General features: G+C 40.2%; 6 protein-coding genes and 36 non-coding genes across 47 annotated transcripts; 6 read left to right on the top strand and 36 right to left on the bottom strand.

The window, feature by feature from the left end:
- The first annotated feature begins 182,370 nt into the window (after window positions 1-182,370).
- On the top strand, window positions 182,371-182,443 carry TRNAK-CUU (transfer RNA lysine (anticodon CUU)). The gene has a single exon. It is a non-coding gene; the product is annotated as a tRNA-Lys (tRNA).
- Window positions 182,444-269,547: 87,104 nt separating this feature from the next.
- ARMC1 (armadillo repeat containing 1) lies at window positions 269,548-299,767 on the bottom strand. 3 transcript variants are annotated; one of them, XM_031050553.1, is made up of 7 exons: window positions 299,623-299,767; window positions 297,242-297,445; window positions 293,865-293,956; window positions 275,877-276,066; window positions 272,438-272,554; window positions 272,279-272,353; window positions 271,235-271,741 (listed from the first exon to the last, which is right to left on the bottom strand). In XM_031050553.1, the coding sequence occupies exons 2-7, from the start codon at window positions 297,431-297,433 to the stop codon at window positions 271,550-271,552; spliced, it is 858 nt and encodes a 285-aa protein (XP_030906413.1). In that variant the 5' UTR covers window positions 297,434-297,445; window positions 299,623-299,767; the 3' UTR covers window positions 271,235-271,549. The 3 variants fall into 3 exon arrangements, with proteins under 3 accessions (XP_005150833.1, XP_030906413.1, XP_030906414.1); XM_031050554.1 differs by having other exon boundaries at window positions 297,242-297,442; XM_005150776.4 differs by lacking the exon at window positions 299,623-299,767 and having other exon boundaries at window positions 269,548-271,741; window positions 297,242-297,433.
- Window positions 299,768-300,887: 1,120 nt separating this feature from the next.
- On the top strand, window positions 300,888-326,280 carry MTFR1 (mitochondrial fission regulator 1). Of its 2 annotated transcripts, none has more exons than XM_005150777.4 (8): window positions 300,888-300,950; window positions 307,286-307,428; window positions 311,162-311,260; window positions 316,665-316,783; window positions 320,459-320,700; window positions 322,494-322,752; window positions 322,932-323,094; window positions 324,671-326,280. In XM_005150777.4, the coding sequence occupies exons 2-8, from the start codon at window positions 307,363-307,365 to the stop codon at window positions 324,728-324,730; spliced, it is 1,008 nt and encodes a 335-aa protein (XP_005150834.2). In that variant the 5' UTR covers window positions 300,888-300,950; window positions 307,286-307,362; the 3' UTR covers window positions 324,731-326,280. The 2 variants fall into 2 exon arrangements, with proteins under 2 accessions (XP_005150834.2, XP_030906458.2); XM_031050598.2 differs by lacking the exon at window positions 300,888-300,950 and adding an exon at window positions 301,200-301,220.
- A 2,734-nt stretch (window positions 326,281-329,014) lies between these two features.
- Window positions 329,015-402,269, bottom strand: PDE7A (phosphodiesterase 7A). Of its 2 annotated transcripts, XM_034069058.1 has the most exons (13): window positions 402,089-402,269; window positions 362,684-362,744; window positions 355,362-355,445; window positions 343,133-343,284; window positions 341,392-341,455; window positions 339,068-339,163; window positions 336,653-336,753; window positions 334,720-334,851; window positions 333,886-333,977; window positions 333,078-333,222; window positions 332,140-332,236; window positions 331,073-331,153; window positions 329,015-330,001 (listed from the first exon to the last, which is right to left on the bottom strand). In XM_034069058.1, the coding sequence occupies exons 1-13, from the start codon at window positions 402,224-402,226 to the stop codon at window positions 329,790-329,792; spliced, it is 1,455 nt and encodes a 484-aa protein (XP_033924949.1). In that variant the 5' UTR covers window positions 402,227-402,269; the 3' UTR covers window positions 329,015-329,789. The 2 variants fall into 2 exon arrangements, with proteins under 2 accessions (XP_033924949.1, XP_033924954.1); XM_034069063.1 differs by lacking the exon at window positions 355,362-355,445.
- A 20,479-nt stretch (window positions 402,270-422,748) lies between these two features.
- On the top strand, window positions 422,749-465,312 carry DNAJC5B (DnaJ heat shock protein family (Hsp40) member C5 beta). The gene is made up of 5 exons (XM_005150779.3): window positions 422,749-422,939; window positions 425,489-425,616; window positions 454,693-454,906; window positions 458,866-459,040; window positions 464,426-465,312. Exons 2-5 carry the CDS (start codon window positions 425,510-425,512, stop codon window positions 464,518-464,520), a joined length of 591 nt encoding a protein of 196 aa, XP_005150836.1. The 5' UTR covers window positions 422,749-422,939; window positions 425,489-425,509; the 3' UTR covers window positions 464,521-465,312.
- Window positions 427,872-427,944, bottom strand: TRNAA-AGC (transfer RNA alanine (anticodon AGC)). The gene has a single exon. It is a non-coding gene; the product is annotated as a tRNA-Ala (tRNA).
- On the bottom strand, window positions 428,276-428,363 carry TRNAY-GUA (transfer RNA tyrosine (anticodon GUA)). The gene is given in 2 exon segments: window positions 428,276-428,311; window positions 428,327-428,363. It is a non-coding gene; the product is annotated as a tRNA-Tyr (tRNA).
- Window positions 429,111-429,183, bottom strand: TRNAA-AGC (transfer RNA alanine (anticodon AGC)). The gene has a single exon. It is a non-coding gene; the product is annotated as a tRNA-Ala (tRNA).
- Window positions 429,516-429,603, bottom strand: TRNAY-GUA (transfer RNA tyrosine (anticodon GUA)). The gene is given in 2 exon segments: window positions 429,516-429,551; window positions 429,567-429,603. It is a non-coding gene; the product is annotated as a tRNA-Tyr (tRNA).
- Window positions 430,351-430,423, bottom strand: TRNAA-AGC (transfer RNA alanine (anticodon AGC)). Its single transcript has one exon. It is a non-coding gene; the product is annotated as a tRNA-Ala (tRNA).
- On the bottom strand, window positions 430,756-430,843 carry TRNAY-GUA (transfer RNA tyrosine (anticodon GUA)). Its single transcript is given in 2 exon segments — window positions 430,756-430,791; window positions 430,807-430,843. It is a non-coding gene; the product is annotated as a tRNA-Tyr (tRNA).
- On the bottom strand, window positions 431,589-431,661 carry TRNAA-AGC (transfer RNA alanine (anticodon AGC)). Its single transcript has one exon. It is a non-coding gene; the product is annotated as a tRNA-Ala (tRNA).
- Window positions 431,994-432,081, bottom strand: TRNAY-GUA (transfer RNA tyrosine (anticodon GUA)). Its single transcript is given in 2 exon segments — window positions 431,994-432,029; window positions 432,045-432,081. It is a non-coding gene; the product is annotated as a tRNA-Tyr (tRNA).
- Window positions 432,828-432,900, bottom strand: TRNAA-AGC (transfer RNA alanine (anticodon AGC)). Its single transcript has one exon. It is a non-coding gene; the product is annotated as a tRNA-Ala (tRNA).
- Window positions 433,233-433,320, bottom strand: TRNAY-GUA (transfer RNA tyrosine (anticodon GUA)). Its single transcript is given in 2 exon segments — window positions 433,233-433,268; window positions 433,284-433,320. It is a non-coding gene; the product is annotated as a tRNA-Tyr (tRNA).
- TRNAA-AGC (transfer RNA alanine (anticodon AGC)) lies at window positions 434,068-434,140 on the bottom strand. The gene has a single exon. It is a non-coding gene; the product is annotated as a tRNA-Ala (tRNA).
- TRNAY-GUA (transfer RNA tyrosine (anticodon GUA)) lies at window positions 434,474-434,561 on the bottom strand. Its single transcript is given in 2 exon segments — window positions 434,474-434,509; window positions 434,525-434,561. It is a non-coding gene; the product is annotated as a tRNA-Tyr (tRNA).
- Window positions 435,307-435,379, bottom strand: TRNAA-AGC (transfer RNA alanine (anticodon AGC)). The gene has a single exon. It is a non-coding gene; the product is annotated as a tRNA-Ala (tRNA).
- TRNAY-GUA (transfer RNA tyrosine (anticodon GUA)) lies at window positions 435,712-435,799 on the bottom strand. Its single transcript is given in 2 exon segments — window positions 435,712-435,747; window positions 435,763-435,799. It is a non-coding gene; the product is annotated as a tRNA-Tyr (tRNA).
- On the bottom strand, window positions 436,547-436,619 carry TRNAA-AGC (transfer RNA alanine (anticodon AGC)). The gene has a single exon. It is a non-coding gene; the product is annotated as a tRNA-Ala (tRNA).
- Window positions 436,952-437,039, bottom strand: TRNAY-GUA (transfer RNA tyrosine (anticodon GUA)). Its single transcript is given in 2 exon segments — window positions 436,952-436,987; window positions 437,003-437,039. It is a non-coding gene; the product is annotated as a tRNA-Tyr (tRNA).
- TRNAA-AGC (transfer RNA alanine (anticodon AGC)) lies at window positions 437,785-437,857 on the bottom strand. Its single transcript has one exon. It is a non-coding gene; the product is annotated as a tRNA-Ala (tRNA).
- Window positions 438,190-438,277, bottom strand: TRNAY-GUA (transfer RNA tyrosine (anticodon GUA)). The gene is given in 2 exon segments: window positions 438,190-438,225; window positions 438,241-438,277. It is a non-coding gene; the product is annotated as a tRNA-Tyr (tRNA).
- On the bottom strand, window positions 439,023-439,095 carry TRNAA-AGC (transfer RNA alanine (anticodon AGC)). The gene has a single exon. It is a non-coding gene; the product is annotated as a tRNA-Ala (tRNA).
- Window positions 439,429-439,516, bottom strand: TRNAY-GUA (transfer RNA tyrosine (anticodon GUA)). Its single transcript is given in 2 exon segments — window positions 439,429-439,464; window positions 439,480-439,516. It is a non-coding gene; the product is annotated as a tRNA-Tyr (tRNA).
- Window positions 440,262-440,334, bottom strand: TRNAA-AGC (transfer RNA alanine (anticodon AGC)). Its single transcript has one exon. It is a non-coding gene; the product is annotated as a tRNA-Ala (tRNA).
- Window positions 440,667-440,754, bottom strand: TRNAY-GUA (transfer RNA tyrosine (anticodon GUA)). The gene is given in 2 exon segments: window positions 440,667-440,702; window positions 440,718-440,754. It is a non-coding gene; the product is annotated as a tRNA-Tyr (tRNA).
- Window positions 441,500-441,572, bottom strand: TRNAA-AGC (transfer RNA alanine (anticodon AGC)). The gene has a single exon. It is a non-coding gene; the product is annotated as a tRNA-Ala (tRNA).
- TRNAY-GUA (transfer RNA tyrosine (anticodon GUA)) lies at window positions 441,906-441,993 on the bottom strand. The gene is given in 2 exon segments: window positions 441,906-441,941; window positions 441,957-441,993. It is a non-coding gene; the product is annotated as a tRNA-Tyr (tRNA).
- On the bottom strand, window positions 442,739-442,811 carry TRNAA-AGC (transfer RNA alanine (anticodon AGC)). Its single transcript has one exon. It is a non-coding gene; the product is annotated as a tRNA-Ala (tRNA).
- On the bottom strand, window positions 443,144-443,231 carry TRNAY-GUA (transfer RNA tyrosine (anticodon GUA)). The gene is given in 2 exon segments: window positions 443,144-443,179; window positions 443,195-443,231. It is a non-coding gene; the product is annotated as a tRNA-Tyr (tRNA).
- Window positions 444,382-444,469, bottom strand: TRNAY-GUA (transfer RNA tyrosine (anticodon GUA)). The gene is given in 2 exon segments: window positions 444,382-444,417; window positions 444,433-444,469. It is a non-coding gene; the product is annotated as a tRNA-Tyr (tRNA).
- TRNAY-GUA (transfer RNA tyrosine (anticodon GUA)) lies at window positions 445,621-445,708 on the bottom strand. The gene is given in 2 exon segments: window positions 445,621-445,656; window positions 445,672-445,708. It is a non-coding gene; the product is annotated as a tRNA-Tyr (tRNA).
- Window positions 446,859-446,946, bottom strand: TRNAY-GUA (transfer RNA tyrosine (anticodon GUA)). The gene is given in 2 exon segments: window positions 446,859-446,894; window positions 446,910-446,946. It is a non-coding gene; the product is annotated as a tRNA-Tyr (tRNA).
- TRNAY-GUA (transfer RNA tyrosine (anticodon GUA)) lies at window positions 448,098-448,185 on the bottom strand. The gene is given in 2 exon segments: window positions 448,098-448,133; window positions 448,149-448,185. It is a non-coding gene; the product is annotated as a tRNA-Tyr (tRNA).
- Window positions 465,313-469,330: 4,018 nt separating the features above from the next.
- TRNAY-GUA (transfer RNA tyrosine (anticodon GUA)) lies at window positions 469,331-469,421 on the bottom strand. The gene is given in 2 exon segments: window positions 469,331-469,366; window positions 469,385-469,421. It is a non-coding gene; the product is annotated as a tRNA-Tyr (tRNA).
- A 217-nt stretch (window positions 469,422-469,638) lies between these two features.
- On the top strand, window positions 469,639-469,711 carry TRNAR-ACG (transfer RNA arginine (anticodon ACG)). Its single transcript has one exon. It is a non-coding gene; the product is annotated as a tRNA-Arg (tRNA).
- A 629-nt stretch (window positions 469,712-470,340) lies between these two features.
- On the bottom strand, window positions 470,341-470,413 carry TRNAR-ACG (transfer RNA arginine (anticodon ACG)). Its single transcript has one exon. It is a non-coding gene; the product is annotated as a tRNA-Arg (tRNA).
- A 178-nt stretch (window positions 470,414-470,591) lies between these two features.
- On the top strand, window positions 470,592-470,682 carry TRNAY-GUA (transfer RNA tyrosine (anticodon GUA)). The gene is given in 2 exon segments: window positions 470,592-470,628; window positions 470,647-470,682. It is a non-coding gene; the product is annotated as a tRNA-Tyr (tRNA).
- A 3,283-nt stretch (window positions 470,683-473,965) lies between these two features.
- Window positions 473,966-474,038, bottom strand: TRNAR-ACG (transfer RNA arginine (anticodon ACG)). The gene has a single exon. It is a non-coding gene; the product is annotated as a tRNA-Arg (tRNA).
- Window positions 474,039-488,334: 14,296 nt separating this feature from the next.
- TRIM55 (tripartite motif containing 55) lies at window positions 488,335-526,169 on the top strand. 2 transcript variants are annotated; one of them, XM_031050524.2, is made up of 10 exons: window positions 488,341-488,619; window positions 489,027-489,199; window positions 497,414-497,579; window positions 499,202-499,297; window positions 503,133-503,366; window positions 504,214-504,236; window positions 504,336-504,460; window positions 506,621-506,844; window positions 508,678-508,965; window positions 525,657-526,169. In XM_031050524.2, exons 1-10 carry the CDS (start codon window positions 488,431-488,433, stop codon window positions 525,774-525,776), a joined length of 1,638 nt encoding a protein of 545 aa, XP_030906384.1. In that variant the 5' UTR covers window positions 488,341-488,430; the 3' UTR covers window positions 525,777-526,169. The 2 variants fall into 2 exon arrangements, with proteins under 2 accessions (XP_005150837.1, XP_030906384.1); XM_005150780.4 differs by lacking the exon at window positions 508,678-508,965 and having other exon boundaries at window positions 488,335-488,619.
- Window positions 526,170-527,873: 1,704 nt separating this feature from the next.
- On the bottom strand, window positions 527,874-529,641 carry CRH (corticotropin releasing hormone). Its single transcript, XM_005150781.2, has 2 exons — window positions 529,345-529,641; window positions 527,874-528,895 (listed from the first exon to the last, which is right to left on the bottom strand). Exon 2 carries the CDS (start codon window positions 528,878-528,880, stop codon window positions 528,356-528,358), a length of 525 nt encoding a protein of 174 aa, XP_005150838.1. The 5' UTR covers window positions 528,881-528,895; window positions 529,345-529,641; the 3' UTR covers window positions 527,874-528,355.
- Between the last annotated feature and the right edge of the window lie 26,721 nt (window positions 529,642-556,362).

The raw sequence follows: 556,362 nt of genomic DNA, 5'->3' as shown, positions 1-556,362 counted from the left end.
TCATATTTTTTTGTCTTATGAAAATGCAGAAGACTCAAAATAAACTTCGAACAGTATATACTGCAATCTGTACTGTATGTTACACATCACAGTGTGATTTTGCTATATGCAGCACATGGACAAATGCCTGTTCTACTGGGTAGATTTCACGTGCACAAGGATTTAAACTCCCAGGCTTAGACAGGAGCAGATTCTGTGTCACTGAAACACCAGTGACATATGTGTTACAAGCAATGGCAGGAGCAAAGCTTGTTTTTCCACTTGCCCAGCACAATCCATGTAAGGCTATTTTCAGCAGCTTGTAGCTTTACTCTGCTGTAACCATTGCAGTTGCAATACTGCAAGTCAGTTCTTGCCTTCAGTTTAAATGCATGTGAAGTATTTCAGTCAAAACAATTTATGTATTTTTGTGAACAGTGCTAAGGAAAAATACCTGTGGTAACATTTTTAGTGATTTTGAGAAATGGCAGTGGCATCAGACTTTGAAATGGGGTCAATAAATTAACCTCTGCGTCAAAGATAATCTGTCCAAATTTATTTAGGTTATAAGCCCCGCAAGAAGAGAGGGTTTGTATATTCTTGTGACCTGCTGGACCTCTGGGGCTTAGTTCCTTGAAGATGCCACTGGAACTGGGTCTGCTTCCAGCTCTTAGCTCAGCAGCTGTTTCCTCTGAAAGTGAAGCTCTGAGCTAATAGAGATTGGGCTGAATTCAGGGCAACAGCACTAAAAGCCTTTTTGTTCACTGCTCTCTGTCTCCCTTCCTGCTAGGACACACGCAAAGGGAAGTGCAGTGATTTAAGTGTAGTACAAAAAGGCTACAGACCTCTCATCTCACTCACTAGATTTAAGACTAATACATTTGATTCTCACTTTGTGTTTTCTCCTTCAAGAATGGCTCAATCTGCATTTCATGCTTTTGTAGTGCAGCACTGTAGTCTCTCTCCCGTGACTTCCTGTGTCAATCATAGCTGATCTGCCTGAGCTCTGAACAAGACTGCATGCTGAAAGAAGTGAAAAGTCCCATTCCGCTGCCCCTGCATTTCAGATGTTGTAATCTCACTTCCCACTATCATGTGGACTGACATGCCAAACACATACCTGTTATGTGCACCAACACATGGATTCGTATTATGTCAGGGGTAAAAAAAAGCTGAGCAGTCTACTGGGCAGAAGCAGTGACATTGGCTGGTAGAGATGGGGGACTGACTACGCAAAAAGATCGTGAATGGGAGTGAGGGAGTGAAGTAAAAAAGACGATTAGGAATAGATAAGTAAAAACTGGAGATGAATGAGCAAGATGAAATTTGGAAACCAAACAAAGTGAGAGAAGGAGTGTAATAATAGGAAAGATTTTGAGGAGGAGTGTGACAGAACTGACATTGCCTCAAAGTAGAGATGAAGGTGTGGAATTTGTGTATGACTTAAAGGTGAAATCAAAGAAGAGAGGTGGAACTGAAAATGTGTGGAAATGACAGTATGGGAGAGGAGTAGCCAAGAGAACTGAGGTCAAAACAGTGAGATGAGTTTGCAGGGGTCTCAATAGGAGGGAAGACTTGGGTCAAAAACTGACACTGGGAAAGCATAAAAGTGATGGGCAAGAGGATCAGGAGAAGAAGGTACCAACAGATGAAGCTACATCTTCTTGGCGGTAGTTTTACTTTATGTAAGATGGTACAACTGCAAAGAGCCTCAAAAGACATGGTGACATTTCTCCTTACTGCCATCTGTGCCACAAGTCATGTGATCCTGTCATTTCCCTTCTGTTATATCTAACAATCACATGGTCACAGTGAGAACTGCTTACTTCCTAATCTGGCAGAAGACTCAGTCACTAAAGGAGAAGAAGGAATAGCATGCCAACAGATAAGCCATTGATTCAACTCATCCCACAGCCATGCAGTGAAATGGCCTGGCAGTCTTAGATGTGGACTATAGGAAAATAAGACTTCCTATTCTGAGAGTTAAAGGGAAAAGAGCTGTGCTACAGCATGAAGGTTTTCAGCCCTGGTGATGCTAGGGACATGCGGGTATGATGTTATCTGGGAGGATTTTCACATTTTTTAACTTTTTTAACTGACTTTTTAACGAGAAAATTTTAATATATACACATATCTAAAAGGGTGTAGTTAAGGAATGATCTTACAGATAAACCTGAAGTATGTAGAAAAAGAGGGTGGAGGGCTCCTGCTTCTTTTTTTACATAGCTGGAAACTTGGTAAGGCAAGGAAGTGACTACAAGACCAGTGGCTGTTCTGGATAACCAACGATTCTCCTTGAAAGTTACATTCCACCCTTGTCTGTGATAACTTGTATACCATCATACTGTTCATAGGCTAGTAATGTGATATCTGATAGTCCCTCATTTTCCACAGGCTCAACTTGGGAGCTTGGGTCTCATATGCCAAAGTGCTAAGCCGATCAAAAGAGACATGTATCTATAGGTATCTAGATGTAAAAACCAGCAGAGTTTTCAGGACTTGCACTTTGAATATGTATAGCACTCTTGGCTTACAAACAACCAGAATTTAGCTTCCGTATGCATGAAAATATTAACGCTAATACAGCCTAACCAAAATTAACATTTGCAATATAGTAAGGCACTTAGGTGTATGCCCTGAGTTACAGCACAAAATTTTGAAGAATGCTGTATTCCCTGACCAGGATTATGTAGACAGAATTTGGCAGAGTTCTGATGAAAAATGAATGGAACTATATCATGCTGACATTCATTAAAGGCTGACAATTCTGGGATTTCCTAAGTTTCTAATAGCTGACTTTGTAACCTTCAAAATATACTTTTTACTTTTCTATAATTCAGTTCTATTTGCCTTGGGAGTAGTGCAGTCTTTGCTAGCAACAAATATTTGGGCAACTAAAGAGTGTTTGTACTGCTACAAAAACAAATATCATGTATTAACTCATTAACTGGCAGGTGTATATATATAAACAACATCTGGACAGTTTTCATTTCTCTGGAGTATTGAACGTAGCTATAGCACAAAATGGAAGAGAGGAGAGGAGGAGGAGAGGCAGAGGAGAGGAAGAGGAGAGGCAGAGGAGAGAAAGAGGGGAGGAGAAAGAGGATTGGATGGGAAGGAAACATAAAAAAAATTGGCTCTCACAGTCCTGTCCATTATAAGGATGAATCAGCAAGAGGGTGAAATTTCCTGACTTGCAAACATGAACAGTTCAAGAGAAAGTCACAATTACCCAAGTGAAAAGAACATATGATTAAAGATTGCATATTACAAATCCTAAAACTATTAGCAAGTGTATTATTGATAGACTCTGATGTAACAAGTTTAAGAGCCAAATGGTTAGTCAGTAGAAGCAGAGGAAAGGGAGACAATAAAATCCAGACAGGTTTGTCTTCAAGGATGCAACTAGGAATCCACCCACAGACATTTCTGAACCCCCATATAGGGAAATAAAGGAAATATATGATCACTAACAAAAGGAAATCACTGGCTGGGGTATTGTGTTAAAATAATTAAGCTTTTAAGTCAGGAATGCTAACCATTGCAAAACAGGGCAAATACATATGGCAGATACATAAAAAAACAAATGGAAGAAAGTGTTTAAGAAGGAGACTAGATCTCCTGAATTGAAATAGAATCAGATGAAATACACTCAACAACTTGTGAGCTATTTTGGCAAGAGCAGACAACGTAGAGCAGTGCTGAACGGATCAAAGTATAGAAGCAAATCTTTCAAAAAAACAATGCCAAAAGTTACTGTGTCTATGGAAGTTAATTAGCAATAAAACACAGGGTAATTATCAACTAAAGTCACATTGGTGTCAAAAAGTGGAGATACACACAAGTTCCAAATGCATGCTTGTGTGTTCACATTCACCCTGAAAAGAAATGCAGTTAACAAATAAGAATTCAAGGAGAGAAAGCTCATATAAAGCTGGAATGTGACTTGAATAGCATGACTCAATTGCAGGATTTCTAAATCCTGATGTCTTAGACTAGAGCTGACAATGATTCCCAAGGTGCTAACTACACTCCTGCACAATCAGTTTTTCTTTCTTATTAGCTACTTCTGGACCACAGTTTTTCATTACATTCATTAGTACTACAGATCTTTTAAACTATGCCTTTAAATGTGATAAATGTGTGTTCTTTGGGTTTTGTTAACTTACTGCATTGATTGTTGATCTGATATTGCTTTCTATTAATGGTCTTGCTGATCAATCTTGTCATGATTAAGATATCAATTAAAGGATTTGGGCTTATATTTTGCTATCATATTTTATTGTATTTACTAATATGAATTAAGTTCAACAGTGAAGAACAAAAAGTAAACATCTTAGCACAGTAAATTCTATATGGAAAGTCCAGAAACTGGCTTAGCAGCCAGTTGTTCAGAGTTAATGTGCAATCAGTTATGTCAAAGGTGCTTGAGATTGCTCAGCATCTTTAAAAAACAGAACCAGATTTACTTCAAAATGACATTAGTCTCTGGGTGTATTACCTTTACTGTTTCTTGTCTTTGGGAGTCAGTTTTCAATTGCTGATGTTAAACTAAACCAGATCTGAATTAGTACTTTGTCATTTGGTGAGCAACACTCAGCTCATTCACTGGGGCACGTATGTTCTTACCCCAGAGACTTCATGACAAGGCTGGGGCAGATGCTAGTAGCTCATCATTGTGTCAGTCAGCTGATTTTAATCTTGAGCTGCAAATCTGTCAAAGCCTGAAGTTGGACAGTAAAGCTATTGGGGTTGCTAAAGGTGTGCTTTGTTGTGCTGGGGCACACCTATGGGAGGAGTTTTAATTAAAGGAATTGGTGGGCGGTGAGGTAGAGTCTGTACTTAACTCTGTCCTAAATAGATTTGCTCCATTAAATTTTCTGTGGGTGGATAAAGATGAAGTTCAAACAGCTCTAAAATCAGACCTCACAAGTTACTTTGACTTAATTTCTCTCTAAAGAGTGGCACAATCATAGATCCTGTGAAAGGGGAAGTGGGAAATATGTGTGCAGACAGTTTATGCCCACGGTTACCTTCCAGGTTTGTCACAGGCTAAGTTGAAAGTGAGGACATATTCACTTTGTCATGCTGTTAGAAGGCACTGGAGCTCTCCTTTACACACGTACTGAGGTTGGCCTCCAATAAGTGGGCAGTGTATGAGAAGGGATGGGATACCTCCTGAGTGTCATCTCCACAGGCAGAACTTATGTCACTGAGATGTAGAAATAAAAAGAGGAATACAAAAGTAGATGCAGCCCTATGAATTCAAGCACTGGACTTTAAAAACAGGAGAGAACATGTTTTAATTCCTGAATGGCAATACTGAATTGGAATAGGATTTATTCCTTAGCATATACACACATGTGAGATGAAAGCAGCACAGCATTTTGGTCACCTACCTGCTGAACAGATAACCTCTTAAAATCCTCCATGCATCAGCATGTAATGCAGTCTATGGGTCACCTCAGCATGTAGCTGATGAAGGGAAGGCAGCAACAGACGGAGACATTTATAACCTCTTGGGTGTTTAGAGCCAGTCAGAAACACTTTTCACTGGTTCACTTGTGTGTGGAAACTCATGCCATAACCGAAATTAACCAGTGTATTTTGAGCTGATTATGGTATTGAAGTGATGAAAGGAACATTTGAAAGTTATTCTGCTTTATGTCTGTAAGAACAGCCAAGAAAATGCTTGATTACTAGGGAAAAGGAGTGTTAAAAATTAAGAAAGGGAACTACTTGGATCCATTCAGTTTCTATCGGAGCTGTGAGCTGGAGCAATACAGATCTCACTGCTTATTACTATGCATCTTTTGCTTTGATAACACAGACTTTCTAAAATCAGTTAAAAATGGCTCCACTTGGAAAGCCTTGTCTTTGAAAAGTGTTTTGGCTTTAAAAGTATTCTCTAAAAACATGGTTCTGGCTTAATAGTCAAGGCTTGGTTAAAACCTGAAAAAAGCGTACATTGTTGGGGAATGTATTTGAACTTGTGGACTTGTCCTCTGTGTTTGAATTCAAATGATTGCTTCATAGTTTGGGGAGCTTCATAGTTCTGGAGGAGCCAAAGTAATATATTATCAGATGCAGATGTCAGTGGTTTAACCAAAGCAGCAGAGTGACCCTGCCATATCACACATGAGCATGCAAAAGTAGGCCATAATGGAGTTCACAAACACCAAACAAATGGCTACCACAAATTTGAGCAAGTGAGGACACATTAAAATCTCCTAAACCAAAAAAGAAATATTTAACAAAAAGGAAAATAATTGTTTACCTTGAAAAATGCTTGTATGATTTTTTCCTCTCAGAAGGAAAAACTGGTGGTGAGTGGGATAAGACATGTCCTTGGTGCTACCCTGTTTCTCTACAGAGAGCAAAAGTCTGATTTCCAGTTCAGAAAATGGGGTGTTTCCTTTGTTCACATTTCCAAGCCTTTCTCTAGCTATCACTTTTTTGCTTCTGCCAGGTCCACTGCTTCCTGCATTTGCTTTCTGATTGAGACTTCTGACTGTTTCTCTTTTGCAGATCACAGGTAGCTTCTGCCTCCAGAAACACACAGGTATCTCCACGTAATGATACTCTCCAGCCAGTTTTTCCCCAGTTTCATTTTCTGGGTGAGCTGTTTTTTTGGGCTGAGGGTTTATTTCCTTCCCTTTACTCCAGATGGAAGCATCGCTGCTCCTACATTCATAGGAGGAGAACCTATGAAGGTTAGTAACTAGTTGCACAGGCTTCAGAGATGTGTCATCCCAACATCCATTATGCTTTTGTATGATATTCACAAGCACTAAATGGTGCTTGTATATATTCAGAATATAAATTATCATATTTCCTTCCTTATTTTGGAAAAGGTCCCGTTTAATTGAAAAGTCCTATTGCTTTTTGTGATAACTCAGAAGAATTCTCTATTGCCTCAGACACAATTTTATGTTAAATGGCATAGGCTGGTTGAAAGTATAATGACAGAATGATCATGTTCTGTTGGATTTTGTATTCATTTCTGTTACACCTAATTATATTTCTGTGATACTATAATGGAATTATCCCTGGATTCCATGCATTTTTTTTCTACGTAAATTCCAAGTAACTTCTAAAACAGTATAAGAAATTCTTAATTAATGGTACCAAATTCCTGATAAATATTGAGCTTCTTGAGCTTCTCTCAAAATTAAAGTTTACTTCTATTTGCATTTAGATTTCTAACCCAGTGCTTAGACTTTGGAGGAGAATAAAAATTACTTTGCTTAAAGAATCTGTTTATATCAGGTTACCTGGTTAAGTATCCCTAGCAATCATTTCATTCTATAAAATTTTAAGTTATATTTTTCTCTTTTTTTCATATTTTTTCATATTTTCATATATATTTTCATCCAATGTATCACTTAAGCACATGATTAGCTTTAAATTCCTGAGCAGTCTCACTGAACTGAAACTGAGACATTACTTACGTTCAGTGACAGTGAGGAGCATCTGCTGGAAATTTTGCACTTGAAACAGATATTATTGCAGCTCTGAAAACAACACCAAGGACTTCAGCCTATAAAGCGTTTTACATTTAGAACTCCTACCAAAGTCAGAGGAAATCTTCATGAAGCAGAAAAGTGTAATAGTGTAATTATTCATCTGCTGGGAGATGGCATATTATTCTATTACCTATTACAATAAAATTGATACATTTACAAGTTCCTGTCTCAACAACTTTGAAAGCAGTAAAATATGTGCTGCACTTGTTAAGTATATTTCTTAAAATTTTGTCCTTAAAAGTTTACAGAAAGTCAAATATTAGGGAAATATTTTCTCCACTACAATGATATCCATCTTCCCACAGAGTGTTTTATAAAACAAAAACATAGGGAATATTAGTGACAAACTACTACATAAAATTCAAATGTTTTCTTCCTCCTTTTATTTTAAAAATAATTTTAACTGTCAGTAGACAAAAGCATTTTGCGTTGTGATTTATTGGCAACATGATGTTTGTGATTTATATGCAACATACTGTTTGTCTTCTGGAATGGTCTGGGGAAAAGGCACTCTGGAAGTACACCCAGAAGATATGAATAACTCTGGTACCTCTCCCTCATTCACCATTTATTTAGTGTTTCCTATTGCAGATGCGAAAATAAAGAATTTTGTTTAAAGTGTTAATGATCTTAGAAATGTCTGATTGTGCTAAGCACTTGACCCTTAGCCTTCAATCTTGAAAGGTTTTGTATTTAGCTTTGGGCATATGAGTCCAAAGTGTACCCATATCTGGCTCCTACATCTTAGCACAGAGCTTCTCCAGTCTAGGGGCTGGGTACCTCAGCTTCACCTTAAATCTTTGAGTCTGGTCCATTTGACAAGTTCTAAGCGTCATGCTTTTGAAAGGTGCCAGACCAGTAGCCCTCAAGGCTGAAGTCTGCTGTGCATTAACAAAATGGCAGCTACACAGGCAATTGCAGTGCAAGATTTATCACACATCTTAGCAAACAGTGCTGCACAGAAGGAGCCATGTCAGCCCTGAGAAGGTGCTTCAACCATTCAGTCTTTCAGCTAGATCCAAAGAGTCAGGATCCTCAATTCTTCAGCTTAAGCTGAGAAGTTCACTATTTAGTTGATGTTCTACATCTGTAAACAGCTACCCGGCTTATTTTGACTGAGGGGTAATAGAAGTTCAACAAAACATGGCACTAGATTCCAGAGTACCCCAAACAATCAGAACAAGTCAAGTGTCTTTCCAAAGCCCAGCCTGCACTGTGGTCCTCCCTTGCTGAAAGGCTCCCAGTGCTGCAACTTGGCAGTCAGCAGGTTATTGCAATAAGAGAGAATTTGAAATTCAAAGACCATCCCAATCTTAAAATGTCAACAAAACACCTGCTCTTCCACTGTCAGGAGGCCACTGATGAAAGGTGAATGCTATTTTTAATCATGTACAGATTACTATAAGGGAAGTTTAAATTGCCTATGTTAATTTTTTGGTGTAAGCTTAAAAAATAGGAAATGCTTAGTCTGCCAAAGCATGCAGGAAACCTGCCTTTTAAAACAAGGCAGGAACAGATCCAGCAGATCCTTTCTGTCCTTGTGACAAGCAGGGTCCCCAACATCTCCGCTGTCTCAGTCAGCCTGTCTTTCTGATGCATGGCAGTAACTAACACTAGATTAAAAGAAATAGTTGATTTCCTGTGATGATCCCTTCTGATAGTGCTTGCAGGACAGGAATGCTTGTGGGCACAGGATTATTAATAACATATTTATTATAATATTATTAATTATTAATAAAGTGCTGCAGGCAGAAGGCTTAGCATTTAGTGCCAATATATAGACAGAATCTGTTTCCCCTTAGATTCTACATGATCAAGTTGATCAAGTTTATCTAATATTTGAGTCATTCTTGCAGCCATTGCTGGCCCTCTGCATTATACTTATATATATATATAATATATAATTATACGTTATAATTATATATTCCAACAATATATATATTGTTGGAAGCAAACAATAAACTCCAGCTGTGGCTTGGGATGCACAGGTTGGTCATTAGGAAACAGTTTGTCACGAGGACAGTGATGCAGCAGTGGTAGAGGTTACCCAGAGAAATCAGGGTTTAGCCCACCCTTGGAGATTTTCAGCAGCTGGCTGGAAAAAATCACACCTGACCTGTTCTTGAGTTGATGATAGTCCTGTTACAAGTGAGAGTCCTCACTAGAAAATGCCCATAAATTCTTTTAAACCAATGTGAAATATTTGCCCTTTTTCTGACTTATGATTACTCTAACAGTCTGCTTTGAAAAAGAAAACCAACTGTTAAACCTGGGTATTTAAATGAAACAATTTTTATATCTTTTTTTCTTTTCAGTAGTGGCTAACAATGAAGGAGAATGACTATAGATTTTAATCCTGGCATATTAAAATGAAAATATACATGGCCTCAGAGAACTACAGCGGGAATGTCTCCCTTCTTAGGAGCCCACAGAGGTTTGCACATATGGTAGCCCACTTTGCATCGCTTGGAAACTTTATCATAACATTTGCAAAAAGTGATTTGTGTTTTGGGATGGTAATTCATTTTTTAGAAACTTTCTTTTTATTGAGTGGTAGAGATGGGCTGAAGCCAGTTGTGTCTGAAATGAAACCAAAAGCCTCATGAGCAGATGGCCTACCATGTTCAGTAAAAGTACTATCTGGAAATGTGATGTATTCTTTGCTAATGAAGAACCTTGAGGACTATCCTCTCTGTTTATCATCAACTTCTGAATGTGTACCATTCCCTCATTCTCACAGGCACTGATGCAAATGAGAAATAACAAGTAGGAGTAGCACTAATAATTGAAAGTCATACCACACTTATATTTTTGTTCCATACTATTAGATTTTGGGAGAGGGGGTGTCCTAATGTGTAGCATCACAAATACTTCTAAGGGTTAACTTGTCAATACATATGAACTAGAATATAGCTGTAAATTAAAAACACATTAAATGAATATTTTGATATCACTTTCTGTTTCCTTAGCATAGGACAACTCATATGATTTTTCTCTCAATTTATTCACTGTAACGGTGGGAAGGAAGAAAAGGAGGTATGGTTCTTACATGCTTCCAGCCAGTTTCAAGGTTACAGCTGCTTTCCCCAGCCACTACTTTCCTCTGGTTAATATCATGTTTTGCCTGGCTTCCACTGCCAGGTTCTCAGCTTGACTCCTGTAACATCATTGCCTGCCATTTCAATATAGATTATTATGCTCAAGATCAGGACATTTAGATGTGTTTCAATGTATAAAAATGAATATGTAGGTGTCTACAGATAAGGTAGTAGTTAAATTCTCTTCATGGTCAATGGAGACATTTCCCTTCAAATGGACAGGCATTACCATCATTAGCTCTGGCTCCACACATCATAGCTCTCCAATGAGCACCAAGAGGAGTTGGACAGATATGAACACCTAAAGCAGATGTGAACACCTATAAAAGAGCCCTAAGTTTAAGGTGTCTTAATATGGCTCTGAATCCCACCCTGGCTGATTGCTGTACTCTCAAAAAAAATTCCCACTCAGGTTTTTCCTCTTGATTTCTGTTGTTTTTTTCTGCACCTCTTGCTCCTACATGTCTTGTTTAATTCCTTGTTTTGTTGTCTCATCTAATAATTTGTTCTGGAACAATATAGTCAAAACCTCCTCTTTAACAACCTTTTTCACACCTGATATAACTGCTGTTCCAATAGTGTGGCTTCCTCCTCCTGATATTAATTTTGACACAGTAATATTTCTTCTTACCTCAGTTTCATATTTAACATACAAACATGTTTGTTCGTTTTTCTGAGGGAGGGAAATTCATTATTAAATTTAGGCTCTGTTAAAGAATAGTGAATTTGAGTAGTTAGTGTTTTAGCTATCCATTTCCAAATAAATGCTGCCTACAGTCTCCTTAACATGCCTGATCCTCAGGCATGCTAATTTTTGAGTCTTTATAATCAGTGAAAGCTGTGGAAACTTAACCTGTCTCCTGACTTCTGTGAATAGTTTTCTCCACAGTAGTTTGTGACTGTGTCTATACAAACAGAACAATAATAAAACAACAAAAGAGCAGAGCATGTGTGCAATGCACAAATTATGAAGACACTGAAGAACTCTCATGTTCCCCCAGATGTATCTCCCCAAAAAAACATGAGCAGACTAGCTCCCATACAAGAAAACTGTGGGCTGTATTCTGAGTTTCATTGTGCTGATTTCAATCTGGAGTGATTACTTTACTCCAGCCTAACAGAGATCAGGATCTGCCCTTATAATCAATACAGTAGGCATATTGACCTCAACCTTCTGGGAATAAATAAGTACTGTCAGGAACAGTCCTCTTGCAGGGAAGTAGACAAAAATACCTGACTTTAAACAGACTTTAAAAAAACACATCTCTTATGAAATCTCTTGAGAGCAGGAGTTCTTTCAGTCTCCCAGGGCATAGCAAGCAAAGCAAGGTAAGTTATCTTGACATCAAGTCCTCGAGCAGCAGATCTTTTGGGGAGTGAATAAAGTGCTCTGTAGACCCAGCCTTATAATCAGAGTCATCTGTATCCTTGAAAAGTACAGCTGGGGTTAGGGAAGTTGCAGAGAACCCTTCTGTTATACTGATGTGCTTCTCCCAGCAAAGGAATCATCATGGCTTTAGTTTCAGGGTATTTTTAGTGTTCCTTTCTTCTGAGGGGCGTTCTATCATAACATATTGATTTGCATGGAGCTTATTGTGAGATATAAAGGGTTTTTTGGTTTCTTTTTTTCTTAAAAAATGAGAGAAACATACTTGAAAAAAATCATGCTTTTTAAGAGTTTTCCTAATACAGTAGCCCTGTATGAATTATTCCCAGCAATCCTCAACATCGAAACAGGAATCTTTATCCTATGAAATAACTACTCTGTTTTGGGCATCTCAAATAATTCGTTGACACTCTGGGAGTCATACTACTTAATGAGAACAATACGGAAGTGACCAGACTGCCAGGAGAAATAAGTCTGTATTGTAAAAAACGATTATTATTTTTTTTCTCCTGGAGTACTGATTCCTCATTAAATAGTAAGTTACTTTTGACAGATGTTCATTTTTAATGTTGGCCATATGGAGGCATACTGGATTGATGTTTCAGACATTCTACCAAACCAGGATCACTAAAGATGAGGGAAGCAAATGTCAAAGCCACAAAACCATACAGAAATAGATTTTTCTTTTAAGTTATTCCTCCTCCAGAGAAAAGAGCTTCCCAAAGACATTACTACAATTCTCAGAAGCCCTGACAAGACTGTGCTGAGTGACTGGAAGCACAGAAGACTCTTGCAATCTATTGATGAGTCAGTACAAATAATAGTATCAACATCTGAACCAAGAACACCCATCCCTCAAAATCCTACTTTCTGCTGAGTCCATGATTACAAGTAGCCCATTAGTGCAGTTTTGCACCAAAGCTCCCCAAATTTGAATTTTATTTCTATCTTAATTTTATTTGCATAAGGTAAACTAATGATGTACAGACTGAAGAGTAGATGCGTTTCATTCACGTGTGCTGGAAACAGAGGAGTTGCCCTGTTTTCCAGAAGGAATATGTAAATTGCTAAGAAGAGGCATTGGGTAGACATGTCCCCACCAGTATTTTCTGGTTGATATTTCTGAAAGGAGCAATTCTAAAGTTTCATCTGTTTGTTTACTACATTCAGGAGTCTGGTTTTCTCAGTTGGTTGTTAAACAAAACAGCTGTCTACTACACATCTGTTTACAAAAAATATTAGCAGATTGTGCAATGAAAGATTAGGGAACTTTATTTTAATTTTAAATGAGATAATGGGACAATCTTAGACCCAGGATCTGATCCTGAATCTTTGTTTTACTCTGGAAAACGGTGCTGAGCAACTAAAGTTCAGCATCTTCCTACTGTCCTGCCTTATAGATCTGGTTCACATGGCAGCAACCTTCGGTCATATGTTTTTGAAGCCTGGGGAAAACAGTGACTAGAGGACAACCCAATGGAAGATTTCTCACAATTTAGAAAATTAAAACAAATACATTGATTAGATTTATGAATTTTTAAAATCATGGTTGAGAGGCCTAAGCATGGGATATGAAGACCAGTGCTGAGGAACGTTGCTGTGCACAATCTAAGCCACTACACCTTTTTCACCATGGACTGAGGTAGATTAATTAACCTTTCCTTTGCCATGACCTAAACGTGTATTCACAGATAGTTATTGCCTTTCAGATAATATGAGATAAATAGGAAAGCTGCAAGAATTTGATGGAATGTTTGAGCTTTCAGTTCTGATTTGAGCCTGGTTTCTCCCTGTGTAGCTTTTCATTGTTTTGTTCCATTTCTGCCACACTTTTTCATGGGTTGAAAACAATTTATTTATTTGTGAAGGGTGTTGTGCTAAAAAAATACTTGCAATGTGCTTTGAAGACGTAATTCACTGTGCCACTAAGTTAATGATGCAAACCCCATTTGAACTAAGGCCTATCTGAGTGCTTTCTTTGGGGTGGTTGAATTGTGACGCCTTCAAAAAGCCCTTTATTAGAAAGCTCTCAGCAGCTGTTTTCTGCAAATCAGAGCCACTGAAGAAAGCTGAAATACTAGCTGTGTTCAGATGGGTGTCAAAGAGGATCTGACAGAGCTTTCTTGGGGCAATGAGAAGCAGTGACTTTCAAAAAGAAAAAAACCCCAACACAAATCAGCACGTTAAACAGAGATCAGGAGAGACCTAATCTTCTCCTGTAGATAAACTCTCTCCTTCAATTGAGCTCTGTGAGCTCTCTTGCCTAAAATCTGGACTCCTTGCAACATGCAAGGAGACGTATAATCAAACTGGAATGGCTTTTGCTGTAACAAAGTTTCCAGCTGTGTATCATTTCTGTATGATAACAGCTATTTTTTAAGTATGAAATTCACTCCTTTTTGTCATGGAAAATTCCCACAACATCTCATTTCTCAAGGGTAATTCCAGGCACACCAAGTGAAAATTGTTTAAAGGAACATCTGTTTTCTCTCATAAATTATATGACAACATCTTAATAGAAACACAACTGGCCTGTATATACTTCTGTGCTTTCACCCATTAATTACAGAGAACATTAAGGTTCCATTTTACTGTGCTTTAAGCATCTGGTGCCAAAAGAAGCAGCAAGGAGAAGGGAAGCGTGATTATGTTATTAGACTCAGCAGTCCCAAAATACTGATCAGCACTCATTATTGTCTGTTGCTTCCATATGAAGCTAGTCTTTAATGTGCGACTCACATTATTAAATACATATATTTTGTCAAATATATTTTAAAGAAATATACAATCATAGATAGTATTTTGTCCCATTGTGCAGTAGTTTTTACTAATCTCAATTTATAAGAGCTAACAAAGCATGCATGGTTTAAATTTAGCTAGCTTTTATAACCAGCTTGGTAACACATCCAAATATAAAACTGATGTTATTGAAATACCTGCAAAACTTTCTTGAATCCAGTAGTACACCAGGAAGAGCATTGCAATCAAGTTTTTACTTCATTCCTGTGGTCATCCTGCTAAATAACCAGCAGAGGCAGAACAATGGGCCCTAAAGCAGTGGGAGTGATCTCTCCTTCACATTTGCAGTGACCATAGCCAAGGCACAATGTTGAACATCATGTGATGGTGAGACTTGACACTTTGACCTGACTTCCCAGCCTAAGTTGGCCACAGATGGGATGGCCACAGGTCTACATCCAGGAGAGAAAAGCGAATGGTGGTGAGTATCTATAGGTTTCTAAGGGAAGGATTCCAATTTATTTGAAACTAAAGCAGCTCCACATTCCAGCATCTGTTTTTTATTTAAATTACCCCAAGTAGTTTCTTCATTTTCCAAAATAGCGCTTCCTTAGAATGCTTCCTATTACACTGTCACATTTTACTGTGCATTAAACATCTGGTATCAACAGCCTAAACAACAAAAAAGCATGATTATGCTGTCAGACTTAATAATTCAGAAATATTAACCAGCTCTTATACTATCAGGAGCTTTTCATATGAAATTGGCCCTTGATGTGTATTTTGCACTTATGAGACTTCTCACATACCAGCATAAGATAACAGTGTTCAATCTTTCATGTAACTAACAGAGTTAATTTGCCTAAATGAAATCACTTTATCAGCCATACTGTTACCCTGCAAAAACCAAGGGATTATCATAGTTTGTTAAAACATACCAAACTGCGATCTGGAAAATGGGGGCGGGAGGGACTTCTTCTGTGCAGTAATAGATTAGGAAAGCTATTTAGCCTTAAGCAAACTTGAGAGCTATGGAGGCTGAACCATGTGGAAGGAGACCATAAAGCTCCTTGCCTGTTCAGTAACCAAATGACTGCTGCTTAGTTAGCTGTAAGCTTCAGTTTGAGACCTTTTGCTCCCATATTTAATTAAAACATCATTGTCATCTTCTGTGAGTACTGAGCTGTAATACTGCAGGCCTATTCAATATCTGTTTCTTAATTGGTCTTAAATAGGTTAATTGCAATTCAAAGAACAAGTCATTACCAGTGGGATGCAAGTGTATGATGCAATGGGACAGAGCATGAGGAATGCCTGATGAACAGCATAGTTATTATTTTAAGGTTATGGTTGGAAACATTTTTATTACAGAGATTTCCAGAGTTTCTTTCACCAGCCACCTCCTCCTTCTTATCCTTGCTGTGTGGGATCTATTGCCACAGCTGTTACAAACTTCATGTCCACTGCTTGTCTGCCTCTGTGCTTACAAAAGGGCTGGGAACATTTTGATGAATGGCACAACACCAACAATGCGGGTTTAAGAGACTTTTTTCTTCTCTTTAGTAATCAGATGCAGTCTTGAGACAACAAACCCCATCTAATTCTGAGTACCTGTGAAGTCTCACTGCCTGCAGAGAGCAGATCTTGAACCCTCATGGGGTCCCTGGAGCATCTGTGTGAGAGAGGTATGAGCATGTAACCAGGATTTAATGGCACTGTCATTATATTGCAAACACTGGTACTCAGAGCATTTCAAAATGATACTACAAGCATTTTCTAACTTTTCTAGTATCACTTGACTGAATAACTCTTTACAGCTTCGTTTCCCAGTTATACCAACAGGTGCTATTAATATATTAATGCTTCTGTGAGGTGGGCTGTAGATAGACAGCCTTTTCAGGTAATGTCTTTGAAATAATGTTGAATATGGAAAACATATAGTTATGTAATCCTTAGAAAGGCAAAGTAATTTAGGCATTCAACTAGGTAGGTACAGATTTTTGCATGAATGTTTTAAGGAAAGTTGAATTTTTAATTCTTTTACCAGCTTCTAGCCTTGCAGGCACATAGTAACCTCCCCTGGAAACAGAACACAGGATAATGTAAATCTCTTCAATAGGCAATGAGAGTACTGTCTTCCCCGAATAACCTGAAGCACCAGAGGCTAGCATGTTCCTTGGCATAAGGAAAAAAAAGTCCTGACCAACTTGTCTGGCATTTGCCTCTATCTTCAGTCACCTCTGCATCAACCTAACAGGTTGTTGTGCAGTTGCACCACCTGGCCTCTCTATAGTCCTAGGAATCACAACAATATTTATTCTGTACATCTCAGGGTTTTATGCTGCTGCCAGAAGTCCTGGCACTAAATGAAGGCATTTGCAATTGTAAAGTGCACAGAGGGATACAGGGAATCTCCAGTACATTTAAGGCCAAAACTCTGTTGCAGTGTGGTTTCCTCAGATAAGATTTCAAGATGGAGAGAGGAAAAGGTGTTCAAATTGTGCATTGTAAATTATGGAGATGAAAGGATATGTCATAGCCTTTGCAACATTTTCTAAAGCTGTTTTCCTCTGGACTGTTGTTCCTTAGCCAGATGTCCTGAACAGAGAACACTGCGTCCCCAGCTTTGCTCTTAGATTTGTGATTAGTGTTGCCCCTGAAGAGCTTAGCTGTCAGCAGAATTCATAATGCAAATTTGATGCAACTGGGGATTAAAATATGAATTGTTTTCAAAATTAGGACAAAGGTCTTATTTGGCATTGGAAAATGACATCAAGTCAGTAAACAATTTGAGTTCAAATCTGTAGTTAGGGGAGTCCCTGTCTTCTGATATCCTGTCTGGTACTGTGCTACTTTGTACTAGCTCTAGACAATAGTGCTTGCTGACAAGATCAGGTAAATCTGTATTCTTTCCTTTATTCTTTCATTTGGCATAATAATTCCTAAGCAGCTTCTTTCCAAGGAGGAATAAAACCCCCTACATTTAACATGCCTAAGCGAACACTCTAAGTGTGCAAACAGTGGCAATGGAGCATGTGGATGGCAAGAAGAAGGTTGTTTTTAGGATTTTGCAAACCCAAAATCTGAAGACCTATGTCACAGAGGTCACTGAACAGCTTTTAGACCATGAGCACTCTCAGTCTTCATTCAGACCAGAGAGGTAAAGGAACAGATTTTTCAAGTACTGTATGTTCTCCTTCAACTGTTTTTGTTAATGAATTTAACAACTCAGAAAAAGTGACAGCACACTCTGGGTGGGAGGGATTTATTAAACCACATAAAGGTGTTTACAGAGGAGACTCTATATATCAGTTACTTTCCTTTTCACCTGTTAGCAGCAGAGAGACAACTCTTCCAAAGCATCTATCCCATCATAACAAGAAACAAGTTACAGAACAAGAGGAAATAGCCTCAAGCTGCACAAGGGGAGACCTTGACTGGGTATTAGGAACAATTTCTTCACCAAAATGGTTGTCAAGCATTAGAACAGGCTGTCCAGGGAAGTGGTAGAGTCACCATACCTGGAGGTATCTAAAAGACATATAGATGTGGTACTTAAAGACATGGTTTAGTGGTGGCCTTGGCAGTGCTGGGTTAGTAGTTGGACTCCATGATTTTCCAGGTCTTTTCCAACCTAAAAATGTCTGTTATTCTATTATTATTCTACAAAGCAGATATATAAAAGAGATCAAACAAATTCTCCTTCTCTCTGCTGACCACCAGAGAAGCCAAAGGAAACAATCTCAGATATAGCAATCTGTCACTGCAGACATCCAAATTTTTTGAGATCACATCCCCCTTATAACTATGCTGAGAAAATCTGAACAAGCACCAAACTTTTTATATACTAGTGCTCAGGAAAACTGGATTCAGGAAAGCACTAGGAAAAAAAACTCAAGCAGAGTGTTTTCGCCAGCTAAATAGGGCCTCTACAGGTCCATTTAGCTAGCAACAGCTATTTCTGTATCCAGTATCAGGACTGAGAGTAAGACTTAGTCTCAAGTTTTCCAAAGAAGGTGTAGACAAATGAACTATCATTAGTCTTGAGTCTTTCTGCAGTGATAAGATCAACAGCCTCTGAAGCTGTCATCAAAACAAGTGATAGAATTACTGCTGATCACTACCCATTAAGTTTAACGACATGCACAGGTCTTGGACTGCAGGCAGAGAAAATAAGTACCATCAGAACAGCTGAAGTCATTGAGAAAGCTACAACCTTTTAAGCATACAAACTATTTCTCAACTCTAAAAAATTCTGCTTTGTCAAACAGAGATGGACAAATTCTGAGTGAAATACAAATGGAGAGCACTTGCCTGGTTGAACATTACCTATCTACTACATTACCTACTAATGCAAGGCCACGATTCAGTGCACATTTAATAGCATTCTATTCACTGAGTAACCTTTCTTTGTCAGTTATTTGTGTAATATGGTCCTTATTAGTCAAGTCTGTGTGACTATTAATCTCTTGCTGATAAATAACAACACTATTTTATCATATATAAAATTTTAGTCACATGAAAAGCACAAAAGCTTCACAGGTGAGGTTAGGAACAAAGACAAAAAATACTATAGTAAATCAGTTATCTGGGCAAATTGAAGAGTCAAGTAACTTGGATACACTGGTAACTATGTGAAGGTCTTTTCTGTATTTTCCCCACACTTCTGTTCATATTTCACTAGTTTCCACTATCCTGCACTGACAGAGATGATTGAAACCTACATTACAGGTTGATAAATACCTCTTCTTAAAAAGATACCAAGACTGATGCAACATGACAGAAAGCAAATCATTGCTCTTGAAATCTAAACATGCTTCTTGTCCAATTCTTCCAACTATCATGAGCTAACAAAAGAAAGATGAATCTAGGCTTTCAAATAATTTCTATTAAGCATGGGATTTCACTCTTGCTAGACCAGTAAATAATTTCCCCTTGATAATACTTGAAATATAGTAAATATTTGGGGAAAAAAAAAAAAGCCAAACAAAGCTTTCCCTCTGGAAATCCAAGGGTACCTGGCTTTATTACAAATCCTAATTTGTCAGATGTGGACTTTGTAGTCAGAATGTAAATACAAGACATGTTTATGTTTTCATTTGCAGTTTTCCATTCATTTTAATCACTACAGATGTTGGTAATGTTTAAAGGGAAAGATGTGGCTGGCACGTCCAATCCATGAAGTCTGTAAGACCATACAAGTCCGTATGGCTGCACAAAATGGGAGAAAGTGTATTTGAGAGAGTGTTATGCTGCACATGTTCTAGCAGTGTCATATTATTAAAGATCAGATACTAGATAAAATAGAATTGTGGCCTGACCCAGTATGACAAGATATATCGAGTCCACTACATCTCAGAAGCTTTCCAGGCTTTCACCATCACTAGTTAATATCAGTGTGTGCCTGTCTGGTGGATGCAAGTATCTGGCCCTAACAGCAGATTTATCTGTTTAAGAAACAGCTTTAAGAAACAACACTGCCTTTGTTATGCTACATGGCATTACTTGGTAAGAAGAAATAAGAGGATTTCTGAAGAGAAAAAGATTCATTGTGAGTGTTACTGCCCTCATTTGTGAGGTTGAAGGGAAGTTAGGGAAACTCAGAAATTTGAGAAAATAGACTTTTCTTGCACTCTCTTAATACACATGCAAACTCTGTAAGGCAATAAGTCCTACTGTAAGTTGCATGTCTTACCTATCTATCTCTGGTAATAGACACAAACATCTCTCTTTATAGCCTCCCTTAATGATGGGCATTTTTCATTGCAGACAAACATTTTGCTCGTTTCTGGTTGTAGCGACATTATAAATCTTGCCTCACGCTTAGTGCTGCAAAACTGCTTGCAGCAGAAATGGGAAAACAATAATTTCAGAAAATACTGTGCTTCAAGAAATTAAACTAACATAGTACTGAAGCCTTCTATAGCAATAATTGTGCTGTGTCCCAATATTTGGGGTCTTTGTGCCTTGTTATTTCCCACATCTGGGCCTTGGCAGGTGGAGAGGTGTACTTAACTTCTTTCAGCTCTGTGCCATTACACTATATTTGCTTTCAGTGTTTGCACAGATGTAACTGTAAAAACTTTATTCTAATGAGAGCTGTGAGAGCTTGGGAAAACCCACCTGGAAAACCAGCTTGTTTTTGAATATATTTTGTTCAGGAAAGCTCACCAAACTTGTAAGCTTTGGGAGATCTTAAATAAAGCCAGTGAAGAGTTTTAAATGGGGTAGAAGGGAAAAGGACATGAAGCAGAAACACAAAACCATAATAAAATATCTAGGTGACAGACTGTTAGTGGGAAGTCAGAAGTGGATGGTGTCAGTCATCATCCTTGATTTGGTAAATGAAATGTATGAAGAGTGGAGATAAGACAGTGAAACCATTAAAAGGTTGAACAAGAATTTGTCTGACCCCTCTGCCCTGGAAAGGACACCTGCCTGCCACCCTCCTGTCATCCTTCTGAGGCTATGTGGCTCCATGAAGAAGTATGCTGGACTCTGAAAAATGGCAGTGTGGGACTAGGTGTTTAATGAGAGCCACAGATTCAATATTGACATTTCAGCTACTGCTGACAAATGAAGAGACATCACAGCTTTGCAGCAGCATAGACACTCCAGGCTAAAGATGGGCTTTTGAAATAACCATGAAATTCTTACGTGAAGCAAGATTGTACAAGTACGTGGTAGAAATTAAGGGGCTGAAAGGGGGCACTGAGAGGTCCCTTGTTCCTGTCAATGATTCACTAGGAGGAAAGAGCAGTTTCAAAGTCCAGGATAAGTCTGATGTACTTACCTGCTTTTCTATCAAATCAGTGGTAGCAGGAGTGCCTCTGAATACTGGATGTACGGAGTTACTGTTGACAAGTTTAGCATGCTTGGACAAAAATATTGCAAAAAAAATCTATGCTAAGGTTCTGCATCGAGGAGGGAGCATTTTTTTGCTGTTGTTTGATTTGGAACAGTAAATATTGCCAGCACCCTAGCCATGTCAGTCAATCTTATTTTCATTCCTGTGAATCCTCTTGTTTCCCAAGTGGAGCAAGGGCCAATACTTTAAAACTGAGCTGGATGCCAAAGAGCAGTGAATAAAAGGGAAGATTTTCCAGGAACTTATAAATTTCTGAAGACTGAAAAATAGAAACAGTAACACTTCCCACCTTCTTTGGAAAATAATGTGAGTTCTAAGATGAAAGCCATAAAGTTATAGTGTACTTTTCATGTTTTGCAAAGGTTACTTTATTTTTAAATAAAATCCCTGTTTTAGTCTGTGGAGGATGTGACTCTTCAGACAATTGCTGGTAAAAAAACGGGAGTCCCAAAACTTCAGTGATATTTGCCCTTGAGGGAAGAACAAACCAAACTGTTACTGTTTATAAAAATAATTAGCTGAACACAGGCATGATACGTGCTTACAGAAAGGCATCAATGTCCCATAGAACTTAAAATAGATAAAGACAGAAAAAAAATATCCAAAATATAAGCAAATATGTTTTTTTTTTTCCATCATGAGTAGACAGAACTGATAATTTCCTGGATTTCAGTTTGGTTTTTACAATTAATTAAGTATTTCATATTGCCTTTGAGCAGATCATTCTTAGCTGGATGACTTCTTAAAGGCTTGGAAACAGAAAACAGATTTGAAAACTCAAATTTCCACCAATAATTTATGTAAATGTTGCAGATGTAGCTCAGTTACATACCTTACTACAGTGAGCAAAATTAAGAAAAAACAGCAAAGAAGCCATAGAGGCCAAGCCCTGAGACAGTGTAAATGGATGTCATTTCCTTGATTTAATTTTGCTAAACCAGTTTGGACCTAGCTATCTGAGAAGATTTTCTATCTATCAAGTACCTAATCTGTATTTAAAAACTAGACCATCTTATTTCTCTTCCATCCCTATTTATCTGAAACTTCAACATCTGTTTTCTGCAAAAGGATACATAAACTGAACTGTAAGGTCACATCATCCTGTTTAGGATGCCTCTAATGTTCTGATCTGCCCTGGAATACTTGTTCTTGTCAATACCCTTTTTGGGGACAACCCCCCTGAATTCTAAGTATAATTTATGACTTGGCTTACTTAGGATCTTGTTTTACCTTTTGTAGATTTATTGACATATTACCCCAAAAGAAGGCTTTGTGGTGTTCTGACAAAGTCTTTAATAGGGAACCGAGAGCAGCTGTTGTTGGAGGTGGATGCATTTTTGACAATACCTTTCTCGATATCAGGATGTGAACTCCATACCAGCATGTTACACTGCATCATTTTCATCCAGAAGAAAAATATGAACAGCCAGGAAAGAGGCATGGTGATCTAGTCCCTATCCCAGTAGAAAAGAGCAGAAGGTAAGTTAAGGAGACATTGTAAGCTAGATACAACTCCTACTACGTGTTGCTCACAGAAGGGTTACAGTGGAACAAATTAATTTATTGCTGCTCCCCTGAAGTTGGCAGGACAGAATATATTTGGTGACCTGAATCTGTTACTTTCTTGGTTGTGTAATGGTAGGGAAATAGACATGAGAAATTACACAGTACAACTGGACTCAGCTTGTTCTTCAGTTTTACAAACTAAGGATAGGATTTGGAGCAAACTGGTCTATAGTATCATTTCAATGATACTTTTTGCATCATTTCAATGAAGAATAATTCCACTGCAGTCGGTTGCCTTATGTACAAGTAAAATGAATCTAACTCATTCACTTCACTGACATAATCCACATATTCACTGGTACAATTTGGTAGAATCAAGTATAATGTGAATCTTGTAGCTATTATGGAGAGCACACCAAATTTAATCCATTTGCTATTGAAAACATCTTACTGGGAATTAAGGAATGTATTTTCCAACAAAACATTTATGATAGAAATGAATCATCACCAAACAAATCCGCTTTACTACATCACTAAGTGCAATATAATATCATGCAATATTACAGCGACAAGTCCTCCTAGTACCAGTAAGGGCATAAATATTCTTTGGTATTCTCCTTAGAGAATGATTCACTTATCAGAGGTATGTCCTTTAATCCAATTTATCTGTTGCTGTCAAAGATACGTGTTTTTTAAACTTTATTTCTAGAGAGCCATTAAGTGATTAAAACCAAATGAGAGGAAAGAAGACAGTTGGTAGAACAGCATAAATCATAATCGAAACATCCTGGTAGTATAACACAGCCAGACATTTTGAATGGCTTGAGAGGCTCTGAAGAGTTCCACGGTAGTATGGCTTTTTGACATCCTGCTCAGTAGTTAAAGGGTATTCAACCTGATCTGCCTTTGTTGATAGCTGATATTATTTGACATTTTAACAAGGTTCTGTATTTGCAGAAGCATCTTATGGCACCACTTTCAACATCAGAGTCTATCACAAAAAACATTTTAACTGTTTTGCAAACAAACTTTCTTCCAGTTAATTATTAAACAGAGGAACAGCTTGCGGTATATGCTTGGAACTAATTTTACTATATATAGTTGGAAATGACAAGAGCACATGAAGATGTGACTGAAGCCTGGTAGCATTTAAATACTCAGTACTTCCTCTGTTACCTTAACTAGTGTAAAGTTGGTTCCCAAGGTAAAAACTAAGTGGTCTGCTGGCATATGGTATAACCTCCATTTGAGCGCTAAAAGCTGGATACTGTTTTTGTGAAACAGATGTTGTTGAGTGCAGCAATGCACAACTGACTCTATCTAACAGCTGGGAATCCTTCGTGACCCATATAGCTAGAAATAAACATGGTCCTATGCTTGGCAAAAGTGTAAGGAAGCAAATTTTCATTTGTTAAGGGCTTATCAAAATGAAGAATAAATGTTTTTAGCCATAAACTGATTTTATTCACAAGAGTAATCTTTCCAGCAGCTTATGCGATGGCCTCATAATATTACAGGCACCCTTTGCCAGATGAAGGCTGTAGTTGCACTGACATATAGTGCAGATGGAAAATAAACATCTGCCTCAATCAAGAGAGAAGACCAAAGACAAGGTTGACGAATATTATCTGGCATGACTATCTTTGCAGGAAAGCATATAAATGCTACAGGACCAAAACCACTGGCATCGTCTGGTGTTGTCCTTATGTGGTTACTGACCATGAAGAGCGATGATTAGTATGCACTCTCCAAGGAGGAGTAGTGCAGATGCTCAGGATGATATGATTCCAACTCACTAGTATATGTTTTGCTATAGCCATACTATGCTAACAACAGAGCAGTTTGAAATATTTTTTCTCGGTGTTTCAATGACATTTTGTATCCTCAAATACATTTCTTTTTTGGGGGTGGGGGAGAAGGGAACGTTTAGCAGCAATTATGTTGTTAAACATAATTTAAAAATGGATGTAGCAGCAATTTTCAACACTTTCTTCTTAAACCACTTGAGGAAAAAAAATATTTCTGTCCTGCTTTAAACATAGTCATTTTTTTTTTGAGAAGGAGATAAATGTGAAAACCACTCAGTTGAAAGCAAACTATTCAATTGATGCACATTTTACCTGTGGAAAAGAGTGTAGTGTGCCATTACAGTAACTCTACATACATGCATGTATGCACATACCTACTTTAAGCTGGTATGGATATGTGATTCTCCCACAAAGGATTATGTGATGCAGGATGAATGCAGCTAAACGGGTTCTGTTTTTGTAGGAGGATTTCTTTGTCAGATTAAAATAAGAATCTTGTCAGTTGGTGGTCATTTTGGTGGTGCCTGATTTTGTATTTAATTTCTGACTATGCAAGTTCAAACTGCCCCTCTTTGCTCTGGAAGAGAGTTAGTTAGGCAGGACATATTAACTACTGCTCAGTCTTAATTAGTGTTTTTGACCTGGTGAGAATTACATACATGACGTGTATTAGCTAAATTAATGGGAAATCTATTACAATTAGACAAAAGGTTTAGTGTAAGGATGTAGGTATAAATTTGACAGTTGGGGATCTCAGATCTAACCAAATTCTGGAGAACTACACACAATATGCTCAGCAGAGAAAAAAAAGAACAAGGAGTGTAACGCACTATATTGCAGGTACCCTTTTCCAAATGAAGGCCGAAGTTGTATTGATAAATCTTTTAGCTGCATAGAAGGCCAAAAATCACAACTCATGGTAGTCTGTTGATCACAGTTTTTGGGGTACGTACACACAAATCACATTAATGTGCCTTTCCTATTTGTACCTGAAATTGCACTAAGATTCAGGCTTGGGCTTCCTAGGTGCCCCAGCAGCCAGGTGAGGCTGTTGAAGCTGCCAGTATTAAATATTCACAGAAGAGCAGAGAGAACTGGAATGAGCATCAAACACCATCTGAGGCTGAGGCAACAGCATCATCTCCTTTGATCTAGATGAATATTTCTGTTAGAAGGACCTTGGTCAGGAATGTCCTGTACTATCTGCTCTGCTTTTACCTGACTAATAAGTGAGTGCTTCTCAAAGGAACTCTTGGGTTTAGTATTGTCAGAGCAACAGGTTCTGGACAGACTTTTAGACTCAGTTTTGCTGTCTCTCAGTAATAGTATGGGCCTCATCATTTACTTTAAAATCTTAGTTTTCTTTAAGAAATAATTATTTACTCTGTAGAAATTAACTAGAACAATGAACTCTCAAAGTCCAGAAATCAGAAGAAGCAAGCACATACAATCTCAGAGTGTTTATGACAATCTCCTGGTTGTCACATCTGCTTTTTTTATTCTTTTCTATCATACAAATAAAGCTTCTTCCCTTTAATGAATGCTCTGGGAACTCAGAATTTGACTTGCAAACTTTAATGGGTGCACGAGGTTGTACACAAAATGATATTTCCCTGCCATGTGCCATATGAGATATATCAGAGAATGCCAAAGAGGCAACTATAGCACTCTCTGCCCCCTCCTCCCCAGTGTATATCTGCCAGCAGGCATGTTGAAATCCCTAAAGCATTTACAATTTTCCATTTTTTTTACCAGTATCTCTCAAAAGCCAACCACTGTGATAAGAAAAATGTGTAGGATAGGATAAAACTGGCAAAGCCTTAGTTTGAGTTTGGCATATTAAAGAGGATCTGGACCTTTTTCCCAGTTTTGAAAAACAAGGGTTATTTCAACTGGTTGCCTCCTACCTCTCGTCTGCTATTCAAACAACAGTATGTTTCCTTTAGGCGGTTTTCTTCCCTTATGTGCTGTTTTTATTTCATAGTCTAGCCCTCAGACTTGTCTTTCCAACTGTAGCCCCAGCAGACATACTCTCTAATGCTTTAGTCTTAAAAAATTAATTTGAAGTAATAGACTAAAACAAGCTTGTTAAGGATGGTGGTAGCTGAGCCAGTCACTGAAAGCCCTAGTTTTCAAAAACATATTCATTGTCTATATGTGCATATGACACAGAGACAATAGGAAGTGACTTTCTCTGAACATAAATGGAGGTTTACAGGACATGGCAGACTTCAAAATGGACAATATTTATAACAGTACCCTGAATATCATCCGAAAGGTCTGCTCCACAAAATGTTGTTTTAGATTACAACCATTTGCAACAATAAAAGTGAGTTCTCAGTATATATATATGAGACAAAGGGCAACTTGGATCAGCAAGTAAAGGAAATTAAAATGTGGGGGTGATGCTATTCTTCCAGTGGCATCATCAGTGGGATCAGAGCAACTCCAGTTACTTCTCTAGACATGAATAAGGAATGACCTTCTGCATTGCCATTCAAAATAGCCCCAGATTTGTTCAAGCACTGAGTCATAGAATGATCTTTAAACTACTTCTGTCACGATGCCATTTGGCACTTTATTGCTACACTTAAAGAAGTCACCACAGTACTTGCTTCTTAGCTTTTTCTAAACTTCTAGTATCTACTTTGGATTTCATTTTCAGTTCCCAACTATTTTTCTTTCTGTCAAATAAACAGATTCAACAGACTGAAATGGCACAGCCAATCTCCTATATCCATCAGTAAAAAGTACCACTTGGCAAGTGCTGTCAAAATGTGAACTTTCGTACTTACTCAGACAAAGCTTTAATCAATTTGAATGTTTGAGTATGAACTACAGGATTCAATTTCATAAGTTTGTCCTATCCTGATATTTTCTGAATCATTATATTCTTTCAAAATTTTAACAGTTTTCTTCTGGTTTAGCCTCCTAGATCCCATAGGCTCTTTGATACTAAATAGCAGCACTGAAAAACCGTGGAGAGGTGCTAATAGTGTGAGATGACAGATTTTTGCCATCCCTAACATGCTAGTCATTTGTTTGTCCTACTGTTTCAGCATAGGATATCGGTCTGTTTAGAGATAGTGGGTTTCTCACATGATATGTCATCAGTCAAAAATCTATAAATCTCGTGCCCTTACTAGCAGTATATGTATTTTCTATTGAAGACCAAGTATCCAAATTTATCCATAGATATTCCATAACATTAACAGCATTTTTCTTTATGGGGCTAAAAGTGAATTATGAATATATTTAAAGCCATTCTGCATATTTACAGTTCTTACAGCCTTTTTAGATTTTTAGCATTTTCAAGTAATCTGAAGGCTGGCTTCCTTTTTGCTCAATGCTAATGTAAATTATTTCTTAATTTTAGACTAAAGTGGACATCTGAACCCCTATACACTCAGTGGAAAGATTAAAGCTTCCGAAAGACAATATACTACACCTTACTAAACACTGATCTTAAGAGAAGAAGTGCTGTGTTCAGGCTCAGATGGCTTACCCTGGAAAATTAATGTTTAGACAGCTTGAGTTAACACAGACAGATGAGTATCCAGCTTGACACACCATACCACAGGACAACACGTAGAGGACACTTTCCTGGTTCCCTCCTACATAGGTGACATGGCAAGTATTGAGTTCTTATTTGTCTTAATCTTTAAACATGGAAACGCTGAAGGATGTTTTCCTTTTAGGTGCTTCATATATGCATAAATATATACCTGTCCAATATATATAAACTGTAAAAAAACCCCACCACTGTATAGTTGACTTTGTGGTGTTCCTGACACTACATATTTCACTTGAGACTGCTTAATCCTGTCATAAGCCAAAGCTACACCAGGAAAAACATCGAATTATTGCAATCACAAATGGATTGTTCCCAACTAAGTGTGTGTCTTATTATACTAAGTCCAGCAGTCCCAAAGAATCAGAGGAAAGTGGACAGTCTATGACCATTAAGGAGGCATACCAAGGCCATTTTCACAAAATTACTGATTCCTGAACACAAAATGAAGAGGCTGTGGCCCTCATGGGGAGAAAGGCACAGACAATGCACTGTAACACTGATACTAGCTAAGCTTTTCTTGCAGCTTGTTCAATCACCAAATAAAACACTGGCTATGTTCGTGGTTTGTCCTGAGATATGGGAAGTATTGCTGCCTCCTTTTTACAGATGAAAACCCTGAGACAGGGTGAGGATATGACAAGCTTCTTGAAAAAACACTGTGAGTCAGTGACAAAGCCAGGTTTAAGAGGCCCATTCTTCAGTGCCTAAGCCCTGAAGAGTGGCTTTCCTAGTTCCTACAAAGCCATGGTTTGTTAATTAAGTTGGTTTTTGCCAAATAATTTTATGGAGGCTAAAATACCTCTAAGTTACTGCTATCATACTGCCCGTTCTACAGGCTATTTTGGTTCCAGTGAAATAAAGACATTAATAAAAGAATTTCAGGGCTATATCAGAAGTTCCTTTCAGAGGAAGAAAAGGAAAAAGCCCAGTAGTAACACATGGAAACATAATCTTTTATTTTTAGAAGAATGGTCATATTTCTCTGCAAGTAACACCTGATTAAGCAAACTTATTGAATAAGGTCCATTATGTCTGCTTGAAAAAGCTGTAAGTTGAGACATTTTAGGATAATCAGATTGTAAAAGTGCACTAAATTCTTACCATTAAGCTACCTCACCTTCATTGAATTCTTAATTCTCATTACAACTAATCATATTTCCATGCAAAGTAAAAATAATTCAGGTACTTGAAAGTGGGTTATATTCTGCTCTCAATGCCCACTTACATCTCCTATCAGTAATGGCAGTTAGACACAAAGTGGGAAATATCTATCTAGATAGCTAGCTGTATATATCTCCTAAGGTGACAGGTAACAGGTATAGCTGTTACTTTGGTGAGCAGAAAAAAACAGGAAAGAGGTCTATATGTTCCAAACACCATTTTATTTTCACACTGGAGATTTTAGACAGCTTTTATTTACCTGCAATTGGCAGCACAGCTTCACTGAGGGTGGGATTCATCTCATTTAACCTAAGCCACCAAAAGTCAGGTGCCTAAATCTAAACTAGCTATCCAGAAATACTCTTTTCACTGTCCAGGGAGCTGAGACAGTGATGTTAGGAGGGGTTGGGTATGTGCCTCTCACTCTTCAACACACCTTAAAATTTGAAATAAATATTAGGTGAGCCATCTGCTAGCCTAGATATCCTTTAAAGAAAATGCAGCAGCTTTTACATGGGTGCATCTTCATGTAAGGAAATGGAAGCAAGAATGAGGGCAGTCTCAGATTTCCAAGTTAAAAATAAGAATTTAGTTGGTTCTGGGTTTTGGTTGTTTTTTTTTTTATTTCTGAAAATTGAAAGAGGAGAGAAATGTATATTACTTGGCAAAGTCAAGAGATGGGATTTGTAGCAGTTACGCATGTGTTTGCAGCTGTGGAATCTCTTTCCCAAGGTCTTCCTTCACCTGGAGCTGGTCAAACAATTATTTGAAAATAGGATTTATTATTAAACTCTTTTTTGTGAATCTCATTTTTGTGAGCCAATGTTATTTCAGTCACCTTAGCTGATATCTAAAGAAATTTGATTTTTTTATCTGTCTCATGGGAAACTTTTCCTACAGGAGGGATTACTTGAGGCTGACCCCCAAATTTGCTGAACTTCAAAGACATGATCTCAGTTTAAAAATGAATTCACATTTTTACTTCAATTAAGATATTTTTGATATTTTTCTACTGGTTTTCTCACTAAAGTCTGAAGATTGGTCCTTACAGGCTGCTTTCAGGGGTGGAAGTCAAGTTGTAAAGAAGACCGACTCCCTCTGTGGTGTTTTTTATAGTCCATCCTACTGCAAATAGAGCTGTATTGTGTAGCCTTACAATTTCCATGGTGGAGCTGACACATTTATGTTTTTGGATAAAAAGAAACATTTTTACCACTGAAATGGAGCCTTCGTATCCTGCAGCATGGCTGCAAAGAAAGCCAAACTGGTTAAAACCGAAACAACACAATGAAACAGAACAGCATGCAGCTGCCTCCTCAGAAATATCCCTGCAAGGCAGACAAATGGATGCATTTATTTTCCCAGATTTATTTGCTAATGTAAAGATCCCAGTGCAAGCATTAACACTTCAAATCATTATATAGTCCTGGGGCAATCTTGGGAGGAATTGAATTTCATTAAACAAATTAGTAATTTGAGATTGCAGTAACTGTAGATATAATCTTGTTCCCATATATTTCATGATGCGGTGCAAAAGAAACCACTCCTCAAATGAATGCTCCATAGCTAAGCATCACCTTGTTACATTAGTAAACTGAGCAAAATATTAAAAAAAAAGAAATCTTGGCTTCTTTCTAAGTTTGCACTTCTATTGACCAAAGAAAACAGGTAGCACTCTCATATTTTCAAATGTAGTAGATGGAAAACTCGCATGCTATTTAACAGGAGAAAGCACTATATTTATTAATTTAAAAGGAGGAAACAGACATTTTCCCTTACTATTAGAGCTCTAGCTTCCATGTCTAGCTGGGACTAAGAGATCATACTCTTAGTGTGAGGAGATGCATCTCTGATGGAGCTGGATGAAAGGGCTGCATTGCTTAGCCAAGCACTGGCCAGAGCATCACTGAGGGCACAGCACCCTTCCACCTCCACTAGGCTCCACACTAGGCTGCCTGTTGCACCCCTTCAGTCCTTACTATGTGGGTTATTGGCTCTTGCCAATGACCCTGTCCTGGCTTTGCTGCCTGAGTTCAGCAAGGTGCAACAGCTGTAAGGTGTTGTGTGTTACAGCTGGTGACTAGGACAACTGCACAAAGCCACTTCACACTGCAGGCAGAAGGGCTATGGCTTCTCTGTAAGAGGGAAGGTGGGATCAGGCTTTCTCTCCACAAGCACTGAATGGAGCTCACTGAATGTCCATGCCACAGCCTGGGCTTGTGTCCATATGCTCTGGGCTTAAACACAGACTCATTATGACATAGCTGTAGCCAATGAAATCCAAGTCCCTCCAAAAAAACTGTTAGAGAGGCTCAGAAATTTGCACATAAAACCACAGCAGAATTTTTCTTGTATCCTTTTACTGTACCATCCCTAAGAGACGGGATGCTGATGGGCAGGATGATTTTGTCACAGATGTGTGAGTGGGAAGGGCAGTTCAGACCTCCAGTGAAATGTGGACATCCCATGTTTGCCCATCCTGTCAGGGCAGAGCAGTTTAGCCAATGCCATTAGTTAGGTTCTGGTGCTTTAGTTTGGACAGCCTGCATGGGTAAATAAATTCCACCCTGGGATATCTTCATCTCTCCATTGTATGCTTAGACAGAATATAGGTCAGACCTTGCCTAAGTTATACGAGTATTTTCATGTTGCAACACGGCTTATGACACTGCAGCCTCTGTGATGTTGCATGGTACAACCTAAACCTCTGCCTTCTGTCCTCTATGAAAGTTTTCCAAGCCACCTTCAAAGAGAGATGACACCATGCCTTTCACCTAGAATATGAAATAGTAGTTGGGTTGTGATTCACACTTTCATAACCATAATACACAAAGGAAATCAGCAACAGAAAAGCTGTGTCCATGTACTGAGAGGCAATCTGAATGCAAATAGAATGTACTACTGAATTCACTAAGCCCGAAGAAGTAAAACAGGGTTTCTTTGTTTGGAGAAATCTCAGTATCTCAAAAAGTCCCCTTTAAAACTAACCTCAACTTTGTTTTGCAAGATCTGATCTACGCAGCATTTTAGCTCCCATTAGAAAAATTCATATCCTTTGAATACGAGTATTCATATCCTATGAATAGTGCAGTCACGCACCAATAACAGGAACAAGAATTTTGGGGAGGGGTGGTAGATTGAAGAAGGCATTGTGAGCAGGGCATACATCTAGCCTCAGCTTTTGAATAAGCTATATTACAGTGAGGATTTAAGCATGCAGATAGGCAGTCAAGATACACAGTTTTCTCTGGCATGGAAACAAACAATTTAATTATAAAATACATAGTTCAGGAAAAATACTGCTTCTTTTATGGTTTCTTTTCATTAATTGGGCAGTTCATGTTGTGTGTGAAATCATACAGGGATCTAATTACTTTTGCCAATATGGATAAACCCTTTGACTTATACTGGGAGTGTCAGACCTCAGTCATCCTTGTTGAAATGCATTTTGACAAATCTACCACACATTTTTTGTTCTTTATTTCAATACCTTGCAGAACGTCTTACGTCACTTAGACTAATGAGGCATAATCAATATTTAAATGGAAGGGCAAAAAGGAGAGCCGGTGACTGAAGACTGGGCTCCAGCAGAAGGGTGAGGGAGCACAGAAGTTTAGCCAGCTGTTTGTGTGAAATCCAGGAAGAAGACAGAATGCCACTTGACAATTTTTAATTCTTCTGGAAGAAACAGTTGGAGATCATATGCTCCCTAGCAGTTAGAATACCAAAATAAGTACTTTTGCCAGCAGCAGTAGGAAAACACTTTTTTGTCCCGTCTGTACTTTGCACCATGTTTCCTAAAATCACATACTGATATCACAGCCGTGTTCAGCTTGTGAGATTTGAACAGCACATTGAGTTAAAATTTGATGGTTCTGCTGTCTCATGGGATACAGTCTCCTTGCAACATTTAAAAAGAAAGAAAAAAAGAAAGCTTTTCTCATTTATACATCTGATACGCTTCAGAGAAAACACTTCTTCAGAACTGCTTTTATGAGTCCTGAGAGTTAGTCATGTCTGGCAAGGATGGGGAAGCCAAATGTGGTGGTTTTGTCAGTAAAAGGGAAATAGTCCAGCTTGGGCTTGTGGAAGTTCCCAAGCATTCCCTCAGCGAGTGACTGAGCTGGAGAGCCACAAACATCCTCAGTGCATGATACCAGAGCTGTAAAGCTGGAAACTTCTTCACAGCTTCCTTTGTTATATGTTAGTCACATGAAACAGATCACACTGCAGTGTGGCTGTGATATTTCTCAGTTGCCCTTAATAACCTCTCACCTGTGACTAGGACAGAAAATCTATCACCAGAGAAGTCTTTTCCAGCTTGTTTTTAGACAGCGAGGTGGCAAGCAAGCTGAGGATGGAGATAGAAACACTACCTTGATTCTCTGGAGCCACATGGAAAATCCAGATACATTTTCACTATTGGCTCCTGGGTCTATGTTGTTACAGTAAATGGTGGCTTGCTGTGTGAATGCTTCCTGAAATATGTCTGCTTTTTCAGATCTCATTCTCTTTCAGTGGGGACAGTACTTGCAGCCTACCTAAAGGAAGAAAAAGTAAAATCTTATACTCTCTGACTATGATCTTAAGGTCCTTTCCAACCCTAACTATTCTATGATTCTATGGGAACCCAAAAATAAAAACATTTTTTGGCGAGATTAACCAAAGAGTTCTTTGACATATCTTTTTGTTCATTCAGAGGCTGACTTCATCCTCTGACTCATGCTCTGGTTGCTGCTGGTAATTACTGAAACCCATTTAGCACACTAAGTATTAAGTAAGGCAGAGACTCAGTGTAAGCATACAAAGTGCTGCTTAGGTGGGCAAGCTGATCCAGTCTAGGAGACCATGTGGGAGTATGGCAAGTCTTCCAGCATAAAGAGGACTGAAGTCATCCTACAGCAGATAATCAGCAGAGTGGAGGGGGAGTTCTGGAAGGTCTACTAAGCTGTCAGTTAATGAGCATCATTTCCCACCACCCCCAGTGAAGCCTGGCAATTAAAAATATTTTCTTTCTAAAGATTCCTGCCATCAGGTAAAGTTTCTTTAAGCTTCCAACCTTTTGCTTCTCCTTGACGTTCTTCTTGAGATCCTATTTCAGGGTTAAGAACAAAGAACAACTTCTAACTTAAAACATATGTGGAAATGGACACAGCCTGCAGATGCTACATGCTACAGATGACAAACTTGTACCGCAAAACTTAAAGTCACGAGAAGCCATTTGTTTTAGTGCTTTGCTCCACATTATGTGTTGTCCTGCTTTACTGTCCATCATATTGCTAAATAGTGCTACTAGTATTAACAAGAGTCCTTCAACAAATATGGTCTATTTGTTATACAGCATTTAACTGCAAAGATGGATCAAAAGCGAGCACTTCTTGTTTTGTACTCCATTCTTTTTTTTTAGCATTGCCGAACTAAAGAATTAAAGAACCAGATCTCCTTTAGTGCAATAACTCCCCCATGTCTCACATCTCTCCCACCCCTGTCTCCACCTTTTCTTCATTTTCATGCTATAATTGTAGGCCACCTAGCTCAAACAGCCACATTGTTTTCTTGAATAAGTCTCTCTTTGTTAAGGTTTTTTTCCAGGAGCTTTTGACAGAATGAAAAAAAAAGCAATATGAGGAATGTCACTGTAACAATGTAAATTGTATGTTTGCATCTTTTATTAATAAGGCAAGGCTCTCCAAGGGACTAAGTTACATTGTTTTATGAGATTAAATTATTAGACCTGGAACTGAGAAGGGCCTTGTCCTATTGTTGAAGAGGCTGCTGGGGAGCATGGAACTGCAGGGAGCATTGGCGAGTCATGGTGAGTTCTTATTTCTCCATAGAGAACTAATATTCCAGCTGCTCCAAATGCACCTGAATGGGTACTAGAGAGATGAGGAAGCTAACTTGTGGCAGATGGGACCAGACCAAATGGTCAGCGAAATGAACACATTCAACTAATGCACTAACCATTCCTAAACTGTTCTCCATCAATAATTTAAGGCCTTATGTCATAGTTTGTTAAAAACTATCTTTGATCAGTTATGTTATTAATACAATATGCATATTATAATAGTGTCACATTTTCTATCCATCAAAGTCAGAATAAGTCAATATGAGTGCATCAATAATTTATATTGGGTATACTAGTCAATTTTCTACATGCAATAACATTGACTGCTGGCAATTACTGAATGCAACTGGTACTTTTACCTCTGTAGTCACATTTTAAACTAGATCATATTTATTTTTCAAAATACATATGATATTGGATTATTTGAGTTTTGCTGTGATTTTTCAAAGCCAAACTCTTTTGGTTTGTTTTATTTTTAACATTAGGCTCCAAACAGAATGAAGCAGACAGATAGTGCCTGCGATATTTCAGAAGTAAAAGCAGAGTATACATGACTTACTGCATGTTGCTCCCATAACATCTAGCAATAAGCAACCCCCTCAGTTGTTTTTTCTGGTACAAGTGTAAGTAGAAAGCATTATCCTTAATTTAAATGCATTTGGAGTATGACAGAACAGAATCTGAACTGATGATTTCCATTATGAATTTAATTTCACATAAAATAGTACCCCACTTAATTGCATGATATCCTCAAGGGAAAAAACATATTGATTACAACTTGTGTAAGGCTTCTAAATATCCAGATATTTTTAATTTGCTTTTTTTTTTATGATCCTATTAGGCTTTAGTAAGGAAGTATGTTCCAGAACCCTATGTAAATCTACCTTTAAGGAATTAGGCCCCTCATCTGGAAAGGCCAATTCACTCTATAGCTTGTATTGCTAAGTGCAGAGGAAAGCTATCTATTCTGCTCCAGCTCAAGTTGAATGTACCAGTGTCTGTGTCAATGCTAAGAGAATCTAAGACATATTTGTTTAAAATAAAAATTCTTTACCTGAGATTCAACAAGCAGTGAAAACTCATTTCTGAAAGCAAGTTGTGTGACATTGATAACTTCAAGCATTTTGTCTTCAGGACATATATGATTCCATATATTATATAATAATTCTGCACTTCAGTAAAACAAAAATCTGTCAGGACCACTTTTTTTCCTCTGCTTTTCTTTTTACAGAAAAAGACAAGGGGCAGATTTTAGAGGTAAAAGACACAGCAGAAAATGGAATAGGCTGCTACAAATCATCAGATTTTCCTGGTGGCATTAGTCAAGGAGGATGTAGAATTACCTCTTGCTAGGCAATAAAAGAGTCTTCAGAAGCAAGCCCTCTGGGCATACACAACAAATACCAATAATACTCATATTAACTGATCTTCTAGTTTTATTTTTTAAAATAGAAATAGAGATTCAGATGCTGTTTTTCTTTTAGCTAAGAAAACCAGATACAGATGAAGAAAAAAATGAATGAATCAATGCTATTCTCTTAAATGAGATGAGATAAATTTACTGAAGAGCTCTGGATGGTTGCATACTGAAACTAGTTTCTGGTCATTTCTGCCTCAACATACTTCTGTAGCAAGTAGCTCAGGAGAATTTCTGCTGTTGTACAGGCCCACTCCTTATGTATTTTGATATCATAGGCACAACAGAAGAAATAATCTATGTATTGAATGAAAACAAACGTTTAAATGCTACAGAAATGCTTTGGCAGTTTCAGCTTAGACTCCAGTGATAACGGATCTACATGTCACTGCAGCAGCTCTGAGCTGCCTCAGGATCGATGTCTACTACAGCTGCCTTCTGCTGCTGGAGCAGTAGACATGCTTGAAGTGGGGTTAAGGTGCTTGGCCCCCATTGCTTCCCACCTGCTCCCTGAACAGTTTGTTTTCATACCATCAGCCCTATGCTTGATGCTCTTGTTGTGCTCTTTTCACTATGAATGGTCTTCATACTCACAGCCACAAAACATGACAGAGTTCAAGATACCAGCTGACACTTGCATGCCATGGAGCTTCGAGAACTCAACTTAAAGAGCTTGTTCTGTTCTCTCTTTTACTGCTGGGATATGCAACTTCCCAGAAGTCATCTCCTTTGTCTTGTGTCAGGTGTGACCTGAATTTCATACAAGCCTCCTTAACCTGGTTTACACGCTACAATTCCCCAACTTAGGAGGATTAAATCAGTAGTGTATACTATCACCGTCATGTTCATCAAGAGCAATATGTATTTTCCTATAAAGGTAGACATGTAACACAGCACCAGTCTGAAAGTCAGAGCCCCTTAGTCCCATGCTGATTGCTCTGGCTGCTTCATTTTGCTTATGCCACAACAATCCTGTAAGCCAGTTGGAGGCCCTGTGGCATGAGCACCAAGAAAGAAAAACAAACAATTACTGTCTATATCAGACTAGTAGGTTCACCACTCCAAAATTCCATTTTTTCCAGATGTATGTACTGTTTAAAAGTATTCAAGTAGTTTTCTAAAACTATGGCAGTTAATTTTCATTTCTGTGGATTATGAAATAAAAAGTGTAAAGAAACAGAGATCACCTCTAGAATAAATATGGAATCTTTTAGGATTTTTAAAACTCCTTATTATAACGAAGTTACCTTATTATAACAAATTTGGAAAATTAATAAAAATGAAAACTGAATCGAGTAGAGTTTCCAGATCTAACTTCTATAATAGAGAAATAGAAATCAACAGCCTGTTCTAGACATCATGATGAAAAGCCACTCAATTTACAGAGAATTATCCACTCAGGTGCAAATTATGGCTAAAAAGCAGTGTTCCTCTTATTCTGGTAGCCTCTGTGTATCACTGGACAGCCAGAAATCAGTCTTTCCAAAGCACAGTGTGAGTATCTTGAATCCAGTGCAATAGTTACCTCTGTCACAAGTTCAAGATATTTACACCTGCTCTGAAGCCCACTCTGAAAATTGCAGCATAGGAAATCAGGCTGATGAAGAAGGTAAATGATTTAGACAGAAGTCTGTACCTCTCCAATGCCTTATAAAAGCAGATGGCTTTGTTGTTTGAAAAGTAGGTAGCAGTTATACTAATAATCTCAAAATTAATCTAATTAATTTATGATTACAGAATCAAGAGTTCTCATTGCAAAGGGAAATTAAGTCTTCAGTGGGAAACAGCCACTTCTCCTCTTTCTGTTTGCTTATCTGAAGAGCATACAGTGCCAGTTACTGTATCTTAGTCAGCTATCAAACACTGTCATTTCATCAGGACTGTACATTTAAGTGCACTGTGCAAAGTTGAACAATCACAGAGGTAACTATAATGGAAATGCATTTTAAAAATAACTCATCTGCTTACAAATAATATAAAATATGGTAGGGTGTATCTGAATATTTAAAAATATTTGGTTAACTGATCTCAATTTATAAGCATTTTCTTCCTCCCACAAAGATGTTTGCACTAAACATCTGCCAATATAAACCACACTAAAAAGAAGAGCTATTAACAGAAGGTAATTTTAATAAGCACTGTTCTTTGTTCCTTATATTTTAATGACTGATGTAATTAGAATGAAAGTTGAGGGAATATTTGTTTTCCTTCCCCTCAGGGCTATTTTGAAACAGTTTGACTTGCAAACTGCATTTCAAACTCTTGCAGCTATAACGCTTAAGCAGTCTAATGTTGTAAAGGGGAAAAGAAAATGCAAATCCCAAACCAAAAACCAGAAGTGGTTAAGCATCAAAAGCACCACTCAAACTCTTTCTGTCAAGGGATTGCAGCAAAAGGCTACATGAAAGTTGGGGGTCCGAAAATCTGTTGCAACATTATCCCCAACTGATCCACCTTTATAAAAGCCACTTTCCAGAATCCCAGCACTGATGACACATGGTCCAGAAAACTCAAGATACTTGGTAGCTCAGTTTTTTGAGGGAATTTCTTAAGGCCTAGGTAGAGACTAGCTGTATGTCAATATTCATATTGACTTCTATTACCTATTACATTGGTAATTAAAGTATGTTATTTCAGCTCACAACTTAAACTAGACGTTATCTTCCACTAATTCAGATGATCTGATGTTAGAAAAAGTGAAAATGTTTTCTAAGCTTCACCATAAACAAGTCAGAGATTGTGTTGCACAGTCCTTCATATCAGCCATATTCACAATAGAATCAACCACTAATATAAGCTTCATCCAGGTTAAGTGTGGATCCACAATTGTCTGTGAAATTAGTCAGAATACAGATTTTATTTTGTGTATGTATTTTTATGAAGCTCCATGTCAGAAGGGAAGGCTAGGTGATATCTGAGTTAGAAAGCAATTACAGCTGCATGCATAGACAGTACTTAATCTGTCACAAAACCTGTTGTAAAAAGACAACTCCTCAGAAACCTTTTTAGAGAGTTTGAACTGGTTGAATGTGTTCATACTAGTACAGCATTTCCAAAGTTGTAGAAGACACAGTATTTGGGTTCAGTCAAGAGCTAAATCCTTAAGCACTCTAAAATTTGTGAAGCACTGTCGATCCACACAGGATCTGCCACTGGATCCAGCATCATACCTAACTTTTGGGTACTTGACCTCCAGAGTCAGAAGTTTTGTCTTTTCTGCCTGGAATCTTCTCCATTACAATATGGAGAGCTTCACACTTTTCTAAGTGTTTTGGAAGTAGAGAAGTCGAGAGAGAGCTTCCATTTGACATCAGATTATACTCCCTGTAGCTATGCAGGTTAATAACAGTACCTAAGTCCAAACCCTCACAAAACATTAGATGAATCTTACCTGCCCAACAGAGTTACTGTGAACAGGGAAGAGCGGGCTTTTTGTTTCTGGAGTGGATGGTGCAGTCAGTCTACTGGTAGTAGATGAACAGATTGCTTGGTAAGATCATGAGAGAGAGAAAACATCCCTGTAAAGTGACAGGTGATTTTGAGAACAAGATCCACAACAAAACAACTTTAATTAGCTGGCCAAGTTGTGCATAAAATAAATACTTTCCTAAGGCTTTTCAATTAGCATAGAACAAAGAACACAGTTGGGCAGAAAGTATAGAAGCACAACACTCAGCACTAGGAACAAGTCAACCTATTACAGCCATTACAAGGGAGGTGAAAGGGTCCCACATCCAGTGGAGAAAATGGGAGGATTTGGGAACATGAGTTGGTTGAGTTCATTGTCAAAGACTGGAGATGTTGAGGTGGTACTGCTGAGTTATAAATAGACTATACAGGACAGCAGGTGATGCCACAAGCGTGTTACACACTGTTTCCTTCACATACTAAAATTTTTGAGTGATTTAATAATTGACTCCCTCACATCCATCTGATACAAGAATGACACACAAAAGCAGATATTGACAATAATTTTTGTAAGGCAGAAATTCTGTCCCAGGATTTTGATGGTTCATGTTACTAGAATATTACATAAGATAAACAGGCAAACATCTCCAGCTTTTACATGCAACAATCTGATGCACATCTCTAAGGCAGATTTTAACTTTATATCAAGAAATAAATAGATATAGAGATGATCCATTTACTTTCCTACTGAGGCAGTATTCAGTGTATCAATGCCAAGAGTAAATTACTTTTGTTTCTGTTTGATACAAAAATGTTGTTTATAGAAATGTGAAATATAGAAATATGAACACTTCCGATCTGAAGTCATATCCTTTATACTAACCCTTATTTGAAGTTTGGAGGGGAGAAGCAACATTTATTACTGGGACATTTAAAACAACATGTACAAGCTGCTTCATAAAGGTGCTCTGAGAGCTGGCTGAAATCGGAACCATCACTAGTAGCAGTACGAATCTGATGCTTTTTTAATGGAAGTACTTCAGCTTTCCACCTCACTACCCACTTTTATTCTATTTTTCTTTTGTTTATTTAAGCAATCTTTGTTTATTGTTTAATCTCTTAAATCAGGTATAATTTATTAGCATCAAAGCACAATTAGAAGATGCTCCTTGATATCAAGACCAAAGTGACTGCAGTCTGAAGTAAATGAAATTCACCCCAAACAACACTAGGGAAATGACAACTTCTGTGGACCTTTCTCTGCAGCCAAACCTGAACTGACCTGCTGAGCACTGACCTGCAGAGATTAGACCTTAGGGCCACCTAGCACCCCAACTCTGGTCACAGTGCCTGGGTGAAGCTGCTCTGGTATGCAGCACACAGCAGCACTCACTTGGGGAAACTGGATCCCACAAAATAAATAAATAATGGCAATGCCAGGAGGAGCTCCAAAGAAACAGCATCCTCACACTCAGCTGTACAAGGCTCATGCACTGTGTGCTTAAGCCTTGGTGGCAAGAGGTTTTTCCCTCCCAGCAAATGGTTGTTGCTGGGGTCAAAGCTTGTCATGGTGCCTGTGCTGCAAAGTCCATTCAAATCCACAGTAAATTAACAAAACCAGACATAAACATAAAAGAATTAAGTGACTGAGTTTAACTTCCTGGGTGCCCTCCTGGCAACAGATTTCACTGTCTGTCTTCTCTGTGAGCAAAGGCAGCATTTTGCAGGATACTTTCATTTTCAGTCTGCCTGAACCTCTTGTAGAGAAAGTCCTCCAGAAACACAGAGGTTTTGCTTCAGCCCCATCCTGCAGGTCACCACTCTTTCCTTTGTCCTGCAAAAATCTGGTTAAAATGCTGTGGCATTTTATAACATGAGCAAACTGGAATATTAATTATTCCTAACATTGAGGAATTACATTTCATCAGTGAATCCCCACTGAAATATTTATGGTGGGGGTAACCTGTAAGTAAATGTTACTAAAGCATGTGAAGACTGGAAATACCTTCCAGCAGGATCCAACCAGTACTGTCAACTGATTATTGCTGTCTCCAGTGCTTGTACAGTCTCTTAGACTTATCAATATATAATGCTAATATTCAGATTTAGATTAATATTTCTACACATCCTTTTTATGGGACACTTTCATTGGTGAATGACAGGTGCTGTTACAGTTAAAAGAGCTCAAAGCATGCCTTAGGTAAATAAAACTGCCAGCAAGGGTTCTTTAAATCCCTTTTAAATTCCTTTAAAAGTAGGAATTTCCACAATATATCCAACAACTGAATTTAGTTACACACAAAAACAACTTTACCCCAGGCTAGTGATAGCTTGACCCTACTTAACAATAATTTTAAACTCTTACTGCATAGCTGTAATAAGAAAACATCATTTTGCAAGAACATGATGATCTACCCAGCTTATCTTTTGAAGGGTGTTTGGTAAACACAACCTCCTACTTTAGATAATTTTTTCTCCTCCTACAGAGTGTCCTGAAAGGGAAATTCCAAAGTTACACAAGAAAAATAATCACTGCATTGTCATTGTGTAGCACTCTGACCTTAAAGAAAATTGAGCCACATTTTTAATATTCTTTTGTTTGGATTTGGGTTGTTTTTTTTTTTACATTAAAGGCTGTAGTTTGAATACTCAGCTCATTGTTGGAGACAGTCTGCTACCCAGATATCACCTTGTGCAAACCTGCATCACTCTCCTAAGATCACTTCGGCTTCCCCAATTCATAGTGGCTGGACATCTGGTTTGTTTGTTTTTTTTCTCAATTATCCTGTCCTGATTCTCTGAAGTGATTCCAGGGCTGCTCCCTCTGGGGAGCCATGCACTTGGGTGGGTCTGTGTCCACCGGTGGCACACCGTTAGCTGGGTGTGCAGTTGACCCCTGAGGCTCTTCCCCAGCCTTCTAGGTTCAGCTTGGCTTGGAAGCACTGCTTGAGTGATGTCCAGCTCGAAGGTTTTCCATGCACTTTGCTGTAAAGCAGCTCAATTTCTGCTGTTATTTATGCTGTAGCATCTTCCTTCATATGCCTCAGGCTACTGGCATGAAGAAGCATCACTTAAAAAGTAATTTAGCAAATAAGTATACTTTCCCTAGGGTGCAAATAAGAGGAAAAGTTGTAGTAAATAGCTAATGTAAGCAAAAGGTGCCTTGGGGGAGCCCTAAGAATCAGTTCTTTGAAACCAGCAATAACTTCTGGTTCTATTGGTCCTGAGGCAGCAGCAGTCAACATTGTTTAAAAAAGCTCCCTTATGGTGTACTCATTAATTAACTGCACTGTTTGTTGATTCTAGATTGATTCAGTTTGTTCTCAGGAGAGTGTTTTGGAAACTCAGTAATGCCTTGATGCAGAATTTCATCTTCAGACCCTAAATTCCCAGGATGCTGCTTTACTGGGACATATAGAAGATGAAGTAAAAAGGAGAATTTGTTAGACAAAAATGATAATCAAAATATTTTAAATTCAGATGTAATTTTTGAAGATTTTCCCCACAGAGCCAAAAAATTACCTGCAGCAAAGTTTGACTGACAGGCAGGCTTTATCAAACAGAGAACAAGACAAATGGCATGCAAAACAGAGACGAAAGTATTTGCTCCTAATTACTCAAAAAAGAATTTTAATTAAGTCATTTGCCAATTAATGCCTCATTTTTAACATTCCATAAATATTTAAATGTGTTTCATAAACTTTTCTTTACAGGGAAGCCCTTACGAATGTTGTTAAGGAGATTCTTTTCATTCTTTTAATGCAATACACTTTACAATTTAAGTTTTATTAGCTCTTCTAGTGAATAAATAAGGTAAAAGAATATGTCATTTTAGGTCAACGATTGCATATCAATACATGTATATCAAATATTTATCAACAAGATATTTGAAATATCTTCATGAGAGAAGTCTCCTTTTGTATGAATGAGAAACAGGGAAATTAGATTGAATTCAAGCTAGAAACAGGCTAGTGAAATGCAGAATCAGGTAAATGCAGATACTTCTCTTCTTTCATACTCCTTCAGACTGATCACTCAGAGCTGTTTATAACCGGTCCTGCAACTAAAAAGCCTTTCAGTTCAAGAAAATTTAATTAACAAAAAAAAAGAAGTGGCAAGAAGGGAAACTGGAATGATCTCAGTAGTGCCAAGGCTTGATTCATGCTTCATCTTAGCTCAGATACAGCTCTACCCTTTGTCCACAGGGACTCACTAGATTTACAAGCTTAAACACTGTCTCCCCATCTCGTTAGAGCAGAAGCCTGCTTCTACAATTGCATGCACTGTGAGTGGAAATGAAAGTACCCACACTCTAACCACTGCTCCTTCCACCTCTGCAAGGCTATGGTTTTCTGCATACAGAAAACAAATGCCTCTTTCTCCTCATACTTTAAAGGCTTCCTGTTTTTATGGAGCAGTTGACTCTTCATTTAAAACTTCACACAAGCAATTTATCTGTTTATTTATTCATTCATTTGTTCTCCCCTGAACTTTCCTGACTTGTCCAAGGTTTGTTTGCTCAATTGACCACAACTTCCCTTATCTCAGATTTTTACTTTAAATGTTGAAACTCAGATTCCTCCCCACCCTTTGCTATTATTTTTTTTTATGCTTCTGTCTGACTATGCAGGAGAGGGATAAGGTTCACAGGTAGCAGAACTTATGTATGGACAGAGTGACAGGGCAAGTTTAAAAGGCAGAGGGGGAAGAAGCCAACTGCTAGGCAGAGCAGTATGGCCATGACACAGCTCAAAGGCTTTCCCATCCCTTCAGCACATACTGGGCCACTTTTTGCAGAGATTGGGCCCCGCTGGCCCCCTGCCTTCCAGAGCTGCTGCTCAATCTGTTTGCTCAACTCATAAAACAGCAGCAAACTCTGAACCCAGGACATGAGGCGGACAGGTCTGGACGGAGGCATTGCAGTTTCACCTCCATCTCAGTAGGGTGATCTGCAGCTCCACAGCCATGGATGGATAATGGACATCACAGACTGTTAGCTGCATCTCTAACAGTACTTACCTTAAAAAGTTTTGTTCCTAAGGGCTTGTCAATTTATAGCTATAAACCAATTAGAGCACAGTGAAGCTCACTGGTTCCACTGCATTCAGGTTTTTCTGTCTGTGCATCTGCAGTGTGGAATGAAAGCCTGGAAATGATGTCACCTTCAGTGTCTTGGCTAGATTTATAACTAGTCCTCTCTTCTTGCCCATTTCTGTCTCCTCCAGTTCCTCACTCAGATCTGGGGCAATTTAAATCAGCTATGAAGCAGCCCTCATCTGTCTATGAAGGTAGCTGACTTGCAAGGTTAGAGTGAAGAGGTTTGTGAAACAGAGTAATAAGTTATTAATTAGCTTAGAGGGTAACTTTTGCAACAAGTACTCCCAAAGTCATAAGGAAGTCAAACAAAAGAATTTCAGCTAAAGTTGTTTATTCAGAAAATGCTTTAAAAAGAAACAAGTACTGCCTGTTCAAACTGTTCCTATTATGAGAAAAGAAGACCTCAAAGGAAATTTTTCCTAGCAGGGGAGTTTTGTCAGTTAGTCACCAAATACAATCTGGGAAGCCCATTAAATTAAATTAAATTAAATTTTTTGCTTTCCCTACTGATTTTTAGAAACAAGAGAGGGGGAATAAGCCCCTGAGAAAGAAAGGAAAAAAAAAACCCAAAGGTGTAAGAAGCTAAAAAGGAGAGAAAACCCTTATTAATAGGTATATAGGATAAAGCATAAAAAATGCTTGAATGAAAGTTGGCACAAGGGAGCCCTGAGACTGACTTGGGCTCCTGGGTCCTGCCATACTGCAAATATCAGCTTAGTTTTTCCTGTCTCTTACAATACACAGCTCCACTCGGAGATTGTATCTATAATCCAGAGAAGGCACACATCACAATAAGAAGTATGCCTTTTTTTCCCCAGCATCTGTAGTTGGATGTTACACCCTTCTCCTCAGGAATGAGGCAGTTTTGGTCCAGATTGCCTTCAGGAAAGGGCACAGATGGTCACCACAAAGGTCCTCCAGGTATGCTGTATAGGACATATCCTACCAGAGCAGTAAGACCTCCCTGACAAGGGAACTTCTACTCTTTAAAGCACTGAGATCAAGAGCTGCAAGAATTCACCTGCAGTTTCTAACAACATCTTATTGCTGAACTTGGCTAGAAAAGTATGTTCACATGTAGCTACTCACAGAGAAAATATACTCTCTGGCTAAATCACAGAATCACAGGATCAGAGAATCCCAAGGGTTGGAAGGGACCTCAAAAGATCATCTAGTCCAACCCCCCTGCAAGAGCAGGGTAACCTAGAGTACATCATACAGGAACTTGTCCAGGCGGGCCTTGAATATCTCCAACGCAGGAGACTCCACAACCTCCCTGGGCAACCTGTTCCAGTGCTCTGTCACTCTTACAGTAAAAAAGTTCTTCCTGATGTTAACGTGGAACCTCCTATGCTCCAGTTTACACACATTGCTCCTTGTCCTGTCACTGGATATCACTGAAAAAAGCCTAGCTCCATCATCCTGACACCCACCCTTTACGTATTTGTAAACACTGATGAGGTCACCCCTCAGTCTCCTCTTCTCCAAGCTAAAGAGACCCAGCTCCCTCAGCCTCTCCTCATAAGGGAGGTGTTCCACTCCCTTCATCATCTTTGTGGCTCTGCACTGGACTCTTTCAAGCAATTCCCTGTCCTTCTTGAACAGAGGAGCCCAGAACTGGACGCAATATTCCAGATGCGGCCTCACCAAGGCAGAGTAGAGGGGGAGGAGAACCTCTCCTGCCCTACTAACCACACCCTTTCTAATGCACCCTAGGATGCCATTTGCCGTCTTGGCCACAAGGGCACATTGCTGGCTCATGGTCATCCTCCTATCCACCAGGACCCCCAGGTCCCTTTCCCCTTCACTCCTTTCCAGCAGGTCAATCCCCAACCTGTACTGGTACATGGGGTTGTTCTTCCCCAGATGCAAGACTCTACACTTGCCCTTGTTGAATTTCATCAAGTTTCTCCCTGCCCAACTCTCCAGCCTGTCCAGGTCTCGCTGAATGACAACACAACCTTCTGGTGTGTCAGCCACTCCTCCCAATTTAGTGTCATCAGTGAACTTGCTGAGGGTACACTTGGTTCCCTCATCCAGGTCGTTGATGAAAATATTAAACAGCACTGGTCCCAGCACCGACCCATTGACCACAACTCTCTGCCTTCTTCCTTTCAACCAGTTCTTGATCCACCTCACTACCTGATCGTCAAGCCCACACTTCCTTAGCTTATCTATGAGGATGCTGTGGGAGACAGTATCAAATGCCTTACTGAAATCAAGAAAAACCACATCTACCGCTCTACCATCATCCCTCTACTTAGTCACTTCCTCACAGAAGGCTATAAGGCTGGTCAAACATGACTTCCCCCTGGTAAAACCATGTTGGCTGTTCTTAATGACCACCTCATCCTTGATATGTCTAGAGTTGGTGTCAAGAATAAGTTGTTCCATCACCTTTCTAGGGATGGAGGTAAGGCTGACTGGTCTACAATTACCCGGGTCCCCCTTCTTCCCTTCTAAATGGTAGGAATGTCTTCTCATGACACAAAATAACCTCAGTGTTTCATAGAGGATGTGATTCATGTAGCTCCCAAGTCTGTCAGAGGAACCTGGGAGGGCTGGGGAGACTGGGGAGAAGCAGCTGTGCTTGAAATCAAAAACATGCCTCTTCTTTGAGTACAAATAGAAGTAATAGAAGTAGATAATAATACAACATTCACAATTTTTCTTTTACCAGTGTCATGTGGAGCAGCCTACTGCTGCCAGCAGCACAGGTGTACTGCAGAAAGGAGACTGGAGCTCACACTTGGTGTGGTCGGGGCAATCAAGCCTTTGCTCCATTTGCTGGTTTGAATGTCAGCTACAAGCAAAGAAGGGTCTCAAATGCAAGGCAAGCATGGGGACATCTGTATCGGTGTATCAAACACAGATTTACCACAGGCAGACAAGCAGGTTTTAGTGTCAGGCAATGCCTATCTGAAGTCTTTCGTTCTACAAGAGCTGTATGAAAGAGACAAGTCCTTTGATCAAGGATTTGTTCTCTGAATCTGGATTTTTCTGATGTCAATAAGCCAAGACTTCAGGTTTTGGAGAGCTGATTTTGTGTGGTCCTTTGAGCACAATGAAGAAAAGTCATATGCAACATAATCAGTTTGCAAGGTTTTGCTGAGATATGTTGGAAGATTTTTTCCTTTCAGTCACATGCTGTCCTCATGGATGTTGTTTTTTTATTCTTTGATCTATCACTTGCCAAGGTTCAACAAAATTCAGGGAATTTAAGGAAAGAAAATCACAGTGTGTCCTTGCTAGCCAAGATCACCCAATAATCAGCTTGATGGTGAAAGCACAGCATGGGAGTAAACCAGGAATCTTTGGCCCCTCTTTCACATTTGTTACCTTTGTCTGCATTAAGGAAGACAACTATGAGAATCTGGAGTAAATCCAAACATTTGCCAGCTGGTTTTGAATGTTCTCAGCTGTGTATGCTGTTGGATAATCTTAGACTTATTTTGCACTGTTTGTTGCTGCCAGATAGTGTTACTGTTTAATGACAGTGTTAGAGGAGGCAAAAGTAGGTCCAGCTTCTGGGCTACAAATATGCCTACATAACTCTGGCTGAGAGTTAATGCAGTCAGAAAAGAGGAAAAAATAATCCTCCAGTGTATTCATTTGACTGCTTCTCCTAATACTTGTGGGAAAATCAGCAGTTTTCAGACCTTTAGTTTTGGCTTTCTTCCCTTCCTTTATTAAGGCCAGTATTTTTCTCTGACATGAAAATCTCAAAGCAGAGACCAAAAACTCTTGCTTTTGGTCAGATCAGTGTGATCACCAGGAGACCCTCTCTCGCTTACTACCCTTAGCCTTGCAGCAAGTTCTGGCAATTCTTCATTCAGGCTGATGGAATTTTTCTGATCTGCTCCTAGATCCAAATGGAAACTTGACAGGCAGTCAAATACTCATGCTTTCTGAACATCTACCCAGTGGTTCAATGACCCATTATTATTCTCTCTTAAAAATAAGATGCTCCATCTTGACCCCTAAAGTCACAGTCAGCTTCTTCCCAGCACAAGGTCTAATTAAAGACACAAGTGATTTGATGGAAGCTTTGCCAAGCTCTGTGAAAACCGTGCATCAGACTTTGCTTAGAAAAGGCAATGTTTTTATTCAGTGAATTAATTAAAAACAGATGAAATTCTTAGTTAAAAATACTTTGGGTCTGTTCAACAACATATACTTTGGGATCTATCTACTTTTATCTTAAAAAAATTTCCCCCTCATTTTTTTTTTAATTTATTTCTCCTTCAAATTCTCCTCACGCTTTCAGCTATCACTTTCCTTTGCCTTATAGAAATATTCCACTCCACTCTCATTTTAAATATGGTAAGTAATCAGTAATTCGGATGCTATACACCTGTTCACATGTTTTCAGTCAGTTGGATCTGTGGGACACTTATGCCACCAAAATCTGTAGTTAACTTCAAACAATTCATTTGCATTTCTAGCAATGTCTAATAAATCAGCTATGTTTTTGCTTTGAGTCCAGAATTAAAAATGTGGTAAGAAGCCTGTTCTTGCAGACTCATTTCTTAGAGCTTGTGGACATTTCTGGATGGCTAGATTCTACCAGAAAATAAATACATGCCACAGGCAAAAGCACTTCCCAGCAAAGAACCATTTCATCCCAAATCTCAGCTGGGTTTGGATTGTTGGTATGCTTCATTTTGTTGCTCGGAAACAAACAAAACAAACAAACAAATGTAAGTATATACTACTTCAGAAGTCTTTTTGATTACAAAAAAATAAAGTAAAAAACCCCCAATTCCAACAAATATTCACAGAGGTGGCTTTTGAATCTACAAATACTATTCCTGCTGAATCAATATCCTGTGAATCTGCTGGGTTTGGGCTGGACCTGCTATTCAGTGGAGTGATGTAGGTAGACCCTCAGAGCTGGCCCAGCCTGTGGCTTGTAGGCAGTTTCCAGGACTGAGCTGTCCCTGTCTGAGTGCAATGCAAGGATTTTATCTTCTCTGCTTCACCATCTCAAATCCTCTTTTTTTTTCCCCCACAGGGAGGCTACCTGTGTGCAGAGGCTGGCAAAATACATGGTGTGCTTCCAAGTACCTCCCCTGTTCAGAGGACCAGAACCCTGATGCGGGCATACATCCATGTATCCCAGTTTACATGAAGCCTAAGCGGATGTGCAGGTTTTGGCTGGGATAAAGTTAATTTTTTCTGTAGTAGCTGGGGTGGGGCTACATTTTGGATTTGTGCTGAAAACAATGTTGATAATTGAGGGATGCTTTAGTTACTGCTGAGCAGTGCTTACACAGAGTCAAGGCCTTTTCTGATCCTCATGCCACCCCACCAGCAAGAAGGCTAGGGGTGCACAAGAAGTTGTGGGGGGACACAGCCGAAAAGCTGACCCCAGCTGAGCCAAGAGATATTCCACACCGTATGATGTCATGCTCAGCATATAAAGGTAGGGGAAGAACAAGGAAGGAGGGATGTTGGAAGTGACGGTGTGTGTCTTCCCAAGTAACTATTACATGTGATGAAGTCCTGCTCTCCTGTTTATGGCTAAACACCTACCTGCCTGTGGTGGGAAGTGGTGAATTAATTCCTTGTTTTGCTTTGCTTGTATGTGTGGCTTTTGCTTTACCTATTAAATTGTCTTCATCCCTACCCATGAGTTTCCTCACTTTTACCTTTATCATTTTCTCCCCCCAACTGACTGTGGGAAAATGGTCAAGTGGCTGTGTGTGGCATGGTTGCAACTGGGGTTAAACCATGGCAGCAGGGTTTCTGTGGCCTGTAATAACTCTCATGCTATGTAATTGAGATAGATAGTTTTTAGAAGTTTTAGAAGCATGCTTGCAGGTGGCTTTTCACTCTTACCTCTAGGACGCTTCCCACAAACAGTCAGATTACCACCATGAAGGACCACAGAGTTTTGCAAGAGGAAAATTCTCTCAGAAGGACTTGAAATTTTAATTTTGTGCTGTCCTCATCTACCTGATGCAGGCTTAAGGAATGAATAGCAGCCTTGTTCAAACAAAGCAAGAAAACAGTTCGGTACTGTGTTGTTCCTGCCCACTCTGTAGACACCCTGAAAGCTGCTGTATGCATCTGGTGCTCCAGAGATGTGCAGCTGGTGCAGGGGGTAGGACGAACAGCTGCTCTTTGAGGTACATTCCCTTGGGAAAGAGCATATCTCTAGTCAGAAATATGTCAGGGAGTCAGTGCTAGCTGAGGCAGAAGTCCCACCCAGCAGAAACAGCCAGCAGGGACTGCCTGTCAGTGCTGCCAAGGGAGTCATACCATGGAAGGGATGTAGAAGACAATAAGTCACATGGGATGCCTCTGTGTGAATGCAACCCTGTGCTTCAGACCTTCAGAGCATATCCCACATAGAAAATGAGGGGAAGGCAGAGTCCAGCTTCCATCTCCCCCCTGGAATTTTTTCTTTGCCTTATTGCTAGTCCCTAGCACAATTGAGCTTCGTGCCTGGCAGCTCAAACCTTTCAGCACACCCCCCCTTCAAGAAGACTTGACATAGTCTTCTCCTGCTAAGAAAAATCCCATTAATCCACAGGGAGACTTGGAGACCAAACCAAATATCCTGATCCCCCAAATAGGCCTGGGGGTGGAATTAGGGACCCATCAAACAGAGGAAATGCAATGAACCTGAGGGCCCCATGTGCCAGCTTCTACTCTGCTCCAGGATCAGGGGGGAAGTGCCACATTCTCCAGGTCCAGCCATACAATAAATGTGTTCACTGCTTGACTGTTTGAAATTAAATCAAATTCCTGCTTTCGTGAGAGATTTCTGTAACCTCAGATTCAGGATTATTCCCATCTGTCCTGGGTTCAGCAGTAGCAGTAATTTTTTCTCCTTTGTAGCAGCTGGTGCAGTGCTGTGTTTTTGACTTTCAGCCTGGGAACAGTGCTGGTAACACCAATACTTTTAGTTACTGCTCAAATGTTTATTCTGACCAAGGACTTCGTGAGTCTCATGTTCTGCCAGGGAGGAGGAAAAGCTGGGAGGAAGCAGAGACAGGACACCTGACCCAAACTAGCCAAAGAGGTATTCCATACTACAGCACATCATGGCTGGGAGGTAACTGGGAGTTACCCGGAAAGGCACTCACTGCTCAGTCAGGCTCGGTCGGTGGGTGGTATCATATTCTCTTCCCTTGTTATTTCCCTTATCATTCTTATTATTATTGGTGGTAGCAGTAGTGATTTGTGTTACACTTTAGTTACTGGACTGTTCTTATCTCAACCCATAGGAGTTACATTCTTTCAGTTCTCCTCCCCATCTCCTCTGGGAGTGGGGGGGAGGGAAGAAATGGGGGGGGGGAGGGGAGAGTAGACTGTGCGGCTGACTTGCCAACAGCGTTTAAACCACTACAGTTCTTTGGCTAGTTTGAGTCAGGTGTCCTGTCTCTGCTTCGTCCCAGCTTCCCCTCCTTCCTGGCAGACCATGAGACTCAGAAAGTCCTTGATCAGACCAAACATTTGAGCAGTAACTAAAAACATTGGTGTTATCAGCACTGTTCCCAGGCCAAAAGTCAAAAACACAGCACTGCACCAGCTACTAAGAAGGAGAAAAAATGACTGCTACTGCTGAACCCAGGACACCATCAGAGGTATTTTCTTATTTGTCTAGGCTTAAAATGCCATGCCATGCCCCTGCTTCTTCTGGAAGCTCCTTGCTTCGAGCAATATCCCTTTTGAACCCTACTTCAAGACCTCTAAATCATCCCAGTTTCCGCATTTGGAGTCCAGTGACTTCCCAGTTTGAAGGCCTTTTATCATTTTTAGCTGCAATACTAGATTTGGCCTCTAGGGCAAAAATATAAGCCTGACATAAACTGGTAGTTTATCCTTCACCTTTAATAGGTACTTCTTTTACTTCCCGAAGGAACCTGGATCTCCCATGGAATAAATGCACCCTTTGGCAATTTTAGTTTCCCTTTTATATGTCTTTATATTAGTGTTACAGAAGGACCTTTTTAAAGGTATCATGGCTTAATAGTAGAAACTTCCTTAGTAGAAGGTAAAACAAAAATCCATGCTTAGCTTTGCTGTAGCATGTAGTTTTCAGTCACTAAGTCACAGAATTACAATAAGGATCCCACTTCCCAGCTCTCATTAGAAGCAGCCTACAATGGTCCCACACATAGCATGGATTTTCTTCCCACTCTTTTCCTGCTGGACTATGGTAGATATGACTATTTAATGTTGTCCATTTCGCAGAGATATAAAAGACTTAGAAAGCACAGTGAATAATTTTCTTGTCCCTCAGCATGTCTCCTACATCCTCCTTGGTTTTAAATTACTTCACCTTCATCCATTGATGTATAGGCAAACATATGTCAAGATAAATCTTTCACCTTGTCCTCCACCGACACATTACAAAGATAACAGCTGCCACTAGATTTTGACTAACTTTTTTAGAAGATCTTTTACTAACCTACCCTCAACCCAAATTTCTTACTGTGGAGTGTAATTTGTTCCACATCCAGACAGCAAAAATAGCAATAGCTATGTTCTGGTAAAATGTGTCTTACATAAATTAAGAATTAAGAATTTTCAAGTTGATTTTAAGAACTAGGCGTAAAAAAAAACCAACCCCAAAACAAACAGCAAAACAAAAAACAGACCAAGATGCTGAAGCATGTACAAGTGCAAAGAAATCTCCCATCTGCATCACTGTCCTTTAAAACCTGTGTGTCTTAGGTGTATCTACAATGAAAATATTTTATTCCTTATCTGAGATTGCTGCCTGGATTTTGCTAGTGAATACAGTTTTTAGATAGCAAATGATATTTAAGCTAAGTTGTAAAGACAGGCACACAAATCCATTTTTATATATGTCATCCACTTCTGCAGGGATAAAGATCAAACCCCTGAATATCCTTCTTCTAGTCCTCTTTAAACACAGATTTACACACAGATTTATTCCAATTCCAGTTGATAATGACTTGTAAGAGACTTGATGTCTTTGGAAAAATCAGCCTTGGCAGTTCTCCATTGACACCCATAGTCAAGAGCACAGCATCAACTTGAAAATGGCTTATTTGTGTGGCTGAAAAGAAAATCCAATCTACCTACATATTAGGTCAATTATTTAAATTAAATATTAGCATAAGTCTTTCTTTTAAGTATGCTTGGCATGATTTAGGTTTGTTATTTTCACAAAATGATAGCTAAATATTTATCCTATTGTTATTTGCATTAAACATAACCTGCTATGAGCACTGTGGGTTAATGGATTACATTTTGCATTAGGGGAAACCAGCATGTGGGTTGTATTTCAGCTGCAATAAGTGGTACTATATTCATGAAATAGCAGAAACTTTTGTGCAACATAAGTTATTTTGAGGAATAAAAAAATCAATGTCGTGTAGAAAATGACAAGAGTAAACATGGAAATTAACTCCTGGCACATCTTTTGTTCTGGGCTGTAATACTCACATTAAGATTGCCCATTTTTAATAGCTTTAGAAAGAATTTCTTGCATAATGGCATTTTAGTCATCATGTTAATGTCAACAAACAAGGCAGATTAATGCTTAAAATCCTGAGCTGTCTCACACTCTGCTTATTAGAACTGTAGGCAGATCTTCATTAGGATGAATGACATCTGAATCTATAAGCTCGTCACAACAGAGGCACCTTCTTGCTGTGGTGTCACCCTGCAGATGACAATGTCGGCCATTATGAATGACACTCCACAATTCGTTACTTCCTGCCTCAAATTGCAGTTAATCTTTCATCCAAACTGTACACATGTGCAGCTTTAAGTGGGCTATCACAGCAAGTACCCAGTAATGCTGCAAGCACATGGAGAATGACAGAAGGTAAATTGCTTGTCAGGAGGTCTGTATTTCAATTCACAGCATATTCCAAACACGTTGTGGTGAAAGCTCTCCACAACAGCTGCTTTCATTGCTAACTATTTTTGATGTAAATGTCAATAAAGCTCCAGGCCCTTTCATATTTTTGGCCAAGACTGTCCATCTTTCCCTATGCAGGCTGGCAGGTTGAGCTCCATTTATCTACTCTTAGGAACATGTCCTATAATAATGATTGTCTCTGGAGACCGTTTAGAGTGATTGAAAGCAGTGATTGGGACAATAGGCTGCTGAATTTCATTGCTGGATTGGGTTGACAGGTGACTGCTTTTATATCCTCTAATCTGGAAGAGATGGAAATAAAAACACAGTTATATCTAATCAACAGACAGGCATCTACTGATGGCAAATCTACAGCTTTAGCTTACCCTTCTCATCAGATCTACTTAACCACGAATTATTACAGGACTCTCATATTTCTCTAGTGGTCAGAGGATTTTCAGAAGAAGGGTATATGGAGCAGATATGTGTTGCCTCCACTAGAAATACGAAGTGGGGAAAAAAAAGTCACAGGCCACTGTATAGCTCTACCAACAGGAATGTCAGCTGCTGCTTTTAGTATTTTGCTTAATGAAAATCCCTGGATATTACAGAAAGAAGGTATTTCATTTTTAATCAGAGAAACCATTAATGTTATACATTGCACACGAATTTTAACATACTGATTGTAACAATGTACATTTTTGTCTTGCATTTCAGCAGAAGTTCTGTAAATACACTAAGCTTACTGTGGATTTCTCTTTTTTTCCTTTTATGAAGTCTGTAATTAACACACCACTGGGTTTTCCAAAGGAGCTGGGAAGACGATCAGGTAGAATTCTGAAAACAGTATGGCAAATGGTCTAAAACATTCAGTCCGCACCAGCATCTGGCTGTTTGGCAGACCCCAAAGACAGTTGTGCTGGCACCTTTGAAATTCCCTGTGAGTCTGTGTAGTTGCCCATGGTTACACAGCAGCTGGGCTCTGGCTTCCTTGTCTTCTGTACTACCACAATTCCCCCCCACCTCCATTCACCTTTGCTTCTGTAAATCATACACACTGCTGCCCATTGGTGTTGCTGTGTTACATCCATTCACCCCTCTTATTTGCAGATTAGAGGGTAGAGGGTAAGTGAGAGTTTACCCTTACCCATTTCCTTTTGTCTAAATCCACACTGATGCAGTTTCGTTCACATTTTACACTGATTTTTGTTTACTAGAATTTCGGTCTCTACAATACTGAGCAGCTTTCTGTAGCTTGAGGCAATGCTGACACAAGTTGTGAGAATAATATGATTAAAAGCAGTTAACTACCCAGCCCTTAGCTGTCAGAGTCAAATCTTTGACAAAAACCTAATTCAAAAAACTCCATGCCATACTAAGTCTTCAATTAAATACCCTAAAAACCTGCATGCTTTTTGACTTCAGTAGCTTTTAACAACAGCAGTTTTATTTTGGAATTCGGGTATTGGGTTTGCATGGCATGGTTTTGGTAGTGGGTGGGGCTACAGAGGTGATTTCTGTGAGAAACTGCTAGAACCTTCCCCTATATCTGATGGGGCTAACACCAGCAGGCTCCAAAGAGGGATCTTGTCACTGGCCAAGGCGGAGCCCATTAATGATGGTGGTAACAACTCTAATTAAGAAGGGGGAAAAAAACCCACTGAACAGCAACTTAGCAGGAAAGAGGAGTGAGAAGAGAAACAACCCTGCAGACACAAAGGTTTATGAAAAGGACCTTGCACTCCTATTCCTGCACCACTGGCAGGGTGGCAGAGAGGCGGTAGAAAATTTGAGAGTAAAACCTGGGAAAACAGGAGGGGTAGATAGAAGTGGTTTAAGGTTTAGCTTTTATTTTGTTATTATCTTACTCTGATTTGATTAGTAATAAATTAAATTAATTTCCCTAGGTTGAATCTGTTTTGCCCATGTCAGTAATTGCTGAAGGATCTCCCTGTCCTTATCTCAACATGTGAGCCATCTTATTTTCTCTGCCCCCATCCAGCTGAGGAGGGGAGTCACAGAGTGTCTTTGGGGGGCACCTGGCACCCAGCCAGGGTAAATACACCTCAGAGGGGAAAATATCTACTGTGTGACAAATATTCATAGGAAATTTTGTTTCTCTGAGGAAATAAACCCATGTTTCAAAATAATATTTACATTAGAGATTTAAAGGAAATTTTCTTCAGAAAGAGAAAAAGAATCAATTCTTTTCAGTTCCTGAATAAAAATGTTGTATATGTTTTTGGTTAAGTGTAGCTGATTGGTTGCCAAAGCAATACTTTCTGGTTTAAGACCCTAAATCAGTTTGGAATGTTTAAAATTTGATTAAAACTATAAATGCTGCGTGTCTCATATCAGATCCTGATTGCCAGCTTCCCAGTTTTTGCAGACTTCCACAAACTGGAGAGAGAAATACTTGATGTCTCACAAGCCATGTGAGGAGGATGGAATGCCAAAGAGCATTATGAATTTTCTTTTCATGAAGTAGTTTTTAATAACTGAAAAAATACTTGTTTTTATATGCATGCAAAGAGTTTATTACAAATTCCTTTAGATATATTGGTTAAAATGACAGACTATAAAGAGGAAAAGCAAATAAAAAGCAAAGGAATACAGTGTCCAACAAGAAAGAATACATTAAAAAAATAACCCATGCTTTGTTTAAATACAAATGTTCTGTTCCTGTGCTTAAGGACATTAACAGTTGTGTTGGGAGAGTCTAGCGAGAGTAGCTCATTTCATACAAGTGATAACATACCTGTCACTCAGGTTCCATGTCTTTCTTCATCCTTACTGCAAAGGAAACTGTGTGTGAATCCAGACCTCAAGTGTTTTGGTTTTGTTTTCTGTTTTCCTTTAAAAAGTTGCCATTTCTTGATAAAAAGAAAGCTGGAGGAAAGATTTATTACATTGTCAAGAAATGCACTAAAAGCCAGCAAATCCATAATATTCTGAAGTTAGGAAGTTTTCTGCATGCAGTAACATCCACTAAAACATAAAACCAGAAAGTTACTGAGTTTCACTGCATCACCACAGAGCCAAAAGCACTACAATGAAAATACAGAATCCTGGTCTAATTTATTATATAAAAAAGAAAGATGATTTTTTTTCCACAGAGGTACTGAAATACATGATCTTCCCATCAACAGGGAGACTGCCATGGAAGGACACTCAGAAAGAAGGAAAGCAGGGAATTGAATACTGGATTATTTAAACACAGAACATAAAGTCATGCTGGTCATTTGTAGAACCATGATGTTTGCTCAAGCAATAGTTTTTAGAAAAATATTGTCCAGCTACTTGCACTCATTATTCTTGGATTGTTTTTGTGGGCAAGCTACCAAAGAAATCTGTCTCTGGTCAATCAAGGCAATTGTCTGCTAGCTTGGACACATCTTAAAAGTGAAGAGACTTTACTGGCATGTTTCCTGTTTTACGTTAACTTCCCAGAACACAAGTTATTGTCAGATGCCTTTTTTTTAAACCAGTTCTCTGTTTATCCAGAGAAATATATAAAAGATTTGACACAAGGCCCTACATCCATTGAACAACTTAGGTTTGCCAAGATCTTTTGTAACAATGCAGGATTTAGCCTGATGTTCTGTTCTTCAAAGTGGCACTGGAAAAGGCAGGTAAAGGTGCATGTTTGTATCTTTATCAAGGTGGAATAAATGTTTTGTATGAGTCCAAAATCTTATGAACTGAATTATTAAAAAATTGTATACAGTCCCTGGAAATGAACATCCACATCCTGGATTTCACTCTGGCTAACATATGAACAAGTACTTTGACTTTCATGAGTCCACCATGATATCAAATAAGGGCTGAATTCGACAGTAGGCATAAAGAGGAGTCAGAATATTTTTCAGGCCCTTTGTCCAAAGGTATAACTTATTGACCCAGAAAGACCACTGCAGAAATATAAACATAAAATACATTTTTTCACTAACAGTGTCCTTCCTAAGAGACTTTTCTCTTGCTTCTGTTGGACTCTGGATGTCCTTGCAGGAAGGCCTAGATCTAAAGAGACTTGAGATGTGCAAATGTAAAGCTGATATTAAACAGAAAAGCCAGCAGCCTTGAACACATTCTGTGCAATGGGTAACCTGAGTTCTCCAGACTGATGGGAATCAAATTACATCCCCTCAACAATGCTGTAATAGCCAAGCTGAGGAAAGGTTAGCAAGACAAGGATTATTGCACAAGTCATTTTAGGTGTGAAGTACAAGAGCAATCCTGCAGAATGAGGTAGGATGCGGTTTGTCCATCTTGTCTCCTGAGCACAAGCTGCACTGATGACGGATGCATTCCCAGAACCCCAGCCATATCCTACATATCTTTCAGGGTTGGTATGCATGTCCACTGCAGACACAATCAGGTTTTCTGAATGTCCAGTGTCCCAGGCAGTGTTCCTACCCCAGCCAGGCTGGCAAACATCTGGAACTTCTGAGCAGATTTGCAAGATCCTTAAGCTCTATCCAGACAAATTTCTGGCAGGAAAAGGGAATGTGTCAACGGAAAAGTTTAGTATATGGTAGCCTTTCATATATGGTAGCCAGTTAAGAAAAGCATGACTTTTTGTATGGAGGCTTAAATCACATAGGTTGCAGCCAAATTTTGTGTTGAATGCATACAAAGTATATGTGGAGAGGAGGGAAGTTTATTGCACTGTTTAAAACTTTGCAGTGGAAGGGAAAATACACTCTAGCAGAATTCAGATCTTAAATACCATTCACAATATTATGTCTTCAGTGAACTTTAAAGCCTTTCCTGATTTTAAATTCTTTTTTGTGTAAGAGAGAGAAGATTTTACATATTGTTTCCAAAATTATGGTCTCTTCCTCTACCGTGTTCAGTGTTACACAGGTTGATTTTCCTGTCTTCAGTATTACAATGGCTTAGATAAACCCTCTTTTGAAATCTACGCAAAACCCATATAGTAAAGATTTACGTTGAATTTACTATCACAGAATAAACATCTGCTGGGAGCTCTTTCATGCAGGTGTCATTGGGGTAGAATATGTTAGGTAATATGTGTGTGCATCCCTCTCCTCTGGTAAAAAGAATCCAATACCTGTTGAAGATTTTGAAATATCAATGTTAGTCTAATCAACTCTCCTCCTCACCAGAGGAACTAAGTTCTGATACTTCTATTGTTAGCAGAGACTCTCCTTTAATAACTGTGGGTCTTACTTTTTTTCAGAATTCCATCCAATATTTTAATTTTATTTCATTTATCTTGTGTATCTTTTGGCACCTCACTGAGGTAAGCTGGGCTCAGTGGAAGGAGGGAGAGAAGCAGGTTAGGCGTGTGAATCCTAATGCACCAGCACAAACCTGAACCAACATAAGCTGCGGGGCATCTAGATTACTAACTTAGTCACTTCAGTTACATGTTTAAAGTAAAATGAGATGAATCACCGTCAGCCAGGTTAAAGTCAATGTAAATATAAACCCACTTCACCATCTCTGGCATACGGAGATGTCATGCACTAAGATGATGTGAAATGTTATCAGTCCTGAAGAGTGGGTGGTTTATAGATATTCCATACTCTGTGAAGCACTATGTGAAATAGCAGCCTGATACACTGTGCCAGATCTATGGTTTTCTACTGAAAACATTTTTCTAAGTAAGGCCAATGTTCCCGGACTTTCCGTGTTTGGAACCCACCAGTATAATAATTATTTAATACAAAACTACTGTTTTCAATTACTTCTGTGTAATTTCATTGTTTAAAACAGTCCCCAGTGAAAACTTCAATAATGTAAGCTAAAATGAACTCTGGTTTATTCAAATAGTCAGTAACCCAAACAATTCTCTAGAAGACTGTCTGGAAAGTGTGATAATACTCTGCATCACATCAGCAATACTGTCTGTGTACTGTAGTACAGGAGAAGCATGGCCATGTGGTCAGCACATTCAGCTTGCAGTATTAGAAGAACATTTAACCTAACCATCTCTCAAAGAGAGGTGCAAGGCATAACCTGAAAAATGACACAAGCAGTAAAGCAAATCTTTGATATACAGCGATATGAAAAAGTCTTTTAAGCAAAATGTGTAAGGTCTTTTATTTACAGTAAAGTGACTTTTTATTGTCTATCATTTTCACTTGTAGCTGTTCACAAAGGAAGAGATAATATTTGAGAGAGGAGTTCCAATTAGCTTACATCAAAGAGTCATAAGGGGAGTTTGTGTCCAGAAAGGTGTGTCACTACCCTGCAATTCCTGCAATTCAGTGTAGTGTCAGACACGCGCCTTCTGAAGTCTGGTATCAGCTTAGTGAAAACATATCTACCACAGTCTTACAACAAATCATTGAGGAAGCAAATTTATGCGAGAGTGATTGACTGTTACACAATTAAATGTGATGGCATGAGGTATCAGAGTAACATGGAAAATTTGTCCATTGGTATATGTTATGTAAGGGATGATTCATCCCTGAAAATATCTCAGAGAAGAGGTGCAACTCAATCATCTTCATGCCAACTGCACCTCTGACATGATTATTGCTCCTTTGAAAGCAGCTGAGTTCTTTTCTAGTAGCATCATTAATTTGTGCTATTATAAGGCCGGTATGAAATTTATGAAGACGAGTTGGCATATAAATACACGTCCAGAAGGAATGTGAAAAGGAAATACGCTGAAGTATGCGTGATTTCAGGCATCTATTTCATTGAGTAGGGCATGTCTTGAAAAGAACATTTATGAAAATGTTCCAAATGGTGATTGCTGGGGCAATGGGGGAAGGGGGTTTGTTGGGATTTTTTTAAGTGTTCTTTTGGTTGCTGTCATTAGCATGATGGTAAAGAAGAAAATGAAGAAATGTGAAAGGAGAAGCACAAAACTGACAGCCCATCTTTTCCAACATTGGTAAATATATTTACTGTTCTAATAGAATATATTGTTACGATGGAAACTTCAATTTGCTCATCCTTTCAGACACTTGGAGAAGGTGAATTTGAATAGTTTTTGTTGGAACAGAACATTGCAAGCAACTAACATGCAGTCTGTTTTTATGACCAGGCAGAGATCTGACCAAGTGAAGTCTGTAACTGGACTACAGTTTTTGACCCCAGCATAGATCTGTGCTGGAAAAACCACATTACTATTTTACTAGTTTTTTTGATTGCAGTGTCTTTATGAAGTTTTCCTGCTCTGCAAGTTAGTCATTTGAAGATTATCCAGACAGAGACTGGAAATAGAAGAAATAATATCAGAAAGAGCTTTTTATGTTACTAATGCTGATGAAATTTTGTAAATGCATCAGAGATTCCTGTGACCCATTCATACAAAATCTGCAAGAGAGAGAAAGGTCAACTCATGTGAAGCATCAGGAAAAAAGTGTGAATCCCAGAGAAAGTCTAGTTAGGTTCTGAAGCTCACAATGTCACGCCTAGGTTTCAGACTGATCCTCTGTAGAAGGCTGAGTCATACCCTAACAAAACAAATCTGTACTATACTAATACAACAATAATAGATATTTTCTATTTACCACTGCTTTCATGGGCTTTCATTTTCAAGAGGTGTACCGAACTCTGATTGGAATCAGTGACAGAAACAGGGTAAAATAGTTATCTGTAGTGTTTCAAGTACACTTTGTATTTAAGGACATTAGACAGGGTAAGAAAAATTTTCACACGCTTTTTGCATCCTGCTGGGGTATTGCTGAACTTTTTGCATCTTGAATGCTGTGAGCATCATCAGTAAACCATTTCAGTCATTTTAGACAAGCAAAACTTCTTGTATGGGTCAGAAAGAGCAGACAACAGATGCTGCACAGATAACTTGGAATGTGTTTCCCACAAAACAGTGAAAAAGTTTAAGAATCACAAAGGAGAAGTGGTTAAGAGATAGCTACCTCCTTGCTTGGTGTATGGGTGCAGATGAGTCAAATGAACACACAGCAGGAAGCTGGCTTCTAATTTTCCCAATGCACAAGCTTGCATTCATTAGCAATTCCTCCTCACTTTTGTGCAGGCACCAGGTCTGCGCTGCTTAGCTGGCTGCTGGCAGGACAGCAGGTTCGGACAGGGAGGTGAGGGTTGAGAAGAGGGATACAGGAACCCTTGCTCTGGGACAGTAGCGCAGGTTTGTCAGAAGTGAGCAGCCAGTACTGCAGACAATTGCAAGCAGGGGGGAGAACACACTTCTCTCGTGGCTCCCTTTGATGCCTGGATCAGATCCTCTCTTGGACCAACAAACTCAACACCTCTTCTGAAATCAGCTCCAACTGGTGATGAGCTACATCTGGCCTGTGAAATGAAAATAGCGAAACCTTTGATTGAGTCCAAGTTAAGTGGATCTTCATCATCTGCTCAGTCAACTTTTGCCAAGATGAATGATACTATGACAGTATTCTAATAATTTCTGAGGTGGATTCCCTCCTTTTTTCATCCATCTGAAAAGAACAAACCACAAACACTTGGAAAATTTACTGCTCTGTGAGGGAGGAATTTTGCTTTTCATTTCAAATACAGCCATGGCATTTCACTGAGTGAAATGGAGTGTTACGTGGAAGCATGATTCAACATAAAAACACAGACCTTGGTATTAAAAAGGGGAATCGTATTTTTTTAATATGCCACAATGCCTGTTTTTACTTAACTACATTTTTGGTATTTTTCCTATAGGACCTGTTATATTAGGGCTTAGATATTTTCTTTTCAAGGAACTATATTCGTGGATAAATGAGCTTGACAGAAAATATGATCTCTATTTGTCACATTTACCACAAGGCAAATAAAAACATACCTTTACTAACACATTAGAAACTGAGGTTATCAAACAAACAGAAACTTTGAAACTTAGAGGGCATCCGTACAATGGTTGTTGGTGCTATTCTGCAAATTTCCTGGAAAGTGTTGGATTTCTGCACTGACCTTACAGCACATTTACTTTCCAAGAGACAAAGATAACTATGAAATGATTCCAACATAATTTTCCATGTGTCATTCTTTCAGTATTGAGAAGATATTCAGCAGCCATGAAAAGCAGACACCTGAGGCTTGCTGCTACAGTGCTGACTGTGGCAGGCACAGAGCACGTGGAGCTCTGCTTCCCTCCTCGCCTTTCAGTTTCAGTGTAGGTCCCAGCATTTTTCCAGATGAGGTACCCAGATATCTACAGAGTGATAGGAACACTCTGCCACCTCCTGAATATGAGGTTGAAACCCCCTAAAACACAAACTGCCCTTCCTGCTGGGTTCAGGCATCGGTGGACTTTTCATCTTGCCCAGGTCTGTAGAGCATGCAGAGATCGTTTTCTTCACAACACACAATTCACTAAGTTAGAACAAAACTAAAGCCACAAGAGGCCAAGCAGAGCAGTCTGGCTGGCTTTTTGCCCTAATACCTAGTTTAACTCGGCTCCCCTTTTTACTGAAAATGAAGATTTTTGCCATCCTGCAAACCAGCTGCCAAGCTGGCATTTCTCTTTCTCCCTCTCCCTCACAGTCTGATGTCTGCCCTGGCTGATTAAGCACTAGCAGCTCCTTCCTGACATAGGTGAGTGGAATGATGCTGTACACTGTCACATATTTCAGTAACAGGATGTTTGTTTTCCCTGCATCAAACAAAATCATGTTGAGCTTTGTTTTCCTTCACCTGACATGTAAGAGATCAGAGGAGACATCTGATTTCCTAAATATCACATTTGGCACTATTCTTCCCCCCTTATACATCCTCTCACTCACTGGCTTTAATTCCTCTGATACCCTCTCTCTTTTTTCTTCTGTCTTCTGTGTTCACTTTTCTTTCCACATTCTCTTTATGCCCACTTTTTCTTCATCTCTTACCTTTGCTTTCTCCAGACGCATCTGCTGTCCCTGTCTCTCTGAAGTAATCTGTGAGGTGTTGCTGTCTCTTTTGTGGCAAATACAGCCATGAGTTTTGTTTACTTCCTCCTGCTCCAAAGGTGGGCTGCATCCAGTTTTTGGGGTTGTGTTATTCCCTGTTAGAGACATCTTGCTGCAGCCACATGTCAGCTTTTCTCCTGGATAGTGGTGCTTTCTTGATGCTGTGAATTAAGATGCTATATCACCAGAGGATGTGCAGTTACTGTTAGGGTTGTTAGATTTGATCCAAACTTTGAGGATTTTGGGGACCAGTTTGAAGATATGGATAAAAGCTTTGAAGAAAAGAATGATATTTTTGAACCAATCTGGTTTTTGTCAAGTAATAACTTACTATAAAGCAGTTTCCAGGAGTGGCCACAGAAAATAGTCCTGTTTTTTCCTGAGTATGGTCTTCAAGAAGTCTGAAAAAAATTGTATAGATAGGTGGTTAAATAGACAGTTATGCATTACATTTTGTTATGGAGAGGGAATATAGAGAGTATTTTATCACCGAGATTATTCAGAGCCAGATTTTAAAGGGAAAGCTTAATAATTAGTCTCAGTTTGATTGCTAGTGGGAGATAGTTCACATTACCAAGTGATTTGATCTTTCAGCACAAGTGACAAACTGTGTTCAGAGAGGTCCAAGACTGGCTGGAGACTAAATCACCTTTCCTCTTTATTGTAGATTGAGTTGTCCTTCCAAATTGGGGTTAAGGTCATCGGCTGGGCAGTCCAAGAATAAGCATCTGTTTGAAATATACCTGGACTGTGGATGCATTTAGAAATGCAATTTCTGATGCAGCCAGTCCCTTGACCTTCACAAGAACACTTGCTTACCAAAATATAAGAAAAGGAAAAAACCCAACAAACCCAAACCCACCAACCTGGATGTTTTTATCTGACTTCAGCTTCAAGCTCCTCCAAATGGACCAGCAGGAGCTGCTGGATAGCATAGCACACATTACAGAGCCAAAAACAATCATGTGCCTTGGAGAAAAAATGTATGCACCTTATCTTAATTCTAGCATAGATGCTCTGTTTCTTTTCTTCACATGCATACATGTCATGGGTTCAGCAGTAGCAGTCATTTTTCTCCTTCTTGGTAGCTGGTGCAGTGCTGTGTTTTGACTTTCAGGCTGGGAGCAGTTGCTGGTGGCATGTACATTTTGAGTTACTGCTCAAATGTTTGGTTTTGTCCAAGGTCTTTTCTGAGCTCATGCTCTGCCACGGAGGAGGGGAAGCCGGGAGGAGGGAGAGATAGGGTGCCTGGCCTGGGCTAGTCGGGGAGGTATTCCATACCACAGCACGTCATGCTTGGGGAGGTAACTGGAAGTTGGCCGGAAGGGGGGAGTTAGCTCTCTTCCAGGTTGGGCTCGTTTCGGCAGGTGGTATTGTATTCTCTCTCCTTGTTTATTTTCCTCTATCATTGATTTATTAGTGGTAGCAGTAGTGATTTGTGTTATACCTTAATTGCTGGATTGGTTTTTATCTCAACCCATGGGAGTTATATTCCCCCGGGTCTCCTCCCCATCTCTCCGTGAGTGGGGAGGTGGGGGGGGAAAAGGAGTGTGTGGTACTGTGGGAGACTGAGGTGGGGTTTTAAACCACGACAATACACCACTCTGCCTGAAAATTGTTTGAGGTCCCCTCACACTCCGCTGATGACAGCTAGACATTTTCTAAAGTCCTTAAGCAATCATGCCTTGGAATAGATATACGGAAACCACCACACCAAAGAGGCAAGCGCAAGAGCCCTAAATACACGTTTGAGCATTTTTCCCCACAAGTTGATGTTGGGAAGGTTGCTTTGCATATGCTGATGAAGCATGAACTTCCAAGTGCCTGGGGAAACGGTGTTCCTCGCAGCCGGGTGATGCTGGTCGGTCCCAGGGGGCCATGGGGCTCCAGAGGGCTGTGCTCGCGGGGGCTACCTGCTTCAGCTCCGTGCAGCAACAGTGAGAGCCATATGTGGAGCTGCGGGAAAACAGATGCTGTTTTTCCATTTGTGAAATCAAGTTGTTGGAAAGTAGTCAGCTTTCCGATGTATGAGAGAGAGCTTATCTGATCAACTGCAGAGAAAGTGTGAGCTTTTGGGTTTTTTTTCTTTTTAGGAAATATTTGACAATATTTCCATATTGTTGGTGGCTGGAATGGTGTAAGACATAATGGTATGGAAATAACCAGCTGATTAATGGCTTTGATAATAGGCAATTTTTTAATGACCTGTGATATTCATAAACAAAGGGAGCATGCAACCTGGATTTTGACTGCCAGGTCGATTTCCAGGCATAGATCTCTAGATGCACGGTCTTGATTTATTATATAACAAACAGACACAACTGACCAATTAGAGTTTTTCTTAACCTCAAAGCAATTGATAGGCTCATTCTCCTAGAGTGAAATGAAGACAGTGTCCTGTTGTCAAATGAACTTCAAACATGTTTGTATTAAGCCCACAATAAATAGCTTTTAGTTGTTCATTGCCAACTGAAAACGTATGGTACAAGAGCAAAATGCTTAACCCCTGAAAAAAGAAAAAAGTAATTTATAATCCAAATATTTTTTTAAACCACTGTGACATAGTGAAACATAAATTTGTATCACCTATTGTCCTTTAAATATGCAATTTACTTTATTGGAAATGCAAAGATTTAAGGAATCAGCCGGCTCCAGTGGCTCCAGAATGATAAAAGGCGTCTTTTCAATTACTCTGATTAACAGCACAGTTTAAGATACTAGAAACAAATAAAAGCTCACGGGAAAACAGCAAAGACTAGTGTTATTTTACCAATATTATATTTTTTAAGAGTCTGTGCCAAGATTGCCAGGATATTTTGTCAGCATGTTAGGATCCTTCATGTTTCTCTGCAGCATATCTATTTTCCACTATTTCAAAGCTATAGGATCTGTCCTAACTTTAGCATCAAATCTACATCTTTCTATGAGTATACCGTTTCTGTTGATTGTATAAAGAATGTAGGATATTAATCTCTCTGAATTATATCTTGGACGTCCAAAATAGATAGGGTAGGAAGTATGTAACGACAAGCCAGCCTCTAGCCTGAATTTGTGTCAGAAGGCAAAGATTATGTGAAGGCTAACCCCAGAAGATTTAGCTGCATGCAGGTTTTATTCATGTCTTCTGAATTTCTTTAATTAAATAAACTGTATCTCACTGTTGTGATGCAGTCATTGCTAAAGGGGAGGATCTTAGTCACACCAGTGCAGACATTTTTGTTCAAACATGAGTTCTTGTTCAGACTGTATAAGGTGCAACAATTCTGCTTGCTTTGACTCCAAGCCAACAATTGTATATCTTAGGTAAATTCCAAGGTGGTAGTGGGCATAAATGGTCTTTTAGCACAACAATAATTTCTATAGAAAATGTGAAGATCATCTTTACAGGCAAGGGAGAACTTTCTCCAGGGAGACCTTGTAACAGCCTTCCAGTACCTAAATGGAGCCTACAAGAGAGCCAGAGAGGGATTTTTTACAAAGGCATGTAGTGATAGGACAAGGGGGAATGGTTTTCAACTGAAGGAGGGTAGATTTAGATTAGAGATTAGGAAGAGGTTCTTCACTACAGGGGGGGTGAGGTGCTGGCACAGGTTGCCCAGAGAAGCTGTGGCTCCCCCATCTTTGGCTCCCCTATCTTTGGCTGTGTTCAAAGCCAGGTTTGACAGGGCTTGGAGCAACCTGGTCTAATGGGAGGTGTCCACACCTGTGGTAGTGGGTTGGAACTGGATTACTCTTAAGGTTCTGTCGTGGTTTAAACTAAATCTGCACAGTTCCCCCTTTGTTTCCCCTCCCCCCCCCACCTTCCCACTCCCGGAGGGATGGGAAGGAGAGCCAGAGGAATACAACTCCCACGGATTGAGGTAAAATCAGTCCAGCAATTAAGGTATAACACAATTAACTACCAATACCTATAACAAATCAATGTTAGAGGAGACAGGGAGAGAGAATACGATACCACCCGCCGCCACGAGGCCAGCCCGGAAGAGAGAGCTAACCCCTCCCCTCCTGGCCAGCTTCCAGTCCCCTCCCCGAGCAGGACGTGCTGTGGTATGGAATACCTCCCCAACTAGCCTAGACCAGGCGCCCTATCTCTCCCTCCTCCCTGGCAGAGCATGAGCTATTGCTGAACCCATGACAGGTTCCTTCCAACCCAAGCCATTACAGGATTCTCTGAAGCTGGTCTAAGACCAGTGAGCATCAAATGCAACTCCTCGCATTCAGAGAGCGAGGCACTTCTCACTGACTTTCCTTCTGTCCTGCAATAAGTGTATTGTGGGGAGGTCTGTATGATATTATATGAGTTTGTCTATTTCTTTCTTGAATACACACACATGAAAACATGCCTAGAACTAAACAAGATACCATGTTGAGGCACAGAGGGAGAACATGTACTACATATCATTTATCACCATTCTTGGCTCCACCTGTGTCCCTTTCTGTACTCCAGCCATGGAGTTATATGGTTTCAGTACCAGTTTTATCTAACCCAATACTCAGCTCCATGTGCTTCTGCCTGAACGCACAAAATGGTTTGAGGTCTCATGTGTGTCATATCTGAGACTACATGAAAAGCACTGTTCTGCTCTTACCTACATTACTGTAAAAAAAGGCTTCATTTTCTTGGACACATTTTTTTACATGACAAAATAACTGGAAATTTTGGAAAGTGGCTGATGGGTAAGGTTCACAGGCCTGGAAGATTGGTCGTGTTTTCCTCAAAATATGTCCTTATCTCAGAATCCAAACCTTTCTTCTTTTTCAGTAGTTGCAGTTTCTGTAGACAATTACAAGTTGCTTGTAAATGCAACAGTGTCTATCCCAAAAATACATGAAAAGAATTTAAACTGTCCTGTGAATGTGTCCTTACCCTTGTGTCAGACTGGGCTATGCAGGGTAGGTAGAACTGCTAACCTCTCAGTCAGAGCACAGTTCTGTGAGCAATCAGTGCCAAGTAACTAACAATGATTAATTCTGACTTACAGAAATATACTTGACCTCGACTGCAACTCTTTAGATTTTGTTTCTTGTTGCTTGTGCCTGGGGTTGGTTTTTGTTGGGGGCTTTTTGTCTGGTTTAACTTTACATCATGTTGATTTGGACTTTTTTTTTTAATCTAATAAGGAATAAAGGAAGAACAGTTTGAATCATGTGTCCTGTTGTGGGGACCAAGTTAATTAAAATCCTGATGTATATATACAGCTGATACTCCTCACCCTAATGAAGAACATTAATTCTAGAACATGTGTGGCTGTAGTCACATTGCTACAAATTACTGGACTCTTTCCTTTATCTGTTTCCAAGAAAGTCTCCCCCGGTTAGTTAGGAAAAAAGAAAAATATGATGCCTTAGTTCTAAGCAGCATAAATTACATGCATCAATCAGAGGAAGCTTAAATTAAAATACACATTTGGCAAACAAATATGAATATGTTGATCTCATCTGTGAATCAAAATGATTTAATGCCAGTACTGACCCCCCACTGATCAACATGAAGGTCACTGCAAACTGCTTGATTCTCATTGAGAAACGTTGTCATGTCTGTTAAAGATGCAGTTTTATACATTCCCTAATGCTCAATCTAATCGGCAATTCCAATGTAGCAGAATTGATTTATTTCAGGAAAAAAAAGAACAGAATCCATTTTTTTATTTATGTAATCCAAAACAGATAGCTAAATTAAAATGTTAAAAAAATACATGTGGTTTATGGGCCTGGGCTGAAGGTTTTCCAATGTGTTTATGATGTTTTCCAATCTAGAGGAATACTATTTGTTAAATAGAATGCTACACCTTTCAGATACCAAGTGATCATAAATCAGTCTTGCCTTATCATTCCGTTCATGCTTTCTGGCTATAGGAATAACTAGTTGTTTAACTCAACTATGAACCAAAATGTTGCTGTGAATGGATAATCCAAGGCCAGCTGGGTTATCATTGCTCTCAGGTCTCAAGCAAACAAATAAGTAGGACAGTCTTACTGAAAGTTGAACCAGTCTTTGCCTTTTATAATGTCTTTGCTTGCAGTTAAAACATCTCTGAAGTAAGGCTGGGGAAAGCCGACATGGCCCCAAAGTAAATGGCATGGGAAAAAGGACCATGCCATGGTGTGATGATACACAGGCTCAGAAGTTCCTGTCACCAGGTTTCAATGCAGTCCCCAATGGGAGCAGAAGCAACAGGGAAAATTCTAGCTCTGGGGACAAAGTCCCCAATGAAACAGGGGAAGAGGTCAGTCCAAGAAATATTTCTTCCTGCAAGAGACTCAGTGGATAAAATCCAGGGGGTTTAGATATATTCACGCATGTATGCAAATGGCGTTTTCTCATAGGCATGAATGTTTTTGCATTGTCACTTGTGAAGAATTGCACTTCCTAAGTAAACATTTCACACCTCTGTAACTGGGGACTTAACAGCAGTGGTGAAAGCCAGCTTCTCAGTTCTGCTGAAAGCCAGAGTTCTTTGTGGTTACGGTGTGAAATTTTGACTTTCAATAGCCAAGACTAAATATTTTTCTTTCTCAGATAATCCTTGCCATACTCTCTACTTAAGAATTATTTCCATCAGAGGACTTTGGCTATTTATTTTGCTCCTCTTCTCCATATGAAGCTGACATATTCTCCATGCCTATTCAATAATCAGGTCTTACCTTCTAAAGCTCCCAATAGCCCACCTGTGGTGTGAAAATCTTTTACAGCATACTCCAATTTGAGCTACCTACTGAGAAAAAGCAGGAAGAGACTGCTTAAAAATGCATTTTGCCAAGAACAGATCAGATGTTCATTAAGGAGAAAAATCCTTTTGAAATTATTGTACACCTTGAACAAATCTTGATTTGTGAATACTTGGATTTTGGATGAGAAGAATCAAGAATTCACTCATCTTTTGGCTTAATAAAATAAAGCCACCAAAAGCTCTTGATACTTTACTGTTCCAGTGCAAGCCACATATGAGCTGTTAGTGTTTTGGTTTTTAACTGGGGCTCACTGGTGTTCCTGAAATTCTCAAGTAAAGTATTGTAGAACAATGCTTTATTGAGGGGTGGTACTTTTCTGCTCTCCACACCACATATAACCACACTACTAATGTAATAAACCACAAAATTATGTGAACTGCAGTTTATCACCCATCTATTATGTTCTCTATGTCCCATTTGTTATCTCATGTTGTTTTCTTCTTTGGTTCAGAAGTCAAAAATACCTGAGCAGACACAGGTAGCTGATATTATCAATTTTGAACAACTGGACATAGAAATATTTTGTACCTCTCTATACAGAGACAATTTAGTTATTCACCAGCCCTGCACACATGTACATAGAAGTTAAGCTGGATAGCCTCTGTTCAAGTGAGGCATTTCTCAATTCTAGGGATTAAAATCACCTATATTTAATTTTAAAGTTGAAAGCAGGTAACAGTGGCTCTCAGAGTTGTCTTAGGCTCTTACTTTTAGAACAAGGTATGTTGGAATAGCAAGCCACTGCAGGTGTGGCCTGAATTGCTAGAAAGGCCATTATAGGTAAAGCTTGGTAAGAGTGAGAGGAAGTAGATATACGTGATATGCAAGTCTATTCTGCACTTTGAGGCAGAAAGAATTTTTCAGTGAAGAAATCAAATAAGAGAATCCACCTGTTATGAGAGAAGTATGGCATTGTTAGACCACCCTGCCACACCTTACGTTACTTCATATCAAAGCCTGCTGAGACAGAGCAAGGATCCCCTTATATCAGTGCCTGCTGAAGCTTAAGATGAAAGTGCCAGGAGCCATAGGCATCATTTCAGTGTATAGGCAAAAGGAGAAGAAATAAAAGACAATGGCAAGTTAGTCCAAACTTGCAAATAGGAAATGATGTTGCCAATGATTTTGCCTCACCAAATTCCATACCCTTGTCAAAAGTAAAATTTTTGCAGTGTCAAATGTCTCTACTTTTTATCTGCTACAGTATGAAAAAGGAAAGGAGGCTTTCCCTAGTACAATTTTAGTGTCTCTCAAAAGGTTCTGATTTATCTATTATTTTCTTTTTAGTAAAATTTTAGACTTCTCTTTGAAAGCAAATTTTTTATCTGTATTTGCAAGTGAAAGGAGAAAAGCGTACTTTATCTTTGATGACATACTGGTCATTTCTTGATGAATAACTGCATTAAATATCATACTAAAGACCCTTTTACTCAACAAATTCACTTCTGGATGAGTTTTGAACTGCTTTCTCTTTGCTATCATTTATAGATTTAGTCAAGACAACAATTCCTCACAAAATAAGCTATCATTTGCAACACTGATATTTATTTAACAGTAAAGAAGAACATTGCTCTTTTAATATATGCAGATGAGTTCCTAACTGATAAACAATTTCCTAGCTATGCAGCTAGAACTAGTTGATCAGAAATAGATATATGTGTTTGAGTGAGTTGACCTTCATCTATTGATCAAGACTAGTTGGCAAGATCTAAATATCATTCTTGGCTTCGCACATCACTTTCATATTGATAGTGTGGAATTGTTTCTGAGTCCAATACATATCTGCTGGTGAAATACGGGAACATATGAGTCTAGTCAGTCACACCCAAAATATTGTGGAAACTAGATGCAACATATGTACTTCCTTGAATTTCTCCCACTGGTATGGAGCATTTGGAAATGCAGCAACTCTTTGGATAGGCGCTTGCTCAGTATCTAGCTAGCGTGTGGCATCCCCTGTGACAATCTGGAAATAACTTAAACCGTTGGGGAAAATCAGCTGGTTCAGTGACAACATAAAACAAAATGAGTCTCACAGTTAAAGTGTCATTTCCAAGCCTTTTAAAATGTCTCTGTTAAAACTACGAGGGCAAAATGAACTTGAAGGAAATAAGACAACTCTCCTCTTGGGGTGCAATCTATCCTAACAAGGGTCACCTGTCACCTTCATTCTGAAACAGACTGTTCTATAGAGTTTTCTGTGTATTGCTGGGGAGTAAACAGCCTTTAGCATCCCACCTGGTACTTACATTGTGTGATAGAAGAGGAAGAATTGCTCACTGTAGAGTCAACTTCTTACCCCTTCCTGTCTTTTAGCAGAACATCATCCTTCTTCAAATTATATAGAAAATATTTTTTATTTGTTCCAATATCTCACTGCACACAAATCAGGGTAAATAGCTCTGCAATGGCTCCATAGCTAAGAATTATTAAATAGGTGATTTGATCACCTTTACCAGATTGTCTAGATACCTCTATTTCCTGTTCTGCAGTGCTAAAACTTTAGTAAATAAACCCCAAGGCTTAGTAACCATCCTTTAATCAAATAAAGTTGGAAATCAGCATAAGTCTACCTATTCTAATGCAACTTTATAAATAAATATCTAATTTTAGCTTTTCACACTGTGAAATTTAAAACTGCACTATGCTTCAAATTTTGTAGGATAAATTTGTTACAACAGTAACTTATCATGTTTATTTTTCTTCATTGATACCCTTTTCCTTCCTTTCTTTCCATTCTACAGTGTTTTCTCAGCCTTCTCTGTGCAACTGCCACCATTTTTATTATCTGTCTGTTTTATAAAATCATGTCTAATTAGAAGATTTTAAATTCCTCATTATAGCATATTCTCATGCAGAACTTGAAATGGGAGTGATTATGAACCATTCTAACAAGCACCAGATTTGTGCTCTTTAAAAGACTGAAATTGTTGTTTATATCTGTATGCACATTAGTTTACCTCAAGATGTGTTAGATTACATTGATTATCTTTGCATCTGCAACAGACAATATTAACGGTGGATGCAAACCTCATTCCCCTGAATTTCTGAAACCTCTTTTTTCTGCCAATATGTATTTGCCATACAGGGAAACTGAAGACACATGGGCAGAGCTTGCTGCTGGAACCTGCAAGGCCACTGTTTTTCATTTTGTTCCAGACTAATTTTAAGTGTGACATCTTCTTTCAAGGAGCTTTGAGACATCATGCTGTCAACCTATGCAACTTACCTGGACAATATGGAAATGTTTAGTGCAGAGCAGAAGGGATAAACCCTGTAAGGATTAGTCTATACCTTAAGGCAAAGAGGTTGATTTACATCTACTAGTCTAAATAATGGTAGGTACTGTTTATGTATCTACCTTACAAGCACTTAAATATTTATGGTCCTCCAGTGCTGATTGCACTCTATACACGAATTAGATGATGTATGCAATTATTTCTTTGTAAATGATCTAGTCCACTTCCTTTATGAGTAAAATTTTTAGGCTCACAGCTTAAACTGTCATACAAAATATTTGATGGATCTACAGAACAGTCAAGGTGATCTGGATTCTCCTAGACCCGTGAAACTTCCTTAAAAAGGGTATGTGGAACTCCTCCATCTATTCATAGGTCTGTTTGCAGTCACCATGTTCAGAAACATTTTGCAAAATATTAGTAAGCACATAACCTGAAAGTCCGAAGTGCTGTTATGTTTATACAATGACTACAAGCCATTTCGTGGCCATAATGAAAGTATTTTGGGGGAGATCAGGTGAGAAAAGCTTATCATAATAATTTTTGGGGTACAGGAGTGAATAAAAAAATTTCTGGGCCTCTAAACCAGAGGACAGGGTTGTGTTTCACTGGCATTTCCATCCCTGACTTGTAGGCAAGCAGTATAGAAAGAGGCTTCACAAGGGAAAACTCTGTTACACAAGAGAAAAGTCTCTGCTAACAACCACTGAACTGCATGTCAGGCCTCATTTGCGTAGGTGATTCTTCAGATGTTTAGGCAGGTATGTTGTCATGTACTCTGAAGGGTGGGAAACACTTCTTATGAAATGCTTTTAGAAATGAGATCTTATATTCAGGCTAGAAGGTGGTATAGAGCATGTCTATATGGAACTTGAGAACAAGTTAGTTGATCTGAAAATGAGCTACACCTGTACCCTTTGAAGAAGTCTGTGAAAAAATTCTGATTTTGCAGCTGGCTATATTTCTATTTCACTTCAATCCTGACCTGTTTCAAAAGCAGGTGCATTTATTGCAGCAGTGTCCCCATATGGGCTTCTACCAAAACAAATGTGACCAAATGAATTTTGGCTCCAGCTTTGATGCAGACAAATCTTTACTAAGCAAAATACAAATAAATGGTGTCATTATTTTTTTTAAGTGATTTAAGTAGGAATTGAGAGAAAATAACTGTCAGCCAGTATCCAGAATTAGCCTTCTGGAGCCTCTTCTCAGTCCCTGACTCCTCAGTTCAGGCTGCACAAATCCCTGCAGCTAGAGGACACAAATTGCAAATCATACCAGTGAAGATCATTCCACTGAAATCAATGGATAGGTTACAAAGGAACTTCCTGCTCAAACAGTCAAAGAATGTAGCAGTCTAACCCCTAATTAGCAGCTAAGAATTTATTTAGTTCATTTTACTGTATTTGCCCCTTTGTGAAGCATCTGTATTCAGACCATAATTCCACGATATTTATTTGTTATTCAAAGCAATTTGATAAATAATTCTGTAACAATTTGTTTCAGTGTATTATGAATATTCAGGATTTGATTGCTCTCCTAAATCAAACGGTGTGTTACTATTCCTTCAGTGAATGACAGTCTTAGAATCAAGTGAATGACTGGGGAAAAAAAAAAAAAGGAAAAAAAAATAAACTGAATATTCTCCAGAATTTAAATAAAATTAACTCTTACTGTGGCCACTCCTGCCGTGCCAAAAGCAAGATCACTTATGAGAAGTGAATATAAATGGCAGGCATATTGCTAAAACACATTCATTCAGCAATAGTGCATGCAACCTGAAATTGTAGTTTTTATTTATTACATATGCTATAGCCTATAATTTGATGGGAAACAAAAAGGGGAAAAGACAAGTAACAGGTCTGAGGAAGCATTAAAGAAGCACTCCTAACAAAGGAATTTTCTGTACAGTGAAAATCAGCTTGTGTTTTTCCCTCAGGCTCTGGAAAAAGACATTTCAACCTTGCTCTCAGGAATTTCAGTGTTTTAAGTGAATGCAGACATATACACAGTCTAAATGCAGTGACCTCAGATGGAGAGGCTTTTGTAGGCTGCTCCTTACCTCATATTTGCTTGTTATATGTCTAAACCCTGTATGTTTCTGCAGCAAGCCCTCCACTGTTTGCTGGATGACTAAAAACCGTAGCTTGTCTTGGCTCTTAAAGTTTGGCCAGTGAACGGTGATGATGAGGGTACTTCTGACATCACTTCAACTCCAGAGGCAGAGGTGCTTCTGCAGGGTCGGCACCAGGTTGTGCAATGAGCCTTCCACCACTGCCTGCCCTGGGGAAGAAACAAACCTGCCGTGAAATACTGCAAATGTTTGTCCTTGAACATTTACATGGAGAGGGACTCCTGTGCTGTTGCCTCAGTGCAGATCCATAACCCTTCAGCAAGTGTGGGGAGTTCTTTGGGAAAAAAACCTAAACCTGATATGGGAAAGCTGGAGGGATAACAGAATTACAGAAAATTAAATGGAGCAGGAAGAGAAAATTAAATGGATGAAGAAGATTTTACAAGTATGTTTTCTGGGGACTTTAGCAGATATGGCCATACAGCACTTGAGTCTCTCCTGTGTGTGCATCTACATGATTCCATGATGCTAGGGTGTGAACACTCGATAGCCTATGTATCCTCACAGGAGTCTCAGAGCTAGGGAAGTGCTATGTTCACCACCATACAGGTAGGCAGAGAGAACAAAATCACTGAACTAGGAATTCAGAGAGTTTGCAGGTAGCAGAAATTTCTCCCCAAGTCCAGAGCAAATCCATTAATCACTTTTTGTCCTGCTACAGGACCAGATCAAAAAATCTCATCCTGGAATTCAAAATTCAAATTCCTATTGCCTAAAATTCACCTACCCAAATCCTACTCAAGTGAAAAAAGTTCAGAAAGAAGAGTGGTACAGCTGTTCACCATTATGTCTTTTAGCAGGGTCCAGCAAAAGCAGCACATCAGTGCCTTGATGCTCTATCTGGACTGATTGTCACTCCTTACGAAGCCTGAGCAACAATCTTTCACTTCACTTCAGATAGTGATTATTAACATCCACGAAATAGTTGCTTTTGGCAGTGCCGTGGTATGAAAAAGTTCATCACTCATGAATAAAAGTTGTAGGGTTTGGATTAGGGCTTATTTGCTGTGCTTGCTAATGCACAAGCAAATACTTATGCAAAGGCTGGGGAACGGGCTGCTCATTGCAAGCTCTAAGATCAGCTTGTTATGTGCAGATCCCACAGGGACCTTTGCTTCATTTCTAGTAGATATACTTCGTGCTGAGGACACTCAGAGTGTTTGCCCACGTTCAGTAGTGTTACCTCCACTTCCAAATCGGCAATTTGCTCAAAGTCATGGAGCAGATAGCTTTTGGATTGCTGCTGCTTGTGCTGCCCTATGTGTTCTCTCATGAACACTCATAGGCACCAGCTCATCACAGCATTGCACCTTTTTTCCTGCTTGCTTTCAGAAGAGATAAACAAAAATAAGCCTAGAAACTGCTCATAACTGGCACCAGATTTTTAAAGTTAGAAGCTCAAATTTAGGATCTTAAACATGCACAGGGATGTTTAAAGGAGATCCTGGGTGTCAGGACTTTACATGGAAGCCCATTGAACTAGAGCTCTGCAAAAAAATGACGCAGACTGAATGTGGCCCAGAACTGTTTGCACACAAAGCTTCATATGCTTTCAGAGTGCATTAAGGAAAACAGTCTTCTCACAGTTTAGACATGATTTACGGTCAAAGTGATGTGAGCCACAGAAAAGGTATGACCAGGTAGCAAGTCCCTGCAGCAAGCCAGTGACTCTGGGACTGCTGAGGACACAGAGACTGAAGAAACATCTCTGACAGCCCTTAAAATGTGTTATATGATGGTGCCTGTGACCCTGCCTTTGCCCCAGGCTATGCTATAGCTGCTAGAATTTCAAATCTCTTTGAGTAAGGGCTGAGTGGTATCTGGGCAAAGAAAGGAAATAAATAGGTTTAGACATTCCACATTTTCCATTTGGGAAAAAGTTTACTTTCCTCAACTTTTGTTCCCCTTGGTTTATTTTATTTCTTTTCCTTTCTGATATTTGAAAGCTTTAGTTTTCTTATTTAAAAAGTTACGCAACTTCTGGTACAGATACAGAATCCCAACAGCTTAGAATGGCTTAGTCTGTAAAGGCTGGAGACCACCACTTCTTCATGAAGGCCTGATAATACTCAGACATTTCAAGTTTTCACTCAAAAAAATGGGGGCACCCATGTTTTTTAGGTATTCAGACTAAAATACTGACTTTGAAGTCGAAGGTCAAAGTTTTTGTATTAAGATCCAGAAGAGATGCGGCACAGCCATGGCAACACAGAATATCTTGTATGTTATAATGATTTAATCCTGTTCCTTTTGTTCACACCTTTGTTTTTTGTTACATTACATATTCTCAGTTGGATGTATATGGAGAGGGGGTGGGAGGTTGGAGGGGGTGTTTTTTTCCCCTTTAACAATAATATCCTACTTCCATAAAATATATGAAGCAGAAGACTGAACAGAAAATCTAGCTATTTTATTGCCCCAAGGCATTATTCATTTTCCTGACACATTATGTTTTTAATTAAAATTGCACATGAGTTAATTAAAATGTCCATTCAGCCTCTTCTTTTCCTTCTTTTTTTGCACGGGTGCCTTGTTACTCTCCCGGCATTTTAGTAGAAGGCCGTTACATTTCAACAAACTGCTGGCTTTATCAGCTCAGACTTCTACTGACAGACTGTCATGTTCTCTACACCTTTTATCTCAGATGTTCTAATTTTTTTAAGTACCTTCTCTAGTGTGGGGGTTGGTTGGTTGGTTCTTTTTACAAAATATTACTATTATTCTGCTACCAGCACCTTCTGCTGGTTGTTCGATCTCAGATTTATTAAGAAGACATTGCCAGGAATGGGCAGGAAGGTTTCACAAATAGGGGTCACAGAAGTGTTATCCCATGAGAACCAGTGAACATTGTCAAGGCTCACTCTTATGGAAATTGCTCAGATTAATCTGTAATACAAGCACACAGTAACTTGGGAAGCAATGCTAGAGGAATGAGGATTCAAAGAAAGTAATCATCAAAATCCTGCAGATACCTTGCTTATACTGAAATACAGGGAATCTTTTGGATTTATAGGCTACAGGTATTGAATATTTAATCACAGTTTGGAAAAAAGAAATGCTACACGATAGACACAGACTTTTGTACATCCTGACCAGCCTAAACTCTATTTTTAAAAGGCATAGCAGGATTTAAACAGTTTGAGAAAGTATTTCTTTCTAGCTGAAACAGTGTTCTTGGTGGTATATTAGGAAGTGCAAGTCCTTAGGCTGTGGACTGATAAAAGCTGCTTTACTCAGTTTTCAGGAAACTTATTTCTACTCTCAGAATTCCCAAGGCATGAGTGGAAGCCTGTCCTGCTTCCCTTAAGCTGACTCATGTTGAAATGCAGGTATTTTCCCCAAGCAGCATTAGAGCTGACTTTTCTGTCATCGGCTTCTGTTCCTAGAGAGGAATAGATTTCACCTATAGGTCATCTCTGAGTTCCCTTGAGATTTTAAACATATATGGTGTACTTAGCTTGTTAAGTGTTAGTCTTAGTGAGTATCACAGGTTAGAAATACATAAAAGACCAATAAACTATAGCAAGGGTGAAAGACAGCAGGAAAAGGAAAAGTTTTCTCAATAGGTGTACAACAAGCTGTCACATGTTTGCTGAAGCCTAAAGAAAGACACTGATGTTTGTAACCAACATCTCGTGTCCTGGCTGCTGTACCGACACATACCTGGACAAAATGGAGCTTTTGGAGCAAAGATTTATTTTATGTGGAAATGTCACACAACCCCCCTAACAGCAGCACTGAAGCCAAGTTCAAAAATGAGACCTTAAAACAACACCTCCCATAACTCCAATAGAGACAGAGGGATGGGCCAGGGGATTCAAATTTTGGGCTCAGCTAACATGCATTAGTACTATTCAATTTTTTTCACACAGCTTGAGTTAAGGACAAACTGTCAGCGATAACTTTGAGCTTCCTGGATGCTGTCAGCTCATTTCACAACCTTCGTATTACTGAAGTGGAGCTTTTTACATTTTATTCTTTTACTCTTGTTGTATCTTCATAAGAATAATGTAATTTTGGGTGAAGTGTTGAAAGGTTTGAATGTGGTAACCAAACATTTACAAAAGATCTTTAGCCTGAAATATGTAAATATATTTCTGTTAGTGGTTCAGATAGCAGTGTTTAATTTTGCAGAAAAATTGCAAAGGTTTCCTTTTATTTTTATACTGAATGTATGCTCTGATGAAAAGCACTTCACTCCAGGAAGTGGAAGAAATTATTTATTTTTAAAACTCTCTTAATATGGCATTTTAGATATCTTGCAAAGGGTGTGAAAGATAAGGTTACCAGTCAGGAATAATGTTTTACAACATCATTACCCTGATAACACCCAAAGCAGCTCTATTTGCATGATTCAGTTGGTATATAATATATCTGTATTTTGAATCAAACAATATCCTACTTGGTTACGCTAATATTCTCATGTGATATCTATTTAGGCATCAAAAACAACTTTACTGAAACCCAGCTAAAAATCCTTATTGCTTTCCCAAAGATCAGGATTTAACTTCTTTAGTTTAAAATACATCTTGATATTTTAGTTATCACAAAACTATACTCAAGTAACAGGCTACTAAAAATTCACTCATTTATTACTGTATATTATCTACACATAGATATTTCTTTTCAACTTTTATTGAAATTTCACTTTAGTGGAAATTTGCTTGCAGAACACAAAAATAGAAGAAAGAAATAATATGCCTTTTGTCTTTTGTACAGTCATACATAAGCACAACAAAAATGGCTGGTGGCCAGTGTATTTATCACCATTTCTAGGCAGAGACATGAGAAACCTTGAATACTGTGTGCAGTTCTGGGCCTCACTATTTAAGAAGGTCCTTGAATGCATCCAGAGGAGGGCAAAAAAAAAATTGGTGAAAGTACTGCAAGGCATGTCCTATGAGAAGTGGCTGAGAAAGCTGAGCTTGCTTAGTTTAGAGAGAAGGAGGCTGAGAGCATGACTTCATTGCTCTCTACAGCTTTCTATGGAGGGGAAGCAGAGAGAGAGGAGCAGATAGATCGCACTGCGATCCAGTGATGGGACATGTAGGAATGGTTCAAAGCTGCACCAGGGGCAGTTTAGACTTGACATTAGGAAGCATTTCTTTACTGAGAGCGTGGTCAAAGACTGGAACTAGCTCCATAGGGAGGTGATTGATGCTCCAAGCCTGTCAGTGTTTAAGAGGCATTTGGACAATGACCTTAACAACATACTTTAATTTGGTCAGCCCTGAATTGGTCAAGCAATTGGACTAGATAATCATGTTAAGTCCCTTCCAAATAAATATTCCATTCCATTAACGCAGAAGCTGCCCACCCAACTGGTTTCTGAAGAAGGGCTTTCTGTAGTCGTGGTCCAACCTTTCAAGTAATGACATTTTTTGATTTGCAAACTTAACTTTTTCATTTTTAAACATCTTTCTGCACTTAAAATGAGACAGACACTGCTCATGGAACTAAACCAAAACCAGAAAATGCTGGCCCTAGTGAAGTCAATGGCAAAACTCCCACGGTCTGCCACTGAGCCAGGATTTCACCCAGAGTGAATAAATGAGTATGTGCTATTGTGGAACACGCATGGCTAGTTCACAGCAGCTTGCACACATATTTCCAGCTGTCATTCCATACCCTTTCTACTGTCTCTACATCAATTTCTATTCTTTAGCAGTCCCACTTTCAGAACTGTCACCAGTGCCCCACTGTGGTCTTTTCTTCTGCATCTTTTGCTTGTTAAGGTTTTTCGTAAAACCTTTGAATGTTTCCCTCATGATGCCAATACAACTCATTGGCTTTCCATCTAAAGCTCGTATTCTCAATAGCTGCTTTCTCTTAGCTGTTGAGTCTGATTTCGTGTTACTGCCTTTCTTCTTGGTGTTTCCATTTTCCACCACTCTATAACTTGTGCAGTAGTTTCTTGACTTTCTGTCCCTATTCCCTACTTCTTCTTCAGTCTTCTGTTCCTAGGAAAACCCTAGCCCTTCACAGACCAAGTGCCTGTTGCTGCCACAGATGCCCGAGTGAAATGTTTACAATTCCGTGTCAGCAAAACTGAAGCCTTTCGTAAAGTTCCATTGTTTTTCTAGGTTGTTCACCTAGGAAAATTGAAAGGCTTTAAAGAGACAGTGGAACAAACAGAAATCTTTTTCTTCAGTATTTTTAACCCCAAATTTGAATTTGCTGTTTAGTAATAATTAATTCCTCTTCATTTATAGTTTTCTCTAACACCAGTGAGAGCCATTTATAAAAACAAAGGTTTAATTCCATAAATTTTTAAAATCCTACCAATATTTCAAAACTACTGCTTTTGAAATGACCTGAAATATTTTCCTAATATGTTAAAAGGTGTCTAAAACAGGGAAAGAAATCCCTTTTCTCCTTATTTTCACACCCTGTATTCTGGTTGCCTTGAACTTCCCACACAATATCAACCTCTTGTGCTTTCACATAAAAAAAAGTCAAGGTCTAATCACAAAAGGGTCTATATTAAGAATACAATCTAACTTGTTAGCTGCTGTTTGTGATCCTGCACACTATGAATTTCATACAGTAGAAATTAAAATCTGGTATCATTTCATGACCTTTATCACCTTCTTTCTCACAGATTCCAACTGTGTGAAGTTATTTCCATAAAGAAATGTGGGGATATTGTGGGAAGAAAACTGGATTTGCCAACAGTTCAAAGCTGTGTCGAATATTACATTTAGAGCCAACTCCTCTTATTACAGATATTTTTAACACTTCCTGAAAATTCCCTTCAAAAAAGTAACAGTAATTTTCATCAGCTCTGGGAAGAGAGTCATCAAGTATCTCCAGGTGTAATGTATTTTTAGTAGAACCACCCAAACTGTTAGCCGCAGTTGTGAACTCTGCTGAGGAAGTCTCTCAGTGCTGCAGTGGCAAGCTATCTGCCCACCGGCAGTTTGAGCGCTCCAGATAGAGGTGCAAGACCTTAAAAAAAATAAAAATAAATCTAAAGCCATGCCATAAACAGGGAGCATCTTTAAAAATCATCTTCCCTCCCTTGAAAAGCAATAGAATAATAGGAAGATAAACAAACCGTTCTGAGAAAGGAGCAGCCCAGCTTTGCTGCAGGGTCACTGATCCTTCCCTGCTCTACCCCTCATTTGCTCAAGCAGACGATTACCTAATTCTACCCTGCAGACACCCCTTGGCTTTTCTGTGTTCATGCTCTGTCTCCCTCGTTCCCTTTATGCTTTCCTTAAAGGAGCTTTCTTTTTTTTTTTTCAACCTGTGTTGAGGAACCTAGCAATTCCCAGGATGTTTATCTCAAATAATCACATAATTTCCTGCATGAAGCAGCAGAGGATGCCCCAAGACTCCCATCATCTTGCATGACCACTTTTAGTGTGCTCAGACTTCTAAAGTCCTGCTGTTTTCTGCCCTTGTAGGCACAAAGGTTAATGGAGATTAGGCAACTTTTCTTAACTGTCAAACTCCAGCCATTTAATCCCTGAGACTGGGAAAGGAGGATTTCTAGGAAGAAGAACATTAACAGCCCTCTTATGTTTCCCACCATTAAGGGGCAGAGCTGAGATGAGAAGTCCAGACTGGCTCTGAAAGCTGAGCTCTGTCAGAACAGATTCCTTTTAGAGATATAGGAGAGAAATAGAAATATAGGGGAACAAACGAGTAAGCAAACACAAATGCAGCCACCTTGAACACATCTCCTGGATGCTCACAGATCATCCTGCCTGGGCACAGTGGTTCTGACAGCCACTGGCCAGGCCACAGCAACGCCATCCAGACCTGCTGGAAATGCAGCAGGTGATAACTTCCACAAGGGAGGTAAAGACTTGGAAATGGCAGTGGTTTGTACCCTATGGAGATAAAGCAGTGTCATTGCTAAAAATTTGTTTGTTGATTGGATTGTTTGTTTTATTTTTCTGTTTGTTCACTCAGCTCGAGTAAAGCCATTTGGGGGGCTTTTTTTTTTTGCTTCAGTTCCTTTGTTTTTTTTACTTTATTGCATTCCTTATTCTACCTCATGAGAGAATAATACTTCGCTACAAAGGAAAATAAGGATCTGAAAGCTTTTTTTTCTGTGCACAGAGAGACGGATCCACTGTACTGCCTCTCAGCTATCTCTGACTATGTGAAGATACAGCAGGACCAAAGGACAACTGTCACACCTTAGACTGTCCAGCCAGCACTACAAAATAGGCTTACTTCTGCACTCAGAGCACTTGGGGTTTCTCTGTACGTAGTTTTAGTTTATCACTGCTCAATAAATTTAGATGGTCTCAGACAAACAGAGAAAGAAGGTGGAAAAATATTGGTTTTGCTGTCCTAAATTTCATCTATCTACATTGTTAAGGCCTTACTGCATTTCGTATTCTCATTTATTCCCCCACTCTCATCAGTAGGTGTGGATAGCAGGTTTACTTACAGACTTGTCAGTTGTATTTGTACTGCAGCTCTAAGTCAATGATATCATTTATTAGGGAGATAAATGAGAGCAATTAAGCATCATGGCCATAACTGGTGAAACTTTCTGCAATGAGAGTGTTATTAAAATGATAGAGTGCCTGCCCGTGCCTTCCCAAGGTGTGTGATTCAGCCTTTCTCCTTTGCCTGGTGGAGTGACCCCCGGTGGCACACCTTATACATGCATTGTTTCCATAGGGCTATATATAGTTTCTCGCGTAAAATGGCAGTGTGTATTGATTGATGGCCATTTCATTTTTAAGAGCCATCTTCCGTGATGTTATTTAGAGTTAAACAGGACAGCTGATAAACATTACACTTTAGTTCATGTTTGTTAATCTATTCACTTGAATAACCTCCTCACACGCTGATAAATGGCACCTTCATGAAGAATAGCAGTTACTTTTTCTCATAACATACCGGTGTTTAAGGCTTTTTATAGTATATCAAATGCACAGCCTTACTCTGTCATTCAAACCTGAATGACATTTTATTAAAACTGGGTTTCTTTTTAGTTCAGTCTGGCTTGTGTTTCCAATTGTTTTTAAAACTGTATTTGGGGGAAAGAAGGAAATTGCCATAAGGAGAGGAAAACCCATTCTGCCAAAGTAAAAACCTAGGTTTCAGACTAGGGCTATCATTCCCTAAAGATATTAAGTTCTCTGATTTAGGTAGAGAAGGAGCTGTAGATATGCAGAAAGAAACAAACAGCTGGAAAAAAAAAAATAAGGCCATTACAAGAAAAGGAAATAAATAGGACTAATGCATGGATAAAGGAATCAAGGTGACCAAATATAGTCTGAAGAAGCAAAAACAAGCAGAGAGAGAAAAATAAAACCTAAAGCAATGACTATGCAATGAGAAAACAACCTAGATAGGATGCTCCAGGCTTCCCCCAGCAGCACCAGGAAACAGGACTGAGCTATAGGGCAACAGACTTACCAGTCTGGGGCATCCCTGCCTGCTCCTGTCTTCCTGTAGCAGGAATGTGGTCTGCATCTCCACACCAGGAAACCCCACTGTCTATCATGGGAGATGCTACTAGTGTGGGAACCCTATAAGGCTTCTTGGGAATCTCAGGCTGGCCATAGACATACTGTATATGCATGGAGCACACATATAATGCATATATAGATGAAGCAGCTGTGATGGAAAATCCTTGCTCTTTTTAGATGTCATAAAGTAAATGTATTGCATAGGCTGCAATGTGGCTGGCAAGAAAATGGAGATGACATCCCTCTACTCTTGGATCCAAATACTTCATTTTGTAAAGCACATGATTTACCTGTGGTTTGTATCCTAGCAGGCACTGCCCAGAGCATGGTGCCCACAAGCATGTTTCTAATGCAGCTCCATTGCCAGGAACATCAGGGGTGTGAAATGGGAGCCAGTACCAGCGTGGTAGTGCAAGCTGAGGCCAGCTGCACTCTGGCCTCCATGAGTAGTGTGGGAGAGGAAACCTGAAGTAAAGCATTACTTCTGAGGACCCTCTTCCAGGTGTGTGGAGAGGGAGGCAAACATGGGGTCTCAAACACAGAAAATAAAAAGTGACAATTGAGGCTGGATTTGGAAGCCAGACAGGTATTTTGGAAAGATTATACAGATATATTAAGCAAAATTCAGATCAAAGGTCTCTTTCTTCTAGGTGACAGCATTTTTCGAATGCATTTATTACCATCCTTTCCATCCCTGGCAAGTCTGCTACAGTGGCAAGCCTGTGGAAGGAACATGTGGAGAAAGGTGGAAATGAATTCTACTTTACTCTTTAAGGGAATCTTTAAAGGATGTTCCCACAGAGTTGAAATATGTCAAGGGTTGAGGAAAAACATACAGAGGGACTCTGGGAAGGGGTGACATATCCAGACTGCCAGAGGTGGAGTGGAGGGCAGTGGGACAGGAGCAGTCAAGGTATGTGATGTAAATAATATATTTTTATATGTTCAAAGGTGTGCCTAAGTGATAAGAAGGATGATGCTAAAACAGACAAAAAGCAAGCAACATCAAAAGGGATATAAGAATAAACATGTCATGTCAGACCAATAGTCCATCTAATTGGCCTCTGATATGTCACATCAAGGTTTAAAAATCCATATGAAGTCATCTGCTTGCTCTGGAAACAATGTCCTAGCCAGGATGAGCAGGCAATCAGGGCATTTCACTCTTTAAGACAGGAGTATTCATACTGTTAGGAAATAATGTATTCTAATTTAATATGACTGAATGCTCTCAGTAACCACAGAAAGGTTTTGTACATTTGCTGAATCCCGCTGATCTTTGGCTCAGTATTCTCTGTGAAAGGGTTTACACCACTTAATAAGAAGTTAAACAAAGACAACATTTAGCTTTGACCACTGTTAAACCATCTGCAGTTCAGGTTCATTTATTCCTCTTGGTTTGTGCTTTTAGCAAAAAGAATAGAAAGAAATATTTTCCTTTGAGTGTGGGCCAACATATGTTGTGAGGGAAATGTTGCTCCTCTCACATCCACTTTTTGCTTACCCACTCAATAGCCTTTCTGTTCAAGGACCCAGAACCTCTTTACTGTCTACAGCCATATAGCAAAGAACTCAACCCTTATATTTCGTGACAGGAGGAAACCCAGATGGTGGTGGTGTGGTTGTTATTTCTTCAAGGATGTTAGCCATGTTTGCCATACAATGTTATAAAAATGCACAATACCATAGTATCTATTCATACTGTTTCCTGCATAAGATATGTTGGAAAAATGGATTTTTTTCAAACAAAGGAAATATTCATGGTCTGTGTTTTCCCAAGTATCTATGTCTTCTCAATCAGGCAGCCTCTGGCATGCAATGAAATCAGCATACCTGTGCCAAAGATGGAAATTGTAATAAAGAAAAGATCTTCCTTTTAGGGAGAAGAGCATACATCTCCATTTTTTGTAAGGAAGTTCTCACCTGGTTATTTCTGTCATACCCTTTAGCCTTGGAGGATGCCTTTCACATGTCACTCAACTTCCATTGTAGATGAGTTGCTAGTCCCAAGCGCTGAGAAAATTTCCAACTCCCACCTGTTAAAGACTACAGTCGAGCCTGATAGATGTTGAAGGATAGGTCCTGCCCATGGGATAAATAAGTGCCCAGCTTTAAAATGGGACAGTATATCTTGGGGTTTTTTTAAATATAGAGATCCTTCAGCTGAAATTTTTCTTCTTATTGCTATGAAGAAAAAAAGTTTGAACTATTCTTTTTCAGAAACAGGTTGATAATGTGCGCTCAGGATGGGATGGATTTTCTCACAGCAAATTATAGTACAAGTTATGTGATACATAGCTTATTCAATAACAAACATTCTTCTGCTAGTACCAAGCCATCACTTTATCATGTACATTTCTTTATGCAGTTAGAATTTATCCCCTGAAATGAATAGATTTTCATTGAACTATTTTAAACAAATCTTACCTTTTCTCAATAACAACGAGGAGGAAGTGGGTATCACATTTTGCGTTTCACCTCCATCTTTGTGTATTTTGATGTAGTACAGCAGAATGCCTGCTACTATTTAATTAAACAGGAATCTGGATTAACTCCAGCTGTGGGCCATGTAATCAGGGCTTGTGAGTGTGTTCAAAAAGGGGTGTTTTCCCTGGCTCATATTTCATTCCTGTATGGAAATCTGCTCTCACTCAAACCTGTCCACATGCTGCAGTAAATGATTTTCCCTCCCTTCTGAATCATATGCTTAAGCACCCCCCACTACACTTCTATGAAAAGAACAAAAAGGCACAAACAGCTTGACTGGTCCATTTACACTAAGTGCTATTTAATGATGAGAGTCTTTGCTTATTCATGTATAAATCTACCATTCAGTCAAGTTTATACTGTAACAACTGAAAGATCTTTTATATTGTTTTATGAAGATTTATGCCATTCTCCCCAGATGACTACAATCTGATTATTTGGTGCCCATGGCTTAAGTTGAACTCACAGCTCAGTAGTGACTTTACCTTTATTTAAAAAGTCATGCCACCACCATGAGCCACAGGTACACTTTCAGTTCTTATTAACTCTCAACATATTTTTGCTACCATTTAAGATAATACATTATATATAAAGTTAACATGATAAGAAAATGTGGCTGTAATTGCAAATAATCTCGGGGTTTTTTTATTTCCTTAATAGAAGAAAAAAAATCACAGACCATATATGCAATTTGGAGAGAGTCTAGCTCACTCACAAATCGTCAGTTTGTTCCCAGTTCTGAATGTGCAACAGTGCAAATGTGTGTGTGAATTCATGAACTGTTACATCCATGTGAATTTGTGTCCATATTTGATTTTCAATGGTCTTCCTGAGTATGCACTTTACCCCTTTAGATGTCATCATCAATCCATAGTGGTGCTTTTGACGGAGTGTGTCTCGGCCAACAAAAAAGACAATTGTCAAATAGATATTGCTCATTGCTCTTTTCCAGAGACTGGACATCTTTTGCAGTAATTTGATATGGCAAGTTTTCTCAAGCTATCAGCAGAGATTCAGACTACAGATGATAATGAAAACTAAATCAGAGTTCATCATGCATGAAAGATTCTGAAAATTTGAATTTTTTAAATTTCATAGGTTGTGTAGAGGTTACAGATGGGTAAACTCAAAAAACGTTTGGCCTTACCACAATATTAGATTTGCTGGCCAAACATCACCTGCCAAAACAAACTAGAAATAAATAGCTCTCCATTTTCAGCAGAACAGAGCCATTTTCCCTCCTTTTTTATTTCTATTTTTTGTTTTCTTCCAATCCATCAGTGTGAAAAGACTGTTGAATGAAAATATGTCCAAATATTTTAGGTTTTCTGATAAATTCTCTCAAAGACATTGTAAATGGCAGTTTTGATCACCTCAGATTCCCTGTCTGAGTTATATAGAGTTATATAGTTGCACGTGGCAGGATGTTGCTTTGTATCCCATAGTGACCCATAGTCTGGGGAAACCGAGATTTTACTCTCTTTCAGTTCCTAGTTTATTTGTTTTGGTTTGTTTTGGTTTTTTTTAATAGAACAAGCAAAATTGTTCTAATTTTCTTCTTTGTCTTCAGGATGTCGTCTAATTAAAATTTCGTGCTAGTATACTTCACTACTTTTCCATCTACCTTTCATGCCAGTCCTTTCAAAGTAACTAGTTATTGTGGTACCATCTCTATGATGTTTCTGGTCAAGACAGTGGCTGAGAAAGATTTAACTTCAGTCCTAGAATTTACCCTGATGAAATTTTAATTAAATTGCCAGTACTGAGAAAATAAGAAATATTATAAGAGTTTAAATCTAAACCTTCAAGGAAGCTTGAGCGGGTATGAACAATGTTATTTCTGAAAGACAGTGTATGTATAGTTGCAACCACTAATGTGAAGCAATGCGTGTTCATTACACCATCTTTCCACACTGTTAAGTAGAACAAGTCATAGTGTAAGTGTATTTTTAAGTGCATAAGGATCAAAGATAAACTTTAAATCTTGAAGGAAATTATGGTGACAAAGTTTTCTCTGTACTTTTTATTTCTGACTGCAATCTAGATCATGGTCAGGCTATATCCAGATCATTTCATGGTTGTCAGTTCTCACCTGGCCATAGACAGCCAGATAAGTTTGTATGACATCTGATTTTTTTAAGCAAACTCAGATTTCTGATTACACTTCTCTCCAGTATCTCATTCTTGATGAAGGGCTATTTGTCTCAGATTCAATATCACATCCACCATTCTGATATTTAACTGCATATATATGAGTTGTGGCAATTAATATATGCTTGCATTCCACTCATTTGAATATGAAGACAACTGAAACCAGCTTGAGGTGAAAATCTGCCCATGCACATTTTTATGTATTGTCCTTTTATCCTTTTGAGTGAATAAATGCCAGGACAATAATCTTCTCTGTGAAGGTATACTTCAGCATTGGCTTTCAGCGTTAACACGACACAGATTTTTGTCTCCACCTCTGTCTTTAATACTGCTGCAGTTTTCAACCACAAAGACTGCACAAGTCAGCCAGGCAATCCCACTACAAACTCCGCTAAGAACTTCACAGTTAACAAAACAATGAATGAAACATCATTCTGGCACACAGAACAGCTTTCTGCTGTCTTCTGCCGCCTTTGCTTTTTTTCTTCCCCAAGTGGAAAAGCAACTTCAAAAACAAGGTGCTGTCATTTTAGCAAAGGAGAATTAGGACTGTGAAAGGATGAAGTGTCCTTGCACAGAAAGACTGCAGCTAAAATTGTATCAATATTCCTGTTATAAACTGATAAACACAGAGCTCCGTGAGGTCAAGTTGTACATGCTTGAGCTGACATGCCAATCTGCCAGCAGTCATATGGTTCTCATATGGCGACACGCCACAGATGCCAGGAAAATGTGAGAAGTTTCTGGCTCATTTCATTTCACTCTCCTGAATGCCATGTTTGCCTGCACACACACACACACTCACACACACACGCAAAGTAGATTTTCTATTTTAAATAGAGCTGTTATAGCCTGTGTATTTCCATTTTCTTAAAGGATTTGCAGTAACTCACCCAAACTGATTCCTAAGACTTCATAGCAAGACTTGTCTTGGAAATGAGACCAAGTTTTTTTTTGTTGGTTTTTTTTTTGTCTTAAAAGCCTTCAAAACGCTCCCCTAGCCATTTTTAAATGACATCAAAAGACAGAATTAGAAAAAGAGACAGACAAGATAACAACACATCATATGTGGATGCATTTTGCACTCTTGTAATATACATTTAAGGAAGGGGATCTTTAAAGTTTCAGTTGTGTCAAAATAAGACTTATTCCAACCTCTAACAACATTAAAATAGCTCTTTTATTAATGCTTGAACAGTGGCAAGTTACTTCTTTCGTTGGTGCTGTTTCTTCAATGTGCATTTTTGTATCAACAATATAATGTCTCTGTCGTAGGGACTGACATGATAGTACATTAACAATTGTCTGCATTCATATATGGCAAGCAGACCACAATTATTCATTAAGTATACAATGCACAATTTGCAATTTGTTGAAATATGTATTTCTACATTAGTCCATCTTTCAAGCTTTTGCAGTCTTTTGTGTCAGGTCCAATTGTCTTCAAGACGAATTGTTTTCCTTTTCCTTCTTTTAAACTGTTACTAAAGGGAAAAGTCTAAGGCAAATATAACTACAATAATGCAATATTTTAAATGAAATTACTTACTTCTGTGACTGAGTGTACACTTCACCCTTGCCTCACCACGTCCAGCTATGCTGATTTTAAATTAACTCACTTTGAATTGTTAATACAAAAAAACCCCATAAACTGGTTTTAGTCTTAATATATGAAAAATAAAAAAATCCACAATAAGTGTGCTTGTGTATGCACATGCACATTTTGTACACTTGCATAAACAACTGTACTAATAGCGGTGATTTTTCCATGCAGGGTTATGCTTGAAGTTAATTCATCTGTAAGACCTCACCTATCTTTGGTCAGAAATTTTTCCAAAAAACATTCAAGATTACACACTTTTGAGCTGCCACAAAACCTTTAGTCTATAGCGAAAGCATTTATTCTTTTTGAGTGTTGAGATTCACCTCCCTGGAATCACACTTGCTAAAGGTTCAAGGTAGGAGCAGGCAGCAACTTTCTCATGTGTAAAAAAGATAGAATTTGGAAGTCTTAGCCCCTAAATTTATGAAACTGGAACAAGAAAAAGCAGAGAGAATTCTGTGTTCTGAAGATGTCAAGATGTAAACATTTCAATAATCCCCATGTAAATTTTTTCATTTTCATTTTCACATCACTTGTAAACTGGGTGAGGGAGATCTGCTCAGGCATTAAGGCAATAGCCTACAGCTGAGGAAAACCAGGTTTGATTCCTTGCTTGGCATTAAGTATCCTGTTCAATCTTGTTCCTCAAGCTCTAATTAAGATAGAGACCTCTGACCACTGAGAACAGTATTATGTGAAACAGAGTCTTCAGTATGAGCTTGGAGTTTCCTAGTCATCTTTGTCCTGAGGTCAATAACTGTGAAAAATGTCACACACACAAACTCAGATCTAGAATATTTTTCATGAAGATTCTTTTTTTTTAGTAATGCCCTTTTCTTTTTTTTCAATGCATTTACTCAAGGGGCCTTCATTATTGCAATGAGAATAATAAAGAAGCTGAGGAGCTGAGGAACAGAACTTCAGTTTGTTTGTTGCTCTCTTAAACATGTACATTTGTACAACTGTTTTGGAGTAAACATTTGTGTTTGTGCTTGCACAGCAATTAACAGATTGTAAATATCATCCAAAGTACCGCATCCACATAGACTTCTTGTATTTGCAACCCCCACTTGTATTTTGGTATATAAGACACAGGTCCCCCAAGTTAGATTTCACTTTTGGTTTACTTTTAGCCATCTATTAAAGATAAAGGGCTTCTTAAATGGAGTCTGTCTGATTTAACTCAATGTACTTTCTCATGAGATTATATCAAACCAGCAGCATACTCAAACATTGCTTCCAGTGTTGCATACACTGTATATTAGACGTGTCCTATCAATACTATGACCTCCTTGTAGTGATCAGAACAATTTCTCTGTTCCGCCCCAAATTAAAGCATTAGAGCATAATTCACATGACAACAAACATTATACTTGTAGCACTATCTTAATACTCAAATCATAATTTTTTCAAACTTAATTTGTCAAGTTCATAACCATCACTTGAAACTTGCTGACAAGGAACCTGATAACACATCATATCAAATTCCACTTTACAACTGTTTCCTTGGAAACACAAGCATAAAAACGGGCCATGCACAATGGAATAAAATCAAACAAATTAAAATAAACCTTAAAGAATTCCCACTAATCACAAATGCTCTGCTTTGTTTAAATTCATGCAAAACCAGGGATAATGAGTCTTACAACAAGAGCATCATCAACCCCACAGTGCTACAGTCACTACTTGTTTTGTCCGTGATCCATCAAATCATCATGTATATAACTTTAAATGCATGAGATGATATTCCAATCAACAGAATGAGTCATGTGCTTAAGGTTATTCATGTACTTAAGAACTGCACAAGAGGTGGCTTTGTCTCCAGAGGCTTAGCAGTTACTGGAGAGATGATATATACACACACACTGCAGGCTATACATACATCTGTGGAAGCCATCTTCAGGAATGATAACAACATATAAAACACTCAGGTCTTCGTATACCATAAGTTATGACTTCTGATTATTTAAAGTGGTGAGAAGATAACTGGATAAAGGTAGGAAGACATTAATTTTGAGCAGTCTGTTTATGTAGGGGTATAAATTTTATTTAATGTAGAAATTGCATGCCAGTTCAAAGAACAAAAATTACTTGTTTTGTTGACCTTTGGGATTTTCTTCCATAGGTTTGAAGTGACTTCAGAGTAAGATTACAGATCACCCAGTAAGAGAATGGTGCCGAGATTTGCAGATACCTAACGAAAATTTTCCTGCCCATTAGGGATTTTTTTTTAATCATCAAGCAAACCAACAGTTTTCTTTCTTTGTATTACAATATTGATAAAATGGGTATGCAGATTCTTGTGCTTGCATTTGATATCTGGTGCATCAGATTTATATGGCAGGAGTATCAAAATGCAGATATGCTGGCAAATGTGTTCTTCCTCACAGTTATTGTGTACCAGGTAGCATGTTAATTCTACCGCTCCTTGGATAGAAAAGCAATTTGACCAGAATCTTTTCAGAATGCCATTGTTTCTTTCCTCTGCATTTAGGTAAAATTTTCATGGATAAAGAAGGAATTTCCCTTGGGGAGTTTATTCCATACCTCACATCACATGATCTCTTCTGTCTTTCTCTAATACATCTGGTACAAACAATGCGCTACTGACTGACAACAAAACCTACTTATTATATAGTATGTTCAGACATTTCAGATCTCAAGGTACTTTGAAAAGGAATTGCATATTACAGTCTCATTTCTGCAAACTGGAACACTGATGTTCAAAGAGACTCATCATCAGAATTGGTTATTCCTCATAGATCTTAGATTTGCACTGAGGTATTTTAATTTCACAGTTTTTTCAAGGATCTGTCAGCATTCAGACTGTAATGGATATCTTACTTGACTTAAGCACATTACAGAAGAGATAAAACTTAAGCTTGTGAAGTAAAAGTTATCTAATGTAAAGCTGAAAATGAGTATCAAATCCTGTTAAAAATCAAGGCTGTTTAGCCTGAGTGTTTAAATCTCAGAATACAAGTCTTGAGACAAAAAGAGAAATCTCATAAACTACATGAATGTTTGCTTCTTCTACCTTTTGACTTTTCCCACCTAGAAAATTCATTTAAAAATAACTAAACTCACCCTCATGCAACTTTTTTTTCTAGATTTTTGCTTCATTAACAGAAAATCTATAATATTTCAGTCACAGCTTCAAGCTTACAAGATTTTATAAGCAGATATCTTATGGTTGAAATTGTGATTATTAATTCCTTCTTCTGTCTTCTCCATTCTCTGTGTTGGCAAGTTGACCCTTAAACTTTTGGGGTAAAAGCTATCTCCTACCAAACTTTAAAAAAAGGTCTGCTGGCCCTCACGACATTTTCTTAATGCAAGTTAATGCACAAGAATTGAAACTAATAATTTCAAAACTCCAGGTGTCATTTTTTTTGCCTGTTTTTATGTTTACTTTTACTAAAACTGCAGCCAGCCTCAGGAAATCCAATTTCCAGAGCCTTCAGATAAATGATTAAAGGTGTAAAACATTTCAAATTCTATTGAAATTTAAATATTTATAACCTATACCCTGATTTCTGTTTAAAGTGGTACTGACTAATAAATGATATGTTCCCAAATTTTTTTTACTGCTCTTTTTTTCCCATGCTTTCTGGTAAAATTTGTATGTATAAATGGAATAAAGCTGAACTTAAACTAAGTTTATATAACATGGAGGAAACCATGAAATACAATTGCTTGCTGTCACTGGTGGCATAAATTCAAAATGTCCAACAAGGAATGCATTGGAAAGTGTTCTTTATTGTCCATGATGTGAAGTGTCACATGAATGAAGTTACAGCGTTTGCTAGCAAAAAGCTTAAAACAGGATTTGAAACTCTGTTTGAACAGAAGTCGACAGAAATTCTTGCCAGCTGTAGGAAGAATCCTGAAAGGGCCCAGTTCCGTTACTTCATAGGACCTAATTTTACATAAACTTTCACAGTCATTCTTTGACATCTTCTATGAGCCAAGAGGATGTTATGTTACTCACATGTTAGAGAAAAACCTTCATATTTCCTGATATGTTAGTTACTAGTAGGTGGAAATAGCATACAAGCTGAGGGGTCAACCTGTGCATTTAATTTTAGCAATTACTAAAATATGGCTACAAGCTTCAAAGACTATGTGTCTTTTCACAACTGCACATAGCTATCACTGTATTACATAACCGAAGTTGCTGGTACTGAGAGATCGTTTTGCGTTGAGAGATATCCTGAAATCAGTATCTAAATGTTTGAAAATTTCTGGTACGGCATCTGGAAAAGTGCAAAATTAACCTCAGTCAAATACAGGAATTCATATAGGCTTGCCATCTTCTACCAGGGACTAGGATTTTGGGATTTTGTCTGTGTGTTTATTTTTTCTAGCATAGTGCCTTTGGGTCTTTTTATAGCTATTGTAAAATTTTATCCCACACACTTTGCCAAATAAGTCAAATTAACAATATCAGAGGCTTTAAATGATTTTAGTAACTACATGCTGTGTACAGTAGGTCTCTTGTAAACCTTGTAAGGCCTTTTTGCCCTTTAAATCCAACAGCCAAGGTCTTCGGTGTCCTGTTGCAGATTTCAGTCTTTTGTTAAGGTTTAGTTTTACCGAGGTTTGTGCTGGCCCTCTTTATTCACCTTGTTTCTTACTCTTCAATTGAACCCATCAAATTTACGTATTAAGAGCATGCCATCTTTTCCACCTGTGTGGGAGTTGCCCTTCATCCCCTGGTCCAGAAACAAATTGGTTTTCTAAATCCTCTGTAAATTTTGCAGGATAATGATGTAGCGGTCCAAAATTTGCAGAAGGATCTCCAAAGGAGAATAAAATAGGGTAGACCATCAGCAGAGAACTTCCTGTGTTCCTACAACAATACCTCAGACTTCTTGGTATGAGATGAAAGAGAAGTGCAGTCACAGTCTCATACCATCGAGAAACTTACCATGAAAAATGTAGTTTGTACAAAATTGAAGCACAAAAAATACCCTTCTTTTTTCTTTTTCTCTCTCTTTTTTTTTTTAATAACAACTACCTTTCACACCTCCTTTTTTATTGAATCTTTTACCCCCTTTTTTTTTTGTCTCATGGTCCTTAAGCATTTAACTAGTCACAAATCTTAACAACAGTGATGCACGGTAATTGACTGAGAAAGTCAGAAGTCTCTAAATTACCAAAGGAATGAAGTATTAAAATTAAATCTCCCTAAAGGTTGTTGATTTCTAATTTTATGTACAGAGAGGAGGGGTGGAGGGGAAGGTTTTGCTTTTCCCTTAATTCTGCCATATTGTCTGATTCACAGTCGGAGACAAACTGAAATGGCCATCTGGTTGATGTGCATACAAAAGGAGTGGTTTGCCAGACAAAGAAAGTACCTTTTCTCATACAAAGCAATACATCTCCTCTTATCAGACTTCCATTCTGTGACTTTGGTGGAGCTGCAGGTAGGTAGGAGCAGAACCCATGTACCACCCAGATGTAGCAGCTGCTGTTAAAATAGCAATGCAAGTACATAATGATCTGAGAGGTTTGTGGTACATTCATAGCACAAAATATAACACAATCATACTAAATATTTTCAGCTTTCAGCTGAAAGCTTTCAGCTTTCTCGGTTTAGATCGACTATTCTGAGTTCACTAATCTGTTCCCACCACAGGAGCAATTACAGGATTTTATGTTGAATAACAGCATATGAACAATTAGAAATCAGGCTGAGACCACTGTGTAAATGAACCTTTCTAAATAGGGTATATTTTTTGTAGCTATTTAATACCATCCACAGACGTATTTTTCTATCTGTTGTGGTGGTAAAACTGTGTGTACATGCACAAAAGAAAATTGCATGCAAAACATTCCCCTTTTGCCCATATCAATTTTTGCAGTCTTAATCCATACCCCCAAATACTTCCAAATGGCCACTCCATACTAGTTTGATTTTATCTGTATTTCAGTTCATGCTGAATAGCCACCATACAGACTATATAAAACATCCCAGAAATTTTGAAAAAAAAATTCACAGTAGAATATTATGATAGCCTTTCTCCTTTCCTGGTGATACCTGATCAGAGTAATGCAAATTCATGTTAAAGAAAATCATGTTGGTTCACATGCACAAGAAATCTTTATTTCTGAATTACTTTTTTCTGCCTTTAAGAGGTACTTTCATTAGATGAAAGACAGTCATATATATGAAGCACTGGCATTGGCGTTTGAAATCAATCCTTTATTTCAATTTTCTCATCTTCTCTTCTCCATTGAACCTCCTGCTCTTGATACTGGACTCTGTTGACCTCCTCTTAAGGGGATATTTCATTGCCTTTGCTGCGATGATAACCATGGAAGTAGAACATCCCATTTCCCCATAAAGCTGTCCAGGGATCTGAAATGGAAATTGCCCTGAACTGTCAATGGAAGAGACTCCACTCCTGAGAGTGGGTTGCTCTATGCTGATATTCCCTTTTTCCTGATTTCCTTCAATTTTAATTATTTCAAGAAAGATTACAGCAATATGTTTTATCCAATTAGAAATAAAGTCAAAGAGATAAAGCAAGCAAACAAAAGGAAAGTAAGGAGTGTTCCTGGGTTTCTAGGCATAGCTGGGAAGTTCATTTCCCTGGTATGTGGCAGGCATGGCAATATTATTAAATGTTCCCCAGGCAACGTTGCTAGGCTCCAAATTCTGTACTTTTCTTCCAGAAAACAAAACGCTTCCCTTCTTCAATCAACTATCCTCTCCATCAATATGTAACAAAATACCCACAGTACATGATGTAAAAACTGTTTAATTTCTGACAGTGACTGTCACTGTATTTGTGCTGTCTTTCTGCTGTCATGGGGTAAGGTCGTACTAAAAAAGGGACAATCAACTTAAATGTTGATCACAGAATATGGAAATGTACTTGCAGCAAAAATATTCTAATAAGATTTTACAGGTTCAATACATTATTTTGAAATAAATGTGCACAAAGGATATCTTGAAAGATGTTACTGAATTATAAGTGTCAGTCATGCAAGAAGCAGAGATTTAAAAGCAGTCTTTGTATTCACAAGTCCATGACACAGAGTCCTTATTTGGAATACGATAAAAGAACATTCAAGGACAAAAGCATTTCTGGCCCTAAATTTCCCTTCACTTCGTTCAATTAATCTAGAAACCTATTCTTTTTTCCTCCGATAATATATGACATCAAATTTCTAAGCATTGAGTGAAACTTCCCTCTGCTGGGGAGAGACCTCCAGATTTCTTAGCCATGCAGTGACAAATTTTGATTGGGCCTGTCTTTTCCTCCATTGATATAATGCATGTGTCTATTGAAATTTGCCATGCACTGTGTGACATGCATTGTCGCCCACTAAACACAAGGTAAACACATTCATTATACTCAAAACATTCTCTTGAAGGGGATTTCACATTCCTTTTCCCACACAGGAGCTCATTCAGGCCTTTCCTCCAACAGCAGCCAGAGTCCATCCAGGAACCTGCTGAAGATCATGGTACAGGAAAATAAGCTCCACAACGAGGGCATAGCTGTGGACTGAGGCTTGTCAACAAAATTACCTGAGCTGGACTTTGTCCTTTTTACTAATGTAGCAAAGCAGACTTCCCCGGTATTCCCTTTGTGACCAGTGTCAGAAACAAACAGCAAATAAAATAGAACTAAGGAGGTAATCCAAGAGAGAAAACTACCCCAGTTTATTTACAACTCAGAGACCCCAGATCACTGTTGCTTGTGGCAAAGGGCATTATTTTTTCAAAATACTTTAGTTTCAAAATCTCAGTGTCCAAATGCCTTAATGTCTCACCACACAGGCTGCTTGCCATAATAAAGATGTTAAATACTCAGATATTTTTACATGGTCCACATAAGAACCTCATGCTTATAGTATTGTAGTTATTATTTTACACTGTCATGTTAACTCCGTCTTGGCAACTGTACCATAGAAAACATCCATGCAGTACTCAGATGTTTCCCTGAGGATAAACTAGACACCAGCACCACAGACAACTGTGGAAAGGTTCTGCTCTGAGAGAAATTGCTCATACACCTGGTCTGCTGTGCTCTCTGGTACCACATTACAGGAAAAAGTAGTGCAAGACCTTATAATCCCAAATCAAACTTCTCAGTAGAGACAGCAGAAGCCTTCAGTAGGCTAGCTCTAAAACTCCTTCCTCATTCTCCTAGCACCACCTCCCGCTTTGCCAGAGCAAGGCTTTGCCACTGCCTTTTTACCCAGCTCCCAGAGTGCTGGAGTAACAAAATATAGTTCTGCCTGGTGAAAATGATGTGCTTACAGTGGACCATTTCTGTCCCAGTCTCTTGGCATCTGTGTACTGATGAGAGGGAGCTTAGATTTTTCCCATACTTGCAAAGAGATAATATTGGTAGAGAGGAACAAGGGTAGCTAGTACAGATGCAACTGGTTTATTATTTATTTTGCAGCTGTAAAATGTGCACTCCAGGATGGTCAGCTATACGTATACGTGCAGAATCTGTCAGATGGAACAGGAACCTGGAGTTTAAAATGGGACCAATGCTCCACACCCAACTGAAAAATAAAAGTTTTAAAATTGTCTTTGATAATGCTCTGTTTTACAGAGAAGTGCCAAGGACTTACCCAAACCCAGTGAAGCTGGCGAAAAGACTCCCTCCCATTAACAGACTTTGAACCAGGCTAAAGGACTTTCTAGAATATTTCACGAGTAACGAAGCTAAAAATGAGTAGCTGGGAAGGCTAAGGGCGACAGGGACTTCTTAAAATGTGGTGGTAGAAAACCAAATATGCAAGCAAGCAAACCGAGAAAGACAGTGACCATCTGCCACATGGAGCAAGACACAGTCGTCCATCCACTTCTCATACTGAAGCAGACATACAGTGGGCCCCAGGAAGATCTTGGGGCAGGATTCCACAGGCAGGAGAAAGGCTGCCCTTCTCTTCCTCTGTCTCCTCCCATTCTGCCCTACTTGCTTCAGCTTGGCCATAGGGCTTCAGCCTGGAAATGCATTATTTTAGCTTCCCTTAAAAAAGGGAGATGATAAAGCTAAGGACACAGTAAAAATAATAATTACAAATAGAAAGATACAGGAAAGAAAAAGGAATGAATATATTTCTTCACCATGGCATTCAAGGAAGCTCACCTAACCCCTTGATTGCTCAAACAGTTGCACAAATAAGAGAAAACACGTGATAGGTACCTCCTGCCTGCACAATGGTAGAAATCTGGCATTTGGGGCTGCTGGTGGTGTAGGTGTAGGTGGAGGGGCCAGGTTGCCAGCACACAGTGAGTGATCTGGAGAGTCTGGCTCCAGCAATCATATCCTGTAGGGTACTGAGCCACCTTGTTAGGGAGGGGTGTTGGGAACCTTGCAGGATCGGGCCCGTAGTGCCTGAACTTGATAAGCAGTTGAGGCAAAAAGGCTATACTAAGATATTAATCTGAAAACGGGGTAACAAGAATTGCTCTAATTAGCTTTAGATGTGGGATATTTAGCATAAATGGGAAAACCCAGCATTTAATACATGGTGCAAGGTTCATTTGCAGTCATATAATCACTGTCAGCTAATGCCTGATAAACCCTGTGTAAATTGGAATTTTATTATATCTCTTTTATAATATATTTATATTTATTCTGACCAAAGTAGGACAAACTTGTCCAAAAGACTAGGGGTCCATTTTATGTGCTTGGGTGTCCAAGCACCTGCCAGCTGTTTGTCCCTTGAATTGAGGACATCATGTTTTCAATTTCCTTCAATAAAGCTATGAATCTGGCAATTTGCTGGCCTGCTTCAGCTAAACAGAAAGGACAATTTGAGAAAGATCATAGTTCAGGCTCAGTCAGACGGAAACGATTGAAAACAGAGAGCTGGCCGCTATGTTTCCCCAATGCAGCTTGCTGTCGCAGTTTGACTGACAAACTGACTTTTTTGAGGTGCTCATGCCCATTTCAGTCAGAGTTTATTGAAGGTGATTTTGATCTTCTCCATGAGGCCACAGCAGCGGCCATGCCATCTGTCACCTTGATTGCATCGTGGATTCTCTGGAGAGAGTGCGATGGCTCCTGATCATTTACAGATTGTGCTGCTTTCGCCTCCATAAGGACCACATGCACAGAGCCAGATGGTGAACATACACGCTTATTATAAGTCTTTATCTCTGTGCAGGAAGGAGAGGCACCATTAGATCTCCCTCAGGAGCTCCGCTCCTCTCTACCATCATGCTGCTCTTCAGCAAATACAGTCTTCTTCAGCTGTCATCAACCTACCTCTGAAAATTAAAAAAATAAACAATAATTCCATCAGCGCAGGCATGAGACGTACAGACACTGCCACAAAGCAGCTCCCCCCGCCGTCCCCAGCACACACACACACACACACTCCTGCGACTGACAGCGTTAGGTGGAAACAAGTTTGCTTGTGAAAAGACAGTTAATGTGCAATTAGGAGAGACTTCTTTGTGAAAATAAAGCAATGCCATCCTGGTTGTTCTTGGCACATTTTTTATTCAGCACGTTCTTTCTTTACAGCAAAGCCTGAGCGTGTGATTGCTGTTTTTCCAAAGGCAGCTTTGTGTCTGTGTCTGTGTTTCTCCTGTCGGAGAGCAGTGATGGGATGCTGGTTACCATGGGTTGCGTGGCTGAAATCTGACTGCCATGGCTGGGGGAAGAGGAATTGGCTGTGGGAAACCGCACTGGGTCTGGGGCAGGATGGGAGAGGGAACAGGGAAGCAGCCGGAGAGGTGATGGCAAATGCTGAATCTATCAGTGGACCCCTGTTGAATAGGTTTGTTGAATACTCTCGGCAAAGAGCGATCCTACAGTTGCTCATTGCCGAAGGAGCATCGGCAGCCTGCACGTAGCACAGACACTCACCTCGACTCATTTAATGCATGTACCGCACGTGTGACCCTCAGTGCAGGCTGCCAGATTGCACAGTTTGAGTGTTTCTCTCTGAGAGTTCAGATTTCTTTTTGCAGTTTCTGCATAACAAACACTTAATTGCTGGTAACACGGTTTTTCCTTGTTAGCTGCTATGTTCCCACTAAGCTGCAGTTCCTCCTTTAAAGAACTGTAATTATTAAATCTCAAAATCTTAGCAGAAGAACCATTGCAGACACACATTTCTGGGCTTTGCCAAGCACAGAGCATTCTTCAGAGTGAAAACCTGGCCTACTTCCAGCTACGGTGCCTTTCCTGAAACACATGGAGATTAATTTTTTTGTTTCTTTCTCAAAAGTGCTTCTTTTCCAAAGACTGGAAGTCGGGGAATACTATTCAGACACCAGACAAACACCTTAGGAAAAGCTAAGGAAACTTGTTATGGACACTATCCCAGAAATGGGAATAAAAAAACAGGAAAATGGAAAAAAAAAAATCATTAAGAAAGAACATTCTGGGGTTTCATTAAGAAGGGGGTGACGGATTAAGACAGCATTGTTTATGCTGCTTTTCCTTACTCTCTTTACGTGTAAAAACAGGGCTCATATTAATGAATATTGTCTATGATTTCCTTCATTAATTGTTGGTAGAAATACTACAGTTGTTAAGTACCTCTACTACAGGAAAACTTCAGTTTCAATGAGCTGAGATTCCACACCATTTTTCCCTTTATTCAAACTATGTGGAAGAGAAGCACATGTTTTATTTAAAAATACTAGATTTCTCCACAGGTAAAACCAGGTTTAAATGCTTTGGCAGCTCTCACAAACAGCAACAGATTTATTTGTTTTTTTTCTACTTTAGAATAATTTACGGTATCAAATACCATCTTCCAATTTTGTCACAAAGCTTTTGATATTTTACACAGTCCTCCACAGTTTATGATTCAGACCCCGGATGCTGTGACATCCAAAGAAAAAAGAAATAACTTTTCCCTACAAATTAAAAACACAATTTCAAGTATGAAATTAAGGAAAAACACACGCATAAATTTATTGTATACCAAGCTTATATCAGGACATTATGTTAGTTATCTTATAGCTTTGCATAGGCTACTATCTGATGTTGGTGTTATATTGTGTGAATAAGGTCTCGAAGTGGTATTACAAGTGCAGTACATAGAAAAATCCTTGTGATAACTAGCAGTTTTTTCTTCCCTCTTTTGTCTGGATCTGTCCATCCCTAGTATCCCTTCCCAAATTAGGCTACCATGTGGCTATCATGTATTCCCTCTGTGGATAGAATTATATATTGTGTTCAAAATCTCTGATTAATCTGATTAGCTAGTGAGTGACTAATCCTTTAATCTCCTTGAGAGCACTGTTATGTCTGCCGTGTGTCAGATTTGTAACTAGTAATCAGTTAAGTAAATGCTAAAAGTTAAGCAAAAACTATTTTGGACCCACTTTAGCATCTGCCTTTGGTTAGTGACCTTTATAGTTAAAATTGTACAGAGAACATGAGTGAAAATAAGAAATTGCGGTGGCCATTCTCCTGCTGCAACCATATTTGTTGCCAAGGACCAATTTGTTGCTGCTCTTTGATTCTTCAGTGATTTAATTATAAATGAACAGGTAACTTCCTCTTTGTTTTGTTACTTTCATTCTGGAAAGCAAATACAAAATGTGCTTTCTGTGTATTTATCATTTAGAAAGGAAGTTCTGATGCCAATTCATTTTCAACCCTTTTTGTTAAAGATTGCTGTGCTGGTTTTGGCTGGGATAAAGTTAATTTTCTTCATAGGAGCTAGTATGGTTCTACAATTTATACTTGTGCTGAAAACAGTGTTGATAAGAGAGGAATGTTCTCATTATTGCTGAGCAGTGCTTGAACAGAGTCAATGTCTTTTCTGATTCTCACACACCCCACCAGCAGCTAGTGGGTGCATGAGGAGCTGTGAGGGTACACAGCCAGGACAGCTGACTTCAGCCGACTAGAGGGATATTCCACACTGCATAACACCATACTCAGACTAAGAGGCTGGGGGAAGCAAAAGGAAAGGGTTAGGGTTAGTGTGATGGAGCCCTGTTTTCCCGGAGATGGCGGAACACCAGCCTGCCCATGGGAAGTGGTGAATGAATTCTTATTTTGCTTCTCTTGTGTGCATGGCTTTTGCTTTACCTATTAAGCTAGTTGTCTTTGTCTCAATTCACAAATTTCTTCACTGTTACCATTCTGATTCTCTTCCCCATCTCACTTGAGGGGAGTGAGCAAGTAGCTGCGTGGTGCTTAGTTGTCAGTTAAACCATGACAGTCCCTTTTGGCACCCAGCATAGGGCTCAAGGGGTTCAAGGTAACAGAATTGACTGGAATGTGCTAGATTAAATTTATAGCTGTTACTGCTGTTTAGCTTTTGACTGACAGGCTCCTGTGCTTGTCATAAGACTTGCTTGGCTTACTGTATGTTAGAATCTAGTGCTTGTTAGTGGCTGCTTTTTGCTTTTGCTGCTTTGCTGTACTGCTGTAGTTCTTATCATCTCACTCTGCTGTGCCTGGGAACATTTTGATATCAGCAATGCTACCAAAAAAACAGTGATTTTCCCAGGCAGGTAGATGGCCACGCTATCTACTATCACTACTGCTCCTGTGTTGCTGTATTGCTGTACTGGACAGGGTGGAACTCCAGTGTCAACCCATGTCAAAGTGACTATGATGTGCAGATGAGTCCATGTGGGAGCAGGACACCCTGAAGTGTCTTTGGCCATGAATTAGCCCATGCCAGAGCAGGTACCTCTCAAAACATTGTTGGCCTTGGTGATGTCTGTGCCATAGTAAGTATACCTCTGAAGGGATTATAGCCCAAGAATAAGTCCACACTGCTGAAGGTACACTGAGTTCATTTAGTCCATGACCTTGGGCTCCATCTGTCACAGTGGTCACTCACAACAGTAGAGGAAGTGTGCTGTGTGGAGTTATGGGATACCAAAATCAGGTCAGGTCGGTGATGGCTGCACTCAGTGGACATTTGGTGGATATTTCTGAACATTTTGCAGATATTTTATGGGAGTGGTCCATAGACTAGGGGAATGTTATCTGTGTATTCTATCAAAAGATAGGAAGAAGTGTGGTGTTTAATTATGATATATTAGTGTGGGACCTGAGAACAACATAAATGGTATGGAATAAGGGGTGGAGAAAATGCTGGCTTTAACTGAGATAGTCAACTTTCTTCATGGGAGCTATTATGGGTCTGTGTTTTGGATTTGTGCTGAAAACAATGTTAATAACACAGGGATGTTTAAATTCCTGCTGAGCAGCACTTACATAAAGCCAAGGCCTTTTCTGTTCCTCATACCACCCGACCAGCAAGTAGGCTGAAGGTGCCCAAGGAATTAGGAGGAGACATAGACAGCACAGCTGACCCCAGCTGTCTAGAAGGATATTCCACACTGTACAATTCCATGCTCAGCATATAAAGCTGGGGAAGAAGAATGAAAGAGGGATTTTGCAAGTTTTGTCTTAAAAGTAACCATTATGTGTGTTGGAGCCCTGCTTTCCTAGGGATGGCTGAACACCTGCCTTCTGATGGGTAGGGGTGAATGAATTCCTTGTTTTGTTTTGCTTGTGTGTACAGCTTTTGCTTTACCTATTAAACTGTCTTTCCCTTAATCCATGAGTTTTCTCACTTTTCCCCTTCCAATTCTCTCCCCCAACCCACTTTAAGGGGAATGAGCAAGTTGCTGTGTGGTGCTTGGTTGCTATCTTTGTTGCTAGTTTAAACCACAATAACTTCACAACCTTTACCTGAGAAAACAGGGACATATTTAAAAAGATGCACTACAAAAAAAAAAAAGAAAAAAGAAGTGCTTAACCTTAATAAAAGGAGACTTTGGAAGATTTGGGGCAGGGGAAGAAAAATGTGCAATCTTTGTAGAAAAAAAAAATGTGTAGACCTATTGCTGGCAGATGTAGAAGCATCAAGTCAATATGGTAACAAGGATCAATATGCCCTCAGGCAAGATATGACTATGACAATGTTGAATGCATGTAAAAATTTACCACTCCAACTAGCTGCCTAGGAATAAAATGAATTCAAAGCAACTGTGCAAAGACAAGTAAATCTTGAGCTTGATATCCGTCTCACAGAGGTATCCAGGACACCTTGAGACATTCGGAAGGACCAGTGGGAATACCTCCAGAGGAGCTGTCACTTAGCTCTATCCTACCTGCTGTCATCCATGCAGCCTCACAATAGCACAATAGTACCCATGGGCAATCCACAAGGTATGAGGTTCCTGTAGGCTACCCAGCCCAAAACTGTATTTTCCTTGTAATTTATATTTGTAATTTATATTTGCAAATTGTTTCCATCCTTTACTCCCAGACAAGCCACCTGAGTGAAGAAGGGAGATGCTCCTGCATCATGGAGGCTGCAGAATGTTTCCTGAATGGCTCGTTTTAGGTATTTTCTCTGGGGAAGGCAGCACTGATATGCAACTGAGAATTGGCAGAGTAAAATTTGGGGTAAAATGACTATTTATAGGGGATATCAGCCACTCCTGTCCCAAACTCAGAAGACACTAGATTTCTATAAACCCATCTATATGGGACTTTACAAGGGTACCTTGGGTAAAGAACATCCAATAATTACAGTCAGACACACAAATAAAACAATGTAGCACTAGAGGTCTTTGATAATTTTTTCTTCTTTTCCTAAGAATATTTTTAAATGTGTTTGTTTTATCTTGACAAAAAAAAAAAAAAGAGAGTGAGTTAGGGAGATTTGAGAAATATCTAAGTAACAAGGAATACAAGCACAATAGAATTTAGGCCAGATTCCTCTTTGGATGCACAAGTTGGTCTCCCACAGATTTCTATGACAGCCACATTGACAGCAGTGGGAATCAGGCATACTCATCCAAGGGCATAATTTGGCCCATAATGTATGAGGTTTGTCCAACTTGTGAAAGCAGCAAGCAGTGTACTACAAACACTGTGTCTGTAGCTTACTCTGGGTTTAAATCCTCAGTGACATTTTCTGTGGCTCTAAAATGCATTTGACAAAAATAGCAGAGGCTGCTTGAATCAATACCTGTTGAAAGAAAAGGCCTGCTAAAAAAATTGGAAATTGTTGCAACAAGGTTATCCATTTAACAGGTTTCTACTTGAATAACCAAACAATCCTCATTTTATAGCCTTGCTAAAGCCACAGTGCATCCACTGGAGAAAGGCTGATATTTTCCAACCTTGCTTCTTAAGCCTGTCTTTGCAAATGTTTCCTGGCCCTGCTTGCAATGATTTCTTTTCACCCGGGCAATGGTAATGGCTTATGTAATTATGACTTTGTACATGAGCTGAACTCCCTGTGGATGTTTAGACTCTTATTATCTTTAACCTCATCCACCTCTGTCTGTGAACTCTCACCTTGGCGGCTTGGTGAGGGGATCAGCTGGCGGCCAAGAGGAGAGCAGGGTGCTTACAGGGGCCTGGCAGCTGGCAGGCGGTTCATTAACCCTTATGGGGTATTCACATCAAGGAAGGGAAAGCAAGCAAAGGCCCTTTTCCCTCCAGTTCTGCCCAGTTAAATTCCATCACTAAAAGCTGTTTACAACCACCTCTGAGAAGTCACGCTACTCAAATGTGTGCTTAGAGATAAAGCTCACTAGGCTGTGGGTTTACTTTCCTACGAGATCAAGAGACTTTGGCGCTTTACTATTAATTTTTTATTGTTATTTTGCAGCTCCTGTTAAATTAATTCCCACTCTTTTCCTTGCCCGCATGCACTGGACAAGAGATCCAAGGAGCTCTCACTAGTATAAACTGCTTATCCCAGGATACTACTTGCCTTCTGTTTCTCCACCTTCTTTTCCTCACATATCCCTTCAGCCTGTGCCTGTAGTGATAGAAAAAGGCATTGTACTCATAGGGCAGAGGTAAGACTTCCTTCTGGCTAAAAATGTGGTTTGGAGATCTGATGAACTTGGCACAGATTGGTCCTTGTAACATTCAGTGAAAAGAGTTGTCATGAGGAGGGACTGATCCTCCAGTGTAAACTGGCTGAACCAAAAAAACAATGAGAAAAGGTACATTTGGTTCTAAGTAAAAATATTATTTAAAGCTATTAAATGAAAACCCATGGAAAAATTTTCAAACCCTATCAAAGTTTTTTACTTGACACAGTTATATGTTAACTTTCATTCTGGGTTTCTTCTGAGTCCTTTAAAAATCAGTTTGCCTTCTTATAGCTGTATCACTTATTAGATGAAAAAAATTCAAAGCAGAAATCTTACTGTAAAAAAAAAATCTGAATTCTTCTAATTCCCTGCTTCTTTTAAAAGACAAAAAAATAGTCACCAAGCTCCCCCCATGGCTATGAATCACTTCAGTCCACCTGAAATAATGTGGACTCATTCACACACAGAGAAGTCTCTGGTTCTGCTGTGAGCCCAGTGGAAGGTGGAGGGGACCTTGCTTTCCTGGAAACCAACAGCACATGGACTTTGCTGTTGGAGCTGCGTTCTCTCCTGCTGCTCTCTCTCACAACAATGCCCCCAAAAAGCTGACGAGTGCCTGTGCCTGCTCCCCAGGATGGGCAAGGTCTTGGTTGGCAGTCCTTTTTTTTCCTTCACAATTCTTTTTGTCCCCCCAGGGAAGTGACTCCTGTTCATGGTGGGTCACTCCTGCCTGGCCTCAGCATGTACCTGAGGGTTCTGGAAACAGCTTGCAGTCTTGGCAGTACCTTGAGAAGAGAGTAAAGAAAAGGACAAGGAAAAACAATGACAACAAGGGGTTCATTACTGAATATGAGTGTACTTACTATTACTTATTTCAGAAATTGAACAGCCACAGGAGGCGTGATAAACCATCTGTAAAATTTTTAACAATTAATTTGAGATCTCGGTCCAATTTCTTCTGGCCATATTAAACACTGAGCTAACTGGAGATTTTCTTTCCCAGGAAAAAGCACCAAGACTGAGACATGGGAACCTAACAGGGACCCAAACTGTTAAGATCCAACCTGTGTGCTGAGACCATTTCTAGTTTCCTTGAGCTGCTGGCATTTTTCAGTCACAATTTATTTGCTGGTGGCTTTCAACCCTCATCAACAATTCTGTATTAGTGTGCTAGTTCTAACGCTCATCCTTTTCCCTGGAATTTTGAAATCTACACTGAATGCTGATTAATAACATTCAACATAAGTTACATGCATGGTATGTTAAGTAACCATTGAACCAAAACTTGCAGTGATTTAAGGGACAGGATTTAACCAAGGTGTGTTCTCATCCATATGGACAAACAAGATCCAAAGTCGATAAAGAACTTGGTGTTTTTTCCTTTGGACAGTGCTGAGCTTTGGATTTTGTGTATGTTGCCAGAAAATGAAATCAACAAAAGCAGTACAGCCTGCATCATGTTTTCACACTGTTAAAAATATAAATGACCTCTCTGTATGAGAACCACATGTTAATAAATTTTTTGGTAGTCTAAATATCTCATTTTTTGTCCAAAGCAAAAACAATTTAACTACAGAAGCAGTAAGAATGAAGTAAATGAAATTAAACTGTTATGACAATATTGACCATTTGAGTATTATTAGAGAAAACCTTCTAGATCAATTAAAAAAATACATCAGTGTTTCATAAAAAAAATCCCCAAACAGGGTATCCGATTATATTTAGCTCCCTTCATCTAGCATCCATTTTATTAAAAGTTTCTTACTATTAAATTTTCCACAGTTTTTCTTCTCTACCTATATTTATGCAATTTCTACAGTGCACTTCACTTTTTCTCTTATGCAAGGAAGAAGCATGTATAACCAGTTTTACATGTCTATATAGGGATGGCTTGACAAACCATTTTGGGATGAACACAGATGCAGTGAGTATTATCATCGTTCTCTACAGGGGAGTTAATAGTCATGTCTTTAAATTTGCTTTACGTATCCTGTCCTTTGATGAGATTAAATGCCATTACGGGTGCAGCAAAGCTAGTTTGTTTTCCTATGACAGAACTACTTCAAATGCCAGAACAGTCTGTGGTTGCATTTCTCAGAGCTTCTCACCCCAGCAAGATGTTCCTTCTGAAGTACTCATCATTTCCACCTGCCTTTCTTCTTCAGAGTTAACAGCTGTGCTTATTCTGTACTGAACACAAGTTGGGTAGAAGAGTACTGGGCAAGAGCAGTAACTGCAAAAGCTAGTGCTGATACATGGTGTCCATATGGATAGTATAACTTAACATTAAGGCCTTTCCTTTCTGAGTTTGATCCTGGCCCCATGAGTCAAACTCTAGCTGTCAGGGGACTTGTTGTAAGTAATGGTCATTTGTGTTTCATAATTATCTTGAATAAACACAATTAGTTCCACATTCTGCTGTTTTCTTCCTAAGGCATCTGTAAACATTCTGTACTATTCTAGCAAATTGCTTTTGGCAATCATTAAAAAAAACCCAAAGCAAAATGGTTCTCAGTGGATCCTTTTAATTTATTCTAAGGAGCATGCCCAGAGGAGTAATGAGACCTACTAGACAATAATGGCAAAGGGATATTATCTTTCACTTAGTTAACCATCGTAACCCACTTTGAAGTACCTCCAATCACAGTCTTCATGTGACTAAATTAGAACATAAACTCAAGAGTTTTCACTTCAGGATTTCTCCCATAAGCCAACCTAATGTATCTGGTATAGAAGTAGTGTAGGCATCCTACTTGCATTCTCCCATTACAAAGGATATCCATCAAAGCTAGCCAAAAGTGTTACTAAAACAAAGGAGTGCAGAAATTCTCTACAGCATCAGCCATGCAAAAATCTGTTCTTCTCTCAAGGCTGCTGGTCCTTGTAGCCTTTGGGTACTGGTCAATTTACTTGCCCTCTCTCTGCCCCACTTGTTCTGCCTATGACACAGGGACAGATAGCATTTGCTCACCTTTGTAATTCTCTTTACATTGACAGCATTGCAAATTTGTAGTAATACCATCCCTACATAATACTGGCACCAGTCTTTTTATATAGCTAAGACTGTAGAATAATGCTTTCTGAAGATAATGGATTTTTAGATTGTATAATAGGAAAGCAGAAAATCAGTAGCTCCAGCCCACTGAAAATAGTAAAACCTTGCAAAAAAAGCTTATGGAATGAGGTTGAAGAAACACTGTGCTCTCTGTTCTAGTAAACAGGCGGTTAAAACTGGGAGGAAAGTGTCAATTGGTAAAATTAGCTAAAAAAGTTACTCAGAGTTTTTTGCCCTACATTTGGACTATCAAAACTGAGGCAAACTTTTCAAAGCAAATTGCTGAGGATTGCCAAGTTAACAAGCTGTTCTGTGCTGCAAGGGACATATTTATGGACATACTTTCAACAAGACGTACCTAGTGCTACCAAGCTGTGCTGTACTAAAGAGCAGTAAGTATCAGATAAACTGATTTTTTTTTTTTAATAAAGGATTTCACACATGAGGATGATTAAACACAGCTCAAATATTCACAAGTGTACAGACTAGCCCTCTCCCCCAAACCCACTCCTCTTTCTGCTACAATAGTGTCTAAACAAAGCAAGAAAATCCAAAAAATTCAAATATAAGAAGGTTACTATACAACATTTTATAATCCATGCACTTGTGAAGAAGACACTGTGAAGTTAATTATGGAGAAGTACTAGGTCTTCAGTAGTAATTCTTATTTTAGTGGGGTTGTATGTAGCATCTTTAACAACATTTCAGAGTATGCCTTTTGAATCTATCAGTTTCTTGTTCCTTAAGGGTTGTGTTTTTAAAATGTTTCACAGCCTTTTCTCAAGAAAAACACTCTAAAAACTAATTCTAGCCTAATGCCTTGCCTACAAGACAAACAAAGCTAATATAGCAGACAAGAATACCCAGGCAAAGGGCTCACTTCTGGACACTTTTCATAAGGCTCAGGGATCTTCATTATGATTCTCTTCAAAATCAACCTTAACCACTTGAATGCAATGGGCCAAATACACTGAATTTCTCTGTAACTTCCTTCCAAAGCAGATGCTCTCTCTGGACACAAGATTCCTTTACATACCCAGGTTCCTTTGCAGCTCCTAGCCCTCAAGAAGAGTACAATGATAGGGTTTACTCTGATTCCTGCTCACAGAAGGGTGAAGTACCGATTTTCCGTTACTGGGAGATAAGAACATGTGTCATGGAGGGTACCCATTGCTGAGAGGGCATTTAGTATCCAGACATCATACATATAAGCCCACAGGTGGTGTTACGGAACCTGCCAGAGAAAGTCTGTGTGGACCATAAACAAAGCCAATTATAACTCAACAAATCATTTACCTTCAACCTCATTTGTGTTCGCTCATTCAAATTAGAAATGGTGCTGTGAATAGGCAAGGATTCGGGTCTGTGAACTTGTTTCAAAGCTAGCTGGGCTTTCTAAAACTTATACATCTAGAAATGCTGTGAGCTTATGTGTTATGTCTCAGACCTTTATCTTCGTGTATTTTTCTGTCTTACAAGAGACCTGTTTTCCAGTGTGGTTCTTTGCTGAGAGTCGTGCAGGAGCTCAAGATGAAGCTTATTCCAACCAGAACCAGAATGTCACTCACCAGGAGGTAACACCAAGATTTTAAAAGTGTTATGAGTAATTTCACTTTTTCCTGTAACCCCTTTCTTTCATGTCACCTTAACCATGTTTCTGAGTAGCTGCTGTCTTCTATTTCATTTGTATTTTGGACATGTCATATAGGACACATATGTGAATCTTTGTTTTTCCTGTTTATCAAATGAAGAAATTCTGTTCAGTAGACACTTTAATACTTCTGAAAGAAATATATCCATTAATTTCTTCTGGGTTTGAACACATATGAGGTTCAGTTTTTGGTATTTTAAACCACGAAGTTACTAACGGCTTCAATAGGTATTAAAAAAAAAAAGGGAGGAGACTTTGTATTGCAGGAGCACAAATAAGAGAATTTGATCTAAGTAAGTACAGAACAAAAACCAGAACCCTGCAAAATATTTTCTTATTTTCCTTCTGGATTCCCACTGTTCTCAAAAAAAAAAAAAATTAATATTTACCTTTAAGAATAACCTTAGCCTTAGAGGCTTTCAGGGAGTTCTGTTTATTTACCTACACCAAACATAACAATACCCCTTACTGAAATATCTGAAAATATGTTTATTCCAGTGCCTGTATGTCAGATTTCTTCTTTTTAAGTGCAAACTCGAGTTTTGGAGGATTTTTTCCTCCTAGTTTTGGTAAGAGATATTTAAGCAGAAAGAGCAGCTTGTTTCCTTGACAGCAGAGAACCAACTGTTTTGGTTTTCTTTGTTCCATGTCTGTTCAACATACTGTATCCATAGAAATAGCTGCTGTCCCAGAAGTTCAAGCATTTTGTATTATATATACCCAAAGACTGGGGTAATGCTTCCTTAACTCTGCAGAGTTTGTATTATAAAAATTTCAGAAATCGGAAAATAAAAAAGGAAAGAAAAGGTTCCCAAGGCAACACTGTACATTCGGTGTTTTCTGATTTATATTTGACAATTCAAAAATATCAATATTAAGCTACACATTTAAGAAATAAAGACAGATGTAATGTGTTTCTTACAAAGCACATTACTCACTGACTGCTACAATAGAAGCTATTGCTTTTGATTTTGCCATTTTAGTGTCACATAATGTGATGAACTGCTTGCTTGTCCTGAGTGTGTTAGTTTGCGTTAGACCTAGTACTTCACCAGATATTTCCTCTTATTTCAGAAGTGAAGTGATATAAAAACATGTAGTCTAGGTTTTATATTTGAAGCTCAGGGTCTCACTTCTAAGACAAAAGAGCAGCAGATGAGCAGTGCCTGCAAACAATCCCCTGTCTTGCCTCCCTCTGGCCTCCCTTCCTCTCAGCCTCATACACCACTTAACTCTACTTCTGCATGAGAAACACCACGTAAACTGCAGATTTCTGTGGTCTGTGAGATGAAGGGACAAATCTTTTGAGGATGAAGGTTGGAAAAGTTTCAACAAGAAAAGCATGAGAGTATTGGCCTCCATACATTCCCTCTAATACGGTATTTTACAAAGACACTTCCCACCATGTGAAAAGTTTTGGAGGGAAGGATAACTCCCAGAGAGCTATGAAACAGTGAGAAGAAATATGACAACAAGGTTATAACTGAAACAGATTTGTAACTTTTCCTCCAATATCCTTTGCCTCTAGTTGTTTACAAAACACTGAGTGTGCATGGGGAAGCCACAAAAGCATTTCCTACCCTCCTGAAGAGCAAGCCACCCTTCAGGTTTCAGGATTTAGACAGTCTGTTGCCACGAGCACCAAGGGTACTCAGTGGTGTCTGGTATACAGAAAGGGGCTTAAATAAATAATAAGTCACACATTCCCAGGACAAGACGCAGTTGCTGTTTGAGTAAGGGTAAACTTGTTTTTCATGTTTCTCTGGAAAACAAGCCATCTCCCAGTACTGTGCTACCCAGCTCAGAGTGGCTCTCCGGTGACCCTCAGGTGTCGAAGCAAGGAGGGGGATCTGCAGTGGGGCCGGCTGTGCCGTGGGAAGTGTGAACCCCCGTGCATGCCTGGCCTTCCTGGGCCGTGGAATATTGATGAGCTGCGAAAAAAAAAGCAGAGAGGTTTGTTCCTGTGATTTGCTGTGCCTGCTAGCTCTGTCTCTCTGTATATATGTATACATGTGTGCATGTGTGCTAGTGTGGGTGTAAGTACATATTCTCAAAATATAAATAAATATAAATAAGCATGCATGCACATTTCTGCACAAATATTTATACAGATTAAAAAAAAAATACAGGAAGGGAAGCGATAATGAAGTAGCTGCATTTTTGCTCAAAGGCCTCACTGTGCATGGGGGAAAACATATTGGCAATGGGATTTTTTTCCCCGAATGTCAGCTCAGCAACTTCACAAAAGCTGATTTCCAACATGGCCTTCATACAATTGCTTTTATCACTTTCTCTCATTTTGTCCTTATGTACAAGGGTAAAGACTATTCTACTGCATCCAAGTACAGTGTGCTAAAGGGAGGGTGAGCAGTGGGGAGCCGTGCCTGTGCCACTGTCCTTTGCCTGTTCCTGATTCCATGGCCCGAGGCAATGGTTTGCATTTTTAGGACAACAGCCGGCTATCTGCAAGCAGGAGACCACTCGTCAGGCTTCATTACTGCACACAAAATGACACTAGTGAGCCTGTGGTCACAACTGTGCTTATGGTGCGCTGAAAAGCCATTACATCTCATTGCAACAAAAAAAATGCACGAATGTACAGGCTGACCAGCCCCATAAATTGCCAAAAACCTGACAGGTCAGCTTATTTATGCAATGTAGTACCTGCAGTACTATTTCTGGATGAAAGATATTGTAAGGGACTAGGAACTAAGGAATCTTTTCATCAAAAGTGTTATATTTTAATAGGCAATGCTCCAGTTTTCCTTGTTGAGTACTGAGAAAATAAAGAATTTAATTCTGCTGCATGCTTGCAGCATTAGGCATGGTCAGCTGAAGTGTCTTCCTCTTGTCCATATTAACAACCCTAAAAGCATAGTTAAAATCTAATGACTAGAATTAATGGATTTTCATGTTTGATACTGTTATTTTTCATTGTTTAAATTTTTGGTATTGTACAGATCACATTGACATATCTCATATGTAGCATTTTAACTTAACCATAAGTGAACTGGCTTCTGCTATAATTACAGGCATTATTATTTAAGTCAGATAATGACTATATTTAATAATGTTGCATGTAAAACGTAAAACTCAAAGAGACAAAGAAAATGTAGCCATTAGAATTCTGAAACATTCCCTTCTAAAAGAAATTCATATCATAATGTGGCTAACATTTATATCTTTTGCATATAATTGGCAGTCATTGGCAAGTGCTGTAAACAAAAGAACTGTGGACCAGATTCTGCCCCTGTGTGTATGCATTTGTGTTACACACAGTCAGAGGAAATAATTTCACCTAGGAAAGTAAGATATGTAGAAAGAGGGATTGTGTTTTCTGAGGTCAGATGCTATACCTGGGGAAAGAAGAGAAGCTTACAGACCCACAGGAACTTTTTCAAGTAATCCTATTTCCCTACCACCATTTGGTGATTACAGTTACACCAGTGTTAAGTAACTTGAGGTCATTGATGGGGTTATGTCAATGCATGCACATTGTAACTGAGATCAGCATCAGGATGTTTATTTATGGATAAAAATGTTCTACCTGTCAAAAAATAACACACCTTTTCCTTCCCTCAAAAAATGTTAATTTTCATATTCTAGGAAACAAATGCTCATAAACATACATTAGGTTACTGTGATGGGGAGAAACACTATTGTTGGCAAAAGTCCTGTGTCTTCCAAGTTTGCGGGAGTTAACTATAGATCTTGCACCTGACTTTTTAGTGGGCAGTAGAGAGCCACATGTTTCTATTGCAATAATACCTGGCCTTCCAGCTTAACTCTTCACTTTCTTCAAACGTGAAGAACATTGGGTTTGCTAAAATGTGGGGGAAGGGAGTTCTCTGCAGAAAATACTTCAGGGGACTCAGCCATGTGGATTGAACTTTACCTGGAAGCTGCATTAAACTTTTCCAAGGCCTCTGGGGTTCAAAAAATGTAGGATGCTGTCACATTGATTAAGTAGCTGGGTCTTGACAGAAGTTCCATCAGCTGTAATTTTGAAGGCCACAGATATGATGATGGAAGCATAAAAGTAGCCCAAAGACCTGTGAATGGTAATGCATTACTTTAAAAAGATTGATATATTGTCACAGTAACACCTACCAGTATGAGGAACTAATCTGCCAGAGGTTTTTCAGCATTCAGTTATCATGTTACTCCTATAGTGACTCTTGCCACTGATACTATGTGAGTATAGGCATCCTGTAATGTGTTTCTTCCCAGCTCATACAGAGCTATGTACAGGTAATTGCTTTCAGTGTTTCAGACTAGTGTCAATAAATTGAAGTTTTATTGAAAACTACAAGGGTTGGTATAGTTGTACCCAAAGTCAGGGATCAAGAGTCCAAGAACTGGATGGCAAGGAAGGTCTTATAATTAATTCCAGTGTCAATTTTGTTTTGATTTCTTAAGCATGGCATCTTATAAATAAATATTGCATTCTCTAGAAATAAAGCTGGGTGTAGTATAGTCTAATAGCTAGAAAATATGGACTAATAATTTTAGAGTGAGCCTGGGCTCCCCCACTGACGTTACAGAGGTGGAGATTTTTGAGAGTTTTTTTCCCACTTGCAAAAGGAAGCTAATTTTGTAGCTGACTTCATCCAGAAAAGTTGTTGGAAAGTGAATTGTTTTCTAAGAATGACATCAAGAATGATCTGGGCATGATCAAGTGGGCACATGCACTCCTGGTTAAAAAGATTTTCACCAGTGAGTGAAGATCCCTGTGCCCCTGTTGAGATGCAGTAGAGAACAGATACCTGGTGCTAACCAGCAGTGCTCTGAAGGAGTCAGTAAGTTATTCTGTGATTCTGCATAAGCCACTTCCATGTTACCTTGTTTTCAGCAGAGATCTGAGCTGACCCATTTCCTTTGCAATGTGTCTGATAAGCATAAGCACAATTAACACAACTATTCCAGTGAGGGAAATAGCTTTCAAACAAGATGATAAAAACTAAATTAGATAGCAAGTTATGTGTATGTGAACACAATAAAAGCAATATTTCCTCAACCTGATTAATGTCTTTCCCAAATAACTTCCAAAGAACCTAGTGCTATAAAGCCAAGTCAACTGCTTGGAAGACCAGTAGTGACAGATGAGGCTCCTTGTGCAGCTTAGCACCATCACACTTACTCTACGTTCTGGCATTTGTCTTATCTTCCTCATTTTTCTGTAGGATATGTGTTCGGATATATTTTTATATTTTTATGTCAAGGTTAAGTTGACCTGTTCAATGCCTTGGTGATCAAAAACAGGTGCACAAAGAGACATCATGACTTGCCTTCTCTGTTTCTGAAGTTGCTGAGCTACTGGGCCCCTGGAGCAACTACAGTAAGGCCAGAAGCTAAACCTCCTGTTTGTGCAATGAGGTGAGAGCATCAATATCTTAAGTAATCCAAGTGGGGTTAAAAAAAGAGGATTTGCAGAGGCTTTAGTGTGGCTGTTAGTGCAACACTAATCCACATGGAAATTAGTACAGGTATCACACCGAGGGCTCAGCAGACCAGTCTCTCAGCACAGTTATCGAATTATACCACCTCACATCAAGCCCCGGTCCCTCAAAAGCAAGCTACCATGCCCTAGTGCAACTAGTTTCACAGCAGAGGAAAAATGATCAGTCATTTCACTTCCCTTTTACTTTGTAAACAAAGCACATTGGTTATGCTCTGTGATGGGAAGGCCATGTGATCTTCAGTTGAATTCAGGGTGGTTTCACCATCAGAAATGCTGAGTCACTAGAGCTGCCCTTCTCTCTAATTCCATTTAATGTAGTTATTTCCCTTCTAGAGCAGACACCCCTCAAGACACCACATTCTACTAGTCAGCAATAGATGGTTCATGATTCTGTGGCCTTATAGATATTTCCAAGAGTTGGCATGAGCAGAAAGAAGAGCAACCAGATCTCATCCCCAGTGAATTCCTTCCTCTAATACATTCCTGCATCAAACCCTTAAACATTTTCTGAAGCCAAAAGATCTTGCTGAATATTTGGTTGTTGTCAGTTCTCCACTCATCTATGTTCTCAAACTTATTAATACTCTAGGGGTAAGTAGTTGTTACACTACTTACAAAAAACGGTGACATAATAGTGGTGTTATAGATAGCTCTCAAATATATGGATATTTCAATTTATTTTAAGTGTTCCATCTGGAATATCATAATGCATTATTTACTGTTATTCCTATATCTAAAGCTGATAGGCTACACTTATAGCAGCTGTTAAGATAATAACCAATGGGGACAGATTGATATATAACTTAATATGCCAGCCTTTCAAAAGCTCTTAAAATAGCTCAAACCCGTTTCAGCTTCAAGATTTACATGTGTGCAGCCTTACAATTTCTAGGGCAAAAAATCCTTATGACTTACTGAGCCTTTAAAATCCAGGGTTATCACCTGAGACAAACTGACCAAGAAATACTGTGTTTGCCATATAACCTGGTGTGTTGCCTTTAACAAACAAACAAAACATGAATTCCAGCTATGCTTCTTTCAACAGTTCTAAAATTATTCCTCCTCTCCTTTCTCCCTTTTCCCCCTTTTAATTCTGAGCAGTTAAACCCACAATTTCCACGTTAAAACATATAACTCTTCATTCTTCTCTTCTCTTATTAGTCTCCTATCACAAATCAAACATGGGGCAAAAACATCATGCTGTTATGGATTAGGTGAACATCATATTGGTATGTAAAAGACACATGAAGTCATCTTTACCTCTGCTCCACTCTGCTATCAGGACCTCAACAAACGTGCACAGGAGCAGCATTAGAGAAAACTAACACCACCTTTTTCCATGACAGCAGATACTCCAACAAGAAGCTTGAGGCTTTAGATGGTAGAAATTGACATAGATTTGATTTTAGGAAAAATCTGATTAGATCAACTTTATTGTATCACGAGGTTTTAAAGAACAGATTAACGAAACACTGAGTTATCATCACGGCCACCAACACTCAATGGCTTTGGCACAGGCAGTCCTGATTGGGGGCAGGGGTCTGACTACTTGGAGTTTTGAACTCCTTCTATCTCTCATGTTTCCATGAGTATTAAAAAATACTTGTGATGGGGAATTTAACCCACTACTGCATAATAAGGTGAAATGTAAAACTGGAGATCATCAGATATTGAAAGGTAAGAGTTTATCTTCACTTTCTTAGCGCACGGCTCCCTCCTCTACCATTGCTCATCACTTCCTCATCTACCCATTTCCTTCACCTGGTTTTCAGATGCTCTGGTTGCTGGCTTGTCCCTTGAGCTTAAACGAGAGCAGCCAAGGCCTGACACTCAAGAGTTTCTGATGAGATTGGTTGAAATGGAATTACTTCTGTAGTAAACTTTCAGGAAACGGAAAGCACATTTTCAGCCCCCTACTCTCTCACACCCTCTTTTTCTCACCACTCACCCCCCTCCTGCTTTAGGGTGCTTTAATGTGATAAGGTGCTATACACAGTTAGTCTAAGCTGCTGGTTTAGAACTGTTGGTGAGAGCTAGCTAACACATGTGCACTGTGCATACATATTTCATTACCTTTCTAGCCCAGTCAAGTCTGTCGAAGGAAGTATGGCTTTATTTTACAGTTTTCCATTATATTTAACCCTCAGGAATGTTTTATAAGGAAGACATAAGTTGTAGGAGCAATTGAATTAGAATCAGATACATCGTCTAACTCCAAGTCCTCTATTAACTTTTTATTCTCCCTGCAGAAATTGTTTCTGTCCATATTTTTATTTCAGCTGGGCTGAGTGGGAGAAAGAACTCTAAGGGAGGTCTTAGCAGATGGTTGTCACAAACTGCATACGGCAATTGAGAATTAGTGTGCAAGCATATGCAACCTGGTACAGTATGAAACATTCCAGCATATGAACACTGAAGTAAATCAAACTTGGACAGGACTTTTTTTTTATTATTATGAAAATTATAATTTAGTTTCTCTTTTCATCTGCACATATGGGTCTCAGGGTTTCGCAACATATGGGGCCAAACGCTGGACTTCAGTGTGACTTCTTGCAAATATAGGCAGTTAAACTTAGTGCGAATTTGATTCACTAAGTTTAATGAAAAAATAAAGCATGTACAAATACAAACACAGCCACTGTGTATGTATATGCATATATACACTTATATACGTATATATGAAACACTTTTATCTTCATCATTTCCCCTACTGCACACACTAATTATTCTGTAAAAGAAAACTGGTGAAGAAAATAATGGAGAAGTGATTTTCCATGGTTCCGAAAATTATAACTTGTTTATGCATGTTGGTGGTGTTTGGGTTTGGTTTTTTTTTTCCTTTAGAAAAGCAGCACATTTTCTGGAAAAACTGACTGGAACAGGAAAAATATCAAATGGGGAAACAAACACCCTTTTGTAAGCCAAGTCATGATTTAAACAAGCAGGAGAAAATTTTTTGATACTCTGTCTTGAGGTAGAGCAATGTTAGAGCAGGTCTCTGTATGAGCAGGGGTTCAGGTGGCATCTGTTCCCCTGTGCCCTGCTTTCCAGGCTGCAGAAGTGACCCCGATCTAGTCTGGTGCAACCCACCTCTCCCCCTCTCCCTTTATCCTGCCCTTTCTGTACTCAGGGTGTGGAGCCAGGGAGCAAGGGATGGATTTTGGGAGTGGGCATTGCTGCAAGAATGGCTCCTGGAAAATATGTCTCAATGCTTTCTCAACATTCCAACTTGCCCTTCTCTCTAAGTTATGGAGGAAAAATAGAACTGAAACGGAGACAGGGGAAAGAATGAAAATACTGGCACATAAGGAAATACTGAATTACATATTGGTCGACCAAAACACAAATCAACTCAAAACTACAGGAGTCCACCAACATGCACATAAATCATTTATAACGATAATCCAAGGCTAGGTCCAAATCTCATTAAAGTATATGAATCCTTAATCTATTTTGGCAAAAAAGAGCCAATACACATTTTTTCTTTTTATCATAAATTACAGTTCTGTGGCACTGTGCAAATATTACCAAGCTGTAAGACAGCTGTGCTCCATTAAAATGTGTAATGGTCGCTGATTTCTTACAGCACATGGTCATCAGGCTGAATCTACAGCCAGTAATTAGGAAGATGAAATGTTTAATTGTGCCTTAATTTTGATAAAATTTATCTGTCACACATCCCGTAGTCAAGCAGTATGCTCACAAATCAATGTCATCAGGCCCGAGCAAGAACTGAAGCACCATACTCTTGTTCCTGACAGATTCATTTGAATATCAGACTGCTCCGGATGAGCCACCAGACTAGCAAAACAAGTAAAAACTTTCCCAATGAGCACAGCTCCCATGGCATATGTCTCTCCACCTAGGCTAAAAGAAACAGAGGTCAAAGCAAAAGGCAAGTAGCTGCTTTTCATCTCCTGTTTAGCAAGTTCCCTGGGCACAGTAGCCCACCCAAAAAATTTTAAAAGCAAAAAAAACTTCTTTTTGACTACTTAATCAAGCCACAAGGGTTGTAATGCAGTGGGGTCAGGCAGTACTTTTCATTCCTTATTTCCCCCCTTCTTATTCGCTCTCCTGCTGAAAAACCACGCGAGGCAAAGGCAGCGTCCATTGTGTAGGCGAGAGGCAATCACTCACTTCCCTGCTGGCAGTACAGCAGTGCACATTACAGCAACCAGTCATGTGCAGATTATTACCACACATATGCATTATTATTTTTTTCTTTCTTTTTTTATACTGGAGTCCACATGGCATGTCAAAATGGGAGAGCACTGCCTGAACAGCGCCCACTTCCACTTTTCAAAAATGCATGATTTGCTTTTAACACATCCAAATACAGGATCCATTCTGTTCATGAATGATTTTTTCCATCTTCACCCAACATAGACTGACTACTTTACCATGATGGTGGGCACACTGGCCTCTGCTCAAAAATGCTTCTTAATTGTTTTCAAAGAGCTATTGTTGATATTGCCCATCTGTCCTACTGGAAGATACAGTTGTGGTATAATGGCACCCCAGCTACAGAGACTGAACCCAGCAGTGCCAGATTAATGAACATAAGCTTTCCACTGCTTGTACAAAAAAGACAACACCCTTAACTTCAGAAGCTGTAAGTGACTCAGAAGCAGTGATACATGGTCCAGACAGACCCAGGGAAGAAAGGAAAACTGCAGCCTTCCTATGGGCCACAATGCAACAGAAAGTGCATAGGCACCTTGGTGCTATGAGTGAGAGCGGTTATTACGACCTCCCTGATTTAGAGCAAAGACACACCAAACCTCAGGTATCATACAGTTTTGGAGTTGGAAGAGCTTACCACTGTGTGTTCACTGGACCAAACCTCCTGATGTTGGGAATCTAGTTTTCCTTTTGCATCTATTGAAGGATGAGTCATTGTGAGTCTCAAAAGAGCAAGAGCCCTGGTTTTTTTCCCCAGTACACACAGCCATGTATTCTGCAGATAGCTGTAAACTGAACACTACTGAAAAAGTGTCACAAGGGCAAATTTGGCAGCATCTGCCATTCTGATAACCAATTCAGAGAGACAAAAGCTTAGGACTATATTCTGTCTGCTGTTAAGGCAAGAGATTGCATATATTGGGTTGCTTACTAGTCTCATTTTCTCTGCAGAACAGTCATGTGTCCCTCCATCTTTTAAATCTAAGAGGAAGTTTTGCTAGCCCTCCCCATGAAGTCCTGTCATTCTACCTGCTGATTATATTGTCTTTGCAGTTTTTCCACCATTTCTACTGTAGACCCAGAAGATTCTTGGAATGATTCATTGAAGGTCCCATCGGGGCTGTTCCATGAAACCTTCTTCTCCCTCTTCTTTGAAAATCAGTTAGCTGCTGTGAGCAGGTCAGTTGTTATTTCCCCCCCTCCCCCCCCCCCCGATTTAGAAATATATTAACAGATAGATATTAACTGTATCTTCCAGAGACAATTGTCAGCTATCATCCATTTCTTTACGTGTTCCAGATTAAATTATCATAACACACTCCAAACAGAACTACACACCCGATCTACACTAGAACAACCACAGAAGCTGAACCAATGGCAAAGTTCTTGCTTGCTATCCACCATACCAGCTCTAGCACTGAGCCATGGCCAGCATACCTTGACTTCACAGCACTAAAAGGCTTAAAGCCCACTTCCTGGAGAGGGTTTTCCATGTCATGACTCTTGCTGTAAACAGATACTATTTATTTATCTGTATTTTATTCTTTAGTTTGAATTTATTTTTGCACAGTGTTGACGAAGGAGGATCTGCTCGCTTTCTCATCCGAGCTTTTTGGAAGATGCTGCTTCTAACATACCCAGACTATTGTAAAGTAAAAATAATTGCTTTGCTTTATGCTGAATTGCCATATCTAGGGTTCCTCTTGAGTCTGTGCATTAGAATTGCTTTCATCAGATAAAATGTTTCCCTTTTTTTTAATAAATATTGAATCTTCAAAATCTTGTGAAAATATTGTGGGTGATAAAAAGTTTTAAACCCACCTAATTATGTTATCTTCATCAAAAATCTTACAATTCTATCTGCAAACAGAACAACAACCAAGATATACAATCTAGATAAGCTCACCAGCTCATTCTAACCTGGACAAAAACAGAAGCAGAAAAATGCTATTTTGAAGTTCTAACTTCCTATGAAGTTTTGACACAAAAAACACACGGGCACTAAAACAGAAATTTGATACAAAAATTATTGAACAAATACACAGGAGTTTTAATGATGGAAAAAAAATATGAGCTATACCATTCTGTCTTCTCTGATTTCATTACTACTGTTATGCATCATTTGGATACACCCCACAGCCCCCATGACAGAAAACTCTTAACAGACTTTAGTTTGGAGTAAATGTAAAATCTTCAATTGTAAGTGCCGGAAAGGAGGGCAGGAAATATTTCTTCACAGCTTTCATTTCATCAGCCTCCTCTGAAACGTTCTTGCTCTCCTTTATTCCTCCTTATATTTCACAGCAGTGCTGGAGGCTATAGTAAAAGATTTCTTATCTTTCTTAAATCATTTTCCACTTGTGTTCGGTTTGGATCTAGTTATTTAATGTTAATGAGATTACAGATTTTAACAGTGATTATGACAGTGTTAACAGCCTGTAATCTCTCAAATCTCTCTGAAGTCTGTGTTACCTAAGGTTTCTTACATAATTGTCTGGTTTACTTATTTACTTAGCTATATGAATTTAGTGCCTTCTTGTAACATCTCAAAAGATCAAGCCCATAATCAAAATATTTTTGATTACCAACCTAAATTTAAAGGTCTTTGAGGTAGGCAAGCATAAAGCTATAAATCCCCTCTGGGGTAGTCAAATATGCAGGTGACTATGCTGTTACCGTTAGTGTTACTAATGATGACAGCCCTCCTTCTTTTGGGGGATTTCATTTGTTTGCGGTATGTTTTTTTTCCTCCTAGACAGTCCACAACAGCGAGCTTGGTGGGGGATATTTAAAATTTTGCATGTATAAAGTCTGTAGTAGTTTCTTCACAGGTTTCTACACTGAGGTAGCTGGAACCACAATGTAACATGTCACTTCCCTCCAATGGAATGGGGAAGAGATTCAGAAGGGTAAAAGTGAGGAAAATCATGGGTTGAGATATAGACAAGTAAAGCAAAAGCTGTGCATGCAAGCGGAGTGAAACAAGGAATTCAATCACCACTTCCCATGGGCAAGCAGGTGTTCAGCCATCTCCAAGAAAGCAGGGCTTCATCACACACTAATGGTTACTTGGGAAGACAAACATTGTCATGGCGAATGTCCCTCGCTCCCTTTCCTTCTTCTTCCCCCAGCTTTATATACTGAGCATAACACCATATGGTATGGAATATCCCTGTGGTCAGTTGGGCTCAGCTGTCCCCCTGTGTCCCTTCCCAACTCCTTGTGCAGTACTTGCTGTTGGGGTGATGTAAGGAGCAGAAAAGGCCTTGACTCTGTATAAGCACTGCTCAGCAGTAATGAAAACATTCCTGTATTATCAACACTGTTTTCAGCACAAATCCAAAACATAGCCCCATACTAGCTCCTATGAAGAAAATTATCTTCATCCCAGCCAACACCATCATACATGTTCACACTCAAGCATTAGTATCATCACTTATACTAAATGCTTTATTGTCTGAGGAATGAAAAAAAACTTTTTTGGTATTTATTTATATTTGAGTACCTACCTGCACAAATAATGAAAAATGGGTGCCTGCCACAGACAGCCTACAGCCTGACTTTCTGAAGAGACAAAACAGATGATGGAAAGAGACAAATACTGTGGGTAAGTGAGGAAATGAAAAAATAAAAATGTTTCTCTGTGTAAAAAATAGGCTCCTCTCCCTCTGCTTAGTCATTGTCAAATGGCATTCTTCTGCTGACACTGTGTTAAAACTAATTGTAAAGATGAAATTACAGGAACATAGCATGGCAGATTTCTGGATTTAGACAGAAGCTTTTCCCCAAGCATAATGAGTACTGATAAGAAGAGAGTAATGCTGTCTTTGTCAAATCTCTATTTTTTTTTGAGACAATATCAGCACTTTCAACCCAGTACTCAGTGATTATCTTTCCATAGCCTAAAGTGTGAATTCCATCTAATAGCTTCCAATTGAAAACAAGGTGCTCCTGCAACCACGAATATGATCATTCTATAATTCAATCAAGGTCAAAGTGAATTCCTTTAACTAATCCTTCACATCATCCTACCTTAGTTTCAGTTTGAAAAAGGAAGAGTCGATGTAAAATGCATCAGATGTAGATTTGAGTATGTCATATTGCACAGGGCTGGCTTGGGTTAATTTGTACCCATCAGTCTTGCTTGCACGTTATGTCTCTGCCCTCTGTTTTTTTCCTAAACTAACTTTATAACTGGCAGAATATGAGAAGACTGCCATTCCCATAAGGATCTCTTTTAAGGTCAATGAAGTGCCAGTGGACACAGCAAGCTGCCTTAAATACCACCAATTGCAGAAGTGCTGCAGTACTATAAACTCTGTGATGTTAAAAATCAGGGCTTGCATAGTTTTTGTGTTTGTAAAGGGGGTAGCACAATGGTACCCTCTCCTCATTGATCTGCAGATGTTACAAATGTGCAAATTAATCATCAGTAATATAACATTATACACACCTACATTTCATTCAGCAGCAACTGAACCGAAAAAAGTATCACTATAATTCATCAAACATGCTAAAAAGTCTGAAAAATTCTGTTAATGAACATATGAGAGGTAATAACTATCACAGCTCATATCACAATCTTACTCCAGAACACTGCATTGCCTGTTGAAACATCAATGGAAGGAAAAAAAATCTATGCATCTTTAAATCCTCACCTTAGGGGAAGCTTTATAGCCAGTTTTTGTAAGACTTTAGGAAATCAGTAATAATAGATTAGTAGAATAAGAAATAAAATGTACAGGAATTGCTTCGAGGTGTAGAAAGTACCCTTCAAAATTATTTAGAAGAATGTACTGCTTGCATTACACTCAAGTTAATAATTTTACAATAGATTTTTAGTATGTTTTTCCTACTCACATTCTTCGACCTGTTCTTTATATATAATAATACTGGCAATAAGATAACACCTAAAGAAAACCAGTTGTAATTAATGTCTTTTTTGTTTCTGAATTTTTCACTCATCTAATCAGAGAGAAGGAATAATGCAATGTAATTAGAAGACCATAGAGCCCCCAAAGAGGGGAAGACCATTTCAAATAATTTGCAATTAAGCAAACAACTTTTGCTATTTTTAGTATCAGCATACAGTATTCCATGTGCTGAACGAATCTAGAAATCATCAACTGTTTTGAGGAAAACCCTTAGAAAAGAAGGCTAATGTCTGTTGAATACATTTTCAACATAAACCATTCATCCATTTCTACTTAGGATTTATTTCTTAGCACTCTGGTTTAGAAGGCTACAAGCCAATACTTGGTTGTAGTCCAACAACATCCTACATCCCTCAGGCAGATGAATTTACATTATAATAAATTAATAAATTTTAAAACAAAAGCCACACATGAACCTACAAAAACCTCTGACAAGCAAGGTGCCATTACTGCTAGGGCAGCATTTGGATCTTTGGACAGAAAGGTATAGGGAACACTATTTTTAAGGAACACGCTTAAATTCAGGATTTTCTGGATTATCAGGGCCTGGCACAACCCCAAATATCTGAAAGCTGCTTCCTCAGAAAAATGGGCTCCACAGCACTGACAGCAGGAACAAAGCCTCATCTCCAGCCTGCGTAACGCAGTGTCCATCTGGACTGTGGCCATGGTGGCGAGTAACGGGGTGAACGGGGGAGTGGGCCCAGACTACAGGTTCCCACTTCAGTGAGCCAGTGGTAGTTCACCTCAGCAGAAGAGGCTCTGCTCAAGCCAGGCAATCTGCCTCTCTGCTGGTGTATGGGCTACATACCATAACGCCACAAGCTGCCGTGCCATCGCCTGCACTGTTCTTCCATGGCAGTTTGTGCCTGTACCCTGCCATGCCTCCACACTGCAGTTTTACCCTGAAAGTGGAGGGGGAGCAGCGGGTTTGTCCTAGAAAAGGAATAAGAAACAACTGTCAGACTTGTTGAACTGCTTGTTACCAGCTGTAAAGACTGAAAGTAAGGAGGTGAATGCAAACGTCATGGAAGCAGTTCTGCAGTTTCAATAAAAGGACATTCAATCTACACTGTACCTTAAGACAAGCTGAGTGTCTAGATTCTTAACCTGCCAGGTAAATATGACGTTTTCTGATCCAACAGTGCGCTGGGGACCTGCAGGTAGCTGCCATACAGTCACAGCGTTGCTCCCAGGGAGCACTGTTAGACTCGTAGTATGTGCAGTAATTGGCTTTTGTTTGAGCTACTTGGACCAGAAAAAAAACCTTCTCCTGCGCTGACCCTGGGCGCCAGCCATATTGAAGAATGAAGGGTTGTTGGCCTGCGGTGCCAACATACTCCACCTTCACGGGGAGGCCGTGCCCCTCACGCTCCAGCAATGCCAGACGGCGCTCGGATGAGGCGGGCTGGGTCTGGCAGGTGGCGGCACAGGAGGTAGTAAGTGAGAGCAGCACAGCATAACTAGCTGTAGTGTAGCAGTAGAATAATATCCTCTTGTCCTCAAAACCGTAGGAGTGTTTTTGACTTTGACTGCTTCCAATACCTAACAAATATGAGATCATGGCTTCTGGCATAAAATGGGCAAATTCGTAGCCATGCCAGCAAGACTGCCAGTGGTGGGAGGAGGTCTCACCCACCCAGTCCCAACAGGTAGTCCATTGACTTCAGACCAGCATCAACTCCTCCTCTGTATGCTGTCCCAAACCACTTTATATTCACACCGTCTATACCCATGCAAGCCAACAGACTCCCAGAAAAGGATCCTTTATGTAACAAATCCCCCTTTCTTTTGAACTGGAAAGAACAGCATGGTATGCTACCTCCTAAGCTGGTATGCTATGTCCTAGGTTGTCTTTGTTTGCTGTTTTAACTCTTTGCAGCAAATAACAGTTTGATCTCATAAATGTACTGCTTCTAAGGAGCACAGATCTGCAGAAGCAAACAAACAAAAATTGAAATGTGAGAGCAGAGGCACTGGGCCCAAACACAGCTAGGCAACCTTGCTATGCAATAAAAGTCTATGAATAATTGATTTTACTAGCTGAAATGAAGACTGGTTTTTGAAAAGCTGGTTTTGGTACCAAAAATAGAAATGCTCTGGACTGGCAAAGGTCACAGTGCAACATTTTACCAAAATAATCATCCAAAATGTGTACAAACCCTCTATTTTCTGATTATGAGTATTTCAGCACCTAACTTTTTTTTGCTAGAAAATCCTTGTCTCTGCTAGCTAGTTTAAGGGAGAACAAGTTTGAAGCAGGGGTTTGCACTCTGGAGGATCTGTCTATCCCATCCGTAACTGTGTCTGTGACTCACAGGTGAGAGTGCCAGAAGGTAGGATTAAGCAAATGGCTCTAGATTTCAGTGACACATATTGTTCTGTTGGAAGCATGCCCAAAAACAATGGAAAGAGAAATTGTGCATGTGTGTATGTGTGAATGCAAGTGTAAAAAATGTTACAAATTCATATGATGATGTTAATATTTACATTCCTTCTGGGAGACTAATAGAAAACAGGGATTATTTGAATTCACTTCAGGTAGAGGGAAAACATAGTCATGAACTGTGTTTTATGAATCCTCCAGACCAAAATTTGGCCTTTCACTTGGCTAAGCATTTAGTTGTGAGATGCTGAGGTACAAGCAACACGGTCAAAAATGTACAGGTGCAGTAATAGCATGATGAATGAGTATCATGTTTATATCAGGTAGCAGGGAAAAGCATCAGCTGATGAGGATTTGGAGGCACTTCTATGTACACTAGCTGAAAAAAAACGAGAGATCTGAAAGGTCTTTCATTCTTTAATTTGGCCTTTAGAGCAAAAAGACAAAATGACATTGACTGAAAAAGCTATTTTCTGGTTGTTCTTGGTGCAGAGAATTCTCCCAGCAGCAGAGTCTGGTCCAGGCACAAGAGCCACAAGTGTGTCAATGGATGGTCAGCTGGCAGTTTGACAAAAAAAGCAATATATGGCCCAGAGTAACCTGATCCATAGAAAATCTGGTTTATCCTAATAAAATGTTTGCGAAACAGAGACTGGCTGCTGTTTTCATGGTTATGCTGCCAATTAGTCTTGTTTCTACTTACAGGCTTCCATCAGTATTAGCTGTATTGATATTTGCCTCTGAGTTCAGGTTAGCAGCTGCATGATTCTCTCCTCTTGTAGTCAGCACTGAAACACTCAAGAGGAAACCTTGAGGAACTGTTTTGCACTTTGAGGAAACAACAAAGAGAAGAGAAGGGTAAAGTAAACAGCAGATAAAACCAATGAATTTGTCCATTTTGGAGAATGTGAACAGGGCAGACAAAAGTTAAAGCCTGAAGAAGTTAGAAAACTAGTGTGCAGCTCTAGACACAGGTTTCTACGTTTCTTGCACTTTATACTTCCCCCTTCTGAATCCTTCTGCTCATAAGTGTCATACATTATTATCAACTTCTGTGTTACCATGGAGAAATAGAGAAACAGGGAGAGAATCAACCCAAAAAGACAATGGTAGAGAACAATTTATTTCAGAAACAAAAATCAGTGCTTTTAGAAACATCTACCTTTGAAGGAACAATGGCATCACTCAAAAGAATAATCTTTACTTTTAACAGAAAGTTGGCACTGGAGAATATTTTTAAAGCAATACCATAACAGAAAGGGACTTCAGGAGCAATTACTTGCAGCTATGGAGAGTGTAGTGGTTTGGATCAAGCCAAACTTCTAGAGAAAGACATACCATAGTTTTCTGGGGGTTTTGTCTTTCAAAATTCTCAACTGAATTTCTTCAGTTCCTAAGTAAGAAGACACTGATGTTTTGTTGTTATTTTAAAATGTAATTTTTTGCAAAAGCGAATTCAGATCTGAAAAAAAAAAAAAAAGTTTTATCCTTTCTGGCTTGAGTATCAACACACGCAAAAAAAAGGCCTGAAAGAGTATTCTGTTCTTTACCTCTGTGCAGTGCCACAAGAAAATAAAATAAAATAGAATATAATAAAACAAAATAAAGTAAAAATAAAATGCTCAAGCAAAACCACAAACAAAAAAAAATCACAATGAAAGATGTAAGCAAAAATCCAGTTTGCGTGATACGTCTGCTAATACTTCAGTAAGCATGAAAAGGAAGAGGAATCAAAATGCACTCTTTGGTAAAACTACTATGATTCTGATTCAAAGTAGGCAAAGATTTGATGAACAAGAAGATTCCTGATGTAGAATAAATCAACCTTTATGGTGCAGTGAGATTAGAAGGTCAGAAGTTTCTCTCCATCCAACGGGAATCAGGTCTTCTCTTATCAGCATATTTACAAATCATAGAATCATAGAATCTATGGTGAGACATAATTTATAGGTCAGAAAAGACCCTTAAGATCATTGAGCTCTACCATACACCTAACACTGCCAAGGCTATAAGCACCATATTCACACATCATTAAAACACTACCAGGAATGCTGACTCAATGGATTCCCTGGGAATGATGTTTGAGTGACTGACAAACATTTCAGTGAAGGAATTTTTCCTATCTAAACCTCCCTTGGCACATCTTCAGGCCATTTCCCCTTGTCTTATCATTGTTACTTGGGACAAGAGCCCAACACCCACCTCCTTACAACCTCCTTTCAGGTAGTTGCAAAGAGCAATAAGGTCTCCCCATGTCTCCTTTTCTGGAGACTGAACAACCTCAATTCCCTCAGCCTCTCCTCATGACCCTTCTCCAGCTCCATTGCCCCCCTCTGGACACATTCCAGGAACTCAATGTCTTTCCTGTAGTGAGGGGCCCAAAACTGAACACAGTATTTGAGGTGAGGCCTCATCAGTGCTGAGTGCTGGGGTACAGTCACTTCCCTAGTCCTACTGGCCACACTATTTCTGATACAAATGGCAAGTATTTGTATTTGCTACAGAATCTGCACCAATAGTGTTTTATTTAAAATCTTGCATTTGTTATAATAATAACTGTATTGGGAAATAAAAGTACATTTGACTAAAGTAGTTCACTAAGGTTGAACTCAATGAGTGCACATTGATTAGCATGCCACACTGGAGCTGATAGATCTGGTCTGGTATTTGTTGAAGCACTACATTCATAGGGCGATGAAGCCCTGCAATAAAGAGAAACTAATGGGAGCAATTAGGAAAGAACACCTGTCGGTGGAAGACTGCAACCTCTACATTGATCATAGCCAGAAGTTTCTCCCAGTTGTTACGCACAACAATGGAAGGTCTCTCGACAGTGAATGCAGGTAATAATGAACTGCAGTAACATTTGCAAATGAGTTTTCCCATTGTCCAGCAAAATTATATGACTTTTTCTATCTGTGTTGACACAGACCAACACATGGCTAAGCAATAAAATGGTGTCAGCAAGGTGTTAATCACTACTGTTGGTGAAAAGCATCTTTGCACTTCTGAAGGACCTGGGTCCAAATTTCCTGCTGGCCACAAATGGGCCTGGGTCTTTTGATTTTACCATAACCTTTGGTGGAAGATTACTCTTCTTAGGCAGATTAGGTCAGCTATTGTTCTCCATTCCACTTCCAGGACCATAATAACAAAGTTATTTGTAAAATAGCCATAACAGCAAAGTTGTAAGGATAATGTCCTTTCACACTGTGTGACTTAACCAGCAGATGACACAGAACTGTGTGTTTTACTAGCAATATATTTTACTAGTTACTTGAATTGTAAACATAAACTGTCCACAAAAGAAGCAACTTTTGACTTTACGAATTAGAGAGACCCTTAGAGAGCTTTATTCGGGTAGAATCACATGCTTCTCTTATAGTGCTCAGCTGGACAATAAATATTTGACACTCAGCATGATTCTATGATTTCCTGTGAAAACAGGGAAGTGAAGGGGAGGAGGTGTAGTAACAGTATTAGAGAGGGAGGAAGGGGTGTGGGACAGAAGAAAAAGAAGATAAGTCTGTTTGCAGTGACAACCATAGACTTGGCACACTGATGCATGTGAATCATGAGAGACCTCTTAAACATCAGATCTTCATGTCCACCAAATGACAATGGTTTCAGTAAGGGAAGAAACTGGTAGGACTGGCACAAGATCTCTGGTATAAACATGAGAAGCCAATCAAATGTTGCTTTTGAAATTTTTATCACCAAAACCTAAAAAAAAACCCCATTCTTTTTAGCTCATAATTACGTGACTTTTATATTATATTAATCAGTAAAATGTGTATATTGCAACTGTTGTGGAGAGAACAGGCAATTCCCTTAAATATACTTCCCCTCACTGCTGTAATGTAACTAAATGAAGCTACTTCATGCCTCCAAAAAATCCCTATCTCAAAAGGAAGGTTTAATCAATAGACTTAATTTAATTCCATAATGATGAGCTGACTCTCTTTAGGGCCTAATTTTCTGTTCTGTACAGATGATAGTGGAATCTGACTTTCTGTTGGCACAACTGTTTACATACAATGAGGCACGAATCTCTATATACAAATTGATTAATTAGAAATCCATTAAAAGAATATAAATTGTAAAAGTAATTAAAATTAGAGCAACACTATTTTTGGTTGAGTTGGATCTTTCACCTGTAATTTCAATGTGTTTTTTACAAGGCAGATAATTACTGCTACATTTCATTCTTTTTTCTTTTCTCTATCTATCTTTTCTTTTTTAATTACTTTTCAGGAACCAGGTACAGAAGAGATTTCTGCAGATAGATACATTCACAATCTGAGATATTCCAGAGGACCTTCCAATTAAGTAGACTACTACTGAGAACAGCTTTTACTCATGATGTAAGAAGCATCAGAAAAAGTTATCAAGACAGTTCTCTCTTAATAATTTTATCAAGACAGTTCTCTCTTAATAATTTATGCAAAGCCTACAAGTGATTTGTAGCTGAAAAAATGCTTCTTACTCTCAGTTCTAACCTGTCCTAACTAAGCATGAAATCTTATACCTATCTAATATTTGGACAGTTTTCACACAAAGAAATACAACGTTTTATTGAATCCACGTGAAGTTTTGTCTTAAATTGTGTCTTAAATTTCCAGTTTCTTTGAACATGAAAATAAACGGCTCCTTGAAAAATAAGTTTTCAGCAATGAAGAATTCCAACAGTTTTACTGTAGGGTTTGTGGCATGAATAAAGAAATATATAAGGATTTTGTTAGTAACTGTGTTTTCTCTGGATTAGACTTTTTCTTGCAGTGAACTATGAAAGTGAGAAATAGTGGAAGGGAAACGAACATGTTTGCCTTCTTCTCCAAATGTGGAAATTCATCATATACTTTGCGAGATGAGACAAGTGCACAAACAGTTCAGGATGAGTTAGCACTTCATCCATCCAGCCACGTACAGCCTGGAGAACAGATCTTAGCAGTGCACAGAGACAGCACATAGGCAACAGACACAAGTTGCAACAAGGGAAATTGCAATGACATACCAGGAAACAAAATCCACTGTGCAGAAGATCAAACACTGGAACAAGTTACCCAAAGAAACTGTGGAACCTTACCCAGACTTGTCCAGACAAGATACCTGGTGCAAATAAATAACCTTGTGTTTGAGTAGGCATTTGGACCACACAGATGGCCCTTTGAGCTAATTTCCTTCCTAGATTACTCTGTGACTTTTTATAAGCCTACAGAGCTACTTTGCAGATTCCTGGAAACAGGTAAGCATCATCTTCACACTTAAAATAAAGTTGCTTTTAAAAAATCAGTAAGATCACCTCTTCCTTGAGTCATTGTGAAACAAATTAAAATGGTGTTTATAATGGAGCAATATGCCTATGGCCAGTAGTCATGTCCACAAAGCCTACCACAGTTAGGAGGAAGATGAAGCCAAGTTGCTCACTGCTAATGCTTGAAATAAAAAGAGGACTGAATATAAAGTAAGAAAAAAAAAAAAAGCAAATCCCCATCTTTTCCACAGAGGGATATCTATCACACTTTGGACACACAGCCCTATAATGAGACCATGATGAGAACGTGAGTCATGATGAACACCTCTGGGACTCATTTTTTTATAAGAATTGCACCTGATCATAGATAACAGCATTGGTGTTTAATGGTTATTTCACCAAACGGGCTGATTTTACTTTCTTTTGCTCTTTGTCTTCCTTTAGGGAAATTCTTCTCATCAGCAAAAAACTGCACCAAACAAATGGGCTGATACAAGACTTCATGGGTGCTCTCTTTTTCTTTTGTCAGTAAACATTTAACAAAATTTAACACCTTTAATATGCCTTTAAAATGCAAAATACATATTTATGTTATAAGCAGCTCTTTTACCTGAGCCAGATGATGACTAATTGTTCCTTTGGGGATTGTTCCAGGATAAGTCTTATTCTGAAATATGCTTGCCTTATTTCATTGGTTCTTTGTCTAATAATATGCTAATGACCAGAATGTTGAATGTCATGTAAGAACTTTGGCCTTCTTTTTTTGTTTTGGACCTTCCTTGGCTTAAGCTAGGTTACATCTGAACAAGAATGAATATTTTTAATATCACAGTCTGGCAGCCTTGTTCATGTTGAATAGTTTTTTTCTCTCAGAGTAATGTCCTAAAATGTAGAAACTCTAAGCTTGTTCTGCAGAGGTTGATCTGCACAGGACAAGGTGTGAGGTTAGAGCTTGAGGTGGGACATCTGGCAAGCAAGTGTCACAGTACAGCATGCTAAGAAATCATTTGAAGTGAAATTATCTGAGATTTTCTATATGCACAGAGGTCCTCCTGCAGAAAAATTTCCAGAATGGCCTCACCAGGTACTTGAGGAGATCACTTAAAGCACTGAAATTTGTTTCTCATCATGACTGTTTTAGTATTTAGAAGCATATGTATTTAGCATGCTAACTGGCGCAGAAGTTATATTTAAACTCTTTAGTATTCAAGACAATAGTTATCAAGTTTTAAGTTTCCGCCAATGAAAGAGAGTGGATCACACACAATAAGAAACAGAAAGATGGGAAGAGGAAATAAGCAGAAAATCTTAGAAAAAAATATTTCTTAAATAGTGAAAGTTTAATTAAGCAACTAGCCCAAAAAATAAAGAAATATGGCAATGCCTTAGCAAAGCAGCATCAGAGATGTATACTTGGAATCAAAATTAAAGACTGGATATTTAGTGTAAAACAAGGTATTGTTATGAGTAACAAAATTACAGTATGTGCCTGTAAGTATCTTGTGCTCAATATACAAATTCATACTGCACTATCATTTTCCATTTAAATGTCATTAGTTCCCAAACTGCATTTCTAAATTTATCCTCTATACATAATAATCAGGAATTATCTGAGACGACTTCACAATGCTGATACATCACACTATGTTCCTGATCAGAAAGTGTTTACCATTAGTTGGATCAATCTCATCTGAGCATTATCCTCATCTAAGCAGTCACTCTAGTAACTGGAGAGAATACAGCTTTTCCAGGGCATGTTTCAATTGGTCTCTAGGGCAAGTACTTTACAATGAGATGAACCCCACTAAAGTATGACTTATCCAATCTGCTTAAATTAGGATAGGAGGATTCTCTTTCTGGAGCCATTGAGCTCTTTTCAATGACTTCAGACAAAGTCTGATAAGATGCCTGACTTTCAGGTGACTGAAGTATATGCATATATTAGCAAATATCCACCAAATACTACTCCAAGAATATTGTTACACTAGTAGTTGTAGCAAGTCTGAGTTCTGTTTCCAAAGCAAAACTCGGTATATCTTTAATACAGGGTTATTAACATAATAAATTACAACAGAGCAAAGCAGCATAAAGAAGGAAATAATTCCAATTTTGCCAGGAATCATATCCAGATTTTGCATTACTCTCAGTCTCCTAATACATGGAGCTCTCTCCAATACGTCTCCTGTCCCAGTTGCCACCTACTGCAATGACTGGCAGGCAGCAATGGCTCCATATGGCCTTTTCATTTCTTATTGTCATTTCTGGCATGTGTCGCACTGGTTTTTGGCCCACCAGAAAGGTGTGGTTGTGATGGTGTACGGCAGTAGGGCAGGAAAAGCTCACTTCTGTGAATGTTGAAAAGGCCCCTCATTCTGGTCACAGTCACACTGGGCATCTGCAATTGAGCAGGCTTTGTTAAAGCCTTGGATCCACTTGCTCCAGTGTACTATTCACTGTCTTAAAAAGATAAAAGCAAATTATTAGCAGTAGCAGTTATACTATATTCTATATTCATCCCCATAATAGCTAGATATTAAATTATCAGTAAGGTTTTGAAAACTGCTGAAAAGACTTAACTTCCTTTTATTGAATTTAGCTGACATGTTTAGGTTGACTAAGAATAACTTTTAGCATTTAGTAGAATAAAACTTCCTTTTGTGGGGCATGGGAAAAAATAATCCGAGGCATTGACAAACAAAGGAATGTATAGAGAACAATCACACACAGAGAAAATTCTCAGTCTGCAGTTGGCCCAGTAATAGTGAACTGCTGCTGAGAAGTCAAGGTCATTTCCAGTGTGTTAATCTCAAAGCATAAGGACACGATCATGCATTTAGTCTGATAAATATGGAAAATCCACATAGTTGTGTGGGTAATTAAAACATCGGGTTCCCCACTGGTCATTCCTAACTCAGTTATCAGCAAGGATCTCACTAACTGTAAGTCAGGGATGAGTCTGTGCACGTGCTGTACATGTGGCTTTCTGCATATGTCTGCACATCATTTCACAGGAAACTATTTCACACTACACCAGCTTGGTGAGTAGCTGTTGTTCACACCCACCAAGAAATAAGTACATGTGAGAATAATACCTTTACAACTTTGAAATGTCCTTAGACAGACTTTTAATCTCCAGGCCATCAACCTGCTGTGAACTCTCCTCCTGACTTTTCACACTTACAGAGAGCGGGAGTCAAGCAACACACCATAAGGCAATATGAAAAGACAGAAAAATTCTGAGAAGTGCAAAATTAAGTGTAAATAAAAATATGTCATCTTTTAAAAATACATGGCTGTTTCATCATATATTTAAGCATAAGCACACATACACTGATATAAATTGGATTAGTAAATCAGATTGCAATGCTCAAAATGCAAGATGATGCCAATACATTCTAACGATAGTCTTCCATTCCATCTCCTTAGTGTCTGCTCCATATGTCATGGCTGGCAGAAAACCACCAGTAGTTAAAACACCTGTGTTTTCACAGATTTCTTACTAACATTAAGTTTAACCTCTGAAGGTCTTTTCATTCAGTTTTCTACTATTATTTTTATTTGAATGAAATATATATCTCACTTAGCAAAGAAATAGAACAAAGCCCTTGACATCAGGATCTTTCAGCTGAAGTCCTGGATATGGTTCTAGTATAAACCTTGATGTCAACACCAATTGATTGATTTTAGACAAAAAGAGAAAAACAAAGACAATGCCTATTTACCTGCATCCTTTTAAAGAGGGAAGATACAAAAATGAAGGGCAGATCATGCTGAGCACCAGAGTTATTGAATGAAAACAGACAGTAACTTTTGAAAATCTTGTGTCTTGATTTATCTTTTTCTGGTTTTGTTATTTACTTAGTGAGAAAATAGTCTACTGGTCATGGAAAGATGGTCACTGGCAGATGAAAAGCAACAATGTGAGTTAACAATGTATTTGAAAGAAGAGGGGCTTGATGGCTGGCACAGATGAGGCAGAAGGTTGTTTCAAGGAGATGGAAAAGCTGACATGAAGGATGATGGGAGAAGTGCATGGGTGGAGAAATTAAGTAGAAAGCACATTAGTAACAGCAAAACAGGAATAGGAAGAGAGAGCAGAATCCAGCAATTTCAACATGAAGAATCCTAGTCTTGTAAAATACAAGAATTTTAAATAAGATGGAAGAAACCTGAAGTCACCATCACTGGTTTATGGCCTTCAGGAAACTGGGAAAAACAGAAAAGGAGATGGGGAGTAGAATATTGTGTACATTAAACAAACATGACCACAACGTCAAGAGGAGAGAAAATTTGAGTCAATGGAAGTCTTTTAGTGAGAGTATTACTGAAAAATTGAAGAATTATGTAGCTAAGAAAAGCTAATTTAATATCAATAAAATAATTTGAGAGGTGGGTGGGCATACACGACCATGTCAGACTAGCATAAAACCTACATTTCTGTGTGTGAAGACAGGGGTTTACAAACCTTCCTTTCTTATTCTTCTCAGAGGGTGTGTTCTCTGGTCCTTAGTTTGATAAAAAGGAGTTAATCCTTCATCCTAAACCCCTCAGTCTTTAATATCACTAGAATTCACAAAACCTGAGGGGTAAATTCATTCCCTTTAAGATGTTAAGATCAGGTTTTGAGCTGAATGTTTATTTTTGTGTTTACTTACACAGACAGCAGACAATTGAAAATCTGATCACTGACCAAGGTCAGCCAGGTAGAATTTTGTTTTTCCAGTCACTACTAAATACCACAAATTCTTCAGATTCCTCGTTGCCTTTTCTTTAACACTGCATCATAACACAAGCTGCATCCTAAGGAAGCACGTCTCCCTAGATGCAGCAGATGCATATTACTTTCTAAATGACTCGGTTTACCCAAACTTCCGTCTATAACTGATTTCTCCTTCTTTGTCACACTGTTGTCAGTTGAATCCTTCTCATCTGGATACCAGAGGAAGTGCACAGAACAACTCTGCACATGGTGCACAGATGAGGCAGCTCATCCAATTTCATTTTAAGAAGCTAAAATGGCAGTTGCTCTCACTGGACTTTGAATATTTGCAACGGATGCTGCTAGGTAGGACAGCATTGGTTTACTTTAAACAATGCGTAAAATTTTCACTCTACAATTGCCTGCAACAAAATATCACCTCCCCATAAAGAACGATTAAGACAGGCAATACTGAACTTCACAAACAGGCTGTCTGACAATCTTGCTCCGTCAATACATGCTAGAGAATCATCATCCAAACAAACTAGACAAGCTGTCTCTTTTGACATCTGCTCCTGTTTCAGTACATGAATTATCCTCTTGGGTTATCCCATTTTCAGCTTCTTCAGCATGGACGCCATCTCATAATTTATTTATTCCAACAATTTACCCATCCTTTCAATGGTACACATAAGTAAAGAAATAAATAGTATAGAAAGAATAGCCAGAGAAATATCACTGATATTTTCTGGGATGACAAATATCTAAAATGGGAGCAGAGAGAACTGTGGATTGCATTGGAATTCTAAAAAATTCCATAAATGCCCTTAACCATAGATCTAAGCAATCAGCATGAATAATTTGTAAATATGTGAAACTGTAAGATTATTCTCTTTATTGTCTTTGCAGTAGTAATTAAAAGCCTCCCCCCTCCTTTTGGTATCTTTCTTTAAATTAAATAGTAAGAATTCAGAGCAAGAAGACCATCTCTCTATCCCTTTGAACAGTTCCAGTAAATGGGATTTCAATCCTGTGGGCTTTCAGGTTCTACCCTATTATGGATAATAATTGGATACAGATAATAATTACCTTCTGTCACATCCTTCTCCAATGTAGTATTTCTGTCTGCTTGCTGAGCATTTTAAAGGGTCACTCAGGTATTTTGTGTGTCTGTGTACCATGTGTATCAGAATACTGTGATGCACTTATGTTGCCTCTTAAGGAAAGTAAGGCATTTCTTCTTCATGACCATCATCATATAACAACTGGAGAAGCACTGTGATTCACACAAGCTGAGCTATGAGTTGAAGGGACTGTCTTAAATGTCTTTAATAAAGTGATTGATAGACTTTCACAATGAAACCAAAACACAGAGCTGGATAAGCAGAGAAGCTGATATTTGCTGACAGCTCAGCCCAATCAATCATAATAAGATTGAAAGGAACAGAAAGATTCCACATAAAATTACACAAGCAACACTTTTGCATAATAAGAAGTAACATTTCATGGAAGTAAAGTGATAGTTTTTCTTAGGGCGTGATTTGGCTCAGAAGGATAGAGAATCTGTGCATGATGCAGATGAAAAAAAGTTTAGACATTCCTTTAAATTATCATGCCCAAAAAATGCATGACAAACAAAGCAATGGCAGTTTCTTCTTATCTCAAAAATGAACCAAGATCCAGAGATGGGTGGGTACTGCAGTAGTAATTAGCTTAATGACCATTAGCTGCTCTCTACATTTACAAAGTATCAAACTTAAACTCATTGAAAAGCCAGATCAGGTCTGGAGGCTAGAGTGTATTAGTTAATGATATGGCCCAAAATTAAAAGCTTTAATACAACATACCTCACAAAAGGCACTGACATGTCAACTTACCTGTAGTAACTGAATGACAGCAAGTAGGGCCATAAATAAAACAGTACATTTTGACCAGTGTCTAAAAGGTCCTTGACCATTTTGCAAATATTTCTGAATATTAAACTAATAGATAAGCAAATGTAGTGGATTGGTGAGCTTCCATTTTAGCATACATTAACATTTTGCAGGAGAAAAATGTTACATATGTACAATTGCAAGCAGCAGTCCTCATCAGTAGCCTTGCCAGAAGAGTGACCCAGATGGAATGTCTCATCAAGAATGATTCACAATATGCAGCAAAAATATTTCTCTTCACATTTAATGACACTCAGGATAGGGGCAAAGCAGTTGATGTCATCCACCTGAACTTGTGCAAAGCATTCAACACTGTCCTATATGACGTCCTTGTCTCTAAACTGGAGAGACATCAATTAGATGGATGGACCATGCAGTGGATAAAGAACTGGCTGGATGGCCACTCACAAAGAGTTGTGGTCAATGGCTCAACGTCCAGCTGAAGACGAGTAACAAGTGGTCTCCCTCAGGAGTCAGTGTTAGCCCAGTTGGACAGAGCCTTGGGCAATATGGTCTAGTGTGAGGTGTCCCTGCCCATCACAGGGGGTTGGAACTAAATGATCTCACGGGGCCTTTCCAACCCTAACTATTCTACAATTCTGTGATACTATGTGGCACTTTCATTTATGTACACTTTACATCCCATAGTCATCAAAGGCAGGTGAAAATGAAGTGGCCACACATGTTTCTGCTTTAGTAGCTGTAAATTCCAGCAAATGTAATTAATTCAGCAGCAAAAATATGTGTACTACAAGGCACTATGGAGAAGTAAAAACAGAAAACGTATCTGATGCAGGCATTGAAACACTAAGTCCCAGTGATGAGACATTTTAAATTATAGCAGATTTTGTTTAGGATATTTTTCCTCTGATTGGATCAAATAATTTCTATAATAAAAAGTTCAAATAATTTCAATACTAAAAACCTAGTAATACTGTCTTATTCTAAATGTAGCCAATGACCACTGGGATGATAGTCTTTGTTACCTGAGAACTGATACAAATTGTATAAGAGGAGGTATGATTAGTTTGGCAACTGAAGTCAAATACTAAAGTTAAATAAATAACTATGTAAAATATTATTTCCCAGAAAACAAATGAATGTTTGTAACCCTTATTTTTCTATTTCTAACATTCTCCTCCATAACAACACATTTCAACTTTAAAAAGCAAGATCTATCACTGCAGAAATTTCATCTTCCAGCTACTGAGAAAAAGCCGTAAGCCTGGAAAGTGGAGTAGAGTTGGCAGACAATACAGTCTTACCTGGCTCCCCAAACCCCAGTACTTGCAACAGCACATAAGTGAATGACTCTGCAGGCTCTGATTGCAGAATGAATGAAAGGGTCCTGAAGAAGGTCCTCTAGTAGTGGCAAAATATTTCTAGAAAGAAGGATTATTTAACAATGCAGTAAGAAATATTCTACTCATTTAGAACATTCCTCACTATAGTTGTAGAAAATTAAAGAGACTCAAATTCCTAAAGATTCGTGTACACACGAAACCACATTTGCATGGAGGAACAGACCAAAGTCACATGTGCACCTCAAGGATGTGAATTCAAGTCCATCTGTATGAGCTGACTTTACCCTAAGTTTGGCTGTAGTTCCCAAGATGCACAATCCCTCCAAAAGTCTCAACTGTGCTCTGAGAGGAGTGCTGTGATATTCTTACCAACAAAAAATGGTGACAGGATTTCTGAGATGCAGTAGCAATATAGGTAATAATCTTATTTTTTATGTTATGACTCTTTAAATTGTGGAAATGTGAGGTGGTGCATTGGTTTTGTTCCCAGAACTTACTTGTCTAATTTTTTTATTAGATTTTTTCCCCCTTTGTAGATGGGGAGATTGAGTCAAACAAAGCAATATAGCACAGATATCACCAGTATAGTATCAAATTTCCAAAGCAAGTCACTCATAGGCAGCAGAATACAAGTACCATAGGAATGAGGACTAATATATCTGGTATACAGGACTTCTGCTTTCTTCACAGAGCATTTCCTACCCAAACACACAAGTATGAGCCATTATGTTCCTCACAACTTGTCTTACCATTCTTTAACTTTCAGTATTTATATAGATATCCCTTTGTTTATTCTCTTACTACTAAGAGATTTGTATTTCTGTAGTTGTAGAACAAGAGCAATTAATGGAATTAGCCTGAAGCAAGCCCCACAGATAAAACACTCTTTTTATTTTTATCCTTCCCTACACAACTTCTCTCATTTAAGCAGCTGAGTATACTTCACACTCCTTTATTATTATTTTTCCCCCGCAAAGACATAATTCCATCCAACACTAAGCACGCTTTACAGCGTGAAATAGGATCACAACCGGAGCTACATGGGATTGTATGGAAGTTGCAGTGTTACAATGGAAGTACTGAAGCCAAGCATCTGATTTTAGCTGCCTGTGTTTTAGAAGGAGGGTGACTATGTCAGATGAGGATTTCACATTAGTGAGAGACAATTTCATACATACAGACAATGCATTATTACAGCACTGAGCCAAGGTGCAATGAGGACTCAATTTTGTCGTTACAGGGAGGAGTACAAATAATATGTGGGCCAATGGAGTTGTAAAGGTGCTCAAAATGGTCTAAGATCAGAATGAAGCCAGACCAATATCTATGTTTTTAGCCTATTGAATACAAATGTTTCTACTGGTTCACATTAGCACATAACCTGCAAATGTTCTAATACAGAGGAGTTCATTATTTCCTGGTGTTGATGTTGGCCTGATGCCATCACCAAAACTTCTGGACTGTTTTCCTGGCACTCAGTATATCTTGAGGTCTTTATTTAACTTTTATTCAATCGCATTCTTGAAAAGGTTGTGAAAGTCAACAAGAGTTTTCTTTTTTTTTCTTGTGAACCAGGGCATAGGTTTTTGGACTGCTATGTGGGTTGAGAGCTTTTACCATGCAGCTATAAATGATGCAGAGCAGTCAGTCTGCATCAAAACTAGCAAAGTAATTCTCTTCCACTGACCATTTTACAAATTACATCAGTCTCATTCCAGGAAGCACTATATATTTACTTACTTCCAGTTGATGGTCTCTTAAAGCCAGAGTATGTGCAGTAGCTCTGGAACATGTTCTTAACTGGGGATTAGCCCATGAGCCCAATGGCAATCTCTCATAAAACAGACACTCTTTTAGACATTACAATGTGTTGTTGTTTTTATATTCTATTTGATGACAATATTTAAAATTGAAAAACCACAAGGTCAGGCTTGGTTTAAGTTTTCATGTAACTCCAGAAAGGAAACAGGGAGTATGAACAGATAAATGCACAGAGATTTACACAGGCACATGCCTCTAATCTTGTTTGAACAATATATCCAAATACAGTGCTGCTGTCCTTAGTATAACTCAAAATCCAACCTACAACATATGATAAATTTTTATATATTCAATTGCCACTTCCCTTTTATATCGCTGAATATCTCTTTAATTTTTTTATCCTTCCCAAGAGAAATCTCTGTTTAGAGAACTTTATAGTCAATCTTTACATGAAATTAAAGTTTACTTATCTAAATCCAAAATTACCATTTTTAACACCTTTTAATATCATAGTCATTTTTTGCCTATTAAACTACAAATTTGATATATTTATTATTTTCATTTTGGTACTAAAAAAAAGAACATTATTAATATGAACCTAGGAATATGTTATTACAAGGGAAAAGGGTAATGACCAATAAAACTTGTCATTCCTTAAAACAAAACTCTGCCTTAGGAGGGTTAATTATCATATTCTACTGCATGTGACATGTAGTTTTATAATGAAAGAGCCTTGGTACTAGAGGATTAGAGTACTGTACACAGCTCTAGCAAACAGAATGAATAATTGAAATCCAGTTCTTTTATGCTTCACTGATAAAAAACAATATTTCATGGCACATAAAGTTATTCAGCTTATTTGCATTAAGGTTGAATGATCACCACTGACCAAAACAGAAGCAGTGATGGTACCTTGATGTGATGAAGAACATTCATAAATAGTCTTAGGAAGCAAGATGTACCTGCATTTAATAAGTTCTTATTAAAATTTTATTCCCTATAGTTATTCAACAGGATCTGTGGTATAAAAACATAATTACAAAAATCAGATTTGAGCTCATTTGACAACAGAAGGGTTTTATGGTGACCTATCTCCAAATGTTCCTATTTGTAATTAAATGCAGCGATCAGCAGTAAGGATTTTGAAGCTGTTTTAGTAGTTCCGCTATTCTGCTTAACATGTGGCACCCGTAATAATTAAAATGATACTAACACATGCACAATTTTATGGCCCTTATGGTGCAACCCATTATGCCAAATAAGGGCCTCTGTTTTCACAGCATACTGCACATGGTCTCATTACACCCACTTTTCTTTTCCTGTCTTCACACTAACAACTGTTAAAGTGAATCAACACACGAAACGTACTATAACAGCTTAGTGTTTATGATATGTGTGCTGTTAGTCAGTGAACAGGAAAATCTAAACATTTACTGTTTATGTAAAGAATAGCGTTAGTGTTAGCGAATTGCTTGGGTCTGCTTACTTTATTATCTAGATCACAAATGTAATGACAGGTGTCAATGGTACCTCTATTTTCCCTTTGCTTTGCTCTCCTATGTAGATGTCTATAAGAATTAGAGTAACTTCATATTTGCAGTTCTTGAAATGGTTTCTGTGAAGTAGTTTTCTTTTCCTGCATTAAAGTGGGAGAAAAATATTTCAATCATAAACTCCCACTATAAAAAAATATTTCCATAAATTTTCTCTGCCTCTTCAACATATTGCGCTTGGACCAGTTTGTTTTATCCAAGGTGTTAGAAAGTGACACAATTTTCCTGCTGCACCTCACAAAATTTTACAAAAAACTGGGAATTCTAGATTAGTGCTTTTTATCATGAATAATTTTGCAATTACGCAGCTACTCAAAGACCTCCTACACTCATTTTACAGTCATCAGTTCAGAATGACTTTCACTCTCTTGGTCTGGGATCCATTCCAAGGGAAGTCCCATAGGTAGGACACCAATAGATTGGACTAAATCTATCCTCTGCATTTCATATTATAGCTTTGTGTGAACATTAGTTGAAAGTTCATATAAAGAGTAACAACCTGTCCTTTCATTTTCCCCCTTGTTTCCTTGTGGGCTTCCACTTAATCCTAACAGTTTCAGGAAATTGCTGTGTTATCAGTGGTAAGGGAAAATGAAAGCCGCTGAATGTGAACAGCAGAACAATTCAATTGATTTCAAAGACATAAAGTGAAAACTATCACAAAATTACAGTGGTTGGTCTTCAGATATGATGAAAATAGAGAAATCAAGCAGAAAACCCTAAGGTGGATAATATATAGGGGCTACACACACATTAAAATGTAGCTTTTAAAAAAGTACATCTGGAACCATGAGAATTTGAACAACAGCAGCAATGCCATAATGAAGGAAAATGGAGTAAAAGCCAGCAATGGCAATGAACTACTTTCCCCTTTGTCTTCATGCCCACTGGTGAGTGATACTATGCAGAAAAAGTCCAGGTTTGCTCTCTGAAGATTCAGGAGGAGGACAGAGGTTATGCAAAAGACAGGACCAAGGCAAAGGGATATTATCTGTAATACAATAACATAACAACTTCTCCTTGGCTAAGAAAAAAAAAAAAGGCACCCAAATCACTGCTATTAGACAAGAATAAGAAGAAAGAAGCACCTGATAATCACCTTCTGTCTGAACTTCAGGAAAGTTGAGCTCCACGATCTCTTTTTCTTTGATTAAAATGAATGTTTGTGATCAGCATTACTATTTACTACCCCATGATCAAAAACAAATAACCCACTTTGTTTGTTTCTTACTGCAAATGAATTAAATTAGACGCCATTAGGAGCACTAGCTGTTTATATCCTTGTTTCAGCAGTGGTAGTATTTGAAGTTTCCTGCGGTAAGTTCATTACTCGTATTTTGTCCAGAATTAGTGAAGCGTGCTGAAAATTGCTAATGACAGATGTTTCTCCACTCTGTCACACTTCTTGTATCATTTGATTTGGAAAGCAACATACGGTGTTCTGCTCTATCAGTATGTCACAGACTGTCTGTAAACAGCTGGTCATAACTCAGTTCAGTGAAAACCATTACTTTCCAATGAAGTGCTGGACACCCTCCAAATTGCATTTTGGCATGGCCTGAGCTGCATAATGCACAAAGTTCTTCTGTTCTGAGGTTACCTAAGGAAGGATTTTTCTCCCCCTTCCACTTGTTTATTGTGTTTCAGGAAACAAAATATCTATTTACATGGTTAGATAAGGGATGAACAGCACAGGAAATAAAAGAAGTTGTGGGGTTTTTTTCTCAGGAACCCATGAAAGCTGTGACTGGTGCTGTGCTAAAAACAAACAAAAAAAATGCAACCCTACCTCACCATTTCTGTTTGTGCCTCAGGTTGAATTGGTGTATTATCGGGGTCAGGGCACACAAGATGATGACAGATTGAAACGTCTCCTATCAAATAGTTGTGGCATTCTAACATTGCTATGACTATGGGGCTATTCCACAGTTCCTAATCACAATGAATACTATTAAAAATATTCTCCCTGCGGTTTCTGCGTTGGTCAGATGCAAAGAAATCCATTTCAGTTATGCATGTGAGAAGCACAAAATACAAAGGGTAGATTTAATGCCACACATATGGGGATATAAGGTACAATTTGCTGTTTCTTTCTAACAAAACCACTGCCTTGCTTGTTTTAAGAAGATATGGTATGTTATTAGCATATATTTAACTGAATATGTATCATACATTTCATGAATACCAGTATCCGTTTCTGTGACAGAGTCTGGAATAGAAATGTTATTTATAATGCAAGTATAAAGCACTGAAACAGCATGCTTTAAATAACTATTTAATTGACAATGATTACCACTTTCATTATATTTAAATGAAACCTTCACATAGCTGTTCTTGATTTAGGGCATAGCAGTAGGAAAAGACATCAAAGCCACCTATAATGCCTGGAGACTTCTGTAATGCCTGCATATTACCAAGTGAAAAGCATCTTTCCAATTACTATGAAAGTATGATTTTGACATTTGAATTTAAGACAACAAAACGAATACTTGCAATCAAGAATCATGAAGCTCAAAGATCCCAGTGGAAAGAGGTAGAAATAGATGTCAAGATATCTAACTATTCCTGCAGCCTATACTAAGTTTATCATCGGAAAAGATTGGTAAAAACCCAGCATTCCCAGATAAAGCAGGATTTTCTAACGTTTGATAACATCCTGGCCTATTATCGGATGCCATCAAAAGTTGTCCTTAAAAAGGTACCCACTGATAAAAAAAAGAGGTTTCATACAAAGTAAGAAATTTTCCAGAGTACTAAACCACTGAGAAAAAAAAATTACACCTCAGTGTCTTTTTTATTTCTTTGAAATGCATCTATAGGAATAACAAGCCCATTACAACAGGTAAATTTTGATTATGTTTTGATTTTTTTTCTGTTGAACAGTGATGATCAGTTGGGCTTTAGTGACTTACAGTCTTGCAGAAATTGTTCAGCTGAGTTTTGCTGAAGAGAATGCAGCTTCTTGTTTAGTGTAGGACTTCTACTGAGCTTCAAGTATAAGCCCACTTAGAGAATCTGAAGGAACCTACAAAGATAAAAAAGAAAGTCACAAAAGTCTTTAGCCCATTTTTATACCTGTACTACATTACTTATGCAGAATATTTCATAGGCCACTATAAAAATAAGGTCCCTACCCTTAAGAATTTATTATCTCGACAAAATAGGCAGGATAGGAAGAAATAGGTCATATGCCAACAACACAAAAAACAGAGAAGTTGATTTTTGCCATGTGTGAACACGACTTCTGCACAAGCTACTGGCACCTGTCAATTTAAGGAAAAAGTTTTCTACTTACTGTTTAATTGAAATCAGTAAATAGAGAAGTTGACATTGTCAGTGTTTTAAATAAACTCCTTTTCCCATGTCAATAAGTAGGTACCTGTTCATCATTACATATGCTGCCTACGACAGGATTGTTCACTCCTACAGTTTTCACCTTATCAGAAAATGTCAGAGGTTTTTCATTTGGCTTGGTATCCCATCCCACACAAAAGGTCGGACATATCCTTTAGCTTATGTTATAAGTTAGTGATGACTTATGTTATATAATGAAATCTAATTAAGCAACTTCACTTTCTTTTACAGCTATTTTCCTGTTAATTTTGTGACTGTGCCCTCTGGCCCAAGCAAACTGCTGTAACATTTGTAATCCAAAACTGTTGGAATTTGTGTTTATCTCTTCTATCAAAAATAATTGGTCATATAATTTTGTGATTTTTTTTGCCAAACTTGAGCTTTGAACAAAATATTTAATTGTGGTTTTTGAACTGCAGTATGCTTGCCTCAGCATAGAAGTTCAGTTGTATCAACAGAAAAAGGCTCCATGCTGGTAAAACGTAAGAGGGGAAATACAACCTCTTTCCTTTCTTATGCTCAGCCCCCAATGCATGCCAGTCAGAAGTAAAAATTCAGTCAACAATAGGAAGCAAAGACTGATCATGGCAGACTTAGCTGGTTTTGCAAATGAAATAAAACTCAAGCATGGACACCCAACTGAAAGTCTCCTACTGTTTTACCAAGCCATCCCCTAGTCTAACTACTTAACTCCTTGGATTTCTGGTATTCTCCCACTTATTTAACCCTCCAGGAACAATCATGTTCTCTGAGGGTACTGAAGAGACATCATTCAACGGCAACAAATGCAAAAGAACCTGATGACTGAGCTGTCAAACCATTGCCTGAGCTCTCAGCAGCTCTCTTGTGTACACTACCTCCTAGCTTGACTAAAATAACCTCCAATGCTACAGTATCACTGAGTCTCCATAAGTTTAGATCTAACTAGGCTGAACACATTTAGGTAGCCAGTACTATACATTACTGGGCTGAGTTTCAAGTTCTTTGTTCACCATATGGAGGCAATCATAACAAGACACAAAAGCATGCAGAGTAAGGGGGGGCTGTCTCATATCTCCAATAAAATTTTGCCAAAGTGTGTCAATCTCAGCACAAGTTGCAAAGACACATAAAAAGGAAACATATTCATGAGTGCACCACAACAAGGCAAAGCTCGGATGATGTTGATACCAAAACAGAGGTCTTTGTTGGGTCTGTTGATCAAAGCAAGATTCTATAACAGATTGGCTTTGTGAAAATGGAAATAACCAGTCAAAGAAAATTTCAAAATAGATACTGGAGCTAAATACATTATCATCATTCTAAGCACATGCAAAATTAAAATTGACCTCTCAGTACTAAACGCAAAGCCTAAGTTTGCCTCACAAAGCAATCACAAAAAGTAGACAGGGTATAGAAAGTACGAACTCATACTGGCACAAGATATCTGTTGAAAGATATAAGATGAAGGGAAGTGGTTTAACTGTCTACAAAACAGTGTTCAAAAGCTATTCTTAAGGAATCTGAAGAGGCAGTTAGCAATCTGCGAGGCTCTAAGAATATAAAGTATCACAGTTGCAGAGATTTCAGTGTGCCATCAAAATGCTTGCTCTGTTAGTACTAGGAGATAAGAGTCTGAACTTGAGTGAATGATAAAGTGAGAAGTTACTGGGCACATTCACACATCAATTGGCTGGAGTAGTAGTTATGTTGCCATAACAAAGCCAACAGTTAAAGATTGTCAAAATCTATAAGATTCCAACAGGATTATCAAATATTATCATTAGCCAATAACGACAGCTGATATGGAGTAGACCCTGACACTCAAAAATATTGCGATTTCCAAATGCAACCCATAAGTAGCACACAGTGAAGAAAAGTTACCAAACTGAGCAATTTCCCTTGTCTTCCTGGTACCTGCTTTCACAGATGACTCATTTCCAGACTTGTGACAGTCTTGAAGCTCACAGTCTTACAGGGTGGATTAAGTCCTAACATTTATTGTCTTAAGTTTTACTTTCTTGTTTTTCATCTGTGTTGTAAGCAAGAATTCATAACCCAGAATACTACATGCATGTAATCTCCACAAAAATGCTCTTGCTCCAAAAATGTACAGGCTTAAATTTTTAACAGGTCAATAAGGGAATACGTGCAATGCTTTAATATAGAGAAGAGAACAATTTCGTATTTTTCTTGCCTGTGGAAGTTTTAACTGTCCAAGCCACTCACATATTTGATCCAATGTTGTGATTCAAACCAACTTTTTGAATGACAGACATTTGCCATTCAGCACTGTAATATATATCAAACTGAAAAAAAAAATCTTGAAGAGGGGACTGTCACAAAACAAAAAATCTAAGAACAAACAGAAAAATGACATATGTATATCAGCTCATACTTATGGAGCATGTCCAACTATGAAAACTGGAGAAGATTTTGACCTAACCTTACATTTATACTAGGACAACAAACTGTGTGTGACAGATTCTACTTGTATTATTTAATGCTCTAGGGGAAAACTCAGGTACTGTGGCACTGGGTGTGGTAAAGAACCTGAACAGACTGCAGCAGCTTTGAAAGACATTTGAATTGCTTCTTTCATAATCCATAACCATAGATTTTTATGCAGTAACAGCTCCAGCATATCCTAATTACCTTGTGAATGTGGGCATTACCAAAATACTCAATGAACAGCACACAGCAGTTATTTAATTGTTTTACCATAGTAGAATATATAAATCCTTCTTGCACTCTCCTACTGGGAATTTGATGTGGTCCATTATGAGGAGGCCAGGTATACAAAGTTCTCAGTAGGATTTTCTTGTGTTACTGTGGCGTTGTCTGAAAACTGCTATGGTTTTCTTGTTATGGAATACTAGTGCATTTTCCCATATATTATTTGCATGTTTTATTTTGAAAACATTGAATTGTACCTGGCTTGAGAGAGAAACAGTAGTTACTTTGACAGCAACCCCTACTCAGCACATGAGGCTTTATCCCTTTATAAAAAGTAATGGAAAAATTCAATATCACTTGTGAAGGAAAATATGATGAAAAAAATCTATCAGCAAACTTTTTTTTTCCCACAAACTGAGTTCTCTTATTCCTCCTTACATTAGAGAATACTGTTTCAAGGGCAATTGCATTAGGCTGTTTCATTCCCTCTTTAATTACTGTTGCATATAGTTATAAATAGCAGACAGAAGGTGAGGGTAAAATGACAAAACAAGTTTATTCCAAAGTCTAACATAAAACACTACAGGCTAAATATGTACAGGGAATTACACAAACAAGTGTTGAACTATATACACATGTTATAACAGAAGGAAAGACATTTCATACATGCAAGGAAAATCTTCCCAAAATAACTACCACAAAAAGTGCCTGTTTATCCTTAGCTAAACTAATGATCTAAGAGGTCTTCAGCAGTAGCTCTCTCTGGAGACTAACGTATTCCATTTTGGTGGCTTCCCAGGCTCTAGAGGCTTTCTAGCAAGATCCTTTTCTACTTTGTCCTCTCAGGTCTTTTAGCAGCCTTACAGTATGCAGGTATTGGTACCCAGCTAAGGCTGTCTCATCTTTAGATACGCAGAGTTTCTAAGCTGCACTGGATCCTCCCTCAGAGCAACTAGTTGTATTTGGTGGTCTCTTCAGGCAGCTTTCAGGCCCATGTTTCAATTATTCTTTTGTCCCTTGTAAAAGATTATCATTTCAACTCAGTGAGTCACAGCAATCAGCCAACCTCCTAGGCTGAATTTCTCATACAGAATAAATGTTACAAGACTTGGATGATCAGATACAATGATGTATTGAATCTGCCATCCTCAGTTTCCATAGAGATGCCATATGGATGTCTTGTCAGGTTTGTCGGTCCCCAGTTAGAGCTGCATTCTCACTGCAGAAAGAAAACTGTACTGAATCTGTGCCTTGTCTACACATACAAAGCAAAGTTGGTAGAAACATTTAATACTTCCTTTCTTTTGTTCAGGAGTGGAAGATCTTCAAAGAGTTTTGACTATAGACCAAAATACTTAAAAATAAAAATATCATGAACTAGCAGTACTAAGGTGTACCATTCAAAAACTGTCCAGAAAAAAAAAATCGTTTCATTTTACACAAATTATTAAGCTTGAGAAGTGTCATCTCAAAGGCACAAAATAAAAATACAGAAGATTGCTTGAACAAGAATCAGTGATTCTCTGTGCTGAGACAGACTTTGAAATTCTGTATCTGGACTCAGTTCCTACATCTGAATCCTCTTTCCAGTTATGATTCAGTTAGATGATTGAAGTAGGACCCAGGTCTGGATTAAACACACCTGATACCTTATCTGACAAAGTTTTCAGAAAAACCAGTTTCAGAAAATGGAGCAGAGCATTTTCCTATGAGCCAGTGAGAAATACATTACTTTAAGGAAAGTTATTTTTAAACTTCATCAGATTTGGAGCTAGACCTACTGCATTCCTTAAAGCATGAAAGTGTTATCACTCAAAAAAAGTGATTACGTAATTAATATGACTGTTCATATCTATAAACATGAATCAACTAAAATCCTAAATTCTTACACTTACTAATATCCTGCACTTTCATAATATCGTGGACACAGATCAGCTGTAAGTGATGCAGAGAAGTCTCCTATGCCACATTTAAATGATCATTTTTCAGATTTGTTAAATATGTCTTTAGCTATTTTGAAGAAAGAAAAATGTGAATGTCTGGTTCATCTTCTCTTAAACATTCATGACTTACAGATAACTAACTTTTTTTTCCCTTCACCTTCTCTGAACAAACCCAGGCATACATTCTCCTGTCAGATAGAAATTTGACATATATCTAATAATTCTCCTCATTTATGCAAAGACATTGCATTTGTCTCTTAGATCTTTTTGGTAATAAACTTTATCCACTACTATTCTGGTAAGGTGAATCAAATGATATATATTTATATGTGGCTTTACATTTCTCCTTTTTTCCTCTTGCAATTATTTATATGTGCCACTGCTTTCTTTCACTATTATATCAATATATATAAAAAAATATTTCATTAACCTGTTATAATTTGACTCTTACTATTCTTTGCAGCATATATGACCTCAGAATACATGACTACATATTTATCAACACTTAATTCATGATTTTTAAATCAGTATTTTTTGTAACTCTTCTCAGATTAATCTATACTGGTTTACTTGTCTATACTTGATTAATCCAGATACTGTCATACTACTTACAATACACATCACTTACTCTCCAGATCTCACCACAGGACTGAAAGTAGAGTTGACCTAGGCATGGGATGAAGTCCAAAGGATAAAAGTAATTCATATAATAAAATACAGCATATTAATGTCTGCCTTTGAAGATGCCACATCTTGCCAGGCAGCTTTAATTCTGATATGCAAAACTCTACTTTGCAATGTTAATAAGATTCTTTTAACCCAAGGGTTTTTTCCTGCAACACTTCCAAGCAACTTCACCAAAATATCTGAAACAAATGCCCTGATGTTCTTTTAGACTGGTTGCCGAATGGATCTTAGGAAGGACTGCAGTTCTGGCCAGTGCATAGACCTCCAGCTCAACAGCTAAGGCTGGACATGAGAACAAGAAAATCTTCTCTCAAGTGCATGGACACAGGGATGACACAGTAATATGTGACCAGATACTTTCCTCACTAGTGCCACAGATTTTTCTTATAACACAACACGGTGATAATCAGGAACTTCACTCCAAGCATGATAAGAAAATTGTAATGGGAGCTGCATCTTTCAAGTTCTTTTTTTGAAAACACTCTTTCAAAATTTGGCAACCATTAGTTGCAAATACATATGCTCTAAAGTAGCTTTTACAAAAGAAAAAAAAAGAGGAACATATTTTCACAAGAACATACTATTCATGGTGCAAGTAACTATATTGTTTAATGTACATGTATTCTCCTTATTTTTATTTTCCTATGAAACACTATGTTAAACCACCTTTCCTATTTACTAGATTGTCTCTTCATTCTCATTTGTGCCAGACTGCTTTTGGGTGAATATTAAAATTCAATTAACAATGCAGAAAATTAACAATGCAGACTTATAGTAGTTAAATAAAATTATGTCAAATATGCTGGATAAAAATGTCAATACTGACTTGCATTTCAAAATGAATGATTTATTATTAAAAAGCCTGATGATCTGTAGTTAGAAAGTCCTTCAAAACATGAGAACTGTTCTTTGACCTTCAAACCTACTTTTAAAATCATACAAAAAAGGGTGAAAACATAACATTTCTTAAAATTGCTTTTATTACATTTTCAGCTATTAAGGGGCTTTTAGCTTCCATTCAATTATTTAAGAACTTCAAAAACACCTGACTACACTGAAGTCAAACTAGTAGAGTCTCCAAAAGAGAAGCACAGCTCTTCAAAGCAGGCAGTCTTTTCCCACTTTCTTTTCAGACACTGAACTAATTATTTCTCCTCGATTAGCAATCTGACTTACTTTAAAGATGTGCTGTTTAAGTTTTACTCATCATAAGTTATTTAAATAGATTATTGGAAGTTATGTCTAAACATATGTTGTCATAGTTTCAAGTTTAAGTTTTAGTATGTTTACATTTACAAGGAAAGATGTATGCAAAAGACAGTCAAATTGCAGTAAAACATATATCTTAAATAAATGATTAATTTATTCTGCTTCACAGCCAGCAGTTATAACACAGACTTGCAATCAGTAGTGTCTTCACAGTGACGTATGGAAAGACCTGTACTAAGACACATTTTGTAGGACAGCCACAGTCATGTATCACCTTCCCTATTGAAAAATTAGACACCAAAAATATTCTAGCTAACATGCTTAGCATAAGAGGACATCTAGTTTACAGATCAGCTCAGTTAGTGCTGTAAAAGATCAGTTATTTGTCGAGGTTTCACTTTAAGATCAAAGAGAATGATTAAAAACAAAGTCATCTTGACAGCTGTCTAAGAGGTCATGGAAACTATTAGCTGAGAAATAGTTACAAATACTGCCAGCTCCTAAATTTAATAATTTTAGAGTGTTGCTGTTCCAGGGCAGAGTAGTTACTTTCTCCAAAATTTGAGCATAATACAGACTTCTTACTTAGAACCTTACCTAGACATACAAAACCACTCAGAAAGCAAATACCAAGACTGGAAAAAAAACAAGGGCAGAAACACTGAAAAATATATCATTCAGTTTAACAGTAGGTAATTTGACCTCGTTTATTCTTTTCCAAGCCCTCAATATTAAGAAGAAACAGCAGAAATCAAATGTGTCCTAAGAAAAGCAATTCAAAGGACAAGCAGCAACGTGTGGCTTCTGTTGGAATAAAAAAATATTTTATTATTTGCAATGAAGGATGGTCAGGTTTAAAAAGTGCTATATAGATTCCCCAGAACTAAATAATCAGATTTAGAAAAAAACAGTTTAACCTATGGAAGTTTGTTCCATGGTCACTCAATACAAGGCATCCCACTGTAGAATATTGATGATTTAGTACACTAAACCCTGTCCAAAGGAGAATTGCAAAGTTAAGACATGAATACTTTCTTTACTGCAATAGCAAGCACCATGCATGAGTCACTTTTTGGGTTAAGCATGCTAAAAGCAGATCACAATCTATGTCTCATGAGGCTTCTCATGAGGGGATGGGATGCAGAGGGCTGAGTGTCTGCTCCAGCAGACCAAAACTGGCCAGCCAAAAGCCAGCCCTGTCTAGATATTGCCTAGCTGTTTCTCTGGCAGGGATTAAGGAGCTGGGTACAGAACTACACAGGCATAATCAAGCTGTTCCTGCTGGTGCACATGGTGCCAGTGCAGGCACTTGTCTACCTTCCTAGGCCAAGCATTCAGGTAGCTTAAACCAGCTACCTGCATGTTTGCAGAGGAAAATGGATGTACTGTAATGTCCTGAGGTGCATTATCCAGAAAATGATGGTGCCACTTCAGGGGCAGGATTAACATGATTAGCTTTGTGGTCACTGGAAGGAGAGATACTCAAGGGATGCTGAATAACATTAAGCAGGAGAGACAATGAAAGCTTAATTTTTGCTGCCCTGAAAGCAAATGAGCATCATTTCTAGTGCCCCATGGAGTTGTTTTCTCATGTCTTGCATTTGACATATGTCCCAGAGAGATGCTATGCTCCTACAGTGCATATGGAGCCACGGAGAGCCCCGGATGCTCAGTGACACTTAGCACCCAGATCATTGCAGGTCACATGTCAAGGTCCTGGCAAGCTGAGAAAAAGCTTGAGAGAAAGCTGTGATCCTAGAATAACTAGAGCAGCATCTTCTAGGACATCTCTACACCATGGGAAAGGGAATGACACAGATACCCCTCATCCTGCAAAACCCCAAGTAAGCCGGTGTGACAGAGCAGAGCCAGGCAAATGCATCAGCCTATATCCAAGAAAAATGGAGTTATATTTGTGCAGTTCTGTGCCCAAACCATGAAGTCCTGCCTCCCAGGGTGGCCAGATGGCTGAGAGTCGTCTGCAACCACCAAAGCCTTTACACACTTGTTTTAATCATGTTGATGAGATAAGTTCTCCTCAGATTTTAAGGAGCTTCAAATTTGTCTCTGTTTCCTGTATCTGCCACTTATCTTTTCACAAGACTATTCCCCCATGCCCTCAAAGGGCTAAATCCATTAAAATATGCAGATGGTTTGAACTGATTCTCTGTTATTTTATTTTTCAAGGAGACTGCAATCGCAGGTCACCCTGTAGCCATGGATATTCTAGGTGACTGGTGGGCACAATTTTATGTGATAATGAAGATACCTCTGTTTGTCCAGAGACACTCTCAAATAATGGAAATCAACACAGATCCTCATTCAATAAAATAGAAATTGTCACCATTTTGCTGTGCTTCCGCCAGAGCAACATATGGTAGCACAGCTGACAAATATAATCTTTTCCTTTTTTTTCCATTTCACATGCACATTTCATTTTGCAGAATACTAAGACTTTACATAAATTGTCTGTTAACCCCTTGCAGTCATAGCATTTGCTTCCTGGACTGCTTTGAGCTCTTGAATACTTGAAAGCTGGAGTCAAAATGCAGTCAACATTAAGGGAGTGGTTCATGCCTTCAGTATGTAGCCTACTTGCACCTTTCACAAGGAAAATCTGCTTTTTTTTACCTTCTCCCCTGCCCAAACTTGCTTTTCATGCAGAAACAGTTTACTTTAGCTGTATGAAAGCTTACTGATATAGTAGAATGATACTCAATTAACTTGCTGCTTATTTACATGTTGTTCAATGCCATAAGTTATACATGTCCAAGCACTTTACATTGGTGTAACTCATTTCCACTGGTTGTACCAATTTGATTGTTTAAAATGGAACTGTGTTCACTCTGCAATGCCAGTTTCAGATACTTTATTTGTTAATTTTGTGCACACCCAAATCAGATTTCTCCCATGCTGAGCAGATCATTCCCAGTGTAATAACCTTGCTGGTACTGGTGGCCTTTTCTGTAGCAGGGTGCCCACAAAGATTCCTGTGTCTAGAGGTAGCTCATGAGTTTTCCTTACTCCTCACTGGAGCTGCTTAATTCATGTTACTCATGCCAGTTTTCAGCCCTTGTCCATCCATCCAGGTGATAAACTGTGAAAGCTCTACTCGTAATTCTTACAGATACAAGCAGGATTAGCTTGAGTTTGAAAAAGGTAGGAGGATATCTTTGCTTTTTCATAGGGCTTCTGGCACCCATTAATAAGAAGCTGCAGAGGATGTACAGAGGAGGTATCCACACTGTCTCACTAGAAGTAGTAACTTGGTTGTGTAAATTAGTGTAAGCTAATTTACCCCCACTCTCAATCACCCTCTGGAGGATCCTATTCCTATTCTACGGAATATATAGGGAACCCAGAGAAACTGGTTCTTAATTTCTGTATTTTACAAGGAACCTAAAGCTGAGCAAAATTAATGCCATCTAGCAAGGAGGGCTCCGTTCAGAAGCAGTAGTTTTGTATAGGGTATGACTTAGGGGACTCCGAAATGGGTCAGCATGACTGTAAAGCAGAGAAGCTGGCAGAGAAGTAAAGTAAAGTTGCTTGTTCCAAGGAGGATTATCTACAAAGAATAAAGCTGCTCATTTCTTTGGTTTAAAATCAGATGGCCCTAACTGCAATTGACTTTCTTGGTATGGCTTTACTTACATACCCAGCGTAATGTCTGACACAGTTAAGGCATAAATCTGACCACTTCCTAAACACATTTGCCTCCAATTTGTAAGCAGAAAAGAAAAAACCTGCTTTTCACAAATGTCATTTGCTTCCTGACAGTTTGCAAATGTATACTCCAACAAACAGTTGCTTTTGAAGACTGAGAGCACCTGCACAAGCTAAAAGGGAAGAGTGGGGGTTGAATCACAAACTTCTGACACACAAGCTAAATATTCCACAATTAAAGGCTGACACCACACACTTCAAGACTGCTAATCTGAATTGCAACAAGAAAAATATGAAAGAAAGTCTATACAGGCTAAATCCAAGATCTAAATATGACTTAACCACTTGTCCTGATTAAGTTGGTTTTACACGTTTTCCTCAAACATTCATTATTAGCCAGCAGCAGCACATCAAAATAGATAGGGACCTTTGGGCTGACTCAGTGTGTATGTTTTAATGAGGTATTGATACTTTGGGATACTTGAAAACCTGAGTTCTCTGTTCATTACTCAGATTCTCAGCTGACTGGAGGTAAGTTTTGCCTAGAGTAGAAAGGTCTCAGTCACAGTAAAACACAGCCTTACTAATGGCAACCAACATCGAAATATTAGGCACTGTCTGAAGAGGCTGATTGTAAGGGGGAAAAAGAGTTGCTAAAGACTTTTATTTTCACTTAAATTAGTTGTTTGGAACTTGCTGTTTTGTTAGGAGACACATCGTGAGCATTTGCTTACTTTTTATGTTGTTCATTTCACAGACTGATACTTTCATATCATATCGAAACAAATTATCAGATCCCATCTCCATGAAAAACTGTATCATATTTTATTACATACTGTAAACAAAACCTTTTGGGGGAAAGAGGCACATTATGTCTCTTACAAATCACTGTATTTTTCCGGATGTACGGTATGTTAGAAAACTGACACAAAAGATGTGAATTGAGTTAACGAGCCCTGCTATATTTCCACCAAAATGGGCTGTTGGTTCATTTGAATAACTTTGACCTTTTCTGTTTATTGCATTTCTAAAATAAACCAACAAACCACACACCCAAAAAACCCACAAAAAATAATCCATAGCCAATCATTATGATGACCACAAGTCCACTCAGGCACCTTGACAGCTGAATCACCATCTCACATGAAGAGATCTAGCCTTGGGCATCTGGCTGCACTGACACACATTAGTTGGTCCTTTTTACACATTAAATGTCTTTACAGTTTTCATATTTATTCTGTATTCACACTCTCTGTCTCTGCTCTTTTATAGAAGGGGAAGCTAAGATACATACTGGATAATGAGCAACATTTACACCTTGAAATTCTTTGCTATCTGTAAGATAAAATTAGACAAAAGGGGAATGCTTTGATTTTTGGCATACTACATGTACCATATATCTGGGGGAGAATAAAAGCCTGGTAAAAGCCTAGAATTATAAAATTCACCATTGAGTTTCCTTTTCAGTCACACTGCAGGAAACAAAAGTGAAGGAAAGGTGAGAGGGAAAACCTAAAAGGATATTAAGTCCCCCTTATTTTGTATTCCCAGGCTTTTGACATCTTGTGCTTTAGAAGAACATTTTTTTCTAATAAGATGGGAAAAATACCTTCAGGAAACAGAAAAATTCACACACGGGCCGGGATTCAGCAACCTGACTCACTTCACATGGGAATAGTCCCAACTGGTTTCATCTTCCAGTTATGAGTTCAGTGATAGCCACTTTAGCTGATTTACTCATGCAAACAAACATTATTCCAAGTGAGCAGAGACTGTAGACTGGAAACGTCCCCCCCTGAGCTCTGGCCAAACGGAAGAGAAAATGGAGAGAGGCTGAAATGTGAGCACTGAAAGGTGTTTCTCAAGGCAAAGCTCAAGGGATTTTTTCAATATAGTCAAAAATCTATGTAGCAGTCTTTCGCCTTTTAAAATATCTGCAAGAAAATATAATTTCTCGTAGATTCTACCACCTTGCCAAGATTTGTATAACAGGAATAAGAAAGAAGAAACCGTAGCAGGAAGAAATGAATGAAAACTCTAATTCACCAGCTTGGTCAGACCACACTTCTGACTGCAATCATTTAGGTTTTTCTGACCTTTGAAAAGCTTTTCCACGAAAACCCACATCAAATCTTTACTTTTCTTCATCTCTACTGTATTCTTATCCATAACTATGTCTTTTGCAGTCAAAGCTGGAGACTACAAGCTGCAAAATGCATTGTTTTTCATCAACTGAATTAATTAACAAATCTAAATACCAGGAAATAAAGCTGGTGAATCTTTTTACCTGTGTTTATTTAGACAGCAGGCAAACCACATTCTACTTCTTGATAGTTAATATTTTGCCTTCAACTAATATGGCATGGTTGCATCTTGGACTCTTTCCAGTAGTGGTTAAGCATGAGCAAGGCAAGATGCGCCATCCCTGGATATATTCAAGGCCAGGCTGTATGTGGTTCTGGGTAACCTGATCTAGTTGAAGATGTCCCTGCTCACTGCAAAGGGGCTTGGCTAGATGACCTTTGAAGGTCCCTTCCAACCCAAACTATTTTATGGTTCTATTAATGTATATGGATTTATTATTTCTACTCCCACATGTGGATGAGTCTCAGAGGAGTGGGGCACAGAATGACAGTTAAGGTATTTTAGACCCTTAGCTCATGTGTCATGAACTTTCTAAGCCAGTGCTGAAGCCACAGGACAGTTGCCTCAGGGTACATCTCACACAGATGATGGGCTTTGTCTGAGAAGTGGCTGGCTTTTCCTCTGTGTACAGTGTGGGTCAGAAGAGCAGAGCTACGTGTTTCTGCAACTGCTTAGCCAATGGTGGTATCTTAAATTTTCCTTAAAATGAAGAGGAGGCAAATACATGGTGCTGATCTCTATGTTACCACAGGAGAACAGTGTTGCAGAACTGAAAATGTGAGAGAGTTGGCAAAAAGAATCCACATGATTCTATCCATATGAATGTTATCGCTGCATGAACATGAACAGCAAAGAATAAGTGGATTTAGTCTTCATGATCTCCTCATTAAATGTTGTTGATAGCTTTAGGATTACAATTCATAAAGTCAGAAATATTCTTTATTCCAGAGGACAACATGTGTTGATCACTCCCTTCCTGCTGAAAAAACAGAGACGAGGAAGAGAAGATTTGTGAGGCTGCACCACCTCGCAGGGAAGTATTAGGTCTTGAGTAAAAAGTAGCAGCACATCTCTGCTAGGGAAGGAGGGAAAGCAGTACTCCACCTACTCTCTCATAATCCTGCTGAGTCGTTTTGGTTTGAAGCTCGCTAATTTCTCCAGTTTTCTGGGAAGGAAAAAAAAAAAAAAGAAAAAGAAAAAAGAAAAAAAGAAAATTTGATATAAGAAAGTTTTGGATCCATATATCTTAATTTTCAGAAGTATCTCCAAGTCCCATTGCTGAAGGCTTCGCAAACTCCTGACTCTCTGCATCAGGCACTGATTTCTGTGGTCCACAACCCTAACCATAACTGAATAAAAGGGTATAGAGAGTGTCTCCCACCAATCAGCTCAAAGGACTTCACAGGTCACTGTTCAACATAATCCATCAGAAATTGAACAAATCCTAAACAGAGCTCCTCAAAATTTTCTGATTGTTAGTGTTTCAGTCACACTTTTTAAATTGTTTTTGTTTTCAGTGAAAGATGTGGATAACAAAAAAAAAAACCTTCACAAATTTTCAGAACCAAAGGTCAGCCTCTTCCAGTTTTAACTGTTCCTCTAGATAAATGGAAAATGTTTCCCTAATATAGCATTTCTCAAAACCAATGATATATTTTGCTTGACAGCATGATCACTGTTCAGATCTGAAGATATTCAGTCCGGAGCAGGGAGGAACTATCTTATTTTTCTAGTAAGTACTACTGCAATTTTCCAACTTGGTATGATTATCAGAGAGAGCTTAGACAAAATAAAGATATATAGTGCAAAATATGACATACAGGCAGCAGGGGAGAGCTTTTGAGACACCACTGAACCTTATTAAAACGTGAGAGGGCCCAAATTATCAGCCAAATCCAACTCCAGAAAATATGTGAGACTTCATTAACACCTGTGGTGGTATGTTTGTAATAACTTTCACCTGTTTTATGCACATCCAGGTTGTTCTTTCCCCCATTTATTGCCTCTGCAATGCTAAAAAGTCAATCAATGGCCCCCAGGTGAAAGGTCTACAAGCAAAGCCACTGCTTCTCTTCTGCTTCAGCCTCTGCAGGAGAAACTTCCCCACCAGACACTTCAGGGACCACCACCAAGGGTAATTAAATTTCCATGCCTATTTAGCCCCAGGTCTGCATGCTGACACTACCAGTCACCAACTCCAGTTTGTCTCTGCAGAGCGCTCACCACTGTGACACCAAGGGCTGCTACCAAGGGATGAGGAGGTAGATCTCCTGTGAGTAATGTATTGAGGAGTAAGTAGCTTATTCTAAGATAGTTAATGCATTGCAGAAAAGCTCTTTGCTAGACATTATGTGAACAGTCATTGGCCACTATTGACTTCAGCTTTGTTTAAGCCTAAAAGATACATTTGAGGGACTATGCATATATTTTTGGTTTCTATCAACCATTTACTCCTTTCTGTGGCGGTTGTCCCTGTGCACACGCACACCCCATTATACTTTTTTATTTTCATTAACCTGCCAAAAGATAATCTAGAAATCTAAAAGAGCACTGGCATCAGGACAGTCGAGTGATTCACACTTGACGGTGATGTTTAAAGTTTAGCTTGGCAAATACATACTGTAACTGCTAAGAAAAAGTGTTCAGTGAAGATGAAAAAGGACGTCTTTCTTCTCCCTTATCATCATGGCTAAATATCCCCTTTTTGTAAAACAGTTGAGCTGTTAAGTTCTATGCTAAGGCACGTACACACTTTGGAAAGGTAATTTGAAAGCGAGTTGAGCCATGACAAATAGGGACAGCTGGCCTAATTGAATCATTTGATCTAAGACAGCTCAACTTGGTTATCCTCACTGCAGCCCACATTGATATTAGCGAGTGAATCATTAGCCATGAAATCATGTCGACTTTCCCGATGCAGCATTCTTGACATGACAGGGAACGCAGTTTGCCTTTCATTACAGCACCAATGAGTTCTTCAGTCTGTCACAAAGGGAGGAAAAAAAAAAAGAAAAGGAAAAAAGTGTCTTGAAAACTTTTAGCCTCAGCAACAGAAAGTAATTTGCTTTTACATACATATAGAGCAGCTAAAGGAGGAAAGACCCTTTTGCTGGGTCTCAGGTTTTACCCATTAGCCTCAGTGGTAAGCCAGCACACCCCAGCCTTGCTCAGCCTCCTGTGGCAGACACAGTCTGCTGGTGGCACAACAGGTCACCATTTAGTAACTATTTCCTTATTTCCTAGGGCTTATTTCTTTTCCTTGTGCTTCTGTGGATGAGAGAGTCTGCCGTGTCATATGCATTTGTACAGGCTGTTTCTAGCAGTCACTTCTTATGTCATAACTCTTTTGTATATTAATTAATAGCAGGCTAGAGCTGAGTCTTTGGCGTATGGACCACAATTTTTGGCTGATCTAAATGCTAACTGGACTGCTCCTAATCTAACTCAAGTTTAGTGTATCCTAGCACAAAAATAATCACCAGAGTTATTTCCCAAATATCTCCAAGGTATTTATGAAGAGATATCACTCTTTAAATCCTTAATTTGCAAAATAATGGGCTTATCCAGCTGCCATTGAATGGAATGGAAATTTTCTGTGGGAACAGAGTCAAAGCCAGATCCCAGGCTTTTTAACAGGCATAGGTGGACAAAATTACCTCATGGTTTAGATCAGGTTATTGGTGGCAGGACCAGACAAACATAATTTGGGCAAAACTAGGAGCCTGATGAAATTTGGATAATTCCCAATTAAGGAAAAGCAACAGAAGCAATTTTTTTTTTTTTTTTTTATTTTGCAAGTCAGAGACATGCCAACATTGGATGGGGACAAGATTCAAACCTTGGAAAAGAGAACTACCACATCTTATCTTGCCAATAGTGGTCTAAATAATGTCTCTGTAATCTAGCAGGGAAAGCAGAAGAAAAAAAATAAGCATAGGAGCAGGGGTATTTATAAATCAAAACCAATCAATAAAGACAAAGCTAAAACTAGAATGTCTGATAATGACAAAAAAATTTGTTTCCTTTGTAGGGGGCTACTTTATAGGGGGCTTTCTTCCACCTAAAATATGAAAGATAGGTGCAAAGATTTTGTTTAAAAATCTGTTTTCCTGTAACAAGTAGCTATCAGTTTGGTAAGCAGGGCTCATTCCATCCCAAATGTGGAGTTACATTCTATGTCATGAAGGTTGGGAAGTGATCATTATTTACCAGAAGGGGAAAACCTTGCCAGCTTGCCTTCTGGAGAGATGGAAATATAACAGTAGCAAATGTGTAGGAGCTAATCAACATAGAAATTAGTTGTACGGAGGGGGCAGAATTTTTTTCATGAAGAAAAAGAAAACTGAAAAATTTTTGAGTCATTGACAACAATGTTTTTCTCAGTTTTTGCATTAAAAAACCTTTGCCAGGGTAGCTACTTAGGTTCAGGGCAGAATTTCTGTTCAGTACAAATTACCCAATGCTTAGAAAATTCATCTGTTCGTTAGCATCAAAACTGTTTGGTTATAATGGAGTAGTAATCCTTAATTGAGCTGTTTTGTGTGAATAACTATATAAATCATAGAGAAGGCAGCTATTTGTCTATTCTGGTGATTAAACTAATCACCTGGGATTTGGGAAACCTGTGTTCAGCCCTCCCCTGTGCCTGATAAACCATGTTTACACTTCAAATACTGCTAGTATATCTCTGTGGTGTTTCAGAGTGTGCAGAGGGTTGGGCACGTCAGCCTGGGAAGCATTTCTCATGCTGGATCTGAATTCATAAGTCCTGCACAGGTGCTGTGCTGCATCCAGCAATCCTGGCCCATTCTGGGCAAATCTCAAGCCTGTGTGGTCCAAGCAGGGATGCCAGAGCTCAGGTATCTCCATGCCATGCACCACTGCATGTTTAAAAGCAAGATCAGCTATATGGAAAACCACTTCCAAGAGATGTGTCTCTTAAAAGCCTCCAGAAATGGAGCCACCACATTTCCCATATGTAAGCTGTCCCATGCTTATCCCTTCCTCTCATTAGAAAGATTTATTCACTCTTCAACATGAATCTCAGCTGCGTAACAGCTTGAAGACCGTTATATTTCCCTCAGCCTTTCAAATCAAGATGAAGACATCCCTTATTTTCCTAGCTACTTGGCAAAGATAGGGCTGAGGTAAGTCTGTAACACTGTGTATTTTTGAAGTAGTTTGTTGTTCTGAGGTAGAAAAAAGACAGCATATATCAGCTAAAGTTTGGAAAAGGATTACATTTTCACCCTTTGCAAGTCAGGGCTCTAGTGAGATATACTTAAGAGTTTTCTGCCATTGCTCAAGATTTCTACCAACTGATGAGCTGATGTGGCATATTTGTTAGGATGTTAGTTTATCTGCAAGAAAGGCACAATGATTATATGTAGGTCAGCCCAAATATGTGTCAATGAAACTTTCATAGCAGCATTGTTTTACATTCAGTATATGTCAACATGCCACAGAAAAGCTGGTTCTAAAAGATTTTATTAGTTCTGAAGTTTTTCATTAGCAGTGTATACGTGCATGTCTGTAAAATATGTCAGATTCTCACATTTCCTAGGGAGAGGAAAACATATATTTCAGAAATTTCCAGAACAGGCTCAGTTGCCTTCTTTAAAATATCAGTAAAGTGACAGTTGCTCTCCTGAGCTCTCCCAAAGCAACCTATGCACAAGCTGTCTGTTTTTGAAAAGTACATTTTCTGCTTTTCTAAAACACAAAGCAAGCCCATTTTATTCACTTTGGACTGTTCAGATGATAGTAGGCCTTAAACCCATCAAAAAAACCAACTATTTCCACCCTGAGCTGCAATATGGTTTCTCAATACAAAATGCCAGCTGCAAGGAAAAACATTTATCTGCCAACCCTTTCAGACTGGCTGCTGAAGTAACTGGAAATTGAGTTAGTAAATGGTGAATAAGATGTCTAGCCTGCATGGATCACATCACTAAAGAGCTTTTGTGGATACACTACCACATATGAACACATTTGTAACACAGATTTATCTCCCATTGTTGCCAACTCCAAGCATTCAAGCTGCACTCATAAGATCAGCTAAAAATTAATAAATGTTATTTATATCTAAATATATATTTGACTATATCAAGGAAAAATACTGAACCTTCAGATGAATGAAATGGGTTAATTGCCATTGACCTTTATGCGGATGTTGTGTTTGGAGAGCAACTCCATCTATTCAGCTCAGCCAGCTAAGCTCCTGTTGATTTTTCACCCGAATAGAAGTGTGAAACACACAGGAGCAGAGTAGACTATTTCCTTTCTTGCATATGCTGCACAACTTTTCTAATTCCTGACAATATTGATTTTTTTCTTTTTATTTTTCAAAAATCTTTAAAAATAACAAGCATTGATTTTCTACACCTTTCGACCCTCATTTTCTACCAACTTTCTGGGGGTCTTTTAAAGACAATTTAGAATCACAGAATCATAGAATAGTTAGGGTTGGAAAGGACCTTAAGATCATCTAGTTCCAACTCCCCTGCCATGGCAGGGACACCTCACACTAAACCATGTCACCCAAAGCCTTGTCCAACCTGGCCTTGAACACTGCCAGGGATGGAGCATTCATAACTTCCCTGGGCAAACCATTCCAGTGCCTCATCACCCTTACAGTAAAAAGCTTCCTTATATCCAATCTAAACTTTCCCTGTTTAAGTTTGAACCCATTACCCCTTGTCTTATCTACAGTCTACTACAGTCCCTAATGCAGAGGCCCTCCCCAGCATCCCTATAGGCCTCCTTCAGATATTGGAAGGCTGCTATGAGGTCTCCACGCAGCCTTCTCTTCTCCAGACTGAACAGCCCCAACTTTCTCAACCTGTCTTCATATGGGAGGTGCTCCAGTCCCCTGATCATCCTCGTGGCCCTCCTCTGGACTTGTTCCAACAGTTCCATGTCCTTTTTATGTTGAAGACACCAGAACTGCACACAATACTCCAAGTGAGGTCTCATGAGAGCAGAGTAGAGGGGCAGGATCACCTCCTTCGCCCTGCTGGTCACGCTCCTTTTGGTGCAGCCCAAGATGCGGTTGGTTTTCTGGGCTATGAGCGCATACTGCTGGCTCATGTTCAGTTTCTCATCAACCAACACCCCCAAGTCCTTCTCCACAGGTGAGACTGACTGGTCTGTAGTTCCCAGGGTCATCCATTTTCCCGTTCTTCAAAATGGGGGTTATATTTCCCTTTTTCCAGCCGTCAGAAACTTCACCTGACTGCCATAATTTTTCAAATATGACGGACAATGTCTTAGCAACTTCATTTGCCAGCTTCTTCAGGACCTGTGAATGGATTTCATCAGGTCCCATGGACTTGTGTACTTTTCAGGTTCTTAAGATCATCTCAAACCAGTTCCTTTCTTACAGTGGGCCCAAGGTCTTCATTGTCACAGTCCCCGTGTAACTTTTACGAATGTCCTCAACAAATATATTTACAATGTTTTCTAAAAGTTCACTTTCTTGATGATAAAAATCTGCCAAAAGATTTAGTCAGCTTCAGGGATTTCCTTTAAAAAACCTTTTAAAATTACAGAGATAACATTGAACCCGATTTCTTCATCTGTCCAATTTTCTCTAACCTAAAGATGCAAAGTTTATTTAGTACTTAAGAAAAGTGAATGTTCGCTATGTTGGAAGAGTCTGATTTAGTAGATTGTTTCAGCTTGAACCACAGTAATGTAATGCTTTTATTCACTGATGAATTTGAGCAGTACAGCGTTAATCACTCTCACTACCGTATGTCACATGAATAATCAACAAATCCCAATGATACATGTTCCTAGATCCTGTAGAGTACCATTCATCACCAACACAGTGCCTGTTTATTCTTGACATGTCTTATTTGTGCAGAATAAGCAGGGAATTTACTGCATAAATAATGCTAGGTAGATATCATTTAAACCAAACTACAAGGGGTTTAAAGCTATTCAGAAGCACATATGTCAGAAAGGGGTAGAAAAGGTGGGAAAGTGGAACTTGAGCATCAATCGTAAAAATACATTTAATTTATTTATAACTTTCAACAGTAGGCTGGTGAACTGTTTAAGACGGGTCCTACTACTTGTGTATGTCATTGGATTTCTTATGTTAACAGTCTCAACTGTAGTTCACACACCCAGCCTCAGTTTTTAAAGGTTTTATTTTTATAACATAGTTTCCATATCATTACCTGAGTGCATAAGGATGGTTTTATTCTTTGCACAATGTTGTGATAGTGGCAGTAAAACAGGCGCTGAACAAAACGGTGGGAATTCAGGCAACAGCGACAGTGCTCCCTACATCTCATACTGCTTCGTATTTCCTAATCTCCTACTAAATCTGGGTTCTGATCTGTAAGCTGGTAGAAGCAGTGCATATCTAGCTGCAAGCTTCTGTCTCCTAAGGATTTCAAATGGGATTTCAAGAAGAAATAATCCAAGAAGTAGCAGTATCTATCTTAATGCTGATTATGAAGCCCTGGCAAAATGGCACATATCAGGTAAATGTAGCCAGTTTTACATGTGAGACTGAAATCAACCTGTCTGCCAACAGGGAGTATTTAACTATACAAAGGTGATTTATGGAAGGAAAATGGCAAAAAACAGACAAATATTGAAATGACACATTTGTATCACCAAAACCTCTCAAAGAGATCTGTCTCATGTACTGCCATGTATGACACATAAATCAGACATTTGGTAATCCCTCAGGAACAGCATGGAACTGTAACTAACTCTCATTTTTCTGTATGTCAAGTCTTTTCTGAGGTGAAAGTTTGTCCAAAATCTCAATTGTAAACTAAATGGGGTTAGTTGCAGTTAATGAAAAGGCAGAACTACAGGAACATGACCAGCCTATGAAAGGACAGCTTGGTACTTTACAGTTTTACTGGAAAAGTCCTTCAAATGGTCTTGAAGAAGTCTGTCTACAAGCTCTGCAGCCCAGCCTGGGACAAAGTAGCTCATCCTGTCACAGATAAACAACTTTATTTAGAAATTTGAGGGCTATTAAACAAGGTGAATTTCCCTAGTGAATCAGCACAAATTTGTTAATCCAGGTGTTACTCTAATTGTGATTCATTGGGGATAGGAATTCTGTTCAATGGTCCTCAAACTTACACTTTCATTTAGAGCTGTGCTCCAAACACAAGACTGGGAGCTGCAAGCTGGCTTAAAAGCTTATTTCCTTATATTTTGCCATTATTTGTACTTAGGTGTGTTAGTAATTCTAGGTTTAATTTTCGAGTTAAAAGAGGTTGTTCACAGTCAGATCTGCCTCTCTAATCTCCTGTACCTGCAGTATTATACTTCTCATTGTCATGAGTTTTTATTTCAGTCATAAAGCAATATTTTAGAGGAAAATCAACACTTGATCAGAAAACAGGACTTCAACATTATTCACTCAGTGCAGATTTTACTATCACAGATAAACATGTAACTTAAGACCTCTATAAACTAATCCCACTCCAAGTGTAAAATACATTTTCTTCCTTTGCAGTAGAAGGTTTAAAAAATCCACTCCTGCTCTAAGTACCTTGCCTAAGTTTCCTGATAGGTCTTTCTTACCACACTATGGACTCATCATAATCTTTATCTTCAACATAGAATCATAGAATAGTTAGGGTTGGAAAGGACCTTAAGATCATCTAGTTCCAACTCCCCTGCCATGGCAGGGACACCTCACACTAAATCACGTCACCCAAGGCTCTGCCCAGCCTGGCCTTGAACACTGCCAGGGATGGAGCATTCATAACTTCCCTGGGCAAACCATTCCAGTGCCTCACCACCCTTACAGTAAAAAGCTTCCTTATATCCAATCTAAACTTTCCCTGTTTAAGTTTGAACCCATTACCCCTTGTCTTATCTACAGTCTACTACAGTCCCTAATGCAGAGGCCCTCCCCAGCATCCCTATAGGCCTCCTTCAGATATTGGAAGGCTGCGATGAGGTCTCCACGCAGCCTTCTCTTCTCCAGACTGAACAGCCCCAGCTTTCTTAGCCTGTCTTCATACGGGAGGTGCTCCAGTCTCCTGATCATCCTCGTGGCCCTCCTCTGGACTTGTTCCAACAGTTCCATGTCCTTTTTATGTTGAAGACACCAGAACTGCACACAATACTCCAAGTGAGGTCTCATGAGAGCAGAGTAGAGGGGCAGGATCACCTCCTTCACCCTGCTGGTCACACTCCTTTTGATGCAGCCCAGGATACAGTTGGCTTTCTGGTCTGCAAGTGCACACTGCTGGCTCATGTTCATTTTCTCATTGACCAACACCCCCAAGTCCTTCTCTGCAGGGCTGCTCTGAATTTCCTTTTTGCCCAACCTGTAGCTGTGCCTGGGATTGCTTCGACCCAGCTGTAGGGCCTTGCATGTGGCATGGTTAAACTTCATGAGTTTGGCATCAGCCCACCTCACAAGTGTGTCAAGGTCCCTCTGAATGGCATTCCTTCCCTCTAGCGTATCAACAGAACCACACAGCTTGTTGTCATCAGCAAACTTGCTGAGGGCACACTCAATCCCACTGTCCATGTCACCGACAAAGATGTTGAACAAGACCGGTCCCAACACCAATCCCTGAGGGACACCACTTGTTACTGATCTCCAGCCGAACACTGAACCATTGACCACAACTCTTTGTGTGTGGCCATCCAGCCAGTTCTTTATCCACCGAGTGGTCCACCTATCAAATTGATGTCTCTCCAATTTAGAGACAAAGATGTCATATGGGACAGTACCGAATGCTTTGCCCAAATCCAAGTAGATGACATCAACTGCTCTACCCCTGTCCATCACTTTTGTAGCCCCATCATAGAAGGCCACCAAATTGATCAGGCAGGATTTCCCCTCAGTGAAGCTGTGTTGGCTGTCACCAAGCACCTTGTTGTTTTTCATGTGCCCCAGCATGCCTTCCAAGAGAATCTGCTCCAAGATTTTGCCAGCCACAGAGATGAGACTGACTGGTCTGTAATTCCCCGGGTCATCCATTTTCCCCTTCTTGAAAATGGCGGTTATATTTCCCTTTTAATATTTTAAGTCTTTTTTTCCCCTACAGTTCTCTGCCACATCAGAGGACATGGACCAAGTCAAAACCTTTGTAAAATGCCCACTCTGCAACAATGAGCCTGTACAAACATAGCCAACAGACACCATACAGGGAACCAGACATCACAGAACAGGGTTGCTCAGTGTGACATTGCTATGTATAAGTGCAATGCCAAAGTGATTCGGTGCCTTATTTTCCCCATCCCTGTAATTCTACATGTATGAGTAGCAATGATCTTCAAGGAAAAAGTGCCTGGATCTATCCTTACGTACGCACAGAGAGATCTAAACTGAATTAAAAACTGTGGAGCATGTGATGAAGCACAATTCTGCTTCATTGACATCACCTGTAAAATGCTGCACATAGCTACAGTAACATGTCAAGCTATCACTCAGCATGACATAAGCATTTACCTCATGGGCTGCAGGTACCTGTCTACTGAATGAACAGATACAGTCATGATAGCAGCCTTTCTGTTGCCCACCATCCATTTATTACCCAAGCACTGTATATCTACGGATTTTTTTTTTTTGCTGAAATTGTTAAACAGGGAAACATCTGTATCTGGAATGAGTGTGAGATAGAGAGACATATCTAATACCAGTGTTTCAAAGATAAGGGACCATCTCATCTTTTAATGCCACATCTCACTCTATTCAAACCTGCTCAGCATAGCTTTAACTTGCTGCAGGGTGTTCAAACTGTGCTTCCAGATGTAGAGGGCTTGGTTTTCCAGTTGAGTTTGCCCTGGTTCAGATGGGCAGTTTATTTCAGTATTATTTGCTCAAATAAGCTGTGTAGGAAATGTATTCAGAATAGAGACATACCTACATAGGTTTAACTATACAAACAAGACAAAAAAAACTAGTCTTCTCTGGCGAAATAACCCCGTGATACTACAGGGAAGAAATTCCCATATCGATGCACTGAACTCAGTATGCAGCAAGGGACTTTCAGCTCTCTCCAGTTTCAAGCAGGTTAATACTTTAAAATGTTAGTTTACTTCATGTTTGCTTTAAAGTTGCTATCCCTTGAATACATCATAAATGCAATATGAATTTAGTGAACTCTGTAATTTTCCTCCTGGAAACTTCCCTAAAGATATCACCCCTCAGCTTATGCCTTCAGTTTACTAGAAAAAAAATGTTTAGTATGAATTATCAGACTGAAACTGACAGACTGTTAAAATTTATTATAAACAGCACTTAATGTAATTCATTTTAGTATCACCAACAACAGTAAAAATCATGCAATTGTTTTCCTTTAACAACACCCAAGATCACAAATCATTAGGATTCTCTTGGATACAGTGGGGCTTCATGTCTTTTCAGAGGCCAGAAATTAATAATTATATTTTGCTGTGGTGACTGTAGAGTGACTGGAAGTGACCAAAGTATTCAGGTTAGGATGGGAAACATGGAACATTCATGAAGACTGTCCACAGCTTCCTACAAACAAGTGCAGAGTGGACCCAGGCACCCACCGCTAGCTCTGAACTTTGTCCAGCTGTACAGTTCCTCCCCATTCATACCAGCCAAGTATGGATGAAGCAAGAAAAGAGATGGTAGGGAATAAAAATGGGAAGGAAGCTGCATGATGTGACAGGAGATCAGTGTTTGAGCAGATGCTGGTAACCACTCACCCAAAGCGTCTCTATGGTGATTGCTGCCCTCTTCACTCAGCTGTCCACATCTCCCCTTTGCCAGCAGATTAGTGTGGCCTCAGGCTCCAGCTGATCACCACTTCCTCTGCTTTGTCTCTCATGGTTAGCCAAAACCCAGGACAGGTCAGATGCCCTATCTTACTTCTTGGAGGAGTTACAGTTTGTGGAACAATTTAGTAGCTCTGGTCAACATTTGCAAAAGAGTAAACACTGTAAAGAGGTGTTGTTGCTGTTGTTATTGTAATTATTATTATTGTTGTTGCTGCTGTTGTTACTAGTATTTTATAGTAGTAGTTTGTGGTTTGATACATGGTTCCCCACAGCCTGTAAAGAGGAAGAAGTTTTCAGAGTAGCTTACAAATTCATATGTAAAATTAGAAAGCCAGAGGGCCTCAGCAGAGGAAGAGAGAAATGGGGAAACTGCTGTGACAACTACAAGTAAAATGAGACATATGGTTTATTTATAATGTTACTTACCTTTTTAATGAATTTGCTTTCATGCAAGTCCCTGAAACCCCTGGGTTTTTTTTAAAATGGCAATTTCTCCTGGTTTGTACCTGATAAGGAAAAGAATAGGACTTTGTTTCAGACTATTTTTTAGTTGTATCCTTTTTTATGAAGTACCAAAGAAGTTTTCTGAGCCTGGAATGGCCCACAAGAGGAGTCAGTCACATGTTCATAACATTCGGCAAGTTTGTCTATAAGTGGAAGTCTAATTGAAGTTTCTTTATACAATATTGACTAGTAAAGAAACTTTCCTTCAGCCACTTCCACTTTCCATCATGAAAAAAAATCCCCAAAACTTAGAAGCAAAAAATCTTACCACTTATGCAATTCTTTTGAAGTGTACTTGAAATTAGGGGGAAACTCCCTGCTTTTCATTGTCACATGGGTTGCCTAGGGAGGTTGTGAATGCTCCATCCCTGGCAGTGTTCAAGGCCAGGTTGGACAAGGCTTTGGGTGACATGGTTTAGTGTGAGGTGTCCCTGCCCATGGCAGGGGGGTTGGAACAAGATGATCTTATGATCCTTTCCAACCCTAACTATTCTATGATTCTGTGATTCCCTGTAATCTCCTGGATTGAAGACGTTCACTTTCATTTCAAACACAAGCAAGAAGTAGCAGCTGGACTCTAATCACATGTTCCTGCAAAAATTTAGAATCTTTCTCTTCTCTCAGCAACCTAATTTGTTCCTTTATGTTGGAAAAGCCTGCTTTCCCTTTGCCTTAAAGAAAACACTGTGGAAGAAATTGGTCCTGCTCTGAACACATTTCACTCCTGGTAAGGTGAAAAGTTTGATGCCATTCTGATTGCTACATTACTAATGATTCACCATAATACACACATTTTTGTAATGCTTCTTTAAGCTAAAAAAATTCATTTCCTAATCAAACTTACTGTCACTGCAGAACCTGAACATCAATAGCTCTATTCAAATCTCAAACAAATGAGGTTTAACATCTTAAAACTTGAGAGCTTCATTAAAAGTTAATTTAATATAGTGAGGGGGTTCCAGATTAATTTCAGATTGATTTGCATATGGGTATTTGTGCAGCTCAAGCAGTATCTTTCCTTTCTGTCCGTTCCATCATATGATGGACGGTGGAAAGAAGAAAATGTATAGAGAAGTTGTACAGTGATAAAGCAAGTTGAAGAAGATTTAATTACAGACTATTATTATATATTTTACCCTGGCAAGCATGAAAAGGTAAAAGAGTAACATAAATTTGTTAATGATTACAGTGATAGAAGATACTGGAACATCTTAGATAAATAAAGTGGGCAGTTTGAAATGGCAAAGCAAGGTACACGACTGTTATTAATGCTAGTGCACTCGCTGTCACTGCTGAAGTTTAAAAATGGTTTGACAATGTAGTATGCTTTATGCACATCAAATGAATTGAATATTTCTACTAGCACAGTTAAAAATACATAAGAAATTTCAGAAAGTGGGTTTGTGGGTGCCTGAGGGAAATCACCACAGACGGGTATGGGAATTCTGAACTGTTGTGAAAATTGCTAACACTTGCAAAACACTACCTGAAAGAAAACAGGAAAATATTCTTGCTGCTCCCAGCATAATCATTTATTTATTAGGAATGTGCCATTTATGTTTGGAACTTTTTCATATGTTTCCAATAGAGTATGTCTATAGGGACAAGGTAGAATGAAGCAAGTTAGGGCTGAATATATAATACGTTGAGGTTCAGGTCCAGAATCTTACTAATTATTTGTTTGGACACCCTGTAAATCTGACCTTCTATTGGTAGCAATAAAAACCTAAACTCAGTTATTGGGAGGTTATCTCTGCATCACATGCCTCCTTGCATGTTCATACAATGCAACCTGTTATATTTTCACCAGGTACTTAATAGCTAGTCTTCTAGAACTTCTTAAGCATCTCATACCCCATAACAAGTAAATGCATCTGTTACTGACACTTACTGACATACATCACAGATTATATCCTAACCAGACAAGGACTTCAAAATTAGTTCTGTACTGTGCCCACTGGAGATGGCAAGAATGGCCACCACTCTTCCCTGAGCTTCCAACACAGAGTCTGTGTGTGGTGGTGATATTCCATGTTTGCATGTCATCACTCAGTTCTTCTCCAGCATATTCCAGACCCGAGTATGAAGGAGAGCAGCAGCAGCAGCCCAAAGAGCTATGCCACCACTTCCATATCAGGACACTTCAAGTGCACTTCCTAGGGCACAGGAAGGAGTTCTCTCAAGAGGAGAGAGACAATAAGGTTTTCCCCTTAAGAAGAGCCAACCACGTGTGATAGAGACAATGGCTTAAAACACTGACGGCCAAAAAAAACATTGTTTTAATTTGGGGCACAAGAGAAGCACAAAGCAAAAATCATTAAATAGCTAGAGCAAGGCAGTAGCTACTACAAAATAATCTGCTAAAAATGGCTATTCACAATAAATCATTCTTATCATTGTACCCTAAGTGATATCTCATCATAGCTCACGAAATAAAACATTGTCAATCTGAGTAATAATAAAACAAACACTGAAATCATACCACAATATTGACAAAATGTAAGATAATCAACAAACTATTAGAATAGGCCTGTTGACTCAAGCAAATGGAATATAGTAGAACAGCTGTTCACTTTATCCTGCCCATAAAGGAAAACCTTGGTGACTCACTGAGGGCTTTATGAATTACCAGTTTTTTTTCCCTCCCTGGTATAAATAGAATTCTTCAGCCCTGTCTCATGTGTTCAGCTTGCACCTATCTTGCCTCTGCTTGCCACAGCAAGTACTATTAAACGCTCACCACTTTCAACAAGAAAATGAGATAAGAAAATCACTAATCTATTTTCAAAATTGTTAAGAGCGAGTTAAGTGATTTAGTTTCCACCAACAGGCAGAAAAGAGCCTAAGAGCTTTTGGGAGCCTTTTCAGCTTCTGCATTAAAATGTAAAGAGGTCCAATGGGAGCAGAAATGAGATTTCATTGACTGATGCCAGAAAATATTCTTACTGGGGCTTTCAGGAAGATTGTATGGTGAGAAGTGTGACTTAGGGGAAACCACAGCCGAAAGAGTCAATTCTAGATCATTGCAATGATCTCAATCATAATTTTCTCCTGTTCAGGAACTTTTAATAATAGAGACATTTTAAAGCAAAGCAGATGCTTAGATCCCTAGGGACTATAGACTTTCTAGATGTTTTTAGGATTGAGTCACGGCATGGTGCAAAGACATTTATTTCCCCAACAACATGCACTTTCTAGGAAGAAAAAAAACTTTTTATCAGTGGTTTCACTACTAAAATTGCATTTAGTATGCTGTGTGCAAAAGCACTCAAATAACCTCTAAAACATTGCATAGCAAAATAGAATATATCTAAATTGCTCCATCATTGCAATTATAAAAAACTATTCAAGGTTGGAAAGCTAAACTAGAGGAATATATTTACATAAGCATGACTGCATTAATTTTTGATGACTGATACTGAGTAGCACAGTGAAGATCAAGCCCAGAAAAAGGCAAGAACCTACATAACCTGCCTTTGGACACTGCTGCTTTGAGATGTGGCCCAGCAGCTTTCATGGGGATCTGTGAAGCTGGACTTAACCTTTTAAAAATTAAGGGGTTTAGGAGAAAGCAAGAGGGGAAAAAAAAAAAAAAGAAATACATAAAGCATCAAAGACTGTACAGGGAGGAATTCTACCAGTGTAGGGGTACACCCTGAAAACCAAAATCAAATAACAAAGCTCAAACAATTAACCAAAATTAAAAGCAAAGTACTTTTGTAGATATTTTTATCACATATGTAACATTTGTAGAAGTTCTTGTTTGACACGGGCAAATCATGCACTGATGTGTTAGCCTACATATGAAGCTGCTTTAAAGCCCAAGTGAGGCTCTTCATCAGGTGGGAGCAACCAGATGGGTTATGACATATGTCATCCAGAGTTCTACACCTTTCCAGCCATGACTGGTGTCTGTCCGCTGCCATGAACAGCTCAGATTCACTGGATTTCTGTGGAAAACAGAGGTTATTTCCAACAGGTAACTTCCAAGAGCTGGGGAGGCCAGGCAGGGCTCCACTACCACCGAAGCTGGGTGGCCAATCCTCACGTCATTGTGGGCCAGCCAGGAGCATCCGGCTGGCAGTTGCTAAGAGACAGCACATGCCAACATGGCTTGAACGGAAGCCAGCCAAAACGGCACGGCTGAGGGAGGCTCACACCCAGAATACCAACTCCTGGTGTCTTTTTCTTCTGCTTCCGCCAGCTCCTTGGCGTGGTGGGAGATGGCTTTGATTGGGGAGGCCTTTGCGTGAGCAGCAGCAACAGCTTTGCCAATTCCCTCTGGTCCTACTTCGTAGCATTTATTGATAATAGCAATGTGTTAATTATAGGAGACTCGCTTGCAGACTGTGAATACAGCAGGAAGGAACACATTGTGGTACAAAATGTTTTCCTCACACTGGTATGTGCCCACTTACCTATTTTCTTCCCATTTGAATTACTTTTCATTTTCTAGCAATATTGCCACTTCTCCTTTGTGTTTGCTGAGGAGCTAGAGCTAGTCAGATGGCAGAATGGGTCCTCCAGGTAAAAGCGTCACATTTGGCTCTCCACAAGCTCTCTGATGGGACTGTCAGGCAGCTCTGAAAATCTTCATGAGACTCAAGAGTCCATTGGATTTCAGTCTCAAAGCTGATCCCCAAAGATAAACCAGAAACATTTTATTTCAAGTTTCAGGCATGCCACTTGTCCACTCTGTTCAGCAGTCACATTCACATAAGCCATAATTAGTCATAGAATAAGCATTAATGTCATTCACACAGATCTTTCTAACTGCTGCATAGAGATTTTTAGTCAAGAATGTTTCTGATTGTAAATGCAGTGATGGCCTTCATGAACAAAGTTCATGAAGAGCAGGGTTAAAATGTAGGATAAAACTGAATTACAAGTGTCACACAAAACTGATTTTCTTGAGCAATTGCTCTGTTTTCTTAGCACCACCTTTCTACACAGAGGTTACGAACAGTGTTGGCTCTGCAACAGGAGTCATGCATCTCCCACCACGCAGAGACCCATGTCTTAGCAGCTAGCAAACAGGGAGGAAAGAAAGGTCTCGTCCTATCTTGGATTCAACAAAATTCCATATTAGGAGGAGTTACCTGTGTCTGTCACTGAGAAAACTAAAGGTTTCAACAGTCACAAGTCAAATGTGAGTTGGCCTCTGAATGCTGGCCTAAAACCACTGTCTGCATACTGAATTTATTGTTTTTATCTTTTTTTCAGGTCTCTTCTAAACTCTGTCAGAGTTACCCCAGAAGAACAGAGGTAAGACTCATTACAGCAGGGGTCATGTTCAATTACATCAGCGCCACTCATGACTGTCCAGCCTTGGGAACAGTCTACTGGTGCTCCTATATCCTGGTCTAACCCTAGACAAGACCCAGACCTGACTCTGCTTAACTTTTGGGATCAGACAAAATGGCCGTGGGTAGAACACACTCTGTGTGTGTGCCAACATGCCAATCACCATTACAATCAGCAGGCAGGTCCCAAGGGCACCCAAAAGCCATTCATAACCGTCAGAACTCTCAAATGATGCTGCTGCACTTGTCACTGGGGTTGATGTAGCTGCCTGGCTAGCTCAGTCGGTAGAGCATGAGACTCTTAATCTCAGGGTCGTGGGTTCGAGCCCCACGTTGGGCGCCAAAAAAATGTCGTGGTTTAAACCAAGTCCCCCAACTCCCTGAGAGTTAGGAAGGAGAATCCAAAGAATGTAGCCCCCACGGATTGAGATAAGAACGGTTTAATTGCTAAGGCATAACACAAAACCCCTACTGCCATTTACTACTACAAATAATAATGATACAGCCTGCCTCTCAAAAACCAGTAAACAAAACCTTCAAGCATTGAATTTTCTACTAAATTTAAAAAAACAAACCAACATGTGCATAGTGCCTCCTGCAAAATATTTATTTGGAAGACAAATTATAACAGTGGAAAAGAGACAAATAAAGCAAAAGTATTTTAGAATTGCAGTCTACTATTTAGTACATAGGTTACTGCTGATCAAAGTAACACCTTTGGGATATTTCCCTATCATTTTTCTGCAACTACCATTTTCTTCTAAGGTGTTATGTGCCCTAATGCAGCATACAAAACAACATGCAGAGTCTTAAAACAGAAATAATAGACATACCATTAACAAGCCTCCGTTAATATATCTATATAATCACACATCATTCATGAGACTCTCCAAAATAAGGCTTCCTAGGAAGCTAATCTTTCACTCACATACCTAATAATTTTTTAGATTGTCTAAAAACCTACAAGATGGATGTTGTAAGAGCTTTAATAGTTTGACAGTTCAATAAAATATCTTTTGAGGGTTGAATACTATCTTATGAAATCAAACCTTAAAAATATAGACTAAATGCCCAGACCTGCAGTCCTTTATCATAGCAGTCCCACTGAGATAAATTAGATGTTACAGTGGCAATGAGACGACAGAATGGACTGTTCATATCCTATGAAGCCTTGCCCTGAAAATGCGTTATTTTCAAACTTTATACAGACATAATCCTTAATTCACCCTTGGTTTGGCGACTTCCCCCAGTAGGGAGAGTTACAGATGAAATGACAGTGTAATAAGGACACAGTGGCAGCCTTATTTCTGAATTCACTGGGTTTTGTCAGGTTTTGTTACAATATTAAAATTGCTTAAATCTGGGGTAGTTTTTCTGTGAAGTAGACAAGCTATTGACACTGTGTGACATGGGTGACTGGGGGAGATTTTGCATGTCACAATATATTTGCACTTTGATTGTTCTACCTATGGATAAATCTGATTTTAAAAGCTTCAGTTTATATTATGTTCCTGCAGGCCATTTCTTTGACTTGATGAAGCAAATAATGTTTGGTTTGGCTTGATTTTTTTTGGTTTAACACAGCTTTTAAGCTGTTGTCAGAGAAGGACTTATGAGGGGTTAAGAATTTCTTTTTGAAGTTGTACAGAATTACCAACTAATGAGTTGATTTCTTTGATGGGTCTTTTATAGTTGGCTGCAGCTGGACAAGAATCAACCACAAAGGGATCTTGATTTTGTTCATCGTTAATTCCAACTCAACAGATGAAGTCTGGCTATCGTTGTCACCTTCACAGTTTGCCTTTGTATTATGTGAATCTCATGTACTCAATTAACAATCTGATTAGCAAGTTCTTGCGCTCTTCAAGTAGCTTTCTTCGTTACTGCCAACTCATCAGGTCCTTCAAGCAGGATTATGAAAGTGTAATGCTTTTTCAGCAATGACATTATTTATAATGCTAGTATTTAAGATACTGAAGCACACAAGCCAGCTGGGGAACTTAGCAATGAACTTCAGACAGATACGAAGAATCACAAAGATATGGAGAGACTTATTTCATTAAAAGTTACCTTGAAATTCTTATTTTTCCCTGCTTTGTACAGCAGCTGTGTGTAGTGAAGAGGCTTTGCCACTTCTGTTCGAATTATCAAATTCTTACAGAATTAGAACAAGAAAGATAGCTTAGGAAAAGGCCCAAGTGTTCTGGACTGCAGGGCAAGTTTAAATCCTTCTCTGGACTGGAAGCTGGTTTTGATGGCTACTTCACAACAAATAGATGCCACAACATTCTTGGTCCCTCCTCTCAAATTTGAAGCCTGGAACCACTGTCCCAGGAAGTCAGGTCAAACGGAGATGATGTAGCAATGGCTGAACTTGACACATTTTAGAGTTTTGCTTCAGATTTGATTGTCTTTTTAAAATAAGAGTAAATACCAAAATATTGAATAACATTTGGTTGGTGATTAAAAAATATATCAGACCTGTGACTAAAAGAGGTATATTTGGTTTTAGTCAGACTGGATACACATGAAGATACCATCTCATTTTAAAACTGCATCTAGCCCCAGACAAAAGCAGAAGCAGATACAAAAAAAATGATTAAGACTTTTTAAACCAAGTTATCCTATTGCAAACACATGAGGAAAAAAAGGAAAGACAAAAGTAGGAGGTGAAAATGATTGCATTTCCAGCTTTATTGACAATGATTTATTTACAAAATCTTTATTTTTTTCCATATCGTATCATATCTAGCCTGTAAAAGTTACGCTATTCCTTTTTTTTTCCCTGATTATCTGAAAAGGAGAGTTTCCTTTCCACCCAATTCTATAAATATTCAGAAGCTCCTGTTTATAATATCACTTCCATAAAATAAGACAGAAGTATGAATCTTTTCCCTATTCCCTTTGTAACATCATGTTATGTTCCCATAACACTTTATGAGACACCCCTGTTACTTTGGTTTAAATTCACAAGAGTTTAAATTCAGCACAGTGGAAGCAGTCTTTTCCTTCACATTCTCCTATGGAATAGACCACTGAGATATGATGCTAGACTGGACTCTGAATGCTTCAGAGGATGTTGTATTCCTTTGGAAATGGCAAGTCTTTCTAGAAATATAAAGGTGAAAAGAAATCATAGTTTTTCAGGGAAATGCTAGCACTTTTATTACTGCTTCAAAAGGTTTATATAATGCTTTGCACTTGAATAGCTCTCTCTACTCAGTGATCCCAAACTCCCTTGTAGTAGTGTATTTCACTTTGTGACAGCCCGATGAGATAGGCAAATAACACCAGCTCCTTTATATAAATTGGTCAGTGAGTCTGAGAAAGTTAAGCACCCAATTCAAAGCCCATTAAGGCAAATTAAAAGACTCCCAGCAGGCTTTTGGTCACTTGCTAATGAGACATTTTGGGTCATACAAAAAATCTGTGACAGAGAGCAGAACTCAAAGTGTCCTTATTCCAATTCTTGTGTCATAGGTAGACATCATCCAACTTCCACATAAAAAAGATTTTTCAAAGGGCACATTTGTGCTTGTCATCCTCATAGAGAAGTGTCAAATCTGTAAGGTTATATTAAATGCATAAAAGAAATATTTACACAGCAGAAGGTCCCAGGTGGGCACAGAGAGGTCTTGCAATGAACAGCTATCTGAATCACGGTTTCAGGAAATTAAGGTCATATTTCAGACCAAAGTGACCCAAGTGTGTGCTGACCATTTCTATAAGTACAGGAAATCTTCAACAACTGAAGCATAGAGAAATAAGAGGAGGAATAACCACCTCATGGGAGGAGGTGAAGAAGAGATAGCCAGGCAATTTTTAAGAGATTTCCAGTGACAAGAGGAATGAACTCAAAATGAAATTCAAAAAATGCTGTTTAATCACGAGAAAATAACTGTTTTGCCGTAGGGATAGTCAAACAGTGTCACAAGTTTCCCAGAGAGGCTGTGTAGTCTCCATCCACAGAGACATTCAAAACCCAGGTGCATACAGACAGGTCAACCTGCTCCTGCTGACCATGCTTGTGCAGAGTTGTTGGACTTCAGAGCTAACTTTGTGCTCAGCAACTCAATGTACCCAAGACAGAAGAAACCCTCCTGGGCTGCTCAGAATTTAAGCGCACTGTGCAATAGTGGAAAGCTTTGCAGTCAGTTTACAACCACAAGAAGTAGTTGTAATGAAGACGCTTCCTCCTCTGCTGAGCTCTAAGCTCCTCATGTACCATATGCTGCTCCTCCAGGTCTCACACCATTACCCATGACACTGTAGTGACTGCTGGGGAGCAGGGGGCTTGTGGAGTACTGAAGTGCTGTGGTTTAGGTAATCACCATATCCAGAGTATTGAATGTATTGAACATATCCAGCTACAATGAAATAACTCTCTAATCAACCACTTTTTATCACATTCAAAATTATCAGCTCCTTTTCAAATAGCCATTTAACACAGTGTATCTCTTCAACTATTAGATATATTCTTAAGCTAAGGAGAAATATATTTACTAAAAATATAAGCAATTAAAATTCTTACACTTATTTAAAGCTAACTAAAACCGTACTACAAAAGCCAGCTTTTTGAAAGTCATGCCCCCACCCGTCATACACATTTCAGTCACCACAATCCCATACTGAGCACAAAAGGTAGAGTTAAGCAACACATTCCCCTGAAATGGCAATGAAGTGCAGCCAAAATAGAGATAATTATTTTAATTAATGGTAATGATTTTAACGGTTGAACATTTTAACTAATTAATTATGATTGATTGCTTGTTACTAATCAGGAATGTGATTCAAAGTTCTAATTGAAAACCTGAGAGCAATGGGCACTAAAATATGATATACTTCTGCTGAGAGAACAGGCATTTATTTTTTGATATGAAACACTTCAAACTAAAATTCATTTTGACATTTAAGATGGCCAGAAAATAACACACATCTTCCTCACAGGGGGCTTTTCACTCACAGACACAGGAATTTGAAAATACCCAGATAACCAACTTGAAGAAAAACAGGGTGCTCTTTCTGGTCTTGTTTAAAATCTGCTTAACCTTCTAGTGCTGCGTTCCCTGTCAATGTGGCATCATGCTGTCATACTTTAGTACACAAGGGAGAAGCTAACTGCACAATATTTATTCAGGATATGAACTCACTGAAGTAGCTTTATAGATCTGAAGCTGTTGTGAGGATGTCAGTGAGCCATTTATTGAATTAAATAGCCCCACAATCTTTTCCCACAAATACAAGCACTTATCAACATGCTGCTCCTGGCATCCACAATCGTGGGTTGAGCAGCACACTGGTGTACCAGCATCTTTCCTACCAGAAAATCTCCCATTGCATCTGTACACCTGGAGGCACACTGCAAAGGGATGCTGTTCCCTAGAGCCATAAGGATGCACCACAGGGACCAGACCTATGGCTCACCAGCCACCAGTGGCCAGGACTATGCCCCATCATTACTTAACCAGAAGGCTGGGGTGCTCCTGGGACAGCTGCAAAGGGCAGTGCAGTGTATCAATGAAAAGCAGCTGTGGTGCCAGGCTTCCCCAAGATGCCATGAGTAGATCAGCAGTTGTGGCATGGCCAGGCCATCTGTCCCACAGGCTGGCCACAACTGTGAGGACAACTGCAGAAGGACTGAGAACCTTCCATCTAAATCACTAAACTACAAGGAAAGGAAATCATGTGCCACAGTGGGCAGTTTGGCATTGCCCTTTCACTGTAGGTAAAGGCAGGTCACCTCTGAAAGGGGCAGCCCTGCTTATAGGGTTATCCTGGACCCATTTTCTCCTCCATTCTCACAGCTTTGCATCAGATCTAGACAACCCATGGAAGCAGGGCAAGCTCACTCAGCAAGCTGATTGGGCAAATATCTTTTGGTGATAAAGGGGGCAAACCCCCTTGCCAGTAGCAGCCCATACTCAGTGGCCCAGGTGGAACAGCCAAACACAGTTCACAAAACGTAACATCCTTGGGAACAAGCCACATGGGGCCACTAGCATGAAACTGTGTGGAACAGGAAGGTCCAAATCAGCTCTCTTTCCAGGAGAGAGATAGCAAATGCCATGAAAAACCGGACCCTCCCTCAAAAATACATGGTCAGAAATCTTCCTCTGCTACTGATGCTTCCCTGTAATGCAAGTCAAGATTACAAAAAAAGGAAAAAAGAATCAGGCTGGCTTAGGAAGAAGAGAGTAAAGCAAGAGTTGTAGTGCCACCAAAATGTTTATAGAAGAACCATGAAGCTGTTTCACAGTTTTGATAGAGAATTTGCTCCCTCGTTAGCTGATTTAAAAAAAGGAGAATCCCCCAAGTACCATTTGGCAATTACTATAAATAAATGTTGCAGACATAATATTGCTTTCTTCTTCCAAAAAAGTATTAATTTTCACAATGAATGTATGGGTTAGAGGCATGTAGAGATGGATTAAAAGAACGTGATATTTTAAACACAGCCTTGATACTGCTGGCACCAGTGAGACCACTCAAGGTAGGCAGTGTTTGGTCTGAACTGGTCGTGGTTGTAGCAAGGTGAGATACAGCCCCACACCAAGCAAGCAGTGCTGTGGGACTGTGTGGTGACTGCTTATGAGCATGGAAATGACTGGAGTAAGCACCATTCAGAGAATGGAAAGGTGAGGGCTCTGGCCATCTCCATCATATAGCTCAGCCCCCAGATTTTGGGGGTCTGATGCCTTTTTGTGTAGCTCAGGTCTGAGGATGCCTACCTCTAAGTTCAGACAAACCACTGCAGTGATTAACCCCAGGAGCATGATCTTAAGATTGTTTTGTGAATTTTAATGTTGTTTTAATTTAACTGATATTTTCATCATAGATCTTTAGTGTGTAATATGGGAATCAAGATGGAGACATTTGCCCAGATGTCTACATGTTTAAATTCATTAAACAGATCCATGCACAGCTTGAGAATCTTGGGCACATAAATCTAATGCCATACATACAACCAGACAAAGCTTGTATCACCAAATGCTTCACTATGATCCAGGTTTAAGCAGTCATCCCACCTGAGCTCTGCCTAAATCTTCCCAAAGCCCAAAGTAGTCAGACCTATGCTTAGTTATGATAATTACCCCCGAGTTTAGGAGCACAGTGTTCACACACGCAGTGGTATCCCTGTGTCCATAATGCTATGCTGCCTGTAGGATGCTATGCTCCAACCTCAAAGCCTGTCAGAAGCAGCTCAGGAACTGATTCAGCGGACCAGACATTCCTGATTTAGCCATGGCAATATCCATTGAAGGAATAGAGGCACAGATAAATTCATTCACTTTAATCTCCCATCATAGATGCATCAGAGCCCAAATTCAGCCCTTAAAGTAGAATGAATGGATTCCATCCCTGTGCACAATGCATTTCCTTCTGTGTTAAACAGTTAAGTTAATATAAGAACAAAAGGAAAAGAAAAAAAAGGCAGACAGCTTTGCTGAGCTGAAGAAAGCTAGCAGGAACTCAGTTTCAGAGCTAAAACTTCCACCTACCTCTATTCACATCACAGGCAGAAAGAATTTAGAAACTCAATCATACAAATAGCTTTAAAGATTTTAATGCATTTCTTGCTTAATTGTTTGCACTGTGGCAAAGGTATGAATTCCCTTAAATAGCACTTCTATTGCATCAGTTCATTGGTAGAGCTGACTAGCAAACACTAATACATGAGAGAGCACTTGCAATTTTACCTTCTGGAAGACACAACCCAGAAGAGATTCTTTCCTGGCATTATCCCCCTCTACTTCCGAACATCGAGCTGGGGAAACCACAGCTTCAGGGAGTATGGCTGCTAGCCTAAGTGGGACAAACTGGGAGTGCAGTGTGGAAAGGACCGTGCCCTTAAGTTTACTATTTCCATGTTGAGCTATTTAGCTGGGGGAAAAAAAGAAATCATATTTGCTGATTGCATAAATAAGCCCCAAAGCTGCAGCTCTATGCATTCTGCTCCTTTGAAGGGCTGCCGTATCATATTAGCACTCATCAGAGAAAACCATGCCTAGAAACTTCTCTGAAAAGCTGCAGCACTTCATGAGGGATCAGAAAGAAATGTCACCAGGCAATACTCCCTCTTGTCCCTTTAGCATAATGGCTCAGGAGAGGGAGATTACAACAGGTTTTCATCATGAATCTCTTGTGTTTGAGCAAGGAGCAATTTCCTGACAGCTTTGATTCCAAATTTCAACATTATGTCACTTGCTGAAGTATCAGACACATCATTAACCAGCTCTAGCAGGTTTTGTTATGATATGATGAGTCAATATCTGCCTAGAAAATTTAACCCATTTTTCCCTCTCACACGTTAGGAACAAGCTTTATCCTGGAAACGTCTGCCTTTCTGAACATTTCATCTGAATCATAAAATACCCTTTGACAGTCTTTACACAGCACTTGCACATGCTCATGCCTTATTCTCCAGCATTTCAATGAAGTAGCTCTACAAAAGATTCAAGGTACTTTCTAGATTTAGCTTTAATTGCATTCGTCTCTTAGGGAGCTAAGCATTATACCCCACCCCCAGTTTCAGAAAAAGGTAAAGAGCTGTAGTATCTCACTGACTTCTGCTGGACAGCTGAAGGGTCAGACCCCCTGAATAGCCAGCTGCCTGGATGCGCACAGCAAGCTCAGACCACTCGTGGTAAGCTTCTGCCCCTGGACTACCCTTCCTTTCTCACTGCAGTTTCCGTGCACTATCTCAAGTAGAAGGAGAGTCACAGGTTTTACAAAAAGTACCATTTCACAACAGACTCGCAGGATGATTCAGAAGATCCAGCAAATTATATGTATTGCTATGAGAGACTGGGATCTAGGAGAGATGGGGTTTTAAACTCAGATGTTTTAAGTATGAAAAGGACTATTTGGAGTTCAAGAACTACTCATGCCAGAAAAAGATACATAAATGTAGCATTAATTCTCTCTAACCTTTGCATCCAGGGCAGGGCTGCACAGGTGTATAAAACATGGTGGGGGGAAAGGGCAAATTAGACAGTACCGAAGTTATTCTTGCACAGAGTAAAGACATTAAGTCTCCTGCATTTTCCCTTTTAGTTAAAACACCATTGCAGAAGTACAAACTGGAGCATTTACTTAAATAGGAAGATGATAGGGAAATTATTATGTGGGGTCTACTGATAGTAACTTCTTGGTGTTATGGACAATCAAACAGATTGTATATATGAGGGTCTAAATAGTAAATTTACCTCCTTTAAAAAGAGAAGAGGCAGGACAGACAACACCCTCATCTCAGTTCAACTGAGGGAAAAATGACTGAATAGCCATTCTTTGGAAGTTGTGTTGCAATATTTGAGGAGTGCAAACTCATCACAAAACTGCCTCTGAACTGCAGCAGCATGCCTGAAAAATGTAGGATACTGACAAGAGAGACATTATTTGTCTCTGTTTTTGACATTTTATGCACATCACAAAACCAAAATAGAAGATAGTTTCCCAATCACATCTAACTCTGATCTCCAAAATAATAATGCAACTCACAACCTCACCTAGAGAAAGGAACTTCAGTTCCCTTCTGCTGACCACAGTCTTCAAAATTCAGCTTCAGATGGGCTTTCTTATAAACCACTGCTTGATTTAGGGTCTGGGAGGTTGTCCAGAATCAGGCATGATGTGGTATTTGCTAAAACATATTTACCATGCTGTATATCTGTGCTCATTCAGCACATTTTCTTTTGTTTCTTTAAAGCTATTACATGAAACATTTTCATCAAAACATGTTTGTTTAAATGCTTTGGAATATGCTTAAAGCAATACATTTGGGTTTGTGAGGCTGTCAGCCTAAGTTTATTTTCAGCAGGTTATGACTATTTGGAGGACTGCTTCTCCTTTCAGAGATGTTAATGGGGAAGGAAAGCCTGTTAGGATCTTCTCCTGGGAATCTTTTACACTCCCTGTTCTATACTACTGGTAGCAGGGGGATGTGCTGAGGTAATGTCATGGGATATGCTGTAAGAGCAGGGTCAGTTCTGGACCATTAGTCTTGAGCTTTAATGCTAAATAGTTTTGCATAAGAACATACATATTTTTAAATGAAACCACCTGAAAGCTGAATTAGATGTGAATTCAGCTTCAGGCTCTCCCTCCCTGTGCTGTTTCTGAACAACTCAGGCATAAAATGAACTCAAAAAAAAAGATTTTAGCTGGTAGGCTGAAATGTCAGTGCAACAAGCCAGGACTTGGGCAAATATTTTTGAAGATGTTCACACCTGTTTTCCTGGCTCCAAATGAAGCTGGTTTTCAGGAACACTCTATCCTTTGGATCTATGAACTTGTTTGCCCTTTCTTCAGAAATACGAATCAGAAAATTAAAGTCAGAGGTAGCAAAGACACAAAGCTAGTTACAAGTTTAAACACAGGATCTACCCATATCAGCAGCTTTTCTGAAAGCTCTTCCAACTGTCTCACCACTTACAGGAACAGTGAGTAGGAAGTTAGAGGTACGATGAAGGCTCTGGTCCAAAACTCACTCCTGCTAGGTTGCACCTACATCTGCCATGTCAGTTAATCGTTAATTAATACCTCTAGAGCTCATGTTTCTTATTAGTGGGTGAACAGTCATAGAATCATAGAATCATAGAATCATAGAATAGTTGGGTTTGGAAAGGACCTCAAGATGATCTAGTTCCAACCCCCCTGCCATGGGCAGGGACACCTCACACTAAACCATATCACCCAAGGCTTCATCCAACCTGGTCTTGAACACTGCCAGGAATGGAGCATTTACCACCTCCCTGGGCAACCCATTCCAGTACCTCACCACCCTAACAGTAAAGAATTTCTTCCTTATATCTAGTCTAAACCTCTGCTGTTTAAGTTTGAACCCGTTACCCCTTGTCCTATCACTACAGTCCTAATGAATAGTCCCTCCCCAGCATCCCTGTAGGCCCCCTTCAGATACTGGAAGGCTGCTATGAGGTCTCCACGCAGCCTTCTCTTCTCCAGGCTGAACAGCCCCAACTTTCTCAGCCTGTCTTCATATGGGAGGTGCTCCAGTCCCCTATCATCCTCGTGGCCCTCCTCTGGACTTGTTCCAACAGTTCCATGTCCTTTTTATGTTGAGGACACCAGAACTGCACACAGTACTCCAAGTGAGGTCTCACGAGTGCTTGGTGAATTCTGCTTCACAATGATAGGAAGAGCTGACATCGAAGGATCAAAAAGCGACATTGTTATGAACGCTTGTCTGCCACAAGCCAGTTATCCCTGTGGTAACTTTTCTGACACCTCCTGCTAAAACCCCAAAAACCCAGAGGATCACAAGGCCCTTCTTTCATGGTCTGTATTAGTACTGAAAATCGAGATCAAGTGAGCTTTTGCTCTTCTGCTCCACAGGAGGTTTCCATCCTCCCTGAGCTCACCTCAGGACACCTGCGTTGCGCTTGGACAGGTGGTACTGCCCCAGTCAAACTCCCCACCTGCTGCTGTCCCCGGAGGGGGTCGTGCCCGGCACAGGTTGGGCACTTGGCACCAGGAGTCAGATCCCCCTGAGCCTTGCCCCCCCCCCCACACACACCGGGTAAGTGAAAAAACAATCAGAGCGGTTGTATTTTACCAGCTGCTGGGATGCCAGTGGGTGGGTCACCCCACTGAGGGTGTGCCCAGCCTCCCACTTATTCTACACCTCTCATGTCTCTTCACACTGTCATGAGACAGGCTAGTTTTACCCTACTGATGGTGTGTTGTTGCAATAGTAATCCTGCTCAGTATGAGAGGAAACACAGGTTTAGATCCCTGGTGTGTGCGCTTGGCTGAGGAGCCACTGGTGGGAGGCTACCATCTGCGGGCTTATGACTGAACGCCTCTAAGTCAGAATCCCACCTAGATGTAGCGATACTGCAGCGCTGCTGGTGTCTTGGTGGGCTCGCGATAGTGGTCACCCAAGGCTGAACCAGAAAATTACAGTCTTGATCAGAATGTGTGGGTTAAAGCCCTTTCTGTCTCTTTGTTAGTGAAGACAGGCCTTCCTCATAGGAGAAGGAAAACTCCCATCTTCAAACCTGGGCTGATGGAGCTCCTCTAGCCTTGTATGGTCTTCCACCTAAGAGAAGGACACTCTTACAAAACCTACAACCTGTGGACTTTGCTGTCACTGTCCTAGCTCGCTAGGCCGTGGCAGCTAAACCTGAGGTGTAAAGGTTGGGGCCAGTTCTGCGCACGCTCTGCCTCACCTGAACAATCCCCTGCGCAGGCTGGAAGGGCTTGGCTCTCACTTGTCGGTATGGACAGACGAGGGTTGAATCAGTAGGTGGGTGACAAGGTGCATGGGAAGCTGCAGATCCAACCTTGCACGCGGGCAGACCAGCGCATGGGTAGCTCGAGATTGCTCAGAAGATGACAGTCCCAGTCGGACACTCACTCCCTGATTGCCTAAGCACCCTTTCCCACCAGATTTGCATATCCAACATGCCCTTGGTCATCATGCTTGTAGTAAGAGCGGTTAAAACCCTTCCCAAAATCTTCGCTCGCGAAGCCAAGCCATCAATATTTCTAGAAATAGTTAGCTAAATTAAAGTTATTCACAGAATTATAGTTGCATTGATTTTTTTTTTAAAGTTGTCACTCAATGCATCAAGATATTACAAAAGAATAAAAAAATAGATTAAGATTAAACTTGGTACCCATTCTCTCTTGCAAGGCTGCTTTGAAATGTGCTTGTTCAATTCGGCAGCAGCTCAGACTTCAGTTTTCTGTTGAAAACTGCCTTGGAAGAGAGGCTCAGGCTGAAAACCCCTGTGAAGAAAGGTTAAATTGAGACAGAAAAGAATCTTTCTGCATTCTCTTGAGAGTCAAATAGACACAAATTCCTGAGACAGAAACAAGAAGCGTTGGTGTTTCAACAAATTACTGTCTCCCAAAACAGAAAACAACTGTTTGTTGGTGGCCTCAACAGAAACACTGGGCATTCAGCAATACACAGCTGCCTTTCAGCCTTACTGGTAATTCGTCAGTGGGAAAACTGTGGTACAATGCAGGTTTTGCTGTCGGTACCAATGCCAGGAGAAAAAGTCTTTTCTCGGATGCTTGCCTGACTCCTTACAGCATAACAGTAAATATTTCCATCCTTCTTTCAGCTCCCTGTCCCTCCAGGAGTGGAAATAGTTCCAGCTGGTACCCAAATTGTCACCAGTTAACGGAAACCAAATCCCAAAGGTGCAGTGGTAGGAGTCTGTAACTGTCAATAGAAAGCCATTTCCATTCTGAAAAGCTTAAACTGTGAACTTAGTCCAATTGCTTGTGGTTTTGTTTTGTTTTCATTGCAGAATAAAACAATACTGAGAGCCTTTTTAATTTCTGGATAATTTGGAAAATCATTTAGATCAGCCAATTCTGTGATAACTGTGTTATTAACTTGGTAGGATGCCACCAGCTTAAATCATCTCCTCTAAAATATTCTAGTAAGAAAGAGAGGAAAGTAGTGCAAAAAGGTGAGTTAGAAGGAGGGAGAACTTACTGTGAAGAATGCAGAAGTCTCTCTGACTGTTTAATAGATAAGAATGAATACTGCTGTTTAACTAGATCCAGCCGCTGAAATATCTAATTAAAACTGATGTGCTTATTTAGTTTCCAATTCATCACAGGTGGGCCCACATTAATGTGAAAATGAAAGTAAATTACCAGCATTTGGCAATCTCACTGAATGTCATTCACATTATTAACTCAAATCTCAGAATGCATTTTAAAATATGGTTCATGGGTAATAATGTGCCTGAGAACAAGTCAGACCTTGAATTGCTGTCTTTTGGTATTTTACCCGCATGTGTGAATTCAAACTTTACTGGGGAATCTGCCGATTAGCACATGTGATGCTCTGTACATAAGTGCCTTCAGGCAGAATGTTCTGGGGGAGTTTCACCCACTTTCCTACTGCTAATATAATTTGGAAATGATTGTTTATATTGGCCCCACTCCTACCTGTCCCCCTCCAGCTAGAAGCTCATAAGAACTTCAAGCCATTTAATTGTAACCAGATTTCAGGCTCACACTCAGATCAGAGACACTGTGTGCTTCAACTGCAGTGTATTCAGTTTCATAAATGCACAACAGAAAGGGAAAAATAGATGTGAAATGTCTTCCAAAAGTATTTGATTTTCTTTATTATTGTTGTTAAATTTATAAATCTTATCTGTTTTGCATGTCTTGGGCTGGTTGGAAAAAGAAAATTAAAATACATTTGAGTTTGACTTAGAAAATACACACAAATCTTCACAAATATGTCAGGATTCATTTAAGCCACAGGTTTTTATCAACTGAATGTTTATCCAATGCTGAGAATGGGCCCGAGTATTATTGCCAAGAAACGTACATCCCTTCAAATCCAGTTTGCAGGATTCTACTTAACTGAAACAATCTTCCATCTCAATTTTTGTTTGGGCCGATGTAGCCAACATCTCATAAAATGAAGTACTGTACTCAAGGGCTTACTCCAGGTGCTTAGTGTGGTCAGTCAACAAAACATAGTGATGCCAGGCTTTGGATCAAATTTGTCAAGTTCAGACAATTATTTTCTTTTACACTTAATCACAGCATTGTCTTGGATTTTTTTGGTAATTTAGAACTGTAACACATGGTTATTATAGTGAAAAGGGGAATTTTCAGGATTTCAAAATAATTTTTCCTCTCTTGCTTTGAAAACACATGTTTTTAATTTAAAAAAATAATTGCTAAAATATTTTTACTGGAATTCAAAAATATTTTAAAAATTCTTTTTCTGTTTTAATAGTCTTTCCCACTACACTTTTGCTGGTAAAAAAAAGAAGAGAAAATAGTGAGAAGTGAACACATTTTTAAAATCTGTTTCAACTGGGGAAAAAAAAAGAAACCAAGACATGAAAAATAGCTGATTTTTTTAAATTCATATTCTGTTTCATAAAACACATTTTTTTTCAAGAAAATCTTATTTTTTTTAAAAAAAAGGTACTCATTCTCACAGGAATTAGTTAAAGGAATTTATTAAAATCTGGAGTGGCATATATATTTTTGTATATATATATATATATATATATATATATATATAAATGTAGACAAATTTCTTCACTAATTATAGGTGAACTGCCACCTTTGTTTTTACCAGACAAAACTGGCCAAACAGCCATGTCAAGCTCAAGGAATTACAGTGTGATGCAAGCACCATTTTAAACTCAGCCTCCTCTTATCAACCACACCAAAACATTCCCAAGAGCCATATTAAAAAGCTGAGCAGGCTACAAAATCTCATCTTTTTTAGAGATGGAAACTGAAGAAAGTGGAAGTTGAGCCAGAGCACCCACAAGGAGAGAAAGAGTAGGAGAGAGAAAGAAAAGGGTTAAGGATAAAAATAGTAGGCAAAGATAAATCAAGTTAGGTAGAAATTTATTTTAAGAAAGAAAAGAATATACAAACAAGGGTGCTAAATCACCTAAACAGTCTGGAAAACAAACAAACAAACAAACAACTATGTGGCATTAAAAGTAAAGGAGGAAAGACATAAGACAACTTGGTTGCTTGTCCAGAGGATGCGGTGGACCACCCTCCCTTATTTAGACAACCTAAAATCCATCATGAGGTGAGAGGTTGCCAGCTGAGTCTTTTGGAGCGCAGGGGTAAGAGCATCCTCCAGGATGCTACCAGACCTCCAGCAAGGCAAGGACACCTTCAGGAACACTGACAGGATACCATGTGGGATCACATTTTCTGACTTCACCCAACCACAAAGTTTCCTCTTGAAGACTCATTTTTAGTGCCTGTAAGGAGAAGGAGGTGTAAGGCTGAGAAACTGGTAGGAAATAATAGGAAAGAAGTACTGTAGTTTGATGAGGCTAATAACCTTTCTAACTGGTGTCCTATCACATTATGTTCCCCATGAAATTATTTAAAACAGCAGGGAATCAGACGTCCCCACATTATTAACCTCTAGCTTGTGCTTATTGAAGAAAATCACACAGATATTTGATGGGTCCTGCACAGCCGTGAATCTGGCTTCCCAGATGATGCCACACAGCACAGTAGGACCATGGGATCAGGGTGTCCCACTGATGAAGGACAGCCCTCCTGGTGTGCCCCAGCTTTGGAGGGCAGGGCATTGCCCCTGAGCTGCCCAGCAGCCACTGCTGCACTTCATTCCCTCTCCTATTCTGCCCAGCTGCACAGGCTTCAAGGCTTTCCCATCCGCTCTGAGAAGGCAAATATCCAAAAGTGGGAGAGGATGCTGTGTATCCTTCAAATCACAGCACAATACCAAGCTAACACTAGAACCTGCTGTCAGTCCCTGGCACTAAGGTGACTGCTGCACTATGAACACAGCTGTTAATAAATTATTTGAATATGGTTTTTCACATGAAAGCTAGTCGAGATTTGATAAACATTGCAGGGGAAATATTTTTAAAGGCAAATGAAGACCTTTTTATGAAAAAAAAAGCCAACAACAAACCCCAAAACTAAAAGCTTCAAACCAGAAATTAACCAAGCTGGGAAACCAAAGCATTGTATCATCTTTCTTACATTACTTGCACATTTTCTAATGTGTCAAAATGCCATGCAGATGAAAATCAAGTAGCCACATTCAAAGGCAGTTATTAGATAAGTGTGTGAAGCTATACCATCTGAAGACAGAGCTGAATCATCTGAATGATCAGCTCTTTCTACCTATTCACAGTTTATGTTGGGAAATAATTTAGCACTTTTTTTTTTGATTGTGATCATCCCTTGGAGTAGTATGTTGCTTGGCTGGGGATTCACTGCTGATATTTGGGTTTAAACATTTTATTTGGCTTAAATTCTTTGTGGGGAATATGTTTTTTCTGTTACCAACAAATATCTTCCTTATTCCCACCAAAACTCATATGCCTGTCTATTTTTCAAATGCTCATGCTTATTGAGTAAATCTGTACTTCTATAAAATACTAATGAATTTAGGACAACAGAAAGCCGTTTAAATGCTATTTTGAAATATTTAAACCTTTGGAGGGCAGGTTCAGATTTTAAGAGTTTATTTTTGACATTTGTGAAGATATACATACATAAATTATTGGTAACACTGAATTCCAGAGCTAGAAATGCAGAGAAGGACCTTGGCGGCACCACAACGAACAGCTGCTTGTGAAGAGCCTGCCTTCCCAAACACCCAGAGGAAGGCAGGGAGCTCTGAAGTGTTGGCTGAATATTCAAAAACATTGCAAAGAATAAATCTCACGAAAGAAAAACAAAATGTGAGGAACACGCTTCTGTCTCCAGCTCCCTGTGGGCAACACCACAGGAAGGACCTGGCTGCACATTTTACACCTCTGCCATGTTTTTAATAAACAAACAAAAAAGGCCATATTACTATTTCAGTGTCTCTGAATAACCTTGGTGTCCCATAGAAAAGAAGTATTTCCTGTGTATAGCACCACATTATCATCTAGCTGTACAGTGGGAGGTATTTGCCACCTTCTGAAGTATCAGTTATTAGCCCTGGCAGGACTGCACTGACAGAACAACAAGATGATCTAGTTCAATAAACCAGAGGGTTCGAAGGAGCTGGAGAGAGACAAGCAACCATCTTCCGATAGCAAATGCAGTTCAGCATTTGAATAAGAAGGGCAGGAGAGGAGTTTTGTGGTGACATAGGGTCATTTCTGAGATGCATTATTGATAGCCTACATCACCTCTGTACAAAGACATGCCTGTCAAGAATGAGAATCACTGTGGCTGTGCACACACAATGTAATAATGACACATTCCTCCACCAAGAGTTTACAAGCCAGGTTTATGACCAGACAACATGCAGACGTAATACACAAACACAGAGGAAGAGAGGAAAGGAGATAACAGTAAAATGAGCATGCATTTTTCATAACAGGCAGTAATTTCATGGTTTAATTTAATCAATGGTTTAACTAAGTGCAGTACCTTGCTTTTCTTCTGTACTTGTAAGTTTTAAGGCCTCATTAACATAGGATGTGTGTGGAATATTTTATGGGGACTTATTCCATTTTGAATAGTGGTCTGAGTGAAAAGTAAATATTTACCAACCATCATTACAAAGGGTAGGTGAGGTGTTCTGCAATAATTTACATTTCCTTGTATTGAATGACTGCTGAATTTTGGAGTTTGCTGTGTTGGAAGTGCAAGCCAAGGCTTTTAAGGGTTCACAGCATTGAATTGTCTAGCTCCCACTTAATACTTTGTCACGTTTGGAAAGGGCTCTGGGATCTGTTGGCAAAAGAGGAGGCTTCAGGACCGTAAGGTGTTAGGTACTGCTGTATAAAACCATTTCCATGGATAAGAGGAAAGTGCTATACCAGTTTAGATGGTGAAGGTAATCTCTGGTCCTGAGGATTGAGTTTGAGCTGGTGGAAAGGTGAAGATGGCTCGGAGTGTTTCACTGGTTTCCCTAGAAAAACAGGTTGTGTGTGACCTGGCAATAACGTATTAGCCTGTATATATGTACAAGGTGAGAGGTAGTGGCCTTTTACCTTTGTCTTCTGTCACTACTCCTATTTTTACCTTCCGCATAAAGATGACGTCCCGTACAATGTAACCTCAGGAATACCTGCACAGGTTTGGCCAAGAAACTGACTACTGATATATATATATATAACTAAATAGCTTTAAATTCAGAAGATCGCATAATGCAAGAGGGAATTTTTAGTAGCTATACTGATAGGCCCACAAGGCCCTTAAATGTCAGGAAGGAGCAATCATTCTCCTACCTGTATTGAGACTGAAAAACATGTTGGTGCTGCCTGCTTGCAGGTTCAAGTTCTAAAGCAACTGGAGCAAACTCAAATCTGGTGTGAGCTGAACAAGGCAGCAGGGTTAAAGGAGGAACTAACTTGGCCCAATAATTTTAATGTGAATTTACTGGCCTTGAAAGACTGTGCTAATGAATGCTCTTTATTAATCCAGAGGGATACAGCATGAGTGACAGTAGTGCTCCTCACCAACACAATTTAGTTTGTTTCTGGGGAGAGGCTCTAGCAATATTTGCATCCTATTTGTCAGATCCACTGGCATCTCTGGACTTGCTAGCATTGCTATCATCGGTAGTATCAGCATTTCACACACAGTGGGGGGGCTCACAGAAATGAAATGAGATTGAGTGTTTCACGAGTGTTTTCTGCTGAAACAAGACTAGATGATAAAGACTAACTTGTAAGAGATCACAAAATCTAAGAGCTGAACTAAATCATGAGCTCACTGGAGGCACATTTCTCCATAGGCTTATAACTTCAGCTGCATGCATGACTCTACCCATGACTCTACTTCCTCTTGCCATTAGGGCTTAAATGTAGCAACAGGTTTCTGAAGAATATCCCAAACTTCTAGAAACTGTTTGAAATAGGTTTCCCTTTCAATGAGACTGTACTGGCTAGTCCTTTAACAACACAAACAAGTTTTAATAGGTATCACTTTATGGCAGAAATTTCACTTCTGATTACTTTCCATCAGTCCTCAGCGTAACTTTTGGTAGAAACCTATTGATCTCATTAAATGCAATTTTTCAGGGGATATCTCTTTAAGAGAATATGCAAGAGCAATTACCACATACTTTATCACAGACAAGTCTATATAGTTGACACTGCGTGTGCTTGTTGTTTACACCCATGATATAGTGCAACAGAAAAATCTACACTTGTTTTGCTTAGTGCTAATGCAACCAAGGTCAGGCAGACACATCAAAAGCTACAAGCAGTAAATCGAATACCATGATGTGATGTTTGAGTATGAAATTTGGAAAGCTCCCATGTGCCAGGTGAGTTTTCCAGACTTTTTACCATGGGAACAATTCTCCTTCGCTCATGGCTCAAAACTTTGCTTTTCATGGGAAGTTCTGGTTTCTATAAGCCATTTTAGTCAGCATTCAACTCCAATAGTGATGAGACTCTTTCAGTGAAGAGGTGAACAGTACAAACCATTTTTCTTTGTATTTTATGCTTTCAAATTCTCACAAACAGTAAGAAGACTAAAGAAACCCAGAAGTGTTAGTCTTTCTTATACTAACTTTTGTGGTGCTTAGTCATACCTATCCAGAGGTTAAAGTCTGTTATGTAAATTTTAAACTTCCCTGCAAACTGAAAACATGAGATAGGCTATAAAGCTTCATGCTCATTATGAAAATAAAGTACCCTATCTGAGATTACTATGATTTTGGCAGGGAATTGCAGACCCTAGATTTTCTAGAGAATTCTGTATATCCCCATATATATATTGCACTCCATTGCATTCATTCAAAGAGCATGTCTTCTGCAAGTATCTAAACAGGTATTTCAACCTCATGCAGCATCCATGACCTCCCTTGACTACTGAGCTGTAATTATTACACAGCTGGAATAGTACTCACTGATTAGTACAGTAAGCTTTTAAGAGCACACCATTTATCTGCAGGATTTTAACTAATATTCGATCAAACAGAAGGGTGTTACGTATTTTGATTATGTAGTGGGTGGGATAGACGTAGCAGAATGACACACACAAAATGTTTGGCTTTCTTACTTCAGCCACACATTTCATCCACCTTTTAGCATGAAACATTCACCACCATAGACTGAAGACCAGCACAATGTATTTTCAATTAACATAAATAAAAATGCATCATCAATGGCATCATCATTAACAATCTGCAATTACCACATAGTTACAACACTTGTTCTAGCTTTGGGGTGGTGTGCATCCCCACACTGATGATGGTGATGCTTACAATAGCAAAGGTTAGGCTTGCAGTCTCTCTGAAGCCAGTCATCCAGATGATTACCATCATTGACAGTTTTTGCCAGAAGCACGCTTATTGAAAGCAATGTGAATGCCACAAGGACTGTGTATAAAAATAGAGGAAAATTGTCTGCAGTCTTCCCTCATCTCCTGGTTGCCAATTGTAATTAGATCTTCAGGCTGCTTTGTAATCAGCCGTCAATTCCGCAGTATAAAGACCTCTGCAGCAGAATATGCACTCTATGTCTTTATCAGCAGAGTCCTCCAATCATTCAAATGGCTTACATTATAAATATCTTTTCTATATAACTCAGGACATCCAGAAAAAAAAAAGACAATTTGTATACTAGAGCTTCTTCTAGTAGAAAGTGGAAAAGAATCTCAGTTGAAATTACTATGCAGCGTTTCTTGATGCAGCCCTATACTAGCAGAGGTACTGAAATATTGTCAAAAAGGATCTTCATTTATGCATATAAAGCCCCACCCCCTTTTACTTTTTTTCAGTACATGGGGTTCTCTCCCCTCATACAATGTACTTAATCTTCTGAATATCACTAATTTAATATTTTGAATATCTGTGCTTTGAGAGATCCAGGCTGATATAAGCCTGAGGGTTCCACTGATATAAGCAAAAATATACAAATATGTACCTACATGTTACATGATGTCTCTGCATACTTTCCTCTCAGACAATAAAGGTTTTTCATATCTGTTTGACTGTTCTTTAAATAATTTGCATAACAGTTGTATTGATTTATAAATAGAGATGCTCAGAATCCATTTTCACCGTGTTTAGTTGTTAGATGCACACATAGGAGAGTTCACCATATTGAGCTAAAATCTATCCTCTTTGAATCATTACCTTTAAAAGAATCTATATGGACAAAGACTCTCATTTGCACTAGTTTCCTGGCTTTCATCATAAAGAATATTGAAAAAAAAATACTTTTTTTAAAGTATTAAACATTTGCCCAGGTAAAATCCTCAGTCAATTGTCTTTGAAAATGCATTTAATATTGAAAAAAGTACAGCTTTTACTAAACAATGAAAGAAATTACAGTAAGCCATTATTTTTCTGTCTCTGAAAATGCCGTTCCATACTTCTCTGTGGAGAAACTTCATCTGAGTGGTGCAAGGACAAGCACCATTGCAACTCATAAAGCCATAGACTAGAAGCCTAGCCTTCCAAGGTGAGTTTTGACCATTCTATAACTAAAGAGGATTTTCATCAGCAAAAGAGCTGCAGAAGAAAATTGCATGTGTCAGCTGGGCCTGGTTGTTGAAGCTGGCAAGTCTCATCTCTGTCTCTTCCAATACCCATCCACATGGGTAAAATCAGAGGGTCTCCATAATAAGAACAGTGCTGGTCAATCTAGACATAGGAGCCCACTGCAGTTTTGAAAACTGTTTCTTCCTTAAGTAGGAATAATAATGACTCCAAGGAATTATTTCTGGGATGGAAATTCCTAAGTTCCTACAACCCCCATCTTTACTTTAAAAAGCATTGTCAAGAAAGGACCAGTACTATATTCCCTTGATTTCACCCTGTCCCTCTAGATGAAGAAGATCTCTCAAGTGAAGAGATGGGGGCAAAAGTCAAAAGTAATGCATTTAAATAATGTTTCATGAACTTTGGAAAATGCCATGCTGAGCTCCTCAGGTGGAAATTCAGTTTCTGTTCATTCCAATCTTCTTTCAATATGCCCATCTGATTCTCCAGATTCATTAACTGAGCAGCCACATTTTCTAGCAGGTTTCCTACAGTGAGTGAAGTTTGCAACACGTCTATTTCTGCATATAGCAATTCCAACACTTCTCAAAATGATCCCTCAAAGTCCAGACTTGTGGCAGATTGTCTTTCCAGCAGGGCAGCACAAGATGGGCTCTGATATGCATCTTGGGATATAGTGGTAATGCACATTGAAATAAATTAACTATTTATACAGAGCATTTAATCTCAGAATGGTATGAGCTATCTACCTCACAAACCATGCATAAAAATATCAGCCTCCAGAATCAGCCAAGGAAGTTTATGCTGGTCAGCATCTTAGGTACTGACAACACACCGTGCTCAGGAAACCTGATGAATTTGAGTGGTTCTGCTTATAACAGTGATGTTATTCAGGTGACTAAATGTTGTGTAAACAAGTTTCCAGGACCAGGGATTAATGATTCAATTTAGGCAAAGAAATGTAATTTTATACATCAGTCCAAAATGGCCTTTAGGTAAGACTGGGTTTCCTTTTTGTTCCACTTTTTTTGTTAAGAACCAGCAGTTTTAAACAACATGCATTTTGACAGAGAATTAATTGGAGAAGGAAAAGTTCTCAAAGTTCTCCTAACTCATTTTATTGCCTCTATCAGTGTTACTGTCAGCTATGACACAGTTATGACAAACAGCTAGTAGCTATTGTATAGAATCACATCAAGTGAAAATATTTAAATAGCTTTTTCATATTGTGACATCTGCAGGCCCCAGTGGCTAATGGACATAATTTTGTTTTGATTTTCAACCTACCTTCTCTCATACTTACCAGCTGCTATCAGGCTTGTTTCTTTTGTGACTGCATGTGCTGGGTCTGGCTTAGATGGAGTCAATTTTCCCTATAGTAGCCTGCATAATGCTGTGCTTTGTATTGGTAGCTAGAAAGTGTTTTGGATACAACTGAGCAGTGCTCCCACATCATCAAGGCTGCCTTTCCAATAATCCCCTTCACTGGTACCCTGGGGAAGGACAAGATCTTTGGAAATGACAAAGCCAGGACAGCTGACCCAAACTGACCAAAGGGATATTCCATACCATATAATGGCAGCTCAGCAAGAAAAACTGAGGGAAGGGATGGGGAAAGGAGAGGGGAAGAGGTGGGGAGAGAGTGCATTGTTATTTATATTTCTCTTTGAAAACAACTGCTATGCATACTGAAGCCCTGCTTCCTGGGAAGTGGCTGGACATTGCCTGCTGATGGGAAGTTCAGAATAAAATCTTCTGTTTTCCTTTGCTTCCACACATGGCCTCAGCTTTTGCTTTATTAAATTGTCCTTAATTTAATAAAACACCTCACAAATTTTTTTCCATCCCATTTTTTCCCCTCTGTCCTGCTCATGAGGGGAAAGGACAGGAGTGATAGGGTGGCTTGGTTGGCACCTGGTGTCCAACCTAGCACTCCAGCCTGCTGAACCCAAGTGGCCTTGGACAAATGAAAATCAGGACAATAGTTTGTGCAATTTCTTTTAACTTGTGTTTCTGATACAAGGAAACAAAGCTAAACAGGCTCTGATACAGACTTAGTGCTGAGCAGCACAGAAGTGATGCCAGAATTTGTGCTTTCAGAGAACTTCCTGTAAAATGAACAGTTCCACTTCTTCCTTCTCTTTTTTTTTTGTTGTGATTAATCATAGAATCAGAATTGTGCACATTAAAAAAGACCCTTAAGGTCACTGAGAGCAACAGTTCACCTAATGCTGCCAAGAGTCCACCATTATACCATGTCCCTAAGAGCCACATCTACCTGTCTTTTATGTATCTCCCGGGATGGGGACTCAACCACTCCCCTGGGCAACCTGTTCCAATGTTTGAAAATGCTTTCAGTGATTTTTCCTGTCTCTCCAGGGAATCCTGGAGGCCATTTCTTATCTCTTGTTAATTAGGAAGAGAGACGGACACCCATCTTGCTACAACCTCCTTTCAGGTATTTGAGGAGAGCAAAAAAGTCTCCCTCAGCCAACTTTTCAACTAAACAACCCCAGTTCCCTCAGCCTCTCCTCATAAAACGTGTTCTAGACTCTTCACCAGCTTCATTGCTCTTCTCTGTAAGTGCTCTTCTCTGTAAGTGCTCTCACTACAAGAGAGCACCTCACTGTCTTCTGACACAGAAGGCTGCCATCGGCACTGTAGTCCATAGAACAAGGTGCCAACTTTACCAACTCTTTTTTATGGGAAATGACATTATAGCAGCAGCCTCTATATCTTTGGTAAGCTCCACATATTGTACAGACAGCTCCAAAGTTGCCTTTAGATCTGTCATATGGTGCAAACAGCTGCTGATGAGCAATGTGAACTGCTTTGACCTCCTGTATGCCATTTTTCTCTGGCTTCCCTTTGGCTTTGAACATCCAGCCTCTTTTACATAGCTCACAGTGTTGAAACACAGAGGTTTGTTTCCAATTTGAAGGGATCAGTGATTTTTCTTGGAGAATACAAATACTAATCAATAGTTTCTCATCTTGACATAAGGGACATGTTTTTTTTTAAATGAAACCTCTTTTCACCCCTGAGACTAGCACAAAGCAACCAGAAAAGGCTCCATTACAGCTGCACAAGGGATTTTAAGACTCTGCTTCACTTGTCCCCATTTCACAATGTCAAAATACATGAAAACAAAGGATTTTATTTCACTTACAAAAGACATTTTGGTAAGTGTACAACTTCAGAAGGAGTTTAATTACATGGTGTATTCACAGGTGACAAGGTGCTAGCATTTGAACATAGAAAAACTACCTGAGCAAGGTTTCAGAAGGATTTTTTCCTCCAACACAGGGAAATTAGGACTACTATCTCTCACAATTATTTAAGGTCAAGAACACCACTCAGATGAGCATGCACGATTCTGTACTGACAGAACTGGCAGCAGAATAAATGCAGAATGTGTCCCTTGAACCGCACATTCCCTTTCTCCTCCTGGACAGCATGGAGTTGGTTTTTCAATGTATATATTTTTTAGATTCATGTTTCCTGTTTGATATTTGACTTCTTTAGCTAGGGACTAATGTCATCTTTATGCAATGTGCCTCATAACCAAGCGGTCTGCTAGGCAGAAATTTCACCAGATGCCTCTGCCCTTTAAAATCCTCTTGCAGAGAAAAAGGCAGCATGTAACCATGGGAATATAGCAGAGAGCTGCTCTGGGGAGAGTTACCAAGCCGTGGCCCTGGGTACCATCAGAATCAGGAGCAATAGATCTCCCTGTGGGTGCTTGGCATCAGCACAGGGCAAAAGCCACATGTCCCAGCTCTGCCCCACTCTCTGCTGTGGGGGAAGATGCTCCAAGAGATTTCACTGCTGGCATGCTGGAGTGATGTATCCTAAGCTCAGGGCATTGTTGAGCAGGATATCATAGTAGATGCAGCTCTAGAGCCTGAATTTTGCTCCAGTAACCTGCATAGCTTGCTGAAATCCTGCAAGTCTTACACAGGGCTGAGTTGTGTAAGACCAAAGGAAAAATTTGTTTTCTTGTGTTTAGACTTAACAAAGTTACATTTCATTTCACATTCCATATTTGTACAACAAAGAAGCAGATTGATATTTCAAAACCTTTTCCAAATGTTTATTTTAAGCATTGATACAGGAACTCTGTATTTTTACATATGGCTAGGGATGCTGTTTGCAAGTTACCAGTCATCAGCTCAACTTTTAATAAAAGATTTTAAAAGACTTATGTATCTTTGAAATTTTCACACATATTTAACTGGTGCTTGATAAGCAGCAAAGTTTTAATTGAATATTTTGTTGTCCAGGGTTGGAAGCACACTTCCATGAGATATCTCAGGGCTACCCCTGGGTAACAAACCATTGATCGAGAAGTCCAGAGAGTTGAGAGTAGGTGTGCTGACAATGCACTTTCTTTAGTGTAAAAAATGCAAAGAAAAAAGCCCAAGAAGCAATGACAGGTTTTCCTGATTATAAAGGTTGCAAAGATAATTCTACAGTTACACATTATGTAAATTTTATAAAGACTGTATCTCTCATATTACATAATGCTTTTGCATTCTATTATAGAAATATTTATACATAGAAGTTCTCTGATCCTTTGTTTTGTTATTGCCAACATCTGATTAATAGTTTTGATTACATTACTTCATTTGAGATGACTCTGATGCTCGAAATGAGAGAATGAAAACAACTCAAGGAAATAATATAAGCATGGGTATCTAAAAACCAGCATTCTTATTGTTAATTGTCTCAATTTTATGGTACATATACAATGTACACATAGCACATAGTCTTAGATACTTTATTCTTATTAATTAAAATGTCATAGATTTACATGCATAGACATTACACAGGTACAGAGACAAGAACAGGTACTAAATATTCACAGATAGATATGAAGATTAAATTCTGTAAGCAGCTTTGAAGACTTGGAATAAATGTATACATATATGCACACACCCCCCATTTATACACACTCTTAAGTGCAAAGTTTTATTAATACTGTATATCATACAACCCCAAGTGGTGTTCACAAGGATTATTTTCTAAGTGACAGCTAAAGATAAGCATATGTCTGTTGTATTCAAAAGACTGAATTCAGCTTCTTTAACCAGTTAAAATATAAATACACCAAAAATAAAGATGAGCAACAGATTTAACACAGAAAGAATTTAATAAATCTTAACTTCACAGAAATAAAGCATATAAAAGTAGATATAATTAGCTAAAGTTTTTTAATGTATATAAGATTCTAAACTATTAATAAATACATCTGATAAATAATCATGATAGCCTCCATATTTCTTTGTTTAATTCTCAGTTTTCTTGCAAGATCTTCTTGAAGTTTGGTTGTAATGGATCATTACGTCCATAATGTGCTCAATGTTGGAGTGAATTTTGAACAGTTTTTAGGCTGCATACTGTTTTCTTCCAGATAATTTACTGGATTAAAATTAGCAGTGTGAAAAGCTGTAGAGAAATCTAAATGCCTGCCAAATCAAAGAAATAATCACATTTTTATGAATATTTAATATCATAGTCATGGCAAATAAGGCAAGTAATTAGTACTTATCATAAATTTGCAAAGTATTATTTTATGTAAATGTTACATTCTACTAGTTTGATATGAATTATTCATTGTATTACCAGACGCTGACACAAACCAGCAAACATTAAAATCTATGTGTTATTAGTTTACTTACCTTTAATGATATTGTTTAGAGAATATTTTTGTGAGATTACTATTTTTTCCCAAATGGGATGGAAACAAGAAGAAAGTCATTTAAAGAAGTCACCTACTGCACATTTCAATATTGGCGAAACTCAAGATGCAAATATACAAAATGCAAGTTCTTTCATGTGTACAGATGAAGAGCTCTCAGCTATGCCTTCAACTGCAAAGACTGCACAGGCGATTACTATTAATGAAGTATGGTAAAAGCTGTTTATAAAAATAAAGGATGTGGGAGAAAAATGAGCAACATCTTTAAAGATAGACCCAGTAACCCCTGTAACCCCTAATAATCAAGAGGCAGAGTTGTTGGGCCAGGGAACAAAATGATCAAATGAGAATCTAGACTTGACCATAACATGAAAAATCGAAATAGACAAAAAGGTCCCTGTAGCTTACCTATGGATGTTTAGATACCACCTGTCTTTCAAGGCTAACCAGTAACATTTCTTGATTTACAAAAATCAGTTGCTTTTCCTGATCTGTGTTTGGCATCTACTGATCCACTCAACCCCCATCATACTTCCAGTGATACAGTATATTAAATGACCAGAGCCTCTTTCAACTCTTGCCCCACCTTAAACGCAACCTCATTTTCCTCTTGGTATTAGCAAAATCTCTCACTTTATTGTAACCGGCAAATTTTCACATCTTATTGATATTCCCTTTCTGGAGCCACCAGTATAGAGACTAACTCAACACTACTTCCTAGAATGATATGAAAAATAACCATTTACCATCCTCATCTATCTTTCACCTACCAGACTATTAGGTTTTCAAAAACCATGTAGATGAGGCCCTCAGCAATATGATTTAGTAGTGGTCTTGGCAGTCCTGGGGTAACGGTTGGACTTGATGATTTTAAAGGTCTTTTTAAACTTAGTTGATTCTATGATTCTATTTTTATTGAATCTTTCATGAGTAGAATCTGACTTTTTGATTACACAAAATGAATCTTCTCCAAATAGTAAATCTTTAAATTTTAATAAATTATATCCACTGCTTTATACTTGTCATCTTGCTCTGTGAGAAATTCAGCAAAATTAACTTTTCACACTATACATCCTCTCTTTTGGTAAATCCATTTATATTTTCTGCAGACAATTTCAATATATTCTAATATTCATCTATCCTAGTACAAACCAATCTTATTGTTCAGGAGACTTTCAGACTAGTTAGTTTGAGAATCAAATCCTCACAAAAAAAATTAAGTTTTGGTATTTCATATATTGAAAAATCATACTTTGGTCCTTCAGCTCATAGTCCAGCTTTGAGCCACCACAAACTACACTTGGATTCTACCAAATGATATTACAACTTTCAATGGCTAGTAGTGTCTTAGGACAATAGGTTTCACAGTATACAGGCAAAACACCAATGTTCTGTTTCTATTTTTTTCAAAGAAGTAAATAGCGTTTGTGTCCCAGCAGAACTCTCGATGGTAAAAATTTGGACTACCTATATTATTGTTAATAAAAAACAATATCACCATCTTTGGACAGAGCTTGGAACAGCTGGAGTGGTTTTTTATTCATACTAAGTAAATCAGGCTTAGATTTCAGGCTGGTAGAGATAGTTGTCTCTGAGGCTTTGGCATCTCTGAATCAGGAATTTGCAGGCATGTGTAACATTGGCCTACATTTAATTCATTTGATTTAAATGCAATTTTTCTCATGCAACCTTAACTCTGTGTTACTCATGCTTTTCACTGATTGCTTCCATAATATTGTACCTGAAGTTCTGTATAACAAAGGCAAGCTTTAGCCTTACATACTATCATTGCAATGTAGGTGTGATTTTGACTCATGTTATGCTAAGGCATACACCCACCAGAATGTCTCTGCAGCTTCTATTGCATTCTACAAAATGAAGAACACCCCATTTCCAGAGAACTGAAGCACAAGGATCTTAGTTAGGGTAGAAGAGCAGGGTTTAAAATGACTATCAGATGTGGTTTCATGAAATTAAATATTTTGAAGTACAGGGCAAAAGCAGCTTTAGGAGCAGTGCTATTAGAATAGCTTCTCACTGTGAGTTCCTACTTTCATACTGTACTTGGGAAAGTGCATCAAAGAACTAGCAGCCAAGGATCAAGTATTAGAAGCAGTTTTACAAACTGCTCAGTTTCCCCCATTTAAAATAAAAGCTTGCCAGCTGGCAAGTGGGAGAGAAAGAAAGTTCTTGTCCTTGTGGGTGGTTTGGACTGTGCACCAGCAAACCTTCAATCTATACCCTAACAAAACTCTTGTCAGTCTTTGGGAGTTGCATGTTTTCCCGTAAAATCACCCTTGTATAACCTAGATTCAAATTTATTTCCATCTCCAAGTAAGCAAGTTAGCAAGGTCTGTAGAGAAGCAGAAACGAACAAAAGTAATGATCAAAAGATCATGCTGAAGAAATCTTTCAATCCCTCCTTCCTTCACCTTTTGGATGGGTTTGCCTTCCTTCCTGTACCCCATGCTGTCCTCCTCTCTCCAGATCAGTATAAGTAACATGTGCAAAACATATAATTAAAAGCAAAGTACTATTTGCACATTTAAAATGATTGTAGGGAAGATACAAGAATACAGCACAATGGACAGAAAAAATGTGGTTCACATAAATGTTTGTTTTTAGCTTTAATATTTTAAACAAACATTTCCTTCCACTTAGACTCATCCTAATCTGCAATCTCCACCTGGTGTTTTTCAAACCAGATGGAAATGTAAATTATTTAAAATCATGAAATTCCATTAGCAGTTGGGCTTAAGTGCTTAAAAAAAAAACCCAAAACAACAACCAAAAAACACCACCAATAACAACAAAAAGCAAGAGGAAGGAAGAGGAGAACTTTTCAAGATTCCAGGTGACAGCCCACCCTTTGTGTATGGCTGTGATCACAAAGCAGGGCATGGGAGCACTCTGCTCCATGTGGGCCCTGATTGACCTCTGAGCACCAGTGAAGAAGCATGAGATCCAAGTAGCGGGTGAGACTTGAACTGCAGCAATGCCTGCAGCTCACTCATTCCCACAGCAAAAAGAGTGTGACCCCTGGAGAGCCTGGAAAGCAGAAATCTATTTCATCTCCCAAACTGCTTTGAGCAGTACTCCCTACTTCTGTTTAATGGGGAGAAAGGATGCTCCAAAACTTTTTTCTCCCCACACAAAGTGCAACCAGTGCCCTTGATGATGTTCATTCCTTCCTGTTTGTAGCATAAAAGCCTGAGAGAAAAAGATGATACCTGCATGAACAAACACAGCAGAATACTAAAAAGGACCACGAGGAAGAAAATATGAACTAACTTAATCTTTTTATATGCAGGGGTTTGCCATGAAAACTGGTAACAAAAATGATATTTTGGGGCACTGCACTCTTTTATTAAGGCTTTGTAAGAAACGTGATAAGCAAGCAGCAAGTGGTGATGTATCAGACTACTTACAGCTCTCAGGTGCATCACAAGACAGGAGCCTAAAACCACTAGCACCAACAGGCTGATACAAGATGCTCCCATCTCCCTTCGTCCAAGTGGGCTGTGTACTGCCAGCACCCACCACCTTCTGCAGAGCTTCTTGTTGCCTGCGCAGCAAGAAATCAAGCTGAGACAGCTTCACCACTGGCTGGAGGACTCTCTTGCATCTTCAGTGTTATCTTTTGCGAGTTGGGCACTCTCTGACTGATTATAGTTTGCTTGGTTTTATCTACTATTTGGACACATCATACTATAAAAATCTCTGTAAAGCTCAATTATATTACTTAAGTACAAGAACTTTAAACTTAATAGTGGCATAGATATAATCTAAATCCACTCAATAGTCATCTGTATAGATGTGCCATTTACAAATCCACACCTGACATACCCATTCTGCCTCTATTGTTGATCCCCAGTTATTAACAGGAATAGTATTCTTACCCAGTTATTACCCTTCCAGCTTTAGCTAGATAGTAGCCACACCTCCATCTTCAATCACAATTTCACTAAGCAAAGCAGACTGAATGGATTTAAGCTTCATGGACCAAATCCATCAAAGGAGAATTAGGCACTACAGCACTATCTCTCTTATGAATCCAGAACATTATGAAAGATGTCTATGTCCCCCTTATGCTTTGCAAGGGGGACACAGCTATCTTTAAATCCTTCTGAAGGGAATTTACATGTATCAGCGCACTGAACGGATGCTAGTGACTCTCTTGGACCCTATATCCATTGGAGCACTGCCCCAGTGCAAGTGTCCCCATGAGCTCACACAGGTCCCTCTATTGCTTGATTTGCTCTATTCTAACAGAATTCTAACAGAATTCTAACAGGAATTTTGTATATCTTATGCCACATGATCAGAGGATACAGCAGATATTTAAGGGCACTGGATATACGGATGACAAGTGAACAAGGGACTGGAGTCCCAGATTTGGTTTTAGGTTTTGTGGTAGAAGCTGCTGCCAGTCTTTATGAGTTTGGCTTTCTGTTTGCACATTGCCTAGTCCAGTACGAGTCCTATCTGCTGTAAGTTTGTATGCTCTGTGAAACTCAAATAAACTGTAATTAACACTGATCATATTTACTATAGAAACAGCAACTAAGACACATTTAAATGGTTAGGTTCACACTATACCTTATGATCACTTTGTATTTTTTCTTGCTTTTTTCTTTCACACCAACATTTCTGCAAATCTTTCCATGCCATTGGTGCCTGGGCCAAGGTAAGAGATAAACTGACACAGGAAAACTTGTACCTTTCTCTTATTTCTAAAATATTGGAATAATAACTAAGGAAAAAACACCTGTGCATAGCAGATGTGACCCTCTACAGGGCACTATCTACCTACAATTCCTGGTATTTCATACAATTGGAAAAGAAAATTCTGTACATAGGGAAAAAACTCATCAAATTCTGTAGCACTAAAAGCACCCAGAAGTGGAAATGTAAGCAACAATACCTATTTCAGCCTCTCAAAGCAAATTTCAGAACAAAGCAGCTGCCTCATGGAAGGGAGAAAGCTGGTTTCTCCATATAGCTCTGCTCTGCTCCTTTTTATCATTATATTATATAAATGCTGGACATGTTCTTGTCATGGTTTTTTCTTTTTCTGATTCCAAAGAAAGAAATCAGGGCTTCTGATTAGGATGGAGAACCAAAGGGGGAAAAAAACCACATTCTAATAGCAAAGAGAATCCTGTCAAATCATGTTTTAAAGACACTATTTTAGGTTATACCTGTACTGCATTTGTTGCAGTTTGGGCAGAGAGAACTGTATTTACTGTATGGGTCCTGGGGACATGACAGCTCCTGTGGCACAGAAATCAATGACACCAAATACCCCAGCATTTGCTGAATTTCTCAGAAGGGCATTATAGCCTTCATGGAGCTGTCTCTTTTTGTGCTACCAGGAGCATCCAGGCAAGCCAGTCTAAATCTAGCTAGGATGTATCTGTGTGTACTGCAGTCAGCTCAACTGCAGAGTAGCTGCAGTGTAGTTTTCCCTCCTATGCAAAACAAGTGACACTGTGTCGTTAATTTTTTGTAAGCTTGCATTCCCCACAGGTAGTCCAAAATTATCCTGCCTCATGAAAAGAAGTCAATAGCCATCTGCACCACAGTGAATGGCACACAGTATGGTACAGGTCCCGGCTGGGAGCAAGTTTTCCTCTCCTGTGAAACATTCCCTCTTCCCTCAACAAAACCCAGAGATGTCATAAAAAATATTCTGAAAGTTCCATTGGTTTATATCCAGACAAAGCTTTGTTTGTTCTCCCTGTGAAGAACAGCTTGCAGCATCTGGGGATACATCACTTTTGGGGTAGGAGCCTCCAGACCACAGCCCACAGGGACAACCTCTTCCTTAGAACATCTTCCTGCAGCACCAGTATGTAGAGAGACTCTCCTAAGGGTAAAAGGAAAAAGGAGGTCCATCTGGGGTTGTACCTTCTTTCTATGCCATCTCCACTGTTTTACAGAGATCAGAACAAGGAAGTATTCCCCTCTATTCAGTGTGGATAGGTCATCCTTCTTAAAGAAGGCTCCGCTATGAGATCAGATGATGCTACTCAAAGCTTTATGCTGTCAGATCCTATAAACATCCAAGAGAGGATGTAGCACACCCTCTCTGTGCATCCTCTTTCACTGCCTCTCTCTTATGGTGAAAGTTTTCCCTTGAATCTACTTGAACTTGACTTCCCTTGTTTCAGTTTGTGTGCACCATCTTTTGTCTTTGCACCACACACTGCTATAAAAGCCTAGCTACAACTTCTTGATAACTTCCTCACTGCTTCTGGCATATTTTGTTAGATTCCCTGGAGCCATCTCTCCTCAAGGCTGAAATAAGCCTGCTTCCCTCAGCCTTTCTTCACAGGACAAGCTCTCCAGCTGTAATAATCTCAATGGTCCATCCTGTGCTGAATTTGCTCCAGTTTACTGGCGTCTTACTTGTATTGGGGAATTCAAGACTGGATGCATCAAGAAGCCACAAGGGATGCCAGAAGGAGCCAAAGCAGGGAGACATTACAAGAACTTTCTACAGTTTTGACTAGGCATTTTCCCATGGTTTTGTAGGTTTCCATATGAAACAATAAGTAATTGCACCCTCACCATGTAGTAAGTTATCCCTTTCCAGCTGTCACAAGGACCAAGGACATACAGACACCTAACACAGCATAAATGCAAAATGAAGCATAGTCATTCAGCCCCACACCCCCCCTACACCCCCCCCCCCCCCCCCCCAGCTGTGGCTAGTGAGAAACCTGCACTCATCAGGTCCCAGCAGTTAGCTGACGGGTAAAACACATTAACCTCCAAGCTGCTCAGTTTTGTTCACCTGACCAATAAATGCAAATTAATTTCAATTTTGTCTCCCTGTCTTCTTTTACCCTTTTCTCACTGCCTTTCCATTCTCTATTCCTCTCAGTTGCCCAAACCTTTTCTTCACCCTTCCTTTCCCACCTTCCACCTTGAAACTCTGGGGTGTCTCTGGTAATTCTCATGTAATTGTCAGTGTCACCATACTCCAACAACCAGTTTGAATCTAATTAATTTCAGTGATAATCTTGGTTGATCTGGGACCACTAGCCACTTTAACTTTGACCAATAGCTAGTTAGGGGGCTTCATTCCATTAGACCAATAGCTAGTTAGGGATTTTCTGGTGGCCATCTCTACAGAAAACAAAATTATTCATAATAATAACAAGAGATATCATGAAATAAACATATGTATTCCTAACATAGGTTTCATTTTTAAGAAATGAAATATCAGTACATGGACACTAAGGATGGACTCATATTGAGATTAAAGCACCTGAATTTAGGTGTTTGCAAGCACACCATTTACTTAAATTCCCATCAGAAAAAACAAAGATGTAAAGACCATAAGTTGCCCACCTACAGCCAGTTCGCTCAACAACCCTGCAGGCTCCATTGAGTGTAATGGCTTTTAAGACATAAGCTTATATGTAGACACCTGCATTTATGCATTTTAACCCCAAATCCTACCTGACAGATTAAAAAATGATTTTATATAACTTACAAACTTCATTTCCTAATGCAGACAGAGAAAAGAAATTACACAAAGGTGTGTGTTAGCTCAGGGTCTCTCAGTGGATTGCTCTGAACACCAAGCCTTGCTGCTTTAAGATGCAGCAGCTCAACTCCCTTTAAAAATACTTCTCACTGCTCCCACTTGCTTTACATTCTCCATAGGGCAACTGAGGCACAGGTTCTCCACACACCGCTGGAGATCCTGCCTGGGGATCCCTTCCACCAGCAGGTGGCAAGGAGAAGCTGGCCAACAATGGAGGAAGAAAAGAGCTCCCAGGTGAAGGGGTTTGCCTGATGCAGTTGGTTGGGGTGCTACACCAAAGGATGAAAGGATAGATACCCTCCAGTAGTCACTGTGTCATCTTTTTTTGTTTTCTTTCTTGTTTGGATGCAGGACAATTTGGGGCCAGATGAGACCAGGTTCAGAGCCAGTTTCCAGTTAAACAGAAACAACTCAAAGTTAATAAACAAGTGTCTCCAAATGGGAAGAAACAGATTCATGCATTAAAGCTGCATTAGGAGAGGAAAGAGTAAGCAAATAATTCTCTCTGTCTGCCACAAGCTTCACTTTAACTGAAGCTTATTTGAAAAGAAATGCTGTGGGTCCCCAATGCAGAAGTGGAAAGGGTGAGAAGGTTACATGGGGAGAAGAAGAAATCACTTTATTTCTATCACGATGCGGTAAGATATAAATGCAATCAAAAAGGGTTAATCTAATCCTTTTGTGAAGCACTGAGTCAGAGAACAAGACAAAAACAAATCTGTGATCTGGAACTTCCTGAGCACCCACTCAGGGTGGATTAATGAGGAGTACACGGCTGTGAAATTACGTGCCCTCTGAGTCAGGAAAATGGTCCTAGTGGTGCATGACCTTGAAATGAGGGGAAGCAAACTTCACCTGATCCACAATTATAAAGACCTAAAAGGAGGGGGACTAAGGAGGAGGGAGAACACATTAAGAGCCAGGAAAATGTTTCTGTATATGAAAACAACAAAATACTAAACAAACCCAAGGCTTGAAAGACGAATTAAATGTAGCATAAAAAAAATCCAAAGGCTTTAAAGAATACTGGCATTAGTGTTTGAGTATTATAAGGAAAGCTTGTCCTCTTTATTTATATGATGTGGATATTTTGTTGCTGTTGTTACGGACTTAGCGATGTTTGTCTGCCTTCAATTTTCTCTTTGCAATGAAAAATTGTTGTGAGATGATTTCTAGTCTTAGCTGCTTTACATGACAGTATTATCAAGGATTCATCAAGAGGCCATCTGTCGAATTTATGAAAAAAAATGCAAAAACAAAACAGATGAAAAGGAAAGAGCAAGACAGAGACTGGTCCAGGGGACGATAGATGTGGCAGCATGCGCCTCAGTGTGAAAATTACAACATTTAAATACTGTAGAATAAATTACTGTGCTGAAAAATTAGTGATGCTCTCCCACTTCAGATTCTCCCCTTATGATGAGAACATAATGAAATAGATCACAGACCAAATCATTTTTTCCTGTGACTATTATTATATTCTAATGAAAAATTAAAATGGGGTAAAGACATAAAACCTGTAAGGGAATCAAATAAGCTAAGCTACTGAGTTATTTCCTGGGTACCCCCAAAATGTACAGCTGATGTGGAAACAATAAAATCGTATCTGTTTATGTATGTAATCAACTGATCTCCCCCTATATTTCATATTTTCTTGAATCTTTATAGCTGGTATGTGTAGACTCACATTGCATATCAAAGAAGAGTCAAATATAAACATCTATTCTTAACCAACATACATTGTATGCAACATTCACTGAGTATCTACTGTTTTCTAACTAGGTTGACACCTATGTTCACATACTGTATATGAGAAATAAATTTGAATCAAGCAGGTGTTCATTGAAATCAAGCAGCTTGGATTTAACTGGAATCTAGGAGATGAAATACAGCTTGTACTCTATTTTAAAATGGAAATACTACAAAGTCCAGGCCCTTCCTAGCCTCTCCCTCCATCTGCCCTCCATCAGGAATGCACTTGAAATTCTGTGCAAATTTGCAATAAGTTAACAGAAAAAATTTCCCATCAATTGTTGTGCAAATTTGAAGATCTTCAACAGCTCTTCCTGATAAGAAATTTGCCTTTCGTTGCTTTTGTTTAAAGTAATGGAAAGCCAGCCACCAGGGTATCCCATGAAAGTCCAAAAAATCAGAGTATGACATATCATATATATTTTTAAACATAACTGCATTACATAATAAAAAAATTGAGTTCTTTGTGTTCTCATTCTTAACAGGGAGAAACACTAAGAGAAAGAAAGGCTGGTATTGCTTTTATACCACAATTAGACATTCACAATAGTTAACTCTGACTATTTATCTTCACCAAACCCTCCCACAAAATTAAATTAAATGGCCTACCAGTGATGACCTATGCAACAACTTACAGCCCTGAAAGAGAACATAACCAAATTCTGTGCTAATTTCCACCAGTTCCAATTTTTAAACTAACAAATGAAGAAAGGCTACATCTGGCAGTTCATTAAACAGCCTCAAGCACACGCTCTTTCAGTTTAGATGATAAGCATATTTGGTGCATGGAGAAGACGTCCCAACATCTTCAGCTGACTAGAAAAAAAAATAAAATAACCATTAATTTTAACTTAATTGAATTGGGACGATCATCTTGACGCATCAGTAATTAAATGACAGCAAACATCATAAAAGCAAACTGTGCATCTATCTTAATGGCATAGAGCAAAGCAAAACTACTTACAAGGTCTAAACTCTATGTCCTTCCAAAACTACAAAAGGATTTATGGCTAAAGAACATTATACTGTACATACACACTGTAGTCTACAGAGACTGCATTTGGAAGAGTCTATAGATTTAGTACTTTAAATTCTTACTTATTTGACTTTACTAGTGAGAGTAAGCTCACAAATTTCTGTTGTACTTGACCAAATGGTAAGGGCAAGAATATACAAATCCCTCTGAAAGATAGGCCATAAAATTTACACTCTGGAAACTTCTTTTAATATGATTATGCAAATATTACTATAATGATATTGTGCTTTAAGGATCAATTCTTTAATTATATAAGCATCAGTATCCATGTGACTACTGTGATGTAATTACAAGCAAAAGGAGTGGTAGTTATGCTTTGGGGAGGTTAAGTAAAAGCCTTCTGTGAAGTATTTTCTTTTGAATCTACTCAAATATCTGAATATTAAATGAAGACAGGGGAATGATTCTCAGACAAAAGTCTGAAGGATTTGGCAACTGATTTGAAATAAGATTGGTATGTGAAGACCAGACCTGGTACCCTTTATGTAGAAGGAGCCATCTTGTAAATGCAGTAAATTCATTACTTCTCAGTGATCAGTAATCTTGCTTGTGAAATTTATCAGAGGATAAACCCACAGCAACCAATTACACTCTATTAATGTCTATTATATGACCAAGAATTTAGATAACAACTGTACCATCTTAAATGGGAAATGAAAAAACTTGACAGTGATCTTTCATCCTCAGTTCACTGCACCTTTATGAACTGTTCAGAAGAAAAAATGGTATCAACAAACCATCGCTGTCCTCTGTGACTGGTTTTTAAGAATCCAGCTGTCTTGTTCAGAGTGCTGCCCATTTTTTCTGTTCTGTATCTTCCTAAATGCCAGGAAAAAAAAAAATAAAGTCTCTGCCTGAATCTATGCAAGGACCAGTTCACACTGAAACAGCACAAGACTCCTTTGAGTTACAAGGGAGTGGGATTTTTCACACAGGTGCAGAGCTCTGCACCAAACAGATGTCCAGCCTGATTCCTGCTATCACTGGGTCATTTAAGTGCTTTACCTATGCCAAACCATTATCACTGTATCGTTTAACAAAAAGCTATGGTCCCAAACAGTGATAATCAGCAACAACAAAAATTACCATACAAGCATTGAAGGTCTGGTTTCATCAGGAGCAGTGAATTCTTTGCAACTCCACTAATTTACCAGGTTCAAGGCAGCTGGCAGCAGATTTACCATGGGAGCTGGCTCTGCCTGAGCCTCTGGCCCCATCTTTGAGAAATCAAAAGCCCTTGTGCCACTCTTCACCTGTCTTGAATTGCTGGGGCTCCAAGAGGAGGATTATGCCTGGGCAGAGCTGTGTGGGAGAACATGAAAACACATTCCATTAAATTAGTTACTCAAGTGTGTAACACTGCCGCACATGGGAGTCAATTACCTTGATAGCCCGGCTCTGCCCCACTCCCTATAACCATATGACTGAAGATCCATTGTATAATAATAGCCTGCAATAAGGTGTCAAGAAAGGACATTAGGGGTCTCTGAAGCAATGAGCATTAACTGGGTGCAATATTTTCCTAGGTCTATTTTATTGGGATAATCCTTGAATTATTCAAATACATGAACTCCCGTATGAAACGGATATGTCTCCATCTGCACAGGCTTGGGTACTGACGAATAGGCTGGAAATATATGGGAAGCTGCGTTATTTTAAATAACTGTTCCATAAAATAAATAGTAAGCACACAGCTCAGCATTTTAAGAGCCATAAAATAAATCGTCATCAAAAAAGCTTATTTTATGAACCCATAAATCTCCTGAAAATAAACGTTTTCTTCATCAGCCTGTGTTTTAATAAAAAATTCCTTATTTTACTCACTCAATTACAATATCACTATCAGTTCAAATTACAGGTCAAAGATATGAGGCTTAATGTATGTACAGCCAGTTCTCTTCTCCTAATAACCTGTCATTCCCAGGATTTGAATGTCAGAACAGAGGCTGCTGCAGTAATGCTACCAGGCAGCACAGTGATGAAAACTTTGGACAAATCATGAAGAACATTCCAGATCCAAATCATCAGAAGGTTACTGGGGAGAGCCTTTCATCCCATTCTGACCCCTTGATCTGACAAGTGACACCTACAAAATGAACAGCTCTCCAGCTTAAATTGTTTAACTGTAGCCTGATCAGTTTTATTATCTTGCTAATCCAGATATCAGCCGTTTCATCAGAATGGAAGATATGCATATCATGAATTATTTTGACACCAAGACCTTTTAATTTTTGCCAGCAATATTTCACTACACCAATCAGGGCCTGCAGTCAGTGATGCTGCTTGCCTCCTGGGATGTCAGAGGACAGTGCACTCCTGACAGCACCAAATCATCTGGGAGCTGTAACAAGCTATTGCTGCAATTATTATTATCTCTTGTAGTCATGCATTTCATTACAGTGCAGGCAGACAGAGGTTTCAGTTTCAGGCCAGTCTTATTTAGGAATCTCTGCCATTTTATGGGCTGTAGGGCTCTGTAGTGTAATTTCTTTTCTCCTCAGTAGACAAGGATAGGTGAATTTCTAATAAAAACAAAACACTAGCTAGGTACTGTAGAAAGAGGGAGCACAATACAGTACATTAACCAGCAGTGAAACAGCTTAAATGGCCCACTTGTAGTTTATGAAAGCAGTGGTTAATCAGCAATATGGTTTGCTGCAGAGAGAAATAAAGAACAGTTTATCTTTAAATACATATATATTATCCTTTTTCCTACCTACCCACTGCTAAACTTTTTTGTAGGCTAACACTAAATCCAGAAGAGACAGGTCTATGGTTTTTAGTGATATTTTTCTTACTGCTGCTTCAGGAAAATAAACTGAAATAGTTAAGAAAAGATGAAGAAAAATGCTTGGTTTGTTTGCTTAAGCAGCTTAGGGACCATTATTGCAAGGCATGGGTATGTGAACAAGCATGTTGGAGAGAAAGGGGAGAAGGGCACATTCAGTTAAAAATCGATAAAAATTATAAGCATTCAAAGACAGATATGCATATATAGAATACACAACAAACCCTTCTCAGAGAAAGCACCAACAATCACTTCTTTCTTACATCCAAGGTTAAATGGTGGTCCAAAAGAGGTTGTACTTCCAGACATGTGTTGAATGTCCTCTGGAGGACATTGCCAGTTTTCACAAGCATTATAAAAGAAAGGAAGAAAGCAAAATTCACATTGTTAAGATGTGCATTAATGCAAATGGAATGGTTTGCAAAATACCTAGCATTCCCTTCCCCTGTTCTCCATCTCTCCTTGATATTCACTTTTATTATGACCAGTGTCCATGTGCTTACACATAACATCATGCCACATTTCATCCTTAGCCTTCTTTTGCTATACTCAATTGATTTCAAGGCCTTTTCCTCTCTCTTTCTTTTCAGGATTTCCTTTCTCCCTTGGTTCCTTTTTCATTTTCAAACCTCCTCCCCTTTTTCTCAACATTTTAGCTACAAATAATTTATAATCAAAAAGAAGCACAAGGAAAACCAGGGACAGAATTCAGCAGTTTCAGTTCTCCCATGTTTTCAGTAATACTAGGTAATACAATGAGTAAAAAACAAACAAGAAAGTGTGAAGGAAAAAGCCAAGCCTGATTCTCTGTGTACACATAATAACACACAGCAAAGTCAACCACACATCCAGAGAGTCTAAAATTCAGGTACTACTGATAAAACAACAAATTGCTGCTATATATATATATATTAAAAAAAATCCCTTGAGGAGACTAATTTAAATGCAAACAGTTAAAGAATCAATTTGCACCACCTTTCCCCAGGAAAACTACATGTCTTCTCCTGTGCTGAAGTATTTAATTATGTACTTTCTGTAGTCAGCAATCCCCTCCACACATATAGCTTTCTCACAGCAAGAGAGACAAAGATCTGAATATTAAACTTAAAGTAACATATTCTGCTTCATCACTTGTGTAAAGACAGCTGATATTGCCTGAGAGTTTGGCACCAGAGGCCAAGCACCATATTTTCAGCCACCCACACACAAACCCTTTCAATACAATCACTAGCAACTTGCCTGTGAAATTTCCAGACATTGATGGCTAGCAAAGACTAATAGCAATGCTCCTGTGATGGACTCTCATCATAAAAAAGCAGTTCTTCAGCTTTTTGATCCCATCTGTGTGATGTAAAGAGAGCAGGGAAGGCTTTGCCACAGCAAAGATAGGATAGTGTGTCCAAAAAGGAACAGAGCAGCACACCAGGGTCTGTACTGTTGTGCTTATTTACAGATGCCATTCAGTTTTACATAACTCCCTTGTTAGTTAAGGGTTGCTGATCCTGCAGACTCTTACACATGTGAGCAGTTCCATCAAAGTCACTGGGACATGCATGAATTAAGATTCCTCATTTAAGTAAGGCTTAGCAGGATCAAGGCTGGTCCTCACGGCTGTTGAAATCTTCAAACGAGGTTTACTTTAAGGAGAAGCTAAATCCATTCAGCACTAAAACTGGAATATACTTTCTTGTGTCTTATCAACCATTTAATTTTCTCTTTGGCTGGTAAGGGAGCCATTTGAACCTCTGAGGGACCAACTCTGCCAACCAGTACTTATGGAATGCACCTATGGAATAAGAGAGCTGGGTCGCATCCCCAAGCTGGCTAATGCTGTTTAACACAGAATAACATAAGCTTAAGGAACTGACATAGACACTGCAGATTGACTTACTGGTTGATGATCATGGTACCCCTTGGCCTGAAAGGGCTGGCACATGAGTGACTTGGAGCTAAAGTCTCAAAGCTGTGGGTCAAGATCAGTAACCACTTTCAAGGAGCTTAAAATGGCAGATATCATCCCACTCCTCCTCACTTCAGTTCCACTGTAGGCTTCAGAAAACAGGTTAATTAAAGTCAGTGAACTCTGCAGGTCCTTTAACATACGAGCTTTATGTTGACTGTGGCTACCACAAGGGACAGGTGAAAACATTCAGCATAAACCCAAAGCAAGACAGCTCAGCCAGATGGATCTAAAAGTATCCCAAGACATCAGAATTATAGTTATTTTTAATGGCAATATAACAGATTTGCACTGAAGTAAGCATAGAGTACTTTATTAACATTAGCATGTGTACTTAGACTTTTCTTTTTTAAGAAATCAAGTGTGACAGATTCTTTACAGTACTTCTTAAGAGAAAGAAAATTATTTCCATCTGAATCCTGGTTATTAGCCACAGTGTTAACATTCCAGAAACCAAATACGATGCATCAGCATTTACCTTCTCAGCTTATAGGTGCATTTACTCATCTAACAGATATGACAATAACTAAGTGGAAAAACTGGAGGAATTTGCAAAATCCTGGCTCTCAGGAGTTTGTCAAAAGCCTTTAATCCAGGGTAGGAATTCAACAATTCATAGCTCTCATGTTTGAGCTTAAGCCATTAATTCACTCCTCCTTGTAACTCATGTAAAATCTTTTTCCTCCTTTTGCCCTTCTGTGAAGAACTGTATTTTTTAGTCTTACCATGCTAAAAGGTTAAGGATGCTGAGTGTACAGCAGTAAGAACACTTTTTACTTGTAAACTGGTAACCTCATGTCCATGTAAGGAATGCGATACAACCTGCTTCTACCTTTGGTGAATTTAATATCGAGACTGTAAAATATTCTGCAGTTTATATCATACATAAAAGTAATAAAACAAATTTAGAGAAAGATTTCATAGCTCATGTATCACACAGACATGAGCACTCATTTTAGAAGCAGAAGCTGAAATCCTCAGTTCCAGAATGACCTGATAAAGGTTGGAACAAAGTTTTCAAGCACAGCACCTGGCAGCAGGCTCCCAAGTCCACAATAGTCTTACAGTTTTCATCCAAAAAGAGGGTTAAGATGTGTGGAGGAGCTTTACAGCATTTCAGTAGGCATCTGCTGTTACCACAGAGAAGGAGCCAAGTGTTGCCAAAAACAAGTCTTGCTGGATCCGCGTTGTGCCAAGGTATAGGCTGGGAATGGAGCATCTCCATCGGCTGTGCCAGCAAGGGGATTGCTCTCAGCATCCAGGGAAGAGCTGCAGGCTTTGGGGAGTCATTAAACCCCAAAAGCTATGTGCTCCAAAGTAATGCCCTCAGCAGGATTCCTCCAGGATACCATCTTGGACATTTAAAGCAAGACTCAGAAATAATGAAGTGACTGGACTCATATTTGGACCTGATATTTGTACAGATATGGTTTGACTTAAAATTGCCAAGTGCCAGTATTTATCATTAATGCCAAAAGGTAGAGCGGCTTTTTTATGGAAGAGGCAAATTTGGATTGTAAAATTAGGCAGAATATTTGAAAACCTTGGCCTATATACTTTGTGAGTTTTGCCAATCTAAACTCAGCTCCTAAATATTTAAAATCTTGTTTCTTTTTTATTGGACATAATTTTGTGATTAGCAAAAAGAAGAATGGAAACAAAATCTCTTAATTTTTCTCATAGGATTCATACAGATGATTCCATGAGATCAAAGTCATACACATAAATTAAACTAAACTACACAAATAAGTGTTCTTAGGCTTCGCAAGAAAGTTCAAGAATGCCAAAAGTCCATTTTTTAACCCTGCTCTCTGAATCATTCTTAATCATTCTTCTTTGTGTAGCCACCACTACCGTTACCTCAAAAGTTTAAGGGAGTTACAAGAAAGGATGTATAGCACACTGCTGCACTTACAAAGACTTACTTAATGTTGCAGCTTAAGCCCAGCCGGTAACTCAGAACCACATATCTGCTCACTCACTCCTCCCACTTCTTCCTCCCCCCACTCCTGAAGGAATGGGGAGGAGAATCAAAAGAATGTAACTCCTATGGGTTGAGATAAGAACAGTCCAGTAACTAAGGTATAACACAAACCACTGCTGCTACCACCAATAATAATAATGATAAGGGAAATAACAAGGGAAGAGAATACAACCGCTCACCACCCACCGACTGACACCCAGACCGACCTGAGCTGTGATCTAGGCCTTTCGGGTAACTGCCCCCAGTTTATATACTGGGCATGATGTGCTGTGGTATGGAATACCCCTTTGGTCAGTTTGGGTCAGGTGTCCCGTCTCTGCTTCCTCCCAACTTCTCCTCCTCACTAACAGAGCATGAGACTCAGAAAGTCCTTGGTCAGAGTAAACATGACTTAGCCGCAACTAAAAACATCGGTGTTATCAGCGCTGTTCCCGGGCTGAAAGTCAAACCCGCAGCACTGCGCCAGCTACTAAGAAGGAGAAAAAATTACTGCTGCTGCTGACCCCAGGACACTTAATTTTGAATATTCCAGGTAAAATTTTACAAGACCAGCTTGAAAACCTGATAGATACCCTGATCAGTGTAGTGAACCCACCATTCCCATTTATCAATAGAGCTAAAGGAAGTGTCCCAAACTGTTAGTCAGGTAGGGTAATGACATATGTGACTTCCTTCAGCAAACCCGCACTTAGTTGGAAGTTTGATAAGTTTAAAATCAACCCTGTATTGGTGTTTATGTGCTGCAGAAAGCTAGACATGTTCCAACAAAGCCTTTGAGCAACTTTCAGAATATTTTCTTCCAATACTGGGTCTGTTCACACTTTTCTTTTAAATCTAAGGCAATGGTACACCTACCTGTGCTGTCAGTACATTGTTAAGCCATCACATTAGAAAGAGAAGCCACTGGCTTTTCAGAAACTCATAGTGTTTGGGATTGGAAGGGACCTTAAAGATCATCTAATTCCAACCCCCTGCCACAGGCAGGGACAACTTCCACTAGAGCAGGCTGCTCAAAGCCCCATTCAGTCTGGCCTCGAACACTTCCAGGGATGGGGCAGACAAAACTTCATTTGAAAATGGGCTTGTTTGGTACAGCTGATGTCTACTTTATTAAGAGCTTTAGGCTTGATTTTGCCTTCCTTGTTCACCCAAGACGGTTCTTCTTTCCAAGTCAATATGAATTAACACATATACTGCTGTACAGATACATTTGTAATTTTGTTTTACTCTGAATAATATGTTTCTTGTTAATAATTAAAAATCCTTTGGGTTGATATAAATCAGTAGTTCAGATTTGCTGTTGTCATTCTATAGTAAGTAACTCTCTGAATTACTTTTAAAACAAACTGCACAAAAAAGAGGAGAAAATCCCTTCAATTAAATCAAAACCATAACATATATCGCTATCCTGGGAAAAAAACATTTTACACTTTTATAAAAACATGCAATCAAAGGTTGAAACAGCATTGAGAGGTAATGCAGATCAACTTAAATCTCAATGAAAACAGTTTTAATAATACGTTTTGCTTTGTAAACAGGTGAGGATGTAGAAAACTCACATATGATTAATTACAATATGCAGAGGATGGGCCATTGCTTGCAAAGGTGTTGTAATTTGATGGTGTGTGCAGAAGTGTGTTCATACCCAAGCATGTATAACCACCTTTGTTCAGCAAGAGACAGAGCTACTTTTAATCACAGCCCTCATATTGAAAGCTGAGCATGTCCTTGTCTTTGCAGAACTGTGGCCAAAATGACTTTACAAGGCAAAAGATGAAGCAGGTCACTCATTTCTCTGGTGAATATTTATGTGCTCCTAGGTTAGGTAGGCAAAACAATGCTCAGCTGTCAAACTAAAATCAATCACAGTTTGCTTTATTTGCAATCGTTCTGCCATGAGAGGCTTGCAGTTTTGTCCTTGCTATTCGTGAGTTTAGAAAGCAAAATTAAAATGCAAAACCCTATCAACATGTGAACTCAGCACCCTCTGACATATGGGGCATGCCCCTCATCCAACACAATCTTTGGTTAACAGCTGTGAGGAATTTTACCAGGCTAAACAGCTTTTAGCTAACCCAGGGGAACTAGCATGTGTTAGCACAGCTACAGAAGGTCTCTCCAGTCCCTAAATGCAAAAACATATTGAGGATTGAAAAGAAAAAGTTGCAAGGGGGACAGAGTTCAAATACAATTTGTTCTCTGGTTCGTGGCAAGATCCATCTATGCTCACAAATGCATTCAAGTCAGGCTCATTTGCCACAGGTTTGCTTTTGCAAGTACTCAGCATGAAGAGCTCCCACTGAAGCCACTGGGAGCCCTGGCACACAGAAAAGCTGTTCCTCTGTGGAGTGGAGACAATTTGCACCAGCTGAGGATTCAATTCAAAGTACTTAGAAGATGAGATTTGAGTGCTGTGCTCCATTATAAGCAAAATGAGAGGCACTATCACTCTTGTTTTGTTTTTCTTTGGGGATTCTTGACAGTGCAATATCCATAAAACTCATCCTGGTATGTAACAACCCATTGGCATGGCCAGGGCTGAATATGGCTAAACAAAAAGGCCTACCTAGACAAAATTTTGTTGTGGCCACTGTTTGAAGGTAGTTCTAAGAGCATCTTATGGTGAAATTTTTCCACTCAGAGGAGCAATAGAAAAGTAAAAGCGTGTGAAGTGAGGCACATATCTAGGATTGCCATATTTTGCTCCTGATTCTTCTATAATGTAGGTATGAGAAAGATGATGCATATACCAATTATATCAAATCTGATATGCAAATAAAGACATACTAGCATATCCTGGCACTTGAAGCTCACTATACTGTTAGTTAATCCATGCATGCCCATCCACCAATCAGGGCATGCACAGCCTAGTCAGACCCAGCAGCTTGTGCACCCAGAAGCCAACCCAAAACACTGGCAAAGAGCTATTTTCCTACCAGTCAGGTGAAAAAAAGATGTTCAAGAAAGCTGTATATATAGTAGCAATGTCAGTATAGTCAAGAATCCACTCTTTTCTCCTACTCTGACTTCAGGACAACATGTTCAAGCTGGTGTAACCTGTAAAAAGCCCATCTACCACATCCGACAATCACTGTGCTGCACAAGGGGACATGAACACTAGTGTGCCCCAGCCCAAGAGTCAGGGGAGGAGGCAGGGGGTGTTTTCTCCTTTGTCAATACAAAGGGTCTGTTCATTATTCTGTCCTCGACCGAGTTCTTCTGCCTCTTGCCAAGTTAAACTTCCATTTTCACAACAATTCTAGGTGCTGCTAAAGGCATGTGGTGAAGCATGAGGAAAGCTAATTGACATGGAAAAGGAAAATTTGCAGGCCATGTTGTCTTCTGTGGAAATTATGTAAGACTCTTGCTGCTTATGCACAAATAATGCACAAATAATTTTGATGCATTAACTTGTCTTTTGCTTGTCTTTACCTCAATCTTACCCAAATACTCTGGTTTTTTTACATGCCCTTTTTTGGTTCTTAGTTGACGGCTTTCCAGAGAACAGCAATTCACAATGGCATCCTAGAGAGAAATTTTCCTTCACATGTTCCAAATGCTGATGTGCAACAGCAGTTATTCAACAGCATAATAATTAATTTTTTAAAAGAGCAATACCTTTTTAATCTAACAAGCATCTCTCCAAAGGATTTGACAACACTGGCTCCAGCCAGGCTCTGCTCTGTGTTGTGCCATGGCACGAGCAGTGCAGCAGGGCTGATGCCAGGTGAAGGTAAGTCCTTCATAGTGGCTGTGCTGTGCCCTGCTGAGCTACTTTCGCCTATCATCACCTCACGTGCTGCCTAAGGTAAAACCCCAAGCTAGCCCATCCTGCCTCAAATCCGTATGCATTGCTCCTGAAGTGACAACTTCATGTGACAACAGGGTCACCGGCTTTCCCCACCATAGCTACAGAAAGCATTTCTGTCAGAAAACAGCAACATTTCTGAAGCATTTTGTTCTGCCTTATCTCTTCCTTTGTTCAGGGCTCACCCACACTGACTCTGTTATTAGTTTCTAAAAATTCAAGGCATTCCTGTTTTCAGTTTTCTCTGAAACAACATGCAAGCCTCTGACAGCCATTTCTCACTGATACTCTTCTGTGATTTAGCAAATCCAAATACAGATCAGAACCTGACTCCAAAACCTTGAATCATGAGACACTTGATAAATTTTACACTGTTTCCACCTACCCATTGGGGTGACAATAGCAAGGACTGTTAGGTTTTCAAAGTGTATAAGCATACAACATTTATAATTCATATATATTTTATAAATATATAAAAGCTTTAGCAATTTGCTTTGCTGCAAAATGCTGAAATACATGCCCAGTAAATTGTGGCCAAATCTGAAGATGGCTATGAATGAATCCCTCAAAAATAAATAAATAGAAAAGGAAACAAAACCAAAACCAAACCAAACACTGATTGTAAAATATTTTTAATTATTTACATCTCTGTTGTTTCATTGTATCTTAAGTATCATTTTTAAAATGAATCCATATTTTATCTTGATTACTTACAAATGTAGTATCATTATTTTGCTATGGACTTCACAGCCCTATCATCTTGTTAATGGATACTTTCCTGTTTGGAGAAAATGAGAGCAATTCTATTTTATTTAGAGACCAACAATATTTCTGAGTGTTCATCCTCACTGTTCTGGAAGAACAATGAAACAGCACTTACATGAAGGATTTATTGGTGTGCATGCCAGGACAAAAACAGATGGACAAAACAAGTTTAGACAAGTGAATCTGAAAAATTGGATGACCTTTATCTCACAAAGTTATAGAAATTCAGAAGAAGCCAAAAGTTATTTTATTTCCTTTAATGGAGAAATTACAGTATTTGCATTTGAGCTAACCACTTTAAATTAAACCTCATGATGTAAGTCAGTAGGTAGCCCTTACGGCCAATACGTATCATTCCTGAAGCACAAGTATCATTGAATCACAGAATGGTTTGGGTTGGAAGGGACCTAAAGATCTTCTATTTCCAATGCCCCTTCAGGGACACCTTGCACTAGATCAGGTTGTTCCAAGCCCCGTCCAACCTGACTTTGAACACTGCCAGGGATGGGGCAGCCACAGCTTCTCTGAGCAGCCTGTGCCAGTGTTTTACTGCCCTCACAGTGAAGAATTCCTACCTAATCTCTAATCTAAATCTACCCTCCTTCAGTTTAAAGCCCTTCCTCCTTGTCCTATCACTACACGCCCTTGTAAAAAGTCCTTCACCAGCTTTCTTGTAGGCCTCCTTTAGGTACTGAAAATATTATAATGCTTGAAGAAATACTCCATCCCACCTCAAAAAGGCATCAGGAGATGTGTGGTTTTGTATGTGTTTTTTGGTTTTCATTTGGGAGCATGCGGGAACTGACAGCCAAGTTTGAGTGACTGGCAGTCACAATATCAAGCTTAGGCAACAGCTCCTGGCTCAGAAAGCTCAAGGATGAGGATAAGGCAGAAAAACAAAGGCGGGAAAAAAAAAAACAAACAAGGAGTTTATAGGCTGCTAAAGAGTTAAGGAGAAAAGACTAAAACATACCCTTGTTAGCAGCAAAGCACAAGGTTTGGATTACTAGTTTTTAGGCATACAAAAGGAAATTACACAAAAGAAGCCTTCCACTTTGGTATTTTTAAGATATCAAAGCTTGCTCTTTGCTGGAGACATAAGAACTGAAGCAGCCAAGGCAGAGAGGCAGGATATGGAAAGGCCACCACAAAAAGTAAGTTTTGTATCTATACACATACAGTTGAGATTTGGAAGGGATCCCTGTGAAATTCAAACTCTCTAAAATCTATTGAATATAGGTACCGAATCTGTGCATTTCCCAAGTGGATTCTCCATAGCCATTTGAGAGCAGCACTGCAAACTGACATTAAGAAAAGCAGATTAGTGCCCTTTCAGCTTTAAACAGAACGTGTTCTAAGAAGCTAGAGGTTTGAACTAAGCAAAAGGAAAATGAAAAGCTACACAGGAAAATCACCCCACACAGCCTAACCATCAAGCAAATAGAAAAACTCCCAAAAAATGGAACTGCAAAGTTTGAGTCTGTCAGCCAATTCAACAATCAAGCCCCTCAAAAGGCTAGGTGTTTGACAGATTTGAAAGTAGATGTACATATAAACTTTCTTTTCATCTACCTATTGTTAAAGAAAACCGTATAACATCAACACAATACACTAGGAATTGACTACTATTGTAGAAAATAGTCAAAGTCACTCTCAGTTTCACATGGTCCACCTCAAAGGAGCATCATATTCCCTAAGATTTCCTGTGAAGCTTGCTGCCCCTTATTGCACTAAGCACCCTGTGAACTTCTGTTTAAACACAATGAGACATAAGTACAGGTTAATATGGATGGGTAGGTCCTTCCACCAGCATACAACTCTTATGCATATATAAATGTAATACATGACAGAAGTGGTAGCCCTCATGAGAATATGTCATGTCATTTAGTAGAGGTACAGCTTTGTTCTGTCAATTTGAAATCAGTGTTTACAATTGTACCATGGGGACATGGGTCTCTGATGTTCTATGTGGTTTTGCATAAATTCTGTGTGTTTCTAGAAACTTCATTCAGCACCATGATTTTTCTAAACAACAAACTTCATGAGAGCATGAGGACATTCACCCTTCACTTTGTGGCCTGACCAATCACTCACTGTCTTCTCTACAGTTATGCTACACACAGAGCATGAACCTACATGCCTGCTTGAAATTGATGGTATTATAAAATGAACACTGCCGTGGCAGAATCTCATTTTTAAGAGACCCCTCTGTCTGGATTCCTGGTGGTTATGACTTTGTTCTTGACTTAACCCATGTCCTGATGCCCAAGTTAGGCTCCATTAACCTTAATGTGGCTCTGCCCCGGCTCAGGAGTTACAGGATCAGGTCCCAGGTACAATCATATCTCTACAGCTGCAACAGAACCAAGCACTTCTGCTTTCAAGTGGAATAGCTTTTTTGCAATCATTTTCCTGACTGCTTGAGTTGTGAGCCAGGAGAGATGCTGAGGCAGACCACATAATACTATGACCTTAAGAATATTTTTTGGCAGGGAATAAAATTCTCTCTGCTTCTCATCTCTCAGCAGTATCAGCCTTTGTTTCTCAGAGCTGTTCAAAGATCCAAAAAGACAGAATCATCCCATTCTGCCTTTTGCAAACCAAGGCTCTGTAATCAGAATGAAAATGCTCTGCAAAGACCTCTCTTTTTATACCCAGGAATCAATTTTTTCTTTTTTCTTCTTCTCTTCCTTTTCTTTCTTTTTTTTTTGTTGTTTGTAACACAAAATGGTTTAATACTGTCTAACAAGCAATTAATATGTTCTTCCAAACAAATCAGAACTGGAGAACCAAATTAACACCCTTCAAGAGTGATATATCAGCGCCTGATTTCACAGAATGCTTTATGACCCTTCCACCTAATCTAATGGATGGATTTTAAACATGAGAAAGGCTTAACATGGCTTGAATTTGGACACTTTGACTCCTTATAAATGTGTATCACTAATTACAGTGAGACTGTATTAAGCCAGGTAGCCACCTATGTATTTCAAAGATGAGAAAACCTTTTTAAAAAACAGCAACCATGAAACATTATATTAACTCTAATTTTTATTGAGCCTTACTCATCAAAAGAGTATTTACCATTTCAGTATTGCATACTTCTCAGGATTATTTGTAAAACTAAAATCAACTAAATATTAAACATGTAGCAGTAGCTAGTCAGAACTAGAGATATCAGCTGCTAATTTTTTCCACTCGTCTTTCACTTCCTTCAGCTCATAAACAGATTTAACAGAAAAAGAACCATGGAATCAAAACAACATATTCATGGGGAGGTATGTTCATTTAAGCAACAGGCTGTTCCAACATAGCTTTTAATAAGATAGATTAAATCAAGTGTTAATTTAACCAATGACAAAAATGTTTTTTCATACATTGCAATAATGCCAAGGTCTGAATTCTAACGAATCCTCTGTTTTTCTCACAAACTCCCAGATCTTATAGACAGTTAATTAGGTAGTAATTTCACTCTTCATTTGGGAGAATGTGCAAAAAGCTACAATTCTAGGTGCTGCATTTACAAAAGGCTGATATGAAGCAAATGCTTCAGAAAACAGACTGCAAAGTTAAAACGAACATGATGTGCAGAGTTCAAAATTATGCATGTTTTGTGTTGTACTGTGGGCAAAACTTATGATTACACACATAGTCAAAGTATCCACACCAAGACGTAGCTGCTGAGAGTCCAGGTGGTGCTACTGCAGGAGCAACTGCGAAGAAGATGGGGCAGACAGAGAATATTACTTGTGCTATTGAGCCGCTCATGGACTAACAGCTAGAGTAATAACCAATGTCAGGGTATATCACAGAATCATAGAATCGTTGGGGTTGGAAGGGACCTCTGGAGATCATCTAGTCCAGCTGCTGTAGCAGGTTATACAGGAACATGTCCAGGCAGGTTTTGAAAGTGCCCAGAGAGGGAGACTCCACAGCCTGCCCAGGCAGCCTGTTCCAGTGCTCTGCCACCCTCAACATCAAGTTTTTCCTCATGTTGAGGTGAAACTTCTCGTGTTTTAGCTTATGGCCATTAACTCCTAGTTCCCATGAGAGCGGTCAAGTGGTACACAGAGTTAAATATACTAAATAAACAGGCAATAGCAGGGCAAACTTCCTAATGATGCCCCACTCACATAGGGTAACCTGTTCTGAAGAAGTATTCTGAAAACAAGACTAAATTAGCCTGCATGCCTGTACAGTTCCTGCACTCCAAATCTGGCAGCAGAGGCTCCTGCCAATTATTTTTTGTTAAGGAAATTGGACTGCAGCCTATGATTCATTTTACATATAGTAGAGCAAGAGTTGGCCTACATATAAAAATTCACACTGGTATAACTGTGTCAGTTTGGGGTGTGATATTTTGCTGACAGTTTTACCTTTAAAAGACCGAAAGTAGATCTGGTTAAATCTGTACCCAGATACCTTATACTCAGTGAGGGTTGGGTTTTTTTTCTGGTTTTCAGCTAGAATAAGCAGGCTAAACTATATAACTATGGCATGTTACAGCAGGCTGCCTATTTATCTATTCATATCAAAATAATACAGATGATATGTAAGGCTAGGCACATACCAGAGGTTCCCAAATAAAAGAGAAGATTATTAATAGGCCCTTTGCATTAGCCATCTCTTTACAGAATCACGGAACAGATGAGGCTGGAAGTAATCTGTGGAGGACACCTGGTCAAAGGCCCTGCTCAAACAGGGCCACTCAGATCCAGTTGCTCAGGACGATGTCCAGACTGCTTTTGGAGATCTCCAAGAATGGAGACTCCACAACCTCCCTGGGTTACCTGTGCCATTGCTTGGTCACCGTCACATTGAGAAAGTGTTACTTGGTATTGTGACTGAACCTTTACAAGAAGAATAATCTTGTAGGGTACAGGTATTCAATAAAATGTACCAATATAATAAAATTTTTGACATGTTAACTGATAGGTTTATGTAACACCCTTTGATACCAAAAATAAGTATCTATATTTTTGTTCTGAAAATAGTATTAAGGTAGTGGGCTCCATATTCACAATAGGGAAATTAACCCTGTTTAACTGAAATGTAAGGAAGCCTGAAAGTAAACCCCCTCCATAGATATCAGCAACCTCAGACTTGCCAGAAAATCACAAACAAAAATGAGCCTCATTCTCTAAAGCAAGTTAGCAGTTTATTACATTATTTGTAGTTGTAGAGATCATAATGCAATACAAACGTTTTAAGAGTCAAGATTCACATAGGGAAAAAATTACTTTGTTAGCCAACTATGGCTTCCTTTATTAGCATCATTAAGTTCTAAGTAGACTAAGAAATGGAAAAAGATTTTTTTTTTCATTTTTAACATTTCCCTCCCCATTAATAGTCCTCATCAATTGCAGCAATCAATCTCAGTTGGACACACTGAGATTTCAAATCGTAGGGTCTAGAGGGAGAGGCTGGTTTTTTGCACCTTTTCTACACACTACTTTCTCCGACAAAACTAGTTTGGCAACCACATGTCAGTCTCTTGGCAAAGGTTCTGACCTCACCATTTTAAGCACTGTTTTCTTAATATAATGTTGACATATGGCTATTGTGCTCTTAATCTAGTTATTTTGTGTCTGCTGTGTTGTTGCTATCTCATCTTCTGAATTTCCTTCAGGCAATTACTGTCAGAGGCATTTAATTTCTTCTGCTACATATTAACCATTGCCAACATTCTTCTCCTTTCAGTGTGGCTGGTTATGGGGCCAAAGCAATATCGTTGAGAGGGGTCCTAGACATACCTGTATACCTGCAAAGCCATCTAAAAATATTCTGATCTCACTCCAAAGAATGGTAGAGAAGCTTTAGAGAGAATAAAGCTGTTCTTTTGGCCTTCATATGTCACAAAGCCAGAAAAAAACACACTACATTGCTTTCATTTCTAATATGTTGAATAGTTGCCTGTGGTTAATTACACTGCATCGTGGAAAGTGCCACTATCGGGCAATCGGATTAAAACAGTTGAAAGTGATGTGAGGAAACAGATGGAAAATAACTCAGGTAACCATATAAAGCAAGTATAAAAGCTCCAACAATAAGTAGGCAAAACACCATGTTTAACCATTTTATGCTGTGCAAAAACCTTACATCTCTGCAACAAACAACAGTACAAGCTAACACACATTGTTCATGACCATGTGTTGACAATATTTTGACTTTGAGCAAGCAAGCCAGAGGTACGTATAAGAAACTGAGAAATGCAATAGCTGGTAGGCACAGTTTAACACAAGGACAGGACAAGGGATGTTCTTCATATCAAATCTTCCTGGTTCATGGCACACTCCACATCTTGTGATGGGGAGCAGCTTCCCCCCTGAGATGTTGCCCAACATACACCAAGGCTGTATCCACCCTGACCAGCCTCTAGTATTTCCTGTAGCTTACGGTTTCTGTTCAATTCTTATTCATTGTTCCAACATCTGTAACCTTAAACTATGAAAAAGCTGACAACAAAGTATGATATCAGAAAGTAATTATTCTACTAGGCTTCATAGGCCTAACTCTGGATAGTCCTCTGAGGAGAGTCTCTCTCTTTTCATTAACTATAAATAATTCACATCACAGGCTTCTAGTCTGGGCAGTGTGAGCACCTGATCATCAACTTTGTGTTACTGTGTTTTGTCTGCATTCCCAGTGCACAATGTAACTTCCTTTTTCTTTGTCTCTACTTGTGAAATAGGGATGACAAGACCTACTTCACCAGCTACAAGTGTTCCAGCACATTATCAGGTGATCAGCTTTCCCTTTGCAGGCACGACTGGTGGTCATAATGTTCACTTTCATGGAACAAATTGCAGATCTCCAAAAAATCAGCATCTAAATTTGTTCCAGTAGCTCATTTTGAATGCAAGCTAAATCCTGTGTTTTCAGATTGTACCCCACAAATACTAAAATAAGCACTTCATGGGGGCTGGAAAATAAATCATGAAAAAATATACCATTGATTTCTCAGGGAAGCAAAAGTACAAATTTGAAAAGAAAGAACAAAAGATAAGTGATCTATTCCTACACTTCACAGTTTGCAGCATTTGGCACTGAAATTCAACTAACTATTAAGCTGTAGGATAACATGTACTATTTACAAAAAAACTAAATATAGCCATTGGTTTTACTCACAAATGCCCATACTTTTCTTTAATGATTTCTAAAGGAATTTTATCATACAAGCATAGGTTTCATAACTGCCAGTTAGACAGACATGGGTATTGATAATACCGTAAAAGCAGCAGTTACGCTTTACTTGAGCACTTAGATTAAATGGTATCTGTGGCAGCTAATCAGACAACTGGTTAGCAATTTAGAAACCAGTTTATTCATAAAATTCAATGTAGCATCAAAAACAATGTGGCAATATGACTAAGCTGTCATCATATACGTTGAAGCATATTGGACAAGAGACCCGTTTGCAAAGTCCGTGAGGATTCAACTGTACCGCAATATTCTGTCAGCCATCATCATTATCTTGTACAGGTACCTAGTGGACAAAATAACAATCTGAACTACAGAGAACCTGTTAAAATTCACAGTTCAGTGAGATGCTGATTACAGCAGCAACGCTCTTTTCTTCTCCGTCACTCCCACCCTTTTGTTCTTCTCCACTTCGTTTTTCTCCTTGGAACAGCAGACAGCGGTAAAATGGTGCAGGTAACATGTGGTATATTAGTCTTATTAGCACTCATTCACAACGAACTACATAGTTGCACTCTTTTTGAACCCGTGCTGCTTGGCTTCCCTACTGCCAGGGCACACTCTTTCCCTGCTCCATGTAGGAAAGCCTACGAGAGGGATCAGGACCCCTTGCTCTGTCACTGGTTGTCTTCTCCTTTGCCTTCTCTTCTGCCTTTCCCTCATCTGCCCCAGGAAAGAACTACTTTCTGCTTCCTCTTTGCATTTGAATATCTCATTGTTTAAATCAAATTACAAGCTTGCATTCCAGCCAATCTCTTTATCCCCTGAAACCAAGTTTGAATGTAAAAGATAATACAATATTTACCATAACCATTAGCCTGTTCCATGACTGTAATTTTTATCTCCTAATTGAAACAATTCTTATTTCCCTTACCTCGGTGAGCTATTTTAAGGAATAGCTGCATGAGATTATGTTGGAAGAATTGCTCAGAACAGAGATTTATTTTTTTTTACAGGGGGCAAAATACAACACTTCCAAGATGAGTTTACAACTAACTGTCTGACAGGTGATTGTTAAAAATAGGCTCTTCCCCAGCTTCCAAAGCCAAGTGATTATGAACCGAGAATTCATGAGAAGTCATATAAAAATACCTATATGTCATGGCTGGATATAACCCTTATGTGAGGCCTAACACAGGCTATAAAAATGTCCACCCATCTTAAAGCATTCTTCTGAGCCCCACTGATGTCACTGTTGCTTGCAGAAGAGATCTGAGTTTTGAGGGAAATTAGGATATTCTTCCACTCTCAGCAAACTGCATTTTCCTCAATATTTTTTCATCAAAACATAAAGAATGCTTTTTAAAAGAATATTTTCTTGCTTATCTTAAAATGAGAAGGTAGGGCATGGGGGTGGAAACCCAGACAACAGGTCAGTTACTGAATGGATTACTCAATGCTATTCCCAAAAGCTGGTTCACAAAATCTCTGGCTCATTGGTCAGGGAAATGGAAAGTCTCTACAGTGCCTGATCTATTATTCTGAGCTGCTAAATTTTTCTTCCTACCTCTCCAGCCCTGAATCCATGAAGCACATTGATGGATATTGGCTAGCACAATCAGTGTAATTAAGAAGATGCCCTGTGACAACAGAAGCCACCTGTGAGACCACAGAAACACAAAAACAAGGGTCAGGACAAGGAGCTGCATTGGGGCTTGGGTGGAGTTGGTCTTCCGTCATGCAGCAGAGTGAAAAAGCAAGAAACATCAAAAGAAAAAAGGGTTAAAAAAAAAAGAGAGAAAATATGCAACTGATGAGTTTGATGGTCTTCCTTCTTTTGCTTTCTTGCCCCCTCATGCCCAACAGAGATAATAAAGACTTGGTGTTGTCAGTGAATCAGGGCCCAGCCTCCATCAGCAGCTAGAAACCAATTTGAAATCATCATGCCCTTTTCTAGGTAATAGATATAAAAGTTTCTGTAGGAGACAAAGCACCTAAAGTTACATCACATCATCAGTTTTGTACTGATGAAACGTTGGATGGGTTCTCTATTACATATCCAAAGAGTGAACATCTGTCTTACCAGAAAGGTTATTCAGGCTCAGCCAAAAGCTTTCATATTCAGGGATACATGTCATAATTTGAGACTAGTGAACTGGAGATATTTTGGGAGAAGAAACATGCCAGCAGGCAATATTTTAACACAGCTGAGGTTGGTTTAACATGGAAAGGACATTCAGAGAAAAGCCCAGAGTCTTAGCGTTTTCTATTCCTCTTTAATTCTGAGTTAATTGTTTAGTTTTTTTCCTGTAATTTGGTCCTGCTAAACACTCACTGGACACCTAACAGGAGATGAACCACTCTCAAAAACAAAGATATATCTAAATTAAATGAAATAACTTTAAAAGCATTGGCTCTAATATTAATTAAAGCATATGGCTTTCTTTTTAATGAGGTAACAGGAATATCCTCCCAGGTTAAGAGAGACCTGCCTGAGATTTAGTAAGCCTCTAGAAAGCATCTATTTGTGGCCAGCAAAGACATGAGTCTTCAGGGGCATCTCCCTGCAAAGTACATGGTGAAAAGCAGGCTTCAAACAGTCATGTTCTGTGTGTTACCTCCTGAAGGCATCTTTCCAGAACACCTATAGTTGGCTGTGGCAAGTATCACCTAACATGACTATAAAACAGCACCTTCCTGGACTCACAGAATGTTATAAGTCAACCGGCTGAAAGTCAACCGGCTGTCAGAAAATTTAAGTTCCTGGGAGGACTTTCAGAAGACAATCCATTTGGGACATTCAGGTATCCAGCTACAAAACATTAGGGTTCAACCTGGAAACTTCACATGAGCAACATCATCAATTTTAATGTACCTGTTTGCATGAATAAATCTTTTGCAGACTCATGATTTTATTTCCTAAGCACCGTTTGTACAAATGACATCCTAAAACCCTTTATAGAATTAAATAACACTGTCCACTGTCTTGTATCTGATATAAATTACAGCAAAGAGCATCATAAAGATATTGCACAGTGAATAAATTAAACCATTCAGTCGTAAGGTCAGTGACCAAGGGAAAGAAAAATTAAGAGATATAGGTGAAGGAGAAAAGATATGCTTTAAGATGAGGGTTGAAAAGAGATAAAGTTGATGAGGCAGAGAGGTACATTCATGCAATGGGACTGCATACAAAGAAAAACTTTCAGCTATTCCAATATCCAGATAAACCAACCATGGACAAGTTTTACTAGACACACAGTACATGGAGGCTGTCACACATCTTCCTACACAAACAGCAATTCTCACACCTTGCAAATGAATTACAGGGAGAAGTCTAGTGCTTGACTGGTCTATAACTTGTTATGTATCTAGTTTTTCAGTTCACTGCCCTATAAAAGGCATTTGTGCTAGCACACATCCAGCAAGACACTAAGAGAATAGCTTCAACCCATAAACCAAAGACATAAGTGATGTTTCCTGAAAGAAGTAGGAACATTTGTGAAGGACCTCCAAATCTTCTGCTGTTACATGCAGAATTTAAGTCACTCTATTTTGGACTCTGGCAATCCAATGTTCTAAAGAGATGGACAAGATTACTGCAGTCACTGCAGTATAGTCATGGCAGAAAATCCGGTCAGGTAGCATTGGGTTTGGTTTTAACTTCCACTAAAACTCACGGGCCATATCCACATTCATTAGTAGCTATTCTCTGCCACAAATTTCAATGGAACTCAAAAACCCAGATACCTCTGTAAACACAAGGTTTATGCTTGGACTTCAGCAATTAATTAAAGATTGTGTACCTCAAATGTTCCCCTATAAAACTGGGATGTTAGCACTTGGTAAAAATAAATAAAGCTGTTAAAGGTTCCTGTAATAACACACAGCACTAGAGCCATGACATCTGCATAAAACTTTTTGTGTAACATCAGTCAATAGACAAATAACCCAATACCACAATTAGAAAGAGTTGTCAGAATTTTAGGACTTCCTGCAGCTACAGGTAAAGAAATCTCTCTCTGTCAGAGCCAGAAAGAGATTTTGGAAGTTCCTTTAAAATTTACAGAAACCTCCCTGTACATCAGTCCCACCAGAGCTAATGGAGCAAAGAGCCTTGGGTGATATGGTTTAGCGTGAGGTGTCCCTGCCCATGGCAGGGGGGTTGGATCTAGAGGATGTTAAGGTCCTTTCCAACCCTAACTATTCTATGATTCTATGGAGGCAGCAAGCCCACAGGAGGGCCAACAAATGTGATTCTTTTATCAGATGCAGAGATATCTGGTACATAACTTCACATGTAGACCCTGTTCCTGTTGTCAGACTAGCCCTTTTCTCTTGAGGGGAGGTGGATCTGTATATGAAGAGAAAAAACTCATTGCACTACCTAAGTCTTCACTCCAGGTCTTCCTGTCCCCATTCCCATGTACACCTTCTCCCAGTCATACAGCTGATCATGGTCCCAGCCTTGCTACCCCTGCTACCTCTGCCAAGGAGTCTCCCTCTCCTATAGGGATCATCTAAATATTTTTATTGTCAATGAATTCTATCATCTGAAGTTTTCCCTCATGACAAACAACTCAGGTGTGACCCAGGTGTAATGCACACTTCATGTGGAGTCATGTCATCCATTCAAATTTAAATGCCCTTGAAGGCATAAGATAAAGGATATTCACACAAAAAAAAAACTTGGGGGGAGGGGGGGAGGGAGGTATGTGACAATAACAACTTTTATATTTTCCTTTGAAATCAACAATCCTTGAGGAGAGAAGACATTTATTTTAAAATCACTTCTTACATGTGGATGGTGCAGGTGTGCCACTGATAAGGGCAGTTAAATGTAATGTTTCTCACTTTTGGCTCTTGCCCTTCATTACAGTTTTGCAGCGGAGTGGTCAGTCAGGCTCCTCCTTTGACCTTCCAAGACAGTATTTTTTTCAAAAATTCTAGTCTATTACTCCAATTTTTCCAATAAACTGGCTTAGTTTGGGTTTTTCCTTCAAAGATTATACACATGTACTCACACACACACTGAGTGCATCTGAGAAGCACTGGTGAGAGAAGTACAAGATGCTCAGAGACACAGACATCTGGAGCAGGGGACATTGCCACTCCCTCCCTTGCTGGGGATAGAGACAAAAAGAGAGTGTGAGGGGAGGAAACAGCATGTTTCAAATGTGCAGCCAGGAACTACAAGCCATGTGGGTACCTTTTTCATCTATATGAAGACCTATCTGCTTCCCTCTGACCCTCACAATCTGGACGAGCTGCAGCAGCAGTTTCACCATAAAAGTGGGCCCATGCCCCAAGATCACTGCTCTCAACATTTCAGCTAATAAGCACCTCTGGCAGGAAGTAATATTTCAGTTCCACAGTCCAGGACTTATTTCCTTAGCCTATATAAAGGATTTTCAATTTTCTCAATTCTCTCTGTAACAAAAGCAAATGACATTACATGATGACAAAACAAAGATCTGGGCAATAAGTAATTACTTTTTTTCTAGGATTTCCATGTCCCTTAGTCAGATGCTCATTGAAGATAAATATCTTAACAATTAAACCAATCCCTCGAACCCATCAATCATCATTTAGAACTGAAGTTGCTTTATTTTGGTTTTGCTTAGGAGAAATTTTTCCCACCCCACCCTCTCCACTTCCTTTTCAAGGTATTGCATTGCAATCAAATATTTAGCATTTGTTTAATTTAAACTGGAAAACCCTACAAGCAGTCACCTTGCTAAACTGTATGTCCTGGTTTGAGCAGTAGCAGTCATTTTTCTCCTTCTTGGTAGCTGGTGCAATGCTGTGTTTTGACTTTCGGGCTGAGAACAGTTGCTGACAGCAAGTATGTTTTGAGTTACTGCTCAAATGTTTGGTTTTGTCCAAGGCCTCTTCTGAGCTCATGCTCTGCCAGGGAGGAGGGAAGGCCAGGAGGAAGAAGAGACAGGACACTTGACCCAGGCTAGCCAAAGAGGTATTCCATACCATAGCACGTCATACCCAGGATGTAACCGGGAGAAACCCGGAAGGGCTGGAGCTCTGGGGGGATGGAGGAGGTATTGGTCGGTGCTCAGTCGGGCAGGGTGGAGTGAGTTATGGGTCGGTGGCTGGTGAGATGTTGTATTCTCTTCACTTGTTATTGGCTTTATCATCATTATTTGTAGTAGTAATGGCAGTAGTGATTTGTGTTGTGCCTTAGCTATTAAAACATTCTTATCTCAATCCGTGGGGGCTACATTCTTTGGATTCTCCTTCCTAACTCTCTGGGAGTTGGGGGAGCGAAGGTGGGGAGTGAATGAAGGAGCTGTGTGTGGACTTGATTTAAACCACGACACTGTATCTAAAACATCATGCTAACTGTCATTGTTCCACAGAGACAAATGCTGTTAACTCATCAGTATTTCTGGTCTGCTTTGTTCTTTTGAAAAGAAATGAGAAAAATTAATCACTGTTTAGGGTTTGGGGTTTTTTTTTCTGGAGAAAAAAGGAAAACACAACATAAAAGGTCTATTCATAGAATCGAAACCGGGCATTTAGGTTCTCAGTTTGGCAAAGACTTTTCTTATTTCCCAAGACTAGTCACACTGTCCTTTATTTTCCATGGTGATATCTTATTTTACATTCTCAGACACCATAGGCAGTCTCCAGGTGCACTGAGCATTCCAGATTCATGCTGCTTTAACTGGAGGTATAGCCAAATCACACTTCCCTGAAAACCGGTGGTGAAGAGACTCAGGTAGACCAATGGTTAGAAGAGCCACACATGAAAATCCACCACTGCTTTTGAAAACTTGGATACTCATAATGCTTCCTCTGAGTTTTCTCCTCTTGAGAAAAAATGCCGTACCTGCTCAACACAACAGGGTATTACAAAGCTGAAATAAAAGCTTAGGTATAATGTCAGAATCTTGGAAGAAGCTGCCCCAAAGGAATGATTACTTAGCAAATTCATCCTAGGAAATGGAAGGGAAGCATGTTATGTTTTATTGAGCCTGGCTGTCAAAGTGAGATCCCAAAGATTCTATGGTACATGGAAAGGTTACACGTTTGCAAAACAGACACATTCTTAAACTTCTCTTTAAGTCACATGAACACTCACTAATTCTTCATTAGCCTGCTGATTCCTATGCACAAAAAAGACAAAGACTATGCATTTTCCCATGTAGCCTGGGAGCTGTGAGGTCAGCTTTACTGAATAAATTTGTCAATAGAGTTTCAATTTATCTAATACACTTTATCTGATAAGGTTGTTCCTGTCATAATTGCTGTTGTAGGGATAAGAGCTTAATCTTTTAAGTGATGGCACTGAACTCACCTGCTGAGAGATGATCTGGAGCTCTCCAGTAAAACATTCATTGCTTCATGTCTCCTCTCTTGCACTTAAATCTGTGTTAACAGTTTCAAAAAGCTAAAAAGCTGGACCTGTGCTCTTCAGTGACCAATAGCACCACAGTTAGGTAATGTACTCATATCAGTGGGATTAATGTTCAGTCTTTGGTAGACTTAATAGTGGGTGGAAAAGACAGATGGAATTTAAGCCTTTTGTTCGAAGATTTTGTTCTCCTCCTACTTGTGCAAGAATTTCCCCGTGATATTTTGCTTTCTTTCCAAGAGACCTGAAGCACAAGTCATTTTGCTTTGTTTCCCCTTGGAGTTAAAAAACAAGGAAAAAAAAAGAAAAAAAGCCAAAAATAGAGAAGGAAAACACTTACTTCATAAAGACAGGTCATTAACAAAAAGCTTAGGTCAACAGAAACAAGACCCAGCATGTTTGGACAGCGTCTTTTCAAATTTGAAAGTGTACCATTAAATCAAATACAGTTTGTAATAAATGATCATTTGAATGTGTACAATTTGGTAAAATAAAATTTGTGGAAAATTATCAGGGATAGGGAACCATTTTGACATTAAACTATGATTTTCTTATAAGAACTTCAAATATAGTCACATTTTCAATATTATATTTTTAGCTCTGGATTCAGTATAAGACTGACTTGATAAAAAAATGGAAAAAAACCCAGTGACATTTCAACAAACCTAACTCTTAAGGGTTGTGAAGCATAAAAACTAGCAATTGAGGTGAAAGAAGGAAGTGAAGAGAGTGGGGTCTCCTGATTTCCCTTCAACTGGACTTTCCCCCTTAATCTGGTTTTGTGCAGTTTAGTTTTAGTCTTAGTTTCTGCACTTAAACTGTTTTGAAAAAAGTATAGAGTGCAACAGAAGCTAATGCTCTGGAATTGTTTCCTCTAGTGGTTGTTTAAGCCTTCCATGTGCCCGGCTTGTTCACATAGAGTCCTCAATGAAGGCATGTTTGTAACTCAGAGTAGTATCTGACCTCAAAACTTTGAAGAGCATACAGGTCATGTTAGTTATACTTCCTAATTGTTTTTTATGAAACACGAGCAGTTAAATAAAGATATGTTGGACATTATTTTAAACCTGTGGTGCTATCAGGGACATAGATACAGGTCCAGGACTGTTATATTTGGATGGCGAAAAAAGAACATATGCTAATCCAAAGATTTCTCAGATCTTCCAATCAGACTGCTGTCAAGGATCTTATTTGATTACACTTTCTGAGTGTTAACACCACCACCACCACTCATAAAACTGTGGGCAGTTCCCTGCTAAAGGCATAACAACCTTCTTCAGCACTGGGAGCGCTAAATCTTTTATTCACACATTAGAGTCTGGCTAGACCTGGTCTCAGTACAGCAATCCTTCCCAGACAATCTTTCCTTTGTTGTGAACAGGATGTGTTTAATTCCCTGAATAATACCAGAAAACTGTAATGTAATAATTTCTTAAATTTGGGCATCTCTTGGTTTCACCTCTGAGAGAAAGGACCTCTGTTTCTATAACTTCCACAGCCTGGGACCCTTGCTGTTAAAGTTAGAAAGAAATTCAAGTATTTGAAGACATGGAAGAGAGACCATCAGCAATGAATTCTTAATAAATCATTCATCATTCTTTTCAGACCTTTCAGGTTATTCCCAGAGTGAAGTTCATTTCTAATGTCCTTTACCACTTCTCCATGATGACGAAATTTCTTTACAACTGCTTATAATATCGTTTGGGGTCTATTCTGCAGCTGAAGTCAGTCCTTGACCAATTAGTACCTGCAATCTCAGCCTGTTAATGGGGAATCTGCCACCAACCCACCAACAGGATTCTGATAAAGAAAACTCAGAAGAAGAAAGGCAACAAATTTAATAGCTGAAGGCTAAAGTCCAGTTACTGGTGGTAAGGACAAATATAGTCCCCGGACTAATTTCCACAGAAGTTGGAACAAATATCTCTCACGGGGCCTTTCTTAAGCCACATTCAGAATAGTTTGTTTGCTGTGCTTCTTCCTGAAGTCAGATAGTCAGGTATAGTAGGGGAAACAAGGTTTATCTAGATAACAGATTTCAGCAGTAGCATATTTTGTCGTCTATAGTGTAAGGAAGGCGGATTAAGATAAAAGTATCATTATTTCAGTCCTTAAAAGGAAGCCCCTTTGTCTCATCGTGTTAAAGAAATTTCAGTATGAACAAAATGGAACTTGAAAATCCTTGAAAAATCCTACTAAAAAAAGGCACACAAGGGTTAGAATAATTTGGAAGCTGCAGCATAAGTAGAGCCATACTGAATATGAAGAGGAAACACATTTAGTTTAAACCTCAGAAAGGGATTTTCTCAAAGGGGGATGAAACATAATGTTTGCTATATGCAAAACATAAAGATTGCCTCACCATTCTCTTTTAGATACAGCATATGAACATATCTGCTAAAAGTCAAAAGTGAAAGACTCTAGGAAGCTGCCAGACCTAGGGAAAATGAATATTCTGCAAATATATTTATTTTACATGTAAAGCAAAGCAAAGAAAAATGTTGTTAAATATTTACTCATCACCCAGTAGCTTATTAATCTTTGTTGCAGCAAATACAGCTGACTATAGAGTGTGGGCTGAGATGGTCTTTACCAACAAAATACCATGACTGGGATTCATAGGTAAGCAAAAACCATGACAGGAACAGTGATTCAGCTGCACAAAGAGCAGCTGCACTTGCAAACCTGGCTGCAAGGAGCCTTAATTGTTGTTTTCTCTTGCTTTCCCCCCGATTTTGGTTTTCTTAATCTGGCTAACAGAGTTATCTTGCACCAGCAGATGTCCTACAATTATTGCTCCAGAACCACTCCAGCACCATTGGAGTCCATGGAGCCATGCACTCTATTCTGACCACCTACTATAGGCATTTAATATTAAGGATTGCAAAACCTGCAAATCAAATATCTAGTCCCAGCCTGATGATCCAGGCTGCCTATATAAGAGAAAAAGCTCCCCAGGTGGTCAGTAAGGATTCTGATTCAGCTTATCAAATGTCTTTTTCTCCCTTTGGTCCCCTAGGTTTTCTGAATGCTGAACATGGAGCTGCCTACCTCCAGCTGGTAGGTAACAGTGGTTCTTAGCAGGTGTGCACTGGAGCTTGATGCAGTTTTACAATACCACTTGCTCAGAGAGGACTCAGAAGATTGAGTATACTTCTGGCAGATGTAGCAGCAGCAGTGATAGAATCATAGAATAGAGTCATAGAACAGTTAGGGTTGGAAAGGACCCTAAGATCATATAGTTCAAATCCCGCTGTCATGGGCAGGGACACCTCACACTAAACCATGGCACACAAGGCTCTGTACAACCCGGCCTTGAACACTGCCAGGGATGGAGCATTTACAACTTCCCTGGGCAGCCCGTTCCAGTGCCTCACCAGCCTTACAGTAAAGAACCGCCTCCTTATATTCAATCTCAGCTTCACCTGTTTAAGTTTGAACCCATTACCCCTTGTCCTATCACTGCAGTCCCTAATGAAGAGTTCCTCACCAGCATCCTTGTAAGCCCCCTTCAGATACTGGAAGGCTGCTATGAGGTCTCCATGCAGCTTCTCTTCTCCAGGCTGAACAGCCCCGACTTTCTCAGCCTATCTTCATAGAGGAGGTGCTCCATTCCCCTCATCATCCATGTCCTGTTTATGTTAGGGCACCAGAACTGCATGCAATACTCCAAAGTGAGGTCTCACGAGAGCAGAGTAGAGGGGCAGGATCACCTCCTTCGACCTGCTGGTTACGCTCCTTTTGATGCAGCCCAGGATACAGTTGGCTTTCTGGGCTGTGAGTGCACACTGAAGCTGGCTCATGTTCAGTTTCTCATTGACCAACACCCCCAAGTCCTTCTCTGCAGGGCTGCTCTGAATTTCCTTTTTGCCCAACCTGTAGCTGTGTCTGGGATTGCTCCAACCCAGGTGTAGGACCTTGCATGTGGCATGGTTAAACTTCATAAGGTTGGCATCAGCCCACCTCACAAGCGTGTCAAGGTCCCTCTGAATGGCATTCCTTCCCTCCAGTGTATCAACCGAACCACACAGCTTGGTGTCATTGGCAAACTTGCTGAGGGCGCACTCAATCCCATTGTCCATGTCACTGACAAAGATGTTGAACAAGACTGGTCCCAACACCAACCCCTGAGGGACACCACTCGTTACTGGTCTCCAGCCGGACAATGAGCCATTGACCATAGCTCTTTTCGTGCAGCCATCCAGCCAGTTCTTTATCCACTAAGTGGTCCACCTATCAAATTGATGTCTCTCCAATTTAGAGACAAGGATGTCATGTGGGACAGTGTCGAATGCTTTGCCCAAATCCAGGTAGATGACATCAACTGCTCTACCCCTGCCTGTCAGTTCTGTAGCCCCATCATAGAAGGCCAACAGATTGGTCAGGCAGGATTTCCCCTTAGTGAAGCCATGTTGGCTGTCACCAAGCACCTTGTTGTTTTTCATGTGCCCTAGCACGCCTTTCAGGAGAACCTGCTCCAAGATTTTGCCAGGCACAGAGGTGAGACTGATTGGTCTGTAATTCCCTGGGTCATCCATTTTCCCCTTCTTGAAAATGGCAGTTTCATTTCCCTTTTTCCAGTCGTCGGGAACTTCACTTGACTGCCATGATTTTTCAAATATGCTGGACAGTGGCTTAGCAACTTCATTCACCAGCTCCTTCAGGACCCATGGATGGATTTCATCAGGTCCCATGCACTTGTGTACGTTCAGGTTCTTAAGATGGTCTAGAACCAGATCCTCTCCTACAGCGGGCCCAAGGTCTTCATTCTCACAGTCCCTGCATCTGCCTTCCAAGACTTGGGTGGTGTGGTCAGAGCCAGTGAAGACTGAAGCAAAGAAGCGGTTAAGAACTCCAGTCTTCTCCAAACCCAGTGTAGCCAGTTCTCCTGATAGCTTCTGGAGAGGGCCCACATTGTCCCTAGTCTGTCTTTCATTTGCTACGTACCTCTAGAATCCCTTCCTGTTATCCTTAACATCCCTAGCCAAGTTTAATTCTAACTGTATCTTAGCTTTCCTAACCTGGTCCCTAGCTTCAGGGACATCTCTATATTCTTCCCAGGCTGCCTGTTGTTCCTTCCACCTTTTATAAGCCTCTTTTTTCCTTTGAATTTTCCTCAGCAACTCCTTATCCATCCAAGGGGGTCTCCTGGCCCTCCTGCTGCACTTCCTACTGGTTGGAATGCAACACTCCTGAGCTTGTAGCATGTGATCTTTGAATATCAACCAAGAGTCTTGGGCCTCCCTGCCCTCTAGAGCTATATCCCATGGAACCTTACTAAGCAGGGTCCTGAAGAGGCCAAAGTCTGCTCTCTTGAAGCCCAGGGCAGTGAGCTTGTTGCACACTCTTCTCACTGTCCTGAGGACCTGGAATTCGACCATCTCATGATCGCTGCAACAAAGGCTGCCCTGGAGCATCATGTTTCAAACCAGACCCTCCCTTTTGGTGAGCAAGAGGTCAAGCATGGCATCTCTCCTTGTCGGCTCCTCTATTACTTGCAGGAGGAAGTTGTCTTCCACAGAACCGAGGAACCACCTGAATTTCTTGTGCCAGGCTGTATCGGCCCTCCAACAGATGCCAGGATGGTTGAAGTCCTCATGAGGACAAGGGACTGCAAAAGTGAGGCTGTTCCTATCTGTCTATAACTTGCCTTGCACAACAACATGGTGGTAGGTTCCAAAACCAGAAAGAGAAGACTCTAAAATCTGAACTGTACTTCAGACTGAGAGGAATCAACCCCACAGCTCCCATGTGTCTGAGCAGATTACAGACAAGGAGGGAATATTCCTCGTCTCTGTTGAAGCTATCTCTTCTTGTCCCACTACATGCTGATGTGCAAGACTTCTAGCACCAGAGAACAAACAGGGAACCAGACAGAAGAAAGGGAGGAGGTCTGGTTCATGGTTTCGGCCACTCAGAGGTCCTCACCAGTTCAAAAGAAGAATACAAAGCTTCCTGGAACAGGAACCAGATTACCTTGAAAGAGTTTCCTCCTCACTGTGTCATAAAGGAAGAACTCTCACTTGCTTTTGAGCAAAGAATTGAAACAAAAATCCCAAACAATTAACACAGCACACATTGAAAACACTGCAAAATAGCTAACAGATAGCTGCATTGGAAAATATGCTGAAAGTTGTGGTGGGATCTGGCAATAAAATCAGGACTGACTGTTTTCCTTGGGGATAGACTGGCCTTCAAGTGTAAGTTATTTAATGAACATCCAAAGGTTTATGGTATGCAAGAAAGAAGGTCATAGTAGTCCCTTCTGGTCTTAAGCAATTAATCTCTGATGTGATGTCAGAAGGTTGGTTCGTCACAGCCAAAGAAAGTAATTTCCTTGATGATAAATGGAAAAGTAAATCAATTTTTACTCCAAGATAAGGATGGGATTCCACCAGTCCCTGGGGTCTGTTTCCCTGTTCAGGCTCTGAGCAACAGAGCAAGGGTCTGCTGCACCAAACAGCATGTGATTTTGACAGGGCCTGGAATTATTTTCCCTATACCTAGCAGAATCACAGCCACAAAAGGTGAATTCTGAACTCTGATGACACTGGTAAGCTTAGATGGAGTCTTGGCTTTCAAAGGCGTACAGAATGCTTGGTGATATGTAGCTAAACAAATGATGGAAATCAGGGGAGGAAAATATGGGCTGAGATTTACATTGGAAGACCAAGAGCTGGGACAACTGTACCTTTGATAAAAAATGGTGGCACGATCTTACCAACTGATCTTGGCCATATAACTTCTGTCTACATTTTCTCCATTAATTCAGTTCTTCAAGACAAGATTGGACACTGAAAAACAGTTTTCAGGAAATTTTACAACAAGAATTATGCAGATATTGAGTAATCAAGTCTCAAATGCCTGTGTGATATGGGAGCAATGCCTTACTTACCTCCACTTCACTGGGGGAAGTGAGAGGACATTCCCAAGGGCCAAAAACTAAGTAAGCAAAAGAGAAGGGCTTGAAAGTGGAATAACCCAACTCCTAGATCCGCATTCCTACTACCAGATTTCATGGTCCCTCAGAGATCAATACTCCCATTTCCAAAACTTATACAACTTTAATCACCACTTAAATTTAAATCTCCATTTAGATAGTGCTATTTTTTCTTCCCTGTACTGGGATCCTATGGGGACAGTGGGAAAATAACTGTGGTCAAAGCCTGCCCCCTTTTTGACTGAGGAGTGGCTGCAATTCAAGATGGCAGAAGGAAGTAAAACCACAAAAACAGTTATGTAGTGTCATCCACAAGGAATGAAAGTGGATTACATTGCCTACCATTACAAACTTAATGATACCACTGCCAAGAAGATTTCTCTACAGCAAACAGAGATTTAAATTTTTCACTACTGCAGTTGCAGAAATAATATATTAAATTTTTCAATTTATTATTGGCTACATTTAAATATATAGCAGAGAAATTAATATACATGTTTCTAAAGGAGGGATACAGAGGAGCTGCTCAGGAATAATTTGAAGTGTGGCCATAGTGTCTTTATTTGGTATTTGAGGCATCTTCCCAGTCACTGAACCTCTCTGTGAAAGATTAATGTCATTTGAACTCTTATTGTGGAATATCATTCGTGCACTGTCACACTTTGCACAAATGGTGCTTCAGTCACAGTTCAGTAACACTCCAGCATGTCATTTCCAAGGCGTTTGAGAGTTTAGAGAATTATTGAAGGGCAAACTGTACTCATTTGGTAATAAGGCAGACTGCAGTTGCAGTCTCCATATGATTTCAACGAATGGAATCAATGATGTTAATTTCATTGAACATAGCAAAATAGTTGTGATAATAACCCCAGTGAAATATTCCACGAGACAAAAGAGGTAGAATGTAGTGTTACAGTATTTTATATTATCTACACTAGGGATTGTAGAAGAAATACAGAAATGGGTGAGGAAAAAAATCTGAATAATTTCAGAAAAATAACCCATACTCATTTGCAAATCAAAATTGCTATTTCTCACAGTCTTTACACTGTGATATTACAAATGTGCTGCAAAAGAAAGAATTAAAGAAATCAGCTGAGATTCACATCCTATTTTCACCAATGATACCCAGCTCTTACAGCAATCTAGATGTTTCAGTTTGGCATTACTCTTTGCGCAAGTACATGTTATACTGATCTTGAATGTAAACACTTCCCAAAGCCATGATTTGTTAGCACTGCCTTCACATGTTATACCCAATTAGTAAATAATTAGTCAAACAATTAAAAATATAATCATGTAACAATGTTGCCTTTTTTAAATTAAGGACTCATTCACAAGCTGATTCCTCTTCCTCATTATATGTTTCTTTGCTGATACAGTTTAAGCGCTTAAGCTTCCGTTGCTTTTTCCCTCTTTTTGAATTAAAACAGGATTTTGTTAATAAATGGACAAGTGCTTATTAATATGCTGTCACCAGCAAAGACACAAATGTGCCACTAAATACTTACGCAGCTCCCACCAGATGCAAATATATCTGTAAGAACCATCACTGATGTGTTGGAGACCTCTAGAGCTGTAGCTCTTCTCACAAAACTACACTTGCTGATACTGCCAGTGATTAGGGCTACAGTTCAGCTGTAAAATACACAGCTTTAATTTAAAAAAAAAAATCCCTTGCCGAGTTATCAAAATATCTCTTCCATACAATTGCAAAATGTATAACCCCCCCAGCCACCTCCATGTTTTCAGTATCTGATGCCACGCAGGGGACATCTAGGGAAAGGGAGATGTCAAGACTGTGTACTGGCACCCAGAAAAGTAAATTTTTCTACACAAGACAAAACATCGCAGCCATAAAACAACAAAAGCCAGGAGTTCAAAGTGGTTTTAATCACCTGTTAGCTGGTTCCCATCTATCTATACCAAGGTTATGTGATTTCCAGCTTGTAAAGTCTGCATGGATGGACTAAAACAGGTTTCAGTGAAGCAAGGCATATATTTCATTTCACCCCTCTGAACTAAATCTATGTTATTAATGTAGAAACAGACGTGCATTATATCAGTGCTTTCTAATTACTATGTTCACCCTCCTTTTGTAATCATAATAATGAAACACCAATATTCTGAGTAATTCTTTCATCTAGGCACAAAGTTAGAGAAAAGAGAAGCAATTCATGGTGCTATCCCATGCTCCATTGCAGCTGTCTCCTTCATGTGCATACCTTAGGAGTGAGTTACTGGGTGGCTGTACAGAGCTCTTACATCCCAGCAATCTCATGAAGTTAGATTTGATCTCAAAACCAAGCCGAATGCCAGCCTGTTCATTATTGCACAAATACAGAAGGAGAAAGGGACTTTCTAAAGTCTGTCAACTGTAGATGGAAATGCAAATTAAAAGCAGGAGAACATTTGCAATCTGAGCAAAACTCATGCAGATCATCTCATCTCTTTTAAAAAAAATGTAAAATGCAAAATACTTTACCAGGTGCGAGCCATTCCTGCTAAAAACTCACAGAAGTTACCTTAGGTATTTCCTTTAGGTTGCCCAAAATCACCCCTATGGACCAAGCCAGCCTGAACTGAAGCTCTGTGACAAAGGATCCTGATGTTGGAGGGTTCAGTACTGAAGACAGTAGAATTTCAGACCAATTAGGGGAGTAGGGTTCTTGCCTGAACAAGAACTGAGTGAGGAGGTTAAGACTTTTAACTACAGTTATAATGACAAGCATGCAATTCCAGTCATGCATAACTTGAAACTTCTAAACTAAACGCTTCCACTACATTATCAGAAAGATACATTTTGTTATATGGATGTTTTTCAAAGAAAACTCTCAACCATAATTGGTACCAAGATGTGGGTTTGGCAGGTGTATAGAAAATTTCAATTTTTGTCTCTTAATACGTGGTTCTAGAGATGGGAAACATTTTTGCCTTCATACAGGACCCAGATGGCAAACTGTGAAAGCTTAATTTCAAGAGCATTCAGGCTGACAGCTCCACAAGCAGCAAGCTGAATTTAACTTATGTGATTATGACACATACAGAGGACTCTTTAACCAAGTGGTCCAACGCTCTACCTATTAGAGGCATGCCTACAAGATTTGCATGTGCTGCATGAAAGCCTTTAATGTGCAGAGCAGGTCTGGATCACCACACTAGGAAATCACACGTGCATGTGCACACAGAGTGCTTTCACAAGCTACCTTGTCAACCAGGACATTAATCCTATTTCTGCTTTTGCAAGGGGTACCAAAGAGTTTGTACAGTCCTATAGGATCTGTTACTCTGTACTTTACCTAAAGGCTTCAATCCTGTGTGTTATGCCTTACTCAACCTCATACTGGCACACCACCTACTGACAGCCCAGCGTCGCTCTCTGAATCAAGCGTTTCTTACAATCCTGTCCCTATGTGAGCCCATGAGCTCTTATGCTGAGATGTCTGGCTATGTACAGCCAAAGCAACAGCACTTGTCAGTAGTCTGAAAAGAGAAAGAATTGAGAAAAAGGTTCTTCAAGGTCCTGGTAGTATATTATTATAAAATAGTAAGCTCACCTCTTCAGTGTCTCTTCAAGCCAGGCAGTGAAAAACAAATTGTCTCCCAGTCAAATGAGAAACAAGCAGTCAGGCAGCCTAACTGTAAATGGTTAATGAAACTGTGGTTTTCTGATCATTTATTTCATCCAGGGCCAAAGTTAGCAGAAGGAGTAACAACTGTATTTCAGCCACTTTCTTGTTCCTCAGGTGCCAAGGTCAGTTCAAATTCCTTTCAGTTCTGCATTATTTTATGTCTTAGTGTTTGTGTGTTTCAGTGGTTGCAGATTTGCAAGCAGATTGGGGTGCACAGAATAGAAATTCATTAAAGCAACATCCTTTTTTCTTTGACTTTTCTTTATATACCACTGCTGCACAGCTCAAAAGGTTGAGCTTCCTGTCCCTATTTTTAGCAATGTTTGATGTTCTTTCCCCTCTATTTACTTTGATACTCCATAGATAGCACCCTTGAACTTCACAAGGTACTCTAAGTAAGAGGAAATCATGGCCAAATAGTTGCTAGTTGCAATTAGGCCATAGACAGAGGTATATTAAGCTATCAAAACCTTCCTGAATTTAGTAACAGTGGGATTTGACAGGTATGCCACCTCATCACAGAATTCTTGGAAATGTTTGAGGTATCCCCATCCACAGACTTTGTCACCTTCAACAAGTCAGTGGTACTACTTGTCCTACTCTCTCCCTGCCCTCCCCTGACATCTTTGCTTGGTTAGACCTTTCCAGATCCCAGCCCATTTGTTTTACCTCATTTTGCAAAACTTCCTTAAAACCCTTATTTTTGGAACTTCTGGTGCTAGGAAGAAAGCAGCAGTAAAAGAGAAGAGAAGCTGTTACACATCTGGCTGACCTGAAGAGCTATGTGATCATCCTCTTTTTCCTCTGCTCATAACATGAATGGTCCACAGTCACACCAGTGGAATCTGTGTTTCTCAGTGCAAAGAACACTTGCTGACCCTGTTAGACACTTTTCTGCCTCGAGGGAGAAGAAGCAGTAAGAGTTATTCCTAAAGTAGTATTACAAAGACCATCAACAAACAGGCCCAAGTTTCTATTGCCCAAGGATGTTGTTATCTGTAAAAAAAAAGCACTCTCTGCACTTCAGTTTTAAGTGTTGCTGATAAAATTTCATTAAATTGAATCATAACAGTTAAACTAATGAAGATCCAGCAGATGTTGAATCTGTGATATTTTATAGCATTGTTTTATTTGAGAAAAGAATCCAGTTTTGCTAAAATATTAATAAAGAAATGCTCATTTTGCTTCAGGATTCGCTGAATGTCTGTGTTTAATAGTCTGTTCCCGCTTTCATTCCCACTGTTGTTTTTCCATCTTACTAGTAACACAGCAATAGGCATAAACGAAGAACTAAAAGTCTTTATGCATTGAACTGTTAGAGGTATACTGTGAAGAGAACAACATAAAAGCTGTTGTGAGCTATTTCTTCCTCTACCTGTCCATTTGAAGCCAAATTGAATACAGACGCCTTAAATTTTGTTTTGATGATGTCCATATAATATGAACAAAAGACACAGGAGACTCTCCAAGACTTGAGCCCTCAAACCAATCAGACTGCAAATCTCATTTTGAACAAAATACCCAAGAGTGTATTTCTTTGGGTAAGACATCTTGTGAGTTTTCACATAATGACTATGTTTGACTTACTATGAAAATAAAAAGTAAAACAAGCATTGCACTATGAAACTCAGCCTAAGTCACTGAAATGCAGCCATCCAGACTTGCCGACAGTCCTTGCCACCTGGGACGTTTCTAAAGGCTGAGATTTAATTCACTTTTCTGCCTGACTGCTGGGAGAAGATCTCTTTTCTGTCCCCATAGGAGAAACCTCAACTTCTGTCATCTCCATAAGATGCAATCCTGTGTGCTTGCTTTTTCTGAATCACTCTGCTATACATGCCTCTCTGCAGTTATACATCTGTTGTGGCACAAGCTCATATCCCCACTGTCGTTCTCTGAGTCAGTATTTGTACTTCTGTCTCATATTGTGATGAAAACATCTCTAGTGGCACTACACTTTAATTGGTATCAAAATATTTGGTAGCATAGTCAGTAACACCCACAACTTTCATTTATCACTTCTCTCTCTATGGAATATTGCTATCGTCATCCACTTTTACATGGCATTATTCTATCCCTATTTTTTATTTCAGTGATGAGGTTCCTAATTTTGAGCAGTCCATTCTAGTAATACATGTCAGACCCTTTCCAGGAAAGTGTCTAAAGACCTGAGAAGGGAATTTAATCCTGTTAACAAGCATCAGCAGACTTTACACCAACTTCTCCAGTTGCTCCCACAACCGGAGTCAGTGTCTGACACAAGGCCAGACAGGATCATAAAACAAAGGAATTCCTAAGTTGGTCTTCTTCTTGGTCAACACACCAAGCTGACATGTGTTGGAAAAGTCCCATGAGGGAAAAAACGCTAATCATTATCACGTGTCCTATGTGCTACATGCTGCAAGAACACTGAAGCATTTACTGCTGTAGCAGTTTGATGAAATTTAACTTTTATATATATTGCATAGGATATAGTTGTTGAATATGCACTGATGTGGGTAGGAGGAAGTCTATAAACAGACTGTTAGCTATTCAGGAAAGTTCAGTTAACAAGAGCTCTTTGAACTAGTACCCACAGCATTTATCTCTCCTACAGATGTATGCATCCACATCCACCAAGTCAACTGATCTTACAGTAAACCTATTCAAACAGGGCCTAGAACAGGAAAATCATTTGTTTCCAAATATCCACTTGCTGTCTTATGGAATAAAATGCATACCTGACACTGAAAAAAAAAAATCAGTGTGTCTCTTCTGGGTTCTACATTTAAATATGTTTTTTGACCTCTGCTACACTGATTGTCTAAATAATAATGGGGTTAGTTTCCTCTAATTTCACAAGCAATGCCTCTGTTTTTCAGAGGCTAAGCCTAAAGTAGTAAAAGGGCAGCACCTTCTAAAAAAGCAACCGGGATCTCAAATTCTGTCTACCTTAACCTGTGGTCTAACTTTACTTATACCAGCATGAGTTAAGTGTCAGAACCTTACCCAGACCTCTCCTTTGCCCCACTCGCCCTTCCACCCACCCCTGGACCAGCCCCACAGCTGCAGCAGGGAGGCATCTGTAGTATCTGCTCCATCCTGGCAGGGGAAACAGCTCTCCCTAGGAAGGGCCAGGAGTGAGGCTGCTCTCCCTGTTCCCAGCACTGGGTGAGACACAATACAGTCCAAAATCAGAATGAACACTTGCAGACTAAACCTTAGCCACCTAAAAAGGGGCACTTACCTGCAAAGAGCCTGGGATAAATTTGGGGTTCTATTACATCAGGATTCTCTGCATTCAGGATAAAATGCATTGAGAGCAGCCCTGAGCAGAAGGATTTGAAGATGCTGATTGACAAGAAACTCAACATGAGCCAGCAATGTGCACTTAGAGCCCAGAAAGCCAACCATATCCTGGGCTGTATCAAAAGGAACATGTCCAGCAGATCAAGGGAGGTGATTCTTGACCTCTACTCCACTCTAGTAAAACCCCATCTGGCGTACTGCATCCAGCTTTGTGCCCCCAGCACAAAGGATCTGAACATGCTTGAGCAAGTCCAGAGGAGGCCATGAAGATGCTCAGAGGGCTGGAGCACCTCTGCTATGAATGCAGGCAGAGAGAGTTGACCTTGTTTAGCCTGGAGAAGAGAAGGCTGCAGGGAGATATCACTGTGGCTTTCCAGTACCTGAAGGGGGCCTACAAGAAATCTGGAGAGGGACTTTTTATGAGGGAAGGTAGTGGTAAAATAAGGGGGAATGGCTTTAAACTGACAGAGGGGAGATTTAGATTAGATATTAGGAAGAAGTTTTTTACTTTGAGGGTGGTGAGGTGCTGGCACAGTTTGCCCAGAGAAGCTATGGGTGCTCCATTCCTGGCAGTGTTCAAGGCCAGGTTAAACAGGGCTTTTAGCAGCCTGATCTAGTGGAAGGTGTCCGTGCCTATCGCAGAGGGGTGGAACTGGATGATCTTTAAGGTGCCTTCCAAGGCAAACCATTCTATGATTCTACACTAAAACTAACATTAATTTAACCTGTGCTTGTACTGCTGACAGATCGGGACTTCTGTCACTCAAGCAGGTGCCACTTAGAGCATAGATATGCATATATTCACACACGGACATACAATCCCTACTATTAATTCCATTTCAGGATAACTAGGATTGTCCATAGCACTGTATATGCAGTTATGAATAAATCAGGTGTAAAAAATAAGCTGTGATCTTTAGTTAGGGACAAAACCTTGCTTCCACAGAAAGCTTTTCTTAAAAAAAAAAAAAAAAAAAAAAGGATAAAAAGTTAGAAAAACCAAACAGTGGGGTCAGTGTGAGAACAAAGAAAATATAAGTCTTTTGGCAACACAGAAGTCAGCAGAAAAGTGAAAAAATGTATTAAAATAATATAGATAGATAGATAGATAGATAGATAGATAGATAGATAGATAGATGATAGATAGGAAATCTAAACCTGGGCGCTGGATTCGGGATTCACCACTGCGCTGATCCCCAGCCAGGAACACGTCCCAGGGCCGTGGCGGCTGCAGCCTCTCCGCTGGGTCCCGTGTCCCTGCCGCCTCCCGCCCTCCCAACGGCACGTCCATGCTGCCATCTAGCGCGACCGCCCTGCCGCGCACCCGCACCGCACCTCACTCGCTGCCGCTGCGCCTCTGGTCCGGCCGCGGGCGCTGCCAGCCCGCGCCTGGCCGGTAACGGCAACAGGAGCAAATCCGGCAGGAACTGGTCAGCGTCCCTTCGTGCTTTGTTTGCACATGGGTTTTCAGCACGGACAGTTCAACAAGGACAGGTGTGAGGTCTTGAGTCTGGGAAAACACAACCCAGGAGTGCAGCACAGGCTGGGATCTGCACAGCTCGGGATCAGCCCTGTGGAAAGGGCCTTGAGGGTCCTGGGACACCACGGATTCAATATGAGTGAACAGTGTGCTGCTGAAAAAAAGCAAGTCAACAGGTTGCTGGGTTACATCAACAAGGGCATCACCAGCAGAGGCAAAGGTGGCATTATCCCACTCAACTCAGCACTTGTTGGGCTACACCTGGAACACTGTGTTTTTTTGTCCCTGCTATACAAAAAAGATGTGGACAAGCTGGAAAGGGTGCAGAGAAGTGCCACAAGAATAATCAGAGGTCCAGAAAGCTTGTCATGTGATGAAAGGCTGATAGAGCTGGGCTTGTTCAGCCTGCAATAAGAGAAGGCTGAATGATGGAATATCTTCCTTTAAGTGGACAGTATCAGCTGCTGGCTGGGAGGCAATAGCCATATAACCATGCTTAACAGCACTGCCAAGGACTGGGCCTAAACGTTCTGTGTTTGATACAGGACCAAATAAATAATAACAGGAATGAGCATGGACAGCAGCAGCCAAAAGAGGTGTTAAGACCTGAGTTGCAGTAAAAGTGGAGTTTCTTCCTATGCAGCAGGTCTGCACAGCCAGACAGCCAAATAAAGGTCCTCTTCAAATAAATGCAGAAAGACACATTAGGCCTCCAAAAGCTGAATGGGAAACCCGAAGTGAAAGCACACCAGGGGAAGGTGCTGCTGCAAGCATCTGCTTATGTGGGAAATAGATCAGTGCCATCTTCCTTTAGTTCCCTTGCTCAGGTGGTGGAGGTACCATCAGTGAAATGGAGGCTGAGCCTCAAGTCAAGGCAGAGTTCAGGGGGTCCAGAGGCCCAGCAGAAGATGAAAGCACCCTTTCTGCATTAGACAACCAGGGTGGGAGTTTCTGCCTTTTCATCAGTACTGTAAGATTAACCCATTAAAAAGTGCCTCCTTAGAAACTTCATAACATTCAAATAGTCATAAACCACTAAGCAGCAGCTTGAGGAATAAGGCCAGATCAGCAGCTACAAAAATATCTGGACTGGGAGTAGTATAAGGCAGGAGTCCTTCCTATTGGCACTGGTGGGTTGCATGAGCAGCCACCAGGTCCCTAGCAGGGGGAGATACCAATACTTTCAAACACTGAATAAAGAAGGTTCCTGATATCCCACACCTTAGTTTATACAAGAACCATGGTTATGGTTAGCAGAGCAGGCAAAAAAAAAAACAAAACAAACAAAACCAAATCCCCAAAAATGTGGAATTCACTGAATGTTTTACAAAACCACCAAGCCAGGGAAACAGGAAAAAGTAGCACGAAACAGCAGAATGATCACCAGAATAAAACAGAGGGCACTGAGGAAAGAAGTGAATTAGCTAAGTAAGAAGAAAGACAGAAAACTGGTTTAATCTTTTTAAAGGGTTTGGGGTTTTTTGTTTTCTTTTTCTGATGCTTGCTTTCACAAAGTGCTCATTTGTAAGGGAAGCAATTCTAAAAAGCCTGAATTTTCATTAAAAACCAAACATCCCTAATCCTCAGAGCTGCAGAGATGATGGGGAAAAAAGCTTGGAAATGCACACTAGCATACCCAAATGCCCAAATGGCTGGAGAAAACTAGCAAGAAGCAAAATGATTGGGTTTAAATCCTCACAGAATCAAAGCCCAGTTCATGGTGGGACGTTGCTAACTACAGTTTCATGTTTAGTATTACCAGGGCTGAACAGATGGAAGAGCACAATGATGATGGCAACACTAGTATTGTAAATAAGAGCAAAAGAAAGGAGCAAAGAGTGCACCAGAAGAAGCACATTTGCTCAAAAGAAAATGCTTACTTACTTGCTTAGGATCTCACCCCGGGCTGATAGATGCTAGAGCAAGATGAGAAGTGCAGACATATAGCGATAGGGACTGTTAATTTTAAGTGTCTGGTGTTAAGGCCCAAAGAATGAGCAGCTTAGGTCCAGAAATCAAAACCAGTTTCTTTCCCTGCCTTAATGCTGATCAAGCCAATGTTTTACAGGATGGCCCAGCAAGAAGCACTGCAAATTTTTTATGAGCGTTCAGTTTGCTGAAGAGAGATTCTTTTATAATGCTCGTGGTTAGAGAGTGGAGGCCCCCAGGTACGCTGTGATTAAATTATATTGTAGGACAGTCCTAGCTGCACTATACTACAAGAAAAAGAAGAGGGAAAACTCATGTACAGAGACCATAATGCTCCATCCCTGGCAGTGTTCAAGGACAGGTTGGATGAAGCCTTGGGTGACATGGTTTAGTGTGAGGTGTCGCTGCCCATGGCAGGGGGGTTGGAACTAGATGATCTTAAGGTCCTTCCCAACCCTAACTATTCTATGATTCTATAAGCAGTCATTCCTGAAGAAAAGCTGGTGCAAGGAGCAGTCATTAATAACCAAATGTTTTTTCAGAGTTGTGACTTTTTCCCATGCCAGATTTAAGGGCCAGCCCCCAAAGGTATAAGGGAAATATGCTCTTGCCAAGATAACACACTAATATTAGAAAGGACTACTCAGGAAACAGTGATTGCTTTGGGGCATTACTGTGGAACTGCAAACTGCCACTAACAATTAATATATAGCTTCTAAGAGCTAAGTCTTAGAAAAGCATATTACCCACGGACAAAATAAAACCATTTTTACAAGATTTATTTCTATCAGTTTCCCACTAAGGGCAGTGGAAGATGTCGATCAGCTCACAGACTTCTTTAAAATCAGCTTAAGGACAACATTGCAATCACAACAGCATTATGTGGGGGCATTTTTGTCAGCATTGACAATTTTTATCCTGTACAAATGGTGGTGTTTAACAAAGACATATGTTTACACAGATGGAGAAGGGAGGTTGTAGTAATGGTGTGATTGAAAGTAAATTGGATTGGTTGAGTAGCTGATGCCAGCTGCCGTTTCAGTCTAGGAGTAGGTGGGTACTCGAGATGGGCTATAGTCACTGGGAGCAGACATTGAAACTTTGCTTGGTACCCATTATCATCCATTTAGGTGATCACAAAAGCATCACTCAGCAGCTGGGAGCTAGCCTGGGGCTCACGATTCAACGAGACACTCTGGGTTTGGGTGTTCCTATCCTGAAAGAAGAAAACAAAATGTTCACTGGTGGCATTTAAGCACGCATCTCTTCAGAAGCAATTTAGTATTAAAGTACGTAGGGCTAATGGGATGCCTGTGGTACCCACCTTTTTCCACTGAAAGCTACTCTCACATGAGGAAAGGGTCTACTCCTCCCCACATTCTGTTTACAGACCCTGCTGCAGACTGGTGCTGATGGTGTTGGGAAAAGGAGCAGAAAAGGGCCAGAGAGGGCTGGGCTACTTTTGAGCTTACACTTCGTTTTGTGGCATTAGGTTTTTTTTTTTTTCTTGTCTTCCTACTTCAATTAAACTACGCAGGGAACTTTTACACATTAAGGGTCTTCACAAGAAATAGTCAGGTCTGCCCCTTACTGGACTTTACCAGATGTCAATTCACTCTACAGAGAGGTCAGCATAATGCTTCATTATGTATTACCTTGTATATTATGAACAGTGTCTCAATAAAGCTTTTTTTTACATTTAGGTACATTACAGTTTTTTAAAGTTCTAAAGCTTGATTTGGTGTTTTCCCCTATTACCTACCATTTTCCTTTCATAATCTATAGACCCCTGATTGAGTTGTACTGACTATTTAGCTATAGCCCTAGTGATGCTTGTGACAAAGTTCATTGTACTGAGGGTGGTGTATATATATTTGTACATGGAAGGCTGAAGAAAAAAGAAAACAGAGCAAAATATGACATTCTCAACTTCTCCAGCCAGACACACAGGTATAAACTGCAAACGTAATATTAAAGAGGTTGTGACTTTTAAGACAGCCCAGGTGAAGAACTAGCCATCACCAGCTTTCATTTACAGGATCCAAGCTCTGGAATGGGTAACATGCACCTCTTTGATAATAAGCACTGCAAAGATATTTTTCAAGAAGCTGCTTTCATAATGAAGGCTTATATAGAAAAGGACTGTTATTTTTTCTCTTAGAACAAAATTTTGCAGGGTGACAAAGGGCATTTTCACTTTTAAAGCTACTACCATGAAAAAAGATTTCAAAACCAGACGTTATTCACTTTATCTTTGCTTATTCTGTTGAAAGGTCCAGATATAACTTCATTTAAATAGCAAGGGTAGTGTTTGAGTGTATGCAATTTACTGTTACAAACAGCAACGCATTTTATACACCAGAACATCTACACATATGGAGAAACAAAACCAGTTACACTAACTATAATAATAAGATTGCTTCAGCAGCCTAAATGACAGAGTTAATGCTCAACTATGTTAAATGGCTGCTATTTCCCTATTATAGTGGGTGATATATCTTCATTGTTTCAGGAATGTAGCCAACAATTGAGAGCTAAGTAGTAGCCACTCTTCACCTTCAGTAAGCTTTACAGGTATTTTATATGCAAAGAAATAGACTCTTTAAAATATGCCATTTACTCCATCCCACTGAATTACATTGTATAAACAATAATGGTTATTTGCTAAAACATTACAGCACATATTTGTTGTAGCAAAGGAGGTAAAGCCATGAAAACCAAGGATAATACAAGCTGCTATTTTTTTTTGTACCAAGATAATGACCGTGAATGGCTTTGTCAATATTAAATGTGGGACTTCCGCATTAACAATATAGGGGTTTATAATCAAAAATCTATTACGGCAGTTTAAATTTTCATTCAGGAAGAAATTAATCTTGCAATAATACAAATTAAACCATCACCTTTAGACAGCCTCGTGTAACCTTAAATTAGTGCTGTTCTTCCAGCCACGAGGAGCTGCCTTTTGCCAAGTGGAATCCCTGTTTCTCTGAGAACTGGTTTCCAGCTTCCCTCTCCTCCCTCCCGCCCTTCCCAAAATAGTATTTTCCATGCTGGATTGTTTACATGTCCTTCGATGTTTAATGCAAACCAAAGCACCATGGATTCTTCCCAATGAAAAAAGCATGGCCAAAAGATCACACAACAAATGGGACCTCTTGTGCTATCTCTTTCAACCCATGCTATACATACACTCTTGAAAAGTAACGCTGCTCCCATCAGCTATATGATGGTGTATACATGGGAATTCTATAAAGGAGATCACACCTTCTTAAAGAAATGCAAAGGATCAAATACCACAAACATTAACTGCTGGAAAGGCTGTAAACACCACCATCAGGGTGATGCTTTAATTTACATGAAGATGGCAGATGCCTAGGGCACCTCATGCAGGTAGCACTGCTGAAATAACTCATGTTGCACAAAGCTTTTGAAATATACCATAACACCATAACACACAACCATAACTATCAGGTAAAGATAGCTAAACAGTTTTTGGAAAACCAACTAGAAAGAGTATTTATTACCAAACGTTCACAGACTCATAGCAGGTTGGAAGGGACCTCAAGGATCCTCCTCAAGGTCCAACCTTTCTAGGTATTCTAGGTAAAGTATTTCCTAGACTGGATGTCCCAGCAGGCTGTCCAGCTGATAATAAAGCAGTACAGAACTTCAACAAATCAATAGGGTCTATTTTGAGAGCAAAACTGGCTTCCAACCATGCTGGCTTGTGATGCAATTCTATATATAACAATATGGAAAGCTGCTTATGAGAGGTCTGACTTTTCTAATTCAGGCCAGAGGAGCTCAGACAGTGTGAAGGCCTCTCTTAAAATGGAAGGCATTTCAGCTTACTTTTGTAATGAGGCATGGACTAAGAATCAGAGACAGTTCACACAATTTTGCACTTCCCCGGATTCCTGAGCAATTTGGATAAACAAATGAAAGCAAGGTTAATAGAAAAACACCTTTGTGAAGACCTTGTGTTACAAGTGTTTGTATTTCTGTGGGATGTTGGGCATGAACAGGGTCCCAGCTGCTCCCTGATAGCTCACCACGGGCTCATGGCAACACTCCCTTTCCACCAGCAAACACCCAGGGAAGCAGTTCCCATGGAGAAGCTGACACAGGTCCTGCACTGGTGGGTTAGCACACTCATGTCCCTGAAAGATCTCAGTGAGAAGAGGTATGAAACAGCAAGGCATTACTTCAAGCAGCCATAATCCCTTACTCTCAGTATTTACACTTAACTCAGTGCTCCAGTAGGAAATGAGAGCAACGATGCTCCCATATGGTGGTTTTGTGGTATTCAGTTTTTTATATCTGCTACTTAAAAGTGCCATTTCATGCCAATCAGACATATTGTCATACACTGCTGGTAGAGCAGTGCTTCCTGTGTTAAGAATTTGGTTCCAGTTGTGATTTTATTCAGCTACTTAGAAAAGCTGTTCAGATGAGGGCAAGCCCTGCCAGATAACTAACCTGAACTGTAGGCACTGGGCAAGTATTAAACACTTCTGGAAATTATTTAGCTACCAAGTTCTGTGCAGTTTTCATGGCATGAAGAGACAGAGCTGCTGGGAACTTGCTCCAGGTAGCAGCCTTCAAGTTCTAACATAATAGACAATCACAACCAGCACAAAAACATGGTAAGTGGGTGCACCTCTGAGATGGTTTTGTATCTCCACACTTTAACTGCTTTAATTGATCTTAATTTATTCCACAGGGGAAGCTCTAACTCTCCCAGTTATTTAACAAGCCTAGTGCCATATGCACATCAATGAACAATGACATGAAGAAATCTTCAAATAATGTAAATTCTGATGTAGCACATGCAGCAGCTTACAGTAGACCTTGCTCTCCATGTTTCAACCAATATATATGCAAAGTACTGCAAATGTAAATCAGGTTTTTTTCAGCCCTATTCAAAACCTGCATGTAAAGCAGGCTGAACAAGTCAAGCAATGCCTGCTCTGTGCAAACTACAAGAAATAGGACAATTTCTTTTTGTAGCAGCTTTATATTAAGCTTTAGAGGAATCTTAGCAGTCAGTCTCACCCCCGAGGCTAATTAGATACTGAACCTCACTGACTAAATCTCCAGTGACCCCACCACCCACCCCCTTTCACCAAATAATGCGCTCTCAGCTTTTCCTGAAGAATTACATTCAGAATCCAAGATGGGTTGAGAGGTTATTCTCATTTTAACAAATAGATTTGTTCACATTTTAGGAACTCAGGCTAATTGGGTACAGATCAAGAAAGAGGAAAGACTTCATCATCCAGTCTTCTGCAAAGTGAATACAGCAACGAATGCAGCTGCTCAGAATTTTACTAGGTACGTTTCTAAATGCCGGTAGCCGATAGCTGGTATTCTTCACAGGCAAAAAGGAGCACCCACAGTTTATTTTACATTGAGGCAGTTCCAGTACTACTTCACACCTGCCAGTTTGCATCTGCCTAGGTATTCAATGTTTTCTTCCGAATTAGCCCCATGCACTGCTCTCCCCATCAGTTTACGTGGCCTATGGCAAAACTCAGCCACACCAGCTATTTTTGTACAGAATAAGCCGTAGATGATTGTGGAGTGGGAAAGCTAGAGTATATTGTATTTCACAATACTGCAGAATGCTTGCAGTGCTTTGACAGCTGTTTGCAGGGCACAGTTATAAGCTTCAGTTTTGCCTCTACCTATCCCATAAGCGTTTACTCTTATGAAGAAACATGGTAGTGATTAATCTATTATGCTTTACATGGCTGTAACACTACAACAATTCAGGAGCTTAAACCATGGTGCATGCAGTGGCATCCTTGGCAGTCAAGTACTTTACAACCAGTGCAATGTGACACCAGTGCTCTGTCTTCCAGCTCAGCTTCTCCCTGGAAGCCTCTAATTTTGCAGTTATTTGGCCATCTCCTAGGTCAAAGGGCTTTCTTACCCTTCATTTGACCTCTGAGAAAGAGCAAGCATAACATTAACAACTGTGTGCTGTGTCTGGGGTTTTTTTTTTTTTTTTTGAAAGTAAGAGGTTTCTCCAGGAATGTTGGTGGCTCTTAATTCACCTGATGAAATATGCATCTACACAGCATCAGTTATTAAAAAAACCCCTAATCTCCAGAAATCCCCCTAAGAATGAAACCGAGACAACACCCTTAAGTAGCTTCTACTTGTATACTTTGTACAAAAACTCAGTTTAAAATGCATGCTCTAAACAAACACAAAAGCCCTACTGTGATATGCAGCACAGGCCTCACTATGACCAGACATTTGCACTCCTCTGTTAAACTAAAGATGAAAAAGGTTTACTTCTAATACCACTAACAGCTTAAAAGAATGTCAGAACATTTAAAAAGGCACCAGCCTTTTAAACATTTAAAAAGGCACAAGTCAGATTTTGTTTAGTTATATTATCCTTTATTATTTTACAATATATTTCAAAAACTTTTACAGATGCCTTATACTGTTCTACAAGAGCTGCAATACTGTCATAAAAGCACACCTACAGACCGAATGCACAACAAACTGTAATACCTACTGGTTTTGAACCATTAATATCCAAAGGGTGCAGTCTTTTAGTAGAGATGTGCAATAATGCAAATGCAAACAGATGTTAATGCAGAAAAATAAAACTCTGCATTCATGGCTATAGAACAGAGGACTTTTCAAACACATTTGGTACTGTAACATTCTAGACAGCCATATGAGTAGTATTACATATTTAAAGCAATACATGCCCTGGAAAGCCTGTATTTTCAATCTGTGCGTGTAAACCTGAATCAAAAATAAACTAGATATATTAAAAAACATGAGACATCTAGTCTGCCAACAAGCTTTTCTCTTTTTTTAATTCTAGAATGACAACTAACTTGGGTGGGTGAACTCTGACCTGCATTATTACTTTACATTATCATTTCCTCAGCATTTCTGCAGTATTATGACAGCCTGTGATTTATTTTTTTTTATTCCTTGTGCACAGGCCCAAGGGAATAACTTTGATGTATTAATTTTTTTTTCTGAGTCTCCAAGTGGTAAATATAATTAACATTATAGCAAATACATTACCACAAAAAAGCGTTGTATAATGAGGTTATTTTATATCATTATTTAAAGTTCTCAGCTGTATTTCTCTGGTGTAACAAAGCAGTGGCACTGCAGTTCTCAAGCACTGTGTATTGAATCCTCTCATACAATGTTTACTAGCAGCTCAGATAGATGTTATTCTCTGTCTACAAAAGTTTTGCTTTTATCACTTCTGGTCACAGAAGCTACCAAGACATCTTTCAATCTATACTGTCTGTAAATAACAGGGCAAAGGCAAGCTAATGGGAGTCTCATGAAGACATTAGGAGGGAAGAATAATTACATATCATATTTGTTAGGTAAAAAAATAAAAAGGGTTAAAGTCAAAATTTGTAAGTGTGGCACTGTGGCGAGAGGCATTCAGTTCTGCTTTATTCTTCAAGTTTAAAGTTTCAGTTACCATTAAATGTTTCCTAACAGTGAACACCACTTCTTAACCAAGTACAGTCTACATCCCCCTATTCTCTTCAGACAGAGCTGCATGGGTCATCACTACATTAGCCCACAGCTCTTTCTGCTACAGTCTTCCCAGTTAGCCTAAACAGCAGTCAGTGGTATTTATTAGTTAGATATATATCAGTCAGTCACAGCCATCTTTACAAATATGTTCTAGTTTATTTACTGTACAATGTATGTATACATATTTGTTTATTCAATCCCTTATTTCTTAATCTCAAGCACTCCAGTGGTTAAGGGCAGGCTGGAAAAAATTCAACATACATAAAAGGGTTATAAGTTTCAAGTCTGCTGTGAGTCTAGTTTAATAGCAAAAGGGGAACATCGTGCTCACACTGTGAATGCAGCTGGCAAAAATAAAGGCAAAAAAAGAGGCAGACTGTATTTTTCTCTGGAGTCAAAATCTAGAAAATTTAACAAAATTACATTAGTCCAAAGGGAAGCAGAAATAAAAAGGGCATTTTATCTAATACACAGCTAGAGCTATTAAGAATTTTCTTTCACAGAGGCCCTGAGACTCAAACGGATTCTTCCTACCACGTGTTTCATGTGAAGTCAAACTTAAAGCTCTATATGGATAAGCATTTGGTATATAACAGTGGACCCATATTTTAAAAGTGAAGCAATAAAATCTACAGGGGAAAAGAAAAAAAGAACAATTTGATTGGAGGCCTCTGTCCTTTGACCCCTGCCCTATCAGGCTAAATATCAAATAAAATGTAAAATGCAGCATACATTTGCTTAATCTAAAATTTTCGTAATGATTTATTGCAAATTGCACTTGGCAGTTCACCACACCAATGGAAAACTGGCCCCCCTGTTGGTTCATTCACACAGTCTTTTAACACCAAGTACAAGTCACCAGTAGAAAGATCTTGATAGAAAGTTTGCTGCCGTGCTGAGCCAGCTTGCTGCACCTTCTGGGTGTGACCCAACACGAGACACTGCTTTGTCCTGTTCCTTAGTCGGGCTTTCATCTTCTGGTAAATATTCAGGTAGATCTGTATTCTGCTCTACTTCCACTGGCGTATCTTGGAATGGAACTAGCATCTGATAAACCACAACAGATTAAAATTATGTCAAATGTTGTAACTTAAAAAGAATGAATGGAAGTTACACAGACATTCAGGACAACAGGCATGTATTTTGTGAGACTCCTCCTCATCCTCCTATACAGAGAGAATACAAATGGAACTTACTAGATATCTGGAAACTACTATGCTTAGAAGACACACAATAAAGGCTTTGACTTAACGTGGAAGAAAAAATATCAAATTAAGGCACAGCCCATTTAATGCAGATGTGAAATAAAAACACTTCAGCAACTCTGTTCACTGTGATCCTTTCCATGTCATTAAGGAAAGAAGCAATTACAGTATTTCTGTCTTTCTCCTAAGCAGGAAGTTCTGTAAAACTGTTCTATGGATACATGTCCTGACATAGGATACCCTTTATTCTCCTTGTACTTTATATGTAGCACTCCCATTTACAACATGTTGACTGGCACCAGATGTTGCAGCAGAAAGGTGTTGGTATTAAAGATACAGCTGAACTAGAACAATAGGTTTAGAAAGATATGTACCCTACCTCCTCACCACTTTCACTTTTCACAACTTGCTGTGCCTTCATAACTTTGGTTGATGCTATTGCCGTTGCCAATGCCTACAAGCACAGAGGAGAAAAAAAAAGAGTTCAGTGTGACATAACAAAATACTGGAAGGATCTGGAGTGTTATTGAGTGCTTACCTCTGCTTTCAAGTCTGACCGAATTCGGACCACGCACCTTTGAACCGCCATTTGAAAGGTAAAACTAATAACACCTTTAATTTTCAGCAAGGCTTCTTCACAAAGATTCCTTCGAGACTGAAAAACAAACAAAACCCCCACAGCTAAAGTACTTTCATAACACACACTGGGTAAATGCTCACAACTGATTGTTAAGGAATTCCTATATGTCTGATGGCAGGTGGCTAGTCAATCACATCTTTGGAAAATAAAGTCTTAGACCTACATTTTAGTGCATAAGTATTAGATCCTCTTGCCACCAAAAAAAAAGAAAAAAGAAAAAAAGAAAAAATTGCTTACTCTTTAGAAGTCAACAAAGGATGGAATCAACTGTAAATAATTAGAGGAAAGTGCTGAAAAGCAAAGAATGTTTTTCTCCGTATGATCAGCTAAACAGTCCCCTCTGGTTAAGTTCTGATTGACTGAAGTGCTCATTGATGAGTAGTTAGTGTTTAAGTTGCTATTTATCAGACACCTTGCCTCCATACTGACTGAATGCATCAAAGCAGCTGTTGTATCTTTCAGCCGCTTTATCTGTGGCAGCTCACAGACACCACTGCACAACATAAGCTTAATTCTTACTTCAGAGGGAAAATATTTGGTTGATAACCCATAGAATGTTATGTTCAAAGCAAGTGACATCACCTACTGTGCTGTAACATTACATTGACCTGTACTAGTTTCATCTGTTCCATATTATCTTAGAATGTTCTAATTTTTCTTCCTTTTTAATATTTGCACAAGATGGTTATAACAAAAAGGATTAAAATAAACTTGGAGAGACTAGTAGGACAGAAGGGGAAAATAAGAAAAGATGCACTATACCAGAAATAAATAGTATCTGTGATGGCCTTACACAAAGTTCGAAGTAATGATGTATTTAACTTTTACTGCAAATTTCTGCAAGGTTTTAAATAGTAAGTTATTTCAAAGCATATTTATATTAGTTATCATATAATCATTGGTCTGTAGTTGGGATAGTTTCATGCATATTAAATTCTTTTAAATTCCCTAATAATTAACCAAAGCAGTTTTTAGCAGTTTAGCATATATATTGAAACAATTCATTTGTGTAAGTTTATGTATTAAAATACTTAACATTTGAGAATTACAAAAGATAACTTTGATCGATAGGCTGCTTGTCCTACACACAGGAAGTATTTGATAGCAAAAATGATAGGCTGTCTTTCATGAGTGAAAGGTGAAACTAATTTTGGACAAAAGCAGCACCACATTCATAGCTTATTAGCCTAAAATAATTTATGCTCATACAGGCATGTAGCAACTCTGTGACAGAATTTGGCTTTTTACCCTGAGATCCCACGTTAAATCACAGGCACCTCAGTTTGATTTGCAATGAGACTTTCAGTGATCAGGTAAGTGGTGAATGGCTTCTTAAAGACAAAACTTAGGAAGGTCCATACAGACGCCTTAAAAAGCTGGAAGCATGGCAGCCACCAGCCTTGCTGCACAGATGTCTTTGGCAAAGTATGTCTAACTGTGGCAGTTAGGCACAAACCCCTGCAGTACACAGCTAGACATCTTTCTGCATGGTAGTCCTGAAGCATGGGCGCAGGGCAGGTACAGGGTAGGATAGGTGAAATGGAGGTTATTTTCTTGCACACCAAAACCTGGTTACCATACCCTAAGAAACTCTAGTAAAATGTACAGACTAGAAAACTTATTGAGGGGGATGCCACAGAATCCTGAAGTACTGCTTCATTTTTACCTTTTTTTTTCTTTAAAGCTTATGATCAAGTTGATAATTTGATCCTGAATAAAAAATGACCCTTCTCCCCCCTTCCTGAAATAATCAACATCTGCTATTTAAGGTTTCAAAATCCACAAACTTTTGTAGGATTTGCAACCATTCCTGACAGCAACTCCATTTCAAAACTAAATAACTGCTTTTATTGTTCCCATCCTTCATCACCTTTCCAGTCCCAACTTACCCTGACATTTAAAACAGTATTATAGGGTTGTTTAACTGCTGGGTGAGCACCTGGAGTATCACTAACATTTTTTTAACCAACTGATGAAATACAGAGCTACATACACTAGCCATCTCCAGCCAGCGCACAGTCAGATTTTTCTTTTCTTCAACAATGAGAGAAGAAAACATGCTGGTGTGCTCTAGGCAACTACAGGAGCCTGCAGTTTTGCTCTCTGGAGTTGAATATCTGATGCTTTTTCAGAATACCTTTGCCTCAGCATTTAAGAGAGAAACTCCACAAATCTCACCGAGTTCCATTTGCCGAAGAGTACAAAGAAACACTTTTAAGACAGAATCATACTGTAGCCAGAATATCTAAACTCACAAAGTAGAGGTCTATGAAATTCCTTGCTTGGAGATACCTGTGAACAAACAAATCAACTACAAGCTTAAAAACCAAATCAAACCAAACTTAACAGGAGACAACCTACTGGACTGAATTAAAAAACAAAACAAGCCAAACCCCACTTCAGAGTACAAAAGCCAATGGTGTTGACAAAGCATTGCCATTCTAGACAGAGCAAGTGCTGGAAGGACAAAAATGTGAAAAATATTTACTTTGTATAAAGTGAGCTAGAGCAGCATGTTATTTCTAAAGGAATTAACTATGGTCTTATGAAAACAGTACAATGCGTATGCTGTTGATGAACTGGGCCTGTGGACACGCTTACTTGGCAAAATGTAAAGCAACAAAGCAAAGGATCAGGTTTGATCATTTAAAATGGGTACAAAACTGAAGATACAGAGTCCGGAGGGCACTTGTGGATAACATGCTTAAACAGTCTACATGCTGTTTGGCAGCCGTAAAAAGGCAAACATGGCCCTGGGGTGTTATCTACAGGGGTATGGTAGATAAATCCGTAGAAGTTATTCTGACATTACATAAAGACTCAGCGAGACCTCATTAACTCAAATGCCATTCTGGTCACTACAGTAGAAAAGATCTCACAGATAATAAAAAGATGTAGCAAAACCAGCTCAAAGAAAAGACAACACTTCTACATTAAAAGTAATAAAAAGTATCTAAAATTTGTCATAACTAAAAGGAAACTTTCTTTTTTTAGTTTAACACAAGTGATACAACAACAAGCTATTTTTAAGTAACACTGGTGAAGTACGTTCTTTATTCCAATCTTTCTTCAGAAAGGAAAGAAAACTAGAAGTGTAAACACAACATTGTTTTAGAGTAATTAAAAAACATAAAGGAAACTGCCTTAAAACATCTTTAGATATTCTGACTAAGCTCAATTTATGCAAGATTTTATACATATCTTGTGATTCAAAATACAATCCACAGAAATTGCTGACGATGATGCCACAAAAGTAGCCTGAATACATTATTTCTGTGGGCAAATTACATCTCAGTACAGCATGCGTTATTTACATAAACACTGAAGATTTCCTTACCGAATCATCAAGGCCATCTATATGCAAAACCACTGTCTTGGCACGCTTATTTGTGCTGCCGAGGAAAAACTGAGCTTTCCGTCTACGATAATTCATCTCATTCACATTGTCCATGTCTGACATGTTGGAAGACTGGAGGATATCATAGACTTCAGAAGCTAAAAGTTTAGTCTCTCCTGGTGTAGTGGTCCTTAAAAAAAAAAAAGGATTAAAATTTCTAAATATTTGGGCTTACAATAGTACTCCAAACAGCTGCTGGTTATCTCCTTGTAACTGGAATACTCCACATGCTACAGAAATACAATTACACAGTCAACACATGGCAAAATCTTTAAAAAAAGCAGAGGAGAAACGAAGTAAAATTATTTCTATTCCCATACTCCAATTTTTATATCACTGTTAATTCTAATATCACTACAAACAACTCTGTATTCTCAAACAACATGAATACAGTTTACATCAGTTTGACAGCTACAAAGCAAACACTTTGCATAGAGCTTTTTTTCTTTTTAAATAAAAGATCTCCAACTGCCCTGTGTTGTCTTTCATTTCCCACCTTCCCTGCTGCATAATAAAAATACTTTCTCTGTAGAACTGTAATTTTTCCAGATGTTTTCTTCTCCAAAAGATACAACGCTTCAACAGCAAAGCGGAAACGTAGATTTTCTTAAAGGATCCAAAAGTTATTTCTGATGAGACTAAAATTTATGGTACGAACCATATGGTAAGCATCTTCTTTTTTAGATAGGAATAAAAGTAGATAATAGACCGAACATATATTAAGTTCTTATGATTGATTAAAACTAACTTTAATAAAGTATTAATATAAATCTGTTGTCCATATTCAGCCTGTTTTAATTATGCCAGTAATTTAAAGCTATGTGCAGAAGCAAAATTATTATGGCATCAAGTTGCAGTTAATCTTAAAACTATGAATGACAGCTTTGCTGCTTTGTTTACCAAACACTAAGAAAGTAACAAGTACCTTTAGATTTATTTTTTTCCCTCATTTTACTTCCTTAATTACCAGACATTAAACACGTTTTTCCATTCTATCATAGGGACAAGAAAGAACACTGAAGCAAACATGTTAGGAGTCCTCAACTTGTGGAGGTCTCAGCTAGCCTTTCTTTTTTATTTTGTTCTCTGCACCTTGTTTTGAACAGCACCCGCTTGGAGAAGAAAATGTGAGCTCTTGCGATCATGCAGTACGTTGATAGCATTCAAAGCAAGAAAGGAAAAAAAGAAGTAATAAGCAAACAACCAAGACCTAAAATAGCAAAGCATTTCAGCATATGTTCAGTTTTAAATACATGCTTATGTTCTGCTTTCCTATGGTGAAGAAAACGCTTATGCTAACTTACAGAAACAAGAGCTGGGAACTCACAAAGACTGCAACTTCAACCTTCCATAATTTATTAGATAAAGTAATAGAATAGATGGTAGAGTCCTGCATGCTCGTATCCTGAAGTACTAATAAATTAGCTTGTGCAAGTGACATTTTATCAAGATACTAAGAGATTTACCCACCATTAGCCCTGGCAAATTCTTTCAACAACAAATATCCTGTCTATATCAAGTGATTCACAACAGAGAACTTTAAAGCTTTGGTAAGTTTAAATACAGTTAACTAAGAACACTATTGAAAATACCACTATCCCACCTACTGCACCCACTTTGCTGTTGGTAAGAGCTTTTGTTTGAATACAATTGTACTATCGCATCCCAGAGTTAAAGAAAAAAATCAGGAAGACAAATAAGAAATAAAATATACTTAATACTAGCCATAATATATATACATACACAGAAGAACAAGAATTTAAAGTTATCAAGTCATCAACAAATGTAAAATATGCAAGTGTCTAAAAGTAAAAACTAAACTGATTTTCATACATGTTTTACACTCCAGACATTATAGCTGCCATAGTTCTTGGAAAACTAATGACCTAAAATTAACTGTACTATTGAACCAAGCCATTGATTTGAAAACAGAAATTTAAATCTGCTCTTATTTCATTCAAGTATTCTACGGTATTTCTAAACCAAGTCTATACAGGTAAAAGTCATACATATGCACACACACACATGAACAAGCTACTCAGCTTACTGTATTTTCCTAAATAGAGGATTAATAGTATCTACCACTAAGTTAGAGGTGATAACTCTAGTTATACCTCTTACATAATAAATGTTAAAAATACCAAACAGAAGATTACAAGATTTTAATCTTATATAAAGAGAATCTGTTGCAAAATAAAAAAACAATAATAAGCAGTGTGAAACTCAGACACTACACTACAAGGGCAGGAACAACAGATGTCACATATGAGTATCAGATTGCAAAACAGTCCCCAATAAAGGTATAAGCCAGTTTTAGTCTGCAGAAATGCAATACTACCCTTTCAGCACCTCAGTTAAACCAAAGATGTGCAAAATCCCACACAAAGCCTTCTACAATTTTTGGTGTACTGGTAAAATGAGTGAATGTAAGTTTTGCATCAACCTGTTAGTCCTTCATTAAATTTATACAACAGCTACAAAAAGACTAGAATCCTTAGTATCAGACTAGATATAACGAGAAATTTTTTACAATAAGGGTGGTGAAACATCCACACAGATTGCCCAGAGAGGTGGTAGATGTCCCATGCCTGAAAACATTCACAGTCAGATTAGACAGAGCTCTGAGCAAATCTGATCTAGTTGAAGATGTCCCTGCTCATTGCAGGGGGTTTGGACCAGATGACCTTTAAAGGTCTCTTCTAACCCAAACGACAATCTTCAATGAAAAAACACACCTACCTAGAAGTAAGTATAATAAACCCTCCCCATTCAACACCGATTCAGTTTCTTTATATGTTTCATTGGTAACAAAAAGGTAAATATGGAATGGGTTGCCAAGGAAGTTCCGAATGCTCCATCCCTGGCAGTGTTCAAGGCCAGGCTGGACAGAGCCTTGGGTGACATGGTTTAGTGTGAGGAGTCCCTGCCCATGGCAGGGGGGTTGGAACTAGATGATCTTAAGGTCCTTTCCAACCCTAATTATTCTATGATTCTAAATACAATGAAACTACATGTAAAATTAAAATAGAATACTGGCAATCTTTTGTTTAACAAAAGTAACACATGGGCTATGGTTTTGTTGCCTGAAATGAGAAAAAACTGCAACCTTAAGAGAAGAGGGTTCTGAGAGCACAGACACAGGTGCTCCCCAGCACCTGCATGTCAGCAGTTTCAGATACCACTACTCACAGCTGTCCACCATCAGAGCAGCAGAATGGAACTCTTGCTCATGTTTCTGCCACTCCCATCCATGCTCTAGCACAGCAATTTATTCACCACTGAAGGTACAGGTACACTATAAAGTCACTATATAATCAGAGACTGTTTGAGAAAAATCACTGTAGCATTGCAGGGAATCGCTGGAACACTGCAGGGACATGGCAGAGTGCCCACCACTGAAGGTTTTAATTATGTGACTGGGCAGTCAGTCCCTAGTCAGTGTCATCTAGCCTCCCTTTCACAGGAAAAGTTGTATTAGATGATTATTCAAGGTCCCTTTCAATCTGGGCTATACTATGATTCTACGACCAGTGTTCCGCTATCCTGGTAGGGAAATGGTAGTCTCTAGTTATAGCAGAGTAACAGTTGGTTAGGAGCTGGTTACCATCTCTTTCAGAGGCTGCAACATACTACATTACTTCAGCAAGATTCAGAAGATGCCTGTCAGAAACCCAAACCTTTAATTTTCACTGTCTTCTTGAATTCCTGTCATCCTAGATTGCTGCCTGTCCTTCCATTATGTTCACCCAAGACTGGCTGTATAAGTAATATGAACACAGAATCCAAGTGACATGTGCTGTATCTGTCAAAAGAAGATAACAAGAAATAGTTCCCATTTCTTCACAATTAAAAATAACTTTGTAAACATGGTCCAAGCACTGCAGAGGTTTAGCAAAACAGGACACTTTTCAAAGTTTGAGCTAAACTTGAAGGACACAAAAATTACTGGCTACAACTCCAAAGGTGTATGTGATGTGTATTTAAGTTTAGGCTTTTAGGTAAGTAAAGCAAACATGTATTTAATTTTCCTGCCAACTGTTTTCCTTACATATTGTTTTCCAAAACAAAGAAACAAAACAGGTTGGATGGTGCTTGGCAACCTGGTCTGGTGGAAGGTATTCCTCTCCATGGTGGAGGGGTGGAACTAGATGACCTCTAAGGTCCCTTCCAACCAAAACCATTCTATGATGGCTTACATAATTTTAATGCACCTAATAATTATAAAGACTAACATATAAGCAGTTGTGTAACTTTATTTTGATTTCATAAATTTACTGCTCCCATATCTAGACTTACAGTTCACTGCTCAGTCCTAAATTGTTTTAAGACATCATGAACTACAGACAAAGTTAGACAGAAAAGGGGAGGCTTCATTCTCAAAACTCATGAAGGCATTTATCAATTGGTATTTCAAATGTTTTTACTTTATCTTATGGCATGATCTTACTAGCCACAGTCATCAAGGACAAGTTATTATACCTTGTAATATCAGTACAGAAGCTTTAAATACAAAGCTTAAAAATCCACTAGTTTACTGGTTCAGATATGACACTGATTTTAGGAAAATGCTGCTCCAAGTTTTCTCATTCAATCTACAGCATTTTTTCATAATTCTACCTAGCACAATAATTGCGTTCAGTAAATTTAGTACAGAACCAACAGTAAGGGCACAGAGGAACACCAAAGAAATATTTTAACCTCAAGTCATTTCACAACATAGATGAAAACGTCATTGTACCTAAGCTCACTCAGGAGTTTACATTTGAACTACAAAGAGTGAGCATAAAAGGAGTATTAGTAATCTAGTGACCAATTTCAGCCTTGTATCAACAGACCTTTTTCCACAGGGTTGCTCAGGAGTAAGGGATCCAAAGATAGATGGATCATTCTCAACTTCCAGCTTTAGACGGAGGCATCACTTACACCTCAGGACAGAAGAACTACAGCTCATTCCCTACACAAGACTGAAAAACCTCTATGAGAAGAGGGCAATCAGAGGTTTCTTTCTATCACTGAACAGCCTCAAACTCTGACAAGGTCCAAGCAAGAAAAGTGATAAACAAGAACAGTATATTTACGATACATCACCTATTCACATGCAATAAACACTTTCACATATCTGTATAGTCTGTACTATACATATTTTCAGTACACATAGCGCCTTCAAGGAGGGGGTATGGCATATAGTCTTACAACTCATGAAGGAATGCTTTTGTACAGCCAATCAGACAAGGTGGACATGCACTGTATGGCTCATCATCATACTCTTTTTCACAAGTACTTAGCAAATCAACACAGAAAAATTATTATTAAGAGCAGGCCTGTAAAAGCAAAGAAAGCTAGTAGTGGTGAAGGAAAGATTAACCCAACCCAAAGCTAAGGAAATAGATCTTAACCTTGCAAAGTCAGTTCAAGTAAAATTTTCTGTATTGGCATCTCAAGAGGTTTATATTCTACTGGAGAAATAGTACCTTAAAGCATAGATCTTCAAATTCAAAATACCAATTTGAAAGACTCAATTTTTAGAATGACCCAAGCAGCATCCTTCCAAAAAGTCTGGAAAACTTATGATCACACAGAACTAGACATTTTCACTCAATCCCTTTTAATACATGCAAGTACTGCCCCTGTAAGGCAGAAATAATATTTTTCCCCTAGGATCCCAAGTAGTTCTATTCTCAAAAATCATTTTATTTCCATATTGAACCTCATTTGCTGCAGCAAATGTAGTGTCTTTCTATGACACAAAAAGGGCAAGTAAGAATTTAATGGATTGGCATGAATTCCAAGTATATTGTGGGGTAAATGCTCTTGTATTAGAAACCTTAAAGCCTGTACTTTTGATTTAACTATCATTTGATATAATTATGGTTTTAAAATGGCTAACAAATTGATATTCCTATTAACTACGCCTTAAGACCATTGTATGCGTTTCCAGGTAACCAATTTCTTTTTGAGCCCATTCTTCCTGTATTTAAAGACAGAAATTGTCTCTAGCAACAACTAAAGGAAGCAGTAAGCTGCAAAGAATTGCTGCATTCTGCAAGGGAGGGTTGAAAATCACTAATCCTTGATTCTAGAAGTGAGACACAGTGATTGACATGGTTTTGATGAAAACTTTGAGCATGAATGACAAGCCTAAAGAAAGAGCATGGTATTAGAGAAAAGGCAATCTGTTTCAAGACAGTTATCTGATCTGGCTGTTTCACTGGCTGTTCTGCTCCAGTGCCAGGGCAAGATTCTTTCTCATCTCCAAGAATGCTGCTCTTTCTTGTGAGCTTTTAGTGCATCCCATGATATGGTGGGCTCACAAGCTGCTCTCCTCACTCGTTCCAGACAACAGACAAGTAATCTGAAAACAACCTGGAAAAGAGCACTACTTCAGCACACTTTTTCTCACAGTCCCATTACAGTGCTATTACCATGCTACCCATTACAGTACACCTCAGCTCCCTCTAGCCCCAAAACACCCAGTAAGAACCAAATAACATTATACAGCAGCTGACAAAAACAGTTACCACCTGCTTTCTTACAAGAAAGAAGTCAAAATCCTGAAAAACATAGACAGCAGGATCCTTATTTTAGTCAAAAACAATGGATAAAGAGTAACAGTGGGATAACAATAAGAAAGCTAATTCATAAGCACAGAACAGGAAAACCAATAGAACCTGTAGGACTGGGCAAGCTTGAAGTGACACAATGAGCTGTAGCACATGAATTTCCAAATCCAAAGACCAAGCAGCTGGACTGTTTGATGAATCTATGTACTGCGTAAGTGCAGGTGCATTATGTGACTGCACTCTAATGGTATCAACCATGCGCTAGCTACATGTCACCTTTATTTACTCCAAGGCTGTTGCACCATGGAAACAAGGTAATGTCAGACAGACTTCCCTGGAATGCTTTCCAGACCTGCAAGATTTCTGCCACTTGGCAAGTATTCCAGACTCTACTCGCACTATGACAATTTGACCTAGGAAACACTAAAGTCGAAGTTCAGGATGGAATGAGGAAATGATATACTGAAGTAGATTTTGTAGTAAATAAAAGATACCTCACTGAAATTAGGAGTGAGAATTGGATTTCCCAGCACCACTTCCACCTCAATTTAAGTCATATGCCTACTGATCCTGAAAATTTAGATAAATCCCATGTAAATGCCGGGATGTTTTGAAGACTGCTGAAAAACTTCAACACAAATTTAAATCTGAGGAAAATCACAGTACAGTCCCATTGATTGATGTAAGATAGGTGACTGTGACATTTAGCAAACTAATTACCCATGCTCAGAATACTTCCCTGATTCATTCTATTGTCCTCTCATCACAAGAAGAGAACAAACTTTCACGAATGGGATTAACAGATTCAAACATATGCCATATGTTTAACTTAGCTATTAATCCAATTTTAACTCTTGCTATTTATATTCTAAATGGAAGATCAACTTTTGATCTTCCACAGCTTGGTACCTACCATATGGACATATTCTCCATCTAAAAAAACCCTAAAAATCCAGGCCTGTTACTCAACTAAACTCAAAAGGCTTCAGAGTAGCATTTGCTACACAAGAGTCTGCATAACAGACACACAAACTCCATGTTGAATTTCACAGTAGCTAGTTCCAACATCTTGCCTGCTAATGAACAGTAATCATTTAATGGATTTATATGGCAGAAATCATGTTTATTATATAGCTTAAACAAATTGTAACGGGGTTAAAATAAAATAAATCTTAAGGGTAACAACTGTCCCTGGTCCTTTTATGGTGGAAGTTATCAAATAACAGCATTAAAAAGCCAGTCCTTCCTGCTAACCCTGCTGTAGTGATCAGGTAGAAGTACTGGTAATTCTGGAATGATGTTCACATTTTGGGAACATCTTGGAAGGAAGCCCAACACCACTTCTTGTATTATCAGCATGCTAACAGCATTAACTATATCATAATACATGATGATGTTATATAATTATCTAGAAAACATTTTTATGTCTTAACCTCATGGTTTATTTTAATTCTGAGAAGTAAGCTTCATCTGATCATTTCCCTGAAAACTACTGGAGAAAGTAAAAAGAAAGGTTTATAAACTTACATATGAAGGCTTTCCTAAACCAAACCCATGTGAATAGTAAGAATTAAACTACAGCAATCTGCACCAGAGGAAAAATGCATAGGCATATCTGCATGTAAGCTTTCTATTTTACTAATCTGCTAATTTATTAATTTATTATTATTAAATTATTATTAATTTATTCAGCAGAGATTTGAAGGAAGTTATGTTGAAAGCAACAATTATTTAAACATCTTGTTTTCATACTCTTGTACTACTTACTGGTTGCCAATGGATTTTTTCTTTTGTTTAAAGCAAATCAGTATGCGCGGCTTCACTGCTAGCCAAAGGGACAGCAGTCATGCAGAATACAGGTTGAAGCATGTACCAAGGTTTAGGAAAAAATTCTGTGTGAACTCTATGATGCACTGTGTAATTACAGAGGGCACTAACAATTTTAACTTGCTCCAAGTTAGTGCACAGGACTTCCTAGCTACAAAATCCAATGGAAATCTTGCAGAAAATATATTGCAGCATGTACTGCAAGCCAACAAAGTATAAAAACACATTCCCGAATAGAAATACATCTAATTCAGAATAACATATCTACTTTGCATTACTTGTTCCACAGTAAAATTCGCTTTCTTCTGAAATAACAGCTCCACTCAGAAACTGCTAATGCAGACTCTTTTCATCACTGATATTTTCTGTGCATTTCCCTTTGTGGTACTTACTGCCTGTAATATCCATGTGAAACTATGCAAGTTCTAATTACCAGCACTTTCCTACGTTTCTTGATCGAGCAGCATTCAGGAAAGAAAGAAAGAAAGGAAAAAAAATGGATCTGGGGGGTAATCCAGACAGTTATGGATTAACAGACAAAAAAATCTGCAATTTTTTTGGGACACTTAGCATGAAGGTCATACTAGGGTCAAAAATCATCTGTGGAGAAGCTCACTGTAATCCAAAAGCAGACATTTGATACTGACAAGGAAAGATGAGAAACCTTACAAGTGCTATGTATCTATCAACTCCCTTTTCACAGATAAATGTAGGCTCCAGCCTACAACACTGCCAATCTGCACCTGTGGTAAGTATTAAATACTTTGCAACACAACTTGCTACTTGCATTTCAAAGCATCATAAGCCTTCTTTGCTCTTTATTTTAGTAAGCTGTTAGCAAAAGTCAGCATATCAAAATGCTATCTTGGCATTTCTTCTTGTAAATTCAATAGTAACCAGTGAAGGTCACTGTGTTCTCAAAATGCTTTCGACACCAGCTGATGACAAGTTTTATTGAGCAGTAAAGGCACCCTGTGTTGCTATTACCATTCCTGACTCTTTTGCCAATCCACTTAAATCTCTTCCCTTCAACCTCAGTAGTGAACCCTGCCACTAAAAGAGAAGACAGTTGCCTTTTGGCATACCATGTCAGGGGGGTCTTGCGGCACCGAGTTTAGCATGATGGTATTTTTTTTCCCTATCATACATTCAGTAATAAGCTAAATGCCAATTCAGTTTCTATTTTTTTAACATATCAGAACATTGTGCCACACTCTGTTAACTATTTCATTTTTTTATAATCAATGTTTCTCAATAGTTCCATATTTGTTTTAATACAAGTCTGCAGGAAAACAGGAATAAAACCACCTTCAGCTTACATCGCTTTCTAAAATGCTTAACTCCCTGCTCCAGCTATTTTCTAAATAAAGACAAAATTGACTAGGACACTGACCAAAGGCTTTGACATACATATATTTTTAGAAAAGTTATTTTATACTTCACACACCTTTTTTTCAGTGATTCAAAGTCCTCTTTTACACCCCACCCCCCACCCATTCTGCAATACTCGTCACAATATGCCTTCAACTTCTAGTTTCTTGCCTCCAACTACTAGTTCATTTTCTAACTTATGAATTCATTTCTTCACATTTAAATACAAAGCACTCAAAGCAATTATGATCATGGCCCTCTCTCTGCCAAAAACCACCACCAAAATAATGCCTGTTTACTCAGTAGGAGGTACTGAAAAGTGTTTTCTAGGTTTAGGAGCCTATAATTTGATAACGCACCTTTTCAGATATTGTACATAAATCATCGCTGTAGAAATTAAGTACTTCAACAGTTAAATAGCAAGTTATATGTCCTGTATTAAGCGTTATCACATACTTAATGCACTCATTGTAAACAAAGTGAAGGCCATGATTTTGAAGAACTTACAGGCAGTCTCTAAATCTGACATTACATAAATGACCAACTAAAATCACTGCATTAATGATTACTTTGATATCTCATTATTTGTCAATTAATTTAATTGGAATTCACTAAATATCAAGAAAACAAAATATTTATATAAAAAAAAAGAGGATGAAGGTGTTGAAATGCAAGCACGATAGTGTCAGAGACGCACCAAGAAAGCTGCGCAGTAACTGCAAGCACTGCATGGAAACCAGTTACAGAAGCTGCTGGTTTGCTGCTTCACTCAACGTGCAAATATATTGAACTAACATACTAAAAGCTAGGCTATTGAATTAGTTTTGTGTTGAACTGGCATATTAAAAAGTCTATGGCTATGTATAGTACATGAACTGAGACAGACATCAAATGATGTAAAGCCACAAAACCGGCAGCTGTGATAACAGATATCTACAGGTATCTAGTGGGATATTATAAGGTAAAAGTAGTAGCTTTGAAAGTAAGACATGAAACCAAAATGGATTCCAACTGCAGTCAGAAACATTATAATAAGAATTACAGACACATGACAGAATAAAACAAACAAACAGTAATATACACAAAAGCCAAATCTAGAGGTTGACAACCACCTAAAGTACAGAAACAGTACTGATTGTATAGAACTCACTAAACAAAGAAGTTGTGTGCAGGAAGAAACAATGACTTTGTAATATCTCTTGGACTACAAAGAGGTCCTGAGATTAAAAAAAAAAAAAAAAATCAAAACTGAACATCAGAAGTACACTGAGAGAATATCTGAGCACAACTTGTAGGGCACAGCTCAGACCCCTCCATTGGGTCACACTTTCATATTTTTTCAGTAACCAATTCTACACACAAAGACAAAAAAACACCCAATCAGCTCATCCTAAATCGCACTTCTCATAATAAATCTTTAGAACAGTTATTTATATTACTGCAACTTTCTATGAATCCCTGAAAAATATCAATTCACAGTAATACTCAACATGTAAATTACTAGCTACATTTGAATTGTCGTCAGTCAAGTCTTGGACTATTCCTATAAACAATGTCCATCCTTCCAGGCCTTTAAACCTTATTTTCTTATCTCACAAACACCATAAAATTCTCCTAGAAAGCCCATTATATCATGACTAAAATCCAAGTTAACACCAGTACTGTAAAATTAGGATTTTACACCATTTCATAACCTGTCCATGTCATGGGGGTTGGAACTAGATTATCTTAATGGTCCTTTCCAACCCTAACCATTCTATGAGTCTATTAATGCTTTTTGTGGTTTACTTCTTGTAACTCTTTGTTCCTGTGCCCGCATCAGTGCTGAGATGACTTCACACATCCTCCATAATGCCAAATATATTACAGAAATAAAACAAAAGGTATTGAAATATTTTTAAAACAATTGCTGAACTGTGAGAAATTCTGAACTCTTTATTAGTTCATCATGACACACAAGCAAAAAGAGCAAGAACTTTTACTGAGTACATGCCTTACTGACCTATGTAGGCTACAGAATCGCCTCCATCCTCTCCCCTACCCCTTCACTCCTTCCTATAGATAATCTCCTCCAAATCCCAGGAAGCTGTTTGACAGAGAACAGGAGCATTCAGCTGTATATTTAACACTGTATATTTAAAGAGGACATACTGATGTTTCTTACATTTCCTAATATTTTATTGGGGTTTGTTTGGTAGGTTTTTTTCTGGAAGAGGATGCTTTTTCAAAAATAGCCAAACACCAAACTATTTCTGAAACTTGTAAGATTACCAAAATATACAATAAAAACCTTTCCTAAAGAAACTAGGGGGGGTGGAGGAGGATATTAAGCCACTTTGCTTAACAATGCTGCATAAAACAGCCTGCAGATGTCCTCCTGCTGTGAGCATCTATTATTAACAAGCACATTGCTAGAGCACTGAATTGACTGGAGCCCCACAGCCCAAACAGATGCACCAGCAAGCAGTGTAATTTTCTAGAAGCATTTTGCTTCTACTAGACAAAATGTAACAAAGTGAGCAAAATACAGAGGTTTGGGCAAATAAGAGAAAAGGGAAGGCCAGGAAAGTTAACATGGGATAGAGAGAAGTGTGTATTACTCTTTGTTTCAGGTGATACACTGCAATTTGTAATTTCTAAACCCAAAGTTTTTGGAAGCTCCTGGTCACAAGAATTTCTAAGACATACGATAACCATGCTTTTCTCCAAAAACACAACTTCTCAGTACAGAATCACAAGTATGATAGATTCCAAAAATAACCCTGCAACAGAATCCCATTACCCAATCTCAACTATTTCTCAATTTTGATGTGTAAAAAAGCCCCACATACCATGGATTACAAAAATAACATTACTAAGTGATTCAGGTATAGAAAATATCTGCAGTCTGTAAAAAGCTATTTCCTTCTCCTTTGCAGATCAGAATTTAAGTATTCCAATCAATAGCATAAATGTATCAATGCAGTAAATGTGATAAGTCTACAAAATTTTAGCTATAATTTCTCATGAAGGATTATCTTGAAGCCAGTTCTGAAATGACAACATCCCTTTCATCATCAAATATCCCTTTAAAGATGTAGTTCACTTTCTCACTAATTAATACATGGCCTTTGCCCTGTCTTTCTCCAACCAATCCTATTTTCTCACAAAAGAAAAAAAAAGGGGGGCAGAAAAAAGTAGCATGCCACACAATAAAAATTAGAAAACTCTTGTGATGCTGCATCCCTAACATGTTCAGTTCAGCTAACACTTCCTGAAATATTGGGCTTTATTTTTCACTTTTTTGGGCCAATGTAATGAATTTAAACTTTGCTGGTTTCAACAAAAAATTAAAATTTCAAAAAGTACAGGTAATTAAGGCTACCAGAAATTAAAATTGAGTAAGAACTCAGCAATTACAGACTGCATGCATTTTACTAGATCTGCAAGGGACTCTAATTAAACACATATTAATTGCCCTAATCTTCTTAGGCAAGTAATAAATTGGAAGAGATGATTAATGCACTGGATTTAGTTCAGCTTGTTAAATCTGACACCCTGGCAAAGGAAGACTATCTTGAAAAGCTCTTTTAGCTAAGTAATTGGAATTTTACTCTCAGTAATTTGCTGTTCCATAGTAAGAGCTATTTAGTGTATTGACTCTTCATCAGTTTTTTTAAAAGACATTAGTTATATTTAAACAATACCATCATGCTGCTCACAGAGTTATGAAAAATTATGAACTTTGACCTTTACTGTCCATCAAAAGTCACTTTCACTCTGAAAACAAATTAGTGTTTTTCCTTGTAGGCTATAAATCCTCATTAATTTTAATTCTAGAAGCTGCTAATAACATTTTATAAAGTCCATACAGATACAGTAAGTCCCTATACAATTCATAAAGCCAGCAACTAAACCACTTTTCAGTATTAAATAACTGTTGATGACTGATGGAATACAATGAAACATTCTTGAATGAGCCTCAATTTCTCCTCTTCTTTTTACCTATTTGCTCATACATTTCTATGTATAATTTCCAAGTATTCAGTCACCTAGCAAGGGAGTGAAACATTTTGGTGACTATAATAAAGCAGTATGAGCCATAAAAAGCAAAACAAAGTATTAAAAGAAAAGTTTGGAAAAACACAGGTAAGAATTTTAAAGGTTTGATTTCTCTCCAACATTGTTACTACTCCTAGCTGATAACATGAAGATGGACCAAGCTTCACTTAAAAATAAGCAGAAGCAGATGAAAAGAAAAATGGCCCATTACAAAAAAAAAAAAAAAAAAAACAACCAGAAAATACAGAATAGGGCAACAATATTTTTTACATTTGAAAAATGTTTTGAAGTACTCCATGAAACTTGAACAGCTCCTCACATGTCCTAGAAAACGTGGAATTGTATAAAGCTTTTCCTATGATGTATCTCAGAAAGTGATATACATGTTCCAAATCAAGTTCAGCCTGAAAAGAAATCCTAAATATGTAAAAATCTCACTGCCTTCAGATTTTTATTCTGCACTCCTCAGAACTGACATTTTATATTTCTGTTCTAGAGCCTATAGGCTTCAGTCTCTACATCTAAAATCTGTTACTCTTCTGTCAGCAAAACCTAGTGCTCATACATCTTGAGAATCACTGTCACAATGAACCTCAAACCTATCCTTTGTTCCTTATGTGAAATGTAGTATCAACTAAGGAGTTAGCTGAACATTTCTTTTAAGTAGCAAAATTATTTTCACAAGTGAGCTATAATGCTTATGATAAGCAAATACCAAAAAGCTGATAATTCCATGGGACTGATAAGTTACGAAATTAAACATGAAGGTACCTCAAAGAACTACAATTAAACCTGAAGGTCTCTCAAATATTTTTTACCCATTTTCCATGGTGCAGTACAGAATATAACTTACTGCTTATCATCAGATAAACCAGTGGGTATTTAAACTCTCAATCTCAGTAATCTTATGAAGGGAACAGTACCTTACCTTCAAGATAACAAGTTTAAACAAGTGCTATATTCTTCTTCCACCATTTGTGTATTACTTTCAACAAAAGGGTTTTGGCTTGTGCCTGAGGCTCCCATGTACTATTACAAGAAGTCATAAGCAGCAAACCAAGTCCAACTATTTTCCCATTAATGGCACTGACCATTTGAATATCTGTTAAGACTGGTTATCTATAGGCAGGTTATGGCAAGAAATTCCATACCTGAACTTGAGGTCTCTAATACAGAGACCTTCAAGGCTTATAAAAAAGACACTCCCATGACAAGAAAAGCCCTACATTTCAGAATTTACGTAACTGAAAGCAAAAAAAAGAACTGGAATTCTAAAACTCTTGACTTCCTAAGCACAGTGTCAGTTCAGCACTGCTGAACATCAACTTTAGTCTGAAATATGACAAATATTCTGTTTGCAACTTGCCTCTATGCACACAAGCTCCATGTCATTGCCTGAAAAGACATAAGACAGCTTTATCAGTGGCAGAATACAGTTTGTCACGATTCAGTACAGAACAGGGAAAGCCACTAAATATTATTCAGCTAAGTGAGAAGGCAAAGAAAGTGAACAGTGACAGTTACAAAATCCTTGACAAAAGCAAAAGATTCAGACTACAAGATGTGCTTAAGCTGTCAAGAGCAAAAAAGCCAGTGACTACAACTTCTGATCCAGAACATGGTGGGCTCTGCCTTACTTCAAAGAGCCACAGAATAACTGGAAAAGCAGAATACTGACAGAAGTTTGTATCTCTTCATAAGGTTTGTTCATAGTTTTATAAACACATTACAAAAAAAAGCTAAACCCCAAATTATATTGTGGAAATAATAAAACGATTTTAGACTAGATAGAGCAATGAGCTAGATCCACAAATTCTGGTAAGTAGACAATGACATCTACTACCAAAGCATTTATTACTTCATTTATTAATGTTTAGTTTCAGTGCAAAGGACTACAACAACTTCTGGTAAACTGAAAACCCATTAAAAGCTAATATCTGCATTTTGTGAAGCAGATCTCAAGAAGGTAAAGGACTTTGTTTTCTCCTCTACAGACCTTCTAACAAAAAAACACAGCCCCAAAACATTGGTTTCTTGTGACAAAAATAATTCTACATTTATCTTCTCATGACTTTTCTACCATCTTTCGCCATATTTCTGCAGGCAACACAAAACTTAGCTTCAGCATTTCCTGTCAATGTGAAAGCCTAAAATCCTGACAAGCACATGACAAAGTCTTGTGTTTGAAGATGCTATGTATTTAAATTTTCATGATATCACACTTTCCAAATGTTACAAGCATACAAATTAAATGTATGTTCTTACTGTTGCCAACGAGCCTTCTAGAAAAAAAAAAAAGAACACCTACAAGATTTCCAGTTTTTACTGACTTATCCCCCCTTTTCTACACGTTTCTGAACTTCACACTTTTAGTCCTTGAAATTGAAACATAGATAAAAAATGTTGTCAGAGCGATTACTATAAAATTATTTAAACAAAAGTTAATTATGACTGTTTCCTAAGTAATATTTGTAAGCTGCAGAGACTGATAATGAAGTAGCATTCCCCTTTCAGCAACTTAAGGATGTCTTTGTGCTCTAAACAGACATGTAATCTATACTAAAAGAAAGTTCTTTTAAAATATACGCTTCTGTTGCTACTTAAATATTTCAGTGCCTATTGTTATAAAAGTAGCAAAGATTTCTGTACATTTTACCTTAACTATGCTTGTCTTTTAGAAAAGGTGAACACTGTAAGACTTAATTCCATTTTCTCCCCATACATCCTATTAAAAACTCTTACTATTTAAAAAAAATTATTATTGCATTATTCAAAAAAAGAACTATTCTCTTCTGAATTCTAGTTATTTAGTTTATTGCCCCACTTAAGACATGTTTTAAATCCTTGTGTTTTGTGTAACTGGAGAATAACAAGATTATATTTAGGCACAATGCTGAGTTTCATGCCAATACATAATATTGTTAGTTTCAGCAGAATTAATGAAGTACTCTAAGTTAAACAGCTTTAATCTCCTTTAGGTCACATACCATACAGGACTTGTGAACAGATCAGAAGTTCCCCTCCAATTCTTCAGGTTCACACCTTTAGATAAGCAATGTTAGAGAGACAGAGTAACAGAAGATACACCACCAAAACCAGAGGGACTATGGAATGAAGGAACTAGCAAACTCTAGCCCAGTTTTTTTTTCTGAAAGAAACTTGCAACTTATACCACAAGTGATACATTACAGATTCAGCTAACATATAAAAGATTTAAAAGCTTTCCACTTGAATCTTTAATACCCAATTTTACTTGTATTACATCTTTTCTAAATAATAGTTTTAAACATTTATCTCAGTGCAGCAATATGACTTTTCTCCTCCCTCATGAAACAGTCCCTCATATCTGAAAAGTCCAGTTAACTAAACTGCTATCAAGCTCCATATAAAATAGGCATCTCTTAGTAACTTGATGGCAAATTAATTCTTGCTATGACAGACTAATCTTTGAAGGAGGCTGGGTTTTTTTTGTTAATAATGATTCATCTTAGTGCATCATATTAATTTCTATTGGTAAGTGCACATGTGCATCTTCTCCAATGTGCATATACCCACACATGTTCCAGTATCCAGGACTCAAGAGTTAACAATCTCAACAAAATCCAACAGCTGCAAATTTTGAGACATAACCCAGCTGATCCAGTCTACCAAGAAATTAATAAACCACCACAAACCTCACTGACTTCTACTCCACCTGCAAGATGCTTCCTCAATACAGAAGTGCAAATACATACCTTCAAAAATACACTGAAACAAACACATTGCATATACAATTTTCCTTCTAAGAGGATAAATGTGGCAGATGCCAACCTATTTCATTAATGCACTAGTGCAAGGCACCCATATACAATGATGAAAAGGATTAAAAGAGAACCTAAATGGAAGAGACAAAATTAGTTTTCTGTAACAAGGGCAAGAAATCTGTTTGGCAAATTACTTTCAAATATTTTGTGTAGACTATGGTCTAATCACTTCACTACACTGAAAAATAAAAACCATTAATTGCTTGCAGCACATAAAGAATGCAGTATTAAAACTTTGCTATACAAATTAATAGTCAAAGTTTCACTTTGCATCAGAATGTTACATTCACACTGTCTTCAGATCCAATAACCCATCATAAACTTACTTTTGTATTACGTTCTGTAAGCTGAGCATCATACCCAATTCACTTTTCATCTTTTCTCTGTTGGCACGGCATTCTGCCAAATAGCGGAGGGCCTAAAAGAAAGAACCACAGCAAATCAACAAGATGTCCACTACATTATCATTCATTTTTATTAGTGCACGTCTGCAAAACAGTTACAATGTGAGCTCTAGTAACAAAATAAAAGTAGTATCACCTACTGTGAACATTAAAAAAAGGGAGCTTTCTTATAATACACAGAAAGCACAGAATATCTAATCTATGAGAAAAGGTTGAGAGACTGGGTTTATTTGTACTGGCCAAGAGAGTCTAAGGGACATTTTAACAGGTGTCTACAACTACTTAATAAGCCTTTACAAAGATAATTAAGCCAAACTTTCCTCTACAGCAGCAGACAACATAATAATGGGGAGAAGCTACAAACTGCAGCTTGGAAAGTTTAAATCAGATACTACAAGATTTTTCACTCTGAAAGTTGTTCAGCACTGAAAAAGATGACCTAGTGGCACTGCAAAATCAAGGAGACAAAGCTACAACTGACCTGATTGAGTGTCGGTGACAGTCCCAATTCAAGCACGAAGCTGAAGTGAATGACTTCCAGAAGTCCCTTCCACCAAACACTTATGTGATCTGAGATCTAAAGTAATTTTTATACATTATGCTTCTAGCATAATTTCCATTCATTCTATGGGCTTCCCCAGTACTAGAAAATCCATCGCCAGGTTTCTACTGTCTACAGAAAGAGGTCTACCACATTTATAAGCTTCTTAAGACTAATTGCAATATTCGTTAACTCCATGCAGGAATAAGAATACAAGCAGCAGGAAGCTGCCTAGGTTATTGTTACCTAAACTGGGAATTTATACTAATTTGTTGCACAAGTTTTATTTCTTTGGCTTTCAAGGTAGATTCTTTGCACAGCTTCACATTGTTGACCCCAGTCAGCAATTGTGTATTTGCATGATCCTCCTAACATTAATACTCTTCCAGTTAAAATGTTAGTCCTCCTTTTCATGAGCCATCTCTCTATTGTTAGTGCTGACAGACAAAGCTTTCTTAGAAGGAACAGCCAAAGATGTACTGTGCATTGTTCTTTAGTCAGTATTTTATTGATGTAGGTATAAGAACTGCACTTGTAAAATCCTGCAATACACAAATACAATGGTTTATAAAATGGGCTTTGTTTAGCAAGGTTTAGAAGTGCACCAGTTCTTTAAAAACAGTCATATAACAGCTATGCTGCTCAACAGCTGCTTTTAAAATAACATGATCCTTAATCCTTTCATAGACAAAGAACTAATCACCTGGGATTTTTCCAAATCATCTTCAGCACATGCTAGGCAAAATTCAAGACCATTTTATTGTATTTTGAGAAAGTCTGGCTGCTGTGTGGTACAACAGAAACTCTAAATGAGATTTTTGCTATTTCCTGACATGGATTATTATCAATAACTGCAGTTTATAGATGTTGTATATATATGCATTTCTTTTCTTACTTTTCAACTATGGGGAAATACCTGAATGATAGCTCTTAACCACTAACTTTCATGTCGAACAATGTATCCCTACTGGTGGCAAACGTCTCATTTTTATTATTCTCTGCTCAAGCAATTTAGTAAGGGTGTAATGTTGCCAGACAAAGAAAAAAAACACATTCTCTTAAGAGTTAAATATCTGAGTCAAAATTTAGGCAGTCTGTTAGAAACTCTTTACACGCAATTGTAACTTCCACTAAAATAAGACCAAAGACAAAGTTATCGGAACAACTATAGTGACCTGACATTTTAGCACTAGGATGTTCCATTTTCCCCACCCCCAAAAGATTGTACAACATATCAAATAAGTTGAATAAGGAACTATCATGATTCATACAGATACGGGAATTGTGGAATAACACAGTAAGAAACTTAAAGTCAGTGCTGAACCTCATTTTATTAGGTACAAACTGAATGGACAATCATTACATTTAATGATTCCCATTCAAACAGAAGCACCTTTTTGATCAATGGGATGGCTGGAAAAACAAAACCAAAACAAACAGACCTTTCAGAATGGAAAAATACAGAAAACAAAGACTAAAAAGTTATCAGCAAAAATACTAAATGCTACAGAACCTAAGAGGTTGGAGAACTAATCAATACAAGGAGTTGGAGTAGCAGAAAAAAAAACATTTTCACAGTAAACTGATGCATTTCTGACCCTGCAGCCAGGATCCTGGGATTTAGCATGGTCTCCTCGAAATCCTAATTCTTAATCCACTCTAACTGCAAGTTAGCATTAAACAACACAGCTGTGTCCCCAAGCAACAAGATGTCTCTACAACACAACTTGAGTAATATCTGTGCCTCTAGAAACACAGCAAACTGCATTAGCCCTCAGCAATCTGACAATTTCAGCCCTTTTCATGTACGGCTTATTCTGTAACATGATCACAGACTGATTACCGAATCTCATGCAGGCAGTGAAAATGCAGCCCAAAAGAGCAAAGAAAAGGAGAGTGAGACATTTAAACAAGATACTTTTTGAGACCACAACCTAAGGAAACCACACTGGGAAGAAAAACAATGCAACATATTCCCAAGAACTGTAAACTCAACTCAAAGTTCTTCCAGTGAAGAACATTATAGTCTGGTAAACGCTAAGGCAAGGCTAACCTAAAAGCAGTTAGTAAAACACACATCCCCTGGATTATAGGTCTTCATTTTGTGAGCCCAGAAAGGTATCAGAGATACTAAATCATTCCAAGAAGTTCACCAATATCTACTATGAAAGCAAAACAAATGAAAAATACAGAATTATGACACAGACAAGTCCTAACTGCATAAGTAACGCATACTTGCATATAAAGCCAGAGAGGTAATGGAATCTCCATCCTTTAAGGTGTTCAAGATCAAGGAAGGCAAACATGACCCCAAAGCCATAGTCTGAGTACCCTTAATTTGAGTATGGGATTGGACTACACCACCTCTGGAGGTCATTTCAAACCTAAATTATTGTGATTTATGTATCTTTTTGCAACATGAATGTCAAATCATTGTGTGTATTTACAAAGCTCCACAGCTTCATCTTAAGAAGGAGAATTAACAGTGCTTACCTCCTTCCACAGAAAAAATGAAATAGCTGTATTAAGGAAAAAATTCAAAGTAAATTAATCTCTTCCAAAAAAAATCCATAAATCCCCCTGGAATAATGTGTCACTGCTGAACAATTTTTTAAATGCACTTTTTTTAAATACACGTATAAAGAACATCAATATAACATGAAATGCATTATTTTTTACCTTATTATTAGTTTAAAAACATATTAACAAAATTAAAAAACATCCTACAGACATACAAACTTATCCCCAGAACACTTACCAGCAAAGCTGAATGAACAACTGGTGGGTTGGGATGGTCCAGAAACAGAATAAGACCTGGCAGGCATCCTTGATCCTGAACAATAGCCCGTCTGTTCAATGGGTCAGCTGCTAGATCTCGGAGTTGGTTAACTACAGAGAGTGCATCAGGCTCCTCACTCATAGTAGAATTCATTTTTCCTGCACCATGCATACAGAATACCTGCTGGGGAGGGGGTAGCAGGGGAGAGGGGAAATCGATTACTAATACCGCAACATTTATCATCAATTCAAACAGATAAAACAAAAGCACAAGGGCACTGATTTGTTATAAGCATAAAAGTATCAAAAAACCCCAAGGACTAGAACTCATGGAATAGGTATGGGATTGATAAGAATGTGGATCTTGACACTTATAAAGTGGAAATCTGAACCTCCTATGCAGAGACTGCTAGGTTTGGTTAATAATATTCTGATTTGTTTCCAGCGTATCATTTCAGACCAGTCAACTTTTACAACAGTATATTCATGTGGATTCTTTTCCATGACTTACACATATTTCCAGGAAATCCATAGTTTTCACACAAGGCGCCCTAAAAGTCTATAAACACCCTTCTGTATAACAATGTGTAAAATCATAATATGTATTTTCAGAGTATCCTTAGCAATAATCAAATTTTACACAAAAATAAACCAGAAAACCCAGCAAAAGATGAACACTGTGTCAAGAACAGTAAGCTTTAATTTGGATCTATATATTAAATGCCACACACATTCAAAAGCCAAAAGGGTTTCAGAGGCTGGGTTCAGGGTGGTTTTGTCTTTTCACTAGTACCCTCTCAATAACAAGAAAGAGAGCATGTCATGCCTTGCTCCAGCCGAAGTCCAAGTCACCAGATCAGTTTCAAAGGCGACACGTGTTAGCTTGACAGTATCAGATTCCAGAGTTGTTTAATAAGGAATGAGAGGCCACAAAAGTACAAGTTTACTCTGAGAAAATGTTACATTGTGGTGAAAAAAGCTAGATTCCTGCAAAAGAAGGATTATGTACCTCTGAAACTACTAAATGCTAACTGTGGTCCTGGTGTTGCCAGTACCAACTCATGCCATTAACTTTTCCTAGAGCACAAAAGTGTGAGTAAATATGTATTGTTATTTGTGCTCTCCCATATTGCCCCTGCATAAAAATAAAATTAAATATGTAAGTGGTTACACTCTTTTAGCATCATTTCCCAAACAAATACAATTGTACAAAGTTTTCTGACTGAAGGTAGGCTTCGAGCAACACAAACTAATCACATTCATCCAGAAGAACGAACCACAAATATGCATCTTGGTTATGATATTTCTGACATTTTCACATAGAAAAAAAATGTTGTTAACCTCCTTCCTTCAGAAAAGGGAGTGCTAATGTGGAGTACATACCAACCATTAGTCTCCAGGCCATTTTTCTTGACTATCACAAGTTCAAAAGAGATCAACTGTGAGATACAGCAGCTCCACCAATAATTTATTTTTCCAAAGCAGACAACTCTCAATTAAAGTGAAAACCAAACCTCTGCTAAATATTATTATTTTTCATAGTTAGCAAAGGAACTTATGCAAAACTTTAAAATCAAGGCAGTTGTGGAGCTGATGCTAACCAAAGTGACTTCTAGAGTTCTGCCTCCTCAGCACCAGATCACTACTACAACTCTTCACTGTGATTGTCTTCTTTTTCCTTCTAAACTCCTGAAAAAGCATGACGCCAAATTTTAACCCCTTCTTACCTCATTAGGCCACATTCATGTCCTCCCTAGACTCTTTTCCCTCTCTCCTCAGCCACAACTGAGGAGAAAATACCCTTTCCCTTCTTCCTCACCTGCAACAACTGATCCTAGGAAAACCAGGACTCCCGGAATTTTTAATGAAAAAACAATCAATCAAAAAAACCCACCCAAATTACAGTCTTTTAAAAGTTTTAAGAAGTTATCTAGAATTTGGTGCCGAAAAGTGAAGTTAGCCAGGTACTGACTCTTTTCTGCTCTTTCCTTGCAGCTTTAAGATCAACGCTTAACAAAGCACTGCAGACCTCCCAGTTGGATCCCCTCTCCGCCCCGCGTCCTCCAGGGGGATGCCCGGGAGAGGAGCCGCCACAGCACCGCACCTCCACTGTCACGCTGAGCCTTCCTTAAGCGGCGGAGCTGACAGCCGGGCTGCGACAAGGCCCCGGGGCGCAGCTCCAGCATCGCTCGCTCGGAGAAGGCCCAGCTGGCTGAGGAGAACTCCGGGACGCGGCTAGGGAGAGCAGGAAGGGCCTCCGGCGGTCTCACCGCCCCCCTCTCAGGACCATCCCGCCCATCTTCTTCAGCGCCCCCCGCTCTCGCCCGCCAGCGCGGGCCGCTCCCCTCCCCGACCCCGTACCGTTGCAGAACAGGCCTCCAGCCGAGCAGCTCAGCCCCGTGGCCTCATCGCCCGCGGGCCGACACGGCCTGCAAAGGGGGCAGAAGGCAGCAGGGCCCGCCGCGTACACACCTCCACCGGGGCCCGCTCTGACCCCAGCACCACCCACCACCCCGCAACCCGATTGGTACAAACCCACCCGCACCTCTCCGCCACTCGTGGCGCGCTTTGTTACTGACGACAAAGGGGGGGGGGGGGGGGCACCGCCGTGCACGCTGGGACTTGTAGTTCAGATCGTGCTGCTGCGCCGCACCTGGGAGGAGGGACGGGCGAACCGCGGCCCCTTAAACCCCTTTAATTCGGGTCATTTGTTCTCACCGGGAATTGAATTTACTGCTCTAGTGTGAAGTAAAACAATAATAAATAAAGCATAGGGTGAAGCGATACAGTGTAAAATAGACTCGATGCTGCGTGACGACACACCACCCAGCCTTATTTTGGCACCCAAAGCAGGCATCATCTGTATCACGGGGTCAGGATAGTCCAGTTTATTTAAGAGAAGCACGTCTGGACCCCGACTGAAGATTTGCCGTCCCCCCTGCCCAGCTGCAAAGGTTTTACACCCCACTCATCGCGGCTCACTCTTGAGTTTCGAAATGTTGTGATGAAGATCCTATCAAAGCCATAGAAGCAGGAAACGCTTTCTCAACAACCCATAAACCAAACTTCAGCGCGGAGAAGCTTTTCCTGACTCCCAGCCATTCCGACGAGGAGCTCCCGCCTCGCACTTTGTAATCACACCCGCAGTGCCAGCGGCGGTGCCGCAGCCGACACCCGAGCCCCAGAGCGCCGTTAGTCAGCGCTGGGGCTCCGAAGTACCAGTAGGAAATGTCCCCCTCCCCGGCCAAGCCCTGAGCGCTCCCGTAGCCTGCAACTCCCTCGCTTCAGAAGAGCCTACTACAGGCAGGGACGCCACCGAAGGGGCGGTAAAAACCGGGGCCGCTCCTCAGCCCCAAGCCCACCCCCAACACCCCGCCTCCATAGAACCAATACTAACTCCCCCTGGGCTCCATCTTATTGGCGGGGCCGGTCACGTGCCCGGAGGTCACGGCTGGAGCGGGCGGGCAGAGCGGTCCCACCCGTCTCCTCCGGGCCCGGTGCCTGCCGGGTAGGTCGTGGCGCCGCAGCCATACGGAAGGCGCTCGAGGTCCCGCCTCACGCGGCGGCGGCGATCATTGGTCCGGGTGGCTCCAGGGCGGCCGTGGATTGGCTGTCGGGGGCGGGCGGTGGGGGTTGGCAGCCTCTGTGGAAGAAGTGGGTGAGGGAGCACGGTTGCATCTAGACGGCAGGTGAGGCGATAGCGGTGCGGCGGCCCATGGGTTTTCCCTTACTGCCGGGCAGCCCCTTGTCGTGGTGCACGATCCCGAGTGCGGGGCGGTGCGTGAGGATTAGCGCGACTCGGCCCCGGAGGCTGTAGTGTTTAGCAGTGCTCACTCCGCTTCTCCGGCTCAGCCGGGCCTCCTCAGACCGGGCGCCTTGGTGAAATGGAGAGGGGTGTTGATGGGGTGACCTTCTGTGGGATCTACCCTCAGGAACACCTGCGTTGGTGTCGAGGGGAGGTAGGGGTGCTGCTTGGCGGAAAGTGGGTGCAGGCTGCTCGAGGCCGCCCCGCTGATGGCTGTTGTCCTGGGGCAGGGCGGCGGAGTGGAGCCGCCGCCTCACTGCGAGCGTGGCAGCGCCCAGGGCCCATCCTGGGCAGGCCGAGTGCCCAGCGGGCAGCGGACTTGCGAAGGTGCCGGGGTAGAGCCGTCTTTCCAGAAGAGCAGAGTAGCGTGGAAACGTTGTGGGGTGTTGGGGTCGAGGCTGACGTTTCTGTGGGCAAGCTGACTGAAACCAGAACCCCCCTTTTGTTGCTTTGATAGGAGTGACAGGTCACGGGAAATCATATAAATAAAAAATAATCCGGAGATATTTTGGAGAAGTTTGAGGAGTTTTTTAAGGAGTCTTTAAAACACAGTGTAGGATGTAAAGCGGGAAAGAGCTAGTCTTAAGGGGCCTGGTGCTTAATTTCATGTTCTGTAAACTTATGATGCTTACTTTGTACACTTTTTATTGGTGCTGCTGCTGTGCTCAGGTTATTCTGCAGTTGTCATAAATAATTAACTTGCTAGATGCTTGTTTTTTATTTTAAGAAGCTGTCCAATTCCAAACACTAAGTGTGGGTAGAGTTTGAATGCTGACATTGACTGTAGTACATTGATCTCTAATAGTATCAGCAAGACTTTTACATGCTGTCCTCAGACAGCCATAGTTCTCTATAGCTCTTGTAAAGGCAAGACTTACAAAGACTAAATAATGAGTAATTCAGTCTTGTGATACTCACTGCTTTCTGCGTGATAAAGGAGAAAAAAAAAGAAGAGAACTGAGTTTCCCACACATCAGCTCTACCAATTCAAGTTAACTGTAGCTGAATCAAAATAATTTTCAGAGAGGTCACGATCATTGGGTTGAGAAACTCAATGTTGTTACAAAGAGAGATTGAGGGGGTGGAGTCAAACATATTTAAAATGTTTTATAGCTTTTTCAGACAGCTATACAATTTTGTTAATAAAATGTGTTAATAAAATTTGCATGCTCTTGTTTCTCAAAGACGTAGCAGAAGGATATGCATTCACAGCAATGACTAGGGAGATCTCTTATGTCTGGCAGGAAAGTGTAGGTGTATGATTATGCCTGTATAGTATAATACTGTATGGTTTAGAGATGCTGAAGGATTTCACTTAACCTTTCCGTGGTATCATTGCACTATATAGGCATAATCTGTGCTGAGCAAAAGCTTTTGATTAAACTAGTGTTGAAACATGTATTTTTTTGTTCTCTGTCATTAGTTGGCAAGGTATGGTACATGGGTAAGATGTGATGAATATGGTTTTGCACTTTGAAGTGTATGCGATTGAGCTACATATTAAAGAAAGCTTTAGCAGGTCCTGTTGCAAGTATGTATTATTTTCAATTCATAGAGGTCACTAGATGCCTTAGACTTCATGCTGATAGCAGTTTAGATAAGCCCTTGATTGTCTCTGTAGTATTCACTGATTCTTTGCTTATCTTTCCAAACAGGTGGTTCTGCAAGTAGTAGGGCACTTTGTTATTTGTAGCTTCCAAGCAAGAAAATAGACCCATATATTTGCCTGTGTGACCTCTGCCAGAAGCTTAGTTACTTATAAATGGTGTGTGTTGATCTGGGAGAGGGCCTAGTCCTTTATCAGAAGATTCTTCTTGCGTGTTTGGCTTGCTGTTGCTGTGATAACTTTTTGTTTGCTTTATCTTTCTTTATGACTTCTTCAATATGTTTCCATATGGATATAATTTCATGAGATGAGTTTGGGTCATGTGTGAGTCCTACAGACTGCGAAGATATGCATGCCCTAGTTTCCTGCTACAACAAGGAGGAACCTGCTCTCTTTTTTTGTGTGTGATTTTTGATGTGGTTGGTATTCCTTTGAAAACATGCTGCTTTGACAGTTTTGTTCTTGCTATATTTACCCTTTCAGTTTAGAGACCACACCTTTCATTTTTTTGGATTTCATGCATTTGTTTATGCTCTGCTGCATCAAGCCCATCAAGTAATTCTCTTTTTGTGTGGACCTTACATGAATGAGAGAAACTTCAGGAAGAAGAAATATGAATATAATTTCTTTTTAAGGGCAAGAACTTATAATTTGAAAGAGACAAACACAATATTGGAAAATACTCATACAAGAATTTCCATTTGAAGGCAGCTGCATCTGATTTTTCTTTCTTTTTAACTTTTATGTGTCGGACTCACTAGAAGGCCAAGCATAGGACTCCATTTCATATTAACTGAGTGATAAGCCTTGTGTATACAGTCTCCAGAGCCTTTATGTTTATTTACTGAACATTTTGTAATTTATGAGTGATATTATCTCTCAGCTTTGTAGACTCAGATTTCTTATGGCAGTATTGAATGAAAGCTGCAAAAGCGATTGGCAAAAGTAGGGGCATAAGAGAGTTCAAGGAAGCTGAAGTGAGAATTCTGACGCTCAGAAATGTAGACCTCATTACTGAACTGAGGAATTCCTACATGCATCTGTATCAGAAAGTTCTTCAGTGTTGCTAATTTCTATGTAAGCAGAGTTTTATAAATGAAGAACCCATGAAATTCTAACCCCCACGGGCCTTATGTAATAAAATGTAATTCTTTGAGTAATTACTCTTCTGACCTCTTTTGGTAATCTTGCCTGTGACTACTGCTTACCGTTATAACAGTTTTGATTAAGGACAGCAGAAGGACCATGTTCTATAGCAGTATTACCATTATTCAGGGCATTCTATTGTAGTCATTGGGTTGTGGAAACATTAGAGGAAATAAAGATAACCTAAAGAAGATAGGGTAAATAAAGCAATCATTATTTAAAAAGACATATTATTCTAGTTTACTAAAAGCAATAAACAAGTTACTCCTGCTGCTGAGACTGGCATGTATAGAGAGCACAAGAGAAAAAATGGCTGATTTTCTTTCTTGCCATCCAGCAGTTTCTTTTGGAATCAACCCTTTCTGTTCTTGGCATGTAAAATAATTGTGAAATATCTTGCGATTTATGAAGAAAGGTATAATAAAATATAGTCTGGAAGAAATGAGTGTAAAGTTAGTCTAGGTATAATTCTGGAAACCTGATAGATTCATAAAAATATTTATATACGTGGAAGCATTTTCCTTTTTGGTATCCTTTTAGATAACAAATTAGCTAGAGGTTGTTAAAACATGCTGGTTTTCATTAGTGTCAAGAGCTGAAGAGACTAATCCAGGAACTGAGTGGTACTCTGCTCTCTTACACTCTGACTTTGGTCCCTTTCTTCTGCAAAAGCAGAGAGCAGGTCATTGACAAGAGCAAGGGGTTGATGACTCCAGTCTTAGGTACTTTAGGCTACAGAAGAAACAATGATTTATGATGTGAGTGATAAATAATCATTTTACCAAATTAGTTGTTTTGTAGGATGAATGCTCTTCTGTGTTCAGTCTTCAAAGTACTGGAATTATAAAAGGTCACCTGAATGTTTTATAGCAGGATAAATATTTTGGACTATTGCGGGTGGTTTGTGTCATCATGCTCCTTTTCTTCCTGGCTCTCTTGGATCTTGTTGAACAAGTTTCTGAAAGTAATCAGTAGTATTTCAGAAATCGTTTTGGCTAATTTCTGAGCTCTCCAAGGTGAATTTCATTAGATGCTGTTGTCCCAGATGCTTATAACTTTTTGGAGTTGTTTATAACCTATTCTAACATCTGTCTGTCTTTTCTACCAGCTTCAAGTGAAAGCATAGAATATACTGAATGTCTGCATCACTCATGGCTTTCTCTTCTGTTACTCTTAATACATTCGTAGGATTTTTTCATTTATCCTTTTAAGTTGGAACCTATTTGGTACCATGGACTTTTTTAACTTATACTTCATATTTATAATATTCTGTCAACTCAGTATTATGCCTTTTTTCCCCCTGCATCTGCATTTGTGTCTTTAATTGGTTATCTTGTCACTTTTATGTGTCATTGCTTTACCTCTTGCCTCTCATGGTTTATAGACCTGCTCTGATTTCCTCAGAGGAAGTTCTAACAGTCTCTTCACTTCTGTCCAAATTGTCTCTGTTATTAAAGACTCAGTCTTCCCAGTTGATCAAAAACAAAATAATACCTTTTCTTCACTTCCTGAGGCAAAAGCTGACTGGCTATGTCTGGGGATTCTTAAACTCACAAGCTGGCAATTTGTTGAAAGACTGCTATGTATCAGAATATAATCATTGCTTTGTAGTCCTATCACTCACCTTTACCAGCCAGTCCTGTCCTTCCGATTGCTCAGTAATACAGCTCTACCTTTATTCCTCTTTTGTTTGAATGTTTTGACATGGCTTTCATTTTTCTTCTGTTTGATTTCCACATTACGTGTTCAACAAGTCTGAACTTTGGAATGAGGCGGAGTGCATCACATGCATCACACTTTTGTAACAGTCTTCCTGTTTTTAAAGGAGCATTCCTGTCTCTCTTACATCACTGCATGTTTACATTGCAAAATATGATGCCAAATCTACTTTGGGGCATTTAAGAAGACTTGTGTTCTTCCTGTTTTAGAAACACAGCAGGTGTAACATGGTCAAAGTTCCATACAGTATTTTGTCTAAGAGAAGAACAACAGATGTGTAAAGAAAAAATAGATCAAGTAGATGGTAATGCGTCCTTAACAGACTTTTCCAGCTTTCCATAAAGTCCATGACTTATTTATTCTGTATGACTGTAGCTTACATTCATGCGCTTGGTAGGCAGCCTATTACTCTTCCCTACTGTTATAACAGTTGCAGTTTCTATTCTGGTTGTAGTGGTTGGTTAATTTAGTATTTTTTAAATTATTATTGTTGTTATTGTTATTCTCTTACATTTTCATTAGTCCTCATTTAGGTGATAGATTTTAGTGATAGTTTCTTTCTAGTTTATTCATAAACAAAGGAAAGTCCTGTTATGAAATGTCTTTTACTTTATGTGGTAATGAGAAACTAATATCAGCTTTCCTTTTTTCTTTTTTTTTTCCTTAAGTCTGTCTAAAAAAGATAACAGTAGAATTGCTCTGTTCCTGCCAAGTTTCCACAAGAAGCAGGTTATTACTAAGGAACTGTCAACTGTTGAAAAAAACATTTGTAATGGAAACAGTGATGGTTTAACTGTAATGCTTGTGGGCACTTTCAAACAGCATAGCTTTTCCATCTCCTGATTTTCAAACTTCCCGAGTTCCAGTTCCTTGCTGCTACCTTGCTTTAGTCGTCATTGTCTATGTATATACGTATATAGTAGCTTCAGCAACAGTGTTGTTCATACTACAAATATGTTGTTCAGGGTGGTTTACCAGAGTGTTGTTTCTAGCCTGATACAAAAAACAAATGTAAACCTAAATCTGTGGCTTCCTTTTTGGTTTTGGTGGCATACATTTCTCAGGGGCATGCAAGTTATGACTGGTGTAGAACACAGTTAAAGAAAACATACACTATTTTCACTAGAGGAGCAATAAAAACATCTTGATATAAGTGAATGGTAGCACATATAAATAGACAGAATTTGAAATCTGTCCAACTTTATAAATTGCTTGAATATTTTCAGGTCCCACATCTATGCTGTTTCCTGTCACTTTCTTGCATTAGTCATTTTTTCCATGTTTCCTTTCTCTCCTCACTGGTTGGAAAAAGGAGGGAGCAACAAAGTTGTCAGAGAATGTGAATGAAGAGAGGTGATCAGATTCTGTAGCTTCTTCCTGCATAGAAGTGGTTTAGATAGTAATACAGCCCTTTAATCCTGGTGCTCATAGGGTTCAGTGCTCACTTAGAGTTGTTGAACACTATCATCTGCCCAAGCTCAAGTGAGCAATCATTTTCCCAGTTTTTTAATCATTAACATTGCATCAGCTTTGATTTCTTAAAAATAACACTACTAGAAAAATCTGTCACCTGTATTAAGTGCCTTCTGAATGCCTTTGCTTTGCAGTACTAGGAATTGCTGTCACCTAACATGTCTTGTTATCAGTAACTGTTTCTAAAGCTTGCTTTTTGTAGGAACAAATGTTGCAATTTACTTCTGTATATGTTCCACAACATGCATCTAAAATTCTTACATTTCTCCTTTCAGAAGTACTATGGAACCTCTGCAGCCCTGTAGGTTTGGAAGGCTTAAATCCAAGTTTGGAAAGGCTTTTTCCATTCCAGATGATTTGCTGGCTTAAGCGCTTAATTAGGATGGCTTTTGAACAAGTTGGATTAAACATGGATTCGGTAAGTGTTTCGAACTTCCTTCATGTTTTCAGAAAATCAAGTATAGAAAGCTCTTCATGTGTTTCAGTTTTTGCCTATCTGTTCCAACAGAACACTTTAAGTATACTCAATACTTGTATGATTCTACATTGCTGAAAAAGTATGAAGTTTACTTCTTGGACACTGAAGTATTGAGTAAAATATGTGTTAAAAATACCATGAAGTTCCTTCCAGTTCTAATAACAACCTGTTTACTTTGTAAACACTGCTTTTCATGCTGGACTTCTATGTGTGTTTTGAAGCTGAAGGAAAATCTTCAACTGATTTTTTAAGTGATGTTAATTTTGAAATTATCTGTCTTTGCTCATACCTTGAGATATGAAAATGGTGAAACAGAGGAATGTGCATGCATACCTCTCCTCTTGGAGGAAGGTATATATGGAGGTTTTTTTGAATGCTTAGCAGAGAGAGACAGGGAGAGAGATCTGCTACACATCAACTCCTTGTCACTGGAACCTTTGAGTACAAGTATTGACTTAAGTGCATTAATCCCCTATAAGTTGTTGAAATACTTTAATGTTTTAACAGTGGGGAAATCCTTAACAGCCATGTGCAGTACCTAGAAAACATTTCTTACTCTAGGTTACTGTGGTAGAACCTTTTATCAGTCTTGGGAATCTGTGGAGAGCAAAATATGTTGTAAAATCAAATTACCAGCAAGTCTGTACTTTAGGTTTTTATTCAGACTTTGGTCTGAATTTTCATGCAGTGTGACTTTGAAAATTCAAAGTATAAGAATATGGTGGACTACCATGGGTGTTCCTGTGATCATTGTCAGCAACATCTTTCAGCCTAAATGGGGTGCAGAGAGGCCAATTTTAGATATGTTTCCTCCACATTCCCTGTATTTATTAAGACTGTGATAATGTAATTGCATTTCTAAATGTCAGCTGCTCTGGACAACAGCAGAACATTGATGCAATAAGAGTGTATGACTAAACAGTATTTTGCAGACTTGTTCTGCCAGTGCTTCAAGCCAACAAGAGCCTGTCTGAATTTGGGTAGAGCAGTGCTGATACTCATTAGCTCAGCTGATCAGTGTGCTGACTTTATTTGTGTACCATATGGCACAGCTTGCATGCAGTTTTCTGAAAGCATTGTCCCAGCATATCTTGAGTTACCAAAACTGAGTCATTAGAAGTTTTGGTGCACCAAATCAGTGTTGTTGAACAATCCCAAGGGCAGTTGGGCACCCAGTATTTTTGAGGACCTGTGTGCTTGTAACATCTTGTCTGTGGTCTGAGCAATCCCTAAACAAGTTCTGCCACTTCTTAAAATGCACTGCACTTATGTTGGTAATAAAGCATGTAGTGTAGACTCTTTTGCTGTTGTGGAGGTACTTCTGTAATTAAATAAGCCTTCCCTTGACTAGTAGTACTTTTTTTCCAATGCAACATCCCTTTGAGGCTGTCACCAACAGTTCTGCTTGTGACATTAGAATCTGTTGTAAATAGTGAGGCTTCATTACTGCAGGACTGTTTGTGACTTTTCTTGATTTTTTTCTTTATACCGATCTATCTGCTATTTGCTCAGACATAATGACAAACAGTAATGTCACAGTCACAAATGTGAGGTCTTTGAGGCATCCAGAATGTAGAAGCGGTATTCTGCATTGAAATAAATTGTGTTCGAAGTTAGCAGCATATTAAGCAGAGAATGTGTGTTTCACAGAACAGAAAAAAGGGGTCAAAGTCAATGGCAAAGTTGCAGCTCTGATGTGAAGATCTAGCATAGTGTATTGTGCAGTGCACATTTATTTTGTCAAAATTTATACATTCCAATTCAAGATACTTGTTTGGAAAATTGGCAAAATTTGTGTGAAGTTTCTGAGTTAATCTGTGGGTAAATACCATGGAATGTAGATTTTTCCTTTTTAATAGACCTTTCAAAAATTAAGGGTGATCTTTGGTTAGTATATCAAAATGTTATTCTGCTGCGTTTTGTGAAACTCCCACAGCTGCACTGCACTACACAGGCAATACTGCCATGCCAGATGAGGGTTGTTTCAGCATTAGGGTTTCAGCATAGATTTTGCTTTGTTGGGCAACTTTCTAAGGAGATCTTGAATTTGCCTAAAGCTATGAGCCTTTAAAAACTGAGGTCTAAGGAGTAAATTCATATCTACAGCCATAAGTAAGCACTGGCTAAGTATTTTAATTACCATACAGTGTTCCAATTGTTTACTAACAACACCCTCTGTTAGAGTTTTCCTGCTATTCTCTTTCTTTGTATTGTTTATATTGCCTTTCCCTGTGCTGAAATCTTTCCCACTTCTCTCCATTTTGTTTTGGTTTTGTTATTTGGTTTTGGTTTATTGTTATGTTTGGTTAGTTCATTTTGTTGGTTGTGGGTTGTTTTTTTATTTTGCTTCTCTTCTGGCTCATTTTGTAGTATTCTAGGATTAAAGTCTGTTTTTATTTCATATAACTGTGGCAAACAGTAGAGCAAACATTGCCATCATTCAATACAACACATGAAAGCAAATTCAATCCCCATCGAAATAATATAGAAGAAATCTGAATTGCAGTTAAAAGACTTCTGATGAAGCCAGGTGTGTTGAGGTGTTGTGGGCAATTTTCTCTAGATGTGTATGTTTTTTAGGAAAAAGCTTTCATTCTTACATATTCATTTTCCACCTTTTACTTTCATTTGTTCTTTAATTACAGAGTTACGTTTTCATGCTTACATTAGCTGATAGTTGTTTTTATTAAGTCTGGTAGATACTATTCCTGAGTTAGAAAAGCTCACAATTAAAAAAAAAAAGGTAGTTTGCTAAATGTAAACTTTATGATTTTTCATGATTGAGTGGCTTTTCTTGAAACCCCTTAAAAAGAGCTGTCTCACGCAATGCAGATTCTTTATTGTCTTGAAGATGGACAAATGCTTTTGAAGATGCCTCTAGCTCTTGAATCCTTCTGTGTTACCTGATTTATTGCTTTGAATTTAAACTTAATGCAAAGGCTGTCTTGAATTTAAAAAGCCATAGCCATGTTGTGATGACAAACCAAAATTTTGTGCTAATTCAGGTATAGAATGTAAGGAGTTCACTGATACAAATTCCAGTGTATGTGTATTATATGAGAAGGAGATGGAGCTGTTTGAGCAAGTCCAGGGTAGGGCCACAAGGATGATCAGGGGGCTGGAGCACCTCCCGTATAAAGACAGGCTGAGAATGCTGGAACTGTTCAGCCTGGAATAGAAAAGGCTGTGTGGAGACCTCATAGCAGTCTTCCAGTATCTGAAGGGGGCCTATAAGGATGCCGGAGAGGGACTCTTCGCTAGGGACTGTAGTGATAGGACAAGGGGTAATGGGTTCAAACTTAAACAGAGGAAGTTTAGATTAAATATAAGGAAGAAGTTCTTTACTGTGGGGTGGTGAGGCACTGGAATGGGTTGCCCAAGGAAGTTGTGGCTACCCGATCCCTAGCAGTGTTCAAGGCCAGGTTGGATGGGGCTTTGAACTACCTGGTTTAGTGTGAGGTGTCCTTGCCCATGGCAGGGGGTTAGAACTAGATGATCTTAATACCCTTTTTAACCCAAACCGTTCTATGATTCTACGACTATATACTAGCATGAAAGGATAACTTTAAATATGTTTAGCACAAACATACTATGGAAGAATGAGGGAAAACTATTCCAACAGGGTATAATAATCAGTTCTCTAACAACTGGCTTCTTTTTCCTTCCCATTCAGGTGCTTTGGTCAAGCAAGCCTTATGGTTCATCTCGAAGTATCGTAAGAAAAATTGGCACGAACCTCTCTCTTATACAGTGTCCAAGGGTTCAGTTTCAGGTAAGTGTTCTCAGAAATATAGAATACATGTTTCACTATACTGATAAAAGGACTTGCTCTGGTGTCAAACGCCGTTCATTTAAGTAAATTACTAGAGGGTTTGTAAAATCAGACTGTAATAAACCAGGTACAGGCTTACTTCAGTTCTTCCCACTTCAGTTCACTTTTCAGCTTCTTTACTGCCTAAAACCTGAATCCATGTTGCTGTAATACACATAATGAAACTTGAAACAATTTTTTTTTCCTTAAGAAAATTGGAACTTCTAAAATGAGGCAGTACAGTATTAAAAAGTTATTATTGGAAAAATAGATTAATAAAAGAGAAAAATATTTGAAACATTTGTATCAAAAGTACTCACAGCTACTTACAAGTTACGCTTAAGAGGCATGTAAAGATGAACAGTGTTACTTAAATATTTTGGGAAAATAATCAACTTTATCAGAAAGCAAAACATTAATAAGAGAGAACATGAGCACTGTGTTTGCTTTTGTTACAGGTACAAGGCTAATTCTGTATAGGTGAAAGGGAAACATCAGTTCTGTGCAGCTTTCTGATTGTTTGCTTCAACTACATTTAGTGGGAGGCTAAAGAGTGAGGGTGAAAGCTTAAGGAGGAGAAAACCCTTGCTTTTTTTAACAAGTCTTCCAGGAACAGATGGGAAAGTGGAAGCTGTTACACATAATCTCTTCAACTCTGTGTGTTAGGAATAGGGGGTGGCTATAGAAATGGAGAAGTTTAGTGTTTGAAACGCAAGCTGAGAGAGGAATGTTTCTTGGGTCAGACAAGGGAGGGCAACATAAAGATGGATGATGGGAATTGTCACCTATACTAAGGCAAGGTGGTTTTCTTGCAGACAGATTTTTCACTGTTTAATTTCTTTATCCTCTATGAAATATATGAACAATATTTAGACTTGAAATGATAGTAGCAAAATCAGATAGTTCAGATTACCATAGAAGCCTTTTTGGTGTCACAGTAAGAGCCATGCTAAAGTTTTGCCTCTCTTAAACAGTCACATTGAGAAACTAGGGGGGTAACCACCTCCCACTACCAGTGACTTGGTGAAACTGAAAACATAAACATATACATTGTGGGAATGAGCATTTCTGCAGGTGAGCAGGACAACAAAATGACATGCTGGATTTAAACTTTTGGATATATGATTAATGGTGGTTATGCCAGCAATAAGGCTTTATGTGCCTAAGATTTGAAAAGAAGTGAAGTCCTCCTGTAATGTGTTTGATTTTCTGTACTGTAAAGGTCATACAAGGGAAGATGATGCTCATTTGCAGATAGTTTGCCAAATACTGCCTTCTCTTAATATGGTACACAAAATAAGACATTTCTGGTTGATTTTCTTGCAAAGATATATCTGGGGAATCTGTTCCTCTGTATTTTTAGTGTTGAAATAAAAATGTGTATGTTTTCATCTGAATTCTGTTAGAATAAATAAAATACTTGCCTTTCTTTCCTCTTCAAGAGACATTCAGTCAGCTTTGCATAGATTTTGTGCACACAAAGTATAAATATTAATCTTCTATTAGATTAAAAGATCCCCAAAATAGAAGTACTGTTGTCAGGCTTGATTGAATTAGAAATGTGAATTTTAAAACTTGGGCCTTGAAACACACTAGAATTCATATGGTTTATGTGGGCTTTCAACTGGTTTAATATGTAAACTGCTGAACATGTAAAAGTGTGATGCTAACATCTGTTTCTTGTGTCTTTATCTCAACGTTAAGATTCTGTAGTCAAGTTCAATACTGGTCAATCATTTTTATGCTGTTGCAACTGATGCTTTCCTATAGCTGTCTCTTCCTCTCTCTTTCTTGCCAGCTTTAGCTATATTATGAAAGGACCATGCACTGAACGTTGCTGTAAGTCACTTTATTTTAAAAAACAAAGCAAAACTTACTTGCCTCAATGAGGGTGCATGTCTATAAACAGTGTTTCTAACTTTATCTAAGAGCCACAAACTTCTCACACATCTTCATTTTCCTCATGATAAATCAATAAGAGATACTGAAAGAATATCTCTTGTTACCTTCATTCTTTCTCCTCCTCTGGCATGCTTTTCATTCAGTTAGTCTGGAAAAAAAAGACAGTGGCCTAATATTTTGATTTTTTTGAGTTCTACTGACTGTTATAGTATCCATCTATGGCTTTTGCCAGTAAATATTTAAATTAACTGCTAAATGCTGCTTACGTATTCATTAAGCGCTGACAGAGCTTACCATCTGTATTCTACATGGCATGAACAAATGAAAATGGCTCATACCATTCTTTTGTATGTCATATTTTTTAGGTTTATCTGTATTCTGTAGGAGAAAATAAACCTACTAATATAGCCTGGGTAAATTCAACCAAACATATGAAAGTGTAACTCAAGATAGTATCCTTCAGCTATAGCATCTCTTTTCTAGACCTGTGCTTCTCCTCTTTGATTGAAACCTGGTAACTCAGTAGAAGTCTCCTAAGGAACTGGTGGGCATGTATCAAACATCAGAATTTACTGGGCTAATTTTAAAAATCATACCAAGTTTGGCTTGAAGGAGTATTTCCAAATGTTTACTATCAAACTATATCAGTAATTTGAAATTAGAGCTTTTGTTCTATCCTTAAATGTATAAAAGTGTTTGTTCAACTTTCTACTTCCGATGGCAAACAAAAAGTAGGCACCCTGCCTCGGCAGCCTCCTAAGTAGTGTTTCCATAGTGTAGTGGTTATCACATTTGCTGAATACACAAAAAGTCCCTAAGTCAAAGCCAGGCAAAAACATTGGTGAGGTTGACTCTTTCTTTGGGAGTTGGACTTGATTCTTTATGGGTCCCTTCCAGCTTGACGTGTTGCATAATATCAGCTAGAACAGTACAGTATGCGTAGTCTCTTCTTCAGAAATTTGTAATAGGTCTGAAACCCCCCTGTGTGTGTGCAGAACACAGCACACTAAAACAGGCAAAAAAAGCCCATGAAGGAAGAAGCAGGAGAAGAGCTATGTGGTTTCCAGAGCAAGAAAAGGAGGCTAATTTCACGATTTCATTCAGTTCCTGCCATCCAGTAGACTTCGCCTCTGTTTTGAATTCTCTATTCTCCCTTTCAGGTGCTGGCAAAGCAGTTGTCCAGGTTTTCCTCAGCTGAGATTGGCTGGAGGAGTAGGGTAGTCAGAGTTGTTTAAGCATCATTCTACAGACAGGCATAAGTTTTAAGAGATGGGTGTTGGTTTTTTAACCTTTACATCAAAGTAAAAATCTGGCATTAACTTGAAACAGAAACTCCACTGCTGTGGAAGGCCTTGTTGTCTTTAGGCATAGAGAAAAGAAACATCTGTATATGGGGTAACAAGCAGATTCTGTTTACATACAAATATGAATGAAAAAGGAAGAAGAACCTTGCATCATAATGTAACAGAAGGTTTGCTGCTAAATGTTGGATTAGAAGTTATTTATCTCACAGTGCAGGAAACCTGGCAGTGATAAATGTATTCCTTATTGTTGATTTATAAAATAATTTTTGATGCAAGTATATGTACTGCCTTCATTTAAATGTGGGTTCAGTCTTTCCATGGTAATAATTCCTCGTGGCCATTGCTATCAGGGAAATCTCTATCACCTGCAAGAAGTGGTTAATGTCTTGCAGATATTTTCCATTGCCATTAACATGAATACAGATGCTGTGGTCATGACATTTATTTTTATTCTAAAAAGAAGAAAGCCAAGGGAACCTCAAACAATGACAACCCTAACATGCAATATAGTATTCTCTAGACTGTTTTAAAGAGAGGCAGACTGTGATAGTATTAGGCACAACTGTTAATGTGATAAACATATTACCATCTGTGCTGATGCTACCTGGAAAAAACCCTGTTGTTTCCAAATGATCTGATGGTGCCAATACACACTCCTGGGAGCTGTGATAAAGGCTCACATACAAGTTGTGATAGTGTGAGGTGAAGATGACTAATCTTAATTTCCAAAGCTACTCGTAACAATTCTTGGGGAAAAAACAACCCCAAACCTACAACTTCTATGTTTCTGGGACTTGTGTATCAAAGGCTGCAACCAAAATATCTGTGGATGTTCTCCAGAAATTATCTCACCTCATCTACACTGCAGTCCTACTAGGATAGCTCTGCTACAAATTCAGATTAATGCTAACATTTCGTAGTTGCTTCTACATAGTAGTTTTTTCTTACAGAGGTGAGTTGCCTTGAAAATTGACCTAATTGCTAACAGGCTGGATCCAAACTGTCTTTATGGACTGTTTGGTACCACCATCTTTGTCAGTATTAGTAGCTTCTTGGCCACTACCAGCAGCAGGCAGCACTTGAACAACTACAGTGACTCATGTACAAGTTTGGCTTTTGGATTGTATGTAATGCAACCAAAAATGGTGGCACAGTTGCATTGGAGATAAGTAACTCCAGGTGACAGACTGAGCAGAAGAAATTACTGAAAGATGTTTCTTCTTCTTAGCAGTTTTATCTGCCTAGATACAGCGTCCAGTGACTGGGTGCACATGCCCTTGTTTGCTCCAGGGAAGCAGCTAGTATTTCAAAATAGATTTGAAACTGTTTTGTGTAGCTGGAGCTATGGAGCATGTGTTGATGGTCCAAACAATTTTTCAGATCTCCATTCAGGCCACTTAACTGTAAATCCAAGAAAGGTTCCACTCTCTGGAGCCTTGCTCACCTTTGGCTTCACATGGCTCTAAAGCTAATGACAGAACTATGCTGGAAAATGGTCACTTTGTTCAGCATGCTATAAATAAGATTGTCAGCAAATAGTGTGTTCTGTTATGATTGCATCCTATCTCTTTCTGATTACTGAGCTTGTAGAAATGGCTTTTTGCCTTTTTTTTTCTTGTTTCTCCCTGTGTAATGTACACACTTTTGTTCTTGTACAGAAATTCTGGGAGTTGTAGGGGAAGGGAAACACACCTCAACAGCATTTCACTTTCAAAATAATACTGCATCAGAGCAAAAGACTTCAAAAGTACCAGTAGCCCTAATATATTTTTTAACTGGTGAACATGAATATAGTTGAAAAATGTATTAAATAACTTAATATAGCAACTTACCTGAGGATGTTGATGTTTGTGTTTAAGATAACCATTTCCACTGAATTTTCAGTACTCTCATGTGGTAGTGTAAGTAGTTAGCTTACACTAAGCTAACTAGTGTACACTTAGTGAACCTCTGTAAAGTGTTCAGCAGACTAAACTGAGTAGTTCTAAGTCAGGACCAAGCCCAGGACAGAAATAAATGTGCTAAGTCTACATACATATGTGTTTTGTGCATGTATGTGTTAGTAGTTACATGTAGCCTGACTAAAAGCATTGGGTAAAATAACTGACTTAGCTGGGAATAGTGACTCTAAAACCTTCAATCTTATCTTTAAAATTTAGCTTACTCCTCATGCCATAGAAGGAAACCATTCTCATCAGCCTAGAGAAGATGCAGTGCCTTCCTTTGCAGATGTGGGATGGGTTGCTCAAGAAGAAGGTGAACTCTCTACAAGGCTCAGGTATGCTCCTTAAATCTTCTCTTGGAACTTCTGAACTGATAAGAGGAAATCTAGCTTCTCTCCAGTGAGTATCTACTGTGCATTGGAATTAATGAAGAGCAGTTGATTGCTGGGAGAGAGAAGAGAGATAGGAAAGATAGGATCTGGAAAAGAAGTAGAGGTTAGACTAATAGGATCATGAATGAAAGACTGGCTTGAGACCATAGAGGAGATTGGCTTTATACAAGAAAAACTGTGGATTTTATTTACTTATTTATTGTGAAGAATTGCATATGACAGCTTCAAGCAGCCTTGTCCCCACAAAAATGTCTGCTGTGGTATGGCACAGTTGCTAACACTGCTGCTCCAATTCTCCTGAGGTTTTCATTAATATGGGGTGATGTACTGTTTAGCTTCCTAATGAGCAGCAGTGGTCATTCTGACATCCAGTAACTGGCACGTTGTTTTTCACCTTTCTGGTTAAGGCTCTGCAGTCTACTAAAGACAATTATGAAATTGCAGTTTATGTTTCATCTTTAATCTTCATAAGGAAAAGTGGCAGGGAAGCATTTGAGTACCTGTGTCCAGAATGATGGGATAGGTACTGTTGTGTTGGACTAGGAGTACTACATAGCACTGTAACTGCATGAAATGGGTTGGCTGAAGTGATGAAGTTCTCTATTCCAGCCTACCCAAATTGCTGCTCTGATTAGCCAGAAGCACAGGTCCAGTTCTGCAGTGCAGTGCAGAGCAAGTTTTCCTTCTAAACAAGCTAACCTTCCGGAGAAAGTCACAGACTGTTTGCTTCAGAGATTACTGCAGGATACTCTTCTTAATTTAACAACACAAAATAGGTTAGTAATGACCTAGCTGCCCTCTAACATGACTTGCCATAATGAAGCTTTGCATAACATACATTCTGGCACTGCCACATTAATTTCACAAACTCAGAGGGGAGTCACAGAAATCAATGCTTGTTTGGGAAACACTGTTTGTAAAGTATTTGATGTGAAGGAAATTAACTGGCCCATACTACTTTTGTTTGCACAGAAACACTTTGTTTGCAGATTGAACTGTAAAGCTATTATGTTTAATGGAGACAACAGGGAGAGTAGCTCTTTGGTGCTTCAAAGAACCTATTATGAAAGATGTAGGACTTGCATATTTGCTGAGACGTCTGCATGTGAAGGAGGGAAAGGGGACAGATGGATGTGGGATGGGACTAAAATAATCCTGCAGATATATAGTGACCTTAAGGCAAACAGCTTATAATGGAGCATGGTAAGTGAATTACTTAGCAAATGTGTGTATTTCAATGTGCACGGTTTATTACATCTGTGCACACTATTATGTAGAGGAGCTCCTATGCATTAGGTGTTTTCCAGGCATCTGAAAGTCTGTTTCATCAAGATCACATAGGTGTTACTGTTAAATATGTATTCAGTATATAATGCAGTAAACACTGTTGCTGACATAGGTTTTTTCTACAAATGCAGTATTATAGAGGAAGCAACTAAATGACAAATCATGTTTCCCCTACCCCTACTCAGAGCAGTAGTGACAATTCAGGCATAATATTTTTCCATGGTGCTAGATTCCAATCAGGACACTTCCTTAAAACACTGTTACGCTGAGTGGAAGATAGCCTTTGTTGTTTAGCTATTCTTGTTTACAGTTTCTAGAAGGCAGGTTTTAAAGAGTGAAGGGACCACTGGTTCCTTCCACCTTACTTATTTAGGCAGAGGAGGGAGATGGCTGCTGGAGTATTTCCTTTTCAGTTTTAGTCTCTATTCCTATCTAGATAACAACACCTAAATTTTAACATTCTTGATAATAATCTGTTCTATTTGATCAAGTTTCTGCAAGTTGTGCTGATGTTTTCTGTCAGTGTTGTGGAAGATTCAAATGTGTATTTCATCCCAGACTGAGGTGGTCAGAGCCCAGGGCTTATTCTAGACATAAATCTTGGTTCTTGCTTGAAGACTAGCACAACTGCAGATCTGACATGATGCACATCCACAGAAGCTTAGCTCATGGATCCAGAGTGTTGTGGCTCTTAAACTGTATTAATCTGGACATGTTCTATATATTCTGAAAAGTCCTGTCTCTAGCCACTAGTTTTATGTTTAAACAAGTAACAAAATCCTGATGTGCCTGAGAAGTTTAGGGGCTGAAGTTAAAGAGGATCGAGGAGTTAAGTATGTGGTCATAGTTTGCAGTTTATGATAATCTGTTGTCATTAATCCTTATCAATCCTACATACAGAATCACAGAATAGTTTGGGTTGGATAATACCTTCCGTCTAGTCCAACCCACCTGCAATGGACAGGGACAGCTTCAACTAGATCAGGTTGCTCAGACACTTGAGAGAAAATGTTTAATAATGTTAGTGTCTTAGACAATACAACCTTTTCCAAGTGCTTATTTGATGACAGATGCTCAGTAGCGCCTCAGTGTTTAACATAACTTGAGCTTTGGTGGGTAATAAAGGAAGGCAACAGAGTTGAATTTTCTTGCTTTTGTGAGAAGGAGGAGGGAAGCTTGTGGGGCACTTTAAAACTGCGAGGTTTCTCCTCTATTGTTGTGTTTATTGTGTTAGAAAACTAGGTATAAGACCCTTTCCTGTTTACTGATAAGCAGCCTCTGCATCACTAACCTGTTTCACATACTCCATAGTCCAACACTGCTGAAATGGAGGACTGTCCCTTCATAAATCCAAAAACTACAAACTAAAAAATGCTTGCTTCTTCTTCAAATGAATCCACTCTGAGTGGCTGTTTATAGCCCATGGGGGGGGGGGGGAAATGGTAGCATTTGAAAAATAAAATTAAATATTAATTTCAACCAAAAATACAGTAGGTATGTGTCCTGGGTTCAGTAGTAGCAGTCATTCTTTCTCCCTCTTAGTAGCTGGTGCAGTGCTGTGTTTTTGACTTTCAGCCTGGGAACAGCGCTGATAACACCGATGGTTTTTAGTGGCTGCTCAGTAATGTTTACTCTGACCAAGGACTTTCTGAGTCTCATGCTCTGCCAGGGAAGAGGGGTAGCTGGGAGGAAGCAGAGACAGGACACCTGACCCAAACTAGCCAAAGGGGTATTCCATAGCACAGCACATCATGTCCACTATATAAACTGGGGGCAGTTACCGAAAGGCCTAGATCACTACTCAGTGGGTCTGGGTATCAGTCGGCTGGTGGTGAGCGGTTGTATTCTCTTCCCTTGTTATTTCCCTTATCATTATTATTATTGGTGGTAGCAGCAGTGGTTTATGTTATACCTTAGTTACTGGACTGCTCTTATCTCAACCCATGGGAGTTATATTCTTTCAGTTCTCCTCCCCATCCCTCAGGGAGCAGGGGGAGGAAATGGGGGGAAGTGAACAAACAGCTGCGTGGTTTCTGAGTGACAGGCTGGGCTTAAACCACAACAGTATGAGACGGAAAAATAGGTTGGGGATGGTGGGGAATTTATTCCTTTTTCCCCTAAAATCAAGCATGGGATGGGGAAGGGAAGAAATGCAGCTAGTGATGCAAACAGAATGGAGGTGAAGCTCTAACTTGCTAATGTATTGGTGGAAGTGATTGGTGGAAGAGAGTTATTGAGTCAGACCTTAACAACCTGTGCTCTTGGTTTGTATGTAATGCTGCTTTAATTTTTAGGTGTTACAAAGGAATCTTGTGATATTTTTTGTTGCAGATCAGAAGTTTGGTCCAACCCAACACAGCCTCTTCCAGGTGAACTACATCATTCTAGAAAGTCCCCATGCAGACAAATGTCCTTACAAAGCCCATTGGAAGAAGAACCAGTGTCCAGAAGCATAGCGACCACAAATGAAGAAGCTCTGCAGAAGATCAGTGCTCTAGAAAATGAACTAGCCACTTTAAGAGCACAAATAGCCAAAATTGTAATCTTGCAAGAACAGCAGAACTTAACAGCAGGTATTAAATTTGCTGTACTCTTAGCAAAAATTAATGAATTAATCCCTTTAATAGTGGGCTAATTCATTTTGGTGACATACTGTAACATTGAACAGTTCTCCATGTCTTTTTGTTTGTTTGGTAGACAGACCTAACATACTAACCAAGGGACACCGTACAAGGCTTGAAGGCAAGAGACTTGACAGATTCCCTGTTTTTAGTACTGTTCCAAAAGTCTTCTTGTTTGTGTGAAGGTCTGCCAGAATTCTGAATCTGTGGATGACTAAAGAAGCATTAAACAGCTTTCAGAGCAAAGATCATGATAAACATGATGGCTCAAACCAAACTAAAAGATTGTAACTTAATTACTAACACTTAAGTCTTTTCATGCAGTAATGAAATAGGCTCTCTGATATCAGGAAGTAATCAGACAAGATGCTAACTAGGCTTTTGGATTATGTAGTAATATACACCTCAAAGTTATGAAATAAATAACAGAAAAGGAGATAAATAGTTTACTGGAATCATCCCTGGGATCAGACACTTTGTCAGTTGGAAGCAAAAGTAATGCACTTTTCTGGTAGTAAACATGCTAATTCTTCTTTCCCCAAGTTCCTTTGTCCTCTTTCCCTCACCTCTTGACTGCCTTCCAGTACTGAGGAAAAAAGATTCAAAATCCAAAGATTAGTGGGAGAGGGCCCTTGTTGACTGCAGATGAGAATTAGTTTTCACTCTTTCCTAAGGTCACTTAGCAAGTACAGTTTTGCCTATGCTTATTGTATAAAATCATATTCTCATTCTTTGGATGCTTTGGTTTAGTTTTTGTCTGTGAACTGACAGCAGTTACTTTATTTTTCCTTAACTGCTCATGTTTAAAGCCTACGAAATAGTTTTAAGGATCAAATGGTTTCTCTCTTGAATTGTAATTATTGTGGGGGGCATGTGAAATAACCAGTAACTTATTTTTCATCATTCTCCCGTTATTTATTAGGAAAAGTATTTTTATTTTATCATCTTTACCTCCCTCTTCTGGTAGAACGTGGTAATGACACTGCGTGCCTGCCTACATGTGTACAGAGTAGATTTTCCTCTACTATATGCATACCTCTCTTTACACACTAAATACTCCAAGCCTCAGAACTCTGATTTGGTTTCCCTGATTTCTTTAAAGGTGCATTTGAGCAGAGGTTTCTTAATTTATTTGTCAAGTTATTTGTGCTATGATATTTCTACCATTAATTTTTATCTAAAGAACACAGGGAACTTGAAATCAAGCTTATCATGAGAATGTCTTACCTTCAGGCAGATGACTAGTTGGCCTAAAAATCCTTAACCTCGGAGAGCTGGAATAAGGTTCTCTTTAAGCACTATTTGAGCTCTGAAGTTTACATTTAAAAAAATCCTGTGTGGTAACTTCACATTTGTGATGACAAGTAGGAAGAAACGCTGCTCATATGGCAGATAGTATGGGACATCCAGCTCTGTACCTGCCTCTCGGAAGAAGAAGGTGAAATGCTGGTAATATTAGAAGCAGAACCTAACTAAAAAGATGTCGCAATGTCTATCTCATTGCAGTAAATGCATGAATGCACCTAGAACTTGAACTGGAGATCCAAAGAATGCCTCTCACTTTGAGAAGGATTTTGATGTGGCTTTTCAGCTGATTGTACTTAGGTGGTTTGAGAATTAAGAAGTTATGTGACCATCTAAAGAAAGCAACGAGGAGGCCATTGAAGCTATTATATTCTTAACTGAGTATTTGTGAAAGATAAAGGGGATTTACAGGTAAACTGACCTGTGTATTTTATTTGTAGTTGGGTCAAGTCCAGTTGCTTCAGCTGCTGTCCCTGCTGCACCTCCACCAGCACCACCTCCTCCTCCTCCTCCACCACCACTCCCTCCTCCTGGTCTACCACAGAGTATGTCTGCAATTGAGCTCATTAAAGAAAGGAAAAACAAAAAAACAAACTCTGGACAGAACGTGACAGAAAATGGGCCAAAGAACTCTAAAGTACCAAACATGCTAGAAATCCTCAAAGACATGAACAGGGTGAAGCTACGTGCTGTGAAAAGGTAAAAAATACAAATAAATACCAGTGTATTAACAGTTGCATCAGTTGTTTTTATGACTTAGAACTATTTCAGGGCGAGACAGACGCTGATGTAACATCTGACAAATAGGATACAAAAGCATTCACAAGTTCTAAAGCTTTGTTTTGGGCTATGTTAATGCTTCTCAGTTTCTTTCCTAGGTCTTCAGAGGATACAAAGTGTAAAGCAGCTGACCCCACAGATCCTGCAGCATTGATCGCAGAAGCGCTCAAAAAGAAGTTTGCTTATCGATACCGAAGCGATAGCCAAAGTGAAACAGAGAAAGTGATGCCAAAGACTGAGACAAAGACTGAGGGAGTACTGGTGAGTATTTGGATTCTGAACCCATGCTTGGACTAAGTCATAGTTGTCATAAAAGCCAACGTATGTCTCTGCCAACATATGCAAACACCTATGAGTTAGCATCCCTCTCTGCAAAACCCTGTGAAGTACTGCTGCTACACCAGGATTTGTGGCAATGACATGGTTCAGCATTGACTCTTAAGGTTGTGTGCTCTTTTGGCCCTAGGTTTAAAAAGCCCTGTTGTAGTTTTCTTACCTTTTTTAAACAAAAATATTTTCTGTTGCCGCAAATACTCACTAGTCTGAAAACTTGATTCCTAAGGGCTCACCCCAGAAATCAATTCTAAACTGCATTTGCCTGTTGCTACCAACCTTAACCATTCAGATGGTGCATGGGAAGTGTTGAAGCAAGAACCTGAAACATATCAGCCATTCCTAGGAATGCAGAAAGCAAATTGTTCAGAATGCCTGCTGGATGGTGGTACAGGGAGTTTCTCCTACTAATTGGAAATGCTGAGTAAATAAAAGCAGTTTCTTTATAGTGTAAGCTCTTTAAAATGAAATTACATTTAAAATCCACATCATATACAAGTTAATGACTTCTAGCTTATTTCAGACTGATCTAAAACCAAAGGGGTTTTTAAACAGTGAATGCTCAAGATGCAAGTTTCTAGCTATATACACTTATGCAAGCTAGTATAGATCAATTTTGTTAATAAGCAGTCCCTGAAGCCTTGTACTATAGAACCAGAGAGGAAGAGTAGCTGTTTTTTCTTGTGAATGTTTGGAAAAATGCACATAAAACACAAAAAGCTGCCTGCATTCTAAATTAAATTCTGAGGAAGATTCCCAAACCATAAATCTCAGGACTTCTGAGTACTTCAGTTTATTAATGCTGACTGACTTGCCTTCTGAGTTAGGCCTTTAAGGTATGTTTCCTGTATCAGGCTCTTCTTTGTAACAGAAGTTATTCCTGGATATTCCCCAATAATCAATCATTTCTTTTTCCCCAGGACCTCTGGGACTTTAAGGAAAAGGAGTTGGCAATGTTTTATGACTTTGCAGTTTTGAAATACACAGTTCATCTTTTGAGATTAAGGATCATAAAGTCCTCAAAGGCTAAGAAAATCAAAGGTTTTAACTTGTTAAATGAGAGAAAGTTAATCCATAATGAGCTAATGAACATCTGCCCTCCGCTGCTTACCAGTACATAACTTCTTTGCTAGGTCAGTCCTCATAGGATATCCTCGTATGATAGAGTTTTTAAAAGGACTTGCACAAAAGTACAGGATAGAGTAAGAACAGAAATACTGTTAAACTGCCGATAGAGCAAATGCCTGTCAACTTTTAAACATAACTGCATCTATCTTCACATTTCACTATGGCAGAGTGAACTATCTAGCCAGAGCTGCTCCAGCAGCCCTGTCTGAGCAATTTCCACTCATTGCTGACACAAGTCTCCCTTTACTCTGTGGCTATGAAGTGGGTGAAATCCATATGCAGAGAAGCAGGTTGATAAAAGAAATTGCCTCTGTCCAACAGTTCAGCTAGGCTTCTGGTGAAAGCAATCTGAACATGTTTCTGGTTTCCTTCTCAGTTTGGACCGCACATGCTGAAGTCTACCGGAAAAATGAAGACTTTAATTGAAAAATCTTGATGTATTAAGATCACCACACAAAGTACTGTTAAGCGGTTTTGTCTGGAACCTTTTATGTTGCAAAAAGCATGAGTACAAAGTCGTCTCTCACAACACAGGAAAAACCCAATGTGAAATGTAGAATGGAGGCACTAAACATGTTTGTATGTAATTTATCAAGGTGAATAAATTTGACTATTATACTCAGGTATTAATTTTGTATCCAAACCTGGCTTTCTACTCAGACTTATGTGGTGGTTTTAGGTTAACACTAAGTTATATATACAGCATTCTTTGTGTACTGACTGACCACCTTGAAAATTTGTGTACGTTACAATGATAGTGATACCTCCTTAAATTAATATCGGTTATTTGAGCTCTAGCTGTAACTTGCACTACAGTGTACAGTTTGATACTGAGTTTTCATATCAAAGTATTTCTTTTAAACTTGCTTTTAGCAAATGTTTTAGCCCAAAGAAAACCTGAATACCTTCTGCTGCCTACTGAATGGCAGCAAAAACTTGAATCTGCTGCAGGGGGCACCTGGTACGTGGCATTTTAGGTAGTACCACATTTTTGTGCAGGTTTTCTCTTTTTGTTTCAAAGGAGCTTGTAAGGGTGAGAAAGCAAAACCTCCTTCTATCACCCTGTGGCCAATGCAGAGTGCAGGACAAGCACAAGTAGATCTCGCTGTGGAAACCAAATGAATTTGAAATAACCAGTAGGTAATAGCAGAGTAAAGCGATGTCAGAGTATGTGTTAAGTGCAAGTTGCCAAAAATATACTGCTCATCTCAGCTGTGCCAAGAAAAGTCTCCAGCTGTCTTAGGCCCCTAAATGGGTTTCTAGCACCTGGGGACTGCACAAGCCCCTGTGGTCTGATTTGCAGCGAAGATACAGTGCGAGCCATTGCACAGAACCTGTTTTCCAGGGGAAGTCCTTTCAGCGACTTCCCTCAGGAGGAATTTGCTGGCAGACCCATACAACACTAGTTCTTTAACCAAGTGCCTGTGCTCATGGCTCCAACCCCAGATGTGGGAAGGGCTCAAGCTAAAAGTAGAAGCTGGGCTGGAAAAAAAAACACCTGTTTGTGAACAGGAGAGCTACAACCAATCTGTACACTTGAACAAAAACCAACGTATCTGACTGCAGGTGTGAGCAGAAGATGAGTCTGGGCATGTCAGTGTTCCACGCTGATCTGGAACAAGGACAGGTGCCTCATGGAGCATCTGGTTCCTGGGAAAAGGAAAAAGCAGCAGCTTCTTAAAAGGCAGCTGAATGGCTTTGACGAGGCCGGTTACTGAAGATGACTGAAGCTTTGCTGCTTATAACTGGAAGGTAGATTGTGCCATTGAGGAGTATGTTTTATGGTATGAAACTTGAAATGGTTTTATTACATACACAGTGTACTTCCCTTCCAAAACACTTTGCCATCAGCCTTACCACCAAGCCATTAAAACTTTGTGTTCTTTTAAATGCCTTTAAAACACCTTTTTAAAGTTAGCTTTGGTTTCAAGTCTTGTATTTAATGCTCTACTGCCACTGTATAAAATTAAAAGTAATTAAAATAAACATTGTGTATGAGAGTTTTGATACTCTGCAAATGATAGCAGCCAGAGAGCAGGTGCAATAAAGTATAGTTTACCTTCTGTTATAGTGACTGTAAGTCAGTATAGTGACAAATTCCATCTCCTTCAGGACTGGACTCCTTCCCTTGCCATGCAGCAGGTATGACAGCAGAGCTAGTTGTAGAATAGTACAGTGCTGTGAATGATGTTACATTCAAATTAAAGATTGATCAGGAATATATGTGAAGCTCATGCCTCACCACAAACACAACAGGAAGGCACTCATGTAAGCATGTCCTCTCCCCTGGCACAACCATCCCTCTCCCAAAAGGCCACAGCTTCCAAGCTGCTAGCCCAGAACACCTCTACTGAAGTTTCCTACTGTCAGAGACAAAGCCTCTGCTGAAAGTGTTTCAGCAAACATTACTGTAAATGCTGGAGCTCAAATGAAGGAACTCAGACCAAGTACATCATCAACTTGTAAAATTCAAGATATTGCTTGACCTATTAAATGAGGCTTAAACACAAAAAGCCCCATGCACTTGAGAAGTGTGCTTCTCGAGCACTGATATGCAAGGTGCACTGACCAGCACCCTAGACACACAAAACCCTGCAGTAAGTTTTATCAGTGACGTAAAACTATGGTAAAAAGTGTCATCTACACAAGAACATGAACTCACAGTGCTGCCATCAAATAACTGACTTTAGATTTTGCTGTACCTTAATTTGTATCTTCATACCTGAAATTTCACACATTTCAGTCAAATGCCAGAAGCTTCCATGTACAGTGATGGATGGGACTAGAACCAGTCTTTCTAAATGCAGTCTGGCAGGAAAAGGCAGAAGCCCCTTTGCAGGAAAGGTGTTTTGAAACAAAACTACTCATGTTTTACTCCAGCACCTTGATGAGCTGTACTGGTTCCTGTCAGAGCAGGTGATGGCAATATTGCACAACACTGAAGAACCACAGGTTATTTATAAACATCCTACTGAAATATTGCTATATACCTACTTATAAACTAATGTGTTGTTTTAATGAAAATTAAATAAGCTTCTAGGTAGCGTTTATCAAGTTGCAAAACTCAGATTGCTGTTGAGGCCCTCTCTTTAAACCAAGTCACAGTGCAAGTCACAGAAGACCATCAGATACCCTTTTCAGTGTCAGCTTTAAAGCAGCTGCCAGCTTGGCACGTGTTATTCAAAAATATCGAAGAGGAATCAGTACTTTTCCACACTTAACCCTACAAATCCATGCAGGCTGTAAGGAAGCTGCAGTCTCTCCACAGTAAGTTACTCTGCATACAGAGCTGCTGGTTACCTCTTTGTTCTGACAGCTCCGACCATCACTGGAAGATGTCCGCCTTTCAAAAAGAACCTGTTAAAATACAGCTTGTCTGTTACTGCAGGTTATAAGCAAAGCTCAATATATGCCACTTGATCCTTCTCTGCTAAAGTCAGACAACAGCAAGAACTTGCACTGGCAGCAAAGGAAGGAAGTTCACACAGGTTCACACAAATGGTTTCATTACAAATTTATTTCTTTAAACATGGCCACTTTGAGATTAATGATACTACTCCAGGGAACATGAAAGAATAATAAAACAACTTCATTTTAGAAGGGAAACAATCACGTAAGTCAGTATTTGCTTTTCAAACAGTAAAAGGCCAAGCTCCAAGAGGCAATCCATTTTGGCATACGAGGACTAGTATTTTCAGATCCAAAAGCTGGCTTAGTTTTACAGTGGAAGCTGACTGCAACCTTAGCTACCTCTCCATAACGCTGGACGGTTGTAACTCAAATGTACAGGAGCATGATGTGAAAAGAGGGATTTTTATTAATTAAACGTTAACAGCAACAGGCACATATTAAAATGAATATGGCAAAGCCTTTACAAATGGCTTTACGCTGAAGCTCGCTCCCAAAAATGGCTGTTGCAACAAACTGTAAACAGAATTAATAAACAGTCTTTTACAATAATAACAGGGAAATACAAATGAACTAAAAGAAAGCACCAGTTTCTCAAACTAGATTACAGTTGTGCTTACGGTACTTAAACCAATGTAAAACAAATTACAAAAATGGAATGTTTTAAGTTTAAAATTAGTCCTTTAATTTTGCCCTAAAAAACATTTTCTGCTTTTCCCATCGAGACCCCATTGTCGTGGGTAATGTTTCAGTAGAGGGAGGAATACGTAAACAATGCACTTTTTTCATTACCATTATTATTATGTTTCAAATCAAAAACAAATTTGGTCACTTAGCTTTGTGCATAGTTTAAGGCATCTGTAGCAATTTGTTACAGTTTCCTCCCCAGTGTGGCTGTTCATGAAATTGTCACATTCTAAAAGAATAAATTAAAGAAAATAAAGAGAAAAACAAAGAAAAACTAAAGAACAAAACAAGAATGTTGCCGTTCAAACCCTTCCCTGTGCCCTCCCACCCTCCCCCGTCCCAAACATACTCACACACACGCACACATACACACACGCTGCAGCGAAAGGGGCATTTGTACCCTTGTTCTGAAGGACACGCTTCCCATCCCACTTTTATTTCAGATTGGCAAATACCCTGAGCTGGTTATGGTGTTTTAGACATTCCACCTTTTTTTCTTGCATGTGCAGTTCAAGTGTACACGAGTGAAAACAACATGCGATGTTCCCACTGCAGAATCGCAATGCAGTTCGGACGCTTCCCCTCCCACCCTCCACCCCCCTTTCCCATCCCTTCCCTTCCCAGGTTCAGAAGTGTTTTCCGCCATTAAAAAAAACTTGCATTCCCATATAGCACTGGAAGAAAGCTTGGCTGTGCTCTATGATGAATGCTCAGTTCCCAGTGCACAAACAAAATCATGGCAAATGGGAGGCTTTTCTGGCATCCAAAGAAACACGAGCTGCAGTCTCCGCTTTGATCTTTTTCCTTTAAAAAAGCAAAAGAAAAACAAACCCCCAAGTCAAGTGGTTCCTTCACAGCCATGCGCAAAGGTTAAGTCTAGAACCGATAGTTTCAGAGTACATTTGTAAACATCAAGTCTTGCCAGAGGCAGCAGAGGATGGGCACTTCACATTTCGGTATTAAAACAGGGACTGAGTGGAAGGTATGCTTTGAACACATTTATCCAAGTCTTGCTAAATTCCAAGAAAATGGAACAATCCATCTCAAGTCTTAGATTTGAAGAGCGTATTCCAGGTATCACAAAAAAGAAACAAACAACCCCAAAGCCATGTGGCACAATGAAGTTTTCGTACTGTTCCTCCGAGGCTCAGTCACTGCTGTGCTTTGCATATTCAAGGTTCCGAACGAAAACCAACTGAGGCGTATGCATATTGCTCTGTGTTCAGATCTTGCAGGTTAAAAAATTCTAGTTCAAATGGTCTGTGTCAAAGGAAAACTTGGAAATAAATAATGCTGGCATCGGTTTATTATCTTACCAAAGCCTTGGGCTGGCAAGTATCTCCTTTAATCCAACCACGCAGATACCAAGAGAAGAGGCAGTTTTGTCATGAAGACTGAGGTCAGGACAGTCGAGGTTCCTGAGGTAATATGTCTGAGTCCATTTCCTCAAAAGCGGGGTCAACATCGTCACCGCTGCCAGTCTGTTCCCTCTGCATCCCCTTCCAGCTGGCCTTGTTCAGTCCCAGGTGACCAAGCATCGTCTGCGACAGCCTCGTGTTGGAAAACCGGGCCCATTCCCCAAACAGTGGTTCCACTAAGTAGGTCATAAACCCTTTGAAAACAAGCAAACAGAGCCAGGTGAAAACAAAACAAAACAGAAAAAAAGGAAATTAAAATACTTTAATATTTTTAATAATATTTAGTAGCAAATAATTTCCAGTGCATCAGACCACTCTGCTCCACCATGACTTTAAAAGTTATCTTTACAAGATAATCTCTCAAAATGTGTAAGATTTTACTAGTCATATTATTATAGAATAGATTGGGTTGGAAGAGACCTTCAAAGGTCATTCAGTCCAACCCCCTGCAGTGAGCAGAGGTATCTTCAATTAGATCAGGTTGCCTAGAACCACAATGCATTACAAATCAGCATCCTTTCTCTCACAACAACGACCAAACGAAGATACTGGACAACATTGAAGGGAGCAAATCTAACATCAGCAACTAAATTACACTAATTTAGAAAACCCAGAAGATTTCTACAAGATTTGATATCAAACTGCCCCACAGACAGACTGAACTATGAAGGGGGGAAAAAAAATCATCACAATATTAAGCTGACGTTACAGAAATTTTTAAACCAAAAGGCCACAAAACATTTATCACACAAACATTTATAGTCACATTTCTGTGTGTATTTATAGTGTCTATTTCCATGAACCAAAAATGCAATGGTAAGACAACCAAAACTGAAACTGTCAACTACAGAAATGTATAATTTCCTAACACACTAAATTAAAACAGTGCAGCTGATTGAACAGGCCAAGTTTTGTCACTAATTTAAAGCACTAATTTGCACTGTGTTTGTGGTTGTATTCATTCTTTATGCTTTTAAGTGAGTTCTATTCAATCTACATAAGCAACTTTATTAAAAGTAACTATAAGAAGTCATTTCACTCTTAAATCCAAATCAAGCTCAGCCTGCAGGCCTGCCAGTGCAGCCCCTTTCATAAACACTCCATTCAAGGGAGAAACATTACACAGCAAACTAGGAAAAACCTGCTCTTTCTGACAAAGTGCTGCACACAGAGCAGCTACAGCCTTTAGGGAACGTATCTTAGAGGTACTTGATTCAAATTGCATCCTGAAAGAAATCGACTGAAACACATCAAACTGCAGTTACCAATCTGGATGTTGGCGATAGTTTCTGTCTGTCGGTCACAAAGTGGACTCACACCCAAGTGATACTTTTTTTCAATATCTCCTAAGGAAACAGAAGTATAAAACAAACCATTAATAAGTCATCATGTCCGGACACAAACGGAGCCAAACACTACCAGAGATGAGTCCTGCAAGTTGGTTAACAAGGATGGTATCTTGCAGCTGACTGACCACATCTATTTCTCTCACCCATCTCCCCAAAAAGCAAGTAGGGCTATCAGTCAGACTAACAGTACTTTGTATTTGCCAAACAAAAACCATCAAATAAGAGTTTTCCTGAAGGATTAACGTACTTCCTTGCAAAACCTCCTAGGCTGCCACAGAAATGACAAATTAAAATACTCCTTAGTCTTCAGAAATGTCTTACTAAAGGCAATTTGTTGTTCTGCTTCCCCACCACCTTTATCTAAGAATAAGATTCATGTGATTAGCACCAAAAAAATGCAGTCTGTTCCCCATTTGTTGTATCCACACACAGATTAGCAGGTCTCAAGTCAGCTAAACCAGCCTCAAGAAGGGAGCAGCACACTGTATTAAAAAAAAAATATTAATCATGGAGAAAATTCACTCCATTTGTCAATTAAAAGCTTTATTAACTGCTTACATAAGGCATTAGCCTGAACTGCATAGTAACTAAACATCTCCTCTCTAGCTGTTACCTGCTTACCAACAGGCCTCCCAGCTCAAGTTTAAATATTGAAGACACATGATGAATATAACTTTGTAATTTACTGAAACCACTGGGTAAGTTTGAAGTGAGCATTATTATTCACCTGAAGCACCTTTCAGGCTGAGGGACCTATTGCACCACCCATTCCAGGTTCAGATTCTAAGCAGATTCTTTGTTGGGTTTTAGTAACGCTAACCTTTTGCAAGAAGTACGACTCATGGAAGTAAAAGAAAAATCCCACACTGTAAATCTCTACTAGTCCTAAATATAAATCCCTTTATTTGCAAGCTGCTATGACTCATGGACGCTCTCTCCACAGTATACATTATGTACCAAGAGATACTTCTACTCTTACTTGCCTTGGTGGAAGAACTCTTCTGTCACTTTTTCACTCCACTGCTTACTCAGCTCCCACGTCCGACATGGATTACAAATATCAGCACACTTCAAAGCCATCTAATATGTTAACATATAGCATTAGATCACCATTCCCTCCAACAGAAGCATATGTAATTATTTATGTCCTGACAGCAGATTAAGTTTTGTGAATAACAAACCTACCTACCATTCGTGCTTCTCTGCAAAGTTATGTACTGTAATCATGTCTAAAAATGCAGGGAACTATCAGATCTCATGATCATCTCTGAGTAATATGGAAATTCAGGCAAGTCAAAGTATTTTGGTGGCACTATATTTAGTATACTCACTAGTACAGGAGACAAGAAATTCAAAAAAAGAGACAAAGTAAGCAAACTGTATTTTCTATTTCTGGCTCCAAAGTTCATGTTTTTAGCAATGGTTTGCACAAGACAACTTCTCATCTGTCTGTCCGCTTTCTCTTATAGCCCACAATATGAGCCTAATAGTAAACTTTTCTATAAACCTCAAGAGACTTGTGAGACAAGGTTTGCTAAACCTCTTCTGGAGCACAGCTGAAACTGATTCACAACAGTAGTGCTTTTCTTTCCTTAAATACGTTCTGACAAAGCATTTCACAGTTCTGAGACTGCATTAGAGTCCTCAGAACAACTAAATTTTGTCTTGGAAACAGCTCTCCTTGCTTTTGCACCTCAAAGTTACCAGACTTACCAACACACATCACTTGGGAGAAGTGCTGGGAGAGGGAAAGATTGAAGAGGAGGGAAAAACCTTTCTGTAATGCAACAAAATGACTAAAAGAGATTTCTACTTCATTTTGAGGGGAGGAGATAGCTTGGCAGAAACAATATTTAGCATTTTAATTAAATGACTTTTGGCACTAAAATGATATTTTCAAAAATATTACCAAAAAGATCACCTGTAAAATGAAGTGACGATGGTTTGGATTCTCTAAACATAGGTCTCCTCTATCCAGATGGGATCGGAACATGGACAGATACTCATTTTGCTGACTGATGTCTGTGGCAAGAATGAGATCACCTATCTGACTTTCCATCAGCTGCCTGCAATTAGTGATACCAAACATTTAAAAAGCATAACAATTAAAACCAGCCATCACTATTTTTACATGTCTTTTTATCATATTCTTTGTTATACAAATACACACATTTGCATTTGTACAATAATCAGCCATTCCACTGAACCCTTTCTTTATGTAGTTGTTTTCCCCTCTCTGAAAAATTCCTACATCCATAGAAATAGCAGGATGTTTCATTAGCAGCATTCAGAATGACTACACCAGTTTTTAGCCACTCCCTCCCCCCCCCTTTTTTGCTTTAAAAATATACAAGCCAGTTGTTTAAAGCTTATTTCTTGTTCAAGTAGGTGAAGAGAGTCTATTTTAAACTAAAGTCGTGGTGGCAGAATGACAAAAGGCTGCCAAGTTTAATCCAAACAAGTGCTCGACTATATGAATACACATCTTCAGTGTGCTTACAGTAAATGTTACTTTCCATAGATCGCATTGCACCATGAATTGCTCTACTCCAACAGCATGGTATCCCATGGTACCCAACAGCATGGTATCCAGGAATTCTTAAAATAGATCATAATCTACATTTTGTATTCAGAACTACAGTAAGTTAGCTTGTTTTGCAAGGCTTACTTACTGAAGTGACAGCTTACTTACAACTTTAATTAATCTATACTACTTTGTTTAAACATACCTGTTTTCTAATGACATGTGTGCAAATAAACCAGACTCTCTCAGCAACCCCACTGCTGATCTCCAGTGATGGTTCTCTAATACTGAGGTATTCTGCAAATGAAAAGGATATTAAAGGTATTCATCAATGACTTTTTCTTAAACTGAAGAGCTACAGACTTAAGAGTGGTACCAAACAGTTTCACTGGATTTTGGGAGTGGTGTTTTGCTTTCTTATCCTCCCCCTGCCACCCCTGGGAGGTTAAAACTCACAAATCATTAACAGATTAGGATAAGCTGGTTAAGATAGACTAAGAAAGTTGGGACTGTTCAGCCTGGAGAAGAGAAGGCTGCATGGAGACCTCATAGCAGCCTTCCAGTATCTGAAGGGGGCCTACAGGGATGCTGGGGAGGGACTCTTCATTAGGGACTGCAGTGATAGGACAAGGGGTAGTGGGTTCAAACTTAAACAGAGGAAGTTTAGACTGGATATAAGGAGGAAGCTCTTTACTGTAAGGGTGGTGAGGTACTGGAATGGGTTCCCCAGGGAAGCTGTGAATGCTCCATCCCTGGTGGTGTTCTAGGCCAGGTTGGACAGAGACTTGGGTGACATGGTTTAGTGTGAAGTGTCCCTGCCCATGGCAGGGGGGCTGGAATTAGATGATCTTAGGGTCCTTTCCAACCCTAACTATTCTATGATCCTGTGATTGTAACACTTTGCTAGCTTGCACACTGGCTTTTTTTTATCCCAATGACGTGGAAACAACGTCTGGATTCAAACCTACCACTAGCTAAACTGTACTCCTCAGGCATTCTCCAAATCTTGCTTTAACAAAACAACCAATTTTGCCCTTACCTTATATAAAGTTGCTAAGTAATGGTTTGTTTTAATTAGGAAAGGTTGGTTAACGCCTGGGTGATCCAAATCATGTGTGGCAGCGGCTATTAAGCTGAGCAGGACATCCCATGGAGTTAAAGATTTGGAAAGCTGTAAGATAATAGTGACAAATGTAATTCTGTTAACAACGCAAGTGTGCCCATAGGAAAAAAAACACATGGATGTTGCATTTTTGTTTCCTTTTTTGGTGAGTAACAGCCAATAGAAACTCAGAAAATTTTAATAACATAAAACTAATTCCTCTGACTTTCACAGTTATTTCCCCTACAGAATTTCAACAATGGTTTAATCATTTTTCTTTCTGAAGAGGAAGGTTCAGTCTTTTAAAAATGCTGGCCCAGAAAATTCTGCTTTCTGGCTGCTAATGAAAGACTATTCCTAACCAGATCCTGTAAAAGCAGAAGGTTCTTAAAATTAGCTCTCCATCTCATTTACCAAGTCTGTCCGTATGTGTCAATTCTGCTTTAAATACAGACTATATTTTAAAAACTATAAAAAACTTTCATCTTTAAAGAAACTAATGCTCTGGACAACTTCAGAACTGTTCAGAATGGGTTTCTACTCTTACATAAAATTCTATTTCAAAGTCTACCAGGCAAAGAACAGAAAAATTGCCCAAATAAATATTTTTAAGAAGTATGTGCATGTCAATTAACTCAGCATGAAACAACTGTGAGGACTTATTTTCACTGCTCATAGCTGTTACTGCTCCTGGTCGGGAGGCTTGTGAATTAAATTGAGTAATTAAATGAGAGAGGACAGTTTCACCTGCACAGAAGTGAAATGCAGCAGACACCCTGTGAAGACATAAGTTCATATTCCCTGTTGCATTCACCATCTATCATGCCTCACGTGCTTATAATACACTTTGGTGCAACAGAATCAGTAGTGGTATATTACTAAAACTGCAAAGTCTATGCTTGCATCTGAAGAACTATAAAACTTCCATCACGAGTATTAAATAAAAACGCTCAGAGCTTCCAAACTGTGTGCCATAAAAAAAGCTCATCATGTATCAGCTGCACCAACAATTAAACTGAAAGCAGCACTGAGAAAATGAGTTGGAGGAGTGGGCAAAGAGCCTCTTAAAAACACCCATGGATCCAGAACTTTTACCTCAGAAAATAGACCAAAGAGCTAGGCTAGTCAACAGAATCCCAAATTGGGGATCAGCTGCACCAAGGCAGAAAATTCCTCACCTGGCTAGAGAGTGCTACAGTTTTCAATGTCATACACAACAGGATTTAGCCCTGAAACTGTCTGACATCACTTACAGCAGACTGCCAGCAGTCCATGTAGTTAGGAAACAAACACTCAACTCATTATGGTCTATCACACTGCCCTTGTATTAGAAAGAAGGCCAAAAAGAATCCTAATGTCTTTCTATAAGGTGCCTCTAGCAGAATATTCAGTATATATTATCATACTATTCATTAACATCAAAGATGAGCAAAGCAACGGTAACAGTATCTGGAGGAAAACAGCTCAACCATCAACCAAAAAAACCCCACGCCAAATGACAAATACACAGGTTTATTATTGCCAGCTCTGACTTGGACTGCAATTCTATGCAAATGTCTTGGGGCAGAGCTCTGCAATCTTAATCTCCTATTCTGGTTCAGCACAAAGTCACACAAAAGACTATGCCAGCTCAGGAGAGCAGTATGCTTTTCTTTTTATTTCTAAGTGCGAACTCACAGTCCCAGCAACACAGACAGTAATGCCCTGACTTTTTGTTGAGTTTTTATGTTTAGTTGTTTTTAATTAAAAAAGTGCATATGCACATATGTGTACATATGTGTGTATATGCACATATATGCACTTACATGCACACACATAAAGACATATTTCTGTACATACATGTGATGTCAAAGTGAGAATGCTCCCTTACCTTGGGCTCTTTTAAGTAACAGTGCATGGCCTGAGTCACATCAGCAGCATGAACTGCATTATGGTAAGGGTTTTGACTGTGATAATCTTCTTGAACCATAACTGCAGGAAAATAACAAATATCCAAATTTAAATAAAATAGCAATTTTTTCATGTACCATTTTATATATCCTCGTTAGGCACAGAAATATGCAGTATCACAAATTACACACACATAAAAGTGTCTAAGTCAATAAATTGTCAGTTGAACCACGACACGGGTATAAAAGATTTTTATGTGAAGAAACAGTATTTCCTAAAAGAAATCAACTACATATAATTTCAGAGCAAAAATTAAACAACTTGAAATGAATATATAACCTGAGATGCTTTTTACTTTGAGAACTTCCTAGGAAAAAGCTCCCTTTGATAATCTAGCCTGTCTGAATGTTGAAGCAACCTGAAATATAAAATGGAGATGACACTATATACACCAAAGTCTCATGCACTGGAAATAGACAGGATCAGAGAAATTAGACACTGCGTTCCTGTCATATGAAGTGATTTTCTTTCCCTTTCAGGAGAGTGGTCATGGTAAGCCACCTCTACAAAGTTTAGCCATCTTCTCATACTTGTTCTCAGGCAAAATTAAGCCTATATACAATTTGGAAAAGAGTATCATTTAGATGATGGTCTGACTAAACAGTTCTAGATTCAATATTCCCTATTTAACTTCGTCCTGGCTTTCCTCCATCTTACTGGCTGTCTTTTAAACATCATAGGTAGAATACTTTAAAGGACAACATTAACTTGAGTACAAAGAGTGACAGAAGTATAGTGTTAACAAGTATAGAGGGGGAGAAGATCTGAGGCACAGCAATCAAACTATATTCTAAAGTTTTGCCTGATATGACACATTAGCTCTTTTAAGCAAACCTCAAAAGAACATTTTCCCAGCTGACTACAAGCTGTCAGTCCCATTCAAACAAACATGCCCACAGCCTCTTTTCCTACTCAGTTCATAAGCCAGTACCTTTAATGTAATCGTGACTGTAACGTTGGAACGTTACTGCCATGGTATTTGCGAAGAGCTGTGGTTCATGAGAAGCCAAAATACTTGTAACCATTGTGTAATGTCAATGGTACTCAAAATATAGCTGACATCTCATATCGAAAATAACAAAAATAAGCATCTTCAATCTCTGTTAACCTGCATTAGAACTCTCTTTCATCTATTCCTAGTTAAAACTATCATTATCTTTTGATAACCAGTTAACTAATTCAGTCATTCCTAACCTGTCTTTCAAGCACTGTCATTTGCTAAATTTCCTAACCAGGAAAGAAGGAAGATGAGAAAGACAACACACAGAGTTACAACTTAAGTAGCCTCAGACCAGATTTCCATCATCATTTTCTTCACATCCACTCAATCAGCCCACAGGTCAGCTGATCTACCTTTTTGAAACTGGAAGGAACTGAGTCAACTTTAAAATAACACGAAATACAAGACAACCTAATTTTTTTACAGCTGAAAGAACTAAATGATGAAAACAAAAACATTCCCTTCTTTTAAAGAGGAGAAAAGTATTCCAAATGTGATTTCTCCCTTGTTATATGACAGCTTTGCAACCACAAAATTGTTTTCTATGACATTGCGAAAGCCTGCTAAAAGGGACCAGAAACTTCTTTCTGCTGCTCAGTTAAAAAATTGTAATAAAGGCATCCTACTTTACAGAATAAAAGGCAGTGTCACAAAAGAACTGAAGGAAGTCTCACACCAGCATGTGTCTATGGAAGAGAGATGCAGTAAGACAGCTCCTTCAGCTGAGAAGTGACAATACCATGTGGCTCAAATATTCTGTATCACACTTACAATTCCTTCCAATTGAAGCACTCCAGTGCCACAAGCCCCAATACTCAAATAAAATCATCTTGCACTCTATGAACAAAGTATGCCCACAGTACAGTGCTCATTTGCAGGAGAGCCTGAGCAAACAAGAGGTAGCATCAAACTGGCACCATGAAATATGGCCAAGCTGGCATTTTCAATATAGTTTGGCATCTACATAATGAACTTTGGAAATTAAGATTAAAACAGAACTGAAAATCGAAGCAAAGAAAGGAGCTATCTAGCCTCCTCCAAAAAAAGTGTCACATAATGTCAAATAAATTCCTGTTTTTTTTGATCTAACACAATAGAGTATCTGCTACAAAACTCCTAAACTTATTAAATACTTGCTTGGATTTAACATGGAGATTTCTATATTCACAGAAACTTTCAGAGAGTGTCTCAATCAATATAATTTAAATCACTGCACAACCTGGACTGCATCAGTATTCTTCAAACTTTATTGCTAAACTGTAACCAGCAATTCAGTTAAGGTATAAAAAATGCAGATAAACAGCAATATTCATCATAATAAAAAGCCGTATTTACCCAAAAATCTACGAAGTTTCATCGTATCTAACTGGAAATGTTCAATTAGTCCATGAAGATTAAACAGATGAAAGGTTAAGCTGACAAGACTGTTTCCTAAAAATAAGATGAAAATACTATTTCATTGGAAGCCATGAAATCAGTTACTCTTTCATAAGAAATGTATTATTTCAAACAAATTTGTCACAATAATTATACAAGCAAATTTCTCTACACCAATTTATGATAAATATATAGATCATACTGCATAAGGTTCCATTAGCTATCTCCTCTAGTGATCACCAGTGTTTATGCATAATCATAATACATTCAAGCAATTGTCCACTGCCAACTGATAGGAGGAAAATGTTACAGAACATTAAAAAAACAACAGGTTTCAACATGAAAACCTGTTACAATGGTATTTAACTTTATAAATATCACAATGCAACATACCACAGACACAGAGCTTAAAACCAAATGCAAAAATAATCAGATAAAAAAAAGCTAACTAACACCATCAATTAGTGAACATTATACATATGCTCTCATTTTCATCACCATCTAAACTATTTATTTCACCCAGAACTCAAAGAAAAAGTTTTACATTTCTGTAGGAAATGTATACTATTACAAGCTTTCAATATACTTTGTCTACTCATAGCTATAATATTCTTATCACTTGCAGTGGTAAAATAAGCAAAACTGCAAGAGTCAGAGCAATACCCTGCAAATGTTTACTTGAAATAACTTTCCCATTATTTACTCTGCAAACAATACGTAGTGGTAGATAACTCAGTTCTGGTACATTGACTCTGATAACCGTCATTTAGCAGGAATTAAAGAACATAGCACAGACAGAAACAGAAGGACAAAAAAAAACTGCTAAATCTCACTTATTACTAGATTTAGTATATTAGCACGTGCATGCCACTGCCACAGAGTAAGATCTGCAATTCTTCAAACAGCCTTTACTAATTTGTTTCTTACAGGCTCATCCTGGGCAGCTCATCAAGCAGTTTTACATACAGCATTCTATCCTCACAAACTTTCAAGAACAAGACTGCCTGTTCAAAATGTCCCCCTAAAATGACTGAGATAGGACACGAAACAGATGGCATAGGAAAGCTTCCACTACAGAATCTGTACTAGTAGTATCTAAAATGTATTTGGAAAAAGCTTATTTTAAAGGTAGAGAAGGCCTCTTACAAGAAGGATGGTATAAGATTACTCCCATCTGATAAAGTAACTAAAAATAAGCTATGCTTACGAACAAGTTAACTTGCACACATAGCTTTTTCTCAGTTGTCTAAAGTTTATTCTCTCTATAAACTTTCTATTAAAAAATGCTGTTTTCATTATTTATATCAATTTTCTTATCCATTTAAATCAAACTGCAAGGATACTACTTTTACATTAGATTAAGTCAAGCATCCCTTCAACAAAACAGGAGAGAAAATTACCTTTTGGCACCACATTTTCCTCTCTGAACTTCACCTCTTTCTGCTCACTTTAAGCACCCTAACTGCACCTCTGCTACCAACTCCATTTGAGTGATGTAAAACCTTCATAAGCTGCCTTCCATTTGCTTTCCACACTGGCACAAATGTCACCATGATGTGGACTCACTCATCTCTATCTGTTCTATTCAAAATTCAGCTTCCATTGCTGTGACTATAATACAGAACTTCACCCTACCCACTGCATCAGCCCTCCCTCCTCCTTTCCAGCATGTTTACAAATCTCTTTTCTGTCTGCAACGTCGTACTTTAACAACTGCAGTAGTTCCTACAACTATTTGTAATAGGTGCACAAAACTAACCATGATAGTCTCTTCCTTTTTGTATTTTGTGCAAGCTATAAGTATAGCTCCTTGTTTCCTCAATTCCTAATTCTTTAGGTATTCTATTCTAATTACGCATTCAAACCAACATGCACTCTTATTGCACTAAAAAGTAATAAAACTATTCTGACATTATATTTATCAGAATACTTGCTCAATATAAATGACCTTTTGAACACAACCATATATATTACCAGCAATCCAGAATTAAAAAGAAAAAAAAAAGACTAAGCAAGATTATTTGTTACTTTATATCAAATTACTATCAGAGAACAGCAGCCTACAAAGTACAAGGGCCTCTTCTACAAATCAGTCATTATTACCAGTGCTGACAGTAGCAGTATTTTAACAGAGAGAACTAGATTAAAGACTACTAAATCAAAAAGTACTGTCTGACAAAATATGAGCTTTTAAGTGAACAAGCAATCACACACTGCAATGCAACAGCAATATAGTTAAGCTAAGAGATAAACCACAAATTAAATGGCAAAAATAAACTCACCATTTGTCAGTCTATCAAAAAGAAAAATATCAAAATTCCAATTTCCAACCTTCTCCAGCATACACTGAAAAAAAACACAAAAGCTGTCACTTTTTTCCTCAATATATGCCTATCTTCCTGTAACCCAGAGGAATAGTTAAGATTTCAGAGACTGACGCAAGTCTTATGATTTCTACACACAAAAAATAGTACTGAAAGAATAAATTTGCCTGATAAATGAAAAACTTCAAAATACAAGTTACACGTCTAAAAGCTGAAGAAACCTAGAAGTGCCTTGACAGAAGTGGTTGGTGATTTTTCCCTTCATCCTTCAGTCAATTTCTTAAAAGAAATAAGGCACAATTTAAAACCTGGTTAAAACCAGAGACAGTATGACAGAATGACTGTGTATTCAGACTTTTTCCACTTCAGTTTTTCCAATGAGCTAGGGAATTATTCTCTGTGTAGTCATTCACCTAATTTTCCCTCTTTCTCTTGCTGCTTATACAAGTTATATATATATGCTTTACCAAACACATGAGCTAACCTTGTAATTTCTTTTTCAACAAAATGGCTTTTGACATTCTACCTCACTGAACTAGCACTTCTTCACAGCTGCTCCACGTGAACTGCTCTTCCAGCAAGAAGGATGAAGAACAGCAAGGAGCCAACAGTACATGAGGCCTCACAATAGACTTCAGCAGTCACAATCTTTGTCTCCCCTACCGCTATCAAATACCTCTCTAGCACGTTTTACAACAGCTACTTGCCCTCTCCTATTCTCATTAGATTGCTTTGTGATCCAATTATACATTCTAGCTTTTCTCCATCAGTCATTAAAATCCTGCTACCAGAAGAAACATGAGCATTAACAAGATCTTTCTACTATTAAATTACATGCACAATTTTTAAATCCATCCTCCAGCTTATCAGATTCTTTCTATACTGCAGCCTGGTCATGGTCAACATGGATACATTCACTGTATTGTAAGTATACAGCTTCTCTGTGTCAAGATGATACAAAAAGCATTACATGCATCAGTAAGATGACAGCCTTTGGGATCTTGAACAACCTGACAAACCTCTGCTGCTCACTCCCATTCAGCACTATGCGTCTTCTGTCCCCAGTACACTAGACTTTCATCCAACCAGATGGTCTCTTAGTACCACCCATCTTCCCAGCACCTGCTTTCACTAAGCCATATTATGGCTATCACACTTTACTAGAATTGCCTACTAAAGTCAATTTGGCATAATAATCTTCTGATAAATCCATTTAGTGTGTTTTATTGAGTTTTCACTAGTAGGCAGTCACTCTTCCAGATGTTGTTAGGCTGAATATAAAAGTGGGGCAGTGACTGGGGGGGGGAGCGGGGGGGAGGGAGTTGTACAAATTGACCCATTAGATTTCTTAAATACAGATACATTTTCCTTTCATCAGTTTATCTTCAATTACTAAAGGGCATCCTACACTCACCATTTTTATATAAACAAATCAATATAGCACACTAGCCATGCAAGCTCTAAAATTATCCCAGTATACTTGTGGGTGTTAAAGGAGTTTGTTAGAAAACGTTACAAAATTTTGGCTGGACTTGATTAAGATATATACAAATATATACACACACAAATAAAAATACACATATAGAAAAATGTACATGCCTGAAGTGTTTATTTGCTTGCACTTCCAACATGAGATCTAATTATACGCTAGCAAACACTTTAAAAGACATACTTAAAAAATAAAAACCAAGCAACCAACCTTTGCTTGTCCATTATAATCATCATCTAAAATGTTTGAAGAATTTGGAACAGTGATACCACGGAAAAAACGGGAAGATCTCAGGTATCGCTGGAAACTAAGCAACCTTCTCACATTTCTCGCAGACACAGACACTTCGATTTCAGAATTTGCTACAAAAAACAAGAACATAAATACTCTCTCTAAAAAACTTTAACGAAAAAAACAACTGTTGAGGGAAGTTTGTGACAACAAAGGCAATGCAATTTTTGTGTGTGTCAAACATTTCAGCCACAAATACAGGTGTTTTTATTAACAGTAAACACAGCGAAAAACTTTTCTGTGAAGAAAAAGAAGTATTTGTATCACAGCTGAAACTTACCTTGAAGTAACCCTGCTACTGAAAGGACAGCAATATTGTGGAAACTGTGTTAAAACAGAGTACTACAAAACTTCGTTTTGGAGAACTGCTCTCAGGTATACACATCCAATGACTGTCCTTAGCAAATCGTGTAAGATACATACACCAGCAAAAGCACATCAGTAATTGAGTTGATACAGGAGTTATGAGTAGGTTTTGAGTACATACAAATAACTTTTAACACAGATTTTAAAGCTCAGAAATTCTAACTTTAGTGGCAAAGTTTTAAATATATTCAAGAGACTTTGGTGCATTTGCAGACAACCATGTTCAGAATCTCTCTTCTGCCAGACAAGTACCACATTTACCTTCATGGCATATGCAATTCCCTTTTCCAGGACAGTGAAAACACAAAGAAAATTGGTTTTCAAATATTAATGCAAATATTGTGCTTTACGCTCATTACTGGTTTATTCAAATAACTGATGCTATTTGATATACTTGAAGTGTTTTAGAAACCTGAAGTTCAAACTACACGTAGCCCGTTTCTCTGCAATAGGCCAGGTATTTTTCGTTCTGAAATCTGTAACACCAAGCTTAATCTTTACTTTCTTCTCAGCAGTACCCCAAACAGCAGTTTTATATAACCAGCAGCCAATAATCTTGATATTCCCCCATTCTGCCCAAGATTAGTCATATGAAAAAAAGTAGAAAAATCTATTAAGAAAGTCAGTGCAAAGATGCTCACTTCCAAAAATGCAGATCCTTAATACCAAAATGAGCTCACCTTTGTAGTACAGACCTCTTTTACTTCTAAGAACAAGGCATATTAGAAATTGTGGAAGTAAGCAGTTACAATTTTTGTTCTTTTAGTCAGTCTAAAATGTTTTACTGGGAAAGATGCAGTCTTACTAACAACATCAGTTAAAAAACTCAGTGATTTCCAGTGAAGGCAGTTTTATTCTACAGAAGACAAAACTTTATCCACATAAATTCTCTCCCTGCTGAAGTTCTAATGTACTTTCGATTTGACATTAGCTCATTAATGTACTTATTTCTAATCTACACTAATAAAGCACCTCTGAACAGAACTGACAATTACACTAACACAGAATAGCTGATAAAATGCAGGAACATTTCACAGTCTCAGCTAACAGAGATTAAATTGACAAAACTGGAATATTTTTTCAGATGTGGCTGAAACACTTCATATAAAGATGGAAACTTCAGTATCTCGATCAGTTATTTAAGGAGGTATACTCCATATGATAAAGGTTTCTTATAAAGCAACATCCATGAGTACAGCATGCAAACAGATTCTGCCACACTGCATTACTCTACTAATATTTCTAACCATATCCATTAATATGAGGTTACAGTCTGAGCACTGCCACCCCGAACAGAGAAGCTGGGTGGAATACAGCTGCTCTTGTTAATGCAGCGTAGGCTTCAAGTCAGAAGTTTACCCCTTCAGGTTTGATCCAGTCCCTTAAAACTGCATTTCAGAACAGAAGTTGTTAGGTTGGAAATAATATCATATTGAATGGGTACACATTTACGTCATAAAATGATCTAAAATGTCCAGTAACATAGAAAATCCAGGAATTTCACTAAATCTCAGTAAAATAATCATTTAAGTAGGAGAAAGCAGCACTCTTCTAAAGTGCAAACGGTTTTCTTGATCATAAGTACTCTTTTACAGATCTACAGTTAACAAACAGCTGCTTTGTTGTTATGCTACAAATAAGTCTGTCACAGATGCCACCTGTTAATCTTTGGCAGAACGTTCCTGCACTCCACCTGTATTTGTGTTCATAAAAAAGAAGGAGCACTGTTCCAGCTGATGTAATTCAAACAAACTAAGAAGCCTGTTGTATTCCAGCTTTCCTGGTAGCAATGCTGCTCTTACAGAATTGCAGAACAGCTGATACAGGAAAGGACCTCTGGAAATCATCTCTGCCACTTAGACCACATTGCCCAGGACCATGTCCAGGTGGCTTTTGAATATCTCTAAGGATGGAGACTCCATAATGTCTCTGAGCAAGCTGTGCCAGTGCTTGGTCACCCTCACAGTGAAAGAGGGTTTTTTCACGTTCACAGGGAACCTCCCGTGTTTCAGTTTGTGCCCACTGCCTCTGGTCCTGGCACTTGGCACACTGAAAAAAGCCTGGCTCTATCCTCTTTGCACCCTCCCTTCAGGCATTTATACAAATTTATGAGATCCCCCCTGAGTCTTCTCATCTCTAGGCTGCACAGTCTCAGTTCTTTCAGACCCCCCTAATCAACCCCTTAAGCATCTTCCCCACCCTTCATCACACTCTCTCCACCATGTCCACATCTCCTGCGTGTACTGTAGAGCCCAGACCTGGACACAGCACTGCAAGTGTGACATCACCCATGCTGAATAAAGGGGCAGGATCACCTCCTTCTACAGCTGGCAGTACCCCTCTCATGTAGCCGAGGACACCATTTGCTTTCTTTGCAGCAAGGACACATTGTTCAACTTGGTGCCCATCAGGACTCCCAGGTCCTTTCTCTGCTGTGCTGCTTTCCTGCTGGTCAGCCCTCAGCCTGTGCTCATGCAGGGGGATTGTTCCTCCTCAGGATCAAGGCTTTGCCCTTCCCTTTGAACTACTATTCATTCCACATGTTGAACCCAAGTTAGGTAAGAACAGCTTGACCTTATCATTTAAATCTCCAATGATTAGAATAACTTCCAAATGAGAAAATACATTTTGAGCCTTGCCAGCCCTCTGCAGTTCCAGAACAGCTAATTCAGAGGGACTAGCCAACCCTGAAAGTAAATTGCTCTCTCTTTAACAGCTAAACGTTTTCCACAGGACAATTAAGAATAGGCAAGTCAAATGTGGAGGTTTGACAGGTAATTAATGTAAAAGGGAGGCTGAAAAAGAAAATAGCTAGCTTTCAGGGAAGGGGGAGTGGGGGAGAGGGGAAAAAAAAACCCCACATAGATTCTTCAGCTGCAGGAACAGCGATAACATCCATGCATGCAGTTTCCTTTTCCTCACAGATAAATTATGAAGGATACAAAAGTCAGCTCCTTTGTGGTTCTGGCAGACCAGCAAAGGCAAATTTGCAGGAAGGACTGGTAAATGCAATGATACAGTTGTGTGATGGAAACTTGGCATTTCCCTCCTGGTACAAGCAGAAAATTCATTTATATGCATGATTAATATGAGAATGTCAACCTACCCTCTTTTCTATCACGAGTCACGAAACGAGATGCTAATTTCAGAGGCTAATTTCAGAGGCCCTACCAAAGCAAGGTTCAGTAATGTATTTATAATGGAAAGAAGGTGGTGAAGAATGAAGAATGCATTACATTTGCACAAGAAAAAGCATGCTGCAAAACCATCCCTCCTCCCAGCCCAAACGTCATTTCACTTGGAGCTTTCAGCCTGCTAAATCGCTTTCTAAAATCCAGTGGTGACCGTTTACTCCTAAGAAATAAGGACAGTTTAAGGACAAACTAGAATGATAAAAATAACCATACATGACATTAACAGCCTTGAGAACTGAAAAAGAACGAAAGGAAAATCAGGATATGGGGCTGGCTAAAAAGCATTCACAAGTTCCTTCAATGCAAGAAACCAGATGACAAACTAGGCCTTTGTGCCTAGTCAACAGCAGCTCTCCTATGACATTCTTCTTCCTTTTTCACTTTTTGTGTCCCACTTTCAGTTAGCATATCACCTATTTATTACTCCCAAGATTTTTTTATTATTAAAATTATTATATTTTTGTTTCTAGGTATTTGAAGTGAGATAAAAAAAGTTTCTAAGAAAAAAAGGAATAATCCTGTTTACTAGTGTCAGTTATTTTGCTACAGTTATGCATATACAGCAATAAAACAGAATCATGCGAGTTGCCTTCATGCAACAGATTTCATGTGTATTCCAAGATACTTATTTTAATCTCTCTTCCCACTCCCAATCTTTTAAGTGTGCTGTACTTTATGAAAACCTAAAAAAAATAAAATAATTTTATCACATCTTACAGGGACATTGAATATTTATTTTCTTCATGCTGAAATAAAAATACAAAATAAGACAAGTGACAATCACAAAATCATAATATACCGATACATTTATCCCCTGAATTTTTGCATCTTTCATATTGCAAGGGCAGACAACAAAAGGAAGAATGACAACTTATCTATGGTTTAGTTTAACTTTTTATTAGTAGAAAACTGAAATTGTAGCAAAACACTTCAACTTTCTTTTAATGTAAAGATAAAGACTCTGAGCCTCTGATGGGGTCCTGGTCAAAACAGGGCTCTCCAGCATTAAAACTAAACACCCATTTATTCCCCGCTACAGCCCAAAAGGTAAATAAGGAATTATTCACGATAAAAAGAATTGAATTTTGTTATGAGCACTAGAAGGAGCTTAACTGAGGATCTCAGAATCACTGCCACTAACAGAAAAAGGAATTAAACATTTGAGAGAATCATAGTTAGGGTTGGGTGGATCTTTCTTATGTTTGAATGTGAAACCAAAAGTTTAAGGTGCATAGGTCCACCAGAGGAGTTGTGTCCCAGAAATAAAAATCAAGGAAATCTCTTCTTCCCTCTCATGGAAGTAATCTCTCACATTTTTTCCATGTTCAGATCAACTACACATTTATCAATTTTACACAGCAGATACTATCTCCAAACCTGACATATTTGAAAGTTTCCACTACTGGTGAATATTTGAAAGAACACTCAATTTCCCATGCCAAATATAACCGTATTTCTCAGGTATTCCACAATACAAATCATCCTCTATTTATGCATCACCTGAAAGCCTTATCCAGCATTTCACACCACTAGAGGGACTCAGCAGCATTCTAATTTCACATCTAGTCTCATCAAACCCTAAATAAATGCATTACAATAGATCTGCTCACATTTAAAAACAAAAATAAAATTAAGTTCTGTCATTTAGCTCTTTAAGTTTTCCACCCATGATCTGCATTTAAAAGTACTTTAAGAGATTCACTACTGAAGTCTTATATAAAACTATGATGTTGTTTGGAAGATACAATTTCAGCAAGAATTTTAAGTTTTATATAAAGATTACTGGTGTCTTAATTACCTTCCTTAGAACCACTCTGAAGCCCTGCTTAGCTTCACTTTAAGGCACTATATCCCCTCTTCTGCTTAAAATGAAACATTAAGCCAGACTTTCATTTTTCATGCACCATATATATGTAATTAAACATTCATGTTTTCTTCAAATAACGATCACCTGAAAATATACTGTGGGTTAAAGATTAGTTAAATAAACATGGGTTTGCACGTGTCTTCTGACCTCGCTGGAATCAGAAAAATGTTTTAAGTTTCAAGAAACTCTAACAGCATCACAACTTTAAAAAAAATCTAGTATTTTTCAACAGATCCTCCCTAATGAAGGGCAACTGCTAGGCAGCACCAACACCAAAGATAACTTCTTTCCTGAAGGGTCTTGCAAAATTAAATATTGCATTAGCAAAGTACAAAACAACTGAAGGGCAGAATAATTCAGGTTGGAAAGGACAGAAGAGAAAGTCTAAAAGTCCTTTGGTACAGTTCTCTGCTCAAAGCAGAGCTAATTTGAAAGAAATTACCCAAAGTGCAGCAAATACATTACTTCAGTATGAATTAAATACTAACTCTCAAGTGGCACCGTAAACCATTACACAGCAGCAGAAGGGTAAAGAAAACACTGTGAAAAAGTATCTAAAGGATTCTACTTACAAAGCTCTCGAATTTTGGCTCCTTTTAATATTTCTGTAAACATCTCAGGAAGGGTACAAAATAAAGTGAATTGAACAATGCCATTTCTGTACCGAACTGCATAACATTTTCCAATTATCTCAGGACTAGGAATTTGTATATACAAGACATGCTCTTTCCCTACCAATTTACTGAATCATAACCCCAGCAATCCTGCAGTTGTGTACTTTTTTTAACCTGAATCCACCCACCAAGCAATGTAAATCTGTAGCTCACAGCATAGCATGAACTAACAAACCTCAGTGAAGCAAAATATTTAGTAGACTATCACCAAAATACACATATATCCCTTATAAAAATGGGTTATGCTGTGTTAGTCAAGATACTGAAGCTTCTGAACAAGAACACAACATAATGGTTCTACTCTTTTCCCTAAAGAAGGATAATATATTTCAGGCCATCACCAAATCCTTTACTTGATGTCTTCTAAGAAAGCACTGTTCTTTGGTATCCTAGAAATCTACAGTCAGGGAATGACAGAACCATCAAGTAATCCTTTCTGGCTAACCTTTCACCCCAAGAAATTAAAGAATTCAAAAGTAACACATCATGGTTGACAGAAAATTAATACCCCTTAAAAGTCTGTATTACTCTCAACACAAAAAAAAACAAACCAGAGGCAGAGATTAAAACAAACTAATTTTCACATACTTTGTGCCAAACTGGCCAATTTTTAACAACAAAAAAAAAAGCCTTTAAAAATAAGGAACACATTGGAAAGGATCAAAAAAAGAAAAAAAAAAATCGAATGTGGCTGTGTCTTCTTCTGAGGTCAAATGTACCTCAGCAATAAAACACTGCAAGTTGTATCAGAGCAAGATTCCAGAGCACATATGCCTGAAAAGAAGTTATAGGAAAAATAACAGTATAGGATAGCAAAGGAAAATAAATACAATTAAAATAAAATTATTCTGTCCTGCATTCTTAATTGGAAGCTTCTACCCTGAAATCTTCCTTAACCATGCTCACTTTTTACTTTATCTTCACTGCTTTCTTTTGGTCACAGCTGTATTTAAGACATTTTCTGTGACTTCCCCTTGTGTGACTGGATTCTCCACACTAAACCAAAGTCAAAATTCCTCTTCACACTGAGGAAAACCATCTATTTGAATAATCTGGATTGTGAATAGATGGCAATTTCAGAATCCGTCCTTCACAGAAAGGCAGCTTTTAAACCAATCTCTTGAGTACAAGCTTTTCACTCCTCAGTGCTGCCATTTTCACAGAGAAACAAATACTTCATTCAACCCACGATCGCACAAAAACCTTCCTGCATGACATTATTCATTCTGAAACTAACCCTTCTTCACAGTATACTGTTGAACAAGACAGACAATTATTCTTAACCAGATTCAGTTAGGTAATTCCTCTATTTTCTTGAATATAAAAAAGGAGCATTTAACTTCACCTGGACTATGCTCATTTTACCCTAACCTCTAGATAGTATTGTCAAAACCATGATCAGGTGCTGCTACACACAGATTTCCCAATTATTTAAGGCAATCAATTTGGATTTGAACTTGTCTCTTTCTTCTGTCTTCTCACCCAAGGGAAGTCTAAATTCATTGCCCCAGGTAAACCTTTTCCAATGATTTGTAAGCAAAAAAATGGGAAGTTTAAAGCAACACTGCAAGATCTAGATGTTGACATTTTTTCAAGATCTCAGAGTAGCATGCAAAATGTTCTGTGAACTGTGATTTCCATGTAAACAGTCTGAAAGTTGTATACCAAAGATAAACTTTGGAATTTCTTCATGTGTTTGCACTCTTAAAGAGATTTATCCATTATCTATTAAAGTCACCTAATCTTTTCCTTTCTCTGCTTAAAAAGCTCCACATACAACTAAGAACCACTTAGCAATGAAGTCTTAAGTTCCAGTCACATCATTCTGTCTCTTACATGAAACACTGTGCTGTAGGCAAGCAACAATTTTATTCAAATTTGGGTCATTCCTAAACATTTACAGAAACATACTGCTTAACTCTAACCCCCATCTTCTAAGATATTTTATATGTCATAAATATGATATCTGGTTATCTATAAAACACAAAAGAGCCACACGTTGGCAACATCACCATCTCCTCAAAGAAGCTCAGACTAGAGTGGCACAAGAGAATTCTACAAACCTTTTGACAAGATCTTATCTGTTCTGGTACAGACACAACAGGAAAAACAAGAAAAAAGTTTCCTCTCCACAAAACCAAAGTATTTGGTTTTTATCCGGTTCTCCCAGACTATATCCAACAACCCTTTCCTAAAAAGGAAGTTTGAAACCATTAGATTTGTATCTGTTTAAGACACTTCCCAATATTTTTGCTGTTATCTTAATGATTCACTTCAGCTTCACTTTATTAATTTTGGCTTCACTTCCTCACTAAAATAAACTGTATAAAGCACGGAGCACCTTTGCTGATTGCTCCAGTTTTTCAGATGAAGCAGTGAGTGATTGGGGCACATCACATATTCTTTTGTTTGTTTGTGCTAGGCAAATATAATCAAAGTTTCTGAAGAAAGTGTGTGTGCATATATACACAGACAGATGCATATAAAAAACAACAGACTTTATTGACAACCCTTCAACAGCAAGAAAACAAACACTGGTTTGCTAGCACTGAAAAAGGAAATATTTTATACTGTCATTTACCAGTTCCTCTACCAAAGACCTTGGTTTGCATTAGCTTTTACCAACATACTCGGTCTACGCTGCAGACTCAATTACTATCTATGATGTTAACGGTCATCTATTTGTAAACCAGCAGAAAGCAAAAGTGGTTATAACCATTGCAATCACTTCTTCAGTAAGTTCACCAAAAACCAAACAGCACGTGCTGGGCTGTCAGACAGTAAAGTGTCAAACTCCTTCCTTGTTACCTGACAAATGAAAAATTAAATCCAGTGCCCTGTATTCAAATCAGTATTAAAGTGCATGCAATTTACTGTGCAACTGTGAAATATGTACATCCACTGAACAAAACCAGACCATTATATCTGAGGTAAAGAAATTACTTCTGAGGAAGAAAGTTTTGTGGCTGCTCTTTCCTCTCCAGAAATGATGGCTTTGAGCTGCTAACATGAGTTTACGCCCATGGTACCACACAGACATAATCAACAGACCACAGTAACAGGAAAAACTACTACTTGATGATGTCCTGATGTTAATCAATTAACAGACCAACATGAAGAACACAATCCTGACTTTCCCCATGCACTGGGAAGCAGTCTTGTTGAAACAAAAATTTGTTTATTCCTGCTGGCTAGTTCCTGCAATCAGCTATAAAAATGTGACTCCTGGAATAACAAATAATATAGTAGAAAAACTATCACCCAACAGTCTAATCGTCTGTCCATTATGCATTTAAGAACCTCAGATATGACTCCCATACATACTGTTAGTAACAAAGACATTTTCCTAACAATAATTTTAAAATTTAAGAAAGATTTAAAGATTTTTGAAAGAAGTTACTCTTGAGAATACTTTAGTCAATTTAAAAACTTGAATATTAATGTGCCAATTACAGAACTCTGGCATGAAGTTGCAGACACTGAGCTTCTAATCCTTAAGAAATAGAAGTGTCTTTAAGAACTAAATGCTAACAAACTTTACTTTGGTAACACTATTTGAAGGGGCAAGATAAAAATAGTGCTGTGAAACAGAAGTGACCACTAAAAAAAAAAACAAAACATCAGAAGCTTCCTGAAAATAGAGTAATGCATTTAGAATTCAGTACTCTCCAAACCTACTGATAAGACATTGGGTTAAGAGCCTATTAATGAAATACTAGAAAAAGAGAACAAGTCAGTGGATTATTACGCTGGACTTCCTGAAAGACATTTAACTTCTTCACAAAACATTACTGACAAAAAAGGAAAATAATGCTTAACAATAAAAGTTAGCTAAGCAAAACACAAAATGGCAATAATGCTTCAACACTGTGAATGACAGCCAGCATGTAAGTCATCTGCAAAACAGGTAAGCAATGATCAGTGCAAATTATTTAGGACCACAAAGTAAAAGTCACAGAAGAAAGTCACAGTGAAATTTTACGAACACCATGAAGGAAGCACATCCATACATTATTTATGTTCAGTATGCAGTCATGGCGGAGGTGGGGGGGAAAAGAAGAAGCCAACGTTCAGATGGTTTAGTCTACTTCAGCTGCAGAAGAAACCCTCTTCAGTCCAGTTTTGCCCCAGGCAAAGAAGTGTGGGCTGGCTCAACTGGCTCCTCTCATATGGGTGAACATTTTTCAGCCATCTAGCTCTATGTGGCAAAATCCTTCCAGAGTCCCAGGGGGAGGGTAGAGAGAATATCCTAAAAATGAGGTCAAACCCAATTCCCACAACCTCTCTCTACCTGCAGTCTGACAGTATGATATGAAACACCTTTTGCTTTAAACAAGTAAGGAAACAATAATCAGGGCTCAATCAGCATGGCAGAGAAAAAGAAAACATTTTACTGATAAAAAAAACTGTAAATGCATAGTCCAGTGATATAGTGAGAGCGGGGCTGAATTCCTCACCAGCTTTGAAAGAAACTCCATGATGCAGCAGGACCCTGAAGTCAAAGAGCAAGACTGCAACAGGCCACAGTCATGAAGTGCAAAAAACTCCAACATGGCATCTCTGAAAGTTGCTACAGCAGCTGACTCGAGAGGGAAGTTACAGCCAAAGAATTTTTTGGGCCTCCTAGCAACATTCTTCACTGTCATCAGACACCACAGTTGATGTTGCTAAAAGTTGGTGACTGCCTGAACAAGTAGGGGCAAGAAGAAAGGGTGTGAAAATCCTTTTCCTGATTAGTCATGATCTGCCTAACATACAATCATCAGGATGGGAAGAAACAGTGTAATGAATACCCATAAAAAATACAGTTAACTTGACAACAGTAATAATACTCTACATTGACTGCCTTTTAACAGGTAGCTCTTTTAATAATTCTGTTAGTACTTTCCTGTATCAGCATGAAATGCCACACATATATACAAAAGACAGTTATGCATTCATAAATTGTGTGCTATTCCTACAGAGAATTTTTATTATACTCAATAGAATTATCGGGACTTGAGAAGGTATTATTATCTTTATCAAAAAAATTAATACAGCACTCTTCAAACTTTGTTTTCTCACCTATTTTATGATGCTAACTTTTGAATGAGACAGAGTTTAAGAATTTTAAATTTAACTGGTGATCTGCTTTTAAAAGTAAGTTCATTTAAGATCAGAATATTAATTAGACCAGTTTCTGCCACTCATTTTTATAATGAAGTAATTACAACAACCACACTTGTTACCATGAAGTAAGTTTTTCTAATTCTCTCCATTCCATTCAGAATACTTGGAATTGTGCTGATACAATGTTGATATAGATAATTTATGACACTTAATACATTAATATTATTGGCATAATTTAATTAAGACTTAAATCCCCTACATTTTTGCTGCGTATTGGCTTGGTGGTTTCTGAAGCTTTTATATTACAACTCTGACATACTTAATTATAACAATATAGGTGAAGAGAAAAAAGTGAAATTATTTGGAAATATTCTTCTTGCACTTCTGAGAAAATGTTTCCTAAAACACAATCAAAACAATTTAGCCTCCTGTTTTCTTACCGCACTTAAATCTTTATTTAAGATTTGTCTATGTCAAAAAAAAAAAAATTAAGTCCTAGCTACACGTTTGAGTAAATATAACGTTAAGTGATTATGATAAGGTCAAAAACATTGACATCTATGTTGTGTTTAAAAGTCATCCTGGACTAGGCCCTTCTGCTGCTTTATAAAAGCAGGAAAGTATTAAATCTTAACGGAATGTGCCTGCCAAGAACTCGGCACAGCCATCAGTGGCTGGATATAAAATAATCTTCATTTCCACAGGGATTCAATCAGTCTAAATTCAATGAGTTTAAATTATATTGTTAAAACCAAAAATTTAGCAGTGAAGATTTTCGTCTTCCATTTTTGGTAATGAAGTTGCATGAAAGATTTTCCTATGTAGTATAAAAAAATGGCCTTGCTATATGAGCTTCTAACTTTATTTTTAGAGGCTCGGTATTTGAAATTAATGGAAGCCTTTGTTTATTTGTCATTTATCTGCTTTTAAATACTTACAGTGAAAAATACGGAAATCAATGTATGGATGAGAACCTCTTCTCTCTGTTTCAAATCCTGCCCGACTTCTTACTCGCACATCTCCTAGAAACAGGGTCAAGAGTGAAATAAAAGTGTGGAAGAGTGGCAGAGATAAAATGCAAATGAACATAGCCTGGAGGGGTAAAGATTCATGTACTTAATGGAGAAGGGTTATTCAAACAATAGGCCTACTTCAATGCTTTTGTGTTTTAAAAGGTGAAATTCAAAACAAAGTTTGAAGACTTGTTAAACATGCAATTGCATGCTTTCTTGTAAAAAAATCTCTCCTGCCAGAAGCATGTGATAAGCATTCAGATGAAAGTCGGAACAGCCTGCTACACCAGTATGGTAAAAACGCACCTTAATATGACAGGAAACAAGAACATTAAAAGTTGATTTGTTCCTCAGTAACACACATAAAACGACAACATTTGGTATAATACAAAAAAGGTTCAACTTCTAGAATGGTAGCTTTTAGCAAATAAGCTAGTTACACTATGGGTTTATACTACAGAATAGAATATTTTCCCACTAGCATTTACTTACTTGTGCTCAGCTGTTTGAATATTACACAAGAGCCTATTAAAATACCAAAACTCAGTATTAAAATTTTATCAAACTATTTTGCACTGCAATTAGCTTCAACCTGAATCTTTTCGCATGCTAGTTGATTTCTACTTATGCATATTACCAACTGAAAGCTGATCAGTATTCTTTCATTAGGCATTAATGCATACAAATATAAGTAGTTCACCTGGATTAAAAGCTTTCACTTAAAATCCTTTAGCAGTTACAAATTTGGGCAAACCTTTGAGGATCAAATGTCATAATGTTTCTCTCCTCAATTTTTAATTTAAAAAAAAAGTAATTTAAGATGTGATAACCTTCTGATTTCAAATTATTAAAATCCTTCAAATGTAGTGTTCTCCTCTCCTCAAGCACAGCTTTTTCATACGACTCAAAACTAAGTATTTAACCCCAGGAATGAAGACTGATTTTGTAAGCATGTAATTAAAATACAGTGATTTAATTTACAGAAATTGGTAACAGCTTGAGTGTTTTTTTCCCTTTTCTACTCCAACTTGGTAATTTGTAACACCGAAGCAGGCAACTAGTCAGAAAATAGCTAAAGATACTAACTAAACATTCAGTATTATACTTTTAATACTTAACAGGTATCTTTTTAAAGATACATGATCTATAAACACTGCCATATCTATAGTGACACACTTCACGTGAATGTTATCTTGTGAGACACGCTGGAAGGACCACTAAAAGATAAGTAGGCCCAGGGCTCCCCAGATGAGTCTGGGTTTATGTATCAGTAAAAACATACCAAATATGTGGTTTCCAGTTACTACTCCTTTGTTCATTTGAAACTGAAAACCTTAACAGAGCTGCTGCTAGGAAAAGTAACCCAATTACTACCTGTAAATATTATTTCTCAGACACTGACAGTGTATTACTTATCAAAGTTTCAAGCATTCATCTGAGCAGAGTGCAAGAGGCTTGTCTTGTTCCAGGCAATACAGAGGCAGCAAATTGTAGAACTCTTCTGTTAGACACAAGAAACTGATTACAAAGTAAATTAATAAAAAGGACAAAGTGAGGATATTTTGGAAAAAAAGAGGCAAATGCGTTAGTAGCTGCGTCTGAAAATATCAGTATACATGGAGGAAAATGCAACTTTCATTACCTTTCACCAATATTTACCTGGGAAACCAGTCATAGCTACAGCTGTGTGAATGAGTTCACCAGCTGAATTAAAAGAGTTTAGGCTAATTTTTTACAGAAAAGGTGATGTTTAGTTTTCAGGGCAGTTTTAACATTCCAAATCTACTAACCATAAGGTGAACTAGCAAATAGTTCCAGTCAGTGTAAACTAGATTTTGGTGAAAAATTTACTTGTCCAAAGTGTCAAGAATAGGAAGTTTGCAGAAGAATACCTGAAGAGTAACAAGGAATTCTTCAAAGAGCAAAACAGGTTTATCTGATAATTGGTATCTTGAAAAATTCTGCTTTGTTCATTTACTACTAGTCTAACAGTGCAGATAGAATAACAGTAACCCTGTTCCCTTGAAATGCCTGCAGTGTTGCAGATCTTGAGTAGGAAAACAAGAAAAACTGTCTACAAGTGAAATGCAGAAGTATAATTAACTACACTGCCTGGAACAGGAATAAGTAGAACATCTATTTATAGGAAGTTAGCTAAAAGAAATGATATACTAAAAACAAAGGTAAAATGTGCTATTAAAAAAATAATTTGGATTTATTCTGGAAAAAGATATCACTTTCACAGGACTGAAATTTATCACAGTAAACAAAGTAAAAATTCCTACTAGGGCAAATCAAAGGCTTAAAAGCTGTCTCCATTACCACTGTACAGAACTACTGCATTTTCAAGATTTCAGATAATAAATGTGCTTGGGAAAAATTGGTAATGAGTGGTATTTGAAGATATCATCTGAAGTTTCTATGTATATCAAAACATAAAAAGTAATAGCACTAAACTGGCTACACAAAAGCACATGAAATTATGTGCTATCAGCACAGTGAAACTAATCTCTACTACATATGCATAGTAAGTCCCGAAACACCCAGAAATTCTGGAAAATCATTATGCATTCACTGTTCAGTTAGTCTGACCTGCAAAGATCGACAGACACCCAAATGCACCCACTTCATTGTGCTTGCACACAACATACTTGCATCTATTTGCTTGGGAAATCCTGTACAGATTTTTTTGTAACCCTATGACTCTGAAATGACAGAGACATTTTTATCATCATGGGTAACTTTACAAAAAGGCTGAAGATATTTCAGATTTAAGATTACTTTTAACAGATAAAAGGATACTGTTACATTGTTCCTTCAAACAGCAACAGAATTCCTATCATTATTATAGTAGCTGAAAGATAATTAAAATTCAACAATTCTAAAACAAAAGAACTTATGAATAGTTTTCATTTACCTAGGCTTAAAAAAAAAAAAAAAGCAAAAAACAAAGTCATAACAAAATCTTCTGAAATCATCAGGTCACACCATGTGCTCTGTTAAGTTCCCGGAAGGGGGAATGCAGAAGTGGTAGCAAGCTAACCATTTCAATCTCAGGTGTCTCTTCTTTAGCAATTTTAGATAGTTTGGAGAGACTCCTGTGTTTCCTTAGGGGAACACATTCAAGTCCAGCATCTTAATGACAGTGGACTTCCAGGAACAATTCCTTTCCTCTGGAAGAGTTTCTGTGAACTCTTAACAATCAAAAAAAGATTTAAAAAACATGAAGCCTTGCTTTGAACAATCTGATTTAGTGCACAACATGACAAAATAGCATGCTGGCTTTATTTATTTCTTTTTTTTTCCAGAAGAGTTCCAGGTAACCAGGATTGCTTGCATTTTTAAGACAAAGGCCATACAGGCAGAAACTCAGTTGACTGAATAAATAGTGGAAGAAGGAATGCAAGAAGGAAGTCTACAGCTACAACTGAAAACTGAAAAGGAATCAGGGCTGTAACAAAACTTACCTTGAGACAGATTGTTTGGTTCCTACCCCTCTCTCTCAAGATTCCTGCTCACACCGCAAGGACAGCTCTGATACTCACGAGGCAGCTGAAATGCCATAGCTGACAACCCTGTGCGTTAGGGTTACACGGCACATACTTTGTGCTACCCTAATACTCCAGTGTGGCACAGTAACAATGCAGCAGCTGCTTGTGGAGCCGAGGCCTTCTAGAGCAGGGGCAGAGATCTCAGAGATCACAGAAGACAGCTGGGAGCAGAAATTACTTCAAGGTAAACCACCCAAGTCAAAGCCATGAAGCTGTGAACAGCAGGATTTCCAGAAAGAATTACTAGCTTCAGAGATTAAAGTTCCTACTAAATTTGCTGGAGAAACAGATGACAGGTCAGCCGAGTATGCTGTAACTGAAGCAAAAGGAATACAACATAACTGCTATCAGAGAGGAGCGTGCACCTCCATTACATAGTAGCTTGCCTCCACTGTTTCCCATTTGAAGTGATGAAGACCTCTATAAAGGAGGGTAAAATGTTCCAGTTTAAGCTCAGAGGTGCATGCTCCCCAATACAAGTAATCAGTGCCACACTCTTTCTACCCCATGAACAACAGCAAAATTTTCAGGCAATATATAACAGCAAGAAAAAGAAACCAGAAAAGGAAGGAAGAGAAAAATCAAGAAAGTATCAAGATTACAGAGAAGCACTTACAAGAAATTCTGAGAATTCCTCATAGTTGCTGAGAGAAGTAGCTGACTGAGGTGATGCAGATATATTAGTCCTTCCAAGGTCTTACAAGAAAAATTCTACAATGCTGCATCTGTATCTATACTTTAAAATAGTAAATAAGCCACTCAGGAATGGCTTAGTGTATATTTTGGGAATGGGGTATGACAGATGAGTCATTAGTCATCGCTGTTTGTTTATGTCGACACCGATGAAGACAGCTAAGAGTTAGTTGTTTATTTGTGTGCACCTAAATTTTGATCTTTTAAATTGAACCTTCAAACACCACCATATCACAGTAATTTCTCTTTACTTTCTCTTTACTTGGCGCAAATGAATTTTTATTGTATTCCCACTGGAATAGCCTGAAAATGCTGAAGGAAGCAACTCTACAGCCAGCACAACTAAACAGAGGCAGAGGGAGGTGTCCTAGATACCCTTAGCTTTTTATTTTTGGTCTGCTAAACTAAACACCTTACGGAGGTAAATTTTACTGTTTAATACCATCTGTTTTGAATAATAACCGAGTAACAGGCAAAACCTCTCATGACCATGCCTAACTTCCCATTAAGTTACAGCTGAGGATTTTTTGGAGCTCACTCTGCTAAAATATACAAAGATAAATAAAAACGAAAACCAAATCCTTCCCAGTACTGTATGTGGAATTCAGTACTTCACATTTCTTAAAAAAAAACCCTCTAATTTAATATATTCATTCTTGAATCTACTCCAATATGAATGTATCTACATTCCGATGCATCCAACTGTTCAGCTTTCAGGCTGGTCTTTTTTACAGTCCATTTACAAATACAACAGCAATAAATCTGTAAATAGCTGCTAACTTGTACAATATAGTGTAGGTAACATTTGGGAAAACAAACTGATCACGAACAAAGGAAAAAGTCATACAACTTTGGCACACTGATTCAAACATCCAATAAGCAAATTTTTGTTTGTTTGTTGGTACCCTCCTCCCCCAGTCAAAGTTAGGTCTAGTCTTTAAATGCCTCTGAATAGCTAGCATCACTGAACAACAATGGATGTCAGCAAGAGCTATACTATTCATACAAACACCAATCACACAGTCTAAGAATTCATTCCAATGAGAGAAAAAGTAAAAATTTGATTTACTTAACATCACATTCTGAATATATTCTAGTTCTGCCTATGAGAATAGTTACAGAAAGATTTCAAGATTTATTTTTTAATTATTTTTCCCTCAGTTCAGGTGTATATACCAAGTACCACAGGAAGTCATGCTTTGCTTTCTTCTAGATTTACTTGAGCATTATCACAAACCCCTCTGCAGAAATAATGGGCCTAACTACTTCATGGCACAGTTAAACATCTAAAATAGCAAAGAAATCAATTCTTCTCCCCAGAAATCAAGAATTAATTTCCTACAAGCTGGTCTTCTACCATTAGCAAACTATAAAGACAAAAGCACAGACATGTACTTACAGTACTTTTTATTCAAGCATATCAGTTCATTTTAAAAATAAAACCATATTTCCCCTGCTGTGGAATTAACAGTACTCAATTTGTAGGATTTTGAAGCAGAAACACAGCATAAAATAAATTTAGTTTAAAAGCAAGTATCATAAAATCAAGGAAACAAAACTACCTCAGGCCTGAATTTACTTTCTTGATTTTATGATTGGAGCAGAAAAATGTTTTTGAAAAATTCTAGTATTTATCCTGCAAAAAGGATGATTAAAAATGAAAAAAAGTTATTTTAACTTTTTTAATTAAAATTAAACAGCAGTCTGTTCAACAAACATTTAAAAGCCAGCATTTTCTGTCCTCCTCCTCATAACCAAATTACATTCCCTTACCAAAAAATCCTTCAGCAGAGTCACTGCTAGAGTATTAAGAACTCCACAAGTTTAAAAAAAATTAAAATAATTGAAAAACAAAAATGTGAATACACTAAGTCAAAATTGCATGTGTATACCTACATACATAGGTTACGACTAAATTCATATGCATAAACATAAATGTGTACACATGCATATAGCTTACAACTTCAAATTCATAGAGAATGCAGCTAGGAAATTCTGGCAGCTTTAACACATACAATACACAACTAAAATGAAAAAACTCAGGGCAACTAAATCTGACTGATTTAGATGGGGCTGTTTAAGAATTTATAATCACTAGCTGTTGATGTTCACTGAGCTTTGCAAGACATCATACAAGCATTCATAGTCCATTTCAACATAAAATCATAGCTCAAGGTGGCTTAAATTAAGTGGCATAATTTTGCCGTGAAACAGACTTAAAGTACATACACAGTCCCCATGCCATCTGCACCACCAGCAACCTCTAGAACAGGTGCTGGAAGTACTGAATCCAGCAGCCAGATCTGCAAGAGCTTTGCATTTTTCTCCTCCCAACCACCGACCTCATGCCTTCGCTATTGCAGAGGGTCCTAGGTACTTCCCCCTCCTAATTCTGTTCTTTCATTTTAATTTGGCTTTACCCTTTGTCTAGTTGCTGCTCTGGAAACATTCTTCAGTAAGTTGACTAAGCTAGTGGTCCTGTCATGCATTCTTCCCCTTCTCAAATCATCTTCTTGTATTAACAGAAGTAATTTTGTTTAAAATCATATTATTTTAAGAACACCTTGAACATTTCATAGCCTCAGTGTTGCACTTTTAAAAGTGTGTGGTAAATCTCACACAAATGTTCCCTAAGCTACGGTTTTACCCACAAAGTTACCACGCAGAGCTGATAAATTCCATCACAGAAATAAAGCTCAATCATGAGTCACTTGGAAAACTTAAAATTCTACCAAACATGTTCAGTTAATTATAAGATTTATATATTTTTTTAATATAGAAGTAAAACATCCAACAACAGTTAACTCAAAAAAAATAAAAAAGGCAAAGGCAAACAACCAAAAATTCCAAAGTCACCATAAAAGAGCCCAAACTCTTCTAAAGAATCTAACCAGAATATTATTGAGGAGAAAGGGAACAAGTTTAAAAAATTCAAATATGAAAAAATACTTTTAATCAATCATAAACATTAGATCTTTGCAATATAGGAAGTATCACGCTTACCTAGCATACGAATGTACAACGCAGTCTGATCGGAGCTGTCATAGGAAATAGCTCCACGTCTCTGAAACAAAAAAAGAAAAAGTGTATGTTATGCAAGTTAGAACTGAATCATTTTTAAACTGAAACGAAAATAAAGTCTCCAATTAAAGACATTCCGATTTAAATGTCAAAATTAATTTTTGACATTTGAACATGCATCTTTCAATTATGTAAATACTGATTTTGTTTAGGAGGGGGACAAAGAAAGGACAGGAACTGGTAGTGAAAATATCATAAAGGACAGGATCAGAGTGCGGAGAAAACTATTCCTCCCCACCCCAATTTCATTCCAGATGCTCCTTACATGAAAAAAAAAAAAGACACAGAATAAAATTAAGCAGAAAAAAAAAAAACCAAAAAAAAAACCCGAAACCACCCCCCAAAAAAAAACATGCTTCTCGGAACCTTTAAGAAATGAAATTAATTCTTGCAGTTCCTGCTTTATTTATTTTTACCTATATGGTACAAGTAGTTCTAACAGAAGTAAGAGAACTCAAATGACACCATTACTGCAGTCCTTGGAATTCAACCTATATTCTGCAAGGGCAGGGCTTGGCTGCCACGTGCTACTTGCATTCCACAGGGTACTTGCTGCAGGCAAATCAAGGTACCACTGAAGCAGGATGTAACACATAAGGGTAAAGAAAACAAGTATGCAGAATTGCACATTTGATGATAGAAGTCTAGAAGAGTCCCTACATGACATAAGATACATGCATGTAGGCTGTATTTTTTACCTACACAAAGTACGTATGTTCCATGCATATTTAGCTGATGCGATAATAGCTATAATCCAGTAAGTCTCCCACAAGTGTGGTGAACCTTCCTTCTAACAGCTAAAAGCTGGATGAATGTTCTCATAGTTACACAACACTGGCATCAGGTAGTCTTCAAAGCTTGGCACAACCTAGCCACCTAGCACCCAGCCTCACACCTTGCCTTTATTGCACTTTCACCATCTTCTGCTGTTTCCTGGGGCGTTCATTCAAGTTCTTTCTTAACCCTAGGGATCAGAGGAACACCTTCACAATCAGAACTCAATTTTGCCAGTTCACAACATTTGTTCTTTAAACAAGTAAGATTTTGAGAGCATGTGTGTGTGTGTACGTTAAAAAGTCTGACCACCGTGCTTCTTATTTATACCAGGACAGAAAAGTTTTCAGTGCCACAAAGGGTTATCATACCCCTTTGAGAAATTTAGGTAAAAGCCAGCCTGGAGGTGGATGCACTCACCTACTTTTTCTGCTGTCTGGAAGAAATAACACTATACCAGGTACGCACAACCACCTGAAAATGTCCAACTTCAAAAGATGGGAAACCAAACCATGTTAGGAAACAGGACAGAAAAATAGATGTTGGCTACTGAAATTAATTGTTAAAGAGATAATTAAACAAACTACTTGAAAGGGGGAAAAGACAAAATTGCTTACATGCATCTATCTACAGAACAACCTGGATGCACACAAAGAAAGACTAGCGATTAACAAGACTCTCTCATCATGATTTGTACAACTGACATGTTAAGACTCCAAACCCAGAAGCTCACTTAATTGTTATAATATTTTTCATGTTAGAACAAAAAAGAAAGCATTACAGTTAAAGCCAGAGAAGTTTTTTCCAGAGGGAAGCTTAATATTTAATTACAGAAATGACCAAAGACCTAGCTCCAAACAGGGTCCAATTATAGTAGCTGTTGTGAAGACTACAAGGAAGAAGTCCTGTACAGCAGTTTTGTTGTCTTAGCTTTTGTTCTCTACTTCCTTGGAAAATCAGAAATCATGCAAATAATCCTTCCCTCAAATATGTTTGTACAGCATTTCTCACAGCAATGTGCCTGTCCTGATGGCAAAGGCAGCAATACAACTCATCAGCCAGAAAATGATGCTGATTTCCCATTAAGATTTACAAATTTTTTCATATAACCTATGTTTGAACTTCAGCTCATCTCAGCTGGGTATATTTGCAGTAGCCTGGAAAATTTCATATCACTGACTAGGCACAATTAGTGATGTAATTTAGTGCTAACTTGCAATTTGCACCTGTCTATCACAGATTTCTGGACATGCCCAGTACAGTTCTGTAATCTAATACAGAAGAAAGCCAAGTACACATGCAGCTAAAAGAACCATGCCCAGCTGGAACATTAGTCTCTGAGAAAGAGAACAATATGTAAGAATTTACTTAAAAATAAATCCTTTTGATTCTAAAATGTTACTTGCTCTCTAAAATGTTATTTGCTAAATAAAGCAGTACATCCATGTTGTCAAAGAGAGAGCACATTTTTTTAAAGATAAACCAGTTCATTTACAAGCAAGTTATTTCATTCTGCAAAGACTCTGAAAGATCTCATAGGAATAGTTTAACAATCAAATCATTTTAAAATCGCCTTTCAAAGCATGGTGCCCTAAAGAAGAAAAAGAGAAAATTTATTGTGAAAACCTTACAAATAATTCTTCAAAAGTAGTAGGACAATTTCAGCTGATATTGCTAAAAGGGTAGAGGTCATAAAGTGACTTCATTCATGGAATGTATTCAATAAAATACGTAAGAGGAAAATACTTATGAGCAGGTTTCACCAAGGGATACATAGAGGGTGGATGATGAGTGGGCACACCTCATACCTTCAGACCAGGCAAATTAAGTTAAAGTGCAGGCAGCTAGGAGCACTGTGGTGGGCAGTCAAGAGACAGAGGTGGGAGCTAATGGTACAGAGGTTTTCAGCAACTTGTGGTAAGTAGATAAATTAAATAATACTATGCTTATGCAGACACGTATTGCTTTGTGTCAGCTTACACTGCAAGTAGGTTACGGACTACATACCACAGGTTGAGGTATACTGCCTGTTCTCCCACTTCAAATAATACTATCAGCATACTTGTTAGACTACCCCTACATTACTCTAGAAAAATGCAAGGGAAAAGGCAAAAAAAAATGTCATTTAATCTGTGGTTAAGATACTCTGTCCACATTCCACTTCTTAAATCCAGCAAAGGGAAAGGTAAGATTTAATACATCAGTTTCTAATGAAATGTGAACTGCCACGTGCAGCAAATTTGTAGGCAAACTTGAAGAAACAAAGTGCCCAGTGGTTCAAACAATTTAATCACCAGAATTCTGCCCTTGCTGATGAACAAAAATGCCTCCTCCCTCATTGCTAATCAAAAGCCTGCTCTCTGTGGCCTACACCAAGACATCAAGATTATACTTAACACTAAAAATTTACCCTAATTACACAGCTGAGATGACTGTAGCATACGCTGTCAGCCTACAGAAACCTTGACTAAAAACTGCAGAACTGACTTCTGACACTTCAAAATATCACATCATCATTAATATTTTTAGCTCATTTGGTGTTAAAATATATTTCTAGATCTCTGCCACCTCTTTGGTGTACCTGAAGCTTTGTACCTGTTAATAACCATAAACACATTGAAATCCTTGATGCGCTGTACAAATCTCAAACAAATAAGTATTCTAACAGGCAGACAGAATTACTAGTGCTCGGAATGAATACAATCCTTGTGTTTAGGCAGGTTCCCTTTTCAAGGGCAACTTGGTCTGGTGGGAATGTCTGCTGGACTCCAAGTGATTCAACAAATTTCGCAAATGATTATGTGAGGTTCTTAACTGCTCCACTCCTTCCCAGACATGAGCACAGCCATCTGACTGAGTGCACACTGCTTCAGCAGTGAAGAGGGATGTCAGAAAACATGACTGGGAATGATCATTTACACTATACTTTCACCTTAATATGAAATTTAAGGTGAGGTTTTCAGAGTGTCATTTATTTTTCCAAAGGGCAATACTGTAAAAAAAGCTTTACTTTCTCCTCTTTTTTTTCCAAATCTTTGCTCCACAAAGTGAATGGAACAAGTTCAAACTAAAGTGAAAGATTCGTTAAACCTTTAAGAACAACAACGGCACAAATTCTCCACAAACACAGATGGAGTATCTACCAGAAGATAGATTCTAACTCAGATGTTTCTGAAAAGAATCTTTTCACAAGAGTACAGGATGTTATTAAAGGCCATGCAATGGAAATGACATGCCAAAATAGCACACATATATCTTCAAAGGGAAGCTACTTCAGTGATGCTAGTGAGCACAGCATATGCACATAACACTTGGAAACAGAACACCTGCTGGTGTTTGTGCCAAATAAACATTTCCATTGATGTATCAATTTTATCACAAGGACTTCCCAATCCAGTTCAGAGCAGAGCACTACTGTTACTGTTGGCAAGCACAGCGAGGCAGCTTTTGAACTATGAAGCAAAACAACTGCTGGTCTCCTTCTGTAGCAGCAGAAACTGGTAGAGCTGTTGGCCTTCCAAATACACTACCTCGCACCAGAGACAACCATCTATGTTTTCTGATGGGAGTACAAAATCCACATTCTGTGGTTCAGTTTTCAGTTCATAAAACCAAGGAAATCAAAAACAGAAGACAGCAACACAACCAGTCGGGTATTTTTACCTACTTGGCTTTTCTGTCCAGTTGTCTGATTGTTTTCAGAAAGAGAAATGAAGACCAAGTTTGGAGAAGCTGTTACATCACGGCAAGCGCAACTTACTGGTTATATTGCCCCCAATAAACAACCTTGGAAACTATTTCAGATTCTAAGATGGTTTCCTGACTGTAAGACGCTAGCATTAGAAACTTAGATTATTAGGATTTCTCCAACTATTATTGGATTTCAAAAGTGAGAGCATCATGTATACTTAGCATTATTCCACGTAATTTAAAGCTCCATGCTAACTTAAGTTTTCCACAAGGCATCACCAAGTGTTTACTCACTAAAGCACTGGAAAAAATATTCTTTTAAAGTACTAAAACTGCATTTGAACTCAGGCAAGCCACTGCAAAACAGTTCTAGTACTGTTTTCTAAGTATTTCATTGTAGTTCAAAGCAGTATTTTGAAAGTTTATCAAAGCAGTGATAAGAAAGCATAGTTAATTTCAGGAAGGCAAAGCTAATCAGCTATACGACACACACACCCCTTTAAATATCTGAAGGTAGCAATTTCAGTATTTTCTTACATATAAAGCCATTTCACATGGCCATTTTCCAAGACAGATGACAATCATTTATAAACTTAGCTATCATTTCAATAATAGTTACCAACACTAGTAATACATACATCTAACATAAGTCCAACTAGCAGCTGCAAGGTATTTTCTCTTACACACTTTAGATCTATATTAAGTGGCATCATCTGACTGACCCAAAGTTTCATCAACATAAAAACCTCAAGGTTTAACAAAAATATATAAAACAAAACCCTGGAAATTGATCAGAATAGAAAGGATAGTCAAAGAAGTGTGATTGACTTAAGTGAGGACAGAAAGACCAAAAGTATTACCCTTAGGAACTAAATTGGAGTGGCAGAAGGATTCAAGCAACAGCCCAATAGGATAATTGGATGAACACAAAAAATAATTCTTTAACTGTGATAACAGTTGTTTCTTTTAAAAAGACAACCACAAACAGCAGAGGTTTTTATGCTTGACTGTATTACGTCAGCTACCTGGAATTCCTGTTTCTCCCATCTCAACAGAATCTTTTCCCAAACTGAATTACAGATGTAATTCTTAAACAGGCTTTTTATATCAAGTTTCAGAAAACAGTAATTTGACTGTATACCAGTAAAATGTGGATGATATATGTATTAAGCTAGCACACTGGCTGTAAAACTTCAGCATTTAGAATCCATCATCATTCACAAGTGAACATCCACATTACAGTATCCTGGTCTTTTTCTTCATGTGACAGAAGTTAACACAAGTGTCAGCAACTAAGCCTGGCTGCCTTTGTTTTTAGTAAATGTTGAACTGTATTACTGGCAAAAAAACAAAACGTAGAGGCATAGATACCTGGCGAAGCTTGGTTTCACAAGTTCAAATTCATACTTGTTCAGATTCTCCTGTTAGAATTGTGTATTAATAAAAAACAATCCATATATAAATGCATGAACTCTGATTTTTCTGTCTCTCTCATTGTCTCAAATGATTCTAACACTCCTTCACAATCCTAAACTTAAATTCATTCCTCTTTTTATAATGAATTCCAAGTTAGGCAGTGAATTATACTGAGAAGGGCATGGTCTCATCAGCAAGCATCAATCCTACCTCTATTTACTACCACAATATACATTATGGGGATTCTTCCATTCTTTAGGATAAGAGAACATGAACTCAGAATTTTGTCTAATTAGCACATAAGCAAACAAAACTGGTATTTCCACTCCTGTAACCCTGAAATCAACAATACAAAAAGGATATCCTGTCCAGGAAGCAAAATACACTAGTTCATATTATTCTCACTATGTTTAAAGTTGTTTTTCCTAATTTTCACAAAGCCTTAAAAGTGCTATAAAGATCTGTTGGTAGGGAAGGCAAGCAAACCCCTGTCATTCAGAAGCCATTTCAGATCTGTTTTCCACGTCTCCTAACTGGCACTGATACAAACACACTCTTCCCACTTCAAGGCAGGCAAGAATCAAGAGCTACAAAATCATGTATGAACATTGAAGGAACACAATTTTAAATGACAAATGATGTGTTTCCAAAACAGATTAGATTTAAAAAAAGAAAAATAAGTACTCGTGAAGTTCTTATTGACTTTTCTCTCAGGGCACTTATAAAGCCAGTTAGTCAAAACAGAATAATAAAATGGCCTACCTTAGAAGTTATCCATTTGATAAAGATCAGAGCTAAGCACCAGATCAATGCAATTCCCATCGGATCACTCCAAAGACCTGAGGCATAATCGTCTCCCTGATCCCCGCCAGTGCGGAAGCTGTGTGAGGGTGTCTGAGCCGGAGAAGTGGTGTGCAGAGGGGAAGGCAGAAGGCAGGCAGGGGCTGCCTGCACCACCAACAGCTGCGCCAAGGCTGCTGTCACCTGACAGCCCCAGCAACGTGCTTCACATGAGCGGCACTGTCCCAGACGACTCGCTGCCAATGCGACAGTCAACAAGAAACTTCCACAACCAGAGGACATGGCAAATAGAAAAGCCTTATAAACCCTACAGAAATGCTAAAGGAAACAAAACCCATGACTGTGTGCGCTGGTAACACATTTTAATACAGCAAAGCAGGGTAGACTACAGGATCAAATTCCAGTACTCAAACCACCTGAGCTAATTCAGGATACTGCCCTGCCTTTAACTGCTATGAGGAGCCTGCTTCCAGCTGATTTGACCATAGCCAATACTCACAAGTTCCTTTTATCTCTGCCACCTTAAGAACTATTATATGAACTGAATGTCAAAACATATTTCAAGGTTCCTTTCATAGCATCTTACTATAAATAATGTTAAAGTTAATGCACTAAGTAAATGCAATCACTGAAACAAATCACTGTTCTCTAGTCTCTTTTGTCCACTAAATACCAGGCCTGAACTGGCATGTTGCTTTGGTTTATTGCTCTGAGGGGTGAACTTGCCTACAACTCCTTTCACATGCTCCCCAGCACTTCCCAGGGCTGGAAAGAGAACCTCCTCCAAGATGGTGCAGCTACTTGGTGCAGCTTTGAGATTCATTTTAATTTTTGTCATTTTAAGCTGACAAAAATTATTCATTTCAGAAATACACAAAAATCTCATATAGTCTGGGGGAAAAAAAGAAGCTACCAAGGAGGGAAAACAAGGAACAGTGTGGGATATTGATGAGTTTAAAAGGATAAAGTTGAATAATTAAGTCATATGAAGGTTCTGCTCTTCCTGTAATTACTTTTCATTGTAAGATCATATTGCAAATTCCAATATGTGCACAATACAAAAGTTACCCCAGATTACTAAAGGAGCAGCTTTAGCACTAAAAAACTAACTTCTTCCTATCCACTGGAGAAGGGGAGATACACTACAGTGGATGTTTACTGAATGAAGAAGACTCAGTAACTGGGTTCCTCCAGCACGTTATATTCCAAAATGTATCTTCTATTCTCTCCCCTCCCCATGCACCTGAAAACTAGCCAGATGAAAACCAGAGGCAAGAACATTCAGAATGGACCTTTTGATATCCCACTTAATGAATACAGCACTTACCTAAAGGTCTGTCAAGTTCCATCCAAAATACAAATTGTCACGGAGGCAGGTTTAAAACCACCACCTCCAAACACTTGACAAGGTTATGACACCCTGACAATTAGTCAACAGCAGTGTGATGTTGCTTAAAAAAAAAAAAAAACTAAAAACAAACCCACAATAAATGTCATTAGGCTCTATCTGCATTAGCAGTTTGACCCAACTGAAGCAGATCAAAACACAGCTGCTGTGGAGGTCTTTACACCTATAGTACTTGAAGCCCAGGAGATTTTTTTTCTGCTTAAACATCCTGGACCCGACAGAAGGTTCAAAGCTACCAGAAATGACTGGTAAGTGGTCAAACCTCTATGAACCTTTCAAGGACTAGAGTACATTTGGTGCACACACAGTAGAGTCGTTTAGTTTGTTTTGAAAGGAGCCTACTTGTCACATACTGAAACCTCTCTGGAAAACAAACAAATGGGCATGAATAACAGGGACAATGAGATGATTTGTGTAAGACTGAACTCTCCTCAAAATAAAAATAACACATATAGCCTTACAGTCTTTGAAAGATCAAGTATTTCTCTCTATCAGCACTATTTTCAACCCCTGATTAGTGTTCTCTATTTTCCTCTCTCAGAACAAATTAAGATATTTCTTGAAACGTGGATTGTCTTCTCCCGGAAAACACATTATCTTAGAACACACAACAATACAAGGTAATCACCATTTCCCTTTTTGTCTTCCAATAGTAAGTGGTTTAATTAATCAGCCTTCTATTACTATAAGATTTTTCTTAAAACTACTGTCTCTAGGATAAGTTAAATACAAGAACACAGAAATGAAAACGTCTGCCCATGTGTTAAGCACCACTACAGCATTATTTGTTTCAACCATGGCTTGGAAATTGAAAGACTTTCATTTTCAGAAACAGGAATCAGAATCTGGAAACAGAGGAAGACCAAAAAGGGCACTGATTTGTAAGAGAAGTATCAGAAATCAACAAAGAAGCTCAAGTGCTTCTTTTGGGAAAGTACTGCTTTGAATAACCCCATTAGCCATTCTAAGGTGAAGGTGAAATAAATGATGTCTTATAAGTATATGAAGGAAATTATTCAAGGTTATTAGCAAGGTAAACCCTCAGGTACAAGACTGTGTAAAAATAAGATAGTACTAAATTCTCCTCAGTGATAACATGCTACCTATTATACTAGCAAAGTTGTGGGAGTGCAATCAGTGACCCTTGGGCTGTGGACATCACCATCAATCTCAGCTTTATCTTGACATGAAGGAGCACACCAGAAACAAGAGCTATCATATATTGGTTGTTTGGTTGGGAGGTTTTTTTGTCTTAAAAATTACAAGTTTCTAAGGCTGTTTCATTTTCTTGTTTTCTCTTTTTCTTCCCTGCTTTTTAGCAGATTCTTTTTTGGTTTTTCTAAAATTCACTTTTTCAATACCTGCAGAGATGCCATGCTTGGTAAAGCAAGATTTCCAGTACTTAACTCTCAGATACATCATACAAATTATTATCTAGCTTCTCTGTCCTTACCATCAGCTCAAATGTACAAGCATAACTGCTGTCTCTTACCATTTCCAAACAAAGGAACATAAATATCCCAATTACTTCAATGTAAAATACACCATTGTACATGCATCTAAGCAGTCAAAGGCATGCCTTGCTACCATTTTTGCGTTTGATGAGTAAACCTTTGTGTAATTCCTAATAAGACAAAAAAACTCATTATCAATACAGCAGAAAGCACCTTGGGGTCTTACAATAGTTGTTACAACAATTCCACTAAAGAATTTGATAAAGATAGTAGTTTGCTCTCACTTTGAAACTGGCAGCACATAGGACTAGCTCCTATTGATTCAAAGTAGCTCCCCATTAACATGCCATGGTGATTTGCAGGGATACAATTATTTCCATATACACCCCTAGAGATCTGCAAGGCTCCACATGGAAAACCATTATTTCCTATTAGTGTACTCTATTATTTGAAGTACTAAGTACAGGATCCCAGTTTTACTTGCAATATTTCTATATCTAAAATATCTAAATTAATATTTAAAATGAATTTCAGCAGCCCTGAAGAATGTAGGCAACTCAGAATAATAAGGCAAGTCAGTGTTGCCTTACAAACCTCAGTAACAGAAGTATCAGAATGTACAGAAGTATCTTTAAATGCACTCTCTCCCCCTCCCCCCCAGCATATTTCAAGGAATCCAGGGTTGAAGCAACAGCACTGTATTTCAGACATTACTGGGTCTGACATGATGCTCCTGTTTATATACAACAGGGCCTCACAGATTTCCATCACCACATAAGTTTTTATGCAGAGGTTTGAGACCTGTTGCTGATCACTCTGACTTACCAGAGTGACCTGATTGCACACACACTTATACACCTGGCCCAGAAATGAGCTCTCCATGGAGCCTCCTTTGCCCTTCAAAAACCCTCTTCCAGAGCAAGCACACAATGCCCATTTGTAGGCTATGCTCCAGACTGGCATATTACTTGTTACAGACCAGTCAGGGAACATAACCACATTTATATTAACAGAATGTAAAGCCAGGAGAGGAACCAGCCCATCATTTACCAATTTATCAACACATAAAGGGGAAGGGGAGGGGGGGAGGGAGAAGAGAGGAAATCACAGCTCTCAGCTAATTTCCATCTTTGCTTTGCTTTTCTCCCTCCCTCATTATCTATCATGTGTGATCTCTCTCCTCAGCAGACTTCACTAACAAAGAATAATTAAATGGTAATCTATGAGAAGTACTTTTGTAACAAATGTGGGTAGGTATAGCTGCAGCCAAACCCAATCACTCAGCACAGCACTTACGGAAAAAATAAGGGGAAAATATGCCATTATTTTTACAAATACTTAGAGCAGAACTTTTAGAATTTCATAATGTATACACAACAACCAACTTCCACAAATGTTACTTATGTCTTAAGAATCTTACTTTCAATTCAGCTTCTTATTTAAAAGATTTGCCATGTTAGCCTATGTTGCACCTAGGTAAAAGTTTCCAACTATTTTAGATGCTTACTAATAAAATTATAGAATCATTAAACAACTTAGATAGGAAAGACCTTCAAGATTATCAAGTGCAACTGTAAACTTGACATTGACAAGTCCACCGCTAAACCATGTCTCTAAGCATTACATCTACACATCTTTTAATACCTCCAGGGATGGTGACTCTACTTAAAGCTATAGACTGGCTAGCAAGCAATAAGCAAACATGAAAAATACAACTGATAGAAAAACTCACTTCTGTTACTACATATAAATCATCAGTGCTACCTAATTCATTGCAACAAAACTAAGAGGGCTGCCTGATCTTGAACCAAGGGCTTAGAACTCCAGAACATGAACTTCCAAAGCCAAGGATGGCTACAGATCCAGAAAGCAGAACTTACCCACTTTTAATTTTTAGAAAACTTCCATTTCAGTCTTTAATAAAACAGAGAAAGAAAGAACCACCCCTTAGAAAAGAAATTATCCAAGCCCAATGAATGAAAGGAAGTCAACAACCTACATTTCCATACCACCACTCATTCATTAGCTACTCTAAGGTAGCAATAGAGAACTACCAAGATCATCCTATGTGCACTGCATTTCCAAAAGGAGTATGAGGTATTCTATATTTTATAAATAAATAACAAATATTTGCCAAAGTAAGCATGTTATTAAATGTTGCATTTTTTAATGGCTATTTTTAACCTTTCATCTTATTTGCTCAACTTCATTCTTACACAGGATAATAAAAATGGCTGTTTTAACACTGGAAAAGTGATTTGGCAAAAATGCACATATCTTAGCTGAGTGGTGGATATGACCACATTTTTTATTTCCTTGCATAGATTAAGCATCTAGAAACAAATTACTTCTTTCTAAAAAGCTTCTTTTGCAATACAAATTAGAGAACTCTCAGTGACTCCCTCAAATTATTAACTTTAGTTAACCTTCTGGTGACTTGTTATACCTAACATAGTAAATTTCAGAGTTTCTACCAAGAACATACCATTATACATCTAAACTGGACCAACTGTCACCATGCCAGTGTGTACCTTATGAAAGCCTGTGAAAGTGTATCTAGCCAAGGAACTAAAGCTCTATACTATAATATTGTTAATTTTTTTCAGACACACATTTTCTAAGGCTGCTTGCTTACGATCAGTAGGGCTTTGTTTGAATCCACAGAACTTGGATTTCTGCTTCGCCCCAGTGAAGAGAAGTTGGCAAGAAGCTATACTCCACTTTTAGCAAATCCTCTTTAAAGAAATAATCGAAAAAAAGCATTAAAAATTTAAGATGACAGTTTACATACATGTAACTGTCATTTGTTACTTAGGAAATTTTTCAACTGTCTGTCAGATATACTGAGGCTTATTATTTTAGACAGAGAATCATTTTAACATGATCAGACAGATGTTCAACCCGGACCGGTCTACATCAGCTTGTACCTGCCCACACATGTTTACAGATACTGTCATCTGCTCATTCACAAAAGGTCTGCAACACAGCAAGAAACTTGACCAGTGTTAGATGTTCAATGCAAATGCCTCCACTAGTGATTGTAAAGAATTAAAAAATGGTACTGTTGTTATAAGACAAAGTACCACCAGGTCCTCAAACTGCAATCCCTCTGGTAAAGACAGACGGCTCAGTTACAGACTGCCTACAGACTGAGTTACTGTGTTTCACTACTAAACACACCTTCAACAAAGATTGAATGCTATACTAAAAGCAAATAAAGAGTAATTTTGATTTCCACATACTTCATATATTGCAAGTAACCTGGCCACCTAAGTGGAAACAGATGAACAATAATATATGACTAGAAAAGCTACCAGCATTTTAGACTGCAATACAACATTTCTGTTCCATTTCTAAAGCACATCCTTTGAACAGTGAAAGACTGCCTTACCGCCTGTTTTATATTTAACTGGAAACCTAAACAAAAAACACTGAGACCACAAAGATGACACTAGGAAGATGACGCCACAAAATTGTCAACACATCACAACACCAGAAAAGGAAATTATAGAAATTTAAGCCACTGTAGTTGCATCTTATAATTCCTCATAAATTACCTACAGAAGACAAAACAGACACAAGAAGCTCGTCATCTAAATTCAAGCCTTAAGCTTTTTTCCTTGGATAGAAGCTTCTCCAATAACATTTATTCTTACATGAATACTTGAATGAACACTATTAGCTCACTTCTGCAGCCTCACAGTTCCCAGAAGAGCATGTATGTAAAGGAGGAGCTCAGTCAGCAGTCGGGGCCTCCCCAGACAGCAGCATTGTATGTATGAATTTCCACAGAAGTGTCTGTCTAGATCAGGAATCCCAAGGAGAGAGAAACACAGTGCAATGAATGAAGGCTAAAAGGCACTGGGGCAGGGTATAATGTGTGCTGCTCCTTTTGACTTGGTCCCTGGTTTCTCTCATTCAGACAAGGAATCAGAAATGAATAGACTGAATAAAAACCCATGAGCTTCCATTTGGCTCCGAAGGATAATCTCCCGTAACTATAAGGGCCCACCTTCCTTCAAGCCTAAGCAGCACCTGCTTGCCTTGTTCTGGACTAGCGAGTTCTCCCTTCTCCAAACACTGCTGAAAGATAGCTTTAACCCCTTCATACACACTTCACTTTATAGGAAGTATTTAAAGAGCAGTTTACACAAAATTGAAATACTGACACTTACTGAGACTCCCCAGGCAACACAGCTTCCATTTGCAATAAACAAGTATTTATGCAAGGATTTTAGATATAATTTTCAACTATTATTTTAGAGGGAAAAATAAAAAAAAAAATTAAAAGGGAACTAAGAAAGTGTTTCCACAGGAAAAAGCAATACAACCCACATTTCAGCATTTCCCTAGGCACACAGGCGTACGCTGAAGCTCATAAAATAGGCTAAACATTAAAAAGGCAGTAATAAAATCATCTTTGTTTCTGGTTCCTTTCTAGCCATCACATGAAAATATTATGTTGTCAAAAAAAGATTAAATTTCAACGGGAAAGCTGAAAGTTTCACATCAATAAATTAAGCAACGATGGCAACAGAACTTCTGAAATAAATCAAGCCTAACTTATTTTCCCATTCTGTGATCATTTCCATTAAAGTAACTGAAAGTGGTTATAACATCTGCTGTAAAATCCACAATCAATACAGTATTTTATATGTAGTATGATGGCATAACAAATGAAAATAGTAATTAACTTAAATAGTCATCACAGAGTTTATAAAGATTAAAAAGATTCAAAGAAAGATCCTATTGGCTTTGCTCAAGCACATGACAAAAAAGCAAAGCACAAAACTAAGCAGCAACACATACTATCTGAAATACAAAAGAAAAAGGTTAAGAGAAGTTACACTGGCCAACTACATTTAATTTTTCACCTCAAAACTCTTAACATTTCAAGCTTTTTTTTAAAAAGCCAACCAAAAAACAACCACCACCCCAAATCATGAGCAGCAGAACTACAGTTAATGCTGCAACATTCTTTCCAAAGAGAATTCATCTGCAGGCTCACCTGCACTAAACATTTCAGAACATGCTTATGCACCATACCCAAAAAGGCTTGTAGTCTTCCACGCATATTCCAAAGAAGTAATTAAACCTACACCCATTAAGGTTAAGCAGACCAATTTCAACTGAACTGGTTAAGCAGAACAATTTCAGCTGAACTACTTAAACTTGGAAAGGCTCTAATGAAAACCCCAGCCTTACAAATGTCATAGTTCAACAACTGCCATTGCAACAACTCCCCTCATTTCCCAGCCTGCAATATACTATTGCAAGCTTCCCACTTTCTATTGAGTTACTGATAAAACCCTGACCTACAAATTTATTTCCAAATTCTCCTTCTCTGACCCATAGTAGATGCGTATTTCTTGCAGTGAATGCTTTAAAAACTTGCCAATAAAGTCTAATAAAGTATCAGTTTTGCATTAATACCTTTACAGACATTTACACATTTGTAAAACATCTAGTTATTGCCTTCATTAATATTCTGTTAGTAGGTGGATGCCAGCAATCCACACATCCAAAGACTTTTCATCAAAAACCTGATGTATTTCAGCATCTCACCCACTATAGATAAAGCTGACCCCCTAACAGAGAGAGCTTTTCAGTACTGTTATGGCTTATGTCTGCAGGTGTTGAACTGAAAAAGACTACTGTGTTTGAGACTGAAATACACTGAAACAGTTCAGCCTTCTATTACACAGACATGTCAGCATAAGATAGTATTTCTTGGATGCAAGGAAAGAGGTTTGATTGTGTTTTTGTATATAATCGGTTCTAAGAAAGAAGTAGCTGACAAAAAAGAGATGAATTGCAAACTCTAAGCTAATATAAAAAATTCCCAGCCATAAAATTCCATATGACTGCAAACCCCTATTCATGGGAGGCATGGAGAAAGTTATGGAAATGGACATACAAAGAAAGTGTTCTATTAATAGATTAATAATTTTTTTAGATACACTTCACAGCTGACATAGAAAAAAGGGGGAAAGCTCACAGAAAAATGTTTAGGGACTTCCTCAACAACAACTAACATTCTTCTACAGCCTTTTCAAAAACACATTACCCTTTAACAGACTTCTCATTATTCACCCTCAGTGTGCGCTTTATAGCATTTACAACACTCCAAGACTTCCTACAATTAAAAACCACTTTCAAGTAATTTTTCTTACAGGGATTTCACAGCAGCATATCTCTGAATTTAATATTCCATTTTTGAAGGCAACAAGATACTACATTCATTCTCAAACTTTAACATCAGGCAGAAATTGAATTTAAGAACTTAGCATGAAAAAGTTATTCCAATAGGATTTTAAAGATTCTCATTTGCAGAATTAAGTTCCATTTCCATTTCACTTCATTATCCTGCAGGGATGCTGAAAAAAGCCATACAATTATATTGTTTCTTAAAGAAGCAAGGATTGTAGCAGTACCAGAAGAATGTTTCTCTCTGAAGCTCCTTGCCACCCACTGGACACCTGTCAGTCTTGGCACTGGCCTTTATGTGTCCATGTAAAGAAGATTTTGCATGGCATAGCCCTCTCTTGACCAAATTAGGCTAACCTCATCTGCATTGACATCAGTGCCTACAATTTTGGAATCTCATCGACAGAAATAGCTTTATCACAGGGCCCAGCATACAAATTAAGCATCTGTATAAGGCATGCTGAACTTGTGGAAGTGATGAAAAGCTGTAGTGGAAAAATCAGCATACGCTTTGAAGCTATATCTAATTAAGGCAACAGTTAGCTACTTTGGCTGAATTTATTATTTGAAGTCTAAGGTTTAGTCCACTTGCAGTGTTGTTTGCACACAAGCTAGTGTTAAAACCTTTCATTTAAAATGAGAGCCCTAAACAACAGTTCAGCTTAGTACATTTGAAAGCATTTAATACAGAGAAATCATGCAAGTTTTTATTACCAGATCCCAGTTTTGTCTTCAAATCTGGCATTAGTAATCATCCCATTGTTCTCTGAAAAGCCTTTTCAGCTTGGTACAGGATTATCTCCAGTACTGAATTTGTGCTCTCTGTACCAAACAAACTAAGAATACCAACACACAATTTCATTAACATTATATGACTTAGGCAGTAAGGGGAGAGTCTAGTATACTGGATCACAATTTCCTTATGAATGTAGCAATCTGATTTTATAAAGGGACTTTTGAAAGGAAGCAGAATGGCAAAACAATTAAGCTCCACAAGCAACTTCTGAAACACATTTGGAAATGAGGGAAGAGAAGACTAACTTGCATGACTGCAGCATAATTCCAGGCTCCTCATCACTGTCAGAGCTGGGAGCTCACAGATCAAAAGGCATACAGAACCACTCGTCTCTTTCTCCAGAGGAAAGGAGGATCTGCTGTCAGTTACTTCTCCAAATATGACGGAAGACAGACATGAGCCTCAATATAATTAAAGCCTTTCTCACCTTATGAAGGAATTTTAAGACTTACAGAAATATACATGAGCACACAGAACTGAAGATAAGAACAAAAGAATGGTAGAAAAAACTAAAAACATTATTTGCTTTAAAATAAGGGACTGAATAAGGATGCCATTGCTCCTGAAAAGAACAATACTGGAAAGGCTGAGCCTACCCCCAAGAGATTAGATATAAAAAAAAAAAAAAAAGAAATGCAACCCAGGCTGTAGATCAAGACCTCCATTCTTTTGAGGGGTGACATGGGAAGCTGACCTGTGATATATGCAGCAGAGCCTTGCTCCCCATGCTATAAATCAGCCTGCCTCCACCACAAATATTACCATAATTTTTTCTTTATTGCTTCCTACATAGTCAGCTATTTATAATCCATACTTATCAGAGAATCACAGAATGGTTTGGATTGGAAGGGACCTTCAAGGTCACCTAGTTCTGACCCCCTGCCATGGGCAGGGACATCTTCCACTAGACCAGGAAAAGCCCTTCAAAGCCTCACCCAGCCTGGCCTTGAACACTGCCAGAGATGGGGCAGTCACAGCTTCTCTGAGCAACCTGTGCCAGTGCCTCACCACTGTCATAGTGAAGAATTTCTTCTAATATCAAATTTACATCTACCCTCATTGAGTTTAAAGCTATACCCCCTTGTCCTTAGTCTTAACCTCACCCCTCAAAATATATATATTAAAAAAAAAAGTATGCGTGCATCTGAACTGAATTTTCTTACTGCATATACTTTTTGGTTTTTGAACAGACAGATTCCATTCTGGCTTTGAACAGTAAGATTCCATACTGGTCTTCTGCAGCACTCCAAAGTCGATTTGTGCACACAGGGTGTTGCTGCCATAATCAAGTTACAATTCTTTACTTGAAAAGAAAAGTGAAAGGTTTGAAATGGCAACAGGCGTCACATACTGCCAAGCGCTCCAACTCTGAAGGCAGAATTAATTCTCAGTCTTCTGTAAAGCATTCATCAAAAGCATCAGAACACTTGATAAGTATCACACTTCAAAACCCCAGGCCAGCACAAAGAGATCAGAGCCCAAACACCAGCCCTTTGGGCATTCAAGACTGGTAGAATTATAGTCTTCCAATTTTTTAATCACATACAGCCCTCATGTAAGCACAACTTTGCAGTTGGAAGAGGGTGGAGGGGATGAAGAGGGCAGGAAAGGCAAGTCCAACTGCAAGATCTCACATCAAGCACTTAACAAATCATGATCTAGGAAAAGCCTGATTTACACGTCTGCACTAATAAGCAATTACAAGATGGAAGCATGAGAAATCTTTTCTCCAGAGTGGCATTTAACTGCCTTATAAGTACACACAATCCTCCATTCTTTATAGACAAAAAACACAAGGAATTGTTATAATGCTTCTCACAATAAAAGTACACTTTGTGTAATAAGAGGTAGAGATTTCCAGATTTCCTAGAAAATATTAACACAAAATTAAAACCTCACGATGCATCAACATAAGGATGATAACATAGATTGTATAGGCAATCAAAATGTGCATTTGCTAATGCTACTCTTATCTTTAGAGTTACATCCACAAGGGAAGAAAACTTATGTCATAGTGGGGAGGAGGGGGGAAGTTTGTTGGCTTTGGGTTTTTGGGGGGATTTGGGAATGAGGTTTGGGATTTTTAGGGGTTTGGTTGTTTGGGGTTTTTTTGCTTGTTTTGTTTTGGGTTTTGGTTTTTTTTTCAATTGAAATGAAAAAAAACACCCCACCAAAAACCTACACAAAAAGAAAAAAACCAACACTACTCAACAACCAAACTATGAAATTCTATCAAGTCAGCGCATCCTTTACCCACATATCTTTCCAAAGAAGATACAAACCCTAGACTCATCTCAGAGGCCAATTCTGCTGTTTTAGAGATATAAACTACAGACATAACACATCACTTCTAAAAACAGAAAACAATTTAGGAAACTAATTAGAAATTTATCTCAAGCAACAAATCTTTATGTAGAGACATGCCAAATACACTCAGAATATAAGTTGTCTTAGGAAGCAAATGCACAAGTATTCTTAACCAGCACACAGCAACTTTTTACAATGCAAAAATATTGAAGTAATTGTATACACCAGTTCATTTTTATCCTTCTAGACCTTAGCTATGTACACTCTTCCCTGAACAACTGAACATTCTACAATGGTGTGGCTGCTTTTTATCTCCCAACCCAAAAGTTCAATCAAAATCTTCAAAACTTCTGGGTTTAGAACTTGTCCAAAGTTGCTTCCTGTAGGCAGGTTTGTTCAACACACAACGCCTACTGGAGTTGTAACTGGCATAGTAACCATGGCTAGTTGTGGACAAGTTGCAAGCCATAAAACTCCCATCACTAAGACTGCAAGTCTTCAAGGGCGCACTTGATGCCGAAAAGCCTTTGCCCCTGAAAACTTAACATTGCACAAAGCTTTGAACAGGTTAGCCACAAGAGCACAGCAGAGTGCTTGAGAGCCTCCTAAGAACCTTTGCAATAATTACAATGAGACTAAACAGTGCTATAATTATGTTTCCTTATTTATTAAATATAATTGCCATATGTTTTAAAATCCACAGGTATAGGGCACTTTATTTGAAAAACTGACGCCTCTTGTCATCAGTTATGGCTTGTGCATACTTGTACAAGACTCCTATCATTAGCACTTCAAGATCACCTTGAACTGAGAGATTGCTATGCTGCCTGTTACAGTACGTATGTGTGGGGTACAACACCTAGGCCTGGCATTAACTTGCACCTCAGTGCACTGACATTGTTAGATCTTCTCTTTATTCCCTCATTTTGCAAAACACGTTTCAATATAACAAGACTTAACATTTAAGAAGCAGGAACAAGTACGACTAATAAGATGAACTCCTTTTCTAGCTCCAGCCTCCCACATACCTCGGATGTGTGATACAAGAGGCTCACTGCCCTTCAGCTGCACACCTTTCAGCCTTCCACTGAGGCACAGCTTGCCCTAAGGCAACACATATTAATCCACTTCTTCCCAATTCCAAACATGTTGTGAAGTAGTAGGATAAACTCATTCAATTGCAGGACTCAAGAGAGGTACTGGAGAAAATAAAAAAAAGCTTAGTTTTTTGCAAGTATCTATTATCACATGTTGGAACAGACATGGAATCAAAACTGTAGCTTCAAGGCTTAGAACAGCAAGTCTTTTACTGTATTAGATAAAATATGGTTATGTTTAAAAAATCCCCATACATCTTTGAAATATTAAGGATAAATTTCAGTTTCTCAAAACAATACTTTTTCATGCTAATACTATAGCATTTCCTTTTTTTATGTTTTTAAAGACTTACCTAGAGGCTAAAAAAATTCTTTGAATGCAAAGTTATAAAGGTCAAAAATATCCCCCACAAAAACCAGGAGAAGGGACAATAAGCTATTTTCCACTCGCAGATGAAATTATATGGAATGATTTCATGAAAATATCATGGTAATATCCATCTAAAATGGAATTCCACACACAAAATTAAACAAGTAGCTCATTGGCACCCAATGCCTTCCTTTCTTATAAATTACATCACAAAGTACTCAAAACAGAAATTTAACTTTTATTCTCAAACCAACTATCACAATATACTTATTTTACTTTATTTTTTCCTGGATATTTTGTACCATAAAATATATCCTGACAAACTCACCTGATGGATTATTTCACTATCTTTTTTTTGCTCTGACGTGTAATTTCTTCCTTTAAAACTGAAAGGGTGTGGTTTCTGTAAGTGCCATTATTTTTCTTCTTTCAAACATACAAAGGGGTTAAATGTAAGAAACCCAATAAACAACTGAACTGAAAGCCCCTCTGTTGCACTTCAGATAAGCCTAAAAATGGACAAGAAAGCTCAGCATCAGAACTGCTTATTGGTTTTGTTTGCTCTTAAGACAGAAAATACACGGAGGACAGAGAGATCTGAGCAAGTTTTTGAGACCAGTAGACTAATATAATTTTCAGGGAACTGTACTGAGTTTTTGGATTGTGTGTGTTGTGTGTCCCATTCCCCCCCCCCAGGTTACATTATCTATTTGATAGAGGCTTTTTTACTCAGTTTCAGCTACAATGGTTTCACTTCCTATCTTTTATCTTGCATTAGAAAAAGTACAATCAACCTGCAAATTTCTGAAGAATTTACACAAACGCCCCTTAAGCCCAAAGAAGACAACCCATTCAACACTGCTACTTAGTTATTCTTACCTTTCAGCTTTCCTGCTGCAGCAAAACCTTTCTAACAAGGTCTGCAAGCTGCTCGGGAAACCTGACAGGAAGATAGCTCATTAACCAAGACTTTAGAAAATAGGAGGCTGGGGAAACCCACCTCAGGCTTGTAACAAGGCATAAGTTCTCTTGAAATAAGATGAGCAAACATCCTGAAAAGCCAGAAAAGCAATCCTACTCTTTGCAGGAGCTAGAAGAAAAGTGACTGAATTCACAAGTATATAAATATACACAGCATATGTGCCCTAAGAAAGGAGAAGACAACATCCATAGGCTTTTCTCTTAACTGCCACTCATGACACCTAACTAACTGCAGGTAGCAGCTCAGTCACAACACCACCACCAGATTAATCCCAAAGAAACTTAGGCTCTGCTTCACAATTAACACAAACAGGGAACCAGAAGAGAAGCCAGTCATATTCTTGCCTTTCTCAAAAAGCAGCAAGTAGACTATTACACACACACACACCCCTGCCTGACAGTTTCCATTTTGGCATGCATAGGCAATGCCAAATAACACACCTATTATCTGCGCTAGTTCGGACAAAGTTCTTATAAAGTAACCTATCCAATTCCCCCACATTTATCAATCTGAACTGCCAGATATCTGGAAATCCTTCAGAGAGCAACTTGGTATCACACATAGCACATCAGCACATTCTGGGCACTGAGATCATTCGATAGGATAGAACAGACTCAGTGAGCTAATGAATAAGGGAACAGCCTACATGTATGCACTAAAACTGTGCATGTCAAAGCCTGCTACACATGTGCAGAAGGCTCCCCAGATTCCCAAGTACTTTCTCCATTAGAGAATATGAGGTGACTCATTTTCTTGATGTGTACATGCATCATTTCAGTATAGGTAAGAGACCTTGCTCTTTCTTTTTAAACTGCAGGTGTTGTCAAACTCCATCAAACCAAATCAACATCATACCAGTGACATCCCCCAAAATGAAGAGTCCCGCTCATAATCACTTGGCATATCCAATATCAATCCATGTTCCTGAAAGAATTATTGGGGAGGTTAGGGGGGAAAAGAGGAGACAATGGAGACAGAGGTAAGCTAGTTTGCTAGAATAAAATATTTTTTTGTACCTGTGATCAAAACTGGCAAGCAAGAATACCAAAAAGTATTCAGTATGAAATGCATTGAAGCATCACCAGATCAGGAGATAAAAGAAATGAGTAACAAGAAACAGTGCTTGGTTTCTAGCCTTACACAGACTCATATATTTAACTTTCCAAATAGCAAAGAACTGCAATACACTTGAATGCCATATCAACTCTGTAATTACTATCAATGAAGTAACAAGCCCATTACATCTGTTGATATGAAAGGCTAATTCACTACCTGTAACAACGGTTTAATCTTTAACAGAATTGATAATGCTATCTTCAGTATCTTGATAAAGCTCTCTTCAGTATTTTGATTTAGGTGCCTTCTAAATTGATAAAATCCTCCTCACGTATGCCAGCATTTTTTTTCCCCTTGCACCTCTGAAGAATACCAACAGCCCTCAGCTTAATTTTTAAGTCCCAAAGGTCTCAAAGATATGAAGGATACCAGACTAAGGATCTGGGCAATGATTACATTAGGTTGTTTATTGTACTGTTAAAAAGAACAATCAGTTTCTTAATGGAACCAAAATCACTGATCCACACAAAAAGCTTTTCATAACAGTACAGAAGAAATGTAGTCTGGTATTAACTGGTGAAGCTCTTCTGACCCTCAGTCATCACCAAAAAAGCAGATCCTCCAATTCTCCAAGAACACTCCCCTATTAAGAGACTACTTCCAGGAACAGCACCAACCCATGCCAAAATACTTTCAGAATAACATAACTTGTTATAATAGAATGGCTAAGATAAAAACCTATTTTAGACAGCATAGAACACCTGAAAGAGTAATAATCGCCCACCAATTTTATGATGCAACATCTATCAATGTTTGTGATTTAAAGACACAAAAATAAAATTCACTTCTACTTTTTCCAGTAACAGAAGAACAATAATCAAAGTTAATTGTTCAGAAATACTGAGAATTTGATCTGAAATCTTCAGTTACTGAAAACACAATATTTAAATGAAAGCTGAGAAAAAAAAAGGCTGACTAAAGAAAAAAAATGTCCTCTGCTAATATGAATAGAAGCCTAGGAACAAAAAGCTTGTGTATTCCAATAGCTGTAATTATGATGCTTCACCTATTGTACTTGAATGAAAGCAACAGGATACAAAAATAAATTTATTTGCCATGACGCACAAAGTGTTTTTTTAAATCAAATTATTTAAATCAATACTATCTGCAAATTACAATGAATGTATCATACTTATATAACAGGTAACTTTTAAGGAAAAAATTTAACCAGCTTAGGTGAACTTGGAAACTCTTCAGAGATAAAAAGAAGTATCCAAGTTGCAACTGGAAATGTTCACATTTGTCAGTACAAATACAGCTTCTGGAGTGCCACTCTAAGCTGTCAATGCACAGCCATGTCTATATTCCAGGCAATGCTAAGGCAGCTGGTATTACCCATAGAATCAGTCACTTTGCTTTTCCAAACAAACACCAGCCTAGAAGTTCACATCAGGAAAAAAAAAAAAAGTATCTATTTTTCCACTTAATCTGCATATCCTGAAACCAGTTTGCAGAAAGAGACCCAATACTGGAAACATTCTGTAGGTCTCACCTCCTAGAAGGGAGATTAATCACCAGCTTCTTCAGCTTTCCTTCTTCCTGCCCCATTTCTTACAACCACATTTTCCTTGCCAACATGTGAGGTACCACGAATTCTTAAGTAACTGACATCATTTCCAAAGACAAATCACCTAGATGGCCGGACAAAGCTGATTAAGAAGATACAGTACAGCCATACCAGCTTCATTTGAATGCGTGGGTAGAGCCGACATTGGTGCCAACGCATTTATGTAATGTGGTCCCTGCAGATGTTCAAATGCTTTGAGTTGTCAGCTGGCTTTGCAGATACACATCACAAAGACTGGCAATTTACAGAAGAATCCTCCAGGTAGTGTTGTGCGGATTTTAACATGGCAAGACATCCCCAAGAAACATGCTGGGATATCTACCTTATAGAACAGAAAGTTTTTACAACCTCAGTGACACATTCCACCAGGGGCTAATTAGAATTAATTTGTGCCCTGTGGCCTCAAGAGCTGCTCTTAGAATACTTAAAATTCCTTAATCATCTTCAAAAAGGCATCCTTTTGCTGTTAATTTGGTCTGTGATTGCAGGACAATTTAAAGTAGCAAACCTGAAACATCTTAATTCCAAAGCTTGTCTATCCATATATTACATTTTAAATCCCTTTATTTCTTGTTGAAGTCTGTGCGCCTTTGTATGTGTGCCTGATGAGAAAGAATGAATTACTTGGTTTGTCCCTTTACCACTGGCAACAGAAAGGAGCAGAAGGCTGCGCTTAGGCCACCTTCTGTACCCTGACAAGGAATCAAAGGACAGGACCAAAGCATGAATAGTTCTCTAGTACACTATATTGGAACTTCCATCTCAAATACAAAAAAAAAAATCTACACAAGAACATACTCCCCCATTTTTTTCCCTTTTAAATTACAGGCTCTGCTATGCCTTTTACTTATCTTTCCTGCCAGCTTTCTTTACACATTCAAACAGCTTTTTTCTACTTCACACTACTGTTGAAACATTTTACCTCTGTGTATTTAACATCAAAAAGGACACACTCCTGAATATTACATATTTGTTTGATAAATTATAGCTAAAGTTGTGAGGTAAAAAAAAAAAACACTCTTTTACACAAGACAGTAAGAGATACAAACATCTATGTGCTCTATTTCATTAGTATGAAGGACCAATTATTAGTTTTCACATAGTATGATGAAGAGTCAGCATCACCAAGCACAGCCCTTATGCTTCTGTCCACTAGCTAGCTTCATTCAAATACTGCTCGAGAACTTCGAAAACAATCAGCCTGGACATCCTTCAGTCTTCCCTTAGCAGAAGGCCTATTAAAAGCAGTCAATTAGAATAATCTGCTACTTAAACACTCGAAATGTACTCACAAAGGTGAACAGTCATGAAAGATAAAAGCACTTTCTTTAGCAGACCCACAGCAGCATTTTAATGTCCATGGAATACTAAGACAACATTTTATTTTAAAGCCCACAAACCAAAATTCTTTCTCCAGTCTAAAGAGGTAAAAGTCATCATGTTGCTCTCTGTAGCAAAAAACATGCCCAGTAATCAGAATAACCCTTGGCTGCTTCTGGAGGCTTAAGTGTTGGAGATCTAGCATAACAAAGCTATTATGCAACATGAGCCCTTATCTCAGAGCAATTTTTCACAAATAAGCATAGATGCATTCATCTTATTTAGTGAAAAAGCAATACACTACTACAAGAATATACTGCTGTTAAAAATGGAAGCTACACCAGTCTAGCACTAATGCCTACTAAAGTATCTTCACCAGTAATCCTGTATTACTAGCCCTGAGCCCCAGCTTGCATCATCAGACTCTAAAATATTTATATGTCTTCATTCTCAACCCTTTTCTGTCTCAAAGAGCAGTGAAAAGGATTACAGACTGACCAGACCCTGTTCCCCTAAGCATGACTCCCTCTTCATCTCAGAAATATAGGAGCAGAACTACCATATTCTATGGCAGAGAGCAAAGCCTATAGAATAGCCCGTAAGGCTTGTAATTTATGAAGGAAGAAAGATTCCAAAACCAGCCAAGTGAAGGATAACACTTCTGTTTATCTGCATAGCTGAGATGGGAGCAGAGATGCTAAAGGAGTTTCAAGCAGCACCTTTCAACCAGATCACACAGGACATGAGAGGTCACCGCTGATAGTGCAGAGATGAAGAAGTCCCTTATCTCACCTGCACTCCTTGCGTAATTCTTCAGCCCTAGAGCAGAGGTTTAACAGTATTTTGATCCCTGTTTTATTCTAACACCAGGTTTTGCAACAGTACTGAGAAAGACTTCAAATGCAGACCACCCTTGCACATTTCAGCCAAGTAAGTGTAACTCACTACCACACACAAATCCAGTTCAGAACTGCAAATTGAAAAAATATTTAGGTAAAAGTCACTTAATATTTAGACCTGCACACTACAAAATTAAAGAACATAATCACTTCACTAAATATCCATTTTAACTACAAAAACATTTCATCTGCCTTCAGAACTGCAAATCTCCTCTTCTTCCTAAACCCAAACATTACTGTGAATGCACAGAGGAATTTTCACTAATATATTTCTCTTTCCTGAACTAGGAAACATAAGACCATGGGCTAATAAAACAGTAAAAACCTACAGGAGGCCAGAGACTGAATTCAAAGAGGAAGCTATTAAAAAAAAAAGTACAGCAATGACAGGATGTCAGTTCTTTTAGCTGTATATAAGGGGTTTTTGCTATGTAAGTTTGTTCATGGGATGAAAACTGACTTTGAATTATTTCAGTTTATGAGTCTAATTAACCCACATCAGTAACTTCCCTGTTAGTCCTCTGGATATCATTGCCCTAGTACTTTAGCCAAACCCTCTCCAATCACTAAAGTGTGGATGAAGAACAAAAGCACATTTCGCAGTACTCTTTTATAAACTATTTCAGGCCTATACTCTCTACTGGTTGACTCAGAGCAGTCAATGGAATAGTAAGGTTTCAGAAAAAACTACAGAAACTATAAACTGTAACCATACTCTCCATCTGAACACTCAGTGGAATCAGGCACATTTCAAAACCAGGATTCTTTCTCCATGCCCTTCCTTTTTCAAGTTAATATTATTAGTGCATCCTGTGCCCACCACCAAAAGCCACCCTGCAATCCAGAGAGGGATGCTGAAACTGATGGTGAATTATGTGCCAGGCACATCTCAAATGCAGCCCTTTATCCCAGTTGTGTGCAGGCAGCAGTCCTGGATCTGCTGGAATTATGAGGCAAAGCAGCAACAGAGGGGGCCCAAGCTGGGAACACAGTTAATTATGTAATCTACAAGCCAATACAACCGACCAGATGGACATGAAGCAGTTCACATCCTTGTGAGGCCCCGAGAGGGGCTTAAAAGACCACTGCAACAAAAAAGTAGCTTTCTCACTGCTCTGGCAGCGCTAGAGGCCACTATATGGCTTCAACAAGGGTGAGAAAACTGATACACAGCCATTGAAGAAACAATCAAGAAGCAAGCTCAATGTTAGAAACCGTAACTCAGCAACTATTACCTCACTGGAGGCCTCTCTGTATTGTGTAGGCGCTGCCATACTCTCTGCAGCACAGCCTTTTTTTCATCCCCTGCAGAGAATTAGCAGCACACCCCATCACCAGCAAAGAATATCACTCTATGAGAAGCAGGGATCAAAGTATACATACCACTGCATAACAACACACACAAGCCTAGGTGCTCACAGAAGCTCTAGAAGTCAACAGCTTTCTCCTCCTGACCAGAGCTGCTTTCTTCTTTTTCCCAAAACAAATCAATAGAATTCATAAAAAGCAAACTAACATCTGCCTAAGACTTTGTTACATATTACTATAGTAAATAAACCACAGGTTGATTTTATTTACCAAGCCCATTTTCACTGGCACTTCTGGAGTAAAGTGGGCCCTATGAAGAAACCTGAAACTTTCAGAGAAAGTTTGAGAGGCTGTATCTGGACCTGGGCCACCAAGTAGGAACATGAAGAAAGCAATGCTACACACCAGGCAGCAGAGGTGAGAAAATACAACAGATGGGGATCAAGGTATGCATTCAACAAAACTATACTGCTTTCAAACCAATCTCTTAAAATGCAGAGGTAATATTCTGCCATCAAGGACTTCACACAAGTTATCTGATCTGCACCTTCTCCCAAGGAGGACAAGCCCCAGAAGGTACTGGTGGCATAATTCTTATACACTGCTCTTAGCCTGTCCTTGTTCTTTGCTCTTACAAATATTTCAAAGGAAAATTCAGGTAAGACCTTCACACAGCATATTCTACAGCAAACACGAAGAGCTTCTAAGAAAGCATGCACATGCTCATCACTCCATCCTCAAGCTTTAATTCATCTGCAGAACAATCATCTGCTACTAACCAATTCTCTTCTCACAAATGTCAGCATGCATGAAATGGAAGCCAATACATTTATTGCTGCAGCTTCTTCTATCATGACCCAGCAAATGTATCAGCAGTACAGGTTATCTTATCTCTTGTATGTTGATGGTTCTTGGGAATGTTCTCATGGTGCTGCATTGCAGACCAGCATATGGCATCCAAACTCCCTCAAGGCACTTCTAGGAACAGGGGTTGGGTTCCCCATAGGCCCCTAGTAAACCCACCCACAAATACCTCCAACAGAACTAGATGCACTTCAGACTGAGATTCAAAATAATTTTGCCAATCAACATGATCAACATACTGTGTGCTCTACTAAATTCAGCAGAAATGGATGGCTGAACAACTGTGCACACATGTACTCAGTCAATCCAAATTTGCTTGACTTAGCAACTCAGTAACATAGAGAACAGTTATTATGGTACTACTGTCCTTGGCCTAAGACATGCTCCAGGGCAAGCTCTACAAAGTTTGAAGATATTCAACAACTTGAAATAGGGAGAAAAGGAGAAAGAAAAAAAAAATGTTACCTGACATCATCCTGAAGCACTTGCAACAGTGTAAAACTGATGTGTCTTTATCTATTATTCATTCTGACCAAGTGTTTCTAAGACCTTACTGTAAATGATAAAGGCTAGCAATCTAGTAAGTACAATCTTTTTGCTTAGAAAGATCAAGTGAAAGCAACAAGTCTTCCAGAAATTGATATATTTAGGACATGACTTCATCCTGTGACTTGCCGGACACAAGACAACATGGTAGCAAATAATACAATGAATATTGCTTTTCCTCTTTTCTGAATCTATGCAGCACCCACCATACCCTCATTCAGTTCACATATTTTCATATATATCTGTAGATTTATTTTCATATATATATATATACACAGATACATATATATACCCACATACTCCCACATATACACACACACAAGCGAGCCTTTTAACTATTCCCAGCAATGCTCCAAAGACAAAAGACAGGACTGATCCTCATGTTCTGACACATTTTATTTATAAACTGTAACAACCATGGCTATTTTTCTGTTAAAAAATGCAGAAAGACACTTCTGTTTCACCTGAAAATAACCTTTCTTTTGTACTTTTTTTCTAAAAATACTTCCCATACATAAGAAAAACAAAACCAAAATCTCGTATTTTGAAGAAGTCTATTAACCCAAGTTTCCAAACTGGATGTTTTACAGTTTAAAAAAAAAAAAAAAAGACAAAGAAGTCTAGATTATTTGGACTTGCTGTACTTTACCAAGCATTTGTTCAAAGGTTAACAATGTGTTTTTTACTAAGTCAAATTTACACCATATCTGAAAAATACAGAAGCATGGGCTCATCTAAGAAGAGATGAAATTACATTTTGAAGGTACGTGAATGCTAATGTACAAGAGGCACGTGGTGCACAACATTTTTTCCAAGAACATGAAATAGCAGAATACAGTGCATTACTTAATTTTAATAACACCAGGGAATTATTCATCCCACTCTTGTTTGGGGAGAAAGTGAAACAATTCCACACAGTAGTCAGCTGTTCTGGACATTCCTCCAACTGCAGTGGAAACAACTTGAGTCAGTGTTGCCACACACTGCAGGGCCCTGCTCCTTCCCTTACACCAACCCTCCTCAGATTCTGCAAGAAAGCCAGGGAGAGCTAAATCAGCAGAAAATTACTGCTACAAAAGGAAAGGACTTTCTGCTGCTGTAGCTCACTAAACTAGCATTCTGCAGGGTCAGAGTACCACAAATGTCAGCACAGGAGGAGGGGTAAAAATATACAGCTAAAAGCAATTACTGTGCAAGCAGTACTGCTTACATTTAACAACAAAAGAACCTTGGAACTACAACTGCAGACATTAAATAAAATTCTTACCTTAAAAAAAAACCTGTTTAAAATCATATCGGTAATAAAAACTGTGTTTCCAGTCGATGATAATCATCAACCACCATATCTCTCCAAGCACTAAGCACAGCAGCGTGTCGAACAAGGTAGAATTACAGAAATTGCCCTCCTCTTTTACATGGCACTTTAAATACAAAACCCATTGTACTTAACTTTACAATCTTCATTCGAGGAGTGTCAGGAAAAAAAAAAAGCTTCTGCAACATGTGTATTATTACATTAAGAAATGAGTTTTAAATGTATTCTTTAGCATATCATTCTTTGTGTCCTCCCACCCTAACAAGACTCTCTGCCACATTCAAGCATAAGAGAAAAATCTGACCTCCTGGCTCTCTAACTGGTTTCAATACAAGCAGATTTTTCAGTATACAGCTTCTTTCCTATGCTTTCACATGAATACAACAGTATTTAAAATAAAGTCTTAAACTTCATTAGTCATAATAGTGTTTCACATTTAGCCAACCAATCATGCATAATAACTTGTCATCTAATCCTCTCAAATCATCTTTCCTAAAAAGCTCGTGAAAATGGATTAGCCTTGTAGTGCACAGTATGGTCTATTGTATCAAAAGGTGGTAGGTGAAAATTTTTAACCAAGGGCCTTTTATTAAGACACAAAACATTGCTTTGGCCCTCAATTCAAGCTGGACAGCACTGGCAAAATAATGTTGTAACACATGAAAAAGAAAACTCCAAGGTAACCATAGCTTCAACTATTCAACACTTCTACAGAGATTAACCATTTCTCCTCCATACAAGAGCTTAGAACTTGATGCAGATCATATAGTACAAGTCCAACACATTCCCTGCAACCAAAACCTGTATTTAGTATCTGCAATTTTCTGTGTTTAACTTCTGGTATTCATTTATGGTAGGTTACAAAACTCTCACAATACTCTGAAATGACAGATATAAGCAGGGTGACTGTATCTTCAAAAGAGAACCAGTATCCTTTTTGAAAGGAGAAGGATAAAAAAAATGGGTGGGAGTGTGGCACCAACAGTGTTTTGGAAGTATTGGGGACATTATAGGATCGGGATAAAAAACCCTCAAGTTTACTTTTTTTTTAAATTCAGGCATTGGATAAAGTTCTACCATTTCCTCTGTCAATTTATGGGCTAAATACCAGACATTTTCTCTAGACAAAGATACTTATTTTCTCCAAATGAAAACAATCTAGGAAAAGCTGACTAAATGTACTGTTTAAACCCAATGAGAAATGCATAAATTCCTACTATCACCATGCTGAAGGAAATGTAGCTCAGACTTTACAACAGAAGAAATAATAGAACAAAACCCCATCAAATTACTTTCGACATCCCTCATCATAAGCAAGAGCATAAAAAACTCACCTACTTCCATATGCTGACATTTTTTATTTAGAAGTTTCACACCGTGTTTGAAGCTGTAAAAGGAACTGCATGGATTCTTCTTTGCCTGATACAAGAGCTCAACTATTGCAGTTCCTGAAATCTACTACCCAAAACTGCACAGATAATAATCAAGGAAATTTGAGTACTCCAGACTTTTTGAACACTGGCTAGAGGCCTTTACTGTTCCAAAAGGGTAGACAGGGCACTACTGATGCCCCACTGCCACCACACATACAACTTTCAGGATATTTCTGTTGCACAGGAACTTTACTTGAAAGTTTAAAAAAAAAATGGAAGTGTGAGTTCATGCCTGACTAAATGTGAAACCTCCTCAGTACGCCATCAACTGTAGCATCAATATACGAAATGTCTTAGCTACAAAAGCAGGAAACAACACAGGCCAGCATCACTCCTGCCACAACAGCTATCTATGGTCCCTCTGCTACCAGTCTATACTAGTTAAACCAGCATTTTTTTGTAAGAGTGTTAACTTTTTCTGATCTGTGTAACTAAGTCCCTATGGAAATCACTTGCTTCTAAGCATCCCAAGACCATATGTACCTCAACTTCTAAGACAACTGACTACAATATCAGAGAATGCACACAAGATGCCAAACCTTTCCAAGGCTCATTTGCCTACTGACATCTCAGCATTTCCCATTATAACCTCTTCCCTCACAGCTTTGGAATAGGTTCGTGTATCTTTTCCTTTTTGAGATTTTTTTACTCCAGTTTACTAGTCAGAGAAGCCTACAGCCATGCCCGCTATTGGGGGAAAAAATAAATAAAATCACTGGTAAAGGAAACAGGCTCTTTCTCTCTACGTAACTCATTTAGCAGCAAGAAGTGGGAGAGACAGTAAAATCTGCTAATACAGAACTACCTTGGTTATTTTCATTGCAGCATACTCTTTCTGATGCTCAGGCATGCAGAGAAGGAAGACCTGCTGCAAATTTTGGCTCCTTCACACTTTCATCTAGGAGCTGAGAAAAGAATTTGCCCTCTACCTTGAGATGAAAAGCAGGCTCCAGGAAACTCTCTAATTATAATTACTGTGGGAGTGTGGTCAGGAAGATAATAAATCAGATTGCCATATCACAGGTGTACAAAGCTGGGGAAGTGGGAGGAAAACATGAGTTAAGACTGCTGTAACAGAAGTAAAAAATTCTCAGGGTAGGGAAGGGAGGAGGGCAAGGAAGGTGAGATAACAGCCACAAATTTATTTTCAAACAGAAAGAAAACAAAATATTTGGCTACAAATTCCTTACAATACACCTAGGATGCAAACATACAAATAAACAATTCCCCAACTAACTCTTAACTCCAGTTTTCCAGAACTGTATTTTTATAATAAAATATCTTGCCTTTGGCAGGCTGCCTGGCTGGATTACACGGGGTGCTTATTTACACTGCAGTTACTTGTTAATGACATAATCAGAACAAACTGAGGAAAATGCCACATTTAACAAAACACAAACTCTTCCAAGTTTTCCTATGAGGATTTCTGTGAATAACACTGAACTGGAATTTAAGAGATCTAGGTTCAGTTCCTGGTCCCCGACACATGCTTCCTACAAGACCCTACGTGCACGTGCATGCACACACCAAGCACTTTTGTTTGCTTATTCAGAAGAATTTTCAAGTAGAACTGAATATTTCATTCAGCTGTGAATGCACACAAAGGACTAATTGCACTAAATGCAGTATTCGGTATGATTTCCAAGGTTATGATTAAAAGTTTTTAAGATGTTCATCCCCAGTCCTTTATTTACAATGACAGGATATTCTAAGTAACAGAACACACTGCATTCCTTTAATAGTGTCATGAGATGCACAGATTTGTATCTTAGACACCCAACTGTACAAATTCACATGGTGAAAGTATTATGTGTGTTAACAAAGATTTCCACAGTAAAAGACAACCAAGTTACGTTGGTTTCACACTTCTGAAAGAAAAAAAAAAACAACATAAAACACAACCTAGCTTGAGCTGCCAAATTACTCACTATTTCCATGCAGACTCAATGAGTTTGTAAGAAAGGCAAATACAACAGGTTTGGTCCAATCAAAAGGTGTTTTGTATGTGAGCCATAACCTGTCAGGACCTAGAAATACAGTCACAAATCATAACTCCTCTGTGCTAGAAAATGACTGAGTTTATCCAGAAATCTGCAATTTTAGCACAAAGCCAGTGGGAACTTGTATGTAATGAGAGAAACACAAGACAATAATAAGCCAATGGTCATTAACATGACTGAGAAATGTTCTAACAAATCACTATTTTAACTATTACCAGGGCTTCTTTTCCCCCATAAGCTTTGCAGAAAATAAAAGAACTGAAGAAATAAGGATTCAACTGCAGATGTTCTCAACATTATTTTCTACATGCCAAAAAAGTAGAATAACAGAAAAGTCAGAAAATTACATGCTTTTTATACTTTATTAATCCATAATTGAGCTCATATTGACTCAGAATTAATCAAATTTGGTACTGTTGCTTTTCTCAACCTAAAAAAAAACCCAAACCAACAACAAAAAGACTTGCTTAGCAAATGGGGGGGGAGGGAATGTAAAGAAAATCTGCTGAAACAGACATCCCAGGTGAAAACACTACTAATTCCAACAACACGTATTTGTATTACACATCTGCATTATTAGTTCATATAGAATATTGAATATTAACGCCAACTTCTTGTAAAATTGGTTTAAATTAGGTATTTCACAACTTAAGGGGCACATAGCTATAACTTCTCTTTTCAAACCAATTTCTCTTTAAAGATAGCATCAGAAAATTGAGGTTCATACAAAGCACAGAACATACTATTACACAATCTGAACAAAGAAGAATTGACTTCTGGAGACTTAAGACAATCTAATTAATGGGGACTTTAAACTATTATTCTGCTTAGATCTTACATAGGCAATTATAGGCCATGAAATAAGCTGCTGTGACCTTTTGCAGAATGCAAGTACCAAAGTTGCTTTACACTACAACATATGAAAAAGTTAATTGGTCATAAAAGTCAGAGAGCATTTTAAAAATGAACTACCACTTAAAATTACTGCATGCATGAAATCCCCAATCAGAACTTGTCCATGCTGTGCGTAGTCAAGAGTCGGTCGCTGCCTCTCATATGAATAGATGCAATCTCAGCAACCAGACACAATAAATACAAGATGAAGGGAATGGCAAGCATAGCAGCAACACACAGAATTAATTCCAGAGGCTAGGAATCACAGCATGAAAACTATTTCATTATTTTAACTTGTTAATTATTCATGCAGCAGAGATATGGGAAATGGCAGGAGAAAGCTAATAAAAAAGCAAGCAACTGAGTAACACTGATGGAGAGAATTACAAAGGTATAGAAGAAGAGTTATGAAAAACAGTGGATGAGGAAAGAAAAGAGTTCACGGTAAGTTTCTACATTCAATAGCAGGGGCAACCTAAGTATTTCTTGTCTCCCCACTGCTCATTACTCCTGGTCTACCATTGTGGTGTACTGCTTCCTCTTTACTAACATGCACAACCATTTGTGAAACTGTTCTGTACTCAGTCAGGCCTGGAATATAACCTGATCAAAAAGAGAGAAGAAAGAAGTTGTCACAACTAAGATGAAAATGCAGGAGCAGAAACAAGCAGTTGCAAGGAGAAAATAGGTCATGCCAACACTTCTGCCAGCAAAAAGGTGCAACCCTGGGATTCCCATGGACCAATGCCTAAGCTCAGACCATAAAAATCCACCTCTCAATTATGTCTTGTAACCTGTAATGCTACATGCAGAGAGAAACATGTTTGGATTGCATCGGGTGAAAAACACTGAGGAGTTACATAGCAAAAGGTGGCCAAAGCACCTGGTTTATAGATTCATAGAATCAATTAGTTTGAAAAAGACCAAGATATGCCAACTAAGTCCACCACTAAATCCTATCACTGAGGGCCTCATTTACATGGGTTTTGAACACTTCCAGGGACAGTGATTCCACCACTTCCCTAGGCAGCCTATTCTAATGCCTGATCACCCCCTCTGTGGAGAAATATTTCCTTATATTCAATTTAAACCCCCCCGACTCAGCTTGAGGCCATTATCTCTTGTCCTATGTTGAGGTTCAGAGTTTTTCACAGGAAGAGTGTACCTTTCACTGAAGAATCCACCAGTGCAGCTGTTCTTCATGACTTTTTTTTATTCATACATCCCCTTTAAGTCAAATCTAGGATCACATGTACATGACACGTGTACATGTGCATTACCCTAAACGTACGAGCCAAGGTACTACTTAACATCCACTTGATCATACAGTGAACTTAAATTCAAGCTCATCAGTGAGAAATGTCCTAGTCATTTTGTTACCCATTCAAGTGCCCTTAAAAACAGCTTTTAGCATTAGCATTTAAAATTATTTCATGTTCAAAGACAATTACTACCTCAAACAATTGTATAAACTCATACAATAGCAGCTTTTCACTTGACTGGGCTTGAACAATAAATATCACAAATAACCTCCAGGTAACATATGTCACTTTTACTATTTTTGATTTTAATACTTTGAAATTAAAGAAGAGACTATGGGGAAACAACTCATACATAGAAGAAAACTGCACAGATAAAAGGAATAAGCTTTTCTCTACATAAGGCATAAACTGCCACAAGGAAGATCTAAATTCAGTATTAGGAAAGAACTCTTATGACAAGAACAGTTAAGCACTATTAAGAACAGTTAAGTCATCTAGTAAGATTGCGTAATTTCTCTTACTTGAGGCTTTGATGGGTTTCAAAAGCCTAGTGGTACCAACCTTTCTTTTAAAACAGTTCTGACAAACTTCAGTAAGTCTATTTTGTTCTAAGAAATAGCAGACAGCTACTCAGTTTCCTGCTTGCATTACTTTTCTGCTGGTTTAGAGTACTAAATTAGTAAACATCTGACAAGCATCAGAGATGGCATAAAGGAAGTAGTAGTAACACATGCCCAGTGTCAGGACTTTCCACCTTCAGCAATAATGAGTTATGTCAACTCACCACATCTCATAACACTGTATCTTAAAAACAGATTAAACAAACAGATTAGACAAACATCTGCTAATAATACTGCAAGTACAATTTATCCTTCCTGGGGCTGAGAGAAGCAGACCAGAATGCTTGAGGTCATTTCCAGCACCACTTCATTTAAGCTTCATAGAAAACCCAACACGCATCCCATTTTGAACCCATTTAGTAAAACTAATGAAATATTAAACTGAAATTCCACCTAATATATTAGAAGATATTAATATTTGCCTGCTATGCATTGTCACAATTAGTTGCTGTATTTAATGTAGCATGCATTTGTCTCACCTGTATTTCCCATGTAAAATACCTTCTTGCTGAAAGGCTAAGCCTAAAATGTCTTCTGCCTCAGTCATTTCACTTTTAAACTCCAAGTGGGAATTCAACTTTCAAGACCTTACATTTTTGAAGAAAATCTTCCAAATACATATTAACTGTAAACTGTTGTCTGCAAATACCAGCTTCTTGAGTTTGCTAATACACACCTCCGGTTTTACTCCTGTTGCTCAAAGCTAGCCCAAACAGAAGACTGAAAATGACTAGTCAGGGTTCAGATGCCTCTGAACAGCAACGGTAGTGAAATACTAGGAGTCTTAGAGGAGACTTGTAAGGTGAAGTCAAGTTCAGAAGTTACACAGAATCATTAATCTCACTGGTCATGCTTCATAGTCCATCATTTACACCAGCTTGTGATTGCAGGTCCAGCAGACATTCACAACCTATTGTCTGAAGGAGACTTCAGGAGGAAAGTTAAAAAAAGGGTAAAAGCAGCAAAACATAGCTGTTCTCTAATCAGCTGGCCAATATTAGCACAGACTTCCTCACTTAAATATTCAAATTCCCTTTTATTAATGTATAAACTTGGTTCTCTAGCTACTCCAACGAAATACTATTGGTCAAGTATGCATACATACATTTTTCACTTTTTTTACAAGTTATTCAAGCACCTATTCCTGTGACTCATTCTAATCTACCTGCAGCATACTGATCAGAAAACAAGGAATCCATTGAAAAGCTTAAAAGTTGGGGAAAAAAAACAACCTTAAATGTCAATACCATATTTAATTTGATAAACTTGCATACACTGCATGTGTCACCTGCCCCAGGGACCACGCAGAAAAGGAATAAATACAATCTATCGCATTGACCATTTTGCCTATTCCTTTTCCCAGAAGGCCACAAATGCTTCAAACAAGAGACTTTACTCTTATTCGCAGGGCACAAAACATGCTACATTAGGTTGGACTTTCAAGAAGACATACGAATGGAAAATTCACCACCACCAGGCACAACTCAAAATCAAGTGGTACAAACAGAAAATATTCCAACTCATTTGCTAAATGGAAAACTAATTTGTGATAAAACCAAAGTTTTGGTCAACCGTTATATTCATACTCGAGGAAGGAAGGGCTGTCAACGTACACTCATCTTCATTTTCTTATTAATAATTATTTTCACATGCATTCAAATTTCTGCTCATTAACAGTATTTTGTTGATTCTTCCTTCCCAAACATACACATGCCTAATGCTCACACACAGAGCTTCCCTGCTACCAAACGAGGGACAAAGACAAAAGAGCCCAGTACTTTCTATATGTACATTTATGAAGTGAAGTAAGTAATGGAAAAGCAGAGTAACTGTGTAAGATACCCCCAAAACTTAAACAATAAAAACGACTATTACACACGCAAAGCACAAAGGCAACATCTTCTGTTAGGTCAACATACTGGAGAGCACTTTCAATCCTGATGTTACAGAAAAACCCTCGAAGCCCAAACCAGCTGACTTCACACCAAAACACATGCTTTCCACTGTTACCCACATTTTCTCTAGGGACTTCCATCAGAATATAATTTCATCACTGTTTGCTGGGAAATCATACTAATGCCTATTCAGAAATTTAGGGCAGTGCTCACAAGGAAAAAAAAAACAAACGTTCCCTTTTGTCCTAATGGTTATAATGACCCTTTTTGTAGTATTTCCAACACGATCAGATGAAACAAAATACAATATAGCTCATCTTGTAACTGATGTAATACGAACAGGGAACAATACCATGGAAGTGAAAAAGCCAAGGATCTTTGTCTCTTTCTAGACGGACTGGCAAGTCTTCATAGTTGGAGGAAGAAATAGCTTAGCATCCCAAATAAAACACTGCAGTGCATGTTCGTTATTTCAGTAAAGTCACTGCAGCTTTTGGCAGCCCCATAGGAAACTTAGACCCTTCAAAGAAAGCCCGAGCTAAAAAGCTAGAAAACATCCCTCGTTTAAATATTACGGAAGACACAAATAATTCACTGGCTCTGGAAATAAACCCCAAGGAGTTCACCGTTCGCTAAAAAGCCAGCCTCGACAGTAACTAACCATAAACGCACAAAACGTTGTATTTTCGTTGTCGCTGCCGCGGGGAAGGCGACACCAACGGAGTGGCTGGGGCGACAGGCAGGCCGTCCGCTCCCCCCCGCCGCCGCCGCCACAGCAATGCGGGAGCCCCTGGGGGCAGCTCCACAGCCAGCCCACCCTCCCCCCCGGCACTTCAGCTCCCTGCCGACACCAAAGGCAGGCCCTGGCGCCCAGCAGGAGCCGGGGACGCCCTGCTGGGCAGGGGACCGGCGGGACGCCGAGTCGGCTCAGACCCCTGTAGCCGCGGCGAAGAGGCGGGGACCGCGGGCCCGGTGGCGGTGCCTACCTGCGAGAGCTGCCGGGGGTTGGGGCAGCCGAAGAGCGCGGAGCTGGAGCTGAAGCTGATGGCCCCTCTGCGGCTGAGGACGTGCTGCGGCACCGGTCTGTCCAGCGGCAGCACCGGCAGCTGGTAACATACTTCCATTGAAGAAGCCTCCGTGCGCCGACCCGCCGCAGGGCAGCGGCCTCGCCCGCCGCCGCACCTGCCCGCGCAGGGCTCGCCGCAGCGGGGCGGCGGGGGGGAGCCCGCGGCAAAACCCCGCGGGGGCCCGGCGCCTCCTCACCAACCCCGCACCCCCCGGGGGGTCGGGCCGGGCCGCGCCGGGCCCCGGGCCTTTGTCCGCAGCCGCCAAAGCCTGGCGGGAACGGTCGCCGGGAGCAAGGGGAAGGCGACGAAGCGGGACTCCTCTGGAAGCGCCGGAGGCTGCGAGTCCCGGCCCGGAGCCCGGGGCCGCTCCCTTTGGCCTCGCTGCCGCCGGCGGGAGCCGCTGTCAGCCCCGCTGCCCGGCGCCGCGCATGGAGTCGAGGCCGGCCTGGGGGGGCCCCTTTGGGTGAGACACACGCCGCGCTCGCCCCTATTGTCCGGCACGGCCGGGAGGAGGAGGAGGTGGAGGAGGCGCCGCCGCTGCACGGCCCTGCTCCGCCGGGGAGAAGGGGTCGGGCCCTCGGAGAAGGGACCCGGGGAGGAGGGGAAAGAAGGAGGAGAAGGAGGGAGAAAGAGGAGGAGGAGAAGGAGGAAAAAAGAGGAGGAGGAAGAAGAGAGAGGAGAAGAAGGAGGAGGAGGAGGAGGGAGAAAGCCTTCGCCCCGCCCGCCCCCACTCTGCACAGCCCCGAGCGCACTGGCCCAGGAGGAGGCACAAACCCGACGGACTCTGCGTGGGTCGCGCGACTAGCGACACGCAGAGCGTCATCACGTAACTACCCACTCTCCCCTTCCTCCCGCCCGTGCGCAGCAGGGTGGCTCGCCGGCGCCAGCGGGCCCCGCGCGCCGCGGTAGGCGCATGCGCTCTCCTGTTCGCGCCTTCGGTGTCTGCCTGCGGCGATGCCGGCGGGGGTGACGGGGGGAGGGCTAGGGGGGCTGCGGTTGCGCCGCCCGCCCCGCAGCGCTGCCCGCCCCGGGTCCGGAGGCGGCACCTTCCTCCAGCGCTTCCCTCTCTCCGTCTTTCTACTCGGTGGGCTGAGCACGTGCCGCGGCGAGCGCTGCGCGGGCGAGGCCTGAGGGAGCCGGGAGCCGGTGAGGGAAGGCGGCCGTGGAGGGCCTGTCTGTGCCCGCGTTTTCTGTCAGCTCTCGGCTCCACTCGGTTGTGCCCCTTTGGCCGGGGGGCTGCTGCCCCCTGGGTGGGATCCAGCTTCTGTGTGGCTTGTCCCTGAACGCATAGCTATTCAAAACCAAATGGGGAAGATAAGTGTGCTTAAAACGCATTGTCTCTCAAAAGCTATACACGGAGGAATTTGTATTTGCATTTGAATCCTAGCTGTTCAGCTTCTAAAAAGTGGAGGGGTGGGATTTTCACAAGTTGAAGAGGTAATAACACCGTGTAATCTTTGTGAAGGTAGAAAATGAGGTTCTCGGCAAACCACAATACTCCAGGGTACGGGCTGGAAGAAGCTGGGAAATTTCATGAGGTGATGTGGCCCATAGCTACGTACATAGCGTTACCTGGGACACTTCAAACTTTGGGGTTTAGGACTAAGCCTTCCGTCGTCACTCGCTGCAGATGCTTTTTTCCATCCTTTTGTCTCTTATTTCTCCATCATTAAAAAAAGTTCTAAATACAGCATGATAGGTAAAGGAACGTTTCTGTTCTTTGAAGTGCCTGTACCCACTTAAAAATCAGATTTTGCAAAATGATTCATCTGATTCAAGTTTGCATAATACATTGTTCTAAGTGCTTGCTTACTGGCAGAAAGGTTTAGATTTCACATGATAATGGTTATTTATAGGCAGTGACACAGCTTTGGAAGAGTCCATTTGGAAAGAATAGGTGGTTTGTAGGGAAGATTTTCATCTGTGTGAACTAATTACAGAAGCAAGAAGTTTTATGGATGTGGACTGGTGGCTGTTTGAGCAATGAAGGTCACAAATGCACCTCATTCTTCTGCAGAACTGCAGATAGCCCTCACAACAATACGAACAGGTGAGCGGACACTGAATCAACTGCTGCCCCTTAAAAGCTTTCTTCAGTTGTTTTTCTCTCATTTGTTGAAATAAAAACGTCACAAGCATTCATAGTATGACTTTATAATGTACATGTGCCATAATTCAAAATATAATAACCACACCATAATTCAAAGTAAAATAACATACCTTTTTTCAGTAATTAATGTATGACACGTTTTCTTCTGCATTCTTTGGCAGTTTACTCATATTTGGTCTGCTTACATTAAATCAACAGTGCATTTAAGTTACTGATAGACCTTCACCACCTTCACTGGAGTCAGGATTTCCCTCCCTCATTCATGTATGATTCTATGTTTTCGAAATTACTTCTGGTTCTTTCCTGCTAATAACAGATGAGTTTTCTATGATCAGGTAGGATGGATTTTTACTCTAGTCAATGTAAAATTCAACTTCAGAACAATATATCGTGGGGTGGGTTCTTTTTGGTAGGGAAAAAGTATATTCTTACTTTTACTGAATATACATAGCACATATTTCAAACCCATATGATCAAACTATAAAGATTATTGATAATGTGTTGTACAGTTCATATCAGCTCTGTGTACTTTGCAACTGACAAGTTGAAACCAGTTCTTTAAGGTCATATTTGTGCTAAGTTTGAGCTTAAATAGAATAACCAGTGTCTTCCTTTGTTAATAAACAAGTTATCTTTGATCTCTAATTAATGTTGCATAAACACCTGTGAGGAATCTGAAATACATTATTACAAAGTAGGCATAGATTTTCCAGGCAGTGACTGATTCCGTAAGTGTTCTGCTTTCAGGACAAATTACTATTTTTAATAAATACAGAAGTTGGTAATATCAGCCAAGTGATAATTGGTTTTATGAATTTATGAAGAATAATTCCACCTCAGGATGATAGACAAAACCTTACAATTATGGTATAAGTCACCAAAAAAGTGCCTGTATATGCTTGTTACAAAAATAATACATGGTTAATATGTTCTGTCTTGCCTTTTCTGTCTACTATCTTGTCTTGCTACAAGTGCATAGAATCATTGAATCACAGAATGGTTTGGGTTGGAAGGGACCTTCAAGGTCACCTAGTTCCAACCCCTCTGCCATGGACAGGGACACCTTCCACTAGACCAGGCTGCTTAAAGCCCCTTTCAAGCTGGCCTTGAACACTGCCAGGGATGGGGCGGCCTTAATTTCTCTGGGCAACCTGTTCCCATGTTTCATCACCCTCACAGTGAAGAAGAGCTTGTAGCACATGACAGAGATTTTTAGTTAGTTTGTTACAGAGGTATAGCAACACCAAAGTGTTTATTCACAACATTTTGTTTGAATTACGTTATTTTCCCTCTGAGCCTTGGAGTTGTTCGAGCACCATGGTGCTGCACTTCTTAAATGCATCATATGACATCATGAGGTGCCATAGTTTACCTATATAAGCTCTGTTTATTGTAGCTTCTTAATCATGGCATATACAGCCTTTAGTAGAGACTACACATAAGAATTCCTTCACATTGAGGGGGTGTTTATTAAGTTTCAATTATTCTTTTCACATTTATAGTTAATATCTTTTGCACATCATTATCATTTTCAGGGTGCTGTCTAGCAAGGAAGAAGCATTACTGATGGTTGGGTTTATCATGAAGAAGGGAATTAGTGAAACTAGAGAGATGGATGATTACAGAATCAGTTTCTTAGTTCATATGAGAAGAGAATAAAATCACACAGGTACTCCAGCAGACATTCTGCTGGGCTAATCACACAGCACAGAATGCCACTGGGGCACAGACAACTAACACAGTCAGAGCTGAACAGTTTGAACAGAAAAGGATGCTTTTCCCATGTTCTTGTACACAAACGAAAATGCAGATCCCCAAAAGCATAACACACTTGTACTTTGAACACACCCTAAGAACACAGAAAATACTTATTTTTACAGGTACATGACCAAGACAAGTACAGGAGTGTTTAGCTTTTTCTCTTGCCTGAAGAAGTTACATGGCATGAAAGGCACGGTAATTTCTATAGACAGGAAAAATGTCTTTTCATTTGTTATGTCCACAGCAACTGCATTTTTACACATTGTTTTTGGCGTGTGCTATTTCTCTAGCATATACCCAAATACATCCTCTTTTCTGCTGAGATTTATTGTCTGAGTGAATATTGTATATTTCCACAGAACTTCCAGACATCTGGCAGCCCAGTTGAAGTGTACTGCTGTCCCCGTTTGGTGTGTCCCTTCCCTTTGATTTACCCTGGGTCTGCATCAGGCTCATTTGGATTTCTGTGGCACTACAACATTTTTAACTCCTGTTTGGTTTGTCATTCCCTGCACCCACAGATCAATTTGTGCAGAACTCTTAGCTATCCTCTCAGTGTGTTAATCCTTCCTGAGTGGGATAATTTGCATTTGCCTTTACCTGAGTGCATAGCGATTTCCTCAAGATTTCCTCAACCTATTTTCTTTTTCGGTTGGTAAACACAGATTACTAGTCCTGCCTTTCAATATATTTGCAGTCTTTCCTGGCTGTCTGTCATCTGCCAATTTAATAAGCATGCTTTCAAAATCAGCCAGAAAAACAGTGAAAATTTTATGACTGAATGAGTCCAAGATCTGGAAGATACCTGAAGAATGATATTTCATATATCCTGTCAATCTTTGCTAACTCCTCTGGGAATGGTTTCTAATCATTTTTGCACCCATATTGGAATAGCTTTATCTACTCTGTAGCCCAGGTTCGTCTTTCCTAACTTAAACTTTACCTAAAGAGTAGTTGCGTAAAGCTAATTTCTTAGTCAATAATTAAGGGAAAGACAGCAGGCCAGTCAAGTTATTCTTTGAAGTTGCCTTTCTCTTCACTGAAGAGAAAGAACACAAAGCAGATTTTCTCTTAATTTTAGACACTTCACATTGTGCCTGTGAAGTTGATCAGATTAAGTAATATAAGTGATTTTGTTTATGGTAGTGTCAGGGTGCACCATGTAGAAAGGCAGGTCAGCAAAGACAAGCTATGTCATGTGTGCTGTGTTCCCATTAGCTACAGGTTTTGCCACTGCTGGAGAAGCAGATTAAGTTGGTTGGACTTGCTTGGGCAGACTGCTTGTTTGTTTTTGCTTCAATTCCTGATATTTTGAATACTATATTGAAACTATTTAGAATATTTTCATTATTTGCAATGACTTCAGTTTCACTAAACTGACATTGGCTAACACAGACATACAAATTCTGCACCAAAACCAGCAAGCTGGAGCAGAAATTAAAAAGAGTGACCCCGAAGGATTTTGGTTTTTCTTTGCTTCCATCTCTAAGAATCCCTCTCTATGCTTCATTTAAGATGGGAGTTTTACTGCCAGCTTGTAGTCTCCACAAACAGTGACTGACCGTGGAAGCAGGCTACCAAAAGTCAGTTCTGAACACAGCTACAGGCTGTCAGAAGTTCAGTATTGGTTCAAAGACGGCTTTTTGTAACTTCACTGAAGATACTATTGGGAATAACAGTTTTGAAAAGGTGATTCTTTTCATGCTGTTATTCTTTCTTCTAGAAAACTTGGAGTGTGCACAGCTTAAGTGGTCTCAGCCACTGAAGTTCTGTTTTTCTCAGTGATAGTTGTCTGGACAAAAAAACCTCATGTCACAGTAGTGTTAAAATTACTAAGGGCGTTGGTGTCACCATAAGGCTGTGGAGAAAGCTTCTCTTTGTGTCATTTTTACATGCATAATAACAGCTGATGCATGGAATATTTTTAATATCAGAGTGGGAGGATATGTGAGCCCCAGGTGCAGTTTCAGAGGTGCAGCTTACAAGTTTAATGGTGTTATTAGAAGCTGAAAATTCACAGCTTTTTGTGTTGTTAATGGGTTTGGACCCCTATGAACAGATATGACGAATGCATTGCACATTTGCCAGCTGAATCATTAACCAACATACTGTTCAGTGTATAGTACCTGGTAGTGTCCATAAGCTGTAGAGCATCACCTGTGCTGTCTTTAAAAAATGTAGTTTATTTTCATTTGGTTTTGCAATTTTTTAAATGTTTTATATGTTGCCCCAGTATGTCATGAAAATTGCACATTCTTTCAAGATTTCTTTACATAAAAGTGTAATTTTCAGCGCACTCTTAAGAATGATTTTTTAAAGCAATTTTGTCTTGTATTTTTTAAAGAATTAAGCAGTTAGTTACATAATTAAGTACTGACAGTTAGTTTGGGGTTTGGAAGTTGCATTTAGATTCAAAAGATTCCTGGTGTCCTATCTGATTCTTTACTGGTCTGTTTAGTGTGTGGTATTCACACAGGTGCTTCACAGTATTAAAACTGAGAATATCTAATACTTCTAGAAGCAAAATAATGTTCCTGCTAGCCAACTAGGTTGGAGCAACAGTGCTTTATTAATCTCACTGTGTTGTATTGTCCAGAACTGAAGGAAAGGAGTTTGTTGTTTAGAGCTCAAAAATGAGGCCTTGAACACTAGAATTGTTCAAAGAACATTTTAATATAGTTATATTAAACATGAGCGCACTCCCTTGCCGTAGAAGCTCATTTGTATGAGAATGTAGAATAGTTTATTTTTCTATATGCTAAAATTATTGGAAACTTCTAGCAGCAAAAAGGACATGTAAACAAGAGTTTCTCTTTGGTGGGGGAAGCAAATCAAAATGGGAACTCGAGTAACTCGCAACATTTGCACCCTTGATAGTTAAATGACTGCATGCTGGAACTGAGCAGTCTTTTTCTTACACCCACCTTCCTCTTCCACTTCAGCTTTTTTACTGTTCAGTTTTATTTTTATTGAAGTGCCGTTTTCTGTAATTATTCCCTCACAAAAAGCGTTAAGTTGAAATAAATATTAACTACAATTAGCGTTAACAATTACATTCAGATGATCACATTAGCAGTAAAAAATGTATACTGATTGTATTCAAATGAAATCACTCCATTATATTACAAGTAGTTTTTTCTGCCTTTTCAAAAGATGCTCAAATATACTCCTCAGTTTCTCCATTAAATTTGAGCTTGCATCAAACATTAATCAGATGTTTCATCTTTCTGTGCTTCCTTTATAACTAATTGGTGGGACTGCTATCAAAACATACAGCAATAGAAAGTAATCCCATTCAGATGAATAGAAGTGAGAGGATTAAGTTATTTGCGGCAACTCATGTTTTTCCACCATGTAGCATCCTGACATTTCTTTGTGAAGGAAAGAATGTGTCAGGGTTAGCATTAGCGTGACTTCTCCTTGAAAGTCTGGAAAAACATCTGTCATTCTGTCGGTCGTTCCATTAACTACCTGAGCAAATGCAGTGAGAAGATTTCATTACTTTCAAGAGACTACCTCTGGTTTTATTTATGTTTATTCTTTGCTAGGCCTTTTGTTTTTAACAACAGCAAAAGGATAGCTGGAATCCTGTCTGATTTACAACTCACTAAATTTCTATGTGCTTAATCCAATTAAAACTGGACAGAATGTTGCCAATATGTCAACAAAAAGGCAACAAAGCAATGGGAGGGTTAGTTTACAGAAATTCCTGAATTCCTTTGTCTTGAGCAAATGAAAGAAAATTATTCTTTGTAAGACAAGTGCATACTAAAAGGATTAAATCTGATAAACTGACTTTTACATTCAGATAAAAGCCAGTCTGAGTACTAGGAGAACGTTTTTCAATCAGTTTCTTAAAAGCAGCTTTGCATGTAATTAGAGAGAAGTCTCTTGTTTAAAAGCTGAGGGGGAAGGGAAGAAGTCATGCACTAAAACACAGAGGCTGAGAGTCTTAATGGTGTGGAGTGCACTGGAAATGTGGGTTTAAAATACATCTGTGCTAAGTTAAATGTTGAAGTGCAGAGGGGCCATGCCCTTCCATCTCTCACTCCTGCTAGCTGTTTGCTCCTACAAATACTGGTGCTCAGCTCTAGGGTAAGCCAGGAGAGTTTGAGGCATTAAGCTGGAGGAAAATTAACCTTAACTCCCCCAAAAAGTGGGACCAGACAAGCTGCACAGCAGATATAAGCAGCAGGTATATAACAGGCAACGGGAGCACCATGGTGAGTTTATGTAACGGATTAAAGGTTTATGTAATGGATTAATCAGATACTATATAATACAAAAAGTAGCTCATTTTAGAAGATCTAGTTTCAAGATCTCACATAAAGATATTCTTTCAAGTATATATGTAACATATTGAAATATGGAGCAGATATATGGAATAAATAACATATGAAATACATAACATGGAATATATATATAATATTAATGATACAAGGCAGGTAGAGCGGAATTAGCTGCAACAATATGGGTTAATTGGCATAAAGTATTAGTAGTACAAAGTATATACTTAGTTTTATGCTTGTCCTTACATGATTTACTGAGTTGGGATTAGGAGAACACCCTCTAGTCATGTGTCAGAACATCAGTTAAATCTACATAAATCAATACCATGTCAGCACTTTTCTAGGTTAAATTACATGACTAGAGGTTTGTAGACTACTTTTTACAAGTATAGGCCTAAGAAAATACTCAGCTTTTATAGTGTTTAATCTCACCTTGGACTTTGAATATTTATCAATATAATTCTTTACTATGAAATTTCATTCTAAAATGTATAAACTTTGTATAAATACACTAGTTTGCAAATTGTTCAAAGCTTGTAAGACAGCATGTTTTATGGAATAACTAAAACCAGGGAAAACCATGACATTTGCTGAGTTGTATGCAAGTTTTACTTGTACACTCAATTCACGATTACACAAAATAAGTAGAAAAAATGCGTTCTACAGTACCTGTAATTTGTCTGAAAAGATAAAACGAGTGTGAAGCTTCTAATGTAAGATTCCTATAGTTTACTGCAGAGCACAAAGACTTGAGAACCAATGGGCCCAAGTAACTGAATTTGATGAAAGATTATTTACACTACTGCTCATCTTGAACTGGATGATCTCTGGGCAAACTACGCATCCTTGAATCTGTAGCTCAGGTAATCAATTCCCAGATAATGGGAGAATTTACTTTTATTTTTGAGAAGTCAGAACGAATACTAATACACTGCAAGTCAATACCATTTGCATTACAAGTGACATATTGCAAGATATGGACAAAAATGTACACCATGAAGCTATGCTCCCAAACAGCATATGAATTCAAAGCATAATTGCTATGTAATTCAATTTTCAGATATACTTTTGGGTTTTTGTCACTTTATTATGTTCATATACATGAATGTCCATTTGAGCAAACAACTGGTGAAGTAGATCTTTTAAGCACTAGGAAAAAAGAACAAATGTTCAGCATGCAAGCTTATTTGATAATTGCTACTTATCAAATGTAGGAACAAACACTGTTTTGTATGTATTTTGTAACCATACATTAATTTAAATTGCATGTGATTTTTAAATAATATGCAAATAGCAAAAGGATGAATTGGTGAAATCCGTTATTGCAAATTGCCTATTATGAATTGTGACATCAAAAGCTGATGATGAAAGATTACAGTCAGGTGCTCAGCACCAGAAGAGGAGATTGCAGTGTGAATGAACAGTAGCAGCATATACTGACTGTTACTAAGTAATACATAATATGGATTCTGTTCTGGTCTGATTTGACATACATACTGCAGCAAATTATTTCCCCTTTCCATGGCATAGACTCCATGCACACGATAGAAGTAAGACCTTATAATCCTGCAACATTCCAGCCAGAGGGTGCTGGTGGCCTATTTCTACTTGCTGTAAGGAGGCAGCTTTTGCTCTGCTTCCCAGGAAAAGACTCACATCTCCAGGTTTGTGATTTTGGAATAGAATAAACAAGTAACAGAGCAAATTTGGAGAGTTAGCTGTTATTCGATATCCTGTTTCCATTTGTTAGAACTGTACAAAGCTTCATGCCTGAGCTGACACAAGGTTAACCTTGTGTGGTGCAGTGGTTCCCAAGGACTGCACATACCTTCCTAAGTAGCTTAGGTAGCCTGGTGCTAGGATACCATGGTCTGGGAATCCCTGCCTAATACTTGCAAATTGTTTTGAAATATTATTTTGAAATGACATGTTAAAGTTTGAAGAGCTGGTTTTTAAGGAAAGCAAGAAAATAAAGTACATCTCTTTCCCTGAAGTGAATCATCCTCCCCAACACTTTTGGGGAAAATGAAAACAAAACCAAATCACAAAACACTGTAGAATTTAATGGGAGCAAAACCCATAAGGTTCCTCAGTCGTGCAGAGTAATTGATGGAAAATTTTATAAATAAGAGCCATGAATGACTAGGTGTTCATTTTCTATCAATCTCAATGAGTTCTGTCATTGATTTATAGAGGGCTGGGATCTCACCCTCTCAATCAAAAGGACATGAAAAAATTAACTTGTAGGTTTTACAGCAGTCGTAAAAATCTCTGTTGAATTCTGTATGATTTCCATAAAGTCTGTAGGACTCTTTGATAAAATAAATGCCTTGTAATCGATTTGCCTGAGCTAAGACATAGGAGTTATGCTAAGGCCTGTGAATATTTACCTCTAAAGACTGTTTTCTGTTAAAGCATAATTCTGCATTTATAGATAGCAATTACCACTGAATTTTGTGGCCTAAATATTCTATTACAACCAACAGATAAATCGTAAAGTTGAAAAGTGCATGATGTTCTTTAGCACAGAATAAATGCCAGCCCTCTGTGCCTTTACGATTATATTGACTTTACTATAAACGAATCAGCCAACTTGGAAATAAGCAACTGCTAAGCAGTGGAGATAATTCTAATGCTGGTTTCTTGCTTGGAAGGACAGCTGTTGTCACAGCTGCCTAGCTGAAGTTTGATCAGACAGCTGGATCCTGCTTCAGTGACCACTCTGCGGCTTTGGCAGCTCATTGCTGTTACACTAACTTTTTGTTTCTCAATCATAAGCAAATTAAAGCAGGCAGCTGCAAAATCATCAATAGGTTAAGTTCATTAGCTCTTCTCTGTCTGAAATAAACAGGAAAATGAAGCTCTTCTTGGTCTTAATTAGTTCTTATAAAAGTTGGCAGGGAAACAAAGACATTTGTGCACTCCTTTATTTTTATAAGAGATTTGCCTGAAAGAAAAACCTCAGACATGTAATTTCCTCTTTTTTTTTCCCCTCCCCTACTTAATGCTCTCAGTCAGAGGCAACCCAGCACTCTCTCTCTGAGGGTAGAAAGAAAGGTGGTTTGGCAAGAGATTACACTCTGTGTCTTTTGTGCGGATCGGGGCATGTTCTGGGGAGCCTGCACAAGCTGTTTCCACAGTGATAGGCCACATTCTGTATTTACAGTCTCCTGTATGGGTAATTCATCTGCAGGAGAAGCCTTAGCTGAATGCTGTGGTTCCACAATCATTACCACTGGCTCTGGGCCATGCCACATCACCCAGCAGTACAAATTTGATCTGGATCAGGTGTGGGCACATGATTACGCTTTTGTCAAATTAGCAGAGTGCTTCGTGAGGATTTTATGCCACCTGTCTGCTTTTATGCTGCTTGCAGAGGAAGAACGCATGGTGCCGGAACCGCAGAAGGTTAGGGCTGTGTGGGCAATCAATGCCTGTTGTAGCAGTTATCCCGCTGGGGCAAAGTTAACCTGTCAAAGTTTTGTTTGAACAAATTGAATTGGCAAGGAGTCTTCCAGCAGGAGCGGCATGTTGTGTCATGCACCCACGGCACTGCAAAGCTGGCAGCGGAAGCCTCAAAAACATCAGTATGCTGTCACACATTGTCCTGTCCTATAGCCACAGACTAGTCTGGAGGAGTCTTAATTCTCCTAATTTTCCACAGAATTTACTTGTGCTTTACTTGTATGGTATTCTGGCCCTTACACCTTTTAAAGTGCATTTTTTCTGGTGAGCTGTAGACAGTGTAAGACTTTGCTGCTGCTGAAAAGGTGTGATGTCACCACTTCCATTGCATCAGCTCCGGTACTGATGCCAGTCACAGAGTGAGTCAGACTAGCAAGCTGGTTTAACTGAAAACTAAGAGAAAATAAAAAAGCAGAGAAAAGATCAGTGTAAGTTAGGACTGTGCCTTTGTTGGCAGCCCTCGGATTGGCTTGAGTCAACTGTAAGCCCATGGGGTTTAGACTTTGAGTTTCAGCTCTGAGTATTTTCCAGCTGAAAGATCTTGTTAGAGTGGATGGGAGGAAATCCTAAGAACTTTTGTGATAAATGGTTAACAGTGAAGCTACTAATTTACTGAAATGTTAATCTGCTGAATTATTGCAAAATATTTCCAGTGGCTTTTTCTACACTTAGCATATAAAGAATAGTGTATGTGGGTTTGCTTCTTTACTGGTGAAATATTTATGCTGTTTAAATGCATTTTTAATAATTTTTACTTTCTCCCACTAAGTGACATTCAGAAAAGAAGTGTATCTGAGACTTCTGTATTCTCATCCATTAACCTGTAATTCCTCTCCCCCTGGGATTACATATCACTTTAATTCTTCTGGTTTTAACTCAACCACTGAATAGACATTCCTTTCTGGATCTAGATAAGTTAAGATAGTTACTCATCAGCACTTTAGAAAGAGTTTGGCTTTCTCAGCCGTCAATTAAGTGAGCATTTCTAAGACAGCATAATAAATCCTACATGAGGATTAATAAAGCTTTAAAATAAATTACTACTGATTGCCATCTCCCCTGCTGCATCCTCTCCCTCCTGGAAACTATGTAAGTTAAGGAGCCAGCTTGTAGGAATCTGGGAGAGAATAGTTGGGGGTAGGCGTAGGATGGAACTGAGAACTATGTTGGGGATTTCAGGGAAGAGCTTCCTTAGGCAAAGGCTGCAGTTGTCAAAGGATGATTGTTTAAGATAAATGTATGAAGGAAGAACAAGTGGAGAGAACAGTTAGCTGCTGGAGAAAGGTTGGGAGCCTGGTGGGGAAGACTAGAAGCAGCTGTTGATTCCCAAGGAGCAGGTGCCAAGAAGATGTGGTACTGGTGTTCCTAATCTGTTCCCGGTAAAATAACCTGAGGAATAGGTCAAAGCACTTATTTATACTATTCAAGCTAATCTTTCTGATTCTTAGCTGTAGTTGATTAGGCTGTGCTAAAATGAATAACCCTGTAACCAGCACTGTGAGTTTATTAAGTTAGTATAAGAACAGGTAGAATTCTGCCTGAAGTTCTACAGCTGTTTGCAAAATAGATTACACAGTGCTCCTAAGTAAGAATTCAGGGGACTCTTTTACTTGAAGTCCTAGATAACTTACTTCTAAGTTGTCAAAGCTATGTAAACTAGGGACTTCATATCCTTTGACTGTCAGAAAGAAATGTAAATTAAAGCCAGATAGATGATTATGATTTACGTCCTAGTTATTGTTACCTCCCTGACCCATTTTAAGTAAGGGAGGATAGACAGAACTTTCTTGTAAATCACAGAGGAAAATAAATTTCCCAGTGTTTCATTGAGTATCTTGTTGAAAAAGTTTATTACTATTACTCAAAACATCATTTTTAAGTCTCTAATTTAAATGCTAGGGGAAGAATGCTTGTATCATGTCACCTAGGTAGTCCACCAAGCCTTTGAACTGGATTTACTGAGATTAAGTAGGAAGTCAGTTTTGGATTGCTTCTCTGGGTCAAACTGACCACATAACAGCATGAGCAATTTGGATATACAATTGATGACCATTTAAGGTTCATACTTGTTGATTTTGCAACTTTTTTCCAATATTGCAGTTGTTGAAATATATTAAAAACCCCACGTATTTCAATTGAGATATTCTATGTGAATAGTAACAGAGGGTCACAATATGTTCAGAGAATTCAGATACGTGAATGTTCTCTTATGGATACATATTTGTGTAGATGGAGTTACAGATGGGTTACCAGATGGAATACCTTCCTTCCAATATAGTTACATCTATTTAAAAATAGATGCTATGCAATCGTATTATTTAAATAAATTCTTTTATTACTTTTGAGGCCATAATGACAATAACTCTTCTGTAACAGAGAAATGTGGCAAGAGGAATGTAATTTCTTACTGTAGGCTTGTCTGAGATCTAAAAAGACTCACTCTGAAGAAAGGATATTAAACCAATTCTCCTTTCTTTAAGAGACTGAATATTGATGGGTAGCATGCAATACAGTTCAGACAGGACACTAAATGTCCAGAAGTGTGTGAAGCAGAACTGGCTAAAAAGAAATGACAAGAAGAACGTTTTGGGATATAGCTGCCTCAGAAGTACTCTTCCCTGCTTAACAAAAACCAATGCATGTGCTGAGCCAGAGGCCCAGCACATCTTGGCAGAAGCATTGTTTTCCAGTTGCTCAATCTTTTGCTCTTTGAGTAGCTTGCTTATCTGGGTCTTACAATGTTGACATCACCATAGCACAATACTAAAAAATAAACCAAAAGATAAATCCTGCCTGAAAAGTGGAAACCCAGCACATGCTACCCCTGTATACACCCTTTCTCAGTGTGCATATTCTGTCATCAGCCTACTATTCTTTACTCATAACCTCATGCTTTTTATTTGTGTGGGTCTTCTTTTACAGACAGCCAGTCATTCACCTGTGAAAAGTCATCAACTAGCGAGAGCTCTTGTTTCAGTCTCATCACCTGCCTTCCTTTTCTTGTCAGTTACCGATAAATTCCAACATCCTTGTTAATGTTCTTACCACCTCTTTGGCAGAACAAGGCACAGAAATTAGTGGTAATAGTAACCACACTAGGGAAGTTTTGGGGAAATGAAGCAGGGCCACCTAAAGCCAGTTGTCCAGGACCATGTCCAGGTAGCTTTTGAGTATCTCCAGGGATGGTGTGGCATCACCCTTCCTGGGCAACCTGTGCCAGTGTTTGCTCACCCTCACAGTGAAAAAGTGTTTCCTGATGTTCAAAGGGAATCTCCCATGTTTCAGTTTAGAATCATAGAATAGTTAGGGTTGGAAAGGACCTGAAGATCATCTAGTTCCAACCCCCCTGCCGTGGTAAAGAACTTCTTCCTTATACCCAGTCTAAACTTCCCCTGTTTAAGTTTTAAACCATTACCCCTTGTCCTGTCACTACAGTCCCTAGTGAAAAGTCCCTCCCCAGCATCCTTATAGGCCCCCTTCATATACTGGAAGACTGCTATGAGGTCTCCACGCAGCCTTCTCTTCTCCAGGTTCTCCATACAGTGTGCCTGTTGCCTCTTGTCCTAGTATTGGGCAGCCACTGAAAAAAGCCTGACCCCGTCCTCTGTACACCTTCCTTTCAGGTATCTATATACTTTGATGAGATCACTCTTGAGCCTACTCTTCTTCAGTCTGGACAATCCCAGCTCTCTCAGCCTTTCCTCGTAGGGGAGATGCTTCAGTCCTTTCTTCATCCTTATGGTTCTTTACTAGAGTGTCTCCAGTATGCCCATGTCTCTCTTTTACTGGGGGCCCTGATCTGACGCCAGCACTCCAGGTGTGGCCTCACCAGTGCTGAGGGAAAGGATCACGCCACTAGATCACGCCACTAGATCATGCTTTACTAGATAAGCAGAATCATTTATTTCAGGCCCCAAATTTTCTCTGAATAAAAACAGAGATTTTATTTTCCAGTCACTATTGGAAGAAAGTCAGAAGCTATGGGTTCTCCATGAAGGTCAGGAGTGCTTTGTCTGATCACTCGTGTCTTCTACATGCTTTGATGATTTCAATAGTAACACCTCCAGACTCAGTGAACTAAGAAAACAATTCAACTTTTAAAAATTGTCTTTCCTTGCCTTAGAAGCTAAAAATTCACACCTCTTTTGAGCAATGATGCCAGCCCTTTCATGCATGTATACCTTTCAGCTCCAGGCCCTTAGTTCCTGAACTTGCTGTGAGCCAGGAAAAGGAGGGAGTGGCAGGAGAAAGGACTAGAGTGACTCAGAGTTCTTCAACCTTTAGCTCTGGTTGTGTGTACCTGGAGGCTTCTGAAGCAACCCTGGACCTCCTGCTCTGTCTGGGCCATGTTTCAAATGTTTATAGGCTGATATGCAACTTTGCATTTTCAGGCATGTTCTGATTTGTCTGTTTTGAAATGCATGCAACATATACATGAAATGTAAAGTGTAGAGCTTTTTACATATAAGGTCTTTTGGGACTAGGGCTTTATTATAGTTTTGCATTTCCTGCCACAGTGGTGGTGTGGTGCACTGTTAGGTGTTATGATGCAAAAAAACCCACCCCAAAATTAATGAGAAGAGTGATCAGGTATTAAATTATATGTTTCATTCTTCTAAATTATATAGCTGATCTGATTGATGAAAGAGTTATGACAACTAATTAAAGTTTGAGTATTTGAAGATTCCTTTACTAGGGGAAAATCCTGCCTAACCAATTTGGTGGCCTTCTATGATGGGGCTACAAAAGTGATGGACAGGGGTGGAGCAGTTGACGTCATCTACCTGGACTTGTGCAAAGCGTTCGACACTGTCCCACACAACATCTTTGTCTCTAAATTGGAGTGTCATCAATTTGATAGGTGGAGCACTCGGTGGATAAAGAACTGGCTGGATGGTCGCACTCAAAGAGTTGTGGTCAATGGTTCAATGTCTGGCTGGAGACCAGTAACAAGTGGTGTCCCTCAGGGATCAGGGTTGGGACCGGTCTTGTTTAATATCTTTGTCTGTGACATGGACAATGGGATTGAGTGTGCCCTCAGCAAGTTTGCCAATGACACCAAGCTGTGTGGTTCTGTTGATATGCTAGAGGGAAGAAATGCCATTCAGAGGGACGTTGACACACTTGTGAGGTGGGCTGATGCCAACCTGATGAAGTTTAACCATGACAAGTGCAAGGTCCTACACCTGGGTCGGAGCAATCCCAGGCACAGCTACAGGTTGGGCAAAAAGGAAATTCATGGTAGAATGAAGAAGGACTTGGGGGTGTTAGTTAATGAGAAAATGAACCTGAGCCAGCAGTGTGCATTCACAGCCCAGAAAGCCAATCGTATCCTGGGCTGCATCAAAAGGAGCGTGACCAGCAGGTCAAAGGAGGTGATCCTGCCCCTCTACTCTGCTCTTGTGCGACCTCACTTGGAGTATTGTGTGCAGTTCTGGTGTCCTCAACATAAAAAGGACATGGAACTGCTGGAACAAGTCCAGAGGAGGGCCACGAGGATGATCAGGGGACTGGAGCACCTCCCATATGAAGATAGGCTGAGAAAGTTGGAGCTGTTCAGCCTGGAGAAGAGAAGGCTGCGTGGAGACCTCATAGCAGCCTTCCAGTATCTGAAGGGGCCCTACAGGGATGCTGGGGAGGGACTATTCATTAGGGACTGTAGTGATAGGACAAGGGGTAACGGGTTGAAACTTAAACAGCAGAGGTTTAGACTGGATATAAGGAAGAAATTCATTACTGTTAGGGTGGTGAGGCACTGGAATGGGTTGTCCAGGGAGGTAGTGAATGCTCCATCCCTGGCAGTGTTCAAGACCAGGTTGGACAGAGACTTGGGTGATATGGTTTAGTGTGAGGTGTCCCTGCCCATGACAGGGAGGTTGGAACTAGATGATTTTGATGTCCTTCCCAATCCTAACTATTCTATGATTCTATGATTAGACCGTGCTTAGGACATCATCCTGGGTTCAGCTGTAACAGTTATTTTTCTCCTTCTTAGTAGCTGGTGCAGTGCTGTGTTTTGGCTTTCGTCTGAGAATGATGCTGATAACACACCGATGTTTTAGTTGTCGCTAAGTAATGCTTACCCCGATCAAGGACTTTTCAGTCTCTCATGCTCTGTCAGTGAGGAGGGGCACAAAAACCTAGGAGGGAGCAGAGGAAGGACACCTGACCCAAACTAGCCAAAGGGGTATTCCATACCACAGCACATCATGCCCAGTATATAAACTGGGGGGAGATACCTGGAAGGCCCAGATCGTTGCTCAGGTCAGGCTGGGTATCACTTAGCGAGTGGTGAACAGTTGTATTGTGCAACACTTGTGTTTATTGCTTTCTTTTCCTTTTCCCCTTTTAGTTTCATACTCCCTCCCCCTGTTATTTCCCTTACCATTCTTATTATTACTGGTGGTAGCAGTAGTGATTTGTGTTATACCTTAGTTGCTGGACTGTTCATATCTCAAACCGTAGGAGTTACATTCTTTCAGTTCTCCTCCCCATCCCTCCGGGAGGGGAAGAAAAGAGCAGAGTGAGCGAGTGGCTACTTGGTTCTGAATTACCGGCTGGGCTTAAACCACAACAGGCATAGAATCCCCAAAGGAAAAGAAACAGTTCTGCAGAAACTGTGTTCATTTCCTTCAAACAAAAGAAGCAACACGTTACAGAGCAGTGAGAGTTTCACACACCAGAGGGAGCTGTGCTCACACGGAACTGGGAGTCTAGGTCTGTGACAGGATTGCAGAACAGTGACATTTTCTTCATAATAAACTGTATATACGTACAAAGGATTTGGGTAACCTAAAGCGATTTTATTTTCTTCCTTTTATATTTTTTCCCTTTAATTTCTTCTTCCCATTAAGAAGTGTACTTTTTGTTGTATTTTGCAAGAATGATAAAATCATATAAGAGATTGGCATCAAGCAAGCAGATTGAATAGTCTGGATATTGTGCTCATACATCTTAATCGAATTAGCTTTACCTGCTCTGTTGTGAATGTCCTGAAAAAGATATTTTGACTTTGATATTATGACTTTTCATAACTATGAAAAACACTCTCATTTTATGTTGAAATGTGCCTTGCCAATTTCATCCAAAGCTGAAATTTGAGGGAATCCTTGAAGTTGAAGAGAATACCTAAGAACAAGAGAAATGTTAAAATCACATGCTCCACATTAAAAAGCATCCACTTCACTTTCTTTTTTTTTCATCAGCTGTCACACTGTTGCTTCCTTTTCCATTTATAGTGTCTTTATGTGATTGTAATTAATGACACCTGTTTGATTTTGTTGTTTTGTTGCTAGGATTGGGTTTTTTTCATATTGATTTATATTTCCAGTCTTGCAGTGGAATCCAAGCACAAGCTCACTGACTCTACTGGATTATGGGGTTCCATGAATCCATTTGCAGGATTTCTGTCCACACAAAACAGCACTGAGGCTCCATGACAACATTTCAGTAATGGAACACTGAAGGGTCAGGGACTGGATACAGCTGGCTCCATGACAGACCTACCACAGAACACAGACAAGCCCATCAGCCAAGCTGGTGGCACCTCTGGGAAAACATACTTAAGAAAAAGCAGAACACTTTGTGGCAGTGAGAAGTGAGGGAAAGTGTGAGGAACAACCCTATGAACACTTAAGGTCAAAGAGGAGGAGGAAGAGGAGGAGGTGCTCCAGGCACTGGAGCAATGATTCCCCTGCAGCTTGTGGAGGGGAGCATGGTTGAACAGGTATTTCCATTCATTCTGTGGTGAGGGCCACTATGGAACAGGTATTTTGCTGCAGCCCATACAGCCCATGCCAAAAAGATGGATATTTCCTGAAGGAGCTGTGATCCATGGACAGAAGCCCATGCAGGAGCAAATTCTGACAGAAAACATGACCTGTGGAGGACTCCCACTGGAGCAGTTCATAAAGGACTGCAGCCTATGAGAAGGACCCATGCTGGAGCAGGAGAAAAGTGTGAGGAGGAAGGAGCAGCAGAGAGGAGCGGTTATGAACTCATCACAACCTAACATGTCCCATCTACCATTTGCTGCTCAGGGGTAAGGGGTAGACGAGTTGGGAATGAAGGAGTGAACTCAAGCCTGGAAACAGGGTGGTGAGGGGAAGGTGTTGTTTTAATTTTTGTCTTTGTTTCTCACCAGATCTGTTTTAACTGGCAATAAATTAAATCAGTTTTCCCCAAGATGAGTCTGTTTTGCCCATGACAGTAACTGGTAAGTGATCTTTATCTTCATCTATGAGCTTTTCATCTTATTTTCTCTTCCTGTTCTGTTAAGGAGGGGGAGTGAGAGAGTGTCTGGGTAAGGGTCTGGCAGCCATCCAAGGTCAACCTGCTACACAAACATATCATTTGGAATTGGATGATCTGGGAAATGAACTCTTTTGAGTTCAAAGGGTGGACTATTTGGTTCCAAGGATGACATATCAAGAGCGACTGACTTTTTAAGTCTCTGGCATTTACAGTCTTCTCTATTCCAAATGGAAAGGAATGGCTCTCCAGATTTTTTTCATGGTATATATTAGAGGAGAAGCTCCATCAGAATAAAATAAGGCACCTTATGTCTTCTATTTTGATTTAAAAATCTACAAGAATTCAGGAGGAATCCTAAAGGGACTTCTTCAGTTAATCATGTTCTGGACAAGACTACATAGTAAAACCTAAGCAGGCCATAGCCAGTCTCAAAGAAGTAAACTTTAGAGCAAGACTATTCTATCTTTAAACAAATTTAATACATTTGCATGGGGGAAAAATCCAACAAACTCAAGACCCTGTTAAGAGGAAAGCACACAAGAGCAGCTAACTAAATACACAGTTGTCCCATATTTTTTGGTGTCATTAACTCTTGGATATATCAGCCTTTAGGCTCATGAATGTTTTATTCATTCTTTCATAGATCTTCCTGAGAGATAACCAATTGGATACTGGACAAACAAACAAAAGGAGTAATCAGACTCCACTGACCTTTTTCACCTTGATTAGGATGAAGGATGAAAATCAGCAGCTGTTTTCTGTGGAACAGGGTTTCTGGAGGAACTTGCTTCTTTCTTTTTGGATTATATTGGCATAAAGACATCAAGATATTGAATGGAAAATGGTGTGAGTTTATACACGCCAGTCAGTGTTCCATCAGTTTTTGAAGCAGGTATGTAATCTGAATTGCCTTATTTTTCAGCACAAATCCAAATGAATTATGAGTATTGTAGAAGAAAGGCATATTACTACAACCCCGGTATAAGATAGTTAATCATGGATAGTATAAATTTGTACAGAAACAGCTGAAGTTAACTGGGGTCCCATTCATAGAATCATAGAATAGTTAGGGTTGGATTCTTGGGAGATGTGGAATTGTTACCAGAATTTGGATTGTCTTTTAATGTATTTTATTGTCATTCAAGGAAGAAAACAACACCTTCATTACTCTGTTCTACTGGAACAAAAATCCGCAGCTTGAAAAATATCAGGATTCCAATGTCATTTCAGCCATCAGGAGTGTATTTAAACTAAAATTGTAACTAAAAATGTATTTTCCCCAATAAAGAGAGCTTAACTTTTTTTCTAGAGAAGTGTAATCTCATCGTACTTTCAGTATTTTATAGGACTGCTTTAAATTAGTAAGAAATCATTTTGAGTAGCTAAACCTTTGACGTGATTAATCAGTAGAAGACTGAATAGGCAAGTGAGTTTAAATTTTCATAGCTGACTAGGTTATTAAAATTATTTAATGAGAAAGTACAAATTGCACGACTTTCAGTTCTTCAGAATGAAATCTATCATAACTTTAATTTTGTTTTATGCTTCAGGGTTGCCATATAGCTAATTAGCATTATGTAACAGTTTTAAAATAGCGCTGTATATCTGTGACTTCACATGGTTGCCCAGTGTTATCTTGTGCATTAAAAGGCTTGAGGTGCATTGCATAATTACAATGTGATCAGGACATACTCCAGGATTATGTTAAATATGGTCTGGACATACAATTATTAATAAGTAGCATTGTAACTACTGTAGGTGGTAAAGTAATATTTAGATGCTCGTATATGTTTTCATTCTTAATTGTTGGGGCTTTTTATAAGAAAAAGTTCAGTCCATTTAGTTGATGGTTTATGCAACACTTGAAAGTAGAAAGGATTATTAGGGTTTTTTTTTTCAGCAGATCCCAAGGCCTTAAATTGTGCACTACCTTATAAAAAACCCATCAAAGTAAATAGGAATAAATTTCAATCTTTTAGTAAATCAGGCTGTATGTGACAGAATTACTCTGTGGATTATATTTCTGTGTATACTTACATGATAGTTTGTTTCCATTTTAGTATTGAACAAAATTGAAGAAGTGTGTTCTGAACTGCTGGCTACTTCTGAACTAAAATGTGGCCTAGTAAATAATATATGAATAATGGCAAGATAGTGTTTCTAGCTCAGCAATGAGAAGGGTGAAATAGCAGAGTGAGTAGTCTTATCTAACAAAACAGCTTCTCAGAAATTTTTTTCTCATGGCTGGGATTACAGCTTTAACCATCAAAGAGCTGCAACTTTTTTCTTATGAATTCTAGATATCTATATCTGATGTTTTAAATTATGGTTTATGTAAGTTTCTTCATGTCATTGCCTAGCATTAGTTAGGTCTGTTTTAAAAATGTTTGGTTTTTCAGCTCAAGAAGGATGAAGTATGAACTGTGAGGAGGTCATAGAGCCACTCAGTAGAGAATCACTTGGCTGCTTTGCTTCTGTGATGAAAGAAGGAATGAATGATAGATCTGAAGTGGACTAAAGCTGTCAGCCTGTGCTTAGTCTTTATTTGCACTCTACTGTAAGGGCATCTTGTTAAATTTATCACAAGCTTGTGAATTCAGCCCAAAGTCTTGTCTCTCAAATAAGATAGGATCTTAGTTGATGTCAGTGTTTCCCAGTTTTTGGGGAACAGTATTTGCTGTTTATTGCAGCAGTTTGCTGCAAGAATAATAATAATAATAAGGTCAGTTCTTGGTATCTACTCTCGTTGCCTAGGTCCAGATTCATTCTACCTCTCCTCAGACACATGAGCTGGGAATTTAATCATCCTGAGCATGCTGTAAAGATAATAGGGAGAAAGTGCTTGATCAGTTGTGCTCTGAGTATGTCTATCTGTTGACAATATAAGGAGTCTAGTTAGACTAAGCTTCAAACTTAACCACTCAACTTAGGCACCTAAAATTGTTTAGGCTGAATCTGAGTCCTTGTGTTGAGAAAGCAAATATTCACCACTGTGTTGGATTAGGTTATACTCAGAGGTACAAAGGTCTTACCCCACTAAAGTCCAATAGTTTTAACAAATAGGAGAATTCTTCTTCTAAGACGTAGAAAAGATATAAGTAAAAATAACCAAGTAAAACTAGGTGAAAATGGCATGTGCAGGCATTAATGCTGTAGAAAAATTAGCCATTAATTTCAGTAAGAATAACATCAAACCTTTAATATGAACAATGATACTTAATACAAAAGCTTCTGTTCTTTGTTTCTCGATTTACATTTTCTCAAATAACTAAAATATCTCAAGGGACAGAGAATAACTTAGAGGAGATTTTATTTTAGTTTCATTTTCATTTATTTTTAACATTCTACTACATGATTAAAATCTATTAAAATGAAAAGTAAAAATACTATCCATACATGTTTGCAGTCCCTGGTATTTAAAATTCTGCTCTACATTCACAGCTTTGGTAATGCACTGCTGACATGGCTGAACAAAGGCAACGTACTTTGTCAACATCAGGGGAAGCATTATATGAAATCCTGGCCCTAGAGAAGGGAGCAACACATGATGAGATTAAGAAGTCTTACAGGTATGTGAAATCTGCTGTGCAGCATGTCTAAAAATGCTGGTGTGTCTGGCATGATTAGGATAGTGAAACCTTTTGAGTTGGCTGCACTGTAAACACTCATTGTTACAATGTTTTTCTTCCCCATGAGCCTAAATAGAATCAGAGATGATGCAATGGGAATCTATTGATTTCATCCCGCAAGCAATTCGTGTGCTTCATCAAGAATATTTTAACCCTAACACAGACTATGCTTGCAAAGTGTGGGTTTTGAATGCTCTACCCAGTTCTTGGGTTAACATCTTCTCCTGAGGTATGTTGAGAAGTAAAGCCAATGCAGAAAAATGCTGTTATAATTGAAGAACTAGAGTAAGAGACATAAGGAATTAGAAAATTTTATTTTGTTATAAAAAGTAGACTGATAGATTATTTGATTGTAGTGTGTAATGTCTTTGAAGGGGAAAAATGTTAGGTGTGGGAGGGTTTGTCACTTTATGAAGGCACGCATAACCAAAACTAGTGATTGGAATCTAAAAGCAATTTGAGCTGAAAAAGAAACATATGATTTTAACAGTGAGCAAAACTAACCACTGAAACATACAGGCACAGGAAATGGGAGGTTCTCTGTGGAAAGAGAGGACTTTAAGTTTTACTCAAACACGAGTTACTACACTGGTGAAAAGTACTTAGTGTTGAAATGTAGCAAGACCTAGAAGTAAAACTAGAAGATTTTATGAGTCATTTTGCTCTTAAATCTGTTAAATCTTTTGAAAGAACTTTAAATGTCATGAATGAAATAGATGTTCTTGACATTGAAATATGCCAGACACTTACTTACAGGTTTAATAAATGTAGTAAAATTTTTATTACATTCTGGGTGGTGTTGGTTGAACTGCGTTACCAGTCAGACTTTAACACAGATTGCTTTTCCCATCAAATGTAAGAATATATTTGAACTAAAAAAAGGCTTGTGAAATGCATCTACTTGAATCGTTGTTTAGCTTTAATTTTGCTGGGAGTCTGTCCTGTGTGGTTTTGAACAAATTGCACCTCTCCTGACATCTGTTCTTAAAGGCGGGAGAGAAGGTGAATGAAGAAGTGAATGTCCAAACTCTTCATACAATGGAAGGAAAACTGTTAACATCTCATGGTTCTCTTGTCTTGCATAACTGTACCACTGGGTGATAAACTTCCTACAGTATCAAATTCACTGATGACTTGCACCTTCTGTGTCCCTGTAGCATAATTTCGCTGCAGAAACCATCTTCTATATCAAACCTCATGTCTTCCTGTTGTTCTTACATTTAATTTTCTGGAAAGGAGGCCTTCTCTGATAGGCAAAAGACAGAGTTATCATGGAAGAATATAGTATGGAATTAACTTTAATGGTGAAAATTAATACAGATGATTTACAAAGTGATCTAAAAATGACAATGACGCTTTATCCATCTTTACTCGTAATTATAAAAAAAAATAGACTGCTATTGACTAAAGTGGAAATGTCAGAGGGATTCACTTTTAATAGAGTAGCTGTAAATATTTGCAAGATAAAATGATGAGTCAGTCTCATAGATTTGCTCTAATTATCTTTTAATTTATGCTAATCCAAAAATCTGCTGCTGAACTGGTATTATTTAGTACAGGGTATTAAACCAGCAACACCTGATTCCGAGTTTCCTGCCATTATTAATTAAGTCAGTATTAATCATACTGCCACAGCCAAGGGCAAAATTCACTTTTTAATAAACATGACAGAGGTACGTCTCAGTACTTTTATTTAGAGTTTGGCACAACCTAACTTAAAAGGACTAAAGCTAACAGGCTTCTAATCAGCACAATTTCAAAGATCTCTTTATATTCAATACTCTACAAAAATAATTTTCAGAAACATTTTTGCCATAAAAAATTCAATTACACTTTGACACCTGTTTTCCAGGCTGATGAAGTAAAATGAAGAGAGATAATATTTACATTTTCTTCAGAAGTTTCAACAGATCCAACTAGAGAGCGTACATTACAAAGAAAAAAACAAATCATCAAAACCCCTGTCACAGATTACACAGATCTTTCAGAATGCCACAGAACATCGAACACTGTTTAATGACAGAAAATAAAAAGGAATAATTTTATAGCTGTGCCTGTAACAATGCAATGTGTTACTCCTGGTACATCCATAAATGTTTTCCTCCTTTTGGAAGACAATGAACTCCCTAGAGTTCCCACAGAAACTGGATAGCACGGAAAGGGCCCATTATCCAGGCAAGTGAAATGAAAAGCTCTGGAGAATGCGGGCATCGATCCCGCTACCTCTCACATGCTAAGCGAGCGCTCTACCACTTGAGCTAATTCCCCAGCCCGTGGCCTAACCTGAGGTCCTCTCCCCTCCCAGGCACACAGGCCTGACCCAGCCTCTCCAGCAACCAAAGCCTGGGTCTCCCATCCACCTGGCTCCCACGGTCCCAGCCACCGAACTCCGTTTTCAGCTAGTGGTGACTGCTGACAACTCATGGTGTTGCTCAGGTGCCACTGTCCCCTGCCCAGGGTTCACTAGAACTGCTTTGCTTGGTTCATCTTCCTCAGCAAGGGCAAGAGCTGAAGGCTGTGCAGGCCTTGAAGGTGAGGCAAGTGGGCAGGGCCAAAAGGCAGAGGTGCCCCAGGGCGTGTTCCAGAGCCAAAAGGGCACTCCTTCGAGCCGGAGTTGAACCAGCGACCTAAGGATGGCCGTGCAAGGAGCCTACAGTCCTCCGCTCTACCAGCTGAGCTATCGAAGGAATCATGGGGCACTGCCCAGGACCTCGCCCATTGCACACTCACCCAACACTGCCCAAGCTGCAGTGCAGTAGGATGCCTCCATTCCAACAGCCTGATTCAAACAGCCTCGGCTCAATTCTCACAACATTTGCTCAACCCTTTAGCCCGTCACATCTTCCAAATGCACAAACAGAATGGATACACAACCTCCTGGGATGTCATCAACACGCGGACTCTCCTCAACACCAAACTCGCCATCCTTAAGTTCTTCTCCTGCTTTCCTTGATTCACTGCCACTGGATTGCCTTTTGCCCTCCCATCAGGTTCTAGGCAAATGGACACATATTCCTTGAAGTCCTGTAACCTACTCCTGCAAGATGAGAAAAAACATACGTAAGCCCTCCAAACTCTGTCTGCGAGCAGAAAATGCCCGCTTTTCTGAGACCATCCGCAAAGAGAAATCTCTCAATTTCATGGTGGTTATTTTGATGTCTCTGCTGTGTGGCTGCTCAAATTCATCCATGTCTATCCTCCGCGGGGCACTGCAGATCTGCATACAGTGCTGGAGATGACATTTGACGGCGGGCAATCAAAGCGGGAGAAGATAAATTCCTGTGTTAAGCTGCTGTTACTACGTTTAATGCAGTCGTGTATGTCACCCTGCTCTGTAAAAGCCAGGCATTTCATCATCATTTCCCCAGAACCTAATCAGGAGATAGAACCCCCAGGAAAGGGCCCATTATCCAGGCAAGTGAAATGAAAAGCTCTGGAGAATGCGGGCATCGATCCCGCTACCTCTCACATGCTAAGCGAGCGCTCTACCACTTGAGCTAATTCCCCAGCCCGTGGCCTTGCCCTGAGGTCCTCTCCCCTCCCAGGCACACAGGCCTGACCCAGCCTCTCCAGCAACCAAAGCCTGGGTCTCCCATCCACCTGGCTCCCACGGTCCCAGCCACCGAACTCCGTTTTCAGCTAGTGGTGACTGCTGACAACTCATGGTGTTGCTCAGGTGCCACTGTCCCCTGCCCAGGGTTCACCAGAACTGCTTTGCTTGGTTCATCTTCCTCAGCAAGGGCAAGAGCTGAAGGCTGTGCAGGCCTTGAAGGTGAGGCAAGTGGGCAGGGCCAAAAGGCAGAGGTGCCCCAGGGCGTGTTCCAGAGCCAAAAGGGCACTCCTTCGAGCCGGAGTTGAACCAGCGACCTAAGGATGGCCGTGCAAGGAGCCTACAGTCCTCCGCTCTACCAGCTGAGCTATCGAAGGAATCATGGGGCACTGCCCAGGACCTCGCCCATTGCACACTCACCCAACACTGCCCAAGCTGCAGTGCAGTAGGATGCCTCCATTCCAACAGCCTGATTCAAACAGCCTCGGCTCAATTCTCACAACATTTGCTCAACCCTTTAGCCCGTCACATCTTCCAAATGCACAAACAGAATGGATACACAACCTCCTGGGATGTCATCAACACGCGGACTCTCCTCAACACCAAACTCGCCATCCTTAAGTTCTTCTCCTGCTTTCCCTTGATTCACTGCCACTGGATTGCCTTTTGCCCTCCCATCAGGTTCTAGGCAAATGGACACATATTCCTTGAGTCCGTAACCTACTCCTGCAAGATGAGAAAAAACATACGTAAGCCCTCCAAACTCTGTCTGCGAGCAGAAAATGCCCGCTTTTCTGAGACCATCCGCAAAGAGAAATCTCTCAATTTCATGGTGGTTATTTTGGTGTCTCTGCTGTGTGGCTGCTCAAATTCATCCATGTCTATCCTCCGCGGGGCACTGCAGGATCTGCATACAGTGCTGGAGATGACATTTGACGGCGGGCAATCAAAGCGGGAGAAGATAAATTCCTATGTTAAGCTGCTGTTACTACGTTTAATGCAGTCGTGTATGTCACCCTGCTCTGTAAAAGCCAGGCATTTCATCATCATTTCCCCAGAACCTAATCAGGAGATAGAACCCCCAGGAAAGGGCCCATTATCCAGGCAAGTGAAATGAAAAGCTCTGGAGAATGCGGGCATCGATCCCGCTACCTCTCACATGCTAAGCGAGCGCTCTACCACTTGAGCTAATTCCCCAGCCCGTGGCCTTGCCCTGAGGTCCTCTCCCCTCCCAGGCACACAGGCCTGACCCAGCCTCTCCAGCAACCAAAGCCTGGGTCTCCCATCCACCTGGCTCCCACGGTCCCAGCCACCGAACTCCGTTTTCAGCTAGTGGTGACTGCTGACAACTCATGGTGTTGCTCAGGTGCCACTGTCCCCTGCCCAGGGTTCACCAGAACTGCTTTGCTTGGTTCATCTTCCTCAGCAAGGGCAAGAGCTGAAGGCTGTGCAGGCCTTGAAGGTGAGGCAAGTGGGCAGGGCCAAAAGGCAGAGGTGCCCCAGGGCGTGTTCCAGAGCCAAAAGGGCACTCCTTCGAGCCGGAGTTGAACCAGCGACCTAAGGATGGCCGTGCAAGGAGCCTACAGTCCTCCGCTCTACCAGCTGAGCTATCGAAGGAATCATGGGGCACTGCCCAGGACCTCGCCCATTGCACACTCACCCAACACTGCCCAAGCTGCAGTGCAGTAGGATGCCTCCATTCCAACAGCCTGATTCAAACAGCCTCGGCTCAATTCTCACAACATTTGCTCAACCCTTTAGCCCGTCACATCTTCCAAATGCACAAACAGAATGGATACACAACCTCCTGGGATGTCATCAACACGCGGACTCTCCTCAACACCAAACTCGCCATCCTTAAGTTCTTCTCCTGCTTCCCTTGATTCACTGCCACTGGATTGCCTTTTGCCCTCCCATCAGGTTCTAGGCAAATGGACACATATTCCTTGAGTCCGTAACCTACTCCTGCAAGATGAGAAAAAACATACGTAAGCCCTCCAAACTCTGTCTGCGAGCAGAAAATGCCCGCTTTTCTGAGACCATCCGCAAAGAGAAATCTCTCAATTTCATGGTGGTTATTTTGGTGTCTCTGCTGTGTGGCTGCTCAAATTCATCCATGTCTATCCTCCGTGGGGCACTGCGGATCTGCATACAGTGCTGGAGATGACATTTGACGGCGGGCAATCAAAGCGGGAGAAGATAAATTCCTATGTTAAGCTGCTGTTACTACGTTTAATGCAGTCGTGTATGTCACCCTGCTCTGTAAAAGCCAGGCATTTCATCATCATTTCCCCAGAACCTAATCAGGAGATAGAACCCCCAGGAAAGGGCCCATTATCCAGGCAAGTGAAATGAAAAGCTCTGGAGAATGCGGGCATCGATCCCGCTACCTCTCACATGCTAAGCGAGCGCTCTACCACTTGAGCTAATTCCCCAGCCCGTGGCCTTGCCCTGAGGTCCTCTCCCCTCCCAGGCACACAGGCCTGACCCAGCCTCTCCAGCAACCAAAGCCTGGGTCTCCCATCCACCTGGCTCCCACGGTCCCAGCCACCGAACTCCGTTTTCAGCTAGTGGTGACTGCTGACAACTCATGGTGTTGCTCAGGTGCCACTGTCCCCTGCCCAGGGTTCACCAGAACTGCTTTGCTTGGTTCATCTTCCTCAGCAAGGGCAAGAGCTGAAGGCTGTGCAGGCCTTGAAGGTGAGGCAAGTGGGCAGGGCCAAAAGGCAGAGGTGCCCCAGGGCGTGTTCCAGAGCCAAAAGGGCACTCCTTCGAGCCGGAGTTGAACCAGCGACCTAAGGATGGCCGTGCAAGGAGCCTACAGTCCTCCGCTCTACCAGCTGAGCTATCGAAGGAATCATGGGGCACTGCCCAGGACCTCGCCCATTGCACACTCACCCAACACTGCCCAAGCTGCAGTGCAGTAGGATGCCTCCATTCCAACAGCCTGATTCAAACAGCCTCGGCTCAATTCTCACAACATTTGCTCAACCCTTTAGCCCGTCACATCTTCCAAATGCACAAACAGAATGGATACACAACCTCCTGGGATGTCATCAACACGCGGACTCTCCTCAACACCAAACTCGCCATCCTTAAGTTCTTCTCCTGCTTCCCTTGATTCACTGCCACTGGATTGCCTTTTGCCCTCCCATCAGGTTCTAGGCAAATGGACACATATTCCTTGAGTCCGTAACCTACTCCTGCAAGATGAGAAAAAACATACGTAAGCCCTCCAAACTCTGTCTGCGAGCAGAAAATGCCCGCTTTTCTGAGACCATCCGCAAAGAGAAATCTCTCAATTTCATGGTGGTTATTTTGGTGTCTCTGCTGTGTGGCTGCTCAAATTCATCCATGTCTATCCTCCGCTGGGGCACTGCGGATCTGCATACAGTGCTGGAGATGACATTTGACGGCGGGCAATCAAAGCGGGAGAAGATAAATTCCTATGTTAAGCTGCTGTTACTACGTTTAATGCAGTCGTGTATGTCACCCTGCTCTGTAAAAGCCAGGCATTTCATCATCATTTCCCCAGAACCTAATCAGGAGATAGAACCCCCAGGAAAGGGCCCATTATCCAGGCAAGTGAAATGAAAAGCTCTGGAGAATGCGGGCATCGATCCCGCTACCTCTCACATGCTAAGCGAGCGCTCTACCACTTGAGCTAATTCCCCAGCCCGTGGCCTTGCCCTGAGGTCCTCTCCCCTCCCAGGCACACAGGCCTGACCCAGCCTCTCCAGCAACCAAAGCCTGGGTCTCCCATCCACCTGGCTCCCACGGTCCCAGCCACCGAACTCCGTTTTCAGCTAGTGGTGACTGCTGACAACTCATGGTGTTGCTCAGGTGCCACTGTCCCCTGCCCAGGGTTCACCAGAACTGCTTTGCTTGGTTCATCTTCCTCAGCAAGGGCAAGAGCTGAAGGCTGTGCAGGCCTTGAAGGTGAGGCAGGTGGGCAGGGCCAAAAGGCAGAGGTGCCCCAGGGCGTGTTCCAGAGCCAAAAGGGCACTCCTTCGAGCCGGAGTTGAACCAGCGACCTAAGGATGGCCGTGCAAGGAGCCTACAGTCCTCCGCTCTACCAGCTGAGCTATCGAAGGAATCATGGGGCACTGCCCAGGACCTCGCCCATTGCACACTCACCCAACACTGCCCAAGCTGCAGTGCAGTAGGATGCCTCCATTCCAACAGCCTGATTCAAACAGCCTCGGCTCAATTCTCACAACATTTGCTCAACCCTTTAGCCCGTCACATCTTCCAAATGCACAAACAGAATGGATACACAACCTCCTGGGATGTCATCAACACGCGGACTCTCCTCAACACCAAACTCGCCATCCTTAAGTATTTCTCCTGCTTCCCTTGATTCACTGACACTGGATTGCCTTTTGCCCTCCCATCAGGTTCTAGGCAAATGGACACATATTCCTTGAGTCCTGTAACCTACTCCTGCAAGATGAGAAAAAACATACGTAAGCCCTCCAAACTCTGTCTGCGAGCAGAAAATGCCCGCTTTTCTGAGACCATCCGCAAAGAGAAATCTCTCAATTTCATGGTGGTTATTTTGGTGTCTCTGCTGTGTGGCTGCTCAAATTCATCCATGTCTATCCTCCTGCGGGGCACTGCGGATCTGCATACAGTGCTGGAGATGACATTTGACGGCGGGCAATCAAAGCGGGAGAAGATAAATTCCTATGTTAAGCTGCTGTTACTACGTTTAATGCAGTCGTGTATGTCACCCTGCTCTGTAAAAGCCAGGCATTTCATCATCATTTCCCCAGAACCTAATCAGGAGATAGAACCCCCAGGAAAGGGCCCATTATCCAGGCAAGTGAAATGAAAAGCTCTGGAGAATGCGGGCATCGATCCCGCTACCTCTCACATGCTAAGCGAGCGCTCTACCACTTGAGCTAATTCCCCAGCCCGTGGCCTTGCCCTGAGGTCCTCTCCCCTCCCAGGCACACAGGCCTGACCCAGCCTCTCCAGCAACCAAAGCCTGGGTCTCCCATCCACCTGGCTCCCACGGTCCCAGCCACCGAACTCCTGTTTTCAGCTAGTGGTGACTGCTGACAACTCATGGTGTTGCTCAGGTGCCACTGTCCCCTGCCCAGGGTTCACCAGAACTGCTTTGCTTGGTTCATCTTCCTCAGCAAGGGCAAGAGCTGAAGGCTGTGCAGGCCTTGAAGGTGAGGCAAGTGGGCAGGGCCAAAAGGCAGAGGTGCCCCAGGGCGTGTTCCAGAGCCAAAAGGGCACTCCTTCGAGCCGGAGTTGAACCAGCGACCTAAGGATGGCCGTGCAAGGAGCCTACAGTCCTCCGCTCTACCAGCTGAGCTATCGAAGGAATCATGGGGCACTGCCCAGGACCTCGCCCATTGCACACTCACCCAACACTGCCCAAGCTGCAGTGCAGTAGGATGCCTCCATTCCAACAGCCTGATTCAAACAGCCTCGGCTCAATTCTCACAACATTTGCTCAACCCTTTAGCCCGTCACATCTTCCAAATGCACAAACAGAATGGATACACAACCTCCTGGGATGTCATCAACACGCGGACTCTCCTCAACACCAAACTCGCCATCCTTAAGTTCTTCTCCTGCTTCCCTTGATTCACTGACACTGGATTGCCTTTTGCCCTCCCATCAGGTTCTAGGCAAATGGACACATATTCCTTGAGTCCGTAACCTACTCCTGCAAGATGAGAAAAAACATACGTAAGCCCTCCAAACTCTGTCTGCGAGCAGAAAATGCCCGCTTTTCTGAGACCATCCGCAAAGAGAAATCTCTCAATTTCATGGTGGTTATTTTGGTGTCTCTGCTGTGTGGCTGCTCAAATTCATCCATGTCTATCCTCCGCGGGGCACTGCGGATCTGCATACAGTGCTGGAGATGACATTTGACGGCGGGCAATCAAAGCGGGAGAAGATAAATTCCTATGTTAAGCTGCTGTTACTACGTTTAATGCAGTCGTGTATGTCACCCTGCTCTGTAAAAGCCAGGCATTTCATCATCATTTCCCCAGAACCTAATCAGGAGATAGAACCCCCAGGAAAGGGCCCATTATCCAGGCAAGTGAAATGAAAAGCTCTGGAGAATGCGGGCATCGATCCCGCTACCTCTCACATGCTAAGCGAGCGCTCTACCACTTGAGCTAATTCCCCAGCCCGTGGCCTTGCCCTGAGGTCCTCTCCCCTCCCAGGCACACAGGCCTGACCCAGCCTCTCCAGCAACCAAAGCCTGGGTCTCCCATCCACCTGGCTCCCACGGTCCCAGCCACCGAACTCCGTTTTCAGCTAGTGGTGACTGCTGACAACTCATGGTGTTGCTCAGGTGCCACTGTCCCCTGCCCAGGGTTCACCAGAACTGCTTTGCTTGGTTCATCTTCCTCAGCAAGGGCAAGAGCTGAAGGCTGTGCAGGCCTTGAAGGTGAGGCAAGTGGGCAGGGCCAAAAGGCAGAGGTGCCCCAGGGCGTGTTCCAGAGCCAAAAGGGCACTCCTTCGAGCCGGAGTTGAACCAGCGACCTAAGGATGGCCGTGCAAGGAGCCTACAGTCCTCCGCTCTACCAGCTGAGCTATCGAAGGAATCATAGGGGCACTGCCCAGGACCTCGCCCATTGCACACTCACCCAACACTGCCCAAGCTGCAGTGCAGTAGGATGCCTCCATTCCAACAGCCTGATTCAAACAGCCTCGGCTCAATTCTCACAACATTTGCTCAACCCTTTAGCCCGTCACATCTTCCAAATGCACAAACAGAATGGATACACAACCTCCTGGGATGTCATCAACACGCGGACTCTCCTCAACACCAAACTCGCCATCCTTAAGTTCTTCTCCTGCTTTCCTTGATTCACTGCCACTGGATTGCCTTTTGCCCTCCCATCAGGTTCTAGGCAAATGGACACATATTCCTTAAGTCCGTAACCTACTCCTGCAAGATGAGAAAAAACATACGTAAGCCCTCCAAACTCTGTCTGCGAGCAGAAAATGCCCGCTTTTCTGAGACCATCCGCAAAGAGAAATCTCTCAATTTCATGGTGGTTATTTTGGTGTCTCTGCTGTGTGGCTGCTCAAATTCATCCATGTCTATCCTCCGCGGGGCACTGCAGATCTGCATACAGTGCTGGAGATGACATTTGACGGCGGGCAATCAAAGCGGGAGAAGATAAATTCCTAGTGTTAAGCTGCTGTTACTACGTTTAATGCAGTCGTGTATGTCACCCTGCTCTGTAAAAGCCAGGCATTTCATCATCATTTCCCCAGAACCTAATCAGGAGATAGAACCCCCAGGAAAGGGCCCATTATCCAGGCAAGTGAAATGAAAAGCTCTGGAGAATGCGGGCATCGATCCCGCTACCTCTCACATGCTAAGCGAGCGCTCTACCACTTGAGCTAATTCCCCAGCCCGTGGCCTTGCCCTGAGGTCCTCTCCCCTCCCAGGCACACAGGCCTGACCCAGCCTCTCCAGCAACCAAAGCCTGGGTCTCCCATCCACCTGGCTCCCACGGTCCCAGCCACCGAACTCCGTTTTCAGCTAGTGGTGACTGCTGACAACTCATGGTGTTGCTCAGGTGCCACTGTCCCCTGCCCAGGGTTCACCAGAACTGCTTTGCTTGGTTCATCTTCCTCAGCAAGGGCAAGAGCTGAAGGCTGTGCAGGCCTTGAAGGTGAGGCAAGTGGGCAGGGCCAAAAGGCAGAGGTGCCCCAGGGCGTGTTCCAGAGCCAAAAGGGCACTCCTTCGAGCCGGAGTTGAACCAGCGACCTAAGGATGGCCGTGCAAGGAGCCTACAGTCCTCCGCTCTACCAGCTGAGCTATCGAAGGAATCATGGGGCACTGCCCAGGACCTCGCCCATTGCACACTCACCCAACACTGCCCAAGCTGCAGTGCAGTAGGATGCCTCCATTCCAACAGCCTGATTCAAACAGCCTCGGCTCAATTCTCACAACATTTGCTCAACCCTTTAGCCCGTCACATCTTCCAAATGCACAAACAGAATGGATACACAACCTCCTGGGATGTCATCAACACGCGGACTCTCCTCAACACCAAACTCGCCATCCTTAAGTTCTTCTCCTGCTTCCCTTGATTCACTGCCACTGGATTGCCTTTTGCCCTCCCATCAGGTTCTAGGCAAATGGACACATATTCCTTGAGTCCGTAACCTACTCCTGCAAGATGAGAAAAAACATACGTAAGCCCTCCAAACTCTGTCTGCGAGCAGAAAATGCCCGCTTTTCTGAGACCATCCGCAAAGAGAAATCTCTCAATTTCATGGTGGTTATTTTGGTGTCTCTGCTGTGTGGCTGCTCAAATTCAACCATGTCTATCCTCCGCGGGGCACTGCGGATCTGCATACAGTGCTGGAGATGACATTTGACGGCGGGCAATCAAAGCGGGAGAAGATAAATTCCTATGTTAAGCTGCTGTTACTACGTTTAATGCAGTCGTGTATGTCACCCTGCTCTGTAAAAGCCAGGCATTTCATCATCATTTCCCCAGAACCTAATCAGGAGATAGAACCCCCAGGAAAGGGCCCATTATCCAGGCAAGTGAAATGAAAAGCTCTGGAGAATGCGGGCATCGATCCCGCTACCTCTCACATGCTAAGCGAGCGCTCTACCACTTGAGCTAATTCCCCAGCCCGTGGCCTTGCCCTGAGGTCCTCTCCCCTCCCAGGCACACAGGCCTGACCCAGCCTCTCCAGCAACCAAAGCCTGGGTCTCCCATCCACCTGGCTCCCACGGTCCCAGCCACCGAACTCCGTTTTCAGCTAGTGGTGACTGCTGACAACTCATGGTGTTGCTCAGGTGCCACTGTCCCCTGCCCAGGGTTCACCAGAACTGCTTTGCTTGGTTCATCTTCCTCAGCAAGGGCAAGAGCTGAAGGCTGTGCAGGCCTTGAAGGTGAGGCAAGTGGGCAGGGCCAAAAGGCAGAGGTGCCCCAGGGCGTGTTCCAGAGCCAAAAGGGCACTCCTTCGAGCCGGAGTTGAACCAGCGACCTAAGGATGGCCGTGCAAGGAGCCTACAGTCCTCCGCTCTACCAGCTGAGCTATCGAAGGAATCATGGGGCACTGCCCAGGACCTCGCCCATTGCACACTCACCCAACACTGCCCAAGCTGCAGTGCAGTAGGATGCCTCCATTCCAACAGCCTGATTCAAACAGCCTCGGCTCAATTCTCACAACATTTGCTCAACCCTTTAGCCCGTCACATCTTCCAAATGCACAAACAGAATGGATACACAACCTCCTGGGATGTCATCAACACGCGGACTCTCCTCAACACCAAACTCGCCATCCTTAAGTTCTTCTCCTGCTTCCCTTGATTCACTGCCACTGGATTGCCTTTTGCCCTCCCATCAGGTTCTAGGCAAATGGACACATATTCCTTGAGTCCGTAACCTACTCCTGCAAGATGAGAAAAAACATACGTAAGCCCTCCAAACTCTGTCTGCGAGCAGAAAATGCCCGCTTTTCTGAGACCATCCGCAAAGAGAAATCTCTCAATTTCATGGTGGTTATTTTGGTGTCTCTGCTGTGTGGCTGCTCAAATTCATCCATGTCTATCCTCCGCGGGGCACTGCGGATCTGCATACAGTGCTGGAGATGACATTTGACGGCGGGCAATCAAAGCGGGAGAAGATAAATTCCTATGTTAAGCTGCTGTTACTACGTTTAATGCAGTCGTGTATGTCACCCTGCTCTGTAAAAGCCAGGCATTTCATCATCATTTCCCCAGAACCTAATCAGGAGATAGAACCCCCAGGAAAGGGCCCATTATCCAGGCAAGTGAAATGAAAAGCTCTGGAGAATGCGGGCATCGATCCCGCTACCTCTCACATGCTAAGCGAGCGCTCTACCACTTGAGCTAATTCCCCAGCCCGTGGCCTTGCCCTGAGGTCCTCTCCCCTCCCAGGCACACAGGCCTGACCCAGCCTCTCCAGCAACCAAAGCCTGGGTCTCCCATCCACCTGGCTCCCACGGTCCCAGCCACCGAACTCCGTTTTCAGCTAGTGGTGACTGCTGACAACTCATGGTGTTGCTCAGGTGCCACTGTCCCCTGCCCAGGGTTCACCAGAACTGCTTTGCTTGGTTCATCTTCCTCAGCAAGGGCAAGAGCTGAAGGCTGTGCAGGCCTTGAAGGTGAGGCAAGGTGGGCAGGGCCAAAAGGCAGAGGTGCCCCAGGGCGTGTTCCAGAGCCAAAAGGGCACTCCTTCGAGCCGGAGTTGAACCAGCGACCTAAGGATGGCCGTGCAAGGAGCCTACAGTCCTCCGCTCTACCAGCTGAGCTATCGAAGGAATCATGGGGCACTGCCCAGGACCTCGCCCATTGCACACTCACCCAACACTGCCCAAGCTGCAGTGCAGTAGGATGCCTCCATTCCAACAGCCTGATTCAAACAGCCTCGGCTCAATTCTCACAACATTTGCTCAACCCTTTAGCCCGTCACATCTTCCAAATGCACAAACAGAATGGATACACAACCTCCTGGGATGTCATCAACACGCGGACTCTCCTCAACACCAAACTCGCCATCCTTAAGTTCTTCTCCTGCTTTCCTTGATTCACTGCCACTGGATTGCCTTTTGCCCTCCCATCAGGTTCTAGGCAAATGGACACATATTCCTTGAGTCTGTAACCTACTCCTGCAAGATGAGAAAAAACATACGTAAGCCCTCCAAACTCTGTCTGCGAGCAGAAAATGCCCGCTTTTCTGAGACCATCCGCAAAGAGAAATCTCTCAATTTCATGGTGGTTATTTTGGTGTCTCTGCTGTGTGGCTGCTCAAATTCATCCATGTCTATCCTCCGCGGGGCACTGCGGATCTGCATACAGTGCTGGAGATGACATTTGACGGCGGGCAATCAAAGCGGGAGAAGATAAATTCCTATGTTAAGCTGCTGTTACTACGTTTAATGCAGTCGTGTATGTCACCCTGCTCTGTAAAAGCCAGGCATTTCATCATCATTTCCCCAGAACCTAATCAGGAGATAGAACCCCCAGGAAAGGGCCCATTATCCAGGCAAGTGAAATGAAAAGCTCTGGAGAATGCGGGCATCGATCCCGCTACCTCTCACATGCTAAGCGAGCGCTCTACCACTTGAGCTAATTCCCCAGCCCGTGGCCTTGCCCTGAGGTCCTCTCCCCTCCCAGGCACACAGGCCTGACCCAGCCTCTCCAGCAACCAAAGCCTGGGTCTCCCATCCACCTGGCTCCCACGGTCCCAGCCACCGAACTCCGTTTTCAGCTAGTGGTGACTGCTGACAACTCATGGTGTTGCTCAGGTGCCACTGTCCCCTGCCCAGGGTTCACCAGAACTGCTTTGCTTGGTTCATCTTCCTCAGCAAGGGCAAGAGCTGAAGGCTGTGCAGGCCTTGAAGGTGAGGCAAGTGGGCAGGGCCAAAAGGCAGAGGTGCCCCAGGGCGTGTTCCAGAGCCAAAAGGGCACTCCTTCGAGCCGGAGTTGAACCAGCGACCTAAGGATGGCCGTGCAAGGAGCCTACAGTCCTCCGCTCTACCAGCTGAGCTATCGAAGGAATCATGGGGCACTGCCCAGGACCTCGCCCATTGCACACTCACCCAACACTGCCCAAGCTGCAGTGCAGTAGGATGCCTCCATTCCAACAGCCTGATTCAAACAGCCTCGGCTCAATTCTCACAACATTTGCTCAACCCTTTAGCCCGTCACATCTTCCAAATGCACAAACAGAATGGATACACAACCTCCTGGGATGTCATCAACACGCGGACTCTCCTCAACACCAAACTCGCCATCCTTAAGTTCTTCTCCTGCTTCCCTTGATTCACTGACACTGGATTGCCTTTTGCCCTCCCATCAGGTTCTAGGCAAATGGACACATATTCCTTGAGTCCGTAACCTACTCCTGCAAGATGAGAAAAAACATACGTAAGCCCTCCAAACTCTGTCTGCGAGCAGAAAATGCCCGCTTTTCTGAGACCATCCGCAAAGAGAAATCTCTCAATTTCATGGTGGTTATTTTGGTGTCTCTGCTGTGTGGCTGCTCAAATTCATCCATGTCTATCCTCCGCGGGGCACTGCGGATCTGCATACAGTGCTGGAGATGACATTTGACGGCGGGCAATCAAAGCGGGAGAAGATAAATTCCTATGTTAAGCTGCTGTTACTACGTTTAATGCAGTCGTGTATGTCACCCTGCTCTGTAAAAGCCAGGCATTTCATCATCATTTCCCCAGAACCTAATCAGGAGATAGAACCCCCAGGAAAGGGCCCATTATCCAGGCAAGTGAAATGAAAAGCTCTGGAGAATGCGGGCATCGATCCCGCTACCTCTCACATGCTAAGCGAGCGCTCTACCACTTGAGCTAATTCCCCAGCCCGTGGCCTTGCCCTGAGGTCCTCTCCCCTCCCAGGCACACAGGCCTGACCCAGCCTCTCCAGCAACCAAAGCCTGGGTCTCCCATCCACCTGGCTCCCACGGTCCCAGCCACCGAACTCCGTTTTCAGCTAGTGGTGACTGCTGACAACTCATGGTGTTGCTCAGGTGCCACTGTCCCCTGCCCAGGGTTCACCAGAACTGCTTTGCTTGGTTCATCTTCCTCAGCAAGGGCAAGAGCTGAAGGCTGTGCAGGCCTTGAAGGTGAGGCAAGGTGGGCAGGGCCAAAAGGCAGAGGTGCCCCAGGGCGTGTTCCAGAGCCAAAAGGGCACTCCTTCGAGCCGGAGTTGAACCAGCGACCTAAGGATGGCCGTGCAAGGAGCCTACAGTCCTCCGCTCTACCAGCTGAGCTATCGAAGGAATCATAGGGCACTGCCCAGGACCTCGCCCATTGCACACTCACCCAACACTGCCCAAGCTGCAGTGCAGTAGGATGCCTCCATTCCAACAGCCTGATTCAAACAGCCTCGGCTCAATTCTCACAACATTTGCTCAACCCTTTAGCCCGTCACATCTTCCAAATGCACAAACAGAATGGATACACAACCTCCTGGGATGTCATCAACACGCGGACTCTCCTCAACACCAAACTCGCCATCCTTAAGTTCTTCTCCTGCTTCCCTTGATTCACTGACACTGGATTGCCTTTTGCCCTCCCATCAGGTTCTAGGCAAATGGACACATATTCCTTGAGTCCGTAACCTACTCCTGCAAGATGAGAAAAAACATACGTAAGCCCTCCAAACTCTGTCTGCGAGCAGAAAATGCCCGCTTTTCTGAGACCATCCGCAAAGAGAAATCTCTCAATTTCATGGTGGTTATTTTGGTGTCTCTGCTGTGTGGCTGCTCAAATTCATCCATGTCTATCCTCCGCGGGGCACTGCGGATCTGCATACAGTGCTGGAGATGACATTTGACGGCGGGCAATCAAAGCGGGAGAAGATAAATTCCTATGTTAAGCTGCTGTTACTACGTTTAATGCAGTCGTGTATGTCACCCTGCTCTGTAAAAGCCAGGCATTTCATCATCATTTCCCCAGAACCTAATCAGGAGATAGAACCCCCAGGAAAGGGCCCATTATCCAGGCAAGTGAAATGAAAAGCTCTGGAGAATGCGGGCATCGATCCCGCTACCTCTCACATGCTAAGCGAGCGCTCTACCACTTGAGCTAATTCCCCAGCCCGTGGCCTTGCCCTGAGGTCCTCTCCCCTCCCAGGCACACAGGCCTGACCCAGCCTCTCCAGCAACCAAAGCCTGGGTCTCCCATCCACCTGGCTCCCACGGTCCCAGCCACCGAACTCCGTTTTCAGCTAGTGGTGACTGCTGACAACTCATGGTGTTGCTCAGGTGCCACTGTCCCCTGCCCAGGGTTCACCAGAACTGCTTTGCTTGGTTCATCTTCCTCAGCAAGGGCAAGAGCTGAAGGCTGTGCAGGCCTTGAAGGTGAGGCAAGTGGGCAGGGCCAAAAGGCAGAGGTGCCCCAGGGCGTGTTCCAGAGCCAAAAGGGCACTCCTTCGAGCCGGAGTTGAACCAGCGACCTAAGGATGGCCGTGCAAGGAGCCTACAGTCCTCCGCTCTACCAGCTGAGCTATCGAAGGAATCATGGGGCACTGCCCAGGACCTCGCCCATTGCACACTCACCCAACACTGCCCAAGCTGCAGTGCAGTAGGATGCCTCCATTCCAACAGCCTGATTCAAACAGCCTCGGCTCAATTCTCACAACATTTGCTCAACCCTTTAGCCCGTCACATCTTCCAAATGCACAAACAGAATGGATACACAACCTCCTGGGATGTCATCAACACGCGGACTCTCCTCAACACCAAACTCGCCATCCTTAAGTTCTTCTCCTGCTTTCCTTGATTCACTGCCACTGGATTGCCTTTTGCCCTCCCATCAGGTTCTAGGCAAATGGACACATATTCCTTGAGTCCGTAACCTACTCCTGCAAGATGAGAAAAAACATACGTAAGCCCTCCAAACTCTGTCTGCGAGCAGAAAATGCCCGCTTTTCTGAGACCATCCGCAAAGAGAAATCTCTCAATTTCATGGTGGTTATTTTGGTGTCTCTGCTGTGTGGCTGCTCAAATTCATCCATGTCTATCCTCCGCGGGGCACTGCAGACCTGCATACAGTGCTGGAGATGACATTTGACGGCGGGCAATCAAAGCGGGAGAAGATAAATTCCTGTGTTAAGCTGCTGTTACTACGTTTAATGCAGTCGTGTATGTCACCCTGCTCTGTAAAAGCCAGGCATTTCATCATCATTTCCCCAGAACCTAATCAGGAGATAGAACCCCCAGGAAAGGGCCCATTATCCAGGCAAGTGAAATGAAAAGCTCTGGAGAATGCGGGCATCGATCCCGCTACCTCTCACATGCTAAGCGAGCGCTCTACCACTTGAGCTAATTCCCCAGCCCGTGGCCTTGCCCTGAGGTCCTCTCCCCTCCCAGGCACACAGGCCTGACCCAGCCTCTCCAGCAACCAAAGCCTGGGTCTCCCATCCACCTGGCTCCCACGGTCCCAGCCACCGAACTCCGTTTTCAGCTAGTGGTGACTGCTGACAACTCATGGTGTTGCTCAGGTGCCACTGTCCCCTGCCCAGGGTTCACCAGAACTGCTTTGCTTGGTTCATCTTCCTCAGCAAGGGCAAGAGCTGAAGGCTGTGCAGGCCTTGAAGGTGAGGCAGGTGGGCAGGGCCAAAAGGCAGAGGTGCCCCAGGGCGTGTTCCAGAGCCAAAAGGGCACTCCTTCGAGCCGGAGTTGAACCAGCGACCTAAGGATGGCCGTGCAAGGAGCCTACAGTCCTCCGCTCTACCAGCTGAGCTATCGAAGGAATCATAGGGCACTGCCCAGGACCTCGCCCATTGCACACTCACCCAACACTGCCCAAGCTGCAGTGCAGTAGGATGCCTCCATTCCAACAGCCTGATTCAAACAGCCTCGGCTCAATTCTCACAACATTTGCTCAACCCTTTAGCCCGTCACATCTTCCAAATGCACAAACAGAATGGATACACAACCTCCTGGGATGTCATCAACACGCGGACTCTCCTCAACACCAAACTCGCCATCCTTAAGTTCTTCTCCTGCTTCCCTTGATTCACTGACACTGGATTGCCTTTTGCCCTCCCATCAGGTTCTAGGCAAATGGACACATATTCCTTGAGTCCGTAACCTACTCCTGCAAGATGAGAAAAAACATACGTAAGCCCTCCAAACTCTGTCTGCGAGCAGAAAATGCCCGCTTTTCTGAGACCATCCGCAAAGAGAAATCTCTCAATTTCATGGTGGTTATTTTGGTGTCTCTGCTGTGTGGCTGCTCAAATTCATCCATGTCTATCCTCCGCGGGGCACTGCGGATCTGCATACAGTGCTGGAGATGACATTTGACGGCGGGCAATCAAAGCGGGAGAAGATAAATTCCTATGTTAAGCTGCTGTTACTACGTTTAATGCAGTCGTGTATGTCACCCTGCTCTGTAAAAGCCAGGCATTTCATCATCATTTCCCCAGAACCTAATCAGGAGATAGAACCCCCAGGAAAGGGCCCATTATCCAGGCAAGTGAAATGAAAAGCTCTGGAGAATGCGGGCATCGATCCCGCTACCTCTCACATGCTAAGCGAGCGCTCTACCACTTGAGCTAATTCCCCAGCCCGTGGCCTTGCCCTGAGGTCCTCTCCCCTCCCAGGCACACAGGCCTGACCCAGCCTCTCCAGCAACCAAAGCCTGGGTCTCCCATCCACCTGGCTCCCACGGTCCCAGCCACCGAACTCCGTTTTCAGCTAGTGGTGACTGCTGACAACTCATGGTGTTGCTCAGGTGCCACTGTCCCCTGCCCAGGGTTCACCAGAACTGCTTTGCTTGGTTCATCTTCCTCAGCAAGGGCAAGAGCTGAAGGCTGTGCAGGCCTTGAAGGTGAGGCAAGGTGGGCAGGGCCAAAAGGCAGAGGTGCCCCAGGGCGTGTTCCAGAGCCAAAAGGGCACTCCTTCGAGCCGGAGTTGAACCAGCGACCTAAGGATGGCCGTGCAAGGAGCCTACAGTCCTCCGCTCTACCAGCTGAGCTATCGAAGGAATCATAGGGCACTGCCCAGGACCTCGCCCATTGCACACTCACCCAACACTGCCCAAGCTGCAGTGCAGTAGGATGCCTCCATTCCAACAGCCTGATTCAAACAGCCTCGGCTCAATTCTCACAACATTTGCTCAACCCTTTAGCCCGTCACATCTTCCAAATGCACAAACAGAATGGATACACAACCTCCTGGGATGTCATCAACACGCGGACTCTCCTCAACACCAAACTCGCCATCCTTAAGTATTTCTCCTGCTTCCCTTGATTCACTGACACTGGATTGCCTTTTGCCCTCCCATCAGGTTCTAGGCAAATGGACACATATTCCTTGAGTCCGTAACCTACTCCTGCAAGATGAGAAAAAACATACGTAAGCCCTCCAAACTCTGTCTGCGAGCAGAAAATGCCCGCTTTTCTGAGACCATCCGCAAAGAGAAATCTCTCAATTTCATGGTGGTTATTTTGGTGTCTCTGCTGTGTGGCTGCTCAAATTCATCCATGTCTATCCTCCGCGGGGCACTGCGGATCTGCATACAGTGCTGGAGATGACATTTGACGGCGGGCAATCAAAGCGGGAGAAGATAAATTCCTATGTTAAGCTGCTGTTACTACGTTTAATGCAGTCGTGTATGTCACCCTGCTCTGTAAAAGCCAGGCATTTCATCATCATTTCCCCAGAACCTAATCAGGAGATAGAACCCCCAGGAAAGGGCCCATTATCCAGGCAAGTGAAATGAAAAGCTCTGGAGAATGCGGGCATCGATCCCGCTACCTCTCACATGCTAAGCGAGCGCTCTACCACTTGAGCTAATTCCCCAGCCCGTGGCCTTGCCCTGAGGTCCTCTCCCCTCCCAGGCACACAGGCCTGACCCAGCCTCTCCAGCAACCAAAGCCTGGGTCTCCCATCCACCTGGCTCCCACGGTCCCAGCCACCGAACTCCGTTTTCAGCTAGTGGTGACTGCTGACAACTCATGGTGTTGCTCAGGTGCCACTGTCCCCTGCCCAGGGTTCACCAGAACTGCTTTGCTTGGTTCATCTTCCTCAGCAAGGGCAAGAGCTGAAGGCTGTGCAGGCCTTGAAGGTGAGGCAAGTGGGCAGGGCCAAAAGGCAGAGGTGCCCCAGGGCGTGTTCCAGAGCCAAAAGGGCACTCCTTCGAGCCGGAGTTGAACCAGCGACCTAAGGATGGCCGTGCAAGGAGCCTACAGTCCTCCGCTCTACCAGCTGAGCTATCGAAGGAATCATGGGGCACTGCCCAGGACCTCGCCCATTGCACACTCACCCAACACTGCCCAAGCTGCAGTGCAGTAGGATGCCTCCATTCCAACAGCCTGATTCAAACAGCCTCGGCTCAATTCTCACAACATTTGCTCAACCCTTTAGCCCGTCACATCTTCCAAATGCACAAACAGAATGGATACACAACCTCCTGGGATGTCATCAACACGCGGACTCTCCTCAACACCAAACTCGCCATCCTTAAGTTCTTCTCCTGCTTCCCTTGATTCACTGACACTGGATTGCCTTTTGCCCTCCCATCAGGTTCTAGGCAAATGGACACATATTCCTTGAGTCCGTAACCTACTCCTGCAAGATGAGAAAAAACATACGTAAGCCCTCCAAACTCTGTCTGCGAGCAGAAAATGCCCGCTTTTCTGAGACCATCCGCAAAGAGAAATCTCTCAATTTCATGGTGGTTATTTTGGTGTCTCTGCTGTGTGGCTGCTCAAATTCATCCATGTCTATCCTCCGCGGGGCACTGCGGATCTGCATACAGTGCTGGAGATGACATTTGACGGCGGGCAATCAAAGCGGGAGAAGATAAATTCCTATGTTAAGCTGCTGTTACTACGTTTAATGCAGTCGTGTATGTCACCCTGCTCTGTAAAAGCCAGGCATTTCATCATCATTTCCCCAGAACCTTAATCAGGAGATAGAACCCCCAGGAAAGGGCCCATTATCCAGGCAAGTGAAATGAAAAGCTCTGGAGAATGCGGGCATCGATCCCGCTACCTCTCACATGCTAAGCGAGCGCTCTACCACTTGAGCTAATTCCCCAGCCCGTGGCCTTGCCCTGAGGTCCTCTCCCCTCCCAGGCACACAGGCCTGACCCAGCCTCTCCAGCAACCAAAGCCTGGGTCTCCCATCCACCTGGCTCCCACGGTCCCAGCCACCGAACTCCGTTTTCAGCTAGTGGTGACTGCTGACAACTCATGGTGTTGCTCAGGTGCCACTGTCCCCTGCCCAGGGTTCACCAGAACTGCTTTGCTTGGTTCATCTTCCTCAGCAAGGGCAAGAGCTGAAGGCTGTGCAGGCCTTGAAGGTGAGGCAGGTGGGCAGGGCCAAAAGGCAGAGGTGCCCCAGGGCGTGTTCCAGAGCCAAAAGGGCACTCCTTCGAGCCGGAGTTGAACCAGCGACCTAAGGATGGCCGTGCAAGGAGCCTACAGTCCTCCGCTCTACCAGCTGAGCTATCGAAGGAATCATAGGGGCACTGCCCAGGACCTCGCCCATTGCACACTCACCCAACACTGCCCAAGCTGCAGTGCAGTAGGATGCCTCCATTCCAACAGCCTGATTCAAACAGCCTCGGCTCAATTCTCACAACATTTGCTCAACCCTTTAGCCCGTCACATCTTCCAAATGCACAAACAGAATGGATACACAACCTCCTGGGATGTCATCAACACGCGGACTCTCCTCAACACCAAACTCGCCATCCTTAAGTTCTTCTCCTGCTTCCCTTGATTCACTGACACTGGATTGCCTTTTGCCCTCCCATCAGGTTCTAGGCAAATGGACACATATTCCTTGAGTCCGTAACCTACTCCTGCAAGATGAGAAAAAACATACGTAAGCCCTCCAAACTCTGTCTGCGAGCAGAAAATGCCCGCTTTTCTGAGACCATCCGCAAAGAGAAATCTCTCAATTTCATGGTGGTTATTTTGGTGTCTCTGCTGTGTGGCTGCTCAAATTCATCCATGTCTATCCTCCGCGGGGCACTGCGGATCTGCATACAGTGCTGGAGATGACATTTGACGGCGGGCAATCAAAGCGGGAGAAGATAAATTCCTATGTTAAGCTGCTGTTACTACGTTTAATGCAGTCGTGTATGTCACCCTGCTCTGTAAAAGCCAGGCATTTCATCATCATTTCCCCAGAACCTAATCAGGAGATAGAACCCCCAGGAAAGGGCCCATTATCCAGGCAAGTGAAATGAAAAGCTCTGGAGAATGCGGGCATCGATCCCGCTACCTCTCACATGCTAAGCGAGCGCTCTACCACTTGAGCTAATTCCCCAGCCCGTGGCCTTGCCCTGAGGTCCTCTCCCCTCCCAGGCACACAGGCCTGACCCAGCCTCTCCAGCAACCAAAGCCTGGGTCTCCCATCCACCTGGCTCCCACGGTCCCAGCCACCGAACTCCGTTTTCAGCTAGTGGTGACTGCTGACAACTCATGGTGTTGCTCAGGTGCCACTGTCCCCTGCCCAGGGTTCACCAGAACTGCTTTGCTTGGTTCATCTTCCTCAGCAAGGGCAAGAGCTGAAGGCTGTGCAGGCCTTGAAGGTGAGGCAGGTGGGCAGGGCCAAAAGGCAGAGGTGCCCCAGGGCGTGTTCCAGAGCCAAAAGGGCACTCCTTCGAGCCGGAGTTGAACCAGCGACCTAAGGATGGCCGTGCAAGGAGCCTACAGTCCTCCGCTCTACCAGCTGAGCTATCGAATGTATTATATGGAAATTCATATCTCATGGGTTCAGCCTGAGATTTTCGGTCTGTGTCTCCTGTCTTCTTTTGTTCCCAGGTCTACTCCCTGGTTTGTAGATGTGAGAAGCTGAAAAATCTTTTACTTTGTGTAAACACTTTTTAGCAACAACTAAAACGTTAATGTGTTATTTACATTGTTCTTATCCTAAATCCTAACGACAGCGCTATACCTGTTACTACGAAAAAAATTGTCTCTTTCTTCTGTAACCAATATAATATCCACTTCTTCTACAGCATCTATATTATGTCCATGTCCCACACTTTTACATCATTTCTTGTCTTTTGATATGTACACACAAATACTCTCGTAGGCTATGATCCATCCTTCTAACATACCACTTGAGCTCATGTAATTGATGACTTTTGGCTCCATCTCTCATAGTAGTCTTTCTGAGCAAGAAAGATGGTGTGTGCTGTTGCATTGTTGAATGCTCAGGCCAGTTCTGTGTTTATCACTGCACTTTGACCAGTTACACCAAAATTCATCCTTCATGAATCTAGATGTTTTTTATTGAAATACTGATGGTATGGCTGATTTTTTCTGGGGTGAAATTCCAGAACGTTGTAGGTGGCCTCTGTCTTATGCACTTGCCAATACTATCCCCCCACCTTGCCATTCAACTACCCAGCTTCAGGCCAGATCTCTGGGTGGTATTCTTAATAGTTGGTTTTAACCTTAAACAAGAGCTAAAACACATTCAGGAGACTGTAGTAGGATTATGTTGGTTTGAACATCCCAAGGATATTCAAAGTTTTCAAGAGCTGTTGTAACTAGCCTAGAGGTGAAAGGGAAGATGGGAGAAGGTATCTCCCCATTAGATTGGCTCTGGAGGAAAAAAGGCAAAAGCTGTAATTATTAACAGTTTCCAATAGATGTCTCCCAAAGTACGGAGATGACACTAATGCTGAGTACAAATACCAGATTAGTCTCATGACCAGGACTTTAGAATCATAGAACCATAGAATACTTAGGGTTGGAAAGGACCTTAAGATCATCTAGTTTCCAACCCCTCTGCCATGGGCAGGGACACCTCACACTAAACCATGTGTTTAATACTATCATAGTGTTACTTAGTACAGGAAAATTATAAACTTCACCTAACATCAGGATGTGATAAACAACACGAGGGGGTACATACACAGCAAGTAAGCTGATAAACAATGGAACTCTGTGAACATGAGCAACAACTCTGAGAGCAAATAACATTGTCATCAGTGACTATTAAAGTAATAACATTAATGCTTATAAAAAAACATGTTTTAAGACGCTGTGGTCAGATCTGTTATGTCAAACCCTCGAGCCCCATACTGGGCACCAAAAAGGACTGTTGTGATTTAACCCAACAGGCAGTTAAACACCATACAGCCATTTGCTCACTCCCCCCACCAGTGAGATGGGGAAAGGAACTGACCCAAAAAAACAAAAAAAAAAAAAAAGAAAATTTTGTGGGTTGAGATAAAGTCAGTTAAATGAGACAGAAAAATAAAGGAATAAAAAAATAATAACAACAGCAATAATAACAATAATTATAGAATTAGAATATACAAGTGATGCACAATGCAATTGCTCACCACCAGTTGACTGATGCCCAGCTAGTTCTCAAGCAGCAACCCCCAGCCAGTTTTCCCCTAGTATATATAGTTAACATGGCATCATATGCTATGGAATACCCCTTTGGGCAGTTTGGCCCAGGTCTGGTGACAGTGTCTCCTACCAGTTTCTTCTATCCTTCAACCTGTTCAGTAGTGCAGTGTGAGGAGCAGAAACATCCTTGACTTGTTGTAAAACTGCTTAGCAACAACTAAAACATGAATCTGTTATCAATGTTATTCACCTCCTAAATCCAAAACACAGCACTATACTGACTATGACAAAGAAAATTAACTGTACCTCCTGAAGCCAGGACAGACACATTATTAAAGATGCCATCAATCACATGCTGAGCAAAGAGAAAATGCCATCCCTGGATCAAGAGCCCATACTGCTCTTGGTGCAGCCCCAGATGCTCCAATTTTTCATGAACACCTATCATAGGTACCTCTGACAAGGCAAGGAAATGAAAAGCTCTGGAGAATGCGGGCATCGATCCCGCTACCTCTCACATGCTAAGCGAGCGCTCTACCACTTGAGCTAATTCCCCAGCCCGTGGCCTTGCCCTGAGGTCCTCTCCCCTCCCAGGCACACAGGCCTGACCCAGCCTCTCCAGCAACCAAAGCCCGGGTCTCCCATCCACCTGGCTCCCACGGTCCCAGCCACCGAACTCCGTTTTCAGCTAGTGGTGACTGCTGACAACTCATGGTGTTGCTCAGGTGCCACTGTCCCCTGCCCAGGGTTCACCAGAACTGCTTTGCTTGGTTCATCTTCCTCAGCAAGGGCAAGAGCTGAAGGCCGTGCAGGCCTTGAAGGTGAGGCAAGTGGGCAGGGCCAAAAGGCAGAGGTGCCCCAGGGCGTGTTCCAGAGCCAAAAGGGCACTCCTTCGAGCCGGAGTTGAACCAGCGACCTAAGGATGGCCGTGCAAGGAGCCTACAGTCCTCCGCTCTACCAGCTGAGCTATCGAAGGAATTACAAGGCTGTGTTTGACATCCTTTCATACTCCATTCCACAACCCTATTTCTCCCTGTGCAAGATACTTTCCTGATTCCAAATGTTGCTCCCTTCTCATACTACCCCTACAGCACAGTCTGTTCTGATCTTATGTCTGACCTTAAGCCTCCTACTGACAGAGGTCATTCTTCTGAGTGTATTTACCTGACTTCATTTCCAGAAGTGCCGTACACATCTTGTGGCATGGCTATTACCCTGCTTGTTGTCATTTTTCTCTCTAAAACATGTCACATTGATTGCTGCTCTGGAGGTCTGAAGTGGTCAGTGGTCCTGAGGTGGTGAAGGAGACCTTTTATCACAAAATAAATTTGAATGGACATAAATCCTTGTGTTTTGTATGGGAACTAGCCAACAAACTCCTGTGTTCACTCTCCATTTTTTGGCTTCTTCCTTTTTCCGTACTCATAGTGAACCACGATTAGCACATAACTAGGAATATCACTTTCCCAGGGACCCATAGCGAAGCATCTAAATTGCTCATAATTCATGCTAAGTCACATAGTTCTTGTCCTTACTTTTACTGTTTTTTGAGTTGGACCTAGCAGAGTGTTTTTTCTCACTCCTGTGAATTCTTCTACCAGCATATAGATGTCCTTCCCATTACTAAATCATCTCCAGTTAGTATATGTCATCTTGGTCTGCAGGGAGTTGTTTTGTTAATGTGGTTTTTTTTTTAGTGAGGGCAGTTTTCCCAAAATCAAAATCAGAACATACTTTTTGTTAACTATGTTGAAAGTAATTCTGTTAGTATTCTAAAATAACACTAAGTAAGGTGAGTGAGCAGCTGATGTTTTTCATCTTTTGGAAACTTCATTTTGTTCAAATTCTTATTTTTATGAGATTTGGGGGATATGGAAAGGGCAGAAGATGTCTTTTTGTATGTGGGAAAAGGAAGGATGGCAGGAGACTGATTGTCCCATGACTGCTACCACACATAGGTTTTGAAAGTAATACCTCTCCCATTTTTTGCTTTTTAAGACTAATTGCAGGCTTGTTTTCAGCTAAGAAAAGGGATAGATTGCATAAGCTACCTAAATACTTGGATGGCATGTGATGTCATTAGTCATGCAAGACTTAGCTTGTTTTTCCAGTTCTCCATTTTTTATTATGTTTAAGGTACCACATGCACAGTATAGTAAATATAACCAAAATTGAAGCTCTTCACTTTATTGGAGACATATTTAAGGAGCTCTGTATGATCTATGAGAAGATGACTGGAGTTCAGCATACAGAACTGAAGAGATTGTTAGCAGAGGTGGTTCCCAGGCTCATATCAGTCTTGATACTGGCAGAATTATGTCCGAAGCAGGAATTGTCATCAGGAGCAAAGCAGTTATATTTCACTGGGGGAATATCTTCTACTGGGACTCAGTGGAAAGTCAAGCAGGACTCCACCCTGAGGATAAATTCGTTAGGGGAAGAGTGGGAGCTCTGCCTTTACACCACAAATAGTATTTTGGGGCATAATGGTCCTGAAACACTCAGAACGAATATTTACAAAATGCAATGCATCACAGTTATTTAAAACGCGACTAAATCACTTTTGATGCCACCAGAGGTCAGCACTAGTCATTAAATACATGTCTTGGGAAAATCTTATTGCCAGTTCTCCAAAGGGAGTGGTGACTTCTGAAAAGATACACTTCTGTCTATGCTTGTTTTGCAAGTACATGTGAGCTCATACTGCCAATGCTTCAACATAGTTGGAAACAAACCCTTTTTTCTGTAAGCTTTTCTTCCCCAGTGCTGTTTCTGAGCTAACAGTCCCACACTCTTCCTGTCAAGCTGTATCTGCCCTTGGATGCCATAGCACTGAGTATAGTCGGGGGGGGCGGGGCGGGAAGTGGTACTGAGCCGTGTCCTAACAAAGGCTTCCCACCAGCATAAACAGCCCAAAGTTACTGATGATCAGCTTCCACTGCTTTAAGGACTGTCTCAGAAATGCACCTGTGGAGAGCTAGGTCCAGAGAAAAGCACATATAACTGGGCCTAATTCACTGTGCTTTCCCACATGTGCTTCAGAATCTTCCTTTATATTGCAGCTCATACCTGTGTTTCCAGACAGAAACACTGTCTGGGCTTCTGCAAATACAGGTACTGATCACAAAATTTTAATAGAGCTACTTTTGGTAGGCAATCAAATACAAAATTTGTTATAAAGAAGACAGTGATGATGGCATAAGCAGTGTGATCATCCTGGTTTTAAACAACCTTTAGAAAGTCTTTATCTTTGTTGAAACCTGCTAAATGATGTAAATCAGTTGACAGCCATAATGAAACAAATGCCTGCGCTTTATTATCATGCTGCAATCTGTGCTTTCAGGATTTTCACTGTCTGCTTTAACATGGTAGCTGACTAGGTACCCATACAAAAAGTTCATGCTTATTGTAATAGAACAGTTTTTTACTGAAATTTTCATGTTCGGTCATTTTGTGTCACTTTTCTTCCACCGAGTATATCAGGGCTGGAAAAAAGAATGCTGAATTCACTGTTCAGAATTATTATATCTCCATTAAAATCTACTTTGTAATGTTTTCTAAGTGTCTGTATGCCTAAATATCTGCATGCAGACATGCATATGACTTATTTTCTTTTTGCTTTGTTTTGGTTTTCCTATTTAAGAAAACTGGCTCTGAAATACCATCCCGACAAGAACCCAGACAATCCAGAGGCTGCAGAAAAATTTAAAGAGATTAACAATGCTCATGCAACATTGACTGATCTGTCCAAGAGAAACATATATGACAAGTATGGATCCTTAGGGCTCTATGTGGCAGAACAGTTTGGTGAGGAAAATGTTAACACCTACTTCATGCTCTCAAGCTGGTGGGCAAAGGTAAGCCATTATTTTCTGTTGGAAATCAAACGTTGCAATGCACACAACTCTATAAACAAGGAACCCCCTGAAAAATGATCTCTCTACAAGCTTAACAAATAGTACAATATGATTCTAAACCACTACTGAAAGCTTAATTAAACGACATTATCTGAAAAATCAACAGTGGCAGAATCATAGAACCATAGAATCACAGAATCACAGAATCATAGAATAATTAGGGTTGGAAAGGACCTTAAAATCATCTAGTTCCAACCCCCTAAGCTCAGAATAGAGCTAATATTGAATGTTTTCCTTTTTAGCTTGCTAAATAGTTAAATAGGGTGCATGTTTTGTAACACTTTCAGACATTAATCAGATTTGAATCTAGCGCTCCAGGTTAATTTTGAGTTTCTTTTCAGTAATGACTAAATAAAAATGACTCATTGTTCAAAAACGGGAAGTCCCACTTATGTGACAACCAGTTAATAACTTATTACAGCACAAATTTAGCTGTGTTCTTTGCTATATATAGCACATAGCGTAAGCAAACAATAATATATAACACTGTGATTATGGTGTCATATGTGCCCTGATGAGGGGGTGAGAGAAAGGAAGTGGAAGAAAAGGTGGAGTGGAGGAAGAGAGTAGGAAAGGAAGAAAATGATACATCAAAAACGGGCATATTGCTCAAGGAAGAAAGCTCATCATGGGCTGTTCTCATCATAAAAGAGTTGTTAGTGTACTTTATTATATCACTGGTGTCTTCTGATGTTTGCATATGTCAAAATTGAGTGTTTCTGCAAATACTCAAATGTTACAGAAATGCAACAAACCAGTGTTATTGCAAATGTGCAAAACCTGTGTTGTCCCCACCTCTTTCCACCAACACAGCACAGGAAAGCAAGGCTCTGCTGGAGTGCATAGGAAAATTATCTGTACTGTGTGCAGCAAGCACAGCTTTGATCTGAGAACCATAGAACATGGATTCCTGTACTCATCAAAGATCAGTGCTCCACTGCCCTGCAGCCCCCTTTCAAACTGAGAAGTCACTTGGGCACTTTGTGAGAAGCCACAATTTGTCTGCTGAATCAGAATGAGACAGCAACTTCTCAGATGCAGAACAGTGAATAAAAATAATGAATAAGATACTGGTGTTTAAATTACACTTGCAAAGGCACAGTTGCCTCCAGGCTAGAGGCTGCTCACTTGCAGCTGCTGTAGCTGGCTCCTGCTGCAGGCTGGACTCCCCACTACAGCCACTGTGTTCTCCTGCTGCATCATTCCCTCTTTTCTTTGCTGTTCACCCTCTCCTTTGGTCTCCTTGTCACAGTTCAGATGCCAGGAAGCATTGCCTTAGAGCTGACTACTATTAACAGTCTTGGCAAGCAAAGTTTTTCAAAATAAGATAAATCACAGTTTGCTGCTCTTTTTAGCTTGTATTTCCCCTTCTTCTTACTGATCTTTATTGGAAATTTTATGGAGTATAAAATCCTCTGTGATTAGAAAATCCAGAACAGAAATAACTGCTGTGGCTTTGACTCATAAGGAGAGCAGTGGACAGTACAGAAAGCAGCTAGTAAGTACCTAATAGTTAAAAGAGGAATGTGTGGACTGTTTCAAGGTAGCTGTATTCCAGAGGTGAGACAACATATCCTGAATATCCCAGCAGAAGTTATCACTGTGTCCTGGTTTTTAAGAATTCTGTATAAAAAATACAAAATCTCCATAGAGACTTCTTTGAGGATTGTCACAGGTAATCTCTCTACCCCTCCCCCAACCCAAAATCTTGCCACCTCCAAAGCATGAACAGGCCATCCAAGTGGGTTTTTTTTTTTTTTTTTGCAAGCTGAGCTCATTATTCCTCATCTTCTTTTAACTCATGTACAAATGCTGGGTCATTTTCAGATTTTTCTAGTGACTATCACAATACTGTTTGAGCCTAAGACATTATCTGAAGATGACCTCTGGACTCCTAATTTCCTCCATTCTGACAGAAGACAATAGGGACTATAGCTTTCACACATTATCTTCCTCTTCAACTAGGAACATTCCTAGTAAATCCTCTTCCCTAGCACACTCATACACAGAAGATCAGACAATTGTGAGGTGTATCATTAGAAGTAAGAAAACTCAAAAGAAAGGAGAAATGCAAAGTGAAAATTACTTTTTTTTGAAGTGCCAGACTCCTTAGCAGGCATATTAAACTGAGAACATACTGACATAGGTAATGGTAACTTTAACTCCTTCTCCACTGGCCAGCATAGGGTTTGGCTGGTTGTTTTAGCAAAAATCAATTCTCTCTCTTCCATGAAAAGAGTTTATTGATCACATCAATAAACATTTACTATGATAATGTAAACACAAGAAATCTTGAAATATTTAAGGTATCATGATTAAATGTAAGGGGTATTTTCCTCTGTACATTTCTATTCTTTTTTCATACTATCCATTGTGGCTATTCATTATCCATTATGGCATCAATGCTAAACAATCAGGTAACTTATTTTAGGACTTAAAATATTTAGAATAGGTTTGGGTGTACCTTAGAAGGAAAACATTTTAAAACAGTCAGAGTCCTTCATTTATAAGTACCTTGCTCACACTTGATGCATGTCTATATTAATATTAGGCATGTAAATAGTCTTATTACATTCAGAGATGCTTCAGTTGGCCTGCACTAACATTGTCAAACTGAGTGTTATTTACATAGCTTCATTGTCAAAGTTTGACAATACCCTGACGTTTGTGTTTGCTTTCTTCTTCAGCAGCATGTTTTTTTGAATATACTGAATAACTAGTAAAGTGCAGACTATATAACTATAATGCTAAAGTCTGGCTATACCTCCAAACTACTTATACCTGGTGGCCACAAAGCTGTGCTGGCCTTACATACACATTCCACATATCAGCTTTGATTTTCAGAAATGCCACTGTCTTTCCTTTGATCTTATGCCACTATGCCCAAGGAGAGATGTGGAGGTTTCTTCTTTACCGCAAATAACTTGAGTCAGGAGCATGGGGTAGCAGTGTCAGCATAAGGGCTCCTCTTCTGCAGGTCCCCCAATCCACTGCTGTGACACAGCACACAGCCCCCAGCTGAGGAGCTGTCTATGTACCCAGGCAGTGACTTGGTCTGGAGGAAGAAGAGATCTGTAAGTTAAGTTTTCTGGCTGTTCAATCTGGCTGTTCAATCTCTGGTCTCGGCCCCAGGCAGTTGTGCTGGCTCTGCTGAAGCCTCTGTGCTTTGTGTCAAAGGGACAGGAGTGGGCAGAGGGTGATGAGAACTTCTTGGTGCCTGAGTCCCAGATCAGGAAAGGCAGACCAAGGTGTCTAATTTAGGAGATGTCACCTGTGTGCTCTGGGACAGGCTAATGGAGAGAGCAGGACGCCTCCAATGGGCAATTCAAATCCTCCTGAGGCTGAATCACCCTCTGGAAGGATTTCCAACTGCCCATTGACTGTGGGGAGCTCATGGAGGCTACAGTCCTAATTTGGATGCCTTATTCCAGTGTCTAAAGTTACGTGGGATGCATCTGGGTCTTCACTTCTTTTTCTCTCAGCTTTGTTATTGACAAGAACCTGCCAGTAAATAAGTGTTTGCGAAAACGATCTTGGGCAAATGAGTCATTTTTAAGATGGAAATGAGTCATTTTGAGGTGGGTGGGGTTTTGCATACTGCCTGGAAGCTTTTCCTGAGGAACAGCCTCTGAAGACAGACTTCCAGAAGTTGAGAATGTGGGGGCCTATTGGTTGGTGTCTTCTTTTTGGATGTGGTCCTTAAGTGGCAAATAGGAGCTCATGGGTGAGGACTTTGGAAGACCTGGACCTTGTTCGGGCACTTGGCCAGCAGCTGGACACCTCTGAGTGCCAAGCACTTGGGAACTTGAGCTCCTTTGACAATCTGCCTTCTGCAGGCTGCTAAGAGTTTGAGGAAGGCCATTGCTCACAGGGTTTTCCTCCCTCTGTGTTTAACCCAGGGCCTGTTTGCAGTCTGTGGCCTGCTGACAGGCTGCTACCTCTGCTGCTGTCTCTGCTGCTGCTGCAACTGCTGCTGTGGGAAGTGTAAACCCAAAGCACCCGAAAGGGAAGAGCAGGAGTTTTGTGTGTCTCCAGAAGATTTGGAAGAGCAAATTAAGAATGACATGGAAAGAGGTGTGTATTATGGGGGCATACTGTGTGGCAAAGCTGTTCACCACAATCTTTAAAGCCTGTAGGCCAGATGTTTTGCTCACGATGCTGAGGCTGGTCCAGACATCAGTGGAGATGTGCCAGTTCACTCTAGCTAACACCGTGACCTGATGAACTTCCCAAGTTGCGTGTTAATGAAAACTTATGGCACTAACAAATATCTCCTGTATCATTAGAAGGTCTCAAGGCTCATCTTAAGCAATGATGTTCACTCTCTAGCTCCCATATCCACACTGTTTCATATCCTGGATCCCATACTTATACATTAGATCTGACTGGACTGGTGCTTGCCACATCTGATCCACCTGAATAAACTGTCATTCAGGTTTTCTTCATGTATCATTTATGGCTGGCTGTGGTGGGCCAACTGTATCCACCCAATAAAAGGCTTCAAGAGAAGATGCAAAGTCTTCAGCTGTAAGGTTGTGCAGTAACCTAACAGAGTTCTCATGGGAGTTGCTGCAGCCTCAGAACTGCTCACTCTCTTCTGCACTGACAGTAGCCATTATGCTGCCTTACCAGGAGCCAGATCTTGGACATGACCCAGATGAAAACTAATCCTCTCAAAAATATGTGCAGTTCCCTGCCCATTTAACACCTTGCCATGCCTCACAGAGGGGCAGGCTGAGTGCTAAGGCTTGTTCAAAGAAGGGAGCAAGAGTGGCTGGCCAAGAACATGGGCTGGGGTAATGGGACACCCTTTACAGAAGGTGACTCTCTTTTTGCACCTTTGCTGTGTCCCTGTCTGCACATTCAAGTTTTGCTTATACCAAAGGATGATAGTGGTAATTTCCCAATTTGCCATGAGTGTGAGTTACATATTTTAAACAAAGAACCCTGTCCTAATCTGCTGAAGTGGGGCAGAAGTTTGCCTTCATCTTCAAGGAAAGCAGAAACATTTCAGACTGGACAGGTTTGGGCACTTGCAAGTCAGGATGAGAGAGGTAACATCCCTTGCTTCAGCAGGGGAAGATTTAGGCCACTTTTCAGTTGCAAATTCTTATTATAAACTATGATTAGGAGTATGCTTTTTTTATGAGAAAGGATCTAAGGAGTCAGATCACTCTTTTTCTTTTCCACTGTTGTGGAAGGTCTTACGCTGTTACATTCTTACGTTTACTATGCTTAAATTAGCACTGCCAGATTGCGAAAGTCGTGTTCCCTTAGCAGGGGAGATTTTTTTCCCCCAACTTTTCACACAAATTTACCCTTCCATAAATATGCAACAAAGCACTTGTAGTAGTTGAAACAAATGCTATTTATACAACTGGTATGCCAACGTGTGGTGGTATTTTTAAATGTGTTTTGCCTAGAGGCATATCAAGGTAAATACAGTCAGCTTAAAAACCGATCATACTTGATCAGTCTCTGCAAAGGCAACAAAAAGTACTAGTGAAGACTTTATAACCACAGTGCACTACCTGAAATAAGTGTAATATACTCTGTGAAAACGGGCACCTGCAAAGTGCAAATCTAAAATGGGTCTTGATATTTATGGTCTGTGACACCAGAACCAAGTTGGAAATATGAAGATGGAAATTTGAAGGGTAAGAATTTTTTAATTCTGCATGGATATTAATTTTTTTAATTTGGCAGGTTTTTTCTCTCCCTCAAAATCCAGCACAAAATTCCCCAGTGGCAAACACCACCCTCCTTCCAGTGCAGGTGATGTTTCTTGGTATTCAGTAATTTTAGGCCAACTTCCCATCCCTTTACTCCCACCAAGTCTCACTGAGATGCCAAGTTTTTAAATAATTTCAAATGTTTAGCAAAGTCCCAATCTGAAAAATTAACAGAATATGGAATTAGGTTTTAAGTATTTTGAAGACAGTATTGAATATATAGGTAGGGCCTGAAGAAAACTAGATATTTGTACCTTTCTTACCCTTCTCTTCAGTCTTGCTACATCTTCCTACCAATCAAAACCAGCTTGCCTCAACAGACTAGAATACTCTATATTTTAAAATTAGATTAAAAGAGAGCAATAAATCAGGAAGAAAAGATGCCATGACAGAGGGTAATGTGAGCAGCTGAAAGGAATATAAACATTGTATTTTGAAAAATCAATGACAACTGGCTCAAAATGCACTTTGCCACTCACCCCGCCTGCAAATTTTAGGTAATTCAGAAACAAACTGTAATCACTCCTGCAGCAGCTTTTATTTTGGAAGAGGAAATCTTATTAGGATCCAAATTCTTTGCATGCCCTCTGCCCACAGACTGAGCATTCTAGATGGTAATTAATTTCTTTGCTTCCTGCAAAGAAATTAATTAAGATTCCCACTATCTGTATTATTGCTAGCCAGAACTCTTTTGCTACGGCTAAAGCATAGATTCTCAAGCTAAGGACATACTATAATTTATACAAATATTTTGTAGTCGGTCACTGATTTCCTGAGGAATGCAACACTGATAGCACATCACCATTCCTGATGCTAAAAACCTCTGAGTAAGTCTCCAGCAGTTGTTACTGTGCTCAGTGGGAGCTGCTTGGAGCCAGCTGTACTGCTCAAAAGACACTCATGAGGTGCTGTGGAAGTCGAGATTTAGACTTCATCTTTTGAATTGGCACAACAGTAATAATTTTCAGTCCTTCACATTTCTCCTTAATAAAATGAAGGTGTTACACAGTTGATTTCATTCCTCAAAGTAACATGCCATGAAACATAATGATTAGTGAAAAACAGGAGATGTGAGGCCAAAAATTCAGCAATCCTTTTCCTAAAATAAAAGCAAAGTGTGTTGTCACTGAAATCAACACAATCATGTCAAAGGCTTCAGTCCTGTTAAAATGGCATACTCTTCTAGAACAAAGCTTTATTCAAATATATTTGATTAGTTCTGGTGCTCAGCTAGTTAAATATCTCCCATGAGAGATTCACTTTCCAGCATATGCTTCCATGGGTACCATGACCATCAGAACTAAAGGAACTTGGGGATTTGCAAGCCCCAACCTGTACTTAGGTTACAGTGATTCCTTCTCATGACTGATGATTTGTACTAGAGAGGACTGTGGCCTAATGTACAATGGAAGACCAAAAAATAAATCTTATATTTGGATTATTACATTTAAAAAATGGCAATTTTTAGGGTTTCAGATCAAACATGACATTAAAAAAGTATAAAGTAAGGTAATCTGTGTTGTCATGCCATGATGTTATGGGTGACCTTCAAAAGATACCCTGGCAGAGGGAAGTACCACTCTCTCATCTGCAGAACAGACTCATACAAGGGTTCATTATTTTCATTTACACACATGGGACAGGTTGCCAGATTTTGCTTCCACTGAAGTCAGTGGCAAACCTTTTGTTGATTTCTGTGGTCCCAGGGGTGTAATGCGCATTTTGATAGGTTTGTTCTCTCTGGTTATCATTGTAAGAACAAAGCAAGGCATTTCTAAACTGATTTTCATTTTATGGAAAATGAAATCTGAGAGAGGAAAGAAAAAAAGTAAAAAATAGGAACCTGAGTAACAAAAAATACTTTCTCAACTCAGAAGCAATAAGTTTTTAGCACTTCATTGTCTCCTCCACACTCCATATGATATCAATGTAGGCGAACAGCAAGCAAGAGCTATCTATAGAAAGCAGTTGTCGTGGTTTAAGCAGTTTAAACTGTGATTCCTGCCGCACCTCCACTCTGCAGCTCTCCATTAGCAGACTATATTTGTACAGTTTATTGTATGATGGGTCCCTGTTCTGATAAAACCCATCATAAATCTTAGAAGGGTTGGGGCAGCAAAAAGCTTCTTGAAGGTGTCTGCTCAGAACTGTCTGCAAATCATTGTGACATATTTGCAGTGGGTCCTGTCCCCTTGTTGCACATCTGGGTATCGCAGCAAAATGAACTGCTAGTCTCTGCCCCCATCAGTGATCTTCCAGAAAATGAACAACTTGGAGGCAGCAGAGGGTAGGAGGGAGTGCTGCTCAGAAATCTCAAAAACACACAGCAACTTAAAAATGGACTGAAGCTGCCAAACCAATCTGAGCCTGATCTGAGCTCTAAGCTTTAATTACTTATATACTTGTAGAAGTTATGAAACGTGTCTGCCTTTGACCTTGTGTCTAAATGCAGAATTGCCCATACAGAGAAGCTGCCTGGCATTTAATCATTCTTGCCTTTCACCTTGACACAGTCAAAGTTGTTCTACCCCCACTGAGGAGAAGCCGTATGGCATGCAATTAGATTCCTGCTCTGCGTTGAGTTACTCTTGTACATTGCATCTTTTGCACATGATTCATCCCATCAACTGTCATGTAAACAGTAGGAAACGTCAGATGAGGGTTTTTTTCTGAACATTCGGTCATTTGGCAAGAAAGGTCATAATTTGTATTCAATTACTGTGAAGGCTGAGATATAGAGCCTAATAGAAAGCTCTGTATCAAGACAGAATTAGTCTAAAATTTTTCATATGTAAACACTTCACTGAGATCGATGAACCTTTAACAGTCAGTCTCTGAATCTTGAGTCTCATCCTTCCCCCAGAAAGGGGTGTGTTGGAAAGAGGCCCAGGAGAAGGGCAGCCAAACTTTCTTCATTATCAGAGGGAATTCAACTGCCACCAGGGACTCTGTAAAGACTTCACTTTCCCCCACTCTACAACAAAGACACTTTTTATGCATTTATATTGGGAAACCAAACTGCATAACTTCATGGAATGTGAAAGTACAAATCAGCAAGAGTCAACAGAGTGACAATATAGCGTGATAATAGAGTGATAATAATCCGTAGAGGATAATATGAGGTTTTGCAGTTCCAAACTCATTAAAACAGTAATTCACAAAATACTATTGCATATATACTACATAAGATCTCAAAATGCAACTTAACATGTCTAATTAACTAGCTGGCTTTCAGGATCTATGTGGTTTCTTCCCTCAAGTATATTACTCTTACACATTTTTATTTCCTTCTACTTCTCTTCTTTCTTTGCTGTTAACTTTGCCTTGTTCAAGAGTAATTTCTGGCCCATTCTCACAAACGCCATCAAGGTTTGTACTTGCTGACTCACAACAGTGCTCATTATATTCAGACATTTGTAGGAACAAGCACTTGCAATTGGAACAGGCAGGAACCCTTATCCTGCAATATCTGCAAAGCACCAGATACAGCTAATACCCAGTTTAATAGCACCCAGAAATCTAGCATTACAGGTGGACAAGGAGTAAGGGCATTTGTAGACTTGGTGTGGGCATTGCTGCCTCTTGCGTATGCACACATCTGTCTGTGAAGCCAAGCTTAAGCTATGGCCAGAACAGCAGATGAAATGCTGTGGTACTAGCAAGAAGTCTGACTCTGGTAGCCGCTAAAGGATTCTTAAAGTATTTTTTGTCATTTTTTCCAACTTAGATGGAGAAACTCCTATCATGCTTCAGCCAACTAATGCGACCGAGAAGACACAGCTAATAGGGGACAGCCGTCGGAGCTATCACACAGACTCCTAGAGCCAGCAAACACAACCTGTTGGTGATTCCCACTGAGAACAAATACACTGATAAGCTTTGCAGCCTGTGTTTGTAGTTGTCTTTAAGCTAATCAAGAGTAACCTGAGAGAATTTCCTATCAAAGCAGAATCTCCCTCTAGGCCACTTCCAATAGGTTGATATCTGCACTCTGCAAGGAGATATCTAGGGCCGCTGTAGAGCTCTACAGACCAGCATACTGGTCTCTTATGGCTTCAAACTGCCAGGCTCAGCATGGTCTTTCCCTCTAACAATACTCGCTTTGGTATAGTTGCTCTCCTCCAGGCCCTTAGCTGTGGGTCCCAGACACAATCCCAAGTCCCTTTCTGGACACATCAGCTCCATCTCTGCCTGCCCTGGCAATACTCCTCGCATGCTGCAGTTTTGCTGTATGTGAAGCATTCCCATGAAGGGAATCCTGCAAATGCTCTTTAGCATAGCTCAGAGGCAAAGTTGGTGACAAGGCAGATGGGTCTGTCCTTCCAGGAGACTAAATGCTATTTGGAAAGCAGTGAGCAGGTTGCCTGGGCCCAGCATTGGTGATTATAAACTTGAGCCAGGACAAAGTGCTTGGAGATTGTTCTGATGATGATTACAACATGCATCTCTCCAAATCCTGTAGCCTCATCCAGCACCAGAAGCACACAAGGGCTTTGTGCCTTCCGCTGCAAACACAGGAGACGGTGAGCAAGCACCTTGTGGAGGAGGAGGCTGCTCTGGGCTGCCCCAGTGCCTCTCTCCTGTCCCCATAGCTGGTGAAGGCCCCAAGACAAAGCTTCCCTGATCCTGCCCAGTCAGGCCTGCTGCCCATGTCATGCAGCCCCGGCTTCTCCAGCTGCAGCTGCAATGTGCTGAAAATTGGACCCCAGCCAGCAGCTTTCAGCTGGAGTGCTTATTGCACCATGCCCCTGGCTACCAGCCCCATTGCCCTGCTGGAAGTGGGCTGGGAGCCATTGCACCAGCGCTGGCAACCAGGGCTTTGGGACCAGCAAGGACTCAGCAAGGCAGGCAAGCAGCAGAGGAGCAATTGTCCTCACAGCCCAGATCCTCCCCTCTACCCCAGGCACAGGGGGTTTAGGAGCACATGACATGATTTAAAATAAAGAGGTAGGGATGAGGTGTATTGCTGGTGGGTACAGCAGGAAGAAAGTAAGCCCCTAATTTGTAAGAAAGAGCTGAAGAAACACCTGTTAGATCTTAAACTTAGACTTCTGTGGTTGGGCATAATAGTTCAAGCCTTAGACAGCTGAATTTCTTCTTAATCATGTTACACCAATCAGTGTCAGTCCTGTATGTTTGCTATTTTTGCTTTTCTAATCAAAGTGCTGTGGTCCAAAGAGGAGCATAATGTTCCACTATACTATATAGACCAGTAAATACATAGCTAGTCAAAAACGTTAAAATTGGATCCTGCAGTTGTGAAACATTATTATCTTTCTTCTATTTTCACCTTTCACATCAAATGTCATCCCACAACAGCTAAATATATGGGAAGAGTGTGTTTCATAGACCCAGCTACAATTCCAAAGTCAAGAAATACTACTTTCAACATTTCTTTAAAGTTCCCATAACACATGGACATTTTAAAAGCCATTAATTCCAGTTCAGGTTATATATCTGTTCTCCAGGTGCAGGCACTGGGGCCAGCTGACACACACATTGCCCTCAGAAATAGCCCTATTTTTCTGCTGAAGTCCTGGCATGGCTGGGGCTGTGCACAGGCACTCACTTCCCTCCTCCCCATGCGCTCCTCTTTGTCCTCAGCTGGATGTCACAATTACTTTGGAGGCCACTCATTTGTACATAAATCCAGGGTGCCATCCTGCCTGCTAAGCAGTGCTGCAGGAATGTGCCCATCCATCCCAGTTGTCCCAGGGAAGTGGCCTTGGTGGCACCATCCTGCTGCTTGAGGGGATGTGAGCCCAGAAGACACATTCATGTGCTGCTCACCTTCCCTCTGGGTGGCCAGATCCTCCTCCCATGGAAGTCAACAAGATTTACATCCTTGATTTCAACCGCAGCTACAGAGCAGGCCTAAAACCAAGGAGGGAAAGGGAAATCCCAGATTAGCAAAAACAATGGGGGGATCATTTCATATGCAACACCTTTGATATCCCTCAGGGCCCCATTATGAGCCAGAGCTAAAACTTACTGAAATCAAGGAAGTGATCTCCATAGGCTTGAGATGTGACCACTAGTCATGTGGTTCTTATATGCTCTTTCTAAATGAGACATTTTTGTTGGGAAAGGTTTATGACTTGATCCCGCAGTGTGATGCAAAGATAGACAAGCTGCTGCGTGTCTGCAAAGCCCTTTTACAGACACAGGGCCCTGTACTACTACAATGTAGTATCTTGGTTAGCCAAAACTCCTAGAACAAACCAGTGACCAAGCCTCTGAGCAGGTTCTCCAGGACTTGCAGCTTAAAAATCAGTGTCTGAACCCATGGTTTAATTCCAAAGAGGAATCTCGGTTTTCAGGGTACCAGGGCATTTGCTGTCAGGATCAGCTATTCTGAGGACACATGGAGAAAGAATGAATAAGGATTTCAGGACTTAGCTCTTCAGTGGGATTTTACTCATTTGTTTGCTTCTCAGAGAAGTTCCTCATGTGAACTTAGCTATCCTTATGTTATCTGTTTCAGTGGAAAGTTCAGTTGCATATCCCCTAATCTTTTCAAAATGTACAGATCATCAAATGTTTGTTCTTCTCTGCATTTATTTATATGTAATGTACTATATATTCAAAGCTACCCTTGCTGTCAATCACTCTGACTAATAAAGGTTGTATGTACGAATTGTAGCACTCCCTTTACTTTTCCACACTATCAGCAGCTTCATTCCGGTAACAGATAGAGAAGCTGTTGAGACAGCTATCCGAAGTTAGGGCTTTGCACACCAACAAGTGGCAAGCAGCAACTCAGGGTTTCCCCAAAGAGGAACTAGGTCTTGATTGCAGCAGATGCACCTACCTATGCAAAGCAGCCAGAGCTATAGCTGCACATTGCAAATCCTTTATATAATGCAGAATGCTTATCTACATTAAAACTAAACAAAACAGCTGTGTGATGAATCATAGAACCATAGAATCATTTAGGTTGGGAAAGACCTCTAAGCTCATCAAGTCCAACCACTACCCAGGGACTGCCAAGACCACCACTAAACCATGTCACTGAGGACCTTGTCTGCATGGTTTTCAAATACCTCCAGGGGCGGTGATTCCACCTCTTCATGGGCAGCCTGTTCCAATGCTCAACAATGCTTTCAGTGAACAAATTTTTCATAATATCCAGCTAAACCTCTCCTGGCACAGCCTGAGCCGATTTCCTCTTGTCTTATTGCTTGTTGTTGGGAGCAGAGACCAGCTGCCTCCTCACTCCATCCTCCTCTCAGATAGTTGTAGAGAGTGTGGAGAGTTTTACTGGTATCAGTTCCTTTATGGAACAATTTCCCACAGCAAAGGGTGGAAAGTGACAGCACAGTGCTGCTGAGGACAGCAGCAGGTGTCCTGCGCACTGCCCTGGGACCAGCATCTCACCCAGGGGGTTAGCATCTGTCCAACAGCCATCACAGAGTGCCAGGTGATCTGGGCCTGCTGCGAGGCAGGGGTATTTCTCACTAGGGTGGTGTCCAGTCTCTGTGACCACAGGAGCCCAGGCATTTGGGAAATGGACAAGGGGAAACGGGTTTGTTTGCATGCTCAAAGAGCTGTCCTTTTGTGTGTTTATATATTAACTCATACTCAGATTCACACAAAATACCAAATGGAAGAGGCATCATAGAAGAATTAGGCCCACAGTCAATATAACCAATTATTTAGGCAGTTTCTCCCCTTTCTCCCCACAACAAGTTTGCTTAATCCAGAAAATATCAAACATAATTGTATGTCATTTAATTTCATTCCATACCTTCCCTCAGAGTAGATACCCAAGGTATGGGTATGATTTCAGTCAAAAAGGATTACATTTCTGCCTCTCACAGGATAAAACCATTCAAGACAAAAGCTGAAGCATGCCAAACTGACCACAGGTGAAATTAATGATTTGGTTTTCTCTGCTATCATTTTCTGTACAAACGAAAATGTTCACTGTGCTGTCACAAAGCAGGGGGAAAGGCCACAGATGACAGGAATCCCCTTCCTCCCCTCTGCAAACTGAATCAGCCAAACCCTCACATCCAGCATCTCCTCTCACTCTGAGGTGAATGGGTACAGCAGTTCATACATGAGGACTCGGTCCTTCATGTCATTGTCACCCATCCCAGGGTTGGGAAGGCCATAATATGGGACACCTGTGAGGTAGCTAACATCTACAGATAACAGAAAGCAACCAGTGAAGATACGTAATCTCCTACCAGCAGAGAGAGTTAACATGTGTTAAGTATCACCTGGCTGGGTTTTAAAATGCACTCCTATGGTGGCAGTGTGCAGATGTATAGACACTTCCTTACTCTGGAAAAACAACACCTAGACGAAAAAGGACCCTCAGAATTTCAACATCCTAATTAACTGAGATGAGGCAGGCCTGCTCCGGCTTGCTCTGTGGGGGTTCGTGGTAAGCTGCACTAAGAACAACACGCATCTCGTTTTCCATTCAAAAGGAACCAGGTGTTGGCAGTCACACAGCGTGAGCCGTGTCCTCTGCTCCAGCAGCAGTATGAGCGAGTCACAGCGGAGCGGCTCGGTTTGCAGCACAGATTGATCTCGTGGAGAAAAGCAGCCGTATGTGCAACTCGTTAAAGAGTGCTCAAAACCACGCTGCTTGGGTTTGGAAAGGGAGAAAAAAATTTCCGTCTCCTTCGAGCCGGAATCGAACCAGCGACCTAAGGATTTCCGCAAAGCCCAGCCTCTACAGTCCTCCGCTCTACCAGCTGAGCTATCGAAGGGACCTATGAGAGCAATCGCCGCCACTCAACAGGAACCCAGCCCGACGAGCCTGGACGCATGCGCGGAACACACAGCTCGGAGATTGGTGCTAGACCAGGCCGGGGTCCACTGCTTGGAGGGGCAGGGACTGCAGGGAGCACCTCCTGGCGGCAGGGCCAGGCAGCGCTGCTCTAGGGTGTGGTGGTATATGGCAGAGCAGAAAACAGCCTTCGTGTAGGGCCAGTGGCGCAATGGATAACGCGTCTGACTACGGATCAGAAGATTGTAGGTTCGACTCCTGCCTGGCTCGCATGTTTTTCTGTCGCTCCGCAGTCAGTGGTGTTTTATACACGCACCGAGGGGATTGTTTTCCATCTGAATACGGCACTGAACTCCATTTATACGCCCACCACATCAGTGAGTTATTGTGTCACCCAAAGCACACATCTAGGCCTGTTTTTCAGACGATCCACATATGCATTTTCTCAAATGCATTAACTGCCCGTGGATTCAGTGCAAGTTTGCTACAAGTACTTCATATTGTTATAAACAACTGATTTGGACTGTCTGTGAACAGTGCCAGTACCAGTCACAACAGAAGGGTGTGCAGACAGGGAGCACAGAGTGAGCACCCCACTGTGTCGCACACAGCCCTTGAGACCTTCATTTTCCTGCCTGTTGCTCCCGCTCAGCTAACAGGCACAGGCAGTTGTGTCTGGAAACTTCCTTGGGAATAGTAACTCGGGAGACGTCTATTTGAAGCGGAAAAAAAATGGGCACATCCAAGGGTGCTCTGCAAGTGTGTGTTTTATGCGGTTTCGGGGTGCACCCGAGGATATCCGCTGAGGAGGGGGAGAAGCCGGGCGGGTTTGTTTTCCGCTCCACTGAGACAGAAAACAGGGCATGGTGTAAAGCGAGTCCGGAGCACCAAAATACATGCGAGCCAGGCAGGAGTCGAACCTACAATCTTCTGATCCGTAGTCAGACGCGTTATCCATTGCGCCACTGGCCCCGCGCGCGCTAAATACACCGGCCACCGCCCACTCGGCGGAACCCTCTCCCGCGCCAAGTCCATTGTGCGCATGCGCCGACCACCAGTTCCGGCCTCTGCCGCCGCCAGGCGCATGCTCGGAGCTCCGCGCGGGGTGTGGTGGGACGTTGGGCGGCCGCTGGGAGGCGGTTGTCAGGTCCCTTCGATAGCTCAGCTGGTAGAGCGGAGGACTGTAGAGGGTTGGCTTTGCGGAAATCCTTAGGTCGCTGGTTCGAGTCCGGCTCGAAGGAGACATTACGTTTTTATTTCGTCCTGGAATAATTTGGTTATTTTAGCCCCTCGGTAAGGGACGGGGCTGGGGCTGCTGCTCCCGCCCCTGCGCCTCCCTCTCTCGCTGCCCGAGCCCAGGAGAGATGCGGAAGGGCAGGAGCCCGCCCAGGCAAGGCTCCCAAAGCCATCTCAAGCACATGTAATATATAAGAATTCACATCTCTCCGCTCTTTCCATTCCTTTTTTCTTTTTTTTTGAGGCGAAAAAAGGAAAATACTGAGGTGGCAGCTCTGCAGTAGACACTGAAATCCATTTTTGCAGCAGTGCTTTTGGAAGTGCTTTTAGGTTTCTGTTATATGTAATAGTACTATAATGAACAAAAATAGTATGTAGTTGGTAATAATATTACAACGTATTTTGGTATTGTCCTATGCAAAGCCAAATTTATTGTTACACAGATGTACATGGGATGATTTAGGTGAAGGTAGAGCAGTAGGAGAGGGCATAGAGGTCCTTCATACAGAAAGGGTTTAATGCAGATGGACATAGACTTGCTTAAGATTTACTAAATAACAAGGCTAGCACTCGTACTTCACCTTTTTTTTCTTTCCTGTTTTCATAGAATCACAGACTGGTTTGGGTTGGAAGGAACCCTAAAGCTCATCCAGTTCCAACTCCCCCGGCACAGGCAGGGACACCTTCCACTACAGCAGGTTGCTCAGAGACCCATCCGGCCTGGCCTTGAACACTGCCAGGGATGGGGCAGTCACAGCTTCTCTGGGCAACCTGTGCCAGGGCCTCAGTACCCTCATAGTGATGAACTTCCTTATATCTAACCTAAATGCCTGCTCTGTCAGCTTGAAACCTTTCCCCCTTGTCCTAGCATTACATGCCACCCCTTTTCCTTTTTCTTTAAGTCTTCTCCATTGCAGGTGCTATGTGATTTGCAGAAAAATATGGTTGGCAACAACTGCTGGCTTGGAGAGAGTAAATGTGTCAGAAGGCAGCCAAGTCTGGCTGCATAGTGGGAGAAGAATGGAAGTTTTCTCCTTCAAAAGAGCACAGAATGAGAATTCTCTGGATAAGTGTCTCTGTGGGGTAGGTTTCAGATATGAGAACAAGGAAGACACACTATCTGTGGGGATGTAGTACAAGCAAGATTATCAGCAGGGAAACAGATTGGTGAAACTCAGCAACAGTCAGACCTGCAAGCTTACACACCTTGTGAATTACATCCCTGGTCCCAGCTAACTCTCTACTTACTAGAAGGGGTTTGTGTCTGTGTACAGACACACACAACACCAAACTTTTCTCCTTTCCCTTCTAGCATGGTGCAGGGCATCCCTCATGGGAGCTGTCTCAGGAGAAATCCAGGTGTGGAAAGCCTGCCCAGCAGGGAACAGAAGCACTACAGTGAGCAGAAATTGAGGAAAGATACCATTTCCTTAGGAGTACATTGTCCCTCCATGTTTGCACTCTCCAGCAGTCTGATCTGAATCCACAGTCCAAAAGCACATCCCTGTGCCCCGCCCCAGGGTGGGGCAGGGCATGCTCTGTCCAGGGCCACAAGATTGATTTTTTCTTGGTTAAGATTCCCCTCTTCCTTCACCAATGTCTCTGCTCCTCCTTTTTGCAGAACTTCATACAAAATCTTTTACTCCTTTTCACGCACACAGTAGCATCCTTTTCCCCTTTTCTTGTGGGATAGCTCACAAAATAAAAGCACAGAGTTTCTTCCAGAGAAGGGACCATCCCATTTCCTCCATCTTCATCTCTCAGATACTTTTAATCTCCCACCCACCCAGAAAGTATTGACATGCATGGGTTTCTGTGCAACTGTGTGACCCATAGGGGAAAAGGAAGGCAGAGGAAAAGGAAAGGAAATAATAAGAAAATACAACAGTATGAAAGCCAGGAAAGAAAAATAGACTCAGAACTTACTGTATGTTAAGGAACTATTCTGCCTTTTGAGCTGTTACGTTAATGTGACTGCTTGGCTCAGCTTCCCACTCTTCTAGGACACACTCGTGTATCTAAAGGTACTAAATGCATTTTACTACAGTGGCAGCCTATTCAGTGCTTGGATGACAGTGTGGCTTGCTAAACACTTCATCTAGGAGCAAATTACTAGTGACCAATCACCTGCATTACTTCTGTACCTGGTCTCCAGCAAGGGCCAATAACAAGCTCTGTGTGTACCCTGTTCAGTCAGTTGTAGCACTTAATAACCAAAAATGCCATTAATAAGACATTTCACGCTGATGCACTGGGTTGGCATCGAGTGAGGTCGGCTGGCAAACAGAATAAGTGGGTGCTGTTAAGTAGCCTGATGGGTACCTGGGGGACACCTGCTCCAACAAAAAGAGATTTTCGGCTCCAGTGTTGTAAGAAAAGTTTTGTTTGCATTTCCAGCAAAAGCTGCCCCTTCTCATGGAGAAATGGGAAACAGAGTAAATCTCAGGGGAGACAAGGGTATGAGAATAACAATTTTCAGACTGCCTGGAGGATTTCAGAGAAGAGATGGTGAAAATGTTCCCATATTAAGAGGTACTGGCTGAGGGATGCAGTGTGAGCTAATAAGTAGAATGCTTAGACAAGGTGTTCTGCCGTTCACATAGGGGAACCACTGGAAATGAGAAACATCTTTCCTGGTTTTCTTAGTATCTGAAATGATTTCTTGACTTAGGTCCTCTTCTCAGTGTCTCTCTTATGAATATGGTAAACACATTATTCTATTTCTACTGACTCTTCACCTGGCTTGAGATAAATGAGATTTCAGGGTCACCAGGTCTATGTGGTTATCATTCGGCTAACAGCAGCTGTCTCAGCTGACACTGAGACATGATTTTTAGCTCCGAGCCATTCCCCAGAGCAGCCAGACTTGCCCCATTTCAGTAGCAGGAGCCAGATGAGTGGGGATCTTCTGGGGTCAGCCAAGCCAGAGCAAGACAGTGGAAAACTGGAAGATGCTGGTTATAGACTTGGGTGCTGGAGGGTCTCAGTGGGATTGGGAAAGAATCCATGTAATAAGCAAAATTAAAAAAAAAAAATCTTTGGAGATGGAGTGGACAAAATTGAGGACTTCCAAGGGTGCTGAGCAGGATGTGCAGGTACCGAGTTAAGTAAAAGAACCTCCTAACAAGGAAGTCCGTGTCTCCAGCTTTCCAACCTGTTTTTTTTCCCTAAGCTTCCCACTTTCCCCTCCACCCGTTGTTGGGTCGGAGCTTCAAGAGAAGTGCAGGCCGGGAGGAGGGGCTGGGGGGGGGGGGGGGGGGGAGGAGGGATATATAAAAGTAAGATTAACGAGCCAGGCAGGAGTCGAACCTACAATCTTCTGATCCGTAGTCAGACGCGTTATCCATTGCGCCACTGGCCCCTGCCTACTGTGGGGGGGGCAAAGCCCAAACCGGGGCTGCGGTGGGGCAGGAGCAAAGTCCTGCACACGCAGCTTCCAAAATGCTGGGTCCCCAGTGCTGCTCCCGACCTCGGTCTTGGCTGTGCTGTTTGTTTTTTGGGTACCACCCCAAAATCCCCAGTAGCGGTTGTGAAGGGTGTGCAGTGGAAATCCCATTTCCCCACCAGCATTCTTGTCCAAGCTCACTATCTGATGTTGCTCCAAAGAGCTTTGCAACTACAAGCTGGGAACAAGTCACATTGTGTCACCTGCTGCAATATCTATGCTGAAAGAGAAAAAGACAAATGGCGTAATCCTATCCAGTTCCCAAATGCTGGGAGTTGTGTCATGCCCCTTCACTCACAAACCCTGTTCCCCACGCCCCAGGCAGCCACTGGGGCCAGCAGAACCTGCCTGCTCCTGTGGTGTTGAGGAGAAATCCCTGCCAGTGGGAAGAAGAGGTGGGATCTGCCTTTGACCCCACCGTGCTGTAGCAGAAGTGCCTTGTAGCCTTCACCCCACGCTCAGTCCTACCCCTGCAGAAGGACCCCAGAGCAGATAGAGAGGGCCTGCAGGGCTGGGACAGGCTGCATGGTGTAGCGCAGAGCTGGTCTGTTCAGGGCAGCTCTGAAGATGCCATCAGCACCTTGTCTTCCAGGAAACCCTCACTCCACTGTCACACCGACACCTCTCCCATTACAATGTACCTGACTCACCTCTGCATGTTGGTTCCCGCCCCAGCCTCTGAGATACTCCTGGTCTATGCCCCATATTTTCTTCCTGCAGCTCAGCTGTCAGAGACAGCATTCTTTGGTCTGTCAAGAGAATCTTTGCCTCTGAATCCATACAAAGCTCCATGCTGGTTCTTCAGGAGGCAGACCAGTGTCCCAGCAGCTGTGGTCTTGATCACTTGGTGTACACTGCAAAGGTCACAAGACCCCAGAACTTGTTTTCCAGTTTTTCCTTGTCAGTCAGATGCAAAGTAGGTTCTGCTTTTGCAGGAAGAGCCAGGGAATGCCTCACAAATTTATAGCATTTTGGATTCAGTGTCAGGGCATCCTGGTGACATTTGCTGTCTGCTTCTCTGAGACATTTGCTGACCTTATGGCAGCCAAACATGGTGACCAGTTGCTGCTGATAACCTGGGTGTCTGTGAACTCCTGGGTTCTTTCCAGTGGTAGCCTTTGATTGCTGTTTGATTTCTGGCCTGACCTTGTCCATTGAGGCAAATGAACAGAAATCAGTACCAGAGAGAGCACATCTACTGAAAATACACTTAGCATATTTAGCCCTAGCTTTATTAGGTAAACAAAAAAACACAGTTTGCTAGTGTTGGACATTAGGAAGCATGAAAATACATGAATGGCACGGCTCTTTTTTCCCTTCCTTAGGAGCAGGATGGAATTCATGTAACCTGCTGCCAGAGAAAATGCCAGGAGCTGCTGGAGACAGACATTCATCACTGCAACCCTATCTGAACATTCATTGCTGATGTATCTCCCTCAGCAGCAGTTATTTTGCCAGACCACTGCGGTAAATGATCATTTTTGGCTTGACTTGCTTGTGAGTGCTCCTTCAAGTCATGGACCATCTCATGGGGTACTGGAGGTATTATTATGTTCTGGCTAGTAATGAGGATGTTAAGGGTGAAGTTTGAAAGGAGACTGGGCCAGTTTAGCAGCTCTTGTTCCAAAGTAAAAAGGTTTCACTTGTCCTCCCCTCTTCTCCCCTGCACAGTGGCCTTGTCCTTGTCCTTGTCCTTGTCCTGTGGTCGCTTCCAGCACCTGAGTGAATGTGCTAATCCAGCAAAGAAGTGGGTAATTTTCTAATGCTCAGTGAGGGGAATCAGTTCAGCTGGGGACAGGACCTTGCACCCAGGCCAGCACAAGGAAGGTGAGAGGCACAGGCTGCCCCATCCTGCTGGCCAGAGTAGCTCAGCTGCCTCCAGTTGCTTGTCACACTGCAGCCCAAAGGAAGGATGTCGTGCTGAGACAGTGAAACTGAAGACATGGAGTGGGAACAAGGCATAAGAATTGGACAGGATATCCAGTAGGTCAGAGGTAGAGCTGCTGTCTGCCTTCGCAGACACCTCACTCTCTGTTATTTCCATCCTCTCTCCATTTTCCTTCTTGTTCTCTCTCCTTTTAGCAGGCACTAGTAAGGTGGGTGGTGAAGATGAGGCCAATGCCTCAAGCCAGTGCAGAGGGGTAGGCACTGAAGGAAACACCTCCCTCATAAATAGAAACTTGCAAATGGCTCCTCTTTTGCACATGGGTTTTGGGTTTTTTTCCTCCGAATCAATTGTGAAAAACCACAAAGTGAATGCAAGGGGATGAGCATGTCCAAATGGCTGGTGGGCATATAAAACCAAGAAGAACCTAATTAGAAAGAGGAGTTTGTGGAGGTAGCACTTTTTTTCTAGTTGAACAGCTTGGACTTGCACCGATTCTTCTAGTTGGCAGCCAGAGAGATGATCCACCACATGCCTAGGCCAGGCAGGATAAAGGGCTCCCACATATTTGCCCAGAGATGCTAGGGATGTTATTACCCTGCTGCAGCAATGGGATGAAGAATGATGTTAGAAAAGGGTGATTGCCCAAATTTCCATGCACTTCAAACAGAATTGCTCTGAGCAAACAAGGCTGCTCAGTTCTGCCTAATGGTACACACGTACCACGTGCAAGAACAGCAGGAGATTCCTGCTCGAGCCCAGGTGAGGGCTGCAACCAAGAACAACGATTTGAGGTGAAACCTTGGCCAAGCAGGGAGCTATCTTCATGCCTGGAGGAAGATGGAGCCAGAGCTGGGAAACCAGGCCAGTGTCCCAGGGAGGGAATGAGTACAGATGAGAGCTGGAGATGAGAAGGCGTGATACAACTCTAAAAGACACTTTTCACCTCCTGGCTATTGCCTGTCCAGGGCAGGGCTGCAGCTGAAGGAAGACACATTCAGTAATGTTTTGGTTATTACGGAGAAGAAGCTGGCAACCCAGAGTGCTTGTAAGGTGCCCCAAGCTCTAGGTGGAGATTTACCACATCCTTTGGCAAGGAACGAGTCATTAGTATCCAATTACACTGAAATCATACTTAATTCAAGACAGGTTAAGACAGAAAGCAAATAAAAACATTTACTCACAGCTGCCAAGATAGATAAACCTATAAAAGATGTGGGCGGAGAAATGAGAGAGAACCAGGCTACAGTTACAGGCTTTGAAGATTAAATCAGCAAGGCCATTTCCTCATATCCAGGCATTTTGCCACAGGCTCTCCTGACACAGTGAGGAGCAGCGAGCCTGTTTTCCTCTTCAGCTTATCCCTCAGGTTGTGTTGGCCAAGAAGTATTTCCTCATGAGGAAACAAAGTACCTCTCACGTCTAATTTCCTACTAAAACCCCAAATTCTTCCTTTCCAGGGAGTCCACCACTTTAGTACGGAGTTCTTCCTATTTCTTCCTTATCCAGGAGACACGCTAGCCTTTCCTCTTGGCAAAAATTACTACATTTCTTTAGCATTACCAGACCAGCTAACAATGCCTTGGGTGAAGTGCTAAACCAGAGTACTGTTATGGGAAATGCATTGGCTAGATTATCTGAATGCCACTGCTTTCTTTTCCTGGCTCTCTTTTTATTATTGTTATTATTTTTTTTGTAATAATGTAAATATCTCTTATTTGCTTTGCCTGCTATCAGTATTTTAAAGGGCATGTGGAAAATCATGGGGGGTTAATCAGCCTTGGTTTGGAGGGAATGTCTTGCTTCAAGCTGGTGAAGGAGCCAGAGGAGTGGTTTTGCCTGCGCAAGCAGAGGCTGACTTTTGGTTGACAGGGCTTGTCTTTTCAGGGAGAGGGTGAAACAGTCCCTTCCCTTCATGGAAGAAGATAAAGGAGATGTGGAGGATAAAGGTTGATGTGGGAAGGATGAAAAGCAGGTTGATGTGGTGCTGCAAAGTAGAAGAGGAGGTAGGGAAGTTGTGCTGGACTTGGGGAATCACTTCAAAAGGCTTGTTCAATGCAAAGTGCATTCTGAGACTTACCTCTGTGCATGCATATGTGGTCTCCTTTCTTATCTTTCCTTGTTATCATGTTCTTTCCCCTTTGCATCTTCCTCTTGCCTCTGCAAACTTCCTCCTTCCAGTTTTACAAAGTGATCACACACAGGGACCACTCCGAGGTACCTGTGAGCCAGCTGGCAGCACAGTTTCTTCCCTAAACTGAAAAGGAAATGACCAGCACCTTTCTGTCACCCTGCATAGCTCCTGCAAGCTTCTTGCTCTGCAAGTTGGTTCCTTCACTTGCTTCATTTCTCAATGTCCAGCTCAGTGTAACCCGGGGCAACCTAGGAACACATTATGAAGTCGCCAGAGAAAGGATGGGAGAGATGTGACTGTTCACACCTGACTGGATAACACTCAGCTTGATAACGAGACATACTTCCCTGGAAGTGAACAATGTCTGGCTTCAGTTCCTGGGCATGAGCAGCCAGTCTGGATGTATTTCAGATTACAGTCTGCCAGAAGCCCAGGGAATTGGCTGTGAGACCTAACACATCAGGAGCACCCCAATGAATGCAACCTGAGCTATGATGTGCAGAAGAAACTTTCAAGGAAGCACTGTACCTTCTTAGGGCAATCACCTGCACACCATCTGGTGACAGGTGAGAGGTCTTGCTAGTTTAGATGAATAAAGGTGGGAGTCTGTTTAGCTTATTTATGTATTCCATCAATATAACCTATTTTGGATGGATATTAATGGATGTTTCATGGATAAATTATTTGCAGTTTTGCTTAATCTCGTCTGGATTAAGTGTGATTTCCGTGTTACTGGTTGTCCACTGGCATTGCTTGCTGAAGGTTATGGTGAACTGTTACCCTGTGGCCACTTAACTCAAGTTTGGCTCCTTGGCATGTTCTCCAGAGTATTAAAGGGCAGCAATAGCTGTGCGTGCCACATTTTGGCTGCAGGAGTGAGGTCTCTGAAAGTACCACAGCTGTCCACCTGGGAGCTGAGCTATTAAAGAATGAGAGATGCTGTCCTGAGAGAGGCTCCCAGCGGGATCCTGCTGTAGGCCCAGTCCTGGCAGCGTGATAGCAAGTGGCAGATGCGTCACTCTGGGATACGGGGAACCAAGGCCTACAAGGCACAAGATACAAATTTCTACACAGAGGGATGCTACTTACAAAGCTGTCACCTCCCTGCTCCTTCATAGCAATGGTTAGGGATAGAAATAGCACCAAGGCCATACATACTATGTGGGTAACTGGAAGAGTCTACTCACACATAAATCTATTAGCACCTCTGTCATGTTTGCACTGCAGTCCTTGGGATTATCAGAAAAAGCAGAAATGCACTGTGTACTGCTCCAGCTTATCACCTATGAAGTTTTCCCTGAAGTTAGATTCCCTGCAACAGCATAGAGATGAGGGAGATATGATCCATGGCATTAGAAAAACAGCAGCACAAGTGACATGAGGAGCAAAACTTGCAATAAGCAGGTCCATCAGAGGACTGATTTTGCACCATCTCTTCTTTCTTGTAGACTACGTGCAGTCACCCATGTGCTTCCCTGGCAGCACAACTCTAAATGCTGTGGAACAAAAATGCACAGTAGCTCTGGCACTGATCCTGTACTATACTTTGCCATCTCATCCCAGCCCTCCCTGCATACACCTGTCCTCTTCCCAGCTTCATTCTTCTGATCCAAAGAGTGGCTGTGGCATGGAGACCTCATAGCAGCCTTGCAGTATCTGAAGAGGGCTACAAGGATGCCGGGGAGGGACTCTTCATTAGGGACTGGTGATAGGACAAGGGGTAATGGGTTAAAACTTAAAGGGGAAATATAGATTAGATATAAGGAAGAAATTCTTTACTGTGAGAATGGTGAGGCACTGAAACAGATTGCCCAAGAATGTTGTGAATGCTCCAGTGTTCAAGGCCATGTTGTATGGGGCTTTGAGCAACCCTGTCTAGTGGAAGGTGTCCCTGCCTGTGGCAGGGGACTTGGAACTGGATGATCTTAAGGTCCTTTCCAACCCAAACCATTCTGTAATTATATGATTCCATAATATGGGGTTGGTGGTGCCCTGTTTTCTCAGCTTCTTGACCACAGTGGTAATACAGGAAAGGTGAGGCACATTCAGCTTGCAGAAGCACTCCTTCCCTCAACACACAGTGCCTGAACAACTTCCCTCACTTCTGATAGCTAGGGTCACAGGGAATCACCCTCTAGGCTGGGGACAGGCTGTGCTTGGCTGGGTGAGGTGGAGGCAGGGGAAGAATTTGGGGTGGGGAGGAAGAAAGCCCCAAACTCTTTGTCTTCTCCCAGATTGCAGTATAAGATTAATATAATGCGGTTTGCTGCCATGAACTCTTCATTCATATTGCCCAAACTTGATCACAGGGGGGTAGGACTTCATGGAGAGATATGATAGGCAGCCCAGAGGATTTTACTCTGATATTATGGCAAAGCTACCCCTTCCATGGCAAGGTCAAAAGCTTTGAAAAGGCATCTGAAATCTGATTCATTCTGTGGCCGGAGGACTTGCTGTCTGCCCTTTCTTCTCTCACATTCTCTACAGACAGCCAGAATCAGAAAGGCTGAATTCTGGAGAAGAGCGTGATGGGAGAGGGGAACACAAGACCATATGTGTAGAGATCTGCTGCCATGCTTGGGATGCTTCCTGAAGTAATAGCTCAAAAAGACATTAATCTAATAGACTGCTGCTTGGTACAATGAACACAATGTCACATTGGGTGGCATCCCCGATCATAACTTAAAGTGCATTCATTCAACTCCTGCCCATCTTGGAGGCATTTCCAGCTGTTGTCCTTGCAAACACCTGCATCTCTCACACATCGTGCTCCCCTATGCTCACGTGAATCTCACATGAAGGAGTGAGAGAAAGAACTTGGCTGGAAAATGGCCAAAAGGCAAACTTGCTCTTCTAATCTAACTTTCAAAAGAAAAAAAGGCATTGGCACTCAGAAATGAATAGTCGTGCTGGTTTTGCTGTATGTCTAAAGAGCATTTACAGGGGAAAGGAACACATGAAAGGAAAACTGAGAAATTTGACAAAAGAGCTAAAGGACAGAGGTACCACCTCTGTTACCAGTCACGTGCTAAGCAGGCACTTGACCAGTTCAGGTAATGCTTTGCTGTGTGAAAACCTTCCTGCCACCACAGAACAGCATCCTTGTTTAGCTGTAATACCATAATGTCTGATCCTTTATCTTTCAGCACCAAATCCCTATTCTGTCCTCGAGAAATGACCCTCAAAGGGGATGGTCGAAAACATAATCTCGACTACCTAGGGAGCTGGGACAGTCTCAGCAGGTCTCTGACGTAGTGTAAAGTCATGTGCTGAGTATAACTTTAAAACCAGTCTCTTCTTTGAACTACAGACCTCAGCATTGTCCTGGAGAAAAAAGATACCTGCATTCCTTTACTCTGCCAGCTGAGCTATGGAGGGGTTGTACTGAAATAGCATCAAGAGTGCCTTATGTTGAACAGACCAAGGCTGGGGAGAAACCTGACACTGGGACAGGGCTGTATCTCTGCAAAGTGATGAGCTGATGCCAGCTGGAAAGGCTGAGCTGGTTCTGTGCTGTGAAACACAAGTTACTTCTCTATTGAAACATCACTCTCCTAATGACAGAGCTGGGGTTGCAGCAGCAGATTTTAAAGGGGAATACCACAGCCTGAGCAGTAATCATATCTATATCCCAGTCAAAATTCCTACTGTTAAAACTCTGCAATCACCTTTTCCTTGAATTTTGGTATGGTCAGAAGTCCCCTAGAACTGCCCCAGCTGTGCCACCTGTGTCCAGCTCTGCTGTCACAGCACCAACACCACCACAGTTAACACAGTGCTAAACAATCATGCTATTCCATAAAATGAAGGAACCTGGGGAGGAGCTGTCATTCCTTCCTCTCTGCTAGCAAGGAGACATGTAGTGATGATTTACAAACAGGATCCCATGGGATGCTGTGATGGAGTAGAGGGGAAAGAGTCACATCTGCATTTGAAGAGCAGGAGACTGTTGGAATAATAAAGCATTTGGTCACCTACTCTCCAAAAAGAAGAAGGATTCTCCCACTTTTCTAACTGTTGTTTTCTATTTTTCTATCTGATTTTGTTTTATTTATGTCCTTTCTTCCTTCACATCTCATTCTCACTGCAGAGCTTATTTTGGGGGGTGGAAAAACAAGCCTGTGCCTGTTATCTGTGAAAATTGTCTCTAGCCCTGGAGAAGGACCTATTTTTAGGTAGGCAGTAGTGCAGTGCTATTTCTTCCCCACATGCAGTACTTCCTCCATTAAGTGCTTTGGACTTTTTTGTGCCTCTCCTGTGAAGCGTAGATGTCTTTCCAGCAGTGGTGTGTTGAGGGGATGAGGGTTTGGGAAGCCCTGGGCTTGTAAAGTTGTGTATGGCTCAGGGAGATGCTGAAGCACTGGTCTCGTGTTTGTTATTCCACAGCACTGGCAGCCTGTCTTTTCAGACTCACTGCTTTTGAGACTTTAGTGAATACAGATAATTACAGGGAAGATGAACACACCTTGTCTTCATCACCATTTGTGGTCACCCTGCCTCCCGTGACCACCATTTCTCATCCCGATCTCAAGGACTATGAGAAAGACAACACTTTCTGTTGGGAGGGGAGGGTGTTCTATTTCCCTGTGGCTCCTAAAGCTGGGTGACACTTAGGCCCACACTGGCCTGCTGGCATTACTGAAGGGCAGCAAGAAGCCACAGGATCTTCCTTCTACCAGGCAGGGAGATTGGAGCAGCAATCCTACGGATTGGTGTCCCGCCAGTGGCAGAGCCACGGCCCACAAGGCAGAATCCTCAGTGGAATTCATCCGTTGACTCTTTATGTTTCAAGGTCCTTTAATCTAAATCTCTGAGATTTCTCTGCTATGATTTATGTTGGTACTGCTGATGAATCTGGAACAGAAATTGTAAGCTAGTTCATCTGCCCTTTGATCCCATGTTTCTGTCTGTTTACTCCAGTCTGTGGACGCTCCTTGAGCTTGGATAAGCCCAGAGAAGGCTGTTTTCAAGCACAGTTCAGCCCAAGTCAGTGTCCATTCCCTATTCAAAAGAATCAACCCTCTTACTGATCTTTGTAGCTTGTCCCTGAAATCCTGTGCTTCTGCACATTTGATGTACTCTCAGTGACTCACCATTAGAAATCCTTTGAGCTTGCCCCTGCTGTTATGATTTGTATGTGCAAAAGGAAATTTTGAAAGATGTCCTTATCTCCTGTGCTGGTCCTTGTTTTCCTGGAGATCTGAAACCATCTCTCAGGTTGTTTTTAGAAGGTATTGAAATGCTGACTGCATATGGCCTATTGTCATGTATGAGGTACAGAAAGAAAAATATATATGTAGAGTGGAAAAATGTCATTCTCAAAAAGCAACTGCTTTTGAAAACGTCCTTTGTAAAGACTGTCTTTGACAACATAAATTTACATACAAGAGTAGTTTGGGTACTTATTGTGGGATGTTGAGTGATTGCAATAAAACAATGAAATTATAGACTCATAGAATCAACTAAGTTGGAGAAGACCTTTAAGATCATCAAGTCCAACCGCTACTCCAGGACTGCCAAGTCCACTGCTAAACCATGTCACCGAGGGCCTTGTCTGCATGTTTTTTGAACATTTCCAGGGCCGGTGATTCCTGCACTTCCTGGGCACCCTGTTCCAATGCCTCATCACCCTTTTGGTGAAGAAATTTTTCCTAATATCCAGTCTGAACCTTCCCTTTTCTTCCATGTGTCAACTGCACCACAGAGGTTGGTGTCATTGACAGACTTGCTGGGCAAGTCAGCAAAAATGCTAGATACTGTTTGCAGTTTGCACATGTGCAGGTAGGAGGGCTTCATCTTATAGCTGGCTCATTGGCTTAGCGAGTTGTTGCAAATGTGAGATTTTACTTCCTGCAACATGCCTGCTGTAGATGGGAATGCTGGTGCTCATCATCAGCTGCTGAGGGGCTGCTCACTGCAGGGTAAATGGACACGGAAAAAAGGTGAGATGAATGGAAAGCCTCCCCGCTACCTCCCCAAGGGAGGCTTAGCAGGATGGGAGGAGGGGAAGGCTGCCCTGTTATTTAATTCTGAATCTCACATTTTGGTGGGCAGAAATGGATGCAGCAGCCTCCTTTTTGTTAGGATGGTGTAGTGTTTGGGCAGCCAGGGCTTTTTGCCAAGAGGTGAGTAAGGCAGGGAAAAGCTGAGGGGAGATGAATTCCTGGTTCCAGGGACCAACCAGCCCTGTATTCTTCCAGCAGCAGAGCTGTCTTGCAAAGCCCTCTGCTGAGCCCCATGATCCTCAGGAGTGCAGGGAGCTGCTGGAGGCAATGGGATGAAGGCAGGTATCCTGTCTGCACAGGGGAACATGGGCTGCTCTCCACCTGCTTTAGGGGTGGGAAGGGTGTTGGGATCCTTGCTCCTCCCCAAGGATAGGCAGGAGATGGAGTAGCTGCAGGCCAGGGCACCATCCCATGGACTCGGATGTTCTATGCCACCCACCACATCCATGCCTGAGCAAGGAGCCTGTGCTTGCAGAGCAGGCTTTGTCTCGGTTGGGCTCAGTGGACAGGTGAGTCACAGAATCACAGAATCCCAAGGGTTGGAAGGGGCCTCTAAAGATCATCTAGTCCAACCCCCCTGCAAGAGCAGTGTAACCTAGATTACATCACACAGGAACTTGTCCAGGCGGGCCATATGGGACTTACCCTCTGGCAAAATACACTTTTGGTCTTTGTTTTCAAGCCATGCAAGAGAGCCACAGAGCAGACTTCCTGTGACTGACACACAAGAGCTTCACAGCACTGGTACAAGAGAAGAGGTTGCAGAGGGGAATTCTGTGAACACAAAATCCAGGGATGTCATTATGGCATTGAAACCTGAACCTGAACATTGCTCAGCCTCTTCTTCCTCTTCCAAATCCCTTTCCTAAACCCACTGCTTTACAGCTAGCCTTCCAGGCTCTCCTGGCCAACAGTCCACAGCCCACAAGCTGTTACTTGGCTGCAAAACCGGAAGAGTTGGAAGTAATGTCTGGGAATTAGTGCTCTGGTTGTGTCAGCAAAGCCAGGTAACATTCCCAGGCAGGCATTACTAAAAAAAAAGTCATTAAAAAATGGTATTTTCTTCTTGGTGATGGGTAGAAGGCAGACAGGGTTTCTGTCCACGAGTGGGGTTAAAGCAGGCCCTCTTGCCCTTTGTAAGTCACTTGAGAGATGGCTTGATGGACAGCTGTGCATGCCAGTGGCCTTCCCTTGCAAGTGTGGAAGGGGAGGAAGAGGAGGATGACAGGGCTTCTAGGGAGAGATGGGAGGGTGCTGGGCTCTTTCTCAGTGCGAATACTTCGAAGTCCAACCCAAGCAATTCCTGATGAAGATTGGCTGCAGGACCATCCCCTGGATCCACTGCCTCTTGGGCTTTGCTCGTCTCTTCTTCCTTGTTGCAGGACAGTATGTAACATTGCAGTTTGCAGTGTGTAGCTTTCCTGGCATTTCTCATCCAGCCTTCATGAGCATGCCCAAGTCTCTGCATCTCTTTACCTAGCAATCACTGCTGGGGTTCATAATGCTTTGACAGAAAAACCTGAACTGTTTTTTTATGTGTCTGAACTACATATCCCTGCCAGAAAAATATTTCAGCTTAGGTGTGGCTGCAGGAGATGGGTTTTTCTTTGTTTTGTCGGCTCCTTTTCATGGTTGCGCTGTTTACCATCTGGCTTGTGATAACATGTTTCAGCACACAGAAAAGGGAAAACCAGCAGCAGCCTGTCCCTTATCTTGTTGCCACCAGATCATAGAATCACAGAATCATAGAATCACAGAATAGTTTGGGTTGAAAGGGGCCTTCAAAGCTCATCTAGTCCAAATTCCCTGCAGTGACCTGGGACATCTTCAACTAGATCAGGTTGCCCAGAACCACATCCAGCCTGGCCTTGAATGTCTCCAGGGTTGGAGCACCCACCACCTCTCTGGGCAACCTGTGCCAGGATTTTACTACCCTCACTGTAAAAAATTTCTTCTTCATGTCCAGTCTTAATCTCCCCTTTTTTAGTTTAAAATTGTTATCCCTCGTCCAGATGTATCAGGGATCACACTCAGCCTGTTAACATATGGCTTTTGTGGCCTACCACAGGTAAGTATAAATTCATTACATTTACATCCTAAAGGCCCATTACACCTTGAGAGGTGCCTCAGTTCGTTGTCCAAAGGGCTGGCACAGCAGCACAGTCCCCCAACTTTTTTTGATGCCTACATCCCCCCTTCCTACATCACCATATGCCCAGTTTCTGGGCACTGACATTTCTAACCTTCAGCTTTTCCTCCTAGATTTTATCTCTTTCTGCCTGTGTAGTGAGGTGGAAGTGCCTGCCTCACCAGGCAAGCATGGCTTTCCTCATCTAACTCAAGCTCCTTCATTAAAGCAGGTTTTGATGCATGAGAGGCAGCTGACTCAGAGTTAGGATGGTAGGAATGAGGCATTCAAATTCCTGCAGACATGAAAGTCACCTCTGACCCAGCCACAGAGGGGAGGGAAGAAGAGGAATATCTTCTGGATGGTGCCAGGAAAGGCTCCCTGCCAGCCCTGCGAAGCCCCAGCTGTCCATGGCTCAGCTGCCGGACCAGCCTCTCCTGCTCAGCTCCGGGCTCTCATCTGCATCAGGCAGTTGAAGCAGAGGTGTGATTTCAAATGGGTTTAGCTGAGATATCACGAATGTCCCATGGATGCAAGACTTCAGAAAAATCTGCTTGTGTTCATGTGACTGCTAACAAATGTGTATGCTTAGGCAGGGGAAGTGCCAGCTCGGTGGGCTGAAAATGGGTGCAGGAGTTCACCCAAACACTTAAAAAGTAGCAAGGCTTTGAAAATAAAATAGTCAATAATATATTTAACTTAATGTGATTCATTGTTCTTGCATGCAGAGAACACTATTCATTTCCATGCAGAAAGCAATAAAAACCTTTACGTTTATATATATTCCTCTAAAGCACACAGTTTCCGGACTGGTGTTGCATGCATGTGAAGGACCCTGGAGTTGGGGTCATTCCAGAGAAGGGCTTTGGAGTTGGGGTCTGCCCCTGGACTTGTAGGGGACTTGCCCAGCCACTCTATAGGGTTTTTCAGATGCAAGCCCTATACGATCATGAAGGATTATAAATGAGAACTTTCTATAAGACACTTAACAGAGAAATCAATTGTAGGTTTTGATTAAAAGAGAAGACAACATTCTGATTTCATGTACAGTGTAGTGGCAAAGTGATTTTATACAGTACATGCAGGGACTTCGGCTTAAATTTGAGGGTATTTATTGCTTGTACAGTTGTGTGATAAATTGACAAGTAGAAGCACAGATGGCTTTCCCTTAAGATCAGGCATCACATGCCACAAATTATCTGGGAAATTGTCATTTTAAAAATAACTCTGGAACAAGTGCCAAGCTGAGAGGGATATCAGTGTCTAATAAACAGATATAAACACAGCAGTGCCCAAAACTAAAATACATTTGAATTAAACTGTGTGGAGAGAGAGCATATACAATTAGCACCTATTCTCTAGCACCACAAATGAAAGCTTTTCATACTGTATTTCTTCTGCATCTTTCTCATCAGAAAATTCAAATAATGGGGGTTTTTTTGTGCATATTTAAACCACTGGGGAGTTCACAGCTTGGATAGTTGTGTTAGATTCTTATGTTACAGCTCCTAGAAAAATATCAGATCAGAAGAACCTTAAGCACATTTGTAGGAAGGCAATTTCTTTTTAACTGTTCTTCAGGGTGGTGACATGTTTGCACCCTGATGTGTCTGAGCTCCAGCATAGCCATCGCTCCTGCTGTCTTTTCCAGCAACCACACGTGCTTCACACCTTGGGAAGGTGAGATCCCGGACCCTGCTAAAACACATGGAGAAAATAACATCCTGCATCTCACAGCCGCGGCTGCTTGCTCGAAACAGAGCATTTGTTGGACTAGGGCAGCCCTACGCTCTCTGCTGCCGTGCAGAGATAAGGGGGGAGCGGATTTAGTTTGCTTATCGCTTGCTGTCTTCCTCAAGGAGTGAAGGCCACCATGTGTGAGTGAGGAGAGCCAGGGCCCTGGGGGCCACCCCCCATCCCCCGCCAGCTGTCACCTGTCCCAGCCTGTCCTCCTCTCACGCGCTTATATGGGCACGGCAGGATGGCATCTCGTGACGCTGGCTGCTAAAAACAGCCCCTGCTCCCTTCAGCCCTGCGTTTGAACAATGTCCTCCAGCCACAGCAACCCAGAGAGCCTCTGATCACAGCGCAGCCTTGGACTTATTTCAAGGGAAATTAACCCAGAAACCCCTCCAAGAGGCTGTAATCCTAAGCATATGCCCCTGGAAAAGGTAGGGATGAGCACCGCCCTGAACTACAAGTCCTTCTCCAAAGAGCAGGAAACCATGGATAACCTGGAGAAACAGCTGATTTGCCCCATCTGCTTGGAGATGTTCACCAAGCCTGTGGTCATCCTGCCCTGCCAGCACAACCTCTGTCGGAAGTGCGCCAGTGACATCTTCCAGGTAGGTTTCTTCCTGCAAAGAGCCCTGCTTCCCAGGCAGCACTGGCTGAAATGGATGGAAAAGCAGGTTTTTTACATAGTGTGCCTGATTGCTTTCAACCATCAGTAAGGCAGGAAGGAGCGTGATTTAAAACACAAGCTCTGTGTCCCCGGGGGCCAGGGCTGAGCTCACCGCAGAGTGAAGTGACACCTGTTAGCTGCAGGGACATGGCCACGTGTGTGAGCTGAGGAACTGGCCCCTCACAGTCACTGGGTGCTTTGCTGAGGGTGGGTTGTTGGAGCTACTCTCTCCTTGGGCTTGACAAATGGTTTCCTACAAATGTGGTTTTGCCCGGGTGCTTTTGAAAGGGGTTTTTATGGCTTTGCATGGACTTACTCACCTCTCCTTGTGCTTCTTGGCAAGAGCAGGCCTCCAACCCCTACCTGCCGACCAGAGGAGGCACAACTGTGGCGTCGGGAGGCCGATTCCGCTGTCCCTCGTGCAGGCACGAGGTGGTCCTCGACCGGCATGGTGTCTACGGGCTGCAGAGGAACCTGCTGGTGGAAAACATCATCGACATCTACAAGCAGGAGTCCACAAGGTAATGAGTGAATGTGTGCCTTTCAGAGGAGGTTTGCTACAAAATCAGACAGGGCTCAGGAGGCTGGTGGCCCTTGGTGTCTTTGTTTGGTGCATATGAGGCTGATTGAGATGTTTTGTCTCTTGGAAATACAGAAAGGGATTGTGCTGCCATGCATGCCTGTCTGTTTGCTGTGCAGTGAAGTCACCTCTGAGTAAGCACAGAAAACCTCATCCGAATAGATGCTGATTTTCCCTGCTTCCACTTACATCAGAGGACTGTGCCATGAACAACACTTAACTCATGCAAGCAAAGCCCTTGAGGTCAGCATGGCTCCATGAATAAGGGAAAAGCAGCTAGGTTCACATCATTTATTTTTAAAACAGTTCAGATTACTCTCATTTGTCTTTAAGTTGGGTGTTCTCATGCTAGAGAAGGGAAAGAAATTTCAAGTCTTATTAGAAAATCCTGAGGGACAGACAGTGCAAACAAGAAGAAAACTGAATTTCACACAGAAGATACCCTGCATCACAATGTTGAATCAAAACTCAATAAAAAAAAATCTTCATTCCTGTCAGCTTGGGATATGAACTCCTGAAATCAAGTCTTATTTAAGACTCCATAAAAGAGGAAGAATACCCAGAAATAATATGTATCAGTGCTGTGTGGCTGTGCACAAGAGTCAAGACCTCAGGGTAGAGGAATGGATTAGTCCTAAAAAGTAAGACTACTCCTGAATGTTAATTTCCTGTATGGGATGTGTAATGGATCCAGCAGCAGAAAAATGTTGCTTTCTCATCTTTCTTTCCCTGGGGTGGGTCAGATTCATGGTACCGCCATGGGGAACTTAGTAGGGGGAAAGGTAAGCCTGGCCCCAGGCCTCTAAACAAGCAGATCTCACCCAGGGAAGCTGTCTTTTTTCACCAGCATGGACAGTTTTATATGGCAAGGTGTTTTGTACAGCTGCAGGAGGGTGTAATCCTGGCTGTGCTCCCTGACAGTCTTCCCATCCCAACAAGGAGCTGGGTTTTGCAGGGACAATGAGGTGGTATCACTGCAGCACATGGACAGAGCCATTGGAGCCCAGAGCCTGAGGTGGTTTAGGACACTTCTCACCTTCCCTGGCAGAGGAGGACAGTCACCAAAAGAAAGAAGATTTCCAAAGGTGGCTTTGGCTTTTCTTGGCTGTTCAAATGCCTTTGGGGACTGTTGTAGCTAAGCACAGGTTGGAGCTCCAAAGTGTCAGAGAGCATGAAGTTGGCTTAAAATTGTCCTTTTTGCTGCTCTTCGCTCTCAGTACCAACGGAAGTTCAGCTACCCCTGTGTGTGTTGCTGCTACCTAAATATTATTTAGTTAGGAAAATCTCGGAGGAAATGAATCAGCAAAGCTATGGTGGTGGACTTCGCTTTTTTGACCAGATCAGCTAGACATGTTTGGCTTCATGTTTTTCTTGGTTTTTTGGGTTTTATTTTTTCAGCTCACAGGTGTTTTTAACTTAAAATATAAATGCTGCTCCTTTTCCCATGTAGCTCATGTGAATTGGAACAAAATTCTTACAAATGTAAGAGATTTGGTAGAATTTTTTTTTTAATTCCACAGAAGTAAACCACATGATCAATAAAAGAGGAGAATAGTGGGGGAAAAAAGGCAGCATTAACATACATTTGCTGAGATATTTGTCCAAAAGGCTCATTTATTCAGTCTGTTAGGGTTCTTATTTAACCTTTATATATGTCCTTAGAATGAGAGTTAGCGTCAGGGTTACGTAGGAGCAGCAATGCATAGCAGCATTATCTAAATTATTTGGCACTTTGTAGGCCTCAGCTACTTATCTCCCTCTGCCTAACATTTCTCAAGCTCCTATGAGAATGTGAGCAAGATCTGCCATGCTGTTCCACTGAAACCAAAAAGCAAGTGAAATCAAATCTTCTCCACTTCTTCCTTCCTCTTCCTAACTGAAGGGCTGAGGTCTGGCAGAGGTAAGTAAGAGGAAGAGTGAGATGTGACCTTTGCCTCCTTGTTTCTTCCCAAGACGGCCCTTCGACAGTAGCTGTGATTTGCACAGAAGCCTCTTTCCCTTCAGTCCTCCTGTGGGTGTAATTTACCATAACTGTGTCTGCCAGAATGATGCCAGCTCCCAGCTGCATTTCACATGGACTTAGGAGAGTGAGGAATAATTCATCAAGAGAGAAAGCTTTATCTCCTGCTTAGGCAAAATCAATTTATTTTAAAAACATTTTTTTTTAAATTTGAGCTTCTATTTGAATTACGGAATTAGGGCTTTTAAATAGAAGCTGGGGCAGCAGCTGAGCCACAAGTTGGGAGGGTCTGCCCAAGCCCTCACAGGCAGGCTCTCCTGTTACTAAAAATCACATTATAATGTCTTTTATACCACTGCTCATCAAATTCCAGCTGATGGCAGTGTAACCTGTTGCCCAATTTAGAATCTATTAGCAGCACAGGAAAGAAATCCTCAAGCAGGATGTGTCTTCTACAAAGTTTTAGAGGAGATCGAAGGACTGACCCAGTTGAAATAAAGTTGGCTAAAATATTAAACCAATCTTTGAAAGTCTGTAGGCCACTGATTACCTGGACTACCTGAGAACCACCAGGATTCCTGCTGCCACAAGGAAAAGGTAGCAACAGGAGGCTGTGACTTCTTGCAAGCTCTGGCAGCCTCTAACAAGCTTGGCTGGCTATCCCCGATCAAAAGATTCTTTGGGCTTTGTTACCAGCTGAATCCTGATCAGGGAGGGTCAAGCCTTGCAGCTACCAGGGAGAGCCCTAGGTACAGGCTGTCCCTGCAGCCCTGAGCACAGATGGAACAGTGTGCACAGGAGGGACCAGGTGCTGTGCTGAGAGCAGCATGCATGGGCTCTGCAACAGTGGTGATGTGCTGCAGGATGGGGAAGCCAGCACTGCCATTAGCAGCTATCCCTGACACCTCAGAGACCTCAGCCAGAGCTCCCATGGCTCTCTAGGACTTGCTGCAGGGATGCCAGGGGATCTCAGATAGGCTGGATCGGGGAAATGGGCTCCCTCCGCACAGGTTGCCAAACAAGGGAGCTGCAGGAGAAGCACCACAGATTGTGCAGTGAAAGACATGAGGAGAGAGATCACCTGGATCTTCTCCATCCCCCCACTTCCCATCCCCCCATCGTCCCCATGTCCCACATGGAGACAAAGCCTCAGGCACACCTGGTTTCTTGGGCCAGGCATTTATGATAGTACTAGTGTAACAGAGCTGCAGAAATCCCTATGTCCATGTGAACTTTTATAGTCTTCTAATTTTTCAAGCCCCATTTCTACCCTGGCTATTGATAGGCTTTTCACTGCTTTCAGGAGAGCCTATCATTGTGATTGATTTTCAAGGACCATCTTCTCCAAACTTAAGAATGGTTTATCCCCATATACTCAAGTAACAGTGGCAGGATATCTGCATTGATTAACAGGGAGCTCCAGATAAAACACTAGAAAAGAAGCAAAAATAAGGTGGACAGATGACTCAGGGAAGACACTGTCCAAGCAGGTACAGATAGACTCAGGAGGAATGCAGAAGCTAACAAGAAGAGCTTCTACAGGTGCATCAGCAGCAAAAGGAAGATCAGAGAAAGTGTGGGTCCACTGCTAAAATGGAGCAGAGTCTTCTGTGGCACAGGGCATAGAAAAGGCTGAGGTACTCAATGCCTCCTTCATCTCAGTCTTTAGTGGTAAAATCAGTCTTCAGTAATACCAGGCTCCTGAGACCAGTGGGAAAGACTAGAGTAAGGAAGACTTACCCTCAGAGGAGTGGGATCAGGTTAGGGAAAAAAAATGGACATTCTGGTGAAACGTACCCATGAGTGGTGAAGGAGCTGGCTGATGTCATTGCAAGACCACTCTCAATAATCTTTGAAAGATCATGGTAACTGGGAGAGGTTCCTGAGGACTGGATTGGAAAAAAGCAAATGTTACTCTGTCCTGGGTTCAGCAGTAGCAGTCATTTTTCTCCTTCTTGGTAGCTGGTGCAGTGCTGTGTTTCGACTTTCGGGCTGGGAACGGTTGCTGATAGCACGTATGTTTTGAGTTACTGCACAAATGTTTGGTTTGCCCAAGGACTTTCTGAGCTCATGCTCTGCCAGGGAAGGATGGGAGGCCAGGAGGAAGCAGAGACAGGACACCCAATCCAAGCTGGCCAAAGAGGTATTCCATATCATAGCACGTCATACCCAGGATGTAACAGAGAGTTTACTGGGAAGGGCTGGGACTCTGGGGGTTGGAGGAGGTATTGGTCAGTGCTCGGTCAGGCAGGGTGGGGTGAATTATGGGTCGGTGGCTGGTGAGATGTTGTATTCTCTTCACTTGTTATTTGCTTTATCATTATTACTATTATTAGTGGTAGCAGTAGTGATTTGTGTTACATCTTAGTTATTAACTGTTCTTATCTCAACCCGTGGGAGCTACATTCTTTGGATTCTCCTTCCTAACTCTCCAGGAGTTGGGGGAGCAAGGGGGGGAGTGAGTGAATGAGCTGTGCAGATTGGGATTAAACCACCACATACTCAAGTCTTCAAGGAGGAGAATCCAGAGAACTACAGGTTGGTCATCCTCACACTGGTTCCTTGAAAGCTGTTGAAGCAAACCCTCCTGGAAACTATTTTCAAACATATGAAAGATGAAAAGGTGATTAGAAATAGTCAGTATGGATTTATGAAGGGAAAATTAGCCTGACTAATCTGATAGCCTTTTATAGTGAGACAACTAAGCCAGTGAATGAGAGAAGTGGAAGTTGTTTATCTAAACTTTCAACAATATCTCCTGTAACATCTTTATTGATAAACTGCTGAAAAAAAGGTCTGTAGTGGACAGTGAAGTGGACTGAAAACTGGCTGAACTGCCAGACTCAAAGGGTCATGGTGAGCAACATGAAGTCAGGTGGAGGTCAGTCATTAATGGTATATGCCTGAGACTGATACTGAGGCTAATACAGTGTAATATCTTCACTAATGACCTGACTGTGCCTCCTAGAGCCTTGCAGATTCTCTCTCCATTCCCTAACCAGGTGCAGGCACTAGGTAATGGGATGTTACAGGAAGGGCTAAGTTGCATTCAGGATTTCAGTAGGCACCTTTTTGGATTTGTAAAAATCCTAAGGAAAACATGCTTTCTAACGAAACAGCAGTTTTCCGAAGATCTTACTATGTCTCTAATTAAAGTGTGCTCCTTTACTTGTGCAGCAACTTTGCATTTCCTCACCAAATCATAGAATCACGGAACATCTGTGACTGGTAGGGCCACCCAGAGCCAGTTGCCCAGGATTGTGTCAAGGTGGCTTTTAAAGACTTCCATGGATGGAGACTCCACCACCTCTCTGGACTACCTGTGCCAGTGCTTAGTCACCGTCCCAGTGAAAAAGTGTTTCCTGAAGTTCAGAGAGAACCTCCAGTTCTTCAGTTTATGCCCATTGCCTCTGGGCCTAGCAATGGGTGCCACTGAAAAGAGCCTGGTTCAATCCTCATTACACCCTCTGTTCAGGTATTTGGATACTTGAAGATATTGGTAAGATCAAGGTCATTGTTAAGGTCCCCCTGAACATTCCCTTATCCAGGCTGCAAGTCCAAAGCCGCAACCTTTACTCACAGGAGAGATGCTCTAGACCTTTAATCATCTTCAGGGTCTGTTGCTGGACTCTCTCCAGTATGTCCATGTCTCTCACGCACTGGGGAACCCAGAACTGGACCTAGTGTTCCAAGTGTGGCCTTACCAGTGCTGAGAATCCTCCTCTCCATAAAGCACACACAACTCTCCACATGTTAGGATCCAAACCCAATTTTAATGAAAAAGAATAAACCTCTAACAGTCAAACACAGGCTAAGCAATTCAAAGAGCAGAGTCAGAGACGGAGAGCACAAAGCTATTAGGCTATTTCAGCAGCTGGCCACTTCTTTGGTCACAAGCACATCTGTGATGAATCTTTTCTCTTACTACAGCCATGCTGTTTCTTTAATAAGCTGCTCTTTAATCTCCTGTTTCAGGAGCAGCCACCATTTTAAACATCAAGGTTGTGTTTTGGCCTTTGCTACACCAATATAGACCTAGAGGATTCCCTCTGAAGTTATGGAATGTTGTGCTAAAAATCATTCCTTTTGTGCAGCCTGGGAAGGAGACTGTAATTCTGTTTACTTCTACTCTTCTGTCAGTGTCTTTAGGGCCCCACTCGTTCAGGAAGTTCTGACAGGTTTCTCCCAGCTCTTTGCTGCACCTCTGAAGGTTGGTTACTTCTGGCTGAACTCGCTTGACACCGTCTCCTTTTTGCCATGTGTGATGTGTCTTTCATGTTAGTGGCATCATTCCAGTGTCAAGTAACCTTCTAGTAGTTTCTGTTTCTGGTCTTGTAAATATTTGCAGGAAGAGCAGCTATTTCAGGCTTAATTAATCACTTTGAAATTCATTGTCTGTTAGTGCCATCACATGCAGGCCCTCCTACTGGTGCACTATAACAGGAATATATTAGGGGCTGTTTGCAGTCACCTGCAAACAGTGTAAAGTGTTTTTACAGTGGAAACACACGCCTTTTGGATAGTGTGAAAATGATGCTGGATTTGACACGCTGAGTGCCTTATGTGAATATATGCTAGAAATCTGACCCAAATAATAAAGATTTCCTTCAGAAGGTTCTGTCTTGCTTTATTCTGGTATATCATGTTATACTGCAGATTAAATTCCAGTACCTTCTTTAAATTAAATAATATGAATGTATGAGACATCTTCTTTGTTGCTTGATGTTTTTTTTAACTGCATCTAGTTGATAATATTAATTCCATTCCCTTAAGATCATTCTCCTAAGAAGAGAAAACCTGTACTTTGTCATTAAAAAATAATTGCCGTGTCCATTCTACCGAACTGTATGGAAAAACTCTACTGTAGTTTAATCTAAAACAGTGATTTTCCCATACATTTTTTTTTCAGTTGAACAGAATTAGTGGTTGCCTCCTTGCTACAGAGCTCTGTAAAATGGCTTTTTTTCTGTGTAATTCCATTAAATTCTATAATTTTGGAAAATATTTTGTATCTGAAGATGGAAAGATGTATTTGTGTGATGCCATTGCTCCACTTGCTACAGGTAAATCGTAGTTCTCCTTCCACATGGCAGCAGAAGGGGATAATGGCTTATGTTGGAAATATTTAACGTTGCCATAGGAGTGGCAATCTTTTGAGGTTTGAACCTCCAGACACACTCCCTCCATCAAGCTACTGACCCTGTCCTCTGGTACCACATCTTCACACACTCATGTGCTTGCAGCAGATGTGTTCAGGGTGTTAAACCCAAAGCATGGACTCAGAAAACCATCAGCCTGCCCATGCAGACTAGACCAGATCATTCACTTACACCGGGAGCATTAGTTAAGTGGCTCATTTAAAAGAAGCTACAACTAAATTAGTTCCTAAAATAGCAGGAATTGACTTGTGTGTATATGGAGAAATCATTTTGCTGAAGAGAAGATCAAGACTGAACTCTAGTCTGGTGACAGTTCCTGGCTTAGCACAGGAGAGGAATGCCCCTTGTGTAACCCATGTATTTTGAGATGGGTACAATCAAGCTACCTACTGTTAAAAAGTTCAACATTGTACAAGCTAGACACTTGCCACTCAGATAAAATTAATTTATGTCAGACCTTATTTGGTTGCTGGCCTAATGTAAAGGCCATAAGAACGCAGTCCTGTTTGATACAGTCCTGACCTGAGTCTTGCAATGCCCATCAGCAGAGACATAGAGTTAAGGGCATAAAGGTCCATCAATACCTAATTTGATTAAATTATTTCCTTGTGTAAGAGCTTTGCTATTTTAAGGCTAAGTGCCCGACATTTTGTATGATGAACCTGAGAGAAATTACATATGTTTTGTATTTCAGATAGATGTTAGATAACATGCTAATTAAAGTATATGAGTAGTCTGAGATCACTCTTAGTGAGGTTGTTTACATTTTAAAATGTGAGTGAAGGTTCAGTCACACTCCTAGCTGGCATTGCCATATGAAGTCATGTTGCTATATTGTCATCACATCCTGTTGTGTTAGGACGTTAATCTGTCCCACTGTCTATTTAGTCATCCCATGTGGCAGGTTTAAGTCTACACTGTATACTCAGGTCAGCCTTGAACACTGCTATATGTCATATTTCATGCTGATACCATAAGTGTTGTCATCAGAAACTCATGAGCACCAGGTTTGTTTTAATTTTGTATTCTTTTGCAGACCTGAAAGGAAGTGTGACCAGCCAATGTGTGAAGAGCATGAAGATGAGAGAATTAATATCTATTGTTTGAACTGTGAAATACCCACCTGCTCCTTGTGCAAAGTCTTTGGTGCCCACAAAGACTGTCAAGTTGCTCCTCTCACAAATGTTTACCAGCAACAGAAGGTAAATATCTTTTTGTATGTTATAGTCAACTGACAGGACTATCAATAGGAATTCCTGTGAGTTTCCAAAGGGGCCTTTGCCATTCCTGTGTGTGAGTGAAACGCTCACACAGATCTGTTAGAACTGTTCAGAAGCACAGGAAAATAAATTGAGATATCACACAGAAATATATTAGAGTGTCCCAATTTTTATTAGTATAGTGAGTAAACATTTTAGACAACAGTTTGATCTGAAGCTGAGGATCTCTCTCACAAGGTTCCTATTGTCTCTTTTCAGTGCTTTTAGATCAGAAAAACAAGTGGGATTTACAACATATGAACTGGAAAGAGAACAGACCATTACAAGCCAAATAGTTATCTCTCAGGAACTTTTGCCTTTAAGCATCCAATTTTTAAGAAAAGTTAAGTGAAAAACCTCCTTCTGCAAGTGAATGCAGGAATATTCAATAGTTGGCAGCACAGGATGTACCTAACATCCTCTGCCCTTGCTGTCACCAGTAGAAGACTTGTTTATTTTTAATACAGTATTAATTTAAAACCTGACTCACTGGGTTATCCTCCTGAGATAAACAGCTCATTTTTCTGGAGGGTCCCAGTGGGACAAGCAGTCAGACAGGCCAAGTTTGCAATCCCAGCCTCCAACTTTGTCACACAGATGCTTGTGTGTGGAAACTATAAATGAGAAGTTGCTTTAGCAAAGTAGCTACAAACATCCTTTTCAATCAAAAAAAGGAGGGAGAAGGGGGAGAAGTTTCTTGGACTGAATCCATCCATCCAGTCACTCCCTTTGCATGGAGATTTGCAGGGCGTGGTTTCGTTCCCAGAGTGCCTATAGAAATAGGCTGTCATGCCCAATACTGGAGGTGTAACCTGGAGGCTGCAGAATGCGTGCTTCAAAGGATCATTTACAATTCTGTGGAGACCACGGACATGATTGCTTCTGTCACAGCAGACTGCCAAGAGTCCCTTACCCTTCCCAGCACCCTCAACAAGTTCCCTAAAGACCAGCTTTTCTGCTTCTCCTCTTCTAAGGATACCTCACAGTCAACCCCATCCCCACATTCCAGCCATTTCTTTCTTCCACTGGTTTCCCTCATGCCAGTGGATCAGCAGCCTCCACTTTCGCCTCCTCCTTTCCTCTCTTCCCCTCTCACAACAGCCCCAGCTCTGCTGCCTTCATGCCAGGGGCTCTGTAGCGCCCTGGTCCTTCTAGGTCAGTGGGCTACTTCTTCTCCTCTCCAGCAGCAAGAGCTGCAGGCCTCAGGGAATAGCACAGTCACATGGCTAGATCCAGACACTAAAAAGAACCAACCCATCAAGAGACAAAGTGTTTTCTATCAACAAACCCAAATGGAATATTTTGGGGGTGTTGAAAAAGTGCTTCAGACAAAACCATCTAGAAGAGCTTACCAGAACAAAGTGTTTCCTCCTTTCAAAACCACAGTTTCTTCTCCATTAAAAGTTTCAAAATGTCAATGTTTTCATAGTTTTTTTAGAGAGGAAACTAGGTAAAGCTAATATCCTGGTATGGCCCATTAATCTCTTGCTCCTAGCAATTAGATGTGCCACCTTGAAATGGGACAGTATGTAACACCTCTTGCTTGCTCTCCCCTTACTTCCTAGTCTGAGCTGAGTGATGGCATTGCAGTCCTTGTGGGGAGCAATGACAGAATGCAAGGGATAGTCACGCAGCTGGAGGAGACCTGCAAAACAGTTGAGGTAGGTACCACCTCTTTAAATGCAGTCATTTCAATAAGTCACATCTTTTAAACTGCTGGTAGAAATAATTTTTTAACAGGCTTCACTTTATGCAAATGCATTCCCACAGCCTTTTACTAAACCATTACTTAAGACTTTGTACATTATCAGCTGTACTGCCTCAACCAAAGGATGCGTCCTGCTGGGCACCCTACCTTTGACATTGGCCATGTGATGAAGGACAAAAAATAAGGATAATCCATATCAGCACATCTTGCTCAGCATTTTTATTGGCATAAGATATCACTGCAGTTAAAGGCAGATCCAGCAAAATTCCATCAACTCCCATCTGATTTAACATCTAAGATCAGGTTCTAGAGCTGTAGAAGTCTAAAGCCTGACTGGTCCTCTGAGCAGAGCCTTAGTCTAAGCCACAGCATAACCTGTGTAGCATGGCAGCCAAGTGTGTCAGTGAGCTTTGGTTGATCTGCCTTCTGCACAGAAGTGCTTTTTAATACACTTACATTTTCATTTAAGGAGTCTTGTTTTGTTGCTTGTGGGAGAGAAGACTTTGGGTTCATACTGGATTTTCTGGTGAAGGTCTTACTTTGACAGAGCTGGAATTAGTTCTGTGTCATTCAGTAGCAGAAGTGGCTTTCATTTTCTCCAAGAGGTTTGTACCAGCAAAAGCAAAGGCTGAAAGGAGCTCATATGGATTGATTTTGTGGTAAGAGTTTGATGAAGTATCTAGTGAAGGAGTTGCATCCCTCTCAGCCCAATTAGAATTATATTGACCCTTTAGAGCTGGAGCAGAAAAGAGAAATAGCAGAGAAAAATAAGTTAATCCAAGATGTATAGACTGTAATTGGTAAGAAGAATTATTTCACAGTGTATGTACACAATTGGCCAAGGCTCCGATTTCCTTAGAGCAAGGAAGAACAGAAAATGTCCAAGTTAGTTCAAGGAACATAAAATCATTAGCCCAAGTAAATAAGAGTGGATGTTAGCAGCAGCCAGAACTCTGTAGTCAGGAAGGATGAAATCACAAGGATGGAAATGGCTGCTATCAGAACTTTGCAGACAGAAACAAGCTTTTCGAGTAGGTTAGCTGCAGAAATTATAAAATAAAAGCAAAACCTGATACTCATTTAAGATGAACTAGCTGAACCAGAAACAAAGCTTCAAATATCTAGTCTGAATTATGGAGAAAACTCTATGCTAAAAATACCTTAATAAATACATGAATTTCTGAAACTAGCTTCCTCAGAGTCATCCACTCAATTTAAAGTCTAACCTTTAAACTCAAAACCTAAAGAAAGTGAAGCCATTTTGCCTTCAGATGTTTTAACAGGCTTTTCACCTTTAAAGTCAAAGATTGCAGAAAATAGATCTTAGAGCTTACCTTGGCACTTCCTTGTTACATTTCAAGCAAATCACATTTTCTGCCACACAAACGCTTTGTCTGAACTGACATCAGTTTGTCCTTGAAGATGAAAAGCTACAGCTGGAGCTAAGAAATGTGCACACATTGAAATAATGCTTATAATCCACGATTGTCTCCTCTCTCTGCTTAACATTTTGCAGAGAACAGTAAATACCTGCTTTAGCAGAAAAAAATGATCACTTTCCTTTTAGCTAGAGTAGGTTCAGTAGCAGTAGTCTACAGTTCCATATTTAGTTATTGCTTCTATCCAACCCTAAAAAACACATATTACACTGAAAATAAAAAAGGAATATAAAATGCTAGATAGGGGAAAACAATTATAAATAATTAATTACTGTTTAGCCCTGTAAACAATATGAGTCAAATAATGAAAAATTACTGTGTTTCAGTCAAATGCTAATAACATAGGCCAGTCAATACAGATAACTTCAGAACAAGCAGTGCGACTCATGCCCAGTGGCAAGGACTCTTATTTTTGCTGTAGCCATTCTTTCAGAAACAGAAAGGCTGAGAACATTTCAGCATGGAAAGTCATGTATTTGTTAACCTTTTTCATTATACAGAATCTGATTAGGATACTTCCATGAGGCAGAGACTTCATATGGGAACATTTTATGCAGAAATAGAATATTTCAGAAATATTTCAGCATTTGCAGTTAGGAATCTGTTTTACTCTCTTACTCTTGAGGTTCACAGGTCTGTAATATCTACTGGCAGGAAATAATGTATGTTAGAGCTAAGAGTTAAGGAAGGATCTCTCAGGACACCCTGCTATCACTCGCTTGTTCTCGTCCTAACTCTTGTCCCATGTCAAATGGCAAAGATAGCACATACCTGTCTTGAAATTAAGGTTGTTTTACAAGAGGCCTGAATGACATTTCATAGGAGGTCATTGTAGACTAAACTGAAGAGGAATCTGGAGCAAGCAAAAGTGCAGGAAACATGGGGAGAAATCTAGGAGAGGCATGAAAGGGGAGTGGAAGATTATTTGAGGTCTGAAGAACAGAATGACACCCAGGAACTGTGACTGACTTGGTTTGAAAACTTCCTTATCCCGACCCTTAGTTCACTAATCAGGAATCTCTGGGAAGTGGCAAGGACCTCCAGATGGTCAGGACAAGCCTGCCCCCCCTGCAGGGAGTTTTAAATTACAAGTGCCTGTTTAGCCTAGTCTTCCTCATTAGAAAGCAGAGGTGGATACTTGGATCAGTGCAACAAGATCTGTATTTGCTTCCCACCCCTCAATGCAGACTATGATTTTTGGCCACATGTCCAGCTTCAAAAGGCTTTCTCCTCTGAATGATACAGAGCAGACTGTCGCCACTTGTAGGAAAGAGCTCTGGCTGAAAGTCAAGAGAAAAAAGTGGGAATCTTCTCTGGCCAAGTGCTATGAATAATCAGCCTTATCACTTCCAAAAGTACTGTTGGACTGTTAATAATTCTGTGCTGCCAGGATCTCAGCATTATGCCTCAAGGGAAGAAGATGAGGAATTGATTCACCCTCAGTTCCTAGGAAAGATTTTTAAATAATCACCACCAACCAGAACCAGCTATAACCACAATAAAGTTATGCCCCAGAGCACACAGATGACTCAAGTACTTCTGTTCGGTAGACCTCAGACATTATAGATAACCTGTCTCCTATTTCCTCCTCATAAATCCTCCCTTGCAAATGCAGTGTGTTCTTGCTAGAGAGCACTCAATGAAGCAGTCATCAAACCCATCCTCCTTACTCAGTGAAATATGCTATGTAGTCTGATTGGAACGACAATAAAAGTGTCTCAAAAAATGATGCAAAAATCAGTGCCTGAAGGTAGGGTTGGAACCTGAAACCTCCTTGTCTTTGTGCTTCTGTCACACGCTGTTTCCTTTGTGGTACCGCTACCTCATTCAGTGCACAGTAAATGGAATATAATGGACACCTATTGTCAAAATAGAGTCTGAGTGGGTGTATGTGAAAATCAAGGCCAGCCAGGATAGTTCTAGGTTCTCTGGTAGAAAAATAAAATTCTCCAGAGCTGATACGAGACAATCACTCCTCTAAAAAACATTCTGTCCATGCAAATGAATCCAGCTGCTAATAAAGTGGAGGTTTTTACTTTTTCTGCAGATTTTGATGTTTCACTGCAGATATCATAAATACCTTTTACAAAGTGTTAGCAGAATGACAAGTTATACAATAACCAGTTTGGGGGCTTTCAGTGTCTCAAAACTCAGAGTCTGAGAATGGTTTTTAAACTTTTGTTCCAATAGCTCGAGCTTTGAAAATTATGAAAGTCTCTGGGGTCATTCAGAATCCTTTGCACTGCTCAGAAAGAGGAATCTCTTTGATGAAAATGCTTCCAAGTAACTGTAAAAATAGAAACTCTTTTAAGAACATAACATGTTTAACATAAACCAAATGATTTGCAGGAATGCTGTAGACGACAGAAAGAGCAGCTGTGTGAAAAATTTGATTATCTCTATTCTGTACTGGAAGAAAGAAAAAATGAGATGACACAAATAATCACTAGAACCCAAGAGGAGAAACTGGAACATGTCCGTTCCCTGATGAAGAAGTATGCGGATCATTTGGAAGCTGTGTCAAAGCTGGTTGAATCAGGAATCCAGTTCATGGAAGAACCAGAAATGGCTGTGTTTTTGCAGGTATAAAGTCAATAAATGCAGATAGAAGAAGAATGATGGGTTTATTGAAATACTATTTAAGCATTTCTCAATTTTAGTCACAGTCAGAGTTCGAGTAAACTTTTACACAAACTCATTTTTTAAACACTTGCATCAGCACAGGCAAATGACTAGTCTTCTTGTGAATAGTGTCCAAACCAAGAACATGAGTATCTGATATGTGCACCAAAATGTACTATTCTGGATATGAATTTCTTATCCCCAAAGAAGAAACAGGAATTTTAACATTTTCCAATGTGTCTGTATTGTCCCACTGTTATAATATGCATGTAGTTGGACTTCTGTGAGTTATAGGTTTTGTTTGTGTATTGACAGATTAACTTTCCAAGAATTAAATATTTATGTTTCAAGTCACATTTTTATGACTTTACTTATTTTTTTCCTATGATTTCTCTACATTAAAGGCAATATTCTTTCCAGACAAAGAGGCTCCAGAAGTATGCCCTTATGGATGGCCAAAGATAGAAACTGTAACTGAAGATGTAACACAGCAATTGCTTTTCACCACAAACACACAAAAAAGAAGAGCAAAAATATTTCCATTTCATTTTTGTAGAAATTGTACATATTTCCCATCATATTTGGATTTTACTTCAAAAGTCTTCAATGGACTAAAAGGTTTACTCAGCTGTATACTAATTACCATGTAAATCTGATCTCATTCATAGATCTGTCATGGTTGTCATTTATGTGATCCGTATTAGCATGTTTAGAAGCAGCCACTGTAAGAATAATATCTCAATGCATAAAATCTCTGACAAAAAATGAACCATTTAAGAAGTCAGTTATTTCCTTTTTGTTTTCACAGAATGCCAAAACATTGCTACAAAAGTAAGTACCTAAACTTGAACCTCTTGATCATTATAATGAATCACAAATTGCAAATTTGTCTGCAAATCTAAATGCCAATAACTAATTTCTGTGTTTTAGAATTACTGAAGCATCTAAAGGATTTCAAATGGAAAAAATAGAGGATGGATATGAAAATATGAACCAATTCACAGTGAACCTCAGTAGAGAAGAAAAGATAATACGAGAAATTGATTTTGACAGAGGTATGTCATTTATTTCATCTACATTTCTTTCTTAAATTGCAGCTCTGTGTGATTTACATTATGATACTGAGTAGCAAAATTTGAATCAGGTATTTCTGTCCATCCCAAAGTATAACTGGACCATTTTGTATCAATTATAATCAATAGCAAAAATCCATCACAATTAAAAAAAATCACGTAACATGTTGACACTATGAATCTTACCTTTTATGTATCCTCAACACTTTCCTAAGCTTGAGATCTTCCCTGATTTCTCATGTGAAGGGACCACAAAATTAAGCGTTTGTCCATTCTCTAAAGTCCTTTTCTTTTTCCCTAAAAGATGCCATTATTGTGTGGCCTGTCTGCTCTAGAAAGGCATTAAAGAAGTAGAATATTTATTACTAAAGGAAGTACTTACAAAAGATACTTTGTTTTACTCTTTTTTGATAAGAATTGAGAAATATAACAGAAACATAAAATTCAAGATCAGAAGAGTCATAGAGGGAAGCAAAAAATGTCATAATCTTTCATGCATTTAACATCTTGTGTCATGTCATTTGTCATGACCTCATGACTAAACATGCTTAATATATCTATATAATAAGCACAAAGTTGTAATTCTATGTTTACCAAAATAGCCTGAAATCTAGGCTCACCTATGCTTTACCTTACAGAGTAATCATAAGAAGTTAATGGAGACAAATGTTTCAAATAAGCAGATCTCTCCTATTAAAAGGCAGCTGTAACATTTGTCTTGATATCTTTAATTTTCTTGCTAGCACTGGATTCTGCTGGTACATCTACATTTACCTTTACCAGCAAATTAAGCCTCATGCAGATGCCACCCATTGCTTACTCCTCTGCCAAGACTTATACTAACTTCAGAATGTATGGCTGCGCCCTGCAAGGGACCCTGCGTGCCTGCTATGCAGATCTTTGTATGTGGGTTGGAATCTGTTGACTAGCTATACTTGGCACTGGGATCCGTTTAGCAGGGCAGCAGCTGTGTACCAGTCAGCAGCAGAGAAGCAGGTGTCATTTCACAGGGCCATGAACCTCAAGGGACTTGTCCTGGGAGGGACAATCCCTAGTCACAGCCTCATGCCCAGTTCATCCCTGTGATCAGCCACAGCTGTCATATCCCTGCCATGCACAAGCATCTGCCAAGGTCGTGACCTTATACTCTGGACTGACACACACCCCCACCATGTGATAAGGAATGTGACACCCATCTCCTGGAGACAAGCCATTAGCAAGGGCTTTGGCAATCAGGAGTTCGGTCCTGTATTTGAAACTCCTACTGCAGCTAGGGGATGTGTAAGCTGAGATTCAGCACTCTGCTTACAGAAGTGTATTTGCCTGCAGAAATATTTCTTCATTATGAGGGCATTACTCAATTCACAGATCTGCATTCCTTCTAAATATTCAGGCAGAACTATAACCTGTGCAAAATGTGCAATTAATTTGAAGCTTGTATTAGTGCATTCTCTGAAGTGCTAGGATGGCTCTGAACAACATCAAGTGTTTATAAGAATGAGTAATGTGATTATGCAAAAGAAGGTGCATTGTTAGAGGGCTCCCTCTGGAAACTAGCCAAGGCATGAATGCTGACAACAGGATGTGTCAGATGATGCAGAAATCATGGTTTGACCAAGTTTGACAGTCTGATTTTAGGAAGGTTCGTATCCCAGACTTCCAGTCAGGTGTTGCAAAGCACTAACGTGGTAGAGATATATTTTGATGGCTTCAGTAATGTTTAAAAAAAACATGCACCTACAATTTCAAGAGGGATTTTTCTCCTGGCAGATTGTGCCAGACCAGGTATCCTCTCCCCAAAACATGCAGGGCTGTGCTGCACATCGCTCATGAGGATAACTACATTGACTGGACATTTTGTCCTCCTTCTCATGGAAAGGGCCAGCTCTAGACTTTAGTAAGCATGTGTGTTCAGTGTCCTCCCTGTTGTCAAGTGCCTGATGGCAGATGTATGGCAGTGCCCAGTCAAGGCTGGTGGGACTAGGCTTCTCACCAATGTTCTCTCCCCAGCCTGCATCCCCTGCCAAACAAAAGGTTACCAGTACATCTGCCATGCAATTGTAAATGGCTTTTTAATTACATAAAGATTGTAGCCATCTTCCTGTGTTGCTCATCCCTGTCCTTTTACATGTGTCCTATCAGAGGAGGAGGGAGAAGAGGAAGAGGAGGAGACGGTGGATGGCGAAGAGTTGGATGAAGTACACACAGAGTCATCAGGAGGGGAGGAGGTGGAGGAAGAGGTGGAGGAGGAAGGGGCTGAGATAGCACCACAGCCACCTCAGCAGGACCCAGAACCACAGAGCACAGCAGGAGAGCCCCCAGCCGAACCTGCTGCAGTGCCACTGCCTGCCACCCCAGCTGGTCAGGTAAGTGCCCTGGTGCCCTGCTGCCCCACCAGCTATGCTGAGTGTACCCTGGCAGAGCAAGAAAATGGTTCCCTGTGCCTTGTAGGCACCATTCGTCAGGAGCACAGCTAAGGGAGTCAACGCGCTGGAGAGCAGAATTGTTTATTGCCCTTGCACACATATGCACAACTGTACCCTGTCTTCTCAACCTGTGTACATATCACTTGATAGGCAAAAAAATTACACTGCTAAATAAGGGAGATGCATATGGGATACATAAGTTATAAACAGAAGAGATTCAGTTTGGGAGTCAGGCACATTACCAATGAGTGTTCTGCTTGCTGTGGTTTAACTCAGACTAACTATGGTTGTTAAAATATTTTTACTAAGAGAATATGGTATTCTCTCTGGATTTAGTGAGTTTTTCTCCACCAATTTTTACATAATACTTCCTATCTGTTTTCTGTGAATCATTTGCCACCTTCTGATTTTGTCATGCTAGGGATTTCATCTAGGAGGATATAGGAACATCATAGACCAGACAGGAGAGGAAATGGCCCCTTACAACCTAGCAGCAAACAGATTCAGGGTATGAATAATTTAGGCCAGCACTTATTCTTAAGGAATGCAGTTAGAATGAGACCATAATTGCTGTATATCCTAAAAGTCCTACATAAAAAATATTATTTCATGTACTACTTTAGCTGGCCTTACATACAATTAACTTAGCAAATTCTCCTCTTATGCAATTTAGCCAGTGAAGCTGCTGAGCAGGTAAAGTCTGCTGTGAAATTATTTGAGTAGCTCAATGTGAAAACAATAGAGCATGTAGAGAATCTTTATCTGTAGCAAGCTCCCCACATAAAACAAGGGAAAATAAATACTATAGATTCATTCTTGCTGTGATTTAAAAACATACCTGAGTTAACACCAGTTGTGTGAAGATGCTCTTAAATCAGGCTTTATTGATTTAACTAAAGTTTGTCCTTTGAGGATTTGCACTGGCTTAACTAAGCTTATGTAGCCTAACTTATGTAGGGCTTTATGCAAATAAGAGCTAGACATAAGCAATTCTGCCCACTAACATTAAGTCCCTCAGTTCTAAGGATACAATGGGAAAGGTACAGCATGCTGCTGCAGCAACTGTAAAAGGTCATTAGGAGATGGCCAGATGTGGAGTCAGACGTGGCATGTGGGTGTTGCGGTGTGCGGGATACCTGTATTTCAGCTTTTGCCTTCTGATGCAAGAAAGGCAAAGCAAAAATGCTGTGGTGATAGTACGGACTGTGTGGGCGAGCCCTGAGAGCTTGGTGCAGTTTATCTGGCTGCTCCTCTACCTGGCAGAGAAACTGTGCTTGGCTTACAGCTCTGACAGCACAGTTGGTGGGCAAATATTTCTCTCCAGTGTCTTTGCACTACCCTTATTCCGACTGCTCATATCAACAGGCTTGTTGGGAAATGTGTTGTTTTCAACCCAAAACCTGACAAACCATTTGAAGGTACCTACACCTGTCCCCAGCTGGTACCAGTTCATGAGGCTCTTATGCAGAATTTCTTTTATTTTTAGGATTGAATTGGGTGTTTATCTGAATTATCAAGGAACTACTTGATCACTCCTTTCTCAGGCAGCATCCCTTTCCCAGCTAATGCTACCCTCCAATTCTATTGTTTGGGTAACTTATTTTCTTTCCCTTATTTATCTGTGCTCTTCATATGACAGTTGCTTTTGCTTTGCATTTTGATTATAATTCTTTCAGACCATATATAAAAACATGGCATTCTGAGCAATGTGGCAATGGCAGGAAGGTAACATGGTGCGCTATGCTTTTCTTCTCTCTATCTGTCCTGATTAAGGATGAGGTTGTGACACCAAGTGGTTCTCAACAGACCCCAGAGTCTGACACTCAAGTGCCGGCCACAGCAGAAGCCACCGATCCTTTGTTTTACCCTAGCTGGTATAAAGCTCAGTCACGGCAACCAAGCAGTCCGAGCTCAACCCTAGTGAGTGGGCTGGGGACAGTAGGGCCTCCTGTTTCTCTGGAAACAAGTGCAAAGAAGGCAGAAGCCCCAGCAACAGCAGCGATCGAGGAGAGTGCACCGGGGAGTGGTAAGGAAAGTAATTCCACTGCAACGACATCCAAGGTCAGTGCTACTGAAGTCACCTCGGATGGCTGTGATGCGCAGCAAGGCGGGAACGGCATCTGCTAAGGAGAATGTGAATTAACTTTCCTCTGCATGCTAAACAATTATCATTTCAGAAATGCAAAAAACACACAAATTATCGTTTCAGCAAATCCCCTGGATTTACAGACAGTTTCAGTATGTGACAGGCTGACTTTTCAGCTTTAGAGTATCATGACAATGGCTGCTTGTGCTTAACTGCCAGTGCACATTGCTTGTGCGAGCTGTTAGCTGAGTTGCTCATGCACACGCTCAGGAGCTGTTGGAGAGGCTGAGCAATGTCTCTGTGCATCAGATGCATGTATTAGCAGCAGACAAATCTTGTGCAAGAGATTACTCCCTTCACCTGTGAAAGCCTGTGTACATCACGTGCTGTCCTACTGCTGCTGGTTGAGCAGCTATGGCTTGGCTTTGCCTTGTGCAGCTCTGTGGCTGCACCTGGAGTGTATGACTTTGCCATGTGAGCACGAAGCTATGCAAATACCCAGAGCCTTCTTGTGTGCTTGATTGCCTCTCAGTAAGCAGTGTGATTTCCTAGGTTCAGATCTGTAGCAGAGGGTTTCCTTCAAGGATTTTTGAGACTTGAGTAGAGGAGAGCAGGAAGATAATATATTCCAGTTCTGTGTTAGACATCCAGCAGCATGATGGGATAACAGATATAAACGTGTTAAGTACAGGAGGGTATTTTCCTTAAAAGTACTGTGTTAGAGTTGGTATAACTTGAATTTGAATATTCCTTCTTTTGTATATGTGTACAAATGCCACATGGGTCAAAGATTCAAAGAACAGAACCAAAGGAGCTGTGTGTGAAGGATTTGCACAATACACCAGGTCCAGCTCTAGTGCCTGGCTACCAGCCCATGCGCAGCACTCTCTAAATCAAGCTGTCCTGATTTACAGCCTTAAGCTGTATGTTGTAACAAAGCAACTACCTGTATGTGTGTGATGAAATTATGTGTGTGTGTGTGAAAAAGCACAAGTGGGTAGTAGGTATTTAATACTGTTTCCTTTAAAGTTGGAGTTGACCATTTAGCATACATAAAAAGTTTTACCATGATAAACCATTAGATGGTGAGTAGAAAGTTAGCAGGATTTGCTACAGATATGATAAAAGGGCACTTATCTTTTAGCAGTGACACTTGAATTTGCTGATGGAATGATTCTCACCAGCTCCAAACTTAACAAAAGCAACATTTGACCCCCAAGTTTCAGTAATTATTTTTAAGTCATGTTTGATTTGAGAATATTTGAGTGGAATAAAAAAAGTAAAATTAAGTTATCAAACCTGCTATGACCTTGTCTTAAGTATTCCAAGTGAGCTGGCAAAAGAAGGTAAATTCACAGTGGAATTTATTGCTGCTGTTCCTTCCTATCAGTTCTACAGGTAGCCAAGCCTCACCATAAGCAAGTAAAATCTGTATGGGCTTAGTTTCCTGAGAGCTTGCCTACCTGTGCTCTGCTTCCCTGGTCCTAATTTACCAGCAGCAAGTAAAGGAGCAAAACTGATGTTTGATGTGGATAATTGTCTGAAAGAAAAAGCAACAATCTGGTACCCAGCTCTCTTCATTGTCAGACATCAGGAATAAAAACAGGGAAAAAAGATGTCAGTTCCCATTGGCATGTGAGTTTTGGGGTGCTGGTTTTCAGTATTTCCCATGTCATGAGTGACACATTCTGAGAGGAGGAGGAGGATGTTGAAAAGGGTAGCACATGGCCCTGGGGATGCAGAGAAGAAGGAGCAAGGAATGCAGCTGAGGATGGGATTGCCTCTGGACTGGAGACAGAGGAAAGGATAGGAAAACTCAGGAAGCAGAAAGGTGCAGTGTGCTGAAGAACAAAAAAAAACAGACTGCCAAAGCTAGGAAGAGTGATGCCAGGAGGTGAAGCCACAGTCAGATCTACAGATCTGAACTGAAATATCTCTATGTCACGAGCAGAATGGCTGCTGACCTGGGGCAGTGATAATTTCTAAGTATGTGAACTTCAACTGTGGTTTTTCCCTGCATGTGATTTTACACAATCCACTCTGAAACGCCATATTTGTGTATTTTTTTTTAAACCCTGGCTGACCAAACCCTGGTTCTTCACACCACTGTTTTTATTCCCTTCCTCCAATTAAAGGATGCCATGGAAAAGTGCTGTGTAAACAGAGCTTTTTCACTAAATGCAGTGATAATGACTAGTTTGTGTCATGACAACACTGGTGAAGCACTTTTCTTATTTTCTCACAGGAGTTAGCATTCTGCATATCACTTTTGGCATTTCTTATCATACTACATCATCTTTGGAATCTGATTCAATACATGATTTGTACTTTCATGGGTAGGAAATATTTCCTTTTACCATTAACTAACAGTTCAAATAGTGTCTGTGGTGATGTTCCTACATGGTTTTAGGGGACTTTTTCCCTTTATTCCCATCCAAAAACATCATGCTAGTTCACAGTACAAGCTGCCTAAAACATTTCTTCCTCCTGCCTTGGAAATGCCACCCTTCATCTTACTCCTGCATGGTTAAATATTGCATCCCTAGTTCAGAGTGGAAAGAGGCATTTATTTCCTGAGATATATGGGCTTATATTTCAGTTGCTGTTCAGATGATCAACAGGATAGAGAACCAGTGGGTTGACAGGAGATGTGAAAAGCCCCCAGCTTGTTCAGCCCAACAAACTGTGGAGGAAGTTCTAGAAAGCTGTCATCAGAGGGGTGAACATCAGGAAACAGAATCCATTGAATAATCCTGCAGCTGTGATTCCCACCATGAGCAAATCACTGGTGTTCCCATGGGGGATGGCTCAAGCCCTGCTCCGTGAGGTCCCCATGGGGAGCATAGAAAGACTGTCCTCATAGCCCAGCCCACACATCACACCTCACCTGCTGGGGACTCCTCTTCAGGTCCTTTTCCCACCAATGGTGTCCAAAGGTGTCTCTCCCACATTCACAATGAGCATGTAGGACTAAACATGACTCTCAAATGCACTCACATGCAGCCGGGAGGGGATACAGCCCGTTAGACACCTAAAGTTTTGTGCATGTTTTTAACTATCTGAGCTTAAAAAATCAGGCTTTTGTAGTCAAAAGCCTTTTTCTTTCCATTGGCCACACTACTCAATTGCTGAAATACCTGTAAGGCTAAAGACTGAGAACTTCACTACCCAGTGAAGTTGTCCCAGATGTAAATACTGAAACTAAGCCTTTACTCCTTTTTGGTAGATATGTTCAAGATTTAGTCCTTCCAGCTGCAAATTCATACCCCTGGTAGGTAAGACGTGTATATTCAATTTCCAAAGTGATATGGCTGATCTGCAGAGAATTCTGTGTTACTACTGGTGCATTTAATCTTATCTACTGAAGGCTAGAGACCTCTGACACAAATAAATAGCAGTTACCTTTGGGTGTGTGCTCTAACAACCGAAGAATGGCATTTTGGTCTGTTCTTCAACATAAAAATGCTGGGGTTTCCCTGCTTGCTTCTTTACTGCACTCTAAACATTGTACATGATAGAGTGTATCTATGAAAAATGATGAATTATTGTTCAGCTTTTATGTGCAAAAATTCCGGTGCTATGACTGAAGTATATCTCTCCATAATAAAAGGGGGAGAGGGAAGAAGATATCACCTATGTTTTGGACACATAAGTTATGCAAAATGATGCACTGTCTGATGGTAATCTGAATCTGAAAAGCATCAGACACTGTGAATCTCCATTAAATTTATGGATCATAGTTTATTTTCCTTTATTTGTGTTTGGTTTTGAAAATTCATTGTATTATTACAAGAGGACATAAAGTCTGTTTGTAGTCCTGGGAAATCAGGCATGTGAATAGCATTATACTCTTTTATTTAGCTTCTCTTTCTTTTTAAATTCAAAATACCTTTTGAAATTAAAAACAGACAAAAGCAGAAAGCTTTAATTTCTACCATTTGAGACCTCTTTCTGTGCGGTCTCTGGTGACAGCTTTATGATTTATTTAATCATGAAATAGAAAGGAGGTGAGGGAGAAGGCATTTTGGACTCTATTTACATAAAACTGATTTTCTTCTCCAAGTGTAGTGAGGTGCCTGTTTAGACAGTTTATGCATCCTTATGTTTCATGTGAGATATCAGGTCACTGCCCTTTTCTCTTTTTCTGTGATAAGCCCCTGAAGGCCACATAATAAAATTATTTGAAATAACTGAAATAGTAATTTATAATAATAATATAAATCTGCATGATTCTTATCATAAAAGCAGCATATATGTTATTTTCAGGCTATTTCAATAGAATGCACTGATAGGGATTTCCTTGCTTTTTAAGAGCAAAAAGAGGTTCGTTACACATATTAGTTCCCAAAATTTACTTTATTTAAGGGCTGCTGCACTCTGAGAAATTGTATTGATGCCTCAAGAAATTTCCTCCAGAGTGCAGGAGGGTGTATCAGCAGGGATACAGCAACAGGGCAACAGGGGTGCAGCCCACATGTGTACAGATTGCTTGGTCTAAGAAGGGATGAAAGAAGATGATTTAGCATAAGCAAAATAGGTAACTTACACTGGAGAGCCACATCCTGCTTGAGGGAGTGCCTAAGACAGAAGTATAATCACCACAGGCTGCTTCTGTGTCAGATGGAGGATGAGAGGCAGCTCCAGTAAGAGAGACATTTCACCAACTGCTGCTGGTTCACACTTGGCACCTCTTCACATCTGCCTGCTGAGCGTAAGGTGAGCTGCTCAGCATCTCAAACTGAGGAGGTCTTTTGAAGTGAATTTGACCCTCTGCAGGTGACAGCCAGGAGCCAGTGATTAAAACACTGGTAATGGGAATTACATCACTGAACTGGCTTGCCACCATGGGGAGCAATGTACTAGTGAAGGGTGACATGGATATTAACAAGCAGCCCTTTCCAGTGCATGGGAGAAAAAGATCTTAGAGTCCAAAATAAAAACTTAAGAGGGATTAGAGACAGTCTGTGTGAGGGGTTACAGGAGGTGAAACAAGCCTTCTGAAGTTGTCTTCTTGTGTTTGGTCTCAGAAGAGAGGCTAAGTAAGCTAGGAAGAATACATATTTTATGCACTAAACTTCAGAAACTCATTCACCCATTTGGCATTTCAGGACTCAGGCATGTGGTTTTGTGCTTTGTATAAGGAAGAGTACTGAAGGATGCTACTAGTGGCATACAGGTGTGGAGCTCTAGGTATATGAAGAATGATGCACGTGTTCTGTAAATGCTGGTGGCATCTAACTGTTGGATCAGCACACCTGAAGAGGCATATGGCTCTTCACGCTCTTAGAAATCTGACTTTTAAGTATGCATTGAGTCATTTTTAGTAGTGAGATTAGTTTGTAGGAGTGTTAGACATCTATCACTTCTAACAGTGCAAACCCAGTACTCCCAGCTAACAAGTCAGGTATGTAAGCCCCTCTTGCTGCCCAGCTTTAAGCAACCAGATGTGAAAAGCCAGCCCTAAGCTCTGCCATCCTATTCCCTTGTGCAGACCTCTGGCAGGTAGAGAAAGCCATGCACATCCAGAACAGTAAAAACGCTTTCCAGGAATGTGTAGTCTTTTAAAGTATCTTCACATGCAGAACCACTCTATCCCTTGGTTTGTAATAGAGGAATCCCAAAAACCAGCAATAGCAGGTATTTGTCACTGGAAAGAGGCAGATCCCAAAGTAACTTATATCTGCTTAAATTATTTCATTCTGGTTAAAATACAGAGGGGAATGGATGCATAAGGAAAAGTTTATTCAGTTTTTTCCCTAATCAGATTTTTGTAGGCAACATCTCTCATGCAGTGACACCATATAAATGTAGGAGAGTTTACGAAAGTCTTATATTTGCCTTGGTGTCTGGTTATTCAGTTTATTTCACCTAAGATGAAGTACTGGACCTCATATTCTGTTGCTCAGTTGTAAGTGTCTCCAAAGGACTCAAGCACACACATTTAGTCTGAAAAGAAATGCAAGTTAATCATGCACAAGCAGTATTCTGATCTAATTTCCCATCACTGACAGTAAATTCAGTGCTTTAATTCCGTGAGGATATAAAATATAATCAGGACTGAGCTCTCTGGGAGGAGAAATACTAATGGAGTCACCTATGTTAATCTTGTTTCATTAGTTTTAAAATTTTCTATTACTTGCTTGCAACCTTATGCCATCTGCAAGAATTACCATAGGGACAGTCCTCTCTGTATTCATGTATTGTAGTTCTCTTTGTCCTGCTGCTGAATACTTCCATTTCAGCTGGTGATCCTTCAAATATTTTTGCATGCACTTTAACTCACATGTCAGAGAGGTCATTATTTAGCTAAGTTTTAGCCCGTTGGTTGTCATGTCAATATGCAGACAATACAGACAAAATTAGGTCCTTCAAAACCAAAATAAGCCCAAGACAGATAATGCTGTCCTCATTGCCCGTGTGCCTCTGCTTTTCCACCACCTATAAAAGGTACCATCCCACATTTTAGCATAGAGCTGTTCTGGAGTGATTCCATGAGTGTGGCAGTAGTACGCAAATGATGATTTCCTTTCTCTTCTCTGAATTGGAAATTCAGTTTTGCCAGTCTGCTCAGATAAGGAAGCTCTTCAAGCCAGCTGCTCCAAGAGAGGGGGCTGCTTGCTCAAGAGAAGGCAGTCTTGCAAGGCTGAATCTGGCAGGAAGTGTGCTAAGCAAGGGTCTCCTTCCCCTCTGGCCCACTGAACACAGTTTGCCCCCAGAGTGGGATGAGAAGTTTGTTAGCATCAGCAGCAGGCACAGCCCAGGCAGCTCTCTCAGGAAGTCAGCTGCTCTTCCAAAACCTCTCTGCTCCCTGCCACAAGTGTATTTAATGCTAATGAAGGATCTAGGAACATGGAGAGCAAAAGCCAACTTGATATTCACCATCTAGGCCTTGATATACTTGCATTGTATCTTTTTTTTTAGGTAGAAAACTGGATTTATTTCTGTACTGTTAAAAAATCTGCAAGGTTTGACTGAATGAAAAATGGGTCATCTCTCCTTTGTGAAGTCAGGCCTTTTGCAGGAGTCCCATGAATTTGCTAGTGTAAAGGCTCAAATTAAACTCAGTTTGAAGCTTCTTCCTAAACTTTTCTTAAATTTCGCTTGGAATAAAGTGTTCAGCCTGTAGCTGAAATACAGCACAAACACCAAAGGCAAAAAACTCAGTTAATGGTCAAAAACTTCTGCCTTTGCTTCTCTGTAATTTGACTTAGTAAACTGGGACTCTGTTATAGTGGCTGGGTCTGAGGCCACTCAGGCCAATGTTCAGTTGGTGGCAAATTCTGCCTATAACTTTCCGTTTTGTATCTTGACTTCATGCTTCAGGTGAGATTTTTTTTCCTCGGTTTAGTAAATACATGCAGAGAAAATGAGGAAAGTCTTGATTGTTCCTTCTTTAATACCTCTCTCTCCCTTGCTTCTGAGAATTATTTGGGTGATTCAGAGGCAGCAGTGATGAGTCGTGAGGGCAATGCATTAAGACCAGTTTTCAGACAATAGTCTCTCATAATTAATATGAGCAGCAAATACTTCACTTGAAGTTTTACCTCCAATAGTCTGTGATTTGTCTGGTGAGTCATAGATACCAATCTGATTTATGTATATTTAATTTTTTCAGTCCATCACTAGCAAAAGGACCTCTGCAATGACAGAGTGGACAAAATTATTTATCCTGTTCAAATTAATACAAAGCCAGGCTCACCTAGACATTGTCTTTCTCATTGTCTAGCTCATTTAAACACTGAATTCTACTTCCACCCAACTTCCTCCTCCGAGCATCGCTTGTTCTGCTCATTGTTAAAGCATTCAGAAAGGAGAGTGTAAACAAAAATATTTCTTAATCGAGGATGAACTGTTGCTGGTTTACATCAGATTATGGTAGATATATGTCAAAACAACACAAGCCACCTGTTTGTGAAATATTTGGTTAGTTATCCTACAGCTTTGAGACAGTTCAGACTTTCAGTGTAGTCATACACTTGTCTATGAAAAGCAGTGCTCGTAGTCCTGTAACCATTAAAGATGGATCAGTCTTTAAATACCAGGCTACCTGACTGAAAATCCCACCAGCAGTAATTAACAAACTGGCCTGAGTCCTTGTGTTTGTATATTGTATCATGCCACTTCCAGTCTTTCCTGACTTGTGAGCAGGCAAGGAGCATGCAGTACCCTGCAGGATTCAGTGCCTACCTACCTTTGAAATGGACATAAAGGTTGGGGGACAGCATGTCCAGCCAAATTGAAATGTTAAAGAAAGGACATATCAAACAGTGTTGATTCCATCTGAGATCCCTTTTTCAGGTGATATATATATTACTGACATCTTCACAATAATCTTCAGGTCATTAAGTAATAGACCAGTGACTAATTCAGAAAACTTGTTAGCCCAGGCTACTGGCCAACAGAAATAGATAGGTGCTGCAAAGTGCAAACCTCACTGCAGATGTCCAACATAGATGTCACGCCTTTGACTGAGCAGAGAATGAGAATCTCACAACCCCAAAGAATAAGTTATGAGAATTTCTCATTGCTCTTTTTAATTTAAAGAGCACCCTATAAAATCTGCCTCAGTCTATCTCAACCACCGAAGGTGATGACTGAAATACAGACCCAGTCTGAGCACTCCTGGCTCAGCACTTCTGCACACAAAAGCGGCTTCTTTTTCATGATGAAACACATGCTATATGACTTGCTCTATTACAAAATGCCTTACTGAGGAAAGGTAGCTGTCTTTTCCCCCATCAGTGAGGGTGAGAATTTACAATGCCTGGCAACAGATTTTTTTTTAATTAATTAATTTTTATATTTAGGCCCAATTTAATAATTTAGTTTTATAAAATAAATAGATCCCTTTAAAAAAATAAAATGGAACCAGTGCCTGCCCAGATGCAGGTCAATTCCAAGTTTGTCTCTGGTGACAGTTGCCTGTGATCTGTGCTCTGCAATAATCAATAACTGTGACTGAATCTGAGGCTTTAAAAGCAGCATTTATCACCGCTTCCTTGGACTTCACCTGGGAACAGGGCAAGATGGGCAGATGAAAGCTTGATTTAATATGTTGCGCATTGGTTGACTGAGCGCTGTGAAGCAAACCAGCATTGCTAATGCTCAAGCAAAGATTAGAGTCTGAGATGTGTTACAACAGGCATTTGTCCGGGAAGTCACAGTGCTACTCACTGAGCCGGAATAGAGTCATTTCTTGGCTACCAGCTTCACTTGCTGTGGTTTTAGCAAGGAAGAGGTTAGGGCAACTGAAGACATGGAAAAACAAGCACCCAAAGGAAAAGGAGCAACAGCAACATGAGATGAGGGGGGAAAGGGGTTTTAACTGTGGCAAATAAGTTCTTCTTCTAGTTTGTGCTGGCTTTAAAGAATAGCAAATGGTTTAGCTAAGTTCCAGCTTTTCTTCCTGCATTTCCATCAGTGTGGTTTTGTCTCTCAAGAGAAGGTGTGCTGTGTCCACAGCTTATGTATACCCACGCGCCTTCCCCACCACATGCTTACAGCAGCCCATCAGTCAGTCAGTCACAATGTGAGCAGTGCTCCAACCTGCAAGAGTGGTGTCTACACAGCTCACAGCCATACTGGCTCCATTATCTGATCCTGTGAATGGAGCTCTGGGTGAGTTACAGTCTGAACTGGCACTCTGTTTCATTCCCTGAATTTACAAAAATACCTTTTGCAAAGGAAGAAAAGCTTTAAATTACAACAGTCCATGTTACTCAAAGGAAAGACTACCTGAAAAAGCATGATGTTAAACCATTACTAGGGTTGCTACTTCTCCTGAAAGCTAATAGCAAAGTTTCTCTGGCATGGATTAGATGGGTTACTGCCACAGAGGAGTTCTTGGAAAGTGTTTACTTCACATTTAACTTGCTGACCTGAAGTCATACATACTTGTCTGATGAAGGAGCAGTAGAAAGAAGAGGGGGCAACTGTTAGCCTTGAGTAGCTTTCTGGTACTGGTGGCCAGTGCATACCACTTACTCCTCCAGCCCCTCAAGATGACCCTTCTGTTGTTGGAAAGGAACAGAAATGACATGGGTGATTGATCAAGATGTCCTCAAAAGCTTCACTCTGAGAAGGATGAGAAATGATGTGTGGATAGGTCTGGGAAAGACTGTTCTGGTCAGGCAGGCTTAACATTCACATATTTGTAAGAGCCTTCTCTTGGGTTTTCTCCATTGTCCTGGACATTAGCAGGACAAGGTTTTATGCAAATATATAGTTAATCACTGTCAACTAAAAGGAATGCCAATGAGATGCAGCAATGGGTGAAATATTACAAAAGTATATTACTTCAGGCTTTTTTGTTGGAGTCATGAATAAGATATGTGAGATAAATAAAGGAATTCAATTTCCTTAGTCCAAAATCACAGTTAGAAGAAAGCTGCTCTCTCACACCATTCTGTAAAACTGTTTCCACCACTAGTTCAAGTGTTTGGACCTCCATATCCTATAGGAGGTGTGTGGATTCTGTGTCAAAAGAAGCTAGCATGGGCTTTTTTCCTCTGAAATATATTTGGCCTCTTTGAGGTCATTTTATAAGAGACATTGCATTAGACATTATGCACATGATGTTAATTGTAATCTAATGAAAATCTATCGAAGAAAGGCATTTCTTCCCAATGGACTTCTAAAATTCATTACTGACCACTACTGAGTGACATATTTAGTACTGTGACTGAGGGAGCTTGTCTGTGCATATTATTTTGCCTGATAATATATGCATTTCTGTGGCAGGCAATTGTAGCAATTATTTTAGAGAATATTCTGTTGGTTCCCCTAATAAAAAAAGAAAAGATCCCTACAAAATAAGCAGCCTCTTAGCCTGAAACAATATTGTTGTGATACGTGTGACAGCTGCCAGGTGTTACACTGAGGGAGCTAGACTGCATAAAAATAAGAAAACAAAATGCTTGAACTAAAGTTTAAACTATTCAAAAATAACCTGTTGTGCTTCTTTTGTTTCCGCTGCCTGGAAGTGTTGAGTGCCAGAAGTGTAACACTTGACATTTGAGCAGACAAACATAGCCTACGGATTCTGTGATTGCTTTGCGACCAGCTAGCATTTTTTAATCATGCCTTTTCTTGTCAACACTGGGGGTTGTTTCTAAACAACCCAGCTAAAATATGGCAATTAACTGTAATTTCTCACTCCTTTTCTGAGGCTACTGAAACCATAGAAGCAGCTTGTATTTTAACTGCTTCTCTCTCCAAGACCCACATTTTACAACATATTCACACTCTTGCTCTCTGGCTGGATCAAGAGGAGGTAGTGAAGGCATTGGGTAGTTCACATGCCTCTAAGGGTGTAGATCCATTTTTTTTCTCTGGCAGCAAAGGTGATTTAAGAGTTTCTTGCCAAATTGCCCTGCTTCTTATTCCTGTCCAGATGCCACCACTCACATGGCATTTGTGCTGAGGCAGCTGTTTGTTGGGCTGTGTTGGAATCAAATCATTCAAATCGTCCAGGTTTAAAAATACTTTCCTTCACCTCAAAAAACCAACTCAAAATTGGTGTCATTCCAGTGACATTCCCATTCTTAGTGCAGCCCTGCAAACAGCTGCAGCAATGCAAATGGACAATGAACCATGGAGGCAAAGTGAGAAGAGATGGATGAGGAGCCAAGGGGCAGGACCTGCTTTGGTTAGCATTGTTACTCTAAAAAACATTCATATAGTTTGTAGCCAATAAATAACCATCCATCTGTATAGTGGTAAGAATAACCCCATAACCTGGGGCATACTGACTCCTGAGAAACCCCTTTTCTCACTTTTTTCACTGTAAATCTAGACCTTTCTCATCAATTTGGTCGAAACTGAGACCATGACTCTACAAGATGGTTTGGAGAATTCAGTAATAGGTCAGGTGACACAAAGTGTTTAAGTAGTACAAATTCACTAGATAAAACCGTATTTGTTCAAAAAATGTGAGATAATTTTTTCTTTGCTGGCAAAGGCACAATCTATGCTCCTGTGGACAGCGGAAAACCAGCAAACATATTTGTTTTCTGATTAATTACAAAAATTATCATTTAATTATGCTCAATCCAGATAAAATATACTGCTGGGTGATCTACAGCCCTGGAGGAAACAACCATTTCACCCCCATTTCTCTTATTTCTCACATCTCCCTGCAAGCTGGTGTGATATAATCTCTGAGAGGGACATTATAACAATAGTTTCTCCAGATCCCACCTTATCAGAAGTTATCAAAAAATAATAAACAAAATTCCAGAGCAAAAAAACAAAGAAGACTAGGAAGACCCTTCACCTTTTCTCCCCATTTCCTAAATTTTAGAGTTACTGACCTTGTAAAAGTGATAATGCAGTCAAAGTTCTCAATTCCTACAAGTAGTTTTCTGATATCCTGAGGTATTTCACTGAAGTCTTTCTTGTGAAATCTTACTTAAAAGCCAGATCTAATCTAACCCAGTCACCAAGAGTGTCTCTAGAGTCAGCAGAAAGAAAAAGGCACCTACAGAGGGCAGCCCACCCTATAGACACTTCTAAGCATGGGACAAATCACCCTCTGGTTGTGCCTTCCTGTCATTACTCCCATTATAGGGCATGAATACAGCTTGCCTGAATGGATATCTCATTTCTGGGTGACTCAAGTTTGGTAATATTGATCGCAGTCTTTGTACCTATGGAGGCTATGGAGGTTAATGGAGGTAAAGCAGAAAATAACGTGTAGATTTCATTTTGTTTCAAGTCTCTGGAAGGCTTAGACTCCTATTTTTCCCCAGCATAAGTGGGATAACTGATAGACCCTAATAAATGAAAACACTGTGGCAAAGCCATCCTACTCACTCCTTTCCCCCCTCCACAACCTTTATAAGAACTGTGTACAGATTTACGCAGTGCTCTGCTTAAGGAAGCAAATGCTGAAAGATGCTGAATACCTGCAACTTTGATACAACTCATCAGGTTAAACTCTGAGATCCTTATACATGCAAATTTTAGTGTGCCAGAGGCTGAGGAGTGCTGAATGGCTGCTCAGTGGGAGTTGTGGTTGCTCAGCACTTCCAACAATTTGGCTCGTGAACTACAGCCTGGACTTTGGTTATGGGAAAAGCAAACTCAACCATCAGTCATGCAGGGTGTGCTTTCCTCTCTGCTTCATGAGCTAGCCTGATGAAAATTCTTGGTGCTTATTGAGAGCACAATCTGATGTCACTCTGCACCACAAGGGAAAATATAAATCAAAGTGTAAGTATTCATCACTCTCTCAGCATTGGCCTAATGTGATTAATGTAATCTGAGGTAAACATTTTAGTTATTCCTTATTACTGTTAACGACACAAGTCAAGGGTTGGGACTTGTTATTCTAGGTAATGTGAAAAACAGCCCTACCCATGAGATCTCCAAGACTAAGATAAAACTCGAGTAGAAGCTTGACAACAGTTACCTAATAGCAAGGGATAGACACAATGAAGTGTTGAATCTGAACCATCTGAAAGGCATGTGGCAAGGGCTATGCCGTGCTCAGCAGAAAGCTTTTCTCTGGCAGCAGAGCAGGGCTGCTGTAATAGGGAAAGCGAGGTGATCTGAGATGAGATTGCAAGGACATGCAGAGGGGCTGGATACCCTAATCCCATTGACACTGCTTCTCAATTGACAATTGCCCCAATTGACATTGAGCCCTACTTCTGCTTTCTACCTTTCAGAATCACCTCCTAGTTCAAAGAAGTTTTCTGTAGAAGTTTTCAGATTTGTGTCTCACAATCTCAGCACAATGTATAACTGAGTTGTGTGGGCTGCAGCTGGAAGGGAGGAACTGACTTAATAATGTGGACAGAGTTGCTCCTGGCACCTTTTGATGGTCTCTTGCCTCACATGAGGATAGGGTACCTTAGTCACTGTGTGACTCAGAGCACAAATACTAAAGTGTCACAGGTGTGAAAATGCAAGTTTAAAAGGTGTCTGGGCATGATGGCAAATGGTTGCTCTTGGAAAGACACATTGAAGTATTGCAGACTGGCAGCCTGCTGAGTCCAGCAAGGTGCAGGGAGTAAATGCTTCAACCAGCCAAGCCCAGTGGGAATATGTTGGAGCTCTGACATTGTTTTGCTGACACAGGAAGATGTCATCACAGCAGAATATGAAGGAGTTAACACCTTATGAAATGCAGATTTGACAGTGATGCAGACCAAGATTATTTTGTTTGAAATGCAGTACCAGCAGAGTTGGTTAACAAGGTAATGCAGTCATCTAACCAGTCTAAGTCATTACATTGTGATTTTTGTCTTCTTACACGCTAGGTCCAAATTCTATGAAACAAGCTACTTACTTAGCTTTAAGTCCATGCATAGTTCTTTGCTTCAGAGTTAACCTTAGTTTAATGTGTACTTCTGAATAGTAGCTGGTTGGAATAGCAGGTGGAAGTGCTAAAGGAATCCCATCTTGCACAGGCAGAGAAACTGTGAGTTTTAAGTAAAAAAAAAAAAAAAAAAAAACAAAACAAGCAATTATTAAACCCTATCCAGTCCTATTCCTTTGAAGAGTGAGAAGTGAGGCAGGCTATCCCATGCCTCCTTACACGCACTAGTAAAGGCTCATTGCACAAAACTGCACAACCAATTTCAAACCAATTCTTAGCTAGTTCAGGCACTCCAGATGTCCTTCCAAAAAAAAAAAAAATAAAAGAGGTGGTAAAATTTTCAGCAGAGGTCTAATAGAACACCTACACTCCCGTACCCACAAAGATGGAGAGAGCACGGGATCTCTTACAACTCAGAAAGTCTAGCCATGTATTTAATGCTGATACCTGAATTTTGTAATCAGGTTGAAGGGTTTGGATTCAGCACTTTCCAGTGCTGAGAGGCAGATCTTCTATAATCAGGACTCAATTAACTACCTGCCTTTTCAACTGAAGATCTATCCCCATGGGTCCAAAACTTTTGCGTAAGCTTGGGAGACAACCCTTCTCACTAGCATTGCTGAAAATGGACTTCAGTATTCAAATAGGCGGCTATTTCTCCCAGGTTTTTCATCATGCTTGTGCACTTATTAAAATGCATTATAAAGTTATCAAGCAAAAGCTATCTTCTTCTCCAAGATCCTTGTCCATAAAAATCCTTTCTGAGACATGTATTTTGCAACAAATAGCAGTGAGGGCCTTGCTTTGAAAATATGAATCAAAGTAAAAGGTTTGCCCATATTTCATACATTTTCTCAGGTAGCATTTCATTGGAACAAGGAGGGTTATTCCAGTCTAAAGCAACTGAGGATCTGCATCTAAAAAAGGAGCTATGAACTCTAATTGCATATAAAGAAATAGGGAGCTACATTTTTCATACCTCCATGCAGTCTTTTTTGTTAGTGTCGTGACACTTGAATAGGTAGTAACTGGAATGAAGCCCAGTAAAAAATTTATACTTAACATGCCATTAGTTCTTACTAATTCCTGTGGTACACCCTAACATTAAGCACTTACAGAAATGCTTAAGAAAGTCATCCATCCCATGCTTCAGTTGCTCACAAGCATCCTTGCTTCCTTGTTTGTTCCTGGATATCTCTGTTAGCATTACTGCTTTGGTAACTTCCATTTAGGACAATATTGTATAGATTGAGACATGCTAAAATTCAGAGGACACCACTCATTTTCCCTCTATCGATAGTATCTTGACCTCAAATAATTCTCCTAAGATCATGTTAAAGTTCCCAAATGAAGGTGAAATCCTGCACAGAGAAGGCTAGCAATATGGCAATTTTAATATTAACAATGTACAATAATTTATATGCATATCTAGGAATATAAAGAAGGGGGGGAAATCCTGTATATTACAAGTTAAAAAGTGCTTTTAATAATGAAGACACAAGGTATCCCTTAGCTACCTAATCACCCATTTTTACATGTTTTATCTTTAATAGGATTTCAGATGCTATCACAAATCAGTCTTCATTCTCTGCCAAAGGGATCTGAAAACACTGGAACTAGTAAAATATTTCTGCCTATTTTATTGGTCTGTTAAATATTCAGCTAATTTTCAAAATAGTAATAATTGCTGTGATTACAGTTACAGCATATTGTGTCTAGATTGCTTTTTTTACTGTAAGCATAGGATACCTGTGCACATAAAACCAGAATTTGCCCTGGGATATAAGCAGAAGCTTTTATTTCTGTATTATTTATTTCCTATTCTGTATTATTTATTTCCTATTCAAAGTGAAATTGAAGTGAAATAAACATTAAAAGACTTTAAAGAAAAAAAAAAGATAAAAAGGACCACATCCAAGGCAGATTTCATGACAGCAGAACAAGGATCACTTTGAGTGGCAATGCACTGACAATAACTTTTGGCTTTGGTCCATATCAATCTGGAGGCCCAGCTACGCAAGCCAAGCTGTCTCTGGATCACTTCTAAGCAAGCAGTTATCACCATCAGTGCAATAATATTCTGGAAGTCCAAATCAGGATTAAGCCCTTTGCACAGCTGTGACACAGCTCACCTGGTGTAATCATCTGTCTTCCATTGTCTGTGGCAAAAGTTCTGACTTCTCTGGCATTAGAAGTCTTGCTGGCCTCCCCAAATTTTCATGCTTCCCGCCTTTCCTCCTCTTTGCCACTTCATTCTGGTTTTCTGCATGTTGTGAAATCTTAAGAATTTTAATGCAATTCATCTTTTCCTTTTCCATTTGTCAACCTTTCCTTCCTTTACAGACTGGTTCTGAACCGTCCCCTCAAGGACAAGTGGAGGAAACTCCCGTGAGCAATGAGAGGGATGATGAGCCGGCTCGTCATATCTTCTCCTTCTCCTGGTTGAACTCACTGACTGAATGATGACTCACTCCGGCTGGCTTCTGGTGTGCTTCTCCTCGGAAGGACCACGAGTGCCCACAGCCTGGCTGCAGTCAGCAAAGAAACTGCCCTGGAAAGGGACATCTAAGAGGGGTTTTCTCCCAGGAACTCAGTTGGCCTCCACATTGTACCCAGCCCTTGAGATGATAGTCCTGAGAGAGATGAGGACATGGGGACAAATAACTGTGCTGTATTGTACTCAGAGTGTTTTTCAATAATTTCTTGTTTCCAAGGGGAAAATGGCATCACTTCAGCTGTAGGCTGAGCACTGCTAATGTTTTGTTACTCACTTTTTGGCACGTCCCTGTGTAGGTGTAAATGCTTCACCACTGTTAGCTAAAATGCTGGTATGAGATTCACTAGTAGCATCCTTTACCAAAACAGTGTTTCTCCTCAGTACCCTCCTGCATCCCCATTCATCGGCGCTCTGGTGACTTCAGTGATGCTATCACACACTCGGCAGCCTCAAGCCAGGGCTGTGTCTGAGCTCATCCCTGCAGCCACTTGTATTCCCACAGCACTGGTGCCTCCCCAGCTGTGGAGGCTGAACACAGGATGGGAGAGAGAAGCTGCCATTTCTCCCTTCCCACTTGCTCTTCCTGCTGAGCCACCACAGATGACCCTCCCATAGAGGTTATTTGTAGGTGCCCAGCAGCAGGGATGAGGAAGATGCACATGCTGAAAGCACTGGCCAAACCCCTGCACATGATTGCAGAACACAGCTCTGAGGACGTGGGGCAAATGCTAGAGTGCTGCCCACATCTGTCCAGCCATAATGTGTCTGCATTTTCTCAGTCATCTGTGTGTGTCAGAAAACAGACATGTTCTTGCATGAAACCAGAATGGGATGAGCTGATTACAGGTTTAATTTGAAGGCTCCATGGTGAGCTGTAAAAAAGGTAAATGAGAAATGTCCTGTTCTGTGTGCACAGCAGGTGCTGAGCTGCCTACTGAAATCAAATTCATGTCTTAAAAGATCTACAAATTGTACTGAAGGTGACACTCTGCAAGTATTGTCATTGGGGACAGGGTGTCAGTGCTCAGTAGTAATTAAGAAAGATTGGCAAGTTGCTGGGAGTCCTTGATGCCATAGGGGACTAGGCGCCAAGCTCTGCACTAGGGTTAAGCATAGTTCTCTCTGGGAGTCCAGGGCCTGGCCTTGAACACACCATTTGGGCAGGGGACTGTATGAGGCCATAGGCCTGTGCTGAGCTCCAGCAGGACTGGTAAACTGGTGGTGCAGACCTAAGGCAGGTTAGCAGGCTGTGAGGGGTCAGCCCCAGGCCTGGCTGCTCCTTGCTGCCAGGCTGAGCCACCTCAGCCTTCATTGGTATCTGTGTTGCCTGGAAAATGCTCTTGTGGGAGTTTTGGGGAGCCGCACAAGCAATCTCCCTGCAAAGCTTTGGGACTTGCACAGCCACCACCACCTCATTGCTCTGGCTGCTGGAGCAGCTTTTCCTGGGATTTTGTTAGGCGTGAGGGATTTTCTGGAAAATATGGAGGTCTTTCCCTAGTTCCTCATGGGAAGTATCTTCATAAGCACTGCCACCTCCCCAGCGCCCCTGGGAGGGACCCAGCTTGGGTACCACCGCCAGGACGGGAGGAGTTGAAGTGGGGAAGATCCTGCCTTTGTAGGGTGTGGGGAGAGCGAGCAGAGCCAGACCGAGAACACAACAGAGAGCCCGGAGCTCGTGTTTTCTCACCGCTGCACTCAGGCAGGAGGAGTCTGCCGGACCCCGGCAGCGGCGGCAGGAGCCGGGGAGGCTCTCGGGGTGAACCGGCAGGGCTGGGGGCACCCACCGGCCCCCGAACCCCCCGGTCCCCGTGAGCAGCCTGTGCCGAGGACTGCGGGGCCCGGGGCCGGCGGCACGTCGGGGCGCGCAGCTGGACAGCCCGCGGGGACAGGGGCCCCCGGGGCGGGAAGAGGAAGCGCGTCCCCGGGGGGATTTAGGGCTCCCCGCGGCTCCGGGTGACCGCGGCCGTGGGTGCCCCCCCTCCCCCGTTCTCCCCGCCCCGGTAAGCCCTGAGGGAGGTGGAGCAGCCCTCGGGCGTCCAGGCAAGAAAGTCTATCAAGGCATCTTTACTTTGCAGCTTTTATTAAAAATATAAATATTAAACATTCTCTTACACAACCAAATCGACCGAGCGCTGAAAAGATGTTTTATTGTGAAAATGTTTACAGGAAAAAAAGGTGGATTTAAAGTAGCTTACAGAGATTCCCCCTCCCACCTCCCTGCCCCCAGCAGAAAAGTTATCTGTCTTCTTGGCACCACTTCTTTCAATGCTCACACATCCCTACGTAGCGATGGCACTAGAATAACTGGGAAATGGAGAAATAAATAAAGGTAGGGGAGGTTACGAACGACACTCGTGTTTCTGCACTTGGTACACGGTTGTGCATGCTAGTCAAGGGACAGAGGCTGTTCGGAGTACACCCTTCTAGGTTTAAAGCTATATAAAAATAAAGAGATGACATCAGAGCAGCACTATGGTACATCGGACGGTGTAATTATTCTTGTGCTAACTGCGGAATCTCTTTGGCAAGGCGGGGAGGGGCCGCTTCATTTCCCGATTATCTCCATCAGTTTCCTGTTGCTGTGAGCCTGCTGCGCTAGCTGCTCGGCTCGGGCCATCTCCAAGACTTCTCGCAGGAGGTGGAAAGTCAGATCCAGAGAAATAGGGGGCTCCTCGGATCGCTTCTCCCTCTCCACGGCCTCGCCCTCTGCTTCGCCCTCCTCGGGGCTCCCCAGCGAGCGCTCGGGCAGCTGCTGCAGCTGTTGCACCGCCGCCCGGAAAAAGTTGCTGGCGGCGGCTTCGGGCTGTAGGTGGCTGGTGCTGCTGGAAGAGGCGGAGAAAGAGCCAACGGGTCTCTTGTTGAGGTTGCCCAGCCGCAGGAAATACTCTTCTCCCATGCGGAGCAGGACAGGCAGAGTTTGCTGCTGCTGCTGTTGCTGCTGCTGGAAGAAATCTGGCTGGTGCAGAGCCCCGTGGGCGGCTGCCGGGCTCTTGCTGAGGGCTCTGCACTCCTGGCAGGGCAGGAGGGCTACCAGCAGGATTCCCGTGGACACCAGCAGCGGGATCTTCATGGTCGGGGCCCAAACCTGCGGGACACAGAGGGGACCGGGGACGGGGTTACACAAGCGAGCAGCGGCGGCGGGGAGGGCAGAGCGGGGCCGGCCGCTGTCCCGGTGCTGAAACTCATCCCTCCGCTCCCCTCCGCGCCCCTCCGCGCTCCGCACACTGCTGTCCGGGAGCTCTCAGCCCCCACCGTCGAGGCGGCCGCCCCTTCCCTCCCTTCCCTCCGAACAGATCCGGGCTGTGCTTAGCCCCTGCGAGAGGAGCCGGTCCGGAGCCCCTTCACCCACCCTGGGCGGGGTGCCTGCGGCTGGGCGGCTCTCCCCAGCAGCCGCGGGGTGCGAGCGCCCGGCTCCCCCTCGCTTCCCCGCTCCGCGCCCGGCCGGGGGAGCTCCCGCCTCCCGCGGGACGCTGCGCTCAGCCCCACACAGCACAGTGCATCCCGCTCCGCGCCCAGGAGCAGCCCCGCACCTACCTGGGGCTGCGACGGCGACAGGGCAGGTGGCGGGACTCGGAGGTGACCGGTGTCCCTTCCTCTCACTCTTCCTCGGAGCCGGCTCCTGGCGAACTTGAGATCAGATTTGGTCCTAATCAGAGCAGGGGCGCGGGATTTTTATAGCTTAGACCCTCTCCTGGAACCACGCAGAACTTGCCTAATAAGCTGACGCTCTCCTGACAGCCCGATTGCGTGCCCCGATCCACTGCTGAATAAATCATGGGGGCCCGTCGGAGCGGCGATGGGCCGAGTTTTGCTATCGCAACCCCAAATCTCACGTCCAATTATATCAACAGATATTTATCGCCTCTGCAGTGACGTCAGCCGGGCCGGGGGCCGGGGAGAAGAGTGCCCCCCCCCCCCCCATTGACAAAAATACTTGAATGAGATTGCCTAGCGGGCGCGTACTATGAGAGGTCACTCCGGGGAAACTTTCCACTAGCGGCCGGCCCGCGGCGGGGGACCCGACCTGCCCAGGACCAGGGCTGCTGCCCCGGGCCGTCTATAGCCCCCAGCTGCGGTCTTCCCCAGCTGCGGGAAGGTCCGCGTGGCTCGGGGTTTGCGTGGATCCCGTCTCTGCTCCGCTCCTGGGTTTGGGCCCCTCTTCCCCTGCAGAGCGGGCAGGAGCGCGGCCGAGCCCCACGGGCAGGGCAGGTGCCTGCGCTGGTGCCGGTGCCGGGAAGGACTCGCTGCACCGCGGACACAGACACGCTGCAGGGGCTGCCCGGGACCCACCAGCGGGAGGAGGGTGGAACGCGGCTGGGGACGGCAGGGAGGGCAGAGGTGCTCGCCCCGGGAGCACCTGGCGGGGCAGGGACTGCAGCCCGAGCCGCGCTCCGGCCGCTCCTTCTTCCTGGCCACCTCCGACACCGCCGCCCGCTCCTCCCGGCCCTGCCTCCGCCGCCAGCTCTGCCCCCTCGCTCTGGCCCTCGCTTCTCTCCATTGCATTCCCACTTCTTGCATGGAGGCAGCAGCTGCTCTTTTTCCCCCTCCTTGACTCCACGAGCTGCTCTTCCTCACCTTTTCAACCCCACACCCGTGTGTTTCCCTGTTTGTCCCCCTCAGCTAAGGCCCCACCCTCCATGGTGTCCTAATCTCAGGTTCAGCTCCGTTTGAAGTGTTCTCCCATTTCCACTGTGTCTGCAGGCTCCAGACCATAGTCCAGCAGCATCTCCAGCTGGTTTGTTTATCCACTGATCTTCTCTTCCAGGAGGTAGCGCTGTCTATAGAAATAACTTCTGCTCAACACCCATTCATTGAGTAATGTGTGCTCTTCCATATTTTGCATCCCACTGCATCTCAGTCCTGCTTCTCCACTGCCTCTGTTGCAACATCAATCATGTTCCCTTTAAATTCGAAAATTTACCATAAACCCAACTGGTTTATCCTGCATGGACTGTAAATGCTCAGGGTCATGCACTTTCTTGTCTCCCACCACAGTAGGGAGCTGCAAAAGACCATAGAAAGTGGTCATATGCTATTGATGCTAAATTGGCAATGGATATGAAATCAATTTCCTTAATAAAATAACATATATTAAGTTCAAACAATTTAATAGATGAGGCTGGCCACAGCTCGATTCTGAGCACCTCCTTAAGGATGCTATACACTTTAATTTTTGTTGTACCTACCTCCAGCCTTGGATGCTGTTGGTGAAGTGTCAAAGAATCAGATCTTGTGCATCATAAAGAAACAGATGGTAAAACAAGTAGTAATATCAGAGATTTATCTCTGCATTACCTCTAGTAGCTCAGGCATTCATGAACTGAAATGCGTATTACAACGAAAACAGAACAGAATATATTGTGTAGATAGGTGCACCAGAAGCTATTTGTATGCTTTTAAAGCATGTCAGCAGGGCTTTCAGTGAGAACAAGAGGTTCAAAGAAACAGGAGCTAAGTTCAAACAGTTGACGGAAAATGTAAGAGGTACTTATTAAACTCAACCCCTCCAGATGTGTTCTGGGGTGGGTTTTATCTCAGTGTCTCCATTTTTAGGTTTAATATATCTTTTAAAGGCATGGAATCTCTTAAAATAATGTGATCATAAGCATAAAGAAGGAAGCATTTTTATCTAAATACATTTTTTTTAGTGTCGTGGGTGAGATCTGAATAAGGCATAGAGCTGCATCTCTCCAAAAGATTGATGCCAGTGAGAACTGGCTCAGATTATTTTATGTCTTTAATCATTTACAATATTTTTAGGTCACTTTAGGCAGACGGTTTTGTTCCTTGAAGAAACCCGAGGAAAACAAATACAGCATAGGAGCGAGCTAGGAGAACTCCTGCAGTTTTCACAGGAGCTGTACAGCCTGCCAGGTTCTTCTCCCCTTTTTCTTGACCCCTGGTTCTGAGCAGGGTCTGCAGCGTCTCACACATGCTGGTTTCTAATCCATCATGGTCATATTGCCACACTTTGCCCATAGATCCCAAGTGATGTGTGATAGGGCTTGCAACAATTTAAATGCAGGGAAGACTGTGAGACATTTGGGTGTCTTGATACCGAAGAATATAAAATATCAGAGATACCCTACTCAAAAAGTACTTCCCTTAGCATTTCAATACAGAATTGACTGCCTAGGAACATGGAAGTCCTTTCTCCAGAGTCACCGGTTTCTGACTGAAATCTCAGCTGTCACCCCTGAGGGAGATTTCACAGGGGGGTGAGAGACAGGGCAGGTGCCAGGGGTATCTGGATTAGAGTTTGATGCTTAGTGATAGCATATGAGACTAGCACCCCTTCATTAAGGAAGGTATTCCTATTCAACTCACTCTACAAACATCAGGGGCAAACAGAATTTTCCCAGTGAATCACAAAATAACATTGTCTAGAAATAAAAGTGCCAGTGAGGCCCATCTCCTCTCTGCTGGCTCAGGTTGGGTGCACCTGCCCTTTAACCTTAGCGATCTCAAATTCAAGCACCTAGTGAAAGGCAATTATAGCAACTCTGAGACAGCTAATGGAAAGCAAAGGCATGCCCAGGGCATGATACATCCCATCACAAAATAGCCCCTTCAGGCTTCTGGAGAAGCTCACCTCATTCCCTTGTCTATAAAGGGAGTGCAGACAACTACCTACTAGATGCTCACTGAATTTTTAGATAGCTAATGTGAGACGAGAAGAATCCCCTCCTCACTGACTGACCTTAGCAGGGAGATCACAGCGTTCTAAATATAGCAATACAGAAGTGATGATATTAAACTGGGGACATGGCTCTTACCCCAGGTATTTTGAAGATGTCCAACTACAAACATGGAAGAACACACAATAGATGTAGATCAGCTTTCCACCACAGTGCAGTATTTCATTGCCCCACCAGCCTTTGTCAGAAAGTGATAAGGATTTCTGGCATTGTGTTCAGCAAATATTTCCACATCATCTCAGATGACCACTTCATGCGATCACCATCATTACTGGATCCCCGTGATCAGCTCTCTAGCATGCTGTCTTACAGTCTGACTATTTCAGGTAAACTCATTGCACCTCATCCTCTCTGAGGTGCCAGCAATCATACACTGGCACATGTATACGTTACATTTTCATTTCACTTTTTGGTACTCCTGACACTAAGGTTATGATCATAAAATCATAGAATCATGGAATGGTTTGGGTTGGAAGGGACCTTCAAAGCTCAAGTAATCCAGCCCCTCTGCAATGAGCAGGGACACCTTCAACTTGATAAGGTTGTCCAGAACCACATCCAGCCTGGCCTTGAATGTCTCCAGGGATGGTGCATCCACTACTTCTGAGGGTCATAAATGTTATGGATTAAAGGGCAATATAGAGAAAAAGGAAAACAAAGAAAACCAGGGTATCTTACTATGCCTGAAGGTGACAATAAGTAATTTTAAGAACAAAATATGTTTGCCTGTTATCCCTCAGCAGACTGAATTTGCTAGAATAACCATAGAGAGACTTAATTACAGTGAGTTACCAAAAAAATCAATAAAAATAAATCAGTTGCATTAAAAAGAACATGTTCTAGGTTGGGACAAAGAACGAAGCTGACAGGGAGATCAGATATCTGCCCTTTCTTGTGACCCAAAAAATCTTCAAAACCTTCCCATTCAGTTTTAATTTCTCTTTCAATTTTTCAGTTACCTCCCTCCAGGAAGGAAAGGACATGCTCCTGTCACAGGAATTTTCAGTGGCACATCTCATCATCACAGCAGAGCTCCACCTAGAACTTAGAACAGGTTTTCCTACAGTCCAGTGAGAGAGAGAGGGAAGCACCTTCATTTCCCAGACTTTCCAGTAGCGAAATACAACATGAGACGGTGAAGAGATTTACCTGTTATTCCTCAGGGTTACGTATACAAGGCAGGAGTGAATGTTGCATTTTCCAAGTTCAAGTTCGTAAGCTCAGCTAGAGGACTATTTTAATTCATGACTTAATGTTCATGCTCTTGATCCCAGATGGCTGCCCACAAGACATGCTTTTATGGGCTGGGGGTACCAGCAGAAGGAAAAATTCCTCAGGAATATCCTCTTGGTTCCACTGTGTCTGGGAAGAACACAGGCGTTTGCAGTGGCTCATGCATGGATGGATTTGCAGGGATGGTTTTCCTCCCAAAGCCTGACCCGCAGCTGAGCAGAGGCCAACACACGCTGCTCAGGAATCTCAAGCATGGATCTTTTGCCCCAAAAAAAGCCTTACCCATGCCCAAAGCTGTGCACATGTGGAGGGTTATTCCCACCAGCACGTGTAACACAGAGAGGAGCTGCACCCGTACCCTCTTGGACATCACCAGAAAGCACTTCTGGAGGCCTCACAGCCTCAATCTCTTCCTTCTGAGCAGCAAAGGGAAGGCTGGAAGAAGCATGTGGGCAGCAAGAGCTCTGCCTCTCTCCTCCTGACAGCCCTCATCCAGGGAGGCAACAGCTGACCTTTATATTTACCTCACAAGACATGTCAGTTGCTATTCTTGCTCTCAAATACAGGCTTGAGAAGGCTGTGAGGGTATGTGTGAGAGTCCTCTATGCTGTTAATGATAATGCTGGAGGAACTAACCTCACAGTTATTGGTAACAACAAGAAAATTCATCAAACAAGCACCGCCTGAGAGCTCCAAGCTATCAGTACTCCTGGTTGTCTTGGTGTCTGGGTACATTTGGAACCTCTAAAGTAGCCATGTTACAAGCACAGGAAAACTGTGCTGCTGGAGTGCTGGGTCTGAGCATCACTGTGAAAACCAAGAGAAACACGCAGCTGGGCTGGTGTGGCATTTTCCAGCATTTAGGCAGAAGCAATTTTAGCAAATTCCTGGGGCTATGTTTTTCCAGTGCCCAACCTACCACTGCCCTGGAGTAGAAGATAAGTGAATAAATACTGGAGTTTGAATTTGCAGAAAGTGAAACCCTCACTCAGTTGCAAAACATCCACAGTACGTGTTTGTTGTGAACCAGGATTTCCTTTGTAAAGCACGTGATACATTCACATGTAAGAGCAACATGAGAATGAGACTGACAAATGAAAACTGAGTAGAGAGGGGAAACGATCAGTGCAGTTTAAGGGAGGTTTGTGATACCAAGGGCAACTCCTGCTCCTGGAATCCCATTACAACCTCAACTGTTGCTAAAACATTTAGCCCTCAAGCTGATAGACATCAGCCAGCTACATCATCAGAGAACCCCCAGATAAACACCATAAGAGCTGAGCATGTAATTTTCTTTAAACATCTCATGATTCTGAAAACAATCTCCATATCTGGGGGAGAAGCAGATGGGGGCAGCACAATTTTTGAATACTTGAGGTTAAAGATGTTGCAACTGCCTTCTCACTCCTTTCAAGTGAAGAAGTATGGGAAGAAGTACAAACACACTATCTGTCTTGAATGGCTGGGCAACAGGCTATATATAGAATCTGCTCTGTCCTACTTAAGTTATGACTAATGCTAAACAATTAGGAATTCAGATGTCTGCATATTTGAAGGAGCAAACATCTCTAATGCACCATTTGTTGTTCATTAAAAAATGGGAGAATCAAAGTCTCTCTAAGCTCCAACTAGGCTGCACTTAACAGGTGCGTGTTGGTGGAAGTGGAGCCCCATGAGACTAATTGCAAGGGATAATGAACAAGATGAGGCGTTTCTTGGAAAAAAAGATTGTTATCATTATGACCAGACTCATGCCAAAGCCTGCAAATTCTTTAGGGAGGAGGCTTTCTTTTTTGTTCCATGCCTGCCTGGTGTCTAGCACAGCAGAACCCTAGTCTGTGACTAGGAATCCTAAGTGCTACTGCAATTCAAGCAGGACATTATAGTAAATAGTAGTATTAAATTAGCTGGGAACATGAAGGTGGTTTCTGTTACTGCAAAGTGTTTACTTAATGAATTTACTCACTGGATGGTTTCCTTCATCTCTCTTTTGTCATTACAACACGTAACACTGTAACAACAAGGGTGTTGCCACATACAGATGATCATATGCTATTCTTTTAGAAAAAGAGGAAGATTTTAGTCTGGAAGAAAATATTGACTTTATTCTTCACTCCTGATGCTGGGAGAACAAAAGTGAATAGCAATGAAGGTACTGTAGCTGCTTCTCTATGACTACAAGCATACAGTAAACTTAGAAGCAGTTATGTCTTTGGCTTGAGGATCTTATTAAAAAACCCTCTATTCCAGGTTAGTAGATATGAAAATCAACTAAGACAGACTATGAATATTCCTATTTTTATTTCTCCTTCACGAGGAAACAGCAGTGCCAGTGGCCTGGCAACAGGCCACTTGATAAGATCTCAAAGTGCTTTGCAAATATTACCACTGAAGTTAATGAATAGCCATATATAACTAATTTTGTTTAGCACTGAAATGCATTCTGTACTAAGATAGCCCAACACCACTCAGAATCAAGGCCCACAGACTGCTAAAACTAGCACCAGTACATGTGTATGAATACTGCATCCAAGCAAGGCTGAAGGATGGGGGTGTTCGAGGCAAGCCTACCTCATGTAATGAGCACAAAGATGCTTGAACTACCCAAGCCTTCATCACACTTTTCCAGCAATTCAATTCCCCAACTCATGTTAAGAGTCTTACTGAGAGATGGTGACACCTCGGTTTTCCTCGCAAGAGCATATAGATTTGCTCAGTGTTCTTTTACTGTGTTTTGTTGTACATGCCCTTGGATTGACAGTTAAACTGAAACTTGGCTAAAACCATCTGGGCCAAGAGCTCTTCAGCTCTTCATCTCTGATGTAACCTGTCTCATTCGGATCAAGTTTTTGCTAAATGTCAGAAAAAGGATGAGATTTTAGGAGTGAATAACTAAAGCAGAGACCCATAGGGTGGCCCCAAAGACATTAGGAGGTACAAGTTCACAGCTCCTCCTACGATGTTTCAGATGGGAGAAGACAGCTGCTACCAGAGGGGCCAAAGCTTTTTTTAAACTTAAAAAACAACATCAGAACTGCAATCAGTAAATAAAGCCTAATTTTAGGCAATAGTTGAGTTGATAGTGTAGCTTTTGAGGCAGACACATATATGGGCATACAATGGTTGGGAGTGTCCCTGTAAGGCTTTTTCAGTTCCCTTAGTGAAGGCTGTGTGAAATATAATTTTAGAGTAACCAAATTGAAGGTGTTAACAGTGAGTGCCATTGACCTTTGGGTGATGCTGTAAGACAGCAGCGTGAATAATAATAAAATCCCTAAGGTTGTCTCTCTTCGGTTTCCTACGAGTATGTTGTGCTCAGGGAAGATTTTAAAGATCCTTGGCTAAACCAGATAGCTCATCTGAACCTCGAAGGGATGCCACACCACGAAGTCTGCTCAGGAATGTCGCCAGGAATGTTGAGAAGCGCATCTAGTAAAAGGGTTGATACAAAAGCACTTAGATCTTAGTCAAAATTGCTTAGGCTTGAGAGAAAGAAAGGTCTCTCCCTGTGCTAGTAGGAGAAGGAAGATCGTCCTTGGGTGTAATGTGGGGAGTGTATCTCAGTCCTCACTTGTCCTATCTGTATTAATGATTCTAAGGGTGAAAAGGTACTAGTTTCAACTCAGAGGGAATGAAAATGTGCATCCTGAAATCTAGGCTTTTGACACTGACTGTAATTAAACTTGTCTTGGCCCCAAACTGAAAAGCACACACTTTCCTCCTATTTGTCTTGGCAGATCTTTTGGCAGAGCTGTGTGATGGAGGCTGGCTGACTGTTTCAGAACAGGAATGGAAAGGAGATGCCAATAACAGGAAACTGATGAACTGGAAAGAAGGGCAGCGGTAAATGAACTGGCTTCTACATGGCAATAGGTGATTGAACTGCACAGTCATGTCTTTATCATGTCATCAAGAACAAAGACAGTAGGTACACATGTGTGACTCAAGACACCCTCCAATTTTACTACTACAGTTCCTGTGCCTAAAAGGTGGAATTTCTGTCTGGATTCTTTTGCTATTTCTATTAACAAAGAAACCTCACATTGAAGAAATGAGCAAGAAGGAATATTGTGCATTTCACAGTCAACCAGTATTCCAGCATAGCTCTATCTAGACCCAGGAAACACTAATGTCCTTCAGGGACCAAGGAAAAGAGGTATTAATCCACTCTGGGAGTGAAGGAATTGTGGCATGTTTTTCTTGTTATAGTGAGGAACTCTGTCTCATCATAGGCACAGGACTATCCTCTCCTCTTCAGCTGCTGGACAACATTTGAGGACACACTCCTAATAAACAACATGCCCTAGATACACAGCTAAGGGGTAAATACCCCAGTTTTGGCCCCTCACTTCATTTCAAAAAAAGAGGTACATGTTAATCCCTTACAAATATATTAGAATCAACAACAAACAGAGCAAAAACCTGCTGACGGAAAATAAGGCATTACTTGACTCTTCCTTTGTGGAGAATGAAAACAAAGTCCCAGTTTGGGATCAAGGCCAGATTTGAAATCTTGCACCATCCTGAAATGCAACCTTGTCTCTCTGCATGATTCTGCTTGAGCCTCATGCTCCAAAGAACGAATGCCATAGCTTAAGTATCTTCACACGCTATCTGTCATTATGACTGGAGCCACAAGGAATAAGTTTTCCATCTGTGTGTGTTTCCACCACAGCATCACAGAGTCCCTATTCAGCTTGACTTGTGTCTTCTAAGAATTGGACACGGGTGATGCCAACTGCAGAGGAGTCACAGACAATAGTCTGGTGAATCTCTTCATATCCATTGACACCTACTGATAACCTGTCTCTGTTCATTCATTACCAAACCCAACTTATCTTTCAGTCATCAGTTATGGCTAGGATGTAGCTTGAGACAGACTAAGATGTTTTCAAGAACCTAAAGTGAAGTAAATCTTCCAGTGACTTCACTCTGAAGTCAACTGAGTTGTTGTGAACTCACAGCGTGTATAACTCCTGCTGGCTTTGGAGAAATAAAGTAATATTTTGATAGTACAATTTCAGATGGGCCACATACAGATTTTATATTTTAAATAAGCCGGCCTTTTCCAGTTTGCCAAGCAGAACATCAGGATCACGTCACTGCCCAGGATGCGAATCTCAGACTGTATCTCCCAACTGCACTCATCCTGACTTCATTTTCACTTGGGAACTGACAGATGCCCCACTTACTAGCCATAAACTATCTGTGTCTTCAACTGTATTAGCTTTCTGAGTGCTGAAGAAGTAACAGCTATTACAGGGCTTACCATACTTCACAAATACAGCACAGGTCTGTCATTTGTTTGCCTGAGCCTTCAGTGAAACACCACTCTCTGCTCCTTGCTCAATGTGCTAGGAGCTGGTCACACAGCTCTGTGCACAGGGGCTCTGGTGGGAAGAGGATTGGGGCTTAGGGACATTATGATCCAGTGACAGGCTTTGTGTTTAATAGAATAGAAATTTAATAGAATAATATAGAATTTTCCTTCACAAATCTGCCTGAACAAAGATTAATTGAAAAGTGCTCTGTCTGTGAATATCTGCATTTAAAATAACCAAGCCACGTAACAAATCCTAACATGTAATGTGACTGCAGTAAGGAAAAAGAGAACTCCAACTATACAACCCAGCCGTAAAACTGGTGATATCCTTCTTTTCCTAGAAAAGATAACTTTGCTCTTACACTGGAAAACAAAGGAATTGGTTTTATAGTTGATTATGGAAGCCCTGATTCTTCCACAACATAGTCAATGCAAATGATTACCCAGAGCTCAGATTTCCAGTGGAAACAGAAGACATTCCAGCAGTGCTTTGTATGGCTGGTAAGTTGCTTTGTGTCTCTAGCTCCGGAAATAACACCTCTCTGAGAACAAGAGCAGAATGGAATGATCTTTATCCAGAAATGCTCAGCTTTCTGATTCACCATTATTCATTTATTTAACTTGAATCATTCCATACCTACAGGTGGGAACCAAGAGGTGGTGCTAGAACTCAGCTATCTTGTACCCAGCAAATGTCTATTCCACTTGGTTTTCAGGTGGAAAGGTGTAAAGATGGCTGTGCTCACAATGCTTTATAGTATTTCCAAACCATGCTGTTTAGTCTCTCTCAGTTGTCTGTTCTAGAAAGAGTATAACCTCTTTTATAGTTTCAGGAGATAGCTGTTCTGAAAAGAAATCATCCACAATCCTTCCTGCTTGCTTCCTAGAGTTCTTGAAACTGTTCACTCCTCAGCTACATCCAGAAGCACTCATTATCAATATAATGATAACAACTACCTTAGATGCAAGTATTCATGAGTTAATCTCATCTCATTGTCCCTAAATTGAGCACTAGAGCCACACACTACTATGTGTGAGTCAAATCATGCTTAAAACTAACACCAGACCTTTCATCAGTGACAAATCCCTATTTCGGGGATAATTACTAGAATCTTTCAGTGACAGTGAATGGCACTACATTTTGGGTTAAGGGCCTCAAGTAAAAAAACACCAGAGATACTTAACAGCACCATTGGCAGGAGCATCTGCCATGGTTGAAGCTTTTCTTGCACTGTTGGTGTATGGCTGAACTTGGAAATCAGTCCCCTAGAGATTGTTTGCTTTATGCAGCTATCCTCAAAGGGAAATTTTGGTGCTGCCAGTGGACCTTTCAGCAAGAAGAGCAGGCACATCTCTGCTGAGAGAACCACATCAAGGTTTCAGTGGATGTTTTACAACACAGACCTTGCCAAATCAAACTAAGCAAAGACCACCAGAGCTGTGAATAAATTTATCTTGCTAACTAAAAGTACTTACCACTTGTTATCTGCACCACTCTTTAGCAACTGATTTTAAAAGGTCCCCAGAAAGAATCTTCTTCTTGTAGATTACAGTGTGTTTCCTATGTTTATGTCTATTAAAAGCTGGGCAATTAAGCTTCCTTTATCAACTTTATTTATTCTACAAAAACAGCCCAGAAAAGACTGTTACTTCGGAATCAACAAGAGGTAGCTAATATATTGTAGCATCATGATCAATGGTTATGGAATTTCTTGAAGAGCTCCTGAACAGTTAGATGACAGAGCACTTGAAGTGGAATATTTGTAAGCTGCTCATGAATAAACCTGGATTTATATCATCATAAAAAGAGCATACTGAGATAACAAATTCAAATGCTAGGGTGTTATGTAATTTGTCATTATTATATTCTTATATAATTGGTATAACACTGCATTGTTATGCACTAGACCCATTTTCTTTGGAACAAATTAATGTAACAGCCACCTTCCATTTTGGGATAAACGTAAGCATCGATTATACTAATCTAGGGAATCAGACAATAAACGATACTATTCTTTGTCCCAAAATGTGCACGCATCACCAATACAACCATACATCAGCACAAATAGCAGAGAAAGTTTATGGACATTGTTTTTGGGAGGCTCTCCATCTGAAAGAGGCTGAGAAGACTAAAGCTGCTGAGAAATAAAAGCAGAAAAGCTCATGACATGATCAGAGCAAGTTCTGGGCACACATCTCTGAGTACTCAGTACTGCAAATCTGACCTGGCGCCTGCCAGTATTGGATCAAAAGTGCTGTAGCCACCTGGTGCAAAGTGCTGCTGGATCAGAATTCTTCAAAAGCAAGTTAATTTTGTACCAGCGGGGTTTGTGTTGCTCTGGGTATCATCTGTTCCCCCTAAAGCTGGCACAGAAGATGGAGGCAGTATAAATACCACAGCACGTGATGAGAGTAATTTGACAGAAATGGGAGCATATATTCATGCTCCAGCTGGATCGGTGGGTGATCTGGTGGTGAGCAGTTCTACCAGCAATGAATGTGGCATCACCACCAAAATGAGAGGGGACTTTCAGGCTAAGAAATGACTGAAAAAAGAGTCCAAACAATTATCCTTTGTTGCTTGATTTTTTCACCAAGGTTTTGACAAACACCATTTTGTCAGCTTTTATCTTTCAGTGGTTATGGACTCGTGTCCAAATGGGGAACAATAGTGCATTTAGACTACTACAGAATATTTTGCTTAAAATAGCCCATTTGGCAACACATACCCAAGTTTCATAATAAAACAGCAATAGCAAAGTTATTTAGCATTTTTAATGAACTGAGAAGACCAAATGCATTTCAAATGAGACACAAACCAGCAGATAAAGTGTTTTGAGCTCTCATGGTCCCTCTCTGCCAAAGAACACAAATAAAACTATATCACAAGATTGGAGATTATTTCTTTCCTCTTCTTCCCCCCTAAATCAATCCTGTTACCAAGCTATGTCCTAAAGGCCTTATCCAGGTATTACTTCAGTGGAATGCACTTCACCATTTAGTATTTGCCCGTGGCTCAGTGCAGGCAGTTGGTAGATGTGTTTATGTTTTAGGAAATACATGGAGCCAGCATTTCCAGGTGGGTTCTCTCATTAGCAATTGGTGAACGCTTGCTAATGCAGTATCACAGGAATTATCACCACCGGAAAGAGCATTTAGAGTGACTACAGGTAGCTTTGTAGTCCTCAGTCTTTCCATAATTGTGTGCTCACTGTTGTCTTTTTTGAGCAGTTTTGTTTCCCACCTTTTTGTGGACAGGCACTTCCGCCCTTGCATAAGAAATAAGAATCTAAGTTAGCCTAAAACTTGGAAGACTAATGCTCACTTCTTTTCTCTAGTATTGTCATCCTAGGTGACTTTGAGCAAGCCATGTATCAATTCAGTGCCTGAATTCCTTACCCCTGAAATATTCTTTCTGAAGATGCTTAAAGAATATAGGGTACGTAGTCATTACTGTCCTATGACCCTACATGAAATACACATGGTCCAGTAGCCCCTTAAGTCATTTCAATCATGCCAGTCCCTCTCCTCCCCTCCTATCAGTTTTATTTCAGAGCTCACAGATGGATGCCTCAGTAGAATGCTTCTAATCAGGCACAATATTTTGCATGTAGTTAATCATTCATATGGGACTCTACATTTCAAACAGTTCAGATTTTCCTAATTAATGTTTTGCATCATGATCGTATTTACAGTAATTGGGACTGATATTTGAAGTACAGTAAAAGCTGTCATCTCATTCCCTCCTAAAGAACCCAATTACCTTCATTTGTTAGCAAATTCATACTAACATTTGGGTTTATTACACTTGACAACAGAAAGCCAGCTCTTTCCATGACACAGTTCAGTAGAGTACCATCAGCCCAGACCTAAAAGACTCTGCAGAACTAGTCTTGAAGGGTAGAGTTGGGAGTGCTTTTCTGACATACCCTGACAGTGAAATCAATCAAAAAGTGTATACTGGACAAGAATTTCCCCTGTGCCCATGCTAGACTTCAGTTCATCACTACCGAGGAAAATGACAGTTTTTGTAATCAGCCATTTCTCTGACGTTCATGTGCTATAGGAGACAGCTTGTGCCCAGGCTCACTCAGCCCAACTTCCACCTAATTCCTCGTGCCTAGTGTTTTCAATTAGCACCTCTGAAAACCTGCAGACAGCCAAAAGGAAATATTAGGCACAGAAACTGGGGCAAAAGTCAGACCACATGAAACAAGGTATTAGTCTTTTTGGGTTTTCACATCTCTGGATTACAGTCCTAAAAGACGGCTGCAGAGAGGCATGTGCTACTCATGTCATTGAAAGCCATAGCTGCCATTGCATCCAAATGTTAATTTCATGATCAGGTGTTAAAATACACCTGTGTATATGGTTATGTCATATATACATATACAAATACAGCCATATACATCTAGATGAGATGTTTGCAAGTATGCTGTATGGGGACTTCAGAGCAAGTTAGCCATTCCACAGACAGGAAGGAGGATGGAAGAGTGCCATACTTGTTTCTCATTCTGGGAAGTCCTATTTCAGCTACTGATTATTACCTAATAACCTAATCAGCAGTAACAGCAATATTTGGCACTTAAAAACACTTTATATTCAAAAAGCTACACAAGCAGATTAGGTTGAAAATTAATCCCTAACTAATTAGCAAAGGAAGCAAGCGAAAACAATACTTTAGGATCAGAAAACAGAGCTACAGAAGCAAGGTCAGATCGTTAGAGCACAGTCATTCATTTGTTGTGTCTTTCTGCAGGAAAACAGGTGTTTTTCAACAGGGAAGTAAGGTAAACTATGATTTTAACAGATGTTAGGGGGTCAAAGTCAGGCCTACTGGGATGCTTTGAGCTGCCTAATTAATAAATATTTAAACATTAAGAAAAAAAATGTGCAGATCATGCTCACCCCAGCTCCAGCAGAGGTTTGAAATGGGCTTCTTTACAGTGCATCAGTGAGCACCAAAGATGCCTCCCTGCCTAGGGTAAGCAAGGTGTGAATGACAAATAGAAATCAGGAGGCCCTACCCCTTCCTCCCTACCTGTGGAGAAAAACAAATTTGTCTCTGCATTAAATTTCAGCGCTAAGTTTTCCAACTGAAATCAGTTCCATGATTCAACAGTTCAATAAGCAGAAACCTCTCTCTCTTCTTGGTAATTTTCCCAAGAGTTTCCTCCAACTATTTTAGCTCTTAATTTTTCTCTCTTTTTCTTTTTTTCTTTTTTTTTCTACAAGCAACTTCTTCCCCCAAGCACCTATCTACAATTGAATCCTCTAAATTCATGTCAAGATCAGCTTATGTATTCATTGCTGAATGAATTTCAAATATGTGCTCCTTGTGTTCCTTTCCCAACAGGATAGAGAAGCCTCTTGAGTTGCTTTAAATGTCTCATTACAAATGCTTCATTAGAAACTACGTCACAGATTGTGTCAATCTGGTCCACACTTTCATGCCAAAAAGTAAAGACTTTCAAGCTGTGCCTTTCTTACCATTAAGTTTCCAATCTGTTTTTAGAATCTCAATCAGTTCTTTAAGCAATGCAAATGTTACTTCTCCCTTTAGTGCTGAAACTAGCCATTGGGAAATGCACATGCATAATGCTTTCCTGTTCCTGCATGTATTGAAACAATAATCAATGCTGGAAGGGCAAGCTTCTTTCTATATGTTTTCTGAAGGACACACAGACCTTCTACACTCAGGGACAGACCACCTCCTTCACACAGTGTGAACAGAAATAATTCCGTTGAAATCAATATTACATGTGCCAAGAGTTTAATCAAAAGCAGTGTGAGAAGCTTAAGTCTATTGGGGCTGAAGCTGATCTTATGATAATGTAACATGAGTCAACTTTCTTTGAGCTTCTTTTTCCCCTCAGCCAGACCTGCCTTACACCACCATAAACATACTTACTTCAATTGATTACTTTTAACTACTACTTTCCTCTTAGTGCAACTTGTCTCCGTTATTGTTTCCTACATACTCAGGAGCCTTACCTGCTTTACAGACATTGCGAACCTCAATTATGTCAGTAACTCTTACTATGCTCTCTAACATTTGAATGTTGGAGGCCCTCTGTTTCCTTGGTTTTTGAACCATGTAGTGAAATACAGATTTTTTTTATTTTTTTGCTAATAATTCAGCCTCAGAAGCTGAGTTAAAAGCTCCCATTTGGGGTGAAACCATAAACAGCTAGTACAGAGAAGTGTTCTCAAAAAGGTGCCCAGTAGTTAAAATAGAGGCAGCCACTGAAAATGTGAGATGGAGAACCCAGCCTGCTGGATACAGCAAGCTCAACCTAAGTGAAAATTGGAGGTAGAATATACTAAACACATCACAAATTCTTCCTTACTGACTGCAGCAGAGTGGAAGGTGAATAGGACACTTATGCTGCTGGCAGCTGTGCAGTCCAGACAGCCTCACCTGTCTGGTGGTCCTGTCTGAGATACACTAGACCATCATCTTGCCTCAAGGCAGGATCACAGACACCCCACATCCTCTCATATCAATCTTTCCTTACCATTGCCAGGGTTTCCTAACACCTAACCACAATATCAACATGAGTTTCCATCCTATCAAAATATTTTTTGGAGACTAAGACTGTTTCAGTCTTCTTTGTATTAACCCTTCTTGGTTGCTTTTATCTATCCACATACACTTGGTTTCCTAGGACTGCATCACCCATACTACTTTCTTCTAGACTCTACATCTGTCTTGCATGAGGGTGGGCACAAAGCTGGACTCAAGACTAAGTTGAAGCCTTATCAGCAGTGAGGAAAGCACTCCTTGTCATACATCCTGCTGTGATGCCTGCTTTTTTATCCAAACAATGTGAAATGGCTGATGTAAGTTCAGTTGTGATCTGCTGTAATTCCTAGACTCCCTTCAGCAGATCTGTATCTACTGAAGACTCTTATTTTAGGTTTGTTCATTTTTCTTCCTAATAGTGGGATTTTGGTTATTGGGATGCAGCTTTTTAACTCAGTGGGTTGGTTTTTTTCCAGTTTGTCAAGAACACTGAATTCCTTTACCATTCATACTGCCTCTCCCAGATGGGCATCATGTGCAGGTTTAACAGGTATATTGTCTGTTCCATCATCCAAACCATTACTGAAATGTTGAATATCCAAGCCCAGGTTAGAACTCCTTGAATGTATCTTCTCAGTTGGAAAGGTAATCATCAATGCCCTCTAAACAATGTTTTTAAAACCAGATTAGCACTGGCTCTGTTGCATTTTCATACAGAGCAATCTTCTTGAACCTTATCCAACAAGAATCACTCGACCCTTTTGAAAATGAAATAAAAATCCATGGACCATCTTGTGCAATGACACCAGATGAGATTTAGGTGTGGTGAAAACAAGGTGAAAGCCTGTGCCTCCTCCCACCTTGTTTGGCATTCCCATTGTGCACACAATTCTTTTAAATGCTGTTAGTAACTGTTTTGCAACTCACCACTGATATCTTACAAAAGACTGAAGGTCAGTCCACAGGCTGCCAGAAAGGGACTTGAACCAGACCAAGTTCCTCGATACTGATTAAGTCAAACACCTCTAACATACTGTCGAAAGTCTGTTGGAATCAAGTTTCATCTGTTGTTTCTTGATTAACTCCCTCTCCAGGTTTTGAAGAAGAGAGTTTGTGTGTTTTGTGTCCCCACAGTACTGTGATTAGGTGGCAGTAGGATCCTGACAACTATTGCTTTAAGCTTATATGATTTCAGGAATTGTTAGGAAAAAACATAATAGCACAAAGAATGGTGTCAGGCATTGATAAGTGCTGGAAACTATTAGAAGGAGGTGTTGTTCCCAAAGATGGGCACACTGTCCTGCATCACTTTTAAGGGCAATATCCTAGAATGTCCAAAGCTGAAGGATGCTTCCCATCACTATGGCAATGGCTGTACATGTCCATCTCACTTTCAGAGACTGAGTTTATTTCAGACACTTAGAGCCTCAAGCCTACAGCAGACATGTTGCCTTCTTTGGCTGGAAGAGTTAACCCCAGTCTTGGGGTTAGCTTAACAAATTACATATTAGGTTATGCACCATGCTGCCACAGATATTTTAACACTTTTGTATGCCTGACATGAGTAGGAGGATCCTCAAGGGAAAATGTAACAACAAATATATTGCATTTAATGTTAGAGGAGAGGCCATGCAATGTCTAATTAGATTTCCCTTCTTCCTCACATTTGGCCAGTTGGGTTGTTATGAAGTTTCATAACATCTTAACTGAAAGCAAGGACTGTTTTCTGTTGGTGGTGTTTTCTTCCTAGCTGACTAAATGTCAATTAGGTAGTGGAAGAAATTTAATTGAGTTGTGCTGACTTCTCCGATGACTAACAAGTCTGCTCCTGACCTCTGGAAGAAAACATTATATCACCTGTGATGTGTGTCATCCCAAGGATGAGGTAGCGGAGCCAGAGTGCTGGAACACGTACAGCTCAATTTCTTCTTTTCCCGATGAAGCCCAGTATGGTCCATGTGTACACGGTCTTAAAGATAACAGGAGAGCGAAGGCCTCCAAATCAACACGTCTGTATCTCATCACAGAAACTACTGACTGCTAACATTTACAAGTCCAAAAGGTTGAGCACAGGGTTTCAAACATACAGATTTAAATGCTTTGCAGAGCACGTGTAGAACTCTGGGGTGTTGCTTACTGAGCTCGTTCGGAGCCAGCAGCAGGCTGACTGCATCGGCTACACACTACCCCCGTGTCTGCTAACCTTGCTGAGAGGTGGGACTTTTTAGCTCACATAGAGAGCACAAGCTAGTACTGCCTCACAGAGACTGCCCTTGTGGAGGCTCTAGGCAGGCCAGGGAACCTGGCCCATGAACTTCTGCGTGTTGCTCCTTTATATAGCTTAGATGTACTCTCCAAAAATGCCAGGTTGCATCTCAGTTATGGCCTCCTTTTGCTGCTTTGACCATTCAAGTGAATGTAAAATAGTACAGTACCTCTGCATTACTACAGCAGCACTGAAGAACCTTTATGCTACTGTAATGAGGCATTTTGACTGTACACTCCGGACTTAGACACATTTTACAGTTGCTGTTAAATTGTGGCTGAACCCAGCTGTAAGTCACAGGGCAGTGAGGGTAGAGGAGCAGTGTTCAGTCCATGGAAGAACATGGGCAGGGTAGAGAGCACACTGCTCTCCCTGGGTATGAGATGCTAAAAGAATCACCTTCACACAATTGCAGTTTTACAAACTGCAGAAGGTAATACAGCTTCCCAGGAGCAGGAGAGCAGCCCTAGCCCATGGCACAGTCATCAGTGCTCCAGTAAACCTTGTCTCCTAGGCCACCCAGACAGCTGGCTTTGTAATCAGGATATCTGATCCACTGAAAAGTGATGTCTTGTGCTCTGGTACACTGAGGTCTCTAACTTGGTGGGAAAACACATAAGATGTGGATGTTGGAGGTAAACACGGGCCCCACAGTTCCCAAGTCAGGGCAGAGACATGCTATTTTTATCACATAGCAGGGTCACTACTGACTCAGACTACCTAGTCAAGAGATATACTCTTCAGTTCTCAAGTGTTTTCGAAATAGGACTCAGTGCTGGGAGGCCTTTCATTAAACATGCCACAGAATTCAACTTAGAGGTGACAATGACCTCCCTATATGTGATGCAAAAAGGGTTTAAGGCTAGGTGATCTAAAGATGTTTTGGGGCCTGAAATATGATCCGTCTTCATACCTGTTTTGCCCTTGCTAATATAGAACCAGTGGCAAGAGCTGGCCTGGGGAGATACATCTACTCCATCTCTTCTGGTGTTAGTTTTTCTAGAAACTGCTTTATTGTTTCATTTTTTTTAAACTGACATCCTCTTCATGATAAATGTTTTCTACCAAAGGCTTGTAAGCACGTACGTGCCCATTCACAGCCTTTTCTAACTGGCTGTATAGTTAATTCAGATTTTGTTTGTGTTTAAAAAATAATGTATTGGTGCACTGGATTTTTGAGTGATTCATCTAATTCTTTGAGTAGGTGGATTGTATGTCTTCATGCAGTAAAAGTATACTTAAAATTTAATCTTCAAAGGCGGAACGACGCAATCCAGCAGTGCAGTTGACTGCTGATTGAATTTATGAGGAAGATCTCCAGTCTTGCACCTATGTCATAAAACAGACCTTCAATTACACTATTGCTTAGCAGTGTGGCTTTGCACTCTGGCTCCAAGAAACTGGTTTAGGCCATGGTATATCTCAGGCTGGGCTTCATGTCCCTCTAGAGCTGCAAGAGCTGGTGAGGCCAATAACTGTAGTGTCATCTATCCGTGTTCCTGCTTCCCCTGGCTCAGATTCACAGCTTCTCATCATTGACTGGTTTGAATCGGACTCCATTTAATGGCACCAACTCGAAACAAGAGCTTGAGGTGCATGTACATGTATAGCTGGTACTGCCTTTGACTATAAAGTCTGAGGCTGACATGCAGCAGAAGTTTATAGGTAGTCAAGTGATGTAGAAGAAACCAAATGCAAAGTTTCCTGCTTCCTAGGTAAGGCCGAGGAAGACCTACAGCTAAAGAAGAACTTAAGTAGGTCTCAGCTGCCTTTTTTCAGAAGGATAGAATATGGAGATGGCTGTTTCCTTCTCAGTCCCAATTTGTGCAGAACGGTAGCCTCTGCTACATACTACTTTGAGCTGTCTATTGCAATTGAACAAAATCCAGCCTCAGAAGGGGAACATGAAACTTAACTCCTGTATTTAAGTTTCATTTGAGCTGCCTTGTTCAGGTAACCCACCAGCTACTCTATCTGCCAACACACACACCTCATGGAAAAAAACAAGTCTGCCATTAAATTTGCAGACAAAACAGAGTAGGTGGAACAGCTCTCCTTTCCCAGCCTAAGCACCATTAACATCCCTTTGGCTGAGTGTCAGGCTGTCTAAGCACATTTCTTCGAGCAAGAGTGAAGGTGTTGTCTGCATCGGATTTGCTGGAGAGAGTCTTTAATAACTGTCCTTAATCTTGTATAAATTACATACAGTCAGTAAACCCAGTTCAGAAAATAAAACAGAAGGAGTAAGAAAGTGGTATTAAATCAGCCAGATCAACTCAGCACAGGTAAATACAAAGTCCTACATGCAGCTTTTGACTGATTTACAACTACTTAATTCCCTGAAATTAAAGTAAAATGAACCGCCTGATTGATCTTGTAATCCAGGGGCCACAAACTGCCCTTGTTAATAGAAGGCCTGCTGGTTTGGATAATGGAGAGAATTGCTAATTTACTTTCTATTCACTATGCTATAATTTTTCCTCTGAACTGAATTGTTAAAAATAAACAATTTCTTTTCCTTCCCAAATAGGAAAAAAAAGAGAGAATTTATTACCATGAATGTTTTGTGGCTTTAGGGGGAAAGTTAAATTTAGAACTCAGACTAGTTGCACAAAATGCTTTATAAATATTTTAAGGAGCTAGATTCCACTTTCTTCTGAATACAGATAGGAGCAGAGAACAAACTGAAATAAGGGTTTTAGATGGAGTGCTATTCATAGAGCCTGATGTATCTTAGAAGATGACTGAATGTATTTTTCTTGGGATTTAAACTTTCCTGACCCTGTGCCTTGTCTTTATAAAACTGGAAAGTCTGTGGTGGCCAGACTGGAAAGACAGGAACCTGTTGGTGACTCAGTCTTTAGCCCAAGAGCTCTCTGCCTCCTTCCCAGATGTGCCTGCACTGGTCCTTCCTTACCTATAAATTGGGGTACAGCTTTGGCTGCTGTTCCCTGGGCATGGGCCCAGGTGTTTTCTCACTGTGGTAAATGAACACGTCTACTTGTTACCACCTTTTTAGTTTCAATTTAGCATCCCACGCTTGCTTTGCAATGCCCAGTAAACAGAGGAGACCAGTCCCCACTGTCACCTGCACTCCCATTCTCAGCCTTGCCTCGCAGCTGTGCCATGCTCCTCCAGTCCCTGTGCCTCTGCAGGTCCCAGCTTTCCCTTTCTGCACCTTTTCTGATTTAGCTGGACCAAACCTGGGTGCCATTACACTGAACTCCTCCTCTTTGTCTCAGCAAGCAGGAGGCAACTGGGAGATAAGTAAAGCCAGTCACTTCCCATGGGAAAACGTGTGCCTGCCCAAGTTCAGCCTGGGGCACACCAGAGGCAGGCTCAGGCTGAGTTAGCTGATGGGCAGACAGGTTCCCCCATGAGCTAGTCCTTCAAGCAGCTCTTATTTACAGGGGTATTAAGGACTCTGGGACACATTCCTATAATTCCAAAATCTCTCCAAACTGACACACCAGAATAGAAGCAAAGACACGTGCGTGGATTGCATGCAATAAAATCCCAAAACTTGGCCAGACCAGAGGTTTGGATCCAAGCCTGGATCTGGGATCTGGGCACACTTTGCAGTGTATATACAGTATATGTCAAGAGTGACATTTTAGAAGAGCTTAGGAGAAGAAGAAATGATGACTTGCATCTATCTCCCAGAACCTAACTCTAATGGCAGTATTAGAAAAGAGCAATCAGCCCTTTTTAACCACATTTGTTCTCACAGAAGAGTCAGGAAATTAAAATATTTTCTTTTACCAAGGAGATCAAATGAATTTTGGTCCCACACTTCAAAAAACTTGGCACTTTTACCAAACAGTGAAGATTTTCAATAGGGAAAGGACAATTACTCCAAAGAGGTTGCTAAATGTTAATAAGCTCAGAACTTAGAGATTATTTTCATCCGACGACTATTCCCATTAATGGTTGCTGTGTTAATGAACATTTAGAAATCCTGGCTGATTCTTTTTTATATAAAGACAATAATGCAGCATAAATCCAGTATTTGATAGATTCACAGCATGGACACAGTACATAATTTTTGTTGTCATAGTGCAGTAAAGAGGCAAAAAATATTGCACCAGTGCAACACAACTGAGACAACAAAGAGCTGCAATCGTTTCTAGATGAGTAATTAGAAACAGTTAATTACTGCATACAGAAACTGATCTGTAGCATGCATCAGGGCAGGTCTGGACTCAAGCAAAGACAAATGCTGTCCAGACTTTCGAGCAGATCCGGCCAAAGATTTATCGGAATGTGATATTGTAAAATGGGTTCCTCTCTTTTTTAAGAGACTTTGGGATTAAATATTAAGCATAAACTCTCAGTGACTTGATGACTGTTGCCACTTTCATAAAATGCATTAGGGAGAACTACAGGTCTATGTTCAAAAGAATAAACACCACATTTTTATTAATTCATGAAATGCATGTATATACATGTGTTCATAACTTCAGATGGAGAATAATACTGTAATTGTCAATCTATTTTAACCAAAAGCTCTTCCTTGTCATTGGTGCTACTCTGTACAAAATCAGCCTGAAAGCTGATTACAAACGCATTACTCAAAGCATTTGGGAAGACACAGTAATAGGTATTTGACTGATCCAAGCATTGCATAGGACTGGTGGTCATCAAAAAGAGTCTAAACTTAAGGAAACAAAAGTGTCTAGTCATGGATTCAGGAGGTGTTTGTAGCTGTGCATCAATGTTCTGCTGATTTCACAGGATCACAGAATGGTCAAGGTTGGAAGGGATGTCTGGAGGTCTCTGGTCCAACATCCCAGCTCAGGGAGGGCCACCTGAAGATGGTTGCCTAGGAATATGTCCATCTAGCTTTTGAACATCTCCAGTGAGACACATTCATAACTGATGCCTTTCTTTTCAAGTTATTACTGGAAGCAAAACTGTACAACAGTGCCACATCAAGTTAAATCAAAACAATAAACCCAAGGGTCTCAGTATCTCACAGATTTTTGTTTTAGCCTAGGTAGGTCACTAAAAGCAAGAGAGTCAATTTCAGTTATCATTTCTTGGGGGGGAGGGGGAAATCCTGTTAAACCATACTTAAAATAGGAAATTACTTCTTTGTTCCAGACATGGCCACATTTGAGGATTAAAGGTGATGTAGAAAAGCATAAAAGTTAATACTACTAACATCATGAGACAGCTTTATCTGGCACTTTGCTGTTTGTCCTTAGATTTTAAGTGAATTTGAGAACTGTTTTTGTCACATTTCAGGCATGACCTCTCATGTGCTCTGACACATTGCGCTGGGCTGAGTATGTGACATCATGTTGTCCTTAAAGGAAGAAGTCTGATGTGACCTATACAACTCCACGCCATGACTCACAGCATGATGTTATTGGGCATAAAATTTAAAAAGCTGTTTTTCAAAATCTACTGTTAAAAGAGTTAATTTTTCATCCTGCAAAAAAAATGATAAAAAATAAAAAATTCCTTCTAAAACTGCCTAATTCTTCTTCATACATTTTTAGGTCTTGTAATATACGATTCTCCTCTAAAGACTTAACTTAACAGATAAATAGTGATAGAAATGTTCTCTTCAAGTTGTTTTTCTTCTTGCTAAAATACATCTTTGGCACATTTATATTCTCTAGGTAAGACAAAGGTGAAATGAACAAACTGTGCAACATGCAATGAGACAATGAATGCTTCTCCTTATCCTGAATTTCAAAGACAACAGCCCTGTGCTGTTTCTTTTGAACCACATTGTTATCACTTCTGCAACAATATCTTGTTGAATTTCAAACTCATGCCATTTATTGAGCTGTTACCTTCATAGCAGGATTTTATCTTCTGTCTGAACACTGTCAGGTACCCTGAGCTCACAGCAGACACTGAGCAGCACAGAGTACACAGTTGTTAAATCCAGCAGCTGTGTGTTGGGGAGCACCTCAGCATCTTTGAATCACAAGGAGCTGGGTTTTAGTCCCAGTTCAATGTGCCCTGAAGCCAGACACATAAGAAAGATATGTCATGTCGTTTTTAAAATAAAGCCCAGGACCCTTCCAGCCTACCATGAAGGGTATTTACAGACCTGTCGCCCTCCTCTGTAAAGAAGCACAGCGTGTTTGTGCATAGGAGCATGCTGGAGCCACAGACACATAGCTCCTTACTGCCTACTGCCATGGGTAGAGCTACCCCCAGGACACACCAGCTTACAGACCTGGCTTCTCTATCGCTGCCCCCTAAGCCACCTTTGTGAGCCAGGTCAATTTAAGCAGACTAATTTAAACAGCAGATTCAGATTTATTTTACTCATTCTCACTGGGGTGGGCTGTCGGAGCGCTCACACAGGTAGCTGAGGGAGCAGATCAGAGCACCAAAGAGTGGATAGCATCTAAAAGCTTGGCAATACATCTTCCGCTGTCAGAGCCACATCCAGGAGAGACTGCCTATTGCCTGTTTTACTCTGAGTGTCATAATGCTGCACCTAGGCATTTGTGGGAGTAAAACTAGCTCATCTGAAACTTTCTTAAGTCTCTCCAGGTTACATTGCACGCTGAGAAGAGCAAAGAATTCCATAAACAAAATCCTTCTCCACAACCAGGAAGGTGGTGGCTGTGTTAGCCTCTGGATTGCCTTTGTCCTTGCCTTCCCAGCAGTGTGAGGTAGTATTACGCAAAGAGAGGGATGTTAGCACCAGTCTGTGATGTTCATTCACAGTGAATAACCTGCCATTGATGATGGAGCAAGGTGGCATGGCTGAGGGACAAAGATGCCAGCTGGAAAAAGCCTGGTATAAATTTTGAATGTAGCAGATTCTGCCCATTGCCAGTGACATTTCAGTCCAGCAAAAATCTTTTGGGGTGAGCCTGCATTGAAAAACCTTAGCCACTTATGGTGGACATGTAAAATGAAGTGCTGTGAATACTCACACTAGCCTCTGCGTTTCAGCTTCCTGATGTTTGCTGGAATGATGTAATATTGTCCTGCATATTTATTTCTCCTGCATATCTATTTCCCTTGCTTCCATCCTGCCCTGCTCAGGACAGTGACTGACAAGAAGAGTGCCCCTTCACAAAGCTCTCACCCTGCTCCACCTCCCTGAGAGCTCAGTGGCAGCTAAAGATTATCCTTAAGGTAGAACCTCTCTTCTGGCTCTGGGGATCAGCATTGCTAATTCACTTTTTGCTTAATGCTGCCTGCAGCAGACTGGTCAGAAACCTGCCGATCAGCCTCGTCCAGAAGAAACTTGTTCAAGTGAACTGAGTATCGGCAGCAATCAAATTTGTGATGGTCTCTAAGCAAATATCCCCACTCAGTAATTTTGGTTGGTTTGTTTTGCTCAGGCAGCACCTGTAATCAACTGTCCATGAAGTTTTTTGACTTAACAGTGAGACAGAGACATGAAAATAACACATTCATTTAAGCACATTTAAACTTCAGTTCTAAAAATACAACTGCTGCTGGGTAGGCAGCTGGATTTAATGCATACATGCTTGTGAACAAAGAAATCTATTCATGTTCTGTAATGCTGCCCTAATCAGCTTCACACCTTATTTTTACACTGGCAGTGATTTTCTGAAAAGGAATAAAATCAATCTGTCTGGTAATAGAACTTCAGTGTAAGAAAGCTTTTAGACATACTATCAGGATAAAATGAATTGGTCTGCCCACAGTTCTATGAGTTTTGATCTAAGTTCGAAGTAAAAAATTATCTTCTGCTGTGCAATTGCACATCTGCTCGTAGAATAGCATGCTCCTCATTCAGCCACCTCCTTATATTAGCTGAATATGTTACTCATATCTTGTTATAAATTGTAACTCTCCAGAAGGAATCCATAAATAAGGTAGCAATAGAATGGCATTCCCATTCATATTTGCCTACTCTAGGTCTGCATTAAGCTAGTATTTCTTTGAATGCTAATTTAAAAGTCAATTTAATATTATGTTTGAAAATTTCATAGCATAACACAGCTAACTGTAGTCATTAACTTATGCATAACGTTGATGTAAAAATTATTTGCAATCTTCTGCTTGATGGGAAAGTGAAATGCAGTTTCTTTTCAGCAATAATGGAAGATATTCTCAAGATGTTCATAGGAAGTTCATATAACTAGAATAAGGGAATTCGAGTTTCTCTAAAAGCAAACAAATCCAATCCAAACCGTTTTTTCTTCTGACATAACAGCGGACAAAAGAGCCGTGTTCAGCTCTGGTTTTATGTGCCCTCTGTAATGATGGCAGGGAAAGAAACGTTTATGTAACAGCTTAGTGGTTTATACCTTGTGATTTCTAGAAATAAGACAAGCTTTGAAGTTAAACGGAGTAACTCTCATCTTTACAGTGTGTAACTTATAGCAAATTTGCTTGTTGGTAGTAGAGGGAATAGAAGGCTTATAACTATGGCGCAAAAGTCCTGTGTAAGGTAGCCTTGATGCGGATTTTTTCAATAGGTATAATGTAAGTACTTAGCAGAGTGTCTTTCTCTGGCCCCTTGACATTTAAACAGGAATCTATTAGTCAACTGATG

The sequence above is a fragment of the Melopsittacus undulatus genome, chromosome 1 (assembly GCF_012275295.1).
Source record: "Melopsittacus undulatus isolate bMelUnd1 chromosome 1, bMelUnd1.mat.Z, whole genome shotgun sequence".
Taxonomy (NCBI): Eukaryota; Metazoa; Chordata; class Aves; order Psittaciformes; family Psittaculidae; genus Melopsittacus; species Melopsittacus undulatus.
Note: the sequence above shows the minus strand (reverse complement) of the source record. Positions and strands in the feature narration are given on the sequence as shown.

What these genes read in the sequence shown, in the direction of transcription:
- ARMC1 (XM_031050553.1), bottom strand. Translation starts at nt 297,433, where the DNA reads ATGCATGGTGCAGGAAAAATGAATTCTACTATGAGTGAGGAGCCTGAT. An exon ending in TTGTTCATTCAGCTTTGCTG is followed by an intron (nt 293,957 to 297,241) that starts GTAAGTGTTCTG and finishes TCTTTCTTTTAG; the next exon opens with GCCCTCCGCTATTTGGCAGA. An exon ending in GGTCAGACTTGAAAGCAGAG is followed by an intron (nt 272,354 to 272,437) that starts GTAAGCACTCAA and finishes CTGTGCTTGTAG; the next exon opens with GCATTGGCAACGGCAATAGC.
- MTFR1 (XM_005150777.4), top strand. Translation starts at nt 307,363, where the DNA reads ATGATTTGCTGGCTTAAGCGCTTAATTAGGATGGCTTTTGAACAAGTT. An exon ending in GTCCAAGGGTTCAGTTTCAG is followed by an intron (nt 311,261 to 316,664) that starts GTAAGTGTTCTC and finishes TTTAAAATTTAG; the next exon opens with CTTACTCCTCATGCCATAGA. An exon ending in AAGCTACGTGCTGTGAAAAG is followed by an intron (nt 322,753 to 322,931) that starts GTAAAAAATACA and finishes TTTCTTTCCTAG; the next exon opens with GTCTTCAGAGGATACAAAGT.
- PDE7A (XM_034069058.1), bottom strand. Translation starts at nt 402,226, where the DNA reads ATGGAAGTATGTTACCAGCTGCCGGTGCTGCCGCTGGACAGACCGGTG. An exon ending in ACCCCCGGCAGCTCTCGCAG is followed by an intron (nt 362,745 to 402,088) that starts GTAGGCACCGCC and finishes TTTTTGTTTCAG; the next exon opens with AGACGTGGAGCTATTTCCTA. An exon ending in TTTTGATAGACTGACAAATG is followed by an intron (nt 339,164 to 341,391) that starts GTGAGTTTATTT and finishes TCTTATTTTTAG; the next exon opens with GAAACAGTCTTGTCAGCTTA.
- DNAJC5B (XM_005150779.3), top strand. Translation starts at nt 425,510, where the DNA reads ATGGCTGAACAAAGGCAACGTACTTTGTCAACATCAGGGGAAGCATTA. An exon ending in GAGATTAAGAAGTCTTACAG is followed by an intron (nt 425,617 to 454,692) that starts GTATGTGAAATC and finishes TTCCTATTTAAG; the next exon opens with AAAACTGGCTCTGAAATACC. An exon ending in TCTCAAGCTGGTGGGCAAAG is followed by an intron (nt 454,907 to 458,865) that starts GTAAGCCATTAT and finishes TGTTTAACCCAG; the next exon opens with GGCCTGTTTGCAGTCTGTGG.
- TRIM55 (XM_031050524.2), top strand. Translation starts at nt 488,431, where the DNA reads ATGCCCCTGGAAAAGGTAGGGATGAGCACCGCCCTGAACTACAAGTCC. An exon ending in GCGCCAGTGACATCTTCCAG is followed by an intron (nt 488,620 to 489,026) that starts GTAGGTTTCTTC and finishes TGGCAAGAGCAG; the next exon opens with GCCTCCAACCCCTACCTGCC. An exon ending in GCCAAAACATTGCTACAAAA is followed by an intron (nt 504,237 to 504,335) that starts GTAAGTACCTAA and finishes TCTGTGTTTTAG; the next exon opens with AATTACTGAAGCATCTAAAG.
- CRH (XM_005150781.2), bottom strand. Translation starts at nt 528,880, where the DNA reads ATGAAGATCCCGCTGCTGGTGTCCACGGGAATCCTGCTGGTAGCCCTC.